The sequence below is a fragment of the Marmota monax genome, unplaced genomic scaffold (genome assembly GCF_021218885.2).
Source record: "Marmota monax isolate L192 unplaced genomic scaffold, Marmota_monax_Labrador192_F-V1.1 WCK01_AAM20220418_F8-fsc00018, whole genome shotgun sequence".
NCBI lineage: Eukaryota > Metazoa > Chordata > Mammalia > Rodentia > Sciuridae > Marmota > Marmota monax.
In genome coordinates, this window is record NW_026692201.1 from 10,593,588 (window position 1) to 11,170,303 (window position 576,716).

General features: G+C 34.6%; 3 protein-coding genes and 1 non-coding gene across 10 annotated transcripts; 2 read left to right on the forward strand and 2 right to left on the reverse strand.

Annotated features, from left to right (window-relative positions):
* Positions 1-92,028: 92,028 nt before the first annotated feature.
* Positions 92,029-114,724, reverse strand: Tmem167a (transmembrane protein 167A). Its single transcript, XM_046428139.2, has 4 exons — positions 114,588-114,724; positions 104,195-104,304; positions 100,417-100,451; positions 92,029-95,906 (listed from the first exon to the last, which is right to left on the reverse strand). Exons 1-4 carry the CDS (start codon positions 114,588-114,590, stop codon positions 95,836-95,838), a joined length of 219 nt encoding a protein of 72 aa, XP_046284095.1. The 5' UTR covers positions 114,591-114,724; the 3' UTR covers positions 92,029-95,835.
* LOC124082874 (small nucleolar RNA U109) lies at positions 103,532-103,666 on the reverse strand. Its single transcript, XR_006848529.1, has one exon. It is a non-coding gene; the product is annotated as a small nucleolar RNA U109 (small nucleolar RNA).
* Positions 114,725-114,810: 86 nt separating the features above from the next.
* On the forward strand, positions 114,811-363,377 carry Xrcc4 (X-ray repair cross complementing 4). Of its 4 annotated transcripts, none has more exons than XM_046428143.2 (9): positions 114,830-114,918; positions 115,319-115,372; positions 137,295-137,443; positions 140,850-141,025; positions 208,046-208,212; positions 217,728-217,880; positions 219,179-219,276; positions 262,434-262,581; positions 362,729-363,377. In XM_046428143.2, the coding sequence occupies exons 3-9, from the start codon at positions 137,305-137,307 to the stop codon at positions 362,838-362,840; spliced, it is 993 nt and encodes a 330-aa protein (XP_046284099.1). In that variant the 5' UTR covers positions 114,830-114,918; positions 115,319-115,372; positions 137,295-137,304; the 3' UTR covers positions 362,841-363,377. The 4 variants fall into 4 exon arrangements, with proteins under 4 accessions (XP_046284106.1, XP_046284099.1, XP_046284122.1 ...); XM_046428166.2 differs by lacking the exon at positions 362,729-363,377 and adding an exon at positions 263,405-264,771; XM_058574460.1 differs by lacking the exon at positions 114,830-114,918 and adding an exon at positions 136,583-136,707 and having other exon boundaries at positions 115,339-115,372.
* Positions 363,378-456,115: 92,738 nt separating this feature from the next.
* On the forward strand, positions 456,116-558,530 carry Vcan (versican). Of its 4 annotated transcripts, XM_046428184.2 has the most exons (15): positions 456,121-456,612; positions 468,773-468,848; positions 475,220-475,594; positions 478,561-478,735; positions 478,822-478,949; positions 492,902-493,195; positions 499,730-502,717; positions 520,096-525,333; positions 528,506-528,619; positions 530,070-530,183; positions 535,368-535,526; positions 536,710-536,792; positions 551,213-551,357; positions 556,048-556,230; positions 556,373-558,530. In XM_046428184.2, exons 2-15 carry the CDS (start codon positions 468,779-468,781, stop codon positions 556,498-556,500), a joined length of 10,194 nt encoding a protein of 3,397 aa, XP_046284140.1. In that variant the 5' UTR covers positions 456,121-456,612; positions 468,773-468,778; the 3' UTR covers positions 556,501-558,530. The 4 variants fall into 4 exon arrangements, with proteins under 4 accessions (XP_058430449.1, XP_046284140.1, XP_046284134.1 ...); XM_058574466.1 differs by lacking the exon at positions 520,096-525,333 and having other exon boundaries at positions 456,116-456,612; XM_046428178.2 differs by lacking the exon at positions 499,730-502,717 and having other exon boundaries at positions 456,128-456,612.
* Positions 558,531-576,716: the final 18,186 nt, after the last annotated feature.

Below are 576,716 nucleotides of genomic sequence, written 5' to 3' on the forward strand. Positions count from 1 at the left end.
AGGATGGTTTAATATATGCAAATCAATAACTGTAATTCACCACATTAACAGAATTAAGAAAAAAATCACTTAGTTAATCTCAATAGATAAAGAGAAGGCCTTCAAAAAATGAAAAACAAAAGCTGTGTTTAGAAGAACAATAAAATTGATAGATTGCTGGCTGGGGTTATAGCTCAGTGGTAGAGTGCTTGCCTTGAATATGTGAGGCACTGGGTTCAATTCTCAGCATTTCATTTAAATAAAACATAAAGGTCCATCAATAAGTAAAATAAATAAATAAAATTTTTAAAAAAGATTAATAAATCTACATTAAGACTAATGAAAGAATAAGAAGAAAGCTATTGGTAATATCAGTAATGAGAGAGGTTACATTATTACAGTTTGTTTCTTTTTTTGGTCCTGGGGATTGAATATAGGGCCTCATGCATGCTAAGTAAGTCTTATATCACTAAGCTACATCTCCAGCTGATGGCAGTTATTAATATGAAATAGAGAAACACTAAGAACAAATTTATGCCAATAAATTTGGTAACTTACAGGATATGTACAAAGGTCTTTAAAGAAAACAAACCAGTAAAAGCCACATAGGGGTAATAGATAACCAAAATAGTCCTATATTTATTAAAGAAATGAAAATTATAATTACAATGTTTGACATGCAAACAACTTAATTTAATTAAGTAAACTTCCATGAATAGGTGCCTTTACTGATAAATACTACAAAATATTTCAGGAAATAACAATACCATTGCTACCCATATTATTCCAAGCATTTGAGGTGGAGGAAGTACTTCTCAATTTATTCTATGAGTTCAATAATTTCTGGAGAGCAAAACCTTAAAAATATATAAAAAGGAAAACTATAAATAAATATATTTCATAAGCACAGAGTCAAAAATTCTAAACAATGTCATACCAAAACAAATCAAACATTATTGCCGCAGTCCAGCTGCAGCAAAATAACGGGGGGTTGACGAGCAACTTGTGTACATTGATACAGCAGGAGTGGGAGCCGTTTATTGTAGGACAGGACGGGTATATATACATTCCACACAGCTTATCTTAATTAACATAAACTAGATACAGCAGTCAACCAATAAGGAATCTCCACACTTAATGGCTCGCTGGCGTTACTTCACAAACCACTCCCTCTGCAAAATGCCAGGCACCATCTTGACTTGTTTACAGACTCTAACACATTATAATTCTAAAAATAATGTATCATACTCCAAAAGGGATTATTCCAAGAATGGAAGTTTTACTTGACATTTGAAAATCAATCACTATAATTTGAAGAAGACCAAAAAAAAAAATAAAACACATAAATCATGTCAATGAATACATAAAAATATTTGACAAAATCAAACATTCATTCTTGATTAAAAAAGGAAAAACTATTTAGAGCTGAGGTTATGGCTCAGTGGTAGAGCACTTGCCTAGCATGTGCATGACACAGGTTTGATCCTCAGCACCATATAAAAATAAATAAATAAAATAAAGATGTTGTGTTCAACTACAACTAAAAAATAAATATTTTTTTAAAAAGGAAAAACTATTTAAAATGTAAAAACAAGTAAAATTTTTATAAGTTCTTGGCACAGTTCGAACTTAACATTTATCAACCTGATGAAGGGCATCTATGAAAAATTCACAGCTAGTGCAGTTAGTGGTGAAAGAGTGAATGCTTTACCCCCTAATCTGAGGAACAAGATAATGTTACCAGTCTGAATACTTTCTATTCAACATTGTACTGGAAATTCTAACCAATGAAGTAAGACAAGATAAAGAAATGACAGCATCCAGATTGAAAAGGATGAAGCAAAATTGTTTTGTTCACAGAACAAATATCCATCTATGTAAAAATATCATGGGCTTATCAAAAAGTCAATTGGAACTGACAAGTGAGTTTGTTGAGGTTGCAGGATAAAATATCAATAGTCTAATATTAATAGCAATCAGAAATTGAAATTTGAAAATAATAATATTATGTAATTAATAATAACCTCAAAAACATTAATTCTTAGAAATAAATCTATGATGTCTATTGAAAATTATGAAACCACTAAGAAAATTTTAAAAACAACTAAAAAATTAGGAACCTGACATATTTACAAATTAAAAAAAAAAAACTCAATATTATAAAGATTCAAATTCTCCCCTAACTTAATCTATGAACTCAAGGCAATCCCTCTCGAAATGCTTTTATATTTTCTAGAAATTGACAAGCTGTTTCTAAAAATTATTTGGAAAGAAATACAAAAGGGTAAAAAGAGCCGACACTCCTGATGGAAAAGAACAAGGCTGGAGCATTATAATCTAACGTATCCAGGGCTACAGTAAAGCTATTATAATCATGATAATATTTTTGGCACAAGAATAGACAAATGATTTATAAGGGGAAACAGAGTACAGAAATATCCACATATGTAGCTGCCTAACTTATAACAAAGACAGCAATGCAGAAAGATCAATATTTGAATAATACTCTGGAACAATTGCTTTGTGTGTGCCAAAATAAAAGATCTGAACCTCTACTTCATACCATACCAAAAAAAAAAACTTAATTTTTGATGGAGTGTAGACCTAAATGTTCAATAAGATGTTTAGATCCAAATATAAGGAACATTTTGTGATCCTTGAGTAGGTTAAAAAAAAAATTATCAAATAGGACACTGAAAAGCATAAACCAAAACTTTATTTATTTATTTATTTATTTGGAATCAGAGATTGAACCCAGGGGCCCTTAACCACTGATCCACATCCTTAGCCCTTTTTATATATTTTATTTAGAGGCAGGGTCTCATTAAGTTGCTTAGGGCCTCGCAAATTGCTATGGTTGGCTTTGAACTCAGGAATCTCCTGCCTCAGACTCCCAAGCCTCTAGGATTACAGGCATTGCCACTGTGCCCAGCCAAAAATATTTTTAAAAATACTAAATTATATTTTATGAAAATTGAGAATTTCTACTTGTCTAAAACTACTGTAAAGACAGTCAACAGTCAAATCTTGTAGTGGAAGGAAATATTTGCTATACTATACCCACAAAAGATACTTATATAGATGCCATAAAGAGCTTCTACAATTCTACAAGAAAAGAAACAATTTCAGTTTTAAATGTGGAATAACACTTAAATATATTCTTCACAAAATCATAGAGACGACCAATAAACATGAGACAATGTCATTGAGTCAAGAAAATGCAAATAAAACTATAATTATAGAACACTATATCCTAAGTAAAATGGTGAAGGTGGAAAATACAGTGTATCAGTCAAGGTTCCTGAGAGGAACAGTATCAACAGAACATGTATAATTATAAAAGTGGATTTATTAGATTTATCTGCATCCTGGAGAGCCATGACCTCAGTAGCTGCTCAATCCAAGAAGCCAGAAGCTCAGAATGGAAGGATGAATGATGAAGTCTCTATTGGAGGCTGAAGGCCTGCACACTCCCTGGAGAGTCACTGGTGCAATCCTGATTTCAAAGGTTGAAGAATTTGGAGCCTAACATTCACAGGTGACATAAGTAGCAAAAAATGCATCTATGCAAGAAAAGTTTAACATGCACACACAAGTTCCGCCTTCTTCCACTTTTTTTTTTTTTTTGAGAGAGGGAGAGAGAATTATTTAATATTTATTTTTAGTTTTTTCGGTGGACACAACATCTTTATTTTATTTGTATGTGGTGCTGAGGATCAAACCCAGCACCTCGCGCATGCCAGGTGAGGGCACTACCCCTTGAGCCACATCCCCAGCCCCACTTTGTTTTTCATACAGGTCAAAGAAACTGAAACCTCCAAGCCACAGAAGATTATAGCTGAAAATCACACTATGATCATCATCATTTCAAAACATAATTGCTCTTTGTCAAGTGGCAGCAGTTGAAAAATATGGTATTTTTTTATGTGCCTGTGCTTTTCATCAAAAGCTTATGCCATTTTACGGTAAATTGAGTGAACTCTTTAAGTGCTCAGTCCTTAAGGGTAAAAATGTTCACATTTTCCTACTGAGTCTTAAAGACTGAACTGCATTTCTTCTAACTGCACTCTAAATATCTCTATTTAATAGCTTTTTAAAAAGAAAATCCCTTGAGATTAGTCAATAACAGTTATTCTGTTTAGGGTTTATTTTCACCATTTAGGTTTTATAATAGAAAAACATGTGATGCAAAGTTTTCAAGTAAATTTTTTTTGATTACCAAAATCAATTTTTTTTTTACCATCATTCTAAATTTAACATCAAAAAAAAAGACCAAGGAAAGAAAAGTGATGTTTATACAGGAAAGTTGGTCAGTTGCTCAGCAATGAATTCCAGATGCTACAGCCTTAAAGATCTTGGCTCCCATGGGGGACTTTGTGTCTCATGATGTAAGAAGCTCAGGAGGATACATTTGCTTTCAAAACCAAATGACTTGACCCCTTCAGTAGCTGCAACTTGAAAGAAGAGGATTTACTTGCTGGCAAGTTATGTCAGTCCACACAACAGGCCCATGGTAGAGCCAGGTTTGTCAGAGAAATCAGAACACTTCCAAGGAATTTGGATGTATAAAATGTCAAATTTATTATTGACTCTGATACTATTTTAATTCTACTGGTCATTTGTCACAATTCAAAGGAATGGAAAATTTTCTGTAACCCCATGTATAAAAAACATCAAAATTCAGTACTTACTTACAAATTCTCTTCTTCTAAGGAAAACCCTAAACACATAATTCAGTATGGCTACGTGTTTAAGGTTTTCCTTAGAAGATTTTACCTTCCAAACTCGTTCTATAAAGCTTGTATCACCCTGATACCAAAACCAGACAAAGACACATCAAGAAAAGAAAACTTCAGACCAACATGATGAACATAGGTACAAAAATTCTTAATACAATATTAGCAAACTACATATAAAAACATATTAAAAGGATTGGACACCATGCTCAATTGTGTTTACTAAGGATGCAAGGTTGGTTCAACATATGGAAATCAATAAACATAATTCATCACATCAACGGACTTAAAAGCAAGAATCACATAATTATCTCAATAGATGCAGAAAAAGTATTTTACAAAATACAGCATCCATTCATGTTCAAAACGCTAGAAAAACTAGGGATAGTAGGAACATATTTCAACATTCTAAAGCTATATGTATTAAGCCCAAAGCCAACATCATTGTAAATAGAGAAAAATTAAAAGCATTCCCTCTAAAAAGTGGAACAAGACAAGGTTGTCCTCTTTCACCACTTCTATTCAATATAGTCCTTGAAACTCTAGCCAGATAAATTAGAAGAAATTAAAGGGATATGAGTAGGAAAAGAAGAACCCAAACCAGCCCTATTTGCCAATGACATGATTCTATATTTAGAAGACCCTAAAAACTCCACCAGAAAACTAGTGGAGTTTTTAGATCTCATAAATGAAGTCAGGAAAGTAACAGGATATAAAATTAATACACATAAATCAATTGCATTTCTATACATCAGTGATGAATCAACTGAAAGAGAAATTGGGAAAACTATCCCATTCACAATAGCCTCAAAAACATAAAATATTTGGGAATCAATCTAACAAAAGAGGTGAAAAAACCTCTTCAATGAAAACTATAGAACACTAAAGAAGGAAATTGAAGAAGACCTTAGAAGATGAAAAGATCTCTCATCTTCTTAGGCAGAATAAATATTGTCAAAATGGCTATATTACCAAAAGTGCTATACAGATTTAATTCCATTCCTATTAAAATTCTAATGACATTCTTCATAGAAAAATACAAATCAGTCATGAAATTCATTTGGAAAAATAAGAGGCCCAGAATAGCCAAAGCAATCCTTAGTATGAAAAGCAAAGCAGGAGACATCACAATACCAGACCTCAAGTATACTACAGAGCCATAGTTACAAAAATGGCATAGCATTGGCACCAAAACAGATATGGAGACCAATGATAAAGAATAGAGGACACAGAGATATAACAACATAAATATAGTTACCTAATACTAGACAAAGGTGTTGTAAACATACATTGGAGAAAAGATAATCTCTTCAACAAATGGTGCTGAGAAAACTGGACATCCATATGTAGCAAAATGAAATTAAACCCTATCTCTTACCCTGCACAAAACTCAACTGTAAGTGGGTCAAGGACCTATGAATTAGTCCAGAGACGTTGTTCTTACTAGAAGAAAAGGGTAGCCCAAATCTCTATCAAGTCGGCTTAGGAACTAAATTCCTCAACAAGACTCCTAAAGTGAAAGAAGGAAAATAAAAAATCAATTAATGGGATGGTATCAAACTAAAAAGCTTCTCATAGCAAAAGAAACTATCAAGATGGTGAAGAGAGGGCTGGGGATGTGGCTCAAGCGGTAGCGTGCTTGCCTGGCATGCGTGCGGCCCGGGTTCGATCCTCAGCACCACATACAAACAAAGATGTTGTGTCCGCCGAAAACTAAAAAATAAATATTAAAAATTTTCTCTCTCTCTCTCCCTCCCTCTCTCACTCTATCTTTAAAAAAAAAAAAGATGGTGAAGAGTCAACAGAATGGGAAAAAATCTTTGCCACCTGCACATCAAAGACAGCATCAATCTCCAGGATATATAAAGAACTCAAAAACCTTAACACCAAAAAGTACAAATAACCCATTTAATAAATGGGACAAGGAGCTGAACAGACACTTCACAGAAAAAGAAATACAATCAGTCAAGAAATATATGAAAAATGTTCAACATCTCTAGCAATTAGAGAAATGTAAATTAAAATTACACTAAGATTTCATCTCACTCCAGTCAGAATGGCAATTATCAAGAACACGAGTAACAGTAAAAGTTGGTGTAGAAGCAGGGGAAAAGGAACACTCATACATTGCTGGTAGAACTGCAAATTGGTGTAAACGCTGGAAAACAATATGGAGATTCCTCAGAAATCTTGGAATGGAATCACCATTTGGTCCAGTTATTCCACTCCTGAGCATATACTTAAAGGGCTTAAAATCAGCATGCTGTAGTGACTCAGCCATATCTATGTTTATAGCAGCTCAATTAACAATAGCTAAACTGTGTAACCAACACCTAGGTGCCCTTCAATAGATGAATGGATAAAGTGTGGCATTACTCAGCCATAAAGAAGAATAAAATTGGGACTAGAGTTGTACCCAGCAGTACAGCGCTCAACTAGCACATGCAGGGTGCTGGGTTTGATCCTCAGCACCACATAAATAAAATAAAGATAAGGTATTATGTCCAACTACAACTAAAACAAAATATAAAAAAAGAAGAAGAAGAATGAAATTTTGGCATTTGCGGAAAAATGGCTGGAACTGGAGGATATCATGCTAAATGCAATAAGCCAAGCTACAAAACCAAAGGCTGAATGTTCTCTCTAATATGTGGATGCTAACTCATAATGGTGGGGACAGGGGAATAGGGGATGGGAGTATGGTGGGAGGATAGAAGTTCATTGGATTGAGAAAGGGGAATAAAGGGAACAGGGGTGGGGAGAGATGGGAATAGAAAAGATATAGAGTGTGTCATGAGCCAGCCATTGGCTGTGTGTATTGAGGACCTGAGAGGACTGGGCTGATGTTGCTGCTCTGACTGGGCTGTGCGAAGTATTATGTCCTTTTCACTGGCTTGGTCTTTGATTCCACACAGCACCTGAGATGGGTGTGGCTTTCCAAGCTGTCAGTCAATCTGCTGAAGGCTAGCAAACCCCTGAAACCCAATCCCTTGCCTTATTTGGTTTGAACTTTTTCGAATGTCTCTCCCCCCAAGTAAATAGGATGGTTTCAGACGTGCTGTCTCTTTTGTGCCTGCCTCTCTTGCCTCCCTTATGGGAACTAGGGCAGAGGAACCATCACTGAACCCCCTAAAAAAGGTACTTTCTGTGTCTGTGTGATTATATAGTGCCAACCCAATTCACCTGGAGTGACCCTGATTGATTTAGTCACGTGTTGTGGCAGAATGAATTGGACATAATTTTCCTATGTGCATTTATGATTCATGACTAGTGTAACTCCACATCATGTGCAACCACAAGATTGGAAAGTTATACTCCATGTATGTATGATATGTCAAAATGCATTCTAATGTTGTGTATAACTAAAAAGAACAAATTTAAAAACTGTTTAATGATTTTTTAGGTATTTGTTAACTAATAGATTATAATAGATACAAATGACGGATGAAATAAGTCAAAGATTAAACTCTAGGAGAAATTTTCTGTGAATTATATTCTTTTCACAATGCACTTTATGCATATTATGATATTTATATCAAACATACTTTGTGTGATTCTCTCAAAGTGAGGCTTTCTGTTATCAATTTTACAGACTTGTTAAATCATGATGAATTCATTGAGTGACAGTGTAGAGCACTGACATTAAAACTTAAAGCTCATCTCTTGTCTCCCAGCCTGCACCATTGAACTCTTACAATCTATTCTCCAAATTAAAATAATAAATATGTCAAAAGCTCATGTCTTTTCTCTACTGAATCTGTCATTGCACTTACAATTAAATGAAAACTCCTTATTTTGGCTTTTGAAGTTTCCCATATGCTAACCCCAGCTGGCCTCTCCATCTCCTTCCCCTCACTCTGCTCTGGCCATATCCACCTGCTGCTCAAGCCATGAACTCTATGCATTAAAGGCATTTAATTTATCCATGGGCTTCCTACCACCAGTTCTCATCTTGAACACTCAAGGAGCCCCTAACTAATATCCCTACCTCCCACCATGGTTGCCACAGGGCAAGCACAGTGATCTTTTGAAAACATTAATCTGATTATATCAATTTACTTCTTAAAAATATTTAAATGGTACCTTATGGCTACTGTGATGACATAAAAATTTATTAACCTGGCTAATGAAATGCTTATAGTATGGCTGCTTTTTATCTCTCTTGCCTAATTTCCATATCTGATAGTCTCCTCCTGCCCATAGCCCACAGTTGCCATACTTTCGCTATAATGTTCAGTTTTTAGTCATAGTCTCAAATCTCCCTCCTAAGTCTTCTTTCCTTGGACTGAAATGACCTTCTCATCTTTCTTTGCCTTAAAATTTTCCCACCTATGTCCACTTTGTGATCCCAAAACCACCTTCTACTTTTTCATGTAATAAAGAGGCATCATCTGGTATAATTATTTTACGCTTTAGACCAGAAGCTGGCAAACAATTGACTATGGGCTAAATTCCATCCCACCACTTGGTTTAGTAAATAAAGTTCTATTGGAACACAGCCATACCTGGTCTTTTGCATATTGTGTACAGCTGTTTGTTTTCTACATCAGCAGAGTTGAGCAGTTAAGACAGAGAGCATAAGGCTTGCAAAGTAAAAATTATTTAATATTTGGTCCTTTATAGAAAAGATTTGCCTTTATATTGTTATATTATATGCATGTACAAATATGTAACAACAAATCCCATTATTATGTACAACTATAATGCACCAATACAAAAACGTGGGGGTGGGGGAGATTTACCAGCCTCTGCTATATACTTTTGTGGGGGTTTTGTTGTTGTTTTCAGTACTAGGGATTGAATCCAGGGTGATCAACTGTTGGACTACATCCCCATCCCTTTTTAAAAAAATTCTCTTTATATATATTTTGAGACAGGGTCTTGCTAAATTGTGGAGGCTGGCTTAGAACTTGCAATCTTCCTGCCTCAGCATTTTGAGTAACTGGGATTACAGATGTGGTACACCATGCCCAGCTACTTTAAACTCTTGAAAACAATGGATCTTTCATAACTTTATCTCCCATACCGGTATGATATCTGAAACCAAAAAAAATTCAATAAATAATTATTAAATGACTATTTGATTGAATAAGAACACATATATATTCTGTTCTGAGAAAAAGCATAGGCTTTAGAGTCACCTAGAGAATCAAATCCCAGTTCAAGCTTTGTGACCACAGGAAGTCACTTATCTGTCTGAATCTTACCTTCTACTTGAAGATGGTAATATTTATATTGCAGGGTTTTGGAGAAAATCCAATAAACCCATATATAGAATGCATCTGGAACTCTGATCCCTAATAGCTAACAGTTTCTCAATAAAATATGATATCTGATAATTCAACATTAACAAATGTTTAAAAAGTACCATTATGTACCCAACATATTGTTTTGATACTGGGTATCAAGTAACCATTGATAGTTTCAGAGTCCAAGACCTCACAGAACTTACACTAGTGGGGAAGAGAGTCAATGTGTAAACAAATAAGTTTAAATATTTTAGATTATGTCAATTGCCAATGAAGTAATTGACTATGGAGAGAAGCTACTTTAGAGGGGATAGCCAGTGGGGCTGATAACAAGGTAACATTTGATCTGATGCTATGTTTAAAAAAAAAAAAAAAACAATGAAGAGAGCATTCAAATTCAAGGCAGAGGGTAAGTTATAAGCACCTCCGGAAAAGGACTGAGCATGACCTCGTCAAGAAAGTGAGGAAAAACCAGTTGTGTCTGTGGCACAGGAGGCTGTAGAAGAACAAAGTAGAAGTTTAGGTCAAGAAATAAGCAGAAATAACCAACCATGCAGAATCTGCCAGCCATAGAAAAGAATGTGAACTCAATTATATAGAAACTAGAAAACTATTGCAGGATTTCACACAAGGAATAAAAAGATCCAATTCATGTTAGTAAATAAGAAATGGATTAAATCAAAGCAAGAATGGAAACTAGAAGAGCAGTTTGGAGGTTACCACAGTAGAATAAACCAAAAAAAGATGATAGTATGGCTCAGAATTGTAGAGATGGTGAGATAGAAATAAGTGGTGGGTGACCTAGTCATCTGTAAGTCTCAGATTCTTAGACAGCCAAAGCTGTATTGCCATATAGAATTTAATAATGCTATACTTAATTATGAAAGTATGCTTTTTTAAAAAATCAAATAATATGATTTTATGCTAGTGTGCTGAGATTAAGGAATATTTTTTCTAAACAAGTCTAATTACTAAACTATTTTTAGATTGCTCTGGTATACTTACGGCAAAATGTCTCTACCTATCACCTTCTTTTTTTTTTTTTTTTTTGGTATCAGGGATTGAACTCAACCACTGAGCCACATGCCCAGCAATATTTTGTCTTTTTTTTAAATTTAATTGTACTTTTATGGACATATAGCAAATACCAATCAAATATAAATAAATCAAGGAGTGAAAGGAAGATAAATAGAAGAGAAAGAGGAGAAGAGGGAGAGGGAGGAGGAGAGTGAAAGGGAGGATGGAAATTGAAATTAAATATCTTACATATTATTTGGTCAAAATTAACCCAAATACTATATAATTATAATGTTCCAGTTTAAAAAAGAAGTACACCCTCAAAATAAAGCAGGTGTAAAAATTAGTGTATTTCTTACTTTATATTTTTATGTTATATAGACCCCTTCTCAATAGCTTATACCTCCATTCACAGATTAAGTGTTATTAATAATGGGAAATTCCATAGAGGAATGGAATACTGTTTGGGGAATTCTGGCCATGATATTCTTATACTATTTGCATTCTGACTGGCTTGCATTTGTTTACTAAGGGACAAGGAGAGGAAAGGGAAATATCACTTTGCTTTTATATCCATTTTTTCTAATTACAAACATGAGATAATTGTACTCACATTTGTTGTTGTTGTTGTTGTTTTTAGTATTTTTTCATTGTTGACCTTTATTTATTCTATTTATTTATATGTGGTACTGAGAATCGAAACCCAGTGCCTCACACATGCCAGGCAAGTAGGCAAGTGTGCTACCTCTGAGCCACAGCCCAAGCCCTCGCATTTGTTTTTAAATATGATCTATGTTATTAAATTTCCTATACATTAAAAAGCAATACTTAATTTTCAATTCAGTTTTTACCACCACTCAAAATACTGAACACTTGCCAAGGGCCAGAATCTAATCTGCATGGTGTAAATTTATTATTACAAAGCAACTAGCAGATGTTTTGCAAGGTGAAATCATAGTGACCATTTTACGCTTGAGAAAACTGAGGGTTTGAGGGGCTTTTCCAGATGCATACATCTGATAAATACAACTGGTTTGAACAACCAAGGAACATTCTTTTATCGTAGGCTAATAAGTAGTTGTGGCTGGCTAAAGGTTAAAGTTCTTTGTTAATGAGGTCAAAGTCATAAATGTGAATGTTAAGTGGAGGTTTTCCTCTGTTTCATAACTGAAAGTTTAACATTTAACCCTAGCTGGGCCACATGTGCTGCTGCTCACAGGAGTCATGAGGGAAAGAGTGGGTGGTGCAATATAAATCCATCACCAATACTGACGCAGGACTCAAAACACGTTTCCTGGTAGCCAAAATCATCATCTTTTTCTAAAAACAATGATGTTCTTCTTTAGCTAGGAAATCTTCTGTAGTTTTCACTTCAGTAGTCAGGCACTGGAAAAAGAAAATCATAGAATGGTTAGAGTGGATGTCACCAGTGTATCTAGAGTACAGTCTTTTCATTTGACAGATAAGAGAACAAATTAAAATTCATATAGGGAGGGGCTGGGGTTGTAGCTCAATGGTTGAGCACTTGCCTATCATGTATGAGGCACTGGGTTTGATTCTCAGCAGCACATATAAATAAATAAAATAAAGGTCCATTGACAACTAAAAATCATTTTTAAAAAAAATATATAGGGACAGAAGCAGGGGTTATTGAATTATTTCCTTTAAAGTCTCTAAGCCAGAGGTAGCAAGCAAAAAATAGAATTCATTTTTTTCTGACTGGTTCATGACTCCTATAAAACTAGGGAGAGGAGGTACCATAGTCCCAGGCCTGAGAGAAATGATCTGCTAGCCCACATATGAACATGGGGAACATGTAGCTAATTGCTACCTCCAGATGTAGAAGGAAAAATGGAGATCATTTTTTCTATGTCTTTTCCCAATTTCCAGTGTGTTTTAGTCAGCTTTTTCACTGCTATGACTGAAAGATCTGACCAGAACAATTTTATGGAAGAAAAGTTTATTTGAGGGCTCACAGTTTCAGAGGTCTTAGTCCATAAAATGGTGACTCTGCTCCTCAGGGCTCAAGGTGAGGCAGAACATCTTGGCCGAATAGTGTAGCAGAGGGAACCAGTTCACATGATGATCAGAAAGCAGGGTCGTGGGGAGAGAGAGAGAGAGAGAGAGAGAGAGAGAGAGAGAGAGAGTCCACTATTAATATACAAAATATATACCCCATAGCCACGCCCCCCAATGAACTACTTCCTCCAGCCACACCCCACCTGCCTCCAGTTACTACTTAGTTAACCCCATCTGATTAGGTTAAGGCTAAAACCCAATTGTTCCTCCTCCAAACCTTCTTTATTGTCTCACACATGAGCTTTTGGGAGACACCACATCTAAACAATAACAGAGTGAAAACCTATACATTTATTTATTTCCCATAAGCTTATTGAAATTTACATTTTGCTAAGAGCCACAGCCAAGTAATATGATGCACGGCATTTTTGGTTGAAAGGTGACGCCAGCAAGCCATTGAGATGATATGATTATGTTAAGATCTGCATTCATATGGATATCGGACTCCTGCTGTCCACCTCGGCCTGCTACACTCCTGGAGAGTTTCCATTGGTTGGGGAAGTGCAGTAGGAGGGAATTCCGGAGGAGGGACTTCCTGTTGGGGTCCGGGAGAACGCCATGTGGGTGGGTCGGCAATCTTCCCGGGAGCATACAGGGCATTGGCAGCAGTTTCAAAAATAAAGTTTGTTCCTGCTTGAGTGGCTTGTGATTTTGTGCCCAGCCAGACTGCGGCAATTTAAAATTTTCCTTCTTTACATTATTTGTTCCCTCTTTCTTCTTTTTAGAATCCTAAACAACTTTCTATAAACAATAATTGCAAAGTTGTCTTTCATCTATAAAATACCAACCAGCCTCTCCCCACTTGTATTGCTTCAAGAATCATTCATATTCTGGATTCCTTGACTTTCTTCACATAGAAAATTCTAGAAAAATTTTAAAAAGTGAGTGATTTTATAGAAGTTCTGATTTCTAGCAGATGTCTTTGTGTAGGTGAATTGTCCTTTCACCTTTAAATTGTATAGTATGGCAGGCAGTTAACAATGATAAGCAAGAAACCAGCAGTTGTACAGAAAGAAAAGTAAGGTTAGGATCTAAGTTTTTAGTATATACACGACTTATGATGACTCCACTAAGTTAAAATCACTTTTTTTTCCTCAAATGAACTCAGCACAAGTGAAGAGAAAGGAATTGGATGGGATACCATTAATAAAAAGACTTAATTCAACATCAGATTTCAATATTACTTTTAAAATTATAAAAATTATAAAAAATTTTTATAAAAAATTATAAAATTTATATCTCCATGACATCTAACTGAAAACTACAAATAAAATAACTATATAGGTCTTATTCAGATTTATGACATTGTTGTTTGAATTACTCATAAACATGAAACAACAAAGAAAGAATTCTTTTTGATTTATTTGTGCCTGTGTTTCTCAACTATAATAAGCATCAGGGTTACCTAGAGGGCTTACTAAATACACAGATTACTGGGCTTCCCCTTCTAGAATTTAGGATTCTATAGGTATGGGTAGGGCCTGAGAAGTTGCATTTCCAACAAATTCTCATGTGAGACTTGTCCTGAGATCACAGTTTGAGAACTGAATTAAACCAATAAAGAGTCTAATTCTGTTTTGGTGTGGATAGACATCTTAACACAAAAATAACTGTAAACACTAACCATTTGGAAAGAATCAGATTTGGATTTTATAAATACTTGAGGGAATTATTATAGGCAATTTTACTTTGCCTCTTTTTGAAAAATTACTCTAGTACAGGCAAGCTTTGAGTTACTCATTCCCAATAAGAATATCAAATCTAATTCCAAATAGATATTTGGAAAACAATAAAATATTTATGAATGCAACTGATCTTGTGTTCACCTACCAACTGTCCTTGGATACTTGGAGTTTGTAGCTCAAATTATGTGAATGATACATAATTTTCATAATGTACAAATGAGAAATACTAAAAGAAAGAAGAGACAAACACTCAACAGTTTTGTTATTAGGAACTACCTGGGTGGTACCATTCATTCTGCTGTGTTATTCTCCTGGTTGAAGTTAAAGTAACCCTGCAAAGTAGTCAAAATAAATATTAGCAAGATAAGAAGGAAAAAAATAATCAAGAAAAGATTTATGTAAATAATTGCTTTGTAACAACTTGCAATGTGATTGTAGTTTCTAAGCACTATAGAAATAGTCCCAAGTTTCCTTCCATTTACAAAAAAATTCAGAATTGTAAATATCAATCATGATAATTTATTTCCACAGTAACAGTGTCTGCTTCAACAATGCAGTCTGCAGAGATTTATTGTGCTAGGCAACTGTTTCAGATCTATAGAAGCTGTTTGGGGAGACAGATAAACACAACTTAACTTGAGAAACACTTAAGTTTACTTCAGTGTGGTCTTTATGAATTCTTCCTGGGACTATTTCCTGGATGAAAATAATCTGTTTTGCAGTAGATTTTAGTACCTTTTGTTATAGACTTTCTATGCTCATAGCCTTAAGCAGGAACTTCAGACTTCACTGCCTCAGGTTTCTGCAGAAAAGCCAGTAACCATCATGAAAGGATTTTATAATTTAAGGTGAAAAGGCATGATTATGAGTCTCAAAACCCTAAGTGCCAAAAAGCATTTTAAACAGGAGAAGACTGACAGGCCTGTCAGTGGTAATGCATCTATATTTGCATCTGACCTAAAAGCCCTTTCAACATCTGCAAGGACGAAAAAGAAAAAAAAAAAAAAAAAAAAGAAAAAAGATCAACCAAAGAAAGGTTGTCTCCAGATGAAAGGTTAACAATGCAGGAAACTATCTGGTTCTGGCAGGAGATCCGGACATCCCAAATGCAATTGTAACCTAGAATCCCACATTCGTTGGAAGAAACTTTATCTTTGGGATTATATATTTGTTTTCTTGCGGCTAAAGTCAGGGCAAGGTGGACAAAAACAACATATTTTACATCTTTTAAACTGCAGTGAACCCACAGGCAGTGGTTCAAAGATGAAGACTGAGTTGTCTGTCAACTTGGATAGATGTCTTCTTTAGTGACTAGCTTCCCTCAGGTTTGGTCATGGTATTTATAATATTTCTTAGCATAAGAGATTGAGGAAAAAGTATCAGTTTCATCAAATTGATAACAGGTAAAAGTCTTTGTTGACAAAGTTTGGATGGCAGAAGTAAAAAGTATTTTAAACTTGACTTTTTAATTCTGTTTAGCATAAAAAATGCATGAAATCAATGAATAAGTCTTTCAAAGGCATGTCCAAATTGAGAAAAAATATTATTGTTTCATTTATAGATATCTGCCCATTATTTTCAGCTGACATTGAATCTGGTACATGATGTGGATTCACAGCTTTTCATGTAGAATTTGAAGATAATCTTACTACAGTACAGATTGTAAAAGCATCGAAAATTGATCAAATACATACGCCTTTGTAAGAAGGAAAGTTTTGAAGTAATTTTACAGCATTTTCCAGATATACTTAAGTCCAGTTTCAGCTATAATTAACATAAGGAGAGCTCTCTAGGAGCTATTTACAGAAAGAAATATCTCTAGGGGTTAGTAAATTGCATGCTTTTGAGGTAATTTCCTTAGGAAGAAGCTTTTATACCTTACTATGAAATCTTTTGGACACCTCCTATGGAGCTACAGTTGACTTTCATAAACAACATAATGACTACATGTCAAAGAAAGAGTGATAAACTGTGGGTCTTCAAAGAAATAGAAGGAGTCTATGAGCTTTCTTTCGGCTGTTGACATGTATAACATAAAATTAACCCACAAAGGCATTTGGAAATATGTTTTCTTTTGCAAAGGTGGGTAATTATTTTCAATATTACAAAGCAATTGTAGCTTCTTTGTTTTAAATATTCTGTTTATTACTGTTTTGTTAGAGTAGAAGAAAGTCCTTCAAAAATGTAAGTATTTTTTAAATATACACATCTTTATTTAAAATCATACTACTGCTCCTCCATAGTATGTGTAAGAATATCATATAATACAATCTGAATTAAAAACTGTCTTTTATTCCCTTTGACACACTTAGTCCTTTTTCATTTACAAACTATCAATTATTGACAACCATGAAATGTAAACATTAAATGTTATACCTCAGCTCAGGTGTTCAATATTGATACTGTACATCTCTGATGTTAGATATCACAGATTTCACTTGCTTCTTGTGAGAGAAACAAGGTGTGGAAGATTATGGAATCTTTCATGCAACTTAAAGAAAAAACTGGCTAAATATCTCTTAGTCTAAAGTTCTTAGGAACTTAACGATTAAAGGCTATGAAGGGATAAATTCATATGTGCAAGTCAATACCCATTTCATTAAAACTTGGAGAATCCGAAATACTCTACATGTTTTTGACTAGCATCATATCTTCTGTCTGTCCTTTCCTGAGTGTATATAAATGGGTGTCACTGAAGTTCAAGAACATCTCATCATCTTATGGTAGTTTAGTGTAGAATTACATTCAGGTCTGAGCACTTTACGTATGCTGTGTTCTTTTTATAATTTTTTAAATTTATTGAGCTATTCTAAGTGCAACCAAATACTATAAACCAAGATTTTAAGAAAGAAATTTTTCTGCCAAAACCAATTCATTAAAAGAAATATAAAATATTTTGAATGAATTAGTTTCAATAGTAAATATTTCCATACATAATAAAAACGTTAGAAATAATCATATTATCTTGAGAATTTAATTCAAAATAGAATAGGTTTTAGGTTCCTAAAGTTAAAATAATAATTATTATATTGAGAAATTGGGTGGCATAATAACATTGCATTAAATTTCTCTAGTGTTTTTTTGGAGTTTTCAAAATACTTTTAAATATATCCTCTTGTCTAGTCTTCACAGCAGCTTCATGAGATGAACAGGGCTTGTTACCATTTTCCAAATGGGAGATTAATACTCAAAGAGCTTAAGTTACTTGTCCAAGTTTATGCAACAAAATATGATAAAGCCAAGTCTAGCACTCATATTATCCAGTTTCCAGTTCAATATTTCTTCTGTGCAGATTCCTAATATAACAAGACATGGAAATACTCATTGCCAAATTTTATAAACAGATTGATTTCTCACAACACCTGCACAAAAAGCCACTCTCTAAGCCCTCCTTCCCAACATCTATATCATTCACAGTCACTCCCCTGGGACTATAGTGACTTCCTGTGATTGAGCAAAATGGAAGGGTTAAGCTCTATCTAGCTAAGTAGGAAGCCTCACTAACCTTCCTCCAGCCTTGTAGCTGGAGTCTTTTTTGAATGATCAGTGGCCATGGGAAACTGGTCATTAAATGTTTGAAAATCACTTTTGGTTTCACCTCCTCAAAATGTACATGTCCAAATCAGTTAGCATGGAAACCATGATAGCTATTTCTAAACTGCTTAGTTCCCTTTGTTTCTTATCATAGTGTGCTTCAAAATAAAGGAGTACTGTATCTAGGAGGAAATGAACAATTTTAATTCAATTAAATCAAACGAATATATCGTGAGGCTTCCCAAAACGTAGCCTCTTTATTAGGCATTATCGATTCAAATATGGAAAAGAAGGCTTCTTAAGAAGACCAATGTGATACAACACCCTTAGAATAGCCTTTCTTCTTTCCTTTTTTCACTCCTCTGGGTTTCTAACTCTTATGCCCTGGGACCACATCCCCAAATAAACTATCTTGACTCAGATTCTACTTTCCAGGGAGAATCAAGTTAAAATAGATAAAAGATTTTCAGCAGGCAGTTGGAAGTATAGTCTTACAGAACAACAGAGTAGATATTTGAGATACATATTTGGAAATAATTGTTTAAAAGCAGTATTTAAAGGCTTAGGAGTATATGGTAGTAAAAGAAAAAGACTGAAAAGGAAGAAACCTAAAAAAAAGAGAAGAGCTATAAACAAACAAAGAAAAGTGTCATTATCAAGGGCCATAGAAGAAAGGTATCTAGTAAAACCGGAAAAGAAAGAACAGAGAAATAAAGAAAACCAGAAGAAGGTAGTCATGGAGGCCAAGAAAGGAGTTCCTACCAGAAGTTGTCTGCCTTCTGGGTCAGCGCTCTGTTCCATGAGGCCCAACATGAAGGAAAGAGGAAATGTAGAAAACAGCAGGGATGGACTGGGGTTTTATCTCAGTGGTTGAGCACTTGGCTCACATACGTGAGGCACTGGGTTCGATCCTCAGCACCACATAAAAAAATAAATAAAGATATTGTGTCCATTTACAACTCAAAAACAAAATTAAAAAAGAAAACAGTAGGGAAAAACATAGAAAGGGAAAACAGTGTGCTACACTAGACACAGACTGTTCTTCGTTATGCTACAGAGCATAACCCATGGGCACACGGACAATGCTGGCCTTTCTTCCAGGCCTATGGGACAAGGAGCTTCTCACCATGACCTCCTGTAGCCTGAGCTGAGGAACAATTCACAGTGGGTGCCTCTGTGAATTTTCCTGAGCATAATTTACAAAATAAAGTGTCAATTGCCTGGAAAGTTTATCATCCTCAGTTGATAGTCATCCCAAAATAATCTAGCATATGATAGCATAGTGATTTTTCAAATTATTAATCTTTTTCCATAAAAGCAATTTTTGCAATCCTTTATTTACCTGTGCATATCTCTGTGTGTGTGTATGTGTGTGCAGTTTTTAAAAAATTGGATATATGCCAATATAATAATGATTGTCATTGGGTGCTGGAAATACTAAAAATTTTATCTTTTAAAAATACCTTTATGTATTTTTTGATTTTTTGCTCTTATAATTATATAAAAACTGCAACAATTGTTAGGAAAAAAATTTAGTTGCATTATATTAAAAAAAATCTTTCATAAATTATTTTCTACTTAGCACATTTTATCTTCAATGTGTTGCCCTAAATTTGCTGATGCTTCTATATCCAGACTAGATAAATGCAGATCGATGGGTTTTCATGTCAAAGCAGTTACCTGCAAGTGGAGGTAAAAGTGGAACAGAAAAGTCTCTTGAGTGCTTAGTCAAATAGATTAAGGCAGGAAAACTGTACACTAAAGCAGTTTTCATTGTCCAAGGATTAAAATGTATTAGTCCTTATTGTAAATACGTGGGGCATCAGTTATGCATTTACTTTTCCCTCTAAAGAAAGGTACGAGAGGAAACTGACAAAACTTAATCCTCAAATTACCTAATTTTGAATCATAGTTATTCTCTTCAGAAGGTGATGAGTGGATTTCTTTTGGTTTAGTTTGGTTTTTATTAATTTCATTTGTTCAGGTTAGTGAATGTGTTCACTTTCATCTGGGATGCTGAGCATTGAATAGGTTCAGGAGAAGTTAATTGATTTTTCTCTGATAGGAACTTAAATATGTTTTCTTTTTAAAAGTTTTAAGTGTGAAGAAAATTTAGTAGAAGAAGTGAAATTCTTCAACAAAAGGCTTTAATTTACAAGAGACAACTTGTGCTTCCAAAGACACAACTTTGGGGATTTAGTGATGGGTGAACCCTGCAAATATTAAGAGTCTCTTAATACTTCCAGAGTGGTTTGCAGCTCCTCAACTCTAAGACCTCTTTCGACCAAGAATAAATAAATTAAAATTGAGGGAAAAAAGAATCAGGAGAATTCAATGTAACAGTTGTTAAAGAAATATATAATGTCAGAGAGCTATTATAAATTCACTGATTTGGGAATAAATGTTTTATTTTAAAGGATTACAGCAGCATCCACATGCATGTGAAAATACAGATTATTTATTTAGGAGTCTAAACAATGAACACATCAAAAATAGAACTTTCCAGTTTTTCTACATGAAGATCATTTAAAAAAAAAAAAAACATGGTCATAATAACTGAAGGGCTGTTCATGATAATGTGTGATTTACAATGAAGACATACTGTAGTAGCAAATGGAGCATTTACAGGATATGCAATTAATAAACATGGCCTCTAAGAATCCAGCTTTTGTAGTTAGACTGCCAGAGTTCAAGTCCCCACCTCAAGAAAATAAACAAAAAATATGTTTCACCACTTTCTAGTTGTGTGGTCTTGGCAAAGCAAATTAACTTTTATAAGTCTCAGTTCCTCATCTTTAAAATTAAAGCAGTACCTACCTCCCAGGTTGAAATAAGGATTAATAAAGCTGTTTCTTAAAAGATGTTAACATACTTGATGTATAGTAACTTCTCAATAAATGTGAAGTGCTATTATCAATCCCCAAGAAAGTATGAAAGGGTCACGAGTTTCTATCACTACATTTCAGGCACCGACACAAAATTCTTAGCCTAGGAACCAGAGGTGCAGTTGGTTGGATTGTTGAAAGACAGGTTTGCCCAGGAGTGGAGAAGAGATGTAATGCTAGTTTTATTTGTAATTATTGTAACCCAGATATCAGCTGGATATGTTCCTGCCTTCACTTGCAGCGATCAAGCAATCAACATATCTCCCTGCAGCCACCTATGTTCTCCTGTCACAAGATTTAGGCACACTTCGAATAAACTCTCAATTTTCATGACCAGGAGTTTCCATGCTTTCTACCAATTTCGGAAAATTCACACTGAGATCTTCTCTCTGAAAATTCACACTGAGATCTTCTCTCTGAGACCGTATGCACTGCCTTGTTTCAGTCTCTTCTGATCTAGATCCAAAATTCAGCTTCTTAGCTGATTTCCACAAAAGTTCAATTCAAGCCAACAATTTCACGCATACTAAAACTTTCCTGAAGTTTCAGAAGGTCATGGGAAGAGGTCGCATTTCATTCTGTCAATTGACTAGATGTATCGCACCCACTCTCTTCTTCCTTTGCTTTGACCTCTCTGGAATAACAAGAAATCCTTACTCATATCCCTTAGAATGAACTTAGAACTTCCAAGTAAAATTATCAAGATTATTTTCCCCCAAAAAATATAGTTTTCTTACTAAGGAATTCTGTCTCCAGTGTTACACAAATAATATTTTTAACCTCATAACATTATGTTGGACTCGATTACATACGTCCATTCAGGAGTGTTATACTGTGCAGCCTCTGCAAAGGAGCAGAGCAGGAACTGAGACCATGAGCAAAGACACTACCACCTGATCCCCCACTAATGCAAAATGCTACACCTTAAAATACCAATAAAGACTTTCATGGGCTGGGGTTATGGCTCAGTGGTAGAGCACTCACCTAGCACGTTGGATCCTCAGCACCACATAAAAAAATAAATAAATAAAATGAAGGTATTATATCCAACTACCACTAAAAAATAAATATAAAAAGAGAATTTCAAAAGTGCAATGAACCTGCAAGAAATTTAAAATGAAATACTAACATGTTTCAACACTCAGATGATTATGGATATTTAAATTTCACAATTGTCAGATTTTTGCTTTTATGTCTACTTTCAAAGCTTCATATAAATTGTATTAATTTAATTAAGCTCTGGGGATTACAACTAAAAAAAAAAAAAGAACTTGATTTTCCAGCCTATAGGAAATTAAGATTGCCTCATATTATCTGCATCCAAGGGAACTCTGAGATTACAAATTACATTTACTTTGAAAGATAAAGAGCATAAACTCCCAAAAGGTAGCAGCTTTGGCCTTTTTTGTTTACTAATATATTTCAAACTCCTATAAGAGGACTCAGCAGGAACTCAATCCACATTTCGCAAGTTAGCAAACACAATTATTTATACAATTTCATTTATCCAACGTACATTTATTACATGCCTATTGTATGTTTTCCTGGTCTTAGACAAATTAGATATTCAATTTCATTTGAAGGTCCCCAAATATTGAGATTTCTATCACTTTCTTGGGAAAATTAACTGCTCTTACAACTAGAAAGGTTTCCCCAACAGTTATTGTTTCATTATTCTTTTTATCTTTCCTCACAACTCATTTTTTTTTTTCAATTTCCTTCTGAGTTTTCTTCACTGGCCCATAAAATTAGCCAGTCATTTTTTCTGAACTGTATGGCATGCCTGAAACAAAGCATCATGTTCTAGCCATGACCTTACAAGTCATTTTGCAAGGAACTCTCAGTTCTCTAATTTTAGGGACAGTAATTGTTTAAGTGCAATTTTGAGGCATTAAGGTTTGTATTTTTCACTGACATAATTGCTGTTGAGAATTACCTTTCTATCTTACCCTCATTTGAAGCTGTTTCAGAACGACCATCATATGGCCACTGGAGATTTCAGTCTGTGTGTTTTGACTCACACCTTCTACCTCTTTTTCTCTGCTATTGTTGTCCCACGTGTTAGATCAAGTTTATTTACACTGTCTTTCCTTTAGTATTTTAGGTTAATATTTCTAACTGCTGCTGAACTAATAGTTATATATGCCAATAAAATTTTTCTTTATTTGAGTAGGGTTTTCTGTTACTTGGAAATGATATCTTTCTAGTGGATATAACCACTTTCACTTTTATATCTAAATGTAATTTTTGTTTTCTTTTACTTAACTAAGAATTTTCTTCAGATTCCTTTAAAAAATAACTTCTATGCTTAATTGTCTTGTAGAAATAATTTAATTTTTAAAACTCATTCAAGTTAGTTTCTAGATTTCTCTAATTTCCTGTTTTTACTCAAGTTCAGTTCACTTGAAATTATTTCCCCAAGATTCAGTAAATTAGTAGTGCAGTAAATTATCACAGTTCAAGGTCACCAATAGCAAAGTCTTTTAACTTCACATTGGAAATTAATTTGTTCCTGCCAATAAGCTGTGAATATATGTCTTTATTTCCATTTAAGCTACAGAAACCGTATAATGTTAGTGGTGGAAGAAACCTTAGGCATCATCTAATCCTAATTAATTATTTTACAGATGGGAAAATTGGGGACAAAAGAAATTAAGTGACCTGACTAATGCTGCACAATTAATTGGAGGTATCCTGTGATTCGTGACTTATTCCATTAAATCATGCTTCTCATGTGCAACAAAGCCTATCAAAATAAATAAATAAAAATCAGTATTTCAGAAACAGAATTCCATAGTATCTGATAAAACAAATATGCCATAAATCATGGAGTCAACAGAAAATTAACACTAAATTGAATTCAATTGATTTTCAAGTCTCAATGGAAATCAATACAGTTTTCCATAGTTAAAATTCTATTTCAACTTTTACTAGTCACTAACATGAATCTTCAAATACTTTTTGGATCATAAAGTTGACTTAATACTAGGAAAATTGGTTGAAGATCCAATATTGATTGCTTTTATAAAACAATAGAAATTTTAGACATGAAAGAAAATATTTGGTAGACTTTCCTTACCTTAAGACAGTGATATTTAAATATTGAAATATTTTTAATATGCCTCTTATAAAGGAGATAGACATTCTTTTGCTCTGCATATCTGTTTCATGGTTCTTAAAACCTTTCTGATCATCAGAATCAGCCCTGGAGCTTTCTAAAAGTGCAGATTCTCAGATACATCAAAACCTAGAACCTCAGAAGAATTCAGATATCTGCATTGTTTCTAAAAACTTCTCTGGAAGTACAACTATAACATTCTATAACATAAGCATCTGGGAATTTTTACTATTAAAAAAGAAATTGCTAGCATACAAATACACCCACATATAAAAATACACTCATTCAATAGACAATGGATGATAGGTAAAATAGTCATCAAGATAAATAGTCATCAAGATAAATAGTCAAAGCCCAGAGCAGTGGTGCACGCCTGTAATCCCAGCTGCTTGGGAGGCTGAGGCAGGAGGACTGCGAGTTCAAAGCTAGCCTCAGCAAAAGTGAGACACTAAGCAACTCAGTGAGACCCTGTCTCTAAATAAAACATAAAATAGGGCTGGGGATGTGGCTCAGTGGCTAAGTGCCCCTGAGATCAATCCCTGGTACAAAATAAAAAAATCATATTTGCTGTATTAGTAAGAATAAACATATCAATAAAATCAAATTTTCATTGAGTTTGAAATGGCATTGATTGTTAAATGCATCATTATTTATGTATCACTAAGAAAAAAGAAGTCTTAGCCCAGTGGCACACCTGCCTCTAATCCCTGCAACTAGGAAGGCTGAGGCAGGATGATCACAGGTTCAGGGCCAGCCTGGATGCCTCAAAATAAAAAAATAAAAAGCACTGGGGGTGGGACTTCATAATAAAGTTGCTCTGGGTTCAATCCCCGAATACCACACACACAAAAAAGAAAGTTACAAAGTTGACATGCCATCAATTATAAGATGCCTTGTGATTTCAACAATGATAAAACAATGCATCTTAAAATGTGAATGTACATGCAAATGTAAAAGTACAGTAAAACTTAATTTTTAAACTCTTATAAGTACCATGTGTTTTACTCTTATAATTGGAGTTATAATAGTGCCTACCAGTTTAGGAGTAAAAAACGGGGATTAAACTTTAACAACCTCTGGGATAGTAGAAGGGAAATTCAGATTACAAATTCTACCAAGACTTCTCTGTGGCTGTTCATGGTGATGCACAACTATAATTCCAGTGATTTAAGAGGCTGAGGCAGGAGGATTGCAAGTTCAAGGAGAGCCTCAGCAACTTAGGGAAGCCCTAAGCAACTTAGTGAGACCCTGTCTCAACATAAAAAATAAAAAGGACTGGGGATGTAGCTCAGTAGTAAAGTGTCCCTGGGTTCAATCCTTAGTACCAAAAAATAAAATAAAATAAAATCTCTGTGGATGTCATATGCATTTACTTCAAGACTTTTCTTATAACTAGTAATCTGTTCTGCCGAGCTCTGAGCTCCCATAATGTCTTGGGGAGCTTTCAATAAAATTTATGACCCACACTTGGGCATACATATACATAAACACACATCTCTGAGAGGTCACTAAGAAACAGCACTGAAGGCAAAATATGCTACAAAAAAGTAATTTTTCAGAAGGATAATATTCAATTTTTTTAATGTGTTGAGTGAAAGTATATAATTTTAATGGATTTTATATTACCTTTGCTCCTACCAGAAAAGAAGGAGTTGTATTTCCTATTGTCTTACTCAATTTGACTCTCCTGACCAAATATATAAATGCTTTTAGTTGTCTCATTAAAAAAAATAATTTAAATGGAAAGTTTTTACTTTTAAAAGGAGAATAGTTATTAAAAAAAAATACTAACCTTGTACTCTGGCCAAAGTGAACTTCTTTTCCATTCTTCCTCCTTGATATTCATTTTGAATAATGGTTCAGTTGGGTCTGTCTTTTTAGTATCAAAACTACCCATTTTAATTTCATGGACATGATAGCCTTCTTTAATTGTTATGTTAATTGTATATATTTTTAAATTGTATACTGGTCACTCTGTTTCTTTTGGTATTGAGAGTTGTACCCCTCATGATGCTTGTGGCATTCCTTAAGTGTATTATATTTTGGGGTTGTGCATTTATTTTTATTATTGGGAGTCCTCATTAGGTTACCTGAAGCATCTGTTTTTGTAGTTTCCTTGGGAGAAAGTAGGAAGAATGGCTGAGCTTGCACACCATGCTGTTTTCAGGGAGGAAATGGGAGGGGCAAGATATGCCACTGGGCAGTGACCATTTTCATAATAAGGGGAATTAGCCTTTTGGCTAAGCAAACAGTGCCATCAGAAGCACTGCCCTTTCTTTTCAACCAGGGTGCCCATTTGTATTGTTTCCAATTAGAGGCAGACTTCCTAAGTTTTGTGGTTCATAGTAGGAAGATGAACTGAGCTCAGCGTGCATTGTTGCCCCCTACTAACGAATTCCAAAGAGTGATCCTGTCCAATCCCTCAGCCCCAATGTGCGGCTTTCTCTAACTCTGTGGCTCACCATTTGTACTCTCCTACACATGTTCTGATCTATAATTTCTCATTTCGATTTGATCCCATCCTCTGTCTAATATTCATGAATTCATTGCAGGTTTTGGTCTTCTGAGTTGTGTATCTTATTTTTAAGAGCAGTTATATACTTGTGCATGCTGTGCATATATTTTTAGAGGTTCAATGAAGAAGGATTGAATCTCAGTTTGCTCTTTTCTCATCTCTGCTTCATATTTCAGCAACTTCAATTTCTAGATCTCCCTGTCTACTTACTTCTGGGTCAGTTTGCAAATAACAGACACTGGCAGAGAGTAGAATATAGAAGGAGGCAGAAAGCCAGGGTATTTTCTTTCCTCTCTCTTGTTTCTTTTGGCATCTCAGCAATGGCTCTGTTTTTCCCTATGTCTTCAGCACCCACTCCCTGACTCCTTTTAGAGTCCTTGGCAAAGGCTGGAACAAATTGGATGGCCCTATGTTCCAAGTTGTTATGAGAGCATAGGAAGAGTGACATCCTGATGGCTTATATCTTTTATTTCTCTCATTCTCTATTTTCTCCTCTGCATTTTCATCATGTGGTAACTAATATGTGTTAAAATTCCTTCCTTTAAAGGCTCTAGAATGGTTTGCTTTCATGATGATTGCTGAATGATACAGAATGGGAGACTATAGCATATTTTCAGGCCACCATCTTGAAATGTGTGTCTAGACATGTTAATATATTTTAAAAGCACCATTTAGGTGCTATTTAAAAATCATATGGAACACCTAGAACCCATTCTCTATTTCAAGTCCAAAACTGCCTAGCCAAGTAATGTGACAGCAGTCAGGACCATTTATTGTATAGTCCTCTATTCTCTAGTGTACTTGAAGTAGAGCCCTGGGGACAATGACAATTATTCATCTAATACTGCCAGTTTCTGTTTTGATATTTGCAATATGGTCTAAATAAAAACCATTTTCAACTTGGACTCCACCTTTTTGCATGTTCAAAAGAAATATGATATTAACTCCAGTCAGGATTTACAGCTTATCACTTCAGGGTTGCCCTGCTTGGTATGAAAGACATTGATTTGGCCACCAACAACATTTAATGATGAATGTATTTTAATTGCTTTGAAAAGGACTTAACTTCTGCTTGTTGCCTGTTTACTCCCAAGAAATGAAAATCTTTGTACCTTCAATGTCCAAAGAGAACTTCCACCTCACATTCTCCCTATCCCACAACAGGACAGGAAGACACAGTTATATAGGAACCATTATTGTGCAAGCCATATTTCTCCAGGGCCCTTTTCCTTTCAAGAATAAATCCATCTATAGGGTTTGGTTCATAGCTCAGTGGTAGAGCTCTTGCCTAGTACAAGAGAGACCCTGGGTTCGATCCTCAGCACCACATGAAAATAAATTCATAAAATAAAAGGTATTTTTAAAAAGAAGAATCAATCCATCTATAGCTCCTCTTCCTATTTACTCTTAGTTCTCACCTAAAATTTGAAGTTCATTATGTATTACTTTCTATAAATGATTCAAAATTACTAGTTCAGGAAGATATTTTTAACCAGTCATTCTTAAATGGTCAAACTTCTTTATATGTGTGTATGTGTGAATTTATACTGTTGAACCAAACACAAGAGCTTTAAGTCATCCAGGTGACTATTTGTTCCTAGGTATTTGCAATTAAGGCAAATCTACTTTAAAGTAACAGTTTATATATGGATATGTTTTATACCGTGAGTTATAAGCATTCATTATAATTAAACAAAAAAATTAATTTTTTTAGTTTGGATATTTCTTATCTTAATTTTAAAAACAACTTCAGACTTTTTTCAAGGCTTTGAGAAACTGCTGTTTTATAGCCACACAGAAGCTTTTTAAAAAGTGATCTGTAACAAAACATCTTCCAGTTTCCCTAGTGAGTTGAAACACCAGATCCAAAGTACCTGTTGATTTATTTGGTCTCAAAGATCCCATAGGAATGAATCCTTTGAAGATGAAGAAAGAGTGGTTACAATGTATGAGAAAGAGTTTTCATTTGTCATTCTGTAATTTATAATAGCTACTCTGCCTTCTGTTCAATCTAACTCACCAGCAGAGTTTCTTTTGCCCACTGACCTGACAAGTCAGTATGCCCAAACTCAGATATTGTTCTGATGCAAAACACCTTATTTCTGGGGACTAAAGCAAGACATGGTGGAATATCAGTGCCTTTGTGGTTAAGATCCTCTACCAAGGAAGTACACAATGTGTGTCATTTTCTATACTGATTTATTTTCCTCCACTTTCCATCTGGAACTACCATTTTTGAGCAATCACCACAAATACGTGGAGGGCCAATTTGGCAGGCTGCATAAGTACTTATGCTTCAGAAAACTTTTTTATTCATGGCAAGGCTGAATTCCAAAGGGACAGCCAATATGGGCACATTTAGCATCAGTGTTTAGTCCCAGCTCGCTCCTTCCTGCCTGAGTTTCTGAGCTACATATGCTTTAATCATTCCAGCCCACTGACTCATTGAAAAATAAATACTAAAGTGATAATTAATTAGAAAGCCTGCATTTTCCTTTCTTACAACAAGTGTATCTTCCTGCCAGAATTTGGTTTTCAGAAAAGGAGGTGTGTAATGTCCTCATGTTTTGGTTTACATTGGTTCATTTTCCATCAGATTCTCTGAGCTTTGATACCTGTGGCTTCATATTCATAACATTTTGCTTGGATTTTCAACTTTATTCAAAACCCATATAACTTCCACCACTAGTTGAGACAAACCAGATGAAAGGTTCCAACCACATCCACTCACCAAACCAATTTGTTGCTATTTTTTTTAGGTTTCTAGTTTCCCATCTGTGTGGCTTGGTTCATGTGAGGCTGGGATTCAGCCATGGGTGGGAAAATGTTGCCTAACTAAAGGAGTGTTAATCATTTCCACTTAATAGAGGTAACATTTTTATTGCTACTTTACTGATGGAATCTTTCCCCAAGGCAAGAAACAATAACAATCCCTCCTACCTGCCTGTCTCAAAAGAATTCTAATTTGTCTGAGAAATAACCATCCCCAAGAGACATTGACTGAATGTTCTCAGGGGGTTGGTGCTCTTTTGGATGCGCTGAAGAATTGTGGTACAGTTTAAATAAGCATCAAATCAGCCAGATGGAAAGAATAAATTCTGAATTTGGACTCAAGAGGTTCTGGGCTCTGTTTCTGGTCTGATTTTGTCAACTGTGACCTTAGAACAGTGCCAAACAGTAAACATTTATTGAGCACCTTAAATTTGCAAGTATTTACATTCTTTCTGAAAAATATCAATAATGCTGCCATATTTATTGAACCCCATGTTGCAGATTAATATGAAATAAGGCACAGAGAAGTGCAATGATCTGCTCAAGTCCAAAGAGCTAGCAATTTGCTGAGCCACAAACTAGCTCCAGGTTTTATTTTTCTTACTCCAAAACCTACTGCCTTTCACGATACTATGACAAGTAATTTTGCTTTTCTGGGTTTTAGTTTTGATTTATTGTAATCTGAAAAATAAGGTGATTGGGCTAAACCTCAAAAACTCCTTTGAACTTGGATACTCTGTGATCCTATAATTAAGTATAATCTTTAAACATGGAGAGAATAAAGTTCGGTTCAGTTCAACAAAAACAATACACATATTTATAAACTAAAGTTTAACAGCATTGCGTAGGAGGTAGTATGAGATTAAGGGTCTGGTATTAATCTGGGAAAGCTTCCGCAATAAAGGGTTTTCATCTGGTACAGGCAGGAAGAGTCACAAAGTCAGGTGGCAGATGGGAGAGAGTCAGTCCAAGTCTCCAATCTCTGGAAGAGGATTCAAAGTGAGAACAGGTCTGCCTGAGTGACAGACTCTCGGATCAGGCATCATGCTGAGGAAAATGAAATGGGCCCCTCAGTTGGAATTCTTTCCTTCAAGGGAATTCAGAAAACATTATTGACTAAGGTGAACTGAACTGTAGAATTGCTTTGAAGCCCACAGTTAGAAGCTATAATTGAGAAGCTGTCAAGAGACTCAAATTCATGGAAAACCATGAAAGAATAATGTTTCCATGTTTCAGAGCTTGCCAAAATATAAAGTTTCCTTTCTGCTGTTAATTTCCTCCTCCTTCTAATTCATTTTTTAAAGCTTTTCCATCAAGGACAATTCTATTTTGTAACTATGTATAATTAATGTTTAGCATCTCTCCTTTCTGAAACTTCAAAATGTTAGCCAACGTGGATGATGTAACTTTTCTAGTATCCTAGCAAGGAAAGCACACTAGTTGTAAAAAGTGCTCTGTATTTTCCAGATTACAAAACTATTAAGAAAGGAAATTGAAGATCCACAGGATGACCAGCAACAAAGTAACCATAAAGAAATGCAGGCTGGAAAATTATAGCAAAACTCTTTACAGTGAGTTCTTGATGTTCTTTTCCTCTAACATGATATTAATCTTTTCCTCTTAAGTGTGGATTAGGAATTATGGTCTTTAAACCTATAAAAATAATTATGTCTATTAATGTACCAGAAATATTTGATGAAACACTTTACATATATTATCTTTAATCCTCAGAGAAATTCTTTAAAATAGAGAAAATGTCAAAACAGAGTTATTCAGTAACATATCTAAAGTGACAAAGCCAGGGTTGCAACACTGATCTGTTTGACCTGGATTCCATGTTCCTTCTATCCTATGTCTTATAAATAAGTACATGTGTGGAACAACAGGTGTCTATGCTTATCTTCTAACAAAAGTTACTGACATGATAGTTAGTAATTATTTCAGAATATTTTTATACTAGTCCTTTACAGTATTACTTTATATGTACCATAAAGCGCAGCAACTTCAAAATATTTCCCTCACCTTGCCTGGAAGGAAATTTTCAATTTTGAAGCTAATGGGTGAAACCATTGAGAAGGATAATTGTGAAGGAATATTTTCCAGAAAATTAAAATTGCTGTTTAAATGGATATCGTTGTTAAGAAATAAAAGCAAACCTGTGATCAGACAACCTTGGATGATGGGGATCCTTTTACATGTCTGAGTTGTCATCTCAGAAGATGGAAGATCTTGCCCTTATACAGTAACTAGATTTGGTAATGTGGGATTTTGTGCAGAAATGCGTTGTGGAGTTATTGTCCTAGATTTGAGAAGGAAGAAAAGTCAGAAAAGAACAAAGAGTAGGAGAAGAAGTGTCAAATATCTACCATGGAGTGGCATCTACTCAAACCATCTTTTTTTTTTTTAAATTTAATATCACCATTAAATAAAAAGGGAGAACTAAATGTCTTTCAATTAAAAAATAGTCCTGTTCTATGTTTCAATGAATTTATTTTGTAAAAGAAAACAAACACAAGGAACTGTGCAAAGTGGCTACAAGACCAATATTTCTTAAATAAGAAGTTTATATAGCAGAGCACAGCTTAAGATTTTGGCCAGAAGCATCAGTGGAATTATGGACATATCTCTCTACAGATGACTACATCCAAGTTTTTCATGTTGTTTACTTGGCATATTATGTATATTAACTCATTCTGTACCTGTTATAATTCTTCTTAGTGCACTCTCTTTGCCTTCAGATCTGAAAAGCACCTTCCATTGAAGCTAAGGGCAGCCTTGTAGTCTTGTGATTACTTCTGTCCAATGAGCTGAAGTCTCTGGTGAGTACTTTCCTCCTCCACATAAAAAGATGAAATTTTCCTTTTCCTTTTTTTCTGTTTATTCCTGCCAGGAATTCAAGTGCAATCCTCAGAAATTTATAGGCTTGATTAGAAGGACCTCTCAGGAATGATGAAAGAGAAGGAAAACAAGTAGGTCTTGATGACAATTGGTCCCAGTCTTCTTCCAGACTGTTTCTTAGATTAGAAAAGTAAGTTACTTACTGTTGTTAGCTATTGCCTATTATGCTTTCTGTTACTTGCAACCAAAGGCAATCCTAACTAATAATATATGCATCTCTAAAACACAATTCTAAGTTTCCTATAATCTTGCAAACTCACTCAGGTGTTCTTCTCCGACAGATGAACAATTGCCTTACAAGTGCACACAGTATATTGATATGAAGCCACACCAGGTAAATTCCATTTCTTCCAAAGATAAACAATGACATGGTGTAAAGTAAAACCAAATACAGCTGCATTTAAACACAGTTCCTCTGTGAGTGTGAATGGGTATGGGTATGTGCAATATATTAGATGGCTTTCATTTGACAATTTTGTAATTAATTAACTTTTTTCACAATTTGACTTTCAAATGAAAACCAGTGATTGATTTCCTTTGTTGGGTCAAAATATTATTTTGACCTTCTCAAATAATCCTTATAAAAAATAAGAAATCTTCAGAGAGGATTTGTCAATTGACTCATCTTAAGTATAGGAAAAGTTTTCAGAAATCACAATAATGTGCTCATTTCACTTTATTCAAGAAAAATTATAAACACATCAGGGATTGTAAGCAGCAGACAAAGCTAAGAAAACAAGTGGATCATGCTGTGTGAGGAAATTCCTGGAATGTGGAGAGAAATTTTCCTGATCCATTGATTACAGTTCTGTTGCCTTCTGTGTGTGTCTTCACACTCTCTGAGTCTGTGATTCTCTTTGAAAAGTTGCTCCTGTTTTTTAAAGACAGAAGTTATGTGCAAATACTAGGAATAAAATAGAGGTAAATGGTTTTTGGACCATGAAGTCAGAGCTACACACCAAGCAAGTTTGTAAGACAAAAATGAAAACAAACATGTAAACTAAAAAACGTTTCTTGGAAAATGGCACCAACGTATTTCTGGAGGCAGTGAAAAGGCCTCAAATTGTAAAACCTCCAAGGAAGGGATGGTTACTGGGAGACTGCAAATGGGTAGCTGCATTTGGATCAATAACCACTACAAAAATAAGGATTCCAAATGCAATCAATTGGCTTCTTTTTGTTTATATCTGTGGGGTGTTTGTTGTTGTTGTTCTTTATTATTTGTGCATTTCCTCTTGCTGCTAAAATAGTAAGTCCTTTATCCAACTAAAAAAGACATTGTTTAATTTTTTATATCTTCATGGTTAATGTATTATCCTCTTACTATAGTACCATTCTAATAAACTTGTGTTTCTTTTTTTATATAAATTCTTAAAGATAGACATTCAATAGAAAGAAATTTTAAATTTCTTAAGATATACATGGACCCTTTTTTGGTCTTTTCCCATATAATTTTTCCTTTTTCTTAATTTTTTTTTAAACATAAGACATAAAATACGATTCAGGAAGAATTTTTTTCAAATTTCAAAATTGATTTATAAAACCTCAACTTACAGCCATTGAATATCATTTTACAGCCATTTTCCCCAGTAAGAGTTGGCAGTATAGATGGTAGACATTGACGTTTTCAGATGCACCAAACACCTACCACTTTTAGCCTTTCCATTCTGTGAAAGAACACATCCATATGAGTGTTTCACCATGGCTTTATCAAGGAACTTAGTAATCATTACTTTGATAACAATCCAGGTATCTGTGCTTACCCTGACCATGGCTCACTATTCTGAAAACTTTTATCATATATTGCCTTCATGTCTTAAACCGTATCCTGGGGGCTGGGAAGATAACTCAGTGGCAAAGCATTTTCCTAGCATGCAGGAGGGCCTGGGTTCAATCCCCATCACCAAATGAAAAATGAACACAAAATTGATTTTAAAAGATTAAAAATAAAATAAAATAAATATCCTAACAAAAGACTTGCCTATCTCTGGGGTAAGAACCATATTAACAGCAGTAACTGCTCTGAGTGTCTAATACCTGTATTATCATTAATCTCCCTCAGTAGCCTCACATTTTATTACAAAATAAATACCAAATTTTCATTTTATGGACCTATATTAGGTATCACAAAATTAAACTTGGGGTGACTCAAAATGGGGTTGGGAGGGAGAGCAAGGGAGGAAGATTACCACTAGATAGGGAATCGGGGTGGGAGGAAAAGGTAGGGAGAAGGGCAATAGCATGGATGGTGAAAGGAGAACCTCATCATTATACAAAATACATGTATGAAGATATGAATTTGGTGTCATCATACCTTATATATAATCAGAGACATGATAATTTATTGTATAATGGTGTATTAAGAATTGTAATGCAAAAATAAATTTAAAAAATTAAACTTAACAAATATTAACTCCTCCTTTTAACAGCTTCAAAAATAAGAATGATTATATCTTCTTATCACCACACATATGTGCAGTAATTCCATTAATGTAATTTAAGTCCTGATTGCTAATCTGCTTTAGCATTTTTAAAATGTGTTTACCAGAATTCATTTCAGAGAGGTAAATTAAATTCTATAGAAAAAAATTATGAATATCTGGGGTTGAAGGGATGCATAAGAATTTTTTTCATACTGTTCTGCAAAAGCAAAGTCGAGGGATTTCCTGGTTATGTCAGAAAGGTATGAAAAAGAGTGGAAAGTAAAGGAAGTGAGGGGGAAGAGGGGAAAAACATGACAAAAAGCTGACACTCCCCAGTGAGACATTATTCTCCTAACATTATCAGTAAAGTTACAGGACTCCAATCTGCTTCTTTTGGTTTAGATTGATGTGATCAATTTATTCATTTATATATTTGGTTACTTATTAAAACAGATGACAATAAGAACAGCTTTAGCAGAAAGGTGCAAGAAGTGAAAGGAAGATAAGCAATCATTAAATTTAGGAAGTTTGTCATGTTTTGCTTATATTTCAAGGGCAAAATGGCATATGGGTTTCATAATGTTTTCCCAGACAGAGAATAGTGAGATTCTCAGGGATCCGTAGTCTCATCTATGAAAAAATATCTGCCAAAAAAATAGTACTCATTGCTATTAGTGCTAGATAAAAAGTGTTATGCTAATCTTTCTCAGTGAATATTTTTATATCCTATAGATTTACCCTCTGTTCCTATAACTCTGAAATTCTCCAGTTGAATCATGCTTGTGTTAGTTATGGACAGATAGAGGTGTCCTTTTCTGTAACCGAAATAGATTTCAAATAATGTTTTTCTCTCAAAATGTTTAAAATTTATCAGAAATCATAGTTGTTTTTTTAGTGTATGAAGGTGAAATCAATTACAAATTCTCTTTATGCTGTTACCACGTGGCAGTCCCATTTTAGCTGACAAATGGAAGTGCTTGCCACCCCTTTGGATTCATATGGGAAAATTAGTCTTGAATTATGCATGTTATTCAAGGTAATCAAGAATGCTTCTTTGGAATAGACTATGAACATCCTGTTTTTAAAGAAATTGTGAAAATCATCAGAGAGTGGTTGGCATGAGATATGGAACTTGAATGATGGACCTGTAACAGACATGTTACGATGTCATTTTAGAAAGAAAGAAGACAGAAACAAGAAGTTTGAGTATGTATGGTCCCATTCATTAGAGAATGAGGTACAAGACTCAGCTTTAGGAGCCAGCACTTGGCACAAGTATTGATGTTCTCATGATGGAACAGTGGTTGGGCTCCTTCAATGAACTTTTTATGCAGCAGGCGTTGACAAGTAAAAACCAGAAAGCAAGAAGTTGGAGGATGCCAAGTGTTGACTACAGCTGGCAAATGGGTGTGATTGAGACCAAAATTATTAATGCATGACTATTGTCAGTCTTCACCATCCATGTATTTGCTCAAGTGGAGTTCAACCTTCCTATACCATTTCTTGCCTTTTTCCAGCCACCTAGGAGAATTCTGCCTCATCAGTCCAATTCTTTCTGCTCTCCCTGTCAAGAATGAAAGCTAGACAAAAATGTACATAATCAGAGAGGCAAAAGGCAACTTGTGCCACTGTTATGGAGATGTGATCTCCTGGAAAATCTCAATACATAAAATGAAAACAATTTTTCCTTAGAAAATAAAATCCAATGCAAAGTTAGAAAATCAAAACCACAAGTTTAAGAAATACTCTCTACAGAGGGTGGCTCACTCAGCATTGTAATTCAGTCCTAAATAAAATTTATTATTCATTAGTTAATGTGATCAGAGGCTATTACAGAAAGTGTAAATGACAGGCTGGGAAGATTTTGCTTAATTAAACAGGGACAAGGTAGCCACTGAGAACTGATGAACAAGGTGGTGATGTGATTAGTGTTATTCTTTAAAAAGAATAAAATCAAATAGTTAATTCAGTTAAATGAGAGAAACAAGAAATAGAAGACAAGTGAAATCAGGTGGCAGACTTTTAAATATGCCAGGTGAAAGGCAAGGAGAAATTGTACTAAGAGGGGGAGTACAAGAATGGAAAAGAGAAGATAGCAAGGTGTTTGGAAAGCAAAAATGAAAACAATTATAAGAGAGAAGAAAAGAAAAAAAGTGAACTCTGCAATGTTTGAGGCCTCAGGAATTGAAGCAATGAAGTGCTACTAACAGAAGTGGCACTGCTAGAGTGAAAAGCCAACTTCAGGATTTAGATAATTAGCTCAGTCTTTGCTGAGTTGTTTCTGAAGCACAGGTGGAACATCTAGAGGAAGCCTCCCAGTGGACCTCAGTAAGTGTACACTAAGAGGAGAGGTCTGTGTCCATCCTGCTCAGCTGGAGATAATATTAGATGATGAATACATGCTGCTAAGTAATTGAAAGGTGAGTGTAAGTCTCTTTGATACTCACAGTTTTTATGATAGGGTATTACAGTTTTATCATGCTATTATTATATTAATAGATTCTGAGTTTTACATATTCATCTTAGATCTCTGATATAGAGTGCCTGGTATATGTTAGGCCTTCAATACATTTTGTTGAATTAATTATTTAGTAGATGCTTTTATATATAACCCTAGTTACAATTCTCCTCTACATTTTTATATGTAAATAAGATAGAATCACTGGATATTTTATTAACAAAATGAAGAATATACATATCCAAAGAGCTTATTTGAAAGGAAGAGTGGTAAGTCACAGATTTGTCCCATTGCTTTGTGAATACAACTTCTCACATTTTAACATTTGGTTAATTCTACTTGGGATCATGGTCTATTTGCAGTTCTCAGAAATTATATTTCCTGTCAACTCTAAAGAGCCTGAAAAATACCTTTGGGCAACAATTTGGAAACATTTTTTTTTTAGGGTAGATATCTTCTAATTTATGAATGGCTGTAGCTTCCCCATGCTCAGCACTAACAGGTGACTCCCTTTTGTCCCTAGCATAAGTTTCAAGAGCAAACAAAGACTGCAAGGATGATGGCCCCACAAGGTTGCTGTAATGCTGACCTCTGCCCAAGATGCTCTCTAGATCACAGCAGCATGTGAGGAGCTTCATAAGGGGCATAGTACTTCTATTTGGGACAAAGTTGTCATTCTGTATTCTAGATTAAAAGGAGTTAACAATCTCTGGGCCTTGCATATAATACATTTATATTGAAAGGGTCTCTCTGGTCATTATGGATTATTCACTCTCTGTACATGTTTCTCATAAGCATGACTTAATAGTAAAATATAAAATTCCAAAATTTAGATTTTAGTCTGTCATGATTTTTACCCTTTGGGCTGAGATAGCTTTGTGAAAGTTAAAAGGCATGGGATGGGGTGAACCTTGAAAACAGCATCTGGTGTTGAGTTCAGAAATGAGAACCAGATATGCTTCCTTATCCATATTTCAGTTCGCATGATTAGTGTGCCAAGATGGTAAAACAGAAAAGGTTTGATAATTTTATTTTAGTTTTTTACTGTTTTTAATAAATATTTTAATGCTCAAAGTAGTCATTTTTTTAAGTTTGCAGACCATCTCTGAATATTAGAATTAATATGTTTTTATAAAGTTAACAGTATTACAATTCACATTCAAAGATTTTGCTAAGGATTAAGTAACAACAGCCAAACAGCATCAGGGACTTACAGGTTGCTTTAAAAAGTGGTTTCCCAAGAAATTTGTGGTATATGGGTTTGTAAATAAAAACTGAGAGAAAACAGCCGTTTGATTCATACATCTCATTGTTAGTACATATCTCATCCAGAATGCCATCTTAAGAGAGCAAATGGGTTTTTGTTGTTGAAAACTTCAGACAATGAATTGAATAATGAAAATAATAATAGAACATACATCCAGAAACTTTCAGGAAGGTGATTTAAAATTTTCAAGTTGATGTTTATAGTTTACCAAGTACCTTTCAGCCCATTATATTTTACTTATACAGTAATTTTAAAGTAAACTAAATACATACTGCTATTCCAATTGTGCAGATGACGATAACTGAAATCTACCAACATAGTTGTTTTACTTATTTCAATAGAGCCAATAAGTACTAGAACCTAGAATGCCTATATCTTAGATCAGACCTTTGTCTATTATTTCATGCTGCCTTTCTAAAAATAACTGAAAATCCAGTAAGCTATATCTCAAATGGCTAGTATTTGGGACTGAGTTTAATTATACTCAATCCTATAAAAACCTACAAGTAAACTAACAGTATTAAAAAATAAACATATTGATATTCCTCTTGGAATATTAATGTGTTAAAAGAATCCAACAGATCTGGAACTCATTACCTAGATGGGTTATCTTTATTAATGGATTTTTCTAATTGACTTTGGAAATATGATTCCATTTAAAACTTGTTCAGTAATTTCACATATAACCTTCTCCATAATCTTTCCATGCCAAACAATTCTATAGCCACAAAAAAAGATCCTTTGTTCATTCAAGTGTAGAAAATAATAAAATTGTCTAATACATATTCTGCATTAATAAGATTTACTTTTCTTTTTGGGGGGATGGAAATCATCTTTTGAAGTCTGCTCTACATCTTACAAATGAGAAAATTGAAATGGAATGTTTCCCTTTTTAGAAGTGGTATTTTTTAGGTTTCACGGTGGCACAACCCTTTGGCTATTCTTCTTAGGTCAGTTCTAAAGTCCTATTTCAGTACTAGATCATCAAGTTTCCCCAAATGAGCATGAACCCTGGAAAATTTTCCTTCTTCTTACCCACCTCCCCAATTAATGGATAATTAATTCTGTCTCTTTGTGTAGGTTGAATAACAATGATAGATAGCTCTCATTATTACAATTTAGTATTTTCAGGTGTGGAAAATCAGAAGGGACAAAAAAATGATAAAACAATGGCTACATATTAATTTTTGTGTTTTATAGTATATACAGTTCAGCTTATTCTTTAAACTCTGTCATAGTGAAGTTCATATTCTTCCTGTGCTAAAGAAATAGAAATAGGAGCTCAGAAAATGTGAGATATGCAGGGCTCATATATCAGTAGATGAGAGAGTTGAATTAAGAATCCAGGTATCTTTACCCTGTTGGTGATATACAGGGGGCTTGTTCTATCAAATTGTCTAATTCTGAGGCTACATTCACTTTAAAAACAACAACAACTACTAGTTTTTATTTGACTTTGAAAATTTAATTAATATTTTATTCAAAGTTAAACATTAACAGAATTTTAAAAAATAAATTAATACTATAAAGCTTAAAAACAGTGATCCTTTGCTTCACCCTAGATTCCTGCTCTGTAGAGATACCTCCCTCTTCCTTCCTTCCTTCCTTCCTTCCTTCCTTTTTTCCTTCCTTCCTTCCTCCCTTCCTCCCCCCTTCCCTCAATCCCCACCACCCTCTTTCTTTCTTTTTTTTTCTCTTTCTTGAATAGCCAAGTGTGGACCTTTCTGACATTCAGGTCCTATGAATTCTGGTCTCAGTCCCACACAGCCTGATTTAGTATTCTCAAGCGATAGGACATCATAGTTAAGGGCATGGGTCCTCAGACACTTACAGCTTGCTTCACCTCCTTATTTTACCACTTACTAGCTCACTGAGCAAGCTAGTTTCTGCCAGTCTCAGTTTCCTCATCTATAAGTTGGACAATTAAGAAGCATAAATATACAAACAAATGTAAGAGCTAGTAATACAGTTCAGTGGTAGCATACCTGCCTAGCATGCCCCAGGTTCCATCCATGATGTCTTGGGTTCCATCTCTAACACCACCAAAAAAAGGTAAAATTCTTGGCTACAATAAGTGTTACATAAACCCTTGCTACTGCATTTCAATTTTTGCTAATTTTTATTTTCGCAAAAGGCTCAGCAATTTATAACATGCATATAAAATTTTTTGGAGGAAAGAAAATTAAAATCCATACAGTTTTTATCACACACAAAATGCTGAAGACACAAGGACACCTTTCCCCTAGGGAGTTTTATTCTACCTCTTGAAATTACTGGGAAAAAATCCTTGAATCTATATGTACATAAAGCCTTTCTTTACATTAAATAAATAGTATATCTTGAACAATTATGTGATTCCATATTGTTTATTTCTAGTTTTTTCCTGTTATATTAAATACATTTAAAATTTATGGAACTATATTACTAAATCCCATTATGGATTTTCTTGAACAAGTAGCTGAAGTATCATTATAATTATAGATGGAATAGAAAGTCATTGCTTTGAGAAAACATTTGACATATTCAAAAGGGTCGGAAAGCAATGTTCTAGGGAATTTAAGCTTCCAAACCTCAATCAATATGAATTTATAAAAATCATATTTTTTAAATCAGATGGTTCCATTTGATACTCAGTCCTAGAGATTAGAGGATTCCTTTTGATTTATGGGTTGGCTCTCTTTCCTTGAAAGTATCCCATCAAATATATCAAGACTGTATTTGAGAAAATAATCATAACTAACAATGAACACCTGTTTTTTTTTCCTTTAATTTTGTTACCATCTCCAAAATGTAGATGTGATATACAGGGGTAGCAAATTTAAAGATGAAAAACTCAATCCTAATTCCAAGAATTCACTCACACATCCCAAACTTTTTATACAAAAGTTAGATAATGATGAAATTATTGAAGTATTTGTGTGATAAATTCATGTTTCTGTATCTTTTAGTGTGCTCTCAGTCACAAATGATAGAAAATTTAAAATGCTTTGCACATTTTTTTTTATGCTATGCAGTTCTTTTTTTTTTTTAATTTTTTATTGTGGGTTGTTCAAAACATTACAAATTTCTTGACATATCATATTCCACACTTTGATTCAAGTGGGTTATGAACTCCCACCTTCACCCCATACACAGATTGCAGAATCACATCAGTTACACATCCATTGATTTACAAATTGCCATACTAGTGTCTATTGTGCTCCGCTGCCTTTCCCATCCTCCAACCTCACCCCTACCCACCTCTCCCTCCCCTCCCCTCCTCTCTCTCTACCTCCTCCACTGTATAACCCTGAGGGTCTCCTTCCATTACCCTGCAATTTCCCTTCTCTCTCCCTTTCCCTCCAACCTCTCATCCCTGTTAAATGTTAATCTTCTTCTCCTGCTCTTCGTCCCTACTCTGTTCTTAGTTACTCTCCTTATATCAAAGAAGACATTTGGCATTTGTTTTTTAGGGATTGGCTAGCTTCACTTAGCATAATCTGCTCTAATGCCATCCATTTCCCTGCAAATTCTATGATTTTGTCATTTTTTAATGCAGAGTAATACTCCATTGTGTATAAATGCCACATTTTTTTTATCCATTCGTCTATTGAAGGGCATCTAGGTTGGTTCCACAGTCTTGCTATTGTGAACTGTGCTGCTATGAACATCCATGTAGCAGTGTCCCTGTAGCATGCTCTTTTTAGGTCTTTAGGGAATAGACCGAGAAGGGGAATAGCTGGGTCAAATGGTGGCTCCATTCCCAGCTTTCCAAGAAATCTCCATACTGCTTTCCAAATTGGCTGCACCAATCTGCAGTCCCACCAGCAATGTACAAGTGTACCCTTTTCCCCACATCCTCGCCAGCACGTGTTGTTGTTTGACTTCCTAATGGCTGCCAATCTTACTGGAGTGAGATGGTATCTTAGGGTGGTTTTGATTTGCATTTCTCTGACAGCTAGAGATGTTGAGCATTTTTTCATGTACTTGTTGATTGACTGTATGTCCTCCTCTGAGAAGTGTCTGTTCAGGTCCTCGGCCCATTTGTTGATTGGGTTGTTTGTTCTCTTATTGTCTAATTTTTTGAGTTCTTTGTATACTCTGGATATTAGGGCTCTATCTGAAGTGTGAGGAGTAAAGATTTGTTCCCAGGGTGTAGGCTCCCTATTTACCTCTCTTATTGTTTCTTTTGCTGAGAAAAAAACTTTTTAGTTTGAGTAAGTCCCATTTGTTGATTCTAGTTATTAACTTTTGTGCTATGGGTGTCCTATTGAGGAATTTGGAGCCCGACCCCACCGTATGTAGATCGTAGCCAACTTTTTCTTCTATCAGACGGCGCGTCTCTGATTTGATATCAAGCTCCTTGATCCATTTTGAATTCACTTTTGTGCATGGCAAGAGAAAGGGATTCAGTTTCATTTTGTTGCATATGGATTTCCAGTTTTCCCAGCACCATTTGTTGAAGATGCTATCCTTCCTCCATTGCATGCTTTTAGCCCCTTTATCAAATATAAGATAGTTGTAGTTTTGTGGATTGGTTTCTGTGTCCTCTATTCTGTACCATTGGTCCACCCGCCTGTTTTGGTACCAGTACCATGCTGTTTTTGTTACTATTGCTCTGTAGTATAGTTTGAAGTCTGGTATCGCTATACCGCCTGATTCACACTTCTTGCTTAGCATTGTTTTTGCTATTCTGGGTCTTTTATTTCTCCATATGAATTTCATGATTGCTTCCTCTATTTCTACAAGAAATGCCGTTGGGATTTTGATTGGCATTGCATTAAACCTATAGAGAACTTTTGGTAATATCGCCATTTTGATGATGTTAGTTCTGCCTATCCATGAACAGGGTATATTTTTCCATCTTCTAAGATCTTCTTCTATTTCTCTCTTTAGGGTTCTGTAGTTTTCATTGTATAAGTCTTTCACCTCTTTTGTTAGGTTGATTCCCAAGTATTTTATTTTTTTTGAAGATATTGTGAATGGAGTGGTTGTCCTCATTTCCATTTCAGAGGATTTGTCGCTGATATACAGGAATCCCTTTGATTTATGCGTGTTGATTTTATATCCTGCCACTTTGCTGAATTCATTTATTAGCTCTAATAGTTTCTTTGTAGACCCTTTTGGGTCTGCTAGGTATAGAATCATACCATCTGCAAATAGTGATAATTTAAGTTCTTCTTTTCCTATTTTTATGCCTTTAATTTCTTTCGTCTGTATAATTGCTCTGGCCAGTGTTTCGAGAACTATGTTGAACAGAAGTGGAGAGAGAGGGCATCCCTGTCTTGTTCCAGATTTTAGAGGGAATGCCTTCAGTTTTTCTCCATTCAGAATGATGCTAGCCTGAGGCTTAGCATAGATTGCTTTTACAATATTGAGGTATGTTCCTGTTATCCCTAGTTTTTCTAGAGTTTTGAACATAAAGGGATGCTGTACTTTGTCAAATGCTTTTTCCCCATCTATCGAGATGATCATATGGTTCTTATTTTTAAGTCTATTGATGTGGTGAATAACATTTATTGATTTCCGTATATTGAACCAGCCTTGCATCCCAGGGATGAATCCTACTTGATCATGGTGTACAATTTTTTTGATATGTTTTTGTATCCGACTCGCCAGAATTTTATTGAGGATTTTTGCATCTAGGTTCATTAGAGATATTGGTCTGTAGTTTTCTTTCTTTGAAGTGTCTTTGTCTGGTTTAGGTATCAGGGTGATGTTGGCCTCATAGAATGAATTTGGAAGTTCTCCCTCCTTTTCTATTTCCTGAAGTAGCTTGAAAAGTATTGGTATTAGTTCTTCTTTAAAGGTTTTGTAAAATTCTGCTGTATACCCATCCGGACCTGGGCTTTTCTTAGTTGGTAGTCTTTTTATGGTTTCTTCTATTTCCTCAATTGATATTGGTCTGTTTAGGTTTTCTATATCCTCCTGACTCAATCTGGGCAGATCATATGACTTAAGAAATTTATCTATGCCTTCACTATCTTCTAATTTATTGGAGTAAAAGGATTCAAAATAGTTTTTGATTATCTTCTGTATTTCTGAAGTGTCTGTTGTGATATTGCCTTTTTCATCCCGTATGCTAGTAATTTGAGTTCTCTCTCTTCTTCTCTTCGCTAGCATCGCTAAGGGTCTGTCGATTTTGTTTATTTTTTCAAAGAACCAACTTTTAGTTTTGTCAATTTTTTCAATTGTTTCTTTTGTTTCGATTTCATTAATTTCAGCTCTGATTTTAATTATTTCTTGCCTTCTACTTCTTTTGCTGTTGTTTTGCTCTTCTTTTTCTAGGATTTTGAGATGAAGTATGAGATCATTTATTTGTTGGTTTTTTCTTTTTTTAAGGAATGAACTCCAAGCAATGAATTTTCCTCTTAGAACTGCTTTCAATGTGTCCCATAGATTCCGATATGTTGTGTCTGTGTTTTCATTTATCTCTAAGAATTTTTTAATTTCCTTCTTGATGTCTTCTATAACCCATTGATCATTCAGTAACCTATTGTTCATTCTCCAGGTGATGTATGCTTTTTCCTTCCTTCTTTTATCGTTGATTTTCAGTTTCATTCCATTATGATCAGATAACATGCATGGTATTATCTCTACTCCTTTATATTGTCTAAGAGTTGCCCTGTGACATAATATATGATCTATTTTTGAGAAGGATCCATGTGCTGCTGAGAAAAAAGTGTAACTGCTTGATGTTGGGTGGTATACTCTATATATGTCAATTAGGTCTAGGTTATTAATAGTGTTATTGAGTTCTATAGTTTCCTTATTCAACTTTTGTTTGGAAGATCTGTCCAGTGGCGAGAGAGGTGTGTTGAAGTCTCCCATGATTATGTTGTGGTGGTCTATTAGACTCTTGAACTTGAGAAGAGTTTGTTTGATGAACATAGCTGCACCTAAATATTTATGATTGTTATGTCTTGTTGGTGTATGGTTCCCTTAAGCAGTATGTAGTGTCCCTCTTTATCTCTTTTGATTAACTTTGGCTTGAAATCTATTTTATTTGATATGAGTATGGACACTCCTGCTTGTTTCCGAAGTCCATATGAGTGATATGATTTTTCCCAACCTTTCACCTTCAGCCTATGTATGTCTTTTCCTATCAAATGTGTCTCCTGTAGGCAGCATATTGTTGGGTCATGTTTTGTGATCCATTCTACTAGCCTGTGTCTCTTAATTGGTGAGTTTAAGCCATTAACATTTAGGGTTATTATTGAGATATGGGTTGTTCTTCCAGCCATATTTGTTTATTTCTGTTACTAAACATGGTTTGTTTTCCTCTTTGATTATTTTCCCCCCCTTTACTGTCCTACCTCCCACTGTTGGTTTTCATTGTTATTTTCCATTTCCTCTTCCTGTAATGCTTTGGTGAGGATGTTTTGAAGAGATGGTTTTCTAGCTGCGAATTCTTTAAACTTTTGTTTATCGTGGAAGGTTTTAATTTCATCCTCCATCCTGAAGCTTAATTTCGCTGGATACACAATTCTTGGTTGGAACCCATTTTCTTTCAGTGTTTGAAATATGTTATTCCAGGATCTTCTAGCTTTCAGAGTCTGTGTTGAAAGATCACCTGTTATCCTGATTGGCTTACCCCTAAATGTAATCTGCTTCCTTTCTCTTGTAGCTTTTAAAATTCTCTCCTTATTCTCTATGTTGGGCATCTTCATTATAATGTGTCTAGGTGTGGATCTCTTATGATTTTGCACATTCGGCGTCCTGTAGGCTTCTAGGATTTGGGATTCTGTCTCATTCTTCAAGTCTGGGAAGTTTTCTTGTATTATTTCATTGAATAGACTGCTCATTCCTTTGGTTTGGAGCTCTGTACCTTCCTGTATCCCAATGACTCTTAAATTTGGTCTCTTAATGTTATCCCATATTTCTTGGATGTTCTGCTCATGGTTTCTTAACAGTCTTGCTGAGCTGTCTATGTTCTTTTCCAGTTGAAATACTTTGTTTTCATTGTCTGATGTTCTATCTTCTAAGTGTTCTACTCTGCTGGTAGTATTCTCCATTGAGTTTTTAAGTTGGTTTATTGCTTCCTGCATTTCTAGGATTTCTGATTGCTTGTTTTTTATAACCTCTATCTCCCTGTATAGTTGATCCTTTGCTTCCTGGATTTGTTTGCGTAATTCGTTGTCGAAGTGATCTTTCATTGTCTGATTTTGCTGTTTGATGTCTTCCTTGATACTCCAGATCATCTGAAGCATGTATATCCTGAATTCTTTATCTGACATTCCATCTGCTGCAGCTGTTACCTCTTCTAAAGTTGCGTTGACCTGCATTACTTGTGGTCCTTTCTTTCCTTGTCTTTTCATACTGCTTGCGTATCTTTCCTGCAGGTGCGGGCGGCGGCTCTGCTCTCTCCTTATTCCAATTGGGGTGTCGTGGCTACCACGCCGGCAGGTCACTGGACCTGTTCTGGGAGCTGGCGGCGGCTCTGTTCTGCCCCTACTCCAATTGGGGTGACGAGTGTACCACGCCGGCAGGCCACCGGGCCTGATCCACCGGTCGGTTGCAGGTTTGTCTACCCTGCAGGCGCGGGCGGCGGCTCTACTCTGCCCCTACTCCAAATGGGGTGACGTGTCTGTCGTACCGGCAGGCCACTGGGCCTGTCCCGCTGGTCGGTCGCAGATCTGCCCACCTTTCGGGCACGGGTGGAGGCTCTGCTCTGCCCCTACTCCAATTGGGGTGTCGTGACTACCCCGCCTGCAGGACGCTGGGCCTCTTCCTGGCACGGGCGGCAACTCTGCTCTGCCACTACTCCAATTAGGGTGGTGTTTGTACCACGCCGGCAGGCTCCTGGGCCTGATCCGCAGGTCTGTTGTAGGTCTGCCTACCTTGGAGGCGCGGGCGGCGGATCTGCCCTGCCCCTCCTACCACGCCTGCGGACCCCTGGGCCTGATCTGCAGGTTGATCACTGGTCTGCTCACCCTGCGGGCACGGGTGGCGGTTCCGCTCCGCCCCCACTCCAATTGGGGTCACGTGACCACCACACCGGCAGGGCCTGATCCGGGCGTGGGAGAAGGATCTGCTCTGCCCCTACTCCAGTTGGGGTGACGTGTGTACCACACTGGCAGGCCACTGGGCCTGACCCGCCAGGCTGTCACAGGTCTGTTTACCTTGCAAGCGCGAAGGGCGGCTCTGCCCTGCCCCTCCTACCACGCCCATGTACCACTGGGTCGCGGGTCTGCCCACCTTGCGGGTGCGGGTGGCGGCTCCGCTCCGCCCCCTCTCCAATTGGGGTCACGCGGTCACCACGCTGGTGAGCCGCTGGGCCTGCTCCGGGCGCTGGCGGCGGCCTGGCTCCTCCCCTCTGGCTCAAGGACAAATTGAGGAGACTCGGGTGACTGTGCCTCACCCCCCCTACCAGGAGACCAACTGCTTATGTCACCGCTGGTATTGATGAAGTTCTCTCCTCCGCCGCTTTCTGCTGACATCAGATCTCTGCCATGTTGGTATCCTATGCGAATGGCAGCATTTCGTTCCCCTTGCCGGGCAACCAAAGCAACGGGTGAGTCCTGACCGGCCCTCAGCAGGACCCGGACCGAGACGCAGTTTCCGCGGGCTCCTAGCCCCGGTCCAGGGAAGTTCCGGGAGCCGGAACTCGGCCGCTCCGTGCTCGGTGTAAGCTCCTATAAGTGTAAGCTCCAAGAAGCAGTCCCCGCGGGCTCAGTTCCGGGAGCCGGAATTCGGCTGCTTAGTGCTTGGTGTATGCTCTGATAGGGGCAGGGTCCAAGAAGCAGCCTCCGCAGGCTCCGCAGCCTTGGGCCAGGGCGGTTCCGGGACGGTTCCGGGAGCCGGAACTCGGCCGCCCCACGCTCGGTGTTCGCTCCGATAAGATCAGATTCTAAGAAGCACCCAGGCGCTGAACCCTAGCAATCTGTCTGCAAGCCGCAGGCGAATTGCAGCCTGAAATTACCTGTTCTATGGCTGAATGAGCTGCGGTCAGTCGAAAACAGGGAAGGTGATGTCAGTTTACCAACATGGTGGCTGCTGGCCTCCTCTGTGGTCTGACCGGTGTGGAGAACCGAGATGGACCGCTTCCTTCCCCCGTCTCGAACCCAGAATTCAGCCCTGAGTACGGTGCTTGCGCGGCTGGCAGAAACTGCAGCGCTGTAACCCTGCGTCTCTATCCCAGCGCGCGCTACAGACTCTAGCCGCGGGGCGATTTGCTGAATAAGCAGTGTTACCCTCCGTGCGACAAACCTCTCGCGTTTGAGTCCCCGTAGCCGATCCTCGTGCGATGGAAATCCTTCCTCCATGTTCCGGAGCACCCCACTATTGCTGGAAATTCCTAACAAGATATCCTTTAGCCATCCTGATTTGTCATACTCCCACACAGTGAAGCAGCACACGGGGGCAATGCACTCCCCTCGCCGCCATCTTCAATCCCCCATGTTTTGCACATTAAAGGAATTAGTTGACTTGCATAGCCAAGAATTCAGCGATCGGGTGAGTCTTAGGGAAGATGTTATGACTGATTGTGGCAGGATTCCCCTACAGTTCTCTCATTCTGTCCCACTGCACATACAATATGATCCTCCAGTTGGAGCAGGGTGGCTTTCAGATGACACAGACCCCACAATTACAAATGATTGTAGCCAAGAAAAGAAAAAAAAAACGTAGCTCTTAGCAAGGCATGGTGGTGCACGCCTGAAATGCCAGCACTTTGAGAATCTGAGGTAGGAGGATCGCAAGTTCAACAACTTATGGCCTCAGCAACATAGAGAGCCCCTCAGCAACTAAGACCCTCATCAACTTAGTAAGACCCTGTTTCAAAATAAAAAGGATTGTGGAGATAGCTCAGTGGTAGGTCACCCCTGGGTTCAACTCCCAATCCTCCTGAAAAAGACAATAGTCTTCAGAACTCTCTCATAAATGAAAAAACTTTTAAAATTCCCCAGAAAAGCCCTTACCCAGATATTATTTATTAAAATTAAATCACAGGCCCACTTGTATTTCAATACTTGAGACAGTGAGGTGGTAGAACTACAGCCCACTGAAGGTCAATTTCCCTTGAAGTAGTTGGCCATATCAGAACAGGGTGAGGAAGAAAACAAAATTAGGATTCCCTGGGAAGAAAAAGGTGGAGAATACATATTAACTTACAGACATTCATCAGAACCCTCTACTTCTTCTGTAACTGCCCATTCATATTTTCTAAAGGGAATGAAGATCTTGAAAAGCAAATAAATATCCCTTCTTTGGAAGAAAATACAAATGTTTTAAATATTAAATAGATTGGCTTGAGAGGCAAAATTATACTCTTGGCAAGAAACCACGTCATAAGGTATGGATGAGATTAAACCTTTGGGTTTAATGGCTGGCATAAGTCCAAGTGTAGGAAAACAGACCCCTGCAAATGTTTCATGTAACATAGCAGTGTGTATCACCTCTTAAAACATGTAAGCCAGAATATTTCATGCAAACTAGCATTAAAAAGGAAAAATGAGACTTCTTATGAAAAGTAATCCTTTTGGGGATTAGGAATGCAGGAGTGCTGCAGCACTCAGTTTCCTGATATACCATGGGCCATGCAGCCAGAAAGTAGTGATAAAAACGAACTTCCCAGGAAATAAGATTTTACTTACCAGAAGATTCATACACTAGTTGTAGTGTTTACTGTACTTCTAAAAAACAAGAAATAATGGATTTTCAAAGTTCTAAGGAAGCCAATGGGGAAATATAGATCTTCTAGAAATGGTACTTTGGACATTAATGACTTTAGCAAAACAGAATTTTTTTAGAGTTTATTTTTGATTCACTGTCTTATAATTATTCTAAAAGTGCTAATAAAAACACCTCTTTCAAAAAATCAATTAAGAATTATCTAAGTCCAATTTGAGGTTGAAAATTAATTCATTATTTGCATTAATTGATTATTTTAAGTATTTCTAAAAAGAGGCACTCTGTGCCCAGCAAGAGTTATAATGCTTCATCTTTGCCAGAAAAGATTTTAATCTGTTTGAAATCAATCAAAAGATATAAGGAACAATTAGCAAACAATAAAAGGTAGCATTGAATTGATCACTAAATTATACATTATAACATGTTGATGTAGAAAAGCCCAGATGAGGAGAACTGTGTGCTTCAGGGAAACCCCCGGCACCTTCCCATCACACCAATATCTACTCAGCACTCATCACGTACCAGGAATGTTTCATAATATATCATTTAATCTCACAAAAACCTTGTCAATTCCAGTCACTACCATTAATATTTTGTAGACAGAGAAATTAAGTTGTTGGAGAGATTAACTTGCCCAAAGTAAAGAAAATTAATAAAAAGCAGGATTAAGAATTGAGACATAGAATCAAATACTATCATTTTTTTTTTTTTATCTGTTGCTCAGCTACTAAGGAATTTTGCCTTCATGGAGTAATACAAACTTGTATTACATGGAGTAATACAAATACATATTAGGTTTGACATTAACAAATAACATCAACCAAAATGCACCCACTATTATGACTAGACAAGGTTTTAGGAAAGGAAAAAGATTAGAAAAACAAGAACAAGGTATAGCAGCACCAATACAAATAGATCAAGGAACAGACAGACATGGGTTGGATTTTCAGAAAGGGCCACTGAGACAATAAAAATTACTTGGAAATCAGAAAGACCAGTATGGGTTCCTCAGTGGCCCCTGACTAAAGAAAAGATACAAGCAGCCCATGACCTGGTCAAACAACAATTAGCAGAAGGACATATACAACCTTCTGTATCTCCCCATAATACTCCCATTTTTGTCATCAAAAAGAAATCTGGTAAATGGAGATTATTGCAAGATTTAAGAGCCATTAATAATGAGATGGTTATTATGGGACCTGCTCAATCAGGGATTCCTCAGTTGTCTGCTTTGCCAAAAACCTGGTATGTTTTAGTTATAGATATTAAAGATTGGTTTTTTTCAATTCCAATTCATCATGAGGATAGTCCACGTTTTGCATTTACTATCCCTGCACTGAATCATGAAGGTCCTGATCAGAGATATGAATGGAAAGTACTCCCTCAAGGGATGGCTAACAGCCCAACTATGTGTCAAATTTATGTTAACAAAGTAATCCAGCCACTTAGAAATCAAAATCCTGAACTACAAATATTTCACTATATGGATGATGTATTATTAGCACACAAAGATAAAAACACATTGCTAGAATGTTATGCCACACTTACAAACTTATTAAAAAATTATAATCTAGAGATAGCAATAGATAAAGTACAATTAAATTTTCCAATTAATTATTTAGGAGTTCTATTATCCTCAACCATGGTCCGTCCACCAAAAATTCAAATACGAGTAGATCAACTCAAATCACTTAATGACTTTCAAAAGTTATTAGGAGACATAAATTGGATAAGGCCTTATTTAGGTATACCAACAGGAGAGTTGGGACCTTTATTTGATATCCTAAAAGGTCCATCAGATCCAAATTCACCCCGAATGTTAACGCCTGAAGCAAGAAAGGCATTAAAAATCATTGAAACATATATGGAAAATATGCATTTGGATAGAATTGATATAAGTTTGCCTTTATTATTTATTGTACTACCAACAAAAAATATTCCTACAGGAGTATTTTGGCAAGAAGGTCCATTATTATGGATACATTTATCTTATTCTCCTAACACTATTCTTACTAGGTATCCTGAGGCTGTAGGACAATTAATACTCAAAGGAATAAAAGCAGCAAAGGGAGTGTTTGGAATTTCTCCCAATAAAATTATTACTCCATATACTATGAATCAAATTGATGAGTTAGCTAATGAGTTAAATACTTGGGCAATAATCATGTGTAAATCTAATGTTTCATTTGATAACCACTTACCATCTAATCCTTTATTGTCTTTTTGGTCATTGCATCCTGTAATTTTTCCAAAAATGACAAGAAAAACACCTATCATGAATGCTCCAAATATATTCACTGATGGGTCAAATAATGGTACAGCAGCAGTAGTTACCCCTGATCAAACTTTTACATTTTTAGTACCCAAACAATCAGCTCAAAAGGTAGAGCTTAATGCAGTTTTACAAGCTTTTGTGATGTTTAAAGATTCTGTATTTAATTTATTTTCTGATAGTCAGTATGTAGTTAATGCTATAGTATCTCTTGAAGATGCTGGTAGGATTTCCCCTTCTTCTACTGTTTTCTCTTTGCTTTCCACTATACAAAGTCTAATCTGGGACAGAAAAGATCCATTCTTTATAGGACATATCAGGGCACATACAGGATTGCCTGGAGCCCTTAGTTTGGGCAATGATTTAGCAGATAAAACTACACATGACATACATATTTTCTCTACACTAGAAGAAGCTATAAATTTTCATAAAAAGTTCCATGTCAATGCTAATACTTTACAAAAGCGTTTTAAAATAACTAAGGAACAAGCTAGACAAATAATAAAACAATGTCAAAATTGTGTGACCTTTTTACCACAAGTTAATCTTGGAGTCAATCCTAGAGGATTGATACCTAACCATATTTGGCAGATGGACGTCACACACTTGCCAGAATTTGGAAAATTAAAATATTTGCATGTTACAGTTGATACTTCTTCTGGATTTTTGATGGGCTCCCTTCATGCCGGAGAAAAAACTAAAGATGTTATAGCTCATTGCTTACAAAATTTTGCCACTGTGGGTGTTCCAAAACAGTTAAAAACAGATAATGCCCCTGGTTATACTTCTACCTCTTTTAAACAATTTTGCTCAACATTTGGCATTACTCATATAACAGGAATCCCATACAATCCACAGGGACAAGGCATAGTTGAAAGAGCTCATCAAACTATTAAAATGTACTTATTAAAGCAAAAAGAAGGAATTGGGAAGGGGTATATATTCCCCAAAGATAAACTTAAAATAACCCTTTTTACTCTAAACTTTTTAAATTTGGATTCATCAGGACTTAGTGCTGCGGAAAGGCATATGTGTCCAAAAAATGTACATAAGCCCAAGGTACTTTGGAAGGATATTCTAACAGGACAATGGAAAGGTCCTGACCCAGTAATTGTCTGGAGTCGAGGGTCTGTTTGTGTGTTTCCACAGGGAGAACAGCAGCCGATTTGGATTCCAGAGAGATTAACCAAGGTCCTGACCCAGTGATTGTCTGGAGTCGGGGTCTGTTTATGTGTTTCCACAGGGAGAACAGCAGCCGATTTGGATTCCAGAAAGATTAACTAAAGCGATTTCTACAGACCAAAAAGAAGATGATTTGGCTCAAATCCATAACAACTGATATCCAAAACTCCAGTTTGGCTATTCTTACATCTGCAACAGAACCAGGATGCTTTTTTCAATATCTATTTTATTATTGCCCTTTGCCATATCATGAAGTTCTATTTTGTTTTTTGAGCTCATACAGACCTAGGTTAATGTTTTGCTGATCAGTTCTATTTTTTGACTATAGAGTTTTTAAACATTGCAATGGAGATTTCACCTGTAAAAAGTTATAAGGCCTTTACTATAATGTTATGTGTTGTATGTATTATATTATGTGTGCACACTTGTGTTTTGTGTTATATGTTTGAATGTACGTATGTCCATATATCATATATGATGAGCGCTCATGATAAAATGGATCCAAATATTTTTTTTTCACGTGATTTATATGGTTTAATTTAAATTGGGTAAACAACTGTTGAGGATTGTTTTAATATGTAAACAAAAAAGAAGGTTAACAGATCTGTTTGTTTACTTTTACCTTTCCTTTTCATTATATTTAATAATTCTCTTAAAGATAATGTAAATTGTTAAGAAAATTGTTTTCTTTTAGTGCCTTCTGGAATGTTACATAATTTTTTCTTTAGCCATTATTGCCAGAATTCCTATCTTCATCCCAGTGCTGGTGAAGTGAAAGATAAAACCAATCTACAGCTTCTACAATAGCCATCACTGAACTGCTTGCAGAACTTGCCTGGACACATTGTGAGCTCACCTGTATGCATTGTGAACTATCTGTTGGTACAGCGAATTGTGGTAGTGCTGGAGTATTTTTGCTGATGGTGTCACCGGTGGTACAATTTTTCAAAGGAGCCCTCAATTGGCTTAATGTCATGGCATTTTGCATCCTCCTCTACTAGTGATGGTCTAAAATTTGGGGGCCAACAGAGGTGAGGCAAAGAACCTCACCCCCCCACAGGTGCAAAGGCCTATCCACAAGTATGGCTGTATGCTGGACCGGTAGTCAGTGACGGGTATGATCCAATTGCAGTGGTACCAACCTAAGACAGGAGGCTGACGCCTAGAGGTCAGTTCATCCGATGACGGGTAAGGACCATATGTTGAATTGGACTGCCTAACAGGCACGGTCCCTAAGCCACATGCTTGTTGTTTAAACAGAGAGGGGGAGATGTTGAGAGCCACAGCCAAAGGGGCCCCAGCAAACTTCCAGCTGCCAGCAAACTTCCAGCTGCTGGCTGATGATTGGCTCACAGCGGCCCCAGCAACATCTAGCTGATTGGCTCCTCGGCCCCAGCAACATCTAGCTGATTGGCTCCTCTGCGGTGATGCTCATTGGACTGTTTCCCTGCCCTTTCAGACCACGGAGCTGCTCATTGGGGGACTTTTTTGGCTCCGCCCACGTGACCCAGCCAATCGGCCTCAAGAGCAGGAGGATTGTGGGAGGTGGAGAGAAGCTTGTGTGGGAGAGAGAGGCTTGTGGAAAGCCGGTGGTGGCAGTTGAGGCTCTGAGGGTTTTTCCTGAGAGGCTATTTTGTTTGTCGTGTGTGGTTCTAAAAATAAAGTTAGTTTCTTTTGACAAGTGGCTCCTGATTGTGCCCCGCCAGACTGCGGCAATGAGCACTTTATAGACTTATATATCCTACAGTCCTTCTTAATTAAGAATGAAGAAGAGTGTCTAAGGAAAGAGGACCATTAGGAGTGAAGGCAGTGTTACTGAAGTGCATGGTATATTGGGATGGGGTAAAGGGTTGTTAAGGAAATTGTCCAAACTGAGTGTGATGTTTAGACAAGATAGTAAGGGGACAAAGATTGGACATATCGAGCAGGTTTGAATTACGGAAGTTAACAAAGGAATTGATGAGGTGTTTTTTTTTCCCCCCAAAATATTCTTAGTATAAAAACTGTTGAAACTCTGTCTTCTTTTTCATCCTTAGCTGCATTTTTGAACTCCAAAGCACTTAAAATGGATCATCAGGACTACCCAACATCTTTCAGATGTTTAGATTAAGCTCAAAAGTATAGAAGTATACTTAATAGCTAAAAGGTTAATACTTTTCAAATCCTAGGTCAGACTACCCTAGGGAGAAAGTAAGACACTTTCTGGTGACCAGGAAATCCTGCAGACCCCAGGTGGCCTCTCAGAGCCACTCCTCTGCATTTGCAGCCTAGCCTGGCATTGTCATATCAGCTTGGAACACATCCTGTCACAGCTGAAGTTCTCTTCCTAAATTGAAATGGAAAGAGCTTCAAAACTGAAGTAGCCCATAATGCTTGTTTGTAAATATGTGAGTAATCTCTGAGAGAAAACAAAAAAAAGATATCCAGAATACGTATAAAGAACTTTGAAACCTTAACATAAAAAGGGATAAATAACCCAATCAACAAATGGGCAAATGAACAGACGTTTGTAAAGAAGATGTACAAATAGCCAATAATTATATGAAAAAAGTTTGACATGTTTAGTCATCAGAGAAATAAAAGTCAAAACTACACTGAGATTCCATCTCACCTTTGTCGGAATGTATATTATCAAGAGTACCAGGGGCTGGGGTTGTGGCTCAGCTGTAGCACACTTGCCTAGCATGTGTGAGGCACTGGGTTCAATTCTCAGCACCACATAAAAATAAAAAAATAAATAAAAATAAGTAAAGGTGGGCTGGGGATGTGGCTCAAGCGATAGCACACTCTCCTGGCATGCGTGCGGCCCGGGTTCAATCCTCAGCACCACATACAAAACAAAGATGTTGTGTCCGCCGAAAACTAAATAATAAATATTAAAATTCTCTCTCTCTCTCTCACTCTCTCTTAAAAAAAAATAAGTAAAGGTCTACCAACAACTAAAAAATAAAAATAAAAAGTTGTAGAAAAAGAGTACCAAAAAAACACATAAGTGTTCATGAGGTTGTGGGAAAAAGGAATATTTACACACTATTGTTGGGAATGTAAACTAGTATGGCCACTATGGAAATAAGTATGGAGGTTTCTCAAAAAACTAAAAACTACCATTTAATACAGTTAAAACATTTGTCAGTATATACCCAAAAGAATTCAGGTCAGTTTATATAGAGACACCTGAATACCCATGTTTCTTATGGCACAATTTACAAAGGCCAAGTTAAAGAATAAGCCTCAGTGCCTTTCAGAAGAAAGGATAAAGAAAAATTGGTATTTATGTACAGTGGAGTATGATTCAGTCATAAATAAGAACTGAAATCATGTTATTAACAGTTAAATGGAGAGAACAGGAGAACATCATGTTAAGCAAAATAAGCCAGACTCAGAAGGGCAAGTATTGCATGTTTAAATGGATGGCACTAGAGCAGATTATGCTTAGTGAAGCTAGCCAATCCCTAAAAAACAAATACCAAATGTCTTCTTTGATATAATGAGAGCAACTAAGAACAGAGCAGGGAGGAAGAGCAGGAAGAAAAGATTAACATTAAACAGATACATGAGGTGGGATGGAAAGGGAGAGAAAAGGGAAATTGCATGGTAATGGAGGGAGACCCTCATTGTTATACAAAATTACATATAAGAGGTTGTGAGGGGAATGGGAAAATAAACAAGGAGAGATATGAATTACAGTGGATGGGGTAGAGAGAGAAGATGGGAGGGGAGGGAGGGGGGATGGTAGAGGATAGGAAAGGTAGCAGAATACAACAGTTACTAATAGGGCATTATGTAAAAATGTGGATGTGTAACCGATGTGATTCTGCAATCTGTATTTGGGGTAAAATTGGGAATTCATAACCAACTTGAATCTAATGTATGAAATATGATATGTCAAGAGCTTTATAATGTTTTGAACAACCAATAAAAAAAATTAAAAAAAAAAAAGAATCTAGGGGGAAAAAATACAGCATAAAAATAGAAGGCAGACCACTGGATAAGAAGGGGGCCAGAGTGAGGGAGAAACAGAGGCATAGGAGGGCAGTAGAGGGGTAAATTTGATCAAAGTATGGGATATGCATGTACAAATATGCCACGATGAAGCCTATTATTCTGTAAAATTAATATGCACTTACAAAAACATGGTTGTTTTGATTTTCCTGGGAAAGGTAGCTGGTACCAGGCATGAGAAGAGAGGAGACTTACATTTCCCAGTTGGGCTGTTATGGTTTGGATGTGAGGTGTCTCTCAAAAGCTCATATGTTAGACAATGCAAAAAGGTTCAGAGGAGAAATGATTGGATTGTAAGAGTATTAAACCAATCAGCAAATTAATTAATCCCCTGATAGAGATTAACTGAGAGGCCACTAGTGGTAGAGTGTGGCTGGAGAAGGTGGGAATTAGGGAGTGGCTTTGGGGTGTATATATATATAAATATATATATAAATATAAATATTATTATATTTACTATATATTATATATATTTACTATATTTATATATATATATATATATTTGGGGTGTATATATATATATATAAATATATATATATATATATTTATCTGGCAATTGGAGAGCTCTCTCTGCTTCTGGATCACAATGATTTGAGCTGCTTCCCTCTGCCACTCTCTCCTGCCAGGATGTTCAGCTTCACCTCCAGCCCTAAGGAATGGAGCCTGTCTTCTATGGACTAAGACCTCTGAAACTGTGAGCCCTTAAACTTTTCCTCCTTGCAGTTGTTCTGGTCAGATCCTTTAGTCACAGTAGGAAAAAAAAAAACTGACTAAAACAAAGTCTGTATATTTGTTACTGTATATTAAAAAATATGCACATTGCAAGCAATTTAGCTTTTTATTGAAGACCCAAAGTCTTTCCATCTTCAGGCAAAATACCTCAAAACACCTCTGGGTTCTCTTTTATAGTATCCTCATTGTCATAGTTAAGTTTTCTCTAGTTTGTTGCATTACATCAGAAATGTTAGCATCTAAAACTGACACAGCATTCTAGGTATTGTCTGGTCCAAAAGAGTATAGGGAAACTACACTGTGTCTCTATTACTTCAACTTCATTCATGTAAACTTGAAGTTTAATCAGACCTTTCATCCCCAAATCTCTGTTGACTCAAATTGTGATTGCAGCCAACTGGAACACCCAGTCCTGTTAAAGTTCAACTTCTCCAACACATGTACTTCCACACTGATATTTTTTTACTTCATATTTATCCCTGTTAAATCTCATTGTATTTATTTCAGGCCATTGTTTTATTTCAACCTGTCAAGGTTTTTCTTTTTCTTTTCTTTCTTTTTTTTTTTGTGGGGGGGGGAGTTGATTCTAGAATTAACCCTTCTTGATTTTTCTCTTGCAAATTTAATGTAGATCTCAAGAATACATAATTCTTTCTTCCAGGTCATTAGCAAAGAAGCAGAATAGAAAAGGACCTAGCTTCAGGGTATAGAGCCCTTCCTCAATATTTCCAGATTATGGCTAGTCCTTCAATATTTTTTGAAAATCTCCTTTAACTGTCACTGATGCACCCAACACTGTTATCTGTTTTCTTGCTTTGTGTTCAAGAATACTGTGGAAAAAAAATTGTTTGAACTCATTACTGAAATTAAACTGGCACAAGTGTGTGGATGAGTTTCATACGATGTAGCTGGGCTATAAAAATATTGTGTGTGCCTTCCTTGGGAGGGAATGCATAGTTTTCACTAGATTTTTAGAAAGTTTTCAGACATAAGAGATTAAGAATCACAAATTGAGTAAATTCTGCTGATTTATAAAATATGTTTAACAGTAACAAGTGCTAAAGTGCAAAAATAAATCAGAGCAAAGTAGTATGAGAAGGCAACCTCGCCAAGATGATATTTGTATAAAGACCTAAGCTCACTAAAGTGACTTAGGGGAAGAAGTTCTAGGTAGAGATAATAGAAAGGACGTAGCACCTGGTGGCAACATTGTGTAGCCTACCCAGCAGCAAGCCTGCAGCACAGTAAGTAGAAAGAAGTAGGCAGAGGTGAGATAACACAGAAGTGTGGGTAGGGGAGCCATGGTTCTCCACTGGGGATTGTATTGTCTCCTTGAGGTGCATTTGGAAATGTATGGAAGTGTTTTGTGGTTGACCAATGACAATGGGGCTCTACTAGCACTTGGGGCCAGTGAATATCATAACCGAGGAACATTTTGCATAGTGAAAATTTGTTTTATTCAATATGCCAACAGTGTCCCCATTGAGATTTAGCTATCATGTAAACTCTGGATTTTACTCTGAATAAGATGAGATACCATTAGAGGGCTTGGTGCAAAACAGTCTAATCTGTGTTTTCTAAGACTCAGTCTAGGCTTTTTGTTGAGGATAAAAGCGATTAAGGCAGAAGCAGTTTAGAAGCTATAACAATAATCCATGCAAGAGACAATGATGCCTGATGATATTTTCCAGCCAGGTCAGTAGGAAGGAATAGATGAGAATTGGCTGCATAAATACGTAAGATGGAGCCAATGAATATTGCTGAAGAATTAGAAGTGTAGGGTGAGAGAGAAAAGAAAATAAAATGAATCCAAGATTTTTGGCCTGAACAATTAGAAAAATAGAATTGTCATCAGTTGTGATAGAAAACAGGGGAAAAGATATGCCACTTGGATTGATTGGTGTAAATGTATAAGGATATGAGTTGTATATAGAAATAGTTTTAGAGAGGTGAAGATTAAGTAAGGATATTGGCATAGATAAAAACAGAGACAGAGATGTATAAATGTAGAAAGAGATCTAAAAAAGACCAAAAATGTTAACAAGAGCTCCCCAGTTTTGTAGGTCATTGATGATGTTTTCTTTTGTGTGTGTGTTTTCCAAATTATTTACATTAAACATGTCTTAATTTTATGAAATGTAAATATTATTTTGAATACCTGCTATATAATGCTACTTCCTAACATTGGCTTGTGAGAGAGCTCTCATCAATTTTTCTCTTTACTGGACTCTAATCCTCTTCCTCCAACTGCTTACTTATCAGCTACCGACTGGCTCTGGTCTTACAGGTGCCACCTTTAGGGATTGTAGGTCTCAGCCTTCCTCCACTGTGGTCATTATAATCACAGGATACATTTCCAGACCCCCAGGATTTCATTCCAAGGAGAAATGGTGGAATTGTTTGCAGCTGGATGCTCTTTGAAAAAGCAAGCTGCACATATTTACTAGCACTTTGGGGGATTGTAGGAGAGAAACCATTGTCACTCTGGTCCCCTTTCCTGGCAGCATCTCAAAGGTTAACTAGTGAGAACAGCAGTGCCCAGCTGCCCTGAGAAACTAAAGAGAGAGTGAAATTTAAAACTTGAATTGCTTCTCCCTTCTCATTATGTATTATTTGTCAATCATGGATAAAAAGTGGTTTTTGCCCTACAGCTATTAACCCTGGGGTGCATATATCACTCAGTGTGCCACTTTCTTGCAGAACATTGCAAGGGAAAAAAAAAATCAATGATTGTGCCTCTCTTCTCTCTCTGCCTCACTCTTTCTCTCTTTCATTTCTAACAATTTTAACCAAATGATTTAAACTAAGAAGGCAAGTCCTTTGGAAGGGAAAAAAAATACATAAACTTTGTTCTCATGGTAATTGACACCTTAGATTTTGAAAAGATAACCTATTAGAACATATATGAGGAAAGTTTTTCCTCTTTCTTATGAAAGCCAGAATATCTGAATTATACTGGGTTACTTCAGCTTGTCTTCCTTTGTGCTGGAGCAATAAAATGGGCGCTGTCACTTAGTGTGAAATGAAGATCTTTAATAATAGATTATTTCAATGCCCACATTTCACGCTTATTTTTCAATATTAAGAGACACTGTTCTCTTTTTACATTTTATTCATATGTTACAGAAAGTGTCTTTAAAAGTGTTTATTTAGCACACTGTTTTAGGGCCTAAGTAATTTTTTGTGGAACTATGAAGGGATGTGAAGACATAACCCTCAGATATGTTTTAAGTTCATGTAGCAAATACACATGAAGCTGTAATAACCATGACTTTATCTAATATTGCAAGAGAACACACCATAACATCATGTAAATAATCTAAGTACATTCATAAAAGAAGCTCTTTATCATCTATTTGTTTTATAAGTTTATATGTATGATTTTTAAAAAAAAATTTTTAGTTGTAGATAGACACAATATCTTTATTTTATTTTTTTATGTGGTGCTGAGAATCAAACTCAGTGCCTCATATGTGCTAATCAAGCACTCTACCACTGAGCCACAACCCCAGCCTTGCATTTATGATTTTTATAAAGGAGAAAAATCGCAATGGGGGTAATGCTGTACTTTTCTTAAGCTTTAGTTCATCAGGGAGGTGCTCTAAAAAAATAAAAGATGAAGTTAGATTTTTTATTCTTTTATAAGCTAAATATCACTCCAAACAGTCATAAACTATGTGCAATAAAGTATGCACTTTAAACATGAATCAAAATGCTAATGTAATTGATAGCCTGCAATGAAAACAGAGCTAGTTTTGTAAGATAGAACATTTCCTTCCTCTTGTTATCTCTTTCTCTGTTTTGTAATTCCATCTATGAACAGAGGTTGATGGCAATTGGAAAAATTCAATAATGGAAGCACCAGCGATCCAAGCTTCTCTCGTGTGCTCTAATTTACATGGAGACATGAGGTGATTGCATCAGCATCAATTTTACAAAATATAGGTTTAGGCAGTAAAGACAGTTCAACAGTTTGGTCCCACCTATTTCTTCAAGCTTCTTATTTTCTGGGCAGGTTGGGCACCCTGCAGTCAGCTGAGGATCAAATGAAATAAAATCACTGAGAGAGACCTGGTGGAAAGCACTAAACTCCTGCCCAGGCTTCCAGCTGAAGCTGTGCAGTGTCATGGCTTTTCATATGGTTTTCATCTGAAACTATGAAGGACTGAGGTGTATTTGTCTATACCTGGGAATGTATGTTTTTCAGGCCTTCACCTCGTCTGGTTCTGATTTATGACCAACTCACTTCAGGTTCCTTAGAAATGAATGTTGGTGAACTTAGTACCAGTTTAACATTCACAACCTGAAATCCCATAAATCATGTCTGGGATTCAATTTCAAAATGAGGACTTGTCTTCCCAGGGAACATTCTTCCTACTATTGTTGATTATTAGTCTCAATATCTGTCATTTTTAATGTTGTATATTCCTCAATAACTAGAATACATAAGATAATTGAAACATAGAGGACCAGCACAATGAGGTGGGGTAGTTGTAGGATACCCTAGATTTCAAAGTGTGTTCCACAAAAGAGCTTCCAAAGATGAGGATTCTATGGTGGTTCTTAACAATAGTATCTATAAGTTGCTTCGAACACTTTTTTTCTCTCTTCGTACCTCTACCTCCTTCCCAACCTACCCTTACAAAATAAGATCTGATGTCAGCCAAATTGAATGTTTACTCTGTTCCCAACTCAATGCCTTTTCCTGTCCTTTACCTGGGATAACTATTCTCCTTTTGCCATATGCTTATAACCTCCCTAACCATAAGGCCCAGTTACTGCTTTCTCATCTAAGGGCTCTTTCCTGACCTGTCAATCGGAAATGATCCCTCTTTTAAGTCAATTTCCATAATTCTTACAGAGTGGCCTCATCATCGTGATGTATTTACATGTGTTGTTTCCCACACTAGATCATAAGGTGCTTCAGGATAGAACTAATCACTCAACTGTTAAAAAGGTTATAGAAAAACTCAACTGATATTTGTTGAAAGAATGAATGAATGAATGTTCATTGTATATAAACATAAAGTAACAAGAGGATTTGGACATAGTCCGTAAGCCTGTAAGTCCCATAGCAGAAGAATGCAATGAAAGAGTATTTAAGAAGGAACTCATACTTTCAGTACCTTTATTGCTCTTTTGTGCTGTCTAATAATACCAATCTCACAACCACCCAGAAGGTAAGGACCTCATTGTCCTCATCCACTGCTGTAACATCAATTCCTAGCACAGAAACTAGCACATAACAGACATTCCATAAATGTTTATTGGGGCTTGGGATATAACTCAGTTGGTAGAGTGCTTGTCTCACATGCACAAAGCCCTGGGTTCAATTCCCAGCACCACAAAAAAAAAAAAAAAAAAAAATATATATATATATATATATATATATATATATATATATATATATATATATATACACACACACACACATATATATATATATATATATATATATATATTACACATATACATACATATTTGTTCAAGGAATAATAATAGTAAGTTTTGAAAAGCAAGGACTCTTTATACATGCAAGCCATTGGGCTAAAAAAGGGAAAATTGGAGATATCAAAAGATAAGATATATAAACAAAATAAAATCTAAAGCATCTTAAAGAAAACCACTAAAACTTGTATTTCAATTTCTCCTTGTCCTTGTCTAAGCCCCTTTGAGTTTTGAGCTCCCCTGCACAATGTCAAGCCAATGAGGCAGTCACAAGTGATAATCTATGTAAACTCAACCACTCTCTCATTATCCCAAAGCAGATTGTGAAAACTGATACTGGCTCCAGAGAGTTTTCTGCAGATCACTCTTATTTCCAAAATAGCTCCCAAGCTTGATGATATCTAAGAGAAGAGATTAACATCAGACCCAGTAGAGATTTTTAATCACATTAAAACAAGATAACGTGCTGTGAGAAAATTAATTCTCATTTCTAGGCTGTATTATTTGTGCAACTTGACACATGGGAATTCTTATAACTAGTTATCTGGTCCTTTTCATTTCATGGGCTTTCTTGCCTTGACATAAAAATATCTTTACTTTGAGAGTATTCAAGTGGTTCTTGATTAAAAGAACTAGAAATTTTATTATGCTTCACAAAATAAGTAATATAATTAAACTTCTAAAGATACCACATTAGTATCACATTTCTGATTAGAACTTTAGGTTTATAACATCAGGTACACAAAACTGACAACATAATTTGTTTATCCCTGTACTTACAATTTAATATTAGCAGAATGAGATCTACAGAAATTTGTACATTGGCCTTCCTTCATTCAGGACAAGATGAAGAAAGTCTGATACATATTTTAATGAACTCAGTAAAACAAGTAATCACTTGTTTAAAATTCCTCACATTTCCAGACAGTGCTTATGATTTTTGATGGCATTTTGTGCTATTTTAAATATAAACTATATTTATAGAGCTAACCCCTGTTTTGACAAATGATTTTAAAAATATAGACCTAATTAACATTATTTTATTAGAAAGGGAGCAGGGAACCTATCTTCATTTAAAAACTTTATCCACCTAACTAATGAAAGTGAAAAGTATAAATGAGATTATAGGGAACAGAGTTTAAGATATTTTAATACTTCAAATACCATCATAATTTTAATAAGCATTGTTCATATATTGACTACTTAGCCAGGAAATGCTTCTCAATCACTAATATGAAATGAGATAAACACAGCCAAAATCTGTTTATATCATTTTCTGCAAATTATTGCTAATGAATTACTGGTTATTTTATTTGCAAATTATTTTTTTTATTTTTAATTTTTTATTGTGGGTTGTTCAAAACATTACAAATTTCTTGACATATCATATTCCACACTTTGATTCAAGTGGGTTATGAACTCCCACCTTCACCCCATACACAGATTGCAGAATCACATCAGTTACACATCCATTGATTTACATATTGCCATACTAGTGTCTGTTGTGCTCCGCTGCCTTTCCCATCCTCCCCCTGCAAATTATTTTTAAAAGTTATAAAAGTCCTCTTATTATGAGGAAAAAATAAAAGATCTCTCTATGATCTGAACTGTTATTTTTATAACTGCAATTATCCTAGCAATCAAATTTCTATAAAATTGTTTAGAAGGCATACTATTATCACATTCTCACTTAAACTTCAGTTTTATAACATCAAGTACCAACAAGTGAGTTCAGTCATTTATTTCACTTAAAAAATTTTAGGTAATCTGGTACTGGTACTTTATGATATGCATGCCAACAAATTACTCATGGAATGAGTTCTAATCTCCGCATACAAATCATAACTACTTGCATCATTGTATACCTGAGTTCCACCAATGCAGTAATATACATTCAAACTTTTTGTAAGGAAAGACTTTACTCAATAGTTTAGGTTCTTAATTTTTCATTTGAAAACAGAAAGTAACTACTTCCTACCTCGTTGATGAGTTCAGGTATAATCATATGTATATAATGTAATCAAAGTGTTACATTAGTTAATATATCACAGCCAGAAAATCAGCATTTCTGCCTCATCCTTACTTATAAAAATACTATGACCAGGCCAAAAATATACTATCACATATTCTCTGATTTTTGAAAATTAAATAAACCCATGAGTTGGATAGGACTAGTATTTCCATTCCATTTTATATAGGAGGATTTTGAGGCAAAGAGTCTGAATAAGTTCCTCAGGGATCAGAAGACCCAGAAAGCCAGAATTGGGGTAAGGGGGATACTTGTCAGCAAAAATTAATAAAGTATTTCCATTCAGGATGTCCAGACCACTAGTTCCATTTCCCATATTTTTTTTTCCAAGAGTCCTGGCTTGATTTCCTACCGGTTATCCTAATTGTTTTCTACTCATATGGTACCTGTCCTCCACACGTGTTCAATTTATTCCAGTAGGAGTTCCACTTTCCATTGTCCTTGGATTTAAGTAGTGGTATTCTTACACAGTTTCTTTTAGATTGCAAGTCAAAGATCTTACACATTTTACCTTCCTTTCAAAGACTTTGCACCTGACAGAAATCAGAAGACCAGGAATAAAATTCAGCTACATCAAAAAGATTTCCCATGAAGAAATTTGCTTTTCATATAGCCATTTAATAAATACATCCCTGATTCTTCTTCCATGTCAAATTTATAGCTGATTATTTTTATTTTTTTTATATTCCTGGGGATCAAACATAGAGCCTTGCTCATGCAAGACATGGTTCAACCACTGAACTACACCCCCAATACATAAAACTGGCATTTTTAAAAAAGAAAAAAGTTATTTTTTTGCAGATCAGCCCAAGATTATAAAATACTTGAAGACTTAAAGTCTGTCAGCTGCTCTGAGTCTGGCTTCCTATTCCTTATTTGCTCCATTTCAAGACTATTAGTAGGCACCACAGAAAGAATCCACTGTTATCTTCCAAATCAGTATCCCAGCTTCACAGGAAATGAGCCCACCCAGCAGGTTCTTAATTGCCTCTGTGTCTAACCCTCCAAGTATCCACACTATCTTGTCTTTGTATGAATGGCATGACTCATCAGACCACCAGGTAAAAAGCCCCAGGTCAGCAATCCAGCGGTCAAGGAGAGAATAGAAGGATAGAAAACAGCTCCAAGTCTCTCATTTCAAAAAGCTTTTGAAGTTTTTCTTGATAAACAGAAAGCAACTTTTGAACAGTCCAGGCTCACCCAAATGAAACTCAATCTAATGTGAAAATACAAACTGACTTTTCATGCTAAAAAAAAAAAAGAATGACATTTCCTCAGAAATCAATATTTCATCCATGTACTAACACCTTCTGTCTTGGATATAGGTCATGTGTCAACAAAAGCATTGTTTATTTTTTTTAACCACATGACTCAACTGCATCATCTATAATACTTTTCTGGAGTGAATTACACAACCAGGACCCTGTCTCAAACACAGATTCCAAGAAGAGGTCAAATTGGCAGCTGCTGTGTGTTTCTGAATGGGTTGTTGCAATTTAAATGTCTCATTCCATGGGAAGCTAAGGGAGGTGACATAACCCAGAAAAAGCTAGGATGTGAGAGTGCTTGTGGTGGTGGCTGAACTGTGTGACCTTCAAGAGCTGCCCTCCAATCCCTGGTCTCTAGGGGTCAATGAATGTGCTTCAGAAGTGCTAGGAGCTTCTTGGGAGGTTTCTTTGAAAGAAGGAAAGTTATACTTCAAGTAGGAAGAATTGATGAAAGGATTTTCTTTCTATTGTCTTTCACAGAAAAGTGTTTTTAGGAGTTAAATTATAGATATATGTTATGAAGTCTGTTTATGAGACAAGATGAAGTTGGTCTTCTTGAACCAAATCCTTACTGGAGAGTGATTGGGTAGCAGCAATAATCAAGGACCAAGCTGATCTAGCCCAAGGCTTTAACTCTGTGCAACATACTCCCTCCTCACTGCTGTTTTCAAATAAAGGAATGATAGAGGAGAAAGAGAGAGAGGAAGGAAGGAAGGAAGGAAGGAAGGAAGGAAGGAAGGAAGGAAGGAAGGAAAGGAGGGAGGGAGGGAGGGAAAGAGTGGAGTGGAGTGGAGGGGAGGGAGGCAAGGAGGAAAGGAGGGAGGGCGGGAGGGAGAGAGGGAGGGAGGGAGGAAGTAGGAAGGGATGGGATGGAAGGGAGAAGAGAGGGAAAGAGGAGATGGATGGCCATGAAAACCTACATATGTTTCAGGAGTGTGATCAAATTTTCTCACAGAGGATCTTACTTTGTATTCTAAAATTTTAATTCTTAAATTGCATCCTTAGTTGGAGTTCTACACTAAATGGCATCTTTCAGTTATTATTCAAGAATGCCTAATATGTTTGCACTTAGAATCTGTTTCATTTTATAAACATTGCTCTATGAAATGCCAAAGCATTACTCCCAATATTGGCTAAATATTCAAAGCAGAGATATTACTGTTAAAACTTACTTAAAACTCATCAGTATAATCTTTTGTTCAGCCAATGGGGTTTTATAGATTTAAATTTCATTAATTACTTTGAATAGCAGTATGTACAATAAATACTTTGGAAATATAAGAGTTAGTTTAGGCCTTTTGTCAATAAGGTTAAGGTGGTTTTAAAGCCAACATTTATGAAAGGATCATGATGAGATCAAGAAAGTATTTAAAGACTGTCTGTAAAAACATACAAGATCACTGAGAATAAGGGCTTAATTAACATGCTATAAGGTCATGTGCCATATCCTAGACCTCAGTGTGAACTCTGAATTTATGTTCCAAGTGATATATAGTACCAATTTTAATTCTAAAGAATCTAGAAGTTACTCATATTTAATCATTTATGTTATATATCGAACCATTTTCTCACCCTCTCTGAGAACTGCCTCATAAGTTTTATGAGCCTGAAATTTTCCAGTAGGCCATCTCCGTGTGTATCCAAGTGCTCTGTGTTACTTGGATCCAGGTGTTCTATTTACATCTTTTAAAATATCACACAGCTTCCAGTGATTTCAGACCATGGGTGGGTGTTTGGATATAAAAGTTCTTGTCACTTTCCTAGTGGACCTTCATAGACCCTGGGTCTTTTTCTACCCTCTTTTGACCCCCCAATTTAAAACTGCTTCTACCCACCAAAGCTTTAAAGACTGCTCCCCAAATCATGTTTTAAGAGTCAGTCTGGGGCTGGGGATATAGTTCAGTTGGTAGAGTGTTTGCCTAGCATGCACAAAGCCCTGGATTTAAACCTCAGCATCCCCACACCAAAAAAAAAAAAAAAGTAAACTTGGGAATCTTCATCTTCTCAGCCTTCAGCTGAGCCTCTTGCTCTTTTCCAAATTAGTACTGTGGCTTTTTGTTTTTGGACTCAGAACTGGAAAAATTTCTTAAGTACTCTGAAGCTGTCTATCTTTCACCATGAGGAGAGAAGCAGGAAATGAAACTACCACCTCCACAGATCAAATCCCAAAGGCTAGAAGTGTTCAGAGATGGTTCAGCCCTGTCGCCTCCTTCTGCTTCTTCTGGCCCCTGTCTGCCTTAGTCCTTGGGTCCTGGCTTTGGCTTTGTTTTTATTCTCAAATTCTTGGCTTAGCCTTGTGCTTGCCTTGCAATGCTTAAGTAAAATTGTTTAAAGAACACTGGTTCATGGATTAATGTCAAACTCAAGGGAGTGCTTTGGAAATCTGTACAGAATATCTTCTTTGCGCTCCTCTCATATTTGTCTATTCCAATGACTTGTATAAGACTTCATTCTTGCTAAATGTTTCAATGGTATATGGTAGAAGTAATATTAATATATTTTGTATTTATTCAGTGCTTTGATGTTTCAAAAATTTTCTACATATCATCCAATTTGATAGGTAATGATAGGTACAGAAGATAAAATAAATTTCATTTCACTAGGATGAGCAACATTCCACAAATCAACCTAGCTAAATGAAACAGCAAAGAAGTGAATTCACAAATAAGTGAGTTCCAGGAAGATGTTTGAGTGAATGGCAAAAATTTGTCATTCTGAGTTTTTGTAGAAATATCCTTGGTTTTGGTTAAAGTTTGCATTAAATGAAAGAGGGTATTCAGATTAATTCAAATATGTGATATAAGGAGATAGAACAATTGAAAATACAGGCTACATTTTCTTAAATAAGGTTATGGAGCTGCACTTCTAAATACAGGTTTAATATAGGGCTTTAATCACATGTAATGGAGCAATTCCTAATTTTCTAGTTTAGTTTCAAAAGTTTAATAAAAATATGAAGTAGAATAGGTTCAAATCCCAATCTCTGGACTACACCAGGGGTGTGTGCTTTACTCCTCCTCAGATTGAATTGACTAATAACTGAAGAATTAATGGGAGTATATGAAATGTTAAGTGGAAGAAAGATGCATGGGAGACTGAATATGAAACAGGTACAGAAGGAACAATAAGGGTTAGAAGAGACACAAGCTGTAGAAAATGCTGGGGTAGCCAGATGAAGGGAGTGGGATTTCTAAACCAGCATGGGGCAGGGCTAGAATGAGGTCACTGCCCTACTGAATTAGAAGCAGAGGAATCAAATCAAACACCAGAACTGGTTTGCATTAGTGCTTCCATAGTTGGAAGAAATGCCTCCCTTCATTACTCCAAGACCAGTTCCAGTGGAATGGCTCAGTCCAGCTTTGTCTTCAGAAATGACTACTTCATGACTTACTTGAAAAAAAAAAAAAAGAGTAAACTTGGGAATCTTCATCTTCTTAGCAGTATGTACAATAAATACTTGTAATGACTTTGCAGTACTGAGGCAATTGGGGCAATAGAGGAGCAGTATAAAAGGTTTGATAATTGAATAGACCTGAGTTCTATGCAAACTTCTATTCTCTGAAGAACATTAAAAAAAAGCTTTATATTTCTTTTTCATTTGACTATTCCCAAACTGAATGCTTATAAATATAGTAACGTCTAGAAATTAGTGATAATTCAGTTTAGGAGTTTTAAAAACACTTGTATGCTATAGAGCAGGCACTGTGCTTACAAGTCTTTCACAGCATAACCATTAAAGATCTTACAACCTAACGAACATATACAAACACATAATCTTATTGCGTAACCTTATTCCTTTTTCAGTTTGATAATAGTCTTTCATCTCCCTTTGCGCCAGTAAATTTTCCTTTCTATCTTCAATGAAGATTTTTTTCCAGGTGTCATTTTTTCCACATGACATAACATAACATCACAGAACATAGTATTCTAATATCTTGCCATCTCTCTTATTTGACTCACATAAAAAATTTTGTAAGAAGCCTAAATTTGTCTAATGTAGGTAAATTTTCTTACACACGGGATTATCAAGAATGCCTTGATTTTCCAGGTACACTTCAAAGTCAAATCTTAACTTAATTGTTGGTTGCTTCACTCTTCTTCAATAGAAGAAACCAGAGTGGGGCTGGGGATGTGGCTCAAGCAGTAGCGTGCTCACCTGGCATGCGTGCGGCCCAGGTTCGATCCTCAGCACCACATACAAACAAAGATGTTGTGTCCCCCGAAAACTAAAAAACAAATATTAAAATTCTCTCTCTCTCTCTCTCTCTCTCTCTCTCTCTCTCTCTCTCTCTCTCTCTCTCTCTCCCCCCCCCCCTCTCTTTAAAAAAAAAGAAACCAAAGTTCCTTGGAAAAACATGATTCTAAGACTAGGACAGGAAATATGCAAATTAACCTAGAGCATCTTGCAGTACCAGAAGATAAGAAAGTTCTCAAACAAAATAAAACAAAACCCAAAGAAAAACAACAACAACAAACCAAAAGAACCCAAAAAGACCATCATGATAGGGATGTATCAGAGAAAAAAAAAAAGTCAACCAAAAGCGCAATCACCAATGCTGGAACATTTGAACATCAAAATAAATTACTATTAGATTATAACCCAAAGTACAAAATAAATATTCATGAGTCCAAACTAAAGTAAACAATATGATTAAGTAAAAAATTAAGTAGGGGAAAACAGACAAATTTCTAATGCAAAGTAATTTATATAGGTAGTCTGTGCTCAAAGAGAACTCTATTTTTAACCTTTTAAAGATTACAGCAAGGAAAAAGCAAAAAGGAGTAATTTTAGAAGGTGGAAACCTGACACACACAGCCACAACCAGATAATCAAGGTTAGCATCAGTTGTCCTGAGTCACAGAGAGTATGCACTGTTGACATGGTGTGATAAGAATAAGAATGGTGCTTCACCTTCATGACCTTTCTTTCCAAAACCCATAACCCTAAGCTGACCATGAAAAAATTTTTTAACAAATCACAATTGAGGAATAGTCTACAAAATGCTTGATCAGTACATCTCCAAACTGTTGTCAAGGTTATTAAGAACAGGGAAAGTCATAAAAAATGGCCACAACCAAAAGAATCCTAAGGGGACATAATGGCAAAATACAATACAATATCTTAGATGTGATCCTGAAACAGAAAAAGGACATAAGGAGAGGGGAAGATATTTGAATAAATCATGGAGTTTACATAATAACACTGTATCAATATTGATTCATTACTTGTGATAAATGTACGATAGTAGTATAAAGAATTCTTATTTGGAAAAACCAGGCATGAAATCTATGAGAATTCTATACTAGCTCCCCAATTATCTGAAAATAAAAAATCATTTTAAAATAAAACTTTATTAAAAGAAATCTAAGGCTGGGGCTGGGGCTCAGTGGCAGAGCCCTTGCCTAGCGTGTGTGAGGCACTGAATTCGATCCTTAGCACCACATACAAAACTAAAGAAAATAAAGGCATGATGTTCATCTACAACTACCAAAAAAAAAAAAAAAAGAAAGAAAGAAAGAAATCTATCTGATCCTGTCAGTAGGAAGAAATTCATTTTTTTACTTTTGTAAGTTGTGAGATCATGTAGCATTTGAGATAAGCTTAGTATCCAGTAACCATTGCATATTGAAGGAATGAATGATTGTATGGTTCAGTACATCTAAGAGTCATTTTACTAATAATACTTTAAAAAAGGATTTGGTAAAAACAAAAGGTAATGAACTGCTTATGGTTGAAATTCATATCAATTCCTTCTGATCCCTTAGGCACTATTACATGTCTTAGTTAAAGCAATGGATTAGATATGTCTTTTCCAACATTGTTGCTGTTAGCTACATATGACTACTGAGCACTTGAAATGCGGCTGAACCAGACTGAGATGTGCTGTAAGTGAAAAATACACACTGGATTTGAAGACAAAGAGAAATTTATTAGTATGCGACTTTCACATTAAAATAATGTTTTGGATATGGTGTTAAACTTGGTATATTAAACATTTATTTCATTTGTTTCTTTTCATTTTTTATAGTGAAACTAATAGTAGCCATTTAAAATTTAAAATTACATAGGTGGTTTACACTACATTTCTATAGACAGTATTGGATTAAACGGATCCTAGGACCTCAGAAGTTAACAGATCTCTCAGAATCACACAGGATTTTTCCTAGAAACTGCCAGAATCCATTGTGAGTTTCTAGGCCTCCACTGCAAAAAGCTGGAATTATGCTATATTTTTAAAAATATTTTTGTTTTTAGTTGTAGATGGACACAATACCTTTATTTATTTTTATGTGGTGCTGAGGATCGAACCCAGTGCCTCACACGTGCAAGACACACGCTCTACCACTGAGCCACAAACCCAGCCCTGGAATCATGCTATATTGAGGCAATTTCTCTGAGATGATTTTGCTACTATGACAAATTGCCTACCAAGTCAAGAGACTTCCTTGATTTTTCTTTCTTTTTTCCTTGAAGAGCACACTTAAAAAGAAATGTTAGAGCCACTTCTTGAAAGATTTGGAGTGAGAAAATTAACATGTATAATGAAATATGTGTTGCTACAGAGCATGTGTTTTTAACTGGGGATTGAATCCAGTAACTTTACCACTGAGCTACATCCCAGTCCTTTTAATTTTTCCTTTTGAGACAGGATCTCACTAAATTGCTGAGGTTGCCCTTGAACTCATAATCCTACTGCCTCAGCCTTCTGAGTCACTGAAATTACAGGCGTGCACTAACATGCCTGGCTGCTATACAGCACTTCTAAAAGGGTTTTTTTTGTCTTTTGTTTTTATGAGCTTTCCTTGAAGTTAATGTAGTTTCCCACAAATTCTATTTGGAACAACATTTTTAAAAGCATAAAAATATTCTAAAGAAGTATTCACATTACGACAAAGCAACTGGCAGAAAAATAAAATTTGTTAAATTAGTTGTTTGGACCACAGAAGCTTATCATACAATCAGCCATAGCAATGAATAGGAGACGTCTTACTTTGCTAGCAGTAAATTTCCCCTTGGAAGATGAGTAAAGAAGAACAGGTTTCAGCTGTGGGGGAAATGTGTGTATGGGAGTATTTTTGTTTTTAACAAAATTTTATTTTTTTAAATTATGTTCCTTGAGAAGAAAAAGAGACAAGCCACATAGAATTTTTTTAGTTTTACGTAAGCAATAGGAGGTCTAATCATAAGCTTCTAAATTTTACTAATGTTTGTCACTGTAAGCAAGGTAGCTCAATTGCCAGTGTTTATTATCACCATCTACTCTTGAGTGGTTCTTAGGAATAAATTATCTAAAGAAGAAATGACCTGTTTTTAAGTGTAAAATCCTTGGAAAATAGGATTCAGTGTGGAGTTTGACCCACTCTGAGAGGTGTGGGATGTGGGGATGGGAAAGTATAAAACTATTATGTTATAATTTATGATTCGATTATTTATACAATGATATTATGTTGGATTTTCAGGAGATTCATCCTAAAATTGTAGGAAATAACCAGGACCAGCATTCTATATATTTGCACATGTAGGAGACAGGAGAGACAAGTGAGACCCAGAAATCCTAAATTATGGGTTGGGGAGTTGGGAAGACTGATATTCTAGTCCATCTATGAATCTCTTAAAAATACTGTGCCCAGCAGACAAACCCAACTAGTATACAGTACTGGATCACTACAGGACACATCACGCCAGGTTGGGAAGCAAAGGTTGATTGGGCTTTTCTTTAGGTAGAAGCAATAAAGTCACTTATACCCTTTTACTGAGACCATCCCTCCTCAATATTATGAAGACTGCTTTTATGCTTTGTTACCTGCTCTGGCTGAATAGTGTTACTTTGCCTCAGAGGCTCAATTTGATCAATTCCTATACCTGTGCAAAAACTACTGAGCTTCTAAAGCAGTCACATTGGGCTTACCTTGTGAGCCTCTACTTATATCCTCATGCACATGGAGAACAGGAAACATGCCGGGGTTGATGGCCCAAGCCTGTAATCCCAGCTACTCAGGGAGCTGAGGCAGGAGGACCACAAATTGAAGGCCAACCTGGGCAACTTAGTGAGACCCTGTCTCAAAATTTAAAAAAGCCCATGAGACACCCCCCCATCTCCCCTGACCCCCACAATCTCCCTCCCCGCATACCCGCCCCTCCTCCCCCCGGAAAAAAAAAAAAAGAGGAAACCTTCAACATCTTGCAGGACAGATATGCTCATCACTCTGCTCTGGCAGAGGGCATGTCAGTTTGATGCTTTATTCCAGTTCTGAAACTCAAATGCCATTTTAAAGAACAGGAGAGGCTCTTGCTGCATTAAGCCAGTCCTGCAGTGCATGGCTGAAAAAATACATCAGAAATAATTTAGCACTTAGCAGCTGCAGGAGCAGAGGTTCCTGCCAAGTGCCAGTGTTTGAGTCTTCTCCTCTACCAGGCAGTAGTTAGTTCATCCCCTGGGCACCCAGCCACATTGCAGAGAGAGTAGGTCTGGTGATGGCTGGGACAACAGGGACACACAGCTCCCTGAACAAGACACTACTATGAACTAAGCTGCACCATTAACAATTTTCGAGAATTGAACCATTGGCAGCTAAGAGGATACAGTGAATGATCCATTTAAATAATTGTACATCCAGTGATCAAATGTGAAGCTCTCAATACATTATAATAAGCAGAAGATTACTTAACATACTTGCTTTTAGGGTGACTTCTAAGTAAGACTCAATTTTAAATAAATAAAATCCTGGAACTCAATTTGTTTTCTAATTAAAAAATAAATAAACAGCCCACCATTTCCTGTCAGATCTCAAGGGTGGTTCCTTGGAGTGAAACAGGCATCAATCATCCCTAACACAAGGTCATCAATGGATTGGTGTGTGGGGGTGGGAAGGCAGGATCTATGAAATATTCTCACTCATTTCCTCCCTAATTTTTCACCCTCAATCTCATCTAGATCAGATCTGTGATTTCTAAATCAGATGCTGTTCACTATGGTATTATTGCAGTCTAGTACAGTTTTTATTGGAAAGGGCAGCTCTTTTTCCAACAGAACACTTGGCTTCCCTTTGCGGCAATCTGGGTTTTTGTTTGTTTTTTCAGCCTAAGGGGTTAAAATTCATTTTAAATAACAGCATGATGGATGCAGTTCTTCCTTTCACTGCCTCAGGAACAGTTTTTCAATTTGCATTTAAAGTCACAGAATCTATTTGGGCTTGAGAGTAAATTGTATTATAATCAGATACACACTGAGCTAATACAGTGTGTGGCAGCAAAATCTCTGAATGCTAATAATAGGTTAATTCTATAATATTTAAAATAGATGACAATGATTTTGTAGTCAATATATTTTAAAAATCTGCTTACATATATGTTTTAGGAAATTAAAGCCTTGAAACACCCTGTGGTCTTGATCTCTTAGAAGTTCTAAGGAATGTGTTAGCCAATTAATAAAGAACCCCTTCACTTTGAAAGTCTTTGAAAGCCAACATTTGTAGAGAACAGGGAACATCAGTTAATTACATATTAGGGATGATTCCTTTGTTCACTGTGTGAAAGTGGTTTCTAGAAGACATTTTTATATTCCCATACACAATATTTATCTTCTGAAAACCAAACTAATTCCAACAAGCCAATGTGACCTTTAAATAGTGTTCTTTTTTCCGTCCCTTGGAAAACAATTTAAGGGGTTTCACTATATAAGTGGGACTTTCCCTTTTTTCTAGTCTTCAAAAGATTTTCTTTCATCTTCATTTTCTTTCTCTCAGCTACAAAATGTGCTCAGTATAGGCCTATCTATCAACTACAAAAGGGAGGGACTCCTTCTGTTTCAGCAGGTATGAATCCTAATAGATGCTTTAATCTCCAGAGAGTTCACTTCTGCTCTACTTAATAAAACCCAACACTTGACTTATCAGAGTCATTAGGAGGAAGAAGCAGGATTGAAGAAGGAAAACCTTAATTTATTTTGGTGTCATTTGTAATTATATCATTTATTTTCCCAATGGGCTCGCTACTTTTCTATTACCTTTTATTTTTTTCTTTTAGAATATTTCTGAAGCAAAACACTTTTTATAAAAAATGAAGACAAAGGAACAACCCAAATGAAAAAATTATTCCTTTAGAAACCCAAGGAATTCTATTACCAGGCAATTAGCACAAGTTAGGATGCCATTCTTCCCTAAAAAACCACCATTCAAGCAGCTACCATTTCCATTCTGATGACCAATTTACATGATTAAAACAATGGAATCATATCATCTGGGAATTTTTTAATCAAATAAAACCCTGAAAATTCATCTATAGTCTGGAAGCTTTTTATCTGGGTTCCTAACCTCCTAAACATATAAGCAGAAATGTTTATAGACATTCTTCTGGGAAGAGGATGCTTAGTTTTAACCAGATTTTCTGAGAGAGCTGTGACCCAAGAATATGTGAAAATTATTAATTTACTTTATTTTTCATCTCTGTAAGAATGTGCCATATAATAGCGACATATATCATTGTATAATAATATATAAGATTTCCTTTCTAATGTGCCAGGCTAATCCATCAATTGATGATCATTCTGCACATAGTCAGCCTGTGTCACATTCTCTATATATAGTTCTGTGAGTGCATTCAATGAACAGAATCAGAAACATGGAAACACAAAGAAAAATTTCCTCTAACTTGCTCTTGGGTTGACTATTTTAATATAGCTATGTAGTTTAAATTAAAATGTTTATTCTTTAGAAATCAATGTTACTTCTTAATCTCTATCCCACTCGTAAAATGTATTTAAAAGTTTATTCTTATATTTTTTCAAACATTTTCAGTACATTATTAAGGTGTGCAGGGCTAACATTTGTAGTGCTTATGACTAGAATAAAAAATGTGAATTTTATCAAGGAGTGAACTGGAAACCTATAAAGACTGTGGATGACATATGGAAAACATTGTTCAAAATTCAAATTGTGTCTCTCACATCTCAACATGGTTTTGTTTTTCTTAGTACAAAAAGGTCAGATCCCTGGTACTGGGGTTTTTTTTTGTCTAGATTTGACATCCTGCAGCACCAAGAGTCTGTTTTTGTTTTGTTTTCCTGCTTCTACCTCTCCTGCTGTTAGTTTGCTCTCCCTTTCTTCTCAACCTCCCTCATCTCATGTGCTCTCCCTTTCCTGCTCAGCTTTCCCATCCAGAAGAACAAAATAAAACTTCTAATGGCATGGAAATATCAACTAGTATGAACTATACTGACAGTTATGTAAAAAACAACAAAAGCAAAACACAGAGTGAGTGTCCTTTATCCAAAATTATTGGGACCAGAAGTGTTTCAGAATTGAGATATTTTCAGATTTTGGAATATTTGCATATACATAATGAGATATCTTGAGAATGACACCCAAGTCCAAACACAAGGTCCATTTGTGTTTCATATACATCTGATTCATTACCTAAAGATGATTTTATGCAATATTTTTGTGTGTACTTGCATTGACTGTGACCTATTGCACAGGATTGAGTGTGAAATTTTCCACTTGTAGCATCATATCAGTGCTCAAAAAGTTTCAGATCTTGGAGCATTTCAGATTTCATGTGTTAAACCTGTAATTTAAAAAAAGAGTCAAAGATTCCTGGTAATCTAAAACTAAAAGTGAGAGGGGAATCCTACTTTTTAAATTTATGTAAAATATAGAGAGAATGAAATAGGATGCAGAGCAGATGGCCACAAATGATTGTAGAATTTTGTTTAAGTCTAGTCAAGGAACAGCCACATGTTTGATATAGTTGGTATAGCTGGAACTAGGTCCACTGGCAAAAAGAGAAAGGCATTGTAAGTGCCTCTTATTTTATATAAATGTACTGATTTCAGCATTGAATGCATGTGTGGCTTTCTTTTTTAGTAATAATCCCATTTTTTTTCTAGCCAATGGGAATTAGAAGTGTTTGATATGAAGAGGTTTGACCCTAGTATCCCTCCCATTGTGGTTTCAACTTTTATATCTTCTTTCTCTACCGGTGATTCTTAAACTGTAGCCAGAATCAAAATTAAGGCATAGATCTCTGAACTCTGCTTCTAGAGTTTCTGATTCAGAAGTCTGGGGTGAGCTTAAAACCTGATACTTCTAACAAGTTTCCAGATGGTAAAGATGATGTTAGTTGGGGATTACACTTTGAGTACATGTGTTCCATGCCAGAATTTGACAAAGTCTTTCTATAAAGCACCAGATAATAAATATTTCAAAGCAGCCGTAGATAATATGTAGACAAATGGGTGTGGCTGTGTTTTAATCCATTTATTTATGCACAATAAAGTTTAAATTTTGTGAAGTTTTCAAATTGTAAGATTTTTTCCTTTTTGATGACTTTAACATTTTAAAACATTAAAACCATTCTGAGCTTGTGGGTCATATAAAAAATAATGGTGGGCCATATTTGGTCTATGAACCATAGTTTGCCAATTTCCCTGATCCATAATGGAGATTCAAGGGCTCCTTGCCTGTCCAATCTGAGGCATGATCATCTGTCTTTCTTCCTAGTTCACTGAACCTAATGGTTTACCCACTATTGATAAGATTCATCCCAGCAGATTGGCTGAATTCTGGGTGAGCCATCCTGCTCAGTATTGTTATTCCTAGAGTATGCACATCCTGGTATTCTTGCTTATTTACTATTGCTTCAGCATCTCTGAGAGTATATATGTGGTCTTATGTAGTAAAATTAGTTCTCTTTCTAGTATTGATGCCTTCCTGCTTCTGGCAACTATATACCAACTTTCCTTTAGGGACCTAATTAATTGCATTGGTAGTAGCCTTATGATTTGGGAAAGTTAGGCTAATCTAAGCGTCTGATTTTCCCTGGCCATAGTCAGGAATGAATAGCTGATCTTGTTCAGGCCAATGGAATGTAAAATGATTTTTGCTGGAGAATTATGGAAATGGAGTTTGGATGCTCTTCATTGGGACCTAAGGAAGAGATATCTTTTCTTGCTCTTGACTTTATGGTAAAGGGCCAAAATCTGGAATTGTTACATCCACAAAAGCTATGATGGAAAAAATAAGGGTGAGACAAAAGAAAACACAGGGAGAACAGTTCTGAGAAAACTTTATAAAAGGACCAGAGTCCTATTACAATGTGAACTTTGGGATCATATATTGAATTATGAGGCACTGTTTAGTTGTTTGGTCAACATATAATCTTTTATTAATCAAAATTAAAGCTATTTATTTTCTAAACTGAGACTGAATTCATCCTAGGCAATGGAATTAATGTAATCTAGAGTAGGTATAATGGAAAAGAAAAATAAGGAAGTATGAGAATGCTTGTATTCTAGTTTCAGATTGACCAGTTATTAACTACATCTCTGAAATACTCTGAGGCCTCAGGTCAAGTGAAAGGAGTAGATTAGATTAATGGGTTTCACACATGTTCAAATGAAGTTACTGTGGTGTGAATGTATCCCAAAAATCATACATTAAATTTAACTTCCAGTGAAATAGAGTTAAGAGGTAGGACCTAAAGAGAGGTATTTCAAGTCATGAAGACTCCACTCTTGTGAATGGATTAATGTCAATTATAAAACTGCTGAGGCTGTGGGGTGCATCTATTGTTCTCATTCTTCTTCCTTCCTTCCTTCCTTCCTTCCTTCCTTCCTTCCTTCCTTCCTTCCTTTCTTTCTTTCTTTCTTTCTTTTTCCACACTTTTTCCCTTCCCCATGGGATGTATAGCAAGAAAGCCCTCACCAGATGCCTCCTTCTCAACCTTGGACTCTCAGCCTCCAAGAGCTAATAAATTTTCTTTGTTGTAAGTTACTCAATATCAGGAGTTCTGTTTTAGCAGCACAAAATGGACTAAGGTAGAAGTATCAGGCAGAATTCAAATAATGGCTGCCCAAACAGAATTCCAAAGCTCTTACCATTTTTTTTTCCCTTCTGTGACCTTAGGAAATTATCTATAACTTTAAAGATCACAGTTTGAAATTAACTTGACCTGGTGATCTGGATGCTGAAATTCAAGTCAAGAACATAGGTTTGGTTTTGAACAGATATGGGTTCCAGTTGACTCTCTTTCATTTACTCTCTATCTGACCTTGGATAAGTTACTTAACTTACTAAGCTTCTTGAGCTTCACTTGCCTCTTCTATAAATCAAACAATAGCCATATGAGCCTTGTTGAGTGATTTCTAGGACTAGGAGTTGTTGTACTGGGAATTTTCTGCACAGTTCCTGACACTGTGAGAGCTCAAATGTAAACTGTGATTAAAGTTCTTTATAAAATTCTTTGATTTAAGCAAGAATAAAAAAAACCTTCATAAATCTTTTTTCCCTCCTCTTTTCTCTGGTGGGATACCTTCAATTAGTCATTACACTCAGGAATAAGGGATAAAAGGACAAGCAATTAAACATTTTCTATGATCTTAATTACCACTAATTTAATGAAACTCTAGGTGTGGCCAAATAAAATGGTTTCTACCAGGATATTACATCAAAAGTGCATTTGGGGAGCCGGAGATTCCCAAGGCAAGCCGGCAAGCATTATTAATTCCTTTTCACACGTTGTTCTACATTAGGGAGCGATGACCTATGACTTATCTAGAAATGTCTGGATACTTTGAGAGGTCTTCCAGAAACTCTCTTTTATGAAAGAACTTAAACATATACATAGTGTCTGACAATGCAAAGCATAATACAAAGTGGAGTTAGATGTCACTTTAGACAAGTCTTGTGGATTTTCCAGTATTTAAAAATATCACTAAGCTGTTACTTGATTTTATAGAGTTATCCTTTTCCCAGTAAGAAGATGAGAACAATCAGCTAGCCACTTGTTTTCAAGGATGAAACTAGGAGGGGCACTTGACAATGCGCACTTCCTGGATTCTCTAGTTGGTGTACGTAACATAATACTGCAGGACCGTAAGTGTCTCTGGTGAGCTTGCATGTCTTGAACTCATGTTTGACAGTTATTTTAGTTTCAAGCAACAGTCTTCAGTTAATTTAGGGGGAAAGAAGGAGGAAGAGGAGGAGAAAAAAAAAGGAGAGAGTTCACGTGAAGGGGAATTTGATGAGGAAAAGGAAGGTGAAGGAGAAGAAAAAGAATTCAAAATTAAATTACTGAAAGGAAAATAATTATAAGAAAGCTCTTGGAGTTTTCATGATGACCTCATCAGAGTGTTCCCATTAATGCGTCTTAATTGCATTTATCCCAGGCCTCACTATATCTAAAAACTACATCTTAAGTAACTGGGAGAAAGAATCTGACTTTCTAGATTGGTCAGTGTCACCTACACCAGAAAAATCAGCCCTATATGGGGTTGTTCTTGTAGAAATAATAAAACTAAGCCAGGCTAGTACTCAGGTTGAGCATAGAGATCTAGCTTCCACAGAAGGAAGAGTCCATTTTTTGTTTAATTCAATCAGACTTAAATATTTTTATTTGCTAAAGCAAAATATAGTACTGAGCCAAAACCTGCATTTGATGGCCAAGCCAAAGCAGATGGTTCATTGCTTATGTGTTCAGTACCTCATGTACACAGAATTGATAGGAAGATAGAATCTGCTTAAGATACTCCTTATGGACTGTGTAAAGTTAATAATAGACACTTGCCCAGATGGTAATGCAAGCCTGTAATCTCAGAGACTCAGGAGGCTGAGGCAGGAGAGTTGCAATTTCAAGGCCAGCTTCAGCAACTTGATGAGTGAGCAACCTAGTAAGAACCTGTCTCAAAAAAAAAAAAAAGGAACTTGGGATGTGGCTCAGTAATTAAGCACACCTGAGTTCAATCCCTGGTACCTGTAGATTAGATCCATAGATTGTAGATAGAAAGATAGATAGATAGATAGATAGATGGATAGATAACAGACACTTGGTGACTTTTAAGAGTCATCTTAGATCCTATTATTCTTCTAATATATGATCACCAATAGCAATAGCAATTGCAGCTTATTTACAAAATTGAGCCCTCTCATGAGGCCCTTTTGCCATACCACTTAGCAATATATCAATCTGCCCATCTCTAAGCCTAGCAAGCTTTCCCAACTTAATGATACTGATAACTTATCCTAGCAATAAGAGAGGTAGGCCTTGTCCTGGTGGGTGGACAGTGGTGGCAGGAAGGACTCCATTTGAACTCAGTTTTCCAAAAGAACTTGAATCCTTCCTCACCAGGTGCTGAAAAGCTAGGGTGTCTTATTATTGCCCTAAACTACACACTGACTTATTTTGTTTTACAACTGAATTAGCAATATTTATTCCCCCCAATCAAGACTGCCTTCATGTTCAACCTGTAAAAAGAAAGAGCAAGGGGCTGGAGATGTAGCGTAGTGGAAGAACATTTGCCTAGCGTGCATAAGACCTAGGTTCAAACCCCAGCACCACAATACTTACATACAAAAAAAAAAAAATACTTACATACATACATACATATGTACATAAAAAAAGGATGAGCCCAACCATGCCCTTCTGAAGAATGTGTAGTAATGGATTACCCAAATATCAGCCCACATTTCTGTCTCTTCTTTCTCATCTTCATCAAGTTATGTAATTCATCTTAATTATGGACACTGTGCTCAACACATAGCCGTGTCTGAAGTCACATTTGGAAAGATTATAGAAGTCAAGAGAATAAAAGTAGAATCAAACAACATTTGCTCCAAATATCTGGTTTGGTTCCTACGCCAGGGTAATGATTGTTCAAATTCTTAAGAGAGAGATAGTTCAATGGCAGGATAATTCTCTGATGTGTTTTTGAGGATGTTCCTGGGATGTGTGTATGTGGGGAATGGAACATCCTCATAAATAAGAGTGTTCTTTTCTTTCCATGTCACATAATGTTCTTTCAGGAAATACGAGATATGAGTACAAGAGAACAGCACATCGATTCAGGGTTCTGTTTAGAGCCATGGTAAATGTCTTACAAGTATGACAATCTTATCATCATTACTCTGAAGAAAATTATGTTTTCCACCATTCTACTCTGTGGCCCAAATCTCCAAATCCCTACTCTCATTTAATTTCCATTTTTTTCAGTATGCAAAATCTTTAGTATCTACCCAAACTCATTGAAGGGAAAGACAGCATAGTGATCAGGAACTTTGGATGCAAATTGATTGCTCGGCTGGCTGCTCAGCATTTGAACCCCTTTCTATATATGAGGATTCTACCATTGTGTGAATTATGGTAGAGAATAGGACCCTTTGTCTCCTATGGAAATAAAGTGGACCAGAAATGCCCTCCTCACCCCTAAGTAGCTAGGCACTGTCACAAAATCAGAACTTGACCAACAGGAATTGCCATTGAAATAAATTAAAATATTAGTCCCAATTTTCTACCCCATCCTGAGTTTAGGATTTTTGTTATGTGGTTTTACAACTCTTTTTACTAGAGGTAGGCTGATTTTCATATGACACTGCACTTGTCATGTGACTTGATTTTGTCAACGGATTGTTAAGAGATTATGTTGCAGAGGTTTGAAATGCTTTTACACAGCTTGGCTTGTCATTGTGAATTTCTGCCATCACTATGAGAAAAAAATGTCAGGGAACCCACTGATCCAAAAATAATGAGAGACATGACTTCAGGTGAACCCACCCTGAAGTTTGAGCCAAGCACATTTTTTATTAGCTAAGCTCTAATTGACCCACAGACAAACATGCTAGAACAACTTTTTGTTGGTTCAAATCACTGATTTTGGAGTGACTTTTTTTTTATATATAGCACTAATGTGATAACTTGACTAATACTAATGTGAAAAGCATTTGAATGACACCCTCAATTTTGGGACTTCAAATCTGTAGCTCTTGATGCATAGGAACAGAGATTGGAATTAAATTTATTTCATCTATAGAGATTCCACATTTGGGGCCAAGCAGTAGAGTGGCAGTGGCAAGGTCCAGTGCCAGTCCAGCATGCAGCAGTGGCATTAACTTGACTGAGGTTTTAGCTATCTACTCTCCCTATATGCTTTTCTGATTTTCCTCCCTGATTTGATGTCCTTCTGTGTTGACCTATGAGATAAATGATATTCTTCCCACAAATTTATTTTCTGTTTAGTTAAACTTGGGTCAGTATCTATTATTTGCAAGGAAGATCCTTGCCTGGATCAGCCCTTATGTTTCATTGGAAAAAGAGGATTGGGAAAAGCACAGAGCAAAATTTTCCAATAGTGGAGAAAGTGGGGTCCACAGTTCTGATGTCAGAGTGTAAGGAAAATTCTCTATAATGTAGGCAGGATTTTTATTTTATGCTTCTAAGGACTGTCAGTGGTTTCTATGATCATGTAGAGCATCCTAGTAATGAAGTAGATGGAATAGGCTATGATTTGAAAGAAATGATCAAAGAGCTTTAAACAGTAAACTGCATTCCTCACCATCTGAAAACTAATAAATTGTGCCTCATTGACACTCCTTTATTATCTAATGGCTGATACTTAGACATTTTTCTAAGAACTAGTGAGGAACTGTGGAAAAAGTCATTAAGTGAAAAGAAGATTTCCATTGATAGGCATAAAACAAATATATAGAAGTGTATTCATTGATTGGCCTTATTTCAGAAATTTACATAATTATAGAAAAACATTTTTAAAATGGTCAATGCCAAACTTAGGTACTACAAAATCATTTATGTACAGGTTTTTTAAAAACTTTTTTTAACTACTTTTTTCTGAGGTGGGGGGCTTCTGACTCTTGGAAATGCTTCAGGTTTTTAAAAGTCTCAAAATGTATCTAATTGGGTGGCATAATAAAGGCCACATTCTCCAGTATTTTATAAGGTATGTAAAGTGAATGGAGATATGTTTGCCATTATTGTCATAAACCAGAAAATCGTGGAAATTTATAAAGCTGAAATCTTTTTCTGTGTAATCCCAGATAGATGCATTATAATTTCATTTAAGAGAGATGGAAGAGAATTGAGTTTCATCACTCAAAAAATAAACTAATTTACTTGGCATTGATTTTTTATATTCAATGCAAGGCATTTATTTCTGGAAATTGGATCACACTTACTTTGTTGTATATGTAAAACTTTCATTGACTAGTATATACATTTTTAGTTTATTGTCTTTTGCCTTTACACAAAACCTTTGGCAGACTATTCTTAATGCATATATTTTGGAGATAACTGAGTCTGTTTCTTGTCAGTTCTAAATGTAAATTATTTGCTTTTCTTGATGGTTGAAAACGCTTGAAGACAGGGCATTAGAGGGTAAATTTAGTCCATTTATGCTTCTTCAAAGAATTAAGAATTTACATGATAGATGGAAGTTTACTAAACCCTGTTCACATTCTGGATTTCCAAAGGCAAATAAAGAGTGACCACCCTTTAAAGACTTTTAATTAAAATAAAACATTTAGTTTGAGAAAATAAGTATGGGGGAGAGTAGAAAAAAGTAGATAAACAAATTCAGTGAGAAAATGTCAAAGATCTTTCATATTCTCATGGAAGTAAAACAAAGAGAAAAAAATCAATAAAACAAGCTGCAATAAGAATCTGATGGTCTGAAAATATCAAGCATGTATAAAAAAAGTAGGGCATGAAATTCAAATGTACACAGTTGCCGTTTATTCTATCATGTATTTATACTATGAAAATACTTATTTTAGAAAAGGAAAGAAAAAAATTATTATTATTTCCATTTCCTAAGTAAAACCATTATTAATACATTGGTATGCATTTTCACAGTTCGTGTGAATATGTGCGTATGCACATATACATGCCCATACAGCAATTTTTAACACTAAGGGATCATACTCCATAAAGTATTTTGTATTGTGAGTATCCTTTCAAAAATTTACTTCATTATATACATTTAATGTGTAAACATTTTTATTTTGTAGGGTAAAAAAATAATGAATTCTACCAATTTTTTTATTGATTTCCTACATCTTCTATTATTAAAATTCAGCTAAAGCCCTGGGGCACCCTGAATGAAGGAAAACTAGAAGCAGTGGCTCTAAGAGAGATGGCCCATGACCTTTAGGCTGTTGTATAAGGAGCTGCTTTGCTCAGCCAACCTTTTCTATGGCACACCCTCCAGCTCAGCTCGCTTCTGTCTGCTATTCTGTATCTATCAGTTCCCAGTGCTGAATTCCTTTTGACCAGCCTGGAGATCATCAGTTTTCACAACACCTTTGAAAACAGTTGCTCTTCTCAATTTTTTTTTTTTAATAGAACTGGATCAAATGCAGTATCTCAAGAAGCTGATTACTTTACCTAATATTTGTAGGTATTACATCCAAGGACTCAGGGAGAAGGAAGGGACTTATTTAAAATGTTTTGTGCCCTTACTCTATAAACACTTACAAAACATGAATGTTAAGTTTTTTTAAAAGTGTAATTTTAGGTTTCAGGTAGGGTGGAAGGGAGAGATATTTCCAAGTGATAATCAAAAGTAACAAACAGTTGACTCTTCTGCTTGCATTCTCCATGAACGTTCCCTTCTGAAGTGACTGCTGGTGTAATCACAGAATGTCTTCTGTAACTCTTCAGAAACTACAGTGAACTGCATTACATTTCACAAACGTAGAACTTCCAGTCATGATGGGATTTTCAAGAACATACCTGGTAAAAAAATACTGATTCTTTACTCTCAAAGGAGTTCTTTGTCCATGTTTAAGTAACTGCCGGGATAAGTGGGGACCAGTGAAGAAAATTTGTTCTATAAATACAGGATGTTTTTCAGAGCTGGGAAGGCTTTTAAAAAAATTCTAACCTAAATCTGGGGAGGTGAGGATACTTACCACCAAGTTCTGTACCTACCATCTGGATTGTGGCTCCAATCCCACCATTTTCTCATCACATAAATGGAAAAGGCAAACTGCATTCACTTTCTTAAGCTGAAGTTCTAGTCTTCATTCCTGTTTTCTCATAATGCCTTTCGGCATTCGTGTCAGAATTGCAACTGTATATACGTTGTTGAAAGGAAAAAGTGGCAGTAGGAAACATAACATTAGTTTTGACTAGATTATGTGAACAAGAATACTAAACAGGATGTATTCAGTGATATTTGTTCCCTCTAAAAAAAAAAATTAAAGAATTGGGGGCTTGTTTTAGTTGTAAAGCTCAACCAGTTTATTTTCTGAAGAGTCATTTTTCCCCCCCTGGATTTTTGTGACTAAAAGATGACAAATTTGGAAGGAGCAGAAAAGGTCCATAGGGGTGTTAATAAACTTAAGTAGGGAAAAAAATCCCTCTGAGAGATTGGCAATATCATGACTCAGGTGATTGTGAGGTTTTGCAAAGTCCACTGATCACACATGCCAGCACTAGCTTACCATCATCTTCCTATGACCATTCGTTTCCTTGTAACTCCACTGGGTGTGATATGCAGTGTCCAAGATCATCTATCATTTTGTTGGACTTCTTCATAGCCCCTTGTTTCCTGGTTGAGTTATTTATGTAACATTATTCCACATGGGAAAGCCCAGCTGTTAAAGTTTTAGAATCAGGAGTAAGAACACATTTTTATTAGATCTTTCATCTTGTCTACAGTGTGTTTTTCTTGGTTTAAATAATGATAACAGCATGCTAGTTCCTCCACTGTAACTTATTCCCGGGTGCATGCTTTTGGATGGGAGAATGCCCTTTTGTACTTCTGGGTTCCAGAAGGGGGCTGATATCAAACTAAATAAGAAATCAATATGTGTGTATAATGATGCTGAGTTTGAACTCAAGCAATGGGGTGGGTATTGCAAAAGTAAAACAATAGAATTCGGATCTAGACTGATGGAAGCAAGAGGGAGACATATGAGAGAAGAATTTAGAAGATTAGAAAGTTTTGAGATGAAGGAATGCTACTGCTTATAAAAATAGGGAAACCCCAAAAGAAGCATGTTTGGAAGGGAAATTAAAGAATTCTATTTGGCATATATTGTTTGAGTTTCTAGGAGGAATTCCAAGCTGAAGAGTCTTACAGGGCATGAAGATTTTGTCATGTGTCAATGTGGTTATGCTGGACCACATTTCCTAGAATTGCCTTCCTTATAAGGTTCTGGTTAGTATGAACCACAGGAGAGTCCTGAGTGAAATTTGTTCAGCAGAGGTGAAGCAGCATTTGTGGTAGTTCATAGTGACACAGACCTGCTGACTAATATTATTATCATGAGGCAGGTATGGGACTGCAACTAACTCTACTTTGCCCTGGATCCTCCAGCTGTTCTGACTCCTGGGCTATGTGTGTTTAGCTCCAAGATGAAGGATTCTGACTTCTTTCTGCAGGACGCCCACAGAATAAAGATTAGAAACAAAAACAAAAACTGACAGGGTTCAGTTTACCCTGAAACTTTTACCCTTCCTTTTTCAAAGATTGTGGAGTTTTAATCTAACATTAGACACAAAGGCTGCAGCTTTATAGACCAGACCAGCTCTTAAAGTTGTATAAGGTCAAATCCTGCCTGATTTTCTTTCCAACTTAAACTTTTCAATGTCGCACTCAGTACATTTATTCTCTATGCTAGTTTTCTTTCCATTTATTCAAGTTGCAAGGTCTGTCCTGCCTCTGTTCTTTGAAAACTTCCTTCTTCCTCTTTGCTCATGTTCTTAATCTGCAGTGGGTCTTAGTCTAACCATCAACTTTATGGATTGGTCTTCCTGACCATGACATTCAAATCATTATTCAGGTTTGTTTTCTTCAGAGTTCTTACTGCAAGTTGTGTATGCTCTCCCTAATTTTGGCTAGTCTGTCTCCACTAGAATCTAGGTTCTATGAGCTGTATCTGTCTTATTCCACACTGAATACTCTGATTTTGCACTGTCTGGCACATGACATCATTTCTCAAAGAATTCATCTAGGAATAGAATGGGAGATATGAAGGACTCTACCTTGTAGGTCAGATATGACAGAGAAATTAATTTTCCATTCTTTGGAAAGCTTGCAGTTTAACCTGAACTCTTTGTTTTTCATGATTGCTCAAGTTAATGCTTATTGATTCAGGGACTACCAATAGTATTTAACATGAAATTTCTGTTACATGTTAACAGATTTGATTAGACTTCCATGAAAATACTTGTGATGGGAATCCTGAAAAATAAAAAACAATTCAACTACCATTATGGATCTAAAACCATCATTATTATTTTGGTCTCTGATTCACTTAAATGTTAAGAATGATTAACACACTCACAGATCTGAACATTTACTTAGTTAAAACTAAGTTTTTTTAGAAAAACTCATCCAACTTTATCAGCCTATGTGTGCTTTACAGCTTTTAACTGCATATTGTCAACTTTAAAACTATATTTTACAACTCAAAATTCTCTCATCGCTTTCCAGGGTTTACTCGAAGTCCTCTTTGTGTCTAATATTAGTAAATCAGCAAGCTGATTGGTGGTTCCAAAAGGGATACAAGAATTTATACGATTGAAAACTGTTAGTGTTTATAAAAATAAGGAAGTTCAGAAGGAAAAATAGACTTAGAAGTTTTCTCTTTGGCATGAGTCTGAGTTGCTGGGAGGAAATGAGGCTGAAGGGTCTTAGAGGGTGTGATGACCGTCAGGTTAACATGGTTAGCCAGTACCACATTTCCTAGAATTGTCTCTAAGATTCTGCTTAGTGTGGACTAGAAGAGTTTTAGGTGAAATTTGATAGTATTCCTATCAAATAAAATCAAAAGAAAAACACCATTTTGAAAATCAGTATTTTCCTAACTTTATAATTTCCAAGGCTCAATCTTCTCATTTCATCAAGATACGTGACACACTGAATTAGTTCTCAGTGCACTCTCTATGCTTTGTTCCCTCTTGCAGTAGCCTTAAATGTGGATACTACAAAGATTCTTTGATACTGGCCTTCTTGAAATCCTGTCTTAAAATGTTTAAACATTTTAATGCCTTCGAACATTACTTTTTCAGTATATAACCTAAAATGAATAGTTGGCCAAGTATGTTAAAATGGCAGATAAATTACAGGTTTTCACACTTTGGGGAACGTGCCCTAGATACTATTTGCTCCTAGACCATTCTCTTTGTGAAATAAAGCTCAAATAGTAGTTTCCAGATATTACACAGTTCTTTAATGTTCTCATCCTCTACAAACGTGTGAAGTAACTTACTTTTATTTTCAGTATTTATGCTTTTGACTCCCTGCACACCCAGATGATTCTGTAGTGGTGGATACTGATGTAAAACCACTGAAATGAAGACAAATTTTGTTTTCCTGGGTGTTAAGTTCAATGGTTTAAAGCAAAGTTTTTTTGACTTAAAAAAAAAAAGAGTAATTTTTCCTGTAAGGTTTTGTATCAATTGACAGTTATAATGGAACATGAAAGTTTACAAATATACACTGAGGAAACAACTTATCTTCCTATTCATATCTGAATTATTTTTTTGAGTTCTAAACCTACCTAAAAACAAAGTTGTAGAGATTCATTTGATAAGGTAAAATTTTTCTAGTAATTTGTTTAATAAAATTTGTGTTGATTCAATTCTGGGGAAAAAGTAGTACTTAGAAACCCTGATGCAATGGACAAATCTTTTTCAATAAGTAGTATATACTGGCTAAATAATCTCTGATGGATACTCCTCACAAGCAAATTTTGGACATAGAATGACAGCTCCTTGCCAGAATGTTTGGGTATCTGAAGGCTCTTATTTGAGGTCAAAATTAACTTGTCAGTAATTAGTAACTGTCACTTTTACTAAAAACCAGATTTCAACTGTCTCTGGTAGAATTCAAGATTTCATATCCAAAGCAAACCACCCAATTCACTTAGGCTGCTAGAAGAAAAAGCAATGAGAGATTGTACAGTTTTCAGATAAAAACCAATAGAAACACTAGTTCCCCAAACCACTTGGCCAGCCATGAATTAAAATATAAATTAAAATAGAAAATTTCTTCATCCCTGTGACAACATCAATTTTTTAACTTTTAAAAACTCTTTTCATCATTCTGGCAAAAAGACAACACTAAGAGGCTCTTGAAAGTTCACTTTAATTTTTATTACACACCAGACATATGAACTAACCAGAGATTAGGATGAGTATCTCTATACTCTTAAAAATCACAGGACATATATCTCTTCCTTTTCCTAATATTGAAGTAGCATTTCAGATTATTTTGGGATTAGTCTGGGCAAAGTAAAAGAAATCATGGGAAGGCAGTATATGATGTTGGAGGTACTTTTCAGAAGCTATTAGTGATTTGCAGATTATCAAGGTTGAGTAGTACTCACAATGCTAATATTAGCTACATATTTTGAACATTTATTGTTAGTGGATGGATACCAAGGAAGTGAAGAGTGGTCCCTAAGAGTCTTCCAGTCTTGTTTGAGCTTAAGATTTAGTGATTTCTCAAAAGCTTGATAAAAGCGCAAGTCCCTGCTTACTGGAAATATTTTCTGGGCATCAAGACAGTGTAGTCACCCTAATTTCTTGGGGAGATGTGTGCTTTAACATCAGGGATGCTTTTGGCATGGAGTACAAGCTTCTGAAAATACTAACCTAACAGGTTATTGTCTCTAGCTACCTTCTTCTTGAAGGAGTTTTGTATTAGGCAGGAGGGAAAACATATTCAACTTCAATTTTGAGGTAGGTGATGGATAGGAATGAGAAAAATAAAAGATCCTTTAGGATTTAACATCTGTCCAGCTTTTTGGTTTCTGTCTTAATACTCTGCAGTGGGCACAAAAAACTAGGTATTTATTTATATCTTCATAACACCACTGTGCTCTTGCACCACACTTTCAAGTTCAGCTTTTCTACTGCTCTTCTGAAAAGAAATTCACATTCTGACAAAACTGTCACCCTCTTTAGTGTCTTATAAATAGATCCTGGGACTATCTCAGTAACTGTTATCCATTATATACATAACTTCATTTCTTACTACATTTTGACTACAGAGAAGAAACTGAGTACTTATCGCTTCTATTTTCAATAATCTAACATATGCATTCTATAAATGCTTTTTGACACATGAATATTTTATTTACAAGTGTTAAATCTTTTTCATAAAAGGAGGCAGAGATCTGTTTGTTTTTTACTTTGTAAACTTGGAAAACCTATTTCAGTCAAACCTGTTTTGTCCTAAAACTAGACTAATCATCTTATTACTAAGATGAAGAAGTCTATTACAAATTACATATTGCTATTTTTCCCAGCATGGAAAACTATTTTGAATGTGAACATGTAAGAACATTCAGGTGAGTGCCTGGAACAGTAGAACAAACTTTAACAAGACACTTTTGGACTTGAATCTCAACTTTTAAGTTTATGGGGGAATTCTATAGACTCTGGCTTTTTGATTGACCCTCTTTTAAGACTGCCCAGAAAGGAGACCTACCCCTGTTGCTAGCACAGCTGAAGCTAACCAGGAACTAAGTGTAAGCACAAAACAAAATCTCAGAGAGATTTTTAAAAGAAGCAAAAGCATGAAATGAAGCTAGGAAGAGCATCTGAACCTAGCATGGTATGAACTTCTGCATGCATCCTAACTTCAAGTTCTGTGGCAAGTCTATGTGACAGATGTAGGGGAGATCTTTTGATGCTTAGGCCAATCTTTAATCTTCTTTTACATCCCACCACCTTCCACCTACTAGTAGGCAAATATCTGAATATTCTGTGGGCTTAAAACCATCTACACTGCCCTTGGGTTAGAAAACAAGATTCAATGGTAACTCCTTGAAAAACATACATTAAAGAAAATGCTAATTGCTTTTCTTCATAGATCTTGTGTCTTTTCTCCACCTCCCAAAGAGCTTGTGTTTCAAAAGGTCAGAATGTTTTGGGTTAGGAATAAGCTGCCTCCCACTCTGTTCAACACCTATACATAGTACAATTTTATATGTTACCACAAAATTTTTTTCTTTTTTTTTTTTTTTTTCAATTTACTGAGCCACATCTCCAATCCTGTTTTGTATTTTATTTAGAGACAGTGTCTCACTGAGTTGTATAGCACCTCACTGTAGTTGAGGCTGGCTTTGAACTTGCGATCCTACTGCCTCAGCCTCCCAAGCTGCTGGGATTACAGGCATGCACTACCGCTCTGGGTACCATAAATTTTCCCAAGAAAATAATTTTTTCCTTTTCTTTCCACCTCCTTCTTGAAAATGCCAAATTAAAATATCTTAGAACTGATTTCTAGAATCCTCTTTCCTTTTTCATAACTAGATTTGTGTTATTAAAAAAAAAAAAAAAAAAAAAAAAAAGCTGACAGAGCTTTTGTGGAAAGTCCAGTTGGCAGCAGAGTTGGACAACACATGGCCACCCAGAAATTAGACCTAGAAAGGTGACTTCTCTGCATGGGTATGCTGACAAGTGTCCTATTTTGGGGATAGCCTAAAGATCCTTGACCTAATACAAAGCCCAAGATGTAGTTCAGAGTAGAAACAATTATCATAACCAGATTGCTTGTCCAAAATAAAATGCCACTTTTAACCAACCACAGACAGGGCAATACATTAGCTGTACTAGATGTTTCCTAGGATTCATTCCAAGTAGTTTAAAGTGGCCTTTAAAAACTGATAGTTTCAAATTCTATACTGTTTCTATAGAAACAGATACTAATAGATTAAAAATAACATCTAATTAATAAACACTACCTACAATGGGGAAATTTTTGGTAAGATTTAAGCTCCTCTTAGCTTGGAAATAGTATGTTAATTTTAGCTTGACCTAAAGAAATGTTAACCATAAATTTATAACTGTCCTCTTGTGAGATCTGTAAGTTATATTCCCAATATTTGTTTTATCGACTAAAAATTAGTCTTCCTTTGATAAAAAAGCTCAAAGAAAGATATTTATGCCATTAGTGTAGATGGTAGATATGAGATCTGTTTATCATCTAAAAAGTTATGAGAGATTCTAATTCAAGTTGGCAGAAAATAAACTAGATTGAAAGTGCTGTATTAAAATAATTAAACAAAAATTCAGTTCATTTGGGGGGGCAACTAAAATAAATGAACATTTTGAAAAGTCAACATTAAAAAGAATAAAAACCACTGAATTATCATCCTACAAATCATTCTGTTTTGTTCTTTTCATTCTAAGAATGTTATCTTTTTCAGAGAACAACAGCTAGCTGGTCCAACTCATGCTTAAGACATATCCATAGTCAATCAGCCTAGTCTAAATCCTCTTATATTAAATATAAACATTTTCCTAGTACTGCTTTTAAGTCACATCCCATTTATCTGACTCCTTAAGAACTGCATGGGCTTATTTTTAAATATTTTAAACACCTGTAATAAACTACAAAATTTGTTAAGAGTAGAGGCACTCTGGTTAATGGTCAAACTCGTATGGCCAGAGGAAAAGTAAGCATTATTGAATATGAATGCAATCCTTACCAACACAAAATTGAACCATTTCTCAATTAAAAAGCTAATCCAAAAAGGTCTCATTCTGTAAAGACTTATCATTTCTAAATCACAGTGAAAGGAACTTGAGTAATTCACCAATTTTGTTTTCTACTATGTGCCTTAAAAATACCCTACTAAAAACTGATATCAGACACAACAGAATGACATTTGCACAAAATGTAATATTGTAGCAACAGTACTGAGGTTGATTGTTACAGACTATTAAACTCTGTGTATCAAATGGTTGTATCTTAGTTATTTATACAGAACATTGGTCCAATAACATAAAAATAGAAAACACCATCTGGAAATTTCTCTCATTCAATGTTCAGAGATAAAAGGGTTAACTATTCTTTCCATTATTTTCTGCAGATAAGTCCTTGTTCACACTGAAGTCTGATGGCAATTAAATTCTGGCATTTTTCCAAGCTACTGTATGAAAAGGATGCTGAAGGCCATCACTACACAGCATACTGCAACATAAGGACTCTTTCGTTCACCTGTTGAAAAAAAGAAGATATTCATTTTGATAAAATGACTAACATGGAAGTGACAAGGCTATTACTATAGGAGAGAAATACACATGAACCAAGATAAAATTCTTGCCTCTGACTCCTACATACTGGGGTAGGAAGGAGAGAAACATAAAAAACATGTCAAATATGGAATGATTTAACCTGTACTGACTTATTTCTGAGACTAACTTCTTTTTAAGTATTTAGAAAACTCTGAAAGTGCCATTTCTATGTCACTGCATTAAGACAAAATATTAAAAAATATAATGCAGGATATGTAGGACAAAGATCCAAGAGAAATGATCTAAGTAACTCAACGAAAGTCAAAGAGTTAATTTTCTTCTTGTAAAAAATAATTTCTACCAATAAAAAGAAATTCACCATACAATATTTAGCCATAATTTTTTTTCCACTGGTAGCAGTTCATTACATGTACAGGAATATGAAGAAGAGGCATTCATGTATTAAAAAAAGGATATAAAATGTATAATAAAAAAACGTAGAGAGAATATTTCTGAGATAGATATTCACATAAAGTCTTTTATTAGGTGAGTATCCCTTGTCTGAAATACTTGAAATAAGAAGTATTTCAAATTTCAGATTTTGGAATATTTGTATAGACTTTACTGTTGAAGCATCCCTAGTCTAAAATCCTTAAATGCTCCCAAATCCCAAACTTTTTGAGCATCACCTCTGTGCTCAAAAAAATTTCAGATTTTGGAGCATTTTGATTTTCAGATAGGGATGCTCAATCATAGTCTGATTACTCAGGATCAGAAATACCTAATTTCAATTTCCACATTGTTTGAGGAGTATTTATATTTGAAGACTTTCCTTTGCATGATGTGTACCTGAAGCTGGCTTGGGAAATTACCTTGCAAACAGATCCAGTGATAGTAAGTTAATTCAAATTCATCTTGACTTTTTCTGTTTCTTTAGTAACTGCAAGGCTGTACTAGTTCATAATACACTAGGCATAAAAACAAAGGAAGGGGGAAGAAATCACATCTAGAAATAATCCTGAGCTATACCCAATGTCCTTTAGTAGAGATGGATTACAATTCCCTCATTTGTATTTTTCTATCACGTTTACAGTCAACTCTTGCCCAATAACCAAGTTCCTTTCTTAATCTAGGAAGTTCAGTTAACTAGCACTAGAAAATGTCAGTCTTGATCTCTCTTACTAACTAAAATCCTCAAGGCCATTTCCATTTTCAGAGTTTCCTCATCAAGTTCACACTGCCATACTATCAGTAAGTTTATATCTTTGGGCCTGTTCAATGACAATAGTTATAAAAATATTACACATATATACAAAAGCCAACATTTGGTATTTTTCTGAAAGTGGTTTTATATTCACAGACATTTAATGGACTGCCTTCCATTTAAAGGAAAACCCAGAACGTGAGAAAAATGTTTTTTACTGTACCATCACTTCAACTGAAAAATTTTTTTTAAAACTATAAAATATATTGGATCATAATTTTAAACAATGCTAACATTTTTAAGGTAAAAAAGCCAAGTCATTACACAAAACAAAAACACCTCCTTCTTCCAGAGATTTCAGGAGGATTTCATAAGCAAGTCTGTCACTTATTAGGGCCACTCTCCTTGTTTAGGACAGTCTTATTAAACACCTAAAGGAAGCAATTAATTCTGATCTAAGTTTTCCATCTGCTGAAAATTATTTTTTTAGGAAGTTCTTCTCTTCCTAATCCTCTGACTTAGAATGGTATAATTTACATATGGGTTTCATTTTCCTGTTTTTAATTTTCTTAAAAGAGATTGCCATCTGGTAGAGTTAAACATCTCTGGTTGAACTTGGATAAGAATGTTACTTCTTGTCTGGTCTTAGGTCTGTGTAAGTGAATGTGAAACAGTTGCTGTAATGTGATGTGTAACATGATCAGATGATTTGGCTAGGTCTTTTCCCATTAAACAGCATCCTTTCTTTGTGGATATATTGTGTGTCAAAAAAAGAAGAGCATGTGCTTGAGAAAGCAGCATATAACATCAACATTTTCAAAGCTACTTTGCTAAAATAAAAAGCTAATGTTTTCCACAACTGGCAAGAGGAATACTTTTAATTGACCCATTCAACCTATAGCCAAGGGAGGAAAATAGAAATAAGAGCAAGCCAAGACAAAAATTATAATTACATATTAAAATTATAAAATTATAATTAGACATAAAAATAGATTATAGGAGATCATTAATAAAGCTACAAACTATATTTCTTCACCTTCAACTATACTTTCTTTAGGCAATTGTGAACAGAAGTGTCACTCAGGCTGGCTACTGAATGGAGCTATACACATTTTTCTAGTTTATTACATAAAATAGACTTAAAATGCCTTAACATTTTCTTTATAAGTTAGCAATTAAACAATACAATTGAGATGGAACTTGGTCTAATTCCAGACCCGCTTTTCCATTGTTTTCTTTTTTTGCAGTTTACTTGAAGTATTCTTATTACTCCATTCCTTGGCAATGTTTTTATTTCTTTTTCAGGAAGATTGCCTCTTCAGCAAGCAGTTTGGTTTAATATATTTACATTAACCATTAGATATTAGCTATTAGCATTAACTATCAAGGGTGATATTTTCTCTCTATCTTTGTCTTCTGAGTTTTCTTTGAAGTGCTTAAGACTTTTTTTTTTTTTTGTTATTTCAGGGTTTGCAGCTGTCGTGAAAGACCGAGTGCCAGATAAGTATGCACCACAGATCTCTGTAAATCTAGGCCAGGCCTTCTCAACTCCAGCATTACAGAATCTTGGCATGCATAGTTCTGTTGTGAGGGGCTGTCCTGCACACCCTTGGATGTTTAGCAAGATCCTAGACTTACACTCACTGTATGTCTCCTATTCTGCTTTTGACAATTAAAACTTTCTTTAGACAATGCCAAATGTTTCTTAATAACCACTTATCTAGGCTACATCTGTGCTTTTACTAATTTAAGGTCAATGCTATTTCTTACAAAAGATCCTCATGCCTGACTTCCTAAGAGAGAATACAGTATGATCAGAGAAAAGGCAACTTAACATTTAAAAGCACATTGAATATCCTGGAAGATAATGTCAATTGCAAAAGTTACTATAGTATATGAGGGCCTTTATGCTTATACTATCATTTTCTACAAACTTGAGAGGCCAGGGAATATCATAATCTCATCATCACAGATTTAGAAAGGAATTCTGGATAATTTAGTATGCTTACAACTTATGGAAGTTGTTAGTGGGGTCTTGCCTATCATTAAACATTCAATAGAGAAAAAACTGTTGTGAAATTAGTTCAATGGTTAACATATGAATTTGGAAGAAGTGCTAAAGACTTCAGATACATTATATTGATTCCCAGATCATCTTCAGAAAAATTTGGTAAGTGGTATGAGAACTTAGTTTATATGTTTCCATCTCTAATAATTTTGTTTCAATCTTATAAAATTTCTGCATCTCCATGGAGATGAAAATCAAAGTAAAACACAATATTCTAAGGGGAACACAGTTTATCTGAGGAAATAACTTTAAATTCCCCAGCCTGTTTACTAAAGTTATATATTTGAGGCATCCAGGCTGTTGTTAGGCTGGCTAACTAGATTAAATATCTAATGCAGAAAATTCTTCTGCATTATGAAAGTACACAGCTTAGTGAAATTAAAAAGTAGGTACACATATATTCAATGTTAGAAGAAGAGTAATAAAATTTTTTTGGTTTGCATATAATCCCAAAAGGGTAATATTCATTTTCTATCCAAGTGTTGTTAATTAAGTACAAATTCAAATGCCATGGAATTTTTTTTTTTTTTTGAATCAGGCATGTTAAAAAAATGGTATAATTTATTATTCAACCATTTTGAATTTTCTAATCATTTTGAGTATACTATATGATGTGTGTAGTGATATTTTATATACATATGTGAGAATGGGATAAGAATTTAATATTATTTACATATAGAAACATACAAGTTTTGAATTATCTTAAGCTTTTCATTAGATGAGAAATCCATCCTCTTATCAAAATGGTACATAAGATACAGAACACCATGCTCTATACTATGAATATGTGTATATAAAATTATATATACATTTATTTAAAATCTCAAAATTAGGGATGCAAGATATTTGATATCTGAATTAGAGTGACTTTTCTTCTATTTTTTTAAATGTAGATGGACACAATACCTTTACTTTATGTGGTGCTGAGGATTGAACCCAGTGCCTCATATGTGCAAGGTGAGTGCTCCACCACTGAGCTATAACTCCAGCCCCTCTCTTCTATTTTCTAACTCCCTATTAATGAAATATTATGAAGTATTAATGAATCTAGTTTTAAATAGCATAAAAAAAAGAACTTGGAGCTCTACAAATTTTTGCAAAACTGCATGTAATTGGGAAGTCTGCACTTTTAAAACTGACATTTGACTTTTGTGAGTATGACACAAGTAAACTGATCAACATTTATAGCTGAAGAAATGAAGAGAAATCATAGACACTTACCAATTCTGGCACACTTCCAAAATATTCCCAATAGTCTGCACAGAATAAAAAAAAGTGGCTATTGATTACTGGGAAGTGTTAACTCATCCTGTCAATATCATATAGAAAATTAATTATACACTGTCATTTTAACACTTAAAACTCAGCTTCAAATCTGAAATCTGCTTGTTTGATGCTAAGCCACCATTTATGTATCAAAATAGGACACAATAGCATATCAACCATTAGTGGATAATGTTATGAATTAGAATATAGGTAGCGTAATAAGTCAAAACCAGTGTAAATTAATGTGAGAGTGGTAAAAGTTTGCATAAGGACTTCTTGTACTGATTCAGTCAACTTTATTCAAGTGCTTTACCACCTTCAAAAGCAGGGAAAAAAAGGAAAGAAAAGCAGAAAATTGCTCAATGGTGCATGCTTCTAATCCCAGTTATTTAGAAGGCTGAGGAGGGAGGACTGCAAGTCTGAGGCCAGCCTAAGTAAATCAGGAAGACTCTGTCTCAAAATTAAGATATTAAAAGGGCTGGGGATGCAGTTCAGTGGTGGAGCACTTGCTAGCACATGCATGATGCCCTTGTTCAATCCCTAGTACCACCAAAAGAAAAAAAAAGGGTAGAAACTTTGACAATTTAAGTATTAATTTTGAAAAAATGATACATAAACATAGGTTTTCGCTGAATTTTGACATTTATATAAAAATTTCTTATAGAATACTATAATTAAATAATCTATAATCATGAACTGCAGTGATACTGCTTACCTATGTCATTCAATAAAGGGAAATACAGTATATAGCAGTTTTTTAAAAAAATATTTCTTAGCTGTTTTTAATGAAAGACAAAAGTATGTAGCTTTTTTTAATTTAGGAAAAAGTTTCAGAGTTTAGGAGAAACTAAGTATGAGTTCACTAAATATTACCTTTAAAACACATATTCCATAAATAAGAACTGGAATGAAGGTGTTCTTTTCAACTCCATGAATAATTATAAATTAAATACATATAAATGGATACATTATTTATTTGACACATACAAAAAAGGAACAACTTTGAAAAGAATAAAGCAACTCTAACATCAATGAACAGAGATATCTAAAAAATAAAAATAAAAACATGGTAGACACTATTTTGCTGGTCTGACAAGACTAGAATTATAAATAGAATTACATGTGGTACAAATTAAGATAAACCAACAATATTTTCCCCTATAAAGACTGACTCAACAAAATCACAATACTTAAATTTCAGGGAAATTTATATGATACTTTTTTTTGGAATAGACAAATGGCTGGTGAATGAATCATTATATCTTAATAGTTAGGATTTTAAAAAATACTAAAATATTGGTTCAATTAATTCCCATATATGTTCTTCCTCCAAAAGTGTAACAACTTCCTGACCTCAAAGCATAGTCTCTCAGTTCATTTTAAATTAATGAGCAAAAATTTTATTATTTTATTTAAAAAAGTTTATTTCAAAAGATGGACATTCTGAAAAGTAAAACAAATTTACTGTAGGAATGAAAGGACAGTAACATTTCTGAAAGACACATTTCTGAAAGGAAGATAAGCTAATGTAAAAGGCTAGACTGTATTCAAATTTAGTCCTACTTACTGATGCATAACAGTGGGGAGGTTATTTATTCTCTTTAATATTAGCATAATTACTCTCATGGAGTTGTTTTCAGGAAAAAATGAGGGATTATATGGAAAGTCCTTATAATAGTGACTAATATGCTGTGTTTAGTAATATACAGGCTAAAGGCACATACGACACTAACACTAGACATTAATTAAAATTGGCTAACCAATCCTTAAAAAACAAATGCCAAATGTCTTCTTTGATATAAAGAGAGCAACTAAGATTAGAAAAGGGAAGAAGAGCATGAGGAAAAGATTAACATTAAACAGAGACGAGTGGGGGGGGAGAGAGAGAAGGGAAACTGTATGGAAATGGAAGGAGACCCTCATTGTTACACAAAATTACATATAAGAGTTTGTGAGGGGAAAGGGGAAAAAAAAAAAAAAAACAAGGGAGAGAATTAAAAAACAGCAGATGGGGTAGAGAGGGAAGATGAGAGGGAAGGGGAGGGGGGATAGTAGGGGATAGGAAAGGTAGCAGAATACAACAGTCATTAATATGGTATTATGTAAAAATGTGGATGTGTAACCGATGTGATTCTGCAACTTGTATTTGGGGTAAAAAATGGGAGTTCATAACCCACTTGAATCAAATGTATGGAAGATGATATGTCATGAGCTTTGTAATGTTTTGAACAACCAATAAAAAAAAAATTGGCTAACATTTCTTCATCAAAACAGAAGAAAAACAAGCTAAGCATATGTAAAGCCATATAGGTTCCTTGATTCTAAAAGCCGATTGATCACAATACCACTAATAATTTAAAGCTACTCTGGTTGAAGAGGTAGGCTGAAGTGCCTGGAGCAGGTTATCTGAAGCTCCTCCAAGACCCTCCATGGAAGAGTTTCAGCTGGCACTCCAATGAACATAGTCAGAAATCATTATATCACAGAAGCCATATCTTTACAAGTCTTATGTTCTAGAATAACAAAGTATCATCAAGAAAATGATTTTGGATTTTTCAACGTATTTCTCTACCTAGATATAGTTCTGCAATATCACAAGCATTTGTTAAAAAAATAGGAACTATTAAAATAGTTGATAAAAACTTAGTGTTATGGCTGTACATCAGTAAATAAATCTGTTGATATAGCTATAAGTTCAATAAAACTAGGAAAAAGATAAGTAGCAATGTTTTACTGCTGCTTAGTTCTGTATTATTTGAAGCAGCAAAAATGAAGTTATTTAAATAGTGCAGTTATCAAGAACCTGCTTTATCCAATCTGTCTAGACATCTCCACCTAAACATGGTATATATAATAAAGAAAAGGTGATTATGAATCTCATAAAAAACATGTAATTGTAACAGAAAGGGACAGTCTGTAAAAATTTCTTCTAAGGAAAACACATGTACAAATCAAAATAGTGCTTAACATTTATAAAGAAGAAACAAGGACTTTCAGAAAACTTTTGAATAGTAGACTGTATTAATCTAGACATTAAAATGTAAAAACAGGAATGCCTTTTTTGGGTTCTTTATGTTGGAGAAATATACTACCACTCAACCTCTACTGTAAGGTTGGCAGCCCTGAGAACTCCTTTGTTAATGTAGCATGTTATGGATACATTTCTGCACCTAAAGCATTGAGGGGCAGACATTTCCACATGCAAACTTTCTTCTGAAAGAAAAATTTCATAATAGGACCAGAAAAGTACAAATAGCCTATTGTACTATTATGTGCCTATTCTTTTAGTGACACGAATTCTTAATATTTTATTAGGTAGATATTATGTATTATATTAGAATTCTCAACACCTATGAGAATAAAGTGTTGAATAGTAAGTGCAATAGGAGTTCAGAGAAAAGGGCAGAATGGAGATGACAATGTGTACAAAGAAGATAGGACATTGTCATAATAGCTGATGGACAATTAATGTTTCCATCTTCAGTAGGTTAAACAAAATCCCTCAAATACATTTTTTTAACAGGTTAAATTTCAGGTCATACTTCAGATCACTTGTGAAATTTATCTTGTATTTAGTAAGATACTGTAAGTATAAAGTTTTGGATTTTTAAAGATAGGGAGAAAATATAAAAAGTGATTATAAACTAAACTACAAACAGAATTAAATTATCTAATGACTTTCATGGTAATTTACATTCAATGTCTGTAAGATCAGACATCATTAGTAACATACCCAGTTTTATTTCTGTCCAGGAGGCTGGGTGCCAAGGACCGGATATAAGCACAGGTACATATAAGCAGCAAGATTACAGTCAACAGACTCTGAAAATTGAAAATGGCAGACTAAAAAGAGAAAAAAACAAATTAATATCACAGGAAAAACTGTCTAAATAAGACATGCCAGACAAATACTTATTAAAACTCATGCTTTTAATTCTTCAACAAGGCAAACAGAATGACATGTCTGACAACACATAAAACCAGAATTATGAACTGTTCCACAGGTGCATATTCCTCTGCATTTTTTGGGCTAACGAATGCAGGAGACGCAACAGAAACTGTCAATTCCAAAACTTGTAAAATTTTGTAATTCAAAATAGCTGATCACAGCAAATCAATATGTAATAAACACAGACATTCTAGACAGAACACCATGGTCTCCAAGCTCTTCCAGTAGCTAGCCATATGATCAGTGAAATAACTGGTGTAAATTTCGGTTTTAAATCTGTAAAGCTGGGGGAGATTGGGGAAAAAAGATTAAATGTTGACTAAAGCTTCTTTCAATTTTGAACTTTTTCTGGGATAAATATGCTTTAAGAGATCATGTTCCATGCCTGGACAAACAGTAGGCAATTAGACAATGCTTGCTTTTCTATTTCTTTTTTTTCCCCTGTAGACTCTTTGAAGTCATTAGTCAATAGTTCTTATTCTAAAGGTTAACAAAGGAATCATAAGAAACCATAAGTTTTCACAGTCAAGGTATGCTTACTCTTTAAAAAAGCTCAAGCGTCACCGTTTTCAGGATGTCTCCTTGAACATATCTGCTTCCGCTCTCATATTTCATTTAGTATACTCTTTTCTATTTCCACAAAAAAATGCAACTTTTGTTATAATAGTCATCCCTGAAAGGTGGACACTGTTACCAGACTCTCAAGTCTCTAGCAACTGACCATGTGCTTGATACAAGGCAGAAGGCCAAACAAAAATGTTTGAATAAAAAATTTTGCTGTATTTTGCTTATAGGTTGATATTTAAACCTATAAGTTTTATCTAACTCTTAACTCTGAATTCCTCAAATTTTCTGTTACTTAATATAGTCTAAAAAAGATAAAAATGATTTGTAATTACCATTTTAATACTTCTCTATGCAAATAACTACATGGATATAGCAAAGGTAAAGTTTAATGTGACTTAAATTTTAATTGAATTGGGTTTTAACTTTGTACCCTTCAAAGCAAGTGATAACTACAGATTGATTTTAGATAGAACACACAGTAGTACCTCACAATGCTCATCTTTCAAAGGTCACATTTTGAACATGTACATGAATATTTTAATAAACAGTATTAGATAATAACCTCATGAAATACAAAGCAAACTGCCTCCTAGCCAACATGACTAAATGTATACTTAGCTTGTATTCTGTTTGGGGAACAAGGCCAGATGCTGGGGGGCATGATGCCTTCCTTCTAGTAGTTTATGGCTAACAACAATTAGTGATATTCACTAAGTGCTTGTTTTGTACTATTTATCTTCATTATCTGATATAGACATTATTATTACCTTTCCATTATAGATGAAAGGTACACAACAGCTAGAAGAGCTAGAAAAGGACACGTCCTTTTAAAACTAAATAACAATACACTGTAGCATGTGCAAGTAATGGCTTGAGCCATGGGGACAAAGAACGTTTCCACGAAGAAAAGTTGAGAAGAAAGCAGGAACAATTATAATTCAAGAGGGAACAATTTAGAATAGAGGACAGGCTCCAGAAGAGACAGAAACATGGGATGGGGCGGATGGGGGGTGCAACACAGAAGAAGGAATCTGTATGTTCAGGAAATAATGAGCAGACTTACTGTATTAAACAGAACAAAGATTCCTGTAGTTAAGTGGTTGGAAAAGAAATCTGCAAAGTGCATTTATCATCTTTCTAATGGAGTATGTTAATTCACAATTTTGTCATGTGTTTTTCTTTCCTCTCCTGAATGCCTTCTTAAACATGCTTAAATGATGATGTCCGAGACTAGTTTCTTAGTATGTGTGTGGTAGGAGAGAGGTAGGGTCAATGATGAAACACCGGTTATATGAAGATTTATCTTACCCTTCTTTTTACCTTTGTGTGTTTTAACTTTTTTCATAATAAAAGATAAAGAGGCACTTAAAAACATGCCTGCTATTAAACTGGAGTATGTATATATACATTTGTGTTTGAAACTATTTACAAATGGAAATTGTTTAGAAGTACAAAATATATGATACATACATCTTAGCTTTGGGGTTTAAAGACTCTAAAATTTAAACAAATAATCTTAGATGGCAAAGTTTTATAGATGTTCTTAGACTCTGGTCAAAAGAGTGTTTCTAAGTTACAGACATTAGCCTGTTACCTATAGCATTCTTCTTAATGTTTTGCATCTGCAAACCCCTGACACAAAATTGTAGTCTCAGGGATAAAGGAAACAGATGTCCCTATTCAGTAATAATAACTAGGATCTTCAATATGAAAATGTTATTAAAGATGATGAGTATATATGATCACAAAAAATAAGTAAAACTCATTTACTGAGTTTAATTTTTTCAGATCCTTTAAATCATTAAGTCTTCTTCAAAATACTGTTTTTCTGAATATGCCATCTGTTTTCAACTGATTGGTACACTGATTCATTCTTCCAGTCTTAATTCCAGAATCACCTGCTCTACACACCAATCAGAATCTTAGTATGTCCACGTACTCTATACATATATTCCTATGTTAGCATCCCTCAACTATGGTATAATTGTTTCCTCCATTTTTAAATTTTTTTTTATCTTTCCTATACTATTAAATGAATATATAGCAGTTGCTAAAAAATCATGAATGAACAATAATATTTTAACAAACACAAAGCACACACAGATTCCAAATTAACAATAAGCATTATTTAAAACCAGACAATATTCAAGAGAAACACCCACATATTTCTGAACCTTTATATTTATTTGTCAAAGATATTTTGGAAAATGAAGTGAAAAAAAATTCTCAGGTCCAGGGTCCACCTAAGTTTCAGTTGTAGTCTAATAGCTAATAATCTTCATTTTTGTGCCTGATGAAACCAATGTTTTAAGACTATAGACAGTTCCCAATTTACAATGGTTTGACTTTTTCAACTTTATAATTGTGCCAAAGCAATACACATTCAGTAGAAACTATACTTCCAAGTATTGAATTTTTTTCTAGGCTAGTGGTATGTAGCATGATACTCTTCCTGATGCTGATCAGTGGCCGTGAATGCAGCTATACTTTAAAGTGCTATGTCACTAAACTATGATGTTGAGAATGTTAGGTGTATTAAATGCTTTTGCAACTTTATTTTCAACTTATGATATACTTACTAAGGACATTATCTCACTGTAAATGCATAAGCACCTATACATAAAATTAAGAGCTACTTTAATAAAAATACAAATAGAGCACTCACACAATAAAGACTAATCCTTCATTTTAAAGATCGGGCTTTTATCAATAACATCAGTGAGAAAATACACTTTCATTATATACACTTATTAAAACAAAACCTAGCTAGATGTGGTGGTATATGTCTGTAATCCTAGCTACTCAGTAGGCTGAGGCAGGAGAATTTTAAGTTTAAAGCCATCTTTTGCAAATCAGTGAAACCCTATCTCCAAATAAAAAATAAAAAGGGCTGAGAATGTATCTATCTCAGTGGTAAAGCACTGAAAAAGTTCAATCTCTAGCACCACAATTAAAAAAAAAAAAAAAAAAGCCTAAGTCTATACCAAGAATGACTTAAGAAGATTACTGATGTTAAACCATGGGAGCTGGGGCTGGAGCTCTGTAGCAGAGCACTTGCCTAACATGTGTGAAGCACCAGGTTCAATCCCTAGGACCACATAAAAATAAATAAAATAAAGCCATGCTGTCCATCTATAACTACAAAAATTAAAAAAAAAATTAAAAAATGCACAGTAGGAAAGGAAATAAGGAAATATTTATAAAAACAACTTTTATCTCATACTGGCACTCTATTTTAGGAATTCTTATTTAATAGGTGAATAGAAATATGGATATCATATTTATAGTATTCCCACTGCTAGTACTTTGAATTTGAAATAAGAAGGCAGGTGTTGTATGGCTGCTTTCCTAGCTTCCTACAAATTCACATTAATCTTGGTTTGATTCTCCCCAAAGAAATAAATGCTCATTTTTCACGTTGCTGACCAAAATAAGCTGACTTTGAAAAGAAAAAAGGAATTCTCTACGGCAAACAGATCTTTCTGTATAGTTTTTTTGCCAACTGTACTAAAATAATAATCAAGGGACAGAATTTTACAACCAAAGATATTAAAGATTCAGATTCATTTTAACATAGATGTATATTATTCATGATTAAAGATATTATATCGATAGTTGATATTTTACATATGTAATTATAATTTAAAAAACAAAAATATGCAATAAGTTACCTAATATATCATAAAATCAAAGTACATTTTATACTTTTCAATACCTTTGTTTCTAAAAATGCCACATTTTCCTCATAGGAAATGTAGTTTATAGGAATAATACTGTAAAAACTTAATCCTATGTCTGAACATCAAAAAAATCAAGTTGTGAAAAACAGTGTCATAAAAGCAAAGGTAAAGATTTCTAATGATCTCTATAATCATTTATAAAATAGTAGTTATGACACTGGCTCTTCTTTGCATAAACATGTATTCATGCCGGTTTCTTTTCTTTCTTTCTTTTTTTAAACAAGATATCACTATAGGAGTAAGTTTCCTAAAACTATCCTTAAAAAACAACAAAGAATGAACAACTTTCCTTAAGTACGCAGAGCTCTTCGATCTTTTTAGTAGTGGAGGATAGTGCAATGATTAAGGTCAATGGCCTCTAGACTAGTTCTGAAAGTACTTTCTCCTAGCTGTATGACTTTGGCTATGCTTACTTTGTGCTTTAGTTTCCTATCTGTAAAAAGGGAGATTATTTTACTGTTATTGATAGCCAAATTAATCTATTCTCTAACCAGTAAAGGTGTTTTGAGGTTGTTAGAGGGGGAAGGGAGTACTAGAATTGCTGGATGGAAAACAAGTCACATTTCGCATTTTGATGTGTGCTCTAGTTTGCATTCTATAAAGGTTGTACATACACACACGTATTTGTAATTTTACTGAATTTAAGAGTTTTTGTGACAGAATTTAGATAGCTCAAATATTTTATATGCACTGTAGAAGATGTTGAAAAGTAAAACTTTCCTCTCTAAATCAAAAATGGGTTTGGTAGTTCCTTCTAGAGACTCTGGGAAAGAACCTGTTTCCTTGCTTCTAGAGACCCCCCCATTCCCTCTTAAGTATCCTTGTAATTAAACTGCCCCTTGTCCTCATAATCCAGAATAATGTCTATATATCAAAATTCTGAACTTAAATCATATAGGCAAAGTCACTCTTGCGATGTATGATAACATTCATTGGTTTGGGGTGGGGAGACATTCTGTGTACTATACCTATAAATATTTCTTTTCTATAAAGGATATCAATGACATTTCCTTGAAATTGTGCTGCATATGGCACCTTCTGGTATACAATTTCCAATAAAATCAGAATAGTAACCCTTGAGGTTGTGAATTGTACCTACCCTGCCTTGTCTTGTGCTGATTCTTCTAAAATGGCATAGTAGGTCCTCAATTTTTCTTCCAAATCTCTTCTATTATTACTCTGTATTGCAGAGCTATCCTCCTGCTTATAACTAATCAGAACTTCTGATAAGCTTTAAAGTAATTAGTGCTATGGCACCAAGTTAATTTATCCAAACCAGAAAAAATAAACTTGTTGACCCAATTACTTTGTATAAGCATTATGAAATAAATAATTAGTAAGGTATTTTGAAAGAAATACAATAATTAAGATTTTTCATTGCTTATCTTATCATTATATGCAATAATTTATTAATGAATAGATGGACACTGCTTAATGCAACACTAATGTATTGAACATGAAATTACTTGCAATGTTGCTAAACCTTTTACAATTCTATATTCTTAAGTCCATTTAAAAATTAGGAATATCTTCTTCAGATTCAATTTGTTATCATATTTTATCTATTAAGATAAAATTTCTTGAGTCATTCTTGAATGCTAAAATTATATTCATTGAGTTTAAATGTAAGAATGAAAATTCTATATAGGAGATTTGTTAAAAAAAATTTTAATGGGGAAAGAGCCAATCAATACAAAGGTACAAAAATACCCCATGAGAAAAGCAAAACTATACACATCAGTATGCTAAACATGCTTTACTTAGGCAATGCTCAATGATTGGCTATTAACCATACTTAATCTACAGAAAGAACTTCGAACCTATAGTATTTTCATTAGTATTCAATCACTTTGGCTCAATGTAGTGTATTTAACTTTAGAATTATGTTGACTGTTTCCTATGCTGGAAATAAGTTTTTAAAAAATATTTATTTCTTAGTTTCAGATGGACACATATCTTTATTTTTATGTGGTGCTGAGGATTGAACCCAGGGCCTCATGCATGCTAGGTGAGCACTCTACCACTGAGCCACAACCCCAGCCCAGAAATAAGTTTTACTGACATAATTCCTCTGGCATAAATCAAGACCTTTTAAAACAAACATTGAATACTAAACACAGAATTTAGAAACTTTTATTAATATCTACTTATTTTTTTTCAAACTAGTTTATTCCTCTCTGGTGGTACAGAGGAACAAAGAAATGACATTCGTGACCTAATTATGATAAAAATTATACACTACTGGAAAAGTGGGTCAGTATTTATCATTTACAAATATAGGTCAGGTTAGCATTTTCCAATTAGTTTCTACTTGTAAACTCATATATGCCACTACTGTCTCTTAAAATGGAAAACAGGAAAATGCAGGATAAACATTAGCCTCAAATGAATGTACATAACCCATTTCCTTAGCACCAGTGGCTACTAAACATTTGCATTATTTAATATATAAAATTTGTCCTTGGACAAATTTACATTTTTACTTATCCGTTTCATTTGTAAAGTGAGGGTGATGGGTTAAATGTTCATTTGACCTTGCCAGTCTTGTTTCAAAAAGCTATACCCTTCTCTCCTCTATTTAGGAGTATACTTAAAAACCTCCCATGGTTATGAGTAAAGCTGCAGTCTGTTGTAGATATACCTCAACTGTTCTCCACCAGCAAAACCTGTGGCCATTTATAGTTATCTTCATTGAAAGATATCTACAGTGACTTTACCATTTGTGCTGCTCAGTTTTGAAGGTATTTTATATACAACTCAGATTTAAATATAAGACTATGAGGATGTCAAAAATTTTTAAGAAAAGAAATATGCAAAACTATGAAGAACAGAGTGAAAAAGAATGAATAAATGCTTCATATGAGTCTGATAAAATGATGTGACCAAAGGTTATTCTGAAGGACCAAGAGTAAATCATGCTATAAGGGACCATTTGACCATGCAATCAGAAAAGACAAAGACTGATAAAATGGTAATGCTTCTGAAAACTGGAGGTCAGACATGGTATAAACCCTGGCTGCTCATCATAATCATCTAGGGCTTTTAAAAACAATGTCCCGAAATATGTTCTTATCTGGTCTGGAATCTGTTGTTTCTCAAAACTCCCAGAAAGTTTTTACTTGCAAAGTTAAAAGCACTTTGGTAAGAGGACTTACATTCCATCAGATTTCTATTAGTCTAATGCTGTGGTTCTCACAGTGAAGTTCATATAACTCTTTCAAGGGTTTATGAGGTCAAAACTATTTTAATAATACATGAAGACATTTGCCTTTCTACTGTGATGCCACATTGATAGATGATGCAAAAGGAATAGTGGCAACAGAATTATTACCTTAATCCCCCCACCCTATTCAAACCTTGCTTTTTCTTTTAAATTTTTAGCAGAATTTATGGCATTATTTTGTAGTACACACAGCACAGGTTTGGTGACAAAAGGAGTCATTAAGTTTAAATCTTAGCTTCACTATTTATATGTGCTGTGATCTTAGACAAGAGACTTAACATTTTTATCTATTTCTTTTTTCATTTATAAAATATGGCCAGTAGTACTTTTAATATAAAACTGCACAAGCTTCTTTTTTCTTAAAAGAATTAAAATCTTTGTATGAGTTTTTTGTTTTAAATTTTAACAGTTTAAGGGAATATCCAGCAGGTTATCCCTGTCTCAGTTCAAGTTCCTCTTCAATATTACCAGTTACCTGTGTATCCTTTCACAGCCATTCTACACATATAAGAATACCTATAGTTGGTCCTCTGTATCTGTGGGTTCAAAATCTATGGATTCAACCAAGCATAGACTGAAAATACTGGGAAAAAATTGCACATCTGTACTGAACATGTTTCTTGTCATCATTCCCTAAACAATACAGTATAACAACTATTTACCCAGCATTTATCGTATTGGGTACTAAAAGTAATACACAGAGAATTTAAAGTACATGGGAGGATGTGTCTATACTGTATGCAAATATACCATTTTATATAGGGGGGTGAGTATCTGAGATTTTAGTATACTTGGGAGGGTCCTAGAATCAATCTCCCATGGGTGATAAGGGACAATTGTATGTTTGAGAGCAACAAATCACTAGACTTATTTTACCCACAATTCTATTGTTTCTATTCATAGCATGAAGATTTCCAGCACTTACATATTAAAATGTTTGGGTTCTGACTTCACTATTTGCTAGGTGCATGATTCCAGGTACTTTCTTACACCTCATTTCCTTTATCCACAAACATCTACTCAGAAGTTGTGAGCGTAAAATAAAACAATGCATATAAATTATTTTTTTGAATAGAACCTAGTACATTGTAAGTACTAATGAATGAAAGCTATTATTGTTATTTTTGGAAAAGGAAGCACAGTAACATAGTTTACTGCTGATCTTAAAACTATATCTTGCTTTTAGCTGGTGTATTGATAGATATTGAAAAGAAGGATGTATCTTTGTCTTGTATTATGAGTAAAACAATTCAATTTCAGCTTCTAGGAAGATATGCAAGAATGAGTCTTCCTAATTCTTTTAAATTGAAAAATGAACACAGTTTTTGCTAAATTAAATAAGTTAAATGATACCCCGAAAAGCAAATGTATTGTATATTGTAACAGGTGGGAAAAGAAGCTGAAAGAGAAAATAAAATCCATACTCAGAGAAGGATTAATGTACTAATAAACTTATCTCCTTTAATAGAGAAATTTGACTTATACCTAATTATATTCAAACTTGCCAGCAGAATGTAGGTGACATTAATAATTATTTTTCAACTATAAGTCTGAGATTTGTGTGGTATATGGGATTCTGCAGAAACTTCTAAGAACACAAACTCAGTAATATTTTGCCATGGAAATTCTTAGCTTTTGGAAGGGTCATGGTTGCTTTTGACTCTATAAAAACAGGCATATATCGGATTGGCATGCTCATAAAGGCTATATTTGGCACACTGATTTCATAACTTCACCATGAGGGCTTTGTGGAAGGCTGCTGGCATTTACCATAACAAAAGTAAAATGCTTTCAGATATAGCTTCAGAGATTTACATTACATCCATCTCCTGGTGGCCCTGGCTTTACTTCTTTCCTTTGCAAATATCTTTTGCGATTATCCTTACTTAATATCAACACTTTTCTATGAGACCTAAATTACCAAAGGAATCTACAATAAAACAAAATAAAATAAAATACATTTAAGAAAGTAATGCAGGCAGGGATGGAAGCTGAGGTCAAACATAACTATGAGAAGTACATTAAGCTATTAGACGAGAAACCAACTTTTGCTCTGAACTTCAATTATTAAAACCTACAGTTTGGAATGAAGCATCTTTAGGATTGCGGAAAATAATTTGGAAAGGGTACAAAAGGCCACTGATTCAACAGGTGAAATTAAAGATGTTGAGTCTGATGTAGAAAAAACAAACAAACAAACAAAAGAACAAATAAAACCCGGGTCAAGCACGTAGGGAGAGCTAAGGAAACACAAAAATGAATTAAAAAAAAAAAAAAAAAAAAGAAGCAGATGATAGAGAAGCTCTAAAATTCCAAAGAGTCAATGTCCACAGATAACCTATATAACCGACCGGTTAAGTCAAAACAGCGCATTCTCCCTTAACAAGGAAGGGCGAGCCTCAGCTAGAAGGGCTGGGATCCGAGACTACGGGGTCCTCTTTGGAAGGTCAGCCCGGATTCTCCCTGGTTGGACGTGCAGGGGCACATGGCTCCGTGGCCTGTGCACCCTCCGAGACCCGGGAAAATCAAGTTAGTGACAGAACACTTTGGCTCGTGCACCCAGGGCGCCCGCACAAACCCGCTGCCCTAGTGCGAGGAACAGACCCTGCTCGAAGCTAAGTCGCAACCCGGTAGCCCCGATTCTTACCATAGTGAGGCCAGCGATGCCCCAGCCACATCACCCTTCCGGGCCCAAGGCGGAAGAGGCGTGCACGCCCCACATGCCCTTCTTGATCTCTTCAGCAGTCCGGTTGGGCCTATCACGGCACCTCCTCCGCAACTTCTCGAGACCGACGCTAGGATAGGCTGCTCCTAACCGGAAAAGGCGGGACTTAGATACATCATGAGGCGCTGCGGAAGTAGCTGAGACTCTCATTGGCTGTGGGGCTTATCAGTGGGAGCCGGCGTTTCTTAGAAGACCGGAAGTGGAGTCACTCAGAGCTAGCGTCCGGAAGTGGCCGCGGTCTTTTGAATAATAAGTAATATTCTGTTCTGTTTACCTTTTTTTCTTTCCTACTTTTTTCTTTAATTTTTAAAAATTCTCTTACATTTACCTCTAAAAGTACACACTGCGCTAACCTTCCCCTCCTCGAATCTTCTTCATTGTGTGAGCTCCTGTACCTAATGCTTGTGGGTTTTGGGGGATCCCAGGGCTCCAGGCCTCATCTACAAGGCTTGCCGCACTGGAGTCCCCTTTTAATTTTTTCCCTTTTTCTCTGAGTGATTTTTAGAAATGCAATGTGCTTTTGAAATGCTCTGTATTAGTTGTGGGATGAGGGGGGCACTTGAATTCGGATGATTGTTTTCAGTAGGTTTATATTTTCCCCAACACTTGCCTTTTTTGTTTCCAAACCTCTTTTTTTTTTTTTTTTTTTGTAGACTGTCAGTAGGTCCTAAATGTTCTTCGGAAAGAACTTTTCTGGAATAACCTTGGTAAGGAATTGCACTTTTCTGAGTGCAGTAATTAATAGGTATTGTAGAGAAATGGTAAACCAGCAAAATAAATTACATATCAACTTTGTTTTTATCAATAATGGTGTTAATGAGTTTCCTCAGATTTTGATAATTCCATTAGATGAGGCTTTATTTTGCCCACATTTGTTTTCTGTGTTTTATAGATGGAGAAGCAGGTACTTTGATATGTTCAAGTTTACATTGTTCTTGGAATTTTTCAGAAGTCAGAGGGGCAGAGTTTTTCCACTCTTTATCCCCTTAGTGTATCAGAAAATTATTGCAATTCTTAGTTTCCAAATGCGTGGTTAATTTTTTTTTAGACACCATAGGGGTCTTTTCAGAATGTTATCAATTCTTTGTGTACTCGGTGAATATGAAGAGTAAAGAAGCTCCTGAGGTGTTGATTAATGAACAGTATTCAGCCAAACTATAAAAAGATTCTTTAGTATTTAGGGCAACACCGTGTTTAGAAGATTTGCCTTTTTGTTGTATGTGATTACTTCTTTGATAACTATTGTTTGCTACTATACACAAAGGGTTTTTTTGAGGGGGGGGGATTTAAACCACGACTAATTTGATCTTAAAATCCATTATACGGAATAGTCAAAAGAATTGGTAAAATATTCAAATTAATAGACATTTACTGAATATCTTCTTTGTTCATAGTACCATGAGATTGCAGCAGAAAAATAAAGATGGTCTGTTCCTTTAAAGAATTTACTGGGGATGTTGAAGATGGGAATAAGAAATTATAAAAATACATGGTACCTTCCACTAATCAAAAGCAAGTCTTGGGGCTAGGATTGTGGCTCAGTGATAGAGTGCTTGCCTAGCATGTGTGAGGCACTGGGTTCATCTTCAGCACCACATAAAAATAAATTAATAAACTAAAGGTATGGTGTCTTCCTACAACTAAACATATTTTTTAAAAAAGCAAGTCTTAATGCTTGCACTTGGAATTGCCTTATATTATGACTTACCATTCAAACTAAACAAAGTTAGTTTATTTATGGAAATTATGTTGTGCAGCTGATCAAGTTTGGTTTCCAGAATAGTAAATGTGTCTGTAGATGTTATAACTGCTTTTGCTTTCATGTGAAGATGATCATCTTGATCATTTGGCACTTCAGAGTGATAATTCTGTATGAAGCTATATGCTTCAGGCTTCCTGTAAAGAGCCCCAGGAAGCTGAAGTTGTTGGAGATTGCAATTGATTTGTTATATTTATGGGTTACTATTAATTTTAGGCAATAGATTCTTATGTACCTCAGCTTCAAAATAATAGAGAACATCATTTTCCAGTTATCCACAGAGGATCAGAATTGCCAATGGATGAAACTGATCATGTGTATGTTTATCGTATTCATGTAAGAATACGACAAAGTTAATCTGATGTGAGGATATCTTTTGGGAGGTGGGAATTGAGCTGCATGATCATTAAGTTAATCGACACCCTGCTTTTGGTTTCCATTATTGAAAATTATTTTAAGTACTAGCTTGTATCAGTTGCCCCAAACTAATCTTTTTGGTAGTACTGCTATGGATTCTATTTTCAAATCATCTTGGATCATTTTCTTACTACGAAGAAAATTTGACTTTGTCATTCCCCTGCTCAAAAATCCTCTCTCCTGCATCTCGAAGAGTATATTCAACTTTGGTTTCATGGTTTCCCCAGGATTGTATGTAAAAATAGTATATATTTTTATTTTTCTATGGAGATGGTCACATGCTTCCTCAGAGTTGTGAGGATTAAATGAGTTAATACAAATGAAATAATCTAGCCAAACATTTGTCAAACAGTAAACACACAGGACATTTTGGTTATCCTTTTATTTATTATTTTTATACTACTGAGGTTGGAACTCTGGATCTTGCCCATGCTAGGGAAGCTCTCTACCTCTGAGCTCCATGCCCAGGCCTAAGTGTTAGTTATTATTGTGTGAGTGGCTTAATTCTTGACAGAAATAAAAGCCCCCTGAATTGAGGAATAAGTTTGGAAGATGATTGATTTGCATTATTATTATGTTAGGCACATAATAAAAGGGCTTTGAATTAAATTATTATAGCTTTTATACCACTAGACCACTTTGTTAACCTATTTTCTTTTTATTTTGTATCTTGTATTTTTAAAAATATTTTTAGTCATAGATAGACACAGTACCTTTATTTAATTATTTATTTATGTGATGCTGAGGTTCAAATCCAGTATCTCACACATGCTAGGTGAGTGTTCTAACAATGAACCATAATCACAGTCCTTGTATCTTGTATTAATAGTAGTGTTAATACTTTCCTTTTACATTAGTTATCTTTTTTTTTTCTTAATATTCACATATATTAAGTGACAGTGATTTGTTTGCTTTCTCTGATCCTCCAGTAGACCCCATAGCCTAAGTTGAGGTTCTTTGTGTTGGAGTATTTGTCTTTGAGTCCCACAACCCCTTTTCATCCTTTCCCCCCATGGCTCTTGGATTACCACCTGTAAAAATGCCTATAAAAGTTTTGTTTTTTTCTGAACTCATTTTTTTTTTTTTTAACCTTAAGAAATGCTTTTTTTTGGGAGGGGCTGGGGTTGTAGCTCAGTGGTTCAGTGCTTGCCTTGCATCCGTGAGTCACTGAATTCAATCCTCAGCACCACATTAAAAATAAATAAATAAATAAAAACAAAGATATTGTGTCCATCTACAACTAGAAAAAATAATTAAACAAAAAGAAATGCTGTTTTTGCCTTGCAAGTCTTGCTGAGGTACAATTGTAGTTCAGGCTAGTTGGAGGTTAAGGCAGGAGGATCCCAAGTTGCTTAGCAATACCCTATCTCAAAATTAAATAGAAAAAAAAGATAGGTATGTAGCTTAGTGCTGGAGCACTTGCCTGATATGCAGGAAGCCCTGGGTTCAATTCCTAGTAATAAGAAGGGTGAAGCGGAAGATATGCTTCTTTTATTATCTTTCTATTTTCTACACATTTGTTTGATCTTTTCTATAACAAAAATTCTTGAAAGCGCTCTTTATGCTCCATGTCCCAATTTCTCTTTTTCTTTTCTTTTCTTAAAGCTCACTCTTACATGGCTATTTCTTCTATGCTGCCACAAGATTCTCTTATTAGTGTCACCAGTGATCTGGGTGTTGGTCATTTTCGGTCATCACTATAATTGACTTGTCAGTAACTTTGGACACAGTTTATTGCTCCTCCATGATATGCTTACTTTGATTGATTTCTAGGACCATATTTCTTTCTTTTTTTTTTTTCCTACCTCTCTGGTTGCTCTTTCTGTCTGCTATGCTGAATTTTCTATTTGTCCAGACATTTTATGTTGAAGTATTCTGGAGCTCAATCTTTGGTTCCTTTCTTTTCCTCTTTCCTTCCTTGTGATAATGATATCAAGTCTTTTGACTTAATCATCTGTTTATCCGAGGTTTCCATATTCATATCCTTAGTTTCTTCTCTTTCTGAACTCTAGAATTGTATATCCAGTCCAGTTGTCTACCTCTGCATCACCATTTGTATATTTATAAGATTTTAGATGTCCCAGATGAACTCTTCTCTCCAAATTTGTCCTCTTTCTGACTTCAGTTGATGACATGCCTATACAATCAGTTGCTCTGAAGTTATCCTTGACGCCTTTCTTTTATATTCTATCAAATTCCATCTGCAAATTTTTTGGCTTCCTTTACAAAATATATCATGAATTCAACAGTTTACTACTATTGCAGTCATTAGTGCCCTGATCATCTTGAGCTTGAACTTCTGTCATTAGCAACTAACATTTCTTTCTTGGGTTATAGTAATGCTGCTTTATTCAGTCATACAGGTTATTCTCATAGACTAGCCAGAATGATACTTTTTACATATGTTAAAAATTGCGTTAAGGTATAGGACTCTAAAGATAATGTGTTACCCTAGATTAACAGAAAAAGAACATTAATGAAAAAACTCTTGAAATCCAAATAAAGTCTGGAGTATAGTTAATAGCAATGTATCAGTGTTTTCTAGTTTTGATTTATTTACCATGGTAATATAAGCAGGTACAATTAGGGAAATTGGATGAGAGGTACATGGGAAGTCTGTAACTTTGCTGTAAATTCAGAATGATCCCCAAATAAAGTTTATTTTTTAAAAAAGAAGGTAACTTCTTTGTCTAAAAATCTTAATAAGTTCTGGTTTGACCAATGGTAAGAGCCAACTTCTGTATATTGGTCTACAGGAACACATGATCTGATCTCTACTCTCATGTCTTTGAATTTGCTCCCTCCATTACTTTTTCCTAACCATACTGGCCACCCTTTTTCTTAAATGCACTAGGCCTACTTCTGTTTCATTACCTGTGTTTTGGCTGCTTTCCTTACTCAGGATGTTTTTTCTTAGACGTCTACACACAGGCAATTTCTTCATCTTTTATCCATTTGCTAAGATATTATTTTTTCAACAAAGCCTATCTCAACCTATTTAAATTTTCAGGTTTGAAATAATCCTCACCCTGCCTCTGTACTCTCAGTCTTGAACCTGTTTTTTCTTCTTTTACTAGTATACTATGTATTTTGCATATTTATTACATGTATATTTAATTATTTCTCTTCTATTAATATATAAAATCCATGAAGGTAGAGAGTTTTATCTGTATTGCTTTCTTAGGCCAAGATCAAAGTATTTTTCTGAGGTACAGAAATATTCAGTAGGTTTTGGCTATCTGAATAAACTTGACTGAGTATTCGAATTTATAATTCCTGATTTGTAGCCTAAAAGCACTCAATTATTTGTTTTTATGTATCATTCTGTTATAGTTTTTTGATTCTTTTTTTTCCCTTTGGTATTGGGGGTTTAACCCAGTGGCACTTTATCCTCAGATAAATCCCCAGATCTTTATTTTATTTTTTTAAATTTTGAGACAGGATCTCATTAAGTTGCTGAGAGTCTCACTGAGTCGCGGAGGTAGTACTCGAACTTGCACTCTTCCTGCCTCATCCTCCTGATTTGCTGGGATTACATGTGTTGGCCACTGTATCCGACTCTATATCATTTTTTGCCTCTAAGCCTTTGTTCACTCAGACTAGAGAGTGCCCTTCCTTATTTTTCTTTTACCCCTAAGCACTTTTACCTATCCATTTCTTGTTTAAGAGTAATATTAGATCTAAGTTAAGGAAACTGTCCTTAAAATGTCAGACTGGCTCAAGCAGTACTTTTCAGAGGCACTTTCACCTGGCCTCTGCACTTCACAAGCTTATATTATGTTTTTATTTAGGTGTTTCTATCTCACTAGAGAACTGGGAATGTCTTACTATGGTAGACAATGAATGCTTTAATACATTAATTGCATGATCAAGGATACTCAACTAAGAAGCAGTCAAGTTCTGATTTCAAACTGGATCTTCTGAGTATAAAGTCAATGCTTTATTTGCTCTCTAACTTGTTTCCTACAAAAAAGATGGCTGCCATTAAAGTAAGGGATAGAGATCTTTTTATACAGGTAGGAGGTAGATATTACATTTTATTGCCCTGGTCAATTTGCCCCTTTGTCATTTGTGAACCAGTCATCACAGGTGAGAAAGTGATCTTGTGTTTTTTTTCCTAAAGCATTGGCTTTAGTTGCCATCACCAGATTTTTCATGTTGATGACATTTGATTCTTTTGGAGAAAACTAAACTGTTAAAAGACTTGTTTTGCCAAATAGAAGAAATCCATGATAGAATTTCAAATTGCTTATTAGTCATTCATGTTTTTGTTAGATGCCATTACTACCACTAACTATATCATAGATTTGTTTCTGTACTATTAGGAAATCCCAAGGTGCTTGTAAGACTTTTCAGAAATTTTATCCTAGTGATATGGACATTTGCTCTTAAGATTGATTCAGACATTTGCACTCAAGGTTGATTAGTTTGTTAATGTAATTTTTGACACTCAGCACAAAAATTAGGTAAAATTTCTCATTTAAAACACTCTTTAATCTTGGATAATGAACCAGACTTCATAACTATTATTTGTGCTGAATTCAGACTGTGCCCTCTGGATATCATTATCATTACTGCAGCCTATAAACCAGCAGAAGGACAAAGGGAAATTTCTCCTTTGCCCTCTGAAGGTTTGCTGTTACAAACTGACAAAAGATTAAAAAGGAGAAAAGGCATACAAATTTATTAAAATGCCAAAGGGAAACATTCATAGTAAGGGGAAATTATATCAGTTTGATTATTCAACAGTCCCCAATACTCAGAAACTTATATATCCCTTTTTCTATAGTGAAGAGGGAGAATAGGGGAAGTCAGAACAGTAAATGATTTTTTTTTAGGGGGACTGGGTGGGTTTGGAGTACATATGATGGCCTGGGATAAAGTCTCTGGCCTGTAAGTCACACAGTGATTTATTAGTGAACCTTTTTAGGACCCAAATAGAACACAATGGTGTGTGAAAAAGTCAGTCCAGGTGTGTTGACAGACTTCAGTCTCTCTTCCTGTGATATGAGTTTAGTTAATGGAAACTTGCAGAAAGAACCAAAGGTAATTGTTTTCTTCATTCAGATTCCAGATTCTAAGCAGACAAGGAGATATCAAAGGAAAGCCTCTTACATCATTTGCTGTTTCCTAAGTTCCTTTAATTTAAAATAATTAACTCACTAAGACTCCTTCGCCTGTGTATTATATCTTCACCTAGCCTTTACAACTAACAAAATAGGATATAGTTTAATTTCTACGAATCTTGAAACAGCTTCAGCCTTAACCATACCTTAATAGGACTGAAGTGATGATAAGACTTGGGATTAAGTAATCAAAACCAAATATTACTTGGAGGACATTATTGTATTCTGAATTTGTGTGCCACTTACAGAGCTTTTCTAACCCAACAGAAGTGACCACAATGTTGAAATTGCATTCTACCTTGTGTAAGAGAATGCTATTAGGTTACTTGTGATTTTTATCTGAGCAGTGAACAAAAACTTTATTGGATAAAGACTTTGATCAATTGAAATAGAAATGAGTGACTGCTAAGAAGTAAAGTACAGCCATTGTTGAAGAAACTTATCAAAGTCCTGACAGTATAAATATTGACATACTGAGATGTGTCAATGTTTGTCATAGAATTTGGAAGTTCCTGTTTAAGAAATGTGACCCTAGCATTGAACACAGTGTATCAATAAATAAAGAACATGTCCAAATGAACAGCTGCTCAGAGAAAATAGGATTATATTTGACTACATTTAAAAAAATGAAGTTTAAAAGTTTATGATGTTTCTTTGTCAATTTATTAGTAGATGCTTTTACTATATAGTTTACTAATATATTTACATATGTTAGTTATCTTAAGTGTTTTTTGAAAATGACAGCACAGTTATTTATAACTTTGTAAATTAGTTTTGCTGTGATACTTATCTGTAAATTGAATTAAGAAATCTTGCCTTGACATTGTGTTTAGGAACCAATTTCTGATTTTTTAAACATTGTTCTTATAGAGAAATTGGCTGAAATTATGACTTAGATATTGCTTTTGAGAACCAAAAGTTTGTGCTCTGAGAACTTTAGCAACAGAGAAAACATAAATTTCTGAAGTTTAGATATGATGAGGAAATCTGTCTTGTTTCTCATTATCTGACAACTATATATTAGAAGAAAGTCTATGGAAGAAATAGTAAAGTTGGTATGTTTGGTTGAATATCACAGATGAACATTGTTAACTCTCATTTGAGTATTGTTGTAATTTAACAAAAAAACAATTAGATGCAAATTTAAACATTTGTAGCTTTCATATGAAGTCATTGGAATCACACCAACAATTGTACATCTGTTTTGCAAGTTTCTTGAAGATGGTTAAACTTTACATTCTTTGAATGACAGTCCTAAAATAGTCTATCATACAACTTGGGTATCAGGACTTTTACTCTCATTGCTTCTTTTCTGATGGCTTTTACATAGTTATTTAATCACTTAACCACATTATGATGTTACATTTGTATTGTGAAGAATGAATGAAAAATAACTTGAAACTGGGCATGGTGGCATATGCCTGTAATCCCAGCATGTCCAGAGGCTGAGGCAGAGGATTGAAGAGACCAACTTTTGCAACTTAGCGAGACCCTGTCTTAAAATAAAAAATAAAAGGTATGGGGTGTTGGAAATGCAGCTCAGTGGCATAGCACTTGTTGTATGAAGCTCTGGGTTCAATTACTAATACCTCAAAAAAATGTTTAAAAAGACGGGTTGGAGATGTAGCTCAGTTGCAGATGTATGGCCATTAAATATGTCAGTATTTATTGACATATATTCCTCAGTTCAATCACCAATACCTTAACAAAAAAATAAGAGATGAAGAAAAAAGAAAAAAAGGAAGAAAAATATAATTGAGATAATATAATCTGTCAGAATCTACATTTGTTTCTATAAATGATAACAAACATGAAAAAACAAATGTGCTTATAGGTTAATAAAAGACTTTTAACTTACTGTCAGTTTTATTGGTCAAATATCGAAAAAAAATTACAGTTTTAAAATGTAAATTGACTAGCTCCTTTCAGAGAATTTGCCAGTATTCTGAGATAAGGTATTGAGTTTTACAGTGAAAATATTAGACTTATTAATTGGTGACTTAAAAATTTGGAAAATCCTTTTCACCATGTACCCTAGATTTATATCTGTGTTTAAATAGATACTTATGATTTTTTTTTGAATTATTAGAGCCTTAGCCAAAATGTTCTCAATGGTCTCCTTGAACCTCCTATTATTACCAGTATTTATTCTGTAGTGATAACAAAATTGCCAGTGTTTTCAAAATCTCAGGTGGTTTAGATTTGATATGACTGTAAGTATAGTAAGCTGAAAATGAAAAACTTTTCACTTGTTAAATATGAATTTAATGTAGTGTTTTCCAAAGTGTACAACTTACACTGCTAACAATATGTATTTTACTTATTTAATAACATTTTTGTAGGTACTGTGAGATAATTGAGATAGAATTGACTAATTTGCTGAAGTCCACATAATTAATGAATAATAGTGAGGATTTATATTGATGTCTAATGTCAAAACCTGATGACACAAAGAAGCTTAAGCAAAATTGAATTCCTTGGCCTCATAATTAAAACATCCATGGTAAGGTTTGTGTTCTGATGAAGCTGAAATCAGGTCTGAGCTATTGCCTATCTCTCAATTCAGTTTTCTAATATGTCAATTTTGTTCTCAAAAGCTCTAGGATCCATAGTGGCGCGTGCCTGTAATCTCAGTAGCTTGGGAGTCTGAGGCAGGAGGATTGTGAGTTCAAAGTCAGCCTTAGCAACAGCGAGGCATTAAGTTACTCAGTGAGACCCTATCTCTAAATAAAATACAAAATAAAAAAAATAGGAATGAGGATGTGGCTCAGTGGCCAAGGGCCCCTGAGTTCAATCCCTGGTACCAAAAAAAAAATGCTCTAGGCTCACAACATCATAACATCGAATAAGTAGGGAAGAATCTATGTCCTTTATAATGTAGAAAGAAACCTTGCAATTGAGCTTTGTTGGACTTAGTTGTTCATAACTGGAATCCTGTGCCTGTCTGAATTATCACTGATCCTATATTTAATAGAACAGAATGTTGGTTTAGTTTGTGTCTCTGTTCTGTCCCTAGAACCTGGTGCCAGAGTAAGTCTGTTCAAGGTCTGTGGGCTGAGAATAGCAGAGGTGGGAGTCATTCAAAGCTTTGTTGCTACAATGAGGAAAAAATCTGCATTTGGTGGCAAAATCAGCAATTTCTTTTTAAATCTTAAGTGAATGAGCACACTTCCAAGCCAAAATGCTGTGGGACATGGACCATGGCACTCATGTCATTGTGTGACCAGTACTTAGTAATAGCTAACAATGATTTATCTAGTTGAGAGCCTGTGTTTTTTTTAAGGCAGTGAAAAGGAAAAGTATTAGTACAGATTAAATGCATGAGTTAAATGAATTCAGCCATTTGAGTTAGGGCCATTTATTGATTATGTGCCAGGGACTAGATAATACGTATTTGATTCATATTGGTTGGATCAAAAATATAAGATTACATGATTCTAATTATATGTTACAAGGTGGGAATTATGGAAAATATCAGTATTCTTACTGCTTCTAGTATCTGTAGTTTGAGTATTACATGCTATGATTATTATGAGTATTACATGCTATGATTGAGGATACATATGAAGTGGCTCATATTGAATTTTTTGTTATATTAATTTTTCATGCATTTTGATTTTAAGAAAAAATTAAGTGCAAGCAATTTCTCTCTCACACACACCCACACACACCTCCCCCCTCCCCCCTGGGATTGAACCTAGGGTCCCTTAGCCACTGAGCCATGTCCCCAGCCCTTTTTATATTTTTATTTTGAGACGAGGTTTCATGAAGTTACTTAGGGCCTTGCTAAACTGCTGATGCTGGCTTTGAACTTGCATTTCTCCTGCCCCAGCAGTTGTGATCAAATCGTATTGAATTTTTTTAGCATGTCTATTTAATAGGTAGTGTTGTAGAGAGAATTTTATGAATTTTATCAGAGAAACATTTAAATTAATGGGTTATGAGTTCTTTCTATTTATGTTGCAAGTTTGGTTTCAAGAACTTTTATCAGGAAAGAAAAGTAGTCGGAGAAGGGGAGGAAAATACTTAAATTTATTGACATATTTATTGGCCATACATCAATAATTACTTAAGTAATTCTTCACCTTTTTAGTTTTGAAAAACATTAATTTAGGAGTTCCTGTAGTTTCTTGAGCCATATAAAGATTTGAAAAAATATTTTTGTTTGTGATTACATTAGTCCTTTCCATTAGCATAGGAACTATTAGACTGTATGGTATGAAAATTCCATTGTTAGAATAAAATAAAACATATAAGTGGGGATAAATTATAATAACCTTATGTAAAGAACTATGCCTATAATATTTGAAGTCCCAATATGGGAAATTCTAGGTTCTACATCAGCTCAAGGTTGAGATCTGTGTTGTACATTTTATAAGTTTTTCCATAGGTTAAGCAGAATGGAAAACATTGAAAGTTAAGAGTTAGTAGTCCATTTCCTATGTAGTAAAGTGAGAAAATTTGCAGAGAAGGCTGAGAGTCAGAAAGTGAGGTCAGTTATGAGATTTATATAGAGTCTCTCCAGGGTTGGACTTTCCTTCTATGCAGTATATTTGGTAGGCTAGATTTGCATCCACCCCTTTTCAACCTGCTGTATTTAAGTGTTCTCATTTTGACCTCATAATTAAAACATCCGTGGTAAGGATGTTTTTGTTTGGGATTCCATTAGTTCTTTCCATTAGTATAGGAACTATTGGACTGTATACTTTGAAAAGCAATATATGCATATAAATGATAAGACCAAAGGTTATTATCTAAGTTATTAGATAAGGTTATTATCTAAGGTCTGTCTGCCTAGATTTTTCTTGGTCTCTAGTTTAGCTTTCCTTCCTCCAAGGTATGGGGCAGGATCAGTTAGACAATTTCTTTCTGGCCAGCTCTTACACAGAAAGGAGGAAGCTTAGCTTAATATTTTGAAGTTTTTGTGGATGACTTGAGGGGGATAGAGGTTCTAGTTTCTGTAACCTGTATTGGAAAAAAGAATTCTAGTTTCAATGGCCTGCCTTTGGGGAGAAAGGAAAGCAGAGAAAGAAGGGAAGGAGAAAGAAAATTAACTTCTCAAGTTCTTCCAATATCCTTCAGTTTAAAAGTACATAGCATGCCAAAATGCCATACTTTGGGGTATTGATTTTTGAGATCCAACAGTTCATTCAAATGTTGTAAAGACCAAAACAAAGGATTCCAATAGACTGGTACTGGAATTCCGAAGCTATTAAAGTTCCATTTCAAAGAGTACTGCCTACAAACTCTGTGCTTCCTGCTTAGTAAATCAGTATGCATACATACAGTATGCTCAGGGCCTATTTGAAATAAAGAGCTGGCAGAGTCTGTCTGAGCATGGTTTTCCTGATGTCTTCTTTGTGTTACACACCCCCTAAGCAACGCCACCTCCCCCCCCCCCCCCCCCCCCCGCCCCGAGATTTCTTAAAGGAATAAAATGATTAACACCTGGGATCCTTGTTGGCAGATCAAAACTGCTTTCAAGGCTTTTCAAACCTTGAAAAAAGATGAGTAGATTTTGACAGGTGTGGGCTGATAGTGGGTATGTCAGGATATGGAATAGCATAAGTGAAAGGGAATAGCAATGATGGATTTAGAGCCCTTCCTATTCATCCTTTAAGTCTTATTAGATTCCCTTTCTCATAAAGCTTTCTGACTTTTCAGTCCAGGTGTGACTCATCTTGTTTATCCTGTCACCTTTTATGACCCTGTTGTGGCTCTCACCAGAATATTGTAATGTATTTATTTGACTCTCTTGTCATGAGAGTATAAATATTCTGAGATCAGAAGATATATCTATTTTCTAATATTCTTCTTTTTTTGGGAAGAATCCACGGATTGAATTTAGAGACACTTGAGTGCTGAACCACATTCCCAGCCCTGCCATATGTTGTATTTTATTTAGAGACAGGGTCTCACTGAGTTGTTTAGTGCCTCACTTTTGCTGAGGCTCCTTGGAACTCGCCATCTTCTGGCCTTAGCCTCCCGAGTTGCTGGAATTATAGATGTGTGCCACCATGTCCAGCAATAATAATCTCAGTACCTAGCATAGTACCTTGCATCAGGTAGGATCTAAATAAGTATTTATGCCTGACTAGTTGCATTTCAAAAGTCAGTAGCAATTAGAGAATGCAAATTAAAACTGTGCTGAGATTTCATCTCCAGTCAGAATGGCAATTATCAAAAATACAAGTAACAATAAATGTTGGTGAGGATGTAGGAAAAAACGTACACTCATAAGTTGCTGGTGGGATTGCAAAATGGTGCAACCACTCTGGAAAGCAGTATTCCTCAGAAAACGTAGAAAGGCAGCACCATTTGATCTGGTTATCCCATCCTCAGCATATACCCAGAGGACCTAAAATCAGCATACTATAGAGAAGTGGCCACATAAGTGTTTATTGCAGCTCAATTCACAACGGGTAAGCTATGGAACCAACCCTAGGCACCCTTCAATAGAAGAATGGATAAAGAAAATGTGATATGTATACACAGTGGGCTATTTATTCATCCATAAATAGGAGTGAAACTATGTCAATTGCTGGTAAATGGATGGAACTGGAGACTCTCATGCTAAGTGAAATAAGCCATTCCCAGAAAACCAAAAATATTCTCTATGCTATCTAGATGCGAACTCACATAAGAGGTGGTGAGTTGAAGGTTCACCCTTTAGGGACAGGAGGGAGGGTAATGGGAGGGAAGAGATGAAGAATGGGATTGGGAAAGACAGTAGAATGAATTAGACATAACTTTCTTATTTTCATATGTGAATACATGACTGGTGTGACTTCACATCATGTACAACCACAAGAGTGGAAATTACACTTCATATATGTATGATATGTCAAAATACATTCTAGTGTCTTATATAACTAAAAAGAACAAAACACATGAAAAAAAGTCATTTGATTTGTGAGAAGCTACTTGGTCTTCTTTTAGCCAGTGACAATGAAAAGCATTAGATTTGTCTGGTAAAGGTACACTATTCTAAGGGTTTCAGGACAAAGGATTTGGTTTCATACCCAGTATAGGTTTCAAACTGATGGCTTTAAAATTTGCAGTAAAATTTTTTTGTTCATCTTTCTGAGATATTTTCCAGCATGAACAACCATTTCTGTGATTCTCCAATACAAAGTGGATGTCCAAAAAATCAGTATTGATTGTCTCTCTACTATTGGTATCAGATCCCTCAGATTAATGGAGTTAGGCCCATAAGACTGTCCTCACTTCAGATGCCAATTACAAGTCCTAGGGCACCTGTATTTCTGACCAAATTGTTTATAGATTTCATGAACCTCCTCTTCAGGTCTGGTAATTTGTTTAATGGCTCACAAAGTTCAAACACGCACACACGCACACGCTCACACTATATATGTATATTTTTATTGATTAGTATCAGTGGAGGAAAGCCAGAGGGAAGAGATGCATAGGGCAATGTTTTAGATGTGGGGGCAAAGAGGTACTGTATCCTCCTAACATCCTGATAAATTTATCAGTCGGCAACTCTTCAGATCTCCTTGTTCAATATCCAATACCAGAGTTGGGAATGGGAATGGGGTAAGGGGTGGAGGAGGGCTGAAAGTTGCAGCTCTCTAATCATTTTTGTCTTCCTGGTGTGACCAACTCCTCTGAGGCTTTTCAGAGGACAACTGTAAGTCACCTAATAAACTCAGGTGGGTTCAAAGGGATTCATGAAGAACAAAAAGTCATTTCTATCATTCAGGAAATTTCAAGGATTTTAGAATTCTGTGTCAGGAACCAGGGACAAAGGCCAAATTTATTATAGTGAACATAACAGTGTTAAAAAAAAAAACATAAAGAAACATGTATTAAGCCAGGTAACTTCTGCATAAAATATAGAAATTTGTCAATTTCTTGCATAATTAGAATGATAGACCAGCAAACGGCCAATACTTTGCCATGCCAACAATTTGTTTTATAGTAGCTATGATTGTTATAAGATCTGATAGTTGTCCAGGCTACCTTACTCTCCACCCCTCATGCAATGAATGCTTATGATTTATATGGTCCTTGGAGGTATTAGAACTTGCACTTTTGCTAAAGAGGACTTGATTTGAATTTTAGGTACAAAGTTTCAGTTCAGTTTGAGACTGCATCACCCCAGGGAGCTCAAAATATATTTTTTCCTTATATCTTGTTTCTTCCTCCTGCTAGTTGTCTGAAATATGTTCAGGAATATGTGGTTGAAAATGACTTAGAAATTGCAGCCTTGGAAATAAATATGTAATTACTCATCCAAGTAGGATAACTACTTATATGCTGTTTATAACTCTTAATGTTATTCAAATAATATGCAACTGCTGTTTTTGTTAAAAAATTTTAAGCATTGGCAATTTCATATGATTCCTAAATATATTTGTGTATTGAATTAGATAGTATTGACAATTGAGGATATGTTATAGGATCAGCCGTATCCCCAGATTAACTCCCATTGTCTTGCACCCATCTTGTCATTCAGCCTCTTGTTTTCCATTTATAAGTAGGCAGATAAATGAGTACGGTTGTCAGTAAATGTTGGGTTTGTGAGTGGGAGGAAGACATACAGTGCAAGTCTTGTTCCTTTTCCATACAAGTACTTTTAGTTACATTTCAGTTCTCAGTAACACATTTTTCAAATAAGAGAAAGACTAAATGTGCTTAGCTGATGGTATTTCATGATGTCTAATTTCTTCTGAAATTAAAACATTAGAGAGGTGAAGCTTAAGAAATCATAATTACAAAGTTCTTATTGAAAAAAAGACAGTTGCTTAGTTAATTCTATATTTCATAATCCTGTTTAGTTCTGTTAAGTTTCTTTCTCTCACAAAACTGAAGTATTTCTGTGATAGTCTAGAAAATTTCTAAAATGAGAAGTTCTCTCTTTCTCTCTCTCTCTCTCTCTCTCTCTTTTGTTGATGTTACTTGTAATTGAGAGTGGCCTTTTGATGAATCTGAAGGAAGTCATAGTCTTGGAACTTCAGGTCCAATGTTAAGGGCATTTTTCATCCAGATCTTCAATTCAGTGGAGGAAATTCATTAAAGCATTAGGTCATTTTATTGCTTAACACTTATAGAGTAAAAGAAAAGAAAGCAGAGGAAGTAAAATTTAAATAAATTACTGAAACTAATGATTATTAATGGTGTTACTGAGAGATAGAGGAAATGATTAGTAATATGATATTAGTAATGGCAACCTTTGGCATTCTATAGTCATGAGAGGTAATTGAAAATAGAGTGCCCATGGCAAAGATGCTTTATTTTTTAGATTTGTAGTTCTAATGTTTTATTCTTGAAGCATCAGATTAATGTCTTTCTTGAATATCAGCAATATAGTTCAAGTTTTTGAACAAAATTGTGCTAACAGTTGTTAACTGTATTTTACTCCCTGGAATGATCAACTGTTTTGATTTTCTAGAACATGGAACTTTCGGTTATAAAACAGGGAAAATTCCAAGTAAACCTGGAAAAATGGCTGGTTACCTAACTTTCATTTTGAAGTTATTAGCATGAAATCAAATCCTGGTATGATTAGAAAGATATTTAATAATACTATAAAATGTTTACTTTTAAAGTTTAGAAAATTTAATTTGAAAGTATTTTTCTCTGCAAGGGTTGCTTGATTTTTTGTTGCTTTGGAAATAAGCAATTTGCTTTGTTTTGTTTGTTTCGTTGCTTTGGAAATAATGTAAACTGAATTTGTAATTTTTTTTAAATCTTAATTTACTCTTTAGTAGACTCTTGCTATTAATAATTGAAATGCTTGGAATAAATTATTAAGTTAAAAAAATTCAGTGTGGGAATTCTGACAAAAAAGGTAAAAATGATTAGTACTTTAAAAAACACTAAACAGATAATAGTCTTTTTCTTTGCATTTGGTTTTCTTTAATAATATGTGATTGTTGCATCAACTTTTCTTTCCTTTTATCTAACAATCATATATATATATATATTTTTCTGCTTTTCAATTTTATAATACTAATAGGATTTTTGAAAACACTGTGACCATATTTTGGTCTTGCAATTACATTTTCTTTTTATCTCTCTCTTTACAAAAATAAATAAATAAATAAATAAAGTCATACAGAAAAATGTAACCAGGATTCTAATTACAGACTATTAACAGTTTGTGCTGTGTGCTAATTTTTATTCTGAACTCACTTTTGGTATCATCCTACTCTTCTCAACAAGGGGCACTTAAGTTAATTGCTTCATTAGAAACATGCATTTATCCCTACTGAACTGTAAGTACAAGTCTTTGGCAGAGCTGCAGAAGTTTGAACACCTGCAGCCCAAGTAGCTTGAAAAGAAGCCATAACTAACTCTAAAGGAAAATAAAAGAAGTTCAAGTTCAAAATGGTATTATCAATGATATAGTGTTGTAACTAACTTGAGGTGACCTAAGAGTTGGCTTCTGTACTGTTCCTTATCAGCATCTAAAAGGGCATACAAAATTCTTTGTAAACTAATTTAAAAAGTGTCTTGTTTATTCAGAAGCAAATGTGAATGGTATTTGTTCAGACCGTAGATCACATCAGTTGCATACCAGCCAACAACTTAGTTCTCTTCTGAGAGAGGCCAAGTATCAAAGACACAAAGTACTAAAGATAAGCTTCTCAATTCTCAACTGTTCTGAGCTCTCAATAAAGCTACTGATGTACAAATTGGGGTGGGGCCCAAACTTTCCACCTGCAGGCTTGTCTTAGATCCTTGGCTCTGACTAGGAGGGGTACTGATACTATCCTGACCTTTAGTGGCCTTGGAGAACAAAACATGGACTTTCTCAATAGCCCTAATCAGTGGGTCCTTCTGAAGAGGATTCCATCTCCTTTCTTTTAAGTAATCTCAGAGCAAAAAATTATGCCTATTGACATTTACAGGGATGGTGAGAGCAAAGAGATGGTTGATTTGCTCTTACTGAATCTTAAGATATATATAATATATATTATGTATAATATGTAACATAATTAATAATATGATAATAATTACATATATATTTCTTTCCATGTTTGATTCTTTAATATTTTATATTTTTTATATCTTTATTTTACTTATATATTTTTATGTGGTTCTGAGGATTGAACACAGTGCCATGCAAATGCTCTACCACAGAGCTACAACCCCAGACCCTGATATTTTGTATTTAATATATAACGAGAGTGTGACCTCAGTAAATAAAACAGTGAAACACTTTAAAAACTAGTTCAAAGGCACATGCCTGTAATCCCAGTGGATGAGGAGGCTGAGGAAGGAGGAGAGCAAGTTCAAAGCGTGCCTAAGCAATTTAGCGAGGCCCTGTACAACTTAGTGAGACCCTGTCTCAAAATAAGAAAATAATAAAAAGGGTTAGGGATGTGTTACAGTGGTTAAGTACCCCAGGGATAGATATCCAGTACCAAAAAAACAAAACAAAGCAAAAAAATCTGGTTCAATTAATATATTTTTAGAAAATTAAGACTTAATTCTTTTAAAGAAAAATTTCTGGGACTACTGAGGCATAAAATACTGCGGATACTGAGTTATCACATGTAAGCTATTAATATTTGAAGTACTTAAATTTAGTTTATAATTAGCATCAAAATTTCAAATGTAAGTATACTGAAATAATAGATTCTTTAAAATCAAAATCTTAATTTTGTGGTGAGTACCTAGAATAAATCAGAAAATTGGAAAACATTTGAAACGTGAATAATTTGGAGATATTTTTGAAACTAATCTATCCCCCAGTTAGTTTTTTTAACATTATTGAAATGAAAACCCTTTATATTACTGTGAAAGTAGCATGAGTGACTGACAGGCATCTGTAATATTAAATTTTAAATGAATTTTGCTATAATTAGAAATTTATCATTGTTCCAAATTTGGTTAAAAAATAGTAATGAAACGAATCACTATTTAAAAATAATTTAGGGCTGGGGTTGTGGCTCAGTGGCAGAGTGCTTGCCTCACACATGTGAGGCACTGGGTTTGATCCTCAGCCCCACATGAACAATAAATAAATAAACAAAATAAAGATATTGTGTCCATGTTTAACTAAAAAATTAAAAAAAATAAAAATAATTTAAAGTGCTATATTTTGCTTTCACAAAGTTAATGCTAACATAACCCTGGTACTTGAGGCATGTTTGAAAAGAAAGGATTCATGTAAGTGTGTGGGCATCTGCATGTGTCTGTGTGTTTGCATATAAATACTGTAGAGGCAAAAAAAAAAAGGGGGGGGCGGGGGCTCCATAGTGTTCTCTGTAACCTTTGCCCCTGAAAACAATTAAGGGTTTTGAGCCCATTAAAATTGTCTCTAACTATATGTGATTTTTAGTGATTGGGATTGAAAACAATAACACATTTTCCAGTTATTAAAGGATTAGAGCATGTGAGTAATTTACTGAATGTTAAGTGTATTGAATTATTTACCTAAAAGTAATATAAGCACATCTGGGCAAAGAGGACTTCATTGTAGGAAAAAGTTTTTTTTTTTTTTTTTTTTTGTGTGTGTGTGTGTGTGTGTATGATGCTTGGGATTGAACCCAGGTCCCTGGCCATGTGAGGCCAGCACTCTGCCAACTGAGCTATATCTCCAGCCCCAGGAAAAGGTTTTGAATGAAATATTTAAAATAAATATTTTGAAATTAATTGATTATGATGCCAGGAATACAAATTTGATTATTTAAATATTTTACCTGCTTAATTGAGGAATCTATAAGTGTTAGTTTTCAATTCATTTTTCTTTGGGAAGAATAAATTGTTTTCCAAGTAAACTGTAAGTAGAAGTTAGGATGATTGCTAATTTATCAATTTGAAGGGGTCTTATACTATTAATTTTATATTTTTTTCTTTCATGTTGGTATTTTATCTGGATTCCTTGTGCCCTTTAGCCTTCCTTTGTGACGTGTCAAACTGGGCAATTTAGTAAAACCTTGTCCTCAAAATAAAGTAACAAAATAAAAAATTGGAGGATATAGCTCAGTAGCCTTGGGTAAAAAAAACGATGAAAATGTACTATATTAAAATTAAGAGCTTCTTTTCATTTATAAACAACCACTATGAGAATAACTCCGAGTGAAAAAAGATACAAAGCATGTGTCTATAAAATGATTCATTCAAAATATTCAAAATGAAGCGCAATCAAACTAAAATATTTAAAAGACAGATTAATAACAAAGAGAAAAATGAATCAAAAACATAGCAAGATTGAACAGATACTCCATAAACCAGTATATTTAAATGTCTAATAAATATATGAAAAGGGGTCAGTATTCATTATTCATTAAGGAAATATGAATTAAAATCTATGTAATACTACTACATACCTACCAGAAAGGCTGAAATGCAGGATTTGAACCAACCAGAATTCTCATATATTGATTATAAATTGGAACAACCTTTTTCAAAAATTGTTGGTTGTGTAGTACCCAATCCCAACAGATGCAGCTCCTCTTACCCAGTATTCCAACATAGGTATATCCTAAATAAAAATGCATAGATATTTGCCAGAATGTTTATGGCAGTACTATTTGTACTATTTGTAATACTCCATAATACTGTAAACTGTGATACTATAAACCACCAAACATCTATCACTGGATATTGGATCAATAATTTTACTATATTCATAATGGAAGACTACACAGCCCTGAGAATGATATATAACTCTAAGAAACAAAATGAGTGAATCTCTCAAACATTATATTGAGCAAAAGAAGCTAGGCACAAAATAGAAAATGCTGTAAAATTATATTTACATAAAATATAAAAACATTTAAAATTCTTATCTTTGTTAAAGTATAGGAGTTATTTGGGGAGGTAGTGATGAGAAGGGAGAGAGTGTGAGAATGAATTCTGCTTCTTGATATGAGTATTGCCTTGCTTACATTTGTTCAGTTGTAAAATTCATCAATTTGTATTGTTGATACATATTATTGAGTGGGGGGCTCAAACTCAGGAAACAGATTTGAGATTCCTGCAAGTGGAAGAAGATGCAAGATGCAGTTAGGATAGTAGACGCTTTATTCAGAGGTGGCAACAGCCTTCAGCTTCAGATTTAGCCCCCATCCAGTTACATTTTGCTCCAGTTGTTTCCTTCAGCCCCAGCCTTTTCCATAGGCTTTTTTATACACAGGCCAAACAAAGAAGGCACACTGCCAACAGGTTAAAAAAGTGGGCACATATTCACAACCTAATGATCATGACCTCCAGTACATACACGGAATCAGAGTGTTTCTGACCTTGACTACACACTAACCATAGCATTACCAACTTATGGCATTGGCTACTACTGCCCATAACACCCAATTATGGCCTTGGTCACATACTGAAAACATAACATAGCCTGCTGGAAGCCTTAGCAAGGGAGCCCAATTATAGCCATTTTGGCCCGCCTCAACACAAGTACTGTCTGTAGTTATACCTAAATAAAAAAATTAATAAAATGAAAACTTTTTTATTAGTCTTAAGCTGTGATAGTTTGCTATAACCCATCCAAATGTATCTATTACAAGGTGCTCTTGTCTCAGGGAAAGTGTGTAACTGACCATGGGCACAACTTAGAAAGGGCAATTGTTAGGTTTTGAGATTTTCTTTTCCTATTATTTATTCTTACCCTTCTTTTTTCATTCCTCCAGAAAGACTTCCTCCTTACTAATTATGGTTATATTCCAGTTGTTAAGATTACTCCCAGGTCTTTCACACAAGTTCTTGTGACTGACACTCTCCAGAGGTGAATTCTACATTTCATATTGTTGAGATGGTAATTTTTTATGCTATAAGTAATATTTTTAATATGATAGAGCTACTGTAGTTAGAACACATACAATAAAAACACTTCTTTGCAATTTTCGACCACTGTGAGGTTCAATGGCATTATCCCACTTGAATGGTTAACAAGGTAACATGTTAGTTAACTTCCTTAATAGCTCAAATAAATATAAATAAATCAGATCAATAAATGTAATTAACACATAATATAACAAACTTTAAGAAACTATTACAGATTAACTCCCATGTACTCTTGACATAGTATATTTTGTTCCACTGGCTTATGCTAAAGCAACTTTCTTTAAAAATAGAGATGGTAATTTTTATTTAGCTCCATTACTTGGGACTAATCTTTTGCCATTTGTGGGCCTTTTTCTCATTTGTAAAAGCCTTGATTTGATATTGAACAAAAGTATGATTTATTGAGTTTTTGGTTGACTCTCTTATATGTTTTTTTTTTGTTTGTTTTTGTTTTACTTATTTCCTTAGAATTTATATAGCTGAGGGACTTTGATAGAAAACATAGCCATTTGATAAATAAAGTTTCTTGTAAAATACTCATTTTATCTTTCATAACAGGTAACCAGAAATGGAGAGAAAAGTAAGCAAAATCTGTCTTGCCTCTGAAGCCAATATAATTCATTTTCTACAAGTGTCTTGGGAGAAAACACTAGGATCTGGTTTTGTTATTACACTTACTGATGGTCAGTCAGCATGGACTGGGACAGGTAATATTAAAAGCAAATTTTTAAAATGTAAAATTTAAATAATGTGTTATTATTCCATCCTCTCTTCAAATTGTAGTTTCTTCAATAGATATGGGTAAAACTGATTACTTTTACTTGTAGTGACCAGTTTATACGCAGATTTGTAACATTTAATGCCATTTTCTATAATTGTTATTAAATAAATTAGCATATACCCAACTAATTCTGATTATCATTTGAATCTTAGTACTTAGACTTTGTTAAAATTTTGAAATGATCTCTTAATACAAGATGTGAATAGTACTTTTGACATGTATCTCCTCTTGGGACCCCAGGGAAATATTGAGAGGCAGAGGAAGCAGATTGGCCAGATCAAGAGTTTGTGTTGGATTGTGGCCATGGAGTTTTCTTTCTACTTCATCCACTTATATAGTTTGAATTATTTTCCAATGAACATGTACTATATTTGGAACAAAACAGAACCATAGCCTAAAACTTTATAATGCAGGGGTGAAAACTATATGTAGAATTTTGACTCTTTTATAAAATATACTTTTAATTTTTTAAATCTTTGATAATCTTTTAAAAATGTTTATAACCTTCAAATTGTATTTGGAACATGGCAGGTATAAAGTCAAAATATTTATAATTGTTTTACTAGATTACCAAAGTTTAATCTTCTAAAGTATTTTATTAAAACATTTTTTTAAAACTTTCTATGATTATGAAGTCATTTCTAAGTTATGTTGTGATATTTTACTTAAAATATTTTTGTTATTTTACATACTATTTCTATCTTCTAAATTTTGAAATATTTCTCTAAAATTTATTTCATATTTTATGCCTTATTCATTTCTGTTTAAATTTTAGGGACAAACTAAGCATGTAATATTGATAATTATTTTATCATTTTTACAATTAAAATACATTGTGAAATTCTGTTTCTTTCTTGAATGTTACAAATTCTGTTTTATTTAGTCAAACTGAATTTACATTCACCGTTTTTTCATTCATCTTTTATGATAATAAGAAGTGTTAATATAAGGATTACTGTAAAATAAAGAAATTTCAAGGATAATATTTGCAATACTTATTATGGTATCTATTTAAGCTATACATTTCTGTGTAAGAGAAATCAGTAGTTGGTTGTTACGAAGTGGAATAAGATACAACAGGTTAACTATGTATGCTAGTGAAAGTGTGTGACAGTTCTTATTTTTGGATGAAGAGGTAAAACATTGCTAAAAAACATGGCAATGGGTTAATGCTGATCTATTTTGATTGAAAGAATAAAAGAATATTTTAAATATAGAAAACTGGCTAGAAAAAATAAACTACTTCAGAGTTGGCTTTTTTATTCTTTTATTTATATATAACAGCAGAATGCATTACAATTCATATTACACATATAGAGCACACATTTTTCACATCTCTGGTTGTATACAAAGTATATTCACAACAATTCATATCTTCATACATTAACTTTGGATAATGATTTCCATCACATGCCACCATTATTGCTAACCCCATGCTCTCTCCCTTCCTCCCCCACCCTTCTGCCCTATCTAGAGTTAGTCTATTCCAAATGTTTTCCCTTATATGTGGATGCTGATCCATAATGGGGGTCGGAGGAGCATGGGAGTAATGGAGGAACCTTAGGTGGGGCAAAGGAAGGGAGAGGAAGAGTGGGGGGACATGGGGGTAGGAAAGATGGTGCAATGAGATGGACATCATTACCCTAAGTACATGTATGAAAACAAGAATGGTGTGACTCTACTTTTAGTACAACCAGAGACAGAAAAATTGTACTCTGTATGTATACTATGAATTAAAATGAATTGTGCTGTCATGTATAACAAATAAGAATAAATAAATAAATTTAAAAAATGAAGTTAACTTACAAGATTGATGTCTAACTGGTGAAACCTCTAAGGACTCCAAGAAACCATCAACCTTCATTTAAGACCACTTTTGTGTGGAGTGTTTGCCACTCTGGCTAGGGAAATCCATGGTTGAACATCATAAGGCAGGAAGGGGAAACAAAAAAGCAGAACAAAAGGGAATCAGTAGATAAGAGAAATAGGATTAATGTCCCAGAAAACAAACATAAAGACCAATTTGAAAAAGATGTGAATTATGTTTAAAACATTCAAATATTTTAAAGGTGTATTAGTTTGTTTTGTGTTACTGTCAGGAAATATCTGAGGCAGGCTATCCTTGAAGAAAAGAGGATTATTTAGTTCATAATTTTTGAGGCAGTCCCATTGGTTTAGTCTCTAGTGCTGGCCTACTGGTGGGCAGCATCAAAACAGAGCCTATGCAGGAGAAAGAGATTACATCATTTTTTAAAAAAATATTTTTAGTTGTCGAAGCACCTTCATTTATTTATTTATATGTGATATGGAGAATTGAACCTAGTGCCTCAGACATGTAGGCAAGCACTCTACCACTGAGCTATAATCCCAGCCCTGAAGAGATTAATTACATCTTGAAACTGAAAGCCAGAGAGTAATTCAGCCTCATTCTTACAACTATTCACTCTCGCAAGAACTGACTCAGGATGCTGTTAGAATTATTTTAATTCCTTCCCAGGGCAGCACTCTGATTGACCTAAGGACCTATGATCCACCTCTTAAAATTTCAACAACCTCTCTTATATAGCCACACTGAGGACCAAATTCTCTGTTCATGAACCCTTGGGGAACCCATGGACCCTTTGGACCACATCCAAACTGTATCAGAAAGGTAGAGTAAGAACAGTATATTATGAAAAAGAAATAAAGACTATACATAGACAAAGAGGATATATAGGGATAAATCAAGAAAATGTATAGATAGATAAGGATATTGGAAATCAGATCTATTGTATACTGTGTTTCATAGGTGAGGTAACTAAATGAATTTGAGTTCCTTTCCCATTTCTTATCACTTCCCTTCATCCATGTTTTCTTTTGTTAGCACACAAGATGAAAAGAATGAACTTCACTTTTACTTAGTTTGACTGTGCCTATGTGAGTGATAAATAGACTATAGACCATTGGATCTTTGAGTCAAAGAAGAAAGACATTGGAAAATACCAAGCATATTAATCATAACAGGAAATGATTTTATCTGGCTATGACTGAAGAGCAGGTACACAAAATGGTAGTTTCCATGGTAATTTACAATGATATATTTTATCTAAGGACTGAGAAATTATTCCATCCATCTCAAGATTTTCAGATGAAATTTGAGACTAAACCAATGCAGTTTTCAAAAATCACTAGTTTCATTAAAAGGTGTAATTGGACTTAGAAATGTGTGATATGGGGATTAATTTTACCTTTTGTTAAACTTCAGATATATGTGATAAAATGGTAGGAACAGAGAAGCAAATATTTTTCATGTTTAGAAATATTCCTTTTAAACTCATTAATGTTTTCCATAGTTTCTGAATTGGCAATTTCCCAAGAAGCTGATGACATGGCAATGGAAAGAGAAAAATATGTGGATGAACTAAGAAAAGCATTGGTGTCAGGACCAGGACCAAGTAATACATACAAGTTTGATTTTTCTAAAGAATCTTGTCATTTCTACTTTGAGAAAAACCTGAAAGATGTTTCAGTAAGTACAACTTTCCATAACTTTATAATTGGTAAGATGTCATAGCTCTTATTGAGGAATTATGCTTAAGGTTCAAGAAACTCGCATATTATTCCCAGAACACCTCAGAAGTAATAGCTTTGAAAGTACTTGGTTTCCAAATTGGAAGAATGCTTTAAAGTTAAAGTCATTGAACTGTATTAATGAATTATGAAAAGTTATTATTGGAAAATGTATTAGTTATTGCTTTAAAAATGTTAAGTATTAAGCAATTATAAAACTAAAAAGATAGAAATAACTGAAGCTAGTCACTCCATATTATTTCATATCTATTAAAACATATTTCATAATAATAATTTTGTTTTTTTCCAATATTTTCAGCTGATTACTATCTTTAATCACTATGGGTTAAAGAGGTTTTTAAATTTTTTAACTAAATTTGTCTCAAATTTTTAATAACTAAAGTTAATGTAGTAGAGATTTCCTTATCTTTTTTATACTATAGATCTCATATATGATTGATAAATAATTTAAAAATTGTCAAAAAACCAACTCAATCTCTAATTAGTTTAGGTAAAATATAAAGATAGTATGTGAAGAACATTTAATAAATAAATCACCATGTTGATCTGAATTAGTATAGGAACTGAGGAGGATGAAGAGCAGATGTTCTTGTCTGCAAAGTATGCAAACTTTGGAATATTCAAGCTGACAGTTATTTTTATTTTAGAATTTTTAAGTCTGATAATAGTAAAACTGTTGATTTTGTATTAACAGTTGAACTATCTTGTGTTGAACTATCTTGCATCCCTAAAATGGAAGCAACCTGTCATTATTTATCATCTTCTTAATGCATTAGTGAATATAATTTCTGAAAATTTTATTATAGATTTTGTATCTATGTTCATTAATAAGGATATTTATCTGCACTTTTCTTTCCTTGACATTGCCTTATTTGGTTTTGGTATCAGGATGATATTGATTTCAATGGGTTTTGGATGTGTCCTCACCTACCTTTCTATTTCATGGAGTAATTTGAAGAACATTGTCATTAGTTCTGCTTTAAAGGTCTGGTAGAACCAGTTGTGAATCCATCTGGTCCTGAACTTTTCTTTTTAGGAAGACTTTTTGCTTTAGTCTCATTGCTGCTTGTTGATCTGTTTAAGTTTCCTATATAATTTGGTTCAATTTAGGTAGGTTTTTTCTATCTAGAAATTTTTCCATTTTTTCCTAATTTTTCCAGTTTGCCAATATATTTTTTTAAATAGCACCTAATTATCCTTTTTTTTCAGTGATATTTGTGATGATATTTGCCGCAGTCTGGCTGGGCACAAAATCACGAGCCACTCACAGCCTTGTAGATTCAAACAGCAATTCTTTATTCCCGAACTCACACCAGCACTCTACATGCATTCTGGGGAAATTCACGTTCTGGGCCCAAATCACGTTCTGGGCAAAATCCCAAAATACTCTCTGAATCCCAAAGGGAACTCAAAGGGAACTCAAGGAACTCAAGGAGCCGGCACGCCTGAGGCAGCAGGATATGCCCTATTCCCAGCAGGGTACACCTTAAACCTGGAACCGCCCTAAACCTGGATTGTCCTAAACCGGGAACGCCCTAAACCCCGATCCGCCCTAAACCCGGATCCGCCCTGGTCCTTGAGCAAGGTCACCTTACATGCAATGTCACTGCAAATGACCTGGGTCATGACATGTGTCATTCTTACTTAGCAATGGCCCTTTTTTTTTATCTCTTACTTTATTAATTTGACTCTTCTCTTTCTTTTGGTTAATTTAGCAAAAGTTTTTTTTTTTTTTTTTTTTTAAATCAAAGTTGTTTATTCTTTGAAAGACCCAAGTCTTACATTGATCATTTGTATTTTTTTTTTTTTAATTTTTTCAATAACTTCAGCCCTGATCTTAATTGTTTTCTTCCTTCTAAGGGTTTGGAATTATTTTTTCTAATTTATAAAGGATCTTGAGACACATGATTAGTTTATTTGGGATCTTTCCAATTTTTTTTTTTTTTATGTAGGTACTCATAGCTATAATCTTCCCTCTTAGAATTGCCTTTATAATATTCCAGAGATTTTTTTTGGCATGTTGTATTTCTATCCTTGTTAGATCCTAAAAATTTTAAAATTTCTTCTATGGCTCATTCATCATGAAAAGTATATTGCTTAAACTCCATGTATTATGTACTTTCTAATGTTTTTTTCCTGTTGGTTTTAATTTTATTTCGTTGTTATCTTGATAAGATGCAAGGAATTATATAGACCCTTTTGTATTTGCTAAATCTTGCTTTGTGATTTATCCTATGGCCTATGTTGGAAAAAGTTTCAGTGCAGCTGAGAAGAAAGTGTATTCAGATGTCATCAGATGAAATATTGTATATATGTGTTAAGTACGTCTGGTTTATAGTATTTTTCAGCTGTAAAGTTCTTTACTGATTTTGTCTGGATTACCCATCTATTGGTGAGAGAAGGATGCTGAAATCATATAGTATTATATTGGGATCAATGTGAGTATGTAGAGCAATACTTATTTTATGTAATTAGATGCATGGATGTTTTGGGCATAAATATTTGCTATTGTTATATCTTCTTGTTTGATTTTTCATTTTAATCATTATGAAATCAGCTTTGTCTTTTCTGATTTGCTTTGGCTTAAAGTTGGCTTTGTTGAATATGAAAGTGATACTTCTGCTTGTTTTCATGCTCTATTTGCATGAAATACTACTTTTCATTTTTTTTCCACTTGTGAACATCTTTGTGAAGTATGTTTCATGCAAGCAACATATAATTGGGTCTTGTGTTGTAATCCAGTTGGACAGTCTATGTCTTTTAATTGGAGAGGTGAGGCCATTTACATCCAGTGTTATAATAGAGTGTTGTTTATTATTTCCTGCTGTTTAAATTTGTTACTATTTAAATTTGTTTCTAATGTTTATTTTGAGCCTAATTCTCATCTGTTCAGCTACTCTTCTGTTGAGATTCATCCATTTGGGACCCTCTGAAGTTTGTTTTTAATTTCTTCTCTATGTAGTATTTCTTGAAGTATTTCTCTTTAGTTCTGGCATCTTGGAAGATTTTTATTTCTGTTTCAATTCTAAAGGACAGCTTTGCTGGAAAAAGCAATTTTGGTTGGCAATTAATTTTTTTGAGGACTGGGAGTACTGAGTTATAATTCCTCCTGACTTAGAATCTTTTCTTAAAAATTCAAAGTAATTCTAATTGGCCTTTTTCTAAATGTCACCTGATGTTTTCATTTTGGTATCTGTAAAATTCTATCCTTGTTCTCTGTGTTAGGTATTTTAATTATAATATGTCGGGGAGTTTGATCTTGTCTATTTGGGGTTTTGAATATTTCCTGTATCCAGATGTCCATCTCATTCCAAAGTTAGGGAAAATTTCTAAAATTATTTCTCTGATAAATTTATGCATGCCCTTAGCTTTTATATCAGATTCCTCTTTGTAGTGATTCGTAGATGCTGACTCTTGATGCTGTCTCACATTTCTTATATATTCTGATCATAGTTAATTATTTTCTTTATTGCTGATTGAATTTTCAAAGTTATATACCTGTTTTCACTGGCTGAAATTCTGTCTTCCACAGAATATTATTCTGTTGGTGTGATTTTCAGCTGAATTTCTTCATGATTTCCATTTGGTTCTTTATTCAGAATCTTTACTTCTTTATTATAATACTCTTTTATATCCTGAATTTTCTACTTTAGTTGATTTATTCCATCTTCTTTAATTCATTAATTATTTTAATAATCATCTTTTGTATTTTTTATTGGCATTTCCTTCATTTTGGTGTCTCTGGCATCATTTATTGGAGTATTGTTCACTTTTGGGGATGTCTTATTCCTTTTTTCTTATATTACCTATTCTGTTGGTTTTTTTTTTTTATCTACCAGGATGATTACCTCTTCTACTATTCTGCAAGAAACTTTCTAGTAATCTGCCTTTTCTTTACTAAGTTCCTGAGGGAGTATACATCTAAGTGTCAATACTTCCACTTGGCGTGAATCTACTGCTGTGTTCAGTACTCAAGCACAGCTTTGAGAGGAGATAATAATCACCCAGTAACTGATCACTTCCAAATAAAGTCATATACTAATAAAGCTTAAGAATGTACTGAAAATATTCTCCACAATTCCACTATCAAAATGGAAATTGAAAATGGTGTTCTAGAATAGACTGAGAAAAAAAAAGTGTAATTAACTATTAAAGTATATTGGGCATGAGAAGGAAAAATCAAAGAAAAAGAAACATAAAATGTGGGTGGTAGAGGCAGGAGCATATACTGCAAGAAGAAAAAGAGAGACAGGAGAGGAGAATATAAACATGAGTAAAGAGAAGAAAGAGTAGTTCCAATTAATGCTTTAAAGCATTAAAATGAATACATAAAATTAGATTAATGAATGCATTGTCAAGTGATAAGAGAAAAAATGTCAAATCAATTTGCAAGATAAAAATCTGTAAAATCAAAACTGAAATTAGGGTTTGGGATTATGGCTCAGGGATAGAGTGCTTGCCTAGCACATGTGAGGCACTGGGTTCTACCCTCAGCACCACATAAATATAAATAAAATAAAGCTTAAAAAACTGAAATTAGAGAGATTTATTTTATTCCATGCTGAGCTATTTGAGATGGAGCCAATTCTTATTGAACCTTCCTGATTTGGATTTCGTCAGGCATTGGAAGGTTTAGTAAATGCCCACACCTCCTTGGATTTACTTCTATCCTCTTTGCGTATAGAGGAAGTAATCTTCACCATTCTTCCTCTGAATCAAATCTAGGAAGCTTCTTCTGTTCATTGGTATATCTGGGTATTTGTGGTGGATTAGAAGAGACACATAAGTGCCTTCGTTTGGCAGCAGCAACAGACTGTAGGGCCCAAACCTGGGGGTCCTATGGAACACAGTAATGCTAGGGCCAGGGGCCTCTGCCCTGCTTGTTGCAAATTCTGTGGCTTCTGCCACCATTGGGGTTCATTGTTGGTGTGCCCACATGTGCAGCTGGCATCTTTGTGGCCAATGTCTGTGGACCCTCTGTGGTCATGGAGCCCTGGGGCTTGGCTTCTGTTGGCTGCTGTGGATCATCAGATTTCTGCTTGCTGCCAGGGCACACTGTTGGTGGGCCTGTTTGTACAGGTGGTTGGTAGTGGTGGGGTCTGTCGAGCATGTAGCTGAAGGGCAGATGACACTGCTGGGGCAGAAGGAGCTATGCCCTCAGCTACTATAGATCCTGTGGCTTCTTACTAATGCCTGAGCATGTTCTCTAGTGGGTTCATGACTGTGTGTGCTCAGTGATGTCTGCCATATTTGGGGGGTACATGTGTGGGCACCTCTGTGGAGGACAGCACTGCAAGTTAGTAGTGGTAATATATCCAGCTATTGGGGATCACACTGCTGTGGCCAACAGTTAGGCACTCCCTGAGAGTGACTTGTTCTCTGTTTTACTCTAGCCTATTCCCCTTGTGAGGGGAGGAGGGCTTGACAACCTTCAGATAGCAGTAATCTCTGTACAGATTACTGGGGTACCCTGTTTCAAAGGCTTTTCCTAGGACATTTTTCCTGCTGTCTGAAGTTTGGATGTAGTTGTATAGATTTAATTCCTCCTAGGGAGAGAGGCTTAGATGTGATCTCTACAAGATGGCTGGCAGTCACAGTTTTCACTAGAGTTTGAGATAGGTTGTATACTTCTAAGTGACTTAGCAGCTCTTCCTTGCTTAACTTGGCCTTTCTTTCTTTTTTTTTTTTCATACCTTTGTTACTGAAGTAAGCATGTCACCTTTGCCTCACCTTCTTTCTCTGTTATCCCTCCAACCTGGTCCTGGTTGGGGTTGAGAAATTCCTACCTGTTTTCTCTTTCAGTAACCAGAATTTCTGAGTTCGCCTAAATCTCTTGACTGTTCAGTATTGTTCTGTAGACCATTTCACCTGGCAACTACCTCTCTAATAAGTTGTTCTCTCACTGCTTTGATTTTGAACTGCTAGAGGAGTCAAAATTTGCTATCTAGTTCTACTTTTCCATCTTCCCACCAGATTAGATGGTAATTTAAATAGGAAAAGTAAAAAAAATTTCAACTGGTTACCAAAATTTTGCTATCTTATATTCTTTCCTGTAGTACAATTTCAGTCAGATGATATTAAACACTATAGAACTACTAACTAATTGTCTTAATATTTTGAAGTGAATCATTATAAAATAGGGAGTAATGCCATTCGTCCCATTCAGTAAGCATTTGTATATAACAGTTGGCATTATTTTGTGCACCCAGTTTTTGTTTTTTATGTCATTTGTATACACTGGTGAATAACAGATGTATATTTACTGATATGCCTGTATGAGAGTTGGAAGGCTTTGGGTATCTTTGACATAGTGAAAGGGGAGCTTGGTCCAGTGGGGACGGTTGGAGTACTTGCCAATACAAGTAATAGCAATTCATCTGTTTTTTCTGCTTCGGTGAAGAAAAACTTCCAAGTCCTCATGACTTAAATCTTTTACAGTTGACTTGTTACTTAGCATCATGAAACTAATCAACATTATCAAAGCCAAGCCCTTAAACTACTATCATTTTGACAGGTTTCATTAAGAAATGATAAAAGCATAAAAGACTCACAGTAATGCAGAATTGTATTGATTCTCAAAAGAAAATGTCTTAAAGCAGCATATTGCAGTTTAGAAGGCTGTCCCCTTGTTTATTCATTTATTTATTTGTTTATGAGAAAAAGAAAGGCTACTCTCAGAATAGTTTGACAAGGAGTTTATTCATGGTTTGGCTTACTTCTGAGCTATTTTTGGATATTTAAATGATATAAAACTGCTGCAGTAAGTCTTGTGGATCCAGCTTTCAGAAAAAAAATCACAATTTTATTTGGCAAACTACCATGGGAATCTTCTAGTATTTAGGCAAACTGATTTCAGTGACAGTATCTTCTAAATTCATCTGCTGGTAAAAGTCTGCTAACAATTGGAAACATGGATGAACACTTTTTAAGGCTAATTGTGTTTGGATGACCTAAAAATTGAAAAGGAGTTTGGAATTATTTCCTTGATGACACAGGCATATGATTGTTGCCAAAAAGGACCTCCTAAACTTAGAAGAAAGGAAAAAGAGATTTTAGGCATTTAATGCCATCAATTCAAGAAGTTTATGTATCAAATTATGTGTTGGAGATCACTGCACAATTTGAACATTTTTAATGTGCGACTAAATTAAGATTTGTTTGAAATTTACATTTATATCAAAATTTCCTTTTTTTTCCCCTAAAGGGAGTGACCACTAATTTTTGAATTAAAAAAGACTGATGTTTGGGAAATGCTAACTTGTGTTTTGTCTGAGTGTTAAGATTTTCAATGTGAGGGAAATATTTTAAATGTATAATTTTTTGTCAGTGTTTATATACAGTAATTTTTGGCAGGAATAGGTCCACAGTTTTCATTAGATTGCTTTTGAGTTTATAATTCCCCAACTTTCATTTATGTTTGACTTTTTTTTTTTTTTTGGTACCAAGGATTGAAACCAGTGGAGTTTAATCACTGATCCAAATCCCCAGCCCTTTTTATTTTATTTTATTTTATTTTTGAGACAGAGTCTCACCAACACAGACTCTGAGAGCCTCACTTAGCAACTTAGTTGAGACTGGTTCTGCACTTGCGATCCTCCTGCGTCAGCCTCCCAAGACCTGGTATTATAGGTGTGCACCAACACACTAAACTCTAATTGTCTTTTTAAAATAGATAACAAAGACATTTTAATTTAAGCTTAGTTACTATTGGAATATGTGTTGAATGACCAGCTAGACACTAATTCCTTTTATCTGAAGAATATGAACCAGTGTAACCCTTCTTGTTCAAGTATAGTGTTTTTCTGTTGACAGTAGGTTCTAGCCAAAGTGAACTCTAGTGTGCCAGATTTGAAGATCCTCATTTCTTTTAATATTTATTTTTTAGTTGTAGTTGGGCACCTGTACCTTTTTATTTATTTATTTGCTTGTTTGTTTATTTATTTATTTATTTTCATGTGGTGCTGAGGATCCAACCCAGGGCCTTGCACATGCTAGGCAAGCGCCCTACCACTGAGCCACAACCCCAGTCCCTCTCTTTTATTTTTAACATTTTCTTTTCTCTTTAACATCTATTTTGTTGTAGGTGGACACAGTGCCAGTACCTTTATTTTATTTTTATGTGGTACTGAGGATGGAACCAAGTGCCTCATGTGCAGCCCAGGTCCTCATTTCTTTTCTTTTTTTTTTTTTTTAGGGGGGGAGGGAGTTTTTAATATTTATTTTTTAGTTTTTGGTGGACACAACATCTTTAATTGTATGTGGTGCTGAGGATCGAACCCAGCGCCATGCGCATGCCAGGCGAGCGCGCTACCACTTGAGCCATATCCCCAGCCCCAGCTCCTCATTTCTTAACCACAAGCAGTGTCTATCTCGCTCAAGAAGCATTCCTATACTTTATGTCACTGTTTTACCTCTCCTTTCATGGTTCATACTGATTTTGAAATAGATTATTATCATTCTAACAACTCATTTTAATATTATTTTTTTCTTCCTTTTGCTTTGTTTCTTCAGAAAAAAATTCCATTTATGAGTTACAAAAAACAACTTGATTATTTTTGACAAGAATAGTGATGGCTAGAATAACCTTGGACTAATCATTTAACTTGAAGTTGCTGATGATTCTTGTTTCCTCATCTCTAAAGTTTTATTTTTAAGGTGATTTCTTAAATTCATTATAAGTCCTGAAATATACTTTAGTTTTATAAAAATATACTCTAGTTTTATAAAAATTTATAAAATATTATACATAAATGCAGATAAGTTTTTGTGTGTATGTGATGTCACAACCAACAAATATGAAACTTCAATAATTAAATAGCATGAAGTTTTGTTTTCTATGTTGTAAAACTCTAAGTAGGCACCACTTGGTTAATATGATAGCTTTATGATGTCAGAGACCCAGAATTTTTTGCTTATGTTGCTTTATCATATTTAACAGTTTTCATCTCGTGGTATAAGATTGCTGCTTTCGCTTCACTCTTATGTTCATCTTTTAAGCAGCAGGACAGAGTTATAGAGAAAGTAAAGAGCATATGCTTTGTCTTTACTGCCATCACTCCAAAATTGCACACATTTCTTATGCACATATCCTGTTGTTCAGAACTTCATCACATGACTTCTGTCTTCTCCTAGAGGCAAGGGAATCTGTGAAATCTGATCTTGTACTATGTCCTGTGCCCAGAAATTTCCATTACTGTGTGAAAAAGGAGAACATGGTTATTGATGGACAGTTAACAATCTCTGAATGTTAATATTCAGGAAAGATAGAAACATTATTCAGAGGGCTTGCTTTTATTGTTGCAAGGCCATTTCTCCAGTATTTTTATTACAAATAAGTATTTCAGTCATATTTTAGTTTAATAAATGTTATAAAGCTACATGTGGAAGGTACAGGATATTCTGTATCTTACTATATAATGTAACTTTTATTTACTTGTATTTTAGTAGAAAACTGGACTCTAAATTCAAACAGCCTCCTTATATTAACTTTCATTTCTCTGATATATGAAAATGAGATAAAATAAGTTAGCCAAAAAACCCAACCAAAGTTGTTTTTAAAAACAGCAGTCCAAAATCCTATATTATTGCCATGTGTTCCTGTGGTTTGAGAAACTCTGAATTCAGAGGGCCATTTCCAGATTAAATATCGGAATTGCAGAATTTATTGTGATACTCTGCCAAAGACTTTGTCAAAAATAGTAATGACTTTCAGGTTTGTGGTAGTTTGGGTTTTCAAATGTGTTGTTTGAATGCCCAAAAAAAAGAAGTTATAATAATCTTTATTTCTGTGATAAAAGTATTTGTGTATATATGTTATTCCTTACCCTTTTAGAGTGTGAGAACTAAATGAGTAATGTATGTGGGTCAGAAATTCTACTCAAAGTATATATTTTCTAGGTTAAGCCATAAAAGAGATTTTAGAATTACTACTTTAAAAAAATTATTAATTTTTGGTTATATAGTTTTGTATTTGAGGACTAATTTTCTTTTTCTTGTTTTTTGTTATACTACTTTAATTTAAAATGATTTATTCTTTTTTAAGATGCAAGTCATTACATCTGAATTCTTTGTTATTACAGGATTGTTCAGGAAAGAATTTATCATAAGAACAAAAGTAGAAAGCAGCATGTGAAAAGTATGTTGTAAAGTGACTTTTTTTGTGTAATACTGTTAATATTTTCTTTAGCATGTATTTTCCCTGTATTTCATTAGACTTGATATTGTCATTGTTTATTTTTGAGGAAATAGATGCTGAAAATATAAATGAGTGGCTAAGGAGAACAGAGATAAGTAAGTTAGCAAAGGTAGAATCCAGGCCTATGTCTTATGAATCCATCATTAGTTTTGTTAAAATGTTAGTTTTAGGTGTGATTTATATGCAGTAAAAGATAATTGAATGTGTATCACAGAAGCCTGTTCCTTCGTGTGTCTTTGCAGTCAGTCTCCATCTGTCCCTTTTCTTGCCCCAACCCAAACAACCACTGGACTATTTATGTCAGTATACATTAATTAGTTTTACCTGTTTTAGAATTTCATATAAAGGAACTATACAGTAGATACTTTTGCTTATAACTTTATTTGTAAAGCATATGCCTTAGATATTTATCATTATATATTATGTATCAGCAATTCATTTTTTCTCATTGCTGAATAGTATTCCATTGTACAGATATACCACATTTACTATGAGAATTTGCATATGAATCTTAGTATAGGCATATATTTCATTTTTTTGGATATTATTTAGGTGTAGAATAGTTGGGTTAAATGGTATATTACCATTTTAGGATACTGCTCCAGAATTTTCTAATAGAGATTATATATCATTTTACATTCCCACAAGCAGTATGTGAGTTCCATTCCTTCATATCCTTGTCAACATTTTGTATGGTCAAAGTTTTAATTTTAGCCATTCTAGTGGGTATGTGATATTATCTTACTGTATTTTAAATTTACATTTCCCAAATGCCTCTGGTATTATTTTCTCTATGTATATCTTCTGTGATGACATGTTTGTCAACATGTTTTTGTTGGGTTGCTTCTTTTATTTTTGTGTTTTGAAGAGTTATTTTTTACATTCTGGATACAAGTTCCATGACACATACATGATTTGGGAACACCTTCTAGTTTGTGGAGAAAGATGGAACATCTTAATTTTGCGGAAGTTCAACTTATTTTTTTTTATGGATTGTAATTTAGGTGTTATATCTAATAAGATATACCTAACATAAATCACAGAGATTTTATCCTGTATTTTTTTATTATGAGTTTTGTAGCTTTTACATTTAGAGTCTGTGATACATTTTGAGTTGGTTTTTGTATAAGACACAAGGTATGGATTAATATTCTCATTATTTACATATGACTGTTCAGTCACTCTAGTACCATTTGTTGAATTATCCACTTGTTTTCTTGAACTTTGTTGAAAATCAGCTGACTGACTGCATGTCTTCCTGTGTATAGATATGCACATTTTTATTTGGGCTCTGTTCTGCTTCATTAATCTATTTTTTTAAAAAAATCTCTGTGTTAACCATAATATGTCAGGATTACTTGGCTTGTAACACCTTAAAATCAGGTAGTATAAGTTCTTCAACTCTGTTTCATTTTGAAGTTGCTTTGGCTATTCCATGTACTTCATACAAATTTTGTAAGATTTAAAAGTGATTTGTCAATTTTTATAAATAAGTCTGCTGGGATATTAATTGGGAATACATGCATCTACAGAATTGACAACTTAACATATTAAGTCTTTTTATCCCTAGACAAGATATACTCACTTGTTTAAGTTCGTTTTCCCAAATGAGGGGACATTTTATATAACCAGGGACATTTGGCAATGTCTGGAGACTTTTTGTTTGTTTGTTTTTGGTTTTCTTTCTTTCTTTTCTTTTCTTTTTTTTTTTTTTGTTGTTACAACCTATGGCTGCTACTGGCTTCTAGTGAATAGGGGCCAAGGATGTTGCTGAACATCTTACAATGGTCAGGACTGCCTTCCATTACATTATATCAGTATTGCAATAGTTTAGAAACACTAATTTAGGTCTCATTAATTATGCAGCAATTGTTTATAGTTTTCAAAGTACAGATCTTATAGATCTTCTATCACATTTATCACTTTAAAGTAGAAATAGAGGCCTTTGATGAAATCTTTCTTCTTTACTAATAGAAGCATTAGAGTATTATTCTCCTTTCAAGTGCTACTTTAATTACATTGTTGAGATTTTATGTTTTCATTTTCATTGAAAATACTTTTATAATTTCCCTTTTGGTTTGAGTTTTCATTCTTAGATTATTTATAAGCTTATAGTTTAGTTTATAATTTTTAAAATATCTTTGTGTTAGTAGCTTTTAATATAGTTCCATTGTTGGTGGCAAAACTTTATGTGACTTGAATTCTTTTAAATTTTTTGGAGTTTGTGTTATGGCTTTGAATATTGTCTGTCTTGTTCAAAGTTTTTTTTTTGTGTGTGTGTGTGTGTGTGCTTTAAAGATATTTTGTTTTATTTTTTTTGCGGGATACCAGGGATGGAACTCAGGCGTACTCAACCACTGAGCCACATCCCCAGTTCTGTTTTTGTAATTTTATTATTTAGAGACAGGGTCGCACTGAATTGTTTATGGCCTCACTGTTGATAAGGCTGGCTTTGAACTTCTAATCCTCCTGCCTCAGCTTTCTGAGCCACTGGGATTACAGGCATAGGCCACCGCACCCATCTATTATGCTGTTGTTGGTTGGATTGTTTTATATTTGTCAGTTAGATCAGATTGGTTTCTGGTGTTATGTTTTCTATAATCTTGCTGCTTTTCTGTCTGTTTCTTGTAAGTTGATTGAGAATGTATTAAAATCTGTAACTGTAATCATGTGTTTCTTTGCCTCTCCTTAAAATAATTTCAGCTATTGCTTCATATGTTTTGAATCTTTGTTATTCAATAGAAAGTATTAAGTTTTGCCATGGGAATTTATCTTTTTACATTTGGAAATGCCCTCTGATTCTATTGATAGTCTTTGATTTACTTTGCATGGAACCATTACCATTCCATTTTGCATTTGATTGGAATGAGCATGTTATACCTTTCCTATTATTTTGCCTTTAACTATTTTTGTCTTTATTTAAATTAGGTTTCTTAGCTGGGCAGGTGGTGAATGACTGTAACATCAGCAACTTCTTAGGCTGAAGTTGCAAGTTTGAGGCCTGCCTCAGAAACTTAGCAAGAACTTGTCTCAGAATAAAGGACTGGGGATGAAGCTCAGTTAGATTTTTTTTTTTAAGATTTCTTTTAGGAAGCATTTGGATCTTGCCATTTAAAACATTCAGTTTGACGGTCTGTGTCTTTTAATTGGGCTGTTTAGGTCATTTATATTCTACCTAATTATTGATGGTGATATTCTTAAAATCTGCTTGCTGTCTTCTTTTTTTTTTTTTTTTTTTAGTATTTAATTTTTAGTTGTGGTTGGACACAATACCTTTATTTTATTTATTTATTTTTATGTGGTGCTGAGGATCGAACCCAGGACCTTGCACATACTACACAATTGCTCTGCCCCTGAGCTACAATTCCAACCCATCACTCTCTCCTTATTTCATCTTTATTTTATTTCCTTCTTCCTCTTGTTCTTTCTCCTTTTGTATTAATTATTTTTTTAATTTCATTTTTTTAAGTTATCTCATTAACTGTAACTCATTTGTATGCTATTTTTATGTTTACTTTAGGGCTCATACCTAAAAGGATTTTACCTTTGTCACAGTTTTTGAAGTCACCTATCACTTTACAGATATTATAAGAACCCTATAGTAATATTCTTTTATTTCTTTTGTTATGACCTTTGTGCTATTATGGTCATATATTTTACTTTAGCATGTTACAAACTCCATATTTATTATTACCATTATCATCTTTGCTTTCTACAATTAATTAACTATTAAAAACTATTTGGAAATAATTTTAGGCTCACAAGTTTTAAAAATAAACATAGAGTTTCATTGTGCCCTTCACTCAGCTTCCCCAAGGAAAATAATATGTAACCAGGAGACATTATTAAAAGTAGGAAATTGACATTGATACAATATTATTAGCTGAATTATAGACTTTATATTAATGTCAATTTTTATATGCACTTTTTTATTTTCAATACCTATTCATATGAATTTTATTACATATATGGATTTGTGTAATTACTATCATAATCAGGATACATTATCTAAAAGAAACCACTTAATTCCTTCATGTTACCCCTTCATAGTCTTGCCTCTCATCTGATATAATCCTTCTGTAACCATTGATCTTTTTTTTTATCCTTATAGTTGTATCATTTTAAGAATATTATCATTGGAATTCTATACTATGTGACTTTAATATTGACTTTTTTTCACTGAGCATAATGCCATTGAGATTTGTCCAAATTGTTGCATGTATTAGTAGTTCATATTTATTTATTGCAAATAGTTTATTGTATGGATATACTTACTACATGTTGTTTATCCATTTTATTCACAGAAGAAAAATTTGAGTGGTTTCAATATTTTGGTCTTGGCAAAAGTGCTTTGAACATTCATGTATAGTATTTAGTGTAAATTAATATTTTCCTTTCTTGAGTAGAAGGGTTGGTAAACGAGAGTCTGTAAATTGGTTGCCCATTTTGGTAAATAAAGTTTTGCTGAAACACACACAAGACCAGTTGCTTATCATATTTTCCATGTGTGCTTTTGTGCTACAATATCAATAGTTGAATAGTTGAAATAGAGACCTTATGGTGTATAATGACTGAATTGCTAAACCTGCTTTATGATAAATATTTAGGATTATGAAAGATGGATTTTATGATAGGATGTATTTAACTTTACAAGAAACTACTACCCTGTTTTCCAAAGTGTATTTATACCATTTTACATTCCCACCAGAAATATATAGAATATCTTTATTGTCATTAGCACTTGGTATTGTCAGTATTTTTAATTTAGCCACTCTAATAGGTGTTATGGAATCTGCTGTAGTCTCTTTTGTGCTAGTATAACAGAATGCCTGAGATTTGGTAATTTATAAAGCATAGCAATGTAATTTTTCACAGTTCTTGAAGTTGGGAAATCTGTGTAGGTGTCAGCATCTTTTGAAGGCTTCTTTACTGTACCTTAGAGGGGCAAAAAGGGGAACCTACTTCTTCCATCAAGACTTTCTAGAAGGGCATGGATAATTAACTCTGAGAGCCCCATCCTGAATTCAGTCACGTTGGCAATACTTAAATTGTGGAGGAAACACATTCAAAATTTAACAGTTTTTTATTGAGCCCTTAACCTGCTTTTTCCCAGTGATTCAGAGCTGCAAATGATATATTAATGTGTTTATTTGCCATCTTTGTTTCTTCCTTTTTGTAGTGTTTGTTTAATTTTTTTAACCTATGTTTTTTGTCATCGATGTCGATGTATTGTTTATTTTCCTTTGTTTTATGTGTGATTTGCAATTATCTACTTCTAGTCTTTTCCTGGTTGGTTCTAAATTGGTCTGAGATTATACATATGGTCATAGCTGATATTCTTTATATCAGCTTAAAATTGTACCCCATTAAAAGCCATATGAAGTGGACTCTGAATAACATTTTAATATGTCATTCCAGTTTTGAAATCTTGGGCTGGGTTTATTGCTCAATGGTAAAGTACTTCCTCCCCAGCATGTGGTTAGTCCTAGGTTTGATTTTTAGTACCACACACAAAAACATATAGCCTTTATTACTTTTTACTATATCAGGAACCTAAAGAATTTGTGGTGACTTGGGTCTCTCTTGACCTCAAAGAGACCCTGTTAAGTGTTTTCTATTGTTATGTTGAATACTTTATTGAATATGTATGTATTGATAGACCTAGAGCTTCAGTTTCCTTATTGAATTTTCTGGTAGAGTAACATTTAACATGAATTGATTAAAATTGGTCACCTACTAAATATTTTTTATTAAAACTGGAAGCATTCAAATAAGATAATTATTCTAAAAGTGTTGAAAAGGTATACCATTATAATAATTAAAGACTAATTATTCACATAACTCCTAGTGAAACTGATATTTCTGCCAACAAATGATCCAACAGCAGTTCATAAGAGACAAGGACAATAATGGAGGATTGTAGTGATGTTTTCTATTTTTTTTTTGGTGGTGCTGGGGATTGAACCCAGGGCTCTGGGCATGTGAGGCAAGCACTGTACCAACTGAGCTATATCCCCAGTCTGTAGTGATGTTTTCTAATATGTTATAGTTTATATGTTTGATGAATAATGCCTACTTTTAAAATGTTTTAATTTTAAGATGTAGAGAAAAATTGCAAAGATAGTAAAGGGAATTCATGTATGTGCTTCACCCTATGTCCCCAATGTTCCCATACATACCCATATTATAGTTATTAAATTCCCATACATAACCATAGTATAGTTATTAAATTCAGGAAATTAACATTGACTCAGTGCTGTATAGATACTATTTTAAATTTTGCTAATTGTCACATTAAAACCTTTTTCTGATTCAAAGTACAATCCAGTGTCCTGAATTGCATTTAATTATCTTTTTAAAAGTCTTATAGTCTGTTAAAGTTCCTCAGTTTTTGTTTTTCATGACTTGACTCTTTTGAGAGGGGATGGCCAGTTATTTTGTAGAATTTCCTTCAATTTGGGTTTCTCTGATATTTCTTCATGATCAGATTGAGTTTATTTATATTTTAAAATAAAATAATATCACACACACTTTTTGACTATTTGGTTAAAGTGGTGTGTGCTGAGTTTTCTAGTGTAAATTTTCTGTTTTCTCCCTTTTAGTTAATAAGTATCTTATTTGGAATTTTGTTTTGTTTTATACTGGAATTGAATCTAGGATCATTCCACTACTGAGCTACATTGCTATTTTTTTTGTTGTTGTTCTTATTGTTTGTTTGTTTTTACTTTTTATTTTGAAACTGAGTCTTGTTAAGTTGCTGAATATGACCTCAAATTTGTGATCCTCCTGTCCCAGCCTCATAAGTTGTTCTGATTACAGCTGTACACTTCCATATCTGATCTTGTGGGGAGATATTTTGAAAGTATACAAATAACCTGTGTTTTTCATACTTTTACTCATTCATTTTAGCATCAGTGAATGATTTTTATCTTCCAAAATTATTACTTATTAAACCTAATTATGATTTTCTATTTTTATCAGTCATTTTCTTTTCTTAATTGGAGTTCTATTAAGAAGAGGTGCTTCTTCTTGATTTATTTGTAATTATTTATTTTGGTAGGCTCATGAACATTTATTCTATTGTATGTGCTAAATAGTTATTATTATTTTGTTGCTCAGATTTTCCTAAATTTGGCTACTGGAAACTTTATAAACTTGGCTTTTTTAAAAAAATCATATTCATATGTTTCAATTATTTTTGAGCACCTTCTTTTTTGGCACCCCAGATGAACCAGGGTTATCTTGTCTTCTGGATCTTACTATGTAATCACTCATTTTTCCAAAAAAAAAAAACAAAATATAATTTTATTTCAAATTGTATTTGGTTATCAAGATCTCGGGGTTAGGTTTGTTCATTGTTACTGAGGTGACGTTACTCTAAGTCTTCTTAGCAATGAGCAGAGCTACCAACTAAATGAGTATACTCATACATTCATATACACATATTTGCATATAGGTGTTTTGTCAGCATTTATTTTTAAAGCCATAGGTTAATCCAATGTCATACAGTTTATTCTGGCCTTCTTTCTTCTTTATAACTTGCAAGACAAGTTTGATTTTATATATCCATGATATGTTAACTTATTTGCTTAGACCTAGAAAAATTATAGTTTAATTATTGCTGATTTATATTCTTTAAAAAACAAATTTTCTAAATATGGTACAATTTGTATATAATTCTTTTTTGTCTTTATTCCTAGAATATATTCAATATTTCTTGAATTAGTTTTGTTGTTTTCTGTGCCTTTCAATGTCTCTTTTTCATTTTGTGTTTATCTAAATTCTAGTTGATGTTAGTTATTTATTTTTTGGTGTATGAATAATTATGAAAAATCAGAGCTATATAAAAAGCTATAGATGTCCATTTGTCATTTCTCTATCATCCCCTACAACCTGATTCCCATTTTCTTTCTTTTACCTGGTATTGCCACCCCAGTCATGTAGTAACCAAGCTCCCTAGTTTTTGGTTTATATATTCTATATTTCTTTTGTACGAATAAGCATATCTATTTTCCTATATTATTTTTTCTCTGAAGAGTAATACCCTAGAAATATTTATTATTCATTTTGCTATTTTTTTTCCTGAACAACCTTTCCTCTAAACCACTGTGGTACATAATACTCCATGTTGTGAATTTATCAATTTTTCAACTACTCTCCTATGTGTGGGCATTTAAGTTGTTCCTGTATTTTGAATTTCAAACAGAGCTGTAATGAATAACCTATGTGTTTTTGCATTGTTGGAGGTTTACCTTTCTACCACCTCTTGCTATCAGATTGGAGAAAATTAACAGGTAAAAAGAACAGTATATTCTGTTGATAAGGCTGTGCAGAACCATAATTTCATATGTTGCCAGTGGCATGCCAACTGGCCAGGTCTTCCAGAGAGGAATTTGTCAACAGAGTGACAGGAAAGGAAAAGCATGGTATGAGAGAAATTACATGTCTACTTGCAGTCAATACACACTGACCTAATGTTGTCAAGTTCTTAAGAATATTTGAAGTCTTGTTCAGGTGAAGCTCCTTGATTTTAAAGAAATTATCATTAATTCTGTTCACATCAGGAAAAGGAACCCATTCTGTAGATGGCAGGTGTATAGGTAGTATCTCATAGCTACCCATTTCCTTTGCCCATTATCTCAAAGTTGTGGTTCAGAGGTCCCAGCTGTAATTTTATTTTCATTTTCTAAGTGATAAATGTTTGGCAATGTTAAAATTTTTTTTAGAGAAATTATTTGTGTAAATATTTTAACAAAGCTCCAGTTATGATAAATGTTCTTCAGTAACCTTTTCCAGATTCCTTTACAGACTTCTTATAACATTGTAGAATATGTATGATTATTTGTTAGGATGATTTACAGGTTAATTGACTTTCCAAAACCCTATTCCAGTACTAATTTTGTATGTGGAGTATTAGTTCTTGTTTACTTTTTTATATACTTTTATTCTGAAAATACTTAAAATAGTAAATTCTGTTGCAAGTATAAGTGAAAGGAAGATATGCGAATATAACATAAAGGAGCTACCTCACCAGTTTTAAGGGAATACACTACTTTATATTGCAAATCTATCTATTTGGTTTACTTTTCCTCCATTCAAAAAAAAAAAGCATGACTCTTCAAAGCAAAAGTTTTAACAGTAATTATGGGATCAGTGTGTACCATTTCTTTTGCTTCTTATTCCTTTTTGTTGTTTCATATTTACATCTGGTATTATTTTATTTCAATTTGAAGAAGTTCCTCTAGTATTTCTTGTAAACAGTACAGGTGTGCTGGCAATGAATTTCTGTTTTATTTTATCTAAAATGCTTTTGTCTTCAATGTTGAAGAATGTTTTACTGGACAACGGGTCCTAGACTGAATTTGTTTGTTTGCTTAATATGTTATTTTCTTGTTTTCTCATCTCTTTTTTTCCCCCTCAGGGTAGTTACTGCTCATTTTTATTGTTCTCCTGTAAGTAAATGTTTTTGCCTTTCTACTTTCAATGTTTTCTCTTAATCTTTGACTTTCAGCATATTGACCACGATGTACTTAGAAGTGGACTTTTTAAAATGTCTTTTATGCAAAGTGGGGTAAATTTGTGTCATTCACCAAAATTGGAAAATTCTTGACTATTATTTTTAAAATGTTTTTCTTCAACATTCTCTTCTTCTTTACTTCTGGAAGGTTGTAAATCTTTATTCTTGCTGTGCTTCCGATCACATAATTTATATTGATTTTTCAAGTTCATTATCTCTTCTTTCATTACAATCTAGTGATTTTTAACAATGTCATATTTTTAATTTCTATTATTTCCATTATTTAAAACTTCTTGTAATTTTCTATCTTTTAATTTGTTATCATTACATTTTACTTTTAATCCTTGGTTAGAGTTATAATAGTTGATTTAAAAGCTTTTCTAATTCTGACTTCTGGATAAACTCATGTTAGTCTTTTCTGATTGTATATTCTCTTCATTAGGTTTTTATTTCTTTATTTGTTAAGAATGTTTAGATTTTATGTTGAGTGTTGTGAATGATGTATTATAGAGACTGTATTCTGTTACTCACTTGACAAGTATTAATTTGTTTCTTTTTTTTCATCTGTTTTCCAAGTTAAGTTAATTTGGCTGTATTCCAATTTCAAACTCTGTTTCTCATGTGGTCAGTATTAGTTGAAATTTCAGGTCAGTTATTTCAAACTCAGCAGTGCTACTAGGAGTCTTTCTCATATATGCATGGTTTAGCAAGAAATTTGAACTGTTTATCAATAGAATTTAGAGTTTCCTTTCTCTGGCTTTCCTCTTTCTAGAATTCTCGCCTTCACTTTCCAAATGCTATGATTTTCTTGGGAGCTTTTCCTCTGATTCATCAAGAGTGTAAGGTTATGATTCCTATTAAATTTTAGCTGCTTTACAAGATTGAGTCCCTCACTCACGTTAAAAGCCCTAAGCTGGGTATCTTATTTAGTTATTCACTTTTATCCAAATAAGTATTCAAAATCACTTTCCTATGTATTAATGTCCTTTTTAAAATATATTTTGTCCAGAGTTGGTAATTATTATCTCTTGTAAGTTTGCCCTTTGGGAACAACCTGACCATGACTAGAGGCAGAGCTCTGTATTAGCTTTTGAGATCTCTAGTCCCTTATGTCTCATGAGTTTTTCTGTATTTCAACAAAAGTATGTTTATATTGTTGAACTTTCTACTTGTTCAGAAATTAGTATTCTGACCTAATTTCTTAGAATCAGTCTTTCTGCTGTCCTAGTTTATGTCTTGTCTAATTAAAGTCATGCTTGTATTTTAAAAATGGAACATTTCCAGAGAAAGTAAGCATCTGGTATTAACACTGAAAAGAGTTTTATGAAATGAAAGTAAGCAAAGGGCCAGTTAGGCTGAACTTTAGGAAAAAGTATCTAATGCTAAGATTTGTGAAACTAAACAATCTGGCAAGGGGACTTTCTCTGAACTATTTCAAACTGAATTGGAAAAGTCAGGGGAAAAACAAGTAATATACATAGGTCATGCATTGGCAGATGAACAGTTTATATGATCTCATAGTTACCTTTCCCAGTGACTGTTTCCCAGTGGTCATTAGAAGGAAAGTCCTTTAGCTTTTACATTATTAATATGAACATCTGATTTGGAATTGGAAAATGGATTTCTTTAAAGTGGTTAAAATTGATGCTAAAAATTCTTTTGAGGGTTGGGTTTGTAGTTCAATGGTAGAGAACTTGCCTCACACATGTAGGCTCTGGGTTTGATTTTTGAAGTTCATTATCTCTTCTTTCATTACAATCTAGTGATTTTTAACAATGTCATATTTTTCATTTCTATTATTTCTGTTTGGTTATTTATAACTTCTCCTCTGCAATTTTCTATCTTTTAATTTGTTATCATTACATTTTACTTTTAATCCTTGGTTAGAGTTATAATAACTGAGCATCACATAAAAATAAATAAATAAATAAATAAAGATATTGTGTTCATCTACAACTAAAAAATTAAAAAAAAATTCTTCTGGAAAAGAATTATATGATACTATTCGTTTTTATTTGGTCTTCATGAAATTCTGTGATATAAGGACTGAAAATCTCTGGTGTATTATTGTATTTCCAGCATCCAGAACAGTGCCTGGAACCTGTAAGCATTCAATAAGTATTTTTCTACTTTTCTATTTTATATTTTCTGTTCTGTGACCATTGACAACTTCATTAACATATTTGAACCTCAGTTTCATTATCTTTAAAATGTATGGATAGAGTCATCCTAGATACCTATCAATAGATGAATGGATAAAGAAAATCTCTCTCTCTCTCACCACACACACACACACACACACACACACAGAGAGAGAGAGAGAGAGAGAGAGAGAGAGAGAGAGAGAGAGACACACAGATAGGAATAGAAGGAAATCCTGTTATTTGCAACAACATGGATGAACCTGGAGGATACTCTGTTATATGAACAAGTCAGGCACATAAAGACAAATCTGACATGATTGCATGTATATGTGGAATCTAAAAAGGTTGAACACATAGAACTAGAGAATAGAATGGATTACCCAAGGTTGTTCAGAGGAGGGGTTTGAGGAAGTGTTGGTAAAAGCGTACAGAATTTTTGTTAGGAAAGTTCAAGAGATCTAGGGTACAACATGCTGACTAAAGTTAATAACATATTCTTGAAAATCCCTAAGTGTAAATTTAAAGAGTTCTCAGGACAAAAGTATGTTATTTGAGGTAAAACATATGTTAATTTACTTGATTTAGTAATTCATTGCATATTTCAAGACATTATGAGCTGGGCAAAGTGGTCCACGCCTGTAATCCCAGAGACTGGAGATGCTGATGCTGGAGACCAGCCTCAGCAATTTAGTGAGGCCTCAAGCAACTTAAGGAGACGCTGTCTCAAAATGAAAAATAAAAAGGGCTGAGGATATGATTCAGTGCTTAAGTTCCTCTGGATTAAATCCAAGTAAAAAAAAAACAAAAAAGAAAAAAAACCCATCATGTTATAAGTGATAAGTGCATACAGTTTTTATCAATCAAAATAATTTAGAAGATTTAGATTAATATTTATTTTTTTATGGAAAAAAAATGAATTTAAAATGAGACTGGTCTGTAAAATTATCTAGCATCATACCAAATACACAGTAGGTGGTCAATGGAAGAGAGTGTGGGTATTCTTTTTTTTTTTTTTTTTTTGGTTATGGGGGATTGAACCCAGGGGCACTCAACCATGGGCCTATATCCCCAGCCCTTTTTATTTTTTATTTTAAGACAAGGTGTTACTAAATGGCCTAGGAACTTGCTAATTTGCTGAGCCAGTTTTGAACTTGTGATGCTCCTGCTTCAGCCTCTCAAGCCACTGGGATTACAGGCACGTACCATCATGCCCAACCTATTCTGTTCATCTTAATTTTATTGTAATTTCTTGTTTATTATTCTTTAGATAATTTTGTTTTAATATGAGACTAGTTATTTGCTCTGTAACTTTGAACATTTTTTGCTTTAGATTCTCAGTTACATTGTTTATGAAATGATGGTTTCAGTTAACTCAGATTTTGTCCCCTGTGCAAACTCTAATTGTGGGACTATCTTGAAGTGCTTTCTTTAGGTACACTGAGATTACTTCCATGGCTCACTAGAAGATGTACTATAATGACAGGAGTTTGTGAATCAGATTTGACATGATTCACTATCTGTTCATAACCTCAATCTTCAACTTTTAGTTGATTAGAATATAAAACAAGTCCTCAGAGACTTGTTTATCTAGTTTTATTTTCTAAAACAAACTCCTACTGAGTACTCACTTTATGTAATCTTGTTAAGGTGCTTCCCTGGGGTTTGTGAAGGTTTAAGGTGTGAGTGAGTTTTTCTGGATTAGCTTACTTTGGGTATTCAGAATAAGAGCAACAATATCAAGAAAATTGTATAAAAGACATAAGAAAAATTTAAAATGTATATTAGATATTTTTCAAATGAATAAATATGCTTTGTATACCTATTTATCAAGAATTTACAAAGTTATAAATACTTACCAGCAAATGCAAGAGTTCATGATATTTTATTTTTGCAACATTGTACGGTGACTAGCATGATCCCAAATAAGAAACTTTATTACTAAAGTACAATACTGAAATATAGTGCATTTTACTTTAATTATCAGAGCATATCATTGACTATTGATATGACTACAATGATTTACATTTTCATTTCTTACTAGTTTCTGCAACCAAGCATATATTTGTATCAATCCATTGATAGGCATTTTTGATGGATCTTTAAGAAAAGACTCCTCTGTACATGACATTCTGTTATTCAGAGAGCTTATTTTGGGCTCCTGTTCTTTTTAGTTAGTCAGGTTTAGCACATATTCTTCGAATGTGTGAACTACAATGAAGTTTGTTGCACTATCTTCTGGTGTACAATACTTTTTGAGTTTTCTGAGATTAAGGAAATACATGTAATGTGTATGTCATTGCATGTGATAGTTTTCTATATGTTATACTTTAATAGCATAATGATTAAAGGCGACTTTAAAGCAAAAATGAATAATTCATTTATCCCAACAAAATTCTATTTCTAGCATTTTAAATCACAATTATTACTGTCCTTTTCCTTTTTAAAATAATGATCAAAGAAGTTATATTTATGTTTGATTCAGTATTTTGAAATATTTAGTCCCAATTCAAAGTAATATTTCATCAAAAGAGGTAATGTTGTAGAACTTATTTATTAAAGGCACTGCTATATTAACTTACCAAACTGCTATCTGCTATATAATATATGTTCTATGTGGTAATCCTTTTTAAGGGTTTTGGGTAGTGAGAACAGAGCATGGTATTTCTCTCTAATTTAACAAACTTCTCAATTTGGGGGAGAAAAACTTACTCAAAGATGAAATCATACTTTCAATGATCACAAAATATTGGTGCAGTGAAGACTGTATTGCTTGAGTATTAATTACTCATTAACTTCGTACTGTGGGTTCAACATGAGTACACACACACACACACACACACAACATGCATTGATGAGATATGATTGAGAAGATTGTTGGATTTATGTGTTCTGTAATTCATTCGAAAAATATATCCTAACCTTTTGGAAATTTATTCTGTGCTCTGTTATATAGCTGTAAATCCATGTGAAGTGTTTCTTGGATTTCCTGTGGCTGGAATTATTATATAAATGATAAAGATAAACCTAATTATTTAAGAGAGTGTGGTATTGTGTAATGCATAGTATCCTGCTTGAGAGGATTTAAAAAAAATATTGGGGTTTATATTTTATCAGATACAGAAGTTGTGTTTTTAAAACATCATACGTTTCAAAATAAGGTTTATTTAAAACAAAATCAAATTCCCAAATAAACATCCTTCTGTAAACATTAAGCAGATAACACTTTTAAAGTGATTTGTTCTCTTGTGGTTCTCAAAATAGAGTGGCAGGTTATGTGAAAATAAGTTAGTATAAATGGTGGTAGATTATTTTACAGTTATATTAGAGTCTTGAATAAGTGTTAAATTTTAAGTTCAGTGGGTAAGGTAAAATTTGAATGTAGTCAAAATCACCCTTAAAAATCCTTTATATTGCCTTAAAGTATAATGTGCTAGTAAGGCAGTTTTTCCTCTATAGATAGAAGACATTGCTATTTCTCTTACTGACTACCAAATAAAAAATGTTGATTTTAATGTAGGTGTTATATTGTACCAAAAGTATTTGGCCAAATAGATTAAGCCAGGCTTGGTCTTCTTGGGAAGGATGATAAACTAAATGAGGTATAAAATACTATAGCCACCCTTCTGCCCTGATTGCTATGAAACCTTACATGTTCATGGCAGCTTTATGCTTAATAGTCAAAACCTGGAAATAACTCATATATCCTTTAGTGGGTGAATGGTTGAACAAACTTAGGTACATCCATTAATAGAACACTATGCAACAATAAAAATGAGTAAACTGTGTATGACTCTCAAGGAAATTGTGCTGACTGAAAAACAATCTGAAAATATTACACACTATTTTTTCATTTATATAAAAAATCATTGAAGGGATAGTATTATAGAGGTAATAAACATATTAGCAGTTGATGGGGCTTAAGGATAGGGCCACAAGAGGTGTTCTTGTGCTGATGTAATGTGTTGTTGATTCTAGTGATGGAGGTAAGATCCTAAAAGATAAGACATGTTTTTATATAAGAAAATATTTATAGGTTGCAGGGATTGAGAAGTGAATATATCTTTGGAAAATCATTATTTTCAGACTATCAGAGTAGGAATTCATTAAATGTATAATTGTAGCCAAAATATACAGTTGTATTAGGGTTATTTTATGTGGGTGATTTCTTTACAAATATTGTAAAGGCTTAAAATTTGCTATAATAAAAGAGAAATTCAAAATACTGTAATTATTATTACTTTAAAATAGAGCGTGACAGGCATTTTATTTGTGAGTTGATGCAGTTATAGCTTTACTTCTAATTTAAAGGTAATTTTGATTATTTTATGATTCTTCTGGACTGTGACTATTTGAATTACATTGTTTTCTCTGATAATCAAAATTTTTCTAAGTGAGTGCTTTAACATCTTTTTTCTTTTTCTTTTTTGGTATGTGTCCTGGAATGGCTTATTTCCCCCTTTCCTCCCTTCCCCTTCCCTTTCTTTTCCTCCCTTTCCTTTCTTTTCCCTTTCCTGTCCTTCCTCCACCCCTCCCTCCATCCCTCCCTCCCCCCTTCTGCCCCCTATTCTTGCTCTCTCCCTTCATCTTTTTTGTGTCTTAAATATTTTGGACATATTGTTTCTGTTTAAAAAATGCCACAATGTTCAGTAAAACGTGTGGATATTCATTAACCTTGACAGACTTTGGTAAACAGATTATCTGGGTTGCTTTATCTGTGAATCCTTATAATGAAAAGTGAAATGCTGTCATAAGTTACAAAAAATAACTGTAGGAAGAAAATATTTACAAAAGACAAATAGGATAAAGGACTGTTTATACAAATAAATAGCCAAAATATACGAAGAACTCTTAAAACTCAAAATAATAAACAGTGAGATGAAAAAATTTTGCCACGGACTTCAAATGCTACTCACGAAAGAAGTTACAAATAAGTATATGCAAAGATGCTTTATATGTCCTTAGGGAAAGATGGCTTCATATGTCATTAGGGAAGTAGAAATGAGAACAGTGAGGTACCACTGCCTACCCATTAGAATGACCAAAATCCAAAACATTCACAACACTGAATGCTGGTGAGGATGTGGAACAATAGGAATTATCATCCATTGCTGGTGGGAATGCAAAATGTTATGTTCTCTTTAAAAGGTGGTTTAGTAGTTTATTGTAAAAATTAAATGCTTAACATAGAATCCAGCAATCACACTACTTGTTGTATAGTCAAAGGAATTGAAAACTTATATCCACACAAATATCTGCACATGAATGTTTATAGTGGCTTTATTCATAATTGATGAAACTTGGATGCAACCAAGATGTTTCTCACAGATAAACTGTATTACTTCCACATGATGTATATTACTAAATTACTAAGAAGAAATGAGCTATCATGCCATGAAAAGACATAAAGTGAAGGAAGCCAATTTGAAAAGTCCACTTATTGTATGATTCCAAGTGTGGAATTTATCTGTGAATGCTTGTAATGAAAAGTGAAATGCTGTCATAAGTTACAAAAAACAACTGTAGGGAGAAAATATTTACAGAAGGCAAATTGGATAAAGGACTGTTTATATAAATAAATAGCCAAAATATACAAAGAACTCTTAAAACTCAAAATAATAAACAATGAGATGAAAAAATTTACCCAGACTTCCAATGCTACTCACCAAAGAAGTTATATACATGGTAAATAAGTACATGCAAAGACATTTTGGAAAAGGCAAAAAAAAAAAAAAAAAATTGGTGGTTGCCGGGGGAAGCAGTGAAAGCGGGATGAATAGGTAGACAGACCATAGAGGATTTTTAGGTCATTGGAACTTTTCTGCACATGACTATAAAGTATATTCATGTCAATATTCATTTCCCCAAATCCAAGTAATGTATAAGCACAAGAGTGAACTGTGTTAACTACAGAGTTTAGGTGATTAATATATATCAGTATAGTTTCATCAGATTTAACCAACTGTACCAATCTATTGGGGGATGTTTATAATGGGAGAGACTGTACATGTGCAAAGCAGAGTGGTTATAGAAAATTTCTGTATCTTCTGCTTAATTTTTCTGTGAACCTTAAACTGCTATAAAATCTATTTTAACAAATACTTGTGAAATAGAAATGGAGCCTTAAAAAACATTTAACATATTCCTCTTAAATTTTACATGTAAAAATTACTGGAGACTTACAAAAGTTTTAACATATTCTTCTTAAGTAAAATTTTATGTATAAAGATTTCTGTAAAAATATAAAATTTATATACAAAAACTAAAAAAAAAATTAAGCTGTTTTATTACTGTTATGAGTCTACATTTTTCATTTCTCATTTTCCATGACATTTGTTGCAAATAATCTTCATATGTGGCATTTCTGGTAACAAATATAACCATGTTTAAACTTGTGATTTATGTACTTCTCTTTTTTTGTCAAGCTTCATATCTTAAAAATGTTGAATTTCCAAAAATGTTGAATTTCCAATTTTTACATGATTGACATCCATTGTTTCTGGTAGGAAACTCTTAAAATTTTTATAATTGTGATACTCTAATTGTATTTGTTTTTATAATTTTGTTTATTAGATGAAAATACATGTAGTACCTAGATTTATTTGCTTTTGAGAGATTGAGAAGCATGTTCTGGAAAAAGCTTAATTGTATTTTAGAAATCAGGTATATCTTTTAAAGAAAACAGTGGCCACCAAAGCCTATATTCAATTTATAAATATATATGAAATGACCTTTTGTTCCTTATATTTTTGGTTGCTTTGCCAGGGATACATATTCAGGTCTCTTGGGAAATTTATGGTTGTGTATTTTTAGCCTAAGCCATACCTATTGCGAAGACGTCAATATTGATTTTTTTTTTCACATACCAAAGACCAACCTTACGTTAACTTAGGGAAAAAGCTAAGGAAAATGTCAAATTGAAGGAACCTCAAGGATAATAATGTAGTTGAGCCTTAGGAATAATTAGAACAAGGGATAGTTTTAAACTATTTTTGTTCTTCCAGGGATCTGTCTGGTTTTAGTCATGTTTTTCTGGCCCAGGTACCCAAAGGAAACAGTACCTGTTTCATTGGACTTATTATTTCAGAATTGCAGAAGGTATTCCCCCCTGTTTTGCTCTGATACATGCACTGGATAAATCAGCTATACAAAAGGTAACTACAGGGTAACTCTGAGTCACCTAAAGGGTACCTGTGGTTCAAGTATCCTCACCAAACCATCAAGGCGTGCCCATTTTTCAGCCAATATCTTTATTCCATATTCATCCTGAATGATTTCTGGTTTCATTCTTATATTCAGTCACACTAAGAGAGTGTTTTATTTTCTCCTTAGAAAGCACACTGCCTTCCTATTCAAGTGCTCTTGTTCATTTCTTATTTTGTGCAGAATTCTTCCCTCTACCACAATGTTTATTTTTTAAAAAAATAGTTTTTGGCTTTGGGGTGGGGCAGGAGAAAGTGGACAGATACAGTTTTTTAAAGGATGTGCAGTATTATCAGATCACATATTTGGAAATTTAATATTTTTTAAAATTTAAGATTAAAACCACAATTTCTCCAAATCTTAACTGCTAGAAATACTCTCAACATAGTATTCCTGGGAGGAGTACTCCTCAGACTCTTTGCAGAAAGATCATTGATGTATTTCTAAAGAGAGAAAGGACTAAAACAGTTGAACAAGTTGCACTTTAGTTACTCTTAGAGGGCTTTCCCTCAGTCCTTACATTCCAGCACGTAGTGTACAAACTGTTGATTGTTCCATTCACATCAATCAACTGCCTGTAGTATTCACTAACTTAAGAAGGGTTTGAAGCATTGACTTTGTTATTTTACTTTATATGATATGAAGTTGGAAATAGTTGCATGTAAAATATAAAATAAATAGATATTAGTTGAGTTTTGAATTCTGTCTTCAGTGGATTTAATTCAACATGAAGATTCTTTGTAGACTAGCCTATATTAGAGTGATTTAAAGTCTAAATCAGGAAGCGGTTCCTTAGATGATCTTTTGGAGGGTTTGTATATATTTTTAATAAGAAACTGGTAACACTGTTTTCAAAGGAGATCATAGGTAGTATTTTATATTCCCACAAGCACACAATCACTGTTTCAATAATTCCTTATTCTCACTAACATTTTGTATTGTCAGTCTCTTAAATTTTAGCCTTTCTGTATATTCCTGCAAATGCCAGTTGTTTCGGTTGCCCTAAACTCCAGTCTTTGCCTCAGCAGCTTAATTAGATTGTAGCCCCTGAACTCAGTGAGATTTATCTTACTTCACTGTGGTAATAGTGTCCTTAGTCAGAAATCTGGATAAACTGGAGTTCAATTTGTGCATTTCTCCTATAACATGGATCAGAGTCATGTTTTACTATTGTCTGATGTCTGAAAAGTTACTTCATGTGTTTGTTTCCAGATTTATAGTATGATAGTAGGAATATTGGCCTGTACGGTTCTCTGTCATCATCAAAGCAAAGGTGCCCACCTTCCCCCATTCTTGTTTTTTTTTTTTTTTTCTTTGTGGTGCTGGGGATTGAACCCAGGGCCTTGTACATGCTAGGCAAGTACTCTGCCACTGAACTATACCCCCAGTACTCCCCTTTTTAATTTATATTTCTGCAATACAAGAGTTTTCTTTACTAAATTCTTGACAATGCTGTTTTTCTGTGCTTTTGGTATCACCCTGTTTGAATATTGCAGGTATGCTGTATTTACTGAGTTATAAATATGCATTTGATAATGTAGCTTTATAGCTAAGTAGATGTTATATATGGTTATAATTCATATGTAATTATTTCAGGTAATATGTTGCATCATAAGTAAATTAGTATGATGATTGCACAAGTAATTTCTTTTGCTTTTATGTTGATATCCTATTTGGATTTTCAGAGAAGTGTGTTATGTTAAAGAACTTTAAGAATTTTGGGAACAAAATATCCAAACATGGATAGAATGAATTTTGAAACCTGTAATGAGGGAGAGAAAAATTCAAATAAAATAAAATTTGCCTGATTACTTTCACAATCTAGAAAGAGATTCAATCTTTCTTGTAAACTGTCATGGTGAAAATAGTTGTTTTTCTGAATTTATTAAGAAGAAAATAAGAATTCTTTAAGTGGGTGTAAGGCTTATTAGCCAGCATCAATGTAAATTTCTTTAAAGTGGATTTTATTGATTTAAATAATTTACCTGGGGCTTTCATTAACATAGCAGAAACAGTGTAAATTCACAAAACCAAGAATAGTGCTTCTAAGAGGTAGCTGAAAGATTTTGGAAAGTGAAAGGCAAATGAATGATTTGTAATTCAGCAAGTGATATGGAAAAAAGATTTAAATGTTTTTAAGGGCATACTGATTCTTAAAGCAAGAATAGAGGTACCAGTTAGCTTTTAAAGTGAGTTTATAGGATGGTGCTAAAACCAAGAGGATTTATATAAGGTTCATTTGGGACACTGAGACCACCTAGGCAGCCATACACCTAATTCTCTCTCCTGTCCTTAGGGGGAAAAATTATCTAGATTCACAATACCAAACATAGCTGAAGGAAAGTTGAGGAACCCTACAAAAATCATAAGAATTAAGTGGGAATCTATATAACCAAAAAAGGAAATCAGCTCCCTTTCCTTGCTCAGTGTTAAGAATAGTAACATCTACTCTTTTAATACTCAAGTACAAGAGTAAGTTGATTAAAAAAAAAGACTCAAGATATTTGTACATGGAGCCTTGTCAGAGGTGTCTTTGATTGCATCAAGAATATATATGACTATGTATATGTATGACTATAGTATACTAAAGCTTCAACATATAGATTTTTTAAAAGACTTTTAAAAAATTTTCTTCATGGGCAAAATACCTTTATTTTAATTTATTTATGTGGTGCTGAGAATCGAACCCAGTAAACTCATGCATACAAGACAAATACTCTACCATTGATACACAACCCCAGTCTCCACATATAGATTTTATAGTCAGTTTTTTAGTTCCTCACCATTAAATTTCTGTGTATAGATAGTTATCTCCAGGAATTTGGGGGAAGTCCAGAAATAGAAATACAGTGATCATATAAGACCAAAAAACGTAAAACAGTGTTGAATAAACTGACTTTAAGGGACAGAATAATTTTTTTAATTACTGATAATAGTTTCAGATAAGTAAGAGATGTTTATATCAGTAAAGCAAAATTAGATACATGCTACAGAAATAATTGTCAGAGAAAGCAAAGAACTCCTGTATACTAAAATAATATTTTAAAAAAATACTAGAATGGTAGAAGATTAATGGAGGCAGTCTTTCAGGAAGCAAAATAAATTAAAAAAAAAGATAGATGACCACAAGAGGGAAAACATAAGAAAATATGATGATCAACTTAGGAAGTTCATTCTCTAGGAAGTTCAAGAAAATGGAAAAGACAAAATGATAGAGAGCTAGTTTTACAAAAGATGAAGAACAAAAACATGAGATGTGAATGAAAAATTATTTTTAAAAACCTTCAGACAGTCTGTTATTAAAATGCCTATCCTTATTTTGAAATTTGCGGTCTGTCCTATTAACTGGTTATCAAGAATCCATATATATGTGGATAATACCTTATATGGTAAGGTTTACTAAACTCAGTTTGTAAGTGTGCATATAGATAGGACTGCTTCATCTTAATCTCACTGTATGAGGAAGCACTCCTTAAATCTAAAGTTTTATATTAGATTTTATCTCTTGAAAAGAGTTGGAGAAAAACTGAATATATTCAACAGTTCACATTTGTGAAATGATGTGATTTCTACCAAATAAAAGCCTAGTACATCATCTTCTATCATGGTCTTTTCCTGTGCTAAGAGGAAGTGCACAACAACAGATGCATTAGACAATCTATTTTTCCACTTAAAGAATTCTTATTTTCTTCTTAATAAATTCAGAAAAACAACTATTTTCCCCATGACAGTTTACAAGGGAGATTGAACCTCTTTCTAGATTGTGAAAGTATCATTGTTTATATTCTAGTATTAATAGAATAGAATTGTCAGCCTATGAAAGAGCCTTTGTCTTCAGTATATTCTAAAAGCAAATCAAGAGAACTAACCTAATATACACTAAATAAATAACAATTATTTCATGGAAAGGTGTTAGTGATGTTAAATGTTGTAAAATTAATGATTTTAAAAATGAGAGGAAAGTGAAGGGGAAGTAATATATGAATGGACAAAGACAACTCAATATCTTGCTTTTATGATTCATAATAAGTATCATTTTTTTCTCTCAGTACATCAGCATATTTTTCTAAAGAAGTATAAATAAATTTAATTGTAGGGGCAGAAGGGAATTTTACCCAGTTGTATTCAAAGACACTGCTTTTTCCCTGTAGTTATAAAGTAGAAATTATGATAATCTCAGAGAACTAAGCTTGTATAAAATTGAGCAAAAATATTAAATGTTATTTTTTCTAGTTTGTATAGTTATATTCATTTTCTTTTTAATTCTCCTCTTTAACTCATCACTGAATTATGTTAAGTGATGTATGGTACTGTGAACAAACATCAGGAATAGCTTAAGTTATACTGTTCCTCCGTCATACAAATTAAGAGAAGAAACATTGTAAATTAAATTTCTATAACTTACTTAGTTTTGTGGAATTTTTTTAGGAGAGACTTTTGAGATTAGTGAGCAAAGAATTACTTAGAAAAGATGAAAATAATGATCATTTATTAAGATAATAGAATGTTTCAGACTTTCCAAAAATGTTACAATTCTTCCATACTTTCATTATTTAAAGAAGTAATGAATATTCATTGAGTTTTGTTTATATTTTCAAATCATATTTTGATTTATGTGCAAGGCATTGTTTTTGGTTTAAAGAGTTGATAATCTAATGGGACTGTCAGTCATTGAGATGAGGTTGTTGGTAAATTTGAGAAAGATGAGGGCAGTGGGAATGTTTTCACCCAGAATGATAGTGAACACAATTAAATGGCCTCTATGAATATTTCAGAACAGTGCTGTGTGAGCAAAACAGGCAGGTACACTGAATGAAGAAATTTATGAATTTACAAAATTTGGTAAGGATGCAATTATGATGTTCATGACCCACAATTTTGTATATGGAGATGGAACTTTTTGCTGTGATGATAGGTGAAGAATCATTGTCTTATTTGACATAGTTTAAATTTTGCTCTCTCTCCGTCCCTCTCTCTTTCTCTCACTCTCTTTCAACTGTGTCTTCCTATGTATAAAACATAGAAGTTGTTACTCTGTAGTCATGAAAACTAGGAGGTGGGATTGGAAGAGGGAGTTGAAACTCATAAAAATTGAAAACTAAAATATATGATGATGAACCAAAATCTCTTGGGTCAGTATATTGAAATATTCTTGGTAGCAAATGTAGACACTTTGATATTATTTCCAAATAAAATTTTACCTGCAGTTCTAGAGAGATACCTCATAGGATAAAATAATGTTTTTTATCTTGCAACTTTAAAAATTGAGTATCATTATTAGATTATATTACCTACCATTAATATTTTCAGTTTCTTTAAGTTTTCAGTTTCTTTCTGTTTCTTTGAGTATCATTATTAGATCATATCACCTACCATGAATATTTTCAGTTTCTTTAAGTAATTCTAAATTCTATTGTTCTTTCATTCTTCCTTTAATTTTTTACTTTTACTTTTTAGCTTCCCCCCTCATAACAGTCACAACCTACATCTCTTCTACGTTTTTCCTGCTCACCTTTTGTAATAATAAATGCCTTTTCTATCTATCTATATCTTCTTCTTTCCTCTAATTAACTCTATTCTCAACATCTTTTAACACTAATTGGTTTGTATCATGCCAGTCTTCACCACTAATGCTGCAGCAATTATTAATATTGTGGAAGTCATAATAATACCTGTTGTTTGATTTTATGCTTAACAGTACATGATTATTTACTGTTTTTACTGATAGAAATTGCTGATTCTACCTTTTTCTGTTTATTTTGTCAGTTAACATTGTAGATGTAATAGTAGGTATCAAGTATTCAGTTTAATGCTATGTATTGTTTGCAAGGGTTGATGGTATAATTTGACTCCCCCTAATCTATGAGGCATTGGAAACCTTCGGGAACACTATAAGTTCATAGGGTATAAATTCTGCTGCTTCAAATCCATTTGGATAATGATCTAAACTCATAAACAATATGAAAAAGCAAGGGAATAAACCTCCCCCCCAAAATCCGGAATGCATCAATAACAGACTCCATTTACACCACAGTGGAGAAAATATCAGAGAAGGAATTTAGAAATTTCATAGTTAAATTGATCTATAAGGTTAAAGATGACATAAGGAGTGAAATCAGAGAGAATATACAAGGGACAGATCACTTCAATAAGGAAATATTCTGAATAAGAATTGGAAATTCTCAAAATGAAAATATCGATAAACCAAATTAAAAATTCAATGGAAAACATCACCAATAGATTAGACCACTAGAGTTCAGGCAACGAATGCAAAGTATCTAATCTTGAAAATAAAGATGATTTTAGAGAAAAGATGTTAAGAGACCATGAACAGAATTTTCAAGAAATATGGGATAACATTAAGAAGCTAAATCTAAAATTTATCAGGATAGATGAAGGCTCCGAAGTACAAACTAAAGGAATGCACACTCTTTTCAATGAAATAATAACAGAAAATTTTCCAAATCTTGAGAATGAAATAGAAAATCAAATATAGGAGGCAAACAGGACTCCAACTGTACAAAATTACAACAGACTCACTCAGTGCAAGGTATACCATTATAAAATTGCATAATATATAGAATGAGTATAGAATTTTAAAAGCTGCTAGAGAAAAATGGTCACATTTAGACAATCCAGACCTCGGCCAATTTCTCAACTCAGACCCTAAAAGCTACCAGGTCTTGAATGAAAATTGATGCCAACCAAGTATACTACATACATCAAAATTAAGCTTCAGAATTGAAGATGAAGTAAAAACCTTCCATGATAAACAAAAGTTAAAAGGATTCACAAGAGTAAATCCTACTCTATAGAAAATACTCAATAAAATATTTCATGAGAACAAATGTAGAATAAAAATGAGAAGGAGTAAGTAGGTACTACACTAGAGAAACAGTCATACAAAGGCGTATCTAATCAACTTAAAAAACTAGTGATAAATCAGAATGACTAGAAATAAAATTCATTTCTCAATAATAGTGTGAAATGTACTTGGTCAAACACACCAATCAAAAGACATGACATAGCCTGGCAGATTGGATTTAAAAAAAAAGAAGACCCCAAAATATGCTGTCTCCATAGGCAAAGACATCCACAGACTTATGGTGAAAAAACATCATTCACATGCATCTAGTAAACAAAAAAGGATTTTTATTCTCATATCAGATAAAGTGGACTTTAAGCTGAAATTAATCAGAAGAGACACAGAAGGTCATTTGATACTGCATAAGGGAATCCTACAACAATAAGAAACAACAATCTTAAATGTATATGCCCCAAACAATGGAACACCTACGAATATCAAAGAAATGTCAATAACAAAAATCAAATACACCAAAATACATGAATACTGGGTGACTTTAACATGTCCCTCTCCTCATTAGATCTTCCAAACAAAAACTAAGGAAGCTACAGAATTAAAAAGTGCAATTAATGTAGAATTAACAGAAAATACACACACACACACACACACGTATATATATATTTCACACATCAATGGCTGAATAAACTTCTCAGCAGCACATGGGACGTTTTCTAAAACAGACCATATTTTCGGTCAGAAAGTAACTCTTAGCAAATAAAATACAGTAGAGATAATACCCTGCATCTAACAACCATAATGGAATGAAATTGGAAATCAATGATAAGATAAAAAATAGAAGTTACTCTAAAACTAGGAGAATGAATGATGAATGGTTAGCAGAAGAAATCAGGCATGAAATAAAAAATAAGAGATAAATAAGAATATTGATACAAAATATCAAAAGTTATAGGATACTATGAAGGTGATTCTAGGAGTAAAGTTCATACTATTAAACTCCTACATTAAAATAATAGAAAAATACCAAATAAGTAATCTAAAATTACATTTCAAGACCCTAGAAAAAAAAACAAATCAATCCCCAAATCAATAGAAGACAGGTAATAATTAAAGTCAGAGCTAAAGTCAATGAAATCAAGATAATTAAATAAACTTCAAAAAGTCAACAAAATAAAAAGTTGTTTTTTTTGAAAGAGTAAACAAAATTGATGAACCATTAACCAAGCTAACCAAAAGAAAGAGAAAAAACTAAAATTATTAAAAATCTAGTAGTATGCTGTTTTTAAGTTCTTTGGATATAGTAGGAGAAGAGGAATAGCTGGGTCAAATGGTGGTTCCATTCCCAGATTTCCAAGAAATCTCCATACTGCTTTCCAAATTGGCTGCACCAATTTGCAGTCCCACCGGCAATGTATGAGAGTACCTTTTTCCCCACATCCTCGCTAACACTTGTTATTGTTTCCCTTCATAATAGCTGACATTCTGACTGGAGTGAGATGATATCTTAGAGTAGTTTTGATTTGCATTTATTTCTCTGATTGCTAGAGATGATAAGAATTTTTTCATATATTTGTTAATTGATTGTATATCCTCTTCTGAGAAGTGTCTGTTCAGGTCCTTGGCCCATTCATTAATTGGATTATTTGTTTTCTTGGTGCTTAGCTTGTTGACTTCTTTATATACCCTAGAGATTACCCTAGAGATACTATAGGGACACAGCCACATCAATGTTTATAGTAGCACAATTCACAATAGCTAAACTGTGGAGCCAACCTAGATGTCCTTCCGTGGATGAATGGATAAAAAAATGTGGCATTTATACACAGTGGAATATTACACAGCACTAAAAAGGACAAAAATCATGGCATTTTCAGGTAAATGGATGGTGTTGGAGAAGATAATGCTAAGTGAAGTTAGCCAATCCCCAAAAAACAAGTGCTGAATGTTTGTTCTGATATAAGGAGGGGGGGTAGTGACTCATAGTGTGTTAGGGAGGGAGAACTTGGGAGGATTAGATTAATTCTAGATAGGGAAGAGGGGTGGAATGGAAAGGGATGGGGAAGGGGATTAGCAAGGATGGTAGAATGTGATGGTCATCATTATACAAAATACATGTATGAAGATTTAAATTTGGGGCCAACATATCTTATATACAAACAGAGATATGAAAAATTGTGGTATATATTTGTATTAAGAATTGTAATGCAAAAAAGAGTACATGTATAATGGCATAAGTTGGCGTGAACATACTTTATATACAGATATATGAAAAATTGTGTATATGTGTAATAAGGATTGTAATGAATTCCATTGTTGTCGTGTTTTTAAAAATAAAATAAAATAATCAAAAAGTTCCCTCAAAAGCAAAATCTATGATGAAAAAGAAAATATCCCCACAGACTGAATACAGATGATAATCAGGAAGTATTTTGAAAATTTATACTTTTGGTTAGAAAATCTTGAAGACATCTGCATATTCTAATATCAATCCTCCTTAAATTATTCTATGAAGTAGAAAAGAAGGGAACTCTTCCAAATTCATTCCATGAAGCTATGTGCCTTGTTGAATTAACAAAGAAAAGGTGACAAAATACAAAGGAGTATTACTCAACTATGAAGCAGAATGACTTTATGACATTTTCCAGTAAATGGGTGGATCTGGAGACCACCATACTAAGTGAAATAAGCCAGTCCCCCCAATATAAATCAAATATTAGCCAGACAGTGGCGCGTGCCTGTAATCCCAGCAGCTCAGGAGGCTGAGACGGTAGTATCTCGAGTTCAAAGCCAACCTTAGCAAAAGTGAGGCGCTATTCAACTCAGTGAGACCCCTGTCTCTAATAAAATACAAAATAGGACTGGGGATGTGGCTTAGAGTGCCCCTGAGTTCAATCCCCAGTACCAAAAAAAAAAAAAAAGTCTAATGTTTTCTGTAATATTTGGAAGCTAACCCACAATAAGAGGCTGGGGGCAATGGCAAAATAGAAATTCTATAGATTAGACAAAAAGGAATGAAGGATAGGGAGGGAGATAGGAGGGAGATAGGAGTAATACAGTGGGATGAATTTGAAATAATTTACCCATGTGCATGTAGGAATGCAGCACAATGAATCCCACTATTATGTATGTCCCCTAGAATGGGGTCCTAATTAGAATAAGATATACTCCATGCTTGTATAATTGTATCAATGGATTCCTCTGTCATGTATAACTAAAATGGGTTAATTAAAAACAATCAAAACTTGTGCACAAGACAATTCATAAATCAAAGAAGAAATTAAAAGAAAGATTGAGAAATACGTAGAATTGAACAGCAGCCAAAGGACTGAACATCAGAACTTGCAGCTAAAGAATTGGCATAGTGTTAAATGCACATTTTAGCAAATATTGACGATTCATGAAGATTCCAATTTCTAACTCATGATATTTACTCTAGGAAAAGCATGTATAACCAAAAGAATATCAGGATGAAGCTGAAGGGAGATTCAGGATGACCATAATACATTTGACTTAGGATACACCAGTTCCTGCTGGTGCATGCAAGCTAGGGGGGCCAAGAAGGATAAATTCAAGGAGCTGGTGGCAGGGGAAGGGGAATTATCTGATGTTTGATTATTTTGAATTATCCTAAAAATGTTGAAACGTTTTAGTAAGTTTTATAGTCTGCACATTTTCTGCTTACATTTTTTAAAGGAATATATTCCATATTTATTTTAAAATTTCTTAGGAAATAGGGATCTAACGTATATTATTTATTTTTCTAAATTATAGATGACATTTGTTTTTGACTAAATTTAAAGGAAGTAATTTTGTTCCATTTAAAATATATGCTGATTATATAACTCTGGATTTTAAATTATATTTCCTCAGAGATTGATTGTCCTATAGTATTTGATTTAGAATAAAATTGTCAGTTTTAAATATAAAGATAGGTTTTTTGGTTTTCTTTCAGGAGAAGAGAGTTGAAAGTTGAAAGAGAAAGATGAAAAGAAAGCAAAAGCTGTGCTGACTAACATAAAATGAACAAAGTAGACATAGTATGTCATGAGTTGCTTGTCTCTCTCAAGAGAAAAAGACTAGGCCAAACTAGGCCATCCTTCCTTTAAGCTAGAACAGCTGGAGTTTTACATATTTCTTTCCTAATCTAAAGACTGGATAATATTCATATTGGATCCTGTTTGTCTTTTTAATATTTGGTTTCCTGTGTTCTTTTTTGTCTTGGCAACTTTGTTAGAGTGCAGTATGAATTTGAAAAAAAAAGAAATCTTTCTCCTTTCAGGATGAGATATTTAAAATAAACAGGCTGTGTGTTTATTACTGTGGAAACCAGACAGTAAGTATGCCTGTAAACAGAATGATTTCAAAAGACTAAATGATAAAATGCCAACAGGACTGCAATAATACTATTATCCTTTCATAACTTTTATTTCTACCCTAATTATTGAAGTGCTTTATGAAATAATTTAAGTATTTATGCATTAATTGTTTGCATTCATGTATCATTTTCATTTTCGAATTTTAGGATAAACTCTTAAATATATAGTTTGTTTCTGAAGTTCTTAGCTAGAACCTTCTGAGGGTATTCATTTTACAGGATTAGTTTATGACTTTATTTGTTAACTGCCAATGAGAACTGAGTGACATTGTGTCTTGTGAAGTTACTCTGTCTGCTTTCAGGTATATACACAGAAAACCTAGTTGTGACCCTCTACCTCATTTGCAGTTATATAACACAGTAATTACTCTCCTAGTAAATTATTTGTTTCCCAATATAATATTTGCATATGTGTTGGTGAGATTAAACCTGCTGCTTGATTTTTCATTCACCACATTCTACTAACCTGATCCTTTAAGCCATTCCCTTTGTTTAATTCAAAGAACTGTATTTTCTATTTGCTAAGTATATTAGTTTTATATTGCTATGTAATAAATCTTTGCAAACTTAGAAGTTTATACCACCATTTATTATATTAATTTTTTTTTTTTTAGGTCAGAAGTTCAGGCATGGCACAACTGGGTTTTATTCTCAGGATTTCATGAGGTTGATTTTAAAGTATGAGCTGGTCTGCATTGACATCTGACACTGGGGTTCTTTTTCCAAGTTCACATAGTTGTTGGTAGCATTCAATTCCTTGGTGTTTGTTAGCCATGGGTTGGTTTCAGCTTCTGTTGGCCATTCTCTGTCATCCTCCATCTTCAAGACCAGCAACAGAGAACTTTCTTCAAATCTAATTCCAACTTTTAATGGAAAATCTAATCTTCTTTAAGACTTACTTGACTTGATCAGGCTCAAATGGCACAATTTTCTTTTTATAAGTCAACTTTGCCATAACCTAACCCAGTTATGAGAGTAAATACCTCATCAAATTAATAAATTCTTACCCACACACTAAAGGAAAGAATTAAACAGGATGTGTATTTCAGAGGGTTAGAATCTTGAGAGCCTCTTAGAATTCTGTACATCACTAGTTTAACAGAAGCAAATAGGTATGCATTTCATTTTTTCATGATTTCCAAACGTATCTGTATTCTATTCATCTTCTAGTTTCAGAAAATAATTCATATTCTCTTTTAAGTCTAAATTATTTTGTTCTAGTCTTTCTAAATTACACTTGCATGTGTTCCCACTCTCACACTCAGCTTAGCTTTTGTATTTTCACTTTCTTCTCTCTACTTGCTGCTGCCTCTTAACATATTACATGCTTAGTCTCAGTCCTCAGTCCTCAGAAACAATAAACCAAATAAAAAACTCAATAGAAAGCATTACCAACAGACTAGATGACTTGGAAGACAGAACCTCAGATAATGAAGGCAAAATATAAAATCTTGAAAATAAAGTTGCTGCCACAAAATCTTTTAAAAATTTTTTTTTGTTTTTGGTAAAACTTCTGCAAATAACTAATCTTCCTGTCTTTAGTTCTTTCTACTTCAACTGTCACCAGGAGGCATTTCTAAAATGCAAATTTACCCTTATAATTTTTCTGCTTAAAATCTTTGGAATCTACTTCTTGTCTTTAGCAAAGGACCAAGAATGGCCTATAAACATGTCATGTGTTGCCCTATATGTAAGATAAAACTTTAAATGAGTTTCCAACAATTAAATCAGGAGATTATACCTAACACAAATCTAAATTTCTAAATTCCTCAGTCTTGCAAAATAAAAATCTGAGTATACTGGGCAATAATTCTACAACACAACAAGCTAGTACTACTACCTAATGGGAAGTATCTGCTTAGTTTGCCCCCACCTCCATTAACTTTGCTCATTTATCTTTTCAATCTAGCCCCTGAAGACATTTGACTTTGTAAGCCCTGCTCAGTGCCTTTCCATGGCATTCATGATTTTTTCTAACTTCATTCTATTTACTGTTTTCAAATCCTGTTGTCTTTTAGTTGTATGAATACTTAAATTTCAGTTTCTCCTGTAGAATATATTTTCCATAGGGATAGGAAGTGTGCTCTGTTTATGCTGACCTTCTCAACCCCTAGCAAAATTCCTAATATATACTAGAAACTAAGTTAATACATTTGAAGGGTGCTAAGTGTATTTTGGTACTAACATATTGATTTTTATGTGTCCATGTAAAGCTGGCCCTACATATGCATGTGTGAGTTTTGCATCCGTAGATTCAATTATCTGTAGATTGACAATGTGTTTTTATTTGTTCTTTTTAGTTGTATATGGCAGTGGTGTCTATTTTGACATATTTATACAAACATGGAATATATCTTATTCTAATTAGGATTCCAGTCTTGTGGTTGTACCTGATGTTTGAGATTCACTGTGGTGTATTCATATATGTACATAGGAAAGTTATGTCAGATTAATTCCACTGTCTTTCCTATTCCTGTACTCCCTCTCTTCCCTTCATTCCACTTTGTCTAATCCACTCAACATCTGTTCTTCCCCTCCCTTCCTTGTTGTGTGTTAGCATCCACATATCAGAGAGAGATTCAACCGTAGGTTTTCTTGGATGGAAATGTTTGTTTTATTTTTAGTTATATCCATATTGATCATTTATAATTTTTTTTTGTCATTATTCTCTTAACAATATAGAATAACCATTTATATAACATGACATTATATTAGGTATTATAAATCATCTATAGATAATAGAAAGTACACAGGAGGATGTGTATAGGTTAGTGTGCAAATATTGTACCATTTTATATAACATGTATATATATTTTTTTACCTTCAAGAAGTCCTAGACCTGTCCACTATGATTACTGAGGGATCACTGAAATGTTCATAAGCCAATGAAGACAAAAGAGTATACCTACTCTCTAATACTAATGAAAAATCTTAAAGCAAATCTTTATTCTATAAAGAATGAGTCAATAAAGTAATTTTGATTTGCAAAGTATGTTGAAAACCCTTCAACATTATCAGTGTCTTGATCTTTTTTTCCTTGCATGGGAGCGTGGGAATTAGAACTTTCCTGACAATGTTGTATATTCATCTTTGGGGTTATATCAATAGAAATATGCTTCTAGTTGACTCCAGATCCTTCCTTTGTAGATATTGAAAGGCGTTCTATTTGCTGATATCTATCAATCAAGAAATACTTACAACTTTTCTAAATGGGCCTTCTAACCATTAGTTAAACTATATTTAACTAATTTATTTAAATTAATTAGTTTATTTAAAGAACACTTTTAAACTATGATTCTTTAAAGTCTTTTTGACAATAATGAGTTTGGTTATTGGGGGATTAAATACAGATGATTAGTGGAATTTCCATGGTCACTTTTTATGATTAGATTAACTAATGAAAATGTAATTGGAATAATTAAACTAAATCTAGGAGGATAGAAAATGTATAGTGTGTTCAATTTACTTATATTTTCTTGTTGGATTTTGAGGCTACCCTTTCTTCTGTAGACTTCAGTTCTGTTTTTTAGAAGTGTCATATTGAACTATAAGAAAATATACCTTTTTACATATCCCACAAAAGTACTTTTTTTATGAAATTAGAGTAGAGACTTGTGTTAAAAAGAATCATAGGGCTGGGGTTGTGGCTCCGTGGCAGAACAGTTGCCTCACACATTTGAGACACTGGGTTTGATCCTCAGCACCACATAAAAATAAATAAGCAAAATAAAGATACTGTGTTCATCTATAACTAAAAATATATAAAGAAAGAAAGAATCATAGAATACTCTTGGCAAGGAAAAGGAAATAATATTCCATCCAAGACAGGGTGGTTCCTCTAGCTTACTCACTGATGAGATAACAATGGAAAAATTTGCATCACTGCTCTTTCTCTGCTAAATTATGAACAAGTTCTTCTTGTGATCCTGTTTTTATGTTGTGTCTCACAGGTTCCAAACATTTATTCTGGAATGTTCCCTTTCCAGTGTAGTGTGTAGTGTGTAGTGATGATGTAAGGTGTCTACCAGAATGTTTTCTGTTCGTATTCCAACAGTGACATTTTTGTGATAGTTCTGGTTTTATGTTTCAATATTCTTCCAGGATATCTACATTTTGTTTTTTCTAATTTTCACATGGAGAGAAATAGTTCTTAACCTCTTCATATCTTTCTGTTAAATTGGCTAGACAAGGCCACAGTGCGAGTATTTAGGAAATGGGGTATCTTTAGGATATAACTATATATTCTGAAAGGCTGCCATTCTAAAAACTATTGCCTTGATATTGGGAGTCTTATTATGGTCCTATATGTATCATTATCTCAGTTTTTTCATGCTGCTAACAGTATCTCAAAAAATGTGCTTATTTATTTTGAGCTTGCTATACTTGTAAAAAATATTTGATTTGATATTAGTGAGTACTTTTTTATAACACTTTTCATACTATATAAAAGTTATTTCTGAATCTTTTTTTTTTTGCATTCTATACTGAGTGTTAACTACACAGAATCACAGGTATTTAGGAGTTTTCTGTGAGGCAATTATTATAAATACTTAATATCTAAATTTTATGGTTTGCACCTGGAACAGCCCTCCCCAAAACCTCATGTTTTGAAAGCATGATTCCCAATGAGACAAGGTTGGGCTTTTAGGAAATGATTGGATCATGGAGGCTGTAACCTTATCAGTGGATTAAACCATTTGACAAATTAATAATAATTTGAATGGATTGCTGGGTACTAACTGTAGGCAGACCAGGATGTGACTGGAGGAAGTATGTCACTGGAAGAATGGCCTTGTGGACTTCATCTCTTCTTGTCCCCTTCCTGTGTCTCTCTTTCTCTCTGCTTCCCACCTGCCATAAACTGAATAGCTTTCCTCTACTATGTTCTTTTGCCATAATGTTCTCTGCCTTGGAACCAGTGAACCATGGACTGAACCTCTGAAACCATGAGCTAAAATAAATCTTTCTTCTTCTGAAATTGTTCTTGATATATATTTTGGTCATAGCAATGAAAGTCTAACTAAAAAAAGAATATTTTTTTAGATGGTAGTGTTGATTTGTTCAGGAATCCCAAAATCATAAAGGAAGAGATCTACATAGATGAGCTTTCAATATGGGAGTGATCAGAAATATCCATATAAGCAATTATGATGCTTTAGGGGAAGGTAAGGACAGTTTGAAATATATCTTCTTTTGACCTCTAGTCATACCTGGCTTTTATTTCCTAGAAGACTAATGTATGATGAACTGGAATATTAACCTCTGTCCCATTGAGGAGAATAACCCAACCTTATGGGACCCTCCTTCTATTTGCTTAAATCACTACTTCCTTGGTGATTCAAAGAGAACATGAAATCTAATAGCTGCTTTCACTGATTACATAGAATATTATAGAAAAGAGTTTTGGTTAAGTCACTTCAGAAGCCATTGGCCAACCTTGTACCCAGTTCTTTTATGATTTCCTTTGAGTTGTGTGTTGTTCTAGTTAGGAATACTTGGGTGGAAAATTTGAATTTATTCATAGCATGAACTTGTAAAACCTTGCCATAAATTTGAAGATGTTTACTTACTGACGCTAAATATTAAATCAAACTATAGGAGTTGTCTTTTAAAAAAGGGCTCTGTATGTGACAGGCACATTAGGTATCATATTCCCTTCCTCTGTTTATCCCCAAACACTGATTTTAAAATCTATAATAATTTTCTAAGAAACTGTGTTACATAACTTATGTAAACTGATTTATTAGGGGGAGTGCTCTATTCCCTTACAATATCATAACCATGATGTTTATAACAGTTGAACATACGTTGTGTATATGTATATATATATAAATTTTAACCAGTTATTATTATTTTTAGTTGTAGTTGGACACAATACCTTTATTTTATTTATTTATTTTTATGTGGTGCTGAGGATTGAACCCAGGGCCTCGAATATGCTAGGCGAGCGCTCTACCGCTGAGCCACAACCTCAGTCCAAGTTGTCTTATATTTTTATTATTGCATTGTTATACATAATAGTTGTTTTTACTGATTCATATGTGAATATTATATAATTTTCCATTTCAATCCCTACAACTTTCTCTTTGAATATGCTTGACTTGAACTTCTGAGTCATTCAATCAAAGAAAAATTATCATTTTAAACGTTTTTTTTGAGCTATCAATTTTGTATTCAACATTGTTTCTCCATGTATTTGATTTTTTAATGTAATTCTGAGTCTCAATAAATACTGTATTTTCAGAATGCCACCTTCTCTTCTGTTGTGTCTTCATTTTAATTCATTTAATTTTTGGAATTCATCCCCCAATCACATTGAATGAATTGTGATATTTCCAAAATACAATGAACACTATACCATTTGAACATTTTCTTGGCAATGGGTAAGTGTTCTCATTTGAAATTGCTTTATAAAATACAGTTTGTAGAAATAGAGGTTTGTATTACAAAATGGTCGATTTCTTTTGGATACAGCTAAAACTAAGTTTCTAGTTTTAATATTTGCTAATAGCAAGGTGCTATTCTATGTAAAATGGCTTATTTGCATAATTATCACAAAGCATTTGTTATTTCACGTGAATGGACATTATTTTATTGCATACAGGAATTTTAGTGCTGCCATATTTTAACATTCTTGTCTGACAACAATTATATTCTAAGTTGCTAAGTTTGAATATTCAGGACTGTGATATTAAGTCATGGTTTGTATTAATTTTTCTGAAATAAAGAATTAACATCATCAACCTTATAAAATACTAGTGCTCTTTTTCCATTTGTAGGAAGAATATATTCTATCTGATTTATATTTTTATAATAGACAACTATGTTCATATATGTCATAGGAACTAAGAAAAGAATGTTGAATTGAATTTCAAATTTTCACATAGGATTCTACAGAAACTTACTAACTACATTTCACCTATTCACTATACTATTATCATCTATAGTCTTAGATCCAGAACTCAAGAATTGAATTTATTACTTTATTAACTGTTATGATTTACGTATTAGTTGTCAACTAGAACCTCATGTGTGAGACAGTGCAAGAAAGAGGTGAAATGATTGGGTTATTAGAGCTTTAACCTAATCATTGCATTAATTCACTGACAGGGATTAACTGGGTGGTAACTGTAGGCAGGTAAAGTGTGGCTGGAGGAGGTGGATCAATAGTACCTTTGGGATATATTTTTTGTCAGTGGTGCAGGGTGTCTCTCTCTCTCTCTCTCTCTCTCTCTCTCTCTCTCCCCCTCCCCCTCCCTCCCTCCCTCCCTCCCTCTCCCTCTCCCCTCTGCTTACTGGTGTGATGTTCTGAGCTGCTTTCCTCTACCACACCTTTTTGCCATGATGTCCTGCCTTATCTCAGGCCCTGAGTATTGGAGTCGACCATCTATGGACTGAGATCTCTGAAACCTTTATCCCCCAAATACCTGGTCCTCTAATATTCTTTTCAGATGTAATGATCATAGTGGAAAGAAAACTGACTAGAACACTAACATAATGCCAGAAACATTGTAAATTCCCAATAAATATTACTTAGTAGCAGCAGCATTAATAGTAAGTAAGTAGTAGTAGTAGTAGAAAAATGTTATGGTATAATTTTTAGATTTTTTATCCTACTTCATTCCAGTAAAAACTGCTTAGATTCACCTATTAAAATTAAAATGATAAATTTTGGTCTCATCCCATAATAAAAATATTTGGAATAAAGTGAAATATATATTTATGTATGTATTTTTAAGTGACAACTTATGAATGAATAGCATTATTATTCACTGATAAATAATATATGTAGACATTAGTAGACTTTTACAAATATTATATTACTCTATTGGTAGTCTAAATTATTTGGCCATGGTAAATGCCACTAGTTGAAATAGATTAATGCTTACAACATAGCCACCCTTGGTTTGTCTGTTAGTTAGTGTTAAATTATAATCTATATTAATCATTTTAAATCCTTGTCCAATGTCCCTTTAAGTATAATCCACTCACCCCTTTATTCAACCAACAGTAGTTTTGGGGTGCTGAAAACATGTTAATAATGAACTTAGACATCTCTCATCGGAATTTTTAATTGGGAGTTGGTGGGTAGTTAATAACAGAGATAACATAAAGTAAAAAACAGTCAAGGTTATTTTAGTTGGTAAGAAGTGTTCATAAGAAAAATAAGGCAAGATGATTTGATATATGATGAAGGATAGAAGGTCTCTTTTGAGTTTTCCCAGTAGGGAGCATCGGGTTATATGTGTCTCACCTTCTAGGGACATATCTTATAACATGCTATCTTCTTTACTTGGTCTAATTTGCAAAGACACCTATATTTAGAAATTAGTGTTTTTTTTTTGTAACAGGGATTGAACTAAGTGGTACTTAACCAGTGATCCACGTTCCAAGCCTTATTTTTCGTATTTTTATTTGGAGACAGGGTCTCACTAAGTTGCTTCGGGCCTCTCCATTGCTGAGGCTGGCTCTGATCTCACAATCCTCCTGCCTCAGCATTCTGAGCCACTGGGATTACAGGTGGGGGCCACTGCACCCAGCTAGAAATGATTTTAAGAGAAAATAGGCATAGAAAATACTGGGAAATGAATCTTAATATAAAGGTTAATAAAGTTGTAGTATAATCTGATTTCTAGACAAAAATCACTAAACTTCTATTTATTTAATATTATTAATTAATGAAAACAGTGCTGTTAGCAGATATGATAGAAATAATGAAGATTTTATTGCAACAGGTTACCTCCCCATCTTTTTATTGTTTCTGTACCTAGATTTAAATGTCCATTCCCCTCCCCCCTGCTCGCCCACAAAAGAGGACTAAATGTGAAATTTGTGGAGTTTCTACTTTATAAGTTGATTATTGTCCCCTTACTTTGAAACAGCCTTTAAGATAGGTTTCAGTAAAAACAGATAAAGCTTATATAAAAGAAATAGTTTTAAAACAAAAGAGTGGAGCTCGGGGGAAAAAAAAAGAAAAAAATGTCTTAGAAAATCTTTTGTTTTAAAAAGTATAAACCTTAATTATGAGCTTTTTAGTACTCAAGGGAAGGACAATTTATTACATTGCTCTCAAAATCTATTATGTAATAAAGCAATGAGAATATCTGTTCATTTCTTTTTAATGATTTATTGATTGATGGATTCTTAAATGAGTCTCACCATATCACAGATATTAAGCAACATAAAATAAATAATGTTTTACATAACAATTATGGAGTTGTCTTTTCAATTAGCTTTTCTTTATAGGGACTCACTGAAATCTCAGGATAAAAAATTCTGAAAGGGTCAGAATGGTGTGGCTTAAATATATAATAGATTCTTTTAGCATGGCAAGGAAACGTGAGAAAAGAGCTTGAAGACTGGGGTTATGATGTAGGACTGCAAATATTTTAGGACAGCAGATAATGGGCTTTGAAGTGGGTAGTTAGAAAAGATGAAACTTGAGTGAGGCTACAACTACAAAAGGCCTTACCTTGCAGTCAGTAAGAAGGCTTTAGAATCTCAAGCCAGGATTGACATAGCCAGATTTCCATTTTAAAAGATTACTTTAGTAAATATGGCAAATGAAATGAGGGGACTAGAAAAAGCAGAAGGTGTAATTGAAAGGCTGTTACAGTAATCTAAATGACAGGTAATGGGGACTGAAACTAAGATAGGAGTAATTGAGATAGAGATAAGAGGACAGATTTTAAGTACTTAGGATGTGGAGTAGACAAAAAAAAAAATTCCTGGTGATTAGATGGGGTGATAAGGAAAAAAAATCAAGGATGATGTTCTTGATTTTAATCTGAGCTGCTAGCTGGGCAAAGCTTTTGTATATTAGAGATACAGCAGGTTTATCAGGCAAATGGATGAGTTTAGTTTTAGATATGGTAAATTTGAGTAGCCTCTGAGACATTGAAATGGAGACATTTAGTACAAAGCTTAGTATACAGATTTGAAGCTCAGAAGACTGATCTGGACTAGAAATGGAGACTTGGAAGTCACCAGTGTACTGTATAATAGGCAAAACCATAAGAGTACTTGAAAGCACTCAGAGCTAGGATGGGGAGAAAGAGGAGCTCAGCATGAAGATACAATCATTAAGGAACTGGCACAAAAATAGAGTCCACAAAGGACATTGATAAAGAGAGTAAGGGGTATAGGATTAAAAGCAGGCTGATTTTGTTTCATAGAAGCCAAGCCAGTGCAAATGAATTAAAAAATGTTACATGTCTTCTGGTTTTGAAAATGTAGGTTACTGGTGCATGTGGTTGCAAGAATTTCAGTGCAGATTTTAGGGAGAAGGGGAGAAGGAAGGCACTTGGACGAAGGGAAATTTTAAAAATGTAAAACATTGGAATTAATTTAGATATTTTTAAAAACTGCACAGTGAAGTATAAAAATTTTCAAATGCCAGAGGAAGAATAATTGACTTTGAAGCTTTTTACATGGCTTTCACAAACTGGTCTTGTTTTGCTTCTGCAGGTATTTAATTTGCTATTTCCCATCTTAGTCATATATGGGGGGGGAGGGGTTTACTGGAAATTGAACCTAGGAGTACTTTACTACTGATATTGGGTTACCCGCCCCAAGATGGCGCCGACTAGGCTTCTCTTCCTGGTACATTTCCCGCTCTATGCAGATTAAGGCGCCAAATAAGTCACCAATGGGCAACTTACAAAACCATTCTAATGACTGTAATCCAATGAGAATTTGCCTCCTGTCCTAAGGGGCTCCGCCTACCCTGGATAAAAGGCTCTTCTATACTGAAATAAACGGACTTCTCCAACGGGTAATTCCGTGTCTCAGTTTCAGTTCTTTTAACTGAGCTGCATTCCCAGCCCATTTTATTAAGTTGCTGAGGTTGGCCTCAAACTTGTGATTCTTCTGCTTCAGCTTCTTGAGTTCCTGGGATTACAGGTGTGCACCACTGCTCTCAGCAGCCATATTTTTAAAAAGGTTCAGATGGGCCACATTCATGCTCACGTTTGAGCCTTTGCATCTGTTACTTTCTTCTGCCGAAAGAACTTCTGTATTCCTTTTTCCCCTTGCATGGCTGTCTCTGATTTTGCCTTCAAGTCTTCATTTGGTGCCAGTTTACTCAACTGGAATAGATTCTTCTGTTATGTACTACCACAGCACTCAGCATTTCCCCATCATAACATCTATCATGCATTAAAGTAATTGCTGGGCTGGGGTTGTGGCTCAGTGGTAGAGCACTTGCCTAGCATGCGTGAGGCACTGGGTTTGATCCTCAGCACCATATAAAAATAAATAATTAAAATAAAGGTATAAAAAAGTAATTGCTGATTTAATTATTCACTTCTTCTTTAATATGTTAAATGCCATGAAAAAAGGAAGCATCATCTAAAATGTCATGCATATGGCATTTCGAAGTGAGATATTGAATGAAGATGGGAAAGATGTGGAGTGGGATTCCTGAAGGATCAAAGAGAATTTTATCTAATGTAAAGTTGGAGGAATGATAATGATTCTCCCCATGTAATAAGTATAGCTATTTTACTAAAGTATTAGGCAAAGATATAAAGGTGATAGAAGGCTATTCAATTTTGTCTTCGAAAATGCTGGGCATGTGGTATGCTGGGGAAGTACAATATAGGGGCACAAAGTAACAGAGAATCCTAATTGGGGGTTGTGGGGCTTACATGGAGTTATGTGTTACCATCTCAATTTTTGAGCATCTGTTCCAGTTTCTTGCTTCCAGTGCAAACTGACTTTGCTTCACTGTTCTCATGGTGCAGTTAAAAAAAAAAAAAAAGTGCCTATAGGGCAGGGAATAGAAGAGGCAATGTTGCTTACTGATCTCTCTGGAAAATAACCAGAATGGTATCTTCAGCATTTAAAAAAAAAGATTTTACTGTTTTAACTTTCTTAGTGAAAGTTATAAGAAACCTAATTGTTACTAAACAGGATAAACTGGTTTAAATTCTGAAAAAGAGTGATTATGTCGTTTCATACTATTAAGTTATATTTCCTAAGTGTCCCATAGCATGATATTTTGTCACATTATAACTTTCGTGCAGTGTTTGTTTGTTCACTGTTTCTGTGAGCAACAGAAACTTTATAACAGAAACAGTGACTCCCTGCCCCCCCCCCCAACCCCCATGAGATTTTTCTGTGTCATAGCCACTCTGGAATGCTATGTTAAAGTAATCATTTTTCAAAGGCAGATCAAATTCAGTCTGACTAAGAAGAACAGTTTTTTAATGCTCTTAGGTGATTTTTCTTCCTTTTTTTTTTTTGCCTGTTGTAGCTTATTTACAAAATCATTCATGAGCAGCTTATAGATACTGTTCACAAGTCCATAGGGACATATAAGTACTTTGCAGAGGTTTCAATTGCTTATGTAGGACCCCACTACAAATAGGTGTCAGTATTGGGATTCTAAAATAGAGATATTTACTGTACCCATGTTCCATACAATTATTTTGACAAAACCAATAGGTCAAAAATAATAATAAAGACTGAGTAGGCAATTACATTCATATTTCTGCTTAAAGATTTTTTTGGTAATATTATCATCTGCAGGATAGAGAGGCAGCTTTAAAGTTAAGCAATGGAAACCTTAAGCAAAGGAAATTAAAATAACCCTCGATTAGATGAAAACACAATGATCCTGGACGGAGGAAAAGCATGGGTTCTACATCTGCAAATTCCACTGAGGATTGAAAATATTTGAAACAATTGTATATCTACTGAACATGTACAGACTTTTCCCCAAATATTATTATTCCCTAAAAAGTACAGTAAAATAACTTACATATCATTGACATTGTATTAGATATTATAAGTAATCTAGGGGTGATATAAGCATGCAGGAAGATGTGCATAGGTTATATGTAAATAGCATGCTGTTTTTATAAAAAGGATTTAAACATATGCAGAGTTTGGTATCCAAGGGAAATTATGGAACCCATTGCCCCATGAATCCCAAGGCATAACTAAACTTTGTTTCTCATACTGGAAATATATTATTTCTTTATAAAATAACTTAAAATTAATGGGGATGATGACATGGACTTCTTTGGGGGCTATTTATAAGCTTACTACAGATGCTGATTTAGTTTTCTTTCCGATTGTTACAGTAACAAATGAACACAAATTTATTGCCTTAAAACAACATAAATTTAGTATATTATAATTCTGTATGTTAAAAGTCTAACATAGGTTTTCCCTAGCTCTGATCATTGGGCTACATTCTTTTCTGGAGGCTTTACAGAAGTACACATTACCTAGCCTTCTAGAAAGCTACCTTCCATCTTCTAGAAACCACTCATATGTTTGGTTCATGGCCATCTTCAAAGCCAACAATTTTGGATCTATCTGCATTACCCATCCCTTTGACTGCAGATGAGGGAAGTTCTCTGATTTTAAGCATTTATATAAATTGAGCTTATCCAGATAATGTAGGATGATATCCCACTCAATATCCATAGCTACAATCACTCCTGCACAGTTTCTTTTTACTTGGTAGGCAACATTACAACTTCTGGGAATAAAAGTCTAGACATCCTTGAGGGGGCATCTTTCTTTCTACTACATTTAGTAATAATTTGACCTTTTCAACTGTAGAAAGAAAGCAAGTGACTAGAGCATAGGAAGAAGAGAGAATGGTAAGAGATGCCACTAGAGATATAGTCCCAGACCAGATTGTTGTCTATGAGAGTATTTAAAAAGAGAATGGGTTGTAATTAAATGAAGAAATGGATCAGCACAATTCTTTTTTTTTTCTCTCTTTTTTTTAATGGTTGTTCAAAACATTACAAAACTCATGATATATCATCTTTCATACATTTGACTCAATTGGGTTATGAACTCCCATTTTTACCCCAAATACAAATTGCAGAATCACATCGGTTATACACTCACATTTTTACATAATGGCATATTAGTGACTGTTGTATTCTGCTACCTTTCCTATCCCCTACTATCCCCCCTCCCCTCCCCTCCCATCTTCCCTCTCTACCTCATCTGCTATTGTTCAATTCTCTCCCTTGTTTCCCCCCCCCCTTTCCCCTCACAACCTCTTATATGTAATTTTGTGTAACATTGAGGGTCTCCTACCATTTCCATATGCTTTCCCTTCTCTCTCCCTTTCTCGCCCCCAACACGTCTTGTTTAATGTTAATCTTTTCCTCATGCTCTTCCTCCCTGTTCTGTTCTTAGTTGCTCTCTTTATATCAAAGAAGACATTTGGCATTTGTTTTTTAAGGATTGGCTAGCTTCGCTTAGCATAATCTACTCTAATGCCATCCATTTCCCTGCAAATTCTATGATTTTGTCATTTTTTAGTGCTGCGTAATACTCCATTGTGTATAGATGCCACATTTTTTTTATCCGTTCATCTATTGAAGGGCATCTAGGTTGGTTCCACAGTCTAGCTATTGTGAATTGTGCTGCTATGATCATTGATGTGGCAGTATCCCTATAGTATGCTCTTTTAAGATCCTCAGGGAATAGTCCAAGAAGGGTGATAGCTGGGTCAAATGGTGGATCCATTCCCAGCTTTCACAGGAATCTCCATACTGCTTTCCAAATTGGCCTCACCAATTTGCAGTCCCACCAGCAGTGTACAAGTGTACCCTTTTCCCCACATCCTCGCCAACACTTATTGTTGTTTGACTTCATAATGGCTGCCAATCTTACTGGAGTGAGATGGTATCTTAGGGTGGTTTTGATTTGCATTTCTCTGACTGCTACAGATGGTGAGCATTTTTTCATGTACTTGTTGATTGATTGTATGTCCTCCTCTGTGAAGTGTCTGTTCAGGTCCTTGGCCCATTTGTTGATTGGGTTATTTGTTATCTTATTGTTTAATTTTTTGAGTTCTTTGTATATTCTGGATATTAGGGCTCTATCTGAAGTGTGAGGGGTAAAAATTTGTTCCCAGGATGTAGGCTCTCTATTTACCTCTCTTATTGTTTCTCTTGCTGAGAAAAAACTTTTTAGTTTAAGTAAGTCCCATTTGTTTATTCTGGTTATTAACTCTTGGGCTATGGGCGTCCTATTAAGGAATTTGGAGCCCGACCCCACAGTATGTAGCTCGTAGCCAACTTTTTCTTCTATCAGACGCAGTGTCTCTGATTTGATATCTAGCTCCTTGATCCATTTTGAATTAACTTTTGTGCATGGCGAGAGAAAGGGATTCAGTTTCATTTTGTTGCATATGGATTTCCAATTTTCCCAGCACCATTTGTTGAAGATGCTATCCTTCCTCCATTGCATGCTTTTAGCCCCTTTATCAAATATAAAGAAAGTTGTAATTTTGTGGATTGGTCTCTGTGTCCTCTATTCTGTACCATTGGTCCACTAGCCTGTTTTGGTACCAGTACCATGCTGTTTTTGTTACTATTGCTTTGTAGTATAGTTTGAACTCTGGTATCGCTACACCTCCAGATTCACACTTCCTGCTTAGAATTGCTTTTGCTATTCTGGGTCTTTTGCTTTTCCATATGAATTTCATGATTGCTTTATCTATTTCTACAAGAAATGCCATTGGGATTTTGATTGGCATCGCATTAAACCTGTAGAGAACTTTGGGTAATATCGCCATTTTGATGATGTTAGTTCTGCCTATCCATGAACAGGGTACATTTTTCTATCTTCTAAAATCTTCTTCTATCTGTCTCTTTAGGGTTCTGTAATTTTCATTGTATAAATCTTTCACCTCTTTTGTTAGGTTGATTCCCAAGTATCTTATTTTCTTTGAGGATATTGTGAATGGAGTGGTTTTCCTCATTTCCATTTCAGAAGTTTTGTTGCTGATATACAGGAATGCCTTTGATTTATGCGTGTTGATTTTATATCCTGCTACTTTGCTGAATTCATTTATTAACTCTAGCAGTTTCTTTGTAGACCCTTTTGGGTCTCTTAAATATATTATCATGCCATCCGCAAATAGCGATAATTTAAGTTCTTCTTTTCCTATTTTTATGCCTTTAATTTCTTTTGTCTGTCTAATTGCTCTGGCTAGTATTTCAAGAACTAAATTGAATAGAAGTGGTGATAGAGGGCATCCCTGTCTTGTTCCAGATTTTAGAGGGAATGCCTTCAGTTTTTCTCCATTCAGAATGATGCTAGCCTGAGGCTTAGCATAGATTGCTTTTACCATGTTGAGGTAAGTTCCAGTTATCCCTAGTTTTTCTAGTGTTTTGAACATAAAGGGATGCTGTACTTTGTCGAATGCTTTTTCTGCATCTATTGAGATGATCATATGGTTCTTGTCTTTAAGTCTATTGATGTGGTGAATAGCATTTATTGATTTCCGTATATTGAACCAGCCTTGCATCCCAGGGATGAGTCCTACTCTATCATGGTTCACAATTTTTTTGATATGCTTTTGTATTCGATTCGCCAGGATTTTATTGAGAATTTTTGCATCCAAGTTCATTAGAGACATTGGTCTGTAGTTTTCTTTCTTTGAATTGTCTTTGTCTGGTTTCGGGATCAGGGTGATGTTGGCCTCATAGAATGAATTTGGAAGAGCTCCTTCTTTTTGTATTTCTTCAAATAGCTTGAAAATTATTGGTATTAATTCTTCTTTGAAGGTTGTGTAAAACTCCGCTGTATACCCATCCGGTCCAGGGCTTTTCTTGGTTGGTAGTCTTTTGATGGCTTCTTCTATTTCTTCCTTTGTTATTGGTCTGTTTAAATTGTGTGTGTCTGGGCAGATCGTATGACTTAAGAAATTTATCGATATCTTCACTATCTTCTATTTTATTGGAATATAGGGTTTCAAAATACTTTCTAATTATCTTCTGTATTTCTGTAGTGTCTGTTGTGATATTGCCTTTGTCATCCCGTATGTTAGTAATTTGAGTTCTCTCTCTTCTTCTCTTCGTTAGCATGGCTAAGGGCCTGTCGATCTTATTTATTTTTTCAAAGAACCAACTTTTAGTTTTATCAATTTTTCAATGGTTTTTTTTGTTTCAATTTTGTTGATTTCTGCTCTAATTTTAATTATTTCTTGTCTTCTACTACATTTGCTGTTGTTTTGCTCTTCGTTTTCTAGGTTTTTGAGGTGTAGTGTGAGTTCATTTATTTGTTAGTTTTTTGTTTTTTTGAGGAAAGAACTCCAAGAAATGAATTTCCGTCTTAAAACTGCTTTCATTGTGTCCCATAGATTCTGGTATGTTGTGTCTGTATTGTCATTTGTCTCTAAGAATTTGTTTATCTCCTCCTTTATGTCTTCTGTAACCCATTGATCAATCAGTAACATATTGTTCATTTTCCATGTGATGTAGGATTTTTCCTTCCTTCTTTTATCATTGATTTCCAGTTTCATTCCATTATGATCAGATATGGTGCATGGTATTATCTCCACGCCTTTATATTTACTAAGAGTTGCCCTATGGCATAATATATGGTCTATCTTTGAGTAGGATCCATGTGCTGCTGAGAAGAACGTGTATCCACTTGATGATGGTTGATATATTCTATATATGTCGGTTAAGTCTAGGTTATTGATTGTGCTGTTGAGTTCTATAGTTTCTTTATTGAGCTTTTGTCTAGAGGATCTGTCTAATGGCGAGAGCGGTGTGTTGAAGTCACCCATAATTATTGTGTTGTAGTCTATTTGACTCTTGAACTTGAGGAGAGTTTGTTTTATGAACGTTGCAGCTCCATTGTTTGGTGCATACAAATTGATAATTGTTTTGTCTTGTCAGTGGATGGTTCCTTTTAACAGTATATAGTGTCCTTCTTTATCCCTTTTGATTAACTTAGGTTTGAAGTTGATTTTATTCGATATGAGTATGGCCACTCCTGCTTGCTTCCGAGGGCCATGTGATTGGTATCATTTTTCCCAAACTTTTACCTTCAGCCTGTGTATGTCTTTTCCTATCATACGAGTCTCCTGAAGGCAGCATATTGTTGGATTTGTTTTTTTGATCCAGGTTACTAGCGTATGTCTCTCGATTGTTGAGTTTAGGCCATTAACATTTAAGGTTACAATTGAAATATGATTTGTACTTTGAGTCATGTTTATTTATTTATTTATTTTAGTTTGTCTAGTTTTTACTTTTTGGTTATTTTCCTCCCCCTTTACTGAGATACCTCCCGCTGTTAGTTTTGGGAACTATTTTTCAGTTCCTCTTCTTGTAGTATTTTGCTCAAAATTCTTTGCAGTGCTGGTTTTCTGGCTGCGAATTCTTTTAGCTTTTGTTTATCATGAAAGATTTTAATTTTATTGTCAAATCTGAAGCTTAATTTTGCTGGATACAGTATTCTTGGTTGGAATCCATTATTTTTCAGCGTTTGAAATACATTGTTCCAGGATCTTCTCCCTTTCAAAGTCTGTGATGAAAAGTCAGTCGTTAACCTAATTGGTTTACAACTGAATGTAATCTGCCTCCTTTATCTCGTAGCTTTTAATATTCTCTCCTTGTTCTGTATGTTGGCTATCTTCATAATTATATGTCTTGGAGTTGGTCTATTATAGTTTTGAATGTTTTGGGTCCTGTAGGCTTCCAGGATTTGGCAATCCATTCCATCTTTCATCTCTGGGAAGTTTTCTAGAATTATTTCATTTAATATGTTGTCCATTCCTTTGGTTTGAATCTCTATGCCTTCTATCCCGATGACTCTCAAATTTGGTTTTTTTATGACATCCCATATCTCTTGAATAGATTGCTCGTGGGATTTAAGCATCTTTCCTGTGTTGACTATATTCTTTTCAAGTTGATAAACTTTGTCTTCACTATCTGATGTTCTGACTTCTACTTGATCTAGTGTATTTGTAATATTCTCGTTTGAGTTTTTAATTTGGTTTATAGTTTCCTTCATTTCTAGGATTACTGTTTGATTTTTTTTTTTCAGATCTCTATCTCCTGGTAAAGCTCGTTCTTTGCCATTTGAATTTGTTTGTTTAATTCATTTTCAAAATATACTTTTATTGCTTGGACTTGCTGTCTCATGTCTTCTCTAATATTCCTTTCCATCTGAGTTAGGTATGCCTTGAGTTCTTTCCCTATCCATGTTTCTGATGCTTCTAGTTCCTCCTGTAGATTTAAGTTGTCCTGCATTGTTTTTACTCCTTTTTTCACTTGTTTTTTCATGATGTTCATGTTACTTTCCAGCTCTATTTGATTGCTGTGTTTCTGCTCTCTTCTGTAGATTTGTTTTGGTTTTGTATATCTCTGTTGTCTCTCCTTTGTGTTGGTAGACTATGCCTGCTAAAGTGGATTACACCGGGAAGGAATTCCGATGGCCGAGCTCCAGTGACGTCACCTCTCTGCAGTGGCGGGCCCCAGGCTCCTTGCCGGGGTGTCTGAATGGGGGGGGTGGGACTGGACTGTCTCTGGTTGGTTTCAGCTCCTGGTCGCCGGCTGGCAGGCGGTCTCCAGTCGCCCAGGCAGCGGGCGGGTGATTGGTCGTCGGCGGGCGTGCGGCCTTCAGCCGCCCAGTCGCATGGGCAACGGGCCGGCTATCACTGGTGGGCGCTCGATCTCTAGCCTCCCAGTCGCGCGGTTGGTAGCACAATTCTTTATAACTTTCTGGGATGTTAGAAAGATTACGTATCCTGTACTATAAATATAGAAATCACTAGTTATATATGACTATTGAGTAATAAATATGACTATTGTGACTGAGGAACTGATTATTTATTTGTTTATTTATTTGGTGCTAGCACTTGAATCTGGGATTTTATTCATGTTAAACATATCTCTACCACTGAGCTTCATTTGCAATCCTAAAAATTGAATTTTTAACTTCAGTTAATTTAAATTTAGCCGTGTGTGACTCGTGACTACTGCAGTTGAAAGAAATTTGATGTATCTTGGGAAAGGTTTTACTATAACAGAAGAGGCGAAATGAACAGTTGCTGGAATCACAGGGATATGGAATTATGGGAAGGTTTTTGTTGTTTTTTACATTGATAGTATTGACATATTTGTATTTATTACATATTGGTTAGTAACATGCTATCACAAATTTAGCAGCTTAAAACCACATATATTTATTATTTCATGGTTTCTTTGGATCAAGAATCCAGACAAGGCTTTTCTAGAATTCTTCTGAAAGCTGTAATTAAGTTGTTGGTCAGTATTGCAATCTCATCTCAGGGTCTGCTCAAATTTGTGTGGGTGATTGTACAATTTAGTTCTTCTTTGGGCTTAGACCTCAGTTTCTTGCTACCTATTATTAATTTTATGTGTCAGCTTGATTGGGCAGTAGTGCTCAGATATGTGTTCAAACATTCTACATTTCTGTGAAGGTGTTTGGGGTGAAATTAATATTTAAAGCAGTGAACTTTTAAGTAAAACAGATTGCTCTCCGTAAACTGGGTCGGCATCATCCAAAAGCCAGAATAGAACAAAACACTGAGTTTGCCTGAGCAAGAAAGAATTTTGCTAGGGAATGGTCTTCAGATTAGAATGGCAACATTGGTTCTTCCTGAGCCTCAGGCCTACAGGCCCACTCAGCAGATTTTGGAGTTACCAATTTCCATGAATTGTGTGAACCAAACCCTACAATAAATCTCTCTCTTCTATTCTCTTCTCTTCTCCCCGCCCCATCTTTTCTCTGTATATATTAATTTGTAGGCTACAAAGAATTTCATAATTTATTTTTACAAAGTAAGTTCTAACACAAATTCACTACACATATACATACACCCTATTGCTTCTTTGGTTTTCTCTGGAAAACCCTAATACACTGGCTATTGGACAGGGTCCCCCTCAGTTCCCAAATGATTGTTTATTAAAGGTTATCCTCAGTTTCTTGCCATATGAATTTGTCCAACATGGCTGCTAGTTTCATTGAAGCCAGCAAGAGGAGCTTCTGGTATACATAGCAGTCTTAAATAATTTGATCCCTGAAGTGACATAGATCATCTTCACCATATTCTGTTGATAGAAGCCAGTATAGGAGCAGGCATAATCAAGGGGAGGAAATTGCATAAGGATGTGAACAGAAGAAGGTTTGGATAATCTAAACCATTTTAGAGGAAACTGAATTACCCTTTAAGCAGTCATTTTCCTACCTATAACCTTCCAGTGAGTTTTTTTTAAATTAAAATAAGTTCTGAACTTTTTACTGTGGCCTACAAAGTCCTTCATTGTGTAGTTTTTTCTCTTCCAAATCTCATCTGTTTTCCCTCTGAGTTTTTTTTTTTTTTTTTTTTTTTGTCTTATACTGGCTTTCTTTTATCCCTTGAGTATCACTACCTGTACTTAGCTTCTTCCTACTGCTATCAGCTCTTCATCTTGAAGTATTTGTTCCAGTATCACTTATTTAGCAAGGGATTGTTCCCTGTCTGCAATATTCAGAGTTATTCTTTCATCTATTCACTATCACATTGTCCACTTTATTTTCATCAAAGGTACAGCTATCTGAAATCATTATTTGATAATTGTGTATCATTGGATTTCTTCATTATAATATAAGCTCCAGCTGGGTATGGTGGCAAACTATAATCCCAGTATCTTGGGAGGCTGAGGCAGGAGAATTGCAAGTTTAAAGCCAGCCTCAGCAAAAGGAGGTGTTAAGCAACTCACTAAGACCCTGTCTCTAAATAAAATACAGAATAGGGCTGAGGATGTGGCTTAGTGGTTGAGTGAAAAGTGAGTAAATACATTGTTTTTTCTTGTTCATAGTGATCTGTAATATCTAGCACATAGCCCATAGCCCATGCTCAAAAAATCTGTTAAGTAAATAAATGAATGAATATATTCTTTTCAACCATGTAAGAATGTAACACATACTCCTTATTCCTTTGTAGAATTTAACTTTAAACAGGATGGGTATGATGAAACCTAAAAGAGTGTCAGGTAATCCAAGGAAATATTTATTTATCAATATCTGCTACTAAAAATTAAAGTTGCAGGGAAGTAATAGTCAACGTTTCTTCTCCTCACCCAATTCAATTATTATTAGAAAATTCTCCTCCTTGATTGAGTCTGTGTATACTCTAATTTATCATTATTAATTAAAACATATAAGACAAATTCTCTAGATAGTACTGTATTTTGCATGAATCAAAAGACCCATCATCTCTATTTTAAGATAGTAATGAACTAACTTATGATTCTCTAATCCATAGACTTTGGGGCTTTTAGCTCTCAAGGTTTCTTTCACTCCTACCAATGATTTTTGCAATTATGAAGACCAAAATAAGAATCTTAATATGATCTTAAAATGTCAAAAATATAGCATGACCTTAAAATGTAAATAATTTGGTTCACTATGATTATAATTCATCATACTTTGTACTTTTGGATTATTGTATTTTAATCATAAAAACCTATAGGATCCAAGATATTAAAAGCTTTGCTTGATCATCCAATTATCTTGTGTGTTTTTTTCAATAAACACTAAGAAATTTGTGTAAGGAAATATTTTATTTGGAAATGTGAGATTGTAGTACCACAAATATTGTTTTCTTATCTCTTTAGGAGTTTTCGTTGCTATTCTTTTCTCACAAGATAATGAGACCAGTTGTCAACTTAGATATGTTGCTGCTGCTTTAGGATGTTCATTTGTGCTGTTCTTTATTTAAGTCAACAATGAAAATTTCAGAATGTACACATGAACAAGAAGAGTTCACTATACAAAGATCTTAATACACATATAATTAATTCAAAATACTTAATAGTTGGTTATTATATAATTAGCTAAGATAATACCATTTAGTCACTTCTATTTTACATAACTCGATTTCCTGTGTTACTTGAATTTTATCATTATGTGTTACAATAGTTCTGTATATGCCAACAGTAGCTAAAATATTCTGAATTATAAACTACAATGAATAGATTTTGCTTTTTTTTTAAAGAAAAATGAAGACATCTTAAAATTTTTGAAGATTATGGAGAGAAGGAGATTCCTATCTCCTTTGAATTCTCAATAAGATTGACTACAAAAGGAAAGTTATTTTTGTCAACATGTCTATGCAAAAGGAAACATGCTTTCAAAATGCTTTAATTTGTGATTTCTGACTCTAGGTCAATAAATTGAAATCACTATTTTTATTATTTATTATTTTAAATGGTGTAACTAAGATGTGAAGAAAAGCTGTACTAATGCTCTACATGTCAAACAAGAAACTAGAGCGAAAAACCGAAAAATTTGTACAATATAACTTTTGTGCTAATTTGCTAGTTAAAAAAAAACATAGTGTAGTTATCACCTTTCCATTGTGAACTTGATGTAGAGCTAGAGTAGGGAAATATTTTATGTTCCTCAATTCATTAGGCCTGAGATGAGACGCTTATTGAAGTTCAGTGCATACAGGCATATAGCCTCTTTTATCTGCAATAGTGTGGACAGGCTGGAACAGCAGTCATGAAGAGAGATTACTTCCCAAACTGACTCTGAACCATGTGCAGTACAAGCAGAATACTCCAGAAGACACAGCCACTTTCTTACTTTCTCATTCATTTGAAAATAATAATAAAAAAAAGAACAGAAAAGAAAAAAGAAGGAAAAAAGGAAAAGTTAATCTGGATATTTCAAGTAGAATCCTTTTCTTAAGGTTTCTGAGACTTCCTTATTTTTATTTTTGGCAGAACAGATGTTCATATCTTTGAAAGATCCAGAGAATGGTGAATGAAATTAAAAAATCAATATGTAAAATTTTGCCTACTCTTAAGAAGAAATTATATTTAAAGTTTTTTTTTTTTAAATATGAATAGCTAAGAGAAATAATTAAAATTTCTCTTTTGGGATTTTGAATAAATAAATTTGAGTCATAGTTTGATAGCAATTTTTATTAGTGATATAGAATTAATCCTTTATTTGTTGTCTAAGATAGAAATGTAGAGTGCTAACCCTGTATCTATATCTGCATTTATGTTTTTATAGATTGCTTAATTCAACATTGAATGTGAATAGGTTATTTGTCCATTTGGCATTTTGAAACTTTCAAGTTCTGAAAAATTCTTTTCTAACATGCCCATCTTTGTCAGAGGTGCTTGACAATTGCAATAAGAGAATTCTAGATAAATTTGTAGGCTATGTTTTACTGATAATGTAATCTGTTGTCTAAAAATAAAACAAGCTTAATTTTTCCTGTTTTACATTAACTTGAAAAAAATAATGTTCTACAGATAACTTTGCCTTTAACTGTGTGTGTTTACAATCAGAGAAACATCATGAGGTAAATGCTCAAATTTACTTTCAAGTTATATATTCTTAATTTTTTTTTTTTTTTTTTTTGGTTGTTGGTTGTTTGTTTTTTAGTTACGGTGGTCAAACCCAGGACATTATGCATGCTTAGGCAAGCATTCTACCACTGACCTACATCCCTAACCCTCTCATTATATATTCTTAGCTGGGTGCAGTGGCAAACACCTGTAATCCCAGCAACTCCAGAAGCTGACCCAAGTTCAGTCCAGCTTTGGTAATTTAGTGACAGTATGTCTCAAAATAAAGAAGGATGGAGATGTGGGGCTGAGATTTTGGCTCAGCATTAGAGTGCTCACCTAACACATGGGAGGCCCTGGGTTTGATCCTCAGCACCACACAAAAATAAATAAATTAAATAAAGTTCTAGTATCCAGTTATAAAAATATTTTTAAAAAATATTTAAAAAATATTTTTTTGGTTAACAAAACTATTAAAAATTTTTTTTTAAAAAAAGGATGGAGATGTAACTCAGATCCAAATCATTTCTGGGTTTGATCCTTAGGACCACACACACATACAAAAATTAAGTTTTATTTTCTTTGTATAAATGACACTTCCTTATTTAAATTTATACTTTTTAAATTCAAGTCTTCTTGGCCATTTGATTATAAGTTTAAGAGAAAAAATAAATCAGATATAACAAATAGTCTGAATTTCATCTGAAAATACCTTTTTTAGAATTTTTACAGGTCTTTGTTTGTTTGTTTTATTAAGTATTTCTCAAAACTGAAATTAGGCCAAATACCTGTAATCCCAGCAAGTCTAATACAAATGGGTGCATTTGTTGTAATAAAAGAGATTTTTTAAAATCTGCTTTCCTTTCTTTTGTTAATAGACAAAACGTGATGAGATAAAACAAATTAAAGGGTTAAAAAGACATGATGACCTGCTTGGGTTAATAACAAATGTACATATACAAATGAATGCATGATTTCTTTGTGGTTAGATCAGTAATATTTAGTACTCTAAAATTTTTTAAAATGTACTAATGACATTAAAAAATCTAAATATCTATTGTTTTATTTTGCATTTTACATGAGTATATATAAATTCTTCTTAACACCTAGGAATCATCAGTATTTAGCCTTTTGGCAGGGTTTCTGTAATGTGAAATAATCTTCTACCCATGTTTTCTATCAGAAGATTTAAAAATAAACTAGCAAACTTGATTTATCCAGAAACACCTGCTTTCTGGGTTATATATTCAAATAATACTAAATGGAAGGAATGAACTGGACTCATTTTTAAAGGGCTATCCAGAGAATAAACACTGAATTTCTATTTTAGTGGCTTCTAATTTTATTTGTAAATAGATATATTTCTTAGAACTCTCAACCATTGTTAATATGTATCTAACATTTATAGAAATACTTTTTGAAAGTGATACATTTTGGAAATGTTCTCCTTAGATAAATGGCATAGTAGAAATCAGTAATCTGCGAGGCAAAACCAAAACAAACACCCAAGCAAAACTAACAAACAGTTGGTTTTACTCTTCTGCTTATTCAGTGGTGTTAGAATCTTTCTTTGAAATTATTTATGTGTTTTGAACCTGATTCTTCCCCTTGCTGTCTGTTTAGATGTGATACCCCCTTGTATCAGGAAATATCCATAACAACATAGCACAGTAGAATCTTGACTCTGCCCCTTTAATAGGTGGAATAGCTACTCTGGATCTTACTTACTAATCTATAACATGAATATAATGATAGTTTTTTTTTTGGTGAAGATGAGTTTGTTTGTGCTCCATTGAAGTTTTACTTCATAATGATTATTATGCATATAATAATTATTATATTACAATCATTCTAATTTTACTATTGAAGGCAATTATTATTAGTAATCATTGCTTCATTATTATCATCAGTAAAATGGATAGTGCCTGCATTTCGTTTAGAATTTCATATCTATTACCAAAACTGCATTATACTATTTTATTTTCAAGTGTCTTCTAGTAGGGGAATTGTGAATTTGGGAGAGGGAGGAATTATGACATTTTTTAGTTTTACCTTCATGAAAAAACACTCAAGTTTTACACTTACCATTATTTTTGAAAATTTATATTAATAAGTTATAATCTTAGACAAAGAAGTAATTACCGTGTGCTTCCCCCAGGCTTAATAAATTTCCTAAAACTCCTAACTATTGCTGCAATTTGATATTTTTTTAGTATTCAGTTATATGCCAGTTATTCCATTTTGCCATATATTTAGCTAAACCTCAAGTTAAAAATCTTCATGTATAATTCGTTATTCCGAGCAGAGTGACTTAAAATTAGGCTTTAACAAACAGATGGTATAGTATGGCTAATGGTATTTACATTGCTTTCTTTTCTGAAAGAAAAGAAAGTCACTCTACTTAACATTTTAAAAACATTATTTTTAGGCTATTTGATGATTTCTATGATAATTAGTAAAAAAGTTGCCCAATTTTATGTTTACTTTATTTATATCTGATAAATGCAGTACATTCGATCTTTTACTTTTTCCCCCTCAGAAGAAATTATGTATTTTAAAACAGAACTGCTCCGGCTTGATATTATCTCCAAACTAATCATGTTCTCCTCTCATTATAGTTTAGAATTGGATCCTTTAATCTAGAGAAAGTAGAAAGCCCAGCTGAGGTCATCAGAGAACTTATTTGTTACTGCCTGGACACCATTGCTGAAAACCAAGCCAAAAATGAGCACCTGCAGAAAGAAAATGAAAGGTTTCTGAGAGATTGGAATGATGTTCAAGAACGGTGTGTACCCAATGTGCTTGCATTATAAAAACTTTAAGTTTCTTTAAATTATAGGTTTAAGTAATTATTTATAAATTTATAATATATGTACAATATCCTAGATGGAAAATAAAATCTGTATTCATTATAGTTTTACTTAATAGTATTAAACCAAGGTCCTAATCACTATTGTGCATTATTGGTACATAAGAACAATTTTAGGTAATTTAGTATTTGTTTGCACCACCAATCTTATAAAAAATAAGAAGTAATTGGACATTGATTATCTCAATCTATTATTGTAATATTGATTTAAAAATTTAGGTAGTGAGACTGAGGAGTAACTCCATGGTAGAGTATATACTCAAACATGGATAAGCCATGGGTTCAATCCCCAATTCCTTCAAAAATACTAATGGATATTTATAAGAAAAGATTAGTTCAGCTTAATTTATAGGATTAATAATGAATAAAAAGATCTGAAATATAAATAAGCACTGTCAATTCTCTATTTGGAATTAATAAATGGTAACTATTTTAAATGATGTGTGTTTTGATTCCTAGTAGAGACTTATTTCTCCTGATTTATTGAAAATTCATATTACAATATTCATAGTTTTTTAAAAGCTAAAGTAACTGTAGCTATTGAATAAAACACTCAGTAGTCTTTTATTTTCCTGGCCTTTTTAAAATTTTTTAATGATGATAAAAAGTTATATATTTTCTCAATTATTAACTTTTTCAACTAAGTCTTAATCTAGGCTTAACTAGTGTATGACTTGTACTATTGTACTGGGTAAAAGATGTTCGAAGGAAATAATATGTAAGTCATAAACACTTATATCCCTGAAGAGACATATATGATAGTCATATGTTTGTGTGTGTGTGCGGCAATGTCTGAAATAATCATGTGGTGTATATAAAATAATGATTAGAATCACTACATAGAGTAGATTTTTAATCTTTCATTCAAGCTAATTGATCTAAAGGATAAGAACATGGTGTCTTATTTAGAGTTATTTTTAGGGCAGCTGTTGTGATTGTTCTATATGGACATTGTTCTATATGAGGCAACATGATCCATAGCAAAGTGGTTTACAACTATTCATGTGTAAGTATATGAAAATGAGAGTAAGTAAAATAAGTTATTTTTCTGTACATTCAATAATATTTACTATTCAATGCAATTCATGCAAAATTGAGTTACTAATACTTGGTTATATTTTCCTTTTATTACACTAAGGAAATGCTTGTCTTGCTCTCTTTTAGCCAAATTACCTTTTATCTCCACTTATTTATTTATATATAACTATACATAAATAATATAAAATATAAGTATATATAAATAATGTAAAAGTAATGGAGACCAATTCAATATTTATATATCAAGAAGCTATACAGAAAAAATTTATCCTTATGTTCTGTTTTATTCATTTTGATATAAGTCAGTATCAAATATCTGTCTCCAAAGCATTTTTTGTACCTGTATCTGTAGTTTGGGTGTGTTTTTCTATTTTGTATGTGAAATGAATCAAATTAAAGGAGATGCACTGTGATTGTAACAAGCCATTATATTTTTATATTTAAAACTCAAATTACCCTCTGTATGATTAGAAATTTGATCCACAAATTGGCCACAAAAATGCTGGCTGGTTACTTAGTACTTGAACAAATTGCTTTAAAATGTCTGCCAGAGGTTGAAAGAGGTTATTATCTCATCAGTATTCAACACCACTCCCACAGAATTGAAAGCAGCAGGAAATGAAGATGAGGCAGTGGAGACAATTGCACCCTATGCTGTGAAACAGTATGTAAGGGGTACATATATTATGTGGACCACAGATGCTTGATTTGCTCTTCCTGAGCTATCCAGATTTTGCTTTTATTCTACTAAGCAAGAGATTTTCTATTTGTTCAAAAGCATAGTCATGTATTCCTTTACCTGCCTTATTATGCTTGCTCCTGCTATCTTTTTTGTTGTTGTAATTTATACTGGATTAGATCTTCAGAGGCTGACAGTGTGTGCCATTGGGTTCAACTGGCAACCTGGGAGGAAAGAAAATCCACTCAGAATTCCAAGGTTTCATTTGTATATCAGATGTCAGATTAGTCCTTTATGTATTTCCTGAATTTGGTTTTTCTCCTTTGAAAGGAGAAAGTGGCCACTTTAAGGAGATATAAATAAATACATCTTGGTCATGCCCAAGACTCTCCTCTAGAGTCTTAGGATCCTGGAAAATGAGCAGAGGATTTACAGCTCCAGCTTCCATAAGGCAGTGGTGCTGACTTAGAGTCTTTAAAAGATTAGAAGTGGGATAGGAGCATACTAAGCTAGGTAACTTATATTAGGGACACAAAAAGTGGAGAATCATTAGAAATGGGCCACGATATTAAGCCCAGCTATAGTTCAGTTTTAGGGCAGCCTCTGACTATTCTTTTGTCAGTTATCCATCTTGTTATCAACTATTTCTTCCCTTCCATATTACTGCATATGGAGGGGAGGAGGTGTTAGAAGGGGAAGAGGGGCAAGTGTTTAATGCCTAGACTTTAACATATGTATTTACTATTATTTTTTAGTTACTATTTAATAATTGTCTTTGCTCCATTTTGAATGTTTGAACAAGTGGCATTACTGGATTTTTTTTAGTTTATTAATAAAGGAGGAAAAATTAGACAAGTTGAATATGAATCCTCAGCTTATTAGCTGTATTTAGTTCACTGGCTTTTCCTACTTAATTTCAAATAACAACTTTCAAGTTCCATGTTACTGAATAGGTTTTTGTTTGCTCTTAGAATTCAACTTAGAAATTCTGGCTTTATTCTGAGTTATAGTTATCAAACACATAATTGGAGGCAGTTTTCTGTGAATTGAGTTGACACTGTGGAATAATCAGAATGGAAGACCTTGAAAGCTCTTCTACTTTGTCTTTTTGCCTTCAAGATAGAATCATATTATCTACAGATGAATTCAGTCAGATTTTTAAAGACCTCAAGAGATATCTTCCTGTCTCCTTGGTAGCCCTTTACAGTGTTTAAAACACTCACAGTCAGAAAATTTTTCCTTACATTTATTGGTAATCTGAATCCTTCATGATATAGTTGAAGGCCATTTCCTCTAGTGCTGTCATAAGAAAAGATGAGGAACAGCTGTTCACCATCTTCAGGGCTTAAAGCCTTTTAAAATCTTTACTACTGCTTTCTTTTCCAGCTCTTTTTAGCATCCTTTGTCCTTTAAACTCTATTCAGATTTTCTTTTTCTGTACAACCCTGAACTGCATATAAATTTGGCCAGGACTGATTGTTAATATAATGATGATAACAGTGTTTCTGTTCCAGATCTTCATATTCATGTATCTGTTGTTTGATTTTGAGCTATCATTTAATCTCTTGTTTTATTTTGTGTGTTGTTTTTACATGAAATTGCTTCATTTTTTGCTCTTATTTTCATTATTGTTTCAACATGTTTTTGTTCAATTGTTTTGCCACCCATAATTATTTCATTTTGAATATTCAGTATTTTTCTTTATTGAGTTTTTTATCTTTTTGTTATTTTTAAAAATTACGATTTTTTGGACTAAGACCATAGGTATACCTCAGTGCTAAGGGATACTAACAGCTTTATTATTCTGTTGTCATAGTAACTGTTGAAAGAATGAAGTGTCATTAGGCCTTTCCTGTTTGATATTATTATCTGGTATGACTTTGTCTTGGAGGTGATCCTTAGACTGGTTGCAGTCTGCTCCAGTTGTAAGTGGGCTTACTTTTAGTACTACTGGAATTAACAGTGAATCTTATGTCTCCACTTGACTAATACTTCCTTCCCAGTTGTTAAGACAGAGGCTTGGCAGGGACCAAGTAATATGAAAGGCACAGTAATATTGTAATGGCTCTAGAAGAGGACTGGCATTAAAATCAGGTGGACAGATGCTATGTGTGTTTTACTTTCTAAATATTTAGAAAATGGTTAGTGTTCTCCAAGTCTGTTGAGAAAGTAGTAATGAAGAGTAAATTCACACCCTGCAATTGCTTAAAATAATACTTTATTCTAGCCAACTGTTACTATCAGCTTTTGTGGAAAATGTTATCCAGTTTGAGGATTAGAAGTGTTTTTTTAATAATTTATTTTAGATGTAGTTGGACACAATACCTTTATTTTTATTTGTTTTTATTTTTATGTGGTGCTGAGGATTGAACCCAGCGCCTCACACATGCTAGGTGAGCACCACTGAGCTACAACCTCAGCCCCCTAAAGTGTTTTTTAAAACATACCCAGATCCGGGTATGCACATAGGGTAATAATGCTCAGTTTATTCTACTATCCTTCCTAACCCCTTCCCCTCCCTTTGCCCCTGACAAATACCCAGATCCTGTTATATTAATATTATTTACCACAGATTATTTTAAAAGCCAAAGAATATAAAAACTACTGTTAAAATGGTGTATAGCTGTTAAATGAGTGAAAAAATATTATCCAGTCATGTACTCTATGTTACATAAATCAGCAGTGGGCCACACATATGACAGTGGTGCCAGAAGATTGAAATGGGGTTACAAAATACCTGTTGCCTATTGAAGTTTTAGATGTCCTGAGATTGTAGCAGGATGCATTACTAATGAGTTTGGGGAGATGCTGGTGAAACCAAACCTGTGTTCCTAGTAGTTTAAGGTATAGCACATATGTTTTAGTCTGCTGTTTTTTTTTTGTCACTATGACCAAAATACCTGACGAGAACAACAGAGGAAGAAATGTTTATTTGAGACTTTCAGAAGTCTCAGTCCAAAAATGACTGACTGAGCTCTGGGCCCAAATTGAAGCAGAAAGAACATCATGGTGGAAGGGGATGATAGAGGAAAGTAGCTCAGGACATGACAACAGGAAGCAGAGAAAAAGCACTGCTTAAAAGGGACAAAATATATATTTCAAATGTACACCCCCAGTGACCTAACACCTCTAGCCACACCCTACCTGCCAAAGGTTATCATCCATTAACCCACTCAAATGGTAATTAAGATGATTATGTTACAGCTTTCTTAGTCTAATCATTTCAACTCTGAAAATTCTTGCATTGTTTCAAACATGAACTTTTGGAGGACACCTCATACCTAAGCATAACAACATACAAATATGTAGTGCATGTAATACTTGATAATGAAAATAAATAACTCTTCTGCTGGTTTATGTGTTTACTATCCCATACCTTTTTGTCATTGTTTAAACTTTTCATTTCATGCTCATAAAAAAAAATGCATATTGTGTTCCTCTAGTAGCTGCCGCAGTCTGGCTGGGCACAAATCATGAGCCACTCAAGCAGGAACAAACTTTATTTCTGAACTCCCACGAACGCCACCCACACGGCTTTTCTCAGGACACACCACACACCAACCAGAACTCCCTCCATCGGAACTTCACCCACCAAAGCGAACTCTCCAGGAATCCTGGGGAGATGTCAACCGCAAACTCTCCAGGAATCCCCATGAGAGCTCAACCAGAACTCAACGGGAACTCCACGAGAACTCAAAAGTACTGGCAAAATGCTAGGCGCCATCCCAACTGGGCTATGGCTCTCAACAAGTAGCAACTCTGTAAATCTCTTGTCTACTGTCTCTTGGTTGCATGAAGAGGCCACATCAAGTAGTTGATATACCAGCTAGGTTTGTACAAAGTACCTTCTATAGTGTTTACCAGCAACAAAATTGCCTAGTGATGCATTTCTCAAAACAATGCATGACTGTGTTCAGAATAATTGGTTTTCCATTTCCTCATGAGATGTCCATATTAGCTCTTCACTCAGCTATTCCTTTTTGGGAGGATAGCCATAGGCAGTTGTGGTGCCCATCTAGAATGGCCTTATTATTATTGTTTTTAAATTTGTTCTATTTAGTTATACATGACAGTAGAATGCATTTTGACACATCATACATAAAAGGAGTATAACTTCTCATTCTTCTGGTTGTACATAATGTAGAATAACAGTGGTCAGGTGGTCATATATGCACATAAGGTAATAATGCTCAGTTTATTCTACTATCCTTCCTAACCTCAAATCCCCTCCCCTCCCTTTGCCCCTGACAAATCCAAAGGACCTTTATTTTTCATACCAGCCCCTTATTGTGAATTAGCATCTGTATATCAGAGAAAACATTCAGCCTTTGGTTTTGGGTGATTGGCTTATTTCACTTAGCATGATATCCTCCACCTTCATCCATTTACCTACAAATGTCATAATTTCATTATTTATGTTTGAGTAATATTCATTGTATAGATATACAACACAATTTCTTTATCCATTCATCTTTTGAAGGGCACCTAGGCTGGTAACATAGTTTAGCTATTGTGAGTTGAGCTGTTATAAACATGGATGTGTCACTAAAGTATGCTGATTTTAAGTCCTTTGGATGTAAATCAAGGAGTAGGATAGCTAGGTCAAATGGTGGTTCCATTCCAAGTTTTCTGAGGAATCTTTATACTGCTCTTCAGAGTGGTTATACCAATTTACAGTCCCACGAGCAGTGTATGAGTGTTCTTTTTTTTCCCACATCCTTTCATTATTGCTTACATATTTGATAATTGCCATTCTGACTAGAGTAAGATGAAATCATAGAGTATTTTTGATTTGTATTTCTCTAATTGCTAGAGATGTTGAAAAATTTTTCATATATTTTTTGACCATTTGTATTTCTTCTTGCAAATCAATCTAACAAAAGAGGTGAAAGACCTATACAATGAAAACTATAGAACACTAAAGACAGAAATTGAAGAAGACCTTAGAAGATGGAAAGATCTCCCATGCTCTTGGATAGGCAGAAGTAATTTGTCAAAATGGCCATATTATCAAAAGCATTATACAGATTTAATGCAATTTCTATTAAAATCCTAATGATATTCATCATGGAACTAGAAAAAAGCAATCATGAAATTCATCTGGAAAAAGAAGAGACCCAGAATAGCCAAAGCAATCCTTAGCAAGAAGAGTGAAACAGGAGGCATCACAATACCAGACCTTAAACTATACAATAGAACCATAGTAACAAAAATGGCATGGCATTGACACCAAAACAGACTCATAGACCAATGGTACAGAATAGAAGACACAAAGACAAACCCATATAAATACAGTAATCTAATACTAGACAAAGGCACCAAAAACATATATTGGAGAAAAGATAGCTTCTTCAACAAATGGTACTCGGAAGACTGGAAATCCATATGTACCAAAATAAAATTAAACCCTTATCTCTCACCCTGCATGAAACTCAAAGTGGATCAAAGACTTAGGCACTAGAACAGAAGAAAAAGTAGGCCCATATGGGCTTAGGAACTGAATTTCCTTAACAAGACTCCTAAAACTCAAAAAGTAAACTCTAGAATGGCATTATTTCAAATTTTCATTTTCATAAGGACTGGCAGTGATCTGAGGCCATCTGGTTAAACCTGCTACCAGGAAGATCTACAGGTGCAAGATCTATCAATCAAAAGCACCTAGCATGGCTCTGTATCCTGCACCTGGACCAATAGATATCATACTATGATGCTCCACTGTAAAATATTAGACCAAAGAACAAACTAGAAGTCATTTTAGTTTGTTTGGAAGAGTTAAGGGTGGAGGCATGCACAAGAAAATGGCACAGAACAGAGTCCATGTAGGCCAATGTTCAGTGTCTGAAAGAGCTCATCCAAGTTCATCCTATTCTCCAGGAAGCTCTTAACCCCAAGCATAGATACAATTCTGCTGAAGAACTCAAATTGGCCACTCAGCTGGCAGGACCAGTAATACAGATATGGAGAATCTACAAGAAGGAGAAAGTCAGAGTTGTTGCAAACCACCATCTCAAGGAGAACTTCCAGGCATTTGGAAGTCTTTGCATAGCCCAAGCCAATGCCAGGATGTCCATCTTCATGGAAAAAAGGGTCAAGGAACTGCAGAATGGAATGTTGGAAAATAAAAATAATGTACTCTTTGAGACATTTAATAAATCAGAAGTAAAGCTGGAAAAATATAAGCATATTAACTCACTTGCTTTATTCATTTATCCAATAAATACTTACTAAACATCTGTCAAATTCCAAATACTCTCCTAGGTACTAAGGATAAACTACACAGTAAAACACATGCTCTTTGGAATTCACAGCAAAACTTTGCTATAAGAATTTGCTGTAATTGATTCCAGAGATACATTGTCATATGTTCCTTTCATCCTATGAGAAATTTTCTTCATCTCTAAATTAGTAGATTGTAAAAGCATTAAGGTCAAATAGGAAAAGTATTACAATTTGACATGTTTGTTTCTAGTTATTTCACTGTAATGTATGTATGTACACCCACATGTATATATTGCCTCTGATATGCATATATATAATATGTAAAGGCTAGGACGGCTATATGACCATCAGAATTATATATAAGCAGTATGGTAAGAGAATATCAGGCAGAACTAGACTACATTTAAAAGAATATTTAAAAAATTATTTTAGTTGTATGTAGATGGACACAATAACTTTATTCTAAGTGTTTATTTTTTATGTGGTACTGAGGATCGAATCCAGGGCCTCACATGTGCTAGGCAAGCTTGACCTCTGAGCTATAACCCCAGCCCAGAAAGAATTTTTTTTTTTTTTTTTTGTGGTGCAGGGATTAAACCTGGAGCCTTGTGCATTGCATGTGAGGCAAGCACTTTATAAACTGAGCTATAGCCACAGCCCCTAAGAGAATATTTTATGTGAAATAACTTATATTTAAATCTATAAAAGAGTTAAAAGATTTTATATGTGTCCGTATTAAGCAAGTGTATACAACTTCTCTAGTTTGCATTCTCTACCTTATATCTCATTTGAAGTTTAAATATAATCCCTTATTAGTTCATTTGAGCATTATATGAAGAATTATAAATAATGGAGAATTTTGTGAGTTTTATAGCACATATTTAAGATATTTGTTGTTTTATTAATATCTCCTTGGAAATATCAAGTAGTTTATGTTTATTCTCTCTCTCTCTCTATATATATATATATGTTTGTGTATATGTGTTTTTATGTATATTTGTAAGTGTATATGGTGCTGGGTTTTAAGGGTATAACTTGACAGGTCATTCTTGTGGAGCAGTTCATAGTCTAGTAGTGCAGTCGTATATATTGGGTATATTGCTTTATCACAAACAAGATCATGCTTGGTATTAAGATAATATTAGCAAAGTATTAGGGAAACAGATTACATTTGCTTATTTGAAATTTCTTCCATGAAACATTCTTTTGTATATAAACCATAGATTTGAATAAGTTTATATTTAGGCATTTAGATTTTTAAAGCTTTTTTCTATAAGCTTTCAATTTTGATCTTTACCTCAGTATATAAATTACAGATATTAATAACCAATAATTTCTAATTATTTATTTAAGTAAATATAATTTCCAAGACAATGAAAGCATATGTAAAAATAATTTTTAATTTTTAGTTTTCTTGAAGAGTTTTCTTGGTATCTTCAGTATTAGTATGAATAGCATTGCTAAGAAAAATTGTATGATTAATTTACTTTTTTAGGTTTGAAAAATGTGTGAGTGCCAAAGAAGCCTTGGAGACTGATCTCTATAAACGGTTTATTCTGGTGTTGAATGAGAAGAAATCGAAGATCAGAAGCTTACATAATTTATTAAAAGAAGTTCAAGAATTGGAAAAGAATGCTGAAGATGAAAGGTATAGCATTTCTGCTTTTGGATGGTAGACAAGTAAATTTAAGTAGTACTTTTACACTAATGACGTTTTGGAAATGTAAGATCATTTGATAATCTGGGTTTGAACTGCTAGGGCAAAGATGTTGGCTTAGAGAATTCGTAACATGATTCTTCTGTGCCTACCTTCTGTCTTACCTATACTTAACTTATAAAACTGGCATAAGTCTTAATGTTATTTATTTAATTTAATTTATTTGTTTAATATTTTTTATTTCTTAGACATCATTAAGGAAGAATTTAAAAATCTTTTCATCTCCTTCAAGGACTCCAGAATTTGATGTACATTTGTAATTTTTCTTTTATTAAATTTTTTTTTGGTACTGTGGATTGAACCCAAGATCACTCAACCAATGAACCCATCCTCAGCCTTTTTGTATTTTATATTTTTGAGACAGGGTCTGGCTAAGTTGTTTAGGGTCTCACTAAGTTGCTGAAGCTAGACATGAATTTGGGATCCTCCTGCCTCAGCCTCCCAAGCAGCTGGGATTATAGGCGGGTACCACCATGCCTTGTTAATGTACATTTGTAATCTTGAGGTCTAATCATTGGTTAACTCTAGAATCAAATGTTTAATTTATGTTATCTGATTAGAGTGTGATTCTCTGTCATCATTCTGTCAAGTTTTCTCTGTGAGTGAATGTATACTTGATTTCCTAAGGAGAAAAAATCAGATGGTTAGTATGACAAATGGTTAGTATGGCTTTGAACAATTTTTTTTAAACATTAGAAGATATACATTATCTATTTCCCTGAACTGGAAACAAAGCATAGTTATACCAATGACATGTTATAATAAAGATAACTTTTGATGTCAACTGATCCTAATTCTGATACTGATCTTACAATAATATCTATTGTGTATTATATTGGCATATCATTTAATCTCTCTTTGCTTCACTTTTGGGACAATCTAAGGATGAAGAACTGGTTTAGGTTATTAGAATGCTAAATACATTGTGACCCACAGAAATTATCTTATAGAATAGTATTTTGATAGAATGATAATAAGTGATAAGATACTAATTTATGAATTAATTATAGTGAACATTAAATAATATTCAGATTGTTAACTAAAAGAACCTATTATTAAATAAGTTATTATATAGTCTTTGAATTGATTTCATCTAAATCATATGTGCATATTTTTTCAGTCTTATTAAAGAATCTTTTTCCAGAAATATTTTCTAAAATTACTAAACTGGCAAATTTGATACCTAGATGGTTGAATCAGCTACTTAATGCTTGCTTCTTTGTTTCTAGGGAAAACAAAGAAATAACTGCTGACCAAGGTGCAATCTATGATGAAAGCACTGATGAGGAAAGTGAACACATGTCTGAGTCCTCTGTATTGGCTCAAGGTAAGAGCAATAGTTTATTTCCTTTGTTAAATATCTCACCAAGGCTTATTACTCTAGTGAAAAGTATTATAAAAAATTTTCCACCAAAATTCTCTACAGTTTTTATATACTACTCCAAATACTTAATGTTAAAAATTAGCATTTATTATAAAATACTGCAGTTCATTATCAAGGAGGCAAAATGAACATACATACACCCACACACCAAGGTTAAACCGGGTTAAATGGATGCATAGGCAGTAAGGAAGATGTACCTTCATGCTAAATATCACCAGCTCAGAGCTGGTTGCCCTCAGCATTTGAGGTCTTATCTGGCAAAGGCTATGGATAGGGCAGGGTGATTCTGAATGTTCTAGATTATCCTAAGGTTGTGGCATTCTGTCATTCTTCAGAAAAAGGTTTGCTATGATATAAAAGGTATAGAGGACAAAGAAAGGAAAATGTCAGTTCAGTGTGAAATACTTGAATCTACCTTACTTAGTCCTGTAGATCAAGTACACAGTAGGTGTTTAAATCCATGGATTACTTTCCTAGATTCTGTAAATTTCCAAGGGGCAGTGGAAATCCGAGCCCCTGAATTCATTTAATACTTAGAAGCTTTTGACCTAAACCTAATGTTATAAAAAACAAATGTTTGATTCATTCATTTAGGAAATACTTTTGAGTGCCTCTTATGCATCAGGAGCTTTTCTGGGCAATAGACAGCAAAACACAAAATTCTGTGCCAGTGTGGAATTTAAATTCTAGTCAGAGAAACAGATAATAATAAGATGAGTAACCTAAATATAAAGTATAAGCTATGTTAAGTGAAAGAGAAAAATAAAACAAGGAAGGATGATAGAAATGCCAGGATTGGGAGTAGATAAAGAAATTATGATTTTAGCCAGGGAATTAGGAAGGCCTGAGGGATAAAGTGCCAAGTCTCTCTAGGGGAAGAGCATGCTGGACAGAAAAACCACTTATGTACAGAGGCCTTGATGTCTTTAAGTCACAACATGGGAGGTTAGTAAGAGTTGAAAAATGAGGATTGGGAATTGGGAGAGGAGTTCAGAGAGATAATGGGCCGCATTTTATGTAGGGTGTTGTATGCCATTTTAAAGACTTCAGCTTTTATCTTACATAAATTAGAAACTATTGGAGCATTTTAAACAGTCAAGTGGCATAATTAGACTTACATTTTAACAGGATTAGTCTGGCTATTATATTGGTAACAGACTATAGGATGGCAAGTGAAGAAGAAGTTATAACAGGAAGCTAGTTCAACAATTGGGTGAAGAATGAGCGATAGTGAATATAATGAGCAATGAGTAGACTGCAGATAACATTTACAAGAAGCACGATTTGCTGAAGTAGTTATGGCAAAAGGAGAGTGAGTAAGAAGACTAAAATAGAAAGGGGGCAGCCAGGAAATTACAGGCAACTCTGTAGATATCCTATCCTGGAAGTGAAATTCATAAAGGAAGTATTTGAAGTGATAAATGTGAAACAGCTGAGTTGAATGCTGCTACAAACGGGGGGGAAAGATGAGAACTGAGGGCTTATTGACAGGTTCAACAATGTAAACTTTATTAGACCTTAGTATAATATTTTCAGTGGGAGGTTGGAAGAGAAGAGCAAATAGGATATTCAAAGGGAGGAGAGAATTGGGGATGAGACCACATAAATATAGGCAACACTTTAGCAAGTTTCACAAAGAAAAGAAATGCAGAGTTGAGGGGAAACTAGGTGAAGAGGTTGTGTTTTTTGTTTTTTTTTTTTTAAGATGGAAGAAAGAATGTATACTGATAGGAGAAAGGGAAACAAACATCAACTCATAGACAGAAAGAAGAGCTGAGATACTGTCTTTAAGTAGATATGACAGGATCCAATGTACAACTAGTGGATTAGTTTAGCTAGGAGCTTGGGCACTTCTCATAGTGACAGTAGAGAATATAAAATTAATGGACACTGAGGAAGGTAACTAATGGAAGTCATGGAAACTTTCTGAGGTTTAGACTAGTTGATTGATTAATCTGACTCTAGACAAATTAGATTTGAATCACACAATCACATGTTTACACTTGGGAATTAAATTTCTTCTCATTTGGAGGCAATGCTTTTTTTCATTTTGCCCCATTTAAAATGAAATCATGTAATCTCACAATGCTCACAAAGAAAATCCAGACTCTCTTATTTAAACTTGGAGAATTTTTATTAAATATAATTACATTTGATATTGCTCTTATTCAGTGTATTCCACCAACATTTAAAGTAGATCAAAATTATTGTTGAATTGGAAATTTGTGGTTAGATATGGGTATATGAGAATGAGGTCTTTTATTAAGTAAAATTTTAAGCTATAATTGTACTATTTTAAATTTGGCAAAATTTCTCTCTTCGTTTATTCTGTATTTTTCCTATGTTTTAGGTATCATTATTTCTTTAATTCATTTTTAGATTACTTCATATCAGATATATAAGTCTTTGGTTCTGTTTTTTTGTTTTTGCTTTTACCTTTTTTGGGTACTTTTTTGACGTTAGAGGGTTAAAGCATTTTTATTACAAGTTTTATCTATTACATCTGCATAAGTAAAAAAAATCAGGAAGTTGATATTCATTAAGATGAAAAATAAATAGGTCTGAAATGTTTGATAATTAAGAACCAGAGTCCATAGAGCTGACAAAGAGCATTATGTATGTTAAATAACGAGATGGGCCTCCTTGTGATTTATCAGCTTCTACAATTAATTCTTTCATTAAAACAAAGTATATTTTTAGTCCATTATATATTAACTTTTTGAGCACAGCTTTCTCTTTGTGGTATTTTCTATAGTATTACTATGTAAGTATAATACTATATGTACTACATAGTAATACTACATAATATGGTATCTATGTGAGAGCAGTGAGTGTTTTTTTTCTAAACTTATTTTACCATCTTTCATAATAAATTGCTTTTTCTTTGAAAATAAGCAAAATTGTGGGTGTATTTTAGATATTGCTGTTTCGTTTGTGTTTTGCCTATAGTCAAAGCAAGAGGAAGAGAGATTAATAGGGAATAATATATTACTGCCTTTTAGAAAGTCATTTGTTCAAGTGGCTGAATGTGTTATTTTGTAGCAATTTTATTATGTAAATGGTTTTCATCATTAATTATTAAAATTTCATAGTCCCGTGGGTTGTTCACATTATTTAGTAGCCCCATTCCTAGACAATAAAAAAAATAGGTTTAGTGAGATCAAGCTCATTAAGTGCTTCTGTCATATTCATTCAAGGAGAAGATTTGTTTACTTTTATGAATAAAACCGGAAGTAGGGTAGTGATACAGTAGTTTTGAAAGAAATTGATAGCTAACATTTCTGTGAACAAAAAATCAATTTTCTTGCTTTTATTTTGTTTTATTTTTCATATTCCTAGGATTGCTGGGGAGGTAACTAATGATAAATAGTCCAATCTAATGAACTACATCTGCTCTTGTATACTACACAATATACCATGAAAATTCTCAAAAACACTGAGCAGTTTTAGCAGTTTATTGGCTGAAAGTAGATCCCCATAGTATTCTGAGATTTGAATGTTAGAGGTAATACCACCCCATACTACATCTTACATTTTTGTATAGCAAGATTTACTTTCTTTGGGATGGCATTCTGGTTCAGTGGTGGAGTCCTTGCCTAGCATGTGTGAGGAACTGGGTTTGAATCTCAGCACCGTGTATAAATAAATAAACAAACAAATAAATACATAATTGTTCATCAGCAACTAAAAGAGAATTTTAAAAAAAGACTTACTTCTTTATGTCTTGATTTCCAGAATGTTCAGATAGTTTGAAAGGTTATTACTGACTTTATTTCTTATACCATGATTACATCCTAATGCCATAGAGTTCATAAGTTTCATTTTGTTTCTGATTATGCTTAAAATATATAAAATAGCTGCTGTGATTTATTTTATAGCTCAACACCTGGATTACAAAATGGGTTATTTTCACCCCCATTACTTGATACTAACTCCTATGGCTGTTAAGAATTTTCTGGATTGTTTATATTCCCATGACTCCAATGCAGAATTGGTATTTGTCAATAGAAAACTGTCAGGTTATTAGATATTTTGTGAAACATCCTTCTCTACAGGAAATTAGTCGTTTGGATCCAAATTAAAGAAACATCCTAATTTAACTTGATCACTAACAGAATGTCACAAAAATATAAAAGATGTAAGTGTCATTAGTATAGTAGGACAACAAAACTCACAGCACCTTACCTAACTGGCCTTTCATTTGCCTCAACAGAATCAGATAAAACCTAAAAATAATTTATCATTGTGTAGTTTTTTTAATAATTAATTTTTTATACAAATGCAGCACAACTTTTTATTTCTCTAGTTGTACATGATGTAGAGTCACACCATTTGTGCAATCATACTTGTACCTAGAGGTTATAATGTCCATCTCATTTTACTGTCTCTCTCCCCTCTGCTCAATCTAAAGATCCTGCATTCTTTCCTTGCCCTGCATTATGTAGTTTTAAAATATTGTTTCAGAACGACTTTGATTGCATGTGAAAACAATTTTTAAATATGTATAAATATTCTAAGAATTAGCAACTTTTTTTTAAAGAATTTTTTTTCACAATACCTGTATTCTATTTATTTATTTTTATATGGTGCTGAGGATCTAACCCAGGGCCTTATACATGGTATGCAAGTACTCTACCACTAAGCTACAGCTCCAGCCCAGAATTAGCAACTTTTACAAAATACTTCCTAATCTTAACATAATTAGAGAAGTATGTAAATATTTAGTGGAAAAATTGGGTTTATTTCATAGGGATAGTGTCTCTCATGTAAAGTATTTTGAAGTTTTGCTTAATTCTCCTAATTAACTATCACAAGAGGAATTATTTTAATGACTCATTAATTATTTTATTAAATGATCAATGCTTTCAAATTATAATTCTGTTAATAGAAATTGACATATTTGTTATAATTAGAGAATAATTGAATCAGCATTACTGAAAGTACAGATAAGAAAATAGTTTTCTAGAATGTTAGAAAGATATTTCTTTAGTTTCATATTAAAGGTAAACCACCATTAAAAAATAAACTTTACTTCTGCTTTTCTGCATAACTATTAGCCCGAGATTTAGTACATCAGTTTAATTTATCCTCTTTCTCAACTAACAGGAAGGTCCCTGTATAACTGCTATCAGTCATTTGGGCTTCTACTTACTTGGTGGGCTTCCTGAAAGGAAATGTGGTTATAGAATAGCCTTTTTGAAAATAAATGAATGGCTATGTCAAACAGTTGATGAATACTGATATAGTTGCTTTTAAAAATAGAACAGAATCCAAAATTTCTAAGTATCAAAGGGCTCCTTGCTTCAAACAGTGAATGTGTACTCACAGAGGGGATAACAACATGTACTGCCAAAGAGATTACGCAGAAATTTAACTTTAGAATCACAGATTTTGCTCTTAATCTTCATCCAGCTTATTTATCATAAACACAATTATTTGTAAGTTCTGAATAAAAGTCTTAATTTCTGAATAAACAATTTGAATTTTCTAGCAATAGTAGGTTTTTACATGTAAGCATTATTGCTAGGAATGACATTATATGCTTCATCTGAATTTGTATGCTTATATGCTTCTAAATATTTTATAGTTCTAGATTCTTTAGTTCAAATCCACCATTTTCCCAAATAGGAATAGAGACCTAGAAAGATTGGGTATCTTACTCTTGGTCGCACAGGTAATGAGAAAAAGAAAATCTTTGCCTTTTAAAACAATATGTTATACATTTGCTCTTGTACTTTTGAGATGTTATAAAAACCCTTGGAAATTTCCTAATATTGAAGAAGTTGCCATTGACATATGAGAATCATGAAAATATTTTTTCTTTGGAGAAGAAAGATCTTATGTATGTATAATTGCTCCAGAAACTTAGTCTACATCATCAGATTACATTTATAAGACTCTAATACATATAACTTGTAGACAGAATTATAGAATACATAAATTACTATTGGAGTCTTTCCTCTATATGTTAATTGCTTCATACTCTTCCTGTTTACTTGAGAAATTTCAAAGTCCCAAAGGCTAGCAGAGAATTATGGTGCACACTTGTAATACCAACAATTGGGGAGGCTGAGGCAGGAGGATCATGAGTTCAAAGTCAACCTCAGCAATTTAGCTGGGCCCTGAGCAAATTAGTGAAACCCTGTCTCAAAATAAAATATAAAAAAGGCTGGGGATGTGGCTCAGTGGTTAAGTGCCCCTGGGTTCAATCCCTGGTACCAAAAAAAATAAAATAAAAATAAAATAAAAGTGTCAAAATGTTGTCCACTATGATAATTTCCCAATATCGTGTTGTTAAAATGTACCTTTGATATGACCTCCCAAGCACTTATTTTTATATCTTTATATATCCTTAGGCAAAAAGGAAGGAAGGAAGGAAGGAAGGAAGGAAGGAAGTGAGGGAGGAAGGGAGGAAGGGAGAAAGAAAGAAATCTGTTTAAAATACTTGTCTTTGACTAGTGATGAGTGAAAAGGTTAGCAAATTCTTTCCCCAGAAAACAACTATGAATCTAAGATTGACCCCCACCCCCAAAAAATAAATACATAAATTTTAAAACTTTGACAAAAGACAAATAGCAATAAGAGAATTGTTTATGCTGAAATTTGGGTAAGGAATGGTTGTCTGTGGCCTAGGATTGCACGTTTGCCGCCTGAACTCTTTCCTTATCTTCATCAGTATGGAATTTTTGTCAGGATCTGGCAGGTCATGAGGACTGTACTGTGCCAAAAGAGGCTTGCTGTATTTGCAGCACAGAGTGATATTCACACCTGGTAGCATTTACAGTGGAGGTAATGATCTTGGCAGCAATGGATAAATGGGTTTGGCCAATAGATCCACTAGCTTGAGGTTATACTTATGTTTGAAGCAAACATATTCCTTCCTGAGACTGTGCATGTACATTTGCAATGAAGACTGAAGGAGGCACAAGCTATTTATACATTTCTGATATACCCTAATGCTATACACATGTATGTAGAAGAATGGAAATGTTGCACTTGAACTTTAAATTGATACCCCAGCCCCATAGAAGAAAAAGGAAAGAAACCTTATTGGTTTGAAGCATTTGAGTACAAACACCACTGTCAATTAAAGGCTGATCACTAAGTGATCCAGACACAAAGGCAACCAATTTTATTCCAAGGATAAATTTTTTAAAGAACATAAATAACCTAAAATGTGCAGAGACATTAATGGCTGATCCCTATAATAGAAATTGATTTCATGCATTTACCCAAGGCAAATTATTAAACAATCAAGAAAAATGATAGCAAACTTCAGAAAGAAAATAATATATTTAAATAATAATATATTATGTCATAATATATTATTTAAATTCTCTAGCTTTTAAAAAAATATTTATTTTTAAATTATAGGTGGACACTATCTTTATTTTATATTTATGTGATGCTGAGGATCAAATCCAGTGCCACACATGCTAGGCAAGACTATACCTCTGAGCCACAACCCCAGCTCAAATTCTCTAGCTTTTGACAAAACTAAACCTGCATTGAAAGTGTTTCCTGTATTCATGAAAAAGAAAGTAGTCAATAGAAACTATTTCACACTATCCCCAGTGTTACATTTCATAAACAAAGACTTCAAAGCACAATTATAAATATTCAGATAACTCAAGGAAAACACATTTAACTAACAAATGATGATTCTCTATAAGGAGATTAAAAATTAGTATTAAAAGAGCAAAAATAAAATCTGGAGTTTGAGTATAATTATAAAACAGCAGATCAGCTTTACAACAGATTTAATATGGCAGATGAAAAAAAATTCAGTGCACTTGAAGATAGAACTGTTTGCTCTTTTTCTTCATGTATTATACATTCGATTGATCTAAGTGAATAAATCATCAGAACTGTAGGTAAATATTAGGTGTACCTATATATGTGTAATACAAATTCAAGAAGGAAGAAAAATCTAGGCAGAATACTTCAAACTAGCTGATATCAGTATTACAGAACCTAAGAAATATCCTCACATATTATCAGTGAATAACTAACTGCTTCATCCTTGGCTCAGTGGTCCGTTATATGCCTTTGCCAGCAGACAAGTGGACACATAGTTGCAAAAGGATGCAGCAAACAAGGAAGCCCTGCAGCAGAAGCAGTGATTGTCACTGTTCCTTTTTCCCTCCCTTTTCTATTGCTTACTCTATAACCTATGTCCCCCCAATACTTGAGATGTTTTTTTTTTTTTTAAGTGATGGCTTTTTTTAAGGGATTTAGTGGATGAGAAGAATAATAGCAAAGAACAGCTATCCTTTGTTGAGAAGGGACAGATAGATAGGTTGGGGAACTGCAAAGCCTTCCCTGTCCCCAGCACATCTTTCTCACTTCTTCCCGGAATATAGTGGGAGAGTTTTCTAAGTCTCATCAGGGCAGTATGTGATTCATTTTGGGGATGGAAGGGATCTTTCCCGTATTGGGAATAAAATTTATGATGCAAAATTTTAAAAAAGGATAACGTTAATCTGAAATAGATTGATAAATACAGATATCAAATTAGTAGATTAAAATATTGCCACAAAGAAGACACAAGACCCAGATTTTTTTCATTCTATAAACATTAAGTATTTATAGAATAAATTATACCATTCCCTGATAGTCTCTTTCAGAAGACACAGGAGTTACCACATCCATGTTATTTTATGAGACTAATATTGTCAAAGCCAGATGAGACATAAGCAGATAACAAAACTATTTATTAATGTCCATCATGAACATAAATATAATAATTCTAAACAAAATATTAACAAAGTGAAGCAAGCAACATATAAAAACGGTATCATGACCGATTGAGATTCATCTTTCTAATGAAAAGATAGTTTTCATCTGAAAAGTAATGTCTTTCACCTTATTAATGGAATAATGCATGAAATCCACATAATCCTTTGAATAGACCCTGAAAGACCACTTGACAAAATGCAATACCCATTGATGACACTTACCAAACTAGGAATACAAGGAAATCTATGCAACAACCCACAACTAATATCATCTTAAGTAAACATCTAATTTGATGTTTATCATAAAATTATACTTAATTGCAAATCATACCTAATGGTGAAATACTGAAATTAATTTCCATCAATATCAGAAAAATACAAGAGTGTCTGCTATTATAATCTCTATTCAACCTTTTACTGAAAGTTGTAGCCAGGACAGAGAGGTAAGAGAATAAATAAAAGACATTCAGATTGGAGAAGAAATAGAATTCTCTGCCTCTGTCTTTTTTATTTTTGCAGATAATATAGCCTGCTAAGAAATTTACTAAAGAACTATTAAAGCTAATAAATTTATTAAGCAAGAATATAGTTTACAGGACTAGTACAAAAGTCAATTGTATTTCTATACAGTTGCAGTAAAAAAATCTAAAAATAAAATTAAGAAAATAATTGCCTTAATGGAAACATCAAAAAGAATACAATATCTATGATTAAGCTCTCAAAAGGGACAATGGAGTTTAAGCTGAAAGTGAACTATTTATCAAGGTAGCAAACACATTTGTTGGTTATCTCTAACAACATCTGAAGGGTCTCATTTTTGTACATTTGGCAGAAGAGAGCCTTTCGGGAGGCTAATATGTCAGTATGCTTATTTTTGTTTAAGAAAGGAAAACTACATTTATTGTACATTAAAACATGTTTGAATAAAATTTTCTGAAGAATTAAAAAAAATAATACAATACCTAGGAATAAATTTAACAAATTCAAGAGCTGTATATTGAAAACTAAAAAAAAAAAAAATGTTGACAGAAAATGGAAGGAGACCCTCATGGTTATACAAAATTACATACAAGAGGAAGTGAGGGGAAAGGGAAAAATAATACAAGGGGGAGAAATGAATGACAGTAGAGGGGGTAGAGAGAGAAGAGGGGAAGGGAGGGGAGGGGAGGGGAGGGGGGATAGTAGAGGATAGGAAAGGCAGCAGAACACAACAGACACTAGTATGGCAATATGTAAATCAATGGATGTATAACTGATGTAATTCTGCAATCTGTATATGGGGTAAAAATGGGAGTTCATAATCCACTTGAATCAAAGTGTAAAATATGATATATCAAGAAATTTGTAATGTTTTGAACAACCAACAATAAAAAATAAAAAAAAAGATTAAAATAAATGGGAAAACATCTTGTGTTCATAGATAGGTAAACTCAGTATTATTTAGTTAAATACTCTCCAATTAATATGCAGTTTCAATATAATTCCTGACAAACCCTCCACCCCTTTTTGGGCAGAAATTGGCACACTCATGTAGAAATTCATATAGAATTTCAATGAACCACGATAGTCAAAACATTCTCAAAGGCAAGGACAAAGAGGAATTCTTCCTATTTCAAAAGTTACTACAGAAAAATCAAAACAGTGGGATTCTAGCATAAAGATTGTCATTATGTAAATTAAATGGACCTAAGAGTCTAGAAACAAATGTTTATCATTACAGTCAACTGATCCTCAGCAAAATTGCCAAGACAATTTAGTAAGGAAAGGATAGTCTTTTGAACAAAACAGTGCTTGGACATTTGAGTATCTACTTGAAAAGAAATCAAATGAGATCTTTAATTAAGATGAAATATAAAAATTAACTTAAATCACAGACATAAATGTTGTAACTGAAACTATGAAAGAAAACAGAAAATCTTTGTGAACTTAGTTTAAGTAACAAGTTCTTATATATAACATAAAAGGCCCACTATATTAAAAAATATGATAGATTAGATTTAATCAAGTAAAATAAAACTTTTATACTTCAAAAGGTACTGTTAAACTGGGTATGGTGACACATTTCCAACTCAGGAGGATCACAAGTTCTAGACCAGCCTCCACAAGTAAGGGAGCCCGTCAGCAATTTTGCAAGACCCTATCACAAAATAAAAAATAAGAAGGACTGGGGATGTAGCTCAGTGGTGAGGCACCCTTGGGTTCAGTCTCTAGTACCAAAACACCACACACATACAAATCAAAAAATACATGGGCTGGGGATGTGGCTCAAGCGGTAACGTGCTCATCTGACATGTGTGGTGCGCTGGGTTCAATCCTCAGCACCACATAAAATAAAGATGTTGTGTTCACCAAAAACTGAAAAATAAATATTAAAAAAAATCTCTCTCTCTCTCTCTCTCCCTCCCTCCCTCCCTCCCTCTCTCTCCCTCCCTCCCTCTCTCTCTCTCCCTCCCTCCCTCCCTCTCTCTCTCCCTCCCTCCCTCCCTCTCTCTCTCCCTCTCTCTCTCTCCTCTCTTTCTCTCTTAAAAAAATACAAAGGCACTGTTAAGAATGTGAAAATATGCCACAAATCAGGAGAAAATAATTGCAAACCTTATCTGATAAGGGAATTCTTTACAGAATATATAAAGAACACTTACATAGTAAGAAAATAAGCAACCCAGTTAAAACAATGGGTCAACGACTTGAAAAAGCATTTCATTGAAGAAGATACAAAAATGACTAAAAAACAAATGAAAAGATGCACGTCTTCATTAGTCATGCAAATAACAACTAAAATAAGATACTACTACATAGCCAAGAAAACGAGTATGATTTTAAAAACAGATAGTACTGGTGAGACTGTAAAATGGTACATCCAATTAAGACAGTTAGCAGTTTTCCAAAAATAAAATATATGATACTATATGATCTGTTTGACATCTAAGTATTTACTCAAGAGAAATAAGAACATAGGTCTACACAAAGACATGCTTGAACTTTTATCATGGCATTAATCATAGTAGCTCCAAAGTAGAATAAATTCAAGTGTCCATCAACTGGTGATAGTGTAACTAAAATATCACATATTCACACATTCAATCATCAGGAATACAAACAAGTGAACCTCTGATACATACTGTGTCATGGATGAAAAACAAGCAGTTTATGCTGAAGTGAAGGAAACCATATACAAAAAAACTGCTTATTGTGTAATTCTATTCACATGTAATATACAAAGAAGGGGAAATTTATGGACAAAGCAATCAGATTTGGTGTTTGTTAAGAATGGGGTGGGAATGACAATTAATTGCAAGAGGATCCAAGAGAATTTTTAGGAGTGACAAAAATGTCCTAAAACTGATTATGGCGATGATTGTACATATTTAAATTTGCTAAAATCATTAAATTATACATTTTCTTTTTTTAAATTTTTTATTAGTTGCTCAAAACATTACAATGATCTTGACATATCATACATTTGATTCAAATGGGGTATTCAAATTATACATTTTCAATGAGTGAATTTTATGATATAAAAACAGTACATCAATAAAACTATTTCTTCAAAAAGAAGTATTTTTTCATAAGATATTTCAAAACTCACAAGAGCTTTTGCAATAATTCAGTATATTTAAATGCATAATATGCTGTACTTTTTAATTCTAGAATTTTTAATTCTAATTCTAAAAATTCTTTTTCTTCCCAAATGTTTTCTTTTTTGAAGTGGCATCACCATATCACTCACTGAGTTGAGTTCTTAGAATCTGACGCTGGAAAAAAAAATTCATATTTTAATAAATTCAACTTAAAAATGCCTGCCTCACTAATTAGTTTGTCCTAGGAAAGTGAAGGAAAGCATTTTCATTGACCCAAAACTGCAAATCAGGACTAAGCTGAAACAAAAGGTGGTGTGAGTGTAGCAGCAGTCTCTAAATCAGCTGAATGTGTACAATGTAGTATGTAGAATTCTCATATCTCTCTCTCTCTCTCTCTCTCTCTCTCTCTGATTGTGACAGAGATCTCTACTACAAACAGCACATCTGGTCCCTTAAGCTAATTCATCAACATCACCTAGAAGCCATATTTAAGATCAAAAGGATAGGCAAGGTTACCAGTGATGAGATTCTGGAATGTTGCCAGCCCACCAGCAGTGATGTGATACTTGCTGCAATTTAGCTCTGAGAGCTTGGGGATGTGTGAAGGATGGATATCAGGAGGCTTGCTAAGCAGATTCTGAATGCATGGTGTATGCAAAGAAAACAGTTAAAAGTAGGGTCAGAAGAAAGATTTAGTGGTAGACCCTAATTGCCAAATTCAAGCCTTGTGGTAAAATTGGGGAGTGCTAATGAATAGTAAACCTAGTAACACTTAGGATTTCATAAAGAGAGATAAGGAATATAATTTGGGGGATGAGAAAACAAAAAAGAACTTAGGGTAATACTTTTCACATTACTTTTCAAGCTTTATATATTAGTAACCATATTATTTTGTAATTTAAATGCATAACTCGTACAAAATCAACGTTTTAAATAATAAATTAGGCTATATATTCTGTTTTTCCTTGTGACATCAGTGTTTCAAACAATTGATATGAATAATACATTTAAACAAGGAATTAGTTCCCTAGTTTTCTGTAGTCCTCAATACTTAGATGCACCTCATTTTTTTTTTCATTAGATGTGGTTTACTTGCATGACTTTGATTACTACAAATACAGTGTCCTGCTGTATTTATAGGGAATTATTTCCAGGAGCCCCCATTGATACCAAAATATGTGAGTGCTTAAGTCCCCTATATAATAACATGGTATATATAGTATTTGTGCATAGTCTTGTATCACTGCCCCCCCCACAAACAGTTGGCTCTTTGTATTTCCAGGTTTCTTATCTACTGGTTCAATCAACCACGTATCAAAAATATTTAAATAAATGATGTCTTTACTGAACATGTAAAAATTATTTTCCTATCCCATTTCCCCCTAAATAATACAATTATTTCAGTAGTATTTATGTTATATTTGTTATTATAAATAATCTGGTTATAACTTATACAGGAGAAGTGTGTAGATTATATGTAAATATTATACCACCTCACATAAGGGATTTGAGCATCTGAGGATTTTGGTATCTGTAGAGTTCCTGGAACTAATCCCCTATCAATACTGAGGGATGACTAAACTTCAAGTCATGTGGCATTAAGATTTTAATGAGTTTGGAATTAGGCCCCTCATCTAATGAATAGATTTAGGAATCATAATCGTAAGTTCAGCACTGCTCTGAAAATGTTCAGCTGTTTCTGAAAATGTTGAGTCCACCTGGCATTTCAAAAGTTGGATGAACATCAATTTGCAATGGGTATCCAGATTTCCTGACACTGTTTTGAAAGATTGTTTTGTTTTTCATTTGTTACATGTATACCTTGTCATAAACTTTCTTCATTAAAATAAAAATATTATCCCATTATGTTAATAATTGAGATGATACTGGATGCTAGTTTTATGTATTAACTTTCTTTGCCAGTTTGGGCTACATTTTTTTTCTATAAAGCCTTTTGTGGTATCCTGTTTTTCTCTTTTATCTTAAACATTGCTCAGTTTCCTTTTTTATTAAAATATGACTAGAGATAATATTGTCCTTATACTGTTTGCAATATATAATCTGTGTGTGTGTGAATAATGACCAAGTATTGGCAGTACTGTGTGTTTCATCCTAATATTTACAGTTCCTGTGGTACAGAGTAACAGGAATCAGCTGCATTTGGAGATTCAATGAATGTACATAAGCATCAAAACTAAATCCCACAAAAAGGTGATTAAAATCAGAAGAAACATCACCAAAATGTAAACACTGTATTTCATCCTTTTCGTTTTTCTTGGTATAAAACTCCACTTTCTATCAATTGGAGAAAGGTTTTAAAATATTTGGAGGGATCTAAGAATGATGTACAATATGAATGAGAAATTCAAATGTATTATGTGAGCTGGATTTGAGTTATGAGGCACTGACATGTAATGATCCTCTTAGGCATTGTGATGGCAGATATTGTGATAACTCAAGATGCATTAACTAAGTTATACAAATCATCTGGAATTTTTTGTCCAGTATATAATCTTGGTGAGTGCTGAGTAGTAGTGATAGTGGTGATGGGATATCAGGGATGCTAAGATTGTTAATTCAAAAGTCAATGATAGAGTCTAAAGAAGATGTTATCTGTCCTGCTTTGAATGCATTTCCATTGGTTTTTATTTGAAAAAAAATTATAACGTTAAAATTGAGTAGAGATAGGAAAATAAATTTGAACTAGAGAAATATCTTCTGAGAAATGATCTTCATTTCATTGAAACTATGTTCTGAGAGACAAACTGTTTAAATATTTTTGGCTAAAGATGATTTGTGTGAGCAAATACATTTGGAAATCATTGAGTTAATGCAAATTGAACAAGTTTCTCTATTTATAAAATTTTTAGTTTTTAATACAATAATTAATATGCAGTTTAATTTCATTGAATTAGGAATATAAACTACACTGTTTTCCATATTTCAATATTTGCATTACTAGAAAGTTAATTAATTTCTAACAGATTATGAGAAATGAAAAATTAAGTAAGTGCCTAACAATGTTTGATATACTTTACTTTTTTATTTGTCCTCCTGTATAGGAATTAATTTTATTGATATTAAATCATTAGTAAACAATGTCTACTAAATATAAGCTCCCTTTTGTCTCTGCATTTATCTTTTCTTTTATATATTTTCATTATTGGTTATTTTGCTCATAGTGATATTTGTAGCATATTTGGAAGGGTGAAATTAGGAAATTAGGTAATGTTATGTTTTAAAATAAAAACGTAATAGTATCAGTTTTAGAGAATTTGAACCATATTAAGTAGTTTTACTTTATCTGGAAATCTCTTACCACTTTCTTTTAAATTTTTTCAAAGGCTAATTAATGTAACTTCTTTTGAAAAATCTGAGGTTCTTTTCAGAACTTTCAATTGCATATGAAGCCTGCATAGGAGCTCCTTCTTTGTTGTATTATAGGAACTATATTATGATCTAATTTTCTAAAGTGGAATAAAGCAGATGTTGCTACTATTAGAGTCAGTGTGCACATAAATAAGTTCTTTAAGGCCTTATGTATACAAAGTATTGTATTTTGCTATAATTTTGTTACCAAGGATATCAGAACTAATGAATCATTTATTTTTAAAACTCAATTGTTTTTGAATGAGTCTTTCTTTTATGCTTTTTTAATATCCAAAGACAAACAAAAGTAGCATCCCATAGTTACATGGACAACCTTCCATAGACATTCTATTTGTAGGAAAGTCTTATACTCCAAATCAAGTTTTTAGACCTTATGTTACAAAGATTATGATTGGAAGCTAGGTTTTTTAGTAACTCAGAGAAAGAAATTCCTTGCTTTGAGAACATCAAATGGAAGTGCTAATATTTTAATAGCACCTTTCTATTGTTTCACTTCATGTTCATTTAGGGACCAAACATTATAAGCAAATTATGAATTGGGCATGGTGGTACACACTTGAATCCTAGCTACTGACATGGATAATGCAAGAGAATCACAAGTGTAAGGTAAACCTGGGCAATTTAGTGAGACCCTGTCTCCAAATAAAATAGGGATAGGGATGTGGCTTAGTGGTCAAGCACTGCTAGATTCAATTCTCAGTACTACAAATAATAATAATAGTCATACATATAAAAAGAGCAAATTATAACTTTAGATTTAATCCCTTTCTCTCTTACAAGGCAAATATGACATCTTTTAAACTACCAATTGTAATTCTAAAAAGGGAGAGTTATCCACTTGTAAGAATTATTATTATTATTTTACTAGGGGTTGCTTTTGTATTGTTCTACCACCATCTTGTTTAAATATGACATTAATTAGGATTAAGGATGAGTCTTAGTGGCATAGTGCTTGTCTAGCATTTGCAAAGTCCTGGATTCAACCCTCAGTACCACAAAAATAAATGAATTAAATAAATAAATATCACATAAATTACAAGAACCAGTATATTTTAGATGGTACTTCATTTTAGTCCTATTTTCTTATTTTTTTCAGCATTATGAAAATGATACATGTCTGTAAGGAGAGGCAGCATAACCTATTTTAATGGAAGAGGTTTTGATTATGGAAGAGGTTTTTATTATTAGCTGAGAGCTCAAGTCTAATCTTTTTCTTCTTGTTGTGAATAATGATACTCATCCTTTACCCATATGTCAGACAGGGATTCTGGAAGCTGTGTATATGTAAATGTAATTTCACTTTGTAGATTACACAGTTAGTATTTATACTAGTATTCTTTTAAGTTGAAGTAAGAATTTATAAATTTCAAAGAACTTTCAGATAAAGTTTTCTTTGTTTTCCACAGTCCACACTTTTTTCCCTCCATACCAGTGATTGAACCCAAGGTTGCTGTACTACTGAGCTACCTCCCTATCCTTTTGTTGTTGTTGTTGTTGTTGTTGTTTTAGTTTGAAGCAAGGTCTTGCTAAATTGCCCAGGCTGGCCTTGAATTTGAGCTCCTCCTTCCACAGCCTCCCTAATATCTAGCATTACAGGCAAGAACCACCATAGTGCATACTTTTGATTTCTGTTTAATAAAAGATAGTTGAGTTAATCTAGTGTTATTCCTGAATCACCCAGTTCAGTATTTTACACATAGTAAGAATTTTTAAATTGTTTAGTAAGTATTGAATCAATTCTTTATAATATAATTAAAATTCGAGACAAACATAATAACTGAAATTTAAATCATATTATTCTTTCTAAATCATTTTACCTGGTATATTTTTAAAACACTATTTATAAAATGTTGACAAATTTGGGCTCTTATCATTATTACCTGGCATGACATCAAGACTACCTAAGCATTTATTTTAACACTGTCACATTGCTGACTAAATGAAGCTCAGCAGTTAGGACTTTTATTTCATAGAATTTCCTACCATTTGAGGAGGGTAAAGTATGGTTTATATTAGTTGTTTTTCTCCAGGCTTCATAACACTTATTTAAACATTGTGTTTTACCCAAATTAACCTAAAAGACTCCATTCATTCTCTGTTGTTTGGATGGTATGCCACTTACTCACAGATTTTTTGACTATGATTGATTATGAACTGCCAGTGAGAGCCACTTTCATGGATTTGTCATTTTTTGCACTTTAAATGAGTCACAATTTCCTTTGCTATTGGACATTATAACATGTAACAAGGTGTTTTTAATAACTTTCTCTACAAAGTGTGCTCCTTTCATCTGCAGGTCAGTCTATTTTGTTTGACATCACCCCATAGAATATTCTTACCCCTTATTATCTTTTTCATTTTGTGAAACCATATCCTAGAATATTTTTAAAGCCAGAATGCAAACTTGTTGTGCCCCCATAAAATATTTTCATAAAAATAAACAACAACAAATTTCTATGACAGCTTTTTTATGCAAATTATTTTTAAGAATAATTTTCTGAATTCCTGATAAGTTTTAGAATGTGCAATAAAGCTACCCCCTTCGTTAGTTTTATTCTTGCCCAATTGTGAGTTCTGTAAGAAAATGGATAAAATCATGGTTTACCATCCCAGCATTAGCTAGTATTTTGTGTTTAATAAGTAGCCAACATAATTTGTCAAATTGAATTTTCCCAATACTTCCATAAAAGTCCAAAGAAAAATCTTTACTAGGAATATTCCAAAAAAGTCTTGGAATTATTGCCTAAAGCCCAAAACACAGAAGAACAGGAACTGAGCTATCACGTAATTCTTAGAATAATGAATAAAAGCCTAGTAGGGAACATTGGGATATTCATCTGAAACTATCTGTTCTGTTGACTCTGAAGAACTGAAACTGAAGTTCAATCCAGATTCTTATCCCTATTTTAAAATGGTGTACAACTTAGGATGACTAGGATTATTGTAATCAAATCTTGTTCAAAGGCAAAGTTATTGAGTCTTATATGTTTCTGGTCAAAAAGAGAAATGGAAAAGTGAACTAAAATTGGTTTTATGCTGTACATAATTTATCTCATTTCAAGAAAGGTTAAGTGACTTGTCCAAAGTTACAAAATGATTAATAGGAACAGCCAAAATTTGAACTCATTTGTGAGTGACAACAAAGCCCATGCCATTTAATTACTTACTTTCTTATTTAGGCTATTTTTTCATTCAATTAATACCTAGATTTAGTAGTTAAACAAATTTTAAATTATTGGTGAACTTACAAGATTTTAAATAAAGAATATTGAAACAAAAAACAAAGTGTCATTTATCCTGCTAGAAAATAAAATTATTCAACCATCATTTAAAAGTTAACTAGATACACAGAAATGAACAATCTATAAAGAAACTATCATTGTTTAATAATTCTGTTAGCATTATAAATCCTACTTGTTTCTCCACTTGTCGTGGCTAACCATGTGTTCTATGTCTGTGCAATAAGCCAGTGGACCTTATAGATTCTGATTTTCTCTGGAAACAAATACAGAGAGAATAAGGTCCTCCTTTATTTTTTCTCGTCCTTAGGATACTAGAGGAAGTTGTTAATAATCAGCTACATCACTTTTGAATAGTCATGTTAGTTGAATGAAACTCAATTCTTTGTTTAACAATTGCCTCATTGGTGGGGACACATTTTTCTTCAGAAAAGGGTAGTCCTCTTAGATTTATATTAACCAGAAACCTACTTCCTAAATCTTCTATATATTAAAAAATTCTATCAACAATAATTACTAGAATCATAGATATCTGTTAGTTGTAGTTCTAACAATAACTTAGCTCTCTGATCAAGGCAATTTTTGTTAACCTTTCTGCAACTCATTTTGCTCATCTGTAAAATGTAAGAGTAAAATTAGATAATGACTGAAATGCAATTCAATCTTAATGTGTAGTTTTCCAATGTATTTAAGACCATTTTTTGTTCAAAAGGAGGTCAGGAAAATCTATAATGTGCTAGGAGATAACTACATAATGGTACTTCAGGAAGGGTTGCCCCTAAGTTTTCTTTCATCTGTTGTTATTCCAATAATTTTGAAAGAAATTATATAAGTGCCTTACTGCTTAAATCACAGCTTTATATTCTTCCTTCTGATTTTTCAGAAGCCCTAAGGTGTTTGATAATTCTGTTTATTGAGAAGGAAAATCCAGATATGTAAATAAAGGGAAAGTTACAATGATTATAAAGTCTACCAGCCTGGTTCAGAACATTTCTCCTATGACACCAAGAAATTTATGGTTCACTTTATTTGTTTTCCTAATAGCTAGGTTTGGAGTCTATATTACTCTTGTGCTTTACACCTAGAGGTTGTCTCAATTATGAAATGGATAAATGAGTACTCTAGGTTTAAAGAGGTTTAAATTTAAACTTCCTTAAATAAGTAATTTTATGTGTTTTAAATATATGTTAGTTATTATTACATCTGATTAAATATACCTATATTGTGGTATAGTTCCTTTTATGTGCTAAAATAAGAATTAGTTGTTATTCACATTATTATTAATACTACTTTTATTGTTGGTGTTGGTATGAAGTACCATTGTTAAGTGCAATTGCAATTATGGTTATAATATTTATTCTTGTAATTTAAAAATATTCCTGGAATTTAATATCAGTAGAAATTGACATCTTGCCCCTTTAAAAAAATGCTTTTGATTTTGGGAAAGGATCTATCAGGCTTCAGAAGAATGTGAGTTGTTGAGAGAAACAATGAGCCTTCACATCCCTGGTCATTTTCAAAATTTAGACAAAGCTACTCTGCTCTAAAAGTTCTTTTAATGTTTGTTTGGGTCACTAGATGTTATTAAATTTTCAAAATGCTTTTTCCTGAGCCAGTGCTCTAATTTGTAGCCTGATTAAAGAAAAAAAAAAAAAAAAACAAGTGACAAGAGGAAAAACTAACAACAATGTACACAGAGCTTTCATCTGTATGTATATATATAAGCAAATGAGAGAATTATTTTACTTATATGATGCTACTGATGCTAGAAGTAAGTTTGATCTTGCTTCTTTGAATCAATTTAGTTTTCATAAAAGAAAGAAGCTTGAGTCATAATCCTTTTTAGTTGTAGGGTCCTTGGGTTCATTAGCAACAGACTCAGTTAACAGATAAATCATTGTATCAGGAATTGTAAAGGTGACTAAGATACAGAATTTCTGAACTGTCACAAAGCAGACAAAATCATGTTTAGTTTTCCTTTAAGAAATGACTGATTGTTAGGAGACTATAACTGGGTATTAATGATTCCATGTTTTAGGCAGTTCCTAAGTGGTCTGGTGTCTCTTTAGAAAGGATGTTTAATTTCTGTTCACATAAGACTGTGCCTTCAATAATTAAATGCTTAATGATTCTGTTTTCACAGAATTTTAAAATTTGGGGGGAAGAATAGAATTAATTTGAAGGTACAAGAAAATAGTGTGTTAGCAGCAAATTATTTACTCTATTTGTTAAATGTCTACTAGGTGTCTGGCTCCAGGGATCCCACATTAAATAAGATGTTGTTTTTCTTTCAGGAGTCCACCCTCTAGGGGAAGATAAAAACATTTAAACAACTGCAGTGCAAATTAGCAAGTATAAACATTGTTCTTGGATCATGGGCAAAATGCAGTATATATTAAATGAATGATTAGTACATGAATGTTTAAAATGCTATGTAGAGAATATTGTGAAGATAAAAAAGAAATAACTCTCCAACTATGGTTTAGAGAGATGATGTATGAACTCTACTTGAAAGAATAAGTAGTAGAACTAACAAGTGAGCTAGAACTAACAAGCAGCACAGAACACTTACACAGAGAAAAGAAAATGGGCAGAGCCATGAAGGTGTTTAATAAATAAGTGAATAGGACATATTCACTTATTTATTAATAATAGGAAGAAGCAAGAGAGGTTGTGATTTGTGGGCTTAGAGTATGTGTGGCATAATGATGAGAAAGAAGTTCTATAGAACGTCTGAGAGTAATACAGTTTGGCTTTTTAGAAAGATAACTCTGATTAGACTCTGGAGGATGGACTAGAAAGAGAGAACCTGAAAGGCAGAAAGGAATTTAAAAGGTGGTGAATTAAAATGAGAGAAATGATGACCTGAGCTAAAACAGTATCCTCTGGAGCAGAGAAGGAAGAGATTGAAAACTAGCAACAGAATTGACAAAACTTAATGATTTATTTCTTACAAATGGGAGCATTCTGATTTTTAGGTGTTCTATCTTTAAATTAGTAGGTAGATAGCTCACAAGGCTAGTAATCAAAACTAATAATAGGAAATGTTTAATTATTGAATTTTTGCTTTGAAGACCTCAGATTTTAAAAAGTGCCTAGGAAACGGAGAACTCTGTAGCTAGAAGAGCAAAAGCAAGCAAGTAAGGGTAGATTCTATGCTCTTATGTGTACCTCAAAATTGGAAGCTGCAAAAGTTGATTAAGATCACCTATATCATGGTATATGGGGAGTTCTGAAACCTCTAAGGACTTTCTTAGGAACACAAAGGTTATTTTTGAGGCATTTTTAAATAACCCATATTGAGTAATATGAGTATGTGAAATCTAGTGATTATAGTTAATTAAATTTAGTGAATGTCTCATAGGACTTTCCAAGAGTGATTCATTCACCATGTTAAAATTCAGCAATTTCAAGTAAATAAAATACAAAAATAAAATTTGAGTTGATTTTTGTTAATGCATTTATTTAATCATTAGCCATATAATTTATTTTAAAATCCAATAATCACTACATAATTTTACATAGATCAGTTTTTTGTAATGAATATGACATACAAGTAAGTTAATACTGTTAAATACAATATTTCCCTACTCCAAGTATATGGATCCTTTTTCCTCTCATCTCAGAGAAAGAATCTGTCTTTCAAAAATGACTTATGCTTTAGATAAGTTCTTAAACTTTTTACTTAAATTCATAGTAAAAATATATTTCACCTTTCCAATGAGTCTACACATTGTGTGCACATATGTGTGTATGGGCATGTGAGTGTTTTTGTAAAACTGACACAAACAGTGCAGAAAACACTACTTAACTTCATTTGTGCACTCTGATAGTCTCTAAAATAATTTATATTTCCAAATGTCCAAAGTTACCACTCTTCTAATCTCTTCTAATTTATTTTTTAATTTACTAATTGGTTATGACTTGTAGTTGGAAAATCTCTACTCTAGGCATTTTTCCACCTCTCTTCATCTCTTTTAGTGTTTTGTTTCATTGATGCTCATTCTGTTTGTCACCTTCATGAGGAGTTAGAGATTATAAAATTTTATGAGATTGTAAATATGCAGTTCTCATTTGTCTTAAAGCAAATAATTAAGAAATCTTCCTTTATTTTAAAATTATTATTCATTTTAGCCTTCATATATTTACAAATTTTTAGGGTATTTATTATATGGCAGGGGGGAATGTGCTACTCTGTCCTTTGCATCACCAGTATTCTTTTCCTTTGCCTTTACTCCCTTATAATCCTATCCAAAGTCAATTTCTTTAGCAAGCATTCACTGCAGCCCTAAGGAAGTAGAGATTCTATTGTTGTCCATTTTGAAGTTAAGTCTGTTTTCCCCAAGATTGCACAGGCAGTAAACAGAGAAATTGGATTCAAGTTCAGGTATCATATAGAGTTGACTCTTTTAAACAGATTTCTATTATACCACATTGCTTTAGATATTTTCAAAATGATATACCTCTCACTTATCTCATTCTCTTTCTCTTTATGTCTCCCGCCTTCCGTCCCTTTTTTTCTTTCCTTTCTTTTCTGATACATTATTTCTCTTCAAAATAAAACTTATTATCCTTAAAGATAGATATGTAATGTTGGAATAGTAGTCTACAAGCAGCTGTAGTTGATAAAAAGTCTGCCTATATGCTTGTATGACTTCAAAGGATGAGATTGTTTTTTAGTGATGTCATCAAGTTTGTTTCATAGTGATGAAGTGGTTGAGTAAAATCCCCAGAAGAAATGAAGATATATTCAGTAGTCTACTGGTTATTTAGGGCTACCATAACAAAATACCACAGACTGAATGTTTTAAACAACAAAAAGTATTTTCTTACATTCCTGGAGCCTAGAATTTGTACATAGATGCTTTCTTCTCTATACATGCACATCCCTGGTGTCTCTTTCTCTTCTGATAAAGACACAAATCATGTTAGGTGAAGGTTCACCTATATCATCTCCGTTAGCCATAATTACCACTTTTAATAAAGGCTGTATTTCCAAATACAACCTTATTCTTAGGTACACTGGGGATTTAGAACATTAGCAAAAGGATTTGGGGGCGGGGGCGGGAACACCATTCAGTTTATAACAAGGAGTTTCTTCTCAACGGAAAAGACTATCTATTGTATAGTTACCTTTATAGGGATTATGGGTCAAATTTAATGAAAATGAATGCTACAAAAGAGAGACTGGAGGAAGAGTATTAATCCCAAAGACTATGGAAAACAGCACAAGGAAGCAGGAGATTGGAAAATTGGAAGTACATTTTAATGTGGAAAAAGGAAGGATAAGACAGGACTCCGTGTTACATTTGTTGACCTAACTGGCCTCCCATGTTGCAAGCAGGAAGTTGATAAAAAGGGGACCCATCATGTTTACATTCCTGCTATGTTCCTGCCACTGAGAACGTCTAAATGAATAGAATAGAGAAAGCAATAGTGGAGATGTGGCAGATAAAGCCGGGTCTTAGTGCAAATCTTATTTTTATTATATTTTGGGGATTGAAATGGTATAATTAAATATATTATTTTTCTGTTTTCCGAAGTTTGTACCTTGTATGCATTATCATATGTAATAGAATAATAAATATAGCATTTCTTCATATACACTCAAAGTAGTAGTGATTTGTTCCTCTTTGTGGTTCAAATTTTTCTATTTCACATGTTTAGTAAATTTTTTATAACATACCAGACATTATTATATCTATGTTATAGAGAGGCTAGAGTTTGTTGTCTCCTTTAAAGGTTTTTGAGTTTTGTTTTGACCAAAGTTAATTTACTGGCAAATCAACTTGATCCTTTTTCTTCTGCTATTTTAAGTGTACTTACAATGTTTCTAGACCTCTTACGGGTCTCACCTGAGTGCTCAGCATTTTCATGGAAGTCCTTTACTCTACCAGTTGGAAGTTCTGTATCTCTCAATATATATGTGACTGGATCTCTATTCAGACTGCAGCTCAGGGTTCATCAACAAGCTCTATTCTGCCAGGCTTTAACAGAGTTTTGTTCTGTGTCTGTGCAGCTTAATATTCATCTAGCAACTTATGATAACCCCTTTTTGGTTCCAGGTTTTGTCCATTTGTCTCTTCTTTACTCCACTGCCTTGAAAATTCTAAACAATTTAATGGCACTAAATGCTAATTTCTATCAGTTGAGTAAAGTTACTGTGCTCTGCTTGAGCTCTGTCTACCTCCTTGTGATGAGGTTCAGAAAGTGCCTCAAGGTAGAAAGATGCCATGGTCCTGGGCTCACCCCGTCTGTCAGGAAGTGCAGCATTGCCCACACTGTTTTCCAGTGTTAGGAAATAATCACTTCTTTTTGAGAAATTGAAAGTATTTTTAACATGAATCTTATCTAAAATTCAATTTCTTCAAGGGTGTCTCTTGCTGAAAATAAATTTATGTATTTCATAATAGTATATCTACTGTTTTAAAGATGTTTAAAAAACTTGTGTATTAGCAACATATCAAAGATAAATTACATCAGCTTGAAACATCAATGTAAACTGCTTTATAAAAACCACATCCTGAGAAAGAGCAGCATGTTAAAATCACTTGTGCTGAGAAAGTGTTCTGAGAATGGTTCTATTAAGAAAGCTTGTTTTCTTAGCTTTTGATGTCCTTGGGTAACAAAATCAACATTCTTCTGTATTTAATGAAAATAAGTTGGGAAAAAGCAACAGGTGTTTAAGTAATAAAACAAAAACTATCAGGACTTAAATCATTAGAGTGCCCTGTTTTCTTTATTATAATTACTGAAACAAGAGATTTTGAAATTAATCTGATGCCTTATAGACTTGGAGAAGGAAATCTAGGAAGTGAGTTATATGGCCTTATGGATTTGGGGGCCTATTGTGTTTAGTGTACTTTTCTAGAGTTAGTAAGAGTAATTTATTATCATAAAACACAAATCAGAAAGATATGGTTATGAAAAAATAGGAATACAATTTTATTGTCATCATAGAAATAACACATTAGTAGGGGTAAATAGGAGAAATTAAATAAAAATTACTGTTTGAATGATTGTATTTTTTTGGCCAAAAATTTATAGATTTTAAAATGTTCGTGTTTATTTAGATTACCAAGAAAAATGCCCACTTACTTTATTTATGTTAAAAGGAATATTTATTTACCTAAAGGAACAATTATGGATAGAGTAAATAATCATATAAAAGATGACTAAAATCATTTTATTTGATTAGAGAAGAAGTGAAAATTAATTTTAGAAAGGGTTCACCAAAAATCTCTTGATCTTTTCTCCCTCTCTGTCTTCTCCCTCTTGCCCCCTCTCCTTTTTAGGATTTCTCTCACTTCCAGTCTATCTTTCTTCTTCCCTTTGCAACAATCAAAAGACCTATAAGAAATGGTTTATAATCTGTTGAATAGTCCTTTTTAGGATTTCTCTCACTTCCAGTCTATCTTTCTTCTTCCCTTTGCAACAATCAAAAGACCTATAAGAAATGGTTTATAATCTGTTGAATAGTCATTCTTGAAGGTTACCATTTTCTTTCACCCTCATTTCTCTATAGGTCTATATCTGCAGCTATCCGAACAGAAACACATATACAAACCTTTTCTTCTCCTGTACTTTCCCAGCTGTGTTATGATAACTTCCCCTGTGTAACTATGTTCCTTGGCTAAGATATCTGGTAACAATTATTTACAAATAATGTACTTCTTTGTACAACATTAGAACACATTCTCTGCAGGGACACTTTAAACGTAGTCTGCAGTTTAATATGTTAGGTTTTGAATTTAGTGTTGGCCTTATGATGAAAATTATAGACTTTTTAGAAGTCATGTTTGCAGATAAATAAGTCAAACTTATTGCTTTTTTAAAAGTCTGTGTTTAATTAGAAAAGTTTTGTTGTCTTTTATATTCTATTTGTAAAATTTTCAGTATTTTTCTTGGTGCTATTTTCATCCAGCAGTAATTTTTAGGTAGCTAATATATACTAAGCAGCATGATAAACCATTTTTCTAAATGTCAGTTTATTGTGGAAACATTAGTAATATAAAAAATGTTGGCTTTAATGGAGTATTTGCTTCATTGGAACACACTTATTATATAGGAGTTTTTACTTAACAGTTTTTGCATTTCATTCAAAATGATAATTCTGAAAAATTACTAATACTCCATAGTAATAGTTTGTCCCTTTTCATTTATGACTAAACTTTAAGGTAAATGCATCTTTTAGAAATGTTCATTTTTGTGAATTTCAGAAATAGCAAGATGGATAACTCTATGAACTCTCCTATGATATGATACCCCCACTTCCAGTTTCAAGATGAAAATACTTAGGAAATTGAAATTTAGACTTCTTAGGTAGCGGTGAATCATAGTAGGTTGACATCATATGTATCTTAACCTTCTTTAATTACATGTGCTTCTAATATGGATTTTACAATGGGGAAAGAGAGTGAAATTTTTAGTTATACTGATTGCCTGCAGTCCCAGTTAGCAAGTGTTAGTCCACAAAATAAATTTAATGAAGCCTGACTGGAGTGAATACCAGTTGGATAAGCCAGAGGAAAGAAAAAAGTAAAAAATGTATTGGGAGCCTGGCTAGGGAAGTATCAGAGAAATTGATACATTTTCAACAGGAGATTTAAATGAAGATATTGGATTAATAAATGGAATCTTTCTGTATTGATAATGTGTTTATACCATTGAATGTCTTGAATGCTTTCCTTTATGAATGTAATTTCTCTATGAAACTATATATTTTATAATCATTAAATATTTATGCATGTATACCACACTGAGTTATTATATACCTAGCACTATGTATTACTTAATGAGGTATTTAAGGAATTTTATTTAAAAATAGTTTTGAGGAGCTGGGGTTGTGGCTCAGGAGTAGAGTGCTTGCCTTGCACATGTGAGGTACTGGGTTCTATCCTCAGTGCCAAATAAAAATAAACAAAGTAAGGTTATTGTGTCCATCTAAAACTAAAAAAAAAAAAAAAAAAGAAAGAAAGAAAGAAATGTTTAAAGTAGTTTTGATTGTGATTGATTGCCTTGTGCACTGATTTTATAATAATATTCAGCCCCATTGTAGAGACCACTTACTTGTTCTTCTAAACTTTTGTCTATATTTTTCTCAATCAGTTTATTTTTCTTAAACTTAACTGACCTTCACCTTTCCTCCATACTACAATGATAGGAACAGTTAAAGGTATTGTGCTGTGGGACCTCAGAGGAGGAACATCAAACCCAAGCTCTGGAATTGGGGAAGCCTTCTTGACAGAAGTGATACCATTACTTGAGACACTACAGGGTGGGTGAGAATTGAGCATGGTGGTACACACCTGTAAGCCCAACAACTTGGGAGGCTGAGATAGATAAGATTGGAGGACAGCAAGTTCCAGTCCAGTCTGGCAGTCTGAGCAAATTATAGAAACCCTGTCTTAAAAACAAACAAACAAAAAAAAAAATGGGTTAGAATTATAGAAGATGGTAGAACGCTTTTTTAGGGCAGAAGATCAGAGGAGTAAAGTTCATAAGAGGTAGAAGTAAGCTAGTAAACTGATTCAGGAAAGGAGGATACTTTAAAATAGTTTAGGGAGTATTAGGTTTGTCTTAAAGGCCATGGAGAAGAATACAGGATTGAGATGAAGTTGTATTTTTAGAAAAATATTCCACATTTGTATAATTATGTCAACATGTATAACCAAAAGAATGAATAAAAAAATCAAAATAACTAGAAGACAGAATTCTAAATGTACTCACTACATGAAATGATATGTTTGATAGATAGCTAAAATATTTTGAGTTGGTCATTATACAAAGTATGCAGTTATTGAAATCTCACACCATACCCCCATAAATATATAGTTATTTTCTTTCACTTAAAAAGAAATGCTATTTTAAAATTTAAAAAATGAAAAAATAATTCTTTTAGATATTTCAGGGAGATGTGATGGCAACTGCTTTGGTTATATAAACTATAGCAATAATCTAGGTCAGTGATTATGAAAGCATTGAGGATGTAGAGAATTATCAAATTTAAGAAGTTTTTTTAGGTACGGCAATTAAATTTGTATGATGAAGTTTTGAAAGTTTTGAAATTTCCAGTTTGGAGCTGGGCAAGTTGTATGGAGAGTGACATTTTGAAAGCTTTGTCCTGGGTATATTACAAAGACAAAATGAGGAGCTCACTCATTGCTAGTGATGATTGTTAACAGTACTTTGAAGATTGCTAGACAATCTTTATAAATATAAATCTCATACTAAAAAAAGCATAAACCAGGGCTGGGGTTGTGTCTCAGAGTTAGAGCGCTTGCCTAGCATGTGTTAAGCACTGGATTTGATCCTCAGCACCACATAAAATAAAATAAAGATATTGGGTCCACCTATAACTAAAAAATGAATATTTTTTTAAAAGCATAAACCATAGTAAACTTTGTAGACATTATTCTTCTTGTCAAATTGATCCTGAAAATAACTTCAGCTTTTGTCTAATTCTAAACATCAATGAAAAAAGGATATACAAATTTCTCTCCTTAAATAAATTGATAAAGACCTCTCATCTTCATGGATAGACAGAGCCAATATTGTTAAAATGGCCATTTTACCAAAAACTATCTTCAGATTCAGTGCAATCCCCATCAAAATGCCAAGGAAATTCTTCACAGAACTAGAAAAAATAATCTCAAAATTCATCTGGACTAATAAACGTCCCAGAATAGCCAAAGCAATTCTAAGCCAAGAAAGCAATAATCAACTTTAAATTATACTATTGAGCTATAGTTAAAAAACAAAAACAAAACACCTGCATGGTACTGGCATAAAAACAGACAAACCAGTGGAACAGAATAGAAGGCACAGAAACAAACCCACAGATCTACAGTCATCTGATCCTTGACAAAGGTGCCAAAAACATACATTGGAGAAAAGAAAGCCTTTTTAACAAATGCTGCTGGAAAAAGTGGTGGAAGAATAAACTAGACCTTATCTCTCACCTTGCACAAAAATTAGCTCAAAATGGATCAAAGACCTTGGAATTAGAGCAGAAACTTTGGATCTCCTAGAAGAAAATGTAAGAAACACTCCAGCTTATAGGCACAGGCAGTGACTTTCTCACAGGACTCCTGAAGCTCAGGAAATAATGCCAAGAGTTAATAAATGGGATGGAATCTAATTAAAAAAAAAAAAAAAAAACTTCTTCACAGCAAGGAAACAATTAGGAATGTTAAGAGAGAACCTACAGAATGAGAAAAAAAATCTTTGCTAACTACTCTTCTGACAGAAGATTAATATCTAAATATATAAAGAATTAAAAATCTTTACTCCAAAAAAATCAAATAATCCAATAATAAATGGGCAAATGAATAAACAGACACTTCTCAACAGAAGAAATACAAAAGGCCACAAATAAATGAAAAAGTGTTCAACATCATTAGCAATTAGGGAAAGGCAAATCAAAACTACACTTAGATTTCGTCTCACACGTATCAGAATGGAAGAAAGTCATCAAGAATACAAATAATAATAAATGCTAGAAAGGATTTGGAGGAAAAGGAATACTTTTGAACTGTTGATGTGATTTCAAATTAGTACACCTCCTATGGAAATCATGTATAACAAAAAAGGAGGTTCCTCAAAAAGCTAAGCATTGACCCACCATATGACCCAACTATACCACTCCTTGGTATTTATCCCAAAGAATTAGAGTCATCATAATACAGTGATACATGCATACCCATGTTTATAGCAGTACAATCCACAATATCCAAAGTTGGAAACAGCATAAGTGTCCATCAACAGATGAATGATCAAGAAAATATGGTATATACAAACAATGGAGTTTTATTCAGTCATAAAGAAAAATGAAATTATCGCATTTGTAGGAAAGTGGATGGAACTATGGAACTTTAGACAATTATGTTCAGGAGATAAGTCAATCTAAGAAGGTCAATTTTCATTATAATGTTTTTTTCTCATAGAAAGTAGAGAGGAAAAAAAGATGGGGTGAATCTCATGAAAATCAAAGATCAATTAAGGAAAGGGATCAAAAAGTGGAAGCCAGGGAAGGAGGGGGGAACTGCTGACGAGTGATATTGGCCAAATTATATTGTTATATTGTGTGCATATATAAATATGTAAAAAATACTCTTCTGAAAAAAATATAAGGGATTTTTTTCTTGAAAACTAAAAAGTTAATTTATAATATTAAGTAGTATCCTATATTGACAACATACTGATGCTAGAAAAGTTTCTATTTTTGGTCAAGATGTTTCACCTAACACAAACATAAAAGTGTTTCAGGATGGTCTTAATGTGCATTTAGTTTATCTAAAAAAATTAAACAACTTATTTTAAAGCATTTTAAGCTAAGTTATAGAATCAAGACATTTTTTATACCAGAAATAACTATTTGGTCTAACTTCACACTTACTTTTATAGATTAAAAAAAAAACGATTTTTCATAGAATTATTATGTGACCTACCTATAGCCATGAGGAGTGATTAACTGAACCAAGTTTGAGATGCTTTTAACATATTTTATTAACTCTGCTATAAACATTATATTAGTTATTTAGTTTACCAGTGATAGAGACATTTTCTTATTCTAAGTAAAATTATTCCTTTAATCATATTTGGTTTGAAAGCTACTTTGACATATCTAGCAACACAAATGGTGATCTCCTTTTTAAAAAATATTTTTTCAGTTGTTGATGGACCTTTCTTTTTTATTTATTCATTTATATGCGGTACTGAGAACTGAACCCAGTACCTCACACAGGCTAAGCAAACACTCTACCATTGAGTTCTTACCCCAGACTCCTGCTTTTTGCTTTATTTATTTGTTCTAATCAGTTATACATGACAGTAGAAAGCTCTTTGATTCTTTGTACACAAATAGAACAGAATTTTTCACTTCTCTGGTTGTGCATGAAGTGGACTCACACTATTCGTATTCATGTAACTAGGGTAATGGTGTCTATCTTATTCCTCCTCCTTTTTGAAAATCATTCCATACTTTTCAAGAAATGCTTCAAGAACCATTGCCAAATTTATATTACAAAGGCATTAACCTTACTACAAAGGAGTTTAAAGTACAAATGGAGTGTTTTTTCCTTAATGTATCAAAATTAATCTAAAATTCCCTGACATTAACATGAACTCAGTCAAGTCCTTCTTCCTACTCCTGTTAATGATTGGAGTGCTTTTCTGGCCCATATTACTGATTTTCATCTACATGGTTCATGTTGTCTTTACTTTTGACGCTTTTATCAGATTATGATTTTAACTCACTGTTCAAGCTAATGATCTTGTCCTGGTTCTAAATAGTTAACCTAGAGTCTCTATAGATAAAATGCTGTAATATATTATTTGAAAAGAGGTTTTCTATACTACATTTTTTAAAAAAGTCTTATGCTTTATTTTTGTCCAATGTTTTCATTTTAGTGAAATGAAAGATTTCTAAGATTTCTAAAAAGTATAGGTATTATTAAAAGTTGACCAAAATAAAAAACAATGGAAATTTCAAAACTCTCTATGAACAAAACATTAACAAATGTTTTTAAGTGGACAAATGTTCATACTGACTCATAACCAATAGTGAAAGCTTTATGTTAGCTAACATTTCACAATATAGGTCTTTATTGAAAGCTGAGAAACTGTAGTTTTATTTTCTGAAAACTTATTAGCCATTTAATGTGCTTTCCGAGATAACTTATTTTTAACTGCAAAACGATATTGATCGAAGGTATAGTGTTGCTGTTTCATAAACTGCTTTTCCCTAGTAATATATTTCTTTTCTTGGTGTTAACTGGATTGACAACAGTAATCAATAGTGTAGTATTTCACATAGACACTTCCCCACCCCCTCTGGTACTGTGGATTGAATCAAGGGGCTAAGCTACTCAGACTAGCCTCAAACTTTGATCCTTCTGCCTCAGCCTTCTGGGTATCTGGGATTACAGGCATGCACCATCATACCCAGTTTAAGAAGTTATTTATTGTTAACTCCACTAGTATTTGAGAATTTATAGCAGTCAATTTATGTTTATAGAGGAATTACAATGTATTACACATTGTGCTAATACTAACAGTGACTAGAATAAGCTCAGCTCTACTTTCATTGGGCTAATCAATATTAGATAAATTATTACAAATGTGATGAAATCTATTAAGGATGTTAAAAAACTATCCACGAGGACTCTGCTTTCCAAAAAGTGACTGAACGATTTCAATTCAGATTTGCTATTTGAGCATGCTCAAAACCTAATTTTAAATCCCAGTCTGTACTTAAATTAGCTTGCTTAGAGTAAGCTAGCCTTTTAATTTTCTCTTAGAAAATCTATATCAGAGCCATCTGATAATAATTGTTATGCTTTCAAAACAAGTATGTATATGAGAATAAAAATATAAAAAATATCAGGATATGAGTAGGTCTTTAACAACAGAAAAGAAAAGTTGAATCTTCACAGGTTAAGTTAGAAAATATAGTGAAAGGTTGGAAAACTGTGTCTTAAAACTTTTAAATCCATTCATTTATTATTCTGTGGTTTATGTGTTTTTTCCAAATAGTTCCATTCTTCTCTCCTACTTAATTTATAAAATTTTTGAATGTCTTCTCAAACATGACTGTACCAGAAAACATTCAATAAATATTTGTTAAATGAGAGAAGAAATGAATGAATCTGGAAGGTTTAAAAAACTGAAATCCTTTCTTAGTATAATTGATTTTATTGGTTGCTCAAAACATCACAATGATCTTGCATATCATATTTCATACATTTGATTCAAGTGGGTTATGAACTCCCATTTTTACCACGTGTACAGGTTGCAGGATCACATTGGTTACACATCCACGGTTTATACATACTGCCATACTAGTATCTGTTGTATTCTGCTTCCTTTCCTATCCTCTTCCTATCCCCCCTCTCTACCCCTTCCCTCCCATCATCTCTCTCTACCCCATCTACTGTAATTCATTTCTCTCTTTTTTTCCCCTTTCCCCTCACATCCTCTTATATGTAATTTTTTATAACAATGAGGGTCTCCTGCCATCTTCCATGCAATTCCCCTTCTCTCTCTCATTCCCTCCCACCTCTCATCCCTGCTTAATGGTAATCTTCTTCTCATGCTCTTCCTCCCTGCTCTGTTTTGAGTCGCCCTCCTTATATCAAAGAAGACATTTGGCATTTGTTTTTTTAGGGATTGGCTAACTTCACTTAGCATAATCTGCTCTAATGCCATCCACTTCCCTGCAAATGCCATGATTTTGTTATTTTTTTAGAGCTGAGTAATATTCCTTTGTGTATAAATGCCACATTTTTTTATCTATTCATCTATTGAGGGGCATCTAGGTTGGTTCCACAGTCTAGCTATTGTGAATTGTGCTGCTATGAACATTGATATAGCTGTATCCCTATAGTATGCTCTTTTTAGGTCTTTGGGGAATAGTCCAAGAAGGGGAATAGCTGGGTCAAATGGTGGTTCCATTCCCAGCTTTCCAAGGAATCTCCATACTGCTTTCCAAATTGGCCGCACCAATTTGCAGTCCCACCAGCAATGTACAAGTGTACGATTTTCCCCACATCCTCACCAGCACTTGTTGTTGTTTGACTTCATAATGGCTGTCATTTTTACTGGAGTGAGATGGTATCTTAGAGTGGTTTAATTTGCATTTCTCTGATTGCTAGAGATGGTGAGCATTTTTCCATGTACTTGTTGATTGATTGTATATCCTCCTCTGAAAAGTGTCTTTTCAGGTTGTTGGCCCATTTGTTGATTGGGTTATTTGTTTTCTTATTGTTTAATTTTTTGAGTTCTTCATATACTTTGGATATTAGGGCTCTATCTGAAGTGTTAGGGGTAAAAATTTGTTCCCAGGATGTAGGCTCCCTATTTACCTCTCTTATTGTTTCTCTTGCTGAGAAAAAACTTTTTAGTTTGAGTATGTCCCATTTGTTGATTCTTAATTTTAACTCTTGTGCTATAGGTGTCCTATTAAGGAATTTGGAGCCCAACTCCAGGAGATGAAGATTAGAGCCAACTTTTTCTTCTATCAGACACAGAGTTTCTGGTTTGATCCCTAGCTCCTTGATCCATTTTGAGTTAACTTTTGTGCATGGCGAGAGAAAGGGATTCAGTTTCATTTTGTTGCATATGGATTTCCAGTTTTCCCAGTACCATTTGTTGAAGATGCTATCCTTTCTCCATTGCATGCTTTTAGCACCTTTGTCTTATATAAGGTAGTTGTAATTTTGTGGATTGGTCTCTGTGTCCTCTATTCTGTACCATTGGTCTACCTGCCTGTTTTGGTACCAGTACCATGCTGTTTTTGTTACTATTACTCTGTAGTATAAAGTCTGGTATCGCTATATCGCCTGTTTCACTCTTCCTGCTTAGAATTGCTTTTTCTATTCTGGGTCTTTTATTTTTTCAGATGAATTTCATGATTGCTTTTTCTATTTCTGCGATAAATGCTGTTGGGATTTTGATTGGCATTGCATTAAACCTATAGAGTACTTTTGATAATATCACCATTTTAATGATGTTACTTCTGCCTATCCATGAACAGGGTATATATTTCCATGTTCTAAGGTCTTCTTCTATTTCTCTCTTTAGGGTTCTGTAGTTTTCATTGTATAGGTCTTTCACCTCTTTTGTTAGGTTGATTCCCAAATATTTTATTTTTTTTGAGGATTTTGTGAATGGCATGGTTGTCCTCATTTCCATTTCAGAGGATTTGTCACTGATATACAGGAATGCCTTTGATTTGTGAGTGTTGATTTTATATCCTGCCACTTTGCTGAATTCATTTACTAGCTCTAGAAGTTTCTTGGTATAACCTTTTGAGTCTGCTGTATAATTTTAAGATTATATTTTCAAAAGTAAACATTAGGGTCTTGGGTTGTAGCTCAGTGGTAGAGCGCTTGCCCAGTATGTGTGAGGCACTGGATTTGATTCTCAGAACCACATATAAATAAGTAAAATAAAGGTTCACTTACAACTTATGATTGGATGAATAAAACACTAGATTGTTTTATAGATGAGGAACACACTTAATATAATCAATCAGCATTCTTTGTGCTGTGGATACTTCTGGAGTTTGTAATTTATCTTTAGTGCCCCATCCTGCCTTTGAGATTAAAATATCGCATTACCCAAGATGAACTCATAGGTTACCCCAATTTTAGTAGGTATTTGTTAAGCCTAACCTCCAGCTGTGCTGGCTGAGAGAGAAGCCAGACTATTGGAAAAGTGTGTACATGGATCCACACACTGACACACTTTTATGTGTTTAGTGGTATGTTAATTATCTCTTCATTTGATGGTTGTTGATTAATAGGTTAGACTGTTGACCTTTTGTGGAAGATGGTCATCAGATATTCAAATTAGATTGTGAAAACTGGATAACAACTGGTTACAAATTTTTAATAGTGAGGGAAAATAATGTTTGCCTGTTTGGTCAGATAAGAAATTTATTACCTCCAGATAGGTTACTTCAAAACTGCTTTTTGAAGTATGGCACAACTGGCCTTATCTCAGCTCCTTTTCCTGGTTATCTGTATTCTTGTCAGGAAGACATAATACAGAGACACACTAGTAGCCTGTGGTATTGGTTGGTTGTTTTCTCTGTGGATAGAAATATGTTTTTTGAAGTTTCTGATTTACCAAGGAATATGTTCTAAAGTTTAGATTTTGTTTGTTTTTTTCCCTTAAAATTGTAAATCTTTTGAAATAAAACACAATGACTTTCTGATTGTAAAGACTTAATAAAAACTTTTGAAATGATTAAAGCAGCCCCAAAAAGTGATAGCAGTCAAAGGATTCTGTATTCGTAATGGATGGTGATTCTGTAATTACAGAATTATTTTGAATTTAGAAAATAGCTAATTATAATGCTCTGTTTTTCTTTTTGTATTTGTGTAAAGATCTAAAAGATAGTAGTAAAGTTCTTCGAATTCATCAAAATGAATCTCATTTTGGTCTGTTGTAAAGACTCACACATTTTGTTAATAATATTGTAATTGTGACATAAAATATGTCTGATGCTTTTTTCTTTATAAAACAATTTTCAAATGTATAAGATGTTTTATAAGCAGTTTATTTACTTCATCATCTCCAAAATCATGGTTAGTATGCAACATCTCCACTGAGATTCTGTAATGTGCCCAAAGTAAATTCTGAAGACACATACCCATGTATTATCAATCTACTTTCCCCTTTATCTCATCTGGACATTCATACATAAGTAAGTTTTCATGGAAAAAATAAAGAAATAACTCTTGAAAATAAGAGTTCCAATCTTCATGTTTCTCATGTATATAACTGTTGGGTTATATGTTAGTAATGTAACAAAGTTTAAGATGTGGACTCTCACTTGTTGAGTTTTCATACTCTAATTGGAGAAACAAAATAAATGCAAAAAGACAAAAACAAATACAAGATAGTAGGTGTAAAATGAGTGATTAAAACTGTAAGTACTACCAGGAATCCTGGTTCTTGCTTGTAATCTCAATGACTTGGGAAGCTTAGGCAGGAGGATCACCAGTTTGACACCAGACCCTCAGCAATATAACTGTTTCAAAATAAAAAGGATTTGGTATATAGCTCAGTGGTAGAGTACCCCTGGGTTCAAGTCCTAGTACCACAAAAAATAAAAATAAAAATAACAAAATAAACTGTAAATCCTAGTGAAAAGACGGATATTCCTTTCGATTGTTAACTACTAGGAATGACTAAAATGAGTTGGGCTATGCTAGATGACTGCACAAACATGGATCAGTACAGAAGTGAAGGATATTGAAAACAAGGAAAGTAAGAAACAATAATGGAAATGTAGGAGCTCTGAAGCCCTTGGAATAGTTACAGAGTATTTCAGGGAGGAGATGTCACAAAAGCAAGTAAGGGTCACATTGTGAAGGGATTTGAACACAGAGCTAGGATCATGGGACTTTATGTTATAGACAGTAGGGAACCACTGATTTTTGTTGTTCTTGTTATTTGGTCATGGCATTTGCAAATAGCACACATTTAAGGGACCCAAGATCAGAGCCTGCTTTGTTCTATAATTGAGTCTAACAACTTCATTGCCATTGCCATTAATAACATGCTTTAGGACATAGATAGATATCTACATAAGCATGTATATATGGTGGTAAGGTGGAGATGTTTTGAGTCTGGGAAAGGGAGGAGAGGTGACCATTTCTGTTTGGGTACTTTAGACTCTTTCTGTGTGTCAAGATACACATAACATGAAGAGAAAAATTCCATAAATGTGATAGAATGGGAACCTGATAAAACAAATTATAAAGGTGGAAAATAATTTTGAAAAATATGAAGATCTAAGAGTTCATCATTGGTCAGACTGAAGTTTAACTCAAGGTAGTTTAACTCATGGGATTTATCCAAATTCCTGGCAGATTAGCCAAGGGTGTCATTTTATTTCAACATTCAGAATACCCAGGGAAGCCAACACTCTTCTCATGTCTGATCTGTTGCTGCCAACATCCTGCAGTTCTTCTGTCAGATGAGAAGAAGTGTGGCTTTTTGTGGAGCCACCTTCCACAATAGCAGGGCTTGTGTAAAGATTCCCCATTTTTTAGATGCAGTGAACCTAATGAAAACTTGAACTTCATCCCATAGCTATGCCAATCACCATTTTAGCTGGGGTAGGTTAATTAGCAATAGTTTTTCTTTTTCTTTTGTTTTCTTAAAAAAAAATCTGGTAATGGTGAAAGGCACATTGTTATGACAAAGAAACTAATGATAATATTGAAAACTCAGAATTCTGGTAGTGGAATCATAGCAGAACACCTCCCTGGTCAATCCCAAATTCAGATTCTTCTGCCTGAATTTAAAAGTTTACAAATTTATTTAATATCTCTGTCTACTTTTCTCGCCACGTCTTCCCTAATGTTTTTACCTATATATCATCTCATTTCCTACATCTTTCTCTCCTAAACACCACTGTATCCTGGCCATACTTTTCCTTATTGTTCTTAAACATTACAATTCTATTCAAATTATTCCTTATTTCTAAAACAAGTATGTATAAATAATAAACAATATGAATTGATGCTTTTTATTTAAAATGTGATATTATGACTTAAAAATGAAAACTTGAATTGTTAAAGTTAAAAAAAAAAACAGTCATGCCTCTGTATCTAGTGGTACTGGTCTCAGGACCCCCATAAATATCTCTATGTGATTGGTTGAATCTATGGATGCAGAACCCAAGTGAGCAGAGGGCCAACTGTAAGTTGGCCAATGAATGGTATAGACATTTTGGAAGGTCCCTGTATTTAACTTCTTATCAATATAATTCTGTCCTTTCTGTGGTTTCACCACAGGTTTGATTGGAGACTCACAGCTGTAGTTTAAGGGATCCAGTGTTCAGAATAGAAATGTAGTATCCAGTGTCAAGATCAAAGGGAATGAGAGGACTGAACATTATCATAGCTAGAGGAGAGAGGCAAGATGGTTTGAAATTGGAGAAATGCTTTCTTTAAATGAATCTTTTAATATTTAGGTTCCAGATATTGGAGTAGTGCCTCTTTTTCTTGGTTTCTGGCATTGCTGGGTAGAGAGGGGAGGATAGGCTAAAGTATTTTGCCAGACATTAAAGGTAGATGGGTATTTTAAGGGAACATTTAAAGTAGGAGAATTTACTACAATACAGTTGGCTACTATATGTGCCTGAAAAACTGAAGGGAACACAGTTTCCCATGGTGCAAACACAAACCAAAGAAGATATATTCTGTTTAAATAGTAAGTAAGCTTATACAGCTGCCTTTTCTCCTCCTGCCAATTTTATAGAAAGGCGCCACTGTAATTGTCAAGAGAAATGAATCATAATGTTTGGGTGAACTGGCCAGAAATATTTGGTCATACACAAGTTCAGCTTCTTTGTGTTAAATAATGATAGTCACCAAGAAGTTTAAAGTGTGAGAATATTAGATACTTTATAATTTGGCTACAAGGTAATACTACTAATAATAATTATAGTAATATATTTTCAGATTAAATTTTGTCACACATAAAACCATTAACTAGTGAGTAAAAATAGTAAGTAGTTAGTAAAAATATTTACTAGTAAATAAGCACAAAATAATTTCTGCCTCAAAAGCTTGAATAAATTCCAAGCTTGGTGTCCTTTAAAGTTTCCTAGTCACCACCTCTTGTAAGAGGTTTCCCTTTTGGCACGTATAACATTTCCTGTAATAGGAATGACAGTCCTTATTCTGATAATGCAGTTGCCTTGTCCCAGAGTTTGCGGACAAACACAGAGTCACTTCAAAATGTAGCATAAGAAATCATCTCTAAAAATAAATAGGCCTCATGGGATTTCTAGTCCTGATTCATAAAATGGTAGAGAGTATCTCTAAAGTATTTTAGCCAATCTGTGCATCATGAGTATCTCTAATTTTGCTCATGAATGGCTATATGTAACATTTATTAATATAATTTATATGCCTTGATTTTAGTAGGTACACATATTTTTTTCATTCATTAGAACAAGCAGTAAATCATCAGTTGTTGATTGAAATGTGAATAGCAAAATACCTATGATAATACTCTCAGGAATACGAATTTTTTGTTCTGTCAAATTTATGGTCTGTGCCTTCCTGATTACAGCTAGAAACAACTGGGTTATAGCTCACCCTAACTAATGCACATGAGTCACATTGTATTTTAAAGTAAATTGCAGACATTATAACAAATGGTGTGGCCATTTCACACATAAAATATCCATTTTGGTTGCCAATTTGTAAGGCTTCATTTGGAGTTTTGAAATGAATGACAAAAATTTTTTGGTGACTATTTTTTAAAAAGGTTTACTTTAAATTGTAATTAAAACAATATTCTGTCTTCCTAGATTGAGGAATGACATCAGCTGTAATCTCTCCATTTTACAAGCCTATGTACGATTGCAATATCTTCTACCTTCAACACTTTTGGTAGTTTTCTTTTTCCTCATGGACTATATAGTTGTATTATAATTACTCATCTCTCAGCTTAATAAAATTTAGGAAATCATTCAGCTTGAATGTGTCAAACAAAACAAAAAACCAAAATCCAAACTCCTTTTTTTAAATTTACCTTTTCTACTCTCAGTACAATTTTTACAAGTTAACAAATTAATGTATCTAGAGGAAGTCATTTGTCCTAAAAACTTAAAATAGCCTTGGAAAGTAAAATATACTTTGATGGATATTCAGTTAATATTTTATCAAATAATATTTTACCCATGATTAAAAATAATTTTTTAATTGTTAAATTTATGTTAAGAACAAAGGCTGTGTTATTTGGACAAGTCACTTAACCTCTTTGAAGCCCAGATTTCCCATAAGTAAAATAAAGACTGTAATAGTAAATGCTTCAAAAGGTCATTTAAGGATTAATAAAATAACACGTGCAAAACCCATAGAAAAATATCCAGCATATAATTTCTCAAAAATAATAGTTATTATTAAGAGAAAAAAAATGGAATCAAGGGAAGAATTTCAAGAGATTGAGCAACAATGTGTAAGCAATTTCAGAGAGATCAAGTGTGAATTCCATAGAGTGAGAAGGCAACATGCAGGCTTTTCTGTTAGAATAATATAAATATAAATATATATATATATATATGTATATATATATATATATATATATATACACAAACACACACACACAATACACACACACACACACACACACACACATATACCTGAAAACCACTTTTTCTGTAAAATTGCACACTAAAAATAAGGAAGTTAGGGCTGAAGCTTTTGCTCAGTGGCAGAGCATTTGCCTAGCACTTATGAAGCACTGGGTTGATCCTTAGCACTACACAAAAATAAATAAAATATAGGCACACTGTCCATCTACAACTACAAAAAAAGTAATGGAGTTTATGGGAGAAATATTAAAGTTTGAGCCCAAAGCCCCCAAATTAGGCAGTTTTGTCATTATTGTTAGACCTCCCATTAAAAGTCTAATAAAAATCCTAACTCCAATAAATCTCCAACAAAAATTACATTCAGAATCATAGTCAGCAGACCCTTTGCATCACTCTTCCTCTCAAAGGGAGAAGATGTGAGTTATTGCATGCATTTGATCCTAATAATTCCATCAAAATTAAATATCCAAGATATAGGGAGAAATGTTTTCATAACTATTTCAGCTCTGATCACCACTTAGCAAAGAAGTATACTTTTAAAAAGTGTGAAGTTCTTGTCTCATTTAGTTTATTAAACCAGCCTTTATTTGTGCTAAAGGAATTGACTTATACAGAATTTTTATCTTTCTATCTCCTCCCATTTAAGCATTTTTACATGGTTAAGACACTCTCTCCTTATTTAGAAGGAAAGCTTGTCCCTAATCACTTTTAAATATTACTATGCTAAAAAAATATTGTATGAACCGACAGAATATCCTAAAGTTCAGATTATATTGACATCATTGCTGTGTTTACGAAGAGCAAAGCACCTCTTCAAATTTATAGAAGCATGTATCCTAGCAGAATATACTGTGTATTGCATGGATGAATGAAAATTCTGAACTCCTCTTATTGTTAATAGAGAATAAGGGAACATAAATCAAACATGTTTCTATTCTTGCTTCTGTTTCACATGCACCAAATACTCTGAGGAGTAATTTAATGACTTAGCCATATTAGAGATATCTTTTAATACTTTTTACAGCTTTCTTGTTCTTATTTCCACATTTGGCTTAAAAGACTATGAAATTATCTCTGAGTTACAAAGAGAAGTTCCTGTACTTGCTAATAATTACTGTTTAATGTCAAATTGATTCAAATAATCCCTATAACAGTTTGGGTTTTTTGCCCTTCACCCAAACTACCTTTTACAGTTGACTACAGTACCTCCAACCAGTTCCAACACCAACGTAGTAAACTGTGCTAATAATGTGTTTGGGAAATTTCTTCCTATGATGGGCAAAACTATTCTGATCAAATTAATCCAACTGTACAGTATATCTAATATTTTATGTTGGTAAAAAGTATTACAAACCATTTTAACTGGCTCACTTCAACAAATCTGCATGAAGGTGTAGGAGAATAGTTTCGAGAAAATAGTTTTTCTGTATTTTAATTGTTCCACCTTATTTCAATGCTAAAGCAGCAAGTTGATATTTTACTTATATTATATGCATAATTTAGTTGGGTTACATTTTTTATTTTATTTTAGCCACTTTAAGTAAAGATGACTCCATTATTTCAAGTCCTGATGTCACTGATATTGCACCAAGTAGAAAGAGGAGGCAGCTAATGCAAAAAAATCTTGGGACTGAACCTAAAATGACTCCTCAGGAGCTTCAACTTCAAGAGAAAGAAAAGTAAGTCATTTTATTCTTTGCCAAATGGTGAGATGAGATTTTTAAAAATCTATTATATAATCTAAAAAACATTTTTATTTCTGAATTTACTTATTTTTAAGAACAAAAATTATGATTTTAGAAATTATAGAATATCTGAATCAGTACATTTTCTTTGGCATTTGGTTAATTCCTATTAATATTTAAAGCAGACATGCCATAAATATAAGAAAAATTTTTCTTGTGGTTTTTACAGATTAATTAGAAATGTCATGTAGGATACTAAAAATATTAGACTCCATCTTGTGTTTAGTGAAGTGTTTCAATCTAATTTACTGCTTAAAGGAGACCCATACATGTATTCAAATTAGCCACTTGGTTATGCTTGGTATTTTTTTCAAGTAAGATGTCATTTTCCTAATCATCTGTTTATTTCTATTAAATTTTAGCATTATATATTTTAATTTTACTGTGTTTCAATCTTTAGTCTGCCTTCCATCAATCTGCATTCTAATTTACTTGTAATGAGTAGAAAAGTTAGAATAATAAACATTTTGTTACAACAAAACAACAAGTATTTATAATAACATTATCAGTTGAATCCAAAGTGAATGTGCAGATAATTTGGAGATGTGTGTGTGTGTGTGTGTGTGTGTGTGTGTGTGTTTGGCTATATATATATATTTATATATATGTATACATGTTTGCTATCAGAATTTATTTTTGTCTAGATTATCATTAAGACATAATAACCATGGCAGATGATATTATTATAGTCTAATGATTTTTAAAGTGTGGAATGAGGATCCGTGAGGCTTATGACGCCCTTTGTTTGTTCTACAAGGTCTTCCCTTCTTCAACTCCGTACCTCTGTGCAGCTAGATTTTCTTCATATCCTTCAGTAAAATAACATGCCACAGCTGATTGAATGCAGACGCTAATGAAAATCTAAATGTTTTTAATCATGCTAGTCATGCAAAAGAATAAAACAATGCAATAATAAGATTTTTTGCTTGTAAAATATATGATATTTCATAAGGAATGGTATTAGTGTTATCACATGATGCATGTTTCATGTTGTTGAATGAATTGATGAATATTTTTAGTTTTAATTTTGAATATGCAGAAATAATTCACAGAAACAAAATGTAGACACAAAACTCTTGAGGCGCTCAAGTGTTTTCACAAGTATTCTGAGAGCAAAAGTAGGGGCTGAGGATGTGGCCAATGGTAGTATACTTGCCTAGTATCAACTAGACCCAGGCACACCAAAAACAACAACAAAAAAACATACACACACAAAAAATCCAATTTCATCTGAGATCAAATGCTTCACAATTCTGTTATTGACAGTAAAAATGTAAGGCTAAGTTTCATTGCATGTCTTGGGAAAGTGGCAAACTGATAGGAGAAAGTTTAAGTTTTTTAGAATAAAATAAATGTTTTATATGTAACAGTAAGATTATTTTGTCTATTTTTCCTTGAGTTTATTCTGTCCACAATTGGCCTGATCTACTTGTACTTAAAATATGTCACCTGAAAATAAACTGGGTCTATTATGTATAGCTTATTTATGTGTAGAAAATATGCATGCAAAAGCTCAGTGTACATTGAACTCTTGCTGGTTTGTGGTTATCATCTAAATTTAAAACCTCAGCTCTTAACCCCTTGAGAGAGTTCATTGAGTTTCAGGCAGAGTATAATCTATTTCCAAGTTACAAACATTAGAATAGCCAAACTATTCCTATATGTTATTATGGAAAAGAATAAAATTACCAGCAGTTTGAAATATTCAGAAAATTCTGCCCTTTATTAGGCAAATGGTAAGTCATGAATATTGGTTATGTGCCAGAATAATGAAATGCGGAGGATTCAGGGGAGTGGAAAACAGACACAGGACTGTGTCGTCATGCAGCTTTTGATCTATTTTTCTTCCTCTGGTAAAAATTTCAGGGTGTGTGTTAAGAAAGAAATACGTTCGTTTCATGTTGGATACTACATCTTAGGACTTTTCACTGTATGTGTGAATTAAAGGTAAAATTTTAAGGCTACTGACATTTTAAAAGTATATTACATGCATGATAGAAGAATGAAAGCAATTTAACTCTGAATCATGACAAAATATTTTTAGCTTTTTGATAAAGGCAATGTGTTTGTTTCCACAAACAATCTAATGATTAAATTATGTTTCTTCTCTTTTCCACTTTCAAATGATCATCTCAGTGTTTATTTTGTGTGCTTTCACTATTTTAAAAGTTGAGATAAACTATATAAGCTTTTTTGAATTGCTTGATAAATATATTATTGTACGACCTGTTGGCAAGACTACCACTAATTAAAAATAAGAAACATTACTAGATACCAGAGAGAATTTTGAAGATTAAAAAAAATTTAGTTTAACCTGTATCAATTAGATATCGAATGGTGATATCCTGCTTCATAATTCCTCTTCCTTTGCCCAAGTGTAAAAAAAAAAAATTACATATATTTTTCTTATTTTATATAATATATCTCGGATTTTAAATCACATTTTAAATATAGCAGACTGAAATTTTTATGACTCTTAAATTGTACTAGCTCTTCTCTCCCAATTCATTTTACCAGAAAAAAGAAGAAACTTTTATAAAATAAAAACATACCCTTTGCTCTTAAAAACAAACAAACAAAACCCTTAGAAGCCTTTATTTTATGTTTTTAATACTACTTCTTATAATATTGCATTCTTAAGCACTTTTTATTCTCTTACAACTTATCAACAATTTATATAATTTAGGTGAATGTAATCTATTTATAGCTTCCCAGGCAAATGCAGATGTGGTTGAATAAAAAGATAATTACTCAGACCGCTAAACCTCACAGTTCCCTCTGTATACTTCCACAGTAGAGCTTATAATATTTCGAAAGACAAAGTGATTACAAGAACCAGAGTGGGAGACATACACCACCCATAAGGTTCCATATCAGAATCATTGAAATTTTTCCATATTTTAAAATATACTAATTACAAGGAATTTAGAGCATTTTATTTGTAGCTGAAAAGAATGCTGCTCCTTGTTAGTGGTATCACTGGGATCTAACTGGTAGGATCTCAAAAGCAAGGACATATAGAAAGTTACAGTGTATAACTCATATATCATATTAGATTTGTATTCATTGTTAAAAACTATAGTAAACTTTTCCTTCTGAAAGAAATTGGTTCCTCCCAAGTTGGTGAAATGACATTATGAAGTAGTAGTTATAATTTAGTAGCATGTGATAAAAAGTGTGTTATTTTTCCTGAGAAAAGTTAATTTATTTATAAATTTTGACAATATCTGGGCAAACTGTATATATCAAATATAAAAATTGTAGTAGAATTGTTTGTGCCAGTAAAAACAGTAAATAGCTCAGTGGTACAGAGCCTGCCTCGCATATGTAAGGCACTGGGTTCAATCCTGAGCACTACATAAAAATAAATAAATAAAGATATTGTATTCATCTACAACTAAAAAAATTTTATAATTAGGTTTCATAAGAAAATGTGTCTGAAATTTACTATAGAAATATTTAACCATATTTTGTAAAATACTGTTGAAGTATGTAATATTTAAGATGGAAAAGCCCCCTATGTTTGTTTTTGGTAGTAAGTATATCTAAATTTGGGGAATCAAGTTTAAATGAAAGGATGAAGTGACATAGCAGTGTCCAAGTTCTGTCCATTTCTTCATTCCAACATAATGTTAGCTCTTCTCTGTATACATTCATGGTAAAAAGACAGGTTTTCTTTTTTATTTAATTAATTTCATTTTTTTAAATACATGACAGTGGAATGCATTACAATTCTTATTACACATATAGAGCACAATTTTTCATATCTTTGTATATTAAGTTTGTTCGTGTCAATTCATGTCTTTAAACATGTACTTTGTTTTTCTTGCATTACAATTCTTATTACACATATAGAGCACAATTTTTCATATCTCTGTTTGTATATAAAGTAGATTGACACCCAGTTCATGTCTTCATATATGTTCTTTCAGAATAGATGAATTATAGATAGGGAAGAGAGGTGGGAGAGAAAGGGAGGAGGCAGGGAATTAGCAAGGATGGTGGAATGTGAAAAGACAGGTTTTCCAAACAGATGTTAAATACTAAGTAAAGGGAAGGTGACCTTTCAGAGCATCTGGGCTTGAAAACACATTTATTGAATAGATAGCAAAATAATTAGGGAACAATTAAAAATTGTTGATAGAGAAAAACAGTGCATTATTTAGGTTCTATAAATAAATTTGAAAGCTATAATGCAAATAATTTCTGAACAGATTGTCAAACACATTTAAAATATGATTTATAAAGCCAAATTCAATTTTTATGTGAAAATAATTATTCTTCAACCACATTAGAAAACATTAACAAAAAATTATTAAGCTAAAAATGCATTTTTAATAGTCAGTTTTCAAAACAGTAGTCCTATGGATTTTAGAAGGTCTTCAAAATACCACTACTGATGTCTCAACAATATTTTATAATCCAAGATAGATGTACTAAATTTCTAAGTTTCCTCTGAAAAGTAACCATAACATATTAAGTGGAAACTATTCAATATGGAAATATTTACTCTGTTCAATAATGTCAAAAACTATGTTGTAGAAAGAGACTAAGTAAGTTACCTAGGGTCACAAAACCAGAGAGTTATTTAAATAATTAAATAATTCAGTAGATCAATGAATTGACATACTCTATTTCACATCACCATGTCATTTTAACCATTATATCTCACTGAATTCATTCATTGTTTTCCTACCAATCATGTGCAGGATTCCAAACATTTTTGTCAGGCTGTTACATTTTTATTTCCACTGTATTTCTTATGATTGCCCCAGCAGTTTGCATTCATTATAGGACTACCACATGATTTCAGATTGACTGAGGAAACACATAGTAGGCACTATTGTTTGAAACAAAAGAATTCTGACTGATTTCCCTCACAGTACTGAGCAAAGTATTCATCATTCCTGATCTCAGATAGCCTAGTCTAAAGAGGACACAAACATTAATTAGATCATTGCATAGAACATATAATTGTAAACTTTTAAAGGAGTTCAGGATTTAGAGAAAACATTTTCAGGAGGATATTATTTGAAGAACCATCATTTCATCTATGATCTAAAGGATAAAGAGATGTAAAATAGCGGAATAGGGATTAGAGTACAGGGTTCAATAGAGGAAGCAGCCTGTGAACACATGCTCAGGTAGAATGTGTGAGTGTAAGGAGGATAGAGAGCAAGAAAGAGAGGGTATGAGATGAGACTAAGCACTGAACCACAGCCAGATCAAGAAGTTGTGTGGCCCACATTAAGAATTCAATCATTCCTCCTGCATAAAGAAACGTTCTTGTTTCTCAAGTTGTAGAGGAGCTTTCGTCTGGTTTTTCTACCATTTGATGCTGATTTTTAACTCTTACGAGTTATCAAATTATGAGACTGAGAAGAAAATTTTGATATTTTGGCCATTATTACATCTTCCAAGATCTAATAATTTTAAAATTATCTAATGTTGTTATATTTAGTTTTGTTCTTTTAACTGTATTTCAAACCACACACTATAAAATTTTTGGTTCCCATAATAAAACTTTCATTCTTTGGAAACACGGGAAGATAGAAAATTGAAAACATACTGAAATTCATCAAGTGTCCATAGGGAAAAAAGCTTAAATTAGCATGTGTAGGCAGTCCTGAGATTGAGAATTGTACTGCCATGTTGCCTTTTTCTTCAAAATTGAAATCCTTTTTTTTCAGGAATACTTGTAGGTTGTTGATGATTTCCTGCTCTTACTTAATACTCTGAAATCCTTAAATCTGGTATATATTGATAAACATTCATTTAAGAAATTTAGTGTGACTAATCCACACAATATGATTATTCTTGAGGAACACTCATCCTGTTCTGTCAACTAACATCAACACTAAGGGTTACTATTCAGCATAACCATATGCTATGCATTCCTTGCTATTTACTGTCTTGCACCACTTAAAACTATTTGTTTGGTAAGGCTTTTTTAGTTCTATATATTAAGCAAAATAAAACCACTAACAAAGACTACAAAAAATTGTGAAATTGCTTTCATATTTATATACTTCAATAATATTAGGTAAAATCCTGAGTATAAATAAGAACATTGAAAAATTACTTTCTATGGAAATGTAATAGCATATACCGTGTACCTAAACAAAATTATACTATATCCAGGCTTTATTTGGTACCAAACTTAAAATTTTAATTTTTATCATACACCATATAGCCAAAAAAAGTATTTTTCATCTATCACCATGATTTAGACTTATATGTGATGGATATCTTCTGAAAACAGAATTCAAACATGTTTTTCAAAAGAATCTTTAAAATACTATTAAAAATTTTCACAGTATTTTTTATTTAAATCTTTTTTAAAAATTTAAGACCTTCTATTATTTCTTAAGACATCCTGTAAAAGCTAATACAAATAGGTCCAAGTCTGTTCACACCAGTAAATGAAAGTCAAGTAATTCCATTCTGTTAATATGTCCCAATGTTACTTGTGGCCAATCTTAGCTGGATTTTTTTAAAGAAATTGATTAATTAACCAATTCATTATTTTCTTATATGCCAAATTGAGTCAATTTCCAATATTACTGAAATTATAAGGCAGGTAATAAAATCTAAGAAGATGCTTGAATTAAATGATTTAATTGACATCTTAATTCTTGACACTTCAAACTGTTTCAACATTTTTCCCTTCTTGGAAATTCTGCTTTGCCTTTTTCTAGGCGTTCTGTATTTATATATGTCATCTATCTCAAAATAAAACTAATTATAAGAGAAATTGGCATTGCCATCTGACAAAAACTTGGTTAAGTTTTCCACAGAGATGAACACTTTTGTCTCATAATTAGGGCTTCAGACCCCAGGAGAGGTGGCCAAGAAGAGAACCAAATCCAAATTCAACCAATCCAGGTTTACCCTGAAGACCCAAGATGGGAAATCAAACATAACTATATGCCACAGACACCCAGTTATCAAAACTGGACTATAAAATCCTCACATGGCCAGAAGAGCTAAATAGATAGGTATGAAAAAGTCCTCCAGCTATTAGATTTGGATAGATGTAATGAAGGATATCAGGAGATTTATTGAAATTGGATGATAATGAGTTCAGGATTTATTCATTTTGATACCATTAACAGACTTCATTCTGTTGAACTATATAAAGAATAAGGACCTTAGAAAGGATACCATATTGAAATACTTATGGAAACTGCTTTATACCATAGCTCCCACAGTCCTTTATGTTTCTACCCTTAAAACTTAGAGATTTACATATTAAAGGCTCTGAGTAAACCCCACAGTAAATCATTTATTTGACTTTGTTTGATTTTTAGAAAGCACTTAAGCATAGTATTCCCATACAGTCTGCTTCTGTCCCCCACCACCAGCACCACACACATACATAATATACAAAACTTAGTAACATCCCAAGGTTGTTCTTCAGGCTACTAGTTTGGGATATAGACTTTCAAAATTCTTGAATATCATTGATTTTTAAGATAATAAAATCTCAGTCATAATTACTAACTGTGAGGAATTAAAACATTATAAGAAAAAATATTTGCTTTGTATTTGGCACCTTCCTATTATCCTGACACACAGTCCTGCTACTTAGGAAATGTTCTGCTCGCCGTAATGATTACTCTGCTGAGAGTAGCAGTCATTTTTAAAAAATGATTCCAGTGATTGCAGTAAATTAGAAAACCCCTAAAAGTAGCAGTTCAACATCATCTCAGCTGCAGGTTGAAACCATTAAAGTTTTTTGTGTTAGAATTAAATATAAATACCTATATAGGCTTTAGATACTATTATATATAATCTTTATTTCTATAGGCTAGAAAGTAAAAATATATAGGTTCACATCTTTCATGCAGGGGTCTATGAACATGATTTAGTCTTGTATGTGATAGATGTCTTATGAAAATACAAAGTTCAAACATGTTTTTCAAAATAATCTTTAAGATGTTATTAAAACTTCCCACAGGTATTACTCCTTTAATTGTATAGAAGGATTTTTAGCTGTGTGTTCTCGTCAACTTTTAAGTGGTCCCATTAAATAATTGTGATTTAATTTGTCCAGGTTATACAATCTTAGCAAAATCCTGTTGCCTCAAAGAAGCAGAAAAAGATGCAGTATATCTCAGCCCAGTATTTCCCACCTCCATGGAATGGAGTCTAGAATTACAAAGTTGCTACCATACCATTTGTGTAAGGCGTGGTCTTCTTGGACCTAGAACAATGCAATTTTTGAATTTTCGTATTGGAAGAGTATGTGATTGGAAAAGAAGTTGTACAATTTATGTACTTTTTTAGAGGAATAATTATAAACATCAGACTCTTCTGGCTTCCAAACCAAATTACCGTATCTATCAAAACTTTGCAGAATTTTGCAGAGCTCACTTATCCAATCAAATAGAGTTTAAATTTTCACTGTTAGTAAAGCTCTTCTTTTAGTGGTACTTTAAAGAAAGCAATTGGTTTGCCTTCTGATGCAGTTCTTCTTGTGTTTCTATTACCAATGTTACAGATTATAAAAAATTAAAACTTACTTAGAGGGAAGTGAACCCTTAAACTGTTTATTTATTTATTTATTTATTTGGTTTTTTTTGTTGTTTTGTTTTGAAAAACGAGCTTTTTATCATGGTCCTTCTTCAGATCTCAGTACATTTCCACTTGCCCACAGGCATATGGCTCTTTCCATTTTTTAATTAATTTATTTATTTTAATCAGGTATACGTGGTAGCAGAATGCATTTTGGTTGATTGTACACAATTGCAGCACAACTTTTCATTTCTTTGGCTGTACACGATGTAGTGTCACACCATATGTGCAGTCACACATGTATCTAAGGTATTGAAGTCCATCTTATTTCACCATCTTTCCTACCCCCATGCACCCTCCCTTTGCCCAATCAAAGTTCCTCCATCCCCCCCCGCCCCCACTTATGAATCAGCATCCACTTATCAGAGAGAACATAAAGCCTTTAGTTTTTTGGGATTGCCTTACTTCACTTAGCATGATATTCTCCAACTCCATCTATTTACCTTCAAATGCCATTACTTTATTCTCTTTTAATACTGAGTAATATTTCATTGTGTATATATAACACAATTTCTTTATCCATTCATCTACTGAAGGACACCCTTCCCCTCCCTCCCCTTTGCCCAATCAAAGTTCCTCCATCCCCCCCCCACCCCCACTTATGAATCAGCATCCACTTATCAGAGAGAACATAAAGCCTTTAGTTTTTTGGGATAAACTGTTGCTTCCACAGTTTAGCTATTGTGAATTGAACTGCTATGAACATTGATGTGGCTGCGTTACTATAGTATGCTGATTTTAAGTCCTTTGGATATAGACTGAGGAGTGGGATAGCTGGGACAAATGGTGGTTCCATTCCAAGTTTTCTAAGGAATCTCCGTACTGATTTCCAGAGTGATTGCACCAGTTTGCAGTCTCACCAGCAATGTAAGAGTATGCCTTTACCCCCACATCCTCGCCAACACCTATTTTTGTTTTTATTCTTAATAGCTGCCATTCTGATTGGAGTGAGATGAAATCTTAGAGTAGTTTTGATTTGCATTTCTCTAATTTACTAGAGATGTTGAACACTTTTTCATATATTTGTTGATCAAATGTTCTTATTTTTAATAAAATAATGTTTATTATTTTGTTTCATAATTATAAAAGCAGTAAAAGTTTATTCCAGAAAAATAAGAAAACACGCAGAAATAAAAGAATGAGCATATGGGAAACTCATTATCCTGCCCATCTGGGGATGACCACCATTAAAACAATAATATCCTATATATTTGTAACTCTCTTCCTCTTCCACACTTAGAGAACTGAGCTCACACCATGTATGAAGTAATATGCTATTTTTTAACTTGAATAGATATTATAAACATTTTCTACTTTAATAGATATATTGCTTTAATGTCATATGACATTTATAGTATTTCATTTTATAAGCGTTCCATAATTTCTTCGATCAATCCCATTTTGGAAAGTAGGCTTTGTCTACATTTTTGTTATTGCAAAGATCATTTTATATATTTTTCCATATTTACTTTATGTAAATTTGCACATGTAAATGATTATTTCCTTAGATGAATTCCCAAAACTGAAATGAATTAGGCCAGCAGACAGGTGTACATGTTAATCCTTTGTTATATTTATCCAGAATTCCTCCAGAAAAGCTATAACAATTTGTATTCTCAGAAACACTATGTTTGCCTTTTGTTCCTTTGTGTTCCAATTCACTTAGTCATTGCCAGGCCATTCTAATCAATACATTCTATTGTTGAATTTTTGTATTCATATTTTTCAGATATTTATTGATTATTGATTTCATTTTTTATTAACCATTCATAACTTCAGTTGTTTTTCAAAGGAGGTCTTTGTCTCCTATTGCTTTTTAAGAGCTCCTTAAATCTTAAATATTAATTTTCGTTTTTCCCAGCTTGCAATTTGTCTTTAAATTTTATAAATTACATTTTGTATTCACACACCATTTTTGAATACTTATTATGTCTTAAACATTATACTAAGGTCTTTATATAAATTATATCATTAAACTGTTCATATTGTATAGATCAGAAAGCTCAGAACTTGAGAGGTTAAATAACTTTCCCAAAGATAAGTGATTTTGAATATAGATTGTCTTATTCCAACGACCATACGTTTTAGCTACTTACTATACTTCAAAACTAACAATAGTAACTAATATTTATTTGATTACTATGTACGAGGTTTTGTATTAGTAAGCATGTGAATCTCATTGCATTGATTCATTTAAATCTCACTGCAACTCTATGATTTAGGGCTCTATTTGATATATTTTTAAAGATATTTGTAAATAGCTAAATAAAGATGAATTTTAGTGCTTTCTCAAAATTATTATAATAACACAGTAGAGAGAGAAATGTAAGCTCTGTGAATACAGGGTTTGGGTTAATAACACTTCCTCCCTGCCTTTCAAGATGGACATGAAGGTCACACGAAATTGTGTGTATAAAAGCACTACATATAGGATGCTTTATCAATATGATGTAATGTTATTCTTAAAAAGCAATATTTCTCCCAGATTTTGGGCTAAATCTTAGAAATATTTTATTGGGAAGGAAACTTTGTGAGATTTTCAAACCTAAAATAATTCTTTTCCTTATAATTTTTATGGAAATGAAGTTTGCCCATACCCTTTGATGTATTAACTCAGCAAATTTTCTTTCCTTCCTTTTAACAATCAATAAGGTAAAGTGTTGGATGAAAATAATATATTTGGAAGACTTTGTTTTAAAGGCAGTTTTATTTATAAATACTATAATATTATATATAAACATATACTTATTTATAAGTATATAATTACATATATTACATATTTTATGTAATTAATTTTATATATTACATACACAGAGAGAGAAGAAATTGCATATGTCAGTGTGGCAACTGGTCATCATCTTATTCAGAAAGAACCTTTTTCATATTTATGGTGATTCTTTAAAATTTATAATAATTTACTTCTTTTCTCTCCTTCAAATCTCAAAATATTTGAAAACTATGTTCAGTCTTTGTTCAGAATATAATCATTGGATTCAAATATCTAATTCTTGTAGATTTTTGGTATCTGAACTTTAAACTTCTTCATTGTCAAATTAGAAACATAAAGTGAATGTTCATTTGTTTACTTTGGTCATCATGAACAAACCTCATTTTTTTAGACAACTTTAATTTTATCATAATGTTTACATTAGTTACAAAAGTAAACACGGTGGTGGTTTTAAAATGAGATAGGTTTTTATTAGCTCCACTCTGTGTTTACCTAACTGTTCAGACTGCAGCTCTCACTTTCCTTGCTGCATGCTTTGATTAATGGCCCCTTGGATTTGTTCCAGAGTATACTGATTATAGTCAGGGCACTTCAAAGATGATTTATTAATTGTGTTGGCAACTCAAAGTAAGTCAAGATTGGTCATATGCATTATTATATGTTTGCCAATAAAATCAAGAAGTTATATTTTAAAGTAAAGTTTGCCTGCCTTTCTTTTAAGTATATAGGAAGGACAAAATATTAATATTTTAAAAAGTAATCATAGCTTTATGGTCTTTTAAAACATGATTATAAAATGTATCAGAAACTTAGTCTTATAAGTGCATACATTTTAAGTTCTATTTTAACTCAAGTTATTATGTTTCAGTGGAACTTATAAAGGTGTTTAAAAATGTATTTCCATGTTTATAACTCACCCTGGGAAAAACCCTTACTACAATTCCCCCAGCCTAATACATGTACTTAAATTTCAAATTACTGATGGATTCAGATTTCTGTTTAAGAACAAATTTAATTTAATCTTTAAGAACAAATTTCAGTCTTTCTGAATTTTAGGTAGAGGGAATTTATCATATTTATATGCTCCTAGTATTTGATGGACTACGTCCCATAAAATTTCTCTAAATTTGGTTTGATAATACTATTATTATTATTATTATTATTATTATTATTATGATTATTATGGGCACTTTAAACACCCTTAACCAGCATAAAATAATGTGTAAATATTCATTATACCTGTCAGTGAAGTTATTAATCAAAAGAAATGACTCCCTATTCATGATTTATAGTTCAATGGTTAAAGAAAAATAGGTACTTTAGAAATTATTTGATATTATATATTGAAAATTTACATTGTAATAGTGAAATTCTATAGCTTAAATTATCTCTTATAATATGCAACTAAAAGGAAAATAGGTATTTGTTTATTGAAGTATTTTATCACTCCAAAACTAAAGGCTGTTTCATGTATTCAAAAAGTATAAGCTAGTTATGTAAAATAAGATATGAACTCCAAAAGTAATTGACATGTTTTCAAATGGAATAAATCAATCAGATAAGAGAATAAAAAACAACGAACCTAAGACGCTAAACATTTATATGTACTACATATATGTTAATTATTACTCAAAGATTTTTGTTTGCTTTTGGTAAATTGTTACTAACAGAGAATGTAGACATACTTTGTACATTATATTTAGGAAATATTTTTAATAAAATTTTAGAAGATATATTTTATTTACTTGAAAATCTTTTATAGTAATTTGCTTTTAAACAATTACTTAATGTCTCTAAATTAAATGTGTACATGTTACTTTTAAAAATTTATGTTCATATGGGCTGGGATTGTGGCTCAGCAGTAGTGCACTCGCCTAGCATGGGTGGGACCCGGGTTCGATCCTCAGCACCACATTAAAAATAAAGGCATTGTGTTGTGTCCATCTATACCTAAAACATAAATATTAAAAAATTAACTTTTAAAAAATTTTATGTCCATAATAAATGAATACAAATTATCAATATATTAAATAAAGCAGTGTTATCATTGCCAGCACTATTGAATGCTAACTCTTGCATATACCACTTCTAGAAATACAGAATGAAATGTTGATATAGGCTCTGTCTTCAGCAATCTTTACAAATAAAATAAAACAATGACAAAAGATCCATTAATAGCACACATTCACTTGTTTATTGGTTATATTTTCTGACAATCTTTCATATGTACATGACTAACAGTAGTATCTCTACAGTGTGCCAAATAACATAGTAGATACAAAATCTATGTAATTTCAGAGCAGAGAGTTCATATTGTATTTGGAAGACTATGAAATAAGGAGTTATGATAAAATCAGAGAAGGCTGGCCAGGAGGAATTTTTATCTGAGTTTGACTTTGAAGATGAATATGTTTCTACAGGAATAAACTGAAGAAAGATAATATAGTAATTGAACCCAGTCTACAGACGTCTGTTATTTCTTTTAGTAATGGAACCTTCCTCCACCACTTGTTGCATCTACAAGTTTTAGCAGGGCATGTGACTGCCAACCTAGAGGCTACATTTCCCAGCTTCCCTGTCAATAAGGTGTGGCTCTGTGACATAGTCAGTGTCAATAACATCTGATGGAAAATATTATGGAACCATAAAATGATTAGGCAGACATTCCCATGTCTTCTTCTCCCACTCGGCCTATCTTTCACTAGCATTTAAGGAATGCATCTTTGGAGAAGGCTGAGAAGCAAAATAGGAGGAATCATAATTCCTGTACAAACTCATGGAGCAGGGCAACATACCCATGTGGATGGCTCAGCTATTCCTGGACTATTGTATAAGAGAAGTAAATGTCACACTTGATGGCAGCCATGGTATATTTTGAATCTCTTTGTTAGAGAAACTTGGAATATTCCCTAACACAAAGGAAGGCTATCCCTACCAGGGGAACATACTGCATAAGTAAATACATAGGGAAAGAGTCTAGGAATTAGAGGATCAGTGCCCATATGTGGTACATAGAAATATGAATAAAGCTGGCACAGTAGGAAGAACTTAGATCACAACAATTAAATGCTAGGCTTATTTATTTTGACTTCTTTTATGAATGCAAGAAGAAACTGTTAAAAGGTTTTGAGGCAAAGAATGGCGCAATGAAAAGTGCTTTAGGACAATTTTGCCAGAAACCATATATTGGACGGAGGGAAAGTTTACTGATTAGCAGTAAAGATGGGATGGTGTAGTAGTAACCTAGGAAGAGTTAGTTATCAGAAGAAGAACAGTAATTGTGTTTGTGAGTGGGTTTGTAAAGGAACAGAAAGCTAGATTGAGAAACAATGTTGCTATTGTCTTACTCCCAAAGACCTATTGAAAGCTATTTGGTGGACAGAGACTTTCGAAATGCAAGTCATCTGTATTTAGAAATCAGCCCACCACAAGTTGCATAAACAATACTTAGTGGTCATGGGCATTGATTTCCCGAAAGACTGAAAGAGTTCCCTTTTCTGTGCTGATATATTTATACTCAAGCATACAAGTTATAATACATTAATATTTTATTTCATTTCATTTTATTTAACTTAGTTTACCATATATATAAATATGTTAATCAGCATGCCATCTTCAAATCATACTTTAAGAAGTTCTGTCACTCTGGAAGGTGTTTTATTTAGCCTCTGAAAACCTTTCTTCAGATATACGTTCCTTTTTACATAAGGAAATATTCTTTCTGAACATGAATTTTCATTGTAATCTGAAGTCATGGAATTTTTCTTGCTTGGGGATATATGATATTCTGCTTAGGGACTATAGAGAAAATTGACTTTTTTTTTTACTGTCACAATATGTTAAGGACATACTGCTGATTTTAAAAAGTGTTTTCCATAGATCCAGGATATATAACTTCTAGAAATTTCCAGATGATAAGGGATAAGATATTAATGAATTTGGCAAACTAATGAAGTAATGAGTAAAACTAAACATATTAATGTATCACTATTTCAAGGAAACCATGAAAAAATATTTTCTATCACTGAACGTTATTTTTTATTAAACAATAAATGGTACTATATAAAATAGAAACTGTTGATGAGAACATTTCATGTGTCTCACCTACTATGTGGGCAAGAAAGCAGATGGAAATCTCATTATTCTCCCTGGATAATTTGATGATTTTTCAAATTGTATACTTTTGGAGTCTTCTATATAAGCTATTAAGGAATGTAAAATAACTTCGAAAGGAAAAAAAAACAAACCCTTTACAGGAAAGAAAACATTACAAGTCACCATCTAGACTGTAGTTCAAGGTCTCTGTCTTTTGCCTCCATCTTAATATAGTAATGATGTATCTGATATGTGTGAAGCACCGTGTTTGGTGCTAAGGCTATAGCACAAAAAAAAGATAAATTAAGTACTTTCTCTCCAATAAAATATAATGTAGTTGTAGAATTAGGCTAATAATCATTATGATGCAGTGTGATCATATGTACATGTGATCAAATAGTTCAAGATGCATTTGGAAAGCCTAATGAAATGAATACTGGAGGTAGGCAAAGATGACAAAGAAAAAAAGCATTACCTTTTCTTTCATTTACCAAGGATGGATACATGAAAATATGACTACCCATGAGAAAATATATTACTTTTGATAAAATCTAGAAATTAATTTCTAAAATTGATAATTTAATGCAAGTTGTTAGTTATCAAAAAAGTTTTATGCATTAGCATAACACTTGTACATAGTCTTACTCAATTATTATTACATAAATGAAATTAAAATATATCTCTTCTATTATGAGGGATATGAATTATTAAGTTGCTTTCATCTATCTGAATTTCTTTATTAAGTGATTGCATTGTCTACCCAGTAACTAAAACCTGAAACTTGTCAAATTTAATTTCTCCCTTTCCTTTACACTGACATCCAATCTATCTTCTGTCTCATGTTTTCTGCTTGGCAAATATCTTTTAAAGTTTAATGACTTGTTTTTCACTTCCTTCCATTTGTTTTCCACTCCCCTTACTTCATCCAAGCCACAGTCATCTTTGTTACCTGACTGCAACCTGTTGCCTTTGCCTCCCCAATCCAACTTCCCTGATTTCTAATCCAATGTCTAAAGTGAACTTCTGAAAACACAAATTAGATTATAACTTTATATTTTTTCCTATTTCAGTGTGTTCCCATTGTAATTAAAATCTAAATTCATTACCATAGTAAGGGATTATATGATTTGTTCATTTGTGTAACAAGTATTGGGGCTAGGTTGTAGCTCAATGGTATAGCACATGTTTGCTTAGTTTGCATGAGGCCCTAGGTTCAGTCTCTAGCACCAAATTCTCATACACACACACACACACACACATTTTTTTTTTTTAATATTCACCTTCTCATGCCAGGAAGAGTTATAGATGGTATAAGAAAAGTATGAACAAGAACCAAGGAACTTTCTTACATATGTGTGTGATGAAGCATATAATATTAGGGTGTAAAAGAAATTGTTTTTATATGTCAAGTAAAGAAATAAAATATGTGATGTGATGTGATAGCATTACTGGGTGGCTATTTCAGATTGTATCATGAAAGTCCTTTTCAATGATGTTTAAGCTGAGGTGTGAATGACAATGAGATGGCTGAAGAGTATTGCAGGCAAAGAGAACAGCTAATAAAATTTTCCTAAAATGGGACTTAGCTTGACCTGTGTTACAGCAGAAGTAGTATTGGCATGAGTGAGTAACAAGGGATCAGAGATGTGAACAGACCTAGATCATATCAGACTATGGAGGTTGGAATAAAAATGTTGGCTTCTGTTTTTTTTTTTTTTCCATTGTAACTCATTAGAGGGTTTTAGTCAAGAGGATGACTTAATCTCATTACTTTTTTATAACAATTCAGTTGCTAGTACTAGAAATTTGGAGTGTAACATTCTTCTATGGAAGGATGTACAAATTATATACTTTATATCCTTATACAGTGATTCTGAGTGAGAGAGAGACAGACATTGTAGTAGGGGCAGTTAAGAGATTATTCCAGGGACGAGATCATGAAGATGATGATGGTGGTGGTGTGAAGATGCTAGCTAAGGAAACAGTTTTGCTGATGGAATAGTTGGTGGAAGTTGGGGGGAGAGAAAGAATGAGACATGGTGCTAATGGATGAGAGGAAATAAAGAATGATTTCTGTGATTTTGGGTGGATGGAGAACTGAGAGTAGGGAGGTGAAAGAGGGAGCAGGTTTAAGGGTAGCACAGGGGATTAAGAGTACTATTCTTTCTAAGTTAAAACTGAGGTGCCTATTAAGTATTAAAGAGGATATGTGTCAAGAAAGAAGCTGGCTGTAGAGATTTATTGCTCTCTGGCTAGATTTTGAATAAAACAAAGATTCAGAGACCATAGGCATATATGATAAATTCTTGCAGTAGTCACTTTCTGTAAAGTAGCTTGGACAAATACTGATCCTTTTTCTTAGAGCAGATTCAGGGTTATGTTCCTGGAGACTCTGTTCACATTTTCATCAGCTGCTCAATATGTATCCTGGTTTTATGTGTGTTTCTGCTTAAAGATACACATATTCTTTCCATAAGGCAAGCCACAACCTTCTTTTACATTAGACAGCCCTTCCGCTGTATGTATGAAGGCCATTTTAAACAGCGAAATCACACACACACACACACAAAAGGCACAAAAATTCAAAAATCATGGCACTAAACATATCACATAAAGAACATCTGTTCATATTATGAGAGCTGAAATAAGAAGTCAGTGCCTTGTTCAACGTCAACTGACAACATGTATGCTGCCGGACTCAGCTCTGTAGTTGCATATGTCAGATGACCAAGAAAATGGCTAGAGCTAATGTTTGGGGGTTAAAAGTGTATTTTAATGAGCAGGTGAATACTGAATTTATGAATAATTAAGATCAGTTATAGCGCTCACCTAGCACGTGCGAGGCCCTGGATTTGATCCTCAGCACTACATAAAAATAAAATAAAGTTATTATGTTCAACTACAACTAAAAAATAAATATTAAAAAAAATCAATTATAGTTAGTATTTAAAGCATTGGGACCATAAGGATCATCGAGAATCTGAATAAAAGATGCCTAAGACCAATCACTGGTACTTTCCACAGTTTTGGAGTCAGGCTTTACATATATTATATTTCTTAGAGGCCAAGCTATGAGGAAAAGAAACTAATAATATAGGAGGAAAACAATCTGATTTTAATTTAATAGCAAAAGCTAAATATGTCTCAAGAAGGAAGGGTCAACTCTCAAATGCTGCTGGGAACTCAAGTACAATAAGAACAGAGATCTCCCAGGGACCCTGAGATGGATGACTAATTAGAGTAGAATGAGGTGAGAAGTAGAATACACAGACTGTGGATAATGGGTAAGAGAATGTTTTTATGCTTTGGATAATGACCAAGTCAAGTAAAAAATATGTTCATGAACAAGTAACTCAATATTTATTAGCCTTAATTTTTTTCTCATATAATATGAGGGTCTTAACCAGATTTACTTTATGGGTAAGAAAACACCATACCATAGTGACTTATACTTGGATTCCCAGATCTACCTGCCTGTATGTGTGTTTTAGCTTCACTATTCACTACCAGTAAGATGTGGGGTATCCAAACTTACCATTTTTATACTTCTGTTTCCTTGATCATTAGAAAGAGTAATGATATTACCATGTTGATTGGTGGGAATTATGAGATAGTGCATATAAATTCATTATCACAGTGCCTGGCATAAAATTAATACTTAGTACTATTAACAGTTTTTCATTTATCATTATTTTTAGCATCTCTAAGATGTTTGTGCCACTTATGCGTATTGAACACACTCGCTATCCCTTTCTCTTAGCACAAAAATGGAGAGGGAGGAGACAAAGAAGGAAAAAAATAACATAATTTAATGCCAGATGTTTTACCCAGACATATACCCAGGAGTGAATATAAATGAGAAAAATATATCTTCTTCCCCCCTTTCTATCCAGGTTCTTGGATCCTTCCATAATGTAAGCAGGACATTTAAAGATAAACTTTTTTCTTAAAACGTGACCACTAAATATAAAGTCAGTTTTACATTTTTCTGCTGCTCAATGGAAAACAAATAGCTAGCTCAAAATGGAAGAGACCTATTGGTCCTATAAAACTAGACCAACTGAAATTGGTATATCATGCTGGAGGAAAATATTTTCCTAAGTATTTTTCAGGATAATTTGATTTTGACATGAAGACCTTAAATTAGAACTCAACTTATAAATAAGGTATAACCCCATTTAATTCAAAGACCATTTTATTCTGAGTTTTTTTTTTCCTACAAGCTAAAAGAGCCTCAGGGTATCAACATTCTTGTATACAACATAATTTTCACATGTCAGTCTCTTGGTGAGAACTACTTTATACTGAATGTACATAATTTGCTAATCATCCATTAAAGTTGTATCCACCAGACCTGCCTACATCTTATATGTGTTGTAATATTTACAGAGAATAATGGTATGCCACACTTGTTTTGGTGTGGGTGTTCCCTTGCTGCTGCACCTTTCATTTCTGAGATATTACTAATTTTATAGTTGTAGCAGCTGCTGTTGCTCAGTCAGGACTCACCACATAATGGTCTAATAAGAGCATAGCATAAAGAATTAGACATAGATTTATATCCTAACTCCCGTAGTTTGCTATATGATTTGAAACAAGCTACTTAATCACTCTGGACCTCAATATCCAATACACTAATTTCTAAAATAGGAATAGCAATACCCACTTCATTAAAATTAATGATATGACAAATATAATATGCCAGGCACCTGGTAAACATACAGTAATGGTCACTGATAACAGCTCTTTCCCCCATTCATTTTATCTTACCATACCAGTGTCCAATTGTCTAGGTAAATGCAAATTATTTTTCAAGTAATTGTGGTAAATCAACTACAAAAATATATAATTTGTATTTTATTATGTTTAGTAACAGAATCATCAGCATTTCCTGAATCATTATAAAGTCTCCAAGAGTAATTTTATGTTATCTAACTTTAATACCTTTCATGCTGATCCTATGTGTCTTTTGTATATTCAAGCCTTAAATATCTTTTCAACAAATATTTGCTGAACACGTAATATGCACCACACACTCATCTAGACACAGAGGCATTGATATTTAGCAAAACTACAAAACAGCTAAATCTAAGTCCTAGCAGTGTGAAACAGGTAAATAAAGATATAAGCAAAGATTCATCAGATAATAATAAAGAGAAATACAAATAATCAAAATAGGATCATGTAAAGAGAGTGATGGGATAGTTCCTCTTTGTATAGAATGCTCACAGAAGGTTCTCTAGGAATTGAAATTTACACTGAACCTAAGTGATTTAGGAACAATAGGAACGTCTCCCCCTTCTGTAGTTTTGATAATTGAATCTGCCAAAGTAAACTCACAATTAGCAGAGTGACAGTAGAAAAGGCTTACAAATTTACATCATGGGGTCATCATAGGAAAGTGAACACTCTAAAAACCAGTGATATTTAGAAGCTTATATACCCTGTTCATAGGGGAGAGGGAAGTGAGAGGAATTTCATTAGTTTAGAAAGAGAATAAATGATTTTAGGGAGGTAAATGGGCCCCAAATTGTGACAGATTCTATACTTCTGTTTCCTTGATCAATAGAAAGGGTAATGATATTACCATGTGACAGATTCTATCTGGACTCTGAGCCTGGTGTCAACTCCAGTCTTTCTTCTTGTGATATGAGTCTGCCTCTTCTAGTTGATGAGCTTCTAAGAGAGAAGATTCACAACAATTGAACTTCAGAGAAAGCCACTTCCTGTATTTGTTGCTTTCTTAGCTCTTTCAGTGTGAAGTAATTAGTACACTAAAGCACCATACTTTATCCCTTCTTAGCCCCATTAGTGATAGACAAACATCCTACAAAGATTAGGAGGGTACTAACACAGAAGCCCTAAGGCGACCCAAACCTACAAGTTGAAAGAATGAAGAGGTGGCCTTGTAGTGGGAAAGAGAAGTGGTAGGTGATATAAACATGTGATCAAGTCAGATCATGCAGGACTTTGAAGGCCAATGAACTTGAAATTTTATTCAGAAAGTAATGGTGGGTTTTAAGGAGGTGAAAGATGTGGTGTAACATTTGATTTGAAAAGGTTGCCATGAGTATTCTGTGAAAAATAGATTTGGATGTGGGGAGTTTGATGATAACAGAGTTAGGGGATTTTATAGTAGTCCAAGTGAAAGGTGATAGTAACTTAGGCTACTATTGGGAAAATGGAGTTTTCAAATCCTAGGTGTGTTCTAGCAGTAAAGTTACCAGGACTTGCTGAAAGTCTTGACTTAGGGGTGTAAGGCAGATAGGGAAATCAGAAGGATTCTTATCTTTTAACTTGAAAAGCTGGGTAAATGATGTAGTGTGCAGACATTGGGAAGGATTGACAAATAACCAGGTTTACCAAGAAAAAAAAAAATACATTCTGTTTTGGCTAGGTTGAGTTTTAAAAGACCTAACAGACATCAAATCAAATTTATTAAGATATATGAGTCTGGAGTTCCTAGGAGAATTGATATCTGTAGATAAGGATTTGAGAGTCCTAAGCATTTAAGATTTATGATTGTGATCTTAAAATGAGGACAGACAGCATGGGCAAGTGTTTTCTCCTTAACAGTGCATGAGTGATTTCTAATGTGGAACTTTAAACAGTAACCACAATAAAGGTAAAGAGAGCTATTATTGCAATTTCAGAGCTCTGCTTTGTTCTGTGACATCTGTGGAAAAATGAATCCAGTCAGGTTTTGAGTGTCTATTTTGTTAATCATACCTAGATTTAATACCCATGTGGTTTCTTTCAGTATGCTCAGCTGATTTAAATCATTTTATTATATTATCTGTCTCTGCCAACTTTACTGTTAAACAAGAACTAGATTCATTCATTCACACACACACACACACACACACACACACACAATTGGGAGAAAAGTTCTAAGTATACATAATTACTTTATTTAAATCATATTTTTATTTTATTTTTTTTGACAATCATATTTTAAATGGAGCTCTTCACTTCATATATAATTAGTGAATCAAAAGAATTTCTTGGAAGCCTTTTAAGACATATATTCTGATAGCCTAATCAGGTAGAGAAAACAAAGACACCTTAAACCATAATAGAGCAGTTATTTGGGTAACTGTGATAGTCATTAATTCTGTTCACCAAATATTTCCATTTCTCTTCTGTTCACCAAACATTTCCAGCTCTCTGCTTTCTGGGCACATGGTAACATTGAATTTCACAGCTATAGTTGAGTGAGGCTATTTATTAGACTAGATCTTGCCAACAAGTATTTTGATTAAAAGTGATATATAACTTCTGAGCCAGAGAACTTTCTTTCCTTCTGCCTTAGTGACTGGCAATGTTGGTGGCTGCCCTGTCATCTTAGGTCAAGGAATGAGAATAGCAGGGAGAGGAGCCCCCAGGATATGCATGATAAGTATAGCAGGGATAAGAAATTAAATCTTTGCTATTTCTAGCAACTGAGATATTGTAGTGTTTGTTACTGTATGTAATCTAACTTTATTTATTTTTTATTTTTTGTACTCAGGATTGAACCCAGGGGTGCTTTACTACTAGATACATCCTGAGACAGGATTTCACTAAGTTGCTCAGGCTGGCCTCAATCTTGTGATTTCCTTGCCTTACCCTTTCAAGTCACTGGGATTACAGGTGTGCACCACCATGCCCAGATAATCTAACCTATTCTGAGTGACAGGATATAGAGGCTTGTCTAAATAGGCATATTCTTAGTGCTAGCACACTCCTGTGTTTTTATAAAAGCGAGGAACCACAAGACAACATTGGCTGAAAGTATATTACTCCTGCTCTAAAGTGAATATTGACTTCTGAGTAGAAAGTAAACAAATGCTTAACTACATTGTGACAAACTTATGAACATGTAATATATTTCTAAATGTTGTAGTTGGGGAAGTTTTGTTTTCTCTCAATACAGTGTAGTTATATAATATAGAAACTTTAGGACAACTAAAAATTCTTTGATGAGAAAGCTTAATATTTTGTTTAATAAAGAACAAATACAGCTTTTTGTCAAGTAGGTTGTAGGAATAGACTTTATTATTCATGGAATTTTTTAACAAATGCTCTTTTGTAAGCTCATCATGTGCCAATTGGACAAATAGAGTCAACCTTCCATCTTAAAGGTTAAGAGAGAAAACACTCACAGATTTGACATCACTTCGCCCCACCTAATGACTTCACTTTCCATTTGACTTGCTTGTTGTCTGGCTTACTCATTGAATTTTTTTTTTAAATGTACTAACCAAATTTAATCAGTAGTATTTACTTCCATTACATATGTAGAGATTAACCACAATGCAAATGATCTAGAAACTTACAAATTGAGCATTTTTATTCGTAGAATTTTTGAGTCAGGAATAGAATAAGACAGCACTTTCTATTCATTTACCATGCATTTAATGATATTTATCTACTTGTGATGCTATACAAAATACCATGTCCTGGGTATAAGAAATATAGTTTATTTCTCACAGTTCTGAAGTCTAAGAAGTTGAAGATCAAGGTGAATGACATTCAGTGTCTGGTGAGAGCCTTCTTGCTGAATACTCACATGGCAAAAGAGGTCCATGTGTGTGCTAATATGGCCAGAGGTTTAAGGGGTCAGAAATCCTCAACTAATTTCCTCCAGCTTTTTTATAAGGCACTAATCCATTTATAAGGGCAAAGCTGTCATGATAATCTCCTCTGCCCACATCCCTGTGATTTACTGACCTCACAATGGAGATTAAGTTTCACCATGGATTTTGAAATGAATACCATCATTCAAGCAATAGAAATATCTTATTCATTGTTGAGTTGTAAACTGACATACAAAGTTACCCAAATAAAGCATGGTATGAGGAACTTTATTCATGGTCAATGTTTGCCCAATGTCTTTTTCCTCTTAATTTCTCTGTGCATTCTCCTTCCTAGAACTTATTTTAATGCAGTGTTCCCCTACACTACACTAATGGTATCCATAGGAAAAAAATTTCTGATGTTTCAAGTTAATTTCACAAAGAATTTTCCCTGTACATAGCTTATATATTGAAAATAAATAGTACTTCACTCAAAAAGACATCATATAATACTGCTATAGTTCTAAAAGTATCCAGCAAAACGGTCCTATGTTCAAGTTTTCACTGTGTTGTTTACTAAGATGTATGCCTTATTTAGTCTCCTTCAAATCTATTTCCTTCTTTCCGTGTCCCATCACTGCCTTGGTTGAAGCCCTTTTTACAAAGGTCTCTTAGAGTGATTCTGCAACAGCCAGAACACGCCCTCTAAGATGTTAGTTGGCTCCAAGTCTCTTACAGTTTTGAAGATAAAGTTCAAACCCCTTAATTTAGTATGTGGAGCTTTTTGTTAGCTGTGCCTTGACTGAATCTCTAGTCTGAGTTGTAAAAATGACAGCAGCAGCATTGAGTTAACAAATGTGTTTGGTCTGATTTGCACAGTCTATTTTTTTTAACTTTGGTACCAATATTAATTTTAAATGTGAAATTTTTATTTCTCTTGATATTAAATATTATCCACTCAAATAGTAGGAATTGGCTATACTGACTATTCTGTTTAGAGTGGACATCACTCTGATTTATTACAAGTCCCAATTTGAGTTTGTATCCCTCTCTGGCCTCATCTCTAACCACATCTTTTTTTTTTTTTTTTTTTTTTAGTTGTAGATAGATACATACGTTTATTTTATTTATTTATTTTTATGTGGTGCTGAAGATTGAACCCAGTGCCTCACCCATGCTAGGCAAGCACTTTACCACTGAGCCACAACCCCAGTCCTGTAAACACATCTTAATATTCATCATTTACAACACTGGCCTATGCCAAGTTCCTCCAAAGGTTTATGAGTCCCCCTTCCCTGGAATGCCCTCCACCTTTCTATTTATTTATCTCACTGATTCATTCACTATCCTCTAACTAAAGTGCAAGTGTTGGATTCTTCAGAAAACTCATCCAACCTTCCTTGCTGTGTACCTGCCTCACTTTATTTTCTTATAGTATGTTTCACAATACTGTATAATATTTGTTGAACATTTTTTGTCTGTATTCTCTACTAGGTTACAAACCACATGGGGGCAGTCACCATATATATAATGTATCTTTGGGTCATAATCTGGGCTTTACCCATCAAAGTATCTGCCATTTTGTGGTGAACAGTAACTGACTTAATGAAGGAGCCACGGTGGTCCTCAGTGTCATTGTCTATAAAATTTTGAACATAGATTGAATTAAAGTTCTTTTCCCATTAGAAAATATTCTTTATACCATTCATTTTTTTTTTTTTTTTTTGGATGCTGGAGACAGAGACTGCTCATCGATTAGGTATCCAGTGGCATTTAAGAGAAAAGATGTATTCGTGCTTCAAGAAGGATATTTATATAACCTTAATAGTAACCTGTTTAGCATATTGAGGAAGAAAAAGGAGAGATTAGTAATCTATCAGAAAGAAATGGAATCTGATTTAAATGCTGTAAGTGAAGCTAGTTAGCCTTAAAAAAGGAGAGTGGCAGTTTCCTGTGGCAAATGGTTCAGGGAGAAGTGATTGTTAAAGTCTGCTGGTATCATGATCATTGCTTTAAAACCATTTGACTGGAAATTTCACCTGCAGATGAAAAAAAATGAATGTACACAAAGTTCTAAATGATGTATGGTAGCAAAAATAAAATATAAATTAATTTAAATTGACCAACTCAATTGATTTAGATCATTCTCAGAGTATAAGATTCAATAGGAGTGTGTTGACAGCTATCTCAGAAACACTGTAGGCACTTCATCATCACTTCAACTAGTGTAGTTTCATTTTTTAATGTAGTCATATTAAAGTTCTATGTGAAATTCTTTTTAGGAAAATAAAATATTCCACTTACAAAAAATTGAAAGCTATTATAATTCATATAACAATATATATTGAAACAAAGATACATACTAAATAAGACTTAAAGAAACTTAGGACCTGTCATAGAATTATTTATGAGTATATGGTGTCCTAAAGTGCTAAGTAACAAAGGTAGTACCAGACTACATTATCTTTGGATAGTGATACTTGTTATTTGTATTTGTCTGTAGAGAACATGTAATTACTTTTATTACCAGACCACCCAAAAAAAGTTTTAAAAAAATCGACAGCAATAAATGGCACACAGGCCACTGAAAAATGTCTTAGCTTGCCATTTTTGGCATCCAAATCATAAGCTTATAAATCTGCTATAGTTATGAAATATTTATACTGAATATCATATGTTGTAGAAAACATTGACAATGCAGTTTAGTCCTCTCATTTGATACATAAAGAAAAAATTATCCAAAATGTTTTACTATATTGAAACTAGGGACTTTGTGGTCTTCTGATTCTACTGCTTTTTCTACTATCACCCAGTTTATAAAATGGATAATCATAGTTCTCACTTCTTCCACTTATGTCTACTTACCTGGAGCATCCATCATTGTGTTTTATTTCCTGATCTTTCCTGTGAGTGAAAACTAATATTTTTGAAGTGCCAATTGCCAAAATTTCTTTATTTAGAAAAAATTCATGCAAGCTAGGACATCAAAACAGGTCTTAAAACTGTCATATGACTCATTATTGTGATTTATTCTATTTGTGTTTTATATTCCATTTTATTCCACTAATTCATTAAATGTGTATGTTCACTCAGTTTATAATTTGGAATTGAACTAAATTGACCTAGATGTTCTTATTATTGGCCTTCATATTTGGCATTTAAAAGGAAGACATTAGATACATGTTCCATTCTGCCCCACCTTCCTTCTTAGACATGAATATACTTCTGAAGCACTTTGTCTTATTTTCAGGATCTTAACTCATCTCTGAGTTGTCTTACTATGATCATAGTCACACACGTCACACATCCCAACTTAATGGCTTTGTTTGATATTTTTTATTTATGTATATGTCAGGACTTTCCCATGGTTGATTTTATTTTAATGTTGATATGTAATTGGGTACTTACTTGAACTTGGAGAGTCTGAAGAAATAGGTGGGGCAATGTGTTTCAAATCAATGAAAACATAAAGGCTCAGGAACATCAATTATTCCTGCCAGGAACCCTCCTAATCCATAATTCACTCCCCTCTCCCAGAAACAAATACTTCATAATGCAAGACAATTAAAACAAATGCATGGAAATTTTATTTAAGGTTCATTATTGATGATCCTGTTCATTAAAAAAATACAAAAGAGAGGCGTTCTAGATAATTTTTTTAATCTGGTGTTTATTATGGTAAAAACAAATTAATATGCCTGGTAACAGATCTATAACCAACTTTACTGTATTGCTCTTTAATTCAAAGACTACAGAATTAATTAACTACTACAAGAATTGCAATGTTTTAATGTACTTAAAATTCTTGTATCATATAGAGAATATTTTGATTAAAAGAATTGTAATTTAAACTGAAATAATTCATACAGTTGTTTTACTAAATAAATTCATTTGAAGATCACATTTAGGAGATTTGGAGAGAATTTTAAATATCTTTAAATGTCACTTTGCACCCTTATTTCTGATGTAGTCATTCCAAACTTTAATGCCTTTCAACAGTTGGTTATTTGCTCTGGAAATCAAGCTCAGAAGCTTATACATATAAAAATGGAGTTAAATTTTTAAGTGATTAATTTACTAATTTGAGCCTATAAACCAATATATTTTGGGGAGATTTTTTATTGGTTTTTTTTAGTTATACATTAGGATTCATTTTGACATACTTATAAAAGCATGGAATATAAAATTTGTTCTAATTCAGTCCCCAGTTCTTTCCCTTTTGCTTTATTCCTCCCTCCTCCTGTTCCCTTCCCTCTGCTTGCTCTACTGATCTTTTTGCTGTTTACTTATAATTGTGTGTGTGTGTGCGTGCGTGTGTGTGTGTGTGTGTGTCTTGTGGATATACATGATGGTGAGATTCCCTGGGTTATATTCATATATGTATATAGGAAAGTCAGATTCATTACACTGCCATTCTTTCTCTCAGCCATCCTTTTTTCCCTTCATTCTGCATCATCTCGTCCAGTGGTATTCTATTATTTGCACACACACCCACCTTATTTTGGATTAGCTTCTGCCTATCAGAGAAAATATTTTACCTTTGGCTTTTTAGGACTGGTTAATTTCCCTTAGCATGACAGTTTCCAGATCCATCCATTTACTAGCAAATGTCATTAAGATATTCTTAATGGCCTAGTAATACTCCATTGTGTATATATACCACATTTTGTTTATTCATTCATGTGTTGAAAGGTACCTAGGTTGGCTCTATAACTTAGCTCTTGTGAATTGTGCTGCTAAACATTGTTGTGGTTGCATCACAGTAGCATGCTGGTTTTAGATATTTTGGATATATACCAAGGAGTGTGATAGCTGGATCATTATGGTGGTTTTATTCCTCATTTGTTTTTGTTTTGTTTTGGCTTTTTAATTAATTTATTGTGGAAATACATGATGGTGAAATTCACTGTGGTCTATTCATATATGTACATAGGAAAGTTATATCAGCTTCATTCCACTGTCTTTCCTTTTTCTATCCCTCCTACCTCCCCTCCATTCCCCTTTGTCTAATCCTCAGGAACTGATTTCAAGAAGTAAAATAAAAAATCAACAATGGGGACAGCATCAAACTAAAAAGTTTCTTCACAGCAAAGGAAACAATAAAGAGCATTAAGAGAAAGACTACAGAATGGGAGAAAAATCTTTGACACCTAAAACACAAGTAGGGTGTTGATTTCTAGAATATAAAAAGAACACAAATATTTAACACCAAAAAAACTGAAAACCCATTCCTGATTTTTTGAGGAATCTCCATACTGTTTTCCAGAGTGGTTGCACTAATTTGCAGTCCCACATACAACGTGTACTTTTTCCCTCCAACATCCTCGCTAACATTTATTGTTACTTACATTCTTGGTAATTGCAATTCTGACTAGAATAAGATGAAATCTCAAGGTAGTTTTAATTTGCATTTGTCTAATTACTAGAGAGATCGAACATTTTTTTCACATATTTGCTGACGATTTCTATTTCTTCATTTGAGAAGGGTCTGCTTAGTTCTTTTGCCCACCTATCGATTGGGTTATTTACTTTTTTGATGTTAACTCTGTTGAGTTCTTTACGTATTCTGGATATTAATGCCCAATCTAAAGAGCAGGAGGCAAAGATTTTCTCCCTTCTATAGGCTCTCTCTTCACACTCTCAATTGATTTCCTTCACTGTGAAGGAGCTTTTTAATTTGATGCCATCCCACTTCTTGATTTTTAAATTTTATTTCTTGTGCTTTATCTTGTTAAGGAAGTTGGTTCCTCTGCCAACATATTGGAGTGTTGGACCTACGTTTTCAGAGTTTCTGATCTAATTCCTAGGGTTTTGAGCTACTTTTGAGTTGAGTTTTGTGCAGGGTAAGAGATGGGGGTTAAATTTTATTCTTCTACATATGGATTTCCAGTTTTCTCAGCACTAATTTAAAAAAAAAAAATCTTGTCTTTTCTCCAATGTATGTTTTTGGCACTTTTGTCTAGCATCAGAAAACTGTATGTATGTGGGTTTGTCTCTGTGTTTTTTATTCTATTCCATTAGTCTTTGTGCCTGTTTGGGTGCCATTACCATGCTGTTTCTGTTATAGTAGTTCTATAGCATAATTTGAGATCTGGTATTATGATGCCTCCTGCTCTGTTTTCTCACTAAGGATTGCTTTGTTTCTTTTGGGTCTCTTGTTTTTCCAAATGAATTTCATAACTGCTTTTCCTCATTATGAGAAAAATAGCAAATATATTTTCTTATGATTAAGCCTTTGATATAATAGATCAAAATGTTTTCATTGGAGCATTTACATATAGGAATGACTGTGCCAATAGTAAAAATTTCAATATTGATGTATGCACGAGACACCCCTTGGATAAAAAATTAAATAGTTTTATTATATGCTTATAGAATGCCATACTACCTGATCATTTTCTAGATAATATTTGAGAATAATATTGTGTATATCTGCACATATGTGTATGAAACTAGTTTTCAAAGCACACATGTACCTATTCATTTAGTTTTACACAAACACTGTGAGAGGAGGAAATGGGGATGACTGTTTTAAAATAACTTATACACTGAAATTTTCTTGGCTGTTATTTCATAAAGTGGGTGTAGAACCTGCTGCTTGTACAGTTTTATGTCTGCTAATCTTTTAACCTGTATAAATAAATGTTTACCTTAGAATTTCTTAGACTTTAATAAAAGGAAGTCACAGAGAGTTGTATATGCATTATAATAAGAATTCATAAAATGGAAAATTCCAAATATTTTCTATTGGTACACAAATATAAATGGAGAAAGGAAACTGTTAAGAGTGGTTATCTCTGGTACAGATTAGAGCTGCAGTTGGTGGGGAAGGGATGTCTCAAAGGCAAGTTGAGCCTCTTCTGAAATAAAATATGAATACATTCCTGTATGTCTTGTGAATGAAAAATATCATTTAAAAAAACTTGCACAGGTAGACTATGTAAGTTACTGAATTATACCAAGAAGTAGGAAAGGTAAATGAAGGAGTCACTGCTGTTTTATCAATAAAAACAGGTCATTACATAGTCTTTGGAATCTCCAAGTAATATTTTTCATCACTTGTTTTGACCTACTAGTTGGCAGAAACAAAGGAATTAAAAGTAAGCATCTTTTCAAAATAATTCTGATTTGTTCATAGTTTTGAGAAATACTCAGCAAAGAAAAATTGGCTATGGTGCTATATTGTGCAACAAATTAATATCAATTGAAGGGGGGATTGTTTGTTTCATTACAATAGCCTTGATAAATTAAAAGTAATAAATTCAGTTGAAAACCACAAGTATGTTCTTGTAATTCTGAGTTGTACAATTTTTTCTGGTCCCATTGGTATTTCCTCTGGGCTTTATTCAGAGGGGCGGAGGTATGGTCTGTGATTCCCTCCACTGTCACTCCACCCTCCTGGAATGCAGCCTCCGATTTTCAAAAGCCGAAAACAGGACTTTTCACAAGAGCTTACGTTTTTTGGGTTTTTTTTTTTCAAAGTTTACTTGAATCAGAGGTGGGATTTGGGTAACTTATCACCTGCCTGCCCTTGGCATATATTTCTTTAGAAAAGCTAGACTATCCAGCCCTTAATTCCTACTTAGTAAGATAATATCCATAACTGGGTGAGGTTCTAGAGATGGAATAATTTGGCAAAACACATCTCTGACTGAAATCTAAATGCCACTCTTGGGACCTATGGACTGTGAGTTGGTCTGTCTGTGAATTTCAGTTTCCTTTCTCACTAATCAATTTCATGTCTGAAAATGTCTACAAGAAGCTCCCTGTTAGAGTTCTCTGACCTCTCTGGCTCATACAATTGCTTTTCAGTATAACAGCTTTTTACTTTTATTCTATGATCCAAGCAACTTTCAGTGGTCTTTGCTCTTGCTTAGTGGCTCTCTTATGTAATTTTTCAGATATCTTTTATTATAGTACAGAGGACCCTCTAAATTTTTGATACTAATAGAAATGATGGTAATAATAGGAACAATCATCATTTATTTAGCACCTACTATTTTCATCATTATACCACACAAATTCTCTGTCTTTACCATGATAATCTTGGAAAGTAGGTCTTATTATCCACATTCAACACATAAAGGAACTGAGATACAGGGAAGGTAAGTAGGTTGCCCAAGAATGATAAACCCTAAGATAATCCTGCCTAATAGTAAATCTCATTCTACAGTGGTTACAATGGTTAGCTAAGAAATCAAACATTCACCTAATGAAAGGTTCCAATGAACACATATAGCTACCAAGATCATTTTCTTCTACCAAGATCAGTTTCTTCTTAATTTCAGTTTTTGCTATAAATTAAACAGATACGTTTTAAGATATTTATAGTTAGTTGCTATTATTTTTCATGGCATTTTTCTATTTCAAAGGCTATATTAAAAGCTGATATATTCATACTAGTCTGGTTATCTGCCACTCATGCAAATGTTCTATCCTAGAAATGCTTCAGAGAAATTGTATATGACTGGCCTCTGTTCTTCTTAACTAAAATAATACCAACATTATTTGGTTTAGAAAAGTGAAATGGGAAAGGAAGATGGCGGCGAGGGGAGTGCATTGCCCCCGTGTGCCGCGTCACTGTGTGGGAGTATGACGAGTCAGGACGGCTAAAGGCTATCTTGTTAGGAATTTCCAGCAATAGTGGGGTGCTCCGGAACCTGGAGGAAGGATTTCCATCACACGAGGATCGGCTACGGGGACTCAAACGCGAGAGATTTGTGGCACGGAGGGTAACACTGCTTATTCAGCAAATCGCCCCGCGGCTAGAGTCTGCAGCGCGCGCTGGGAAAGGAGGAGATAGCGACGCAGGGATATAGCACTGCATTTTCTGCCAGCCGTGCAAGCACCGTACTCAGTGCTGAATTCTGGGTTCGAGACGGGGGAAGGAAGCGGTCCAATTCGGTTCTCCACACCGGTCAGACCACAGAGGAGGCCAGCGGCCACCATCTTGGAGAGCTGACGTCACCATCCCTGTTTTCGACTGACCACAGCTCATTCAGCCATAGAACAGGTAATTTCAGGCTGCCATTCACCTGCGGCTTGCAGACAGATTACTCAGGCTCAGTGCTAAATAACCCGCGGAAAATGCTTCTTGGAGCCTGCTCTTATCAGAGCATACACCGAGCATGGAGCGGCCGAGTTCCGGCTCCCAGAACGGCTCTGGCCCAGGGCTAAGGAGCCCGCGGAAACTGCTTCTCGGTCCGGGTCCTGTTGAGTACTGTGGAGGTAAATACCAACCGAGCCTTCTTGGGCAGTGGCAACAGGACTGAGACGGGGCCTGTGAGGGCCGGTCAGGACTCACCCGTTGCTTTGGTTACCCGGCAAAGGGAACGAAATGCTGCCATTCGCATAGGATACCAACATGGCAGAGATCTGATGTCATCAGAAAGCGGCGGAGGAGAGAACTTCATCACTACCAGCAGCGACAGAAACAGTTGGTCTCCTGGTAGGGAGGGTGAGTCACAGACACCCGAGTCTCTCTCGCTTTGTTGTCGAGCCAGAGGGGAGGAGCCGGGCCGCCGCCTGCGCCCGGAACAGGCCCAGCAGCTCGCCGGCGTGGTGGTCGCGTGACCCCAATTGGAGTGGGGGCGGAGCGGAACCGCCACCCGTGCCCGCAGGGTGAGCAGACCTGCGACCAACCTGCAGATCAGGCCCAGCATTCCGCGGGCGTGGTAGGAGGGGCAGGGCAGAGCTGCCGCCCACGCCTGCAAGGTAGGCAGACCTGCGACAGACTGGCGGATCAAGCCCAACGGCCTGACAGCGTGGTACACACGTCACCCCAACTGGAGTAGGGGCAGAGCAGAGTCGCCGCCCGTGCCAGGAACAGGCCCAGCGACCTGCCGGCGTGGCAGTCATGACACCCCAATTGGAGTAGGGGCAGAGCAGAGCCGCCGCCCGCGCCTGCAAGGTAGGCAGACCTGCGACCGATCGGCTGAACAGGCCCAGGGGTCCGCGGGTGGGGTAGACACTTCACACCAATTGGAGGAGGGGCAGAGCAGAGCCGCCGCCCGCGCCTGCAAGGTAGGCAGACCGACACCCGACCCTGCAAGGGAGACTTTTCAACTATACAAGAGCAATATAAACATATACGGGAAAAAACATTTCAAAAACACAACAGTTTCACCAAGCAGAAAGAAACGCAAGCAGTATGAAAAGACAAGGAAAGAAAGGACCACAAGCAATGCAGGTCAACTCAACTTTAGAAGAGGTAACAGCTGAAGCAGATGGAATGTCAGATAAAGAATTCAGGATATACATGCTTCAGATGATCTGGAGTATCAAGGAAGACATTAGACAGCAAAATCAGACAATGAAAGATCACTTCAACAATGAATTACACAAACAAATCCAGGAAGCAAAGGATCAACTATACAGGGAGATAGAGGTTATAAAAAACAAACAAACAGAAATCCTAGAAATGCAGGAAGCAATCAACCAACTTAAAAACTCAATGGAGAATACTACCAGCAGAGTAGAACACTTAGAAGATAGAACATCAGACAATGAAGACAAAGTATTTCAACTTGAAAAGAACATAGACAGCTCAGCAAGACTGTTAAGAAACCATGAGCAGAACATCTAAGAAATATGGGATAACATTAAGAGACCAAACTTAAGAGTCATTGGGATACAGGAAGGTACAGAACTCCAAACCAAAGGAATGAGCAATCTATTCAATGAAATAATATGAGAAAACTTCCCAGACTTGAAGAATGAGACAGAATCCCAAATCCTAGAAGCCTACAGGACGCCGAATGTGCAAAATCATAAGAGATCCACACCTAGACACATTATAATGAAGATGCCCAACATACAGAATAAGGAGAGAATTTTAAAAGCTACAAGAGAAAGGAAGCAGATTACATTTAGGGGTAAGCCAATCAGGATAACAGCTGATCTTTCAACACAGACTCTGAAAGCTAGAAGATCCTGGAATAACATATTTCAAACACTGAAAGAAAATGGGTTCCAACCAAGAATTGTGTATCCAGCGAAATTAAGCTTCAGGATGGAAGATGAAATTAAAACCTTCCACGATAAACAAAAGTTAAAAGAATTTGCAGCTAGAAAACCATCTCTTCAAAACATCCTCGGCAAAACATTACAGGAAGAGGAAATGGAAAATAACAATGAAAACCAACAGTGGGAGGTAGGACAGTAAAGGGGGGGGAAATAATCAAAGAGGAAAACAAACCATGTTTAGTAACAGAAATACACAAATATGGCTGGAAGAACAACCCATATCTCAATAATAACCCTAAATGTTAATGGCTTAAACTCACCAATTAAGAGACACAGGCTAGTAGAATGGATCACAAAACAAGACCCAACAATATGCTGCCTACAGGAGACGCATTTGATAGGAAAAGACATACATAGGCTGAAGGTGAAAGGTTGGGAAAAATCATATCACTCATATGGACTTCAGAAACAAGCAGGAGTGTCCATACTCATATCAAATAAAATAGATTTCAAGCCAAAGTTAATCAAAAGGGATAAAGAGGGACACTACATACTGCTTAAGGGAACCATACACCAACAAGACATAACAATCATAAATATATATGCCCCAAACAATGGTGCAGCTATGTTCATCAAACAAACTCTTCTCAAGTTCAAGAGTCTAATAGACCACCATACAATAATCATGGGAGACTTCAACACACCTCTCTAGCCACTGGACAGATCTTCCAAACAAAAGTTGAATAAGGAAACTATAGAACTCAATAACACAATTAATAACCTAGACTTAATTGACATATATAGAATATACCACCCAACATCAAGCAGTTACACTTTTTTCTCAGCAGCACATGGATCCTTCTCAAAAATAGATCATATATTATGTCACAGGGCAACTCTTAGACAATATAAAGGAGTAGAGATAATACCATGCATCTTATCTGATCATAATGGAATGAAACTGAAAATCAACGATAAAAGAAGGAAGGAAAAAGCATACATCACTTGGAGAATGAACAATTGGTTACTGAATTATTAATGGGTTATAGAAGACATCAAGGAGGAAATTAAAAAATTCTTAGAGATAAATGAAAACACAGACACAACATATCGGAATCTATGGGACACACTGAAAGCAGTTCTAAGAGGAAAATTCATTGCTTGGAGTTCATTCCTTAAAAAAAGAAAAAAACAACAAATAAATGATCTCATACTTCATCTCAAAATCCTAGAAAAAGAAGAGCAAAACAACAGCAAAAGAAGTAGAAGGCAAGAAATAATTAAAATCAGAGCTGAAATTAATGAAATCGAAACAAAAGAAACAATTGAAAAAATTGACAAAACTAAAAGTTGGTTCTTTGAAAAAATAAACAAAATCGACAGACCCTTAGCCATGCTAGCGAAGAGAAGAAGAGAGAAAACTCAAATTAATAGCATACGGGATGAAAAAGGCAATATCACAACAGACACTTCAGAATACAGAAGATAATCAAAAATTATTTTGAATCCTTATACTCCAATAAATTAGAAGATAAATTTCTTAAGTCATATGATCTGCCCAGATTGAGTCAGGAGGATATAGACAACCTAAACAGACCAATATCAATTGAGGAAATAGAAGAAACCATCAAAAGACTACCGACTAAGAAAAGCCCAGGACCGGATGGGTATACAGCAGAGTTTTACAAAACCTTTAAAGAGGAACTAATACCAATACTTTTCAAGCTACTTCAGGAAATAGAAAACGAGGGAGAACTTCCAAATTCATTCTACGAGGCCAACATCACCCGGATACCTAAACCAGACAAAGACACTTCAAAGAAAGAAAACTACAGACCAATATCTCTAATGAACCTAGATGCAAAAATCCTCAATAAAATTCTGGCGAATCGGATACAAAAACATATCAAAAAAATTGTGCACCATGATCAAGTAGGATTCATCCCTGGGATGCAAGGCTGGTTCATATACGGAAATCAATAAATGTTATTCACCACATCAATAGACTTAAAAATAAGAACCATATGATCATCTCCATAGATGCGGAAAAAGCATTCGACAAAGTACAGCATCCCTTTATGTTCAAAACTCTAGAAAAACTAGGGCTAACTGGAACTTACCTCAATATTGTAAAAGCAGTCTATGCTAAGCCTCAGGCTAGCATCATCCTAAATGGAGAAAAACTGAAGGCATTCCCTCTAAAATCTGGAACAAGACAGGGATGCCCTCTCTTTCCACTTCTGTTCAACATAGTTCTCGAAACGCTGGCCAGAGCAATTAGACAGATGAAAGAAATTAAAGGCATAAAAATAGGAAAAGAAGAACTTAAATTATCACTATTTGCGGATGATATGATAATATATCTAACAGACCCAAAAGGGTCTACAAAGAAACTGCTAGAGTTAATAAATGAATTCAGCAAAATGGCAGGATATAAAATCAACACGCATAAATCAAAGGCATTCCTGTATATCAGTGACAAATCCTCTGAAATGGAAATGAGGACAACCACTCCATTCACAATATCTTCAAAAAAAATAAAATACTTGGGAATCAACCTAACAAAAGAGGTGAAAGACTTATACAATGAAAACTACAGAACCCTAAGGAGAGAAATAGAAGAAGATCTTAGAAGATGGAAAAATATACCCTGTTCATGGATAGGCAGAACTAACATCATCAAAACGGCGATATTACCAAAAGTTCTCTATAGGTTTAATGCAATGCCAATCAAAATCCCAATGGCATTTCTTGTAGAAATAGAGAAAGCAATCATGAAATTCATATGGAAAAATAAAAGACCCAGAATAGCAAAAACAATGCTAAGCAGGAAATGTGAATCAGGCAGTATAGCGATACCAGACTTCAAACTATACTACAGAGCAATAGTAACAAAAACAGCATGGTACTGGTACCAAAACAGGCGGGTGGACCAATGGTACAGAATAGAGGACACAGAAACCAATCCACAAAACTACAACTATCTTATATTTGATAAAGGGGCTAAAAGCATGCAATGGAGGAAGGATAGCATCTTCAACAAATGGTGCTGGGAAAACTGGAAATCCACATGCAACAAAATGAAACTGAATCCCTTTCTCTCGCCATGCACAAAAGTTAATTCAAAATGGATCAAGGAACTTGATATCAAATCAGAGACGCGCCGTCTGATAGAAGAAAAAGTTGGCTACGATCTACATACTGTGGGGTCGGGCTCCAAATTCCTCAATAGGACACCCATAGCACAAAAGTTAATAACTAGAATCAACAAATGGGACTTACTCAAACTAAGAAGTTTTTTCTCAGCAAAAGAAACAATAAGAGAGGTAAATAGGGAGCCTACATCCTGGGAACAAATCTTTACTCCTCACACTTCAGATAGAGCCCTAATATCCAGAGTATACAAAGAACTCAAAAAATTAGACAATAAGAGAACAAACAACCCAATCAACAAATGGGCCAAGGACCTGAACAGACACTTCACAGAGGAGGACATACAGTCAATCAACAAGTACATGAAAAAATGCTCAACATCTCTAGCTGTCAGAGAAATGCAAATCAAAACCACCCTAAGATACCATCTCACTCCAGTAAGATTGGCAGCCATTAGGAAGTCAAACAACAACAAGTGCTGGCGAGGATGTGGGGAAAAGGGTACACTTGTACATTGCTGGTGGGACTGCAGATTGGTGCAGCCAATTTGGAAAGCAGTATGGAGATTTCTTGGAAAGCTGGGAATGGAGCCACCATTTGACCCAGCTATTCCCCTTCTTGGTCTATTCCCTAAAGACCTAAAAAGAGCATGCTACAGGGACACTGCTACATCGATGTTCATAGCAGCACAGTTCACAATAGCAAGACTGTGGAACCAACCTAGATGCCCTTCAATAGACGAATGGATAAAAAAAATGTGGCATTTATACACAATGGAGTATTACTCTGCATTAAAAAATGACAAAATCATAGAATTTACAGGGAAATGGATGGCATTAGAGCAGATTATGCTAAGTGAAGCTAGCCAATCCCTAAAAAACAAATGCCAAATGTCTTCTTTGATATAAGGAAAGTAACTAAGAACAGAGTAGGGACGAAGAACAGGAGAAGAAGATTAACATTTAACAGGGATGAGAGGTGGGAGGGAAAGGGAGAGAGAAGGTAAATTGCACGGTAATGGAAGGAGACCCTCAGGGTTATACAGTGGAGGGGGTAGAGAGAGAGGAGGGGAGGGGAGGGGAGAGGTGGGGAGGGGGGAGGGTGGATGATGGGAAAGGCAGCGGAGCACAACAGACACTAGTATGGCAATTTGTAAATCAATGGATGTGTAACTGATGTGAATCTGCAATCTGTGTATGGGGTGAAGGTGGGAGTTCATAACCCACTAGAATCAAAGTGTGGAATATGATATGTCAAGAAATTTGTAATGTTTTGAACAACCCACAATAAAAAATTAAAAAAAAAAAAAAAAAAAGTTAATTCAAAATGGATCAAGGAGCTTGATATCAAATCAGAGACACGCCATCTGATAGAAGAAAAAGTTGGCTACGATCTACATACTGTGGGGTCGGGCTCCAAATTCCTCAATAGGACACCCATAGCACAAAAGTTAATAACTAGAATCAACAAATGTGACTTACTCAAACTAAATGTTTTTTCTCAACAAAAGAAACAATAAGAGAGGTAAATAGGGAGCCTACATCCTGGGAACAAATCTTTACTCCTCACACTTCAGATAGAGCCCTAATATCCAGAGTATACAAAGAACTCAAAAAATTAGACAATAAGAGAACAATCAACCCAATCAACAAATGGGCCAAGGACCTGAACAGACACTTCTCAGAGGAGGACATACAGTCAATCAACAAGTACATGAAAAAATGCTCACCATCTCTAGCAGTCAGAGATATGCAAATCAAAACCACCCTAAGATACCATCTCACTCCAGTAAGATTGGCAGCCATTATGAAGTCAAACAACAAGTGCTGGCGAGGATGTGGGGAAAAGGGTACACTTGTACATTGCTGGTGGGACTGCAAACTGGTGCAGCCAATTTGGAAAGCAGTATGGAGATTTCTTGGAAAGCTGGGAATGGAGCCACCATTTGACCCAGCTATTCCCCTTCTCGGTCTATTCCCTAAAGACCTAAAAAGAGCATGCTACAGGGACACTGCTACATCGATGTTCATAGCAGCACAATTCACAATAGCAAGACTGTGGAACCAACCTAGATGCCCTTCAATAGACGAATGGATAAAAAAAATGTGGCATTTATACACAATGGAGTATTACTCTGCATTAAAAAATGACAAAATCATAGAATTTGCAGGGAAATGGATGGCATTAGAGCAGATTATGCTAAGTGAAGCTAGCCAATCCCTAAAAAACAAATGCCAAATGTCTTCTTTGATATAAGGAGAGTAACTAAGAACAGAGTAGGGAGGAAGAGCATGAGAAGAAGATTAACATTAAACAGGGATGAGAGGTGGGAGGGAAAGGGAGAGAGAAGGGAAATTGCATGGAAATGGAAGGAGACCCTCAGGGTTATACAAAAGTACATATAAGAGGAAGTGAGGGGAAAGGGAAAAATAATACAAGGGGGAGAAATGAATGTCAGTAGAGGGGGTAGAGAGAGAAGAGGGGAGGGGAGGGGAGGGGAGGGGGGATAGTAGAGGGTAGGAAAGGCAGCAGAACACAACAGACACTAGTATGGCAATATGTAAATCAATGGATCTGTAACTGATGTGATTCTGCAATCTGTATATGGGGTAAAAATGGGAGTTCATAACCCACTTGAATCAAAGTGTGAAATATGATATATCAAGAAATTTGTAATGTTTTGAACAACCAACAATAAAAAATTTAAAAAAAAGTAAAAAGAAAAAGAAAAGTGAAATGGGTTATATTCAGTCAAAATTAGACCTTAAATAATTAAAAATACAGTTAAAAATACAGGCTTTTGAATCACAAGCTCTATTACCTACTAGATGTTTTGACCTTTGCCAAATTACTTCATATCACTAAATTTAATTTTCCTCTTCTATCAAAGGATATGAGATGTCTTTCTGAGAATTGTGTTTTTCATGTTTTGTTTTAGTATTGAATAAGATAATCTTTGTAAAACACATAGCATGGGGAATGTAACATAGTAAAAACACGTTTGTCTTTGTTATTGATGTTATTTTTAATTGATAATGACTTTTAAATTTGGAGTTATATAACATAGTGACTTGACATTGGCACTCTAAACATTTATTGATGTACATCACAAAACACTGTTTAGAGTTTGGGCAGAAATTTGACATTCTTTCTTAGCTAGAATCAGATACATATTAAGTTAAAGTGTTTATCTTGAAACCTTAAATAATGTTCTTAATTTGTAGTGAAAGTGGAATTAAAAATCTATTGTTTAGGGTTTTCAACATGTGAAAATGTTCTTAGATCATTTGCTACTTTGATCAAATGAAGAAAAAATTATTAAGCATCATTATTCTAGAAGCATCAGCCATCTCCTTGGACCCCAGAAGCCAAAGACCTGAATCTTGCTTCAGTGTCGGAGACCTCAAGCAGGAAAGAACAAATAGAGACCTGTGTACCAGGCAAAGTTATCCAGATAAATAAAACCAATAGAGTGTGTGTTTGTGAGTACACATATACAAATATGCATTAATTTATTTTAAGGAATTGTTTCATACAATTATGGTGGCTAGCAAGTCCTAAATATGTATAGCAGGTAGGCTGAGTGGAAATTCAAATAGAAGTTAATGCTGCAGTCTTAAAGTGAACTTCTCTGGGAAACTTCAATTTTTGCTCATAAGGCCTTTCAACTGATTGGATGAGGCACAACATATTTTCAAAGGTAATCTCTGAATTTACTGGAAATCAACTGAGTGCAGATATTAACCACACCTACAGAACACCTTCACAGCAACACCTAGATTAGTGTAGAACTAAATAACTGGAGACTCTTACCTAGATAGTTGACAGGTAAAACTAACCATGACAAGCTAGAAACAGAGAGTGAGAAGATCAAGACAAGGAGGGATCTTGAAAGAGATGGACAATCCAGTGTCATTGCAATAATGCAGATAACTGAAGATGAGCACCTAGACCAAAGTAGTTTAAGACTAAAGGTATGGGACTAATCCAAACAATGTAAAGGGGGAGAATTGAAAGTATTTGAAAATCAATTGAAAACTTAATGGAATCAGCAGGAAAAGGCTACAAACATAAATTCATTGGCCATCAGTGTTCTAGGATGGCTTGTGCCAGATTTTATTATATCTAAAAACAATAAATAAAATGATTTTAAAAAGTAAATTCGTATAGGTTGTTAGGGATACTGCCAAGTAGTAATGACAGATTTTTGATGACTCTTCTCTAACCCATTCTCCTGCACTCTTTTACCCCACATTTTTATAAATGTAGTCATTATAGTCTTGGGACACTGGAATCCATGCATTTTGAAAATATCTTTCATCAGGCTTGGCATTCTTCCCATTCATAAGCTTTCAGGGACAATGTGAGAAAAAAAAGTGCAAAAATCATTTTTGAAGCATATCCATATGTGTTTATGAACAGTCTACAACCAAAGAACCTTGGGTGCAGAAGAAAGGATAGCTCTCTATGTTTTATTCCTTAAATGTTCATCTACAGAGGAAAAGCAAAACTAAGTTAAATTATATTAATATTGATGTTTGACTGTCCTAACCTGACAACAGTATGATTTTATAATCCAGAATAGTTTTCTATGTTCACATTATAGATGATTCAGAAAAGAGGTGAAGACAGATATTTAAAAATCTAATCACAATTCCTCACAATATATTCTCATCCATATAATACTAAAAAGGTTGCTGTAAATGTTTTGACCCTCTTGTATTAAATCCCTTCCTAAAAATATTTAATTTCTTATTCAAACTTGTTTGAGATGTATAAACATTTGTTATGTAAAGTGTGAATAGGTTACAAAGTACTTTCACATACATTGCCTAATGTAGTAAATTGTATTCATCTTTTTAAAAAACAACTTTTGGATGTCTGTTTTCACTATTGTTTACTCATTGTTATTTTAATATTTATTATTTATTTTTTTTCTACTTTCTATAGACTTAAACTTCTCTCTCTAATTTCTTAAGATAGAAGCTTAGGTTGTTGATTTTCAATCTTCTTTTCAAAGAGGTGTATTCAAGGAGACAAATTTCCCTCTAAGCAGTTCCTATAACTGCATCTTACAGATTTTGTTAAGTTATATTTTCATTTGCATTTACTTAAACTATTTTAAAATTTCTCTTCTGTTTCTTCTTGCTTCATTATTTTTAGGAGGGTTTAAAAGCATATTATTTGGACTCCAAATATTTTGTGATTATTGTGCTTTTTGTAATTATTCTGCTTTTTGTAATTTTTTACCTTCTTACCATTATGGTTTAAGAGCGTATTTTGCATAATTTCTGTTCTTTTAAATGTGTTAAGTTATGTTTAATGACTAAGAATGTGGTTTGTGTGAATGTTTCATGTGAGTATGGAAAAGAATCTATATCAGGATGTTGTTGAGTAGAAGATTCTACAAATATCAATTAAATCAAGTTGATTGATAGTGCTATTTATCAGCCTCCTTGCTGAGTTTTTGCTTTTTGATCTGTAAATGAATGAAAGAGGAGTATTAAAACCTATAACTCTAATAGTTGACTTGTCTGTTTCACCTTTTAATTCTGTCAGTTTTACATCATGTATTTTGATTCTGTTGTTAGGTATATGAAGGCTTAGCTAGGATTATTATGTCTTTGTATCATGTCTATTTGTTTATTTGCCTGAGAAAGTCTTTATTTCTTCTATACTTTTGAAGGATAATTTCATTGAACATAAAATTCTAGATTGGTGGGTTTCTTGCAATACTTTTAATTATTTCACTCCATTCTTCTCTTGTTTACAGTTTTTCTGATGATAAATCTGCTGTTAATCCTACCTGCTCCTAAGTAACATATTTCTCCTGATTTATTTCAAGAATTTCTCTTTTAATTGAGCTTTTTGCAGCTTTTGATATAGTACTCCTAGGGATATGCTGATTATTTCTGGAATTAATCCCACTTAGTGTTCCTGGGCTTCGTAGATACATAGTTTAGAAAATTCTTAGGGATTATTACTTCAAATAATTCTTACTGTTTTCATTATCCTTCTTATATTCCACTTCCACATGTTATCCCTTTGGAAATTGACCCATAGTTCTTTGATATTCAGTTTTGTTTTTTCCTTCCTCTGTTTCTCTACATTTCAGTTTAAATAGTTTCTATTGACCTATTTTAAGTTCACTAACCTTTCATTTGTTGTATCCAATGTTACAGTGATTTTGATTTCTAACATATTATTTTATTCTTTGAACCATAATGGCAGTCTGATGTAGGAGAAAAGCTTTCTACATGTTTTCAATTAAAGCATAGTCTTATCATGGACTTGGGGCCAAGACTTTGACAAGGATTTCTTTATTATTATAGCCATCTCCTGCCCCACCTTAGGGTTAGACAAGGAAAGAAGACTGAAGAATGATAAATATCCCTACCCCAGGTGGAATAAGGCTCAGATATTCATACCTCAAATAAGGTCTCAATTTTTCCCTGGAGAGTGTGTCTTTGTTATGAGAGGTCTCTAGGCATATTTCACAATCAAGACTTTTCCTCCTCCCCTGCCAAACTATAGAGATCTTCCTTGGATATTAACCTTGAAAACCTGGTGGGAATCCTGAAAGAAACACTTAGAACACGTAGATAGTCACCAAGACTGTGTTACTTAGGGATTTCTTGCTATCATTCTAGTATGTATTTCACCTCTAGCAATTTTTTTAAATTCTCATTTAAGTTGTTCTACCAGTTTGGCTCCAGGGGCCTACCACTCCAAGTAATTAGATCTTAGCTACAGCTGACTCTCTGGGTTCACCTGTAATTTGAAATGGTAGTTTGTCCTCCAAGTTCAGTTATCTAAATGGTCCAAGAAAAGTTGTTGATTTTCAATTTGTACAGCTTTTTACGACTTCGTTCTGAATTACTTTCTTAACATGAGGGGAAACCAAATATTTCCCTCATGTAATAAATTTATTGAATTTATAAATAAATATAAAGCCAACACATTCTTATTTTTTTTCTCTATTTGTTTTTTTTTACTAGAGATTTATAGTTATAACAGTAGTTGGGTTCATCCCAGAAAACTCATACATGCATGGAAATCAATTTCACTTCATGATCCCTCCCACTATTCCCTATCCCTCTTCCTTCCCTTTATCCCTTCCCTCTCCCATTCTCCTTTCTCTACTCTACTAGACTTCTTTCTCTCATCTATGAATTTATATTTAATTTTTTTATGTTATCCTAGTTTTCCCTCCCCCTTTCCATTATCGTATTATAGCTTCCACATAAGAGAGAAGACATCATTCAATCTTTGAGTTTCTGATTTGGGCTATTTCACTTAGCATGATATTCTCAATTTCCATTCATTTACTGGAAAATGCTATAACATCATTCTTTTTTATTGCTGAGTAGAACTCCATTGTGTGTGTGTGTGTGTATTTATATATAAATGTATATATCGCAATTTTTAATCCATTCATCTATTGACAGGCATCTGGATTGATTTCATAATTACCTATTGTGAATTGTGCTGCTGTAAACATTGATGTGGCTATATTGCTGTAGAATGCTGATTTTAGATCTTTTGGGACAATAACTACCAAGGACTGGGATAGTTGAGTCCTATGGTGATTCCATTTCTAGATTTTTAAGGAATCTCCATACTGCTTTCCAGAGTGGTTATACTAATCTGTAATCCTACCAACAATGTATAAGTGTACATTTCTCCCCTCAATCTCACCAGCATTTATTGTTGTTCATACTCTAGACCATTGCCATTATGACTGTAGTGAGATAAAATCTTGGTGTAGTTTTGATTTGCATTTCGCTGGTTGTTAGAAATGTTGAAAATTTTTTCATATATTTGTTGGCCATTTGTGTTTCTTATTTTCAGAAGTTTCTGTTTACTTCTTTCGCACATTTATTACTTGGGCTATTTTGGGTTTTTTTGGTATGAAGTTTTTTAAGTTTCTCACATATTTTGGATGTTAATCCCCTATCAGAGGAGTAGATGGTCAAGATTTATCCCATTCTATAAGACACTCTCTTCACAGTCTTAATTATTTCCTTTGCTTTGCAGAAGCTTTTTTTTTTTAATTTGATGGCATTCCACTTTTGATTCTTGGTTTTATTTGTTGTACTTTGGGGGTCTTGTTAAGGAAATAGGTACAAGCACCTGTATGATGGAGTGTTGACCTTATGACCTTATGTTTTCTTCTAGCAGTTGCAAAGTTTCTGCAAAATTCCTAATTATTTTATCCATTTTGATTTGAGTTTTGTGCAGGGTGAGAGAGAGGGGTCTAATTTCATTTTTCTACATATAATTATCCAGTTTTCCCAGCACTATTTGTTAAAGGGGTGTTTTTTTTCTCCAAGGGATATTTTTGGCAGCTTTGTCAAATATCAGACAGTTATAGATATGTGGATTTATCTCTGTGTCTTCCATTCTGTTCCAATGTTCTTTATATCATTTTGTGCCAATGCTTATTTGTTTCTACAAGCTCTGTAGTATCAATTCAGAGGCAGGTATTATGATGCCTCCTACTTCACTTTTCTTGCTAAGTATTGCTTTGGCTATTCTGTGTTTCTTATTCTTCCATATGAATATAAGAATTTTTTTTCTAATTCTGTGAAGAATGTCATTATGATGGGGATTGCATTGAAGCTGTGTATTGCTTTTGGGAGTATGGTCATTTTGACAATATTGATTCTGCCTTTCCAAGAACATGGGATGTCTTTCCATCTTCTAAGGTCTTCTTCAATTTCTTTCTTCAGTGTTCTATAATTTTCATTATAGAGCTCTTTTTACCTCCTTGGTTAGATTAACTCACAAGTATTTAATATTTTTTTAGGTTATTGTGAATGAGATGGTTTTCCTGATTTCTTCCTCTGCTAAATCATTGTTAGAGTATAGGAAAGCTATTGAATTAAGTGTGTTGTTCTTGTATTGTGCTACTTTCATAAACTCATTTATAAGCTCTAGAAGTCTTCTGGTGGGGTTTTTTGGGGGTCTTCTAGATATAGGATGGTATTGTCAGTGAACAGATAGTTTTCTCCGTTTAGTGTGATGTTGGCTTTGAGTTTATAATAAATGGCCATTATTATGTTGACAACTACTGTCTTCAACATTTTTAATATGAATGGATATTGGATTTTATCAAAGACCTTTTCTGCATCTATTGAGATAATCATGTGATTTGTGTCCTTAATTCTGTTTAAGTGATGAATTACATTTATTTGATTTGTGTATATTGATTCAACCTTGCATCCCAGGAATGGGATCATGGCATATTATCTTTTTGATGTGTCTTCAAATGTGGTTTTCTAATAGTTTGTTAAGGAATTTTCACCTATGTTCATCAAGGATATTGATCTGTACTTTACTTTTTTTGATGAATCTTTGTCTGGTTTTGGTGCTGGGATTATATTGGCTTCATAAAATGTCTTTGGGGATGTTTCTTTTCAAATTTCATGAATAATTTGAGAAAGACTGTTATTACTTCTTGTGTGAAAGTCTGGTAAAACTCAGCTGATAATCCATCAGATCCTGAGATTTTCTTTTGGGGGAGGCTTTTAATTTTGGTTTCAATTTCATTACTTGGTATTGATTTATTTAGTTTTTCTATGTCTTCCTGATTCAACTTGGGCAGGTCATGTCTGTCTAGAAATTTTTCAGTGTCTTCCAGATTTTCCAGTTTATCAGAGTGTAAATTTTCAAAACATGTTCTGATAATCAGCTTGATTTCAGAAGGCTCTGTGGTGATATCTCCTTTTTTATCTTTGATATTATTGACTTGGGTTTCTCACTCTTTCTTTTCATTAGTTTGGCTAAGGGTTTGTGAATCTTCTTTGCCTTTTCAAATAATTAACTCTTCATTGCATTTTATTATTTTCTTATTCTCAACTTCATTGATTTTGGCAGTGATCTTAATTATTTGCTGTCTTCTACGTATTGGAGTAAGGTTGTTCTTCTTTTTGAAGGCCTTGCAACAGAGTATAAACTTATTTATTTGGTATCTCTCTAATTTTTAATGTATACACCCAGTCTAAATTTTCCTTAAAACTACTTTATTGCTATACCAAATATTTTGATGTTATATCTCTGTTCACACTCATTTCTAAGAATTTCTTGATTTCTATTCTCATTTCTTCTTTGATCCATTCTTCATTTAAGAAAGTATTGTTTGGGGCTGGGGTTGGGACTCAGTGGTAGAACACTTGCCTAGAATGTATGAGGCACTGGGTTCAATCCTCAGCACCACATAAAAATAAATAAAACTATAAAGATTCATCAACAACTAAAAAATATTTTAAAAAAGAAAGTATTGTTCGATCTCCGTGTGTTTATATGATTTCTTTTCTATTTCTTACTTTTGATATCTAGCTTCATTCCATTATGATCTGATAAGATGCATGGGATTTTATTGACTTTATTGTATTTGGTAAGATTTACTTTGTGACCCACAATATTTTGGAAAAAGTTTCATGAACAGCTGAGAATAAGGTAAATTCAGCTGTTTGGGGATGGACTATTCTGTAGATGTCCATTAGGTCCATTTGATTTATAGTGTTGTTTAGGAAACAGATAGTTTATTGATTTTATATTTTAATGACCTCTCTATTGGTGATAAGGGTGTATTGAAATCATCTGGAATTATTGTATTGCACTCTATGTAGGATTTAATGTCATAGAGCATTTCTTCCATGTAATTGGGTGTGTTGACATTTGAGACATAAATGTTAACTGTCATTGTATCTTCTTGTTGCATTATTCCCTTTACTAGAATGCAGTTGCCTTTTTTGCCTCTTCTAATTAATTTTTGCTTGAAATCTGCTTTACCGAGAGAAAAATAGCTATTCCTGCTTGTTTTTTTTTTGGGGGGGGGCATATGCACATAATATTTTTTGCCATTCTTTTACCTTCAGCCAGTGTATGTCTTTGCCTTCAAGATGAGTCTCTTGTAAATAGCATATTGTTGGATTCTGTTTTTTTTTTTTTTTTTGTATCCATTCTGTTAATCTGTGTCTTTTAATTAGGGAGGATGATATGGGATGGAGTTAGGACATACTATCCATTGGCATTTTGTCCATTTGGATCAGTTCGATGCACATTCAGGATATAGCTCCTTTAGTGTTCTGTGAAGGGAGTTCCAGCAGGTAGGATTTAGGTCTAATCAGGCCTCAAAGGCTTTGTTGGGTGGTACCTTAGATTGACCTATCCCTAAGGCTAGACAGTAACTGATCTCTTCTACAGGTCTGATTCTCACAGGAGCCTCCAACAAAATTCAGTTATGAGGCAGGGTTTTCAATCTTCCACTCATTGCTACCTAAGAGCACAGACTTCCTGGGCTTAGCCTCTGAGTGTATCCACACCCACCTGCTCAAATTCTCAACGCACTTCAGCTGGTTGTGTGAGCTGCCTGACACAAAGGAGAAGCAAGTTGGACTCTCTAGCATCCTTCTCCCTGGGTATAGTCTACTTCACACTTGTTTAACTCACATTCCATCAGGCCCAGCCTAGGTCACACTGTAGATGCTTGTGGCTGTGGGGGTTTTGTTTGTTTTTTCTCTATCTCTCAGGTCCTGCAGTAGCAGCAGTGATATGCTTGCCCCATGAGGGCTCCTACCTCAGCTCTCCTTTGCCAATTGAGATACAGAGCAGACTTTTCAAGTACCAGCACACAGTGCAGCCTCTGGAGCATGTTTTACTAAGGTTTCTCTGTACCAAGAGTATGTTCTCCCTCTCTCTGTCTATGGTGAATCTATACAGGCAGTGGAGCAGCTGGGTTGGCTCTCTATATATTCTTTTTTCTTTGTTTATTATACCCAAATTTCTGAGTCCCTAAGCCACTTTGAGTGTCCAAAATTAAAATTTAGTGAAATCCCTCTTTCACCCACCTCACTGAGAAGCTGTACAACCATTGCTTTAGTCCTAAGCTTGGATGCAGCTTGGAATGCAACTATCTTCCACTCCACCATCTTCCATCCTAAAAGGAGGTTTCAGAGATCTCAGGTAATATACAGTCAGCTCCATTGCTATGGATCTGAAGTGAGGCAGAACACCATGGTGGAAGATTAGAGGAAAGCAGCTCAGGGCATGGCCTTCAGGAAGCAGAGCCTACACATTCTTATTTTAACTAATTTTTATTTTTACAATTGAAAAGTTATAAAAATAGAATTGTATATATATTGTATAAAATTATATACAAAGTGAATACTGTTTGTTTATTTCTAATTAAGAAAATAGAAACTTAAATATCTATATTTCATTTTATTAAATTTATTGTGTGATCACTATATTTTAAATATCCTGATATTATTCTGTACTGTGTAATTTCTAAAATTCACCTGCTAAAAATCAAACTTCATCACTTTAATTCTTTATAAAGCATATTGAGGTTTAACCTGGCCGTGTCTTGTCTGAAAAAAAATAAATGAAAAGAATCTGTTTAATATTATCCATTTTTTTCATAAAGGGAAAATTTTCATTTAGATATATAATAGTTCATGTAGCAATTTAGAGAACTCATGATTTTCTAAATTATTGCAAAGACATCTCAGTCTATTACAAAGACATCTTCAATTTTCTTTTTTCTAATACAAATAAATTGAATTTTTATTTATTTGTAAGTACTCATCAAGAGATTAGTAAATTGCTATAAAATCACCTATAAAATCACCCTAATGATTATTAGCAGGTTAAAATGTGGCATTATAATGTATTATTATTTTTTTAGTTTTTTTTTATTATTGGTTGTTCAAAACATTACAAAGCTCTTGACATATCGTATTTCATACATTTGATTCAAGTGGGTTATGAACTCCCATTTTTACCCCATATACAGATTGCAGAATCACATCGGTTACACATCCACGTTTTTACATATTGCCATACTAGGTAACAGAATACAACAGTCACTAGTATGGCAATATAATGTATTATTAAGGGGAATGTAATTGTGTTAATCAGCTTTCCACCTCTTGACAAAATACCTGATAAAAACCATGTAAAAAAGAAGGGATTTATTTAGGCTCACAATTTCAGAGGTTTCAATCCATGGTCTGTTATCCCTACTATTTTTAGGTCTGTGAATAGACAGAAATACGATGAACAGTTTGGTGGAGGAAAACTGTCACATCATGACAGCCACAAAGCACAGAGAGAAAGGGGCCGGGGACAAGATGTAGTCCCCAAGGGCATGCTTACAAGGACTCATTCCCTTCAGCTAGATCCTGTCTCCTATAGTTTCGACAACCTCACAATGTCCATTCAGCTGTGAATCATCAATGGATCCATTAATGAAACTGGAGTCCTCATGATCAAATCACTTCCCCAAAGCCCTATCTCTGAATATTGCTGCATAGGGAATCAAGACTTTAACATATTAGTATTTGCATAAGATTCCTGATAAAAACCATAATAGTAGTACACCTACAAAATTACTTTATTGAGTTTTGTATTTTTAATCATTTTTACCTAGATTATGTATGCATTTTCAAGACTTTAAGATCAGCACATGAATTTAAATAAATTCAGAGAGAAAAAATAATCTTTGTTAGTAACTTCCAATCTTTTTAAACTTATAAGTATGTAAAATACAAATATATACACAAAAATTGAGTATCAATGTGTGTGACAATTCTTAAAATAAAAAATAATAATGGGTGTCACCTGGTAAATTGAAAAATCTAAAAGACAAAAGTTTAAAGACCTAAGTTCTAACTTTGGTTATGCCACAAGTTAGTGTGACTTTTAAAATTCCATTCATAAATAAAAATATTGGTCTAGTTAATAAGAGATCATAAATACTATAATGCTGTCATAGAATATATCAATCTTATAAAATTATGAAATTTAGAAATATTTTAATGAATCCTTTTCTCTGAAAATTTGCCTGAATTTCCTTTTTATATTTTTTGTATATTCTGTATTGGTAAAGGTAGGAGAAGAATAATGTAAATTAAAAGACTTTTCCCCAAATATAATAGCAAACCTTTTCTTGTGTCAAAGTTTATTCACGGACTAACATGTTAACCAAATGAATGATGATTATGTAGAATAGTTGTTAGGGGAACAGAATAGAATATCTTCCCTCAGACTTTATCTATCCTTTTGTCATAATATTGTGTGTGACTTATTTCTTTAGGTTAAGCAGCCAGGCTTATTTTTTAAAACATGCATACATGTGATTACTCACCAACTTTATCTACTAAATAATCTCAATTAATTATAGGTTATTTACTCTATGGTAACTAATTTGAAGTCACTATATATTATGGGTTGATTTGGGAAAGATGACAGGAGGGAACAACTAGGTGCTGAGGTTCTTTCTAGGAAGTATGAATGTTGATCTCTAGAAATTTTTATATTAAATAGATCAGATATATATTTACATTTGTATTTATATGTTTACATATACAGTATATATTGTATACATGTATGTGTTACATGATAAAGGGTAAGATAGAAGACTTATGAATACCCTGTGAATGAGATACAAGGAAAGGAAAAGGAAAACTAGCAAGCTTTGAAGAGAACGTTGTAATTTCTCTTATTTCTTGAGCAGATTCTTATCTGCAGTGTTCCTTTAAAATGATAAAAAGTGTCTGAAATATAATAGGTTCCATTCACACATGCTTTGGGGAAACTTTATAACCAGCTCACTTGCCTGAGATTCACAGTACATACTGGCATGTTAGCTTTATTGAATCAACATTTCCCAAATGTGTTTGATTTAAATTTTTTTTTTAACTGTAGTGCATCATGGGATTTTGGAAGACACTGGCCCAGAGCACTCCTCAAACTTAAGCTCAAACTCTAATTTAAAGCAAATCTTTAACTATGTGTTTGACTTTCCCACTGTTTACCTTATGGTAATGAAATGTAAATATTTTATTGAACACAAATGACATTTTGAATGGTATTATGTTCTCAAAAATAATGAAATGGTTTAGTTTCTTTTTGTAGATAAAATTAATTTATAGTTCTGCAAATTAAACAAAGCTGTACTCACTCCTCCAAATTAATTAACATCCCAATGAACTGAATACTCAGGACACTTTTCTTTTTCTTTTCTTTTCCCTCCTTCCTCCTCCTCCCCCTTCCCTTCCCCTTTTCTCCTCCTCCTCTTTTTTAGTTTTATTGTTTGAGCAATAAACATATATTAACTAGATTGTTTTTCATAAATTTACAATTAAATCAAATGTGTGTCTTTTGTTATTTACTTTCTATACTTGATGACAAAATATCTTTTGGATTTGTCTGCATTCATAAGAAAAGAGAAAGTTGCCTTTATCTTACTGTAGTTGTAATGACAGAATAATGTGATCTTTTGAAACTCAATATTAGCAATCTGGGTAGAATTAGTCACAATTGTCATAAGCAATAAGAATAACAATGATATTTATTATTGGCTTGCTTCTTGCTTAATGTAATTTTATTTAACAATTATAATTTAAAATGTAAATGAGGACATGGATGTCAGTGTTTGTCAGCTGACTCAGCTCTTCATTCAATGGATTCATTCCCAGGCCACCACATAGAAGACTCTGTGTCTCCAGTCATGGACCCAGTAGAATACATTCCTCTCTCTCTCTCTTACTTATCATCAGTTATAGTCCTCTTATGTATCAACATGATTTGTTCCATCCCTCCCTAAAGATAATTATATTCTTTACCATGACCAAATCTCAACTACTCTAACTCTTTTTTTTTTTTTTTATCTTTTGTTTCTTTTTTTTTTCTGGATTTATTTTTTTTATTTTTTTTTTTAATTTTTTATTGTTGGTTGTTCAAAACATTACAAATTTCTTGATATATCATATTTCACACTTTGATTCAAGTGGGTTATGAACTCCCATTTTTACCCCATATACAGATTGCAGAATTACATCAGTTACACTCTAACTCTTAATATGTCCTTTAGCTTTACCTATTTGTACTTTTCAATTTAGATGTACTCAAATTCCTTAATTATTTCTCTTAGCCTTTCAGCCCTTTAATTTTTTCTTCCTTCCTTCCTTCTTTCCTTCCTTCCTTCTTTCTTTCCTTCCTTCCTTCCTTCCTTCCTTCCTTTCTTTCTTCTTTTCTTTTTTCCTTTCCTTTCCTTTCCTTTCCTTTCTTTTCTTTTCTTTTCTTTTCTTTCTTAAACTATTCTCTTAGCCCAACATGGTAGCACACGCCTGTAATCTCAGTAGCTCAGGAGACTGAGACAGAAGGATCATGACTTCAAAGCCAGTCTTAGCAACCCTGAGGTGCTAAGCAACTCAGTGAGACCCTGTCTGTAAATAAAATACAAAATAGGACTGGGATGTGGCTTAATGGTTGAGTTCACCTGAATTCAACCCCCAGTACCTACCTCAAAAATTATTTTTTCTTAAACTGTTCTCTTTGCCTGAAAATTATTTTCCTCCATTTCTTTTATTGTCTTGTCCTTCAAAAATTATCTCTTCTACCAAGATTTCTTAAAAACCATAAGAACAATTTTCTTCTTTGTAAATTGGCAATCACATAATTTAATGTCTAACCCAATTTGCCTTGTATTTGTGTATATTCCTCACTTCCTGTTATGGTTTGGATATAAAAATGTTTCCTCAAATAGCTCATTATTAGGAAAGGAGGAAATGTTCAGAGGTGAAAAGATTGGATTTTGAGAGCTATAACTCTCTTAATATGGATTAATACATGTCATGGAATAATAATTTAAGTGAACTACTGGATGGTAACTCTAGTCAGGTGGGGAAAATTGCTGGAGGAAGTAGGTCACTGGGATCATGCCCTTGGTTTATATCTATCCTCTATACCAGCCTCCCTCTCCCCACACCCCCCTGTTCTTCCTGACTGCCCTGAACTGAGCTGCTTTCCTCCACCACATCTTTCCACCACCACATCTTTCCACCATGAGGTTCTGCCTCCCTCAAACCCAAAGCAATGGAGTCTGCTGACCATGGACTGAACCTCTGAAACCATGAGTACAAAGTAAACTTTTCCTCTTATAGGTTGTTCTTGTCAGATATTTTGGTCACAGCAGCAAAAGGCTAACCAATACATCTCAATTTTCATTATGTAAACTTTACATCAGCTGAGATATGACTACTGTGTCTTCTGTATTCCATACCACTTCACATGATCCTTGTACATTGAATGATAGAGATGCAAGAGATATTTGTTGAATTAATAAAAAAGTAAATGAATGCACTTTTACAACAGATTACCTAAGAAAAATATTAGAATATATAAGTACAGAAGTAGTTCTGGTTTTGAGCAGAATATACCATGCAATTAAATTAATTTAACTAATGATAAAATTAACATATAGGTATTTTTAAAGTTGGTTTGTTATACACACACACACACACACACACACACACACAAAAACACGCATACTGATGATTAATATCCAAATAACTCTTCTGGTTTATTTTTAAATCCCTTTTTAAAAATGATCAAGGATATATGTCTTTTGGTTTTGTGTCTTCATTATAAACAGGTATAAATAGCACACTTTGTGAAGCAAAGAACAAAATTATGGCAAAAATAAAATCACTATAACTGTTACTATCATCTGTTGATAGTTATCAGACACACTGTGCTATAACCAATGACATGGATGTCTACTAAATATCTTAAGTAAATCAGAGGACACCAGGGAATTTTTTCTGATCAAATATAAAGATATGTCATTAAAAGATAATGAGGGAGAGGAAAAGAAAGATTTGGAGCCAAGCATAGTGGCACACACTTATATTCCAGTTATTTGGAGGACTGAGACAGGAGGATCACAAGCTTGAGGCTAGCCTAGTAAATTTAGTGAGACCCTATCTCAAAAATATATATATTTTTTAAATGTTCTGGGGGTGTACTTAGTGGTATAGTGCTTGTCCCATATGTACCAGGTCCTGGATTTAATCTCTAGTGTAAGAAGGTAGGAAGAAAGTAGAGGTGGGAGGAAGGGTAGAAAAATAAAGATTTAGTATTATTGGATTAAAATTTTGGAGATTTGAACAAAAATATATAATTTTGATTTGATTCAAAGATGCAATATCAAAAGAACTTTGCAAATTGAAATTTATCTTCATTATATAGTGCTATGAAAAGTCATATTCTCCAAGTATTCATGGCTACTAGTGAAGTTTCTGGTATACTGCATAAGCAAAAATGTTTTAGCAGATGTTTGTCTAAAAATGGTTGGACAGCCAAAAAATATGAGAGGCTTACAACAATGGGCAGAGATTGCCATTAATAGCAACATATCTCTGCATAGCTTTATAGGAATTAATTGAGAAGACTCCTAGTTGTCTTACTAGTTCATGAAACAAAAACAATAATGATAATAAAGCTAATATACTTACAATTAAATGTCTGTGTATTCAAAAGAAAGCTCATGAAATACTCAGTCTGGATCAAGGCCTGAATTGGGGGTATTGATGGATTATTAGTGATTAATTACTAGTTCACATCAATTTAGTTAGCATCATTTCTTCTGATATGTTTCCTGTATAATTTTATACAGTAAGAGGTATTTTGGGGTACACTATATGACACTGTGGTAAAATTTTGAATCCACTTAGGTAAGTAAATAGAAAAAATGATGAACCAATAGCTCTTCCCTGAAGCTCTAGAGCATCATTTCTCAAACTTTTACATGTTGAACATCAATCCCTCAGTTTGATAAATGCTAAATAAGAAAGAGAGTGAGGAGTTCACAGAATCTACGATTCAGGAGTCAATGGATTGAATAAAAGGCTTTTTTTTAACTTCTCAAAGATTTTAGTATCCTATCATTGACTGTAGAGGGACATAATGTTTGTGGCACTTGAAAAAATTATTAATGACAGAACCACTTTACCATCAAACATCATACACTAGTTTGGAACATGTTTCATAGCATTGATTGACTGTATCATAAGTACAAAAAGTGATGATATGTGTGTAGAATAGTCTATATTATACATCTGTCATAAAAAGTTATACATAAATGATGCCATCAGAAGATACACATTATACTCATGATAGAGCCTACATGTTTAAGGGAGAAACTTTTTGAATAAGCTGGCAAATACAATAGCCAGTTACACACTATGATATATGCTAAGAGGAAAACAGGGAACTGAGAGAATAACAGAAGGAATCTACCTTAGATAAGATGGTCAGGAAGGACTCCAGGCATGTATATTTTAGCTACATGTAAACAGAAAGTCTATTTGAAGCGAAGTAGTCCACACAGAAAGAAGGACATTTACAAAGGCTCTAAGGTAGAGAAATAAAACTCAGCCTGTTTAGATATATACCTACACAGCAAGTAATACACACACACACATACACACACACACAAACACACACACACGTCTAACATGGAGTAAACAGGATTCAGATCATGCAGACCCTAGACAAAGTTGAGGAGTTTGGAATTTATTCTCTGTGTTTTGGGAGGCTTTGGCAAGTTTTAATCAGTGAGTTATGTTCCTTGATTTATATTGTGAAGTCACTTTTTTCTGTTCTGTGTGATTGAAATTGGGCAGGAGTGGAAATCTAGAAAACCTGTTAGGAGACTATTGTTATCCAGATGAGAGATAAAAGGGATGATATGCTGTCAGACTCAAGATAGGTTGAAGCCTTCCAGTGGGCGATAAAGAGGAAAGTTCTCCTTTCCAAATAGCAAGACAGACCAGTAATATTTACTACTGCTTTATGCCAAAATATAAAGTATATTAATTATACTTTTCTCTTTAATTTGACTTTAAGACAATGATTGACAATAAATGTTGTATAAAATTCTTAAAGCTGCCTTTCCCCCTTTGCCCATTTTATTAATCTTATTCTGACATTTTCATTTATTTGAACACATTTCCACTTTGAAACTTTTTGTTTTCACTTTAATTATGACAGTCTTGTAATAAGGCATGCAAATGAAAATTAAATTGGTACCATGATAAATAAGAACTTATTTGCCTATATATTATCATGGCATTTTCTGTAAATGCTGTTCTTAATACTGTCATTTATACTAGCCAGATATTATTTTTGCTTTGAGTCAAAGCAAAAAATTAAAATTAAAGCTAAGTTTGGAGAAGCCTCTACTATGTAGAATGCTTTTGCTACACAGTCATATGGGGATTAATTTTAACTTCACCCATTCAAACTTACATTATATGCACTTTTATGTGTTAGCCAAATTCCATGTTAAATGAACATAATAAAGGACATAAATAGAGGGTTTGGTTCAGTGTTGCCTCCCCATGCATTTACAAACTAAATTTCCCCAAAACTCAGTGCTTAGAAACATTTTCTCTTGTGTTTTCTATGATTATTGAGTAAACACACTAATATATATTAATTTTAAGTAGCTGTTAATATCTGTTAACAGTAGTCAGTATTTTTTTTGCTTTTGAGGATTGGTTATAGAGAAAAACTACCTCACAGTGATGATTATTAACTTTAGACATTAAAGAGTGATGTTTTAAAATAAGCTTTCAAAATAAGCTCTCTTTCCTATATATTTAACCAAAAGCTACTCAGTTTCTTTTTCTTATAATTCATAGGTTTATTTTCCTACATGATTTGCTTTTTCAATTGTCTATTTTTAGGGAATGAAAAAATAACAATTTTAACATTCTTAATTTGTGTACCAAAGAATTTTAAAGTAATAGTCATATATTTTTAAATTTATTTTATTTTTTTAAATATACGATGGCAGAAAGTATTACAATTCTTATTACACATATAGAGCGCAATTTTTCATATATTTGTATAAAGTGTTTCAAGAACTATGTTGAATAGACGTGGTGAAAGAGAGCATCCCTGTCTTATTCCAGTTTTAAGAGGGAATGCTTTCAATTTTTCTTCGTTTAGGATGATGTTGGCCTGGGGCTTAGCATAGATAGCCTTTAAAATATTGAGATATGTTCCTGTTATCCCTAGTTTTTCTAGTGTTTTAAACATAAAGGGGTGCTGTATTTTGTCAAATGCTTTTTCTGTGTCTATTGAGATGATCATATGATTCTTATCTTTAATAGTCATATATTTAATATTCATTTAGTTGGTCTACTTTCTATGAATTCTCTTTGGAACCGAAATTATTAAATTAAACATGAATATCTGAAGATAAATCCTTTTATACTCTCTTTAAGCCTTTGTATTTCTCATATTATTCATGATAATTTCTTCCTGGTGCACCTTCCTGCTTCTAGATTTTTCTTTTTCTAACATTCTCCACCTTGCTGTGAAAATTATCATTCTAAAACATTTTATGCTATTTCTTATTTAAATTCATTCAGGTTAAATTTGAGATTTTTTTCTCATGCTGTATAGTACCCTTTAATTTATTATCTCTTTTGTGTCTTTGTTTTGCATAAAAAAGCATAGTATTTTTATCATTACCACTTTGCACTCTTAGAGATTGAAACTTAGAAAAGTTAAAGGACTGCAGCAATGATGTGAAGATGTGACAAATTCACATGGCTTATTATATGTATGCAACCTTTTAAGTTTGCTGAGAACTGTTTTATAGCATAATAAATACTCTGTAGGTGCTATAAAACATGTTTGTAGTTGTTTGGCAAAGTCTTATATATGTTCAGTGGTTCAAATTTGTTAATCTTGTTATGAAGTTCTTCTGTCTCCAACTCATTTTCCTTATAATTGTCAATTTGATACTATACTACTAACTAAAATAGTGTATCTTCCTGTAGCACTTTTAATTATTATAAAATGGCTCTCATTAGTTCTAATAATGCTTTTATCTCAGTCTGTTTTGTCTGATACAAATATTGATGAAAGAGCTTTCTTTTGATTAGAGTTTATCTGGTGTGTGTATTTCTTCATTCTCCTTACTTTCTTTCTCTATGTATGTTTATGTATGCTTTTAAAATTACTATGAATTGCATACATACCAGAAGACATCTGCATTTATCATTTCATTTTTTTATAATTTTTTGGTAGTTTTAGATGGACATAATGCCTTTATTTTTGTTATTTGTTATGTTGTGCTGAGGCTCAAACCCAGTGCCCCACACTTGCTAGGCAAGCATTCAACCACTGAGCCACACCCCAGCCCTATTTATCATTTATTTGTGATAAAAACATTTTTAAAAATCCTTTCTTCAACCTTTTCTGAAATACATAGTATTTTATTGTTATCTTTACTCAACCTACTGTGTAATAGCACATCAGAACCTCTTATTCCTATCTAACTGTATTATATACCCAGTGATTAACCTCTTTCCAGGGAATTGAAGTTTTAAGAAATTAAAATTGTCTACATAATTCTGTTGTCTGAAGGAGCAACAGTTATTTAGTTAATTTTATACTTTCTTAAGTTACAAAAGTACTGTGGTTTGGATGTGAGGTATACCCCAAAAGCTCATGTGTTAGACAATGCAAGAAAGTTCAGAGGCAAAAATGATTGGGTTGTAAGAGTCTTGACACAATCAGTGATTTAATCCCCTCATAGGGATTAACTGAGTAGTAACTGAAGTGGTACGGTATGGCTGGAGGAAATGAGAATTAGGGAATAGCTTTGGGGTATATATTTGTATCTGGCAAGTAGAGACCGCTCTCTCTGCTTTCTGATCATGAGCTGCTTCCCTTTGGCATGCTCTTCTGCCATGTTGTTCTGCCTCACCTTTAGCCCCAAGGAATGGAGTCTACTGTCCATGGACTGAGACCTCTGAAACTGTGAGCCCCCAAATAAACTTTTCCTCCTCTATTATTGTTCTGGTCATGTCTTTTAGTCACAGCAGTGAAAAATCTGACTAAAACAGAAAGTATGTTGTAATTTTACACTATCCACTAAAATAAAAGAAATGTTATATATCCCCCAAAACAATGAAAAATAAAAACTGTGAAATGGGATTAAGAAAAGTCCAGCTTTTTATATGCTATACACTATACATACTGAAAAATGTAAAAGTACTGAAAGTACATTTGAATTGTACAAGACCCCATGACTTGTCTGCTAAAATACACTGGGCTGCTTAACAACTTATTGGAAAAGATCCTTGTATTCAAGAGACTTAAATTAAGCAGAAGCATTTCTCCTTTTTGTTTCTACCAAAGTCCTTTGCTCTGTGGCATTAAAATGAACCACAAGTAGTGCTATAAGGGCTAAGGGACAGGATCTAGTCTATCAGGCATCTCAGACAATTCTGAGCATCTGTTGGTTAATGCAGATGTCTTCTGGTATGAATGCAATTCATAGTAATTTTAATGTGTAATTTTAAGTAGTCATTTAGGTAACCTACAAAATTTAAATTTGCTTTGCTTCTATGAAATTTTCTATAATGTATTGATTTTTCCATAAATGTATAACTACATAGGAATCTAAGAATGATTAAAATCTAAGAATAGATTAAAATCTAAGAATGATTAAAAAAAACTTTTAAGTTTTTTTTTAAAAACATAATTCCAGTTGGCTACTATGTTATAGCTTCCTAAAAATACCTGTTTAATTTTATGGAACTGAAGTTGAATTCTGAGTTAAAAAAATTAATTTTAGAATTTTTATAAATGAATCAATTCTTACTCCTTCATATTTTGGTACCATTGAAAGAATAAAGAAAAGATTTGATAATTTAATTTTAGTGAACTGACAAAAGTCTCCCAGCAGTAAATCAACAGAGGTGAGACAAAACTTTGGGTTTAAATCTCACCTGAATTATGTCATGTTCCATATGCATCTCCCATGTTAACTTAATTTTTAATTATAAACCTTTTTAGAACAGTTTTAGATTTCCAAAAACATTTGACAAAATTTTATTTTCTCATATATCCCACAATTAAGTTCCTCTGTTGTTAACATCTTATTTTTAGTGTGCTGCATTTAATTACTCTTGTAATGAACCAATATTAAAACATTATTATTAATGAAGTCCGTGGCTTATTCATACTTCTTTAGTTTTATTATTTCTTTAGTATTACCTTGTCCAAATTAATTCTTTAGGCTGTTTATCAGTGTTCTGGGGGTTGGGTATATACTCCGATTAAATAAGTTTAGGAAATGCTTAAATAAAACAAAATTAGAATATTTCTTACATGATAAACTCAGAACCTTTAAGATATTTAATTTAGATCTCAGAGTATGGAATATTGCCCAAAAATGAATGAGCGAGTAAATTTTAAATGTAAACCACTTTAGAGGACTTACGTTATAGAGGAAATAGCCTTTGGAAAATTCTGCCCTGCATGACCTGTCACATTAACTTAGATTAGATTAGTATGGGGATATAAAATTCAATATTCTTAGGTCATTTCTGGAAAGGTGGCTGAGAAATTGGTAACAACAGTTAACTGTTAACTAAAAGTATGTATGGAGGAAAAAAATATATATATATATATATATATTACTTGGTACAAAAGTTTAAAAGGTACAAAAGAGTATACAAGTATCTGCATTACCTATTCAAAAATTAACAATTGTTTAAAAATGGGATTACTACAATCTGTTCAGGAAAACCTAAAGTTTGATATATAAGGATAGTTACAGTACCATAACTATTATGTAACTATTAATGGAATATGTTTATAGTTACAACACGTGATTGCTAATTAAGTCAGAAACATAAAACCCATTCTCACCTATGAGTTGATAAAATGTTTCATAAAAGAATGAGAATATTTTAGAAAATAAACATCACAAGATGTTTTCAGATAGGATCATAGTGAGAGTCAGAAAATTATGTTCCCAAGACATGTATTTTTGTAATTTAATAAAATGAATAATGTAGTGTGCCTTGTTGAATATAGCTTTTAGTCTAATAGAAATAGTATGGTTTTAAAAGTTCTCTGGAGAAGTTAACCTAATCTTGCCAAAGACCAGAAAAGGTTCATTAAACAATATGTTCTGCAGTGAGGGATCCATCATAATTTGGCCTCAATACATAAAGCATCAGCCATTTCATTAGGCAATGTCTATCTAAATAAAATGGTTGTAAAATACTTGGCTAGTATGGCCTGTACTCTAGAAAATTATTCTACAAAAATAAAATTAGCATCTGCTTTTATAAATTTACATTCCATATACTTATATTATTATCATCATTAACATTGCCATTGTCATTATTACCATTATTTTATCCTTCCAGTTGTCCTTGGAAGTATGTTGTATGAGATTATGTTGATACTGCATTACAAATCAGGGAATGGACACAGGTGTGAAGAGACTTTTTCTAGGTTACCCAAAGATCTCAGGACACCATCCATTGCACTCTCTTGACCCAGCTATATGGTTCCTTTTCTTAGTATTATACTCCCTGACTAGTTACAACTTCATTATGTGAAGTCTCAATAACTAGACATTTGAATGGAAGTAATTAGAAGATGATTTGAAGTATTTTTAATGATACTTTCAAATAATTTAAGAATAATATCTTCAGAATCACAGCACAATGAGAATTGACTTTCAGAAAAGTATGAACATCTATTTTATAGAAGTTTACAGGCATCATCTTTTTATTAGTTTTCAGTTATCCTGAAGAAGGAGAAAGACAAATGCTATTAACCATATCAAGATTCTCCCTGAATGTTATAGTGAGTTCTCTCCTAAAGGTGGAAAATTCCCAGTGAGCAGAAACCATGTGATCCTCATGGAGTTGTTATGACACCTACATGGGCTAATGCATAATTAGAGCTTACATATATCTATCTGGAAATATTCATAAGGATCAAAAAGTGGAAAGTCAGTAATTATTAAAAACTATAGAATTTACTATCACATGAAAATTTATTCAAGATTACTTAGTCATTTGTATATTCATCTCACTTCAAACAAGAAGAGAAAATATTTTCAGTACATGAAATCAATATCATTGTTGAATTCTTAAGTTAGACTTTCTAGTCACATTTAAAAATACGGCCAAACTTAATAAAATCATCAAGTGATCAAGTGAATTTCTTACGATTGTGTATTCTCTTAAAATTGACTTTTTAAGTACCAAATGATTGAGATTTTATGTTAGCATGAAGTATTTCTTAAGCAAAAGGAAATATTGGTGCCAAAGAAATTGAGTAATATAGGGTTCAACCATTGTGGTTTGATACTTTGCATGGTTTAGAATTTTCAAATTAAGTAAGCAATACATGGTACTGATGGAGAGTGGATGATGTGAGCAAAGCCATAGCAGCAGTATCTCCTCCTTTGGGACAGTGAGAGGAGTGATTAGGCAACAAGAGTCTGCATCATTGAAATGTTTCAGCTTGGGCAATGTCTGCATTAGGAAATCCTGACTCATCTTCTTGTGGCTACTTTTCCTCTATGAGGCACAAAATAGACCAGAATAGAGAACAAAATGCAGAAAGGAACCAGAGGAACAGAGAAAGGGAAATTTCATAACTCTCTAAAATATTTGTTCAACTCTGATCATACCTTGTTTCTATGGAAGTTAAGTAGTTGAGCTTGCTCATGTTTTGTTATTCAGGGCTTTCACTATACAGAGGGAAACAACTTCATTCCCTCTCACCTTTTACATAGACCAGGCTCATCCTGACCAATTACTAAAGAAAAAAATTAAGGTTTTTTTCTTAAGTGTTTCAGTCCAATATACTTTTTATCTATAGCAGTTACACAAGCAATTTTGACAGATTATATGTATATTCAACACCCAGGGATTACCAGCTTTCTAATACACCTCCTTGAATATACATATAGTTTAGGAAAGGATTGAAAAAATGTACATCTGCACTTTTAAGACAAAATAGGATACATGCTTAAGAAAACTATAGAAAGTGCTTTTAACTGTTTTAAGAAAATTATATGTAAAGCCTCATAGACCAAGAGTAGAGAGGGTTGCTTACTCAGTTGTGACTTACAGCAGAGTGAAAAAAAGGGGAGACTATAAATGATAAAGGCATTGACAGATTCAGAAGTACAGAAACCAAACCATTGAAACATGTAAATAGCAGAAAACAGGGTTTTTTAGTTGAAATGTAGGGCTCAGTGGAAAGGCTCAGAAGCATTTATGTGTATATCTACTATATGTGCACACTGAAAGATTGGCTTACTGGGGTCTTATCAAATTGCAGGCAGAAATTTATAGATGAAATAATAAAATAGCTACAAGTTAAGTCTTTATGCAGCATGTAATATCTACTGGATCTTACTAAAGTATAATATATATTCCTCTTTGTCTTTCTGCGTTTCATGAAGCCCTAAAACCTCATCAAATAATTTTAGAGGACCAAGGAAGTTGGTGGTAAATGAAAGTTTCTTCTGCCACCTCTTCTCCCTTCATTCCCAACTTTTTAGAAGATATCTTTAAGATTTTTTTTGAAGAAAGAGTTCCACCAATAAAACAAAATTTGAGTTCAGTGAAAAATTCTTGTGTAGTGGTATGACTAAGAAAGTGTTAACTCGTTCTGAGCATTCCATTTTTTTTAAAATATAATAGACATAAATTTTATGGAGAGAGGAATGTATGGAAGTTAAGCACATGGATGGATGGATGAATTGATGGATGAAAGGAAAGAAGGAAGGAAATAGTCTGTGGTATGGGATGTTTGAATGAAAGTTGTGTGTATAGAATATACAGGAGTAAGTTAATATATATTAGAAAAAGAACCACTTTTAACACTGTATATTTTGAAGAATATAGAAATCTTATTTAAATAAATAATAAATAATTAAATTACATGGATTTGGGTGTATATAAAATGCTTTCTTGGTTTCATTAGAAAAATCAGCCAAAAGTTCTGTACAAATTAGACATGATTTTTGTCCTTAATTGAAAGATACCTTTAACCAATTGGCTTTAATGGAAACCCTGTTTTCTTTTATTTTCCTTTTTTTTCTGCATTTATTTTGGATTTGCTTTCATATATCAGAAAAAAACATTCAACCTTGACTTTCTGGGTCTGGCTTATTTTTATTTCACTTAGCAGAATGTTCTCCAGTTCCATCCATTTACCAGCAATGCCATAATTTCATCTTTATGACCGAGTAGTACTTCATTGTGCACATATATATATATATATATATATATATATATATATATATATATATCACATTTTCTTTATCCACTCATCTATTTATGGGTACCTAGGATAGTTCAGAATGAATCTGACCTAACTTTATTATGTACATATATGTACATATATAAAGATACCGCAGTGAATCTCACCTTTATATACATCCAAAAGGCACTAAATTAAAAAAAAAAAAAAAAAAAAAACTTGCTGGCATGGTGGCACTCAACTGTAATCCCAGTGGCTCAAGAAGCTGAGGCAGGAGGATCATGAGTTCAAAGCCAGCCTTAGAAATGGTGAGGCACTAAGCAACTCAGTGAGACCCCATCTGTAAATAAATATACAATAAGGCTAGGGATGTGGTTCAGTGGTCTAGTGCCCCTGAGTTCAATCCCCCACCTCAAAAAAAAAACTATAAGTAAATAGCAGAAAGATTAATAAAGGGAACAGGGGCAAGGAAAAGAGAATACTACAAATTATATTCCATATTTTATGATTATCTCAAAAATGAATCCGAATGTTATGTATAGCTAATAAGAACCAATAAAATGTAAAATAAATAATTAAATATATACATATATGTGACACACAAAAGAAATTGCATTGTATATTCTATGACAATATAAGTACTTTTAATATTTGGGGCATTCTATACCTAGTAGAAAAAGATGCAATCTTCTAACCTTAAAATAACAGTAAACATAGTCCTAGGTATGTTTTAAAATGAAATGTCTCAATCTAACTTGTATTCCTTATAAAATCTACAAGTTAAATTGCTAATTATTCAATTTTGTCCAGTTTAGTCTTGATTCATAATCATTTCTCTTATCTAATATTATCCAAATATCCAAATTTTGTATTTTCCATGCTTCTTTATGTGGGAATTTGTTACATGAGAATTCTCATTTTCCTTTGCTGCACAGCAAGAAGCAAATCTTTAGATAATACTAACCATAGAAACGTAATTTGCAATTTTTAAAAGATTATTCATGAAAATCACATTAACAAAGATTAAAATAACAAAGTTGATGTTTTCACTGATCTCCATTATACCACATATTAGTATTTACAGCATATGATTTTTGTATGCTTATTTATTTATTTATTATTGTAGACATAGATGGACATCATGCCCTCATTTTATTTGCATATTTTTTGTATGTGGTGCTAAGGATCAAACCTAGTGCCTCACACATTCCAGGCAAGTACTCAGCCACTGAGCCACAACCGGCACCTATATGCTTTTTGAAAAGAAAAATTTGTGTTTGGACCCTGTTTTAAGAAGTGGATTGAGCCTTCAAGGGAAAAGAGGACTTTTTCTATTTGCTGCCATCCATCTGCAGTCACTGATTGATCTGAGTACAGTGTGAAAGTTAATATGAATTTTAAAATCAACTTTTATGTTATATTTAGAGAAAAATAGCATATTTAAGATATTCTTTTAAAAAACTTAGTAGTACAAATTTTCCTTTAGTATATTCAGGAATGCCAAATTATTAACTACTGTGAATGCAAAAGAATATCTAACATCTAGGAATTTATATTCTTGCTAAAGATAAAAGATATGATCTTACATAAAAGTAGTTTACAAGATCATAAACCTTGTGTAAAGGCATTGGACCACAAAATCCCAAAACCTCTTTTAGCCAAAGTTATAGGGGAAGATTTCAGGGAGCAGGAAGTATTTCTGTTCATCATTGCAATAATGGGGAGGCTTTAAGTTGTAAGGAAAGGAAGGAGGCCAATCCAACTAGAAGAGCTAGACAAGCCAAGGCAGGATTTATTGGGGGATGTTTGATAATTTGCAGAGACTTGGTTGACTCCATCAGGAGATTTGTGTAGGAGAGATGTAGGAGTCAAAGCAGAAGGAAAATATGGGCCTGATGAGAGGAAGGTGATAAAAAGTAAAATTCCCCTGGTGGTACTGTAAGTTTCATTACTTTTATATCATAGTTTTACTTTTTTCTGTGCAAGCAGAATAGTGTCTCCTCCCTCCCTTCAAAAAGAAAAGATTTCAGTTTTTTAATGTCTGATACTTGTGATTCTTACCTCATATGGTGACATGTGAAAAGGGAGGGCATAGTGTGGTAGACTGAAGAATGGTTCCCAGAGATATCCAAATGTAGTCCTTGGAACCTGTGAATGTTACTTTATATGACAAAATGAATTTTATAGCTGTGAATAAATTAAAGAAATAATCCCATATTATCCAGTTGAGCCTGAAATGAATAATAAATATCTTTATTAGAGGGAGGAGGCAGGAAATTTCAGACAGAAGATAAAGAGGCCATATGATGGAACCAGAGAGAGAGAAGATGCTAAACTGCTGGCTTTGTACCTACAGGAAAGGTTCATGAGCCAAGCAATGCAAGAACTGAAGCTCTAGACAGAGGAAAAGCCAAGGAAACTAATCATCTCCTGGAGCCTCTGAAGAAAGCTTCATCCTGTCAACACCTTACTTTTAGCTTCATAAAACTCATTCAGACTCATGTCCTTCAGAATTATAAGGCAATACATTTCTGTTGTGTTAAGTCATCAAGTTTGTGGCAATTTAGCCATAGAATCTAATACACATTATGGATTAGGTGCTTATAGTCATTGGAAAGCTTGGCCTAGGCCCTAATCAATCTCTAGTAATGATCCAATTGACTGCCATTAGAACACAAGAAGCCATACCCTAATCCAGTTACCAGGAAACTCATCTGCATGAGAGCCCCAAAATTTGTGAATGGGCTTGGGGGTATGTACATGGCCACCACTTCCCACAGTTGCTTTTTGATACACATAAAGCTGAAGAATGGGCACAGAGTTTTTAGCTTTTTTGCTTCTGCAGTAGTAAAAAGTCATTCTAAGAGATAGAGTAATGAAAGATGAGTAGGTAATGCCATAGAATTCACCACACAGGGTTATTCATATGACCATTCTAGTCTCCATCATTCCCTATAATTTTTATACCATTATTTATAAGCAATTTAGAATAAATCAGTTATTATGGTAGCATGGAGACTACACCTATTGTATGAGATATATGAAGTCACAATAAGAAGACACGTGAAAGAGGAAAAGGTTGACCCCTGCTCTTAAGACTGCATGTGCCTAGTGCAGAAACAGAACTGATGGCCTGCATATGGTTAATACACAATAAATTATCTTTGGAAATAAGTTGGAAATGAATCCAGAAATCTTACTGTAGGAGGATAATTTTGAAAGAATAGAATTAACTTCTCTGAGAAAAATAGAAAATGGATTTTTGGATGGTGGAGGATAGAGGCAGGAGTAAATTTATTCATATGTGTGATTGTAGTTGGTTGGTACAGAAGTCAGCATAGGGAAGTTATAAAAAAAAAAAGAGGGCTAAGATTGATATACTTGCTAAGCAGCCAAGAAAGCTGATTGATGAAATAAATTTTCTTAGTGAAACTGTGATAAGTTAGTAAAAGCTCCGAGAAAGGAAGTTAGGAAACAAAATACTTGCAAAATTTACTTCAGGATGCTGAGATGGCATCCAAAGGGCAAAAGGCAAAACTCCTACATCAGCTTCTGATGTGTTACGTCTGAAAGGGACCATACTGATGATATACAAATGGCTTTTTTTTTTGTCTTTTTAAAATATTAGTAACAACCAAAAGTAGATTAAAATACATACATACACAAATACGAAAACATATAAAATGAAAAGTAAAGCTTCTCTGTACTTTACCCTATCTCTGAATCTTTTATCTAAAAGTTGCTGCTACTAGCTTTCAAATGTTTTTGGAAAACATTTTTCTCATACAAAGACCACAGATTAATATATACAAGTAGAATCATGGGATATGCATGGTACTGACTCTGTCCTTTGAGATGTCCATATACAACACATTTAAATCTAATGATTCCAAAAAAATTCTATCATAGATTCCCCATGACACATGTAACCAGTCTACTGCTGTAAGATATCTGTGCTTTATTTTGGTTTCATACTTTTTACCCATCTACCCCATTCACCCCTTGGAACTCATCTCTTACCCTTCTCTGCTTCAGCTACACTAACTCTAGCATATTTTCCAAACGCATCAGATGTAGCCCTGCCTTTCCATAAGCATTCCTCTGCCTAGAATGTTCTGCCTTTAGATACTGACTTCCTCCTTCACATCTTAGCTCACATTTCAACTTTTCAGTGAAACCATATTTCATCACACTATTTACTATTGTAACTCCACCCTACTCATAATCTTCTTCCCTTTTAATTTTTTCTCCGTTGACCATACCACTTTCTAAAATATTATATTCTAATTTATTTTATGCATATTGTTTCACTAAAGTATAAATCTCAAAAGTATAAATCTCATAAGGGCAATATCTGTGTATGTAATTTATTACTAATAACTGAGTAAAAAAAATTCTAGAATCTTGTGCTCAACCAAGAACATACACTTATATAAAATGTTATTATTTTTAATATTATTATTACTCAATTACATTCTTGTTCTAGATAATTCCATTTGATTTTCAAACATCTCGCAATGCTGCAGACTTTTCCTTTAATAAATGTTTCTCTAATATGTAGTACTTTTATAAATGTGGTTGTAGAGTATGGTAGGTACCAGTGTGAAAAATTGTGCCACTCACATACATAAATAATACCCCTTGTTCTAAAAAAGGAAAAAAAAATAATGTAGTTCTTTACTTTGATAGTTATCTTGTTGATCTTGTTTTGTTTTGTTTTGTTTTGTTTTGTTTTTGGACAATATAACTTTATTTTATTTATTTATTTATTTTTATATGGTGCTGAGGGTCGAACCCAGTGCCTCACATGTGCTAGGCAAGTGCTCTACCACTGAGCTGTAACCCCAGCCCCTGATCTTTTAATACCATTTTTGGATAGTACATAGCCTAATAAAAGAAAATAATTTGGATGCACAAGTAGACGTTCTAATTTAAGTGAAATTTTTATGTATATGTCTGTATTCTCTACACCCAACATGAAAAGAAGAAGTAATGGGTACAGTTCAAATTTAAATAATGTAGGTGATAACAGCTTTGACTAGAAAATGTTGTTCTAATCTTCACTAAACAATAATTTTGAACATTTGATTGCAGTGAGTATTATATCAGTTTCATGTCATTTTTCAGGGTTGCAAAATTTACCACAAGTTTCAACATAGCAGAAAACACCAAAAAATTTCCAGTCCTTTCTTATTTCTGGCCCCCAAGGAAACATATGTATCAATATGGAAAACTTATTAAATTATCTATTTCAGACACTCAAGTTATTTTCATAGTACCTTTGCATATTCCAGTTAAAATCACAGCAAATGTTTGCAAGGTTAATATGTTATTTTTTTTCCTTTTTAAATCATTATCATAGCACACTGTGTGGAACAAGAATATGTCATTCAAACAATTTGATATCTGAAAAATAAAATATGGAGGCAAGTTAAATCTGTCTACATTTTAGGCATGGGTGTGGAGTTCTTACTCTACAACATTGGTAGGAATTGTTGACTATGGATAAGAACATAAGATAATTGCAGAGATCTGTTTTTACCTAGAGAACAGCCTCTATCAATATATTTAACACCCATGATGAAGATATAAAGACATTTTAATGTGTTGTAATAATGTCCCTCATTACCTCTCAGAAATCACTACAAGATGGCACAGAGATCAGAAAACTAGCCATACATCTACTGGATTCATTCATTTAACCTTGGAAGAACTATTGATTTCCACAAATTAGTAAATATTTTGTTCTTTAGTATCTATAATTTTGAATAAAATGACTTTAAAGTATATTTTAATTATAAAAATAATGAGCTTGTACTGGTAAACTATTTTTTATTATACATTCTGTACATTCACACTTAACATTTATAATTTGTAAATGGTGCTAGTTTGGAGAATTTCTTGATTATTGCTAGACTTTGAATAGGCACCAAATTGTAAAGAAAATTTACTTATTTACTATATATAGACATTACAATTAGCCTATCACAATCTGTAGTCAGTGTTTCTCAGTAGTAAACTCTATTAAATACTGTAAACTCATAATTTTCCATGAGTTTCCACTATAAACTTTACAGTTTTCCTTCATATGCAATTAAAAACCTTAGTAAAATCTCACTTGCATTTTTTATTTGATAAGTATATAGCACCTATTCTGTGCCAGGTAATACTAAGGTCTGAAGATCAGCATAAATAAGATATCTCTTTCTCACTAAGTATAGTGAGCAAAATGCTCTCCCAAAAATGTGCATATCCCAACATTTAGAACAGGTGAATGTTGCCATACATGGCAAAGACTTTGAAGATGTGAGCAAATTAAGAATTTTGAAATTATCCTAGGATTATTCTGGATGATCAATTGAGTCCAACTGCAATTACATGTACCTTTAAGAGAGGGAGGCACAGGAAGATTTGGCACAGATAGAAAAGCCACTAATGTGACAATGGAGGCAAAGATTGGAGTAATGTGACTCCTGGCCAAGGAATGCCACAACCTCAGAAAGTTGAAAGAGCAAGGAATAGGTCTCTCAGTGCTTTCAAAGGGAACAGAGCCTTGCTGACACCCTCATTCAGTCCCAGTGATACTAATTTCAGACATCTGGACCACAGTACTGAGAGAAAATATATCTTAGTAGCTTTTCATATTCCTATTTAGTCTCAGCAAATATTTATCAACATTTTTATTTTTAAAACTTTTGTTAATATCAGTGAACTGTGTAGAAGAATACTGTATCATACACACAAAAAATTGGTATCTCAAAAACAAAATATGCAGAGTAGTTAAAGCTGTCTACCTTTTAGACGCCAGTCATGGAGTTCTCCTTTCACCACCAAGTTTGTGTTAATTCATTATATCCTTTATAGGGAACAAATACACAAAGTTAATGAAAGAGACAAATACACACACACACACAATAGTTACAATGCAATGAGAGCCATATTGGGACGTGAGATAGGAAGGGAGAGTGCAGGGGAGGAGCATTAACTCTACTGGATTGAGTTCTATAAGCTACTTAGAAAATCTAAACTGAAGTTTAAATAAGAGTTTCACAAGCAAGGAAAATAATAACAAAAAAGTGGTGCATTTTAGAATGCAAAATTGCATCTTGAAATATGCATTTCAAATCAAGAAATATTAAGCCCTAAACAAGTTTTCATTGATTTTTAAATTTTGATTAATCATATTTATCAAAAGAGTATAAAGCTATGAAGCATCCTTGGACAGGGTAATGTACTATACACAATAAATAAATAAATAAATATCCCAGTGTTATAAAAGTAAAGAATAATTTTTATTTCCTATCATTTACAGTTGCTGAAAACTTTAGAGAAGTTATTGCATATAAATGTTAACTAAGTCATCTCAAAGTTGCCATGTTTTTATGAGTTGAAGAGAGATTTCTAATTGTACAAATCACCGGCACCTCAAATCCTAATACAAATGAAACAGCAATTATAGTAAAAATCTTTCTATCTTTCCTTCCTTCCTTCCTTCTTTCCTTCCTTCCTTCCTTCTTTCCTTCCTCCACCTCCTCCTCTTCCTTCCTCTTCCTCTTCTTCCTCTTGCTCCTCTTCTTCTTCTTCCTCCTCCTTCTCCTTCTTCTTCTTCTTCTTCTTCTTCTCTTCATTAATAAGAATTTTGCCTACAGGTTTTTCACCAAGTAAAAAGTAGAGTTCATTTTTCTGTGTGTTTGTTTGTTTGCTTTGTCAAAGAAGTAGTGACAATGAATTTTTTTTAAAAAAATGTATTCTGATACTGAATTTTGGACTCCTTGAAATTTACCAACTAGACAGAATTTGGGTGAATTTTTGAAAATCTGTTTTCAATGTTGATTTAAGTATTTGAAAGAAACAGTGGTAAAAAATAAACAAAAAGTAGATTTACTATGACATAGATCAGGTATCAGTGATTTGGCTGTGGAAACAAGAAAGAAAAGCAAATAAATTATATGAAGGACAATTAGATTACATAGGGATAACAAGAAATGTAAAAGGCAGTTGTTGATTTTAGTTCTAAAGCCGTAGCCAAGAAGTTGAAATAACTGATCGCTTGATTCTAGGATCTCATTCCCACATCATAGCATTAGGCATTATCTAAGTTTTCAATTTTTGTAGGGAAAGAAGCCAGATATCTCTAATATTTTTCAAAGTACTAGAAAAATGAAATTTTTATTTTAGCCATATTTACCAGGTGTCTTCTGAAAGCCCAACATTGGCTCACCTCCCCATTATTTCAGCTCAACTAAGAGCCATGGAGCTCACAGCCCCTTCCGTGACTTTCTTGGCTTCTGGCCCAAACACATAGTAAATTAAACCATGTCTGTATCCGAGTTGTACAGAGGTTTACAAACTCAGCCCATCAGGGAGGTCTCTCCTCACATTTTATTTTGGCAAAGGATTTCCACGGATAATTGGCTCCAATACAATCTAAAATCTTTTACTATTAATGCAAATGAACAAAACTGCAAGGGAGATAAGAATTCATTTAAAACAGATGGCAATTTTTGATTTGCTTGTTTTTATCAATGGTCTAAGAGAACTATATCAAACTTCAAAATGTTTGTTCTTATCAGTACCTTGCTTAAGTGATCAATGGTGCATAGTGTAGGAAATCCTCTCCACATTATTCCCATAAGAATTAGCTTCTTTATTTTTTCCATGTATATATCAGGATAATAGTGAAACAGTACAGTCACCTATAGGAACAATAAGTAGACTAATATTCACTTATAGAAAGATTTACTTTAATGTTACAATTTCTACTTGTCATTTTACTGAAAAACAAGATATCTATGACTATCCTTTAAAAAGATACTTAGCTCTTAGCTTCATTATTAGATTGCAAGTATTTCATATGTATTGCTGATATCATCCAATTTTTAGAGATGTACACTTTTCCATTAATTTTCAAGAATCTTAATAAGATGTACCTATCCGTTACTCTTTTAACAATAAATACTCTCTTTATCTCTGATTTCTATCCATGCCAGCTGAAGCCCAGAAACTGAGTCATTCCATAATTATTTGGTCTGCTAGTCTCTAGACAACAAATTTCTTCTGTTTGTCACCATTTGAGTTTAATAAAATAAATATACTGATAAAAAATGCTTCAAGTTTTAATCAGACAGTATACCAATGTGAATGTTACAGAATTCACACTTGTACTTGAGAAACTATTAAAATTTATATGTAATCACAATGGAACTTTTCCTTGTTAAGAGAGATAAGAGAAAATGTAGAATGTGTGTGCATCATTAGTATTTTTTTTTTCTTTTTTTAAAGCATATTAGGCAGGATTAACTTCTGCCAACCCTGCAGCTTTTTGTGTACCTAGAAGATGGAAAATAGAATTCTTATTATACTAGGAATACAAACACACACACACTTGAGTTCTGAATGTGTTAATGCCAGTGGAGAGTTCCCAGGTCTACCTTTGTGTCCTTCCATCATGCTTTGATGATTAGCAATAAAACTTTGCAGTATTGTGACATATTTAACATTAGGTGGTCACTGTAGAAGAGTAAAGATTTTGATTTACTTAAGATGATATATACCTTAGATCGTTATCATTTAAGTTAAAAAACAAATCCAATCTATGTAATCAGACTGAACTGAAAATAATTTGAAAAGTTAGGAACTCAGAAGGTTGATGTCCATCTCCACTGATCATGTAGAATGGGCTCTCTCCTCACCTTAAGCTGTTTTCATGAAAAAAAAATGGAAATCCTTCAAGTGATTAAGAACTTGCATTTTTAATTTGTTCTTTTTAGATATACATGACAGTAGAATGCATTTTGACATATTATACACACACAAGATGGGATCCTAATTATTTTAAGTTTTTGCTTCTTGAAAGTGCAGTATAGTTCAATATTCTTTTGTGAGTAGACATTTCCCATTCTTTCTGCTATGACCTTACTCTGAAGTCAACATTCCCTTCATGCAGTGAGGCTAGAAATGTTTTTGGGTCATATTCAGAGCTATCACATGGCTTGCTTTTTTCCTTTTTTTTTTTTTTTTAGATACTAACCTTGCCTGCTTTCAGCTACATTATTTTATTACTAATAGGGGGTTTTCCTCTGACTTACATGTGATTTATTCTTCATGTTAGAATCTGCTTCTAATTTTTAAAGCATAATTGAAAGAAATTAAATAATCTTTCTAACAAAAATTGAGTCATTTCACACTTAATATTTTTTATGAGATAATCCATTTTGGATTTATGTATTTTACCAATATCACATTTTCAACCCTTTCATTTTGAACTACAGTGTGGTTTATTTCTTGATTCTTTGCTTTGACAAGTATAATTTTGCTATTGTATAACATGACTTTTAATTCTGTATGGTTACATTTCTTTTGATATTACTGCAACCTATTCTTATCAGAAAACAGCTTAGAATCTATCTCTTGAAGAATGTAAAAAGAAATAAAAATTCTAAAGAAGTATATTAAATATCCCTCTACTATTTGATACTAGCAAGCCCCCCACACACACTTTTTTAATTGCTTTCCTCCATTCCCAGAGTATTGATAAGGAACACTTATTGCTGTTCCATGGATATATATTTCACAATTAACAACACACTCGACTTTAAAGAAAAATCAGTAGGTTTTTAAAGTAATTGATGGCATAAATCTGCATGTTAATCAGAATAAAAGCTTGTTATGAATGTCAAGTTGTTGGAAAATGCCCTTTCAGGAGACAGATTGCTACTTCTTAAAAATTTGTCTTGCTTTGTTAACATAAATGTAAAGTAAAATTCATACTTCTTAGGTATGCAATTTTATAATTGTAATAAATTTGTACAGTCAGTTTGGGAAATTTTCAGAAATTTTCCTCTTGCTTATTTGCAGTCAATCCGCTCTTCCCATCCTCAGCTGTGGCAACTGCTGACCTGATTTTTGCCCCACAGTTTTGCCTTTTCTGGAACATAGTATGAAATCATATAATCTGTAGCCCTCCTGAGTCTGTCTTCTTGCATCTGATATAATGTCTCTGAGATAATTCCATATAGAACTCTATCAGTATTTATTTGCTTTTCAGAATAATACTTTATGTGGAGTTGTATCATAGCAGATCCATTCATTTGCCCTATGAATTATTTTACTACTAATTAATATATTGTTATTATGAAAATTTATCTATTAGTTTAAATTACTTACTGTGTGCCAGGCACTACTGTAGACCTTTTACATAACTTAAATCATTTAATGCTGCAAATTATAGCACAATATTGTTCAGCAATAAAAGTAGACTTTCAAGTTTGAATCTCATCTCCTCAACTTACTAGTTTAATTAACTTGAGCAAGCTACTTAATTAACATCTTTTAGTTTCACACAGTTGTGATAAGGAGATGATGATAATATTATATCCTAGGGCCATTGTAAAGACTAAATGGGTTAATACTTATAAGGGCTTATAACAGGATTTGGCTCATAGTGCTCAATAAATGTTAATTATGTTTTGCTATATACTTTTGAAGACCTTATAAATTTATGTGTTAATATCCCCAATTCAAAGAGGAGACAGATTAAGAAAAATTCTGATTTCCTCGAGATTGCATGACCAGTAAAGATCTAAGATTTTAATACAGCATAATCTGACTCCCAACTTGGCTTTTCTTTGACAAAAAGATGCTATTTACTATTAAATTAAAACTTCTGAATTCCTCTCTGAAAACATAAATTACAAATTTATGTGATTTTTGAGGGCCACATAAATCACAAATATATACATACTTCTGATGCACACAAAATGCATTTAAAATTATGAAAAACTTCAAGACCAAAACAACAACAAGCCAAAACCAAAGTAGGAACCATGCTATGAACAATAAACACACTGACAAGTAGGGGTGCCTTGAAAATTGTGAGTAAACACATCAGCTGGAAGACTTGAGCCTTGAGGGTCCTTGTGTTGTACCCCCTGCTATGGTAAAAATAAACATAAATACTCTTTGGAGGAAAAGTTCTTAGGATAACCAAAGAACAATTTATCTCAGTATTATCAAACTTTCTCAGGAAAATAAATAGGGAACACTCTCAATTCATTCTATGAAGGTAACATCACCTTGATTTCAGAAACAAACAAAAAAGTGGGGTTGAGAATTTTACAGAAGAACAATTACAGCCTAGTAACACGGATACAAAAATCCTGAGTAATATCAGCAAACCAAATCTAGCAATGCATTTTTTTCAAAGAATAAAAAAAAAAAACATGATGGAAGGAAGGTAAATACAAAGAGCTATTGATGAGAAAGTGCATTTCAGTTATTCAGGATAGATCAGTTTAAAGGTCTTATGTACATCGATGTGACTATAATTAACAATACCATAATTTGCTAAGAGAGGGGATAGATCTTAAATGTTCATATCACACACATACACAAAATGGTAACTATGTGATGGTGAACATCTTGATTAACTTTAGTATGATCATTAAGATATGTATGCCAAAACATCAAGTTGTATACTAAATATGTACAGTTTTTAATAAGTTAAACATTAAGAAAGATGAAAAATTGTGACAAAAGTTTGGGTTTATTTTAGGAAGGAATAAGTAATTGCAATATACCACATTGAATAAAGGAGAAAAACTATATGGTAAATTCAGTTAGTGCAAAGAAGTTTAATAAAATTTATTGCTCAGACATAATAAAATTTCTTCACAAGTGAGACTTTATAACAATTTTGTCCTATACCCAAGAAACCACAAAAAAAGGAAATTATTTTTCAGGTCAAGATGCCAATAGTCACTTCTTCTATTCACAATTGTATTCGAATTCTAAAATGTAGAGCACAAAAAGAAATAAAATGTTTAATTCTTGAAAAAAAAATTTTCAACATTCACACTTTATATTATTGACACATAGAAAATCTAAAAGAATCTATAGATGAATACTCTATTATCAAAACATTTAACAAAGTGGCATAATATATGATAAAATATAAAAGTCAATTTTATTTCTATACATCAGAATCAAATAGAAGATGTGATTCAAAATATATAAGTATCAAAATATAAAAGATAACAGCAAATTTAAAAATTTGAAGGTTAAGAGTCAAAGACTCTGATTCTTCCCAAATTATTTATAGATTCACTCTATTTGTCATTGAAATCTCAGGGAAATTTTGACAATATGTTTCTGAAATTTATATAGAAGAGTAAAAGGACTAAGCATAGTCCTAAAGAAGAATACAGTGGGGGAACTATCAGATATATAACTGACAACAAATGTGTATTCTCTAAGTCAATAACTAAAAATCAAGCAACCCAGTAGAAAAATTGACTGAACACTTGAGTAGCCATTTAGAGAAAAACAAAAATAGTTTTAAAACATATGAAAAGATGGCCTCTATCATTACCTCTCCACATAACAAATGGAATGAAGGGAAACTTTACAGTAGAGAAACATTGGCAGACACTACCTACTAATCAGATTGATATCAGTAATGGTGCAAATTGAAAGCTACATGCAATAAGAATGCAATAGCTCTTCTGTGATAATCCTGCCAAAGATACATGACTCTACTCAAATCATGAGGAAATATCAGACAAACTCAAATTGACAGACATTCTACAGTGTAACTGTCCAATTAGCATTAAAAGCACCTCATGAAATGGTCGAAGTGCTAAGGAAGATTACAAGAGATGTAACTGCTAAAGTAATGTGTGGTCTTAGCATTTTGTTTAAAGGGTGTTATTGGAATATTTGAAACAATGGAATCTAGTAATTTATAGTAATGATGATAATTTTCTGCCTTAGGGTTGTGGTTTAAGTAGAAGATGGTCGTTAGGATCTTTATGTTCATCTGATAATAAAGAATTCAGATATAATTGTGAGAACAAATTAGCAAACTTATTTTCAAATGATTCTGTTTCTAGAACTTTTCTTTCAACACAAAAAGTAGAAATATAAATTTTATATATTTTAAAATCTTACAAAAAGTTATCACCTAAAACCATCTGGGCAAAAATTTGAACTTCTGATAATATTAAGTGTTGATGGGGAATTGGTCAGCTGTAACTTTTATATAACACTTAATGGGGTGGAATAGTTCAAACATTTTAAATAACAATTTAGTATCATTTTATAAGAGTAATACAAGAATCTATACTGTAAAAAGAGAAATTCTAGTATATATGCTTCAGAAAATTTATCTAAAATATGTTCATAGCATCATTTTAGCAAAAATAATACAAAATTAATTATAATAATCACAATATAATATTAGGAAACTTTTAAAATTAATAAAGCACGTAGATGAATTCTAGCTACTTAATATTGAGTGAAAAAGCAAATCACAGAAAACTAGCCACAGTGTGCATCTGTTTTTATATCACTCAAAAATGAAGCAGCATTTATACACGATATTATTTAGAAATATATGATAGATATAATAAAACTTTTCATTTTAAGGCAAGGGAATGATGTCACATAATCTAGGATAGATTTGGCTAGGGGCAGACCGGATGTAAATATGGCAAATTTATGTGTTATTTGTGATACTGGGTATTAAACTCCAGGGCACTTTATCACTGAGCTACATCTGCAGTTCTTTTTATTTTTTCTTTTGAGACAGGGTCTTGCTAAGTTGCTGAGGCTGATCTACAACTTGCAATCCTCCTCCCTCAGCCTCCCAAGTTGCTGGTATTACAGGTGTACATCACTATGTTCAGCAAATTTGTGGACTAAAGTTAGGTGGTAGCATTGCAGGAGTGTGATTTGTTATTATATTTTCTAACTTATACGCAGATTACATGTTACATGTATAGTGTATATATCAAACACTATCCCAAAATAGTTTTTAAAATCATTGAGGAGTAATTTATGATGATGGGTTTGGGTTTTCTCTTTTAGTACCAGTAAGAAAACATTTTAAGGCTGGAAAGAAGGGGAAGTTGAAGCTGGACCCACTTCTCAAGACATTTTTTGATGTATGCAGTCAAACAGTAAACAAAAGAAAACCTGAAGACTGAAGCATGAAAATATAGCTTATTATCATGTTCTCAGGGATTTTAGTTATTGAGAGGATTTTAAACTGTCTTTACTTCCCCCAGCATCAGAGTACAATAAGGATAATTACAGTAGTACTCTAGATACTTTTGATACCCTGTGCCCCATTCCTGGTGGAATTCCTAACAAAGTGCTCCATAGAAGTAGTTTTTGGTGTGCTGATTTTCTTCATTTTGAAGAATATCTTTGAATAAGAAAATTAGACTCCTTTTAGAAAGTTTTGCTCTTAAATAAGAATTGCATTTCTATTTGCAAAATGGTGCTACAATACATGAAGAAAACAAGCAACTGATTTTAGAAATAGATAGACAACTTTGTGAAACAGTCTAGTGACCCCTGGAGCTCTAAAGTATCAATGTTATAAAATATAAATGCTTCCTGACAGCTTTTACATGTGCTTTATTTGCAGTAAATCCTTATATATTTACTCAATATTTAAGTTATATGTAAAAGAAAATATGCATAAGGGTTTTGATACTGAACTCACATTCTGAGACATTGTAAATGAATTTTTTACCCCAAAAGTCATTAATTAGATAGGAGTCATGTAGCCACTAAGCATTTTTTTTCCCGTTGAAATAACATCCTTTGAAAAGAGAGTAATATAATGTAAACTTTATTGGCATGACCTTTACTAATAAGAAGCAGAAATGCACCTTTATCTCAAAGACATTTAACTGAAAACATATAATAATCACTTACCTCATCACGAAAACAATAGAGCAAATCACCACAAGAAGAGTTTATATTCGAAGTCTCAAAGTAGCCATTTTTATATTTCCTACCACTTCTGGATGGATAGTACCATATGGCTTCCTCATAAGTGGACCTGTTACTAATAAACTGAGACTGATGTGTAATTATGTTTTCAGTGATTCATCTGTGAAACACCCTGGGTTATTTTACATGGAAGCATCTGGTTCACATGTGTACAGTGGTTATTATGTAGTGATTGACATCTGATTCTTCTAATAAAGTCCCAGTTGCACAGATGTGAGCTTTTGTGTTTTTATACAGACAAAAACCTGCATTTGAAAAACCCTTACCTCAACTTTTTCTGAATATGAATATTTCAGTCTCACACACACAAAAACAAAACTTTCATTGTGGCTGGAACATAATATAAATATTTTGTGCAATGTATTTCATTGAACAGATGTACGTAGGCATCTTTATCTTTTTTATATGCATTTATACCATAGTATCTGTTTTAGATTATAAGCTCAAAGAAGGCAGTGACCATGTCAATTTCATAGTATGCAGACAGCATCCAGTAAAGCATAATTCTCTTTTGAGTGCTTATTAAGTATTTGTCAATCAAACTGGTGTTGTTAATGACTTTAACAAAAAATAGAGCTTATAATCTGACCATAAACACCTTCTTTACTTTAAGAGGTATTTGATGTATTTAGTCTTGCTTTCAGTTTTACACATTATGATTAGCCAGATAGTGTATAAAACTATTTTTGAAAACACATGTAGTTTACTTTATGTTAGAATAATTCTCTAGAATATGTGATGTGAGATTTTTAAAAAGTTCAAGGCAAATTTCATAAGAGATAGAGCTTTTTAGATGAGTACAAAGAATTTGGGTACATAAAAAATGACACTAAGTGGGGAAAGGGAAAGAGGGATTGGTTAAAACCAGAGGAGGCAGGCAGGCCCTTGAGTTCAAGTCCTTCCTTGTCCAGTTTATAAGTTGTGAGACCTTGGTGAGTTACTGCAATATCTAAGGATTGTTTTCACCTGAAAAAATAGAGGCTGTAAGAACACAGGTTTATTGTGACAATTACATGAATAATAATCTTAGCATAGTGTTTCCCATAACAATATTTAATGAACATTAACTGTAACACTTAGTGATAGATTAGCAACTTTAAATAAAATTGAAACAAAAATTTGGACGTTGAACTAAAATAAACAGTACAAAAAAAGTGGAGGGAAGATTCAGTCTATATGCAAAATTGACATAGAACTTCTGATAGGAATTTTTATTTGCAGAGAGAAAATATATTAATGTTATCTTTTTCCCTCTTAAATTATTTTTTGGTTACATAGGTGGCAAAGTATGATATTCTATACTTGAATTAAAATATCAGTATCATGATAAACAAGGAGCTTCCAATGTATAAGTTACCTTTGTTTATTTAGTCCTTTTATTGGTCTTCTGTGTATTATACACTTAAGCTCTGTGGGCTCTGGCTATTTCTAAATCTCATGTGAAACACATGTGTGCCTTATGTCCAAATTAAAAATAATAATTTATTTGATGTGTAAGAGGGTTTGACACATATACTTGCATAAATGGGCATAAAACACTTATCTATAATTAGATAACCTAATTTAAATACCTGAAAAAATGAACAAAATTTTGCATTCAATATGTAATATTTATGATATATAGTATCAGAATTTTTTATGACTGGCAAATTAGAAGGAGGTGATGGTCTTCAAAGAAAAACCTGAAGAAGTTTTGATCACTTTCTCTTTGTTAACAAATAAGTATTTTACCAAATATTCTCTTCATTCCCCTAAGATTGAATCCTTTGTTTCCTGGTTTATAAGGGCACTTACTATGGCAATTGTTTCACCAAATTCTTTTTATCTGTGTAATGCTTTAACCTTCCTATGCTAAAAATTATATTACACCAAAATAAAATTTACATTAAGAATAATTTAATTTCTACGTAATAGCAAAACACATATGCTACTCTCTTATAAACTATACTTCTCCCCTTTAGTATTCCTGGTTTAATGGTTTAATAAAAATTAAACCATTTTCAATTAGAATTTTCAATAGAATTAAATAGACCTGTTCCCTTAAGGACAATACCTAGAAGGAGTATATTCAAAGATGTTATTGAAATGTAACTTATAATAGACATTTAATTTGTTTACAGTATTTTAATCTGAATCAAAACTCAATTATATATTTTAAATAGCTCAATGTAATGGAATACTATGAGGTCATTTTTTAATGATTATGTAAACCTGTAATAATTGACAAAGAAAAGTTTTCCCCAATGAATTTTTAAGGTAAAAATGCTACAAAGTATTTTACATAGTAGAATTACTTTTAAATAATTGTGTGTGTATAGTGTTTATATGTATATAATTTTAAAATATATACACTAAAATAACAATAATGAAGATAGAGAAAATCATTATTTCATCCTATTTTTCTGAATTTTCTGAAGTCTATGAAACTCGAATATACTACTTTATAGTTACAAAAGAAAAAATATGATTACTAGCATCCTCTAAGATTTGTATCTTCTGTATTTGAAGGCCTACTCTTCTTGAAAGTGTTAAGAGAAATGTATTGTTTGTACCAAATATTTAAGTATTAATTGTTCCACCCTAAATAATATTTATTTGGTATGATTCAACACTAAAATCTATGCCATTCTCTTCTGGTCTGAGAATACTAAATAATAAAATTTTGGACCCAGAAGGAACATTCAGATGTGGAAATAGCCTATTAACCCACCCTAAATTTTTGGATATCTGCACTGAATTTGTCTGGATCAGAAAGGTCTATCATTATTTCAATGAAATAAAATTTACTTAGAGTCAGCTTTCCCCTTCAATGTTCAGTGGACTGATATAACAATCACTTCCATTTTCTTTAAGACAAAATTTGCTTAAGTAAAGAAAGGAGTTATTACTGTTAAGAATAACATTTGTTTTTAATCATTAACAATCAACTATTTCTCCAAGTTTTATGAGAAATTATCAGATAGTATACAGTAAATACCATTTTGTGTATAACATGAGATTTTTTTAATGTATACATCTGCAAATATGTATAGGCCTTCTATAAGGAAAGATATATTTCTGGCTTTAGATTTGGAGCTAAAAATGAGTTTTTAATTCTACAAAGCAGTACTCTGCATATATGTCACTATAGTGTGTTTTAACTAATTATTTAAATATATTTTTATTCAACTAGATTGTGAGATTTTCAAGGATAAAAGATTTTTTTTGTAAAATTTTATTTATTTTATTCATTTTAGTTGTTGACAAACCTGTATTTTTTATTTATATGGTGTTGAGAATCGAACCCAGTGCCTCACACATTCAAGGCAAGTGCTCTACCACTGAGCCACAACCCCAGCCCCAAAAGATATTTTTAAATCTTCACATCTCAAGAGATTTCACAGTACCTGACACTGGAAAATATTGGTTGAAGTAAGGGTTGTATGAAAGATAGGTTCTTATAATTGAGTTGGCTATCAATTAAGTTCTTATGATTATTATTTTCTAATAGTTTATCTGTATCATAGACTAGTCTTTGTGGAATGTTTTGTAAAACCGTTATTTATATGTATATTTAAAAATGTGTCCTGGATTTAAGTTTTAAAAACAAACTTAAAAAAAAAAAAAAAAAACTTAAGTTGCAAATCTCCTATATGTGAAAAACTACGCAAAGACAACGATGGTTCCTGCCTCTGGAAACTTGAGTTCTTACAAATGAGTTTTTAAAACTGTTCCTTGTAGTCACTTCTAGATTTCTTAGTTGTAGAAAAGTTCAGTTATAGAATGGAAATACCAAACATCTTTTTTTTTAATTTAAAAATAGGACTACTTTTACAGAAAATAATAAAAGAATGTAATTTAGACAGCCATTTGAAAGAACTAAGATTCTTTTCTGTGGAGGCCCAGTAACATTTTGATAGGAATTTGGAGGTTATATATATATCAAGGGAAATTATGATCAGACTGTCGAATCCAGCTAAATATTTTCCAGGCATGTTTATAGCCTATTCAATTTTCATGGTTGTCTTTTGAGGATGTGTGTGAATTTATGGATGACAGTTTTTCTAATTCCAAACAACTGTTAGAATTTCTTGGTTTAACATTTAATTTCTGCTTATGCATTCTGATTTTTGAAATCTGATTCTCCTTTTTGGTTGGAAATTGATTATAACATTGAAGATGATAATTTCTTATTGATAACTGGGGCTTTCTCTTCAGAATAAAGAATGTATAAAGAACTTTGTATTTCAGCTTTGATTTCCTTGCAATAAGAAAAGTATAAATACTTATTGGTCTTGTTGTTTCTCAGTAACCAGATAGTAGAGGTTTGAATTGTCTAACATTCCCATAGCACTAATAATAATAAATAATTATAATAATAATTTAATGAAACCTAATAGAAAAATCCAACTAACTAGAGTCTTCCACTGGATGAGTTCTGAGTGTGTGTGTGTGTGTGCACCTAGATGTTGATCAGCTTATTAATGAGACATTTAGCCATGAAGATTAAAAGACCATTCATTTAAGGACACAACTGTCCATTCCTAAACTTTCCAGTAATGTTGTGTGTAACAAAACTAATGCTGTTAGTGTAGAATTGTAGACATAAACTTTATAAACATCCAAAACTACTTAGAAAAATAAATAAATTAGCTTATGATGGAAAGTAAACAAACTGCTAGTCTGCAAAGAGTTTTCAAAAATTAAAATTTCCCTGCTGAGCCACAAATTCAGTTTAAATCTTTTTTAATGTAATGACATTTCTAAAAGATCTATACTGCTGTCTATCTGGAATACATTTTATTTTGTGTAAATCCTATATGAGATTATCGATAGCTTTTTTCACATTCCACTCGAAGAAGAAAAGAAGGCAAATACTTTCAATAGAAGCCAATTTATTTAGTAGAGATTTAGTTCTTTATTTTGTGGAATTGTGTCAATTTTTGACAGAAGCAATGGTTCTAAATTATAATTCCGATTCTCAAGGTGCTCACAATATAAGGAACAAAGATGTACAAAATCAAAGTTTGTGATTGACACTGCTTCCATTAAGAGGTGGTTTCTATGTCCACCATTCCTTTTGAATATGGAAGGGATTTTCAACTTGTGTAAACAATGGAATGCAGGAGCAGTGATGCTGTGTGATTTCTAAAGGCAGCTTCAGAAGAGGAAACCTTACACTTAGATCCTTAAGCTTTATTTAAGAAGTCTGGCTACCCGAGGCTGCCATGTTGTCAGAAACCAAGCCACCATAGACTCACTGGTAGACAAATGTAGCCTTTGAATCACTCACAGTTTTTTGGTATTCCCAGCAATATTATTTCAATATTCCCAGCAATAATTCCCAGACAAGCCATCCCCACTATGCTCTGTCCAAATTGTTGACTCATTAAAAATGTGAGCACAATAAAATGATATTTGTTTTATGCCACTAAGCTTGAGGTAACTTATAGCAGTAGTTGCTGGAACAAAACCTACGATTTAAGATATACTTTGGGCAAGTAGGAGATCATGACTATCTCTTCTGGGGGATGCATAGAAGGTCTCACAGAAGCAGTGACATTTGAATTTGTCTTTGAATGATGAATAAAATCCTACAAGAGTCCTAAAGCAAAGGAATGTATGTGGAAAGGTATGGAGACTAAGAGAGAAAAATGTATTTGGTGAACAGGAAAAACAAAACAAAACAAAAACTTTTGTTGTAGTTATTTTGCTATGCCAAATTTTAACCGAGCCTTATAGGAATGGAAACTAACAATCCAATTTGTCTTTTGGGAAGATAACTAATTATCAGCGATATGAAATTGGGCTGAAGGAGAAAGAAATAAAAGGCAAGAATAGTGATAGTTATATGGTTTAGAAAACAATCAAGGCTGAGATGTATAACTTTCTTATAATACCAAAACAATTTCTGCTTTTAAAAAGGGGGCAATTTGAATTGTTTAGATTCAAGTCATAATAATTAAATGCTACAGCCAATTCTGCATCTGGGCAAATTAAACCAATGCTTTTACAAACCACTGATTTTAGTAAATTTGTTAATATTTCTGAATAACACGTAAAAGCTGCTTCCACTACAAGTTTTGGAACATTATGATTAAATAACTTCATTTTTATGTTTTTTCTTATGCAGTTGGTTGCAATAGGACAATTAAAGAAATGAGACTACATTGTATTGATAAATGCACTAATGGAACCATATGCTATACTTAACTCTGCTTCCTCAAAATAAACATTGGTTCAATATAAAACCTTGAGAAAATTGTAATTTATGTAAGCATAAAAATTTCACAGAGTGTACACAGTGTGATTAGTTAATATAGTTATGAGAACATAACATCGCCAATCAACATCTTTCTGTATGAATTTGATTGACTTAATGTTTGAGATTAGTTCACATGTTTTTACTGTGATAAATAAAAGTTTAGTAGTGACACATAAACTTTTATTGGAATCATAATACTATACACATAAAAATCTTTTTCAGGGAGGGGCGAGGTTGGCCTTTCTCCATTAAAGCTGAGCACACACACCAACTACATCATCCATGGCTTGTACTGCCTCTTTTATACAGTGAATTCCTACCCATTGTGGGATACAGTGAAATGTTTTAAAAGAAGTCTGCATCATTATACATCTTGGTTTTGCTTTATAATTTGACTATATTTTTAATATCATATGAAAAGTTTAATCTTTTAAACTCAAAAGCCACAATATTTTAGATTATTTCCATTATTTTGTAGTTGTTTCATTTTATATATCAGTTTTATATTTGCTTTATATAAAAGTTATATGATATTGGTGATCTTACAAAATAGTATGACTTCTTAAAATTCATGCTGAAGAATCATTCAAGTCACCCATTTCATGGAAAGTATAGAAAATATTCAGCAGAAATTACTGCAAGTATGAAGTCCTTCTAAACTTGTGGTCCTGTGTGACACCACACAGATCATGTACCTATGATAATTCTTTAATAGCTTTACTTTTTAAAACCATTGTAGTGAAATGCAGTATTATCTTTTGTTATCCCACAGACAAGAGCTACTATGAATATGTATTTAGGAGCATTCATTCAGCAGCTCAGTATTATTTCTGCCTTGATTGATTGCTCACTTTTCTATCCCAACTCTTTGGCTGTCTCTGACCAGGGATAGGCACTCAATAAATATTGGATGGGTAGATATGGATGATAGTACTTGCCAGCCTTTCTTAATGATTCTGGTTCCATTAATTTCTAGAAAAGACATAATGTGCTTTTTTTGAGCTTTGGATCATATTGCATAGACATTGAAGATCCCCCTTCCAACCAGCTTGAAGATTCCTTTTAGCTTTGGGCCTTGCATTTCCTGCTCTTACTCATCCTGTTCTAATAGATTGGAATAACAATTGAACCCTCATCAAGTATGGAGTGATTGTTAGATTAATGCCTCCCCACAAATGTCCAGATCTTAATCCCTGGAATCTAAGAATATGTTAGACCACATGGCAAAGGGAAATTAAAGTTGCAAATTAACTCACTTTAAAATAGCAAGATTAATCTGAATTATTCAGGTGGGTCCAGTATAACCACAAAAGTTTGTAGTAAGTGGGAGAGACAAGCAGAAGAGAAAAGTCAGAGAAGACATAACAAAGCAAGTAGAGTCAGCATGTGGGGATGTGAGAAAGATGTCCACTGTTGTTGGCTTTGAAAACAGAAAGGGTGTGACCTTGAGAAGTTGGAAAAAGCAAGGAAACAGCTTCTCCACTCAGCCTTCCAGAAAGGAACACTGCCCCACCGACACCTGGATTTTAGCCAGTGAGATCTCTGTCAGACTTGTGGCCTCTAGAACTATAAAATGATAGATTGTATTCTATGGCACTACATGGTGGTAATTTGTTGCAGCAGCAATAGGAAAATAAAACAGTTGGTTCCAGACTGTGGTGAAACTATCATTCTTCATTAGAAATCACTAACCTCTATGGCTGGTATTACTGTCTGCACATGTGTTTCCACTTCTTTTAGTAACCCAGAGTAGAGTTCTGTCTCCTTTCTCTATCTTTTCTTTCATTAGATCACTAAGTTTTGGGGTGTCAGGCTAGTGATGTTTCATTCTCAGGGAAGCAAGTGATGCAGCTTATTCTGGAGAATGCTTGGGGTGTTGTTAGTGTAGAGAGTATGAGAAAAGTTCATTTGGAAAATTTATGTTAAACAAGCTCCTTTTTTTCTTTTTTTTTTAAAGAAAGCATTTTTTAAAACATACTCTATGTATAAGATTATTTTCTAAAGTCCCAACTTTAAGACCATACATAAAAAAAGTTATCCCTGTGTCTTGCTACAAATTTCTCCTCATCATTACCAGTTCTTTGTATATCCTTCCAAAGCTATTCTAGATAAATGGCACACACACACATCGAACATACACACATACTGCTTGGTGTACTACAGTGAAGGCTCCCTCACTAGCTTCTCAAGTGGAGAGTCCACTTTATTTAAACAGACCTGGCACAATATTTGGCACACAAATGTACATTAAGTACATGTATTAACTAATCAATAAACTACTAACTAAATGTGGTAGCGAGTATTAATAAGGAGTCTCAGTAATATTAAGCATCTTGCCCAAACCCACACAGGTAGTAAGCATAGAAGTGGGTAGGCATACAAGCTGGCAGTGAAGCCAGGATACATACACCCACACCCACACCCATATACAAAAAATATATATACACACATATGTATACACATATTTATGATACATATACATACTCTGTAGTTTTCTACACACATTCTTCTGTACCTTACTTTAATTTTACTTAAAATTTTAACAGGTTTATTTATAGAATAATTTTATGTTTTTTTAATGTATAATATGTACATGAAACAATTAGAGGACTTAGTAGAATAGAAATATTTACCAAACATTTTATACCACAGATCTCATTTTTCAGAGAGTATTTAACAGAAGCACTTTTTGAGACACACTACATTCATCCAACTTGCCTTCCTGAGAAAAGGAAACATCTTCAGAATAAAAATAGGAGTTAATGGCCCCTATTCACTGATGTCACATAGGGTAGGGATTTGGGAGTGAGGGAAACATAGGCTAAAATCTTGGCTCCACAGCCAGCTTGTCTGCCTGCCCATTTCCATGCTTACTACCTGTGCAGGTTTGGGCAAGTTGCTCAACTTTATTGAGCCGTTTTATGAATACTCTCAATCTCATTCATTTAGTCATTTGTTCATTAGTTACTACATGCACTCAGTGGAACATTTGTGTGGCAAATATTGTACCAGGTCAAATAAAGCAGACCCCCGCCACTTGGCAAAGCTTCCAGGCTAGTGAGGGAGGCTTCATTTGTAGCCCACCAAGGAGCAGCAGTCTAACAGATGGCCTAAACTAACTTACAATTAAGTTATACAGAATATACCAAGATAACAGTTTTCTGCTTTCATAAGCAGAGATCCACAACAGCATACGTAACCTATACTATTTCAAACTTACAATATATGAAGACCAAATAGGATATAATTTAATATAGGATATTTCAGTCATTGATCTTTTTATGTGTGTATGGACTTTAGTATAGGTAATCTAATGAATTGCCTTGACAATATTATTTTTCTGAGCCAAGTCCAGCAAGACTGAAAAAAATCTTCTAATTTATTTTTATGAAATTTCTGCATAAATGGTTGGCTGCCTTGGGGATTATGGATATATTTATCTTAATGGTTGATTTGAAATAAAATTAAGTAGGATTTGATAATCTTATTTTTAAATTCATAATATATGTACTTTATAGGAAAATTTAGAATTATCATCCTTACCCAATATCTATAAAGTGCATTAAACATAAACCCCTATTCTCTTTTCCTTGTTTCATTTAAAATAACTTATTTCGAAGCATATTTCCATATTTATCTTACACTTCATCAATTCTAACAGCAAGGGCATATTTATTAGAAGAAAATATCTTTAGGAATTTAGTTGGAAATAAGTAATGCAGTTTCTTTTATTTGCCATTTTGGGTGCCAAAAAGGAAGAGTCAGATTCTCTTCTTTCACTTTCTCCAGCCAGTGAAATGACGTCTAGACCCAGTGAATTCCAGACAATGTGCAACACTGGTTTTACTGGATCCTGAGGGCTTCGGTCTGTTAACTTATTTAGGAGATGCTTTTGGTTTTTATAAGGTCAACTAGAAATTTGTAAGCTACTTATCCTGTTTATTCTAATGTCAAGTATTTTTTTAATTCTAACATTTTATTGAAAATACAGTGGTAACTTCAGTGATGTCAAATTTGAAGTGCATTTCCATTGAAAAGATATTTCTATAATTGACTTTATTACATAATGAGTACTCTGCTAAGGTCAATATGACAGCTGTTGTTCAATATTTAACAGAGGAAAGTAGCTAAAGTTTTTATTTGGCTGTTTTTTAAGGTTGTTTTGATGAATATTTGATTTGATGTGTCCTAAAATCAAACCACAAAGTATTTGGCTTTTATTATTACCTAATAGTGTATGTCCCAGCAAATGCTCAGGTTTGATTCTTACCTAGTACATTGCCCTTACCTTACTTCTTATCTTTCTCCCTCTCCCCATGTCTGAGTTTTGTCTGAACTCCCAGAGGAAAATATGATGGGTAGACAGGTGCCAAAGGATTTTTCAGTAAAGTAAATTTGTAATGTATAGACTTTCTTATTTTAACATAAGAGAAACAGCTACCTCAGAATGCCCTACTCTAGGTAGGAGTTGGCCATTTTAACATAAGAGAAACAGCTACCGCAGAATGCCCTACTCTAGGTAGGAGTTGGCCATTTTGGTACATTTTTGCTGTAACTACCATAGTTCAAGGGTTTAAGACTTCATTCTTCCCCCAAAAAAACAGTGCCTGTTCTAATCTGTAATAAACCATGAGCATAGAAATATCCTTTTAGGTTGTTCTTCTCTACTCCAGATAATTCATGAGGAGTAAAACAATTTACCTAAACTGTGTTTGCAAATTGAGCAGCAGAGTTGTAGAGAGCCAGAATGTAGGTAGCAAGCTGTAGGCATACAAAGTAAATTTGGCCCTTGCCTTCTGTTACAAAATTCCTCCCCAGTTCTCCTTATCTCTTTGGAATCACGCCTTTTCAATCTCTGTAACAAATTTCTCTGTTTAGCTGACTGACCCTGCCTCAGACTAAACCTTTTTTCTTTGATAAAACTCTTCTTTGGATGATTTCTTGGATTCATTCCTTTTCCTTTAGTTGCGAGTAATATGGCAGTGACTCCTATCTCTGTACATGGACATCAGACATCTTCCCTGAGTACTGTACCTATATAAATACTTGCCTACTCAACATCTATCTTCATTTACATGTCCTGCTGATACTTCAGACTTAGTCACCATGTCTAAAACTGAACTCTTTATACCCCAGATTAAATCTTCACCTCTTCTGTATTTCCATTTTTACCATGAACAAAGCTACAAACCAGAAATCTGAGACATCATCATGGAGGAGCTAAAAAGATCCAGAACTATCCTCTTATGGAAGAGCAGATAAGATCCCAAAACTATCATGTATATACATATACAGATATACTGATACAGTGCACATACACATACACACACCATTCTTCAAAGATTATTGATGCTGAACTTTGTGTTTTTGAACTTATTTAAATAAGTAGAATCACACTGTGTGTATTCTTTTGTGCCTTGCTCTCTTGCTTTTTAATCTGTGTTTGTAATTCATGTATGTGCATAACTGTATAATATTTCATTGTGTGAAAATTAGGTAATTTATAAGTCCATTTTCCTTTCAAGAGACATTTGTGTAGTTTTTAGTTTTTAACTATTATCAACAATGCATCTTTGTGTGTATATCTTTTGACATGCTCATGGAAATGTTTCTCCTGAGTGTATACCTAGGAGGAGAATTCCTGAGTTATAAATACATACATCTTACATACCTTGGTGGTTATTGACAAATGATTTTCCAAAGTGGTTTTAAATATAATTGCACCAGCAATAATTTATTTGGTTACTTTGCATCCTCTGAAATCTTTGATGTTGTTACATGTTTTAAATTTTGCAAATTTGGTATAAAATATCTCACACTAGTTTTAGTTTGCATTTTCTTGTTCATTAGTAAAATTGGAATTGTTATCTTATGCTTATTTACCCCCACTGCCCTCTTTTCTTGGAAATCCCTATAGTCTTTGACATGTTTTTTAGTTATTCTGGGTTCTAAAAACTTGTTTGTAGGAGTTCTTGGGGGTGCTTAATCTTTTGTCAGTAGCACGTATTGCACTAATCCTCAGTTTATGACTTGCCTTTATATCTCCTTAAAGTGTCTATGGATGAATAGAAGCATTTATTTCTAATATGTTTGGATTAATTAATTTCTATCTTTATGGTTTTTTTGTTTCTGTCTTAAACAAACAAACTTTCTTATCCCAAGATACTAGATGCATTCTTTTTTACTTTCTTCTAAAAACTTTAAAGATTGGAATTGAATTTCATGTACACCTACTTAGGATTAAACAGAACACATCCCAGATCTTTTGGTAGGTAAAGATGTAGATGGGCCAATCAATAAAAATTGATTTTTTTCATTTCAACACCACTGTTTGTGTCACAAGTCAAATGAGCATAACATTTTAAGTATCACAATACCATCAATCATTAAGCATTTTTGTGAATCTCTCCTTTTGCTCTGGTTGACACTTTTAACAGGCTTTAGAAATATTGTTCTCAGAATATGTTACAAAATCTAAGTAATTGTCTCCGAATAATACTAATGCTTCTTATCTGAATAAGGGAAGATTGCTATTCCAGTCATGGTGATTCCATTTTAAACTTGGTTGAGAAAACATCTTTACAAAATGAGAAAATATCTGAAAATATCATTTTGAAATATTTTGATAATTCATCTCCCAGAAAGTTTTTTAAAAAGTCAGTCATACTGACACTTTAAAGAAACTTTCCCTTGGTGGTACATTTCTTTTGACAAATCTAGCCTTTAATCTGCATTATTCATTAATTAGATGATTTTAGTACATTTTGATTCAAGTATACATATGTGTATGTTTTAATTCAATATGAAATTAATAGGACAGAGGAATTTCTACAAGTTTTTTTAATACTTTTTAATTGTCAATGGACCTTTATTTTATTTATTTATATGTGTTGCTGCGAATCAAACCCAGTGCCTCAAACAGGCTAGGCAAGAGCTCTACTGCTGAGCCACAACCCCAGCCCCCTACAGTTATATTTTTGAGAACAAAACTCAAGGTAGTCATCATCTGGAGAGTTTCATTTTATTTTCTTCAGGTAAAAAAAAAAAAAAAAACAGTGTGCTTCAGCCTTTAACTCTGTAGTTTCTTATTTTATCATTATCCTTTTCTCCTTAATTAATATTATTTATTTTATTCCATATATTTGAGAACTTATATCTTATAAAGCAGTCTATGCTCAAGTACTTGAGCTTAACTATCTCAGAATTCAGAGAATGAGAACCCCAGGGTCATGTATAGTAATTCTAGCTTTCCAAAGATTAAATTAAGAAATTGAAGTTCTTAAAGGTGCTGTGACCTAACCAAAATCTTGACGTTGTAGAGAATAAATGAAGATCCTCTGATCCTGGAATTAAAACGCCTCCTATTGAATCATGTTACCAGGAAAAACTATCTGAAAATCTACCTGAACACTAAATAATGATATTATATTTATGGATTTCTAAAGGGATAAACCACTCTTTGTGAACAAGTTACATGACACAGTTCTTACCACCAAGGTATTTATATACATTTTTTAGGATGAAAACACACATTTTTAAATATTAGATAAAGTTAAATGTTTAACAAAAAGCTTTCTGAGCACAAGAACCATATTACATTTATTATATTTTTTACAGTGAGCTGTTATTCATAGTTCATATTAAACAAATATTGATTAAATGAATAAAACTCTATGTTGGAATTTAGGACTTAGGTATTAGGTACTTCAAATGATCAGAGGAAAGAAAAATCAGAGTAAATGTGGTAAAAAGTCAAATAAAAATATTTGTAGAGTGTACAATTTAAACTGAGCCATAACTAATGACTGTAATTTAAATAGAGATGAACTCCCATGTTTTGAATTACTTGTTTTGTTCTCTTTCTAATAAGACTTTCCATACAGGTTGTTTATTTTCTTTAGGTGAAAAAAAAAAAAAAAACTATGTGCTTCAGCCTTTAACTCTGTAGTTTCTTATTTTATCATTATCCTTTTCTCCTTAATTAATATTATTTATTTTATTCCACTAATAAAATAAACGTGTATGTTTTAATTCAATATGAAATTAATAGGACATAGGAATTTCTACAAATTTTTTAAATTATTTTTAATTGTCAATGGACCTTTATTTTATTTATTTATATGTGTTGCTGAGAATCCGTTGTTGGTTTTCTGATTTCACCTCTAAGCAACAAATTTGTAACAAATTTGTTACAAATCTGGTAACAAATTTGTTCATAAAAAATAATATGATAAACATGCTAAGATAGTAATTATTGTCTTGTTTATGAAAGCTTTTAAGAATGGAACCAATCAGTGGACTAATGGTTAGTACATCCAGATTAAATTAATGATGAATATAGCTCTAAATTTTGATGGTGAATACAGATCTAGATTTTTCAGCATGCAAAGACCTTTCAAACATATTGTAGAGTAAAAATATGAAGTTGCAAAACTAAAAATGTATGGAATAATACCATTTTATTAAAAAACAGAATGAAAATACAAAATGAAAATTTTGCAATAATGCAAAATAAGATAATTATCTTTATGTTTTATGCTTTTCAGGATTTATAAAAGGTCTTAAATATTTATCACTTATGAATGTGCTTAAACTTTTTTTTATAGCTGTGAGGAGAGTTTTACATTTACTCTATTGACTTACTGTGGATATAAAAGCTATGGAATAATGATCGGTCATTGAAGAGTTTTTCACTGAGCACCAGCTATGACTAGGTACTTCGAACAAGAGTCAAAATCTCTTTCTTTAGCACCTCATGACTTTAGAAGGAAATGAGAATCATAAATGGAGCACAAGGAATCTATTTCCTTAAGATTTGCCACTTCAGAGCGGTCCTTTTGTTTCTTGCTGATTTTTTTAAATTAATTTATTTTTTGTTCCAATTAGTTATACATGACAGCAGAATGCATTTCGATTCATAGTACACAAATGCAACATAATTTTTCATTTCTCTGGTTGTACACAAAGTAGAGTCACACCATTCATGTCATCCTACATGTACCTAGGGTAATAATGTCCATCTCATTCCACCATCTTTCCTATCCCATGTCCCCTTTTGTCCTCTCCCTCCCCTTTGCCCTATCCAAAATTCCTCCCATTTCCCCTACCCCCACCCCACATTATGGATCAGTATCCACTTATCAGAGAAAATATTCGGCCTTTGGTTTGGGGGGATTCGCTTACTTCACTTAGCATGATAGTCTCCAACTTCATCCATTTACCTGAAAACACCATGATTTTATTCTCCTTTAATGCTGAGTAATATTCCATTGTGTATATATACCACAATTTCTTTATCCATTCATCTATTGAAGGGCATCTAAATTGGTTCCATAGTTTGGCTATTGTGAATTTTGCTGCTGTAGACATTGATATGGCTGCATCACTGTAGTATGCTGTCTTTAATTCTCTGGGTATATTTAGATCAAGGAGTGGGATAGCTGGGTCAAATAGTAGTTCCATTCCAGGTTTTCTAAAGAATCTCCATACTGCTTTCCTGAGTGGTTGCACCAATTTGCAATCCCACCAGCAATGTAAGAGTATGCCTTTTCCCCCACATCCTCACCAACACTTGTTGTTTGTATTCTTGATAACTGCCATTCTGACTGAAATGAGATGAAGTCTTAGAGTAGTTTTGATTTTCATTTCTCTAATTGCTAGAGATGTTGAACTTTTTTTATATATATTTGTTGATTGATTGTATACCTTCTTCTGAGAAGTGTCTTTTCAATTTCTTAGCCCATTTATTGATTAGGTTATTTAGGGGTTTTGGTGTTTAGGTTTTTGAGTTCTTTATATATTCTGGAGATTAGTGCTGTATCTAATCTGCACATGGTAAAAATTTGGTCCCATTCTCCACTTCATTGATTGTTTCTTTTGCTGAGAAGAAGCTTTTTTAGTTTGAATCCATCCCATTTATTGATTTTTGATTTTATTTCTTGTGATTTAGGAGTCTTGTTAAGGAAGTCTGGGCCTACTCCAACATGATGAAGATTTGGACCTACTTTTTCTTCTATTAGGTGCAGAATCTCTGTTCAAATTCCTAGGTCCTTGATCCACTTTGAGTTGAGTTTGGTACATGGTGAGAGATAGGGGTTTAATTTCATTTTGCTGCATATTGATTTCCAGTTCTCCCAGCAACATTTTTTGAAGAGGCTATCTTTTCTCCAATATATGTTTTTGGCATCTTTGTCTAGTATGAGATAATTGTATTTATGTGGGTTTGTCTCTGGTGTCCTCTATTCTATACCATTATTGATAGATCTCTGTGTTCTGACTTCATAATGTCTAGATAATGAAAAAAATTACAGAGGTCTTTCCAAGTCTGACTTTTTAATTGAACTAATTCAATTCTCTCTTTTGCCTATTAGGACTAAAAGCAACTCTAAGTCATGTAAGACCAGAGGAAAAGTGTTTAATATGTTTTAAGTTAGCGTTGAAAACTTATGCATAATTTACTCTATACCATATCATTTTCTCCTCCTTATGGAACATATTTTTGGATATTTAGTTTCATGTTATAAGATTATACCTGTATTTTTTTTGATAATTTTAACATTGCATTCCCAAAGTAATCTTGACAATGTAGTAATGCCTAGCATCTTTGCATTCCTGTGAGGATAATGTTATCTGAATTTTGCTTGTTCGGGATATGGCATAACACATCTCAGGTCTTGTGGTAGCCAATCATGGTTAATTGTGTGCAGTCAGGAGGATAAGAAGGACCCTATGGTAGATTCATTTCTAATAATCTGTGCAACTAAGTATGAGTTTAGTATTTTTAATATATTCATCATCTGACTGGGAATGTTAGCTTGGTGATAGAGTGCTTACCTAACCCTGGGTTCAATCCTCAGCCCTAATAAATAAACAAACAAGTAAATAACTGGCTTGCTCATCATCTAAATAAACATAGTTGATTTTTTTGAATTTTAGTTGGTTATTCTTTTATTCTGTTTTTAGCTGGAGCTATTAGGTAGTTGACTCAATATTAGCAGCTAATAATAATAATTTCCAAGTCTTTTGTAGGAATTTATAAGCATTTCATTTACATCACCTCAATTAATCTTTAGACCACTTTTGAGGCACATATTATCATCTGATTTTCAGTGAGAAACTAGAAGTCCAGTTGGTTTAAATGACTTGCCTAAACTCATGTCACTAATAGAAGTAGACCATGTTTCAAACCTGTATGTGCTGATATCAGTCCCCTACTCTTCCAGCTATACCAACTTGCCTTATCATAATTGGCTCTGAAGCCACCTCTAATAGCTATTATTAAGCATATTTTATTTGGGTTCCTTGGAAAACCACTAATTAGATTTATACAAGGATATAAATGTGTTCCTAAGCACCACTTCTGGTTGAGCTCTATTATCCTGTAACTCACTCTTCCAAGGACTAATTAGCAGTGATCATGGCAATGAACAAGCTTTTTATCCTAGGACTCAAAGAAAACATGGACATATAGACAGAGGTCAGTCCAGTGAAGTAGAAACTGCATGCTGTTCTTACATAAAATTGAGTTTACTAAATGAAAATATGTAGATTCAGTAAATGCAGACCAACTGCCATAAATGTGAAGAATCATTTTTAATTATATTTAATCGTCTGACCTAGAAGAAATTCATGTAATCAGAATTTTCTGCTACTGTGAGATTAAAATGCGTAGCAATAGGTAGAATTTAAGGAACCAAAGAATAAAGGTAAATTGTTATGGACGCAGTAAAGGAATGCCATGAGATGCCTCCTAATAATCTGGTATAGAAATGATTACAACACAGAGAATAGGATAATTTACATACTTACCTTGATTATGACTATTGTTATAGAACCTTGAACATCTGTTAGCTCAGAATAGAGGCAGATTAATCTAAATAATTAAATAAAGTTTCTTTCATGTCTCTTTTCTTACAGTTAACAGCATAGGGAAATAAATCTCTAAATCATCCTGAAGCCAGATTTAAATGTCATTTTATTTACATGTGTTTTCATTTTCATTTACTCTGTGTATGGAATTTTTTTTTAAATAAAACTTTTTTGATTTTTTTTTTACTCTAGGCTTGATTCTTCACTACCTGAGACGTTGAAAAAGGAGCACCTCTCAGCTGAAAACATGTCTTTAGAAACACTAAGAAATAGCAGTGCAGAAGACCTCTTTGATGAGATTTAGCAGTTTCAAAAAAGTACTTTGATGTTCACTAGACTGTGTTTTCTCTGCATTTCTTTAAAATGAAAAGGCAAAATTTTAACTAAATAGCAACTATTAGTGTACTTTATGACTTAATTACATGTACATCTAGTTGAAGCCATTGTGCAAAGTGGATTACACATGTATATGAAGATGTAATTTGATGACAGTGGAACATTATTCCAAACTATTCATTTGATGTGTCTGTAATTACATGACATCTCAGACTTGGCTTGCAAAGGCACATTTAATATGTTCTTTCACACACATTATATGTGGTAACCATCTAATAACCTGTCTAGGAAGATATTGGAAACAAGACAAAGAAAATATCTTTTTAAAATGTCTGTAGCTCTTTTTGAATAATCATATTCTGAACAATATGTTTGAGCATCTCAGTTTGTGGTGTGGCATATAAATTATATCTTTTAGTTTGTGTGTTAATAGTCTGAAATCCTTAGAATAAAATTTTTGATACATTGAAAATTTGTGTTCTTAATAAAATGTTATTTAGCTCAACTTTTCCCTTTATTATAGTAATATATATTTTAAAAGTGCTTACTAATGTAAATGTAAACCTCTTTTGTGTCAAAATATAAAAGCATATTTTCAAGGATGTTTGATATTGTCTAATATGCATGAGGACCTTCCTTGAAGACTCAGACCTTGCCCTATCCCCATTAATACCTGCACTTTTTCTGTTATATTTACTGATTCAACTCCCTAGTCTCTCATTATATCTTCACTTCTCTCCTGTTGAACATGCATTGTGTGCATGCTACTCAAAGTTAAAAATATTTGCAGTGAACAATGATCACAATGTTGACAACTCCAGTGGTGGGTTTATTCTCAGTCCTCAGCACATTTCAGGTAATTAGTCACTTCTCCTCAGAAAACATTTCCTCCACTTGACTTTTGCAGTAGCATATGCTCTTTGTAGTCTTCTTTCTTTCCAGCCATTCCTTTTTTAGCTGATCCCTTCTCCTTTGTTCACCAGTTAAATGTTTAATTGCCTTGGGCTCAAATTTTAGCCCTCTTCATTTCCACATCATCAAACTAGGTCACCATAATTGTGGTTTTAATACCCTCTGTATGCTTATATTTCTAGAGTCAGCATAGTTCTCTGTATATTCAGATTTGTAGTCAAATTTACACATATTCATATATACATAATTTGTCACAAAAGGATTTCCCAAACTTTCTGAAAAAATATTTCTTTGTATCAAATCTTGATACATCTTGGCACAATTTACAGATATGAATGAATATATTTCCCTTTTTATATAATCTTTCACTACCATTTAACCACTTGCTTCAAGCTAAAACCCTGGAATTCTTGATACTCTTTACCTTTCTACAAAACACAAATTGCTTCTATCTACCTGTGCTCCACTACAACTGCCTCATAACTGGTATCCCTGCTTAATCTCCTAATTCTCTACAGTCCAACCAAACCAAATTTTAAAACCTTAGGCAAAATCATTTAAGCCTGAATAAAGACCCATTGCCCTATGATTCAAGTACAGGTCTTATACAATTCTGCTTCCCCAGATTATGTGCTCCTGTCTTTTTATTCCACCTGCTCCATACTATCCTTCAAGTAGGCCAGATCTCAGAACTGCTGTACTGATGGTTGGTTTATTCTCTTTCAAATCTAGAAGCAAATGTCTCTTCAAGGGTGCTTTCTCCAGGATATCCCTTTTAAAGTTGTATACCCAACCCCCAGACACTTTCTGTCCCATTAGAATGGTTTTTTTTCACTGCATCTCACTCTCTGGAATTATTTTTTCATGTATTATTTTTCATATATCCCCCTCTCTCTTGACATCACCCCCATCATACCAGAGACTGCAGCCATCTGATTTATCTCTCTGTCCCTAGTTCCAAGACTAGGACTGGCTTCATAGAAGCTTAGTATTTATTGCATGAATAAATGCAAGTTTATCACATAGGTGATGCTGAATATCATGGCAGAAGAAATAGGCAGAGGGAAGCAGTACACATGATGATCAGAGAGCAGAGACTTCAGTCTCCAGATATAAAATAGAGTCCCTATGGCCCCACCCTCAATGAACCACCTTCTCCAGCCACACCCTGCCTGCCTCTTGTTACCACCAGTTAATCCCATCAAGGATTAATTCACTAATTAGGTTAACCATTTCTCCTCCAAACCGTCTTGCATTGTCTCACATGTGAGCTTTTGGAGGAAACTACATCTGAACCATAATATCAAGGATGCTGGGTCTTTTCAGTCTTTGCTCAGTTGTCAATTGTTTCATGTGGTTAGAAGAGAGGGTAATAAGCCTATAATCATGGGCTTCTCATTTATATCAGATGTAGAGAAATTAGAAGATATGGTTTTCTCCCTTGTCCTGTATGGGTAGATTACTATAGGCCTGTGTTAAGATGCCCAGATCTTGCCAATCCATGCCATGTTTTTCCTCACGTTTTCCATTATCTATACTCTAAAACAAATCATTTCAGAAGAACATGGAAATGTAAGGCACAACAATTGAATTATAATTCATGCAGCATGGCTTTTTTGACCTTAGTATCCTCACCTCTAAGACAAGAAGATTACATTTCTGAAGGTTTTTAGTTTAAATCTCATAATTCTTGTCTCTGGCAGCAGATGATGTGGTCCAGGCCTCATTAGGGAAGTTCCTGAAAGAAAAGTCCCCTCTCAGGAAGAGATGTTTTTATTATGTAGTTTTAAAAGGTCGGGAAACTACTTTAGAAAAGTTCTGCTTAGTGGCCTATAACTAAAATTTATAAAATACAGGACGGTTTTTGAGCTAAGCAACAAATGTTGCTTGATTCAACAAATGTTTATTAAGGATCATTTACACACAAAATTCAGAACTGGGCCATGTGGAGAATTAAAGGATAAATCCATCCATTCAACAAATATTTGTAAAGAATTTGTGCCAATATCTCTTCTGGACACTAGGTGTGGCAATGCTGTCAACCATATATTCTAGTAAATGAAATTTGGGGCTTCTCTCACAAAAATGGAGTATGTAAGTGGAAGTTGTACTGACATTGGGGCCTGAAACCCCTCTATATCTAATAGAATGAGCTGTAGGAGCAGTGGAATTAAGAGAATAAAAATTAGAAGTTGTGAGTGAGGACCTGTAAAAAGTTCAATTGAGAGATGAAAATTTGGAATGGGCTGGAGAATGAGTTGAGGATGAGGCTATCTGCATAGAATCAGATGAGAGTACAGAAGATAAAGGGATATGGTATGGGGTTCATACCTAAATTTGTAATTGTGAATCATGGGAACTAATGAGACTCTTTAGAAGGTATCCCCAGGAGCAGTGTTGGTTAGGGGCATTAGGGAATGTTAATAATGATTTAAGTTATGTAATGAAAAAAAATTGAGGTGTGCAATTCTAATGGCACTTCCTTGGGAGAAAGTATGGGCTGCCAGAAAGTACCATGTCATGGGGACTGCCTAAGGAATTCCCTGGGAATAGGAAAGAAGGCCAGTCAAAGGGCCTCTTGCTAGACTGCACCAAAGTACATGCAACCCTCATCCTTTCAAGTCTCTTGTCACTCACGCATTCTGTGTTATTTACAGAATCTATCAAATGAAAATAAATAACTGACATCTAAATTTAGGAAAGGCTTTATGAAATTACCTATGAGGAAACCCACAAAATAGGTAGTTACATATTGTACTCATTCTAATAGTTTTGTAAGAGAAAATGAATAATCTCAAAAGAACTAGTTATGCATCCATTTGTAGCTATTGTCTGCCTTCCATATTTTCCTCACTGATATGAAAACTTCCAATGAGTATTTTTCAGAATAGCAGATTTCATTTGTGTTTTATGAGTTAACCTAAAATGGTTTTCTCTATCTGTCAATTAGAAAAGAATACTTTGTAATATACATTTTGTGGTTACTTAAATAATATTTACCAACAATGGCCCACTTATATCCATATAGCCATTTATTTACCCATTATTGTCTTCTCTTTCTTTCCTATAAAAGATGAGCCTGGAATAAAGGCTTGTATAACAGTAATGTATTTGGAAATGTAATGCTAGGGAGCAAGAATGTGAGTCAAGAATAAACAGGAAAGGAAAAGAAGCCAATGCAAGGATACCTTATCAAGTTGGCCACCACTGAGGATGCCACACTCTCCATCCCACCAGAATCTTCTGAGAAACCTTAGAACGAATTTCTCAGAACTATAGATTCAAGGACAGAAAGGAGAAGCATTTATCCTTTGCTTTCTTTTCCTGTTCCTGTTCCAGGCATAGCTTGGGTTCATTGCTCCCACAGACTTCAGACTGTCTATGTATGAATGAATACACAGCACATTTCTACAAGTGACCCATGGAGGAGATTCCTGCTGAATAAGATTGAAAACACATTTGTTCCATTCCCTGTAAGATATGTAATATGGTATGTGTCTCTGTGGAACTAAGTTTACAGTGGAGTGTTTAGATTACTATGGAAGATTAAGTAGCCAGTACCAAGAGTGGCCTTGATACTTAAATATTTCAGAAGCTAGCTCCAGGACATACATATCCTTAGAAATCACTGCCTTTTTTTTTTTGAGGTCTTATTAGTTGAATGGCTTTTTAAAATAAGAAAACACTAGTCTAATAAGGAAGTAGGCTAGAGAAGATTTCTATTCATTTTCATTATTGTCAATTAAAGTCTATCACTAGTTAATGCTAGCATTAAAAGAATATTTCAGGAGAGCTTTAATCTAGATTGCATAGATAATTAAACTTTTCAATATTATAGGAAAATAAACCCACTTTTATCATTAATATTTGAGGGGTGGGAGGGGAAGGTTGGGGCAGGGGGTTAGAAATGATGGTGAAATGTGATGAACATCATTATCCAAAGTACATATATGAAGACACAAATTGGTGTGAATATACTTTATACACAACCAGAAAGATGAAAAAATGTTCTCTATAAGTGTAATATGAATTGTAACACATTCTGCTGCATATATAAAAAACGATAAAAAATTCATTAAAATGACATTTCAAATAGCTAAGGGTTTACCTACATTTGATGTGTTTTCCAGTCACTGATAAGTTTTAGTGATAGTAATGTCTGTGATCTTTGGCAACAAAGTACTATAAGTTTTATAAATAAAAAAATTGGTCCAACTGTGGTGGCACACACTTATAATCCCAGATATTTGGGTGGCTGAGGCTGGAGGAACCCAATTTTGAGACCAGCCTGTGCAACTCAGTGAGACCCTGTCTCAAAATTTAAAAAAAAAAGAGGCTGGGGATGTAGTTCAGCAGTAGAGCACTTGCCTAGCATGCTCAAGGCCTGGATTCAATCCCCTGTACTGAAAAAAGTAATTTTTTTAAACATGAGTTTTACAAAGTTGGCCATTATTGGTAGAAAAATGTACATACTAATCCTTGAAAGAATACAAGACATAATTTTCACTTGGTCTTATCCAATGGTCAAGGGACTACAGTGTTCTGTCTCTGTCATATATATGATCTGAGTGGAAACTTCATGACATTTCTAGACATTACTGGGACAAGATGGTAGTGGAGGATGGGAGAAATATGTCCAAGTTTGATAGATTGTGAAAATTTCCAGAAGTTCCTATGAAATAATGTTGGAAACAATTTTGTTCCACTCCCCCAAAAGAGATACAATATGATCTATGTCTCTGAGGAACTAAGTTTATGGAGGAGTGATCAGATTTCTATGGAAGATGAGCCAATTCTCAGTAATTATTTACTCTTCACTGCCCCATTTGTTGATGCTTTGACCAGTAAATGTGGATAAAAATAACAAGTTTTCAGCCTAGGAGCAAAAAACCATTTCAGGCTTCTGCTTGTCCCTTTGGGAAAATCTAATCTCTACCATGAGGCGAACATACCCCTGGTAGCTGCTGTCCCTTCCTAGGCCTCTGATGACCTGTAGATCAGAACTGAACTCAGTCTGCAGGCTAGAGCTAAGGAAACACCCTGAAACCTTTGGAAGGACAGTTTAGTTGATTGCACTAGTGTCCTGTGAGCATGAGAATAGTTGATTGCTGTAGAAGCCATGCTGAGCAACTTATTTTTGCAAAGTTCAGTTGGAAATAAATAAAGTAAAACACAGCAAGCAGCCCAATGCCTGGTGCACAGAGAATCAAGCAAGTATGGAAGCTCTTATGGTTGTTGCTTTTCCACTGTAAAATCAGCTCATGATGAATCTGCACAGTGTCATGTATAACACTTATAGGTTATTAGGTAAACCAATCGATCCTCTTTCTTTCTCCCAAAGTTATTATTATAAGTCTCCCTATGCTTGGTCTTTCTAAGTCTGATGCAGTTCTGAAGATTCTTATGAATTTTTATAGGGTACATTTTCATAGTACATTGAATTTCTGTTTCAACTGGGCTCTGTCTCACAAATGTTTTATGAAGTCTAACTTTGTACTTTCTCACATCTCCCAAACATGGATCTATTCTCTTTTTCTTTCATTTCTATGACAAAAACACTCATTTCTGTGTGTTGCAAAATTTATTGACAATGTGGGTTAGACAGAGGCTATTCTCCTCAAAGAAGCCCAAAAACTTTATACTTGATATTTATCATAACTCAATTCTTTAAAGTCTTCTGGATTTTCTACTATAATATTTTCCCATATTCAGTATATCTCCATAAGGGTCCATCCTTCTCTCCTGTTTTCTCCCCATTCCTATTGCTTTCTCCACGAGAGCAATTTAGCTATCTTGTTCTTTTGTGCATCCATTGTTATTATCAAATAGTATTATCAGATAGTCATGTAATATGTTTTTATGCATAGAACAGTGCTAAATGTTTCAATAATGCTTTCTTCCCCCACCACAGATGAAATGTCATGTGTGAACTTCCAGACAAAGCAAGATGGCATGAACTTCCAGACAAAGCAAGATTTCATTGGAGATCTTGATTTATCCCAAAAAGTAATATGACTAGCAGGAGAGCAGCAGATTTTTCCATCAAGTGTAAGAGATGAAGAACTCCAGAGCAAAACATTGTTTAAGTGGTGTTTAGGCAAGAGAAAAATCAATTCCAGTGCTTTAAATATGATCATGTATTCCCTTACTGACTTATTTATTCATATTTATTTATTCAGGAAGATAAAATTGGAACGTTCTAAACTGGCTATAACTGATTTTCTTTCCTTAGATTCAGAATCTCACAGTGTATTTATGGCAGACAGCTTTTCATATGCAACAATTTCTCACCCGAGGACTATGTGTATTTAATAAGAATTTTAAATTCCTCAAGAGTTCTGGCATTTGAAAAAGAAGAGAGAGATCGAGAGAAAGAAGAATATAATAGTAACACTAGTGTTTTCTTGAAAAATTCTATATAAAATATTGTCATTCCTGAAGAGCATTTCTCTCTTGGTTTGTGTTGTGGTTTGGATGTAAAGTGTGTCCCCAAAGCTCCTGTTAATGTGGGAATATTCAGATGCAAATGATGGGATTATTAGAGATATAACCCAATCAGTTCATCCTATTTCAAAAGGATTTACTGGGGGATCACTTGGGGGACCCTCATCTCCCCCCACTGAGGCACAGCTGGGGGAGGTGAGGCTCTGACGGTGTGCCCTAGAAGGATTGGTCTTTCTGTGACTCATTCCTTCCCACCCCCTCCTTCCTGACCTGCCAGGAGCTGATCCGCTTTCCTCTACTGGACCTTCCCCCATGGTGTGTTGCCTCACCGTGGGGCCAGAACAATGAAGTCAGCTGTCTAAGGACCAAGACATCTGAAACTGTGAGCCCCAAATAAACTTTGACTTCTCTAAATTGTTCTTGTGGGGTATTTTGGTCACAGCAAAAAAAGCTGACTAAAACAAATTGATTTTTCCATTATAGCCCTAGCCTATTTACACGATAGCAGTAACTTCCTTAATTGCCTACATTCAGCAAATGTTAACAAAAGGTGTTTGGTTTATAGCAACCTAAAATATTTGTACATTTTCACTCTTTTTTGTATTATTAATTTCATTCATTTCAAGAATTTGCAATCAAGGTTATGGGGCCCTCAGTTTACAGAAAGTTCTCAGCTGTAGTTAGAACACAAGTCCCAGTGTGTAAGTGTGTGCTGATTCATTCATCAAGCATTTACTGAACAGTTTGTGTCAAGCATCTGTCGGGCAGAAGAGATATATAAATGAAGACACCACCCTTTCCTTTCCAGGTGTTTGGAAGTCTAGACAAGGGAAGAAGGCAGCCACATATATGGACAATCAGAATGTGTGATGCCTACTGTAAAAGAGATGAGCCCAGCATGCTCAAGGGCCACAAAGAGGAATCAGCCTGCTCTTAGTCCTCTGGGAAAAGAAGGAACAGAGATTAGAGCCAAAGGAAACCTGAGTGAGGAGAGAGATAAAGTTTGAGCTGAAACCCAGGACTGACTCCAAGGTTGCTGAGGTACATGCAGCACATTAGGCATGGCATCTTCAGTGCCTTGTGGCAGGAGAAAATAATGAGGCTGAGAAGGTAGCAGGCTACTCACTAGGAGGTCTTGAAATTTGTCCCTGAACATTTAGATAGCCCAAATGACAGCTCTGGTCAGATCTCAAGGGAAATAAGGAGGTGAGCTGATTAGATCTATGCTTTCAAATAGGACCTTGAAAGGTAATGTGAGCACAGGCTATGTGTACTCAGAGGTCTCCCATTTCTCTGCAGGCTGTATAACTCCTTGGTGCTATTTCCAACCTGTTTGGAAACTATCAAACTCTTCTTCATATCAAGGAGAACCCACAGATTAAACTTTTCCAACACTGGCTGGCACAGTGACACTTAACCTGCCCACCACAGTGGGATCCTCTTTCTATTATTCATCCCTTGGGCTTCATTCACTTCTTCAAGAGTGATTTTTAGCAATGCTTTAAGACTCCTGTGGAACTGACTTCTTTTCTTGAACCCTGCCCCGCCCTGCTTTGACGTCTTCATTTCCTGAAAATGCTACTTGTGTACCCCTTCAGAGTAATTGCTGTAGCTGTCATCATTAGTTCACTCTCCTTGTGCCTCTTTCTGGAGGCTGAAGGTGCAACTGTGTATTGGAAGCAGATTTCTTTCTTAAGACTTCAGCACTCTGTGCAATGATACCAGTTCTGGATCCAATCCTTCCTTGCAGGGGCAGGGAGGGAGGGGAGTTCAATGCACTGGTGCCATTCAATGAAGGTTAACATAAAGCATCATGAAAGGGGGGCTTAAATGCTGAAAGGAGACATTGTGAACCAACTTTTTTTATTTCCTGGGATTTTGATCCCAGGACAATTAAGAGCTATCGAGTGAGTATCCTTTTTCCCCAAATAAAAAGTGGCAGAAATCACACTGTTTAAAAAAAAAATCAAATTATATTTTGTTTTTAGATTTCAGCAGAAAACCTGAGACCACATTTTTCATTGTCTTTCAAGTAGAGAGACATATCTGCCATTATTTCTCCACAAATTTTAGTGGGCAAGTGCATGAGAAGGCACTTTTACCACATCACTAATGATTTTTGCAGTACCTGAACTTTATAAGAATGTAAAAAAAAAAAAAAAAGTTTTGTGAGTCAATTCTCCAGTGCACTTAAAAATAATTAGGTTTTCTATCACTTCCTTTCATCTCCTTATCTGAGAAACATTTGCAACCAGGCCTTCCTATGAACATGTCTAAAAAACATAATAGAATCATTGAGAATGTCTTTAAGAAAACAACTCAACATCCCGGGAACCACACACAGGTGCCAGCGTCCCCACTTGTAGCCATCCATCAGTCTAGCTAATACAACAGCTCCAGCAGCCTAGCCTTATAAAGAAATGTGAGGTTTAGTCCTTATTTTATTCCATTTAATTAAAGAACAGCTGAAAATCCTGTCTTGCATTTTCAACACATGGTTCTAATTAGCACCACAGAGCAGGACCCTGACTTTGATAAAAGCACTGACGTGTACCTTTGGTGCCTGTACAATGTACTCTTTCATTTTACAAGGTGGCTGAAGTGCAGTTTTAAATATCTTTTTTTAAATGTTAACAAAAACCCAGGGGTATAAGCTTAGAGAAAGGTGAAGAGAGGCAAACACAATTTTGTTTGAACTGCCTGCTGTAGACTTCTAGAATCCTGTATGCACAAGGAGGCTTATTTGGTAAAATACGCACTGGGCATTTGCAGGCTTGTGTACAAAAAGCATTATGGTTCCTAAGAGCTGCACTAAGAGGCCATTAGATGGGAGCTCTGTTACCTCAGGAAATACCACTTACTGTACTGTAAATTTGCTTAATGTGACCACTCTGCTCTAAAGGCAATTGAAATTTCCATTCAAATAAATTGTTTCAGACCATGCTGTAACTGACGGGACATTTGCCTTTGGTGAGTCTCTTCTGGTTAAGTTCTGGGAGTTCGGATGGTTTTGAGGAGGAAAAGTAAAATTTGGTGTCCCAGAATCTAGGAATTGGATATGGAAATGCTTAATTCAGATCATCACATCCCAACTCTCACCAAAAGACAGGGAACTTACAACAAGCAAAAAATAAGGTAAAAGAAATAAAATATTGTATGACTGCCTCACGTGATGTGTGGGCCATGCTGCCCCAGGGACAGTTTTCCACTCTGGGTCATGAGAAAGCATGTCTTCAATCTCAGAAGGCTGAGACACTTATGCTTTTATTTGGTTCTCCATGGAAGTTGAGAACAAGTCTTCCTGTGTCTGGATTTTATTTTTAGAAATACCATTCAATTTTTGGCCCATAATAATCAAGCTAGAGAAATGTGCCCATCAAGAATAAAAACCTCCATTCCCTAGACTCACCACCAATTGCACAATGGCCATTCCTAGTCCTCACCTTAGTCACACTACTACACTGATGACTTAAAGTGCCCCGTGTTTGGTTCACTGGTCTCTCTTGGTTCTCTTCCTGTTCTGCTGACAACTCCCTCTTTATCCCTTTCTGCCTTCTCCCAATTTTCCCTCTCTCTGAGATGGGTTCTTTTAGGTGCAGGACAGACTAAACTATGTTGTCTGCAGGGTGGGCTGAACGAATGTTAGCTGCAGGATAACCCACACACTCAAACCCCGCTCTGTCTGGTCCTTTATCACCTGTTTGTGTCAAGTCTGAACACTCAACCCCACTCAAGGCTGAACACTTGACCCCTACTGGTCTAGTCTGGTGCAACAGAAACCCACATCTGACCCCTGCCCCATCTGCCTGAAGGCAGAAGATGACACCCTTAGCAACTACTGTGTGATCCAATCATTGTACGCCAACAAGGCAGCTTACAGACCCAGAGACCCCATTAGATTTGGGCTATAAAAACTCCCTCCTGCCGGGTCCCTCCCTATTGCTCTTGCTCTCTTGTTTTTGTTCTCTCTGTCTCCCTCTCTTGCTTTCACTCTTTCTTGCTCTCTCTTCCTTCTCTCTCTCTCTCTCTCTCTCTCTCTCTCTCTCTCTCTCTCTCTCTCTCCCCTCTTTTGCACTGCTGCAATAAAGCTCTCTTGGTCTCTCTAAGTGTTGTGGTCACTTTTCTTTCAGGTTCAGTGTTGAATTAGACCCGTTCTCTTCTCTTCATTATCTCTTGCTTTGGTCAGAATTGTGTCCCACTCAAAATCCATATGTTTAAGCACTACCCCAATGTATTTGGAAGTGGGATTTGGGGGAGGTAATTAGATTTAATGGAGGTCACAAGGATAGGGACCCCATGATGGGATTAGTGCACTTATAAAATGAATAAAAGAGAACAGAACTACATCTCTCTCTGCCATGTGAGACTGCAGTATCCAACTACGCATCAAGAAAGAACCTCACTAAGAACCAAGTCAACCAGAACTGAACGAAAATACATTTCTGTTCCTAAAGTACTTGGTCTATGGTATTTTGCTATGGCAGCAGAAGCTGGCATGTAATAGCCTTCGTAATGGTCTCATGTAGGCCATGTATCTTTACAGACTGAAATATGCCAACTGCCTCCTGGCCCTGTCTCTCGGGATGTCCAAAAGACATGTAAAATCTAACATTAAAAGTTCCCCTCAAACATTCTTCTTCACGAGTTTCCATTCCTTAAATAGCAACTCCATTTCTCCATTTCTCTCACAACCTATGTCCAATTCACAAGCAAAATACACCCAGAATCAAATTCTTCTTTTACTAACCTCAGCATTAGAACAAGTCAGTATCCTGTGTCACCTGGGTTCCTGACACAACCTGCTAACTGGTCTCCCTGAGGCTCTTCACATAGTAGCTAGTAACCAAATTAAATTTTAGACTCACATCCCTTCTCTCCTTAAATTTCACCTTTTCCTCCCCTGCATGTTCAAGTACAAGTCAAAATCTTTGCCATGACTTACAAGGCATTGGAAATGATCTGCTCACAAGCCTATTTCTCTGACTTTATCTTCCCTCCTTTTCCCTCATTTTGCTTCACCCACCTCATGTCTCTGCTACAGCTTGAAGCATCTCCTGGTTTTGCACATGTGCTGTTCCACCTGGTTAAATGCTCTTTCCCATAGATGTCCACATCGTGGCTCGCTACATATTTCATGTTGGTGCTCAAAGTTCACATTACCAGGGAGGCCTTCCTTCCCCTACTTGTTATGCTGCTTGTTATTCCCCTTGCACTGGTAGGTTATTTTTTTCACACCACATATCAGGACCTGGCATAGTATGTACTGTTTGTTTTTCAACCATTGTATTGTCTGTTTCATTCTCCCCTATATCCTCTTTGCCTAGAGCAGTACTAGGTCACAGTGGATACTCAACAGATATTTTCACTTAATGTTTTAAATCTCTATCATAACTACAAGAATATTAATGCATAGGAAAACAAAAAGCACAGATTGCTAATTGGGCTTACTGAAGTTTTAGTAGAATAAACTCTTTACTAAATCCAAATTGAGAGATTTCTCGAAAGGACAATCTCAGACTCTCTTTGTATTGATAGTGTTTTAAATATAGATAGAGTTTTAAATATCTATATGTGTGAATCATATGTCCAAACCCCATCAGTGTAAGGCTAGCAATGAAATCATATTAACTTTAAACATCCAATTTAAGATCTCAGCCTTCACCATATGTGACTGTTGGGTTTTTTGCTCTACAAATTCATCCTGCTCATTGTTCACCATTTCAGCCAGCTACCTGGCTTAGACCTTAGGTCTTCTTTCTTCCATGAGCTGCTGCTCACTCCTCCATCTTCCTGGAAAAGGTCACATTTACTACTTCAGTCCCTATTGTACTGCTTCATCCCCCAAGAGAGCATCAGGCTTTCTCTTGAAACTTGTTGCAAACAGCAGAGCAGAGACCAGGCTGTCACTTAAGTTCTTATCAGGCTCTTACACGACCTCTATGCTGCTAAATCTGTTGGCCATTCCTCAGTCTTCATCTTACTCACACTGTAACACTGATTATGTGAAAACCTGAAAGGTTAGGGATAGTATGCAGTAAGTGAGTCACTTTCACTAATTAATTTGTCATAGTCAAAACTACAGAGTCACCAGAAACATGTGACATGTCGCAAGAACTAGCTTATCAACACATTCTCCCAGCACATTCATAAGCATACAGCTCAGTGGAGTTTCCTACCACATCTGCCTTCCCAGCCCCGTCATCATCAGGGGACAAAGAAATCACTCTTCTCTTATCCCAAATTCTGTTTCTTGGACCTTGTATATCCTAGGATCTGTCTCTTTCCAGGATGATTGTATTCATTCTCCAGATTTTCATGGAACCTCAGTATATGAAACAACAAAAGAAGAGTTGCTGTGGTGGGATAGAATTGTGTAGTTCTGCTCCTTCATCTTTCCGGAACAGAATCCACAAATTCAAGACAAACGGTTGAGTTCAAAACCCAGTTCTGAGTGACCCTTGGAAAATGTCTTTCTCTTCCTTAAGTTCTGTCATCTCTAAAATGCAGCCAATAATTCCAGGTGGTGAGGAGGATTGAGTGAGATAACATGAAACGGAGTTTAGCACAGTGCCTCTTGCACTAGCTAAGAGAAAGAAGTGTGAGGGATTATTGGTGTTGCTCTGCTGCCACTCTCATCTGAACCCAAAATTGTTATGGGGGAAAATGGAGAGAGTAGAATTCCCCAGGCAAGGAGAACTGGTACTAGTGACTAACTGACCACATCCCTTAGGGTAGCAGAACAATCACTTTTCTGTAAGCTGGGTTAAATCACTCCCTGGTGTGGCTAACAATGACTAACACAGCAGAAGGGAGTTGGCCACCCTCGCGCAAGACGCTGTTGGGACATTGACTGTGTTCTGCTTACAGAAATTTGGGTCATCGATAAGCCATAATCCTTGTAGCTGCTACAATAGTTCTTAACTTGGAAGAATTTTCTTATTTGAAGAAAAAAGAAAAATCAAATGTCTCCCTCTGTATCACATTTACACACGCTATTGTAACCGAATGTTTGCTTTTCTGGTTATCATAAATGGTCAGATCATGAAGAAAGCACCAGTCTTTCTTTTTCACTCTTTTGTTCCTCATTCCCAGAACAAGGCTTCCCAAATAAATACCTGAATAAATTAATGAGTAGCATAGAAGCAAACTTAAGAAAAGATTTAAAGAAAGGGAAATGGGCATGTCACATTGCATCTGAAAGACCCATGGAACTGAGAACCACAAAGCGGACTTTGAATCCAGAGGTAAGTGGTCTGTGACTATGGCCAGAGCAATTTCAGTGGAGTGATGGGGTGGAATCCAGAGTGAGGCAATTAAAACTGGCTATGATGTGAGTGAATGTTCACACAAAACAGAGACAAGTTAGTTGAAAAGTTGTACCATGATAAGAGGAAGATATTGTTGATGCAGGAAGGAGAGAAACAGATACAGGAACATATACAGGAAAGATTGAAGAAGTTTCTTGTAAGATAGTCAAAAATTCTGGGTTCAGTGAAGCACGACTATAATCCCTTTGGCTCTGTGGCTCCTGACCAGTAAGTAGCTCCTGGACCCCTGAGTTCAAAACCAGCCTCAGAAAAAAAAAAAACAAGATATTAAACAACTCAGTGAGATCCTGTCTCTAAATAAAATACAAAAAAATAAATAAATAAATAATAAGACTGGGGATGTGGCTTAGTGGTTGAGTTCCCTTGAGTTCAATCCCTGGTACTTCCTCCATCCCCCAAAAAAGAAAGTCAAAACTGTCTTTATGTTCACCTGAAAGACAGACACACAAAAAAGTAAAGCACAATTTGGCAAATGCTACAAAATTCAGCAAATGTCCACAAGCACATTTCAAACCTGATAAAAATGTGCTAAGATAAATGAGAAAATTCTAGAAAGTAAGTTTACAACATTACTTGGTGAGCTCTGCACAGCAAAGAAATAACTTCATTGGTGGTAGTTTTTGTTGTTGTATTTGATAACAATGTAAAGGGAAACAGCTGTAACTGAGATGCAGGAAATCCTTTGGCTTTAATTTATTATTAAATATTTATTTCAGAAAAGCATGAAAATCCATGCAGCAAACAACTGTGTTTTCACCTCCCAACCTAAGAAATAAAGTGTTATTAAACACAGCTCAAGCCCTGGTGAATCTTGAGTTTAAAAATGACTCTGCTCCCATGTGTATATATCCCCATTCAAGGTGCAATTCATTTTTTACCATGAAAAATGTGTCCACTGTGGAAAGTCATAACCAACTTGTCAAAGTTTATACAGAAAACATTTTCAGTAAACACAGCAGAGTGCAGAGTTTCAGGGAAAAAGTGTGAGGGCTGGGAGGATAAAAGCGTGGAAGACTAGCAGATGTGCCCCTGGCCCTCCACGTTGTCATCAATCATGAGCCTGTCCTGCTCTGTGGCTCCTAACCAGTAGGTCCTGGACCCCTGAGGGTCTCAGAATGTATTATGAGGGGGTCTGTAAACCCATATGGACTTTCAGTGTGGGGAGACTAAATAAATAGTATGTCATACACACTACAATTTTTAAAATGTCTATAGATGAAGTAATAAATAAAATACAATTACACTACTTGTTTCACCAAATTAAAAGTAGCCTTTGATCATCATGTATATTCTTAATTTATAGACATTGAAAGTTTAATTTCTCTTATGACACAGTACCTGTTCTCAAAAGTGGTTGGGCTATTGCTATTATTTCCTAGAAAACGTGTAAAAAGCCACTGAATGATAATGTAAATGGGAAACAAGATGATTTTATTCAATTTTTAATAATTATTTGTTTTTAAAAAATCTATCCTTGAAAACACCTGCAATACCTCAAGGAACAAATTTGTTTTATGCATTCTTTGTTTTTTCAGGATGTTTTTGTGCTAAAGCCCTCTTAGTCCATATTCAATACAACAGCACAGTCCCCAGAACTTGGAAAATGAAATAGAGCATTGAAGAGCCAGGTCTGTAGGAGATTCTTCATCTTTTAAATGCTGATGGTCCTTCCCAGGGCTGAAAAATAAAGGCAGAAATCCACCTATGGGGGCATCTTTTGTGTTTTATTCATTCCCCCCATGTTACAATGTCACAGGAGCCATTCACAGAAGAGGTTAAGGGTTACATTCTGAGATGCTGGCGAAACAGTTCTCAAGTGCATTGCTCAACTCAAGTTGGACGTCATTGACTATCGTTTTAAAAACCAGTGGGTGTAAAACTTGCTGTTCCTTTCTATTTGTCAGTGAGATAATCCTGGCTCTCCATTTCCCTCCAGGATATGGCTGCCAAAAAGAATGAATCCCATACCTACCTCAGTCGTGATGACCTCTGAAACAGGAGAAGCAAATGTTTTTCACTGTTAACCAAAAACAGCACAATGACTACTCCAATGATGGATAATTCTGGAAACAGTGTTTTTTTTTTGTTTGTTTGTTTTGCTTTTCCTTTTCCCCATTTCAGCACAGTGAGACAGCAGAACAAGCGGGACTGTGTGGGCTGAAGTTGCTAATTCTGACTTTCTAATCCTGGGTCCCCCAGTGCCTGGCACTCTATTCTCAAGTTAGCCTCTTGGACTCTTTTTGGAAGTTATATTATACATAAAACCTACTTGAATGTATTTCTTGTCTAAGCAAAAGACAGAGCAGATGCTGTACAGAGGAAGTAGCCACAGCCTAATTTACAATGTATAAGTTGTTTCCGTAAGATCTTCATGCTGCGCCCCCCACCCCTAGCTTCTTAAATCACTCAAATGTATACAACCTACCCATGTCAAGGGCTGCAATCAGACATAAGACCCTTCAGTGTGCCCAAGACCAGTGCTTTGCCTTCTGTGAGCTCATTCATCATGCATCTTAATATGTTTATAAAAACAGTAGACACTTTTCCCTTATATCTCTACTAGGTAAATGGTAAATTTTTCATTCTTTTGTTTTAGTGTTTAGTTTTTTTGTTTATTTGCTGCATTATGTCTGGATTTCTAGATATCTGTAGAGAACCTGAAAAAAAAATTCTCCTTGTTTCCCAGACAGAGAGAAAGAGATAAAGAGAGATTTTTATAAAGCAAGAACACCATTTATTACTCATAAAACATACATTGCCTGTTGACATTATCTGGAATATGGAGAAGACAGGATCATATATTCACTTGGCTAAGACTAGATAGCAAAAGTTGATTTTGGAAACACACAAAGGTGACACTGTTATCTTTTCCTTCTACCATCATTGAAGAATTGGACTGAGTCGAAATAGGTGTTCACAGAGCAGTAAAGAGCATTGAGAGAGGAATAAATTTCATTTAAAAATGGCCAGATAGAAGTAGACAAATGGGTTATGAGCTTGAGACAAAGCTAAGCAACTCAGTGAGTCCCTGTCTCTAAATAAAATACAAGATAGGGCTGGGGATGTGGCTCAATGGTCGAGTGTCCCTGAGTTCAATCCCCAGAACAAAGTGAGAGAGCGCAGAGGCATCCAGTGCTTGAGCACAGGTACTACCCATTGTCTGCTCCTGCTGGTGTTGCCTAGTTAATACATGAGTGGACTGAAAAAGCAAGCTGACTTACAAAAAAATGAACCTTCTGTTAATGGAAAGTACAACACACACAGAGAGAATATTTAAGTCATACTAAATGCTTTGATGTCCCATCTTTAAGAAAGGACTAACAGGATTACATTTAAATGCCTCAGGTATAAATGAAACATAGTAGATTTTTACAACTTGTGTGATATATAAAATGATAAATGTTAATTTTCTAAATAAATTAATGAAGCTTACCTTGATTCTGAGGGATCAAAGGAATAAGTAATGACTAATAAGATAAGAAAGCATGTGTATGAAAGAGTGTGGTGAAGTGAACTGAAAAAAGCCATGGGGACATTTTTTGTGCCTGATTTGGCTCAATCTGTTGACCATTTTGGCTTTGAATTCATCTCATTAGAAATAGTCTTCAGTGAAGATACCCATTAGGCAAATTACAAAATAGTGTGTTAATGTGTTTGATGGAGCCTTCCATTTCTCTTTCTTTAAAGCTTTGAAAATTACTTCTGATAATTTTTATAATTGAAGTTCGTTTGCACACTAGATTCCCTTTATTTCTCTTTAACTATGATTTAGGGCCAAATCTCCACCAAGGGAAAGTAGCACTGGTGCTAATCCTAACTTGGCAGAATTGTTGGGTTCCACCCCAACAGTCACCAAAACATTTGCGTTTAGTCAGAACACCAATTCGTCACTTCGTAAAACCAAATCTCTTCTCCATCCCACAATAACCTGTTCATGGACCATTGGGAGCATGAAAGAGATGTGAACAGACCATTGAATAATAGAGCCAGGCCCTCTCAGATGTCAACAGTGGTCTAAGACACTTCCATTTTTGTTGTCTCCTTGAATATTTAAAAAAAAATGAAAAAGAAAAAAAAAAAAAAGAAATGTCAGGACAAAACCATAACACATTTTAACTCCTTAAAATCATGCTGTAAACATGTGAAAAACAAAGTAGTCATTTTGGAAAGGCAAAGTCAAATGACCAAATTGAGGCCCTTTGTGAATATAAGTCTCTGGCTAAATGAATTTCCTGAAGACTTCCATCTCTCAGCCATCACTACTCCTGCTCAGAGCTGGATGGAAATTCTGGGACTTTGTTTTATAGATAAAGAAAGCAAGACTAAAGAATGTAAATTATGTGGTTAAGAACACAGTCAGTTAGTTGATGAAGAAGCGTACACCCTTTCCTTCTGCAGGTGGAAAGAACATGGAAAGCTCAGAGAAGGTCCCGGAGGGTGGCATAACTATCAGCAGTTCATAAGGCGATGAGACCATCATTGCAGTGAAAATAAATATTAGACAAAGCCACCATAAAATGGACTGAATCACGGCCAGATGTAGCTTATCAAGACGCCAGATTGTTAATTCCACGTGATTTAGTGAAAGCTACAATTATGACATTACTCCATAAGGTGGAGAAAGACAACATCTTCTTTTGGAAGTTGTTTATTTCTAATACTCTTATTCTTTTTCCAGTTCTGCAGTTGGGAATTCATATGAAGCTCAAACTTTTCTAATGGATTATTAAGCTAGAAATCAGGGGTGTTGGGTGTTAATTCGACTCAGTCTTCTTTGAGACACAGTCTTCTCTGAGTCATGTTTTCATAATTTGGATCTCAAAAGTGATTTTCCTCATTGGGGGGAATTTTGCTTTTCTAGAGAGCCAGAATAATTCTTGCCTTTTATATATCAGAAGCAGACACTGGGAAAACTGCTTTCTGTATCTTTCTCGTACTGTTGGGATTCTAGGCTCCTTGGTAACTTGGCCAGCCATCATACACCAAGTGAAGCAAGTGCTATTGGCTCTCCCTCCTCATAGATGACTTCCAGCTGTTAGCACACCACAAATATGAGATCTTCTGAGTCAGGAAAACTTGTATTTCTTATTGGATCCCCATTCAAAAATGAGATACAATGATTCAAAAGAAGTACCAAACTCTATGTTGTGAGAATGTCAAGATATGAACATCACACTATTCGAGGAAATGCAACTTGATGCAAATGCAATACTAAGTTGCGAAATTAGTAGACAATTTGGCAAAGTGTATTAAAAGCCTCAAGATACATATATTTTCTAATTCACAATATAGGCTGAACACATACATTGGCCTCTCATTTCTTCTAAGACCCCATTTGAATTTAAGTTATAGACACATAAAATGAAATATCCCGTTATGTCTACATCTCTCTGAGTTCAATAGGAAAAATCAACTCAAATAGTTCTATCAGATAAAATTCAATACAAGGAATTATTTATAAACGTACGGGTAGCCCCAAAAGGCCTGCCTGATAAGTCAGCATCACCCACTGCTACTACCATCACTAGGAACTAAGAAGCAAATCACTGGCAAAGCCCAAGATACAGGACAACTGGGGAGGAATTGGAACCATGCAGTAAGGGGTTGCTTGGTATCAGAGGGTGGTGGACTGTATGAGATGAAAAAACATGGGGCTGACTAGAAAGTTTTCCCAAGACAGAAAGAGATGGGAGAAATATTTGCCTTGTTCTGGGTTGGATCTGGAATGTCCCACCTAAAGCTCTTGTTGGAAGCGAGGTCCCAAATGAAGCAAGATTCAGAGGAAGGGCTTTTAGACAATGATTGTATTTTGAGGACTGTGGCATCATAAGATACATTAATCCATTGATACCTAAATACACTCCTGGGAAGTGTAGCTAGTTGGACAAAGTAGGTCACTGGAAATATTCCCTGTAAGGGTTTGTCTTCTCTGGGACAAATCCTTTTATCCCTCTCTTTACTTCCCAGCTTCCGTGAGCTGAGAAGCTTTCCTCTACCACACTCTTCTGCCATGATGTTTCTGCAATGAAATTGGCCACCATGGACTGAGGCCTCTAAAGCTGAAAGACAACATAATTCTTTCCTACTCGTCAGGTATTTTGATCACAGAGACAAAAAGCTGATTAACACATGCCTTCCCCTTCTTCCTTCTCTCCAATATCTCCCCAGTGCATCCCAATGGCTGAACCTAGTTGAAAGTCAGTTGGCAAGGAAATTTCATGTGTAGGAGTCAATTCCCTGTGATAGAGAGCAGAGCAAGAGGGTGGTGAGTAATGACTAAGAGCAAAAAGTCAAACACTTGGCACAATGACAAGATAGAGCAGGGTGTGTGCATCATTGAAGGGTGAAATGGCTAATAAAATCTTTTTGACTATAAAACCAGACTGGAGCCACTAGACAGAAGAAAAAGAGAGAAATTATCAGCTTACAATAGATTGACAGTCTGTAGAAGAAGGCAGTGAATGCCCTGGGTAACAGGATCAGTGGTCTCAGAGTTGGGGGTGGATGGATAAAAGACAAGTTAAAAACAGTAGATTATTTAAGGTCTGAATAAGCCAGAATTCTTCCAATCAAGCACTCCATCTGCCATGTATACACAGGGAGCTGACAGGTAGCATTTTGTCTTCAGGCAAAATATATGATGAAGCTGAACAAACAGAAAGTCTAAAATTGGTGCCTGAGAGGAAAACTATTATCATTTGCAGACCCTCAGCTTGACAGCCAGCTCCCAATCCAGTGACCCAAAATCAAAGTTACAAGTGAGCATGTCTGACCCATGCCAGGAAGGAATTCCAGTAGGAAGTGGAGAGACCTAGTGAGAACACAGTCCAACTCACTCTCAAACCAGAAAACTCCATGCAACCAAGCCTCCTTCCCTAGTAACCGACAGAAGTCACTAGCTTGTAAGGAAAAGTAGTTATATATATAGTTATATATATGGGTAAAGGTCAAATTAAAAAAAAAAAAGAAAACAACTTTGAAGGATGCTGAAATAATTTAGGAAACAATAACCAAAAACAACCAATAAAATAAAACCTTAAAATTATTTGTATAAACATTCTCAAAAAAAAAAAAAAAAAGAGATTCAAGAAAAATCACATCTACCAAACAAGAAATAGAACAAAGGAAAAATGAGAAAAGCATGGTCTTAAAGATTCAAACATAATGCCAATATATTAAAGCAAATATAATGTTAATATATTAAAAATATATTAGATATGCTTGAAAACAAAATCAAGGAAGTCTACCAAAGTGTTCGACAACAACAAAAAAGTAAAAGACAACAAATACAGGAATAAATAGAGAGAGACTATATTCAGCTAGTGAAAACCTCAAAAAGAAAGACAAAGAAGTGTGAACATTATTTAAACAAAAAAATTTAAAAAATATACATACTGAATAAAGACCAAAATCTTCAGTTTGAAAGGTCTCCCCGAAGTGTGCAACCCAATGAATGGACAAAGACCTCCACTTAGTCACACTGTGGTGGCATTTCAGAAAAATATTACCAAAGAGAAGATCCTCAAAGCTTCCAAGAAGATAAAATTCACAAATGGCAAAGAAGAGAGACTCAGACTCATACTTCTAATGTCCTGAAATAAAGTCATTCTCCACTGAGCATGGTGGCATATGCTTGGAATTCCTGCCACTCTGGAGACTGAGGCTGGAGGATCACAAGTTCAAGACCAGTCTCAGCAATTTAGCAAGACTCTGTCTCAAAATTAAAAAAAAAAAAACTGAAAAGGGCTGAAGATGTAGCTCAGTGGTTAAGTGCCCAAGTACCATCCCCAGTACACAAATAAAAAAACAAAACAAACAAAAAACAGACGTAAAACTATACTTTACCTAGAATGCTCTATAAATGTAATGTCAAAGATACAAACGCAAGTCCATGTATTATCTTTGTATCATCTCTTTTGGAGCTACTGGAGTGTGATTCAACAAGGGTATCTGTAAACTAGGGAAGTGGAAACAGTATACCCAACCAAAGAGAGTAATCAAGGGATGTCCCAGGTTGTGGTCAACCAGAGAAAATATAATCCGAAAAGGAGCAGTACACTAAGCCCCAGAAGATAGGCTTTTGGGACAATATGCATCTTGTTGAATATATGATATGATTTCAAGTGTGTGTGTGGGAAATCCTTTAACAACAGAGGTACAGGTGGGGAGCAATAGAAATTAGAAGGGAAAAAGTTGTAGTAGACATTGCTGGTGGGACTGCAAACTGGTGCGGCCAATCTGGAAAACAGTATGGAGACTCCTGGGAAAGCTGGGAATGGAACCACCATTTGACCCAGCTATTGCCCTTCTTGGACTTTTCCCTGAAGACCTTAAAAGAGCATACTACAGGGATACTGCTACATCGATGTTCATAGCAGCACAATTCACAATTGCTAGACTGTGGAACCAACCCAGATGCCCTTCAATAGATGAATGGATAAAAAAAATGTGGCATTTATACACCATGGAGTATTACGCAGCACTAAAAAATGACAAAATCATAGAATTTGCAGGGAAATGGATGGCACTAGAGCAGATTATGCTTAGTGAAGCTAGCCAATCCCTAAAAAACAAATACCAAATGTCTTCTTTGATATAATGAGAGCAACTAAGAACAGAGCAGGGAGGAAGAGCAGGAAGAAAAGATTAACATTAAACAGATACATGAGGTGGGATGGAAAGGGAGAGAAAAGGGAAATTGCATGGTAATGGAGGGAGACCCTCATTGTTATACAAAATTACATATAAGAGGTTGTGAGGGGAATGGGAAAATAAACAAGGAGAGATATGAATTACAGTGGATGGGGTAGAGAGAGAAGATGGGAGGGGAGGGAGGGGGGATGGTAGAGGATAGGAAAGGTAGCAGAATACAACAGTTACTAATAGGGCATTATGTAAAAATGTGGATGTGTAACCGATGTGATTCTGCAATCTGTATTTGGGGTAAAATTGGGAATTCATAACCAACTTGAATCTAATGTATGAAATATGATATGTGAAGAGCTTTATAATGTTTTGAACAACCAATAAAAAAAATTAAAAAAAAAAAAAAAAAAAAAAGAAAATCTTGACCAAAATAGGACGCATACTAAATGTTGTGGTTTGAAGGATTCTGTGGCCTTTGATGCTTGGAGTTGTACTGAGTGGCTGAGATTTCTGTCACAGGGTCCATGGGAAGACAATGGATGTCTACTATATCACTTGCATGACATAGATTTAACTTTGCTTTAAAGTAACACTTTAAAGTGGCACTTTTAAAAAAACACTGCCAAATCAGTTTTTTTTTCCTACTTTAAGAGACAGCCTAAGTCATGATATGAAAAGTTTATTTCTGGTTGCTGGGGAGAAAACCAAAATGTTAGCTATTTTGGTTATTTAAGCATAAAAGCAAAATTAACACAAGATGTAACAAAAATGTTCTAAGACAAAAGATGAGAGAAAATAGAATGCTAATTATTTTATCTTTCAAGGGAAGATGATCTAGCATCAAGAAATACTATCAAAACTGAAGACAAAAAAAAGGGATTTTAGCCATGATATCTAAAGTTACAAATGAGACCAATATTAAAGCTAAAAGTAAAAATAAAGCAAAATTTGAGTAAAGGAGGTGGGAGGGTGTAGTCAACATGGCAAACCTCCCTGCATCACAAGAAGTCATTGCATATTGTCCAGAGTAGTCAAACCAGTAAGCAAAGCAATCCTAAATACTAGAAAGTGTGGTCTCTGTAGACCCAAAACAGTTGGCATCACCTGTGAGAAAAGCCACATCTCAGTAGAACTTCTGGAATGGAATCTGCATTTTAACCAGATACATGCATACTTTACGAACACATTAAAGTTTGAATTCTCAGCCTTGGCTGTGAATTATGAGAGTCATATGGGGAGCTTTAAAAAGTACTGAGAAAAGGGACAAAACTCATGCCCCACATTAAGAAATTAAACCTTTAAATGCTATGAATGGACTTGAGAAATCAGTGAGGCTTTTTTTTTTTTTTCATAGCTTCTGAAGTAGGTCTTATTTGTAGTCATGGTTGAAAACCAGTGATCTAGAAAGATAATATTAAGTGAACAACAGAATGAAAACCAGAATAATTTGGAGCCAGGCATGGTGGCACACACTTGTAATTCCATGTATCTGGGAAGCTAAGGTAGGAGGATCAAAAAGTTCAAGGCCAGCCTGGGCAACTTAGTGAGATCGTGTCTCAAAATCAAATAAAAATAGATGGAGATATAGCTCAGTGGTAGAATAATTACTTAGCATATGTGAGACCCTGGATTCATTCCCTACCCTCCACCCCCACCAAAATAAAACAGAAAGAATAGAAAAGAAAATGTGCTTCTGGATCTATCTGCTAAGAATGTAAAACAGAAGACTATTGTTTTAATCATAAGTAATTTTGAACTTTTTACTCTGTAACATGTACATGTGTTACTTTGACATATAAATTTATTTTTTATGCATAAAAACGTTGTCTCAATGATTATACTGCTAGAAATTTCTGAAGAAAGTAACTCGTCAACTACATAAACATTTATGTTATGGAATTTAATTATAGTGTTGTTCATAATTTTTAAGAATAAACAATATAAATGTCCATTAAAAAAAGCCATGAGTAAAAATACACACCCAGCATATTTAGGAACTAATAAGTAACTGATTGATGTATTCATAACTGTCTACGCTTGTGACAGAAACTAATATTATTCCCTCCATATCCATCTCTCCTTTCTTCTGTGATTTTCCATCTGGGACTGGTCACCTGACCAGAGGAGTGATTTCTCACCATTCCTCATAGCTAAGTATATTTACTTTACTTTTAGCCAATTAGACCTCAAAAGTTGTGTGTGCAATTTATAGAAAAATGATGCTGATAAAAGGTAGACCCTTCTTTTTCTCTTTTCTTCTTGTAGGCTGGGATATGTCCTTGAAACTGAAGAAGCCATTTTGGGCCAGGCCATTCAGTCCAGGGAGGCCACCTTTGCCAGAGCAACAATGCAAGAGGTTCTCAGTGGTGGAGCTTGTGCTTACTGTCACTTGTGGAAACCTCTTTCTAGTGTGAACAATGCTCACTATCAAGAAAAAAGATTAAAAATAAATTTATTGGAAAAATATACTGCAAAAGAGAACTTGTTTTGAGAACAACCAGATACATGACAGATAATATAGAGGCCTTGAATAACACTATTGAGCTATTAGAACTAATGGGCATTTCACCAAATGACAGCAAAATATACATTCTTCTCAAATGTGCATGGAATGTTCTCCAGGGCAGACCACGTGCTAGAACACAGAAACAGTATTAACAAATGTTGAAGGATGTAAATTTCATACAACATCTTTTCCAATAAACTGGAATGAAACTAGAAATCAATTAGTAGAAGGAAAACTGGAAAATATGTAAATATGTGGAAAGTAAACAGTACACTTTTAAACAGTGGGTCAAAGAAGTCATAAGGGAAATTAGAAGATACCTTTAAACAAATGAAAATCAAAGCACGACATAATAAAATTTAAGGGATGCAACAAAAGCAACACTAAAGGGGAAGACTGGATCTGTGAAACACAAACATTTTGAAACAACAAAAATGTCAAATTAACAACTTACCTAGAAATAGAATACACTAAATTCAAAGCTAGCAGAAGAAAGAAAATAATGATGATTATAATAAAGATAGATAATTTTTAATAACAATGAAAGTAGAATGACCTTTTTAAAAAGATCAATAAGAAGAGATAAAACTAAATATCAAAATTCAGAAATGAAAGGGAAGATTTCCATGAAACAGATAAGATTATAAAAAAGCATTATGAAAATTTTATCTCAACAAATTAGATAATAGTAAAATTGAAAAGTTGCCATAAACTCACAATCTACAAAGACTAAATCATGAGAAATAGAAAATCTGAACAGTCTAGTAGAAAATCTGAATAGTCTAAATGGTAGGAAAGAGAATGAAATAGTTATAAAATGTCTCCTAATAAAGAAAAGTCCAGGACCAGCTAAAGTCACCAGAGTATTTTACCACACATTTAAAGAACTAATACCAATCCCATTCAGTGTCTTTCATGGACTTAAATAGGAAAGAATAACTTTAAGTTCATTGTTTAAAGTTAGCATTACTCTGATACCAAAATCAGACAAAGACACTAAAGAAAACCATAGACCAATATCCTCAATAGATATAGATGCAAAAACACTTGCTTGATAGCAAGCCAAATTAAATTGTATACTAAAAATATATACACTGTAAAAAGGTTGGATTTATTCCTGGAATGTAAGGATGGTTCAACATACAAAAATCAATCAATCAAGCAAAGTGTGGCAGCACACGCGTGTAATCCCAGCAACTAGGGTGGCTGAGGCAGGAGGGTTGTAAACTCCAGAACAGCCTCTAAAACTTAAGAGACCCTAAAGATATAGCTCAGAGGTACAGTTCCCCTGGGGTCAGTCCCTAGTACCCCCCCCCCACAAATTAATCAATAACACTTGTACATTATATTTAAAAACTAAAAGACAATAAAATGCATGGTTATTTCAATTGACAGAGAGAAAGCATTTGACAAGATTCAATACCCTTTCATGAATAAAAAATACTTAATAAATTAGGAACAGAAAGAAACCAACTGAACATAATAAAGACCAGATATGAAAAGATCATAAAAATCTTCATGTCAATGGTGAAAGAATGAAAGGTTTTCCTCTATAATCATGAACAAGACAAGGACATCAACTTTCATCATTTCTAATCAACATGGTTTTTAAGTTTATAGCCAGTGCAATGAAGCAATAAAAAGAAATAAAAGGCATCCAACAAGAAAGAAAGAAATCAGATTATCTTATTCATAGGTAACATGACATGTAGAAAACTATAAAATTAAACAAACACACATAAAATGCTTAGAACTAATAAGAGAATAAGAAACTGTGGAAAATACAAAATAAACTTACCAGAATCAGTTACATTTTCATACACTAACAAAGAACAACATGAAAAGGAAAGTACAAATACAATCCAATTTCCAATGGCATTAAAAGCATAACATGCTAGTAATAAACCATCAAAGAATGTTAAACACTTGCACAATGAAAATTGCAAAACAGGACTGAAAGAAATTTTTTAAATCACAAAATAATGGAAACATACTTTATGTTCATGGATTAGAAAACTATAATTTGAAGACATCCATAACACCAAAGCAATCTACAAATTCAATGTGATCACACCTAAACTCCAATGGAAAGTTATACAGAAATAGAAAAAAAAATCATACTAGAATTTACATGGAATTCAGGGACCCTAATGGCCCTAGTTTGATGAAGAAATACAAGTGAAAGACTCCAAAAGTGGAAGAATTAAAATAAAAAATCAATAAATGGGATGGCATCAAACTAAAAAGCTTATTCATAGCACAGAAACAATCAGAGCATGGAGAGCCTAGAGAATGGAATAAAATCTTTGTCACCTGCACCTCAGATAGGGTGTTAATTTCCAGGATATACAAATAACTCAAAAAATGTAATACCAATAAAATAAATAACCCAATCAATAATGGGCAAAGACACTTCTCAAAAGAAAAAACACCAATGGCCAAGAAATATATGAAAAAAATGTTCAACATCTCTAGCAACTAGAAAAATGAAAATTAAAACTATCCTGAAATTTCATCTCAGTCCAGTCAGAAAGGCAATTATCAAGAATATGAGTAACAATAACTGTTGGTAATGATGTGGGAAAAAGGGTACACTCATACATTGTTGGTAGGACTACAAACTGGTGCTAACACCATGAAAACCAGTATAGAGATTCTTCAAAAACCTAGGAATGGAACCACCATTTGACCCAGTTAGCTCACTCTTTAGTATATATCCAAAGGATCTAAAATCCGGGTACTACAGAGATGCAGCCACATCAATGTTTATAGCAGTTTAATTCACAATAGCTAAGCTATGGAGCCAAACTTGGTATCCTTCAACAGATTAATGGATAAAGAAAATGTGGTATACATACACAATGGAGCATTACTCAGCCACTAAGAGGAATTACTTTATGACATTGGCCAGTAAATGGATGGATCTGGAGACCATCATGCTAAGTGAAATGAGCCAATCTCCCAAAACACCGAAGGCCAAATGTGTTCTCTGATATGTGGAAGCTAGCCCCCAATAAAGGGAGGAATGGGAAGAACAGAAGTTCAGTAGATTAGACAAAGGGGAATAAGGAAAGGGAGAATGGGTAGAAATGAATCTGACATAATAATTTTTCTATGTACATATATGAATAGAGCACTGTGAATCTCATCATCATGTACATCTATAAGAATGGGGGTCCTAATTAGAATAAGATATATTCCATGCTTGTATGATTGTATCAAAATGTATTCTACTGTAATGTATGAGTAAAAATAAAAAGAAAAAAGAAAAAAGAATGTTTTCCCCAGTAAAAGGACATTAATATATTATCATAAAAAAAACAACTTGGAAGACTTCCAGTTCTTGATTTCAAAAATACATTACAACACTATAGTAATAAAACAAAGTGGCATTGGCACAAAGCCAGACATTCAGAACAATGGGACAGAATAGAGACCCCGGAAATAGACTCTTATGTTTATGCTCAAACAATTTTTGACAATAATGCCAAGACCACTCAGTGGGGAAAGGACAGTCTTTTCAACAAATGACGTTAGGAAGACTGGGTGTTCACATGCAAAATACTAAAATTGGACACTTACACATGTACAAAAATTCATTCAAAGTGGATGAAAGAGCTAAATATAAGAGTTGGAACTATAAAAACCCTAGAAGAAAACAGGAAAAAGCTTCATGATATTGTATTGGTGATAATTCCTTAGATGTGACACCAAAGGTACAGGTAGCTAAAGCAAAAATGGACAATCGGAATTATATCAAACTTAAAAACTTTTGTGAATCAAAAAACATAATCAACAGAATGAAAAAGTGATCTACAAAATGAAAGAAAACATTTACAAATTGTTTATCTGATAACAGGTTAATATCTAGAATGTATTAAGAATACCTATAATTCAGCCATAAAAACCAAATAATCTGATTAAAAATGGACAAAGGACTTGAAAAGACATTTATCATTGAAGGATATAAACAAACTTAGGAAAAGATGTTCCATGTCACCAATCATCAGAGAAATTAACATCAAAACCATAAGATAGCATCTCACGTCCATTAGTATGGCTACTATTTGAAAGATGCAGAAACTACCAAGCATTGGTGAAAAGTGGGTACACTGAAAAACTTGTACACTGTTGGTGGAAATGTAAAATGGTACAAACATTACGGAAAACAATGCTGTGTTTCCTCATATTGCAGGCTCATATGCTAATTATGTCTTTAAGAATTAAAACAGTAATTCACTTGAGGGTAGCTATTCAAAATAATTGAAAGCAGGATCTCAAGGAGATATCTGTATACTTGAGTTCATAGAAGTACTATAGCCAAGAGGTAGAAGCAACACAGGTATCCACCACCAGTGCCTGGATTAACAAATTGTGATATATACACACAATGGAATATTATTCAGTCTTAAAATTATGATTTTTATTTTATTTTATGCAAAGTAAAATAAACCAGTAACAAATGATAAATATGATATGATTCCATTCATATAAGGGATCTAAATTATTTAAATTCATGAGAACAAACTAGAATGGTGGCTGTGGGGAGGGAAAATGAGAGTTGCTCAGTGGGTACAGCTCTAGTTCCGTAAGATAAAAAACTCTGGAGACATGTTTCAAATAAATGTGAAAAATATTATTAAGATGTAGACTTAAACAGGGCGAATTTTATGTGTTTTTCACCACAATGAAAAAGAAGACATATTTCGATTAACAAGATATTAAGTGTGTGTATGTGTGAAACCACAGTAAAGTTATAGCAAAGTGTACAATGAAATGCTTGTTGTGGCTGTCAAACCTAATTGAAACCTCTTCTCTTAACTTTCCAGATTCCAGGCTGTTTGTTCAATACGCACAAAATATTTCCATGATTAGAAAAAATGAAGCTGTTTCCACTCAAAAATATCAAACAAAATTTTCACTGGGATAGAATAGAGGAAGTAGATCAGGGGGAAGGGAAATGGGAGGGAAAGGGAAGATATTGGTGAATGGGATTGATCAAAGGACACTATGTGCATCTACAGCTATGGCATAATGAATCTCACTACTGTGTATAATGAACCAATAAAAATATTTTTTAAAAAAAAGTTCACTGGGGCTTACCATGAATGCATGACTTGTACTGGAAAACCATAATTGCAAAAGAAGCTATTACATTCTTCTGGGAACTTCAATTCCTGGGGGAATCCTTGGGTGGCATTTGGATCTTTTGGGATGGTTTCATCATCTGTCTAGTCTTGGGAAGAAAAAGTAAAAGCTGGGTAACCCTTAGCACCGAAGGGAAAAACTCTCTATTTTCAAACAACAAATTTTGTTTCATGATTACTTTTAACTTAGTTGCAAAGCCTGGGTAGACATTGGGAAAAATGAGAGGAGAAGAGCTGATACGTAGGGATTAATTGCTTTAGACAGAATTACCCAGACCACATGCATGTTGACATTTTAGCTTCGGGTTGCATTTCTTTTATCTTGACCCTGCCTGAGTATCTTGAGTCACAGTGACAAACCAGTGGGTCATTACATCACCACTGTTTTATGACTATTTGTGAGCGCTCTTTTGCCTCTTGAAACCACACTGTATTGTGCTGAAAGGGAATCATTAACTGTATCTTTTAAAAATTTTTAAATGACTGACCAGATAAAGTGTCCAAAAGATGGCAAGAAAGGGTTAAACTAGAAGGTCTTCCAAATTATGAAAACCAAATGTTCAGAAAAGGAATTTCACTGTAAATGTTAAAATACTTCTGTTGTTCTGTAAACCTTTCAGATTCTACCAGATACTATGGTCTATCCATAAATTAATTTACATCATGATAGACAAGTTCATATATGGACAAGTTCATAGTGACTCCATTCTAACAGGACTGGTTCCAGATCCTAACATTGTGTGCTTTTTAATCCCACAAAAAATTTATTGTATTTTTAAAAATTTTTTAATTTATTTTAATTAGTTATACATGACAGCACAATGACTTTGATATATCAAACATTTGAATCATTTTAAGAATCTTGGCAATTCAGTTTTACTAAAGAAGCCAGAAAAATTAATAAAGTCATCACTGGATGAAAATAAGTCATAGTTTCCATCAAATATTTAACAAATCTTATCGTAAGTTTGATGTTAGATTTGCAATTCTAGACTATTTCTACTGTTGTTTTTAAGTTTGAATGTACAGATTTCATCAACATCTTGTCTTATTTTGGAGTCTTCTCAATTTTAAGGAATAATCTTAAAATACTACATTTCAGGTTCTCTTTTTTCCCCAAATCCATTTACTCACCTTAGAACATAACTTCACTCTTTTGAAGAAAGTGAGTCCAACAGTAAGTTGTGTTGAAGATAAAACTGTTTTTAACAATTTAGTAATGGGTTTTTTACATAAGTGATATATTTATGTAATCTTTCGTGATATTAATTATAACTGAGGAATCAGGAAAGAGAAAGAAGAAAGAGGGGCTGGAGCTGGGACTCAGTGGTAGAGCACCTGCCTAGCACGGGTGAGGCACTGGGTTCCATCCTCAGTACCACATAAAAAATAAACAAAGTAAAGTTATAAAAATATATATATTAAAAAAAGAAAGAAATATATAAAAGGAGGAAAGAGGAAGAAATCACAGTAGAAAGATGACAAAGAGGAGAAGAAGAAAGGTAGGAAGGAAAGAAGGAAGGGAGGGAGGCATACACAACCTTGAGCAGGCTTCTCAGGTAGGTGTTTCTTCTAACATTAGCAAGTGTCCAGACAAGTCAATCAAATTCCATTTCAAATTCAGTATGAACAGAGGTTCAATATTTTTTCAGAATAAAAATAAAATTCATAAAAATAGTCCAAAAATTGTTTTTTTCAGTCTCTGAACATGTTTTCCCTAAAGCAAAGAGATAAAATTCTGCTACCATTTTTTGAAATAGAATTTTTAAATATTATCATACAAAGAGGAAATAAACACATTTTCCTATTATCTCCAGGACAACTTAGATAGCAAGCCACACACAATTTTGAGTGGATTTGTGCTGACTTAGAAAACATTCTCAATATGTGGGTCTTAAAATTTTTTGCTAGGCTTGCAAGTCATAGCAAAGCAAGAATAAGAACTGTCTTAGGATGTTTGTTAGTTTTTCTTTAGTTTATATGTAGCCAGCTGGTTTCTGACCTCCTTGTGTAAATATCCAGCTTTTTCACATAATCAGATTCCATCTTACCTTGTTATGACATCATTCTGGGTAGGCTTTGATCCCTCACTAACTTTATTTAAACCATATACATAAACTTAAATAACAATAAGAAGATTGCTTCTTATCCACTATCACAAATGCACACTCCATGTTTATATATGTTTGTTTGCATAATACACATAAACCTTCAAAGGGGTTAGTTAGTAATATACTAAAAGTAAAAGTGTACCTGATTTTATTTTAAACAATTGAATTTTCAAAAACCTTTTGTGTACTTCTGGTGAAATATATATTTAATGTAAGCACCCTTTTCCTGAAATTGTCACAAGTTGATATTTTTGTCCAACTGATATTTTAAAAGCAGGTGAATTGAAACATAGAATTCAGAAACTGTTATATGTTATTTTTCCACATGGATGCAAGAAAATAAAGGTTAAGCTATTGGCAGTCCTGTATCCAGAGCATAAAAGACATAATGATCTTGAGGGAAAAAAGGCTTATTTAGCCTGATTAAGATAAATGACACAAGGCAGCTGTAAAAAGAATTCTCACTAGCCATTGACCCACAAACTGGGATGTCATTTTTCATGTTTATAAAAGTATAAAAATAACTTAAAATAACACCAAATTTTTGGAGTTTTAATGAGATTTTCTAAATTCTGTTTTGGAGGGCATTAATCCTTTTAAAGTTAAGATATATGAAAACATTCTTATTTCTATAGAACTTGGATGCTTGTTAAATACAAGTCATATTTCTACAGACCTATTATACCCCCAATATCTAGAACAGTACATGAGTACACAGTAGGGGATTCATAATATCATGGAAGGGATTTATTAATAATATATTAAAATGCAAAGTATTAATAATAATATATAAAATGCAAAGTATTATATATGAAATATATAATAATATATTAAAATGCAAAGATTTGCCTGCTAAAGCAATGTAACTATGAAAGATGTACAGGACTAATAGATACATGAAATTAACAAATGTTTCTTGACTGCTTTTTATGTGCTAGGTGTTATGCTAAGAGTTTCAAATAGCACTAAAGGAGGTGATGCTAGGCTGCCTCATCTGAGGAAATCTGACTTAGAGAAGAGTAATAATGTATTCCATGTCACATAGTTAATAAATAGTGCAATCTAAGTTAAAGTCATCCTTGCTCTACAGAATATTTTTTAAACTATTCATTCTCTAGGCACATTAATTTCATGGTAACTTTATGGTCTTTAGATTCAATCTAAACTATAGCTACAAAGAAAAGAAAAAGAGCATCTTACTGCTTTGGAAAGGATGAAGCACTTTCATGAAGCACTAAGTTTTCTATCCAGGGATAAATAATTCTGTTATGTTATGTAGAAATGTAGGTATCAGTCAATGATGTTGTGCTTTTTCTGCACAGTACATAAGAATTTATCCTGTAAATACATTTTCACAAATGGAAAAAGAAGTAAGTAAAAGGATGTAACTTTTCCCCCCCATAATAGCAAAAACTGGAAACAGTCTCAGTGTACCTCGGTAGATGCCTGGGGAAGCAAATTATGAATGTGTGCCATGGAATTAATGTGAATTGGATAAGACCCCATGTACTTGAAATCAAGTAGATGATGGGCATCTCAGCCCCTGACTGCATACCTGGTGTGTGACTTAAGGCCATTACCTTCTGTAGGCCTCATTTATAAAATGTGGACGCTAAAAGTATGTGCTGCATGGAATTGCGAATGGTGCTTGTGAGGAGGATGTTGGAAGAGGAAGCTTAAGAAGATAAGCTCAGTCCTTTTTCTGTCTTGTGGTCATAATATTTTAGGTATCTAGATCACATCAATAGGGAACTACTAATAGCAATGGCAAGGAGAAGTGGCCAAATTGCTGGCAAGAGGTACAACACTTTCGCATTTTGAACATTTTTTTCAAAGACTATTTCCAGTGTCAGTATTTAATTTTACTATCTGTATCTTTTTATTTACCAGCTCAATTGCTTCTTCATGTGACATGCTCAATGGACCTCCAGTCAGATTCTTTTATGGATTGAAGGAAGCGTCCAACAGGAACATTTTCAGAGAAGAGATGTGAACTTTAGCTTATAAATCATCTAGTGCATAGCCAGAGAAGAGAGCGAATCAGTGGACAAATCGTCCTATGAGACCAAATACAGCTCCCATGGGTAAGACATAGTGAAATTGAGCTAGTACTCCAACATCACTCTCAGTTCAATGCTAACAGCTGGACCAAACAGCTGCCAAGTGACTTCAGTGAGAAAGTCTGCTGAGAAGCTATCTCTCTGAGCTGCTCTTTACTCTTAGGAGCACAATGGCCTTATTATCTTATTCAGAATTTTACCTTATTTCATCATATTTCCTAATTACTCTCCTTTGTGAAGGAAAACATGTCTCCAATTCTAATCCAAATGCTGGATCATCCCTCTCCATAGGAGGAGGCAATAATGGGTTTATATAAGTTAAGCAAAGTTTCAAAGTAACTTCCTGTATTCACTTTCATTCCAAAATAGAAAAAAAAAAAAAAAAAAAAAAAAAAAACACCAGTTTTTTCAAAACTTATCATCTGTGTTCCATGTGGTCCACACCAAAATATTGGGATATGAATGGGAGGTAGTCTGGTTTCAATGTAAGAGGTGGATGCAGCTCAGTTACTCAGGCCTTGAGGTAGGAAGTTTCCTCTTGGGAGCAGTTTCAAATACTTTAACATGACTTGCATAACTATGTGTGACTGCCCCTGCTTTGTCTTCCACTTTAAAATTCCCTTTTAATTTTAAGTTTTTCTGAATGTTATGGTTTGGATATGAAGTGTCTCCCAAAAGCTCACATGTGAGACAATGTAAGAGGTTCAGAGTAGAAATGATTGGGTTGTGAGACTCTTAACACAATCAGTGAATTAATCCACTGATAGGGATTGATTGAGTGGTAACTGGAGACAGGTGTGGTGTGGCTGGAGGAAGTGGTTCATTGGGGGTAATATTTGTATCTGGCAAGTGAAGAGCTCTCTCTCTCTCTTTCTCTCTGCTTCCTGCTCATCATGTGAGCTGGTTCCCTCTGCCACACTCTTCCCCACAATATTCTGCCTCACCTCTAACCCTGAGGAATGGAGCCAGCCTTCAATGGACTAAGACCTCTGAAACCATGAGCCCTCAAACTTTTCCTCCTTTACAATTGTTCTGGTTGGTTCCTTTAGTCGTAGCTGCGAATAAGCTAACTAAAACACTGAATATACTCATTTCCTCATGTCCTAATTAGCCTTTAAAAGTGTATTTCCTACAGACTGGAACCACTTTCATTCCTACCTGCGTCATGTGCCTTCTCCTAACTACCACTTATTAGTCTTTCTCCATCCTTTGGCAAAGCTTTTCTTTGAGGTGAGCTTCCTGTGTTAGTCAGAATTCTCCAGAGAAACAGAGCTGAAAGGAAATTTGTTATAAGAAATTGGCTCAGATCAGAGAGTCTGAGAAGTCCCTCAATTCACCATCTACAAGCTGAAGACCCAAGAAGCCCAATGGTGGGATCGGTCAGAGGCAGGCCTGGGGACAAGGGAAGCCAATGCTGTGACTACCGGTCCAAGGGCAGAGATGTGGCATTGCAGCTCCAGTAGCAAGGCAGGAAAAAGGCACAAATTCTTCCTTTTCCACCTGTTCTATTCAGGCCCTAAATGGACTACAGGATGCTCACCCACATTGGGGAGGGCCATCTGCTTTACTCAGTGCACCGATTAAATGCTTACACTCACAGAAAATCCCAGAAATAATGATTAATTTGGGTGCTTTGTGGGCTAAATTAACACATAGAATTAACCATCACATTTTTGTGCTCGTACATATTTTTGCTCTCTCCATGGAGTTAGCATAATAATATACTAGAAGGCTGTGAGAGAAGAGATTGTGTCCTTGTTTACTGGATGAGTTCCTGTGACTTAGCAATTGTGCCTGGCACAAAGGAGGACATAAATACATAAATGAATACTATGCTTTCTAATAATGAGATTATAAAATGTTTCTCTGCTCCAGACTTTCAAATGAAAACATGAGATATTATGATGCTGAAACTTGTGAACAACTGAGTCGAGTAACAGCATGTATGAATCTTGATTGCGTTTTGTTAAATGAAAGAAACCAGACACAAAAGACTGCATAAGTATGATCCCATTTATATGTCACTCTGGAAAATGTAAAACTACAGGGACAGAAATAGATCAGCAGTCCCCAGGGGTTCTGAAAGAGGGACAGGGAAATAGACTACAAAGTGGCAGCACAAAGACATTTCTGGTTGATAGAGCTGGTGTGTGTGGTGGCACTGGGGTGTTAGATACCTGACTCCTTGCATTTGTCAAACGTCTGAGCTGTACACTGTAAGACCTGTATGCAAATGTAAGACAAATGAACCTGGATATTGAAAAAACACAGGATGGAATGCAGAAGGTGACAAATGAGTCTAACTATATTATAAATACATAAGATCACTGAAGAATGTGGATAAGAGCTTACCCAAATACTTGTAAAAAAGTGCTTTCACTGATACTGTAAGATTAAGTACAAAAGTAACTGCATACTAAAACCCCTATGTTGGTAAATATATTCCTCACAGTTTAGCAATTCTTATATGTATATATCAATTCTTATGCATATTGGAATTGAACAAATATGTAAATGCACTGTGACCTTGAGAGCCAGGTTTTTCACTGTCAGAGAAAGGAGGTACAGATAAAGGAGGAAAAACTAGAATGAAACTTGCTATACTGGATGGAATTGGGGCTATAAGAATAAACTCCATCTATTTAAATAGATGAAGATATGTAAATATAAATCATGCATATTTTAAGATATATTTGCATATATACAGAAAAAGAGATAAGGAAATATGGTATGTATATATTTGTACACACATACAAATTTGTTATATAGATATTGTATGTGTATATATATAACATATTTCTGCATATATATGTATTTGTGTATGTATGTGTACATACACATATACAAAATTATAAAATTATATTTATTTCCTGGCTTCTGCTGAGAGGACTTGAAAATAGTGACTCTCCAATACAAATATGCATTCCAAACTCACTGATTTCTAAAGATCCTTTTTAAGTAAAAGGTCCTAAGTTTCCTTGAAGAAATCACTGATTATAGAATGATCTTAGGAAAAATATAATATGAGCTTACAGTAACACAGTATCAGAACTTGAGGAAGCAATAATATTTAAAAAACAAAATCCAGTATATAGTCATGTGAAAATAACACAAGAAATCAATTACCTGAAAGAGCTACCAATAGCTAAAGCTGTAAGAATTTGAGCAATAAAATAAATAACAATAGCATTGTATTATAAAATTGTAGAATAAAATAGATGTCCTTGAGTCTAGACAGAGAGAAGTAAGTGATTAAATAAATAATTAAATTGGTGAAAGAGATGAGGTACTCCTTTTAGAAGAGTCCCAATTAGTACATGTGGAAAAATTAAAGAAATAGAAAATTACCATTAAAATACCATAGTAATATTTGCTTCAGTCAAGATCTAGTAACAAATGCTGAAATTAATGGGTAAATTTTTAAGAAAAAACAGGATGTTTTTCCTCTAAGTAGCTTCCTTAAAATATGTATTATTTGTTGTGGTGATTTAATATATGTCCAAAAATTTGAGAAGTTGAGGTTTAATCTCTAACTACTGGGTGCTAAAACTTAGTATCTTGCTTCTAATGAATAGAATAAGAAATGGGAAAAATAGTAAGACAAAAGACAGCAGAGTGGGCAGTTCACTGAATTGCAGAGATCACAGGAATATGAGACTCAAGTGCGTACAACCCCAAGCAATGCCCAAATGATTCAGTGAAACCGAACTTTCCAGCATCTTACCACTGCTGCTTGAACTGCCAGTACCCCTGGCACTGGAAATGAGGCCTATTCACAGGGTCAGTGTCCACTGCTGCTCAGGGATTAAGATCTTGTTGCAATCATTACTAACCCTGGAAAGAATCCCTCAGATTTTTGTTTCTTTATATCAATAACCTTCTACCCAAAATAGGAATGTTTTGTGTAATGAGCAGAGGCCAGGACAAATGCCTATGGCTCAATTTAAGAAAAGCTGGGACAATGAGTGTCTAGCACTTTTTCAGTTTACAGGAAGACATCCCCAAATATCTGAAGGAAGGTCAGAAAAATGAAAAAAAATCATCTTTTGTTCATACAATTAGAACATTTGTGCTAATGCAAAAAAGTCTTTAAATAATGTGGTTCAGTATGTGTAATTGTATATAACAGAAAACTAGAGAGAAAAATGAGGTAAAGAAATAACATTGTTGAACCCCTCTAGAAACGTATTTTGATTTGACTTAACCTCCTACTATTTGTTCTCTTACAATTCATTATTTTTCTATATTATCTGTCCTGAATCTTAAGAAAAACAAACACCATATTTTATCAGTTTACAGGTAAAAAAATTTTTTTCCTTCTCAATTGAAGACAAATTTTTGTCACAAAACTTCTTATAATTTGGAAATAGACATTACTCATTAATTGCTAGTTGAATGCATTAATGATTTAGTTTATGAAAGAAAACAAATAAATGTTGATTTGTATCCAAGCTTTAAAAATTAGGTAAGCACCATTTCCTTTCCTTTCCTCACTTCTGTGAGCAGTGAAGGCAATGGAGACAGAAGTGTGGGCCTCTCTGAGCTATCATCATTCTGAGGTTGGCAAGTTTGCCTTTGTTTTCAATCCCGTTACTTTCAGTTACATTCATGGTCTCTGCTCCTGTCCCATTTATTCTCTTTAAAAACTTATGGACAGTTAACTGTCTTTTGAAATGGAGAGAAATAGAACTGATAAACTTTTGCCAATAATTTCATTCTTGCTTTCATGAGAGAGTTTAGCTGCCACCATGATAAAGTATCCAATGAAAGAGAAAGGGCAAAAATGTCCTTTCAAGCATTAATCATCAACCGTTGCCAGAAGGTTTGGAAAAAAAAAAAAGAATCTGTGTAAAAATTCATTGTCAGTTCCCTCACTGAACCAAAATATTGCCTCATGATGAAGGTACCTATTCCTAATATCCATGCTGGGACACTTGGCCTTGACCTTCTCATTGTAACCCAGTCACATTCAAAGGATATGGCAAAAACTGGGCAATAGAAAGCTGAGGTTCACATAGACCTTATAAAAACTCCCATTCAGCTGCAAGGAAAGACGGCAGGAACACTCACCTGGACTTAGACTTTACCTCCAGCTATTGTTGCCTTGTCAGTTAAAAGTTGGAAGATTTTTTTAAGTCTGAAAGTAAAGCTAAGGGAAGATTTTTCTGTCTAACACCTCAGAGAACATGAACTTAAAAAATAGAGTTGTTAAAAAAAAAAAAACTTTGTTATTGCCCCCAGCATACCTAGATGATAAAGAAAAAAGAATCAGGGTCCCTGAACATAGAAAAGAGATAAGAGCTACAAGTCTTAAAGCTCTAGGCAAGACAGAGAGAATGACTCAAATAGTATAATAAAAGTACTCACAATCACAATAATAGTAGATAACACTGATTGAGCATGTACCATGTGCCAGAGATTATTTTAAATGGATTAATTTTGAACCCTTAAAACAATTTATGTGTAGGTTCTTTTTTCCTGATATAATAGCCAAGAAAGATGGACCCCAATATTTTCATCAAATTTGCTAAGTGACCCAGCTGCTAAGAGTGGAAGGCAGAATTTGAACTCCTGAGTTTACCCAGACCCCACTGCCTGAAGTCCTGAGTGGTCCTAGGTCTGTCTGATTGTTTAAGGGTGACTCAGAAGTCCCTTGGCAGGTTGCAACAGGGTTAATGAGAAAAGAACCAGCTCTGCCAGAATGTAACTGGGAACAGTCTGGGCTCTTAACAAGATGAACCAGACTTTTACAGCCAACGACAAGTGAAACTAACACACCCATTTTCCCAATGTATATCTCTAAGCACGAGTCACCATCTTTTATTTAAGCATAACATTTGCACTGATGTTCAGATTCTGGCACTGTTTATTTGAAATAATTGTAGTTGCTGTAAACAGCTGGTTTTAAAAAAATTTTTGGTTTCTTTGGGACATTTTTATCTATCTGTTTATCTATCTATCTATCTTTCTGGCTATAAGAATCTCAGTGGCCTAATACAATAAAATAAATAAACTTTAGTTCTGGTTCTTCCATCATCAACCCAATACTGTCTGGGGTCATGTAGCAGGTGGATGAGGAAAGAAAGGAAGAGAGCATCCCGAGAGAGGCTGTCAAAGACTAGACACACAGCTTCTCTCTGCCTTTCATTGGTCAGGAGCCTGGGAAACATGGTTTAGTGTTGGTCCCAGATAGAAAAGGCAAACCATATGTATTTGTGGGCACTGGCCTTTAGTGCCCAAATTCCAACCAATTTCATCCACTGTATTTATGTGGTAGGGCTTATAGGTTTCGATTAATTTAAGAGACCGAAGGGAGAAAATCTCATTTCTTTGGTTTTTTGGTACCAAAAAGAGACATTCTCATAAAAGTAACTTGAAGAACTCTGCAATCTGCTTCTATCCTTTGGTCGATCCTATAATCAGCTTGTAAACCTGGCTCCTGGACCTTAAATTGCCTTTTGTCTTCAATGCCTGGTGACAATCCCTGAAGCACTGTCAGTGAAAGGATCCCACCACAGCTTTCCCCACTACCCAGCTGCTCGTGTTTATTCTTAAAAGTGTATTTCCTTGTCTCTCTGACACTGTTTTAGCAAACTGAATTATTATTAACTCCTCAGATATTTCTTGATTATTTTATTAAAGGTAAAATCATTATGAATTTCTTAAAGGTATGTTTATCACTAACTTTACAAAATACTGAAATAAGAAAATAAGATTCTGAAATCATAATTTTCAGTTTTGTGTTTAGAAATATAGACTATCTAAATATCAGAAAAAAAATGCTCCAAAGAGAAAAAACTAGGAACATATTATAAGAGCTTAGTTACTTATAAAGACTGGCTTACACAATCTAAGCATTCAGCATTTCTTGTTGGAAGTGTCTCTTGTGGAAGCAATCAACGTTGCAGGAGCAATTAAAAAAAAAAAAAACGAAGCTGATTACCAATGATTCAGTCTGTTAGGAGCAAATGTTAGGAGCTTCTGTCCTGGAGACAGATTTCTTGGGCTTTCTAAACTGTGTATCTTTGAGCAAGTCTCCAAACTCTTTGTGCCTGAGTTTCCTCAACTATAAAACAGATATAATAATAGTGCATACCATACAAGGTTGATGAAAAGATTAAATGAGGCAGCTGCTATTATTTATATTGATACATGCAAAAAAGCACTTAGAATAGTGCTAGAAACATTATGTAATCAGTGTATATTAGCACAATCATTATATGCATCATTAATATTTTTATTATTTTCACCCCTCCCAATTAAAAAATGACTTCTGCATTTTCAGATAAAAATTGTTCATTTTCTTTTTGAGGTAGTTAAAAACCGTATCTTTAGTATGCACTCCAAAAAGAAATCCTGAAATAAGGATTTGTTGTCAACACATCCACATCGATTGTGGTATGGACTTAGAAATGTCCTCTGAAAATTTCTTGTTTTGAAAGCATAATACCCAAAGCAAAAAGGTTCAGAAATGGGGCTTTTAGGCAGTGATGAGAAATGTCATCAATGGATTAATTTATTTGGTGGATGATTAATTCAAAAGGACTACTGTACTGGGTGCTAACTAGAGGCAGGTGCAGCATGACTAGAGGAAGTAGGTCACTGGGGCTATGTCCTTGGGGATTATATCTTGTCCCTAGCTCTTCATTCATTCTCATGCCCCCCCACACACTCCCCCTTCCTGGTCGTCATAAGCTGAGTAGCTATCCTCTACTATGCCCTTCTGCTACCTCAGGACCATAGCCCTTCAAAACTGTTAGAAGAATATTCAAAAATAACAATCACATGGACTCAGAACAATAGAGTCTGCCAGCTATGGACAGAATGTCTGAAATCATGAGCCCCATATAAATGTTTCACCTTTTAAGTTTTCTTGTCGTGTACTTTGGTCATAGCAAAGAAAAACTGACTAACATTACATCCAATAGTCTCAAGTCAACCTGTTTGTGTCCTCATTTTCAAACATAGCTTATTTATTCGTTATTCATTCATTAATTTATTTAATCAATGATGGTTAGATGGCTATTCTGGACCAATTATTATAGCTCCACTAATTCCCAGCTGTATGTACTGTAGAAACGTTCTTTACCTCTTGAGTTTGACTTTCTTCATGTGAGAAATTGAAATAATAATACCTATTTCCATCATTATTGCCAAGAGTAAGTAAGAGGGGCTGGGACTGTGGCTCAGTGATAGAGTACTTGCCTGGCATATGTGAGGCACTGGGTTCAATTGCTAGCACATCCTATGAATAAAGAAACAAATGTCCATCAACAAATATATATATATATATATATATATATATATATATATATATATATATATATATATATAAAATGAGAGCAGTTTTTGTAAAATACTGGCACAGTTCCTGGACTATAATAAGCACCCAAACAACAAATTATTATTCTTACAGAAATTAATATGAAAAGTCTTTTGTCCAGTGACATGATCCTTTAATATGATTTTTCAAACTGCAGATCTCAATTCATTGGTAAGGGGCAAAAAGAATTTTAACCACTTATTACATAGAATTTACATTTATAAAAACCAAAAAGAATTGAAAAGAAATAGAATACAATAGAGTAGTATAAAAAAAGGATTAAGAGAATAAAGATAAGAGCAAATTATTGTATTATATTTTTAGCTTCACTTATACAAATACCTGTATGTCTATGGGTATTGATTGGATATAAAACATATTTCTTATTAAGGTCCACAGTCAAAAGTTTGAAAGCATTTTAATAATATATGAATAGTGTTGCATTCGTGACTGTAATTGCTCAGGAGCCTGAATTGTGTTTGTTATGATGCTTATTCAAAAATAAATATCTCTATCTCATATGACAGAAATAGCATATTTAGTATTTTTAAATTGATAAATATCAAGCTTGCTTGGTGGTTTGGTGGAGGGGGAAAATTAATGACTAATAATGAACTATCAGAATTATTTTAAAAAATTATATTCTCCTATGCTACTTCTGCTCACTGTCATCCTTTTGCAAAATAAAAGTTATTTGTAATGGAGATAAGCTGTATGGATGTACAATAGCTTTAAAACATTCCACACTAAACCTGTCTCCTCGTAGGTGAGGTGAAATCAGTAGTCTTCTGTGTCTCTATTGTGTATACCAACACAGGCTACAGGGAAGAGAGCTGTCACCAGTCCCTTGAAAACCTGGTGAATAATTGCCGTCTTCTCAGGGGAGTCCTTTTGCCCTAAAAGCCTTCAACTCCAGATCATCCGTCTTTAGAGTTTCTTGGGCACATAGGCCTCCTGTCTCTTTTTCCAAATTAAGGGCACTCAGCAGAGCTGCCACATTGGGCACTAATGAATTCTCTGAGACTAATCTACACAGTAATGAGAACTGGAACCTGTCACTTGCTCTCCCAGGAGGTAACAGTTCACACACCGTTACATCACCCTATTAAAATAACTTATTAGCTGCCTTGCTTGTCTGCTACTATTCATTAAGAAGGTGTGACCAAAGAGACATGCATTTGAACAAATGATGCCATTTAATTTGTATTGTTCTCCGTTTTATTTTCATGGCTGAATGGATACAAGCTCTAAGTAAATGTAAGCATTTCATGCAGATTGTACGACTTACCTCAGGGAAGAATTGACAGAATTGTGACTTTTGACTAATTAGATAAAAAAAAAAAAGGTGAGAGTCTGTGTCTCATTCAAATGTGTGAGGAGGCTTTTATACTTCATTCCTTGCATTTCTGTCTTTTAGAAAAATATTTGTCTTCATAAAAGGCTTTTATGCTGGGTATATTATATTATTCCATGAAGCCATTGCTAAATTATTCTGAGAGCTAATTTTGTAAGAGTAAATTTAGAAATAATGAAATAATTAGAAGTTATGAACAATTTTTTTCACAAATGCATCAAATTATGTAAACATTTTTTTTAAATGTTTTTTCCAGTACTAGGGATTGAACCCAGGGGTACTCTATCACAGAACTACATTCCCAGCCCTTTTTATTTTTTTACTTTGAAACAGAGTCTCACTAAGTTTCCTGGCTGATTTTGAACTTGTGATCCTCCTGCCTCAACCTTCCCAAGTAGCTGAGATTACAGGCATGTGCCAGAGTTCTCAGATATATAAACATTTTTCCTAGTTATTTTCTTCAGTATAATATCTTAGTAAGACCATGATCTTTGAGTTGATTTAGTCCTGGTTCTCACTTTTAATAGTTTCCTGATGGTGAGAGAAATGATTCAGTCTTTTTATTCTCATGTACTTCATCTGTAGAATGAGAGTAAAATAATCTTATCCCATATTTGTAGCTTTTGGGAGGATTAAATGTGCTTAAACCATGCTGTCCCATGTAAATTCTCAATAATACCTATTGTTTTTATCATAGTGACCAGCAGTATCCAGCTTTTCTCCAAAGAAAAAATAATTGTCTTAAATTTTAAAATTTAAAATATTTTTTATTTGCTTTTGATGGAGCTGTTTGAAAATGCAACTATAGAGTGTGGCTTTAAAGATATTAGAAAGCTCTTGGGCATGGTGGCACACACCTGTAATTCCAGCGACTTAGGAGGCTGAGGCAGGAGGATCACAAGTTCAAGATCAGACTCAGCAATTTAGCAAGGCCCTAAGCAATATAGCAAGACCCTGTCCATAGACAGATAGATAGATGATAGATAGATAGATAGATAGATAGATAGATAGATAGATAGATAGATAGATAGATAGATAGATCAGTCAGTCTGGGATGTTGATCAGTGGTAAAGCACCTCAAGGTTCAATTCTAGTACAACCCTCATTCACACACACACACAAAAGATATTGAAAAGCAACTTGAACACTTTATTAAGATGCTCAGTGGCCTCATCAGCTGCCCTGTAGTCCTCTTTCTGAAAAAGAGCACACCTTACATGGTTCTCCCAATTATAAGCTTTGTGATTTTGAGGACATTTCTTTACTAAAGCTTCTTGTTCTTTATCTCCAAAAAAAAGTATACTAATACCTCCTTTTTGGTGATATCATGAAAATTAAATCAAATGAAATAAACTTTGTGAAACATCTGTCAGTTTATAACCACACACATATAAACACTCAATAAACTGCAATTGTCATAATTATAGTTGTAGAGATGCAGACCACACTCTTTCTACCCTCCCTCTCCTGGTGCCTCTTATGTCCTCAAAAGCCCACAGTCTCACAGGGCCTAGAAGTATACTGGTTATAGAACAGAACTTTCCAAACTAGACCGTGTCATACTTAAATAGATTTTATAACTTTGGCCTCATTAGCTCAACCTTTTAGCAAATTATACAAAGTGGCCTATGTTAATGTCCTAGTTGTTTTATTCTTAGATCATTAATTAGATTAAGTACTATTAAAATAAGTTTTTGATTAACATTTAGAGTCACATTATTAGTTAATAACATAAACTACTCATAGCCTTTCAAAACTGTTGGAATTAAAAGAATATCCCCAAAATAAAATCACACAGACATAATTATTCTAAAATAAGTAGAATAGATTCCAGATAATTTTACATTTTTCAGAACCAATAAAGTCGTGAACAACTGATGATTAAAATATCGCCCAAATTCTATTTAAACAAATTGAATTTTTTGTTACCTTTGGGCCTCGGCATGGATATTTCCTGTAAGAGATGCAAAATGAAGTGTTAGATTTTCATCATTTTCGTGAAATACATCTTTATAGTTTTATGTTCTCCACAAATCTTATCACAGTTCTTTAAAATGCAATATAGCTTGTTTTAAAGCAAATTCTTAATCTTTTAAGCAAAATCATAATTCTTAATCTTGAAAATACCTATAAAGAAATTTCTCTGTTTTTGAGGGTCTAATCTGACATATTCTCAATAGCTAATTCATTAATTTGAAGTAGAAGAAAAAAGTAAAAGTATAATAATAGTAATGTAATACTTAATACTTTTATATGAACATAATATACTAAGTACTTCACATATATTAAGTCATTTAATTTCACATCAATCCTGTGAGGTAAGTATTATTTTTTATCTCTATTTTATATTGCAGGGAAGTAAGCCAAAGAGCAATAAAGTACTTTGTTAAGTTACACAAGGAGAAAGTAACAGAATCAGGAATCAAACATGATGATTCTTGCCATAAAATAGCTGTCTAAAATGGTCACATGGCCAAAGACTTTTTTTTGTACTTATTAACATCAGGCTTATGGCACATCAGTTGATTTGTGGAACACTGTCTTAGAGTACAGTACTTGTAGCTAATTTCATAAGGGGGAAAAATCCTTTCTTTCATTTAACCTGATTTCTGTCAATTTAAGATATTTTTTATAATTTGCTTGGTCTGGTCTAATGTGAATATCTAGTTTAAATAAATAAAATGAGAGAAAAATTTAAAATCACATAAATATCTAATTCAGAAGTGAATGGGTTATTGGCTTTTGAAGGCAGCATGTGTAACTGAATCAAACTAAAAAACAAAACAAAACAAAACAGAAAAGCAATCTAATAATCTCTATAATTCTTTTAGGAAAAGTTGTTCATAGATAAAACCTTTAGAGTTGACCACCTAATGTCAGCAGGCATCTGGGTTGGGAGGTGACCCCAATTCCAGAAGTAGGTTCTGATTTGGCTTAGCCATTTATGATATTCTGTTTTCCTTGCCAGTTTTGCTTGAGAAACCAATAGCTATGCCAATCAGAACACATCCTTTCCAGCTATTATTTGCTCAGGAATGTGTGACCTAACTTAGTTCAATCTGACTCAATGGAGGGACTTATTCCAGGGTTGAAAGAAGTTACCTTCTCTTCTACTGCAGAAGGAGCACAGGGAAGAAGTTAACACTATGGATAACACAGGATAAAGGGAAAGAACCTGGTTATATGGGGATAATCTTCAGGTGCAGAATCAGCAAGCCCTAGAGACCACACTACCTTTATGGAATAGACCATATTGACCACCTTAAATCTTTCTGCTTCTTTTTATCACTTCTTTCCTCCTATTTTATCTTGTGGAAAATCACCAAAATCATCCTGTGTGCAACATTCTATAACCCCATCTAAACTAGACTTACAAATACATGTTTGGGCATAGTTGACATTGTATTTCTCAAGTTCCTTTCCAGGTACACATGCATGCACATGTGTGTATACTTGAAACATTTAATTTAGCTTTCAGTTTTTTCATTGTCACAAAATTTCCCTTTTCTTGGATTTGCTAACTTCCAAGATTCTAAAGTGATTCTAAATAGAAAACATTTGTTACCCATTATAGGACTGCACACTGAATTAGCTTTGGATAACATAGCAAAGAGATAGGATTGTCACATGTGAGAGCAAAGCAATCCAATTTAACATAATGTCTATCACAGAGGTCAAGGTTCCTAAGGAGCCCTATTTGTTGCTTTTGAAAGCCTAAAGTTCTTTACAAACTGCTCCTGAAAATTCTTTTGATTCTTATAAAACAATGATCTGGAAAGGTAAAAACTTAATTAACCAAAAATCTTCCCTCTGCCTCTTCCATTCTGTGATTTCTTTTAAGTGTGTTTTTTATGAAACCAAGGTAACTTGCATTTGTTCATGTTTCAGACATTAGCACAAAATTATTTTTATCATCACCAATAACTGGAGTTCAAGGCCAAGCATGACACATGAACTGTTCAGAGATGTCTGTCAAAAACCTAGAGCTGAATCATAAGACTGGGAAAGTGCAGACACTGGAAGTTGACTGACAAATCATGTTAGCAGTGACTTAACTTCAAGCTTCCCAGTACCAAGACAGAGTCTAGCAAGGATGTCCAAAGGAAATTCTGCTAAGTAGCATGTTCATTGTATATTGGAATTATGTTAAAAAGCATTCCCTGCACATAGAATGTAGAATTGCCTAAATTTATTTATCCAAATCTCTCTCTCTCTCTCTCTCTCTCTCTCTCTCTCTCTCTCTGTGTGTGTGTGTGTGTATGTGTGTGTGTGTGTGTAAAGAGAACAAGGCTGTTTGAAACACACTTTGGGAAATATTGGGCCAAGGCATGAAACAGTTCCATTTGAAATAGGTTATTATTGACAAGGAAATAAAAAGGAGACAGTGGACAATGCTTTCTTCTTTTATCTGTTTTTGTTTGAAAGTATCACTTTGAATTATTGTTTAGGTTGAAATAATAGAAATAGTTTGGATAACATGTATCATTAAATTTTTCAAAATAGGTTCATCTTTTTTTTTTCTTCTTTTTATTTCCAAGGAAACTCTGAGATGATAATTAGAAAATTGGCCCACAGGCCAAGTCTGGCTTAAAGCCTATCTCGGTACAGTCTGGAAACCAAGAATACTTTTTAAAGTTTGTCAAGAAAAGGAAAAAGACAAAGGAATATGTGACAGAGATCATATGTGGCCTACAATCTGGCCTTTTACAGAAATATTTTGCAAAAACCCAGCCTTGGTTAAGCTGCAGTAACAACCAATACCTATATTTCAGTGATTTTTGCCCAACAAAAATGTCTTTTCTGCAAATGCTACATGCCCTTTACAGGTTTTGGGAGTTTCTGCCATTGGGATCACTCAGGAACCCAGATTGGCAGAGACTTCAGGTCTTTAAGTACTTCAAGGTCACCACAGCAACAGGAAGGGAATGTGATCAGCTGAACACTGGCTCTCAGAATTTCCACCTGGGTGTTACTCTTACCTCTGGGGCTTACATTTGACAAAGAAAGTATAATCTTTCACTGTGTCTGGAAAGTGCATAGCCAAAAATATTTCATGATTTTAAGCATGAATGCTAGATGCGCACATGCACTAGCGCACACACATGTATGTGCATGTATAGAAAGCTGTCTGAGAAGTAAATCCATATCCTGTGAAACCTGATTTATTCATCCCAGCATATTTATATATACAGAGGGATATACATATATAGAGATATCTCTATTGTATATAATGAATTACTATCCTATTGATATATAATCTGTATTGAATTCATATCTATATATAAATATATAAGAGGTTCCTTATAGCTATCTAGCAAGTGATCTCTATTATGTAATTACTTGACTATAATATTATACATCTACATATATAAATATTATAATTTCTTTCTTTCTTTCTTTTTTTTTTGCTTTAGTACTAGGGATTGAACTCAGGGACACCTTACTACTGAGCTATGTCCCCAGTTCTTTTAAGCTTTTTGATTTTGAGACAGTCTTGTTAAGTTGCTGATGGTCTCACTAAGTTACAGAGGATGGTCTCGAACTTGCAATCGTCCTCAGTCCCCAAATAACTGGGATTACAGGTACGTGCCATTGCACCTGGCAATATATAATTAACAGTACACAATGGAGCTGCCCAACAATAGAAATATCTATATCATGTATATTTATATATAAGGAATTCAATATAGACATATAATAGAATTATTGTTTAGGTTGAAATAATAGTAATAGTTTTTATTCATGGAATAGAAATTCAATATATATAACAGAAAAATCAGGTTTCACAACATATGGATTTCAAAATTCATGTGTGTAAACTGTAATTTAATGCTATTGTACACTAAATATTTTATATTTTCTTCATATACTTATATATGAGAGAGAAAGGTATATGTATATATATATATATATATATAAATATAATCTAAACTATTATGTACAAGTTACAAGAAAAATATGAAAATAGAAATAAATTTAAACTTTCTTTTAAAATATAATCATCTCATCTCAAAGGGTCTGACATTTGTGGCATTCAATAATGTGTATTATGGTACATCAATATGATTTCCTTACAGTTCCTTGAAAATCAAAAAATATAATTTTTACTTTAAAACTCATAATTTTAAAGGTCGATTTTCAAAAAAAATGGGAGAAATTAAAGAAGTTCATGCTATTAATGTGAATAATTAGTTTTCAATAAAAAATGTTAAAGTTGGAGATTTTGTGTAATAAGTTGCTTTTAAAAACAGTGCCTCAGTTTTTTCCCAACAACTAAAAATACTTTTAAGGGTCATGAGATGATAAATATTAGCATTAAAACAAAAACTATAGTTGATCCTAGTCTATCTTCCTTATTTTATAGATGAAGATAATGAAGTTACTAATGATAGATTTAAAGTGCAAGGCTCTTATTAAGTATTTCAGTTTCTGGATAATTTCTCAACCATGAACTTTTTGTTCTACATTAAATTTATTACTTTCCAACTAAAAGCCTTATATCATTCTGAAGTTGTGCTAAATAGATTTTTATATGTTTTCCTATTAGAAATAGTTATTCTGACAAAGAGAAGCTTGGCTTTTAAAAGGCATTGTGAATTTAATGTCCTTGTTACAGGCCTGTATGCATGAAGCCTCACTAGTGTGGAGCAATCCCACCCCTCAAAGTATGCTGGCCTTACCTTTCTTGGTTCAGTGGCAAAGCAAGAAATGTTGGATAATAAATAAATGACGAAACTATATTTTCTTCCTTTTCATACATGCATGCTTTCTTGGATCAGAAATTATTGGTTCTTAAACTGTGTAGTTGGTATTGGTGTATGCTTTGTCACTAGAGAGCTATTGGTGTCAAAATAGCAAGATTCACAAATAATTAATTCCTGGTGGTGGGGGGGATCTATGAAAGGGAAGCAGAATATCATTTCAGAAGAATAAATCAAAATATTGAAATGAAAATCAGAGACACGCCGTCTGATAGAAGAAAAAGTTGGCTACGATCTACATACTGTGGGGTCGGGCTCCAAATTCCTCAATAGGATACCCATAGCACAAAAGTTAATAACTAGAATCAACAAATGGGACTTACTCAAACTAAAAAGTTTTTTCTCAGCAAAAGAAACAATAAGAGAGGTAAATAGAGAGCCTACATCCTGGGAACAAATCTTTACTCCTCACACTTCAGATAGAGCCCTAATATCCAGAATATACAAAGAACTCAAAAAATTAGACAATAAGAGAACAAACAACCCAATCAACAAATGGGCCAAGGACCTGAACAGACACTTCTCAGAGGAGGAGATACAATCAATCAACAAGTACATGAAAAAATGCTCACCATCTCTAGCAGTCAGAGAAATGCAAATCAAAACCACCCTAAGATACCATCTCACTCTAGTTAGATTGGCAGCCATTATGAAGTCAAACAACAACAAGTGCTGGCGAGGATGTGGGGAAAAGGGTACACTTGTACATTGCTGGTGGGACTGCAAATTGGTGCAGCCAATTTGGAAAGCAGTATGGAGATTTCTTGGAAAGCTGGGAATGGAGCCACCATTTGACCCAGCTATTCCCCTTCTCGGTCTATTCCCTAAAGACCTAAAAAGAGCATGCTACAGGGACACTGCTACATCGATGTTCATAGCAGCACAATTCACAATAGCAAGACTGTGGAACCAACCTAGATGCCCTTCAATAGATGAATGGATAAAAAAAAAATGTGGCATTTATACACAATGGAGTATTACTCTGCATTAAAAAATGACAAAATCATAGAATTTACAGGGAAATGGATGGCATTGGAGCAGATTATGCTAAGTGAAGCTAGCCAATCCCTAAAAAACAAATGCCAAATGTCTTCTTTGATATAAGGAGAGTAACTAAGAACAGAGTAGGGTCGAAGAGCATGAGAAGAAGATTAACATTAAACAGGGATGAGAGGTGGGAGGGAAAGGGAGAGAGAAGGGAAATTGCATGGAAATGGAAGGAGACCCTCAGAGTTATACAAAAGTACATACAAGAGGAAGTGAGGGGAAGGGGAAAAATAATACAAGGGGGACAAATGAATGTCAGTAGAGGGGGCAGAGAGAGAAGAGGGGAGGGGAGGGGAGGGGAGGGGGGATAGTAGAGGATAGGAAAGGCAGCAGAACACAACAGACACTAGTATGGCAATATGTAAATCAATGGATGTGTAACTGATGTGATTCTGCAATCTGTATATGGGGTAAAAATGGGAGCTCATAACCCACTTGAATCAAAGTGTGAAATATGATATATCAAGAACTATGTAATGTTTTGAACAGCCAACAATAAAAAATTTTAAAAAAAATAAAATCATCAATAAAAAAAATATTGAAATGAAAGAAATCTTACAAAAAAGTCACCCGTGGAAGAGTCCAAGTCTGTCTTCCATCTGTGTTTGGGGAATGGTTAATGGCAACATGTGGAAGTCAAACAAAAATGGAGAGCAGAGATTTTCTTTGCTTTTTAAAACAAGGATGTTTGTTTAAGGATAGTATGTGTGGGGGCAGGAAGCAGGAGAGAAGTGACTCTTGGGAGAGAAAAGGACAAGAGGAGAGACCTACCAGCCATTCAAAGGACTTTTGCGCATCAAGATGGCAAATAAACTAGAGGTAATTTTCATAAAAAATATTTGCCTAGCCATAAGGAAGGAGTGAAATTGTAAAGTTGTTACTGGGTGATTAGATCTATCAGATAGAACTTGACCCTGTGCATTGCTGATATTCATCTCTGTTGGCTTCTCTGAGGTTTTTTATCTTTTCTCTGAAAGTTACTATACTTCCTTTAATTTTTTTTTCTGGAATCAACCTGTACTGCTGAGAAACATGATTAAACTGCTTCAAAAACCTCTAAGTTTCATCTTAGAAAACAAAATATATATGCAAAGACACAGCCATAGAAATCTGCTAGGTCAGTTTCAAGGCATCTGGATATCAGCAGCTTAGAAAATATTCTACGGAAGGCATTTTATCAGACAGTCTACAGTGACAAAGAAATCATAGAGAAAATGGAACATTTCAAATAAAAAGTGCAAACATCCATTAAAGAAGGACACATTTTGGTTTAAAGTTACATCTATTAAATAATAGTTGAAATAATTATTTTATATGACTTTATTAACTAGGGAATATAAATGATTTCATATATTCAATACGTATTTTAAAAGGAGCCACTAATATTTTTGGTACTTAATTTTCTTCAAAGAGAAAAAAAATAGAAAATGTTTAGCCTTTTACCAATGAAATTACAGGCTGATTCTCTATTAAAGTTATAAAAATGGTAACAAATTTTTAAAAACTTATCCCAACATGTTTATGTCTTTCCTACTTATGTAAATTTAAGTAAACATATGAACATAAAATTGTAGTGCATATTTGGAGTAAATTAAACTCAATTCAAAGACAATATCCCAATATACAATGTGTCATTGATTTCAGAAAATAATGTCTTTAAGCTTTGCATCTTGCAAGCTTTACATATTATTGGATCATATTTAATCACTGAAGGGTTAATGTTATATGCATAGTGTAATTAAAACTATAAGTCTATAAACTACATAATCCTCTAATGTGCCAAATGAGGCAAAGATTTCACTTCTATAAAAATATATTTCTATTTCTGAAACATCAGTTGAGCCTCCCATCAAGGAACTCTGTGATGTTAATTCGTTTATCTAAAACACTTTTTTTTTCAGACCTATGAATATTTATGAGCCACAGGGTTCAATTCAGCATTATAAGAAGTGGGAGGTGGTGTCTTCCAGATGCAATGGGCGCTTTTAATTCCACTGCTTCTCCAGATATTCACTGGCATCTTGTCATGCTTGAATGAGCCGTTCACCAGAGCTGCCATCTAATCAAAGTACCTGAAGTGCAAAGATGAGAGGAGGTTTAATGAAGCATAAATTGTCTGTTCAATTGGAGATACAGACCCATTTACACAATTAAATAAAACATAGTAGAGGCTTCTATTCATCAATCCCAACTACCTTCTGTTTTGAAGACAGGAAACCTATGGGATAAATTCATGTCTTCATTGTAAAGTGTGGTACATGAAGAGTAAAATTTTTTTTCTTTTACACACATATATATACACACATATATTGTGTGTATATTTATAATCAAGAATTCATCGGGTTTAAGACACTGTGTTCAGTGCTGTAGGGATTAGTAAGATGAATCAAAATGACCTCACTACCCACAGGAAACAATAGCCTTTATTGCATACACAAGCTGTTTTTGTTTTGTTTTGTTTTAATAGAAAGGTTTATTATGCATCTGTCTAAACCAACACTGTGGAAGGCCTAGGTATTGTAATTTGAAGAAATAGCAACTATAGTGGCTGCGTGAGGTTGGAGGGAAGCTATTTTGGATAATGAACTATGTTAAATTTTTAAAATTTATGAGCGTGTTGATGGGGTGACTACAGATATGATAGCCAATGGCTCAGTCATTGAGGGGAGAGGCAGTAGAGGCCTGTGGGAGGCTTAGCAAGAATCATGTACACCCTTTCCCAATTTTTAATTAATTCTACAGAAATCAAGAGGCTCAGGTAATGGGAACAACAATGGGATCAGAGACCAACCACATTCAGAACTGGAAATGGCAACAGGCTAAGGGATCAATCAGGTATAGAAAATGGGAATAGAAACCAAGAGATCCAAAAGTCCATCACAGTAGGCTACTCAGTCATGCATTTATTATTTCAGTAAATATTTCTTGAGTGCCTGAGTATGTGAATCATTTTGGGTGCTAGCCACTAGGTATGTATTAGAGAACACAATGAACATGTTCCTGCTGCTTGTAGTTTACAATCTAATGGTGAGTGGTTGGCTGTTGATGCCATGGTGCTGTAAATCACTCACCACTTTCCCTAGTTGTACCATCCAGAATCCAATTCAGCCTTCTTTTACTGTATTTAGTTTTTATGTCTCTTTAGACTTGTATAATCCAGAAGAGTTCTTTGTTACTTCTTTCATTTTCTGGAACTTGACTCTAAAAAGCATATTTGTCATTTTATGTAAAATATTATAATTTTATAATGTTTTTATTTAATATATTTTATACAACCTCACTTTTGGTTGTCCAGAGTTTCCTCATTATTAGAATCAGGTAACGCCTTTGGGGGAGAAATGCTATCGGCATGATATTGTGTAGGACATGGAAGACACATATCATTTTGGAATAGTCTAAGCAGAATAATTTGGAATAATAAGCAGAGCCATAGATTTTTTATAACCTTTTTCTTATTACTCTATACTTTTCCTTCCACCCCTTCCATTTCTAAACTTTATATATTTGTCTTACTAATATTTATCTAGTCCAAACATTTCCTCTAAACTTCAGAACTGTCAATCTAATTGCTTACCAGAAAACTCTATTGGTATCCTATAAAGACCTTCATCCTCGGCGTATGGGAGCTCAAACTCAGAACCTTCCACTAAGCCTTTATCCTTACCCAAAGCTTCCCATCTCAGCTTATGGCATCATTATCCAGTCAATTATGAAAGTTAGAATTCTAAAAGCAATTCTCGATGATTTCTTTCTTTGCACACCCTACAAATCAAATTTACCATCAAATCCTGTCAAATTTACCCCCTGAATATTTCATGATAGTTAATTTTTCTCATTCTTCAATGACAAAATTTTGGTATAAGAAATAATCATCTCCCAACAAGTCTACTTGGCAAAATCTACTAGCTGATCTTCCTGCATTCATCCACACTGGCTGCTTACCAGCTTTCCTCATGTTGCAAAGAGGATGATTTTTTAAAAAATGTTATTCTGATCAAGTCAGTCTCAATGTCCTACCCAAACCCTCCACAAATTCCCTCTAATTAATTCCCTTTGTTCTTAGACTGAAGATCAGAATCACTTAAAGCACTATAAGGTCCCTTCCCTGTGTATCTCTCCATCCCATCTCCAGGTATCAGCTCTCTATATTTTCCCCTCCAGCTGCACTAGCCTCTTAAAGCTCCTAAAGCAGTTTGGAACACACAAAAGCGAATTCAGCCTTTGGATATGCTGTCTGCTTCATCTAAACCAAACCTTCAGAGCTCAGGTGCAGGTCAACCTTTCCCAATTATCTCTGTCTAGGTCAGGTTGTTCTGGTCCATGCTTTTATAAAACATATTCCTTATATGCAGAGCATTTATCTCCATTTGTAATTTTACATGATTTGTTGTGGTTATTGGAATAATTTCTGCCTTCCTCAGCACATTGCAAGTACCATAAGGACAAGGATTTTGTTTGATTTTGCCCACTTTTCTGTCCCAGCTCCCATGGCACCTAGTACAGCAGCTAACATATAGTAAGTTGTCCACAAACATTTGTTAAACAGTTGAGTAACCTGAAGTGTAAAAGTGTCATGTGCAGTTCAGTGGATTAAACAATGGAGTAGACATAAACTGATACAATCTATTAAGGCTAAACTCTACCTTAAAGAAAGCAACATGCTTTAGAACTTTTGTGTCTCCCAAAACCCCTGAAACTTTTATTGGGACATGCCATCACAACCAACAGCTATTTTTTTTTAATCCTGAGTACTTTTTAAAAAAATTTGGAAACATTTTCTCATATGTGTTATACTTATTTTTCATATGAATTACTCAGAGAAGAAATCTGTTTTCTTTTTGTGAAAAGGTTATAAATTGGTTCAGAAATCCAGTTTTGAAATTATTAACATTGATCAATTAAGCAAGGGTGACATTTCTATACTTACATTTTTTTCTGGATAAGTCAATGGCAGTCTCTTCCCTCAGTCTCAGTCATGACCATCTCTGCATTTACAGAAGAGCCTGATGGTATTAACTTCTCTCAACACAATATCCATCAAGCATATGACTTGATTACAGTCTCCTTTTAGCTAACCTGTATTTCTCTTTGATCTGTGCAAATCTTCAGTCAAAATGCAGCTAAGGCTATTTGGTTATAATGAAATTTTGTCATCTAAATTATGGTAGGGTCAAGACTTTTTGAGAAGAAAGAGGAAGAATGCTATTGCATGTTGTTTAAAAATTTTCAGGCTATTGATTTTATTCAGATTTCACCCTAATTACACATGAAAATGGATAAATGGATAAGAAACATTTCAAAAAACATAGTTGGGCTTTAAAAGAATTTTTTAGTTGTAGATGGACACGATACTTTTATTTTATTTATTTATTTATGTATTTTTTAATGTGGTGCTGAGTATCGAACCCAGTGAGTGCCTCATATGTGTTAGGCAAGTGCTCTACCACTGAGATACAATTCCAGCCCCACAGTTGTGTTTAAAATCAGTCTTAGTGAATATGATTATTTTTGAATTTACAAACTGTGTTTGCTGTTTTGAGTAATGCTATTTAAAAACTTTTCCAAGAAATATGCCTAGAATGTTGAATTAAGAAGAACTTTCAATAACTATGTATCTAGTATTTCTGTAATTTTTGTATGGTTTGACAGTGTATTAACAATGGATGTGTAATACTTTTGAATTTTGCAAAAATAAAAAAAAATAATTTTTAGAGGATCCATTTTGTAAGTTAATTTGCAAAACTCAAATTTTAGCTTCTGTTCCTACTTATAAATTTTGCAAGTTACAAAATTTGGGCACTCCTACCAAACAATAAAAACAGTCCAGATAAATTGCACAATTTGTGGCATTTAAAGCAGATCAAATACAAATATAAAGAAAACTAAATGAACTAAAATTTAGAAGGTGATTAGCTATTCCTATAAAAAAGGAGATTCAATGGCTGCCTTCATTTTTGCTACAAAAATGGGAGGAAGAGTCTGCCAGAGAAGAGAATGGCAAAACAACAACAAAATAGCTAAACTTTCCACAAATGTTTAGCTGTTACCTGTGAGCTGGTGTGAGATATTGGAATCCCAAGGAGCCCCAGACTCAGTGCAAGTTTCTACCCATCCACAAATTCTGTCCCATGGGGCTTCATTGAGTACATTTGGGTGGAATGCTAAAGGCTGGAGTCATGGCAATAGAATGAACAGGAGTCTCTTAAGGACCTCCAGGTCTTGCCTGACAGCAAGGCACGTGCCAAAGGCTGGGAAGAGGGCAGGAGGACAAAAATCCCTTCCACGTTCTCAAGGCCTACATTGAACATGTTATCTCAGCCTTCCAAAGACTGGGACCAGAAATTCTGAGGAATAGAGAAAGCCAAGAATTCCATTAGAGAGCTAAGAGGACTTCTCAGAAATCCCCCCAAAAAACTGACATTCACAAGCTGGTAAAGGTATCTATCTCTTTAGAGTTATAACTCCTGTATTGAGAAAGATGGGGGCTGAGGTTGTGGCTCAGTGGTACAGTGCTTGCCTAGCATGTGTGAGGCATTGGGTTCAATCATCAGCACCACATAAATGCCGCAGTCCGGCTGCAGCAAAATAACCAGGGAGTGAGGAGCAACTTGTGTAGATTGATACAGCAGGAGTGGGAGCTGTTTATTGTAGGACCAGAGGGGTATATATACATTCCACACAGCTTATCTTAATTAACATAAACTAGATACAGCAGTCAACCAATAAGGAATCTCCACACTTAATGGCTCGCTGGCGTTACTTCACAAACCACTCCCTCTACAAAATGCCAGGCGCCATCTTGACTTGTTTACAGACTCTAACACATGAATGAATGAATGAATGAATGAATGAATTAATAAATAAATAAATAAAATAAAGTCAGAGAGAGAGAGAGAGAGAGAGAGAGAGAGAGAGAGAGAGAGAGAAGCCAAGCTACAAAGCAGAGATCTTTCTTTAGAGTTTTGTGAATGTAAAGGTCTCAGGTCCTGCCAAAGGACTCCATGAGGACTCCATAACTAAAAAGCTGGCCCAATTTTCCTCATCATGTCAATAAAGCAGCTCTTGATGAAGGAAAAATGAGCTGATTGTAAGGTCTTGATTCAACCACCAAGTCATTCGAATCCATGGTGAACCAGAGAACTAAAGCCATAACAAAGCCTAGATGGAGCTAATCTGCAGATTAGATTGGCTCAGTCCCCTGTACTAATGGTAGGACCAACCGAGCTGCATGTGCCTTATTCTGGGAGTAAATATAACTTCAGTCTCCAATGTTGTTTTACACAAAGTTTTGTGCACGTGAGGGGAAAGTCTGAGTCATGCCAAATGGTAAGAAAATGTGACCCAGTGTGAAAAGAGCAAATTGTGATCTCTGTTTTTTCAAAGCAGTAAAACAAATGGGTTTTGAAAGTTTCCCTTCTGTGTGTTATAGCCTGCAAACTATTTAGTAATACGATCACTATTTTCTTTCTCTTTTCTTTGGGATGATACTCCTGTGATTCCTGTTGACCAATGTCTTAAAATTATTGTTTTATCTATTTTTGCTACATTTTTTAATTGTTTGAGATGAAAGAATTTATCCAGTCCTTATTAATTCCTTATAACCAGAAACAAACGTACACTATTATTTCTTAAATTTAAATCTAAAGCATAAAACTGTTCATGAATGGGCAGTACAAGGTGACTAAATTTCATTCTCCAACAGTGCTTGGTAGGAACCTGTAGCTTGCTATTGATCACATACTCAGAGCCATATGCTTTGTTACCACCACATCAGATGACCAAACAGCTCCAATTGTCCCATCACCCTAATGCAATGCTGTAGCCACCTCTTCTCAGTTACCTGACATGAGGACTTTTTTTCAGGCACCACAGAACTACCATGAGGACTCCAGAACTGAAAAGCTGACCCAGTTTTCCTCCGGATGTCAATGAAGTAGCTGTGGATGAAGGAAGTATGGGCTGATTGTAAGAGAATGATGTGTAACTCCTAGGTGTGAATCTCATTATTCCTGGAACTGTAAAAACTACTGAGGAAAATGACTCCCATTTGTTTGACTTTCTTGAGACATATTACCTGTATAAGCAGGTAAAATATATTTGATGATTATGTAATAAATCTGTACAAGAGAAGTGTCCTAAATCCCATATCCAAGATTCCATGACAGCATTCTGGGAGACAGTGAAAAAGATAGCAAAGACGTAGCCAACAGGGGTGGCTTCCCACGGTAAATCATACAGATTCCTTTTCCTGTGTCACCTTCCCACATTCTATAGGCTTGAGCAATGAATCCATCTTGGCTTTCTTCCTACATGTGTACCACTCTTTTCAATAAAGGAGTTTAGTTGTATATATATATATATATATATATATATATATATATATATATATATACACACATATATACATATATGTGTACTAGGTTAGCTGTGAAAAAATAGTAAGCAAATTTATAGCAGAGGTTGACAACTTCAGCGTGGTAGCTGGTTATTGGCAGAATAAAATTTGAACTATATATCCTGACTTTCAGCCTGAGGGTTTTAAATTTATTTATTTATTTACTTTCTTACTTACTTGCTTACTGGTAACAGGGAATGATGATCCCATGAGTGTTCAACCACTAAGCCACATGTGCAGCCCTTTTTATTTTTGGTGTTGAGATGGGGCTTTGTTAAGTTGTTTAAGGCCTACTGAGGCTGGCTTTGTATTTGCGATCCTCATGCCTCAGCCTCCCAAACCACAGGGATTACAGGTGTGCACCACCATGCTCAGCCTGAGATTTTTTTTAAAGGTAAATAAAATAATTTGAGTTTCATGATGTAAAACACTTCAAAGGTGAGTTTTAGGAACTATATTTTCTAGCATTGTAAATACATAATACTATAATACATTTTCAAATGTTTTAGACTTTTCTTATATACATTGTTTTTATCAAGTAGATTTTCTTTGTGCTTCATTTTTAATTTTTCCGGGCTTTATTTCATTATCATGAATGTTTAACCTACTGAATTCACTCCCACAATGATAATTTTGCTTTCTAAGAACTATTAAATGGACCAAAAGCCTCTGAGCCTAATAATAGTTCATTCTTAGAAACAGGAAACAAAACTTTGCCAAGATTAAACAAGCCCGAACACCAAAGGTTCAAGGTCAGTTGAAACAGAAACCACAAATTTTGATTGGATCTAAACTTGGCAGTGTAAGCCTCTCATGAATTGTTTCTACTATAGCATAGAGGAGAGGTATACACACAGTAGAACACAGGCAGACAAGGAGACCAGTTTAAACTGGCAGAACATTCAGGAAAGGATTACAGACTCGGGTCTAATTCAGTGAATGTGGATCTGGAGCCCCTGAGTCACATGTCCAGTCCCTGGCACACCTGTAGTAAGTTAGAGAAGAACAAATGCTTTCAGAAGTCAACTAAATTTTCTGAGATTAATGAAGAACATACACATTAATCCTCAAAAGAAATGTCTAAAACTAAGAAATGAAAGTTCAATAGGCAGAGTTTAAATATGAAAAAATAAATTTTGGGATTGTCATTTTCTTAATTTATATAGTGTAGTTAGCCAAATTCTTCCATTTGGGTGTTAGAAGTCCAAGAAAGCAAAAAGATATTTGTGAAGTGTTTTCAAATCACTAAAAATATAATGGGAATATACATTAAAATGTTTTCTTATAAATTGTGACTACAAAAGAAATTACTATTAGAAATCTAGAAAATGGTTTCTCATTCTCAGTGAATCTCATAGAATTACAGAATTGAGTTTACTAGTACTTCATTGTGTTTCTTGAAGATCCTTCTGATTAAAAACACACAGACCATATCATTTTAAAAAAACTTCTAAAATTTTGAAATGTGATATAGAAAAAAGTATAAAATCCAAACATAGTGAATTATTGCAAAACAAATACAATGAGGCCATCATATGGGTCAAGAAATAGAATAATGTCAGTAACCCACACCCTTTCTGAGGTTCATGACTTTACTGCATTACTCATGAAAATAAACCCAATACTGTTTTTGGAAAATAAAAAGACAATTCTAAAACATATTTTTAAAAATTAATATCTAAAGTAAGTAGCATATTCTAGCTTCATTTGAATAGTCTTGGTAAATTAAAATCAACAATAGTCCAGATATATATTTAATTTGAGTTAAACATTTCAGATAGAAATTAGAGATAATGAATATATCAGCCACCCACAGAAAATTCAACTCTGCCCCAGTGGTTCTTGGTTTATGATGCTTTTACTCTATTGGGCTCTATGATCCAACCACAGGCTTTTTCGTGGCCTGAAAAGCCACTTCCTTGTCAGAGAAGACAAGCACACATCCTAAAGTCTTGAGACAATGTGTAGGAGTGGATAATATCAGCCTGATTTGGCGTTCACTTCCCAAAATAAAATGAAGAACTTGTTTTTCTCACCAAGTACTTTGTATTTTTGCTTTTCTCTTTTGCAGGATCCATACTTTCTCTATTGGAGTTGTTTCTGGTGGGAGGTCACACAGAGCCAACAATTCTTCACACACAGGATCAAAGACTGCTTTGCTTCAAAAGGAACAATGTATCCACCATAATACCCACCCAACCCCAAATTTTCAATATATTTTGTGATGGGCATGTATTTTCAAGATTTTTAAAAAATTTTTAAATAAATTAGTTTTATTTTATTTATGTATTTTTATTTGTTTTAATTAGTTATACATAACAGTAGAATGCACTTATATACTTTGATGTATCATACATAGATGGGATATAATTTCTCATTTTTTCTGAGTGTACATATTGTAGAATCACATTGGTCATATAGTCACATAAGATTTTGCACAGAGATTCTGCTAAACATTGGATAAGGATAACACCATAGCTGGGTACAGTTGTCAGGTAAGTAAACTCAATCATTTACCCTCTCTAACTTGATCAAGAATAAAGAAATGGCATTTGCAGGTAAATGGATGCTGTTGGAGAAGATAATGCTAAGTGAAGTTAGCCAATCCCCAAAAAAACCTGATATAAGGAGGCTGACTCATAGTGGGGTAGGGAGAGGGAGCATAGGAGGAATAGATGAATTCTAGATAGGGAAGAGAGGAGTGGGGGGAAGAGAGGAGGCAGGGGGTTAGCAAGGATGGTGAAATGTGATGGCCATCATTATCCAAAGTACATGTATGAAGACACGAATTGGATGTCAACATACTTTATATACAAGCAGAGATTTGAAAAATTGTGGTATATATGTGTAATAAGTATTGTAATGCAAAAAAGTACATGTATAAAGACATGAAGTGACATGAACATACCTTATATATAAAGATATGAAAAATTATGCTCTATATCTGTAATAAGAATTGTAATGCATTCCACAGTCATGTATTTTTAAAAATAAAATTAATTAAATTAAAAAAAAAGAATGAAGGAATGAAGGCTGGGGTTGTAGCTCAGTAGTATAGTGCATGCCTAGCATGTGTGAGGCACTGGGTTCGAGTCTCAGCACCACATAAAAATAAAATAAATAAAATAAAGGTCCATCAACAACTAAAAAAAGAAAAACAATATTAAAAATCAAGAATGAAGGAATGAATGAAGATCAACTTGTATGCTGCTGTTAAACAGAATCTGGCTGTCTGTGTTTTTCAACTGTTTCTTGACCCAGCAGAAAGTATACTAGAAGCCTGCTGACTAGAAATGTAACTGAATTGCAAACCAAACTCTTATCCTGACTTGATTACCTGATCACCTGCTGCCCTGTTCCCCATGAGGGTGAAGTTTTCCTCAACTTCTTGCCTGGCCCTCTGGCTTGCTGGCTTGGGCTTGGGTGGTGGGGGGTTCCTGATTCAAATTCTAGTCCTGGAGCAAGACTGGTTATGGCCCAACCTCATTATTGACCTTAGCACTGGTGTGCTCCATTCTTACTAACCCGCTGGTTAATCATATCTAGCTTTTGCCTTTGTTTGATTCTCTGGGCAGCTTCTGAACTCACCTCATCTTCTAAACATACACCCTTGCCTGGGCTTTCTCAGAGCCTGTGTTATGGTTTGGATATGAGGTGTTCCCTCCAAAATCTCAATGCAAGAAAGTTTGAAGAAGAAATAATTGGGTGATAGCCTTAACCTAATCAGTGAATCAATTCATCCCTGATGGGATTAATTGGGTCATAATTGGAGGCAGGTGAGGTATAGCTGGAGGAAGTGGTTCATTGTGGGCAGGACTATGGGAAATATATTTTGTATCTGGAGAGTGGAGTCTCTTTCTCTGCTTTCTGATCATGATGTGAGTTGCTTTCCTCTGACAAACTCTTCCTCCATGATGTTCTGCTTCACCTCTTTCGTGAAGGAATGGAGCCAGCCTTCTATGGACTAAGACCCCTGAAACCATGAGCTATTAAATAAACTTTTCCTCCTCTACAATTGTTCTGGTCGGATCTTTTGTTCCAGAGGTGAAAAAGCTGACTAAAACAGCCTGCCCTTGCCTTGTCAAGGGACACATCCGGCTCTTGGCACCAACCATCTTCACTGGTCATTGTTCAATGGACTGTCTGTATTATTATTATTGTTTAATAGTTTATTGGTTTCTCCAACTATAAGGGCTGACTCTAGACAGGTTCTATTTCTGCATCCCCAGCAATCAACTCTCTATTTAGAACTTAATGTGGATACAATGCACCTTTAAAAATTTTTTTTATTCTAATTTGTTATACATGACAGCAGAATGGATTAGAATTCATATTACACATATAAAGCACATTTTTTTCATATCTCTGGTTGTATACAAAGTGTATTCACACCATTCATGTCTTCGTACTTTTATGGATGAAAACTTAGCCTGGATCAGGATGACTGAGGTGACAGGGTGCCAAATCCCCAGTTCCATCACTAATGCTACAATCATAGTCAAGTGATATGATATGCTTGTTTCTCAGTATTTTCATCTGTAAAGCAAAATGATGGGTGAAATGATTTCTAAGATTACTTTCAGCTCCAGAATTCAGCTCTGCTTGACACTCCTACTCTTGAATATGAGAGCAAAATGATAATATTCAGTATTCACACTGAAAGGATGATATTGATCTCACCATTATTAAGTACTGTGATTTTTTTTTTTGGACAAACACTATTTTTAAAGAAATAATACATATTTACCTTTCTCGCGCTCACCAAATGCTTGGCAGATTGGTTCTGCAATTACGGGATCAATCTAGGAGATGAAATGCCACCTAGTGGACACATTCCTAGGCAGTGCCCTCCTAGCTGGAACAAGAGGAAGCTTTGTTCTCTGGTTGATGGATCCTCCCCAAGGTTTCTTCTTCTTACACCTGACATTCAAATCTCGACTTTGCAATTGTTTTTGCTTTCAATAAATCACAAAAATTTTCATTTTGGCAAGAGAAAATGTATTTTTGGGATTTATTTAATTTATACCTGTTTCACATTTACAAATGTGGTAGGCATTTTAGAAGAAAAGATAAGGTTCAGTGAAGTCAGACCGGGTCCTTTTAGTCTCTTATCAATTTGGTTTGAAAACAATCCTTGAGCATTCAGAGACGCATTGGCTAGACAGACAGAAAAGGGCTCATAGAGTTCACACATCCACTGAGCTGAGCAGACCACAGAGCCCAGCCTTTCTTTCAGTTCCTCACTGAAGTCTCAGCATCTTACAATTTTCCTTGTTCTAAAGGAAAACCATTTAGAGACTAATCTAGGACTTTGGATTAGTAGAATTATTTCAATGTGAAGTGGAATCTTCGCTTGGATAATGTTTTCACTGAGTCTAAGGAAATCTAAATGACCTCTACTTAAAATGAATAAAAGGACATGATTATGCTAGGTTTTATTTCTCTACCTCAGAGAAAAATATCCATGAGCGATGCCCAGGGGAGGTTCAAAGAAGCTTAGGAAAAGGTGGTCTTGGTTAATTAATGAAACATCAAGAGGATTGCTACAATCCTCCAGCCCAGCTTCTGATGCCTCAAAGGTACTTTATTTAATTTTCACAGCAGAAACTTATTCATTTAACCAGAGCTAATGACTCTTGCAGAAGCCCTGGGTCAGCTAACTATTAATATTGTAATTGCATCATTGAAGCTCTATATTTTTCCAACCTTTTCACAAACACATTTTTTTCCCCTTTCCATTAGTTTTTCTCTGTCACAAGTGCCTTCAGCCAGCTCAGGACATTGTAATATTTTAGTTTGTTTCCTACAAACACCTAACAAGTGCAAAATTTCTTCACTTCCCTATAGACTTTGATTTCTTTTCTCTTTCTCTGACATTTCTTACTATATCTCAAAAAAACTTTGAGGTTCTCTGAACCTGAAAATCATCATTTTATTAATCTTAAAATTGTTCAAATTAATTTGTCTCCCTCCCTTTTGCCTTTCCTTCCTTCTTTCTTTCCTTCCTTCCTTTCTTAGAAATCATTCAAAACAGTTCTAGCTAAGATATTAATTCAGTCTTCCTGAGGTCTGTAGACATGTTTTCCAGTGGTAATTCTGCATAGCCTCAGTCCTAACTAAACCATCCAAAGGATTCTGTTAAGCAGAACAGTCTTCCAAGCAGTACTTTTACATAATTTTTTTTTTACTTGTTTATTTTTAGTACTGGGGATTGAACCCAGGGGCACTTTACCACTGAGCTTCATCTCCTACCCTTTGCATTTTTAATGTTGAGGGAACATCTTGCTAAACTGCTTAGGGTCTTGCTAAATTGCTGAGGCTGGCTTCAAACTTGTGATCCTCTTGTCTCAGCCTCTGGTGTTGCTGGGATCAGAGGCGAGTGCCTCTGCGCCTGGCTCAATCACGTTTTAAAGAATTGCTCTTATTTTTACCTTCTAGAAGAGGGTCTATTTGGTCCAAACAGCAAAATAGAAAGGACTTGGGGGAAACATGAACAACAACCCCAGCTTCTAATGCCTCAAAGTTACTTTATTTAATTTTCACAGCAAAAACTTATTCATTTAACCAGAGCTAATGACTGTTGCAGCAGCCCAGAGTTACCTTGGTTGTGCTCCTCTCCCCACACTCCACCAACAAAGGGAAATGCCCTACCTACGAAGGCTGTCCTTGTTCCTGCAATGCATTTCATACCCTGAGCAGAATCCCTAGAGTCCCAGACAAAACCAATTTCAAAACCAATATAACAATAAATAAGCATGAAATAAATATCCATCTATATGTATTAGGCAGTCTTAAGTAGTGAATAGAAAAGAGAAATAAATAAAAGACATGGTTTTGAATTGTGGGAACTTACACTATTATCAGAGTGGTCAGACTAACCTTTAAACATTGATGGGACACAAATAAGTAAGCATGACACAGATCAAATTTTAATTTCTTATATAAAAATGGCAAAACAGGTTTTGTTGTTGTCATTGTTGACCAATGCTAAACATTTTATGGAATTAATCATAAGCACCACATAGAATTAAGTATAAATTGTACATCTGTATGGTATAAATGTTTTCAACAAGTATGATGGAACTCAAACAGGGAAATATACCATAGTTTGTTGAATGGTGGCTTGACAAAAAACAAGTTCACATTTAGCACTTGGAACCTGTGAATATGACTTTATTTGGGAAAGGGGGCCTTTTCAGATATAACTAAGTTAAGAATCTGAAGATGAGATCATCTTAGATTACCTAGGTGAGTGATAGAAAGGAGAAAAGGTTGGCAGACAGAGCAGACATTTAAATTATGCAGCCACAAACCAAGGAACCCCTGCAGTCTCCTGAAGCTGGAAGAGGCAGGGTAGGGTTCTCCTCCCAAGTATTTGGAGGGTGAGCTGCCTTGCCAACTCCTTGGTTTAAGGACTCTAATCAATAACTGTGAGAGAATAAATTTCTGTTGTTATAAGCCACCAAGTTTGTGGTAAATTATTATGGCAACTATAGAATATTAACAGATGGCATAATTTATAAACAGAAATTTCTCACCATTCTGTAGCTAGAAAGTCCAAGATCAAAGCACCTGTAGGCCTGGTACATGGTCAAGGTGCAATCTTTCCTTTCAAGGTGGTACTTTTTATATCCTCTAGAGAGGATAAACTCTGTATCCTCACATGACAGAAGGGATAAAAGGGCTACCAATTCCCTCAACCCCTTTTATAAGAGAACGAATCCAATTCATGAGGCAGAGTCCAAATGGCCTAATCACCTCCCACATAATCCACCTGTTAGTACCATCAACTTGGGGTTATGTTCCAACATATGAATTTTGGAGGAACTTGTGCTTTCATTCTATAGCACCTGGGAGTCAATAAAACAAATAATTCCCGCCTTACCTTTACTGTAACAAAGCAAAAATTAGAAGTATAGCCATATAGAATTAATGAAATGCAGTAGAATTTTTATGGAGAGTGTACTAGCATCTTCGAAAAGATGCTTGCAGGTAACAATAGGATTTACAGAAACTTACCCTTGTGTACTTACATTGCTCTCACTTTTTCCCTCTAGAATTCTGGGTGACAAGTAAAGGCATTAAGCAGTAAGCTTTGAGTCATCTGTTACCTTCAAACCAAAGTCTAAGTCTTGCTTCTTGAGGCAAATCTACTTTAAAAATTGTATTGCTTTTCTTATATGTAATACAGTTGAGAAAACAGCATCACAAATCTTTAAAATATTCAAACTAATCCTGTTGAGCACTTTGATCTACTGCAGTGTTACTTCATCATTCTGGAATCCTTAAAGCTGTGCTTGGATTTGATGACCAAAGCCAAAGTCATACATTGCTGAAATGTGATCCAGAATATGCATAATTAAAAGCATTTGTATCTTACTCATAAGACTATCAGATATCAATTGTTTTCAATCATTTATTTTCACCTCAGAGGAAACTCTGATATATAAATTTGAAATAATGAGATAGATTCCTAAACAATGTCAGGTACATAGTAGACACTCAATAAATATTTGTTCAATGAAAGAATTTATTTAGCTAGGAGTTTGAGTTTGATTTTAGGTAGCTCTCTGATTAAGATGTGTGCAATTAAAGTAAACTTGCAAAAACTGAAAATATCTCTAGAAAATCAGAGACAGGAATAGAATAAATCCCATCTTATTTCTTTCTACAGAAGAAACAGCCACTAATCCCCAAAGAGGCCAGAAGAATGAAGGTAACCTGGAATTAACTAAGACAAAGGGTTGGGACCAGAGTTCACTAGAGGGCACACACCCTGTCTTAAGGGAGTAGCCCCTGCTCAGCTATGGCCAACTGTTGCCACTCATCTCATTTTTTCCAAGTAAAGCCAGACATACAGATGAGTACACTTGCCATTTTAAAAATTGGCAATGAATTCATTTTAGTTAAAATTTTTTTTTAAAAAAAAGGAAAAAAAAATCTTGCTCTGTGGTATCCAAACCAAACACATCTGCTGGCCAGACAAGTCTAGAACCCATCAGTCTGAGTTTCCACTTTTCAGCATCTTCCACATCACCCTGCTTTCCTTGGATTTCTTCTTCTTTCTTTTCTTCCTTTCAGGTTCTTGAACCACTGATTGGCTAGAAACTGGCATCTGAGCTGGAAGTTACACAGGAGAGACGTACTGAAGAACAGAATGGGACCTGAGTTTGAGAACAAGGCTTACATAGAGGGAGGCAGAAAACAGGTTGGGAAGCAAGGAAACATAAGCATAAACAGCTCTGAATCAATTGTTCTCAAGTAGAACTACTTGCCAGCAAAACAGCTTCCAAAAGTTTTCCAAAAGGAATCTAGGGTTTCTGAAGATGAATGATTTATTAAAACATTAAAGGTAAAGTTCAGCTGCTTTTTGTACCTCAACCTTTATCCATTAGCACAGATATTAATTGAACTTAAGTTACTGAACCCTAGCACTTTTAGAAGAAAAAAATTTTACATAGGAGGACAGTAGAAAGCTTTACATTTTCCTCAGTAATTTAAGCTACTCTCTAGCCTAAGTTGTATTCTGTTTGATTTCCTTTGAGAAACTATCATGTTTGAAAGCAGAATAGAGAAATATGGGTCATTTTTGTCTTGGGTCCTTTCCTGTAAATGTAAGCCCTTTGATCTATTTTACACCAATGATCTACACTTCTAGTAACGTACCAACTGTTTTCTATTCCCACTTAGCAAATGCTAGTACAGGTTGAGTGCCCCTTATCTGAAATGCTGGGGACCAGGGGTGTTTCAGATTTTGAATTTTTTAGGATTTTGAAATAGTTGCATAGACATAACGAGATATTTTGGGAATGTGACCCAAATCTAAACATCAAATTCACTTATGTTCCATATATACCTTCAACATGAAGACTGATGGTAATTTACAATATTCTGGTGCCCCGCATTTTGACTATGACCCATCACATGAGGTGGGTGTGGAATTTTCCACTTGTGGAGTTAGGCTGGCACTCAAAATATTTCATATTTTGAATCATTTCAAATTTTGTAATTTTTGATTAGCAATGCCCAAACTGTAATTTCGATGGCAATTGTCAAAACATAAATAAATAACACAAAAACAGAACAACAAGATAAACCCAAACAATAGTAACAAATAAAGATGGCAATTGAGCTGGAAGGTGAGGAGGAAGACCAGTAATAAAGAAATGTACATTAAAGGGAGAATAGTCATTATTAACCACCTGATAGATTTACATACACCATGGTGTTTCTGAAGGCACAGACAAGTGGTTGCACCAATCAGTAAACATCTAGAGGGAAACAAAAATGTGAGCACCTTTGGTACCTTGCTACTGGGATTCTGCCACAGCTTCAGCTGGGTAGAGAGCCAACTGTGTACATCTCTTTCCAAATATGTGTTTGGTGATATCACATTGGTAACTTGAAATTGTTCCCACCATGAAAATTTGCAAGCATGAGGAATTAGGGATTCCCCACCTCCAACCCAGCAAGCCGACTGCTAAACAGCAGCACAGCACTAGTTATACCCAACTTGTTCACATACCCTTATATATGCCATTCTTGTTATCCATCAAACGCTTCTTTCTAGAGCTAACTCACTGTTGCTTATACTAGTAACGAACTTTAGGGGGAAAACAGCTTGATTAAATTAAAGATTTCAGCCCAATAAAGCAATTTTTTTTTATGTGGTGCTGAGAATTGAACCCAGTGCCTCATGCATGCTAGGCAAGCATGCTACCACTTGAGCCATATCCCCAGCTTGGAGAATCCCATGTGCTGTATTTATAGGAGATATTTTTTTCTTCATTTTGACTTCATCCATCTATCCAAACACACACACATCCATTATTATAACCTGAAAAGTAAGAGAGTCAGCAGGTGCTAATCATCTTGTACCATTTCGACCTAGAATAACTGAGCTAGCTAATAAAATATATCCATTCATTTGGTTTGAATATCTGTAAGGTGAGTTGACTTTTATTTTAGATTCAAGTTATTTCTGTTGCCAGAGATATTTTAAAATATTCTAGTGCCCCACATTTTGTTAAAATAGATTTTTCAGTAATGGAACACAAAGCATTTCTCTTGTATTTTTAAAGGACTTTGGTCCTCGCCACCTGAGCTTTGTTTTCACCCTCACACTTCCCCTTAATGGCTGCCTTTGTTCGGCCTCACTTCAGCATTGAGCAACTTGATGTGTGAAGCTCTTGGAGAGTGGGCACCTTTATAGACAGACCTTTTACCCACAAGGAGGGAAATTCACCTCCCTGGTTCCTTTCCCAGTCTGAACCTGAATGAAAAGAATTTGTTATAAATTAACACATTATAGTGAATTCTCCTTCCTCTTTGCCTCAGGATACATATTACCTGGGAGGGACTTCCCCAGACCTTGCCCAAGCTTCTGGGAAATATTTCTCTTCCTCTGCAGGTCTGCCACTTTCCTCCCCCACTGCCTCAGATGTGTCTATGTGTATTGTTTTACCAAAGGCTAGAATAATTTTCTCATCTGAATTGGCTTTCATATGAAGCGATGTGAAGATGGAAGGATAATCCTGGGGGGAATGGATACTAAAGTGTGCCCTAATTAGAACGTTCAGATCCACAAGCCCATGAGCTCTCCTCTGACTTCCTAGAAAATGATGGTCAGTGGCTCAGATAAGAACATCTCAGGGGAATGGCCTTTCTTTTGGTTGTTGGATGAGGGCTACATTAGATTTCACTGACCCCTCCAAGACAGGAAATGTGCTCTTTACAGATGAAGCACCCTGTTGACATCAGAAAAGATGCAGTGCTAGCATGGTATCTGTTAATCAGCCACCAGACTGCCTAGGGCAAGTGGGTTCTTTACAAATCTATTTAATGAGAGTTGCTTGATGAACCGCATCAGAGGTAAAGTAGAATAAAGTGAAAATTCCCTGTAAGTATCCCTTGCAGCTCAGCTGACGTGTAATTGGGTTTCTAATAAACTCCTCAAACTGGATCAACAACTTTCCTTTATTAAGTTCTTACAATTTAAAGGGTTCAGAGCTGAGCAAGTACTTTGCTGTCATCTCTGGTGCTAATGCAAATGATGTAAAATCGACAAGCAGGCCAGGAAAGACTGTCTATTCCCCTTGATTCTCTTTTCCCCAGATTAATAGATAAGAACTTGCATCTTGCCTGTGTTCAATCTCCTTTATAATAGAGATCTAATATCTAAATGTAGCACATTATAAATAATAAGATTATTTGGTGCCCACTGCAAAATTATATATTATAAGGCATGATGTATGACTGCTATTTCAGTTAATGATCACATATTTCTTGGTTTACTTCATAAATTAAACTGCTCATGCCATAAGAACTAGGACATAGAAGAAACATTTCTGAGTGAAATGGAATAAAAAGGCCTGGATCTATTTCCCTATCATAAGATCCAGCTCTTATTTACCCAAGGAAATGAAAACATATATCTATAGAAATACTTGCCCATGAATGTTTGTAGTGTCTTTATAGCAAAAAACAAAAACTGGAAGCAACTCAAATGGGCATTTATAGGTGAATGGGTAAACACACCATGATAGAATCCACACAAGGGAATTTTACCCAGCAACAACAAAAGGAATGATCTGTTGATACAACTACATGGGTAAATCTTTTTAAAAGAATCTAGAGAGTGCAGAGTGCACAATGATTTCATTAACATAAAATTCTAGAAAATGTATACTAATCTACAGTGGAAGAAAGATTTTTGGTTTGCTGAGGGTGGGCAGGAATGGTGGGAGAGAGCACAAAGGGCCACAGTGAATCTTGGAGGTGATGGATACATTTACTTTAACTGTGATGATGGTGTCCATACATCAAATATAGACCCATATATCAAAAGTTTTGCCAAATATCATGTTTGCTACCTAGCATTTAAAAATATTATTTTATATTTAAAAGTCTTTTCTAAATTGTGTTAAGATTTATATATACAAAATTTGCCATTTTTACTATTTCTAAGTGTACAATTCAGTGGCATTCAGTAGATGCACATTGTTGTGTTACCATCACTACTATCCATCTCCAGAGAAAGCTGGACCATTAATACTGAACATACTTATTATAATTAATAGTTATAATATATCAATCTAATGACCAATTTGATATTAATGCCTATGTTTTAATAAAGTTGTTTTTTAAAAATAAGTGTCATGAAGCAGCAATTTTTTTCTCATATTTTAAAATGAGAGATTGTTTTTAAGCAGTAGCCTGATAACTGATCATTTATGAGAGCTACTGTCATGTGCTGGACCTTGAGCAAAGTCCTCTGTGTGCATTATGTCCTTCAAGGACACAAAACCCTGTGTGATAGATAATATTACAATTCCTATTTTACAAATGAATAGACTGGGTACTTCTTTTCGGGGAGAAGGTGGAATTAAGAAACCTTTTCCAAGAATGTCTAGCCACTAAAATGGTTAAATCACATTTTGAACTCAGGTAGCCTGCTGAGATACATACACACACACACACACAAAAAAAAAAAAAAAAAAGAATAATTTTTCAATGACAAGAAAATAGGTGCACTAATTATTTTAACTTTACTTTGAGGGCTGAGAAAGAACAAAACCGAAATAAAAACCAGATATGTTCTTTCTCATCATTCGTTTGATCACCAAATGTTCAGAATATCTGGGTGTCCATCAAGTACTGCTCTAAAAACTTGAGATATAGGTCCAAAACAAAGGAACAAAACAAAAAAGCAATCCAAAAACTATAGCCCTTGCTTTTACTCTCATTCCATCAATTGTAGTTAATTAGGGTGAGGTAAAAATAGAATCCCATGGAGATTATAGTAACCCATTCCCCTTGGAAGCAGCTGCTAGGAGGATGAAGTGAAGCAGAGTAAGGATTTCCATTCAAGAAAACTTTATGGAGTAGTATAAACTTAACCCAGGCCTGCGCATTGTGGTCAGTTGTTTTTCCAGATAGATAAAGGTAGCAAGCAGATAAAGAAGTTTAGAGGCCATAGAAACAACATACACAAAAGCAAGCAGGATCCTCTAAAGAAGCAAAATGTTTTCAAAGGTAGAAATCACCAGGAAATGAACTTTTCAGTCCACTTGTTACAGGAAAATTATCAATAATTGGACCGGAAATTTCTGGAAAGTGAATAGTGTTCATTAAGAGTTACTTGGGTTATTATAATTTTTAGAAATACTTAAATATGAAACTCATTACTTTTTGTGACCATGAGATAACAAACATGGAGGAACTTGAGGCTAGCTCCAGCACACACATCAGGTCACAGCCTGTGACCTGGGTTTTTAAGAGCTCAGTGTCTCTACGCCGTGTATCAGTGAAATGAAAATAATGTTGGTCTGGACTAAACTTTTAGTGGTAAGCTGAGTTATAAACAGTAACCGCACCACCTCAAAGCTATGTTAGTAAATGAATGGGTGTTTATGAAACATACTTCACACTTGTGTGAAAATGTCGTAGGCTGCTTTCCTATATTCCCTTCCTCTTCAAGAAAGTGGAACATTTGAAATGCCAAATATTTAATGCCCATTTGCCTCTTAAGGAGGCTTAATCTTATAAAATCACTGTCTTACTTTTGTTAGGAAATTTTAGATCTGTAATTTTTAGCACCATATTAACAGAGGTTTTGTAGTTATCTTCTTAAGCAATCCCTGGTTTTACTTTTATAGATTATTGACCCAATTTGTAAATATTCCATTAACTTTGGAAAAACTCCCAAAGACAGCTTTTGTTTTGTTTTATTTTTAAAGGCCAGAATTTCCTGAAGATTTGAAGCTTCAGTTCATGTTTATTATGACTACCTCTGAGACTGATAGGAGTCTGAGAACATGGTAAAGTTCTTACAAAAAGTCCTACTGAGCTTAAGTCAAGAACATTTCTATCTGTGACACTAACACCAAGGCTGCAGCTATCATGTTGTGTGACTTTAAAGCTTGATTAAAGGGGAAAAAAATGTAAAAAGAAGCATTTAATGGACTAAGGGAGATGGAACAAAACACCAATTGATTTTTTTCTTGTTCTTCTGTAAAACTGAATGGTGTAGAAGCCAAATTATCAAAATCAAAATAAAATATCCCCGGAACAGTGTTTATCAGAATGTCCAGGATGGTAAGGATTTACAGAGCACTTAACCAAGTCTGAAGCCACTTATGTGCGATAAGTAGTTTGGTCCCATGCGTTCCTCTCCCCCCACCCCCCCCTTTTCTTTTCCCTAGGAGGAGTGCAGGCAGAGAGGTCTGTGTTCTGTTCAGCTTCAGTTTAGTAAAGAAAAGGTAAATAAATAAGTGGTATCCTATGGAAATAGTAACAACTCCCTGGGAAAGTTATAATACACTTACAAATTGGAATTTCAGCTGCAACCTTTTCCTAAAGAGAGCTATACTTTGAACCAGAGGGCATCTCAGGTCTGAGAAGAACAAAACATATGATAATAAATCCATGCTATTATGCTTTCAGGGGATATGTAACTTGATTGCTATGATCTCACCTCTGATCTCCCAGCCCCAACCCCTTTCTCTTACCTTCTCCAAAAATGATGAAAATAAACAACTCTAAAGACATAGCTGGTATGTGGCACATAAAATAACGGTGGGAATCTGTCCTATCTTGACTGCTTGAGGTCATTTCCTTCCTTTCTGTACTTCAGTTTCTCCCCTATAAAGCTAGAAAAATAATAGCTTTTTCAAGATTGTCATTAAGAAAATGTTCACATCTCTAGCAATTAGAGAAATGCAAATCAAAACTACTCTAAGAATTCATCTCACTCTAGTGAGAATGGCAATCATCAAGAATACAGGCAGCAATAAATGTTGGTGAAGATGTGGGGATAAAGCTCATACATTGTTGGTAGAAATATAAATTGGTGTAACCACTATGAAAAACAGTATGGAGATTCCTCAAAAAACTTGGAATAGAACCACCATTTGACCCAGCTATCCCACTCCTTGGTGTATACTCAAAGGATTTAAAACCAGCATACTATAGTGAGATAGCCATGTCAATGTTTATAGCAGCTTAATTCACAATAGTTAAACTATAAACCTAATCTAAGTGCCCTTCAATAGATGAATGCATAAAGAAAATGTGGTGCATGTATTTCGGAGCAACTGGCAGATAAAATCAGAACATTATTATACTTCCTTTAAAAATAAAAATTGGACACTAGTTTTCTTAAGGCTGAAGGCTAATATATATTTTACTAATAAAAACTATAATTTGTACTTTTTTTAAGGTAAGCTACAAATTATCCTTATTTAAATACAACTCCCATTTGAAATGCAATGTTAAGTGCAGAAAATAAAATTGGATTCTTCAAATAAATGAGTCTCCAAATATCAAAAATTTATATGAACTAAATTTGAATACTATATTTTATCCTTCTTCCATTGAAAAAAAAAAGCAGTCTTCAGTAATTTATGTGAAATTGGACCTCCCAAATGGAGTTACTGTGTATCTCGCTCCATCACCAAACCACATATTTGGTTCACAAATCAAGTAATTATGAGTACAAAGAGATCTTGGGAAGTGCAATCACTTTCTGGCACATGCAAGTATAATATGGGTGCTCAATTTCCATCTTAATGCATGCAAATGATAGACACACATGTACAGGTCTCACAAACTGCCTTGGTACACAGCTTTTTGATTTGGCTGTTAGATTTATGGTGGTATCCTCTCTCTCTGAGAATGCTGAAAAACATCTGACATGAGCATTGTCTCTAGTTTTCCTTTTGTTTCAATTTCTTACTTTTATTTTGATTAATATTGATTCTAGTACTTAAAATGTTTTCACCTAGGGCAGGGTTTGCAGCTCAGTGGCAGAGCATTTGCCTATTGCACATGTGAGGCACTGGGTTTGATCCTCAGCACCACATAAAAATAAAATAAATTTTAAAATAAAGGTATTGTTTCCATATACAACAACAAAAAGATGTTTTTACCTCTTCATTAGGAAGATTGATATGTTATTATAATTCATTTTATAATGAAAGAAACACATTTTTCTTCTTAGATTCTAAAATCCTTATAGGGCCTTGGGATGCAGGTTTACCAAGTGTGTGGCTAATTGAGATTTTTTTTTTTGTCTTCTTCTCAGAAATGTGACATGAACATACAGAGGTCATGCACAGTGCAATGTGAAAATTCCCAGCACAACTACCATGGTAAGTAAACTGCATCTTTTAGAATATAGGTTCACCATGTGTGGCCAACCTTCAAAATTAGTGTCATACAAACTGTAAGTTTGTTTCTCTCTTATGGAATGATTTGAATAATACACGTGAACAGATTAATACTGGCATGGATGACACATAGCATCAGAGGCCCAGGCCCCTTCTCTTGTGTCCCTGTGGTGATGCCCTCATATATTGGATCCAAGTGAGCTACAACATCCACATTTCACAATTGACAGCATGGAGGAAAGATTAAAATGAGGCTATGTTGTCATCCTTTAAGGACATATCCTAGAAGTTGCTCACATTACCACCCCTTCAATCATTTTAGTCAGAATTTAATCATATAGTCCTTCCTGTCTGCTTGCAAGAGAATTTGGGAAATGTTTTTCTCATAGTTATGATGCCAGCATGATACATTAAAAGGGGTGACCTATTGGGGGACAACTAAGTTAAGGAACAACTAGAAATTGCAAGAGGGGATCAATTCCACATATAGAGATGCTCCTCAATTTATGATAGATTATGTCCTGATAAAATTCATTGCAAGTTGAAAATATTTCAAGTCAAAAATGCATTTAGTACACCTAACCTACTGAATGCCGTAGCTTATCATTCATCATAGAGTATGGGGTTTATCCTTGCGATTGTGTGGCTGATTGGGAGTTGTGACATGTTGCAGCTGCTAGGTATCATGAGAGAGCATTGTTAGAAAAGTTGCTAGCCTGACAGAAGATAAAGATTCAAAATAAAATTTTGGAATTTTTTTTTATTATTTAAATTGACACATAAAATTGTACCTATGTTGGGGGTACCATAAGATGTTTCAATATAAAATTTAAAATGTGAGTGCAGCTCACTTTCACATCACCATGATGTTAAAAAATCTTAAATTGAACAATTCTAAGTTGGAGAATATCTGTATAATAGAGATAGTTAAAAGATTAAGTGATTTTTGTAAAAGAGTAAAATTCATTATGCAGCTCAGGAGTAAATTACTTTCAGCATGAAAATCTCATTTCTTAATAATCATTGTCATATAACTGAAATTGACATAATCCCCATCCCAACTTTCATTCTGAGGAGGCAAACACTGTAAAACTAACTGGCTGGGTTTGATGTGTGGAAGATGAAGGCTCATCCCAGTGGTAAGTGACCAAAGGGCAAGTGGAATACAGATCCCCCAAGAGGTAGACAATTTTCTAGGGAGCTTGTCTTTCTCTCTCTCTCTCTCTCTCTCTCTCCTTCTCTCTCTTTCTTTTTTTTCTTTTCCTTTTTTTTTTTTGTAAAGAAGATAATAGTGGAAATTTCTACTTTGAATTACTGCTATTTTACTGAGTTTCCTTTTGTTGCTTTTGGTTTTTATCATTTATCACAGTAATGAGAAACCAAAAAAAAAAAAAAAAAGAATCTTCCCTTCAATCGTCTTTATTAACACTGAGAAGAGGATTAGTTGTTTTTTATCCAAACTATTTCTCAACTGGTGAACTTCAGGTACTGTAATTCTTCCAGGAAAACTACCTAGCAAAAGCTACAATAAAAATATAAACTCATTGTTGAATAGATTTACTGTTGACTGATGAACTTGGTGTATATAAGAATGCTCCCGTGTACTCATTTGCCTTGCACATTCTGGAATTTAATCATGGAAATTCCAAGTTAGTAACTCTGAAGGAGAGATTATATATCCTCAATTTTAACAAGCATCCTAGGTAATTTTAAAAAATACACCTTTACTTTTTTATAACATCTCTATGGATATACAATTTACATACTGTACAATTCAGCCACTTAAAGTGTACAATTAAATAATTTTTAGTATAGTCACAGAGTTATGCATCCACCAGCACTGACATATTTCAGGACATTTCACAAAATGAAGCCCCATGCCCACTAGTAGTCACAATGTCTTGCCCTCTCCCATCCCCCAGACCTAGGCTACCACTATCTTTCTGTCTGTACAGATGTGCCTATTCTGAACACTTTGCGTTAAAGAAATAATTCAAGAAGTAGTCTTTGTCACTAATTTATTTCCTATAGTATAATGTCTTCAAGATTCACCTACCATGTAGAATGTATCAGTATTTCATTTCTTTTTAATACAGAAAATTATTCCATTTTAAATACCACATTTTATTTATCCATCTATCAGTTGATGAATTTTAGATTTTTTTCTACTTTTTGCTTATTATAAATGATGTACCTATAAAGCCATATAGACAAGTTTTTATGTGGATATATGTTTTCATTTCTTTGGGGCATATATCTAGAAGTGGAATTGGATAAAGTAGTAATTCTATATTTAACCTTTAAGGAATTTTCATACTGTTTTCCAAAGTGGCTACATTCCCACCAACAGTGGATGAGGTTTCTGACCTCTCCACATTGTCACCAACATTTGTTGTTATCTGACATTTTGATTCCAGCCATCTGTGTTTGTCACCTCTTCATAGCTGTGACAAAATGCCTGAGAAAATCAATTTAAGGAGGGAAGATTTATTTTGGCCCGTTGTTTCAAAGGCTTTAACCCATGGTTGGCTGGCTCCATGGCTATGGGCTTATGATGAAGTGGAGTGTCATGGTGGAGAATATTTAGTAGAACAGGGTTACTCACCTTATGGTGGCTGAGAAGCAGAGAAAGAGAGTGAGAACATGCAAGGAAAAAGGGACAAGATATGATCCCCAAGAGCATGATCCAAAGGACCCACTCCCTTCAACTAGGGTCCTCCTCCCAAGTTTCCATCACCTTCTGATACTGTATTCAGCTATAATGGATTAATTCATTGATGAGGTTAGAGCCCTCATGACCCAATCATTTCCCAAAAGTCCTACCTCTGAATATTGCTTCATTGAGGACTAAGCCTTCAATATATGAGTCTTTGGGGAATATTCAGATTCAAACTATAACATTCCACCACAGTTGATGCAAGCTTGATTCTTGATCAGGTGTGTTAATTGCTGCTGCTATCATCTGTTGGTGTCGGATTTCAGTTTCTTCAGTTTTCCAGTGTGGACTGGCACCATTGATTCTCCAGCTAGGTTCCAGGCCTTCTTCAGTCTTGGTCTGAAGCAGCATCATTGATCTCTCTTGTTCTGAGCCTTCCAGTTTTTTGTACTGAGCAGTTATGGTTTATCTAGCTCTTCAGACTACAAATGTCCATTGCAAGACTATCCAGCTTCTGATTGTGGTAACCAATCTAATAAATTCTCTTTCATGAATATACATATGTACATATCTTGACAGTTCTGTTCCTCTAAAAAACCCTAATACACCATTCTAGTTAGTGTAAAGTTGTACCTCATTATTTTGAATTGTATTTTCCTGATACATAATGATATCGAGCATCTTTGCACATTATAGTTACTCATATTTCTTTTTTGGGAAATATGTTTATTTAAGTTCTTTGTCCATTTAAAATTAGGATGATTTGTCTTTTCTTTGGGTTCTTTTGTTTGTTTTTGTTTTGGGTACTGTGGATTGAACCCAGGAACACTTTACCACTGAGCTACATATCTATACCTTTTTATTTTTTATTTTGAGACAGTCTTACTAAGCTGCTTAGGGCCTCACTAAAGTGCTGAGATTGGTCTTAAACTTGTGATCCTTCTGTCTCAGTCTCCTAAGTCACTAGGATTATAGGTGTGCACCAGTGTGCCCAGCTGTTGTTTCATTTTTGAATTGTATAGTTCCTTGTATATTTTGAATGCAAATCTTTTATCAAATATGTAACTTGCAGGGTTTTTCTTTGTGTATTGACATTTGACTTCCTTGAAGCAAAAATAATACTGGGTAGTTATTTAAAAACAACAACAACAATAGATTGTCTCTGGATTTCTGTCTTACCATGTGATTTCTTCCTCTTTCATGGACTCTTGCATGATGTCATCAGCCATGTTGTGATGCAGCCAGTGGGAACCATTACCAGGACACTGGTACCATGCTCCTGAATCTCCAGAACTATGAACTAAATAAACCTCTTTTCTTTAAAAAATATCCAGCATTATATATTTTGTTATGGCAACAGAAAACATACTAATAAAACAAATAAATCCAGTAAAGTTGCAGAATATAAAAATCAACATACAAACATTAGTTGCATTTCTATACCTTAATAACAATCTATCCAGAAAAGAAAGAAAGAAAAAAAAAGAAAGGAAGAAAAAAATAGTTCCATTTTTAATAGCATAAGCAAGAATAAACTACTTAGGAATAACATAAATTAACAAGGCAAAATATCTCTAGAATGAAAACTGTAAAACCTTGATGAAAGAAATTGAAGAAGCACATGTAAGTGGAAACATATCCTGTGTAGGTGTTTCAAAAGAATTGCTATTGTCAAAATGATCATGCTACCCAAATCGATCTACAGATTCCACACAATCTCTATCAAAATTTCAATAATACTTGCATTAGCCAATTTTTTATTTTTATAACAAAATGCTTGGTTCTGGGTAAGAACAAAGTTGAAGGAATTACATTTCCTGATTTAATTATATTATAAAGTCATAGTAATCGAAAGAGCATGTTACTGGCATAAAAAGTGACACATAAATTAATGAAACAGTGTGGAAAGACTAGAAGTAAGCCATTTTCTATACATTCAACTAATCTTTGACAAAAATACACAATGGGGAAAGGATATTCTCTTCAATAAATGGCACTGGAAAAACTGGATGTCCACATACATAAAAAAATGAAATTGGATTCGTATTTTACATTATATGCAAAAATTACTCAAAATATATTACAAAAATTACTCAAAATATATATTTGAACATACTGAACATATATATTGAATATATATATTTGAACATGCAACCATGAAACTCCTATAAGAAAACATAGGGGCAATGCTTCCTGGCATTGCTTACCAATGATTTTTGGTATGACACTATAAACACGGGTGACAAGAACAAAGAATATGAGACTTAGTGAAAATATTTCTGCACAGCTAGAGGAAACCATAAACAAAAGGAGATGGGAGAAAATATTTGCAAGCTATCTAGCTGAAAAAAGTCCATATCCAAAACATATAAGGAATGAATATAATCCAATAACAATAATAACAATAACAATATCATTAAAAATAGGTAAATTTAGCAGACATTTTTCCAAGAAAGACATGTAAATGACCAACAGACATGAAAAATGCTCAATATGACACTAATCATTGGAAAAAGCAAATAAAAATCACAATGAGATGTCTTTTCAAACCCATTAAGAGCTATTATCAAAATGTTGAAAGAGAATATATGTTGAGGATGTGGAGAAAAGGGACCCTTTACCATTTATACATTGTTAATAAGAATGTAAATCGGTACTCCCATCATGTAAACAGTATAGGGTTTTCTCAAAAAATTAAAAATAGTACTACCTTGTGATCCAGCAATCCCACTTCTTGATAAACATCTTCTGAAAATAAAATCAGTATGTTGAAGAGATATCTGCACTTCCATGGTCATTGTAGCGATAGTCACAATAGTACTATTGTGGCTAGCAATAGTATTATTTCAAATAGGTAGTACTATTTGAAAACAACCTGTGTCCATTGACTAATAAAAGGATAAAATTTGTGTGTGTGAGTGTGTGTGTGTGTGTGTAAATATAGATCCAGTCCTAAAAATGAAGGAAGTTATGTCACTTTGTGGCAGCATGGATGAAACTGAGGACATCATACAGTGTGAAATAAGCCAGACACAGAAAAACAAATACTGTCTAATTTCATTAGTATGAGGAATCTAGAAAGTTAAACTCAATAAAGTGAAAAGCTGAAGGATAGTTACCAGGGGTCACAGGGTTAGAGTAATAGAGAAATGTTAGTCATAGGTTACAAACAGCAAGTGTCTGATGAATAAACTCTGGAGACCTCATATACATTGTGGTGACTATAGTTAATAATACTGCATTGTATACTTAAAATTTTACTAAGCTCAGCTGGTGGCACATGCATGTAATCTCAGCTTCTTGGGAGGCAGAGATAGGAGGATTGAGAGTTTAAAGCCAGCATGGGTCACTTAGTAGACCCTCACCACAAAAACAAAACAAAATTGCTGAGAGTAGATGTTAAATATATGGGAATGTAAACTAGCTTGATCATGGAAATAATTTTACAATATATACCTCAACATCATGTTCACTTTGAGTATATATAGTTTTTAATTTATCAGTTATACCTTAATAAATATGAATGAAATTATGCAATAGGCATGTAAGAATATGGCATAATGAATTCCACTATTATGTTTAATTATACTGCATCAATAAAAAATACTAAATTAGAAAAAGAAGAGGAAGGGGGTTGAAGCCCAGACAAGAGCAAGAGCAGAGGTCCAAGAACAGCCTGTCTCCAGAGTTGGTGAGGCAAAGGAAGAGGAGAACATCAGAGCCCTTCCCCTCCAGCTCACGTCCCTTGAGCCACAAGCTTGGAGAGGGAAAAAAATCTTAATTAGTTTAGATATGGAATCCTATCTAAGATTAAGGAGCTTTAATCTCCATGGGAAGAGGACATTTAACCTACCAGTTTGGTGAGTGGGAAGAGAGAATATAAATTCATTTTTTAACCTCACTGAGTAAAATTTACCCAATGGCTTCATTTCAAGCAACATACCTTTTTTTTTTTTAACCATCTTTGCTCTTTCCTACTCCTCCTATTGTTTTCCAAGTGTTGTCTATTCATCTGTTCCCACATTGTCAATATTTGCTTTCAGATTCTTCCACTTGCTTTACCTATCTTATGTCTTGATTAGCCATCTCTGGTTATTTTAGGAAACAGTTCCCAATTATAATTAAATCTCTGGCTTAATCCTCAAGTCCAAGCATTCTTGAAACCAGCTTTTCCACTTCTTCCTTCCCTCCAAAAATGTCATTATCTTTGCCACAGTATAGGATTACCCACTGCTATTTATTTACAGCCTAATCTGCTGGTCTATGTTTATGAATAGTGGAAAACTTTTGTTTTGGATCTCAGAATACATGATTTTCAAAGTACAAAATCACTAGAAGCCAACTGGTTAAGAATGCAGATAGGGAATATAGAATTAGCAGTACTATTGTTTAAGACCCACTTAGGAAAACAACTACAATTGCCACTTGGGTTGCTAGAGATTTCACTCCCTCAACTGTTAGGGGAAAGGGGGACTTTCTTGGCCCCTGGATCCAAGGGTACTGGTAGCACAGAGGGAGCTGAGCAGGTCTGGGGCATCTGGCCTGCCTTGTATGTTTTGGTCTCAGCCTCTATTATTTCTTCAGTGCTTTTGTATTGTGTCTTACCTTCCTTAAACTCTTCCTGTTGTTGCTACTTCTGCTTTCTAATCTTCGTAAGCTTCTACAGAATGCATGGCTTGCTGCAAATTCATAAAGGTGTTTACTGATAGAAAAAGGAGAGGAAATAAAGAGGAGAGCATAAATAAGGAGAATAAAATTACTCATTCCCTTGCTTCCTTCTCATTATCATTCCCTTAGTCATTTAAACTTAGGGTTGTACCCTAGCAACCCTCAGTCAGCCCACTGTCTACTTTTTTTTCTTTCTTTTTTTTTTTTTTTTTTTTTGTGGCGCTGGGGATTGAACCCAGGGCCTTGTGCATGCGAAGCAAGCACTTTACCAGCTGGGCTATATTCCTAGTCCCTAACTGTCTCCTTTTATTTGGTCTATTTAATGTTTTAAGGACCAGAAGTACCGTTCCAAGAGCACACACATCATAATTGTCTGGAAGCCGCAATGAGCTCTCTAGTGTATCATACTCCTCACTGCTTTCTATTGTTTAATTCTCTGCCTGCTTTGCCTTCTTGTGTTACCCTGCTGGCCTCAGCTAGGCATTGTGTTGTAGTCTGTCTATGCTTTAAACCTATTTTCATCTCTATGGGTCACTTCATCAGCATGGTTCTCAGGACATAGAACATTACTAATGGAAATAGCCATACTCTCTCTTTCTCTCCTCTCTCTAATCATATATATGATTAGAAAAGAGCAAAGAGGGTAAAAATTAGATTGCTAATATTTGGAGAGAGAGAGAAAAAGGGAGGGAGAGGGAGTGAGCACATCTAGTAGGGTCCTAGGATCATGCTAAGGAACTATAATATGAACATAGCACAAAGAGACCCCAATCAGGTGCATTTACAGTCGTTCTGACCACAACTACCATAAGTTTAAGATTCATTGATGATTCCCTGAACAACAGTTTTCATGCCACATCTGGCTGGTTTTCCTGGGAGTTAAGCAGGTCTCTGACAGGGAGAAGTAGCAGAGACTCAACCAGGTGATTTTGCTAAGGAGGCAGCACTGGGTGTGTGAAAGGTAGAGGCTCAGAAACCTAAATGAACTCCAAGTACATGCCATTGAGCTCCCTTTTTTTTTTTTACTATTTATTTTAAATCCAAAATAAATAGTAAAAAAATGATGATCATCGTGGGGGGTGGTAAGGTGGGCTGAGAGGAAGGAGTTGATGAAGGATTCATATTCTTCTTTGATACCCTAACATTTGCATCCTGCTCCAACCAGTGTAGGACACCTGTTATTGCCAGTCCTGCAATCCTATCCGTAGTGACAAGAATATTGGGAATTACAACAAATGTCATTCATAGTCCCTCACCTTTATCATTTTCTGTGCATGCCAGCCAGATTTCCAATTGCAGCCTCTATGTCTTTTCACTTAGAACTTTCCCTGGTCTCTTGTTCCTTGTGGAAATAAACCAGAGTTCAGAATGCTTGCACCTCCTTGGAGACGCTTTCAACCAACAAGTGTATAAACTCTCCCTCATAGCTCAGATGGGACACCTCTGAAGTTCATGCTATTGACTGTTCCTCAGCATCCCCCATGGGAATGAATTCCCATCACATGTAATGCAACCTGCTTGAAACACACCCTTCACTGTTCTTCTCTTCCTTGTATCATTCCATATTTCCCTGTAGGTACTTGGTGACCTCACCTCCCAAATAAATGATTAGCATTTGAATGCCTTTCTCCGGAATTTGCTTCTTTGGATTCCAAACTGAGAGAGACCTTCTGTGAGGTGATGTTGGAGGTAGGAGGCAGTCATAGTAGCTCCCCAGAGAGAAAAGCAGACAAAATAATTTCAGAAGAATTGGTTAAATGGGGGATGAAAAAGGTCATTATATATTCTCAACTTTTTTTTGAGAGGTGTCTTTAAATTGGATGTTATATTTAAAATTGCATTATTTTAACTTTATAAGTTTTTTATGATAAGAAGACAATGAATATTTACCAAATTAATCAATATATACAATTTTCCCACATAGATATCCCAAAGTTTCTTGAGATTTTATTGTTATGAACAGTGAATAGATATAACAATAGCAAAATTTATATCTTATTCATCATTGAACACAAGACACATTTTCTTTAGCTTACTAATGAAAGAGAAAACCAGGAATACCTTAAAATGTATTTAAAACAGAATTCAAGGAGAAGAGAATGAGGAATACTGAAGTGAACTGTAAAGAGATTCAAAACTGATTTCCTGGGTTAATTCATTCACTTTTTTTGTCTTTTCCAAAAACACTTTTATTGTGTATTATAATCATGTTATTATATTGTGCATTATAATCATTTTATTGTGTATTATAATCAATTTTATAGTGGGATTAATTGGGACATATTTGTATATGCATATAACATAAATTGTGGGCCTGGCTTTATCAATTTCATTCCTCAGCATTGAATTAGTATTTTGATAAAAAATTCCTTTTCTTTCTTTGTCTTCTGTGACTATGTCACTTTTAAAAGTTGGCTCTTTTTAGTTATATATGATGTTAGAGTCCATTTTGATGTAATTATACAAGCATGGAATATATCTTATTCTAATTAGGACCTTAGTTTTGTGGATATAAACAACAGTGAAATTCACAGTGATGTATTCATATATGTGTACATAGGATAGTTATGTCAGATTCATTCCACTGTATTTCCTTTTCATTGAACTGTTTTTATTATGAGAAAATAAGAAATATGATTTCTTCATATGCAATAAAGTTAGTTCCTGGGATCCCATGTTGGTAGAGTACATGCATGGAAGAGATTCTCCAGTAAAGGAGGTAGGTGTGTTGAACTGTGATTGTCCCTTGATCCATTTGTGTCACTGGTATATTTTAAAACCAGGTAATGGAAATAAAATTATATATATATATATATATATATATATATATATATATATATATATATAAAATCTTGGCTTAAATTTTATTAAATGACTATTCAAATTAGTGTGTGTGTGTATATATACATATATATATATATATATAGAGAGAGAGAGAGAGAGAGAGAGAGATAGAGAGAGAGAGAGAGAGAGAGTTTTCCCTCTAAATTTATTAGTCATTATGTAGAAAAATGAAAACCTTGGCTTCTCTAGTGAATTAATTCTTTTTTGTACAGCGAATATAAACTCCTTGAGGATGACATTAATTTTTTGAATAAGGTCTAAATGCCTAATGTCTAAAACAATGCACATAAAATGTTGTGCTCAACAATTTTTTTAATTGAACCAATAGAAGAAAAATGGAAAACAGTCTATTTGTGCTAACTATTTTTGGAATCTTCTATTTTCTTGAACCATTGGAAAAAATATTTGATTTCCATAGTTTTATAGGGTTAAAATCTTATCACTCATGTTTTGGGACAAGAGCCTAAAGTCTTTGGCATTCAAGTAGTCCTGCAATTCCCTCCCTGCCACCCTCCCCAGGTCCTGCAATTCTTTTAACTGATAGAATAAAAATAGAATGCCTGCTTGTTTCTTCTGTACCCTGTTCTGATATCCACGCTGGAGTTTCCCAAACATTCTTCCCACTGTGTGGAAGTTTCTTTGTTTCCTGTCTTACCTCCCACCTTCCCTTACCACAGAGACCCTAAAGATGACTCCGTGTCTTTAGTACTAACAGAGCAGCAGCTTTCATTAAGTCCTTGTCTGGGTCTCATTGTAGTCTAATTAAATAAATGGAGACTGGTATATGGCAACTGCAAAAGTTTTGCCTCTTCAGAAACCCTCTGCATTATTCTGTGCCTTGCCTCAGAGATACTAAGATCTCTACCGCTTCCTTGTGTTCAGAAACCTGACTCTTCTTGATTCAGGCAGACGAATGCTTTATAAAAATGTCCTATATTTTTCAGGCTCTGGGGAAGGAAGGAAAAGAGTCGAAGAAAGTGACAAAGGAAGGGAGTAAGAGTGATACTATCTTTGGTTCGATTCAGTTAGACTACTTTCTTCATTACTTGACCTTTTTCTTTATAAAAAATGATAGCGTTTTTGATACTCTGCTCCAGGCAGCCTCTCTGGGCGAGTGCAGATGTGCTGAGCCATTTGGCTGCCTTGTAGACCGACTCTGAGAGCCTCTCTTTTCCCTAATGAAGTCATCTCCTTTCTGCAGCAGGGCCTCTCCCATCACTCCATGTTGGAACTTGGCTTTGGCTTGCATAGTTCCCTCATGATGTAGATGGTCTTCCAGCTAAGTTCTGGAGAAAACTACCCAACCATGTACAGGACTTTATAGGAAAGAAGAAAACTATTTTATTAAAAAAAAGAATACTTTACTGTAATATTTTGATTTAGAGGTTGGGGTGATACAGACTCAGTATCTGATTTCCAGGAAAAATCTAATTGTTCATGGCTCTCTAAGGATGTTTTTTCTGAATTTAGTTTATCTGAGTCATTTATATACTTCAGGTTAAAGTACAATGAGATTGTCATGATCACTTTGTCTTTTACAGGATTTCTTTTTATTTTTAAAAAGTGGCAACAAAGACCTTTACTCTGCATTTCCTAGAAAACCAAAAAGGATTTAAAGTGTTGGTTAGAATATCTGCCCCTAATCTGTAAAGTTTTTTAAAAAATGTTTATGACACAATCTTAGAGAATTCCTTTTCCCCTTTTCTAGGGTGTTTGAAAGTCAGTAAAGGCATATTTAAAATCTATAGCATTCTTTCACCATCCAGAGAGCATAGTTCGTTTCCTTGTGCCCATGTTCAGTTAGATCAGGGAACTGAACATGAACTATTAGTCTTCTAAATTTGAATAGGATTGGAATCTCATCATTCCTAGTGCAGCAACAGATAATACCACTTATAAGAATGCTTCACCTGATCAATAAAAGAAGAGAATATGCCGAGCACAGTGGCACATGCGTGTAATCCCAGCAGCTCGGGAGGCTGAGGTAGGAGGATTGCAAGTTGAAAGTCGGCCTCAGCAATGATGAAGCACTAAGCAACTCAGTGAGACCCTGTCTCTAAATAAAAATAGGACTGGGGATGTGGCTCAGTGTTTGAGTGCCCCTGAGTTCAATCCCTGGTACCCACCCCCCTGCAGAGAGAGAGAGAGAGAGAGAGAGAGAGAGGTGATCCTAAAGAGCCTTGGAGGGAGATTTATTGGCTGGCTGCCCCAAGCTCAGCCAAGTTTCTAAAGACAAGATCAAGGCAAGAAAGCGAGGCACCCTGCTTTTGGCTTATGGTCTCTCCTAGGTACCAAATGTCTGAATGTGGGCCTGGCTTTATCACTATCTGGAATCTTGGTGTTTACATAAACAACATCCCCAATACAAGGATTTGATTTCAAGGAGGACTCAGAAAGAGATTTTAATTACCATTTGATTTAGGCTTGAGTGTAACAGACAGGTAAGTATAGTTATAGTTATAAAAGCTACACAAATATTTTCCCATTCAAAGACTTCTGATAGTTTTATCAGACATTGGAGAATAAGAAATAACTGCTTTCCTATTCTATTTGAATAAAAAAGAAAGAAAGCCCTCAAGAAGAATTACATAGATAGCTATAGACTCTATCCTGAATATACCTGGTATATATTTTTTTCTTTCTCTGTTATAGATAGCTGAAGGGGGAAATCTGCTCTAGGGAAAAGAAACATATATTCAAGGTGTATCATTTCAGTTATTTGACAACCTGAACTAGTGCTTAATTTTCCAAATAATAATGTTACAAGCCAAAGAAGAGACAAGGCATGCAATAGAAAGTTTTTCAGTACTGTCTATATTCTGAATAGTTGAGGCTGCCTAAGAAAGTGCCTTTGCCCTGTGGAACTACTTGGTCAAGGGTAGTAATGTCTATGAATGGTATAAGAAATTGTAAACATACAAGAGCTTGAGAAACACATTTGACTAGATAAAATAAAACTTCATAATGTAAGGAATATCTGACCCACAGCTTTTTATACAGTTCTATCACATGCAAATGGTTTTATTTATGGTGAATGTTAACTATCTGCATTTCCATGGATATTAATATACCAATAGAAGCTTGTTTCTGTTCTAGTTCTCCTTTGTATAAATGTTTTGTTACTTAACTATATTATGAAAGGAGCATAGGGTAATGAAGAGATGATAAGATTTTTGACTGGCAGATCTATCACAAAGTGGTCTTGGACAACTCACTTAAACTCTTCCACCCAAATTAAGTTTACTCAAATGTAAAAACATAAATACTGATACACATCTTGAAGACATTCAGAAAAAACATCCACCCTAAATGCCTAGAGAACAAATTTCAATGAAAATTCATTTTGTTTCATTTTTCTTCTTTCTGAATGAAGTAATCTTGAGTGAAAGTTGTACTCTGATAAAAACTCTGCTTTTAACTGTGTGACTTTGGAAGAGTCACTTTCTGTATTTTGATTATACATTAAATGGAAAGGTTGAAGTCTGATTCTTTTCTAAACACTTGATGTAATAAAATTTCAGTGTTAAGAATGGTAGTATAACTAAATGGTAGGATAAACAGTTCATTACAAAAACAAGCAAACTTATTTTCAAATTGTATGATTGATAGTTACATGGCTTACTGTAGTGAACAGATAAAAAAAAAAGAAATGAAAAGTGCACATTTTGAGAATTGAAATGGTCCTGATGAAACTTTCACCTATTTATCATTTAAAATCTTTGATTAAGAAATTCAGAGTGAAGCTGACTTTCTCCTTCAATCACTACTATTCTGAGGTCCGGTGTTTGATACACTTTTCTAAGTAGAACCTTCCATGAGAATTATGAGGATACTTCCCTATTAGTGTAGAGAGGAAAGTTTGCTATCCTTTCCAGTATATCTAGTGTTATACTGACATGCACCTAGGACTTATTTTGTTCTCATTGTATTAAATCATACTTGACTTCAAAGAAAAAGAAAATCCCAATTCCTTCTTTCTGAGGGCAGAAATCCTTTGTGTCAACCGATTGACCCTTTGCTCTGAAAGGTCCAATTGGAAATCTTTTGTGACACAATGGAGGGGATTCTTTCTGCATAGGGGGTGTTGTTTACATAGGGGGTGGGCCTAACAAAAAAAAAATCTCATGAACCCATGAAAGATTATGGTCCTAGTTCCTGAAAACATAGAAGATGATTGTTACCTCCAAGGAGTCTCTGTTTCTCAGAAAAAAATAAATAAATATTTTACTATAAGGGACACTTTGAAAGACAGAGGGAAGGGGAGAACGAAGAATGCAGAGTCTAGATTTCCGTGGAGAGATGAGGATTTGTGGTAAAGGAAGAGGATTCTCTTTGAATCCAACGAGGGATTTGCCTGGGGGTATTTCCTGTCCAGCCTTTTATTACCAGGGTCTTTGGGTATTGCGGTGCCGCCAGGCTCCCCATTGGGCAGTTCCCCGGGGAGGGTAGTGGGGAATTCTTACACTTTCTCTCTAGGACTCAGAAGGATCTCATTTTCTCGGTGTCTCTTTCAGGTTGGCAGGACTCTTGAGCCTGACACTTCTTATTTGCGACAGGCAAGCTCAGTGGGCGCATAAACGCACTGTAGCCAAGTTCTTTGCTGATTTTACAGAGTTTCCTTTGCTCCTGGGAAGGATTGACTACATTCAATTGTTTTGTGTTTGCCTACCCTACAAAAGCCTGGGGGCTCCTTTCCCCTAATTCAGGACTGGCAGCACGGGGGCGGGGAAGTGGGGGTGGGGAAGGGGTGGGAAGGCAGTGGTTTCCGCGAGCACGATGTTACTGAGTGAGTCGCTGAATGGGGAGCGCTGCTGTCCCCAAGCCGATTGGTACTTCTCCTCAGGAAGAAACGCTGAGAAGTGGGAGTGCCTGGGGAGGGAGGCAGGCGGTCCCTACCACAGGCGCGGAGCACTGCCTTTCCGCCCCTCCGCCTGCTTTCCTAGCCTGGGCTCTTAGGAGTGGTTGAAGCTGCGGAGCGCTTCTGGAGCCTGTGAATGAACCCTCCTCCTCTCCCTCCTCCTTCTCCTTGCTGAGTCTCCTCCTCGGCGCTGACGGTACAGTGATATAATGATGATGGGTGTCACAACCCGCATTTGAACTTGCAGGCGAGCTGCCCCGAGCCTTTCTGGGGAAGAACTCCAGGAGCGCGGGCGCAACAGCCGCGAACATTAGGTGCTGTGGACAGGCGCTGGGACCGGGATTTGCGGCCAGCCCCGCATCCTCCCTCATCCTTCAGCAACGTCCCGCACCCTCCACACCCTTCCCCAGGCCACCACGCTTCCTATGTGACTCTCACGGGCAACGCCGAGTTCATTTGCACAGCGCTGCGGTGAATTTTTTACCCAAACTGCAAAAAAACCGCCTTTCAAGGTAATCACGTTTCTTTTGTTCCCCCTTTAAAAGAAACTTATAGGAGGGAGAAAAAAAAAAAAAGCCTTCAGCTCAGAAAAAGGAGGTACATTGCAGTTGGTAGAAGGATTTAATTAAGGCAAAGAAAAGTAGCTGTAACGTAAAGTTAAGGAAATATTTGCACTTAAAAATTCAGGTAACTTTCAAAGGGATTTTTGGAGACAGAAATACAGAGGGACCTTGGTGCCGAAAAGATCCAGACAAAAGAAACCCAGGGTGGGGTGGAGGTAGTAGGACTAACGGAACTGGGGGAAGGGATTTGTAGAGAAATTCTGGAAAAGTCGTGGTATCTCGAGCTGGAAGGAGGGGAGGGACCCCTGGCACCTTGATTTTGTCTTTGTTGTTAACCAGCTTGAGGCAAAAGTTTGAATGGGGGCTCCCGAGACTTGCCCACGTACAAGTCCCTGAAGCCACCTTGGTGCAGACCACCTGGTTTCCTGGTCCCTGGTGTGTGGTCAGTGCCTGCCGTTCCTGGAAAGCCACTTCTGGGCAGCTCCTGACAGTGCAACCTTATGCCTTAGCAGCCCGGGACCTGCGCGGACGTGACCCCCTCAGCCGCAGGCATTATGGGAGGGGGGCTGACCCGGGAGGTCCGGGGTCCAGGGTTGAGTCTCTTTGACGACTTGGGGGATGTCACAGTTCTCTCCCGAAGACCCTGTGTTCTTTTGTCCTGCGCGTGGTGCTCCGGGGCCAGCAGGGAAGGGGAAGGAGATGGAGATGGGGGTGGGGTTCTTGGAGCACCGCGGGGATCTTGGAGGCTCCTGGGCGGGAAAGCTTGCTCTGAACCCGCAGGTATAGGCAAGAATTTTTTCTCACTCTTAGGAGAGAAATGGGAGTTGTCGCTCCCGTCTCAATAAGCAAACCAGCGCCCAGGGCTTTCTCTAGACAAAGGTGGCGCGGGGTCCCAAATCAGGGGCCTCTGGTTCCAGCCTTCTCTCCTGGATTACAGCAGTTCTCGGTTCCCTTCCATATCCCCACCCCCTCCCAGTAAAGTTGAGCAACTTTACTGGCGGGTGGAATGGCTGCGGAGTGAGTGTGTCGGAAGTCCCAGGGGACGCCCGCTGCTGCAGGGTCCCATAGCCCTGCGGAGGCGTGGGTGCTGCAGAGAGACTTCCTTGAGGCGAGCAGACCAGGGGCAATCTGTTGTCCCAGCTCGCTGGGTCATCGGGCGTGGAGTGGTCAGAGTGTTAGGCTATGGGGAGCGGGGTAGGAAAATAGTGTCATAGCCTAAACTATTTGCTCTCAGGTCCAGCTGCATCTCGGCAAGTCCTGCGGGTCCCTGGGAAATTCTGAGGGAGGGGGAAGTCTAACGCGCGCCTGAAAAGCTGTACCACCGGGCGCACACCCACAGCAGAAAGACCATCTCGTGGCTCGTTCCCTTCTCATCTTTGTGTCTCCCTTTCTGTCTCCATCTTCTTTAACTGCCTTCCTCTCTCCCAGCCTGTGCTCGATCTCACTCCTGCGTCCCCTCCCCCACGGCTGACAAATGAATGGCTAGTGTGAAATCTCAGCCTTCTCTGTCCAAGGAGGCAGGCAGGGAGGGCGGAGCGAGGAAGGCGGTGCGCTCCCTCGGATCTGCCCCCAGCTCAGTGTTTCGGACTTGCAAAACCCAGATGTCTAGGAATGGGGAGTTTTTGGCGGATGTGGGCGCCCCCTGATGGAGAAGTCTAGCACAAGTGGAGAAGGGGCGCTCCCCAAAGCAAGAGAACCGGGCCGACTTCACAATCTTATGTTCAAGGATAGAAGGCACTCGCTTTCCTTTCGTAATTTTCCACTTCAGAATCCGCGTCGTAAATCTAGGGGTTTCGAAGAGCTGAAAGAAGAGACTTTTGTCTTTCGAGGTGCACAGGAGCCTTTTCCAGAGTTTGCTGGGCTGCACGCAGCGCTCTGAGTCCAGTCTGCCGCTTAGACTAACACAACGCCAAGGACAGATCTAGGTTTAGGGGTTCTTGACGCACAATCTTGGGAATCTTCAAGAAAGATAATACAGAATACCTACTTTTACAAATTTTAGCGAGGTCCATGACCACTTGAAACCAATGCTAAGGCCCCGCCCCAGGATATTGCAAAAGGAGGACCCATAATCTTAATCTTAAATTCTTCAACTTCAGGACGCACGTTACACATGGAAATTGAGAATTCGGGAGCCTGGAGGAAAAAGAAAGGAAAGGAAGGGGAGGGGAAGGAAATGGGACAATGAAGAGAAGGAGGAAAAGAAAGGAATGGACATGGGGTAGATGAACGCAAACTCCCGGGAACCGAAAGAACTCCTTTTAAGATTTTTGACCAAATTTCGCTTTTTCACGCTCACAAAGGATAACAAATGCATCTGGAGAGGCGTGCTGAGATGGAAGGGTGAGAAGGAACTTAATGAGCCGAGGTGGTCCAGCTCCACCTACAGGAGCTGGGGCTGGGCTGTGGGCAGCCTTCACTTACTCGGCCCGCGACGGGGAGGAACCGCGCCAGACACTCCCCTCAGCACCGGGTTTCGCCAGCCGCCACGTGGGCTGGAGCTTCAGCTCTGGGCCCGAGACGGGTGTGACTTCCTGGGCTCGGAGACAGCTGCACAGCCGCACCGGCAGTCAATTCAGCCTGATTACCCTGGTTACAGCGGCCAATGGGGGCGGGGCGAAGCTGGACCCGGGCAGGACAGAGGAAGGCGGGGCCCTGGTCTAGCAGAGTGCAGGGAGGCCGCGCACCCAGCGCTCCCGGCCGGCTGAGCGTCTGCAGCTGGAGCAAACCCAACTTCTATTCAAATGGCGCTAAACTTTTATTAAAAGACTATTTAAGTTTTTTTTTTCCTCCTTTTCGTCTTGCTTCTTAGGAGTGTTAGGGAAAATGCAGAGTGGCTTTTTTTTTTTTTTATATATGCATCGAGGAAGAGGTAAAGATGTACTCCAAGCCAACTCTTTTTATTTTTATTTTGGCACAAAAATGAGACGAGAGGAGCTTATCATGTACTCTATTATATTAGTTTTTAAATACATTCGAGTCTGTCTAAAGAACACTTTTAGTCAATTACAAGATTAATCACGTTCCAGACTGTCAAAGGACAAACAGAATTGCTTGGGGGCAAGCATTAAAGGGTTGTGGGTGTAACTGAGGTCCTTGTGCATCAATCAGGAGCCTTAGAGTGGGTCAGGACCACGTATGAGTTCAGAACAAATGACTGAAGTAGAGACCTAGGAGAAAGTGGCGTAGACTAGATGCTGCTAAAGTTGCATTTTAAATTTGCCTAATTCTTCTATTTTGGAAAAACTGTTTAAATGGTCTCTCCTATCACCTTAAATTCTGTAACGAATTGATCCACTTTCCTTTTGTTTCCTTCTAAAAACTGTAACCTAAGTTGTTTTAGGTGCTGCTTGGCAATTGTACAAAGCCTGTTGTGAAAATAATCATATAAATTCCTAAAACAAGATATTATGAAATTAATATAATAGGAAAGCAGGAAGGCACCATGGAAGCCACAATTAGTTTTCTGAGGTAGAATCCATTTTCAGTTTGGGGAATAAGTAACTTTGAAACCTGAGAACAGAGTGTATCAAAGAGGTCTTAAAGAGTCCAGCTTCTAGTTCTAATCTTTAAGAAAGGAATATTTTATAATTGTATATACCTGTTCCCAGTGTTCCAATAGAATCCAAAGGATTGAGCCATTACTTCCTCCAACAGGAAGTCTCCAGTCCTTAATCTTGTGGGTGGTGGAAAAGGGATAAGATATAAGACAATGACTTAGGATTTATGTAAGAGTTCAAAGTTTCGTTTTTCTTGATAGATTAAAACAATTTAAATTCTTCCTAGATTAAACTAATTGCTTTTAAAAATGAAGTTTGAAAAGAAACTTCTTAGGTTTATGTGTCTACAGATGAAGATTTCCTGTTTGTCTGTCTTTCTTTCTCCTATTTGCAAATTGAAGGGTGATATCTCTGATATTCCAAGATATCTGTATGTACATACTAGTGAATTTTGTTTGGAAAGGATCTAAATAGCTAACTCAAAGCTGAATATAATTAATGTTAAAGATACAACCATTGTTCTTTCTTTTCTTGCATTATTATGGTTAAGTACTCTGTAGTTAATGATTGATCACTAATTGAACATCAGAACCTGAGAGCACAAAGATCAACTTAGTCTGTCTCCCATAGTCTTATAACTAAGCTTTACTTTCCTCCTGGAGTTTAAACATTTTTGTTGACTTTATTCATGGATAAACATCAATAGACAGTGTATTTTAATGGGACATTTCTCTGTGAAGGAGTAGAAACTCTCAAGACACATGGTTCTTTTGAGGAAACAATGAATGGCTATAGTAGGTTATTTTTTCACCACCCACCTAAAGAAATCTGTTAGGACAGACAAACACTCATTGTTGGGGGTTATTTGCTCAGGTTTGAGAAAATATGCTAATTGTTGCATAGGTTTGTGCTTTACCAGAAAACACAAAGCCTGTACTCTCTCTGATTTGGAATCAGAACAAGGGAGAGTAAAGGCAAATGTCTTGGCCAAGCTCCATTTGGATTAGTGAATTTTTGCCAGTTTCCTCTTGTAACCCAGACTTAGTAAATTGTATACATTAAAATATACATGTATATATGTATAAAATGTACAAACATATGTGTATATGCAGTGTTTTCAGACCCTGCTAAGTTCTTATCACTGAATGTGCCTCTGGTTGTCTTTCAATGGTCAGAACAAAGGATCTTTGTTGAATACATTTGCCTGTTATGTTTCCTAATATAAAAGATACAAATGTAGATCTACATTTAAATTTATTTCTATACTTATTATATATAGTAGACATCCTACTTCATTTTTCTAAGATTTTTAAGAACTTTTTATGTCTATAAAATGAAATTACATATTTTATAATAAACACATATAACATTTAATAAATTATATATTTTTCACTATTATATTACTGATTTGATATTACCTGAGGTACAGCAGGGTAAACAGTAGCCTTGAAATCATAAAGTTTGAGTTTGACCCTCCAGTTAGGAAAAGCAAGTAAAGACAGAACTTCTGGATCTTTAATGTCACAATTGATTAAATTAATATGCAGTCATAAGGATCAAAAAAGTAAATACCTATGAAGGGGCTTTGAAAAGTAAAAAAAGCTATACAAATTTGGGATGATAATATATTGTGCCCATGGAATTCATATTGATCTAACCCTGTAACCTTAATAATAACAGCATATCCAAGTCAGGTGTTTTTATTAAACAAAATGATGCAGAGAAGGACATACTGTCTAAACATTTTTCAGTTTTATTAATCAGAAATAAAAGTTCAGAAATAGACTCAAATGGCACAGTCATTCAGTAAAAAAGAAGAATTATTCAATAAATGATTTGGGGACAAGTGGTCAACTTAAAATAAATCAATATCTATTTATCATTCTAAAATATTTTAAAGATAAATATGAAATGTAAGGAATGATTTTTTTTTAAAAAAAGAAGTTACTAGAAAACTGATTAGAGGAAGACATGGGATTTTAAAAAAATAAACCAGGAGGAGAAAGACCTGTCCTAAGCAAAACATAAACCCAGAAGCCAAACCAGAAAATATGATAAGTCTGATTCAATAATAATTAAGTTATCTACACAAACATAGCACTTTTGGAGGCAATCTGCAACACATGTAAGACAAAGGGCTAATAACTTCAAATATAGCCAGAAAGCTTAGGAATAATTAAAATAAAGGAATCTATATTTTTTAAATGGTCAAAAGTTCTATACAGGTAGTGTCAAAGAGAAGTAGAAATGTTTTTAATAATATGAAAATATGTACAGCCTCATTTATAATTAGAATAATAAGTACCAATGTTCTGCTGTACCATTTTTTTTTCATCAGTCTGCACAGTAAAGAAAAAAGGGTTTGAGAAACAAGTGTGTTGTCCAGGTTGTAGAGAAACTGAGTCTCATCAGATATTGTGGGAGTGCAAATACGTTTATCTTCTCTAAAATAGTTCGGCAATCAACTTTTATGATTTACCATCAAGTTTTTTTTAAACACATATATCCTCTGACCTAACAATTCTACTGCTACATAGTATCATATAGATATTGGTACAAATGTCCCCAAGAAGAATGTATAAAAATATACTTTGCAGCATTGTTTATTTTTCTTTTCTTGAGCCACATCCCTGGCCTTTTATTTTTATTTTTATTTTGAGACAGGATCTTGGTAAATTGCTTAGGGCCTCACTAAGTTGTTGAGGATGGCCTTAGACTTGCAGTGGTCTTGCTTCAGCCTCCCGAGTCGCTGGGATTATAGGTGTGCACCACCATGTCCACCTACAACATTTTTCTTCTTTTTTTTTTAGTTGTAATGGACACAAAAACTTATTTATTTATTTATTTAAATGTGGTGCTGAGGATTGAACCCAGCACCTCACACGTGCCAGGCAAGGGCTGTACTACTGAGTCACCACCCCAGGCCTGCAGCACTGTTTTTAATAGCAAAAATTTGGAAACATCTTAAAGGTTCCTTATAGAGAACTGGTTAAATAAAAGTTGTTACTATATCCATTTATGAAAATAACAGAAAAGAAATGAAAGTAATAGAAAAATAGAATGTGGTGACTTGGAGCAAGAAAGTAAAGCACAGAACTGTTTATATTGTATGCATCTAATTATGTAAAAATGGATATATATTCACCCTTTTAACAAATATTTACTGAAAATCTTAGGCACTATGGACACAGGAGTGGACAAAACATCAAAGACTGCTTTCTTGGAATTTCTGTTATGATGATTAGAGAAAGGTAATTCTCAAACACATAAGTAAAATGATAACATGTGCTATAATGAAAATAGAACACATGAAAGGTGGAGTAATAAAGGAAGCAGTTGTCAGGCAGAGAACAGTGCAGGACTGAGGGACAACAACACAAAAAAGCTTAGCCAAGCTCAGGTTCAGGAATTGAGTCTCTAGTGTATGCACTATAATCACTACTGTGACACAAATTCATGAAACTTCATGTCTAAACCACCAGATGTCTCTCTGAATTACAGCAGTTCTTCTCATGAGAAGAAGAGAGGAGTAATATGAAAAGCAATGCTCACTGCATCCACTTTGTGACCAAGGTACCCTAGACAATTGGTTGTCTAGGGTAACTAAGTAGCAGAATTGCAGACAAAACCTCTGTGTCTGCGTCCTGAAGTCACCCCTTGCTCAGTTGGACTTCTCTAAAATCAAGGGAGAATACTAAATATCTGTTTAATAGAGAGGCTTGGCTCTCTCTGAGGCAGCCTATTCCTGGCATGACCCTCCTCTCTGCAGACAGTTCTCATGGACAGGAGTCCTGTTGACCTTGTCATTTTGTCTCCCAGGCAACGGAACAGTTTCAGTCATCTGTACCTTGATTGTTTGATGGCTCTTTTCTCTTCTCATTGACATTACTGAAGTAGAAGGCTAAATATAGGCACTGGTTCTTATATCTTCCAGGTCTTTCCATGCACACAGACTTGTTATCACTAACAAACAGTGCTTACAAGACAGACACGGAAGAGCAGAAGAATGGAAATGAAGGTTGGAGTGGTGCTAAAAACAGAGAGAGTCTTTGAGAGTTTTCCACTTAAAAAGATCAAATGCAGAAGACAAACAGTATATTTTAATAATCAAGGACACAAGCATAGCCTTAAGAAAATTAGAGAACTAAAACACAGACTCTGGGGAAGAAGCAATGGGAATGTGACTCTGTGGCAGTAAAAGCACTCTGACAAATTTACTAAACAGATAAATGATCATCCTTTAATTTGAGCTTTGCAAATGCCGGTGGCTACACGGACCCTAGAGTAGAAATGTTAAAGAGGCTCAGTAGGGCAGTGATGACCTCAAGCACAGGGAGGGACTCAAGGGGAGAACTGCTGCAAAATTATTGCTGATGATTGGCCACTAGGAACACAGACCTAGCAATACAACATCTTTTGCTTATTCACAAAAAGAGATCAGGACCTAGCCTAAAGACAGGAAAACACTAAGTTTTTTCTTTCTTTTTTCGCTCTATTTTGGGGTGTGCGTGTGCACACCTGTGTGCAAGTGTGTGTTACTGGGGATTGAAAACAGGGACACTCTGTCACTAAGCTAACCCTTTGTTTTGAGGCAGGGTCTTGCTAAATTGCCAGACTGACCTTGAACTTGGGGTCCTCCTGCCTCAGTCCCCTGCATTGCTGGGATTAAAGGCAGGTGCTACAACACTGGGCTCTTCCCTATATATTTAATGCACTGGCTTCCCTCCTCTAGTCTCAGGGGCGGTCCTAGGGCAAGTAATGAGTATATTTGTTTTACTTGTATAGTTGAAGGACCACCCCCACCTTCAAAAAATAAAGATGCTTTTATAAGTATTAAGTATGGCCCAGAGAGTTAGAATTTTGAGTATCTTTTTTTTGGGTAGGAAAGATATAGAAGACCATCCTTGAATCAGGCTCACAAGTTTCTCCGCTGGTTTTGTTATGAGATTTGACACTGTAGATATTGACAAATACCAGATATGAGGTGATGGTAAATATTCAACTGGACTGATACAAATGTATTTCAAGTATTAATTAGCCCTATAAGAGATTATTAATTCATAAGGAATTATTGGCACCAAAACAAAGGGTCAGCTTAGTGATAGAGTGCCCCTGTCCTGCAAAGTTATTCGTCCTGAAAAAGAAATGGAACTATTGGTCATGGTCAACCAACCTTCTTTAAGGATCTGCTCTGAAGGCTTTGTGGAAATATTGTAAAATTAGAAGTTTGAATAAGATATTATTCCTGAAGCCTACTGGTCTACAGAGGAGATAAAACATATTTGTAGACCATGATTCAAAGTACATAGCAACAAGTTGCAAGGTAATTTATTATAAGCACAAAATTGTACATTGCTATTGTATGTGACAACCTAGGTTATAATCTAGAGCTTTAAATAGTTTTAATTATTAGTGATATTAGGACAGAATTTGAACACTTGTAGAAACCCTGAATTAGAAATTTTTAAAAAATTCTCTAGTTTTAGGTGGGCACAATATCTTTATTTTTATTTATATGTGGTGCTGAGGATCGAACCCTGTGCTTCGAGCAGCCAGGCGAGCACTCTACCACTGAGCCACAATCCCAGCCCCCCTGAATTAGTAATTTTAATAATAAATATTGAGTATTGAATCCACTGTGTTACTGAGCAAATATTTTATGGGATTACTTTATCAATTCTTATAATCACTTCATTAATAAGTACTAATGTTCACTCTTGAATTGCTGTAGAAAATTATGCTTATAAATACAGTCATTTACATCAAATCTGATAGTGGATGCAGGACTTGAATTCGGTGCTGTTTCATAGTGGAATCGAAATTTTAAATTATGCTTATAAAAGTTTCCTGGACAAAAGGAAAAAGGGAGAACAAGTTTTCTTGTAGGCAAGTAGGAAATTATTAATTTATAAGTATACTGAAAAAAGTTTCTTATCTGGATTTAGTTAATACTCATGAAATACATTGTATTTAGTAGCATTTTATGATACAACCTAAACTTTCATGTTGGCTGTGAAATTGACATCTTTATTATTATTTTTTTTTTCTGAAATGTAATGTCATCGAGACGTAAGTAAAATATAAACTTGTAAGCCATATCAGCTTACTGAGATGTCTTAGAGGAAATCCAAGTGTAGAAAATATGGCATTGCTCAGTTAGGATTTAACAAAGTCTATTAGTATATTCCAGTAATTATATGATAAATAACAAACTCAGTAATCAAGGTGAATTTAGGATTATTAACTGTATGTTTTTTTACTGTGAATTATCAATTGATCTACAGATGGAAAATCTGAGATTTGTAGTGTAATTTGGTTTAAAAAATGTGCCTCAGGTCATAGTTAGAATTATAGAAGTTTACAATTACATTTTAGAAAGGTTCTAACTCTTATTTCAAGATACACAAAATAAAGCCAGATGTAGAATAATATTCACAAAAAATAAATAGCTGTCATAAATTATGAAGTTGAATTGGAGCACAAATTGGACTTGGAGTCTTAGAACAGTTACTTCTTTTCAATCTAGGTTTCTTAGATCATAATTTAGTTGTTTTCTAAGGAAGGTCAAGGAAGTTATTTAGGGCATCAACTCAAATATGTGTCAGTATGTCTTTAGCTACAAATTACAAAAACCCTGATTTTATTTAAACTTCACTGGATATGTTAGTCAACTTTCCATTACTGTAGCAAATACCTGAGATAATCACCTTGTAAAGAGAAAAGACTTTTGACTCACATTACTGGAGCCTTCAATCCTTGATTAGTTGGCCCTTTTGGTTTTAGTCCTGTGGTATGGCAGTACATGATGGCGGGAGCATGTGGCAGAGCCAAACTGCTCACCTCATGGCCAGGGGAAGAGAGAGAGAGACAGAAAGGACCAGGGTCTCATGATCCCCTTTTGTGGCATGCCCCCAATGACTTAAAGATCTACTACCAGGCCCTTCCTTTAAGCCATCTGTCCTCCCAGTGATACCAAGCTGGGTCTAAGCTTTATCACAAGGCTTTGAGGGACACTTAAAATCCAAATTATAGCAGAGGGTTTAAACATAAAGAATTTATTAGCTCATATACAAGGAATTCAAAGGTATGGGCCACTTGAGGTCTAACACTTGAGGACTCATTGAAGCCTTGTCTTTCCTGGTTCTTTCTCAGCTTCATTCTGAGAGGCTATCACCTAGACTCAGGTGTGCGAGACAGCTACAACAGTTTAAGGAGAAATGTTCTTTCATGACAATGTCAGTGAAGAAAAGTGGCCATCTCTTCCTTTTTTTTTCTCTTCTTAAGACGAATATATCTTTCCCTGGAGTTCCCCACCCCACCCAGAGGCAGGGAATTCCTTATATTTAATCAGCCAAAATTCAACCATGTATCATTACAAAACCAAACATTGGAAAAGGAAATGAGGCCACTTATAATCTACTTAGGATATCAGAAACATCTTCTTGGAATGGGGTTTGACTTAGGCTTCTCGGAAGTACATGGCTTTACTTAGGGAGAGACACTAGATTGGAGCTGGAGTTTTGTTAGAAAAAAGAAAGAAGAATGCCTTTAAGGAAACATTCTTGGCTTCCTTGGTGGTTACTGCTCGCCTCATGGGGACTGGGAAGCAAAACAATTAGGAAAGAGAGGGGAGTCCCAGAGTCTCCTGCCAGGGTCATGCCATTGACATAAGACCTCGCACTAAGTCCTCCTCTTAAAGGTTTCTTTCAACTTCCAATTGTTCCAAACTGAGGAGCAAGCTTTTTACATGTGGGACTTTAGGAGATATTTAAGATCCAAACTATAGCAGTCCCCAACACTGGTTCTTATCCTCCTCATAATTATAGTTTCATAGAAATCCAAGCTGGGAGGACACCATTTTAAGATCCATATATTGTCAAACATCTTCCTTAAAGTTACACAGTAAGTCAGAGCAGTTTCCTGGCTCTCTATGCAGGGTGTTTTCTTTCAATATTTGCTCTTGAGACTTTCAAAAAGTAGGGTTTGCTTTAAAACTGAGGGCAATCATTGTCCACTTGTGTAATCCATAGCTCCTTATATTTGTTTTTTGGTTTAACCAGCTAGAAACTCAGTGGGGTCCGTGCTCTAAAACATGCACTGAAGTCTTTACTCTCTGTTTTGATATCATGTGCCTTAATCACCAATAGGTTCCTTCTCACCTTACGTTCATCTTACTTTCAACATTTCTGCTCCATTTTTTCACCTTCCTCATCTTTTCTTGTTCTATGATCAACTTCCTGTTTCTAAATCGACTCTGTGGTTGCTTTTCCCTCTTTGTGCCAGGTCCTAGCTGATAGTTACTTAGGCTGTGGTCTCTCTTGTTCTTCCTACAGCCTACTCAGTTGTGACTATTATTCATATTCGCACTGTTATATATCCCTGAATTGGGTTATGGGATTATTTTGGTAACTACTGTCTTGGGTGACATTCAACTTAATAATCAGAGTATTGAGATAACTTTTCCTATTACAAGTTTCCTCCTGTTTTCACAATCCAAGAGGAGCTACTTCTTTTACTCTTATTACATACAATGAACAAATAACATGTGATTTATGGCCTGCCATGAGTCTGAATGCTTGCAATTTACTTTTTGTTTCTCTTATGTCTAGGACAAGATGTTGATAAATATAAAAAGCATCTTATGGATGTGCTCAATTTTAATAGTAACCCATGCAATACACAAAGGTGAGTAGTGAAAATTTCTTTATTACTAACTAAAGTAAAAATTTAAATACCAGTGGGTGGAATGACAGTATGAAATCACTAGAATAAGTATTTCTTTTTTTTTTTTTGTAAAAAAATTATAATCTATTTAGTGCTCAAAACTTTTGGTTAAAATTGTATTAGGCTGTAAACAGTGATTTTAAATAAATCAAAATGAAATAATGAGCAGGTTGCTAACTACCCAGATTCCTCTTGAACTGTGTAAAAAGTCTCATATGGCATTGGACATATTTTGAAATTCTAACTTCTTCAGAACTGCTTCTCAAAGACTTTTCTATACAAGAAAAACAAACAAACAAACAAAAAGATTACCTGGAGTTGTGGTGCACACCTGTAGTCCTAGCTACTGGAGAAGCACAGGCAGGAGGATCCCTAGTTTGAGGCCAATCAGGGAAAAGATTAAAAAAGGCTGGGGGCGCTGGGGTTGTGGCTCATCAGTAGAGCACTGACCTAGCACATGCAAGTCCCTGAGTTTGATCCTCAGCACCACATAAAAAAAATAAAATAAAGTGTCCAACTACAACTAAAAAATAAATATTTAAAAAAAATAAAAGCTGGGAGTGTGGTTCAGTGATAGAGAACCCCTGGGTTAAATCCCCATAATACACACACACACACACACACCAGATTTTTAAAAACTTAAGAGGCTAGAGTTTGAAAAACGTCAAGAAGATAAAGAGAAATTTGACAGCAAGGATTTGTCCCTACCTTCCCCCTTTCGTTTCTTTTTAAAAGGGTAACTGGGCAAGTGCATATGCACTGTTTTTCTTAGCTTAAAATTCTATATCCACATGGTTAGGGGTCCATAATCCCAAGTTCATTATTTAAAGGACATACCAAAGAATTTGAAGAAAAGACTTTCCTGCACTTCACTGACCTTCTGTCTCTGTAAACTGCATACCTAACTTCCATTTCCTCTTCATGCTCCTTGCTTCAGACTTTGTAAACTAATTTGCACATGCACATACTTTTATCTTTCCTAGTTTTTCACATGTAATTCCTTTTGCTTGCTACTCCTCCTGTTTTCCACAGCTCTGCTTTAATTCATTCTTCAGTACTCAAGGTTTGAGTGTTACTCCCTCTATCATCCATGCATCCATCCCTGTGTCCATCCATTGATTCTCTCACCCACCAACTCACTCATTTATTTACCTATGTGCAATATCTTTTAAGTACTTTTAGTTTGGAAATATTATTCTGGGTGTCTGGGGATATACCAGCAGAGAAATAATACATTGTACTAACTTCTATTAAGCTTAATCCCCTAGGAAACAGGCATTAAGAAAATAAACTATATAAGTTTTTTTAGCTTTTTGTGACTGATGAAAATAGACTGAAATCATAGAGAAAGGTTTGGGTTGGGGAGAGTATTCTTTTTGAGAAAGTATCATTAAAGCTGAAATGAGAATGTTAAGGAGTAGCCAGCCATCAATATCTGGCCCTAAGTTAGGAAGATATGTAATGTGTTTAAACAACAGAAAGGTTACTGAAGTTGGAAAACAGTGATTAAGAGGAAGGTAGGGAATATAGACAGAAATATACAGAGGACCAGCTCCTATAAATAATAACATCTAGACTAGAATTCCCTATGAATCAGGAACTGCTTTAGGTGCTTAATACTAATTCATTGAAACATTTATTATTAATGTATGATATACAGAAAACCAAGGGCTAAGTAACTTGCTCAAAGCCCCATATCCATTGAGTAGCTGAGCAAGGGGAAGAACCAAGGCCGTCTCAGCAGTGCATGTCCTTCTCCACTGTTAGGCTTTGTATATAGGGCATTGCAAGGTCTAGAGAAGATGTGATTTAATTCCAAGAGCAATGAGTCTTTGAAGAGTGTCTTTAGCCATGAAGACATGAGTTCATAAATGTTTTTAAAATTTCATTTTTGCTGCTTCATGAATATTTGGCTAAAAAAGAGCAAGAGTGGCAGCAGGAAAATTATTTAGGGGGTTATTTTGGTAGCTGGTACATGAAATAGGGTAGCTTGTGTCGGGTGGTAGCCAACACCAATGGAAAGATGTGATTTGGGTGGGTAAAGAGGTAAAGTGATGCTAAGTTGGACTCAGACCCACCAATAGAAGATGGAGTCTGGTGAGGGAGGAGAAGAATCTAGAATGCTCTGAATCCTGGCATTATTTCCCTTCTTTCCCTTTCCTGTTTTTCTGTCCCCCTTTCAGGCCAACATATAAGCCTTCCTCCACCTATGTGTTTCCTTTGTACCCTGTGATATCAAACTATCACAACACATGCCACTCTGTTATTATAAGCTGTTTGAAGTAGACTATAAGCTACAAAAGGGCTGTCATTTATCTTCTAGCAGAGGACCTGCTGCACTACCAGCACTGAAACATTTTATGTGTTGACTGAGTGAGTGAGGGAATGAATGAATGAATGCCACAATGAAGGGCTCAGGCAATGAACTATCAGAGTCTAGGTTCCCCCATCTGTTAACAGTCCAAGAGTTCAAGAGCTGTCCTTTTAAAAGGCTTCAGGAAATGAAGGCGAAGGGTAACAGAGAGGAAAGGGCAACAGCATCCAGTGAAGAGAGAGGGTGTATAGCAAGGGGTCTGGAAAGGAATGGCCAGGAATGGAGGGGAAACTATAGAGGAAGTAGTAGGCAAACATCTCACCACTTAAGTTTAGACTTACAGAAAGAACTGACACAATTAAAAACAAAATAAAACAACATTCAGTGTAGCTCTTTCATAGTATTAAAAATAGTAATAATCAACAATATTGAGTGATTTGTACATATCAGGCCCTGTACTTTGTAAACACATGATCACTATTGGGATGAAATTATTTTGAGGCTGTCTTCAGGAAATTTAATTTCTTCTTCTGAGAGGCAAAACATTAAAAACTACAAGATATACAATATTACAGCAGTAATTTATTGAGTTGATACAAGCATGTTCTTTTGTCCTAAGGTTTTCTCTGTTTATTTCTCAGGCACTTAAGAGGTCTGGGGCAAACATTAATGAGCACCTTGTCTACTGGTTATTAGCTTTATTTTAACACACAAAGAGCTCTTTGCCATAGCAATATATATATCATATTAGATTATAAATTGTAGTGATCATTGATTATCTAGCATTGACCTAGTTATGGTAATATTTCTGTAATAATAAGAAATGGAGACATGTGCACAGTCAAGAGCAAATGAGTGAGCTAGAACATAATGATGTTTATTGAGAATGATAAATTTCCATAGTCTCTACCTGACATTTATTTGGCCAAGGTCTCTCTGTGTGTAGTTGATCCAATTGTGCAGATGGAATTTACATAATCCTTACTCTGCAGAATCTACTGACAGAATGAGGGGTAATTGATAATTCATTACTTAGAGCTTTCTCTCTTACTGTACTCATTCAGGCCACAAACCATCTGGTGTGGTGGGAACAGTGAAAGTTTTTGTTAAGATTCATTTTTATTTCTTGCATTGTCAGTTTCAGACAAATCCCTGAAGGTTGCACATTAAAAAAAAAAAAAGATTGCATAGCCTATACACAGTGCATGCAGAACTACTAAATTTGCTTCTTAAAATATTTAGATTTCATAAGCTTAGGTCTTGTGACCAGTGAATTAAGACCCAAGATTTAATACACAAAATATTTGACCACACTGCTTTTTGTTAATTTTATCATTAAGATTGGGTTCTACATGACTATGTGTTTATATCTGACCAAAGCTTTTAATTTTCTTATGTCTATAAACATCCTATCTAAGCTGGATAGACCGGCTGATTCTCATGTCTCCCCTATGCACCAAAGTTGTGAAAAGAATCATAATTTATTAATAAATACTAAGAAATTAGAAGTCAATTATCCAAGACTATTTTCTAAGGACATAGATGAAAAAGAATTTCACAATTTATGCCATGATTAAAGTTCATGGTAAAGCTATTTATTTTTTCATTAAAAAGCAATATTTAATTAAAAACAGTATTTTATTTGTGGAAACTTACTATGTTTTATTTGAAGTGAATAATTGATTTTCAGGAAGAAATATAAGTTTTCCTAGAACATCTGCTGAGTGTACATTAGGAGAATTTCAAGTTACAGAATTCTCACCCCTCCTCTTCTTAGAATCCTATTGTTGACAAAAAATTTAAAAAAGATATCTTTGTTTTTCATCATCTTCCTAATTGGGTTCAAATTAAAGGAATATGAACCAGGTAGAAGTTACTCTTAGGATGTCTTCTGTGGACTTCATGGATTTGTTTAAAAGGTCATTAAATTTCCAAAAGATTTTGGTTTGCATAATAAAAAGTATAGAAGTAGGGTGAGTTTGGATACAGAACAGTAACTAAAATGAAAACTTACATGATTTAATCTAGAGTCAGGGGAAGAACCCAATAAATACCCAAACTAAGTCTTCTCCATTAGGTATAAAGAGAGCTGTGTTCTGGCTCTGATCTGGTTTCAATCAGTTTGAAGCTTGTCACTTACTCTTAGTGGGTATCCCTAGTAAGGGATTGGAGAAGTTCTACTCTAAGGGTGAGCTTTATATCAGAAAATTTATTTTCTAAGCCAAGAAAATCATTAAAAATGGAACCTTGCTATTGCATTACAAAAGCAACATTTCACTTTTTTTTAATTGGTGCATTATAGTTGTACATAATGGTGGGATTGGTCGTAACATACTCATACATGCACACAATATAGCAATATAATTTGGCCACTATCATTCCCCAGCATCATAGTAACATTTTAAAGAGTAACTTACTGTTGCTAATAGCACATTGTGTTTTATTTTTAAATGATCTTTTTAAGTGCTTTAAATCTTTTTGGAAAAGCTGCACATAGATTAATAAAATGATTTAAAAATGTGTGGTAGCAATGACCATTATAAATTTGAGATAGATTGGGAATTTTTATAAGAAGTATGCTAAATACAATAATGTATCATTTTAGATTTATTTGTAACATATAAAAGGTTTCATAGATCAATGTTTTTAAAGTGAAATTCTAATCTTTAGCAAAAGAGACCAATTTTTTTGGAGGATATATTATCTACATAGTATCTTCCAGGAATTTTCAAAATGACTTATTCAGTTGGGAAACTGAATGTTCAGGGTTAACTGACAGCTGTATCACTTCTGATGTGCGTCCACATTGAGCTATGTGTCATGCATACCTTTGACCACAGTACTAGATACATATAATTTTGTTAATATGAAATAGATGAAAAAGAGTCTCATAATTTATGCCATGATTAAAGTTCATTATTTCTCTTCACTTGGAAGCTACTATTAGCTTGTTGAAGTGGGCATTGTTTGTGCGTCAAGGACCATTTCTATTATTACCCACACATTCTAACCTAATTAACAGAGGTTAGAAGATGGGAGGAGAGCAGGAAAGAGCAGAATGAATTCCCGTAAGAGTGAAAGGACATTTCATTTTGCACAAAATGGTGTTAAATTGTAGTCAGTGTATTCTTTGTCATTAAAAGTTTAAAGACTTAAACAGAAAAATATTTTAGGAGGGTTAGGTGAACAGAGGACAGCTTTCTCACAGGACATAATGAGAGGTCACTCAATCACTACAAAGTGATTGCAGCTGGATTTGCCATTGTAATGAAAGACTTTGGTTCAAATAGGTGACCAAAGAGAGCCCTTTAAATGTTAAATTCCCCTTTCTCCAGTCTTGTGAAGTGCTTTAGGAAAAAAAAAAATCCTCACTTCCTCCTTTAATTTTCATTTCCTCTAAGGTATTGTGGCAGTTATCTTAAACATTTTTTTTTGTTGTTGTTGTTGTTTTCTGACCTCTGAACATAATTTTCACCTTTTAATGAGTTTTCCTAACAAGGGTCTAGTCTGTTTAGCCTTCAGGACGGATTCTAGGGACTCTGGTCCACCCTCTTCTTTCTTAATTGTTTGCTGAAATTTTTTCTTTCTTTCTCTCCCCAGCTTTTTTTCTTTTCCCTTCCCACCTCCCTTTCCCTTTTTTCCTTCCTTCTGTGGTGCTAGGGGTGGAACCCAGGGCCTCATGCATGCTAGGGCCAACTCTAGCAATGAGCTACACACCCACAGCCTTATTGCTTGCTTCCCCCCCCTTATTTTATCACTTTTTTTCATGATAAATGCTAATTTACAAATACTTTAAAATGACCTCTATATTTCAGTACATTAAAATGAACTTTATTAACCTCTGTCTTTGTTATAGAACATTATTGAAATTGTATGTATCTCCTTTATATAAAATCATCTAATTAGTTCACGTATTGAAGATGTAACCACTGTAAGGGATTCTTATCCCTTCATATATTTAATAGACTCCATTTGTGATTTTCAGGACTGTTAATGTCATATTTTCTTTTTCCTTCAGTCAAAATGGAAAAGAGCCCACCTGTTAAGGGCTCTCTCTCTGGAAAAGTCAGCCTACCTTGTCATTTTTCAACCATGCCTACCTTACCACCCAATTATAACACCAGTGAATTTCTCCGAATCAAGTGGTCTAAGATTGAAGTGGACAAAAATGGAAAAGATTTAAAGGAGACTACTGTTCTTGTAGCCCAAAATGGGAATATCAAGCTTGGTCAGGGCTACAAAGGTAGAGTGTCTGTGCCTACCCATCCCGAGGCCGTGGGCGACGCCTCCCTCACCATGGTCAAACTGCGTGCTAGCGACGCGGGCCTCTACCGCTGCGATGTCATGTATGGAATTGAAGACACCCAAGACACAGTGTCTCTGGCTGTGGACGGTAAGGCTTACTGAATCATCCGAGGGTGTATAGCATGATAACTGATTTGGAGGTGGTGTGAGCCAGTATGCAAAAACAAATGGTTGCTTTGTGTCTGGATAAATGGAAAATGCATCCATCAACACAGTAGTCCGGTTTTCAGAATAAACTGCTTTTCATTAAGAAGTCAAGGCAGGTGACTTGTGCAGCAACTTCACTGTTATGTAATATAGTATACTGGAAATAATGAATACCTCAAGACCTGGCACATAGTCAATTATCATCGCTTTGATGTTGAGACCTATCAATGATTACTTTACAAGTCTATAAAAGCTGATCTATATTTTATTTAACTATTTGTATATTTGTATATGCACCTATACATATATTCACAAAATTTTTCTTTTTCTCATTTTCTTAGTGTGATCATTCAAATCCTTGAGTTTAATTTTGAGAAATATAAATTTTATCTTAACTTACATTGAAGAAATAAGATATTTAATAAGTACCATGGTACATATTGTGATGTCTTAAAAAGGCCAAGACTCAATAAATATTTGAAGTGGATCAAAATAAGAAATCAGTGAAAATTTATTAAGGTTAATGCAGCAGTTGTTATCCAATGAGACATTTTAGTCTTACCTTCCTTCCAGTGAAGTTTATATGTCACTTGAATTTAAGATAGGAGACAAAGCAAAGAAAAATTGCTCTAATTGGGCACACACATAATGGCATAGCTCTTGAAAGCAGACTGTTTGGCACGTTATTAAGCAAAATTCTAATACCTAGACATGACGGAACACATTTTCTTCCAACCCTCCATTTCCCTATAAAATATTTACCTTTCAGAAATATATACAAAGGATTTTACTAAAACTCTTTCTTGTTTAGCCAAAAGGAAATACTTCGAATTCCCAGATGCAAAAGACTAACTTACTGAGCATCCTTTAACGTTTCCGTTCTGTAAATGCATTTTTGTATCACCCAGCTACCCACTAGATATCCTTTGCTCTTCTAAACTTTCAATCATTTATTTTAGTTAACCTAAGTTTGTACCACTCTTCTTATATATGTGCATCTATCACTTTTTAATTTCCCCAAAGGGATTTAACTACTTCTTACAATTTTTCATCATTAAAGAATTAGCAATGGATTTGCCCCTTGCCCCTCTGAAACAATGAAAATCCTCCACTTAATCCCCTTAGCCCCATGGGGTCTTCAAATTATCCCAACAATTGCAGATACTTACATAGATCCATACTTACATAGACCCTGCCTTGGTTGAGAAGCCCCTCTTCTCCCCCTTTACCACCAATCTTCAGTACACGTGGAAGATTTTTAATTACCAAGAAGATTATTTGAAGCACTGATGACTATAAAACTAATTTAAAACCATTTAAATTCTTGCTTAGGCCTTACTGAGCATTTTAAGCTATCTCTCATACTTACCAGATTTTATCATACATGCTTCCTGACAATTTTAGAGAGGTCTATAAAGGTACAAATTGGCATTTGGTGATTTTTTTTTTTGAGTCATGAAAGATTAGATATAGGAAAATGAATATTAGAGCATGTACTTGGTGTCTATTCAAGTCTTTTTATATTGACATTGATCATAGGGGCTGATCTATGAGATGGCTAGTGTGTTCCACTGTAGGTACTTTATTGGCATACACTTTCCTGGAAGAGGGAGACCATCTAAGGACAGACATGTAGGAGAGTCTCACAGCTGGAAGTCAGGTTGTGGAAGAGGGACTGCTGTCAACCCCAGGAAATTGGTGGGAATAAGAGGAGGGTGGCTGATATCATGGAAACAATTCATTCCAAATAACAAAAAGTGGTTTTAAATGACGTGACTCAATAAATTTCACTCATAACACCCAGTTGCCCCAATTTTCGTTTTCCTGTGACTTCCCTGGCATATTAATTTGACTCAATGTGATGTCTTTTAGAAATGAGTCATGGTATTTACTCCAGTTAAAAATGGAAATGCTCTTGTTGAAATGGCGAGAGAAGGCCCATAATCTCACCCCCTCAGTTGTTCTTTCCTCACCCCTTGGACAACTCTGTTTGCCTTGCAGCAAGGTTCAAAACCACTGGTTTAGGCAAACCCAAAAATACAAAAATATAAAAAATGAAATTTGAGGCAAATACCAGGATGCCTTTCTCTGCTCAAAGGAGTCTGGAGAATTTTGTTTCAAGCCTTCTTTGAGATTACTTTACCTGTCATTGCAGAGACCCTAGGTATGCTATTCATACAGTGCATATTTTACATGTTTGGGTAGCACATAATAACCCAGCTAATATTTTAAAATAATTTTCCTAGTTTGACCTTTAAATCAATCAAATAATGAAGGTAACATTAGATTCACTTCATGGGAGAGGAAATTAAGGCTTGGGGAGCTTGACTTGTAGATGAGTATGGAGTACACTAGGGATTGGAATAAATTTTCTCATTCGTATATGGTCCAGTGTCCTTTCTACCTAGCATATTGTCTCTGAGAGTAATGCTTCCTATGTTTTATGTTGGGAAAAAAGGACTCAGTGAACATTTTCAAGGAAAAGATGAATGTTTCAAGCCCTTCTTATGATTGGCCCTGGGTAAAAGGATGAAGTAGAGATGTTGATTTGTGATTGCCTTAACTCTTTGAATCTTCCACAGAACCTACTAGAGTCCCAATTAGGACAAGTATCCACCACTTAGGATTTAGTGACAAGTCTCTTTCTTAAGTTGTTTACATGTTAACAACAACAACAACAACAACAAAAATTCCTGGCTAGGTAATGTTCTAGTGGAGCAGAATGTAACACCTGGATGAATGGCGTTCTTGGAACTCCTCAAGTCAATCTGATTTTACATAACTAAAATTAACACTTATCATAGCACATTATGGTGATTAGCTAATTTGATATATAACTCCATTGAGAAATTGTCCACAATAAAGTGGAAGATTTGGACATGCTTCTAATTGCTATTGTCTTGGCAGGGGTTGTGTTTCACTACAGGGCATCAACCAGCAGGTACACTCTGAATTTTGAAACTGCTCAGAAGGCTTGCTTGGACATTGGAGCAGTCATAGCAACCCCAGAGCAGCTCTTTGCTGCCTATGAAGATGGATTTGAGCAGTGTGACGCAGGCTGGCTGTCTGATCAGACTGTTAGGTGAGAAGTCTGGGGGCCAAGGGTTTTAACTCATTAATTGACAATGAGAAGAAAGTGCCACTTACTAACCCTTTATTCTTCTCTAGGTACCCCATCCGGACTCCTCGAGAAGGCTGTTATGGAGATATGATGGGGAAGGAAGGAGTCAGGACCTATGGATTCCGTTCTCCTCAGGAAACTTATGATGTATATTGTTACGTGGATCATCTGGATGGTAAGATTTTCAAGTTTCTGTAGCTTCATTTTAACTAAAAAAATTGAGAAAAGACCAAAAGCATGTTGGAAGAGGGCAAGTCTTCAGACTTGTTTGGATTCCACACAGCAGCACTTGGTTTAAATGACTATATGATTTTGTGGTAAAATAAGATCAAATTAAAGTAAAGAAGGAAGGAGAAGTGTGTAAATGATTTTGCAGGTTCAAAATGTCTTTTGCTAATGGCAGGTTTTCTTACAGTCATGCTGCTCTTGGGCTGCTTCCAATGCACTTTTAGAGCATTAAGAATAGAAACTGTAAGGGTGGTATCTATTTTAGCGAGGACTTCAGGTAAAACTCTGTGATGGCAAACCACTGGGCATCTGAGTACTGATAAACACTCAGAGCTCAACTAAACAACTCTGTAAACTAGCCCCAGAAGGGGTTTCAGTTTCCTGCCTGTTTACTGTGTTACACTGATGTTTAGAGCAATCATTTATTCATTCAACCAATCAACGTTTTAAAATATATATATTTAAAAATACCTATTTGCTAGGTACTCAGCTGTTAGAATTGTGAAGCGATTTAAGATAAAGCCCTTGCTTGAAGATGCTTTGAGTCTGATTGATTTTGGCTCTTTTTACTTTTCCCTGAGTTAGAGGTTCTTAAAGACAAGTTTGATTGAATAGTGCTGACATTATCTAAGGGGTATCAGGCAGATTTATTATAAAAACACATGGAATAGAAGTTTTTATGACTCTGTGAATGGACTTAAAAGCACAAATAGTGCATTATGCAATACATAATAGTGGGGTTCATTTTGACATTTTCATATATGCATATAACATAGTTTTCTCCATTTTAGTCTCTAGTACTTCCTCTATCATGCACTGATAAATAAAAAATTAAAACATTTAAAAGCTCATATTGAGGTATTAAACTGAATGATAATTTCAATTTTGGCTGCATACACATAAAAAGTATGACCCCAACCATTTAAATGTGTAAAAGGGGAAGATTGGATTATATAATTTCTTGGTCCATTCCAACATTAAGATTCTGGGATTCTATTTTATATAATTTTCATTTTGGATATCTTTCTTTCTTTCTTTTTTTTTCTTTTAATTTGGAGTTTTGTTATATACTCCTGGACTAAAGCGATCCTCTTGTCTTAGCCTCCCTGAATAGCTGGGACAGGTGTCTGCCTCCATACTTGGCCTGTGATCTTATATTGTATTAATTGAGCAAATTACCACAGAGCCTGAAATCTAGAATGTAGGTAGCTTCTACTTCCTAACACTTTGAATTGATTTGAAAGGAGGACTGCTTTCAGAAACGGCACTTTAGTGTGGTTCTCCAGCACCTTAAGAATCTCACTGTCATTTAAGACTAGCAAATGTATTTTTAAAACCAAAACTTCAGGGCTGAGGATGTGGCTCAAGCGGTAGTGCGCTCGCCTGGCATGTGCAGGGCATTGGGTTCGATCCTCAGCACCACATAAAAATTAAAAAAATAATAAAATAAAGATGTTGTGTCCACCGGAAACTAAAAAAATAAATATTAATTTTTTTTTCTCTCTCTTTAAAAAAAAAAAAAAAAAGACCAAAACTTCAGATGCTAACAGCTTCCATCTTTTTGTAGAGGAAAAGAAAAACATGTGTAACATCCACGCTATAGTGAATATATGTAAAACTAGAACTTTTCTCTTCCTTTTATTTAACTAATTATAAAAATAGACTAGGAGATGGTTGGTTGGTGAATCTGGTTTTAGGGAATGAATTTGACTAATGCTCTTTCAGTAGGGTAGAAATTTATATCTCTGTTGTTTAAATTTAGAATAATATATCAGAGTGATTGTCATAAAAATATCTGGAATGCTGGTAATACTGAAACTTACCATTCCAGTATGATAAACTAAAACACAGGTAGTTTTTGAAAAAGTATATGTAAGATCTTTACCAAATATTATTAAAATGGTAAGTATTTCAGGTACAAATTCAGGACCTGATTCAAATGTGGACAAGCATCCCAAGCCGGACTGTTTGATGGAAAGACAGGTTTTTGTACCATCTGCAGGAACACCTTTCAGGCCCTTCTGTGTGTCTTTTCTTCAGTTTACCTAATGGAGCTACTAAAATCCTCCTCTCTAAGATTTTAGACTCCCCAATTATTTCAAGCTCAGAGGAGGTATCTGCAGAAATCCCAGAAATTCCAATCTCTCTGAAAGTACTGTTAGAAAGTCTTGGTGGTAAAAGTTCTGCCAGGGATCTCCCACCCACATTCCACTCACTGGAACTTCACCCTTGCCTTCTTCTCAGCGTGTCACAACCAGTGTTTAGGAATTAGGCTGTGTCATAAGGGTGGCTCTGAGGATGTGTGCAACATGTGTAATGAACAAGGATTTAGTTGTGGTCCTTCCTACCTCTGTAAGCGTAGTTGCTTCCAAGGCAAATGTTCTGTGTGGAAGCAGTTTCTGCCTCAGTGTAACCCAGCTCCATTCATAATTAAGAATAGTTAAGAATAGGGAGGACCTCAATTGAGTCCCAGCTCTGCCATTTACTACTTGTGAGATCCTGGGCTTATATCTCTAAGCTTCAGTTTCTTCTGTTAGAAGAAAACAATAGAAATACTAGCTTTTTAATTGTAGCAGGAAGGTTGAATAAGATAATGTGTTAAAAAGCTTTTATCACAGTGTATGGCATAGAGTAAGTGCTTAATAAATAATAGCTGTTATTATAGTTATGGGTATATGAGAAGTTCTTTATTTCCACTGAATTCTAAAGAAGAAAGGAGTTAAAATTGCAACTCTGTGAATTATGTTCAACATAGGAAATTTTTTTGACAATGAATATTATTGAATGTCAAAAGAATCCTGATAAACTGTGAAATTTCTTTTCCAAAGATTTCTTAAAAATAAAATTGATATTAAGTATGATAAGTGCAATATGCTACTAAAGTCTGTTGGAGTCATGATACTTGAAAGATGTAGGGAATAACTGGGAATGAGACACTTTATGAAGAAGGGTCATTTTTAATATGAAAAATAGCTTCTTGAATATTAGCTGAATAATTAAAAAGGATTGGTTTAATTAATGCTTGAACATTAATTGAATAATTAAAAATAACACTGTAGTAAAATAAAAATTTCTAAATCATTCCATCCAAATTGTATGAAATAACTTTATTCTCTAATTAGAATATCATATTCCTAATTCATATTGTTTGGGAATAACCTAGTGTCTGATTCCCTGAAGAAGGTCAGGGACACAGGAATACACCTTTGTTGCCACTGGAGGGCTTAAATAATTCTGAAAGTATTCTTTCTGTGACTTCATATGGCATTTATTCAGAGGTGTATGTGTGTGTGTCCAGCTATAATCCATAGCAAAACCATCCCTAAATAAGATAAATAAGAGGGGATTATGAGGAATACAGTATAAATATTTCACCTAAAAAATATACATTTGAACTTTAAAAAACTTCACTTCCTTTTAAACAAAATTAATAGGTTGACTATTTGATTTCTTTATGATAGCAAGTACTCATAACAACAGAGTTCCTTTTTCTTAGGCCTTTTATTGTCCCTGCAGATAAATCAGAGGGTGGCAGATGTGGTCAGACTGCCTTCTGTCATGGTTGGGCCACTGAGTTCCTTTGCAAATAAGTCCATATATGCAGTCTTGTGCCCTGACCTGACAAATGATTGATCCAAGACCTCATTCTCCCATAACTCCGGAGACCCACAGGCTGTCTTTGCATGGCCTGTATCTTCTATGTTGCCCTACCCTTTGGCTTTTACTTCATTAGATTAACCACCCTACTATTCTAATTCCTGGTTTTTATGCATGCTTTGCAGCTCCTTGACAGACCTACACTGTGGATTCTGTTTGTCTTGAAATCTGCTAGCTAAAGCCTAATCTGCTGTCACTTATTTACCCTCATTTTCCTCCTCTCCAGAATGACCCTACACACCTGCACCTGACCCTCCAGACCCCATGCTTGCTGCTCCTGCAAGTATCCTTTGTCCTCATCTTCTCAACATTCTGATCTTATCTGTACTTGAAAACTTACTTCTTCTGGGACCCCCTTTTTGGCTATTCTAGCTCACACTGAGATTTCTTTGATGTGAACTCTTACTTTATTTAGAGTTGGTTCCGTGTATTTTGTTGGTTTTCTGGTTTCTCAGAGTTCATCAGATATAAAATGTTGCTAGTTTTATTCTGTAAAACTACTATAAGCTCTTAGTAAAGACAAGGCCATAAACTTTTGTGTCTTTCTGAGACACTCTCAATGGCTTATTTTGAAACTATGACACAAAATAGTTACCAAGAAATACTTGGTGGTAATTGCAGTTTTCTTCCAACCTTCTTCTTTTTTTGGAAACTGCCTGATGCCACCACCTTTCCATTTTAATAGCATTTAAAAGAATGTTTTGCTTTGTTCACCAGATTCACTAAGAGTTAGCATTAGGGTTAGGGTTTTGCATGTGTGCTTCCATTTGTTCCAGCATCATTTCTTTAAAAATCTACTCTTTCTCCATTTAATGCTCCTAGCCTCCTGTTAAAAAGCAATTGACCATAGATATATAGCTTTGTTTCTGTACTCTCAGCTCTGTTCCATTGATCTATACGTCTACTCTTATGCCATTGTCTTTTTTCCTATTGTTTTATAGTAAAATTTGAAATTGGAAATTGTGAGAGCTTCACTCTTCTTTTCAAACCCATTTTAGCTATTCTGGGTCCATTGAGCTCTCACATGAATTTTAGAATCAGCTTGTCACTTTCTATAGAAAAGCTATCAAGGATTCTGACAGAAACAACAATGAAGTGCTAGACCAACTTGGAGTAAATTACCATCTTAACAATATGAAGTTTTCTGATCCCTGAACATGGGATCAGAAAACCCATCTTTCTGGGTTTAAAGACATTTTAAAATTTCATTCAACAATGTCTTGTAGTTTTCAGAGTATAAGTTTTACTGTTCTTTTGTTTAGTTTTAAGTATTTTATTCTTTTGGATGCAAATATAAATGGAATTTTCCTAATTTCTTTTTCTGATTATTTATTATCATAAGTATGTAGAAATGCAACTGATTTTTATATATTGGTCTTGTGTCTTACAATGTTGCTGTACTTGTCCATTCATATGAACTGCTTTTTAGTCTTCTTCATTTTATTATTGTTTTAATCAGCTATTTTTTTTTTGGCTGTTGTTACTAAAAGACTCAACAAGAAAATGTAGAGGAGAAAAAGTTTATTTGGCATCTCACAGTTTTAGGAGGCTCAGTTCAAAGACAGTATGATCCATTCCTCAGGTCTTGAGGTGAGGCAGGACATCATGGTGAAAGAGTATGGTGGAGGGAAGCAGCTCATATGATGATTAGAGGCAAAGAGAGAGAGAATTCCTTTTGCCAGATACAAATTATACCCCACAGTCATACCCCCAATGCCCTACCATCTTCAGCCACACCCCTCCTGCTTTTAGTTACCACTTAATCCCATCCAGCGATTAATTCACTAATTGGGTTAAGGCTCTCATAATCCAGTTATTTCTCCTCTAAACCTTCTTTCATTGTCTCACACATGAACTTTTGGGGGATGCCTTACACCCAAATCATAACATTTCACTCTTGGCCCCCAAAAGTTCATGACCATCTCACAAAGCTAAATACATTTAGTCCAACTCCAAGAGTCCCCAGAGTCTAAACAATTCAAGGATTGCTCAAAAGTTCAAGTTCAAAATCTCCTCTGAGACTCAGGGCAAACTTGCATCATGAGTTCCTGTAAAAATCAACAGTGATTTACAAGTTTCCAATATATAAAGTTACAGAATAAACATTTCCATTTACAAGAATAGGGGCATAGAAAGATGAGATAGGACCAATGCAAGACTGAAATCTAGCTGGACAAAACCAAACAAGTCCCATAGCTCCATGTCCAGCATCTGGGGGCACTTGGCAATGTGATATTCTGTCTAAAGGGCTTGTGTAGATCCACCCCTGTGGCCTTGTTGGTTGTAGCCCAAGTGGCCTTTCTCTTGGCTTGTCTCTGCTCAATTCCTGAGCTTTTCTAGGACAATGTCCCATGTAACTGACATTTCTTAATCTTGGGTATCTACACTGCAGCTTCGGCTTCTTCCTCAAATCTCTACACAATCACTGTCTCAGGGGGTGTCTGAAGAGACTCTGACCCTGCTGCACTTTGACTGGCCCCACACCTTCCTTTGAAATTCTGGTGGAAGCCTCCATGATTCCCCATCTCCAGCATCATTTAGTCTTGTAGAACTAGCAGCTCATGGTTGATGCCAGGGTCTGCTGCCGTCTAGAGCCCTAACCAAGCCTCCAGGGTCCCTAGGTGCAGAAGCCTCTGAGTTCCTGAGTAGCTGAGCATGTTTAAAAAACTTCCTAGGCCCCCTTGTGCAAGAAGGTTGACCCATTGGTCTCTTCTTAAGAGAAGTTTTACTTTTATTTCCTTGAGTCTGAGATGGACAGGATATTGCCAATTCCTGAGATACTCTCAAGCCATCTTTCTTATTGTCTCTGGGCAAGGCTTTTAGCATTTCTTTAGTGGCAATAATGTTTTTAACAACTTCATTAGTCCCAGTTTTACTCTCGCCCTTTAAGTTCAAGTTTTTCAAATTGTTCTGTTCTGCTTTCTGCTTCTGATTATCACAGTAACTCAGCTAAAAGCCACCAGCAATATCTGCCACTGCTTGAATGCTATGCTATCTAGACATTTCTTCCATCAGATGAAGAAGTACATCTCTTTTAAAATCAGTCTCAAAGTCATAGGACATGGACAAAGTACAGACAATTTCTCAGCTAAAAAAATACCCCAAATGGCTTCTCCTCCAAATTCCAATAGTATCCTCCTTTACTCATGAGACCTGTCTTCACTGTCCATAGTCCTATTGGCTTTGTGATCTTCTGATCTCCCTACAGAATTGGCCATTAAACTTTGCTTACAACAATCTAAAGCCCTTCTATCTTGCACTGCTAAGCATCTCAGAATTCCACTCACAAATTCCAAAAAGCTCCAAAAGCTTCTGAACTACATGGTCAGGTTAGTAACAGCCAAAACCCTAATCCTGGTACCAACTTCTGTTTTAGTCACTTTTGCCACTATGATTAAAAGACCCAACCAGAACAATTATAGAGGAGGAAATCTTTATTTGGGGGATCATGGTTTTATGTGAGGCAGGTTATATCATGGTGGAAGAGTGTGGTGGAGGGAAGCAGCTAACATGATGATCAGAAAGCAGAGGGTGGGGGGTACTTCACTGGCCAAATACAAATATATACCCTAAAGCCATACTCCCAATGCCCCACCTCCTCTGGCCACACTTCACCTGCCTTCAGTTACCACTCAGTTAATCCTATCCAATGATTAATTCACTGATTGGGTTAAGGCTCTCATAACTCAAACATTTCTCCTCCAAACCTTCTTGTATTGTCTCACACATGAGCACACCTGACATCCAAACCATTACAATAATGTTAGCAAATATAAATAAAAATGTCTTAATCTGAACCCCATGAAGCATGTGATAGTCTTTGCTTCTAAGGACCTCTGAATACAAAGAGCTTCTTTGGAAATATAGTGGCCATTTACCACAGCTATGAAAAACCCCAAGTAAATCAAAAGAGGCTGATCCTCCTGTGTTGACCTGAGGCCATACTATGCCTGTCAAATCAAATAGCACAGTCAATCTTTTACATATTTTGAAGGCTCAGAAACCCAGAAATTGTTTGGAACCTCTTTCTTACTAATTAAAATTCACTGCTCTGTCAATGGGAAACAATGGGATCAGACATCCTGAAAACCATAAAAGCATGTCTATATTTTAGTGGGATCTTCTTGTGTCTTCAAAATGATATGCATGAAATCTTATGTAATAATACATTTGGAAATATTCAGGTTTGCTTTCAAATTACTGTAATATGTTTTAGAGAATATTAACTATCATGGTAGACTAATGATAATATTCTAATTATTAACTAGAAGTTTAAAATGTCAAAACCAAATTCTATGATTTTAAACCACACTACACGTTTTACTTTAGCCAGAGAAAAGTAAGAAATTGGGAAGCTTCTAGACTCTTTATTCTCAAATTAGAAGCATTGTGAGTCTTAAGCTAACTCTAGGTTGTAAAATGGAGTGAATTTATTTTAGCAGCCCCAGTATTTTCTTGTCACTGTTAACAGAAGGTTGTATTTTGTGCAGGATGTAAGACTAAATTTTAGGGAGAATTGCCACACTTTTGAATGATCTACAAATACTGGTTCTTTAAAGATTATTTATCAGTATATGTTAGTTGTTAACCAGACATGTACAGCTGATGGATTTTGTGATTCAGAAGATAATACGGATTAGTCCATTAGTCCTTTCTGCTAAGATCTTCTATATATAGATGTTGGTAGAGAGCAAGGGCAGGCAGAGGGAGGGCAATTGAGTGAGCAAGTGGGTGCCTTTCTTTTAACAAAGTGAAAGTCAACACTTCAAGTTCAATGATGTTGAATTGTTATCACTATGACATTGGTATATTTGATATAAATGGTTTTATTATATGGGTATTTAGATGCTCATTGAATGTGATTTCTTCCAGCTCACTTATCATATCTGTAAATAAATGCATACTTTTTATTTTTACTTACATACCATTTGACTCAAATTTCGAGGAAATGTAAAACTATTCCTACCTCCTAAACTTTCATAATGAAAAAAAAAAAAGCCCAGGGCAAAGGGCATCATAATCAGTGTATAGAAATTGATGTTCACATCAAATAGTTCAGTATAGTCCAATTATAAACACAAATGAACAGAAGAAACTTGAACTTTTATGACACTACTTGGGAAATACATTCATCTAGAAAATTGTGGAACTCTCTCAGGGTTGACTACCACAGAGAGCAGCCCATTATCTGCAGCCTACTACAGAATTGCATAATTATCTGTGATCAATTTCCCTTTGGTGATTGCACACAATTGTCAGTGGGAGAGAAAGATTGTATCCCAGTTTTCCTCTAGTCTTGGACTCCCTAATAGTTTTGCTGAGTGACTCCTGAGTTTATATACTTGAGCTTTCCAACATTTTGGATTATTATTACTGTTTTGGTTTGTTTTCATCATTGTTTGCCATTTCAAAGTGTCATTTTTTAGTCACCCAAGAAGCTGCTTTTCCACATAATGATCAAAAGTGTGGAAGAAGAACAGGAATGGTCCACTTTCCAGGGAGTCTTTTATGACTAATAGTCACATTAATTTTCCTTTAATATTTCTACTGGCATTAATTCCCATGATTAAGAAGAATTAAATTTAGGAATGTTATCACTATTAAAATCTCAACCAACAATGTGTTCTAGTTTTTTTGTAGATCATCCCTGGAAAATTGATGTAACAATTAATTCAAAGCTAGATACATTTAAGTTGAAATTTTGGAAAAAAATATGACTTAACATACTGCCAATATGTTTTATCTATGAATATGCAAATTCTTCTCTATGTGAAATCCTCTGTTCTGCATTATGTACATACAAATATGAATATATACATATAAACCTCAGCAAATTCTTATAAGTTGACATTTTATCTAAACTAATGTATTACATTGTGTACATAAAAGAAATTTTGTATATTTACTCATTTTTTTTTTGCTCTCTAATTAGAGAAAATGAAAATGCTCTCATGGGTAAATTACCATGTTCCAAATCTATACTTTAGATATAAATTAGATTAAGTATCTTATCCATGTAGCTGTTTTGATGAGGCTACTTCTGCAACTTAATAGTAATTGAATTTTTGTCAGACTTTACAAAAGTCATTTGTTTTCTAAGAGGAAAAATATAAGATATCTGAAATTACATTAAACTGTTTGGTGCAAGTGTCCAGAACTGAGATAGAACACAACCTCATCCTATGCTAATTAAATAGCATTTTCTCTCAGAAGACTCTGCATCCCCCACCTAGCTGTAATGTGGTTCTGAGATAAAAGGTTGGAAGGAATTTTCATTATTCACATCAGAGGCAAAATGTTGCCTGTAAGGTAGCCTCAGGGTGGGAGCTTATGCAGCTGGGCCAATTAGGTCATGTTGAGAGAGCACAACTAAGCAAATGTCCCCAGTTGCTTTGCTTGACTTCTCATGTTTGCTGTGATCAATGGCTTTCTCTTTTGTCTCTGGTTCCTGACTTGGCTTTGCCTCTAGACTTCAGATTTTATCTTTTGACACATCCTCATATGACTGTTCCTTTCTGAAACCATGCCTGGATTTACTTTATTGTCATTAATTCAGACTTAATTTCTGTCCAGTTTCATTCCATTGTGCTGTGAGAATATCTATTTGATTTTTACGTAATTCTGAACTATGCATTGAAAAATTGAAAGTAGATCAATAAAAACTTTGAGAATGTTAACAACTTGACTGCTCTTTCCAGTGTAACAGTGTTCAATTATTTTCTGTGATATATTATTGAGGAGAAATCTGCTGCTTTTATTGTTGGTACCTTGGCTTACCTTTTGCAAAATGAGATTCTTTTTAAGACACAAGTCCTTTGTATTTGGCTTAAATTGCTGTTTTAGACTCTTGCTCAGGGTTTTCGGCTCTGCCCTATTTATTTCTTTGCTTACTTGTTGTCTTTGACACAATTTTGGGAGGCAAGTGTCTTCATGTACATTTGGCTTTGTTCTCTCCTGCTCTGATTTTGTTACCTGGTCCTTTCACTCTGCTTCTGTCTGAAGATTTACACAGAGGCTTCCAGAAACTTAATACTGAGTCATGTCTGTTGTAAATCAATTCAGAATCCTCTTGATTGTTACACAAGAGCAGTGTCTTAGAGCAAAGTTCTTCAAACTATTCAATGAAACAGATCCATGTATAGATGTCCTGGGGTTGATGTTTGGAGGTTGATACACAGAGAGGACAGAAGTTTGGACATACAACTTATCACATTCTGTATGAATTCAGGATTAACCAGTAAGAAATTAAAGACATGGAGAGAGTTCTATAGTGTAAAGACTTCACCTTAACATTAGGTTTTTTAGGTGAGCAAGTTAATGTTCATGCTAAACAATAGGATTTAGAAAGTTTAGGTAGTTAATTTTGGAACAGGGTTAAAGTAAATGTTTTTATTTTTTTCTTATTCTGAAACAAAATGACAGTTATGCCCTGTATGATGGCTGATCTGTCATTACCTTTGTAGATGAATTTTCTCATTCCTTACCTGAAAGTAAACTCAACTGATCCAATTAAATCATCCTTTTTCCATCTGAGTTACATGAAACGTAATGGTGATGTCTCTTCCAGTATATAAATATATATATATTTTAGTTGTCAATGGACCTTTATTTTATTTATTTATATGTGGTTTTGAGAATCGAACCCAGTACCTCACACATGCTAGTCAAGCTCTTTATCACTGAGTCACAACCCTAGCCCCTCTAGTACATTTTTCAAAAATTTTTATTTGCAATGTTTAAAAAATTCCTACATATAAATGAAAAGGAAAGCAAGTACTCTGATGATAACAAAATTTGATCAAAGTAATAAAATCATTCTATAGGTATCAGAGAGATAATGGAAATTGTACCCTCTAAATAAATGATTAAATTAATTAAAATTTTGCTATAAAGTCAGATTCAATAGGAATTTCTACATGAGAAGTTCCATAAGTCCCTGTATTGATTTAATAGTAAGGGAATCCTTTTTAACCAGGCTATTTCTTTCCTTCAATATCCCAAACATGTTTGCTGCTTAAAAATGGGAGTCTAATTATCATTCTGTCATTTCTCCTCATTAGCCCTTTGGTCTGGGCTTATTTGGAGAAGTTGAGGTCCCCTCACAGTGCTATTTGAAGAATGGAGTTTTACTCAGTTAATGACATTTCTTTTCCCTGCTGATCACTCTTGTTACTTAGAAGCAACAGTGGTTTTGCTTTAAAGTGCAAATGACATGAAACTAAGGCAACAATGCTGATATTTCCCTATAATAGCAAGGCCAAGTGTTCTATGTTTGGGGCAAAAGTGTTGGCATTCTGTCCTCCTGAACACTTGCATCCCTTTCAGGCCCAATATAAGTGTGACACTGAGATGAATGAACTGCTCTGGGTGATCTTGCTTCTACCTCTGCCATTTTCCATGTTTGAGCCAGGTTCGTCCATAGGAGATGGATTACCTGTACCAGGAAGAAGCCATCCAAAGCATTGCACTAGAGTTAATATTACTTAGTGTGCTATTTGGGTAGAATTGAAAAAAGAGACCTTATTTCTTAACAAGAATTTGAAATGCCATTCATTTAACAAATATTATTGAGTACGTACTCTGTGACTGGTTGTGGCTTTTATGCTTTTTAACGTTTAATAGGGAGGGATATATTGTGGGAGTAGGGAAGGGGAACTTCTTGTGGATTTTTGGATTTGAGATTGTTGTTCTTTGCTGAAGTAGATAGTTAAATATAAAAACCTATTTTAAAATCTACCACTTCTTTCAGACAGGTAAAAGAAATTTTTCTCTCTCTTCTTCCAATTACTCTTATTAGGATTTGGCCTGTTTTTCTCAGTAGCAATTTTAAATTTAGAGAAAAACTGATGTGTGTGCTTTGGCTGTTTTCCCCTTTTTTTCATAAAGTTATCACACACTCAGAGTAATGGGCCTATTCAGTTTAAACAGTTGCTTGTTATTTCTGGCTCAAGTCCAGTAAAGATTCAAATTATGAGCGCTCTTCGTATCCCTGTTGTATAATATATCACAGAATCAGAGATCAACCACAATGAGATAGAAATGGGACCTACAGCTGCTACAATAATGAACTATCTATATTTCAAATTCCTCTCTCATTTTTTTTATTCCTCTTTGTGTCTGCTATATTTGCTTAGGTGTTCTCTAATCCTACCTCTGTCTTTTGGCCACTTGTGCTCATATGCGAAAAGCATCATTTAATTTGAGTGGAATTTTTCTTGGCAAATTGTTAGACAAGTTACCCAAATAAAATTCCAACTTAACAAACTGTAAATTTTCCAGCATACTTTATTGCAACATGTTGACTGTTACTGAATAAGCCCTCTGCTAAAGAATCTGATGATAAACAAAACAAATGTCCAGGCTTTCCCTGTTATTCAATTAGCAAACATAAATGTCTCTTGAATCTAGTTAGGGCCCCTGCTGGTACTTATTAGTGCCTTTGTAAAACTTAGAAAAAAGTGCCCCTTCTGGGTAGACAGATTCTAAAAAGTATTCTGTCTGGGCAGAGAAAGTAGAAAAATAGTGTTCCTCCATAGGGGCTTGGATCCTTTTGGCTGGCTGGGTGCTAGCTGATGTCAACACCCATACACTCTTGGCCTATGCTGCTTTCTGGGCCACAGCCTGCAAAACCAACATGGAGCTTGGAACAGGAAGCGGGAAATAGTGTCCCATTGCTTCAGTCCTTTTCTGTCTTCAAACATCTGGAAGTTTTCTTATTTGGGGTTTAATGGGAGTTAACCTATTCTGATGGTAGTGGCATGTGGGAAGTGGGGTCATAGAATTACTACTTGATTTTGGTATAAACAAAGTGAAATCTCCACGTGTAGATCAATACAGCTTCCTCCTTCCAGCATAAATTGTTACAAGTACATAACAGGCTCTTTCATTGAAAAGAAAACCCATTCCCTGGAACCCAATGAACCGCTTGGAAAGATTTGTTCATTTTAAGGAATTATCAAATGACTGCTTCTATGGCCTATGGGAATACACACACACACACACACACACATACACAAACACAAACTCAGAGTCATGCACATAGAACAAAACTTTTCTGATGTGTTATTTTTATTATATATTACTAATAATTTTATCAAAATATCCCTTATATTTTCTGATTTACAGTTTCAGAAGCTGCTACCTTGCTATGAAAAGTGTCACTCCCCCCTTGTCTGTGCTTATCAAAATAGGAAAGAAATTAATAGAAAACCTAAGGATTTCCCCCCCTTCTTCTTATTCCAGGTGATGTGTTCCACATCACTGCTCCCAATAAATTCACCTTTGAGGAGGCTGAAGAAGAGTGTGAAAACCAGGACGCCAGGCTGGCGACAGTGGGGGAACTCCAGGCGGCATGGAGGAACGGCTTTGACCAGTGTGATTATGGGTGGCTGTCGGATGCCAGCGTACGCCACCCTGTGACTGTGGCCAGGGCGCAGTGTGGAGGTGGTCTACTTGGGGTGAGAACCCTGTATCGTTTTGAGAACCAGACAGGCTTCCCTCCCCCTGATAGCAGATTTGATGCCTACTGCTTTAAACGTAAGTGTTTACTATCTTTTTAAAAATTTCAGATTTAAAAAAAATACTTCAAAGGCATGCACAGACATTCAACTAGCCATTGGAATGGATTCCATATCTTGCAGTATGTGCACAGAATGGAAACAGTTCAGGGGCCTTCAGAAGCAAGCACATTGAACAGCAACAAGATGGTTAAAACAAGAGGAAGGCTGACAAATGGATTTTCAGAGGGGATGGGGAAATATTTGGTTAAGGTCTTAACTTTATATGTTATACCCAGAATCATAGAACATATTTCTGAATAATTGTTTTATATTAATTTAAGTCCTCAAATACAATTTTTTTTTGTTGATGCTATAATGTTGAGACCAACTATTACTAGGTAAATCCTTGAATTCTGTTTGTCTTATTTGATATCACTTTCTTTGAAATGGCAGAGAATTTAGATTTCAGTAATTGCAGGTGAGTAATTAGAGCTGACATGGATCATTATAATGTTCAATTCCCACTTAAAAATGAACCATACTGTCAATAAAAATATCCATGTATCTCATCTTATTTCAAGTAATGGATATGTGCCTTTTAATGATTAATTCTATACTGAATTAATTGAAGTATAGTATATCCCCTTTGTAACAAGTAAAACAAACAGGCTATCTTCGATTAGATTTACTACTTAAAATTAGTTTTATGTAATATTTTTCAACATTCATGATATGATTACGTCAAATTTTCAGACACCCTTACGTTATTTTGGCAACAATAATCACATGACATAGTATCATGATTGTAGAATGCTTTAAACAAGAAAGTAACTATAAGCTTATTGTAATATTTACTGGAGGGTCTATATTGTGCTAGCTAATCAATGAATGCCTAGAGTTTTTGGGGACCTTGTGGATGTCCAACTAAGTCATATTATATTGAAATATCATAGGTTTTTTTTTTTTTTACTAAATTGCCAATGTATCTTGTTATTGCAGTATTCAACATCAATGAGTAGAAAAAACAGTAGGGTAATTATGTAATTGGTTTCTAAACTAAATATGCAGCTGTATTCGTCAGTGCAAAGGACAGAGCTGTAATATCAAGTAGTCAACAGAATAGGTGTTAGTTCAATGGAAAGGTTTCATTCCACATACTTCTTTCTGTCTCCCAGCAAGATGCCTCTGCTTGCACTTCTTCCCCCGGACTCAACTTTCTGAGTGTTAAAGCCATGTGTTGTGTGTTAGCTTGATACAAGCTGGCTAGTTCACAAAAGGCCATTGAAAATATGAGCTTTTGTATTCAGACCCTGAAACAACAGAAAAGGTCTTTCCTAATCATTTGCAGAAAAACAACAACAATTAACAAAAACCTTATTATAAAAGTAGGTATATATACATTTCTTGAAGTTGTAGTCGTACTACACTGATTTCCAGATAACTTAGGCTCTAATATCAGCTTCGTATGAAGTAACTGATGTGATGAAGGAACAAGGTCAGATTATGTGTAGGAGGGAAGGGAAAGGCTAACATAAGGGAGGAGCAGATCATCCAGACGGCCTTATCCAGTTGACTTTTTCTGTGCTTTATAAAACTGGCACTAGAAAACTTTTTTTTTTATTTTTTTTAAATTTTTTATTGTTGGTTGTTCAAAACAGTACATATTTCTTGATATATCATATTTCACACTTTGATTCAAGTGGGTTATGAACTCCCATTTTTACCCCATATACAGATTGCAGAATCACATCAGTTACATATCCATTGATTTACATATTGCCATACTAGTGTCTGTTGTGTTCTGCTGCCTTTCCTATCCTCTACTATACCCCCTCCCCTCCCCTCCCCTCCCCTCTTCTAGAAAACTTTTAAATAACATGTTTTCTTCCCCAGGGTAAAACTAAAATCAAAATCTGTCTGTCACCACAAACACTAGCAAGGAATTCATCCTCCTGAGTTTTAAATTATTTATTTAAATGAAAAATTCACATGAGTGTATAAAATAAATAATGAGATATTTAGATTTAAATAGATTAATCACCTACTAAAAATCTACATACAATAGGAAATATGTTTGAAGGTTTAGTTCTATGATTTTCTAATTCATTTAAATGTATATAACTTATAAATAGAATGGGTTCATAACTGGGTTCTTTTCTCCCTAGACTGGAGTCCAGATCCTTGTTTATTTCCTCCTTGCCAAAGACCTAAGCACATTCAGATTTCATTCAGCATGTAAGAGGTTAAGAAAGTTCAGTTATAACAGAAAATCCTTCCTTAAGCTACACACAGTATCCATAGCTTCTTCAAACTTCTAACACATTATTTAAGGACATTATATATTTTTAAAGACTTTGAGAAACATTCTCAAGTTGATCAATGTCCCTTTTTCCCACATAGTCCAGTAGTGACTAAATTATGTAGGGGAACATTTGCAGGAGTCATGGACTAGCTATAGTCCTAATAATGATTTCCAGTGATGTATGGCTGGCTGGTTAAGTAGTAGAATTTTCTATATGCCCATAGTTTTCTCATTTGCTTTTATCAAACATGGAAATTGTTTTTTTAAACCATGTGAGTAAACATCCTAAATCTTATTTTACTGTAATTCTCTTTTTCCTTATAAGTCAGAATAGTACCCTTACAATAACTGATAATAAATACAGTTAGAATCTATTCTGGTCAAATAAATTTGAACAACAGGTGAATGAATGTCTTGGTGAAGTAAAGTTTTCCTAGTTCCCCTTCATGATTAAACTAGACTGTGAACTTTTTATTTTTTCTTTGATCTCAGAATTAAACTTCTGTGAAATTCAGAAAGTAATACAAAGGGCTTTGAGAGTTCACTCCATATATCCCCAAATTTGAATGAATCAAAACCATTTAAAACTAATGAAAATCTACACTGCATATTATTAAGATCTCCAAGAGAGGGAGAAGGGTGTGATTCCTAGAAAAGCTGTTCTAAGATTCAATGACCATTACCCTCAGATAGTTTTTATAATTATCCAAGAGTTTGAACATTATTTCTAATTATCTAAGAGTTTGAATCCATATTTCCCTTTTAAGTTGGAGACCAGTATCTAAATAACAGTCATTTCTATTGAACACAATTGTTTAATTGTCCCTCAGCATCTTCTCTAATTGTAATAATTTCCCTGTTTCAAAAATCTAAATTTCTAAACCCCTAATCATCATATAATTTTGTTTTGATCCTTCATTGCTTTTCACATCCCTCTGTTTGGTTAAGTTTGGAATTAGAAATAGTGGTCTAGAGCAGACTAAATTAGTTCCTGCCACTTTATATACTAGTCTATATATGTTTACATTTAAAATTGACTTGCCCTTCCAACCTGTGGTCACATCACTATTTTTTTTTTGTGACCTAAACTAAATCATAATTGGCCCTATGGTGCTAATGGTAATCCTTCTCTAATTTGTATTTCAAAAATGATTCCTGTCTATTAGATTTGAATCAGGATTCAATCACTCATGAAACTTTTAACAGATATTTCAAACTCTAATTTCATTGTTTTGACTTTATGACTTTCCTCAACTGTGAACCCAGGGTCAACCTATCCCCTCCATCTGTGACCTCTTCCCATGTTTATATATATTATATATATCAAATTTAATATAGAAGAACCAATTTAAAATTTCTCCATAATGTAGATAGTGTGGGGTATGAGTTAAATCAACTATCATGCTGCTAATAGGGGTTTTATATTTTATTAGGAAAATCTGCCTCATGTCTTGCAACAGAAGCACAGAGAAGATAGTCCATAGGACATAAAATACCATAAGTACTGTGATGTAAAACATCTGTGGGGCAGACAGCTGCAAAGGTTGGAAGGGAACTTTTGTGGGAACAGAAATATGCTGGTTTTTGTTGGCTTCCTCAATAATGAAGTTGACGGGAACACTGGTAGTTTTCCAAGACCAAAATGTCTCCATGTGAATGTACCTTCTGGGAGGGGGGGGACACTTTTAGAATACTCTAGAGTTGTGTTTTCATCTTCATAAGTCATCAGCAACACAGTGATATTTTTTCTTAAGACATCTCTTTGTAGGTATTTGTACACTCAGAAAATTATTTCCTTTTTTGGAATGGCCGCAACAAATGGCACAGATGACCAGATACACTGAGCTATGATGGAAGTCAGCTGTTAAGTTGACGAAAAAGCCACCCAACCCCAAAAGGAAGTCTGAGGTTTTTCATTCTGGGTTATATAATTAATTAACGTAATTGTAAGCAGACTTTCTTAAATGGAGTTCTAAAATTGTCAAAATCCTTTTTTTTTTTTCTAAAAACAAAATCACCTAAATCCTGGCTTTGTAAGGCAGAGATGTATTGCTAACACTTTGCTATATGACAAGGCTAAAAGACAGCAATAGCAAGCTGTAACGTAATAATTAACAATGATATATGTTTATTTAGTTTTTTAAATCTGAGTCCATTTAAAAAATACTATGAAAATATTTTCACAGCATTATAGAGAGTTGCTAGCAGAGAGCGTGGGTTGGAATGTAGGAAGACCCAATTCACAAGGCTTTTCTTTGGCCCCAAAGCAATATCACCTTCTTTTAAGTTAATTTCATCAGCCATGGAAATACTCAGAGGGAAAAGGTAAAATTAGCTTTTTTGTTGTTATTAATAATAATATGATTAGATTTTCTCTAATATGTAGTTTTGTAAAAGGTTATATTATGTTTCCATGGGAACTTTCTCTGTACATATTTTTTACTATTTCCCCAAAGAATGCTATTATAAGACAAACATGATATTTGGCAGTAAATGAGGTAACGGTTATGAAATTTCAGAGGATAGAGAATTGAATTAAAAGAAAAATAGCCAACCACATTTTGGGTCTTTAAGTTGTTCTTGTCAATCAAAGTAGACCAATACTTTTTTCAGGAAATGAAGGCAGAAAGAGTTTTTCCTAAAAAACGGGGAGAAAAAAAGATTATTTAACTTTTTTTTTTAAAAAGACTTCAGTTCTTTTTTGTTTTGTTTTGTTTAATTTTGTTTTAATAAAAGAGGATAAATAGTGACAGGATTTAAAGAACATTTACATGCACAACAATGTAAATGGTCACCAAGTTTTCCTTATAAAATTGATTATTCTGGGCTCTAAAATGGTTTAAGACATGATGATAGCTAGTAACAGCACGTGCCAGACAAAAAGTAAGGAACCTATTACTGCGCTATTCTGATTACTATAAAATCACATCATTTTATCATTAAGTTTTGACAGAGAAGATGGAGCCAAAAAGTACCTAATTTTGTTTCTCAAGAGGTCCTGTATGGGGATTATTAAAAAGAAGGTACCAGATATTATAGATTCTGCAGATATTACAGCTATTATCAGAGAGAATGTGCATTACCTGTACAACCAGCTGTAAGTCCTACAGGATGTAACAAAACAAGAATTATGAGTTTCCTTAGAATGCTTCCTATCTGAGTTCAGTGGCAACTAATTTTGATTTTCAAAAATACTAATTTCTTAAAAAGCACAGTATCTATATGCTAGGCTGCTGCAGTTTCCCTGTGTCAAGAAGGAGTTTTATTTATAGTAGTCATTTTAGTGCACTATTTAAATTTCTTTAAAAGAGCCCAGCCATTCTCTGTCAATCTGGAGACATTATAACATGGCTTTTGATGATGATACATTCCTTTATATTGCCCAGCTCTACCCTTTTCCTGATGCTCAGGGTGGATCCAGTGACTTGTAATTGTGGACATAAAACATATCATGTAGGCACTGTACTTCCTGTAAGTTTGTGTTTTATGTTAAACTAAGAGTAGGACCAAGACCCTGAAGAAGGTCAAACACAGTGTATAGAACATAGAACACAATGTAGAACAACACATGCCAACCAGCCTCTGCCAGACGCACTGTATAACTTATTAGAAACAAATCTACAGAGTTGAAAGGAAGATGAAGACAAATGTCCAACACCTGGAATCAAGTGAAGATTGGTATAAAAAAGTTTAATATCCTGTTTTTATGAAAGTCTCCACATGATGGACCATGTAATGGTTTGTAACTCAGTTGCATTTGATGTGGGTTTTTTGTTGTTTTGCAGTCTGTGACACTCCCTCTCCCCTGAGACGCTGTACAGTTTGAGAAGGAGGGAGGGTGTGGAGAGAGCTAGTGGCAGGGCACAGTAGCTTCCAGAATAATAGTGCCAAGTTTTCCCACTAGGTGTCAAGGTGCTGCTGTTGGTTATGATAAATAAGCTCCTGTGCCTCCAGAATCTGCATTTCCACTTTTTTGGACTTCTCTATATGTTGAAACTATATAGTGTTCAGTTTCCTTAATTGAGAACATACATTCATACCTGTGGGCAAAAATTCATTCCCTTATAACGTAAAACAACTTACGAATTTCAGTAACTGTTCAATTATCTCTCTTTGGGTTAAGTACAAATTTTAGACTCCTTTCCATCACTAAATACTTTGGGTTCACCTGAAAATAACACAGCAGCATTTAACAAACACTGGACATACAGCATTTTTTTTTTATTTTTAGTGACTTGTCTAATCAACTCTTTGAAATTATTTTTCTAGCTAAACAGAATATAACAGAGTCTACAACCATCGAATTGAACATCCTCGCAGAAACTACATCACCCAGTTTATCCAAAGAACCACAAATGGTACTCGACAGAACTACACCAATCATCCCTTTAGTCACCACATTACCTATCATTACAAAAAAGTTCCCTCCTATAGGAAATATGGTCAATTTTGAACAGAAAGCCACCACCCAATCTCAGGCGATCACAGACAGATTAGCCACTGTGTCACATACGTCTGTTGGGAGTTCTGAGAAGCCTTGGGATATGGACTACTACTCACCTTCTGCTTCAGGACCGCTTGAAAAGCCAGACATATCTGAAATTAAGGAAAGAATGCTCCAAAGTACAACTGTTATCTCCCAGCATGCTACTGATTCTTGGGATGGTATCATGGAAGATACAGAAACAAAAGAATCAGTAACACAGATTGAGCAAATAGAAGTGGGTCCTTTAGTAACATCTATGGAAATCTCAAAGCACACTCCTTCCAAGGAATCATTTGTAACCAAAACACCATTTGTATCCACAGAAATGACCTCAGAATCCAAAACTGAAGAGAAAACAGTAAGCACCACTCCTGATTTGGTGAGCACAAGTCACTCTGAATTCACCCTGGGAAAAGAAGATAGTGAAGACAGAACACTTACAGCTAGATCTGATCAGGGTACCTTGGTCCTTAGCCAAGTACCCGAAGTCATTACAGTATCAAAGACTTCAGAAGACACCACCCACTCTCAGTTAGAGGACTTGGAGTCAATCTCAGCATCCACAACTGTTTCCCCCATAACGATGCCTGACAACGATGGATCTTCGATAGACAGCTGGGAAGAGAAACAAACAAATGGTAGGATAACTGAAGATATATTTAGCCCATCTTTGTCTACTACACCTTTCCCATCACAGCACATTACAGAAGTAGAATTGTTCCCTTATTCTGGTGATAAAATATTAGTAGAGGGAATATCTACAGTTATTTACCCCTCACCACAAACAGAAATGACACAAGGAAGAGAAAGAACAGAAACACCAAGGCCAGAGGTGGGAACGGGTCCTCATACAGATGTTGGAATACAGGAAAAGTTCACCAAAGATCCATTTATAGGTAAAACAGAGGAAGAAGACTTCTCTGAAATGAAGCTCTCTATCTCTCCTTCAGATCAAATTCATTTTACACAATCTACTATGGAAATGACTACATCTTTTGATTCCCCATCATGGATGACAATGAAGCCAACTGTGAAGCCAACAGAAGCAAAAGATGTTGAGGAAGACAGTGTAACAGCTCTGGTTGGATTAGGAACAGATGGCTATCAAGGTACTGCCAAGTATGAGGAAGATATTACCACAGTGCATTCAACCCACAGTACTTTAAGTGTGGAGGTGGTCACTGTATCAAAGTGGTCATGGGATGAAGACAATGCAACATCAAAGCCTTTAGAGTCCACAGAACATGCACACTCTCCAGAATTTCCTCCTGTCTTACTCACCACTATGGGAGCAAATGGAAAGGATCAAGAAATCCCAAGCTTTACTCAAGATGGAGGAGATGAATTTTCTCTTATTCCAGATAGTGCTCAAAAGCCATTAGAAAAGTTCACAGATCATGGGAAATTCACAGTTAAATTTCAGCCAACTACATCTATTAGTATAGCAGAAAAGTCAACTTCTAGACCTTCAACCACTGAAGAAAGAGTTCCACCTACCACAAGCACAGGAGAACAAGTTCATGCAACCACAGAAGGAAGTGCCATGGACGAAGAAGAAGATATAGACATCTCTAAGCCAGAACCTACTGTCTCTCCCTTTGCATACACTTCAGATGTGGAAGGAGTAACATTTGTTAATTATAGTAGCACCCAGGAGCCTACTATGTATGTAGACATGTCCTATACCATTCCTCTCTCTGTAATTCCCAAGACAGAATGGGGTGTGTTAATACCTCCTGTTACATCAGAAGGTGAAGTTCTAGGGGAGCCCTCTCAAGACATACGTGTCATTGAACATATTCACACAGAAGCAACTGTGTCTCCTGAAACTCTGAGAACAACAGAAATCTCACAGGGAACAAGTCAGGAAGAATTCCCCTGGGATGAACCAACTTCAGGGAAACCAGTTCCTGCTCTGAGTTCTACAGTGGGCCCACCCAAGGGGGCAACCACATCATTGGATGAAGAGGGTGACGGATCAGCATTTACAGTCTCTGAAGATATATTAGGAACAGGTTTTACGAGAGTCCCGATTTTAGAAACAACCCCATTTGGAAAAATTGAGTCTTATCCACCTGGTGCTGTAACTGAGCACAAAGCAGAAACAGATGAAATGGTAAAACTAATACCAAGTGTCAGGCCCAAAGTATTTTTAACTCCAGAACCTGAAGAAAAATATGAAGCAGAAGGTAGTAGTACAACGGAATTTGCGTCACCTTTGAGTCCTTTGAGCACCCGTGTTACCCAGTTTGTAGAGGAAGCCACTACTGAGAAAAGAGAGAAAACCTCTCTAGATTATATTGATATAGGCTCAGGGTTATTTGAAAAGCCCAAAGCCACAGATCTTGCAGAATTTCCAACAGTCAAAGCTACGATTCCAAGTGACATCCCCATTGCCTTCAGCCCAGTAGACAGACTCCACACAATCCCAGCATTCAAGCCATCTACAGCATTCACTGAAAAACCACTTCTCATTGACAGGGACCTTGGCGAAAAAACAACACGAGACATGGTACTCATTGCACAATCAACATCTCATGTTCCTCCCACCACCCTTGTTGATATTGTAACTAAGAAAACAGAAACCGATATTGATAGAGAGTATTTCACCACGTCAAGTATTTCTGCTATACAGCCAACAAGACCACCCACTGTGGAAGGCAAAGAGGCCTTCAGACCTCAGGCATTTTCCACTCCACAACCCCCGGAGGGGACAAAATTCCACCCTGATGTAAATGTTTATATTATTGAGGTCAGAGAAAACAAGACAGGTAAGTCTTTGCTTTCTAGACATGCCTTTCAAGGCAATCAGCATTTTATATTGAAAGTTACTTTTTGGAAAAAATTAATCAACATACCAAATGCTGCCATTAGAAGATAACTGGAGTGTGAAAAAAAATGTATTAGCTTCATATATTTGTACAAGAATTGGAAGAATATGTTAAACAATTTGGAAGAATGTTAGATACAATTTTGTTTTATTAAAGTCATAAGAAGCCCTGCTTTACCATCTAATATAACCAAATCATCACCGTTACATCACTTCAGAACATGCAGAACAAAATGTTTTAATTTCAGTGTCTTTCCATACATTACTACTCAAGTGTAGCACTAGACTGTGTTAACATTCCATTGGTCTGTAACTATTAACCCTTGGTACTTACAATGTGGACAGCTAAAACATTTTTGCATATCCCTACTGTTGACAGAAAGACACCTAACCATTTGCTTTGATTTTTTTCGCCATGATTTTGCAGGTTTATTATACAACTTGTAGGTGGGTAATACGTCTCTAGTTTAAATATATTTTCATGCAAATTCAACATATTTTTAACCTATTGTTTTTAGTACCTTGATATGTTGTTTTTAGTACCTCAATGCGGCACTATTAGGAATGCAATCTAGCTCATTTCTAGGTGTTATTATAATTCTTTGTATCTAATGGAATTTCAGAAGATGGATATGTAAGCAGACCTTTGTTTGCAAACACTAGGCTGTAATATTGTTTATTTTATTATTTAACTTTTTTTCTCTAGGAATGTTTGCAATGCCTTCTATTCCAACTCAAATATTTTAGCCCTCTGACAGAATTCTTAAATGCTGTTTCTTTATACTGATTAATACTTGCAATTGTCATTATCAAAAGTGACTTATTCTTGCCTAATTCTTTAATTGCTTAATTCTTTTAAATTTGGTAAGTTGAGTTGAAAATGCGTAGCATATGCACCAGTGAATCATCGGCTTTGATGATGGGTCCATCAATAGATGAATTCAAGCTTGTCTCTTTTCATTTTAAAAGCTAAGATCACTGATTTTAGGAAATTGTTCTTTTCTAATTTTAATTTAAGAATTAAATGAATAAGCATTCATTTTTCCTTGACCTGGCTTTGAGAAGCCAGACTGCAAGGATATCGTTTTGGTGGGGTTTCTTACTGTTGGAATACTCCCTTTGGGTCTCATTTTTCTGAAGAGTGATGCTTTCTCTAGAGTGCTCAGGAGCACACCTGTGGGAAGCAGGCTGGTAGCTCTATTTTCAGGTCAGTTAGCATCCAGTTGGAAATATGGAAATTCATGGTTTCTATAGACTTTGTGTATCCAGAATTTTTTCAGTGTAAACTGTTTGCATGGCAATGAATAGTTGATAAGAGAACATATCCCCCAGCGCTGAACTTAATCTCCACTTCTCTGCAGTTTAAAGAGGCATGCTTTCCTTGTTAATAGTGCTGTTTCTTGGAAACAATTACATATTTCCTTTCTTCTACATTCCTTTTCTGTCTCTCAGAGCTGAGTAGAAAAGAGAAGTTACCAAGAAATAGGAATGATGATTACTGTTAGAAGGATTAGAAAAGAGAGAGAAAGATGTAACCATGGGGCTGGGGGGAAGTGAAGAGAAACAAGGAGGAAATTACTGCCAATACATAATTGGAGAATTTGGAAAAGTACTTGAGCAACTTATTCTATAGAGGTTTTCCTCAATTTATATTACTCTGTTAATGTAAATATTGAGTTGAATTGAATAACATAAAATGCAGTACAAATGTTCTTCATCTACCAATTCTTTTAAATGGGAGATTGTACATTGTTAGGACAATCAAATTACAAAATGGAACAAGCTAAGTTGAGGATACATAGCACCTTAGATTACCCGAGGAGAGTTGGCAGTCATTAGGAAAACAACAACAAAACACTTAAGTTTATAAGTGGTTATTCAAAACAGAGAATCTGAATAACCCAGCCTGAAGCAATTTATACTAAGGGTCTAGTTTTTTTTTAATATTTTTATTTTTAGTTGTAGTTGGACACAATACCTTTGTTTTATTTATTTTTATGTGGTGCTGAGGATTGAACCCAGGGCCTTGCATGTGCTAGGCGAGTGCTTTCCACTGAGCCACAACCCCAGCCCCTAAGGGTATAGTTTTATGTGAGTTATTGATATAAATTCATACAGACCTGGGAGATATGAATAGGTGTTTTTTTCCCCTCCCACTTTTAAAATGTGGAGCTCTGCTCCTCTTCCAGCTAATTTTGTTTTATGTTGATTTATAATTGGTCAGAAAACTGTGGAATATTTGTATGCCTCCATCAGGTGGGGTTTCAGTGCATGTGTAAGAGTGTGTGTGTGTGGAGGTATGTTATCTATTGAGCAATCTATTTATCATCTCTAGTTTTGTGTGTTCTATATATGCTGTCCTTAATAATAAAACCATTGTTTATTGTCTTTATAAAACAATGAGATTTATTTACTTAGGCCCAACTGCTTACTTACACTAATATTATTTGTTTCCAATAAGAAATTCAATTTTCCATCATTTTGAACTTTGGCAAGGGAAAACCCTAAAGCACATGTTCAATTAATGAGTTCTAAGGCAGGTGCATACATTAATAAGGGAAAGTGCAGATATGCCTGGAAAACTAACCTTTTTATGTACCAAGTCCCATTTTTTCCAGACTGGAAAATCCTTGGTGCATGTATAAACTTGTATAAATCTATTCCTCTGAATAGAATTGACCTTTACATATGCTTTGTATCTAAATAAGCAAAAATACCACCCATGCTACATTATACCAAGGCATTCATAATTTTTGCTGCACTCAGCAAGTCATATAAATCTCGATTTCTTTTTTTTAATGCTATGAAATAAAACATGCTACTCAGGACATGCTTATGTTATATTTGCTCAAGTGGATCTTAATAGCAACTTAAGGGTGCTGTGGCTGGAGGGCAACTGGTTAGCAGTTAAAAAAATCTGAAGGAACTTTTCAGCTCATTAAAGTTTTATGAGCTGAAAAATGCTATGGGGTGTGTTTAACAGTGGTTCAGGGGATACTGAACACTTGACTCCTGTCTATTTCAGGAGTAATTTGCACACCTGCATTTTGAAAAATTATTGAAAGGTTTTCTTTGTGAATACATATAAAGGCTACAGAGTTTGAAGGTGTAGGAAGAGTTTCAATTCTAGAATTTTTTTTAAAAGCACTATACTAAATCATTTGAAATGTTACAAGTTAATGTAATAGAACTATAAGTTTTTTAAAAAACTGATATACTGGTATCTTTAAGTTAGAGAATAATTTGGAAATCTGGACTTTAAATACCAATATTATTAGACAAATAATTAGTTATAACCTCAAAATAGGCAGTTCTTAGTTTTTTTTATATGAACGAGTTCATATACGCTACTTTGTGTCAGGCCTTCTTGATATTGTCTTGTTATATTTTCTTTTTATTGGTTTTATTATTTCTACACAAATATAAATATAAGGCAGACATAAAGCCAAAATTAAACTAAAGTGATATAAAAATTAAAGTACTGAAAAAATTACTAATATAATGCTATTACAGGTTAATTAGATTCTGAGGAAGAATTTTGGGCATCAAAATTAGAGTTCAGTTTGCTCAATTTCCTAATGGAGAATTATTATATATTATTGTTTATAAAATTCAGCATTAACTCCCATCTGATTAATTTTTTTGTCAATAAAGCTGAGAGATATAAATAAAGCTCAATAATTATTTTCTGAATACTGTGATGTTGTGGAGAGGATAAGAATAAGGAATATTGGCTCTGAGAACAAGAGATATCTGGTCAAATACCAATATTTATATTATTGATTGCATAGTCATTGCTTTTTAGACAGTTATGTTTATGCAAGATAACCTCATATAACTTTTAAAAATCAGGTACTTCCCTATCCATCAATTCCTAAAAGAGCATAGACACTGGAAAGACTAATTTCTCAGTGGCATTCTTTTGGTTTGTTGAGAGTATATAATTTAGGACTGGGGTTATGGCTTAGTTGCAGAGCACTTGCCTAGCATGTGTGAGGGAGTGGGTTTGATTCTCGGCACCACATATAAATAAGTACAAAATTAAAAGGTCTACTGAAAAAAAAAAGAAAAATAAAGGTCTACTGACAGCTGAAGAAAAAAAGAGTGTATATCTTAGATTTGGTTAATGTTACTATGGGAAGATACCTTCAATGGCAAGAGAATAGCATGGTGCTATTTGATAGCATGGTGCTATTTGATTCTGCAGTTCTTGGCTGCTTCTTTCCTGCAGAATTTCATATTCCATCCGCAAAAGAAGATGAGTTGGTGTCTGCACTGCATACATAGGTGGCTGCCTTTGCTGAGCTACACTTGTGGTTACTACTAGAGAAGCACATTTTTTTTTTTCCCTCTACAGGGCATTAGGATGTCTTATCCCATTGCTCATTGACTACCCACAGTCTAGAAAAGGATAGAGTTCTTCTTCAATTATTCAAATAATGAAAAGGGAAGAGAACTTTTATCTTCCCTTATTTCCAATAGTGTGATGGGGAAAAAATTGACCTGTTTCTAAATTATTAGTGATGTTAACACTGTACTGTAGATAATCCTTGTAAATGAATTATTTTGTATATGTAACACATACCTACACATACAGAAATGTACACAGAGAATTTCATTTTTCAAACTGCACTGTGTATTTTTTTAACTTACTAATCTTGAGGAAAACCTTTAAACAATTCAAAGTGTTTTCTTTAAAGGTTGAGGTTTAATAACAAAGGAGGTATTGTCTAGAAAGCCAAAAGACACTTTGATGTCTCCTTCATAAAATGAATACTTTCTGAAATTAGCATTGGCAATTACAACTTACCAGTACTAAAACTACCACCAAGGAAGAAGTGTTATCCAAAGAGAAATAACCACATAACTATTATTAGCAGCTATATTGAGAAAGATGAATTCATCATCTTTAAGCAGAGTATAGTCAGTCAAGAATCATCTTTAGGTAAAGCTACAACATGCCTGGTCCTTTTTCAGATATTAAAGGGTAGAGGGAGAAAAAAAAATAAACCATAGACTCTGTTGCCAAGCCTTTCAGTGCATATTGGGGAAAATATTAACATAATCAAATATAATTGTAGTATAGAAACATATAATTACACACTACATAGTATGGTATGACAGACTATAAGTGACAGAAGAGGTCATCAAAGGAAGGAATCAGACAAGAAGTTAAGGAATATTTCAAAAGAAGAAGACAATTAAGCCAATCCTGATCGAGTGGTAGATTAAAACCAAATTATTGGAATCCAGTTATTTGCCAGTTGCTTCCTAATCAAGACTCCCCAGTAGGGCTAAGAAACACCAAGTGTAACTACCCATTTTTAAAAATAGAGTAATGATCAGAGAAGGCATGGCCAGCTTCAGAAACAGAATGCCTTCTTAGGATTAACCCAAAAACCTACACATTGAAACCAGAGATATTCAGCCAGGTTTCCCAGGAAGGAGTGTTATTACACTTTTGTGTGTTTCAACAATTATTACATTTTGATAAAGATAGCATCTTCTGTAAGTGTGTTTAGCTTTTAAAATATATTCCCACAAGGTATCATGGCTTAGTACTACACACTTGCAAACTTAAATGGCATAAAAGTACTTTTAAAGAGTGTCTACATACTTAAAGGTGACTTAAAGGTATGTGATCTCTAAATTCAAGTTGAATCAGCAGAATCACAGAACAGGTACTCTAAGTTGCAGAATGTGGAGTCAGTCTTTCATTTGCTTATGTGCAATGTAGATCCAGAAATGTATTAATTTTCCTGCCAGAATGTTTTTACTAGAAGATGTATGTAATAACTAGTTTTATATAGAATATTTTCTGAAGTTTGACCCACATTCTTTCCAAATCACAGGGGTTATGAAACTGAAATTGTATATTGGTATATTCGTACATCTGTCTAATATGCCTAAGCATATGTATACATATATATCATACATACATATATTTTGTAATTTATTAAACAGCTAAATAATCACAGTGTACCAACTACACTAGAATTGGAGTTTTTGAAGTACACACCATATTATTCTGAATGAAAAGTCAATTTATTCTATAGGGTACAGGAAAAAGGTAATTGATGTAGTAGAGCCTTTGGAAAGAGACTTAGATTCATGGTCAACACTATCATTTAGGATCTATTTGGTCTTGATAAATTGCTCACCCTCTGTAGGTCTTATCTGTATCATAATACCACACCCTCACAAGATTGCTTCAAGTACAGGATTTCCACAGGCCAACTGCTGGGGTAGGCGTGTCTCACATGTAGTATTCCTTAAGTGAAGAAGGCAGGAAGCATGGTGCTTGGCACAAGGGAACTGCTTAGCACAAATGAACTTCTCTCTCAACTCCAGAAATTATTGTTTCTCCAAACTTCTAAATGTAGGAAATATAGATTGTTTTGTACTAAGTAGCTAAAAGTTAAACCATCTCAAAATTCAAGATGATTTATGTCTCAAGGAGCCCAGTATAATTGTACTTGGTATCTGCTTGACTGAAAGAGCATGTTAAAGTTTTAATCCTTTGTGGTTATGTTAGTTTAGGGTTATGCTGCTTTGTACAAATCAGAAGCAGCTACAGCCTTTATTGAAACTTCAATATAGCATTGATTCTGTTGTACCTCAGAGTAGAATTCATTAGTTTTATGGGTTTTTTTTTTGGATGTGTGTGAAAATTGGGCTTAGGATTTCAACCAACAACCAATTTAACTTTTTGTCAGAAAAAAAAAAAAAAGAGATTTTTTTTTTAACCACAATTCTTTACAAGTGTGTCCAGGTGTTGGGACTGGCCTCTTCTTGCTTATTCACAGACAGCATGGCCATTCCCTGCTGTCTTTTTGTTGTTGCCAAGGAAACCCCCAGTTCTCTACACAGGGATTACATTCTTCTTTCTTAAAAGCTCTTAGATCATTCATTTGTGCAATGAATAAAAAATGTATTCACAGGTCCAGACAGTGTTCAGAACTTTTTTGGGGGAGGGGTGTAGCTGGAGAGATGTGCGTGGTGAGAGGAGCGATAGTAATAAAAAGAAAGGAAAAAAAGAACACTCTCTGAGGTTGCATTTTAATGAGGTGAAGCTGAAAATTTTATGTTTTTAAGAAGATGTTGCCCATTTTTATCAGTTTAGAATATGTATAGCATTAGTCCTCAGTGAGACTACTTCTTCATATACAAAAACCAGTTGGTTGTGAAGAAATCAATTCCAGGATTAGGACATAATTAGCAAGGGTAGAGTTGTTTTAGTGAAAACTGGTGTATGTTTTTTCATGTGCATCTAAGTGTTTTGATTTTTTTTACAGCATAATAGAGATGATAGAAATTATGAAATTTTTAAACTAGAGCATCAAATGGACAACGGAGAACCTATTTAATTGCATTAAAGTGCTGTTCCTTAGAGAGTGCCCATTTTATTTTTTAGTATGAGTCATGAGGCAAGAAAATAAAGGATATAATATTCTTAAAAACAGTGAATTGATAATTTAGAGGAAAATGAATTATGGAGAACCTTCTAAATACTTGCTAGAATGTTTAGGGTAATTTATACAGTCTTTCTCCATAAATAAAGTCTAAACTGGAGATTTTTAACTCAGAAATAATCTCTGGTGTGAAGGGTAAAGTTTAATTGAAGTACTATATCACTGTGATATGCCCAACTTGTTTGCACAGACGTACAGTACAATCAGTGGCAGTAAACACCTTGACTGGCTTTTAATGACTTCATCTTTTCACCTTATAGCACAGTTTTCTTGATTCTCATGAGAGCAGTTCAGTTTATTTGTCCTTATGCTGTGAAAGGTTTAGTTTTTCTGAGATGAGAAAGAGAAAAGTAATATAATAATGTATAATTCTGGAGAATATGCTGGAATAGAATACAGTCGTCATTTCCCTATTGGAAATCTACTTCTTCTACTTTATTGGGAACCTACTTTACTATCCAAAGATAAAAATTCTCAGCCTATCTTCGAATGCTCACCCCTAGAACATGTTTTAGAAGTTTGTTGAAATACAGGCATTTGATCAACACATTATGTAACTGGGGAAAGGAAAATAACAATTTATAACTTAATTGGGAAGGCAACTTAAAGTAATTAGTAAGCAAGAGAGTATGTAGTAAGGGCCAATGCTTGCTCTGAACAGAATTTTAGAGACTAATATGAAATAAGTTAAGATAAGAATCATCTTTGGCAGGTAAAGTTTCATAAATGATCTCACAAGCAACTCAGGGTGCTCACCTGCTCCTGTAGCACCCATTTAGTTTTCCTGGAGGGCCCAGGGACAGGCCAGTCAGGCACCAGCTGCTGACCACTCATGATGCCACTTCGTGGGATGTTTGAGGAGTGATGGGAAATCACCCAGTGCTTAAATATTGCCCACACTGCTTCTTAAACCTGGTTATGTATCATGATTATCAAGGAGCCTCCAAATAAAAATAACCACAGCCCCCTCCCACTAGACACTTGGAATCTGAATTTCTAATGGTGGAGCTAAGACATTTGTATTTTGTTTCCTTTTTTACTTTATTTTTTTTTGTTAGATATTTGTATTTTAAAAATTGATCCCACATGATTTTGATGAACAGTGAGTGATGAACACAACTCTTAACAAAGGCTTTCTGAACTTCAGAGGCCAGTTAAAAGGGAAGGGCCCTGGGAGGAGGCTGTTTTCAGCCTTTGTCGGTATATATACTTATATGCCACCAATTTGGAGAGGAAAGTATTTATCTGACTCAGTGTTCCCTGAGTGAAATGGTGGTCTTTGCTCAGATCTGGAGGAGGGTATTGTTTTTTTACAGATGTTAAGGAATATTGGCTTCTGTAAATAAGGAAGAAAATAAAATTGAATATCATTGAAATCTATGTTTTTAAGATTCAGGAATAATGATAGTCGAATCAAAATTAGTAGTGAAGGATGGGAAGTACATTTTTAATTGCTTGGAACTATATACCTCACTTTGTTGTACTCCTATCTACTTCTGTCTGCAAACATCGGAATTAAAAGGAAATATGCTTATGGCTTAAGGATTCTTATGGCTTAAGGATTCTTTTGGCTATACTACCAAAGTGAGTTTGTGCAATTTATATTTACATTTGAGAAGTGTAGTGATTACTGTCTTGATATGTCTATGTGGATTTGAAAAGAAAATAAATGATTAAAAAAAGTATTGAGACTGTGCTTGCACCTTCAAATTAAGTAGATTTTATAACCACAAAAATCTTTACTGTTTGAGTTTTTGGTAAGATTTTGTTAATTGTATCTCAGACTTTGAGCTGTAGTTGCAGCCAAAGAACAACAGTCCTTCAGTCCAAGATACAGATCTTTCAAAGAAAGTATTGATCCAGCAGAATGTGGACTTTTTCATTCTTGATGATAAATACCTATGCAGCCATTCTTACAATGCAACTCTCAAAAGAGGGGCTAAGTGAGTAAAGTATGGAGAACATTATGTATTTAAAGGACCGTTCACTTCAATTTTGGCAAATGGAACTGAGGAAGGTGAGCAATAAATGAAACACCTAGGAAATGTATAAGTCAGAAACCACATGAAATAAATCTCATGGCATACACATCAAAGATATAGTCACGTGGGGCTGAGAAGTTTTAGAAAAGATACATAGAATGTCTAGGGTTTCATAACTGGATGGTCAATTTCAAAGCGGATGAACTTGACCATCCAGTGCTTGTGAAGCACTGATTTCCTGACAAGCCTAGAGTGAGAGTGGGGTGTGCAGGTGGCAGGGGGGAGCGAGACACAGAGATAGGGATATGGGCTGCTGGGCTCCAGTGCACAGACTCAGAGAATGACAAGAGAGAACTGAAGAAGGGGGCAGTGTAGGCCAGTTAGTGAACCATCTGAATACCCTGTTGGAGAGGCTGGGTGGAAGACATGACCAAAAACTACTGCCAACTTTGAACAAAGCAAGGGGCTTGATTAAAGATAAATTAGTGTTTGTAAAGTTTAGTAGATAAACTTCTAGGAGCTTAAAGAGGCCTTTGTTTGACTTTAGTTAAAGCTTTTGCTTACTTTTACGTCCTTTATTCTAAACAAAGCATTTTGCCCATATTAGAATATGTGGTTATCTGCGTATCTGTTATCTATCATCTGTCTATCACCTATCCATCCAGCAAGGGATTTGAAAATGTTAGAATGCTAAGTGAAGAGGGTAATGAAAGGGCTGTCCTGTGATAGGTTTTTGTTTATTTGCTGTATTTTTTAAGGAAAAATTTAGAGATCTAAATTACTAGAATTACATCATTTTCATATAGCTCTGTTTCACTGTTCAGAAGTTGCTCAAAGGTCCTAAAATTACTTGACTCTGCTCTCCAGGAAATCCCTCACTCTTCAAAAATAGGAAGATAGGAAATCCTTTAGGCCTTTTCTATAAGCAAGCCAAGCCCTCACTCGGTGGCATATCCTCAAGTCACTTAGGCCACTCGGCTGTATCTAAACACATTCTTTCCACTTGAAGGAACGACATTATTTGAGGATTATCTGAAGTTGGGAGAAGAGATGATTCTCATTTATCATCTCCATAGCATGTCTGCCTCTTAAAAGTGAGGCCATCAAAGCACTCATATTATTTATGCACATATATCCCTTTCTGGGTATAAACTTCATGAATTGAGAAATGTTGAACTTCTTGTACAGCACAGAAAGCTGTCATTTTGAGGTAATGTGCTCTAGTGGTACACTAAATGGACCTCAGCTAGCAGAGCTAATAGGGAGATATGGGTCACAGAACTCAATATTGATCTTTTGATCTTCTCCTTAGTCACTCTTATCCCTGGGAGGATTGAGTATTGATACAAATATCACATGATAGTTAATCATGGGACTAATTAGGGAAGCAAAAATATCTGACAAGACTTGGGAAAGATGTTGATACTATAATTACTACCTTCAAATTTTTTTTAACATATTGAGTTGGCACCCATTTTAAAAAAGGTTGAGGATTCAGGATATTGAATCTGGATACAATTCACATTAATTGCTTGTCTTTGCTTCTGAAAGTGCCAATCAGCATTTTATTTTAGTTGAGAATATAGGAAGGTGCTGGGTGTGGCAACAAATTCTTGCAATCCAAGTGACTCAGGATGCTGAAGCCAGAGGATTGCAAGTTTAAAGCCAGCCTCATTTAGCAACTTTACGCTTAGTGAGACCCTGTTTCAAAATAAAAAATAAAAAGGGCTAGGGATGTGGCTCAGTGGTTAAGTGAACTTGGGTACAAAAAAATAAAAAAATAAATAAAAAGAGGGGGACTGGGGTTGTGGCTCAGAGATAGAGCGCTCGCCTAGCACATGCAAGGCCCTGGGTTCGATCCGCAGCACCATGTAACAATAAATAAATAAAATAAAAGTATACATAAAAAAGAGGGGATATATGAAAGGGGAATGAAATTGAAATATTTGTTTCTTATTATTAGATCTATATGTATGTGTCCAAAAATTTAAACATTGTAAATAATTTTAAGCTTTCACTCTTTAAGTTCTGTAAGTATTTCTCAGGCATTTCAGTATGACTATCTATTGTATTTTTGAAATAAGGAAGAAAATCTTTTGTTCCACATTACATTGGAATCCATTTTAGTAATAAAAAATGTGATCCTTATATATCTTTGCTGAGTAGATTGATATTAGTTACATTTAATTAAAAGCTCTTAACTTATAAAATCCCCTAGAGAATATGAACTTTAACCAGCTGCCTATGCATTGGAGCAGCTATGTTTTTTTGTCTGGAAACAGCATGACTGAAAGACTTGTGCTGTGTCTACAAAACTCTACCATGAAGTACTTAAAAATACTTGGTGAATGTTTGAGGTCAGCTAGCAATAAAGCTTTGTGTGAAATGTCATTAAAAACCCTATTAACCATGGTACTAGTATATTCAAGTCAAGCTGTTAAAATATGTTCACATAAACATAGAAAAGATTATACATACAGTCTACAGAGTTCTGTGGTTTGACTCTTGAAATCCAAATAAAAGTTATATTATTCTTAGAGTAAAATTCTAAAATAGAGCAGTCTTTTATAAGGACTCGTTCATCTAAGAGCTTAGAATGTCAATAACCACATTAGGTTGCTCTGTTAGTGTGAAAGAGAGCAGATCCCTATTTTGGAAGGAGACACTACTTTCATAATAGCACAGGTGTCCCCCGTTGCACTGAACAAAGAAACTTGCCTGGTTGGCAATAATTATAGCTGTTGCAATTCTCTAATAATATGTGTGTTAGGTGGGGTGGTGGCAGGAAGGGGAAATGAAGAAGTCATTTTGGAAGATGAATAATAGACAAAGAGGAGCAAGTAGGATTTGGTGAGCTATGAGAGATTATGGATGGGAATTTGGATCAATTAGCAGGAATAAAATTCACCTATCTATAGATTTTTTATGCCACTGGCCCTTCCACCATAATATGCTAGAAGTATGGGAACAAACTAGATATGCAGACAGAATAGAGTGTAGATTGATAGACAGAGAATCTGTTGGCAAAAAAAATTAACTTGAAAGTACTACGTAACTGACATTTTACCACTCTCAAAACAATATTAAGAAATCCAATAAGAGCACATTTATTTAAAAAATAAATATTAGTTGCTTCATTGTGGGGATATTCCTTTCAGAAAAAATAAACAAAATAATTTTAACTTTCATTTTGTATTTTTGTTTTATATAAACCCCTTTTAGTAGAAAATTTTCTTAGAGATCTGATGTATAACATGAGGACCATGGCTAATAGGATTATACTATACTAGGACTTGTGTTAAATAAGCGAATTTTAGCTGCTGATGACACAAAATGTTACTGAACTGATAGCTGTGTTAGTTTGTTTCTCTATAGTGACCACTTTACTATCTATCCATAGCTATCTGTTCATCTGTCTTTCTATCATAACATCAGATTGTACTCTCAAATATGCATAGTAAAATGTATTTAGAAGAAATATTTTATAATATTTATCAAATATTTATAATATTCAATTTATAATATTTACTTATAAATATTTCATTATAATATTTATCTATAAAATATTACAGCAGCTATACCCAATTTTATTATTTATTACCCAAATTTATAACCTGAATTTATTATTTATCTATAAAATTTATAATATTAATTTATAAATAATTGTATTTATAATATTTATCATTTTATATATTTAACAAGCATATTATTTATATTGATTTTCTTCCTGCTCTCTGTTTATTATGATGAGCTGATTATTCTTTGGTCACTGTCAGCTTCTTGGCACAATGAAAAACAGAATGAAATTGGTTTATGTTTCTGTTTTCTACCATTCTGAACTCAAGTCAGATCTTATGCTAGGGAGGTGAGTGAAGGGAGGAATCTTAACCTAAATTTAATGATACGCATGTTGACTATATGGACACTCAGCAAGTTTCACCTTATAATTGGGAGAAAAGAATTATAAGGGTCAGTCCAGTTCTCTAACTTACTGACAAAAGCATTTGCTTCAGGAAGAGGTAGGAGTAGATGCAGCACCTGACCGAGTCTCTGTGAAGTTGATAAGATAGTGTCATCCATAGGGTCTGAAGCATTAAAAACACTTAGTAAATTCTGTGCAGTGAGTTGGCTCCTGGGGAGATAGTACAGTTAGCATAGAACACATGGTTATGGCAGTGAGCTTAATTTTGCAGGCAAAGACCAGTATGAAGCAGTCCTGTGGTTGTGAAATAAATGTGTGCAAAGATTATGTCTCTGATATGTTTTTATTGCTGTGCATTAGAGCAGCTATGTTTTTTCACAAATAAATATTGTGATATTTATTTTGGTCATAAAATGGAATATATTGCCTCTAAGGGTTGAGATTATAAAATACTCTGTCATGATAGTCTAAAATGTTAAACCTCTTAGGTTTATGAGCAATAGGAAGTACTATAGTTCTTTATCCAAGTGGAAAATGAACTGAAAGAATGTTTTACTTTGTTCATTGGAGCTAAAATGGGAGAACATAGAGTGAATTCCATGCTCTTTAATGAACCAAAGTCGACTTAATACGAGTTGATGATTAACTAAATTATGTAAACTATTGATTTGCAATTAGATTTCTCTCTGTTTAAGTGAGCACATGATCCCCAGTTTCTCCCTGTGAGCATTTGACACATTGTCACACCTTAATGTCTCTGCTCCATCGCACTCTTGTAGAACCACTGGACCACACTTCACAAAACCTCCATGTGAAGGAATGTGTTTTTATCAGTTTTTATTTTTTAAAAGTAAGGACTTCATTTAGGAACTCCCACAAATCTATAATAACAGTGAAGGTTTTTACACTACTCTTGGCCCAAGACTTTATAAATATATAATGTTGAGCAGATGTTTCCATATTTATCCTGTATTTGGCTGGAGAAGCCTGGTGGAATGGCTAGTTTTAACTCCATTATTTATTAAATGGTGCAAAATGTTTTAGGCGTTCTTTATATGCTTGGCACTAACTGATGTTTCTCATTTAAAATCATTTTTTACACTTTAGTAAGTGATACTGTGGCATCAAGCCACCATAGGTGTGAACTTAGTGTACCTGTGTGGAACACTTCTTAATGAGTACTAATTTTATTTATGCCTAATAAAACAACACAAAAGAGTTGCATATGAGAGTATAAACAGTTAAAGATCTGCATATTTTTGAAAATCCAGTTAAAATTCATAAAGTTTTACAGAATACTTACCATTAAGTCTGGCTTTACTCAACTATATTAAAATACTACTAGACAACGAGAAACTACTTATTTAGTGATTAAATAGTTGATGTGATATTTTAAAAGATTCATTTGTGCAAAGGGCATTTAAAATGTATTCTTTCACATAGTTCAAACATTTTCTTCACATTATTTTTTCATATTTTTTACTGGTGCATTATAATTGTACATAGTGGTGGGATTTGTTACAGATGCGCACAACATAGGAATATAGTTTGGCCAGTATCATTTTCCATTGTTACCAATTTCTCTCCCCTCCTCCTTCCCCCTGGTTCCTTCCTTCTACTCTATTGATTTACCTTTGATTTTCATGATTCACATTCTTTTTTGTAACACAAAAGTCTGCCTTCAATGCAAACTGTATTAAGGTGTTATTATCTGAAAATTTTAATCTATCATCTTTTAAAGCATATACATACTGGGTGCTTAAGATCGAAATAACAATTTTAATGGTTTAATACTGAACAAATTTCTTCTTTTTTTCTATTATTTTTTATTTGTTCTTTTTAGATACACATGACAATAGAATGTATTTTGACATATTATGCATACATGGAGTATAAATTATTCTAATTAGGATCCAATTCTTATGGTTGAATATGATGTGGAGTTACACTGGCCATGTATTCATATATGAGCATGGAAAAGTTATGTCTGATTCATTTTACCATCTTTCTTATTCCAATTTCCCCCTCCTTCCCTTCATTCCCTTTTGTCTAATCCAATGAACTTCTATTCTTCCCTCCTCCTCTCCTTTTTAATTGTATTTTTAAGAAAATCCAAAGATTTAATCATTTTCTTGAATTTGGTAATTAGGTATAGCTGTAATATCTATCCAGAAAGAGCCTGTATTCATTTTATATTTTATAGTACATTGGAGTCAGGCATTGATCTCACATATCTATATTGCAGAGATATTTTCCCATTCATTTGAATACCCATATGCCTTAGCTTACATAGTTAAAAGGTGAATGTATGAGGTGGAATGGATGGAAATAAACAAAATGAGCTGTAGTGTGAGAAAAATAAGTAGGAAGGACATATAGATAGGGTAAGAATAATGCAGACCTACACAAATAGCATTTTAATGAGACAATTTAGTGAAGATGTGGTAGGATACAGAGAGAACTTTTCTTTTTTGTTTTTATTTTAATGAAAGAGAAAAGTAAATATAGTATATGTCTTTTATTACATGAAAGTCCTTTGTTCTTTTGTTTTTTTTAAATTTAAAGAAATTTAATAAGCTTCCATAGAGTTTCCATTGAGAATTCATATAGTATCTACATATTAATCTTGATGCATAATCTTGATGCACAGCCATATGATTCTGATCCCTCCTGAATAGAATTTTTTTTTTCCTTTTCTGATTTAACAGCTAGATATTGAGCCCTCCAAGCATGGAGGGGAACTGCCTCTTTTCTTGCAACAGGAACATACCAGGAGAAAACAGTGTTTCCCCCCATTAGAGATGGCAAATTGGGGAGGCAGAGTAGGTTCCATCATAATCGTTCCTTCTGTGTATATCTCAACTTCAGCCTAAGCCTGTGTGGCATGGATTGGGGCTAAACCAAAAAATACTTCTGCAGGAATGTTTCTTCATGCAGGATAGTAAGGCACTGTGTGGTCCTTTATCTTTGTCCTGGCTTGGTGCATCAGAGGCACCTCTGTGTACTGCTGTGTAACCAGACATAGGGTAGCTGTAATGGTAGAACCCTCTCCTAGGAGAGTTGAATACCATGATGATGAGGGTGTGGAGCTTTGCTGGTCTATTTCTGGTGGCGGAAAAGCCCATTGACATTAGTGGTTGGTACCATGTGGCAATTGACAATCCAGGGAATGTTCTGATGATATGTATTATTTGAAGTATGCTACTTATAATATTTATATGTGACTCCTGAACTTTCTTCAGAGAGAATACTAATAACAAGAACTAAATTGACCTAACTCAGGTCACATCTCCTGAAGGATAAAGGTGTACAGGTATGGAAGACCCTTCCTTCCTGGTCCTTCCAGTGAACACTCCTTGTCAAGGCCCTGCCACTCAGGGCTTCCTGAGGTGTGGCTAGGCTCCTGTCTTACTGCTACAGTGGGTAGGGGTGTCCATTGCTCTTTTATTTTTCTAAAAACAATTTTCTTTCAGACAGATTATGAAGAGGCAGAAGGAATCTTCTAATCTTCTTATTGAATAGAGTGTGTAAGCATCCCCTGCCATTTAGAACAGTGATCAATCACTTTTTGTATATGGTCTGGTGAAATGGTCTTAATTTTTAATGTTTTTTGTAGTTCACACAAAGATAAATTGTTACATTGCAAAATTACCGTGCAAATGTGATTCCTTATTTTGTTTTAAGGACTTTGTTGCCTTTGTTAAACACGTTGAAGAGTTTGTGTAACCTGCTTCTGTAACTTGAGATTTATCTTTCTTATTGTTAATACAAAAGCTGCAAATTTGAAGACTGAGAACCTGTAGAAGGATGATTGCACTTAATGTGAGAACATTCGAATCCTTCTTTGTGTCTATGAATGTGATCAGCCTTGCTATCGATTTCTTCTGTCATGCACTGCCAAAGCTTCTATTTAAGTATTGTGAAAACTCTTTGTTTTTTTCAGGTCGAATGAGTGATTTGAGTGTAATTGGTCATCCAATAGATTCAGAATCTAAAGAAGATGAACCTTGTAGTGAAGAAACAGATCCAGTGCACGATCTAATTGCTGAAATTTTACCTGATTTACCTGAAATATTTGAAATAGAAATATACCACAGTGAAAATGAAGGGGAAAATGAAGACTGTGAAAATGCTACTGATGTAACCACCACACCTTCTGTGCAGTACATTAATGGGAAGCACCTAGTCACCACTGTGCCCAAGGACCCCGAAGCTGCAGAAGCTAGGCGTGGCCAGTTTGAAAGTGTTGCACCTTCTCAAAATTTCTCAGAGAGCTCTGAAAGTGATACCCATCAATTTGAAGTAGCAGAGACAGAGTTGTCTACTGTTGTGCAACCTAATGAATCTAAAGAAACCACTGAATTTCTGGAAATTACATGGAAACCTGACACTTACCCTGAAACACCAGAACAATTTTCAAGTGGTGAGCCTGATATGTTCCCCACAGCCGCATCCCATGAGGGAAAAACCACAGAAGGGGCAGAGTCAATTACAGAGAGAGGTCCTAAACTTGAAAATCTGATGCATGAGCATCCTGAACCTGTATCTCCCTTTTCTGAAGAGTCTTCAGGAGAGGCTGCCATTGACCAAGTATCTCAGAAAATGATCTTTTCAAGGGCCACACAGGTAACTTTAGGTGAAGAGGTCGAAAAAAGTACTTCTGTCACATATACTCCCAGGATGGATCCAAGTTCTGCGGCAATAAATGTTTCAGAGAAAGAATCAGTTACCCTAGCAGGAAATCCACGGCCTGATGGCCTTTTCTCTACAATGGAAAGCTGGGTAGAAATAACTCCTAGACAAATTGTGGAGCTCTCAGGAAGTTCTGCAATTCCAATCCTGGAAAGCTCTGGGGAAGTGGAAGATTTTAAAGATAGCATGTTGAACATGGTAACTGATTTATCAAAAAATACCACAGATACACTCTTTACTTTAGACACTGGCAAGATAATGATCACAGAAAATCTTTTTGATGTTCCTGCGACCACCATTGTCTCAGTGTCTGAAGAACCTTCCGTAGAAGTCATGCCTACAAAATTCATAAGTGAAACAGAAAGTTCCAAGTGGGTTTTCAGTACATCCCTTGAGGGAAAGGAAAGGAAGGAGGAGGAGGAGAGAACAACAGGTACAATGTCTACCTTTGAGGTAGAGTCACTGACACAGAGAGCAGATCAATTAATTTTACACCCTGAATTAGGAAGTTCAAATGAACCTACATCTACTGATACAGCTACCAGGAAAAGTTTGATATCCTCGACAACGCCCACACAATTTTCAGATGAAATGACAAGTTCTACACTTGTCTTTACAGAGACAAATGTTTTAGTCAATTCGGGGGCACAGCCATTTGAACACAGCAGTACTAGCCAACCAGGGGACCCAGAAAGGCTGACCACTCTTTCAGGTGGCCCTGTCTCTCTCTCTATTGAGCAGGGCTCTGGAGAAGCTGCTTTTGACCCAGAAACCACCACTGTCTCTTCATTTTCTTTAAATTTAGAACCAGAAATTCAAACCGAAAAGGAAGCTGGCACTTTGTCTCCCCATGTGGAAACAACATTCTCCTCCGAGCCTACAGGACCATTTTTGAGTACTGTAATTGACAGAAAAGTCACTGAAATTATAAACCAAACATCCAAGGAAAAATTAATTTCAGAGGTACCAGGAGAACCAAATTATGGGGCAGAAATAAGGGTCATTCCTACAGGTTTTCCTTTGGAAGAAGATTTCAGTGGTGACTTAATGGAATACTCAACAGTATCTCATCCCATAACAAAAGAAGAAACAGTGATGACAGAAGGCTCTGCGGATGACACATTTAGGAATACCCAGATTTTGTTACCTATCAAACCTACTTCAGATCACAGCAATCACATGCCTAACTCAGAAGCACCCAGTAGCACCATGGTCAGCACGTCAGCCTTCCCCTGGGAAGAGTTTACAGCTTCTGCTGAGGGTTCAGGTGAGCAACAGGTCACAGTCAGCAGCTCTGTTGACCTAGTACTTCCCACAGTTGTGGAAAACATTTTGGATACAGAGTCTCCATTTATTAACCCAGGATTCAGAGAAATAGAAGCTATTGATGAAGTGGATAAAAGATCCACAATTTTGCCAACAGCAGAAGCTGAAAGTACTGCAGATACAACAGGAAAGTTGGAAGTAAAGGTCAATGGCACAGCTTCAATGGACTTTCTGCAAACGATGGAGCCAGCCAGTTTATGGTCCAGGCAAAACACCAACCCTGTGAGTCAAGGGATTGAGAGTGAAGCAGCATCAGAGGAAAAGAGTCAAGAACACAAATCTTTAGAATTCTCCCAAAGCTCTCTTGGACCAGAACAAACAACTTTTGATTCACAAACACTTACCGAAATTGAACTCCAGACTACAGATTATTCTACAAAGAAAACTTACAGTACTGATAAGCAAATTGGCGTTTCCTTGGTTCACATGTCTACTCCAGATCCAGATGTAAAAAGCCTGGAGTCATATACCTCTCTCCCTGAGCCTACTGCAGAGTCACATTTATTCTTAACTACTGCCTTAGTGACTGAATCTATACCGGCTGAAAATGCAGTCACAAATTTATCAACTAAAGATGAAGAAAGTATAAAGCTCTTTCCCAAAGGTATGAGACTAACAATTCAAGAGTTGGATACTGATCTCTTATCCTCTGGTCTGGGATCAGGAGAAGAAGTTTTGCCTACTCTGCCTACAGTGTCAGTAAAATTTTCTGAAATGGAACAAATTATTAGCACATTATATCCCCACACTTCTCAAGTGGCAAATTTAGAAACAAGTATCTTCAGCAATGAAACTAAAGACGGTGAGAGACTGGAAAATGTGGTGAGTGAAGTTGGACCCCTCATTTCCAAAACAGATGATGTCTCCAAAAGTAGTGAAGGGGCACCCAATACAACCTTAACAGAAGTCTCCGGCAACACTGGAGCAACAGGACCCACCACAGCACCTAGCTCTGTCTCCACAGACATTGAACATCCTCAAAGTCAGACCCTCAAATGGGAAGAAGAAATCCAGACTAGTAGACCACAAACTGTAACGGAGCAACTCTACAGTGAGTATTCTTCAACGGCAGAAAATAAAGAAACAGCAAATGCTCCCACTGGTTTTCTGACAAGAACCCCTGGCCTTGAAATGGCCCAAGAATTTGTTACACCAGCACCAAAGCTGTCTGAGTTGTTTGATGAAAATTCTGGAGAAGGATCTGGAGAAGTGGATCTCTCTAATTCAATCCACACTGCTAGAACTACTGAGGCAACTGGGCAAAGAAGCACCACATATGTTTTTGATAGCTTTCTGGAGAAGCATTCTGAAGTGCCAAATACTGAAGCTGTAGCTGCTGATGGATCCCCAGCGGTTTCTGTGGTGCTGCCTCTTGATTCAGAGCAGAATGAAACCTCCCCTGAGACAATGAGCACCCCTTCAGACATGGTTTCCCATGAGGCACCCACAGAAAGTGTCTCAGATAGTTTCCGAGATCATTTCATAGGATTTGAGGATTCTACCTTAAAACCTACCAGAAGAAAAGCCACTGAAAATATTATCTTAGATCTAGACAAAGAGGATAAAGATTTAATATTGACAATTACAGAGAGCACCATCCTTGAAATTCTTCCTGAACTGACATCAGATAAAAATACTATCATAGATATCGATCACACTAAGCCTGTATATGAAGATATCCTTGGAATGCAAACAGACATAGAACCAGAGGTGCCATCAGGACCACATGGCAGTAATGAAGAAGGCATCCGGGTTCAAGAGCTAGATGTGGCAGCTGCTAACCATTCTTTAGCTGAGGAGCCATTTGAGAACTCTGGTGATACTCTTCTGGCTAGTAATACTCAGGCAACATATCACGAATCAATGACTCCTGATGTCGGAAACCAATTAGATCACATGGGCTTTAACTTTGCAACTGGGATCCCTATCCCTACCACAGAAACGGAATTAGATATTTTCCTTCCCACAGAAACTTCTCTGCCCATTCCTAGAAGTTCTGCCACAGTTAATCCAGAGACGAAAGAACTGAAAATTGAAGCAAAACCTCTGGATGACATATTTGAATCAAGCACTTTGTCTGATAGTCAAGCTATTGCAGACCAAAGTGAAATGATATCAACGTTGGGTCATTTGGACAAGACACAGGAGGAGTATGAAGAAAAGAAATATATGGGTCCTTCTTTTCAGCCAGAATTCTCTTCAGGGGCTGAGGAAACATTGATAGATCCCACTCCTTATGTAAGTATTGGTAATATCCTCCTTACAGCTCAGAGTTTAACAGAAGCCCCTGAGGTGTTGGAGGGGTCCAGTCCCTCTTATTACACTGATACAACATTAGCAGGTTCAGCATTTGCAAAGTTGTCTTCCCAGACATCATCCTCTCCATTCCCTGCCTACTCAGGCGGAGAAACCTATGAACACACAGAGGTTCCCCAGCCAAGTGCTTTGCCAGGTACAGATGCTGGCCCATCTCAGAGGTCTACAGAGGATTCTCTCCAGGAAGTTCATGCAGATATTGAAGCAACTGTCAAGGCATCCAATGATGAATACTTTCAGGTAACCCATCCTCCATCCTCATCTCCTGACCCAGCATTAGAACCTTTGGAGGAAGCAAGTCAATCTAATTTATTGGAAGAAAAGGAAGCTTCTCCCACACAACTAATTGCTAAGGAAGGAACTGAGACTTCTCAAGATTTCCAAAACAAAGCCAATGACCAGTTTTCTGGAGAAATAGTTGAGGTGTTGCCCAGTGTGGGGGAACCTGAGGCTGGAACTATTATTACAGCTGCCAGCGAAATTCAGTTAGAAGGTGCTGCACCGCGGCCACATTCTACTTCTGCTTCTGCAACTTCCAGGGTTGAGGCAAGTGTGGTGCCTCAGCCCAGCCCACAGTCTTTGGAGAGGCCCACAATTCCTTCTTCTTTGGAAATAAACCCTGAGACACATGCAGCTTTCCCCGGAAGGGAGGGTCCCACAGTAGCAGTATCAGAAAAGCAACTATCCGCCAGAACTCTTGATTCTAATCAGGCAACAGTAAGCACTGTGGAGTTAAATACTGAGCTTGCAACACCACCATTTTCCCTTCTGGAAACTTCTAATGAAACTGCTTTGCTGATTGGCATTAATGAAGAGTCAGTGGAAGGCACAGCAGTCTTTTTACCAGGTAAGATCACAACATTGACAAATCTGCTTCCAAATCTGGAAACAGTCCCTTGGTTCTAAGATGTATATGTATACCATTTCTATTGGGATGTTAAATTAGGGGTGTTTTCTTGCACTGTTGATGTAACAGCAGTCCATGCTACAGTATTGAGCTCATAATGAGATACAATGGAAGTAAGTATAGAGTCTTTCTGGGGCTTTACAGATATACTTTGTGCTTTTCTGTGTTTTAAAAACATAGTTGTAACATGGATAAAATGAAATAATGTTATAAAAAAACTCAATGTGTATTTACTCACAACTATTGCTTTTTTATAGGTCCTATAGCTATATACCCTAGTTTTAAAAACAGAAAAAAAGATGCCCTGTATCTTTTTTAACTATCTCACTGATGTATACTATATGCTAATTATCAAAATCAGTCAGGCCTTTAACATTTGAGAGCAGTAACTAGCTCTAATAAATATTTCACAATTTTCTCAATGTCAATTATAAGTTCATACTTCAATGTAATTTCCCTGATTGAGGTAGTCTACATAATGCTTCTAATAGTGCCGAGCCATAGTGGATATGTAGTTAGTGTATATTCATGTTCTGCCTGTTAAGAGATTTCTGTTTATTAACTGAATATACCCAAAACATGAATTTAATACTACTTCCTGTAGACCACTTTGTTTGATGTTACCAAAAAAGTTTTAAGGCACTTATTATCTCCATTGAAAGAGTAGGTCATGGAGATGGTCAGCAGCTTGCCCAAGGTTGCATAGCCACATCGTGGCAGAGTAGAATTTGAATTCATCAGCCCCATTCTAAAATCCATGTTCTTTTTATTACCCTCTACTTATTTGCATTTTAGTACAAAAGTGAAGAATTGATGTTTAATGATATGTAAACTAGAAATCTTTGAACATTACTTAGTAGAATTTATTTATTTTCTTCTTAATCTAGGCTGAGAATCTTGAGGAGTCAGCTTTTTCCTAGAATGTTATTATTTAAATAACATTGTCTATCAACTCCATAAGTAACCACACCAGTTAGCTGCTACCTAAATAAAGACCAAAGGCTGTACTTTACAGGCTGTGTTGGTTGAAAATAAATGTTTTATTTTAATGAATATGATATATGTCATAGCTATTGCTAGAATTATTCTTCTGATATATATCGGTATTATTTTTTTGTGTCACTAATGCTTTATCTTGTGCTTTAGAAAGAGTAAAATAGAAAGTGCAATTTTTTTCATAAATGGTTTGGAGTCTTTCTCGAATAAAATTGATCAAAGATGGATGACACTGAATTTTTTGCTGTCCCAGTATATTTAATCTGTAACCGATAATTTAATAATCTGGCCAACATTTATTTTTTTTTTGCAATTTATTCGAAACATCTGGTTGTTAAAATATGGTGTAGAGATAATTGACAATAACTGTATAAATATGTGGAGAGTTAAATTTGATAAATGAGTGAGAAATGTGTATCAGTTATCTAGTCCACAAAAGTTACTGAGTATTGAAGTTTGCGCCTTCATTGCAAAACAAATTAGTCACTTCAGTTTAATTCAGTAAACAGTGGCTCACATGGAATTGCTTGGTCTTTCTGTTGAAGATTCAACTTTCAGAGGCTAATATGAACTATTTAGGAAAAAATTAAATTCCTGAAAGTCAAACTTTTCTCCTAGTGCAAACTTCTTCAAGTTCACAGAAAGACCAACTTTCTCACCAACTCCTTGACTCGTGGTCTCAGCATGGTGTTTCATGTTATGGTGGGAAAAGTAGGCCTCTGAATTTGTGAGTTCAATTCAGTCTTACACATAGGTTTTATTTGATTCTGCACAAGTGTAAATATGTCACTGGCTGAGGCAGTGTCATCAAGGCAGTGTCCTTTCAACTGCAGAAAGCACAAATTGCTAGGAAGGCTTGTTTTTGGAACTTTAGGAAAAAGTGTCTTGGAAAAAATAGGGTAATTTTTGAAGAAGTCGACGTGCGCATCTGAATTTGCCTAATTTTAATGTGAACTCCAAATAGGAATGTGTATCCATCAAGTCATTCTGGTTTTTTAGAGTCTACTTAACACTCAGAAAGTTTGAGTTTGACTTTCTTGTGTGGGAATAACTCTTTTACAGCCAATGTTTCATCAGAAGTTGGACATCTTTTCATGTGTAATTATTTTAGGGTTTCAGGACTTTTGATTCTCTAAAACATAGTAATATTCCATATACATTCTATTTTATTTCAATTATTGTGTGAAACTTTCAACTCTCATTTGGATTTTTGAACATTTAGAGAATTGAGCAGTTCTGAAAGACTATTTTAAAAAATCAATGTAAACCTTAATGAAAATAGGCCTCTCCAAGCAATGTTACCACAAAAATATAAGAATCAAATGGTGTGAAAGTTTTGCATTTTGAAAATATATTTTAAATTATTTGTCCTCATAAATTTATGTCCTTTGCCTTTCCATTGATCTCCTAGGAGGGTTGGTTTTCAATATATTTTAACAAGAAAATTGTAATACAAATTGTGGGTTTCATTTTAGGTGAGGTTTTTGTATTGGGGTTTGTTTTTGTACAGTAGAGTTTAATCCATGTGTTGCTTTTCTTCAAGTATAGTTTAAAGGAGTACATTTGGAACGTGTTTTTGGAAAAAGCATATTAATGTAGCAGAAGAGACTTCAGTGCACACTTTCGAAGAAAAACAGTTTCTGAGCATTAAGTGGTAAAAGGCAATAATAATTCAAATGATGGTAACAAGCAGTCTGCTAAAAAGAATGCATGTTCCATGTATCCAGCCATTTCACATGAACTAACCCCGTTCAAAAGAATACATGTTCCATTCACTGTGCACATATGTGTAATCATTTTTGACTAAAATCAATTACCATTATCATGCCAACTAAATCTGCAGTAGACCATATTAGTTGCCAGATAAAGTATAAAAACTCTGTTGAAAAATAATAATTGAATCCTATAAATGAATAGATACAATTTGCCACATTTTGTTATAATGCCAAGAAACACTCCAGAGTAAAGTTAATGTTAATTTTTCTATGTAGTATTTTTAACTGCTATGGTAAAGCTTATATTATGGTAGCAATAAGTGGCATTTTATGCTATAATATGTTGAAACCTTAGATATGAGCCTAATGGGTTTTTTTTCTTATTTTCCTGAACATGGCAGGAACTGACCGGTGCAAAACAAACCCATGCCTTAATGGAGGCACCTGCTATCCTACTGAAACCGCTTATGTATGCACCTGTGTGCCAGGATACAGTGGAGACCAGTGTGAACTTGGTAAGGCCTCTTCTTGGCCCAGGCACTGTAGTTCTCTTCCAGAAGCTATATTGTGGGAGAATTTGTATTGTTGAATCCATCAGAGATTTTAGGGAGACCCATGTGTAGATGAACTCTATATGAAATGAAATTAAAATCTCAGAGTAATTAATTGGGATATGGGAATGGGGACAGGGGTTGACTGAATTCTGTTGCTACAATTAAGACTAAGTAACTCCTACTGAGGTCGGTTATTCTTTTTTGTGAATTTTAAAAATGGACTTTATAAATGTAAAGATGCATATATATTGACATTTTCATTTAACCTTTATTTTTGCATTTTAATACATAACCAATTTAATAAAAAATGTTTTTAGAAAGCTCTACTTATAATTTAGGTTTGGGGATAACTTCCTTAATTCTTAATTAAATTTTTAATGCGACTGCAAAATGCTATGGGAATACAGTCATTGTTTTCATTGGGGTAATCACAGAGGTCTATGTAGTAAGGTTGCATTTGCCAGAGATCTTTGAAGGTGGGGAGGATTTGAAAGATGGTTCAGGGAGAGATGGACCATACAGACCACAAAGTACAGAGCCATTTGAGTGGCTGCAAGTATTCAGGTATGCCAATTAAGGGTGTTGGGGGGGGGAGAGAATAACAAGCAGGCTGGGTCTAGAAGATCCTGATCTCTGAGAATGTCCTGAATTCAAAGACCAAATAGTTTTGATTCATATTCTAGTTGAGTGGCTTTGAAACACTATCAGGCATCAAAATCACCCAGAGGGCTTGGTAAAACACAAATTGCTTTCCCTATCTCACAGCATCTAATTCAGGAGGTCTGAAGTAGGACCTGGAACATTCATTTCTAATACTCTCAGGCAATGCTGATGCTGCTGATCCAGGGACCATACTTTGAGAATTGCTGCCTTGGGTGACTGGGATCCATGGAAAGTGTGAGAACAAAAGAATAAAATTATCCTGACTATGCACAAAAAGGATGAGAGTCTATAGAATGAAGCATCTATCTAGGAGGAAAGGGTCCAGAGGTAGCTAGGTATTTTGCATATTTCACATGTGGAGTAATCAGAGCATAAGCTAGGATTGGAGGTGGGAAGTTTAGGGGTCTTTTAAAATCCATTTTAGGGTTTAAGGGATTCACCTAATAGCAATGAAGACAATAACCCTATCTTTGAAATTTTCTTAGGATAACCAATTCAGAAAATATAAAGTTGTTCAGTTAAGTTTGAATTTCAGATTAAAAAGGAGTTTTGTTTTGTTTTTTTGTTTTTTAGTCAAGTTTGCCCTTAATACTGCATGGGACATACTTTTGCTAAAACATTATGTTTTTATGTAATTTGAAATTCAAATGTAATTGGCTATCCTTTATCTAACTGGCAATCTCACACTAAACAGATTTATTTCACCCTTTTTGAAAGTATTTTTGTGGGCTTTCAAATTTTATTTCAGATTTTGATGAATGTCACTCTAATCCCTGTCGGAATGGAGCCACATGTGTTGACGGTTTCAATACATTTAGATGCCTCTGTCTTCCAAGCTACGTTGGTGCACTTTGTGAACAAGGTAAGAGCTATAACAGCATTTGTAAGATGAATGTTAATTGATGTTTTTCAAAATTTTGGCCTGACTGCATGTTTTTTCCCATGGAGCAAATTCACAGGTTACCCAAGTGTGTTAGGTTTCCTGAAGTGTGAATAGCTCAGCCATAGTGCTGACTTCATTATGATTGATTTGTTGATAGAATGCAGTTGCAGACAGACTCACTAAGCTGAATTCAAGGACATCTAGTCACAAAAGGAGTATCATTATATATATTCTTCCTAGTGACAAACTAGACATTGACCTTAAATGTGGCTTGTGTACTAAGGAGTGCTGGATTCAGTGTTGCCTTAATTTTTCTCCTAAGCACTTGAGACTCATGAACTTATTTTTCATAGTCAATCATATCTGGAGAATGCATTGATAAAGTTGTTAGAATACATTGGCCTTAACTTGGCACATTCTATGTAAAAGATGTGAGTCTGCTCACCAGGAAATTTTCCTACTAAAGAAGCGTCTACTTTTTTTTTTCCTGAATGAAATAAAGGCCTAAAATCTCATGATCCCTGTAATTTCCATTTTATGGCCAACCTAAGAGTATATTTTAGGTGGTTAATGGTAACATTTCTTAGCCCATCAATCAGAAACAGATTGCACGCTCAGCACACTCAGCTTTGGAATGTCGGTTTCCTCTTCTTAAAGTCATACAGTGGTTTGGCTTTGATAAAAGTGTGCAGTGCCAAACTTCCATTCCAACAGACAAAATGAAAAAGTATTAGACACTCAGACACATTGGTCTGGCCACACATTCTGCTTTGCAATGTTAATTCAGACGTCACTATAATTAAAGCAAAGCTTTTAAAATGCTGCATGTACTGAATTACTATTACAAGGGGCTGGGCAATGGCTAAGTTTAGTGGGGGGTTTCTTTTCTTATTGCATATGGTGAGTACGTTTCATAATTTTAAACATGAAATTAGACTAAGCTAGATTCTCTTTAAAGTAAAAAAAAAAAGCACAAAAGGGTGAGACACTTGGAGTGGTCAAATGTGTTAAAATGATCCTGGCTTCCCCTAATTTCAAGTACAGGAGAAATTTACAAATGGATTTGTTCAAAAAGTGTTTATTGAGTATCTACTCTTCTCCATACACTGGCCTGGCCATTGGAGATGGAGCTCTGAAAAACAATAGCAGGTTTTTTTTTTAAAAAGGTCCCTGACTTCGGTGATTAACTTTCAGCAGAGAAAGAAAAAAGCTACTACTTGTTTTATACTTTTGTAGTTTACTAATTGCTTCCAGGTACATTATTTCTTTTGACTGATCCAACATTTCTATGCATTAAGTGTGTTAGAAACTGAAGATCAGAGAGAGGAAGAGTTGTACCCAAGATTATATAGCTAATTTATAGAATGGGCAAAACAAACCCAAGTTAACTTTAAAGCCTGAGTTTTTCTCAATACTTCTAAAGCAGTTCTAAGAGATAAATATCTTATTTGTGTAGCTGATGGATTGAGTGGCAATAGATTCTTAGGAGGGATTTGAGGGCCAGTTTCCTCCCCCCCTATTTTATAAAGAAATAGAAAATAAAGTTTTAAGTTGTTTCTTCATTTCTGGGACCACCTAACTCTCAGGCACATTCTATTTCATCTTCAATCAAGTTTAACTTTTATTCACTCTACTTGCTGAGAAACATCTACCCCCATCTGCTTACCCAGTGCAGCTGTGCTCCTGTGATTTATTGCCAGGACATTGAAGGACTTGTTGCTCTTCTTTTCAGGTTGCCTAAGAACAAATGTTTTCTTCATTAACAGCAGCATTGTTGTCTAAACAGTTTTCCATCCAAAGTTCCACGATGACTGTGTCATTATTTCTTCAGCTGACCTTTTCTCTGTGTTAGTAACTTAAGTCTCAGTAACTCTGAAATAGGGGACATATTTTGGTGGAATCATAACAGACAGAAAATCTAGAAGTGCTCTGGGACTGTTAGAGAAACAACTCTGCATGCACAGATTGCCCCAGTCCAGCCATGATGCAGTTTACCAGGATGGAGGGTCAGAGTGTTCGTAACTCCTTAACAGCCCTTTATCAGAGGTGTTGAAAACATTACCTGTATAGCATAAAAAATATTTTTAGGGGAGAAGATTAAGAGTAATAGTTTCAGCTTCTGTGGTCAGGAACAGGAGTTTCACAACTGCAAATCTGGAATTGTAACCTATAAGTGAGAGTGGTTTTAAAACATAAGATGTCTTTTCTTGAAACCAAATGATTTTTTTAAAAAATATATCATTCCAAAATGTTGACTTTTAGTAAATGAAATGTGATTCACATTACTCAGGTAAAGGTGGAAAAACAGGTAGACTAATCCTTATATTTTCTGTCAGAATAGAATTCTGGAAGATGCTTCTTGATGTACAGTCCTTCATTACATATTTGTTGAATTCGTGAATAATAAAAATTAAGTTGGTCTGTGTGGGTACTAGGCTTTTAAAAAATATAAAAAGCCATTCTGTTAAGTTATATATTGTGTGTGTGTATATATATATATATATATATATATATATATATATATATATACACACACACACACACATTCATTAGAAAGCTATGGTTTAGACAGTAGAGATTAATTCTCTCACCTTGATTTTGACAGAAACTCATCTCCTTATTTTTTAGAATTGTTTTCTCATAAGAATATATTTGCCTGTTAACTGGGAAGGGCATTTGTCTTAGTTTTTGTGGTGCTATAGCAGATAATACTGGGTACTTTATAAAGAAAAGATGTTATAACAAATCTCATTATTATTACAACTATAATGCACCAGTAAAAATGTGGAAAAAAAAAAGGAAGAAACACCTGTGTATTTAGTTCCCAGTTTGGGGAGCTGAATGTCCAAGATAGAGTGACCCCATTTGTTTAGTTTCTAGTGAGAGCTTCTTGCTACATCACAACATGATGGAGAAGCAGAAAGGCAACTGGCCTCAGGTAGAAGGAAGAGATAACATGGTGAGACAGGAAGAAAGAGATGTTGGAGGGGCAAAGCTTGTTTCTTTCATAACAACACACTCTAATGAAAACTAATCTGCTCCTACTGGACTCAACTCATTCTATGAGATAGTGTGAATCCACCAGGAGGGTGCAGCCCCCAGGACCTAATTACCTTCCTCCAGGCCTCATCTCCTAAATGTTCTACCACCTCTTCATGCTGCCTCACTGGAGACCAAACTTTCAGCACATGAACCTAGAGAAACAAACCATAGCAGCATTGTGTAACAATGACGTGGTCATGCATCTAGATTTTAGGATCATTTTTTTTTATTGTAAAAGAGAAAAAAAGCTTAATGACAATCTATTTTAATAGTAAAAGACAAAAAGAAAAAAAGAAAAAGAAAACTGAAATCACTCAGGTTAACAGAGAAGAAAGAGTGCAGAGATTTCTTTTTCTCATGTATTGTTCGAGAAGTGATGACCCTCTAGAATTTTAAACTGTATGTCTTAAAATAAGTGAAAACTTCCCGGGTTCAGGAAAGCTAAGCTATTACAATATCACAGTAATGACTTTGGTAGTGAGAATATCCTAAAATGTTTTTCAACACTCCTCCTCTATAAAAGAACCCTGCCCCTGTGTGAAGATCTGCTTCCTCCCCTCCCCACCTCATATCTGAATTGTTCCAAATGAATTTCCCCAAAATAAAACTACAATCCAAGTGACCAAAATTTGCTTTATTGTGTGGTGCTGAGTACTGCTTTTATACCAAACCATCTGACTGTGACCTTAGGTCTTTCCTGTGAGATTTGGTGATCTCAAAACAACACTTTAATAAACTCAAAACTTCCAGTACACATTATTCAAAACAATTAGTCAGCAAGTTGTAACTAAACAACGGGCCTGATAGACTAAACTAACATGAAGACTGCCCTCCAAGATAAGCCACATCTGTTGCATGAACATGGTCTGAATCAATGAAGCCAGGAAAAAAAATTAAAACTCTTAGAAAGGATACTTCCCCATGACCATGGGAAGAGGAGTAAATTGAGTGAGAATTGGAAGATGGTTTGAGTTTTTATTTGGCCCAACTCCACCATATGAAACATCATTCATTTAATCTAGTAGGCTTCTGTTTCCTTCATGGATTATTAGAATTAGGGAAGAAGGTATGCTTATAAAATAACCCAGGAGATTTTGTTAGCTTTTACATGTAACTGCTTCAGTATATTTGTGAGATATATTTTGTAAAAGTCAAAATTGTTTCTGTTGATATTTATTTAGTATGAAGAGTATGTGACCCACCTTTGGGTGGGTAAGTTTGAGAGAAAATTGAAAATGAGTGCACAGTTCTACTAGCAAACCTACTCTTTTGAGAATATACATCAAAATTGGCAAAATAGAGAGGAAAGCTGAAGCTTCCTCATGGTGTAAACTTCAGATATGTTTGAAAAATATTTTCATCACACCATATTATCAGTTGCGGCAGGCTATTTGAAAAAGAGAGAACACACATGGGTGCACACATGTGTGACATGGTGGGAAGGCAGTACTAAGTACTAAGTTAAAGAACTCAGGTATTTCATTTCTAATAAAAGTCTGATGCATTTGCTCTGGGAGTTCCCTGGTTTCCCGCTCTTTGGCGAAAGAGCGCAGACATTCAGGCTATATCCCCAAAGCTGCCTAAACGTGATTGATATTTCTTTTTGCAAATTCCATATGACAAGAGTCCTTTGGCCCCCAAGATACCTCTTTGGGTAGTGGGAAAGACTATTCCCAGAGCCTTGGAAGTTGTTATCCAAATAGAGCGTGCATAATCTTGTTACCCAAAATGCTTATCACTTGAATGATTCTCTTAGGAAAGTCCTATGGGTAAGGAATTGTCTCCACTGCTTCCCGAGTAAGTCAGCAGACACTTGCAGCCTAGGAGGTTTTGGCTGGCTGCTCTTCCAGTTTTCTCCTCTGTTGAAACTGGCTCTAATCAAGGAAGTTGCAGTTAGATACTGCCTTTTTAGTCCAAAGATGTAAAACCACCCACTTTGCTAGGATCAGTTGGGCTTACTTTATAATGATTTCTTTGTCATCGTGACCAACTTCTATGAATCAGTTACTTCAGGGACATTGCATAGATATTGGCTTGGGTATCCTATCAACACTTGTACTGGGCAGCCAAGTTTGCATGACGTAGGTGAGTTTAATAAGCTCCTGCCTTGTTTCTCTTCAGACACTGAGACGTGTGACTATGGCTGGCATAAATTCCAAGGGCAGTGCTACAAGTACTTCGCCCACCGACGCACGTGGGATGCGGCTGAAAGGGAGTGCCGTCTGCAGGGCGCCCATCTCACCAGCATCCTGTCTCATGAGGAACAAATGTTTGTGAATCGTATGTACCAGATAAACATGAGTTTTCTGAAATTTCACTCTTCTCACCATTTTCTTAGTTTTCTCCATATCCAGCTGAAAAGATGTACCTTCTTCAGTCTTGATTCAGTTTATTAAATTCCTCCGCTGTGAACTGCCTAATCGCACTTATATGACTCTTCCAGTTTGGGAAATATTCAGCTATCCTGTAAGGAAGTCATTACATGGCCTGCCAGCAGTTAATAGGTGAAACAGGCTGTAGGTAGAATCACAAGCAATTATTATATGATTTTTTTTTTGATTTATAGAAATGGCTGTTTCTTGCAATTCAATATACTTCTCACCTTAGTTATTTTCATAGTCTCTATTTTGAATATTTGTATGTATTGCCTAAAGTTAAAGTTGCTTTCAGTTGTTTTTGTCTTATTAGTTAAGATTGAATTATGAATAACAGCCTAATCTTACCCTTTGTGCATTTGGTTCTCATCCAAGTTTCTAATTATTTTAGACCATAGAAAGTGAGCTACATATTAAGAACATGAATAGGTGAAGATTGAAAGCTAGTGAAACCGAATACCAGAGCTGTTTAATAGCTTCTTAAACTATATCAGAAGAGGGCAACTAGATTTTATGTAGCAAATATATAGAACTATTTTTTTCTCATGAAGCACTGTTCAGTGCCCTGTTGAACATGTTCCCATGATGTCTGCAATCTTTTTGAAGTTTGATTATTAATTTGTAGTCTGGATAGAGGTCCATTTAACTTCATTGAATTAGTGACTCATCTCATGGTAAAAGAAAATATTTTGAGGATAATTTTTGAGAAATATCTTAACTGTTAAAAATGCTTTGAGAAGAAACATGTGGCTTCCAAAGTGAGGGTAGAATGAATAAGATCTGCTATATTTTATTGGGCCACTGAATTTTTGCCAATTACCTAAATTAACAAAAATAAGTGGAAAATTTCAATCATGAGTAAGAATGGAAAAAAGTATTTAATTATAGTAAATGGCTAGGGAAGTTATTGTCTGTGTCTGATATTTTAATGTCTCACAGTGTTTGCAAATTAGCTTTTTTTTTCTATGCACAACTAAATAAAATTACAGCAAGAAGATGCATGATTCAGTATGAAAATAATTTTCTTTGCTATATTTTTGTCCATTTATGGGAAAGGTAGTGAGAATGTGTTGTTTCCCATGCCTTAGGTGTGGGCCATGATTATCAGTGGATAGGCCTCAACGACAAGATGTTTGAACATGACTTCCGTTGGACTGATGGCAGCGCACTGGTAAGATGCTAATGAGAAGGACACAATTCTAGAAAGCTTGGTGCTGTGTGCTGGTTGCATGTGACAGAGGATGCATTAGATTAGAGACATGTTCAGTGAATGACTCAAGGTCACTCAGAGACAGGGCAGAATTACAAAAATGTTTCAAACTAATTGATCCAACATCCATCAGCATTGCCTCTGATGACTATGGCTTTCTTTCAAAGAGGATTATAACAAATTTCCATTGAAGGGAAAACTAGATAATCACCATGAGTTTGTGTTTCAGATGGCTATCTTTTTTAGCTTCAAAAAGGAAAAGAAAAAAGACCTATTAAAATACCATTTACTCTTACATAATTGCAAAGGAAATTTGCTTTAAAACATGGCTCATTTTTATCCAGGTAAATAGATTCCTTTAACTTTAAGAAAATTGTTGATTTATGACATTGTGAATACCCTTCCATTCAAACACTGCTAATCTTATATTGATTTTTTTTTTCTACTGCTTAAAGAAAAAAGTGGCTTGGAAATGCTGGCCACAACTTTGAGTAAACTGCAGTAGGTTTTTAAATCAGAGCACATGAAGCTGTGTTGAATCACTCCTGGTCAATATGGGCCTAATTCTCTTGAAACAGTTTGGATGTGATTGGTACCTGGTGATACTCAGTGCTCGCTGTTCACTAGAGTCACCAGGGGAGAATAATTAAAAAGTAGCATCTAGGCCTCAGACAAGATTTAGTTTAGCAAAACTTCCAGTAGCTGTATTTTCTACATGTTCCATGTTGACTTAAAATTCAGATAATAGGATCCACTAGCTTAGATGTAAATGTAAATCAAATTCTATATTCGATAAAAGAGTAAAAATTTAAAATAACTAAGTTCTCTTTGTGTATGAATTGCTTAGGTATTTAAATTTTATTCATACCTTCCACTCTTCTGGATTTCGTGAGTTTGGCAATTCTACTACAAATGCCAGAGTAACATCTGTGTTTGGAAGTTTTACTCTGTTCAGGGAGCTTTTCTGTACTCTTATGTACTGTTTGTATCTAGATGTGCACTGAGCTCAATTCTGTCACCTGTTTTGCAAGTAAAGGAAGGAAACTTCAGTCAGGTTGAGCTATATGCCCTGAGTCACAAGTCTATTAAGTGGTGAGGCTGGTGTGTGCACTCAGGCCTGTCTCCAAAGCCACAGTCTCCTCTCGCTGGTAGTTTTGAGTCACCTAACATAAAGCCTGGCTTGCTCTCTGTCTGCCATCACTCTGAATGTTAAATCAATACTACTTCTCCCTCAAGTTTATAAGTAGTTTTTTGGTTAAAAAAAAAATAGGGAAACTGGCTTGTCTATAAAACATGTTCCCTGAAAGTTATGGGAACCACCATCGCAGGATCCATGTCTCCATTTCTCTAATTGTCCTAGCTAGAAGGTGTACCTGTATTGGTTGCATCTCTATGTTTTAATTTTCTGTACTTAAGGGGTATAATAATGGTCACTTAGATTAATAGTGGTTGGTATTACATGAGTCCTGATATATTAATTTTTTATTGAAGACAGATCATTTTAATTTTATAATTTAATTTTATAAGTGAACATACAATGGGAAGGACTTTTTCTATACCTTAAAGATAATTAAAATTATTTTTGGAATTTTGTTAATATATATTATTTAGCATTGTCATTGAGCAAGTTTTCCTTCATTGAATATTTGTAGAATAAGCTGGATTTGGTGGATAGATAGCCCAGTGGAAAGTGCAGATCCTTGTGAAACTCCATTTCTATTACAGAAACTGGAATGTCCAAGGCTCAAGTGGCCAGTCCTGCTTGGTACTTACTTGTGTCTTGCAGATCTGGCTGGGTTCCTGTATGTTGCAGCTTGAGCCTAGAATAACTGCATTTGGTCATTTAGAGTGTTTGAAAAGTCCATCCTTTACTACACACTGACCTGACTGAGCCAAGTCCTGGTTGTTTAATATCTACCATTAGTTATTTAGAATGATTGTATGTTTTCATTCTTAGCATAGATTGTATTCCTAGATGTTTACTTTGGTCTCCCCATTAGCAGTTCATCTCTTCAAAGAAGTGGTTCTTTTCCCTGCCTTTTATTTCAGATGGTGTCTAGGATAAGGCCTCATGCCATAGCACTGTGAACTTAATGAGATGGAATATTGGCTACTATCTACAGCTATGTGGGTCTGTAGAATAACTAAGGGATGTTATCTTTCCTGCCAGGTCCATACTAGTGAGCGTGACTCAACATGTTATTATTCCACATGCCACTGCAAGGTTACTCAACTATTTTTTTTTCACCTGTGCCCATTAGGTTTCAATGCACACAAATACTGTGAAAAAATAAATTACCATTTCCATGGCCTAGATTGGCTCTGAATTTGGTAAATTAGTAAGCATCGCACCTTGTAGAAAGAGAAATATTGATCTTCCTTGGGAATTTTCAAAGGAAGATAGCATAGATGATGCTCTCATAGATAACCATACAATATAATGTAGAACCTTGCTCTTAATTAATTCATCCCTTTAACTGAGAACCAAGGATTAAGTGCATGCTAAGAAAAGCCTTAATTTGAAGAAGGCAGGAAACATCATAAACAAGCAAAGTTTATTCAAGAAATGACACAAGTACTTCCAGAAAAAAACTCAGACCTTTGGTTTCTTCTTAATTCACTCTGTGTAAAATAAAAGTGTGCTAAGGAGTGTCCCTTAACTTTGAACATTTGGGAACAGAAAAGACCATCTGTCTAGCAGCCTCTCTCCCTCCCATTTGACTGATCTTGGGCCCACTTTCCTGCTTTTTGAATCCACCCTTTCCTCTGTCCCCCTTCCTTTCTGAGAAGCCTAGGTGTCTCTTAAACCCGTTTGTATTTCTTTCTACAATCACCATCCCCTTAACAGGTTCCATATGTGTGCTGGCCTTTGATTAAAATAGTTCTCCTTTGTTTCGCTGTTTACTCCAAGTTTCTTGCTTTTGAAAATATCCCTAATAGCTCGTCAGGTCTTCTCTGGGGTGAGCAGTATCTGCTTACATTTTGAAATGGTGTTAACTTGACTGAATGCAACATCTATGGACTTTGTTTATGTTTTAGAAAGAGTCTTCCCCTCTTCTGTATCCTCTCCTCTCTCTCTCTCCATTTTTTTGTTTGAAAGATTTATTAGACCTCATTCCTGTTGGGAGGTAAAACAGTTCTAAGACGAAAAGAGACTTTGGTATTTACCTTTCACTATCTTTTGGTATGCCGTCATATGATTCAGGGAAAACAAACAACTTTATATTAGATATCGATTTCAATGATTTCTTTTATTAAAATAATTATATTCTGCTTCCAATAAGCTTGTGGTATAATTATGTCATAATTAATATGATTATGCTTGATAGCTAGACTAATTCAATTCATATGTTTATATTAAATTAGTGATATTGTTTGGCCAAATCATTTAAATTTTCTTTATTCTTCAGATTTTCTGATTGATTCATTCCATGTTATTGGCTTCTATAATAGGATGTTGATATTATTGATAAAATACCAAATTTTTGTTTTTGTTATATTTTAGGAATCACCTTCATTATTTACTTGAGGTATTTGCCCAATAAATTTCACAAAAGGCTTGAACCTTGTGATTTTTGTTTAAGTTACTTTCTCTTTAACACATTTCAGTTTTCACTTTGTCACTTGGCTTTCCCCTAAGCAGTTATTCTTTAACTTGACTGTTGATCCCTAACAGTGAAACAAACCCAGTGCTTTATTAGAAACCTTTACAAAAAAAACTCCCATTATGCATTTCTTTCATTGGCACCCACATTATTTTCAAAGACGCTAAGTTGAACTGTCCTAGTTAAACACATCTTAAAGATGGAGAACTTTATCTAGCATCTATACTATTAGCTGTCTTTGAAGTTGTTTCTTTGACCAGTTCTTAACTGGATGACTCATCTGAAGTGTTTCGCTCAGCTCTGCCTTCAGGTGCCAGGGAACTTCTCTCCCCTGGCTGTGAACTCTTCTTGCTCCCTCCTTATAATTCTTCTTTGTCTTCCCTTTGCTTTTGGTATAAAGTTCTAATTATTAGCATGACAGACAGAACCCAGCAACTCTATTTGCCAGTTTCTCAGCTATAGCAGAAACCATCAGTTTCTGGAGTAAGTCATGACCTCTCTTGTGGGGCTTTACACATACTACCCTGGTGCTGAGCCTGTTCTTACCTCCTGTTCTGATTTCATTTCAGAACATACAGAAGCCCTGTGCAGCCAAGCGTCTCCTTCCTCCCAGAGGCCTTCCTACCTGGGCATGACCAGAGCTCCTCCTCTGGGCTCCATGGCCCTTTCATTCTATTCCCATTGTAGCACAGAGCTCCATGGGATTAACTCCCTGACACTGACCCTTCTGAAGCAGGGGTTAACTTCCATCTCTATTTTTTCCAGAAAATAGTAGACAATTTGCATAGAATAGATACTTCATAAATATTTCTGAGTGAACACATGATAATCAAAAGGCATTCATTGCTCACTGTATCTTTTGAATCTTGAAATAATCACATTAAGTCTTGCAGATGAATCTCTTTGTGACAATTCTTGTTTATCTAAATTATAAACTCTACTTACAGTTGCACAAGTAAGTAAAACCTAATAGATTCTCAAAAATGGCAAAAAGAAAAAAAATATGTGTTTCTCAATAACAGAAGTTTATAGGTGAACATAATATCTTGCAACAGGTATTAATCCCAAAGGAAACAAATGTTTCTATTGGAAATGATGACAGTTGTGTCCATGGCTGTCCCCTAATTTTATTCTTAAATATTAAGCATGCACACACACACACACACACACACACTTTCTACATCTTTGCATTTTTTACTTCAGTCATTTCTATTTTGTTAGTGCTCAGTGTCGACCCCTCTTAAGCCATTAGCTTCACTTTCTGAGAGGAAGTGTTCTGTCCTCCTCTAATCACTCTCCAGTCTTCTGTTGGGAGAGAACAGAGACTTCCTCCCTTCTGTATTTGTCTGAATTTAGTCAGGAATTTCTAGAACAATTCACGGACTCACAGATCCATAAATGTCTTGTTTTCTAGCAGTAGCCAACTCAAGGTGCACCATGGTAGTTACGATGAATGGCCACAAAAGACTGATGAATAGAAAAACTTATTGTACAATTTTTTTCTTTTGTACTTAAAAATTCTACATAAAAATATTTCTGAAGATAACCGAACTTTCTTTTTTCATTTTGATTGGCATAGTACACCCTGGCAAGCTGGTATTGCTGGAGTGTGATATGACTTGCCCTCTCTCCTAGGTGATTAGAGTTGAGGCACAGGAATTGTCAGATAGGTCTGGATCTGACTTTAAATCCAGAGACTTCTTTTCCTCTTTCATGAGACAACTCATCATTCTATTAAGCAAACCATTGTGAGACATCACAGCTTTGGAAAAAAAAAATAGAAACAATAAAGAATAGCCCATAAGCCAGAAAGAGACTCTTAACAAGGGGCAGAGCAAAGAAGTAAAAAGTCATAGGCCATAAACCATTATTCCTCTTCTGCAGGAATGTATCATTATTACCCTTCTATAAACACAAAAGTTCCTATCCTCCTTCCTCTCCCAGATGTCTTGGACACTGAAAAGAGATTCGGGAGTATTAACTCATTCCGGTGCTTTCTAAGCTTGTTTGCAGGTTTCTGCTTGTTTGAAAGGACTGCACATAGTTTGGCAGAAAATAATGTAAAACAAAAGACTCTTATTAAAAACTTCAGGTTTTTTTTTCGTCTTTTTAAAAAATATTTAAAATGACTTGTTGAGAGTAAATGTTTTCAATACAGAGAAAAGATAAATGTTTGAAGCGATGGATATACTAATTACTCTGATGTGACTATCACACGCTGCATACATGTATTGAAATGTTACACCATACTCTATGAACCCATATAATTATTGTGGATCATTTAAAAAATAAAAATATATTTTAAAAATTCTACCCCCAGCCCAAACCCTTAAGTTTTCCATTTTCTACCTGAAAATCTCAGGAGACTTTCCATAAAATATTTGCAGATGTGTCAGCTGTGGTGTGGTTTTAGCTCCAAGCCAAATGCCACTTCTTTGTGAACAAGTCACACTGCATTATCAATGTTAATTTAATTATGTTAAATGTCACAGGCTTCATTGTATTAACCTAACAGCCAAGAAAAACATATGCTCTTTCCTCATTCTTTAACATATTTCTAATGAGTGGAAGACTTCCCAGATTCCTTCCAACCCAAGACCACTGAGTTCATAATGAAAAATCTTACTTGTGCTACAGTTTAATTTGATTTGAAATCAAGAACTGGTTCTTCTGAATCTGCATGAGAATTACAGAGTCATAGGGTAGTTCTAGAACACAAAACCCCTCTCCACGGAGTTCAGATACCTAGTGATAGGTTGAACAGCTGGAAAAACAAGAATTGCCTACACTGGAAAATCATTTCACACTTGACAAGATTATTCTGAAAAAAAGAAAAAGAAAAAAAGAAGGAAACTTATCAACAGTGCAGTTCCCTCTCAGAGATGTTTTACCAACAGGGTTTTATGAAACTTTAGAATCACACGCAGATGTTTAAATTTAATTGCTACTTAGTTTAAGGAAATGCATAACCATGGGAAAAGCACCCCCCCCCACATGCCCCCAAGAAATAGTTGAATGAGTTTTGGCACTCTCCTCTCTCTTCACATTTGGATCCCTAGCATTTCATGACTGAAGACCTGTGCAAACAGCTGGGTGAAAGGACCCACTGGCATCATTCATTGCATGGATTAAATGCAAGTTGCTCTATGGGGCTCTGCCTGGGGCCCCCTGTTTCACAGTGGTCTCACAGTGGGAGTAACTCACATCCCTCTGAAAATGCTGTTGATAATTACTGCTTTGTAAGGCAGTGAGCTCACGCTATTACACAAGATTAGTGTTGTACTCAGGAGCAGCCAGTTTGTCTCTCCTGCACAGAGGATTTGCCAGCTTGGAAAATAATGGGCATATTGCCACTTTAACAACTATCAGGAGACCCTGAGTTAGTTTTTCTTCCTTTCAGCATATTCATGTTGGTAGGATCCAACTCCAGGATGCAGGCATAGGGTGGTGATATCAAAACAAATGTCCCTTTCTCCTTTAAAACAAAGCTGCTCTTTTATTTTCAGCTGTGGGTCAGAGAACTACCCCGTTCAACTAAAAGACAACAGAAAAACCATAATCTCACTTAAAACATAAATAAATAAGGACCCAGACCAGAGCGCAGGGATCAGAGGAAGACATCTACCTTGTAGGGAAGTCATTTGCCCTGAACAAGTTAAATAAAGCAAAGTTAAAAACACACCAGGGACTGCAAACAAATGCCCATTGTGCACCAGAGTCATCAAGAAAAAAAAAAAACAAAAAAAAACCGCGTCATTTTAAAGTTACCAAATGTTTTAATGTCTGTAATAAGTGGTCCTCATCACCTTTTTTTCAGATGACCATTTGAACTATGATCTGAAAGGCTAGGGATAACTCAGAGTAGTTATTCTAAGTTTGTTATTTAGTGAAAAGCTAATTTCTTAATGTGTGTTTCAAATGGAGACCTCTCCTCTTGGGAAAATATTTTCCACTTGGAATTAGCTTTTATTCTATAATGGTTATCTACTCACTCTTGGCATTAGTTGTATTTGGATTTAAGCTGTAGTTCTGAGAATATAGCAATACCACTATGGGTCCCAGGTTAAAAAAGAGAGAGAGAGAGAGAGAGAGAGAGAGAGAGAGAGAGAGAGAGAGATCACACATAGAAGTCAGCTTTTAGTACAGGTATCATGTTTTCAGAGCTAATCTAGATAAGTTTTCCCCTAAAATCTTATCTAGGAGACCTTTTGACTGTGTACATAGATATTTATGATCTGCCTTGTTCTAAGGTGGATGTTCTAGCCTTGACTTGGCTCCTGGTGAAACTTCAACATTGATGTAAACCATCAAATTATATTAAACATACAAATTATATTAAACATAAAAGAGAAAAGAATGAACTGACATAGATGAGTGCTTTAGTTAGAATTTCAGATTATAATTACAGTGGCCAGTAATGAATTAGAATGTAGTCATATTGGAAAACCCCATTTAGATGAGGTTTATCTTCCAGCAAATGCTTTCACTCATAAAAATGGGAGGACACACCACAGATAATCCTTTGATCTTTTTTGCCACATGGACTTAATAATGATGGTTGTTTGGGGATTTCTAAGTTCCATTTTGTTAGAGGATTTGGTGCCATAGTTTTGTAACGGTGGAGATATATCGCCCTCTAGTGGTATTAGTATATTTTGTGTTGCAAAACTTGACATTCCTGGAGCTCCACCCAGATCTGTGAAGGAATAGTATTTTCTGCAGACTAAGTTCCTGTCAATTTAAGTAGTTTGAAATTTCTAGTATTGAGTTCATGATATTGTAAACATAAAAGTGAAATGTGGAACAAGGGGAGTTTTTTTTTCAATTCCAGTGTGAAGTTAATATGTGTAGTCACATGTTTAGCACAATTCTAGCAAATAAGGCAAAGAGCAGGGCTTGTGTTTCCTGAACCTTCACTTTATTCAGGTAATAGAACCCTGCAGAAGGTTTTCCTTGGCTAGTTTCCTTGGCAGGTGAATCTAGAAGATGTTTGTGGTTTTCCATGAAATTCTTATTATAAATTGAATTAGCTGTGTTTAGAGGGTAGGCAAAGAGAAGTAAGTGGATTGTTCACAGAAAAAAAATTCCAAATTATAGTTTGAAGTTTAGTAAATTCTCCTAGAAATCATGACATGTATTGTGTCATAGAAGGGACTCCTGGGACAAGTGTCAATAACAGTTTTTATCAACAGCATATCTGTGATTGTTCATGTTTAGCAAAATCATAATTTTTCCAAAACATAGTCTTTAATTGTCCATTCAAGATAACCTAAATTATAGTAAATTTGAAACAGTAGAAGATGACTGCATTGAAGTTGAAAAAATATAGATATGGTAGGTCCTTGGTAGTTACAGATTCAAGACTTGAAGTTCCATTTATACATGAGGAAGCACAAATTTGAACTGTAATCAGTGGCTGGCTAGTATTTAGGATTTTTGAATCAGCTCTCAAGTTTACATAATGGGCAGCTCAGCTTTGGGGTCGGTTCCTATCTACTCTCCTGACCATTTTGGTTTTTCTCTACTATTTTTTGCCAGGAATTTATCTGCTACACAAGTCTGTGTGAATACGTGGCTTAGCCACGCCTTTCCCTAATGCCAAGAATACTGGCAGTGTATATATGAGATGTGTGCATGTGTGTGTTCATGCTCACATGTGTTCCTGAGAGGGAGATGTGAATCACAAACTTATGACTCACAAGGAGATGAAATTTAACTTTAGATGTCTACAACAATTCTGTTTTCTTTTTATTTATATTGTGCCATTTAGGAATGAGCAGAGAAATGACACCAAGAGATTCTAAACAGAGTATATGATTCTTTAGGAAAAGCAGTGATTATTGATTTTCTTTGCAGTTATTTAGCTAAGTTAAATTAACTCAATGAAAAAATGTGAAATGGGTTGAGTATTTTGAAGAAGCATTCATTATTGCTTAAGTTTTGATAAAAACAGTTGCTTTTAGAACTTCTTAGTCTTAAGATATTGATAAAAAGGGATTTAAAAGCAAGATTCTCTAATGTTCTAGAAATTCTTGGACCTTGTGCCCTCAAGGTTTTCCTTTAAAAAAAAATTCTTTAAAACTCTTGGTGTGTAAAAAAACAAACATTGTTTTGGAGTATGCAAAATTGAGCCATTCTATGCTGCAAGAACCTTTCTTGCACCAGCCCTTCATCTTTTCTACCCAACAATTCACATATTTCTTCACAGTTAGATACTTCTGTATCTATCACCTAAAGACTAGCTGAGGTGTGCTGTTTCAGCCGTAATTAATACTAGATGACCTTGTTTTCTTTCAAGCAATTATCAAAACTGAACCTGAGGAAACTCCTTTTTTAAAAAGAAAGTAGGTGGGGAGCTCCTGGTTTAATTCTAAATCTTGTGTATATTCTGAACACATGCTATACCAACTGTAGCAGAAAGTCAGTTCCCTATCACTGCATACGGAAAAGGTGAATTAGTTATATCCCATCTTATCAGTTTGTTTTGCTCATAATGTAATGCTAGTTATCTGCTGAAATTTTACAGCCATTGATCATGTCCATGTAGTGTGTCTTTAAGAGAGAGAAAATCACCTGGTATCTCGGAATGACCTTTAGGACCTCGTCCACACTATATAACCAACCAGAGACTCACCTTGTACTGCTGTGACCCTGTCTAAATTTAGAAGATTATTGATAGCTTTCAAAAGCAGAGACTTCTCCACAGGCAACACTACCCCTCACCTCCTGCCCCCAGTATGATGACTGAATCAAATGGGAAAATTGAGGAGACTGGAAAGGAGAGTAGCTCTCCTCCTACTGTAGTGAGAAAACCAGTGCATTCACAAAGGTGTGAAGTCACTCCCAGGTGAGGGATGTTGCCTGGGAAGTTGTGCCTGCTGCCAAAGACCTTCCTTCAGGACGAATCTTCCCCTTTATGTTAATGTGAGAGAGGAGTAAATTTTTTTACAAGGAAGGTTATTTGGAGTGAAATAATCAGCATTTATATTTTGGTAGAGTGATGAAGAACTTCAGTCTTGCTGTGAGGTTTTTTTTTTCCTTTCAATGTTAGAATTGGTTTTCAATGCACACTCTGGTTGGTGGAGACAGTTTTCTTGTGAGAGAACCAAGAACCATACTTACTAACTGTTGGATTGTGCCCAGGGTTTTTTGAATCATTTTATTATTTTGGCAGCTGATTTACTTGAATCCAATTTGGGGGAGAAAGAGAAAACAATAACTGAAAAGTGACTGAATCCAATTTAATTGAAATGGTTTTCTTTTTTTTTTTTGGTATATTTCTTTTTTACAGTCATGGAGAGCTCGTTATTTAATTAGAACTTAAAAAATAAAGCAATTTAATAATAATATTATTTCATAATAGATATGAAATAATTATCTTATAATAAAATGCAAGAAAAGTTTACATGTGAGCTGGCTTTCCTCCATGTTGACCCTTTGAATTTTATGTCATGATTTTCTCTGCCAGCAGAAGAGAATGAAAGTACAATGCAATTTTAGGGTTCTTTTCCTGGCAATCTAATTCTTGTGGTCTAATTCTTATCCATGGGGAGGTAACAAGAGGTAAGGGTTTTGAGTGGGAAACATGAGTACCTGAGGCACTGAGAGGCTGAGGCATGACTGGCATTTGTTTATATCAAAGGTGTTAAAATGAATTTCCTCAACCCATGCTGACTTTTTAGAATAATTCCTATTGCGCCCAACCAGTCCAGAAGTGGGTCAGTTAAGAAAAGATTGCCCAAGTTGTTTGCTCATAATTCTATATGAGGAGAGAGAAAAAAAATCCAGGTGGGAGGTGGTAAGTTTCTCTCTGCCAAAAATCTATATCCATATGTAAGAAAGAGGCACTGTATATGAAAAGAGGACCTGTTATATTCCACTCAGAATTGATTTCCTGAGGAGGGATTTCTTCCTAATATTGAACTGAAAGAAAGGAAATATGTTTTGGAACCTGAAGTCATATTTATTTATTTATTTTTTATAATCTTTCTCCCTGTAAGTAACGTTAAATAAGGCTATAAAAGAATTAAGGAGGAAACAAAGAAAGTTGTTCAGAAAACTAGCGTTTCCTTTGCTAAGTCAGTTTGGCAATAATATGGAGCAAAATCAAAGCATCCTAGCCAAAATAAATGTGCACAATGGAGCGCTCAGATATGAGGTAATACTGTGACATGCCTGTGGGTGTCAGACATTCTTATAAAAACCATACAGCTAAAATTTGGTCCTGCACCATTAAGCCACAGCTCTGCCAAGCAACAACAGGAACACACGTTTTAAATCATTACTACAAGCCAAATGTAATTCTCACCAAAGACAATTAAATTTTTTACCAGAGGTCTGGGCAACTTAAACCCCAAGAATCACTTAAGTAGCATAGAATTTGAATTTCACTTCCCTGTGGAAAATGAGACTGATATTGTTCAGATCAGGAGGGAATGCCAGTTGAAAATACATGGCACTCGAGTAATTTTTCTGACTTAAAATGTTATTTGTTGAGGAGGGATGCAAAAATTTAGCTAGAAAATCTGAGTGTTTTCTGAAAAATGCATAGAACATTTTATAATGACCACTTTTTACTGATATAAAATAATTTATGCTCACTCTGAAAGAACTTAGAAAATTTGTAAAAATTCATTGAATAAAATATTTTCTTACAGTCTCATTAGGATACAGCTTTCTAAGATTTTAATGTATTTCCCTTTAGTCTTACACACATACACACACACGGAGAGAAAGAGCGGGGGGGTGGGTGGGAGAGGTCTGAGAGTATGTAAAATCTGTATCATTACATATCTTAATTTAATACTACTTTTACTCTTTCTTATTTCCTTAAATTTTCTTTAAATACAAAATATTTAATGGCTATATAGTATTCTTTTTATCTGGCTATAGCATAATTTGTTGTTCTTCATGCCTCTGATTATTTTTTAGATAAAATCTTAGAAGTAGAATTACAAGGTCCAAGGACAGGAAGATTTTAAGTCTGTTGATACATGTCACCAACTATTTTGCAGAAAGGCTTAACCTATGCTGCTTTTTCTCACCTGTAATTTGCTAGCAGCAAGCAATATCTTTGATTAGAGTAGGTGTAAGTAATGTCCTTTATGGTTTGTTATTTCTAAATATCAAGCTGCTTATTAAATATCATCAATTAGTGCCTGATGTAGTTCCTGTGGCACTGAGGATACAGTAGTAAACAAAAGAAACCAAATCCTTTCCACAGTGATCATACATTTTACTAGAGGAAATTCAATAAATAGTAAAGGTTAGGAAGAAGAAAAGGGAGATGGGCAATGTGGGTGGGTTCAAAGAATGTTTTACACATAATATTGGGTGGTTGGAAAATTCCACCTTTGAAAATAGGAGGTTGGAAGTTTTCCACCTTTGAAGACATTTACTGGTTTCGTTTAAGAGGTCAAATTAGAAAGTAAGTTAGAAACTATTGGGCTGTGAAATTCAAATTAAATATTTGGAAAACTCTGGAATTTTTGATCATGGAAAGTATTAAATATATGTTTTAATTCATTTAATGAATTCTTACTCTTTTGGTTTTTTAAAAAAATCTATCCTGCTTTAATTCATCTGTTAAAAACAACAAGCAACAAGCAGAACATGACATTTATACCTCTGTTTATTTGCTTATCTATGAAAGTGAAGTTTCAAATTAAAAAAAAAAAAAGAGGCTTGGTATGTAGAGTGTGAGGGATGACAAGGGAAAGGAAGTAAGCAAAGAAAAATATAGAAATAATTAGAAACCCAGTTCAGAGCCAAGGTCAGTTCCTGGTTGCAGGGAAACCTGCCAGTCAGAGTGCTTTGCTGAGAGCATCCTTCCCAGGGCCATCTGGGGGAGAACTCCATGGTACCATTCATATTACTAGACTAGGATTTAAATTAATCTCTTTCAGGATTAGGTTTTCCCCAGAGAAATAAAAACGCCCTCCATCTGTGTTTTGGCAAAAAAGCAACTTCATTAAGCTTCCCTTCATTCTCTGCAATTTTATTACTCTTCAAAGACTCTCTCTCTCTCTCTCTCTCTCTCTCTCTCTCTCTTTTTCTTCTCATGGCTGGAATCTCCAGTCTCCTATCTTAATTTTGGCTTGATTAAGGAGGTCTTTAAAGCTAAGCAAAGTGATCGAAAGAGATGTAGAGGTTTTCAAATTTTTGTCTTTTCACAAATTATTTTATGGAAAATCTAGGTGTTTATCATATGCAAAAGTTTTAAAACCACTTCTTTTCTGAGAAGAAAAATTATAGTCTTTTTGTAGTATAGTAATTACATTTGAGTTTATAGCTAGATAAAAAAATGCTTTGGGGGGAGGATTCTAATGTCCTAAGTACTAAAGATAATAAGGAAATATTTGGTAGGGAAAACACAGAAAATAGCCAAATAAAGTACTTTGGAAAATAAAAAGTAAAATGGGTCTGACGTTTTATGCATTTTAAAGGACATAAAAATAACCATGATGCTGTTAGGTACCAGTAGGAGTTCAATGATAATAATACAATACAATTTCTTAAATTGACAGCAGATTATGTACTTAGAAATCTAGGATATCTTGACCAAAATTCCTCAAAGATATCTCATTGCCAAAAAATAAATATTTGTTAAACAAACACCATGAGACACATATATTCTCTATTCTGAGTTTGAAAGTCTTCATCATGGAAATTATTTCAGCTATGTGGTTCCACAAAAATTGTTGAGTCCATCAGTTTAGATTGATTATCACTTTGACCATCAAATAGTTATCCTTCTTTTTTCAATTTTTTTTACAGCAATATGAAAATTGGAGACCCAACCAGCCAGATAGCTTCTTTTCTGCTGGAGAAGACTGTGTTGTGATCATTTGGCATGAGAATGGTCAATGGAATGATGTTCCCTGCAATTATCATCTCACTTATACCTGCAAGAAAGGAACAGGTAACAATTACCCTGTTAATATTCTATAATCTGCATTTCAGTGATCAATGGAAATCAGGAAGAATACAAACTGGATATGTGTTGTCACTTCTTATTGCTCTAGAAGAGTTAGTGAACTCTTTCAAAAAAGTCAAAGTTTGTTTTCAGTACTGTCCTCACCTCAGATTTCACTTGCTTAACATACCAGTGTGGATTTATATAGAAAAAATTCCAGGTAGTATCTTTAAGAAGAACACCTGCTAGCCCAAGGACTTAAGATCTCGTTATTTTGACGAAGAGAAAATATTTTTTTAAAGTGGTCAAGAGTTAAAAACTTGAAAATATTATAAAATATTCTGGATTTTTGGCACTCATAAAATAAGAAGATGTGGTATTAATATCCCATGTTCAAGTTTGTCAGTAGAGGGAGGTAGAGGGTGCTGAGAGCCACCACCCTCCCTTGGTAAGAGCTTGGTCTCCAGCTCATTGCAGTCTTCATTCAGTCTTTTCCTTATTTTTCTAATTGCTTGATCTCTGTAGGCATTATAGTTTTTAAATCATTCCCTTAGAATATTTATCTTATGCTTATAAACCATGAAACAAAAAAAATTCCATCCTTGCCTCTTTAATTAAATGCTTTGAAGATGAGACAAAATAAAGATATTTATAATGAAAGATCCATACTGAGAATTGCTTGGTTAACATTAAACAGAAAAAAAAAAAATTATCAAGAAAGCTAATTTGTAAACATGTGTTTATTACTGGCTGATATGTTTGAATTTCTAAAGCATGCTATATAGTCCTCTTCTCTAAACAAATTGAAATTTCATAAAAAATTTAAATACCATTTTTTTTGGTGATAGTATTAAAATATGACTCTCTGGTCCAGAGGCTAACCTCTGGTAAGAGTAGATGGTTCAAATGCAAAATATGAAACCCATTTGATTCATCTTCAAATGTAAAAACAATAAAACTGAAAATACACATTGTATAAATATTTTAGGCAAGACTTAAAAACACTAATACTAGACTCTAGTAGAAGAGAAGGAAGACACTTGGCTTTAACAGTGGCTGTTCTGCTGCTCAGTCTCAATACCCTGGCTCCTTAAGAAGCTTTTCTGACCTGCCTCCTACTCCAGCACTTCTGTGGTGGAACTTGTACAAACAGCAAATCAAGGATCTGCTGTTTTATTTTTTCCTGTGTAAGAAGTTTCTACTAAACAATTTGTCTCTATCCATATGTCATGTTTGCCTTCTTAGGTCTTCCAGTAGTCCCTGGAGTCATGCTTTCTATTTATGGCCTAAACATCCTTGTATTTCCTATAGCAGGGCTTCTCAACAGCAGTTCATCTGAATTTGAGCCAGATCGTTCTTAATGGTGGGAGGCTGTGCGGTACGTTGGAAAATGGTTAACATAATTCCTGCCTTCCATATTCTGAATGCCAGAGGCACCCTCTACACTTCACATCTCCTCTGTATAGTGGCAGCCAAAAATGTCTCATTGACAAGTGTTTCTGGGAAGGGGAAGAGTGTTGAGGGAGATGGCAAAAATGGCCGGAGAACTCCTGCCCTCCAGCCAAAAAAGGCACACACACAAAATGATGTTTTTACTCTTTACATTTTCCAATGGGAATGATAAAGTGATGGCTCTACTTTATTGAAGGAAGAAACACTTATTATTTTATCTCCCCACTGTCTGATTTTTATTTACATATAATTGTGATTTTTTCTAATCAATGCCCAGAGGAGTTTTATAAATGTTTATAGACTTCTGTAAAACAGTCTTTTCTCCTTTCAGGTACTTTAAATGCCTTTAAGTCTAAGTCTACCTAAGTAATTATAATTTTAATTAATTATTAAATATGTGTAAAGAGGGTTATAATATGTAAGAAAGACTTTTTTTTTTTTCAAAGAAGAATGCTTCATGCACACCATGCAAACACCTTTGGTGTCCTTCTAATTCCATTCATTTACTCTCCAATCCCCCCCTCCAGAGACAGTGAATCAATTCCCTGGTATATGCTTGTATCCCTAAATGACAAATTGTTTAGTTTTGTCAATGTTTGAACTTTATATAAGCAAAATCATACTGTATATTTTCTCTACTTTGCCTTTCTCATTGTGCAGCATTGTGTTTGTGAAGCTTATCTATGTTGATGCATGTAACTGATATTTCCTTTGTTTGTGCTGCTGTGGACCATTTCATTATGTCCTTGTATTTTATTCGTTAGTTCTCCTGTCAGTGGACATTTGGGTTATAGTCGGTGTTTATGGTAACATCATAGCAATGTTTCTATGAACATCTGTAAACTTGTTCTTGGTAGGCTTTTGTGAAGTTTCCATCAGGTATATTTCCAGAAGTGAAGTTGCTGACTCATAGGATACATGTTGTCATCAAATTTACTAGAAAATGCCAAATTATTTACCAAAGGAGTTGTGCCAATTCACACTCCCAGCAGCTCTGTGTAAGAGGTCCTGTCACTCCATATCTTCGCCAACATTTGGTATTATTGGACTTGGAAATTTTTGCCAATATGGTGGGTATAAAATAATACCTCTGTGATTTAATTTAACACTTCTTCAAAACTTCTCCCTGGATATCTTTTCAAATACTTGTAGGTTATATATCACTCTTATTTGGTAAAGTTTCTGTTTGTGTCTTTTGCTTATTTTTGATATTTTTGCTGATCTTCTATATATTGATTTGTTGTTATTTTTATAGTCTTATTACTAATACCTGACAATTATATATGCTACAAACTTCTCCCAGTTTGTAAATTGTCTTTGACCTTATTTTATGGCTTCTTTTCTTTTTTTGGAAGTAGGGATTGAACCCAGGGATGCTCTACCACTGAATTACATCCCCAGCCTTGTTATTTTTTATTTTGAGAAAGGGTCTCGTTAAGTTGCTTAGGAACTTGCTAAATTGCTGAGGTTGGCCTTGAACTTGTGATCCTCCCTCAGCCTCCAGAATTGCTGGGATTATGGGTATATGCCACTGTAACTGTCCCTTAGGGCATTTTTTGATGGACAGAATTCTTAATTGTCAAATATTCCTTTATGGTTTAAAGCTTTTTATGTCTAAAAGAATCTATACCTACCCTATAGTCATAAAGCTATTCTAATATTATTTTTGAAATATTTTATAGTTTTGTATTTTATATTTATATACTTAAACCACCTGGAATTGATTTTTTCATATATTCTCTGAGGTAAGGGACTAAATATATTTTTCCATATGAATACCAACTGTCCAAGTTTTAAAACTACCCTTTCCCCTTCTCTACACTGTTGTTTCTATAAAATATCAAGACATCTGTGTGTGGATCTATTTCTAGTCTATATTCCTGTCCTTGCCAATATCATACTTGCCGAATTATTTTAGCTTTTATATTAGTGTTCACATAGTAATAGTTTTAGAAGAAATCATTCAATTCTCTTCTTCCAATAATAAAAACAACTTCTAATTCACCAGTATAGCACAGAATCAATAATGAATGATCTAATTGATCATTTTAATCTTGGACCACTTGGATCTCATTCTCTCTGATGCTTGCTATATGAGCTTATATGAGCTTTTCACATTACAACAGAAGCAGTACACAGGTATCCAGATTGGAATCAAGCAAAACTAAATTAGAGAAACTAAACATTTACTTCAAACCTAAATTTGTCATTGCAAATTTAGACAGCCTTCTGAATATGCAAATAAGTCTAAAAATTATAAACTTTTAATATAAGGTAATAAGGTTCTTGGTAGCCATACTCTCACTGAAGATTTGCATTATTCCTGAGACAAGTGAAATATTCTTATGGATCTGTGGTGTCAGAATTCCTCAACTATGGATAAGAAATGCCAGTTAAGTTGTTACATTTCTATTAAAGAAATAATGCAGCTAAACAATGAATTTGTAGCAATTTTAAAAGTATCATTTAAATAAATATGCTAATATGGAATAGATATATAGGTTAATACAAATTTGATTAGATCATTTTTCCATTTCTTGAATTTTGAAATAGGAATTTTTATTTCTACTTTTAAAATTATTTCTATTTATGGCAAAGTTTTTTTGATGATTAGAATTTTTCATTTTAATTTAAAATGATAAATAAGTATTTCTAGCTTTGCCCTTATTGACTCTTCTTGAGAGTTTAAAATTATATTTGTAATTATAAAACTGAGGCATGATTACTACTCTTAATTTCAACCTGTTTCAAAACAGAATAGAAAAGATCAAACAAACATACAGTGGAGTGTATTCCCCATTTTAAAACTATAATGTTATTATACATTGTACATTTTCTCAGGAAGTGATAATAAGTAGCTAATTGTTATGAAGCCACTCTTGTCCCAAGCAAGGGTGGCTAATAAATAAAAATTGTGGGAGGGTGATGAGGTCAGGTACTTTATAATTTGGAATTTTTCAGAAAAGTGGCCATGCCAAATGAATGTATGATTACTTAGTTTTATGGTTCTTTAATAAAATGTGATTCAAGTTAACTTAATCTGAGATTCAAACTAGGCCCAGAGACTCAAATTAATTTTTGTCTTGAACAATTTTTAATTTTGACTCTAGGTGATTGCCTTTTATGAAGGTGTCTGGTTTGGTGCTATAAAAGAAAGAGGAAAAGAAAGAGAGAGTGAGTGTGAGATCCACACTCATTGAAATACTTAGATTATTTGGAAATAACCAAATTTACTTTTCCTTAGTTGCTTGCGGCCAGCCCCCTGTTGTAGAAAATGCCAAGACTTTTGGAAAGATGAAACCTCGTTATGAAATCAACTCCTTGATTAGATATCACTGCAAAGATGGTTTCATTCAACGCCACCTTCCAACCATCCGATGCCTAGGAAATGGAAAATGGGCTATGCCTAAAATTACCTGCATGAACCGTAAGTGGTCCTTTAGAAAGAATGGACAACCGTGCTATAACCACTTCTAGACCCTCATTTTTCGGCATGGTATGGATAGTTTAGGGTATGGAGCAAGTAATATTGTTGTGTTTTCTTTCTTTCTTTCTTTTCTTCCATGTAGCATCTGCATACCAAAGGACTTATTCTAAGAAATATTTTAAAAATTCCTCATCAGCAAAGGACAATTCAGTAAATACATCAAAACATGATCATCGTTGGAGCCGGAGGTGGCAGGAGTCCAGGCGCTGATCCCTAAAATGGCGAATATGTGTTTTCATCATTTCAGCCAAAGTCCTAACTTCCTGTGCCTTTCCTATCACCTCGAGAAGTATTATCAGTTGGTTTGGATTTTTGGGCCACATTCCAGTCATTTGGGGTTGCTGTGCTCCCAAAACATTTTAAGTGAAAGTATTGGCATTTAAAAAGAAAGCAAACACAATGAAAGTAAATGAGGGCAGAAAGTGAGCGTTTCCAGCCTATCCGATTTCTTTAGTTTTCTATTTGTCTCGGTGCAGACCATTTCATCACGTCCACCAGCCTACTGTACTATTTAAAACACTCAATTTTAGCACCAGTGGCCATGTAAATAAGATGATTTAATGTTGATTTTAATCCTGTATATAAAATAAAACAAAAAATCACACTGAGTTCTGGCATATTTAATGATGATTATGGAGACTTTACAGGTCTTTAATCATTGGTTTGGCTGCTTATATGTAGTTTGTTTAGGCTGGAAATGGTTTCACTTGCTCTCTGACTGACAGCAAGACTGAGGATAGCTTTTCCTGGGCAACTAGCAAACAAAACCTTGGACCGCACTGCATCCATCTCAGTCAGAGGTGTGGTTTGCCTCCGAGCGATGCTAAAACCTGGCTAACGGGATCCTGATGGAACTAAGGACTCCACTGTGGACCTCTTCTTTGCTGCATTCCTTTTTCTTCACTCACAAGAAAGGCCTGAACAGAGGACTTTTCTATGACCAGGAGCATTTTTTTTTTAGGGGTCAAAGTGCTAATTATTAACTCAACCAGGTCTACTTTTTAATGGCTTTCATAACACTAACTCTAGTAAGGTTACAGATTCAAGGCATTTCACATGGATAGAGACTGAGGGCTCTGGAGGGTGGGGGATTGTTAAAACCACACACATGCAGAAAAAAAGAAATTTTGTATATATAACCATTTTAATCTTTTATAAAGTTTTGAATGTTCATGTATGAATGCTGCAGCTGTGAAGCATACATAAATAAATGAAGTAAGCCATACTGATTTAATTTATTCGATGTTATTTTCCCCAAGACCTGAAAATTGGTGTAGTATGCTAGTTACTTTTCAGTGTTAGCCTTTATACTTTGCTCACACAGTTTGGAACATATAATAGAGGTACTTTGTCCCTGATTAAATTATGTGATGGATAGAATGCATCAAGTGTTTACTATGAAAAGAGTGGAAAAGTGTATGGCTTTCAGCAAGTGGTGTTTGCCCATGTCCTGAGTGTATTTGTAGAGATAGTGTGGGCATTTCTTCCCATCAGGTGGAGTGTATATGTGGAAATTTCTCCTATCTCTTCCCACTCCATTTTCTCCTTCCTATTTGAATAAAGTGACTGCTGAAGATGACTTTGAATCCTTATCCACTTAATTTAATGTGTGAAGAAAAACTGTAATGGGAAGAAGGTGTTTACAACTCTTTTCCTAATTTCAGTTACAGCAACATTAAGAAGGGTAGACAACAAATAAAATGCAAATAGGAATGACACCTGTCTGAGGAGATAGACATGTGTAACCTGATTTAAATATTACACAATGTATACAGGAATTGAATGATCACATGGTATCCCATAAGTATGTAACCCTTTAATGTTTTTATGTATCAGTATAAAAAATTTAATTTAAATTTTTTAAAAAGGGAAAGAAAACTTAGAAAAAGAGCAGATGGGAGTTAACCCAACATTGATTGTTTTTCATCAAAACTCTTTGGCTTAGAAAGAATGACTATAGCTCACAATCATACAAGGTGTCTTTAAGCAAGTTCCCTTGGTTCCTGCATTAAATGTAACCCACCCTTAGATGTTCTAGAGCACAGAAAAACATGGTGTTGACCTATTAGGTTTTTGTTTTTTCTTTTTTCATTACAATGCACATAATACTTTCTTGTATTTATATTATAACGTGTATAGTGTAAAATGTGAATGACTTTTTTGTGAATGAAAATCTAAAATCTTTGTAACTTTTTATATCTGCTTTTGTTTCACCAAAGAAACCTAAAATCCTTCTTTTACTATACTGTGACTTGTCTGGTTATTTATAACTTTAAATCCCGATGTGCACCAACATTTTTATATTATGGTTCCATCATAGAGAAGCAGCTTCTGACTTGGATGAAATGATTTATGTCTATAAAATGATGACTATATGTGTACTTGCAAAAATTCAGTAATTCTGGTAGTGTTTTTGCATACATACTATGCTTTAATCTCAAACACGAAAGAAATATGCAATAGGAAAAGTAAAGCTCACATTAGAGACTGCTTCCTATGAACCAGGCCAGGTGTTTTGCATACATTATCTCACAAAAGGTAGATAAAAGGAATGCTGTTACTGTTTGATGAGGGATCTAGCAGAGTGATATCAAATTATGTGTCTAAAAGTACATAGTTAGTGTGTAGTGGAAGCAGATATTCTCTACAGACTGCATGCCATTCCCAAGAAAAACATAAAACATTATGTTCCTTATTTTTATATATTTAGGAGCTCAATTTACTGGATAAATGATCATGTCTAAATCATTATCAGATGTCAAAGACATCAAGTTCTAATCTTTTCAGTTATCCATCTAGTCCTTCATTTTTTATTTGTTCACTATTTCCTAAGTCTTTAGTGTGTGCCAGGCACTGTGCTATGCCCAGAGGATTCATCAGTGAATGAGCTAGACATGTCTCTACCCACATAAAGTTTTTTTATACTGCATGACATTCTATGGGACTTGCTGTATAAAAAGATGACAGCCCATTTTAGTGTGTTAGTAAGTAGACCATTGCTGATCAGAAGTGAATTTTCAATATATTGTAGGGAGCAGGAATTAGATTAGCCATGAGCCAATTGCCTAGAAATCATTTATCATCTACAACAAAGTTATCAAGTTTGGAAGTGGATTGAAAAAATGCAAATAGGTTGTAAAAATGGTTCAGAGTTGATTTTGTGCATTATCTATGAGGGACTATTCCCCAAGACAAGAATCTGAGACAAAATATGTCCTAGGTAACAAATGTTATCAAGTAATTGAAGATTCAAGGATATCCATTTTTATGTGCTTCTTTTTATTCTGCCTAATTTTAGAGGTGCAGAGAAACAGTTTTTGAAGAGCAATGCCCACAATGATGTGTTAGCTCTCATATTGGTGCATCTTTTTGTTTTCTGCGCTGCAACTCATATTTGCTAAACAAATCAGAATAATTTACCCGAATGATATTTTCTAAAACAAGTCTAAACAGAAAGTTTATAAAGGTCTTTGAATGAGTCATTCAAGACTGTATAATCTTTTCCTACCATTACTCATTTCATCCAGTTTGGATCCCAGCTGGACAAGAAAGAGCAAATGCCAAAATAGAACAAGAAAGGTTTTTGTTAAGGTGTTTACAGAATAAGCAAAGTCTGAGTTTTAATTGAAATTTAATTCAGAATTTAGTCTGAGTCCATCAAATGATCCCTGCCAAACCTTATAAAAGTTCACCTCCTTAGGCAGTTACTTTTAAATTATTTTTGATAGTGTTTATATCAAAATAAAAATTTAAAACTATGTATGTACCCCCTCAAATTTTAAATTATCAACAAAATTTGATTTTATCAAGAAGTTAAACGATTGTAAAAAAATATGATGTCATTTTTGGCATGTTTCAAATGTTACCATTCTAAAATATACACATACATCATTCTTTTAAAGGTATTCAATGGAATTTAGATATCACAGTAATTTCTTTCTTTTTCTGTTTTTGGTAGGGAGGGGTACTGGAGATTGAACTCAGGGCACTAGACCACTGAGCCACATCCCCAGCCCTATTTTGTATTTTATTTAGAGACAGGGTCTCACTGAGTTGCTTAGTGCCTTCCTGTTGCTGAGGCTGGCTTTGAACTCATGATCCTCCTGCCAGGTTCCTGAGCTGCAGGGATTACAGGCATGTACCAACATGCTGGGTGAGATATCACAATAATTTAATATATACATACCACTATTCTTTTAAGAAAAACTTGAAGATTTTTAGGTAGTCAGAAATTTTACATATGTTTTTTTAAATCTTCTTTGGACTCAGTGTTTTCATTAGACCCTCCCCATGGAATTTTTCTAAATATTAAACATTTACATGTTTGAAAGTGTTCCAAATATATATGCATCAAAATTTGTACTTAAAATTTTAAAGTTAAGTTTTTCTTTTGAATATAAAGCTATAAAATTTAGCAGTTTCTTGGACTGAGCTATAATTATAATTTATTGATGTATAATTTATTGATCAAAATAATATAAAACATTACAAAACTTGAAAGATAATTATATAAATTTTAAAAATGTATTAGGAACACATCTTAGTGAGATATAACTAGAGATATTTTTCCCAATTCACTTTTCCATGGATAAACATAACTTACAATTAGATTGTAGCATGGTTTAGCAGCTTCTATTCCTACTCTGTTTTTATAGACTTAAACACCGGGATTTTTTTTTTTCACATAAATAACTAGATGGATATGGTAGTTTTATTACACAGTGCTACCCAATTTTTTATGCTCTTAAAAGACTTATTGGCGAAAGTTGTATGGTGGGCTCAATGTGGTGGCACATGGCTGTAATCCCAGCAGCTTTGGAGGCTGAGGCAGAAGGATTGCAGGTTCAAAGCCAGCCTTAGCAACTCAGTGTGATCCTAAGTGATGCAATGAGACCCTGTCTCTAAATAAAATGCAAAAAATAGGGCTGGGGATGTGGTTCAGTGGTTGAGTGCCCCAGAGTTTAATCCCTGGTATCCTCCTCAAAAAAAAAAAAGTTGTATGGTGTTCTATCAAAAGTTATTTTCCATTGCCTTTCAGCTATGGCACAATGAAGTTCTGATTTTTTTCAGAAACATTTGACTTGAAAAACATTTCTTGCAGTTATAAAAAATCATTCATTGGCTTTGTTCAGAGATTTACATTCCATGGTAACACAACATAAGACTTGAAATTGATGAGTGGTGTGTTTCATAAGGTGGTTGGTTTTAAGTTATTATATATTTATTTAATGAAATAGCAAAAGGACAGTTATCTGGTCTCTGGTTTTCAAAGTCTGTTTCCTGAAACAACAACATAGTATCTAGGAATTTCTAAGAAGAGCAAATCTTCAGAACCTACCCCACTGAACTGGAGATTTTGGGAAAGGCGACAGCAATCTAGGCTTTTGCAAAGCATTCTGGATGATTCTGACACATTCTAGAATTTGTCAGAATTAATGAAAAGAGAGATACAAAAGTGGAACTGCAGCCTCCACTACAAACATCATTTTTGGCAGATGAGTGTTAGGAAAGATGCCATATGGATGGTAAAGCTTTGGGAATTGCTTTCCTTGGTATTGCCTGTGAATTCCTTTGAGTATGTTGGCCTACTTCCAAGGTAGGCAGTCTGGATTTGGAGACCAATAGTACATTGCACAGTTTTATCAGGCTTTTAGTGCACCTAGAGTCTGCATTTGTGAGCATGTGTTGTATCTGTCAGGTAGTTGTTACTTTCTAGCTTATGAATGGGTCTCTGGTTTTATAAAGAAGCAGTGAGAAAGGATTTTGCTATAGGGAAAACTGAATAAAATATTGTGATTAAAATATCCATTTCTTAAAGACCTGTGGCAAAGTTTTAATTGCAGGATTTACAATAAATTTAAAAACTGAGGCCAGGCATGGTGACATACATCTATAATCCCAGTGGCTCGGGAGGCTGAGGCAGGAGGATAGCAGTTCAAAGCTGCCTCAGCAAAAGTGAGGCACTAAGCAACTCAGTGAGACCCTGTCTCTAGTAAAATACCAAAATAACAACAAAACTGAACTGGGGATGTGGCTCAGTGGTTGAGTGCCCCTGAGTTCAATCCCCAGTACCCCCCAAAATAAAAATGAAAACTGAGAAATAGAAGCAAAGATGATCTGTTGTAACTTCCCCACAAGAACCACTCAAGAAAGAAACTTCAAATGCAGCGATGAGCTCTAAAAGAGGTCTAGGTGGGAGAATCCTTTGGCATGAATTGATCTTTGAATTACTCTGATTCCTAGGCCAGATCATCCTCTTCCATGTTCATTAGTCTGACTGAACTCATGTTACACCTAATAAAGACACTGAGCACTTACCACGGTACAAGCACTATGCTAGACATGGAAACATAGTTATAAACAGGACTGGCTGAGTCCCCATCTTTATGGAACTTATAGTCTGATGGGAAAGATTAGCAATAACAATAAAGTGGGAATAAAAGTGATTGCTTCAAATATTAAAGTTAAAGCCTCCATTCTTGGCCAACTCTTCATTCTGTTCTCCAACTATGCTTGATTCCATTCATAACCATGGCTTTGTTGAATACCTTATGATTACTTCTGTGTCAGGTTGGTTGAATTTCATAGGCTGTTAAGCCTTATATGTCTCAAATTGGACTACTATCCACCCCCTCCATAGTCAATTGTCTTATCATTTTCTATTGCTATAACTGAATAACAAAGACTAGGTGATCTATGAAGAATGACAGTTTGTTAGTTTATGGTTGTGGAGGCTGAGAGGTCCAGGACCATGGCACTAGTATCTGCTCAGCATCTTGTAGGGGCCCTTCTCTGGGTCATGGTGTGGCACAGGGCATTGCATGGCAAGACAAAGCCAACTTGTTAGACTGAATCTTTCTCCCTCTTATAAAGCCACTAACCCTAATATGGGGGCCCCACTCTTCATGACCTTATCTAATCTTAATTACCTTCTAAGACCCTATCTTGTTGTACTGTTAAATTGGAAATTAAATCTCAAAATGAGTAGACTCAAACTAGTACCATTTATATATATATATATATATATATTTTTTTTTTTTTTAAATAGGAGCCTAAGAGTTTTTCTACCTTCCAACTAAATGCCTATATTCAGTCAATCATCAAATTACATTTATTTTACTCCCAAAAGCTTCTCATTTGTCTTCTTTCTATCCCAACTTTCATAAATGTCTCACCTAACCTTACTGTATCTAGGTGAACCAATTTCCAATTTATTTTTCAATCTACCGCAGATTCAAATGGACAAATCAGATCTTGGTATTCCCCAGCACAGAATTCTCTAGAACATAGTGCCTACACAATTTAAAAACTAATTTCATATTTATAGACCTCCCTTACATGTCCAATCTAATATTTTGAAATGATATGGAAAAAAAATGTTTCCATTCCATGTGCTATGTGCTTAAGAAGTATAGAAGGAATTGATTTAGAGATCTTAAATAGATCAACTATCAATTTTTTTTCTTTTGATTAGATCAGTTTGGTTTCCTGTTTAGTTTCTGATCAAGAGTCAAACTCTCTGGGTCCTAATTGTATGGGAGACAGAAATGGAAGACCAGAAATGCTACTTGAATGTTTACCCTTCCAGATACACTGTCCACCCTTCTTCTGTTCTGTGTCCAAAGAGATGGAGTCTGTAGACTCCTACTGGGTTCAGTCATGGGGAACACTGCAGGAAACCAGGGCAAGATAGGACCATGACATCATTGTGGTGAGTTGGTTTCTTTTAGATCCTGTGGATTGCCAGAGGCTGGTGGTATCCTTACAGCAAAATCATTAGTCCCACCCAGGAAGCATTTTCCACATAACCCTTTGTGCTGCTTGTTGCTATTCTGCTCTCCCCTTGATCTTTTAGGGCTGGAGTACTAAGAGCTCTCTGTTGTCACTGACCTAGGAACACTGTGCTGTAAACTGAGATTTTCTTAAGCTGCTCACCTTTGTAAATAGCCCCTTTGTTCAACTCTCTTTGATTTGTCCAATCTGATGGCTCATCTATTTCTCATTGGATTTTTAAGGATCCTCTGATGTGTTTCTTCAGGGAAATTATGGAAGTAACCTAGTTCATGTCAATCATAGGATGCTTCATGACATTCTGGAAGTCTTTATATTGGTACCTTTGGGCTTTTTCCATAACATTTCATCATGTGTTCGTATAAGGTTTTGTCTTTAGTTCTGTCTTTTTAATCACTAAACATTAACCATTGTGATTGTCACAACTACCAGTCATTTTTTTTTTTTTTTTGCCTCTGCTCTCCATAAATATGGCCACACCATTGACTGGTTGGTCCTATTTTGGTTTCAAAAATAAAACATGATACTTCAGGTCACAATCAAATTCTGTTTTCAATGCTTTTATAATTTGGAGTCAAGAAAAGAGTAGGAAAGTTATGTATGTGGGCAACAAGTTTCTCTGAGACTAAACCCCAGTATGTTTGAAACCTTAAGGCTTATCCATGAACAGAGTAGGGCAAGAAGGGAAAGGAGATTGCCACTTTAAACGTGCTAGCAGATTTTTGTTTCTCTGGATAGAAGTATTCCTTTATCTTTCAAAGAAGAATTTCCCCCCTTTCATTTTGAAGAAACCATCTGGAATCTGGGGGCCTTGGGTTACACAAGCTAAGACCAAGATCATCCTTCCCAATGAATTGGCAAACAGAGAAGCTGAGCTGCCCTACATTAAAACATAGATGCTGTTTTCTTAAAACAAAACAAAAAACCATTGTATCTTTTAGATTAAATTTTTACTTTACTACATATTCTGTTTACTTTCTCTGGGTCTTGATTCCAGGGAGCTTGAAATTCTTAGCAGGAGGCCTTCTCTGTTAAAGAGGGGAAGATGGTTTCAGCAACACGGTGGAAGAGGTGCTAAAACTAAGATAAACTTCTATTATAAATCTGTAGCAGGGCCTAGGAAATTTTTAAGTAATCTGATAAACAGCAAAGTTTTAAATATTGCTCAGCGTGTTACAATTCTTTATTTCCTCAGGTGCTCAAGATATTTTTGTTCTGTCATAATTGTTTTTCAAAATTGAAAAAAAAAAAAAGAACTATGGCTTCATTTGGGTATAGCAAAGAGGGAGAAAGATCACCAACAGTGTTATGAAGCCATAAAGTTTGTCTGGAGTAATAATCCCAGTACCAGAAGGCTGGCTGGGGTCAGATGGACATACAAGGTGGATTTCTGGAACAGGGCAGTGTTCCATGATGGAATATATAAACAAAGGTTTGGGGGAAAGGAGTCTGATAATTTATATTTTTGGTCAAGTAACATGTGGTCTTGGGAATACTATTTTAAATAGCACTAAAAGGAAGTGCCACTTCTTAAAACTGAATGTGGGAACATCTGTATTACTCAGGCTTCCTAATAAGTAGCACCTTTATCATTTACTATGTGACAATCCTTTGACTTTTAACTTTAAGACTCTGCTCCTAAAGTGTGAGGTAAATTGAAGATACTCTTATTATGATCTGATGCAAATCTTCTCTTGAACACTTACTTTCCTATTTGTGCTTTTCTGTATTTTTCAACAAGTTTACAATGAACAGATATTACTTAGCTAAAAAATTAACAACGATTAACAATAACAGCAGTATGTAGGTCAAAAGTGTAATTTAGGAATTTTGAAATAAATGTATAATACAAAGAAAAACTAATCTAGGAAAATAAATTTTAAAAAATTAGCAAAGTAATTCCTGAAGAATGAGAGTAATCTCATTCATGGTTTTAGAGAAAGATCTTGCTGGGATTCTGGAGATTATTAATCTAAGTTGAACCAAAACATGTTATTAAAAGTCAGACACTTGGATTTACTGATGCTCTGATTACAAAAGGAGAAAAAAATATTAAGTATAACATTTGCATGTAGAGTTGAGGAAGATAGAAATACTTTAAAACACTCATGCCAAATAGAGAAAATAATTTATGTGGAAAACCAAGAAAAATTAGAAGCTCATTAACAGGAAAAACATCAGCAAGAGGTTTGGAAATATCTGATTATAGAAGGATGAAACAGATGTAGAATTATTTTTAATTAAGTGAGGGCTTAAAACATTAAAAACAAACAAACAAACAAAAAAACAGTCCTGTTCATCCACAAAGGAGCAGGTTCAGGATAGAGATTAGACCAAAGGATAAGAGATGCTAAAATACCTGGGAATGAATGGGCCACTGTGCTAATGTTGGAAAATATGCATCTAGGTTGAAAACAGCACAAGCAATTAATGTTTATGGAATCCTTACCTAAATCATAACTCTGCCTACCAGACACCATGAAAACATTTTCAGATATGCGTTAAATTATGTCATTGCTCTTTCCTTGTTTTTGTTAATTTATTAGCTAAGTAATATCTGCTCATTGTAAACTTGCTGAAAAATATAGAAAAGCACAAATAGGAAAGTAAGTGTTCAAGAGAAGATTTGCATCAGATCATTATTTTTAACCCACATGGCTCTAAAGTGTGGCCAATAACTATGTGTAGAAGGAACTATTTATTGGGTGCCAGTCACTCTCCTAACTGCATTGCCATCTGTTTCTTTTCACAAGAACGTAAGCCCCATGAGCACAGGGCCTCCTCTGTCTTGTACATCACCATGTCTCTAACACCTGCAATGTGCCCAGCATGTAGCAGGCACTCAATAAATATTTCTTAAATGAATGACTAAATCACCTCTCTTAATATTCACATCAATTTCTTGTCATTCCTATTTACTGATGAGGAAACAGAGGCATAGGGAGATGGTGTCGACTGCCAAAGTTGATTAGCGCATAAGAAGTAGAGCTAGAATGTGCACACAGAAAGGCTGGCTCTGGAGCTCAGTAACACATTTTGTTATTACTCCTTACATAGAGGGGATCCTGTAGAAAGAGAGGTCAATGGGATGATGTTAATAACATACTGAAACGGGATCAGAAACCCCTTACCTCCTTACAAGGGAAACCATCAAATCTCACCATTATGCATATCCACAAGACACTAATTTTACAAAAAAGTGTAAATAAAGAGATCATAGAGGAAAGCGATCAAGGAAAGGGAAGGAGGGGAGGATAAGGTTAAGTACTAGGAACTTAATTGAAGCAAATTATATTCCGTGAATTTATATAAATATCAGAATGAATACTAATCTTATTTATAACTATTATGAACCAATAAAAATAAAAATAAGAAAGAATGCATTAAGGGGCTGGGGTGGTGGCTCAGTGGTAGAGTGTTCACCTAGCATGCGTGGGGCACTGGTTTCGATCCTTGGCACCACATAAAAACAAACTAATGTATCCACCTAAAACTAAAGATACATAAATAAATAAATATTTTAAAAAATTTTAAAAAGAATGCATTAATTATTGATCAAGCAGTTCTATTAATTGGCAGCATCTGAAGGTGAGGACAACAAAGAAAAATGTTAAACCATTTGTCTCATATACTCTACTCCAGAAATATGGTCATCTGCCACTACATTAGTGAAACAATGGTTTAGCAAATAAGAATTACAGAGGATACTGAGATTTCAAGACTATCATACAAATAAATATTTAGAAAAATATGCATACGATCACATGTATCTAAGCCTCCAGGGTTATCAGGAACATCATTTCATATCGGATGTCAGTACATTGTGACTTTCACAGTTGCCTATTTTACCAAAGTGAATATTTAGCAGTAGAACAGAACTGGAAGTTGTTTTCCAGCAAGATGTGGACAAATCTCCACATAGCCATTTAACTTGATCCCCAGAATTCAAGAAATGAGCGCATGATATTTGCAAATGCAGTCCACTTTCCAGCATTAACAGTAGTCTCCGGTATCCTTGGACATGTGTTCTAAGAATATTCACAATAGTATGGTGAATATGTGATTTTTTTGAAGTGAATAGAGATTACATAAATAATCCAATTTTTGCTTTTAAAGGAAATGTAGCTGAAAAAGAAATCTACTTAGATTTATGCTATAAATGTAAGATTGCAAATTCATTTTTTATACATTCATCTTTTTTTATTGATTCAACAAACACCTTTTGAGCAAGTACTTCAGAAATTATTCAATTTTTTTCTTGGATTCTTTTCAGACTTTATTACATCATTACTACACTAGGATAAGACGCTTCTGTTTTTTAGTAATTGCTCCAGAACTGTGAAAGTTTCAACTGTCCAGAAATGGCCTGAAAATATCCAACATCTCTTCTGATACACTGAACATGTATGTTATCTGTCTCAAGACTGAAGATATTTCAAAGTAAACTAAGCTTTGTTGGAAACTAGAAATTGTGCGTTCAAGTTGGAATCAGGGTAGGATGAAAGATTTGCATTCAAGCAACAAGTAGCTTGTAATAATTCTGTACCAAATAAGGACATCTTGAAAGTATTGTCCCAAATATTTTTTCCATGTCATCTGTTACCTTGTAAGCAGATGCACAATGTGCTGGCCAAATATCATTTTAGCTGAACTTTAGTTCTTGCATGTCACAGTTTCTTCCTGGGAGTTGACAACTGTGTTCTGATGGTCAAAGTAGACAGGAAAGCCCCTTTGTGTTTCCTGAACACCATTGAAAGATCCTGGGTTGACCCCATGGAGGGCGGGACCACAATTGTCAGACCACAGCCAACAGAGCAGAGTCAGTGTGGTTGAAAGCAGATCTGCCTGAAGTCAGAAAATGTAGGAACAGTTCCCAACATATTCATCTTCTAGCTAAGAGTCTTCTTTAGATTCAATATCTATGAGACTGAAAATAGAAGATTTATCAATGGAGTAGATGAAGGGGATTGAGGGGAGGGAGGAAGGACAAGAAAAGAGAAGAGGGGTGAAATGAATTCTATTAAACTTCCTATGAATATATTATGCCACAGTGAATTATGCCTTTATGTGTATTTGTAATGCACTAATTAAAAAAAAACTTAAGTAAATAGATGTAAAGCTAGCAGAAAAGAAAAAAGTGAACATGGAGAGGGAAAATGGCAGGGAAAGAGGAAATACGGGACTGAATTAGAGCAAATAATATTCCATGGTTGTATAATTACATCAAAATGAACCCCAGTGTTATATATCTCTATAATGGACTAAAAAAAATGCTACCCACCAAAAAATATCTGTGCAACAACTTAGTCACATAAGATAGTTAGGGTTTACAGTTTGGGGTTGTTCAATAAACTGTGAAGAGATGATTCTTAGAATTTTTTTTTTTGTGAATTCATTTCTATGGGAGCTTTTGGGTTAGTAAATATCTACAGAAAGAAGTTTTCTTTTTATTTCTAGTGGAGAAGAGTTAAGAGAATTTTGAAATCTGCTCATGCTAAGAGACCTGTCCCATTCATATCTACCCCTTGAGAAAGAAACTCAAGGAGCTATGAGAGATTGAAACCAAAGCTTACACATTGCTGCAAAGAGGGAAAAGAGTGATCGATAGTTGGAGAGGGGCCATGGAAATTGACTGGGAGGGCTGCAGGAAACTTAAAGGGCATCTGTGGGAATGTCTGGATACCCAGGAAGAACCAGCTAGGGATGCTGTGAAACCTTCTGTATTGATGGAGGTAAGAGTCAGACTCAGTTATATTATCCATTGTGATCCCCATAAATTGTCCCAGCAGAGAGGGCTGTAGATGAGGCCAAAGGGTTTCAAACATGTTTGTTTCGTACTAGTGGAGAGCCCTTCTTCTTTACAATGAAAGCTTCTTCCAAACATAGGTATATGTGAAACGGATCAAGATAGAGCTCACTGTGCTGAAATGAGAACAGAGAGCCATTGCGTAGCTCAGCTCATCAGAGTATTTTTTGCTATTGTATTTTTTTTTTTTTACAGCTTCCTTAAGGGCTTCCATTTACAGCCAAGGTTGAGAAACACTATCTTAGAGTAGAGCTTCTAAATGTGTTTACCAATCTCCTTGGGATCTTGTTAAGTGCAGATTTTGACTCAGGAGGTCCAAGATGGGGTCTGTGGTGCCTCAGGTTTAACAAGCTCCCAGGTGGTGCAGATGCTGCTGGTGGGTAAAGCGTATTTTAACTCCAGGATCTTGGAACATTGGTTCTCACACTTCAGTGGGCAGCAACATTTCCTCAGGTACTTATTATATTTTCCAGGGTGCTCAATTCCCAGAGTTTCTCATTCAGTGGGATCTGAAAATTTGCAGTTCTAATACATTCACAGGTCATTACTGTGGGCATGATCACCTAGGATAATGGTCTCAAACCTGGTCACAACTGGCAAACTCATAAAAACATCCTCATACTGAGCACCTGCACTCCTCCCTGCTTCCCTCCCTCACCCCTATTTTTGTTCCTCACAGAATCTGATTTAAGTCCTCTGGGTGATTCTAATGTACAGCAAGTCTGAAAACCATTGATATAAAGCCTCATGGATCATATCAGGACTTCAGATTTTATTCTAAAGATGTTATGAATCATCTCTGCTTTTAGAAATAATGCTTGACTGGGTTGAAGGCATTTTAAAGTGGATCACTGATAAAATCCTGACACCTGAGAGGTATGCCTTCACCTGGATGGGTATCTCTGTCATCTCTTTCATTACATACACTGGAGACTTGCAAAGGTTGAGCAGAGAGTTTTTTAATTCCTATACAGAAATATGTTAAAAGGTACCCACACTGGGTAATTTTGAAATCTGCTCATGCTAAGCTGGCTATGTAGTTTTGCTCCCTCTTTGTATTAATTTGGATCTGTCTGTTCCATTGTGAGTTATGTGGCAGAAGCTAATTACTGGGAGCCTGTGATTTGAAGTGACAAGTAATTGAAACTTAGGTTCTCTATGAATATCTGTGTAATGTATAATACATAATTAAACAGTAATTACTTAAAACACAAATGAGACTGATTGAAGTCAGCTCTAGTAGTCCGTGGTTCATATTAAACCTGAAACTATAGATAATTAACAAGGGTCCAAGAAAGCTCATTTCAATGTAGCTTGCAAAAATTATTTTTTGTCATTTGACATTAATTATGACATGCTAATATCCCTAATTTTATTGGTCTATGTATATTCCCCTCATGTATTCAGGATGAAAACTGAAATGGAAGTTTTAAATTTAAAAAAGGAAGAAAATGATCTACCCCACACTTGTATTAATATTTAATCTTCTTTACCGAATTAATACTCTGAGGTTGCTAACACAGCCTCAGTGGAAAATGGTGGCTCTTTTGAAAGAATATGAAATTGGATTTTAGAATCAAATGGGATATTATTATTTTATAAAATGTAATCACTCAATTTTTTTTGAAAATGGAAAATAGTCTCAGAATATGCCATCACTACTTATATCTACACATTATACTAAATATATACACATAAATAATCATTACATTATAAAATATAGTACAATATATAAATTTTCTTCTTAGCTTTTGGCTCTGAAATGGTCCATCTGAAGCTTTGAATCTTGCAGTAATATCACTTATGCTGATGCATCTTGTGAAAAAACAGAAAAAATGTGCAAATTTCTCAAGTTATGGTTGAAGTAATAGCTATTGGTAAGCATTTCTTTTGATTCACAGAAAAGACTCCCAAATTCTGGAGTGTATATTGCTCCAGGGCCATTATTCCATATTGCTATACAAATAGCAGCTCTAAGTGCCTCTATCATCCATCTACAACTTGGGGTTTGGGGAGCAAAAATCCTATTCCAGCTCATTGAAATCCTTGTGGGGGCTGTAGAAACCATAACCATAACATGCAGCACTTAGTCTTCATCATTAGCTTTCATATTTCAGGCTAATTTGCTTTGTAATGAAAATCCATAGGCATAATGATTTAGAATGTAATATGGGTAGAACCTACCACTTGTCCTGACCAAGGTCCTTCTTTGACCATTGAAAAATGTGAATTCTCTTTCTGCCTCAAACTTTAAAAACAAAAAACAAACAAAAAAAAACTAATAATGATGAGGTTTTTCCAAAGATCATTTGGCCAAGGAGGACACATTGGCTGTGCATTATGCCAGTTAGCATTTGATCCAGTTGATCATTTATGTGAATTACTCCTACACAAACTTTCTTCATTTGACTTACAAGAAGCACATTCTACTGAAATTTTTTCTACTCCTTGGCCACCTTCCTTCCTTGTTCTTCCACATGTCTTCTATTTACTTTCTCCCTTATTATTGTCATCCAGTCTTTTGGCTGCAAATGTTATTTATGTGTTGATGACTCAATTGGGACCTCTCTATTCAACTCTAGTCTATTGCTTATAATGCATCTGCACTGAAGTATTAATAGGATCTAAAAATAAACGTATCCAAATACAAACTCCTGGATTCCCCTCCTACTTCCTCCATCCATCCTCTTCCCTATTTCAGCACCTGTACTGCTAACACCCTGGTCTATGCCACCCTTATCTTGTACCTGGATTGAGCATTAACCTTGCTTCTGGACTACTGTCTGGAATCATCCTTGCTTCACATTGGTTTAATCTTGACAGACTTTCTATCGTGAACCTGCTAAAACCCAAGTCAGAGCATGTTATTCTACTACTGAATATCCTCCTGTGGGTGTTCATATCTCCAGAGCAAAAATCCCTAGTGGTCCCTGTTTTTGTGGGAATAGCCTGACACCCAGCAGCTCTCTAATTCCTTCTGCTGCTGCTCTCCCTCCTGCTCACCTGCAGTGGCCTTAGCAGCCTCCTTGATGTTCCCAGAGCATGTGAGCCCCATCTCACCCTGATGCTTTGCACTTGCTTTTCCTTCTGCCTGGTCCACTCATCCTCCAGACATCTGCTTGGTTTGTTCTCTCACCTCCTTCAGATATTTACTAAAATGTCAGCTTTTCAGTGAAGCTTCCTTGAACAGCTTTTTAAAATTCTGAACTCCCTAACACTTCTTGACTTCCTTCTTCAATTTTTTTTTAATTTTTTAGCATGTCATAGGCTTATGGGTTTTGTTTATTGCCTGCCTGCTCTCATTAGGTTGTAGGCTTCATAAGGGCAGGGGGTTTTATCTGGTTTGCTCACTACTGTATCCACTCTCAGTGACTACAAGAGAACCTGGCCCTTAATAAGCACCTAATAGTATCTGTTGAATGAATGTCCAACTGTCCCTTTACACACAATTTTTCTTAAAGTCTGAGCAATGAGTGACCATTCTTACAGAACTTTACCTTAACATAATATTTCTCCCCATTTCTCATAGCCTGTTCATTCTAAAAGCCAAATTTCCATTTCCTATTACTTTCATTCAATAAATATTTATTATTGATCATTGTGTGCCAGACTTTGTGCTAGATGCTAAATAATGTAGTAATGAAGCATTGTCCTATTATCAAAAAAGACACTGGATGAATAAAAACACAAATATATGTAATATAAATTGGTGTAAAATTTTATGAAGGCAAAATAATTATTGTGAAGGGGAATGAGAATAGGTGGGAGAAAGTATTTAGATGGTGTCAGAAGGCCACCCTAAGGAGGTGACATATAAGGTGAGTTAGAAAGGCCAAAAAGAAAAAAAAAAGAAAGAAAGGATCAAAAAAGAAATACTAAAATGTTAAGACTTGGGTGTGGACTGAAGGTAGTTCAAGGCCTAGCATGCTTGAGGCCCTGGCTTCAATCCCAGTATCATGGGGGTAGGTGAGTATACTTTAACATGACTATACATGTTTAAATGAAAACAGAACTATATAAAAATTATGAGTAAGTAAAGAACATAGAATGCTTGAGAAACCAAAAGAAAGTCATTGTGATTAAGGTTGGATCTAGATTGGCAGATCCTGTATGTTCTATAGCAACAGGTAATAGTTAAGAGATTGGTGCTCTAGAGTCAGAATCTCTGGGTCTAATATGGGCTTCATATTGTAACAGACTGAAATATTTAAAAAGTTATTTAACTACTCTTTACCATAGTTTCCTCATTTCTAGAATGGGAATAATCATAGATGCCTACCTCTTATGGTTGTTGCATTATCAAGTGAATCATTCCATATTAAATACTTATAATGGTATCTGTAATGTAGTGCCTTAGACCTTTTGGGCTGCTATAAGAAAATACCATAGACTGGGTAGCTTATGAACAATGGAAACTTACTGATCCCACCTCTGGAGGCTGGGAAGTCCAAGATCAGATGCCTGCTGATTTGGTATTTGGTTCATAGAAGGCACCTTTTCTATGTCTGCATGTGGTAGCAAGGCCAAGCTAGCTCTCTGGGGTCTCTTTCATAAGGGCATTAATCCTGTTCCTCAGCGTTCCACACTAAACCTAGTCATTTTCCAGTGACATCATCTCCTCATACTATCCATATATAAATTTTGAGAGGATTTCCATATGTGAATTTTGAGGGGATACAAATATTAAGACCAAATCAGTATATATTTTAATCAAAATTTGAGTACATATTCTGAATCCAATGACTTCTCCCTGTATCTAGAGCTGCCACACTGGTCCACACTACCGTCATTTAAAAAAAAAGGTTGTATTTATTTATTTATATTTGTTATTTTTAGATATACATGATAGTAGAGTATATTTTGATATATTATGCATACATGGAGTATAACATTATAATTAGGATCCCATTCTTGTGGTTGTACATGATGTGGAGTTACCCTGGTCATGTGTTCATATATGCACATAGGAAAGTTATTTCTACTGTCTTTTATATTCCCATCCCTTCCCTTCATCCTCCTTTTTCTAATTCAATGAACTTCTATTCTTCCCTCCCCCCTTTCTGGTGTGTCAGCTTCCACATATAAGAGAGAACATTTGGCCTCTGTTTTTTGGGGAATTGACTTATTTCACATAGCACAATTGTGTCCAGCTCCATCCATTTCCAGCAAAGTCATAAAGTCAACGTTATTGTGGCTGAGTAATATTTCATTGTGTATAAATACCATATTTTCTTTATCCATTCATCTGTTGAAGAGCATTTAGGATGATTCCATAGCATAGCTATTGTGAATTGAGCTGCTATAAACATTGATGCGGCTGCGTCACTGTAGAATGCTGATTTTAAGTCCTTTGGGTATATTCCAAGGAGTGGGATAACTGGATCAAATGGTGGTTCCAGTCTTAGTTTTCTGAGGAATATCAATATTGTTTTACAGAGTGATTGCACCAATTTGCAGTCCAACCAGCAATGTACAAATGTACCTTTTTTTTTTTACATCCTCACATCCTCGCCAACATTTATTTTTACTTGTATTCTTGATAATTGCCATTCTGACTGAAGTGTGATAGAATCTCAGAGTAGTTTTGTTTTGTTTTTAGAATGTAACCTTTATTTTATTTGTTTTTTTTGTGGTACTGAGGATTGTACCCAGTGCCTCACCTGTGCTAGGCAAGTGCTCTACCACTAAGCTACAACCCCAGCCATCAGTATAGTTTCAATTTGCATTTCTCTAATTGCTAGAGATGTTGAACATTTTTTCATGTATTTGTTAACCCTTCATATTTCTTCTTCAGTGAAGTGCCTGTTCAGTTCATTTGTCCATTTATTGATTGGGTTATTTGGGTTTTTGGTACTACGTTTTTTGAGTTTTTTATGTATCTTAGAGACTAATACTCTATCTGATGTGCAGGTGGGAAAGATTTTCTCCCATTCTGCAGGTTCTCTCTTCATATTCTTAATTGTTTCCTTTCCTGTGAAGAAGCTTTTTAATTTGATGCCATCTCACTTATTGAATTTTTTATTTTATTCTTATACTTTAGAAGTCTTATTAAGGAAGTAACAGTAAATGTTGGTGAGGATTTGGGGGAAAAAGGTATACAAATACATTGGTGGGACTGCAAATTAGTACAACCTCTCTGGAAAGCCATATGAATATTTTTCTAAAAACTAGAATTGGAACCACCAGATGACCCAGTTACCCCATTCCTTGGTATATATCCAAAAGATTTAAAATCAGCATACTACAGTGACACAGCCACACTGCTTATAGTAGCACAACTCACAATAGCCATACTATAGAGCCAACCGAGGTGCCCTTCAACAGATGAATGGATAAAGAAAACGTGGTTTATATACACAATGGAGCATTACTCCACCATAAAGAATGGCATTTGCAATAAATGGATGGAACTGGAGGCTTCATTGTAAGTTAAATAAGCCAGTTCCCAAAAACCAAAGGTTCAAAGTTTTCTCTGATAAGAAGCAGCTAATTCAAAATGGGGGGTGAGTTAAAAAGAAGAGTAGAAGAAAGATCTGTGGAGTAGACAAAGAGGAATGAAGGGAAGGAAGGAAGAACGGGATAGGGAAAGAAAATGGAAAGGATCTGACATAACCTTCCCATGAACATATATGATTATTCCACAGTGAATCTTACCATCATGTATATCCACAGGACATTAATGAATGTGAATCTTAATGTTAGGTTTAACTAAAAAGAACCAATAAAGAAAGTAGGAGTTCATCCAAGTTGGGGGAAGTGCTGTCTAAATCTGTGTAGGGGTGAAGAAGCAAGCTCTGGAGAACCAGGTTCTGTCATGAGCCATCCATGG

Coding starts and splice junctions, on each gene's coding strand:
- Tmem167a (XM_046428139.2), bottom strand. Junction 100,452..104,194: donor CTGGACAGAAATAAAACTGG/GTATGTTACTAA, acceptor TATTCTGTGCAG/ACTATTGGGAATATTTTGGA. Junction 95,907..100,416: donor TTGGAAGTGTGCCAGAATTG/GTAAGTGTCTAT, acceptor TTTTTTCAACAG/GTGAACGAAAGAGTCCTTAT.
- Xrcc4 (XM_046428150.2), top strand. CDS start 137,305: ATGGAGAGAAAAGTAAGCAAAATCTGTCTTGCCTCTGAAGCCAATATA. Junction 208,213..217,727: donor TGGAATGATGTTCAAGAACG/GTGTGTACCCAA, acceptor TTACTTTTTTAG/GTTTGAAAAATGTGTGAGTG. Junction 219,277..262,433: donor GTCCTCTGTATTGGCTCAAG/GTAAGAGCAATA, acceptor ATTTTATTTTAG/CCACTTTAAGTAAAGATGAC.
- Vcan (XM_046428184.2), top strand. CDS start 468,779: ATGTTGATAAATATAAAAAGCATCTTATGGATGTGCTCAATTTTAATA. Junction 468,849..475,219: donor AACCCATGCAATACACAAAG/GTGAGTAGTGAA, acceptor TTTTTCCTTCAG/TCAAAATGGAAAAGAGCCCA. Junction 530,184..535,367: donor TGGTGCACTTTGTGAACAAG/GTAAGAGCTATA, acceptor GTTTCTCTTCAG/ACACTGAGACGTGTGACTAT.